The sequence below is a fragment of the Capricornis sumatraensis genome, chromosome 14 (genome assembly GCF_032405125.1).
Source record: "Capricornis sumatraensis isolate serow.1 chromosome 14, serow.2, whole genome shotgun sequence".
NCBI classification, from domain to species: Eukaryota; Metazoa; Chordata; class Mammalia; order Artiodactyla; family Bovidae; genus Capricornis; species Capricornis sumatraensis.
In genome coordinates this window covers 78,630,001-79,055,000 of record NC_091082.1, presented here as the reverse complement: position 1 = coordinate 79,055,000, position 425,000 = coordinate 78,630,001, and the positions used below count along the sequence as shown (strand labels likewise).

The 425,000-nt window shown below is 42.1% G+C and overlaps 4 protein-coding genes and 1 non-coding gene across 13 annotated transcripts; 2 read left to right on the top strand and 3 right to left on the bottom strand.

Moving 5' to 3' along the window:
- Window positions 1-21,165: 21,165 nt before the first annotated feature.
- On the bottom strand, window positions 21,166-33,235 carry NEK2 (NIMA related kinase 2). Of its 2 annotated transcripts, none has more exons than XM_068986253.1 (8): window positions 33,140-33,235; window positions 31,721-31,938; window positions 31,199-31,439; window positions 28,431-28,513; window positions 27,572-27,698; window positions 26,345-26,564; window positions 24,782-24,907; window positions 21,166-21,749 (listed from the first exon to the last, which is right to left on the bottom strand). In XM_068986253.1, the coding sequence occupies exons 1-8, from the start codon at window positions 33,233-33,235 to the stop codon at window positions 21,523-21,525; spliced, it is 1,338 nt and encodes a 445-aa protein (XP_068842354.1). In that variant the 3' UTR covers window positions 21,166-21,522. The 2 variants fall into 2 exon arrangements, with proteins under 2 accessions (XP_068842354.1, XP_068842355.1); XM_068986254.1 differs by lacking the exon at window positions 21,166-21,749 and adding an exon at window positions 24,425-24,465.
- A 22,952-nt stretch (window positions 33,236-56,187) lies between these two features.
- TRNAW-CCA (transfer RNA tryptophan (anticodon CCA)) lies at window positions 56,188-56,259 on the top strand. The gene has a single exon. It is a non-coding gene; the product is annotated as a tRNA-Trp (tRNA).
- Window positions 56,260-85,010: 28,751 nt separating this feature from the next.
- LPGAT1 (lysophosphatidylglycerol acyltransferase 1) lies at window positions 85,011-236,748 on the bottom strand. Of its 4 annotated transcripts, XM_068985914.1 has the most exons (9): window positions 168,976-169,007; window positions 168,895-168,931; window positions 167,724-167,988; window positions 131,117-131,235; window positions 125,620-125,715; window positions 122,619-122,892; window positions 119,189-119,315; window positions 94,569-94,675; window positions 85,011-91,439 (listed from the first exon to the last, which is right to left on the bottom strand). In XM_068985914.1, exons 1-9 carry the CDS (start codon window positions 169,005-169,007, stop codon window positions 91,288-91,290), a joined length of 1,209 nt encoding a protein of 402 aa, XP_068842015.1. In that variant the 3' UTR covers window positions 85,011-91,287. The 4 variants fall into 4 exon arrangements, with proteins under 4 accessions (XP_068842015.1, XP_068842017.1, XP_068842016.1 ...); XM_068985916.1 differs by lacking the exons at window positions 168,895-168,931; window positions 168,976-169,007 and adding an exon at window positions 236,659-236,748; XM_068985915.1 differs by lacking the exons at window positions 168,895-168,931; window positions 168,976-169,007 and adding an exon at window positions 224,706-224,754.
- A 16,033-nt stretch (window positions 236,749-252,781) lies between these two features.
- Window positions 252,782-332,090, bottom strand: INTS7 (integrator complex subunit 7). Of its 4 annotated transcripts, none has more exons than XM_068985693.1 (20): window positions 331,938-332,090; window positions 323,056-323,185; window positions 321,743-321,889; window positions 320,278-320,415; window positions 312,776-312,822; window positions 308,197-308,396; window positions 307,503-307,625; window positions 291,827-291,944; window positions 285,291-285,425; window positions 283,877-283,974; window positions 282,573-282,812; window positions 280,850-280,987; window positions 279,791-279,997; window positions 268,639-268,833; window positions 267,933-268,036; window positions 266,636-266,704; window positions 262,478-262,610; window positions 259,091-259,189; window positions 257,543-257,728; window positions 252,782-254,272 (listed from the first exon to the last, which is right to left on the bottom strand). In XM_068985693.1, the coding sequence occupies exons 1-20, from the start codon at window positions 332,029-332,031 to the stop codon at window positions 253,985-253,987; spliced, it is 2,889 nt and encodes a 962-aa protein (XP_068841794.1). In that variant the 5' UTR covers window positions 332,032-332,090; the 3' UTR covers window positions 252,782-253,984. The 4 variants fall into 4 exon arrangements, with proteins under 4 accessions (XP_068841794.1, XP_068841796.1, XP_068841795.1 ...); XM_068985695.1 differs by having other exon boundaries at window positions 259,091-259,129; XM_068985694.1 differs by having other exon boundaries at window positions 262,520-262,610.
- Window positions 332,091-332,486: 396 nt separating this feature from the next.
- On the top strand, window positions 332,487-382,262 carry DTL (denticleless E3 ubiquitin protein ligase homolog). 2 transcript variants are annotated; one of them, XM_068986411.1, is made up of 15 exons: window positions 332,487-332,538; window positions 338,643-338,768; window positions 339,553-339,651; window positions 343,851-343,912; window positions 343,998-344,118; window positions 352,363-352,428; window positions 353,775-353,887; window positions 355,677-355,750; window positions 357,420-357,523; window positions 357,825-357,929; window positions 362,229-362,341; window positions 368,080-368,169; window positions 370,761-370,896; window positions 379,540-380,372; window positions 382,164-382,262. In XM_068986411.1, exons 1-15 carry the CDS (start codon window positions 332,487-332,489, stop codon window positions 382,260-382,262), a joined length of 2,193 nt encoding a protein of 730 aa, XP_068842512.1. The 2 variants fall into 2 exon arrangements, with proteins under 2 accessions (XP_068842512.1, XP_068842513.1); XM_068986412.1 differs by lacking the exon at window positions 338,643-338,768.
- The last annotated feature ends 42,738 nt before the right edge of the window (window positions 382,263-425,000 follow it).

The window sequence follows — 425,000 nt, the reverse complement described above, 5'->3', positions numbered from 1 at the left end:
GCTCCTCCACCTCCTCCTCCTCCACCTCCTCCTCCACCACCTCCTCCTCCTCCACCTCCTCTTCCTCTCCCTCCTCCTCATCCTCCACCTCCTCCTCCTCCTCCACCTTCTCCTCCTCCACCTCCTCTTCCTGCATCACCTCCTCCTCCACCTCCTCCACCACCACCACTACTACCGTCGTCTGCGCCATCTCCTCTTCCTCCTCCACCTCCACCTCTTCCTCCTCCACCTCCACCTTCTCCACCAGCACCACCACCACCAGCCTCTGTATTACCTCCACCACCTCCTTCTCCTCCACCACCTCCTCTTCCTCCTCCTTCTCCACCTCCCCCACCTCTTCCTCCTCCACCACCTCCTCTTCCTGCTCAACCTGTACCACCTCCTCCTCAAGCACAAGCAAACTTTGAAGGAGAAAGCAAGAAGATGGCGACAGTAAACGGGAGGCTGGCTGGGTGTGGCCGAGACTGCTGGCCGTCCTCCAGACCTCCAACGTCTGCCTTTTTCCTTGGCACAGAACCAGACTACATTTCCCAGCCTCCCTTGCTGTTGTGTATGGGTGGGCACACTGTGGACTACTACCAATTTTGATAAATAAAGTTTTATTGGAACACATCCTTACTCATTCATTTATTTATTGTCCGATGGCTATTTTCATGCTACAGTGGCAGATTTGAGTAGCTGCAACAGAGTCTGTATGACTTTAAAATATTTACTCCCTGGCCCTTTAGAGAAAAAGTTTGCTGATCCAGGATCACTATCTATGTCTTTATGGGGTGTCTTTGTTACAGTCATCTAACCTGCCCTTTGCTAGTGCAGTACAACCACCACTGCTCAGTATAGGAAATACATTAACATGCGTTACATTCTGAAGATAAATAGCTAACTCTCAGCGAATAACACCTGTCCCTGCCCTATGGTACTAGTCATTTCAGGTGACTGTCAACCTTAGGGTACTGACCCAGCAACACTGCACAGGACAGCCTGTGGGAAGCATTTAATAGAGGGAAATACAGATTTTATTCCTACTTTGCGGCTTATTACTTTGGCCACCTGACGTGAAGGACTGACCCAATGGAACATACTCTGATGCTGGGAAAGACTGAAGGCGGGAGGAGAAGGGGACGACAGAGGATGAGATGGTTGGTTGGCATCGCCGGCTCAATGGACATGAGTTTGAGTAAACTCCAGGAGTTGGTGATGGATGGGGAGGCCTGGTGTGCTGCAGTCTATGGGGTCACAAAGAGTCAGACACGACTGAGCAACTGAACTGAACTGAACTGAACTGAGTGGCTTGTTTTCTTTGGCAAGCTGAATCATCTTTCATGTCACAGCTCTGAGCAGAGACAGAAACCAGTCCCACACTTATTTCAGTGACACTCAGCACCCCAGGAAGCTGCCCATCCGACCCACCCCTTAATATGCCCATGGACACTGGTTTGGGTGCTTTTCTCAGGGTAGTTTCTGCTTGCCCCCCGCCAGCAATCACTGACTAGGGCCCTGGAGCTGGAGCAGACACTCCTGCTGGCCCTGGCTGTTCTCACAAGACAAGTTCCTGTACATTTTCCTTTAGGGACCATTCTGACCCATCAGGAGGTGTGAGACTGTGAGTCCTGAAGACATCTCTGGAGGGACATGTCCTGGTAGTGCTGAAGATCTGGAGGGTCTAGCTGATTTAGGCTCAGACGTGAGGAAGGCAAATTCCTTAGGCTAACTTTAGCCGACAGGTCAAGAATGGAGCCGAATCCCTGGGGAGTCTGACTTGTGGATTTGAATCTCAGCCTGGCTACTGGCTAATGAAGTGATCTTAGACGAGTTACTTAACAGTTGTGTGCTTCCAACCAGGCTGGTAACTGTAGCACCTCTTTCACTGAGCCGTTCAGAACATGACAGGAGATTTTGCTCAGTGAATTGGCTCAGCGCTTGGCTCCAGACTTTTAAACTCCTGATCACCATGGGCTTTAAAGACTAGATGAAGTAGTTTGGATGTGCAAGTGCCAGAAAGGAGGTCTTTGTGAGAAGCAAGGCTGCCAGGAGATAATGCCTGAGGTTTCCGACTGTATGAGAGTTCTCGATTGTTCCCCAGTATGCAGGGCAGCACGGGGCCAAGGGCAGAGCGGGAAGAGAGGGAGAGGACTGTCCAGCGGCCTCCTTCCTCTAAAAGTGACTGGGCAGAGAATGGACGTTCACCAGGCTTGAAAAAGTCACCTCTGGGCCTGCTCTGACCTCAAACCTTGGACTCTTGAAAGGGTTTACCCTTCTAACCAAGAATGACGCTCCAGCCCACCTAAGCTCTTGGAAAATGCCCATGTAAGGCTGCTGAGAAGAACCAGGCCAAACCTTCCTTATCCTTGACACTTGGCTTCAGCATCACCTCCCCAGGGAGGTCTGGGCAGGGGGGGCCCTGCACCTGCCCACATGGCACCTTGCATGCTCCCATCATAAATTCGTTGCCTTTTGCAATTTGTTCAACAAATATTTGCTGAGTGCCTGCCACACACACAGTTCTTTGTCTATTGTCTCTCTTCCCACTGGACTCCCTGAGTGAGGTCTCTCCACCAGCCCCTGGTCCTCAGATCTTCTGAACAATAGCTATGAATATTCATGTCTATTGTTCAGTGAATGACTGCGGCTCTCAGCGCTTTGTGACTCTAAAGTATAATCACATCTAACATAAATTCAGTGCGGTTGGTGTTCCAGGAGTGATGGAAGTGCTATCTGTTTATCCAGAGACTCTGCGAAATAGAGGCTCCCACCCCGCTTGGACAGACCAGGAAGTGGAAGCTCTAGCTCTGGCCCCGCTTGACTCACAGCTGGCGGTGAGGTCTGTGGGGCTCAGTGTCCCTTCACCTACAGTTTGCACTCGGCTAACCAGCCTTGTGCTACCCATGCTGGCTGGAGACACAGCTATTATTTCAGATCCTTGGTTAGGCTTAGGAAATGAACCCAGCAAACTCTGAGGTTCTGTGTTTTCAAGGTAAGGTTGTGCAGGTGGATCCTGAGTCAGGCCCGACCTCTCAGGTCAAGGAGGGTCAGAGGTTGTTTACACTAACATTTGTTGTTGTTTAGTCAGCTAAGTCATATCTGACTCTTTGCAACCCCATGAACTGCAGCACAACAGGCTTCCTGTCCTTCACTATCTCCCTGAGTTTGCTCAGATTCCTGTCCATTGAGTTGGTGACCCTGTCTAACCATCTTATCCTCTGCTGCCCTCTTCTCCTCTTGCCTTCAATCTCTCCAGAGTCTTTTCCAGTGAGGCACCCTTTCGCATCAGGTGGTCAAAGTGAAGAAGCTTCAGCTTCAGCTTCAGCATTAGTCTTTCCCATGAATATTCAGGGTTGATTTTCTTTAGGATGGAATGGTTTGGTTTCCATGGTGTCCAAGGAACTCTCAAGAGTCTTATCTAACACCACAGTTTGAAAGTATCAGTTCTTCAAGGCGCTCAGCCTTCTTTATGGTCCAACTCTCACATCCATGTATGACTACTGGAAAAACCACAGCTTTGACTATATGGACCTTTGTTGACAAAGTGATGCCTCTGCTTTGTAATACGTTGACTAGGTTTGTCATAGCTTTCCTTCCAAGGAGCAAGCGTTTTTTTAATTTCATGACTGTGGTCACCATCTGCAGTGATTTTGGAGCCCAAGAAAATAAAATCTTTGTCCCCTTCTATTTGCCATGAAGTGATGGGACCAGATGTCATGATCTTAGTTTTTGAATGCTGAGTTTTAAGCCAGTTTTTTCACTCTCCTCTTTCTCCTTCATCAAGAGGCTCCTTTATTTCCTCTTTGCTTTCTCCACATTAGAGTGGTATCATTACACTGACTTAACAGACTGTGAAGCAGGAAAGCCCAGGTGTCAGCCCTGCTTTCGGAAGACCAGGTACAAGAAGTCAATCACCATGGGGAGGCCGTGTGCCTAGATGATGGGGACCCCAAGACGGCTCTTTCAGATAACAGCCTGCTGCTTTGCGGTGCTACAATTGTGTCTGTGGGTCTTCACTCCCCTCCCTTCTGATGAGACAGAGGTGAGCTTAGGTCTCCAAACATTCACAACATTTGCCGGCCCCCTGCCTGAGTGCCAGCCCCTCCCAGAAGCCCAGGGCCTTTGAATCAGTCCCTGGTAAGGCATCCTGCTGTGACCTAAACTGACCTGCATTTTCTGCAAGTCACAAGTTAGCCTTGGCCCCCGAGTAGGGGTGGGGGAGACAGACTAAAAAGTCACAAAGAAGCAAACAGTCCACCCTCCTGCCCTCATCACCTCCGGTGACAGAGGAGACGAGGGGAAGGACGGGGAAAGCACAGATGCAGGCTGGGGCCAGGGCCCTAATAAAGTCAACTCTACCTGAGTTTTCAGCTACCTTCTCAGGGGAAGTCAGGGACCACCAACCAGGGTGGGAGTGGGGCAAGGGGTATGAGAGCTCCGTTCGGTGCTCGCCCGTTTGTAACTGCGTGCTCTGCTCGCTATTTTGATGATGGCTTACCCGATTTCCCAGAGGAAAACCAGCCCAGGGAAAGAGGTAGAAAGAAGAGAAGTCAGCTTTCCACTCCCAGCTCTGTCTTCCTCCAGACAGGGGGGTGGAACTGCCTGGACCAACTTCCTGGGGAGATAGGGGTCCCGGGGACTTGATCACGAGGTGGGGGGGGCTGTGGGCCTCAGAAGGGGGCTGGAGCGGTGCAGTGGCGGGTCCATGGCCGGGGCTGGGGCCTAGAGAGCGGGTTCCGTGACGACGCAGAGTCGAGGGCAGTGGGAACAGCCTGACTCAGACATCTGGACCTGCAGGTGAATCCTTCCCCAGCTGTGTGCCCTTCCCCCATGGGCACCCCCTCCACCACCCATCATGTCTAAGCCTCAGTTTCCCCAGCAGTAAAATGGACATAATCTCGGAGTCGTGCTGAGAAATGTGAAATGCTACATGCTGTAGCCAATAGAGTCTGACGGAGAGTAAAAGCTCAGTAAATGCTAGTTGTCCTGTGCCCCCCACCCCCAAGCCTCACCTTCCAAGTTCTGCGGCCCACAGTGAGAGCGGAGTTAGCTTTGTGGGACGCTCACCACCCCACATGCCGTTGACTCGCTCTCCTTGGCGTGGGCTGATGCTTGGTGGCCCAGAAAGCATGGGCGACGCTGAGAGTTGGCATTGTCTGTTGCCTGGCACCTCGAGCAGCCCTGAGCCACCCCTCCCCACCACCGTCATTGCCCTGGGCCTTGGCGCCGGGCAAGCAGACGACACAAGGCCAAGCTTCCCTCCTGCCCCGAATGTGCCAGCCTCACAGCGCTCCTGCCAGCCTGCCCTGCCCTGGGTCCCAGGCGGGTTTCACCCAGGCAGGCTGGGTTCCCACTCCTGCATCTCATCCTGCCCAGAGGTGACGGCCGCTGAGGGAGGGGGAGATGCTCAGCCCGGAGCTGCCCCGATGAGCGGGTGTGGGGGAAGCCCTCGGTCTTTTCTGGGCCCTCGCCACTCCAAGCTTGGCACCCAGTCTCACGCTGGCTACTAGCCAGCTTCCTACATCTCATTTGCTTATCACTGTTTGTTTTGGAGGCTTCTGGGAAGCCAGTCCCCACCTGAGGGGGATCTTTGACCTGGGGACTTGTGAGGGCTGAGACTTTGAATTCTCAAGAAAGTCCAGCTCACAATCGGCCACCTCAGGCCCAGGGAGTGTGGACTCACTTGACCTCAGGGCCATGGCCTGGCATTAGGCTCCTGGTACACGTCTCCAGGGCAGATCATGGGTAGAGGATGCTGGGCCCTCCCAACACAGAGCTCATCAACGGGACCTACCTGAGGCAGCTTCATCTGGGGTCCAGGGCGGCATGGGTCTCTTTCTGAAAAGAGAAATGATAAGCATTTTGTATTCTTCCCATTGTTCATTTGGATTTATTTCGTTATAAAAGGAACATCTAGGGGAAAATTATTTGCATAAATTATGGACATGTTCCTGTGATGAGCGATTAGCAGAAACCCCAAACTTACCCCAGTTTGAGATGCAAGGGTGAGGAAGTAATTTTTATAAAATCTCTACTTGATAAATAACTTTTAAAAGCACAAATTTCGTGGCAATGTCCATTAAAAAAAAAAACTTGTAAAATTGATCTTAACACCCCCTATTAAATGTGGTAGAATCACATACCATCCTGCAATTCCACTCCTGGGCGTGTATGTGGAGAAACACATGGCCCAAAGGATGCCTGTGCCCCAGCGTTCATCACAGTGCTCCTTACAGTAGCCGAGACATGAAAGAAACCGAACTGTCCATTGACAGAGGAATGGGTAAAGAAGACGCGGTGCATAGACAATGGAATTTTACTCAGCATTTACAAAGAGGGAAATACCGCCATTTGCAGCAACATGGATGGACCTGGAGATTGTCACACTGAGTGAAGCAGGTCAGACAGAGAAAGACAAATATGGTACCATGTCACTTATATGGGGAATCTAAAAATAACAAATGATACCCCAGAACTTATTTACAAAATAGAAACAGAGTCACAAACTCGAAGAAGGAACTTATGGTTACAAGGAAGGAAGGGTTGGGGAGAGAGAGAGTTAGGGAGCTTGGGATCACATGTACACAGTGTTGTGTTTCAAGTGAATAATCAACAAGGACCTTCTGTACAACACAGAGAACTCTGCTTGGTACTATGTAACAACCTAAATGGGAAAAGAATTAGAAAAAGAATATGGATATACGAATAGGTAAAATTGAATCACTGTACACCTGAAACTAGCCCAACACTGTTAATCAGCTGTTCAGTTCAGTTCAGTCCAGTTCAGTCCAGTCCAGTTCAGTTCAGTTCAGTCGCTCAGTCATGTCCGACTCTGCAACCCCATGAATCGCAGCACGCCAGGCCTCCTTGTCCATCACCATCTCCCGGAGTTCACTCAGACTCACGTCCATCGAGTCCGTGATGCCATCCAGCCATCTCATCCTCTGTCGTCCCCTTCTCCTCCTGCCCCCAATCCCTCCCAGCATCAGAGTCTTTTCCAATGAGTCAACTCTTCACAAGAGGTGGCCAAAGTACTGGAGTTTCAGCTTCAGCATCATTCCTTCCAAAGAACACCGAGGGTTCCTCTCCTTCAGAATGGACTGGTTGGATCTCCTTGCAGTCCAAGGGACTCTCAAGAGTCTTCTCCAACACCACAGTTCAAAAGCATCAATTCTTCGGCGCTCAGCCTTCTTCACAGTTCAACTCTCACATCCATACATGACCACTGGAAAAACCATAGCCTTGACTAGACGGATCACTCCAATATAAAACAATATTACAAAAAAATGTGGTAGAATCATAAAAGAAACAGGTTTAACATAGTAAATTTGCAAAGACTAAAGAAAAAAACTCAAGTTATTCCCTTAACAGAGATAGCTGTTTCAGTGTCTCATTCAATCTATCATGCTATATATACCACTTTGGGTCATGGTTAGCATTGTAACCTAAACATTTCCCCAAATCAATCTTTTAATGTTCACTGGAGTAATTTTTAAAATTTTAATGGTTGCATAGTAATCCAGCATGTGGTTGAATTTTTTTTTTTAACCATTCCCTTTTGGATATTAGGTTGTAGATATCTACATTTTGCTCTTAGTTTTGTTGTTGTTCAGTCGCTTAGTCATGTCTGATTGTTTTCAACCCCCTGGACTGCAGCATGCCAGGTTTCCCTGTCCTCAACCATCTTCTGAAATTTGCTCAGACTCATGTCCACTGAGTCGGTGATGCCATCCAACCATCTCATCCTCTGTCGTCCCCTTCTCCTCCTGCCTTCAGTCTTTCCCAGCATCAGGGTCTTTTCCTGTGAGTCAGCTCTTTGCATCAGATGGCCAAAGGATTAGAGCTTCAGCATCAGTCCTTCCAATGAATATTCAATTTCTTTTAGGATTGACTGGTTTGATCTTCTTGCTGTCCAAGGAAGTCTCAAGCGTCTTCTCCAAGAGCCTTGCTCTTAGTTAGAAAAGATGTTTATTAGCCATCTTTGATGTTGATTTGAGAACATACTTAGGATTAACATCCTAGCAGTGGAATTGTTGAATCACAGGGTAAGAACTTTCTAAGACTCCATGCACATCCTGCCTTTGCTGGTTTCTTCTTTTGCGTCTCTGAAAACCACTCCCACCTTGAGATCAGGGAAGTTTTGCCTGAACTCTCAGTAATGTGATGGCGAATTTGTCATTATATGTTTGGATTATAATCCGTCTGGACTAATAACACTCATAATAATAGGTAATGCTTATCAGGTATGTTTTAAACTAAGAACTTTACATGCATCAGCTCACATCCCTCTATGACTATGGTACAAGGGAGGAACTATATCCCTTCCTATTATAAAGATGTTAACAGATCTTGATTTTAACTGGATACAAGGGATGAGGTAGAAATCTAGCTTTATTTCCCCACGTTATTTGAACATAGTTTGCTAAAAAACTGATCTTTTCCCCACAGACCTGAACATCACACTCATCATAAACTACTAATTTTCTCTAATTCACAGGGTCTGATCCTGGACTTTCTCTTCTTTTCCATTGAGCTGTCTGCCCATCTTCCATTCTTCCCTGTATTCATCTCTGAGGCTTTCTCATGTGTTTAATAGCTGGGAATGTAGACCCACATTGTTCCTTTCTTCCCCCAAATTTCATGACTCCGTTTACATGTTTATTTTTCCAGGTGAGTTGTTCCACGTAAGTTCATTATGTCAGATTTAAAAAACAAAAACAACAACAAAAAAAAACCTGAGATGCTTTATTAGAATTACTTAAAACATAAATTTGAGCAAATGGTATTTTACAGTATTAGGAGTTCTCAACATGGCATATTTTACCACTTATTTAATGTCCCTCTGTGTAGTTCAGCAGGTTTTTTGCGATGAATATTATGCGTTTCCTGAGAGCTTTACTCCCTGGCATTGCTGCTATACATGGGACCTGTTGCATTTCAAGTCTGCTGGCCTGGTGTTTGCTGCCCAGACAGTCCTGATTCAAGGGCAGCTCAGTCCCTGGGAACAACCACGGCACTGGCCTGGCCCTGCTCCTGCCCACGACTGTGCCCAGCAAACCCCAGAACCCAGCAAGAGGGGGCTTCATCCAGTGGGCACCGCTGCAGGCAGGGGCAGAGGGGTTTTAGCTGCTCATTTTTAAAGCAGTGGTGCTCACTGTTGGGGGTCAGAGAGTGTCCTGAGAAGACTGTGGACTTCATCTCAGAAAGATGATCAAATGCTGCCCAGGCTTTCTGAAGATTCATGGACATCCAACCTCGGATACATCCAAGGACCATAATTAACATCTTGCACTAAAAGGCTGGTCCAGTTGTTAGAGGAAGCGCACTGACTGAAGCTGCCCACCCCGGCCAGGCACCGTAGTAACCATTTTCATGAGCTATTTTATGACAGAAGGTCCCAGTCAGGAACATGGAACTAATAAGCCACCACTGACTGCATGAGGTCGGGAAAGGGCAAAAGGAGACACCACGTAACCTTCCACCTCCCAGAGTCCTCCTCGCTGGCATGCATCTTGGCTAAGCAATGCATGCGCCACCAGGAAGGACCCTGAGTCAGAAGGATTGGCCAGAGATAACCCAGAAACTAATCCCATCACCATAAAACCCGAGACTGCGAGCCACATGGCAGAGCACTTCTCCTGGGCTCCCTTACCCTCCTGCTCTCCACCTGGGGGGCCCCTTCCCAATAAAGGCTCTTGCTTTGTCAGCACATGTGTCTCCTCAAACAATTCATTTCTGAGTGTTAGACAAGAGCCCCATCTCGGGCCCTGGAAGGACTCCCCCTTCTTGCAACACAGCTATGAATTCCTCCAGGTAGGTGATGCTGAGGACAGAGTGCTCGATTGAGCCTGGGTGACCTTGGAGAGTCACTTCCCTCTCTGAATCTTAATTTTCTGCCAGAGAACAATTAGCTGCCCATCCAGTAGCAGCAATGTTTGGGGCTCACCTGAGCCTGGGTTTGTAAAAGTGCTGAGAATATTGCAGCTAAATTAGAGGAAGGTCGAAGACAATAAGTGCCAGGAAAGGGAGCAGGATGAGGCCCAGCTCTGCTGTGCGGTGAAGGCATCTGGGTTTCTTAGCGTTATCAGCTCCCGTGCCACGGCCGGCCCCTGTGAACTTGGCCTTTGCCCCCAGGAATGGCTGATGAAGGCCTTCACGGCTCCCTGCTTCTGAGGTTATGAGACTGTTACGCTGACCCAGCTAAAAACCGTGATGGAGTAGCTGGACGTTGGAGGAGAAGTGTCGGGACTTGCGGTTCACAGATATCAGTTCCTGGGTTGTTATAAAAATTAATAATTAATCCTTTCCTGTGTGCTGGAGGTGAGCACCCAGGAGACTTCAAGGGCCCTTGCACAGGGTCACTGGGGAGCAGGACCAGATGCCAGGTGCCTGGCAAGCCCTTGGCCTGCCTGGCCACAGGCCAGCCCTCCTCTCTGGCCCCCTAAGGGGCCCCTCTGTGAAATAAGGGGCTGTACTGCATGAAAGTGAATTTGCAGCTGGAAACGTGTGCAAAATGTATTAACACATTTATGATTGTGCCTTGCGAGGGACTTGAAAAGCCTTCCAAGTTGCTTTCCTGCTCCCAGCAGCTGATACCACCTGACTGCATGGCCCAGCTTGACCTTTGGGCTCCAGACACATCAACCTATGTGTGCATGTTGTGTGTGTGTGTGTGTGTATGTGTGCACGGTGTGTGTGTATGTGTGCCTGGTGGGAGTGGGGTGGGCACGGGTTAAGGGAGGATGGCAAAAAGCAGGTCACTAGGAACTTCTCTCTAAATACAAATGGCTGCTGCCTCCTTCCCAGGATAAATCTCAAGGGGGAAAGGGATATGCCAAGTGGGTCTTCCATCCACCCACCTCTGCAGCCCCAGCCTCTCCAGGGCAGAAGTCAGAGAGCAGGACATCAAGGGGATTTGCAGGAGTATTTTGAACACCCCACTCTCAAACGTGCCACCTGCAAAGGCTCCCATCTGGGGGGCAGCAGGGAAGCGCTGTCCATTTTCCAGCCTCTCCTTGGTGAGTGAGCCCCACATGGCATGGGATGGCACTCTGAACTTTAAGTTCCTGGCTCAGTGACTGGCATACAACAGGAGCTTAATAAAGGACTTGGAGACAAATGACGGAAGCCTCTCCCATGCTTTCCTGAAATCTCCTATCCTTCCTCTGCTCCCTCTATGCCAATCCGAGTGCCTCTCCTCCTGATCTCTGCTGGAAGTGAACATCCCTGAGCTATCACCCCTCCCCAGGCAGGTGGCCCAGTCCTGTGTCCCTGTCCCTGCTGATCCCACAGAGGAGCTGCTTGTGTGTGTGCTCTCTTACACAGCGAAAGGACTCTGTCCATCAGCATTATGGATTATCTTTGTTATGTCGGCTTAAAAAAACAAAAAATGCCTACACTTGGCCCAGATGAGCAAAGTCGTGGCTTCTGTTTTCTGTAATGAATCTAATAACTGTTGTCACAGTCTCCACCTGGTAGGGTAATGAGAGAAACATTCGGTAGGCTGTTTAATTGACTTCAATGGACTGGCTTGGGGTTTGGGGGGTAAATACACAGGAGTTCAAAATTCGACTCTAACGAGCCACTTGGTGACAAGGACCAGGGTTCTCGTGCTGCTCAGGGTGCTGGTGACTGGCCCCCTCGTGGCTCTCTGCTCTGGGTGGCCGTCTGGACTCGTGCATGAGCGGGGAGGGCCAGTCTGTCCCTGCAGCCCCTGCATCTGCTGCTGGCATCCATGGCAGGTGTGACCCTTGGCCTGGCCACCCTCACCCATGTCCCAAAAGTTCTGCTGACCCTAGAAGCATGGTTGTAATTCCCAATCAGCCCAAGACCCTTGTGCAGCCCTGTGGCCCCAGACAGACTCACACGAGCTCTGGGGCAGCCAGCTGGGCCCTCCCCCCTCCCAGTCCCTTCTCCATCACGCGGTGCCCAGGGCTTTAGGAAGGCCAGACCGGGCACCCTCTCACTCCCGTGTTGCCAGAGTCCCCGGCACAGGGCTTGCTCTACCTCCCAAACCCTCCCACTACCGGAGCTCGAGATGAGGATCCAGGCCCAAAGACTCTTTGCTTTTGCCTTTCCCCGCAGTCTGCTCAGCTTCCGTCCTTACTCTGGGACCTCTGCCTGGAGGAGGCAGAACAGCACATCCCTGACCTTGGTCCATCTTCTTCCCACAATTCTCTGGGCCGGGAAGAGAGGGCTCTTCTTGCTTCACTTTTCGCCTCACTCTCCCTCACATCCTTGCCGCCAGCGCGGTCCATGGACGAGCAGCATCGGCATCACCTGGGACCCCGGAAGAAATGCAGATTCTCGGACCCCGCCCCAGACCTTCTGAACTGAGTCTGCATTTTAACAAGGCTAGGTGATTTGTGTGCATGTGACGGTTTGAGGGGCAGAGCTGCTCACATCACAGCCTGGCTGCTTTCTGTCTTGTCTGATGTCAGATTCCGTCACGTCACCTGGCCCTCCTGGCCTGGTACTTGATGATATTCATGGGAGTTCAGCAAGTTTGGGAAATCCTTATCCTTCTTGCCAAAACCCAACTTCTGGATGGTGCAGACTCAAAAGTCTTGCCTTGGTGTCTTGGAAGTCACAAGCTGAACAGACACTTTCTTTCCTTCTCTCGACAGCCTCACTATTAGTCTTGATCCTCCCCAAGGCATGTTTCTTGAAAATAGGGGAGGAAAGAGGAGAAGCTAGGACTGTGAGAGAGAAAAACACATTGTTTCAAAAACTGCTCTCTCAGTTACCACAGCTTTTCACTCAAGCGTGGATGATGCCAGCATCCCACTTACGGGGTGAAGGGTCCTCTTTTCACAAGAATGCAAAGCGGGGACGTGCTCACCTTAGCACCCAGATGGCTCCACGTTTCTTGAGCAAGCAGACTGCCTTTATTTTGTAGGCCAATAGGGGAAAACCAAGCATTTTCCCCTTTCGCTTTGACTGCCAAGCTGTTTAGAGTCAACTTCGTGTCTCAGCAATGGTAAACGTATAATTATGTACAGTCCTTACATTGGACTCATTCTCTGTACCACTCTTCCTCCATAATTGTAATGTATGTGTTTTATTGTCTTATGAGCCACTTTAAAATCCTTCCTGAAGTCGGGAGGATAAATTCATGAATACATTTGTCCTATTTAATCCTTCTTCCAGATTAAGAAACAGAAGCTCAGAGAGATTAAACAAACAAGCCAAAGACAGGGCCCTTGCTGAGTGTCTAAGTGAGGCTCTCAGCTCTCTGCATGCAGAGCTGGCCACCAGTCGGAAGCACCTGGGGGCTTCCCCAATGGCTCAGCAGGCAAAGAATCTGTCTGTAAAGCAGAAGACACAGGGTCAATACCTGGGTCAGGAAGATCCCATGGAAGAGGGCGTGGCTACCCACTCCAGTATTCTTGCCTGAGGAATCCCATGGACAGAGGAGCCTGGAGGGCTACAGTCCATAGGGTTGCAAAGAGTCAGACACGACTGAAGTGACTGAGCTTGCACACACGCACCGGAAGCACTTGGGCGTGGTTCTCTTGGCAGGTGGGCGGACGTGCTGAGAAGGAGCAGAAGGGAGATTTGCATCAGATTTGCTCTGAGCCTTGGGACTCTCCATCAAGCATCATGGGGAAACTTTGCTCAGCATACTTTGGGGCCGCTAGGCCTGCTCAAGAGACTCCCTTATGCGATGTCCACCATTTGCGCAATTAACTGATGGTAAAGGTTCTCAAGGGCCAAGCTGGGGCCACCGTTTCACCTGTGACTGGAACAGGTGAATTGCTCTGTGGGAGTATTTCAAAGGTGTGTGCCCACCTCGCCCACAGGGTATTCCAGGCAAGCTGTTTTCCTCAAAGATAAGGTCATCTTCCTAGACATTTGAGATCAATGCAAAAGATGACACAAAGGAGCTATTTAGCAAAGAAGGAAGAGAATTTATATGCACCAAAAGGGAAGGATTATTGTTCATTGAAAAAAGCAAATGAAAGAGCAGTACATGTATTAAAATCCTTTATGCAAGTGTGCTGCAAGTACACATACTCAGATACATCTATGTAGACACACACACCGCAGATCAGAGATCACACAGGAGGTTTAGAAGAAACACCTAACATCAAACCGTTTACAGCTACTTCTGGAAAGAGAGACAGAAGGTGACATCATGGATGAGGAAACGTTGCTTTTTAATTTTTACTGTATGTATTTCCATATTGTTAGAATCTTTTTATTATTATTATTACTGTTTAAGTCTCCACTTTAAAGAAACACAAGTTAACAGTATGCTTTCAAAAAATTTGTTGGAAACCAATGATATAATTAAACTAGGAACTACTCATATAATTAAGAACTGCTTATATGCTCCAAAAACTCTAAGTCTTAAATGCAGTTTATCAAAGGGCTGAAAAGAGGAATAACCAACCAAACAAACAAACAAACAAAACACTTTTTAAAGGATTAGGATACCATGAAAGAACAAAGACCAAATTCACAATTTACAAAAAGAAACCTAAATTAGATGAATTCCTCCATTAAAGGACAGACTTTTAAATGCAATTCCTTGGTTAAAGGACAAAAACTTTTAAACTGAGTTAAGGGAGGAAAAAAAAAAACACCTAATATATGCTGTTTATAAGATACTTATTTAAAGCAAAACTGCAATAAAATCTATAAGCAAATATAACAAAAGTATTTTATGCCAGTGCAACTAACAGGAAACAATATTGAAATCAATTGTTGACAGTATGTTGATTGTGGACAATATCAACATCAGACAAAGCTTATTTTTTACACAAACAGAACCTTTCTATTAACGAAGATATAATTCACAAAGCTGAAATTCTCATAAAACCCTAAGCGACAAATTACTATGTCAATGTAATTGAGGGGCTTCCCTGATGGCACAGTGCCTGCAATGCAGGAGACACCAGAGACCCGGGTTGGATCCCTGGGTCAGAAAGATCCCCTGAAGGAAGAAATGGCAGCCCACTTCAGGATTCTTGCCTGGAGAATCCCATAGACAGAGGAGCCTGGCAGGCCACAGTCCACAGGGTCTCAAAGAGTCGGACATGACTAAGTAACTAAGCCCAGCACAAGCACAGAGTATTGAAGGGAAAGGTGTTGGAAATGGAAGAAACAGAAAGGCAATCAGTAGCAAAAGATTTTGACACATTTTGAGCTTTTAACAAATTAACAGGTAAGTAATAAGCAAGCACACAGTAAATACGTACCTCAAAATATATACATTATGTATCAAGCAGGGTTCTCCAGAAAAACTAATCATCATGCCTTGCAAAAGAACATAGAGTTATTTTCTTCTGTAATTCACGGAACATTTCATGGGTCACAAATAAAGATGTAAAGAAAAACCACGTTCTAAAATCTGGTCCCAATCGCTGAACAAAATGCAATTTTGTTCGGAGTTTTTACATTGATGCTATCACTTCGTAATTTAAGGACTTAAAAAAAAATGTATTGAATAAAATCAGCTGCTGTGAACACTTCTTGTGAACGTGGGCCTAAGATTACAGGGCATCCAGTTGCATCCAGAGGGTCAGTGTGTTGTCTCCAGAGAAAGTCAGGGCAGGCGAGGAGAAAGGTTTGCTTCCTGGCTGGGTGGCCGCAGGCAGGCAGGCAGTGACGGGCACCCTGAGACATCTAGACTCAGAAGCTCCAGCGGAGCCCCGGAACCCGCGCCGTCGCTGTGGTGTCAGAAACGTTAGGAGAGAAGCCTTGGTTGAGTAAGCTAGAGTGCCCCTACCGGCCCTTCGCAATATCGTGTTGAACCCAGCATTGCAGACGTGGGAGCTTCCCAGGCTACTGACCTCTGCCCTTCCCAGGTGGAGTGAGCTGAGGTTACGGGAAGGCAGGCCCTCACACGCCCATGGATTCCATCAGCTTTCATCACCCTCCTCACTGTGAAATCTGTCCACCCACTACGGATCCCTATTTTCCCAGCCACCAAGTCCAGGGAACGATAATCCTTCTGGTTGGAATAAAGACGTTCTCTCTATTCTTTCCTCATCAGCTGCCTTGTACTATCTTTGGCTTTCATCCTCAGTTCATTCTGGGAGGGCAGCCCCCCTGGGGTCTTTGAGGAAAATGGGCTTTATTTTGCAAGGAAGGTCGATTGGAAACAAAATATCTCCAAGGATATCTCCAAGACCTGAATAGGGTGGCCCTGGAGAAGATGCTGAGGAAAGAGCAGAGAGGCGTGGGGTCCTCCTGGGCTCACTTGAAAACCCCTCGTGGATCCTCCCCACCCCCACCGCATCAGTAACTGGTCTTTCTCAGCCCACAGTTCCGGAAGGCCCCTGGGCCAGAACCATGCTGGCTCTGGGTCCACCCTTCCTTAATCATTCAAATATCTTGAGTAAGGTTATGGATTATCACCCTTACCTCATCATTAGGGGAAACTAGATGGTCTGGGAGCAAAGCTAACCTCTTGTGGAGGCAAGCAGTAGAGGGTTGTAGTCAAGAGAACCACTTCGGAGTTAAAAACATCATTTCAGAAAGCAGCTGTGCTTCTTCCCAGCTGTGATCTCTGCGCTTCAGTTCCTCCGTGTAACATGTGACACTAATGATGTGAACTCCTCACGGGGCGTTGCGAGGACTGAATGAAATAATGAGAAGGCATTTAACCAAGGCCCACGAGTGATTTCTCTGTAACAAACCAGTTGCAGGGGGCCGTATAGCAAGGGTGCGCTGCTGGTATAACAGCTCCATGGCGCCACCTTGTGGTAGGTGTCTCTCAGAGCAGTAGGTTGCCGCTGCTGCTGCTGCTAAGTCACTTCAGCCGTGTCCCCATAGACGGCAGCTACCAGGCTCCCCCGTCCCTGGGATTCTCCAGGCAAGAACACTGGAGTGGGTTGCCATTTCCTTCTCCAATGCATGAAAGTGAAAAGTGAAAGTGAAGTCGCTCAGTCGTGTCCGATTCTTAGCGACCCCATGGACTGCAGCCTACCAGGCTCCTCCATCCATGGAATTTTCCAGGCAAAGTACCGGAGTGGGGTGCCATTGCCTTCTCCGGAGCAGTAGGTTGGTCTTTCTCAAAACCAGAGCCTCTTTTTCAAATGACGAGAAGCAGGTTGTGCTTGGTGAAACTCATCATTGTTTAAACATTCAAAGTCTGTAATGCTGTATTGATGTCACCTTAGAAAGATTTTAGAAAGCGATGCTGGAGAAGCACCATTTGGGAGGACTCTGCCCTCTCCGTTATCAAACAAGAAAGTGACAAGTGTTAGTCGCTCAGTTAGTCGCTCAGTTGCATCTGACTCTTTGCCACCCCATGGACTGTAGTCCGCCAGGCTCCTCTGTCCATGGGATTTTCCAGGCAAGAATAATGGAGTGGGTTGCCATGCCCTCCTCTAGGGGATCTTCCCGACCCAGGGGTTGAAGCTGGGTCTCTTACATTGCGGACAGATTCTTTACCGTCTGAGCCGTCAGAGAAGCCCCTACATGCTGGAGAAACATCATTGGGGAGGACGTGCCCTCTCCACCACCAAAGAGATCCTCTTCTTAGATTAATACATCATCATTGCCCAAATACCCTAGATGTCCCCAGCTTTAGGGGTGGAGATGCATAAGCAAATAAAGACATCTCAGTTCCCAAGCCTCTGTCTGCTTTCAAGTCCTGCCCGATCTCATCTCCCAGCCACATTCAACTTCCCCCTCCTCTATGGCATCTCTTCCCCGACCCCACACCCCACTCAAACCTTTCTGATCCCCCCCTCCACCCCACTTCAACCCTAACTTCTGCAGCACTAATTAGCACCTCTTCTGTGATTGCACCCCCATTTCCTCTGCCCCTTTCCTGCCTCAGTTCCTCTCCATAGCACTCAGCACTAACTCCCCGACGTGTTTCTTGTCTGTTTACTCTCTTGCCCCATTTGAATGGCACCTCCCTGAGAGCAGGGATTTCAGTCTTCCATGCTGTACCTTCAGCACCTTCTGGGACTTCCCTGGTGGCTCCGATGGTAAAGCGACTGCCTGTAATGCGGGAGACCCAGGTTCGATCCCTGGGTCGGGAAGATCCCCTGGAGAAGGAAATGCAACCCACTCCAGTACTCTTACCTGGAAAATTCCATGGATGGAGGAGGAGCCTGGTAGGTGACAGTCCATAGGGTCACAAAGAATCGGACACGACTGAGCGACTTCACCTTCAGCACCTTCAGCAGTGCCTGGCTGTAGGAGGTGCTCAATAACTTGCTGATTGACTAAAGGAAAGAATGAAAACAAAGATGGACTCTAAGATGGGAGAAACTAGAGAAGCTCTCAGCATGCCACAGGATTAAAAATAGGAAAGGAAACTCCTTTCCTAAGGTAGGAAAGGAGTTTCCTAAAGAAAGGGTAGGTAGGGTAGTATGGGGCCAGTGCGGTCACACAGGCTCTGCACTGTGGAAGGGCCTGGCATTTAAAAAGGGCTTCCCTGGTGGCTCAGAGGGCAAAGGATCTGCCTGCAATGTGGGAGACCCAGGTTTGATCCCTGGAGGAGGAAATGGCAGCCCACTCCAGTATTCTTGCCTGGAGAATTCCGTGGACAGAGGAGCCTGGCAGGCTATGTATGGTCCATGGGGTCGCAGATTCGAACACAACTGAGCGACCTACACTGTGACTACTACCTGGAGTCTAATGCTCCGTGTTTGTAATCTTGAAAGTCGTAGTGCTGTGGAATTTGTGTTTCGTAAGTCCAGTCCAGTAGGACCATGGTGCAGATTGGCTTAGCGCCTCGGCTCAGGCATGGGTCTGCCACCAAGTCCCCCACCCCTGGTGCACCGGGCCCCATCCGGCATCCCACTCTCTGCTCCCAGAGGGGTCTTGGGCACGGGCAGGAGAGGATGCCCAGAAGCCTTTCAGGACAGAGGATGCCCATCTCCCTCCCGGGCTGGCAGCCCCATCGCATGGTGGGTGGGCAGCCAGCTAGACGCCTTCTCTTGGCAGGGGTGATCCAAACACCTCACTCGAGGTACACAGAAAGTCCTGGCTTGGGGGTGACCCACCTGTTGCAGCTGGGGCTGTGGGCTCGACTCCTCCAACCTGACAGCGTGTCATGCTTGTTCAGAGTCACGGGACCCCGAACGCCTATCACAGGCATGCGTGTCTCTTCCGGCCAGCCTGAGGCATCCTCCCAGATGAGTCACTGAATGTGAGTTATATAATTTCAGTGATTCCGCCAATGAGCTAAATGTGCTGCTATCTGCATTTACAACTGGCATCACACAATATAAAAGATGAATAGCAATTTCATGCTAATAATTTAAAACTTCAATTTTTCTTAAGGAATTAAAGAGCAAATAACACCACAATAAGCAGAGAGATTTGGGAAGAAAGGACGAGGCTTTCTATGTACCTTTAATGGTACTTACTTCGTGCTTTTTGAAGAAGGAGCCCCACATTTTTATTTTGCTCTGGGCCCTGCAAATTATAACACTGACATCGAAGTGGCCTTGTTAGGATTAATCTGTGGGTATACCATGAAGGCACTGTAATCAGTTTGATTGTATTGCAATATTATAAATCTTTGCTGGAACTACACTATCAACTGTGTAATAAACCTGTAATAAAATAGCTAACAGCAAAGAGATCAAACCAGTCAACCCTAAAAGGAAATTAACCCTGAATATTCTTTGGAAGGACTGATGCTGATGCTGAAGCTCCAATACTTTGGCCACCTGCTGTGGAGTCCACCCCTTAGAAAAGACCCTGATGCTGGGGAAGATTGAAGGCAGGAGGAGAAGGGGATGACAGAGGATGAGATGGCTGGATGGCATCACTGACTCAATGAACATGAATTTGAGCAAACTCTGGGAGACAGTGAAGGACAGGGAAGCCTGGCATGCTGCAGTCCATGGGGTCGCAAAGAGCCGGACATGACTAAGCAACAGAACAATGAAATAGCTAATAAAGGAGTTGTTTTTCCTATTTATTATAACTCTTCATAACTTGGTCTTAGTTCATTAAGCTAAAAGGATTAGCGTTGCCAGCAAAACATCACATGAAAAATGCAATGGGCACAGCAAGGACTGCTAATTCATCTTACAAGTCAGAGCTTTAAAAGTAACAAAAAACCCATCAAGACCAAAATGAGTTTTGGCGGGGGATATGACCAACCCAGATAGCATGTTGAAAAGCAGAGACATTACTTTGCCAACAAAGGTCCATCTAGTCAAGGCTATGGTTTTTCCAGTGGTCATATATGGATGTAAGAGTTGGACTGTGAAGAAGGTTGAGTGCCAAAGAATTGATGCTTTTGAACTGTGGTGTCGGAGAAGACTCTCGAGAGTCCCTTGGACTGCAAGGAGATCCAACCAGTCCATTCTGAAGGAGGTCAGCCCTGGAATTTCTTTGGAAGGAATGATGCTAAAGCTGAAACTCCAATACTTTGGCCACCTCATGCAAAGAGTTGACTCATTGGAAAAGACTTTGATGCTGGGAGGGATTGGGGGCAGGAGAAGGGGACGACCGAGGATGAGATGGCTGGATGGCATCACTGACTCGATGGATGTGAGTCTGAGTGAACTCCGGGAGTTGGTGATGGACAGGGAGGCCTGGCGTGCTGCGATTCATGGGGTCGCAGAGTCGAACACAACTGAGCGACTGAACCGAAATGATTCCAAGTGTTCGCTGAGGTCAGGTATCTCAGGAGTGGCGCTCTGACATTCAGCTGTGGGGACCATCCCGTGGGGACGCAGGGTGTTTAGCAACAGCCTCCCTCCAACCACGACACTGCAAACACCTCCAGGCCTCGCACTGCCCTGGTGAGGACCACCCACTTGCATGGACAACCAGTCGCCAAGTGACCACACAGCCCTCGGAACCATATTCCCTGCCCTTGCTTCCCGTGCCTGCAAGCCATATTAGATTCTCTGCAACTACGATCAACCTATACAAGAGACACTGGATATAGGAAAACTAACGAATTCTTTTATTTAGTGAGAAAGAGGTGGACAAATGAAAGCTCACATACTGCTAAAAAGAAGGAAAAAAAAAAGACACCACTGTACGGCTCTTGGGAACATCACATTCTCTTCCCTAGCCTCCCACAGAGTAGTGGGTATTTATAAGCGAGATGTCAAGGTTTTAGTGACCTATCTATAACCCAGTTAGGTTTTCTCTAAGCTAAGAACATTTAAAACCTCAGACTTTTATTAAAACATTTAAAACTTCTAGACATGACAGCTGTAAGCACACCATTCAGTCCCTTAAAATGTCTCAGTACGCACTGCTCCTGAGTCAGTATCTTTTCCTAATAGTATTCCCCATCCCCCTACATTTAGAGTATAACATTTCATGTTCCAGTAGTAATCACACACAGGATTAAAAGCCCAACCAGCCAAGAAAGTGTTATTCTTTCTATGAAGTGTCCATTACAAAAGGAAGAAAAATGAACGGTGTGGACTTTGGTCCAACTGGCGCTGGAGGACTGCAGGATTAATACCCAAATATCCTGCCAGCTCTACAAGAAGTGCGGCTCTCAGAACCACAGAAACGGGTTACAGCAGTCAATTTTTCATCTACAAAGCGCCAGCGACGTGAAGTACTCTGCACAGGTCTGTGTCTCTGGCCCGGCTAGCGCATGCCCAGGATCTGCCTGCTTTTCAGCTGGTAAGTCTTCTCAACGTCCGACAGGGCTTGAGCGCGAAGCTGAGCAGCGTGAAGCCTTTTTTTCAGGTCCTTGCACTTGGACTTGGAGGTGAGCTGACTCTCAGAATTCTCACCCCGCATGACGTTCTCTTTACTCTCCCCACTGAAGTGAACCTTCTTCTTCACAATCGACGATGGGAGATCAAACAGTTCTTCAGAAAGAAAAAAGAAAAAGCGGTTTGAGTTACGTGAACAGGCATTCGGCTCCTCCACACTTGACCAAACTTATTGAACATATTGACTCTCTCAGTTCCCATGTGAAACCTGGGTACCTATCATTCTCTCTGGGACAGGAATGCTAAGCAGCATCCAACTGAGTGTTAAAGACCTTACTGGCTTTATTTAACGACTCATGACTGGGGTGGCATTGCATCCAGCACATAGAAAGGCTCCAAGGACCTGTACAAAATGAAAGCCTTTTATAGGCAAGAGGGGGCAGGATGATGAAGTAATACCAGTGGAGAGGGGCCTGCCTGTGGCAAGATCACTTTCCTTTAGGGGACAGCAGGGATCTATTAGGCAGATGACCTCACTCGTGCTGACCAGGTAATTCCAGGTTGACTAGTTTAAGATTCCATTTCTGGGAGAGGCTGAAACTGTGATGAAATTAAGCACTGAGTCTTGATTTGATGATGGTTGGTAACAAGTGACTCCACTTTACAGTGCAGGGGAGACAGGAGATGTGGGTTCGATCCCTGGGTCAGAGGAGGAAACAGTAACTCCTCCAGTATTCTTGCCTAGAAAAAAGTTTCATGGACAGAGGAGCCTGGTGGGCTACAGGCCATGGGTTTGCAGAGTTGGACACAAATGAGCAGGTGGCTCTGTTTTGGACCTGTTGTTTCTTGTTTAATAGGTCAGGGGCTGTGGTTGGCAAAAGTCAACTGGCCTTCTAATCTGTAGTCAAAAATCAAGGAACGTATGCTTCACTCTCTTATCAACCTTCCTCTTAAGGTTAAATGCACTGAAGATTGTGGGCCACAATATAAAACTTCTGAAATCAATGTTATTTATCTCTGTTCTTCAAAACAAGTGCCATTCTACCTGGAACACATTACTTCCAGGTAAGTATGGAAGCAGAAGATCTTTTCTATAGCAAGCACCTACAGCTTTGGCTAAATACTTAAGAATACATTTTAAAATGTTTAACTCACCAGAAACTTGTTTCAAAAAGAACCTAAGCAAATTCAGCACAATAAAAGTAAATCAAGTGAACAGAAAGTGAAAAATGTGTACTTTTAATGGGAAGAAAAATAATTTACTTAAAGTGGCTACACTATTAGGAACTGGCAGGATTATTTGGGGGTTGGGAACTGGCAGGTTTGAATTCCAGAAACTTTTGTTTCTCCTTTGTATTCATTTAAAGGAAATACGTTCAAATATTTACTGAGCTTACCCTATGGGCCATTGTGGACCAAACAAAGGCCCTACTGTGGCAGCAGGAGATAGCATCTACAGATAAACAAGTCCATACGAGTATTTGAGGGTGGTACGTGTGCTGTGGCGGGGGGGAGGGAGGCAGAGGGTCTGGGGGTGTTTGCAGCGAGGAAGCCTCATAATAAGGTGACTTCTGAGCAGGGACACGAGGACAGAGAGGAGGGAAAAAGCCACGTGACTATCTGGAGAACATTCCAGACCACAGGCATGGAGAGGTCCCAAGAGAGGAACAGGCTACAGAGAGAAATGCCGCGCTTTGACTGTCCCGACTTCCTATTTCACACACTCTTTCTCCGCAAAGCATTAGGAGATTGTTTTTAGGCCTCAACTCCATGGTTTCAAATAGACCCACCTTTATCAACACAAATAGCTACCCATTTGAGAGCAACAGTGTAAACTGTAAATCCTAATGAAATAGTTTCAGAAGAAAGAAAAGTGTTTGGAAAATGAATTAGTATTTCCTTAAATAAAAGAAGAAAGAGAATTAGCATTCACTAAATAGACTAAGGAGCACTTTCGAAAGATGCTGTTGCTAACTGTGATGACCTCAACTTAGTTTTCTCACAGCTGAATTCCAGAGCCTAAGGATGAGGAGGGGGCACTGCCACTGTCCTGGGCTCACCAGGGCGCCCTCTCCCCACTGCTTTGCTGCTTTTCTTGTTGGTGTTCAGCCGCTCAGTCATGTCCACCTCTTTGTGACCCCAAGGACTGCAGCCCGCCAGGATTCCCTGTCCTTCACCATCTCCTAGAGCTTGCTCAAACTCATGTCCACTAAGTCAATGCTTTTCTTAGGTTCTGCACAAGTTCAGTTCTTCAAAATATCTCCGACCCACACTGGAAACTGCATCCTCACAGCTCACTTTAAGTCTTTGCCATGACTTGCACACAGGTGAATTCTTCTACCTACATACCCTACAAAGTGAAACACAGCGTTCCTCTCCAGGACTTCTCACCCTCCGCTCAAAGACTCTCAGGGAAAGACGGAAATAAACTCTTTAACTGGAAGAGCCGTCCCCAACAGGGCCTTCAATAATTCTCAGCAATGGACCTGATGCATGAAACTCACCCAGATAAAAATTATTCCTCATTCTATCATGACTTATGTCTAGTTTGTCTTTATGGATGGCAGTGCAGAATCTAAGAAAAGTTGAAATAAATATTACAAAAATACTGAAATGGTAGGTAGTCATATTGAGAAAAAAGATACTTCCATCACTAGTTTCATTTATTTCCCTTGCTTATTACAGAGCATATATAGATATTAAACAATCACATTTTGACATATACATGTAACTGGAACGGGTCTTAGCAAAGAGCCAAAAGTGATGGCCTGTTCTACAGTTGGTTTGTCACACCTTTTAAGCCACGGTTTCTGTGAAGGATCTGGCAAGTGTTAGTTGGTCATGCGGCAATAGTAAAATGCTGGGATTTTCACTTGAAAAGGGAGAGAAATGTAGAATTCTGATAATATACCTGGAGAAAAACCTGAAAGGCACAGCAACTTTTTATGACCTAATTTTTAATAATAAATATCAAATACTGCACATGTAGTTTGACAAAGTGAACAAAACTGAAGACGAACTCATCCCCACGCACAGCCTCACGTCTCTGATCCCAGAGAGTCCACGACGGCTAGAGCAGAGTCCTTACCTCCACTGAGCCACATCCACCCAACCGAGTCCATCTCACAGCTCAGGACTCTGGAAAGCTAACGCGGGCAGCAGCTCCTGCTCAGAGCTGGCTCTCATACCTGAGCCGCCCGCCAGAGACAGGAACTTCTGCTCCTTCAGCAGGCTGTAATTCTTCAGCAGACCTTCCGCTCTGGCCAGCTTGTTCTCCGCCAGCCTCTCACGGACACAAAGCTCGCGCTCTTTCTCTTTAAAAAGGGAATAGAACAAAACAGACAGAAATGAACAAGCGGCTCTGGATGCAAACGATTCACGTCTGGTTACCTTACTGGCTCGTCCTTATCGGGAGGCTGGCACCTGGCCGCCGATGAGACACGCCAGTCAACTGGACGGTCCCCGCGTCACAACCCAGGGTGTCAGTGTGTTGTCTCAGGTTCCCTCCTACGGACCAGCTAAAGCACAAGTACAAAGTCAGCTTCAACTTTCGGTCGTGATGTGTGGGAATAACTCACAGGGGGAGCAAAGAGCTCCCGCCATCCTGCTCGCCCCTGGGAAGGGCCGACAGCTCACTCTCCGGGCGTTACTCAGCCCCAACCCCCTCCCTCGGAGTGAACAACAGCACCCAAAGAGAACGGAAAAAACCACAGCACAGTGAGGTGCGACTTCTTTAGATCAGTAACGAAGGCTATTATTTTTTCATGGCCCAGCATTTAGAGTGCAGATTTCAGCTGCTACATGAAATTAGAGAACACTGAGGCAAGGTAAAAAAAAAGTTTTTGCTTGTTTTTTGTGGGTTCTTTTAAAAGAATGCCTTTAACAGAAGAGACTAAGATTTTCAGGCAAGCACAAGTTGTTCCTCCTACAGAGCTTGTATCTCACAGTCCCCGATGATTATCATTAGGAAGTAAAACATTAACTAATGTATTTGCATCTTTTATAAGTATATTTAAATAGAGTACTTTAGAAATACATTTAAAATTAAATATAAGTACATTCATAAGTGAATGTGCATTGGCGTAAAGCTGCAGAAGTGAGAGCAGGTGGGGCACCAGGGTGGAGGAGACTCATGGTCTCTCTCCCCTCTGTGTCAAAAGGCAGAGCCCCACCGTTGACGCCGCCCTGTGGAACCCCCACACCTGGCTAGCAGCTCTCACTTCAGAGGCGTCAACAGACTCAACATCAAAAACTCCTGTGTCCATCAATACCCATCACAGGATTTAAACATCTTGTATCCGCAGCCTCTACGAAACGATCTGAACACGTATGTCTTACACACTGTGCAATTTTAGAGCTGGGCTGCGCTGCAGCGTCATGTCAGAAGGGAGAAGCGATGGCTTTGATTCTGGAAGGTGGTGAATTCTAAGAGATTCTTTACGATGGGAAACCTTAGGGCCCGTATGTTAAGGAATGAAAGAAAACAGTGACTCTAGAGTACGGGGTGATGACCCCTGTGCTGGGCTGTCATGGTTAGGGCGCAACAGCATGGTGACAGCGGCTGATCTCGGAGAAAGAGGCTCAGCATGGAGGAGCCACAAGCCTGATATAGGCATTTTGGCTGTGCGAGTATTTATAAAAATGCCCTGCAAGGACAGACGTGAGACCCTCCGTTCAGGCAGACGCTCACACACTAGGATCAGCCTCCAAGAGCACTGGGCTTCGCCCCTCACCTTACCCCCCAGACTTACGCTCCAGGCTTTCTTCCCTGGCCTTGAGGGCTGCCTCCCGCTCCTGCAACTGTATTTCCTTCAGTTTCAGCTCACTCAGCACAGGGCTGGAGTCCTGCAGCTTTTCTGGTTCTCCTAATCGCCGCCCTCTCCTCTCAGGATTTCTCCTTTGCTCTTCGGCAACCAAGTCTGCTATCAAAGGATTCTCAAGAATTTCTTCAACAGAAGGTCGATGGTAATCCTAGGGGAAAAATACTCGGTGTTGCAAGCAGGCTTCATAATGGACGGACTACTTATCCTGAAAGAGCAGTGACATTTAAAACAGCATATATGCCAAAGCAAAAGAAAAGGCTCCTTTACAGGTGGCTCTTTTTTTTTTTAATCAGGTGTGCAGTGTCACAGTTCAATATCTATGAACACCACAGAGAGATCCCTGACACAATTCCAGCTACCATCCATCACCATGCAACTGACCCCCTTCACCCATTTTGCCCGCTGCCCCCTCCCCACATAGATGGGGTCTTAAACACCTGAAAAGTAAATTCACTGGTGGCTTTAACTCAGGAGGCTCTGGGTCCACAAATCGATGCAGATTTTAACTTACCTTTGCTCCCCTTTAGGCTCAGCCCCTGTGCTGGGCTGGGTAGCATTGCCAGGGTCCGTTTGGGGGCACCCTCTGCCCTTGTGTCTCTGAACCATATTAAGCAGGACACTCTCTCCCTGACCTCCAATCCTGTTACTTCACTTGTATCCTTCAGTTTGAACTCCCACAGCATGTACCTCTGTTCTTACACCAGCCTGATCCCCCCAACCCCACCGCCAGGTTTGTCCTACATAGTCTCTTCGAGTCATTTCCCCTCTGCTCTTTTGCCCCCCACCCCCCCACCCCCACCCCACTATTCCCATCTCTCATGGTCTCTAATCTCTCCGAGTGAGAGCAGAGTAATAAGATCTTATTATTTCTGGCCCCTTCCTGCACCATCTGCTGCGCTGAGGTAGGCAAGGACAAGGTGACTGATGCTCTCAATCCTTACTGCTCCAAGCAGGGCAGAGCGTGGGAGGAGACATAAAGAGAGCAGAGACGGGCAGCCAGCAATGTGCCAAGGATATATGTTTTCACTTGTGTTAACGGAGCAGATTTATCAGCTAAGGAAATCTATTTAATGTTTCTTCAGTCTCACTGCTCCACAACAGCACATGCTGCAAAATTTAACTGAGGATGAAAACATGTCATCTTATAAACTTTACCTTTAAATTTAACATCCTCGTAATAATGTCATTTAATTCATCAGAGTAACGATATGGAATTCGCCTGAATTTGCCCTCTCTGATCTTCCCAGCTAGTTCCTTCTGGTTGAAAGCTGTAAATGGAGGCCTGAAGAGAAAAAAATGAATTTTTAATGTAAAAATGAAAATATATAAGAAGCAGCAAATCAAAAGCAGAGTTTAAGGTCCAGTTTGTATTTATGCTTCTGCCTCTGGGGCCTTCTTCTGTAGCTGAGTTTCCCACCCTTGGCACTTCTGACACTTGGAGCTGAACAGCTCTGTTATGGGCGCTTGTCCTGTTCATCCTTACTATGCTTGCAGCACGGCTGATCCCTGTCCCTTAGATATCAGTAGCTATCCATAGCCATGACAACTAAAATGTCTCCAGACATTGTCAAGTATCCCATGGGAAGCAAAACTGAGGGGGTAAAATTTCCCTTCCCTGCTTGAGAACCCCTGCTCTACAGAAGAGTTTAGAATGGAAAAAAAAGGGACAGAAAAAAGGGAAAGAAGCAGGGTTCCGTCCTGTCAGACCGCTCCTCTAGATCCTCATTTCCTTTCTTCCACGGGCCCGACCTACGTGCTCGCCCTGTGAGCTACACTCAATCTGACAGGGAGGCACCTAACCAGGTTACAAGCTTGAGAAGTCTAGATTCAGCCTCAGGGGTTATGCTATTAACTTGCAACTCATTTTTTAACCTGCCCATCTACCTTAATTTTAATCCAAGGTATGACTCTTTCAGACTTGAAAGTGCATGGATGCTCCAAAAGCTGAACCCAGTGACAGGTGACAGACCTAAGCCTATACTTCAGACTAGAATCCCGTCTTCACCATACTTACATTAACGCACATAATTCATACAGCAAACAACCCAGTGACCAGATATCCGACTTCTCGTTGTAGGACATGCGATTCATTTGTTCCTTTAGTAAGGAAAGAAAAGCGGAGATTAAAGTTTACTTTGTTTTAAAACAGACTCACAGACACAGAGAACATACTTGTAATTGCCAGAAGGGAAGCAGGGGAAGGGAAGGATTGGGAGTTTGGGATCGGCAGATGCAAACTATTATATACAGGATGGATAAAAAAACAAGGTCCTACTCCATAGCACAGGGATCTACAGTCAAGAACCTGTAACAAACCATAATGGAAAAGAACATAAAGAAGAATGTGTGTGTCTGTGAATATGTATAAAACTGAATCATCTTGTTGCATAGCAGAAATTAACACATCAACTATACTTCAATAAAATAATTTTTTTTAAGTTTGCTTTAAAACTTATAAAATTACTCCTGGGACAAAGATGAAACCTTAAAGTTTAATAATAGTCACTCAAAAAAAAAGAAAAATTTTTCTATTATAAATATATCATATCTATAACAAAAGTTTCAAATACAAAAGGCTGATTTCTCTTACATTAGGTCTTACATAATAAGATGGTACTCTATCTTTAAATTGATAATGAAAAAAAGGCAATGATCTTATCCTAATACACTTTGTCATATATAATCCTTTCACCTATTTTTCATTCACAAACATTTATTGTGTTACTACAGGCAAGGCACTGGAAACTCAAAGGTGAACATGAGACCTCTCTACCTCAAGGAATTCATAATCTAGAAACTCTATTTCAAAGAACCAGAGAAAAGTCTAAGATAACATCTAGCTCACATTTAAATGGATATAGACATTAAAGGTTAATTGACTCACCCATTTATGTATTTTTCCCTTAGTCCACTGTATATACCACAGTACTAACTAATAATCTCATTGCCTATTTAACTACCTGCCTTTCTTAACAACAGTCCACCATGGCTCTTATTTTCAGCTGAGGACACGGAGGCAAGCACTGTATTGAAACCTTCAGGAGGCTTCTGAGTATTCTAAAGTCCAACAGGTGAGTCTGGCACCACCTCCTGGCAATCAATCCCATAGGGAAGGCTCAACTGACCTAATTACAGGGACAGGAGGGAGCAGGAAGAAAAGAATTGCACAGGTTTCAAATTTTCCAACCACCACCCCTGGATAATTTTCCTTGGCTTCTATTTGGAATCTGATCCAGTGAGAAAATGACACTGTTCTGGCCTTATCAGATCTTGGTCAAAAACAAAGTCATTAATTTATAAAATTGTATACTGTAGTCAGATTGCTTAACAAAAAGATTTACAAAATCTGGAAGCATTTGTGAACTGCTAAAAAAATGAATCTCTCTCCATTTTATTCTGTTCATCTTTTGTATTTAACACATTGATTGGTGCTATCACTTATTGATTCAAGTTTTTTAAAAGTTACCGTGCTATGCTTAGTCACTTAGTTGTGTCCATCTCTTTGTGATCCAATGGACTGTAGCCCACCAGGCTCCTCTGTCCATGGAGATTCTCCAGGCAAGAATACTGGAGTGGGTTGCCATGCCCTCCTCCAGCAGGATCTTCCCAAACCAGGGATCAAACCCATGTCTCCTGCATTGGAGGCAGATTCTTTATTGTCTGAGTCACCAGGGAAGCCCAAGAATACTGGAGTGGGTAACCTATCCCTTCTCCATGGGAACTTCCCAACCCAGGAATTCAACCAGGGTCTCCTGCATTGCAGGTGGATTCTTTACCAACTGAGCTACCAGCGAAGTCCCAAAAGTCACTAAAGAGCCACACATAATTCATACCCTTTGACCCAGCAATTTCATTTTGAGAGCTATACACCAAGGAAATAATCAAAGAGGAAGAAAGAATAATTCCTACAAAGATATACACAGCAGTCCTCCTTAGAATGGTGAGACATTTTGGAAACAAAACATCCAGCAATAGAGGAAACCGGTAAGTGGGTGGAAACAGTACCTCCGCAGTAGGAAAAGGCAACAACAAAGAACAAATACTAAAGGTTAACACTGCAAAAATATGCCTCCAGGAGTGAGTCTCCTGGGCCCTGAATCTCCACACACAAGAATCATCTAGGGAGTCTGCTAAAATACAGAGTCCAAAATAAAAAGGTGGGGGACAAAAAGACAAAAAGTTGAGTGCAAAGACCAGTTCCAGAGGTCCTAAGTCCCTGGACTGGAGCCCAGGACTCTGCATTTTAAACTATCACTCCAGCTGAGAACAAGCTGGTGTCCAGGACCTATGGCACTTTGGAAGTACTGTACTTAAGGGCAGAGACAAAACCTATTTCATCTCTATGATCCCCAAGCTTAGCACGTGGCAGCCATTCAGTGAGTCTGACTTGCATTGCTGATATAGGAGTTTAGCGGTCTGGTGGTGGGACTTCCCTGGGGGTCCAGTGGTTAAGACTTCGCCTTCCAATGCAGGGAGTGCAGGTTTGCTCCCTGGTTGGGGAGCTAAGATCCCACATGCCTTGTGGCCAAAAAAACAAAGCATAAACAACAGAAGCAATACTGTAACACATTCAATAAAGACTTTAAAAATGGTCCACATCAAAACAAAAAATAATAATAATCTTTTAATGGTCTGACGGTCCATTTGAAAATTATCAATTCAAAATAAAACAGTATTATTAATTCTTGGCTATTAGATATTACTAAACAAAGAAATAAATTTCCTTGCTTGAATGCTTAGCATTAAGATGTTTTAAAAGTATATACATTTTGAAATACTTACAGGAGACATGTAATAAGGTGTGCCAACAAATGTTTTCGCAAAACTTGTATCGTGGTTTAATATTCTAGCTAGCCCAAAGTCTCCAAGCTTAACGTTCTGCTTGCCATCCAGAAAGACATTGGCTGGTTTCAGATCCCGATGCAGCACAGTGTGGCCGCCATCACTTCGTCTGTGACATTCCTTTAGGGCCAGAGTCAACTGAGCCATCACACGAAGAACAAACTCTTCATCCAAGTATTGTCTGAAATCAAAGCAGTTATGTAGCATGTATCTGCTGAATGAAACCATTACAAAGATGACAGGATGTGAATTATCTAGTTTTCTAAGTATACACATAGGGAAATAAATTATTTGGATATGAAATTCAAGTGTTGACTTACCAGGGATTTTCTAAAGTACTGTGGACCCACTGAACAAACACAAGAAGACTCTTCCCCATTACTAAGTACTTTGTCCCTGATCCTAATATAGGATGTTTCCAGAAACAAAACTAGGCCCATTTAAGAGATGAATTTATCTTACCTTTCCTTGGTTCCCTTTGAAATCACACCAGCCAGGTCTCCTCCTTCGCAGCATTCCATGACAATATACAGGGTTGTGTTGGTCCGGTCAATAATTCTATCATAGTAGCGGACAATGTTTGGATGTTTCAGCTCCCGAAGCAAATTCACTTCAGAAACAAGCATTTGTTTCTCAGTTTCTGTCATGGAGCCATAGTCAAGTTCTTTCCAAACTAATATCTGAAATAAAAATTTCCAAGGTATAAATGAACTCACTATAATCTCAAATTTTTCAAATTAAAAAAAAAAGTTACTTATTTAGTAAACAGATCATACAGTCACTATTTATCTAATTTAGTTTAATGAACTGAGGACCCCTGAGTTTATTTCCATAACCTTCCCCTAATTTTTAAGCAGTGAATGATGCAACAGAGGGTGATGAGGGAGGTTAGGCCGCCCCCAACCCCCCGCCCTCAATGCCTAGTGGGAGGTTGGCAGAAGGTACTCTAGTCAAAGCTGGAGCAGAGGCGATTGAAGTCCCCGACCATTCCAACTAGTCAAGATTTCTAGGGTAAGAGAACTTAGTAAAGACCCTTCCATCTGAGCTAACTTCCTTTCCATTATTTTTTTTTCTGTGTGGGTCTACCCACACACCTTGGGAGATATTAATCTAACAATCGGAATAATGAGTTGGTGATGGACAGGGAGGCCTGGCTAGCTGCGATTCATGGGGTTGCAAACAGTCGGACACGACTGAGCGACTGAACTGAACTGAACTAAAAGAATTCTGACTACAAGACATAAAAGTTCTAGGTTCTGATGGTTATGACAGAGAATTACATTTCTCTAAAAACAGCTCAGGAGTCAGCTACCAGTCACCAACAGAAGGCCCATGGCAGGTCAAAGCAGAAAAAAGGAAGAAAATGGAAGAGAATGGAAAAAAGACAGGAGAAGAAAAAATATACATATATATATATACATACATTCTATTTGGCACATTTTATTAGTTTTACTTTGGCCACGTGATAAGAGCTGACACTGGAAAAGACTCTGATGCTGGGAAAGACTGAGGGCAGGAGGAGAAGAGGACGACAGAGGACGAGATGGTTGGAAGGCATCACCGACTCAATGGACATGAACTTGGGCAAACTCCGGGAGCTGGTGAAAGACAGGGAAGCCTGGCGTGCTGCAGTCCACAAGGTTGTAGAGTTGGACACGACTGAGCGACAGAACAACAACAACAAAGAATTAAGGCACAGATTCACAAATTAAAAAAAAAAAAGGATGCGGCTTCCCATCCCTCGAGAGACCCAGGACAGACACAGATCTGGGGGAGAAGGCTGGCTCTTCTGAGCACCCTGCTTTTCAGATGCACACCGCCAGGCTCCCTGCTTCCTCTGGGCGGCCTGGGGGCGGAGGCAGGGACCAGGCCCGCGCTCACCTTGCCGTCGCTCTTCCTGCGGATCTTCTGGCAGCGGCCGTAGGAGCCGGTGCCAATGGTGTACAGCACCTCGTAGTCCTCCACCCGAGTCGGCATGGCGGGGCCCGCGCAGGACGCCTGCGGGCCGTATAGTCTCCTCAGAGCTCCAGCCCCGACGCTCAGCAGCCCTGATCTGCAGCCCCGGTTTAACCGTCGCGGGCCCCGACCTCGCAGCCTATTGGCTCGCGGTAAGGCCGCTTCGCCTCTCTAATTGGTTAAGAAGAACACAACACGCTGGGCATCTTGGGAAAAAGGTATCGCTAGGCAACCGCGTCGGCGTCTGTGTCGACTTCCGCTGCCAACCTCCAGGGAGAAAGGGGCGGAGCTAAAGCCCAAGGTGGGCTGGGGACCGAAAGCTGCAGCGAGTGGGCGGTCCCCGCCACCTAGTGCCTCCTCCGGCTGAGGTTGCCGAGGCAACCTAAGTCCAGAGATCTTTCTTCAGTTATTAGCGCACAGCCTCAACCGACTGCCTTCTGACCTTTGCACTGTGACCTCTCACTCTCCGGCACGCGCCCTCCGCTCTCAGGTTCCCGCCCCCTGAACCCGGGCGGGGTCATATACTAAATCCTGGGCAAAAGCTGAGTGCAGAGGTGAAAAGTACTGGCCCTCTGTAAAGGGTGCGCGAGTGAGGCCGACAGTGCTGAGGGATTGTGCCAAGCACTTTACATGTATTGTCTGGTTTGTAATACAGGAATTAGTGTTATTTCCCATGAAGAAACGGAAGGGTAGAAAGGTCACAGTATTTGCTTTAGGTCCAAAAGCGAGGACTCAATGCAAAAACAGTGGATATTTATAGTAATGATTTAAAGTTTTCACATGACTTTAGGGTGCAGCCATCCTAGAGAGAGTATATTTTTGAACACCAAACGTGTACAAAATCTCTAGGTGGAAAATGGAATATGGAAGTCCTTGATGTTTTGAAATACCCAGAAGAATATGGTGGTTCTATAAGATAGAGATGGGCTTACCTGGTAGCTCGGTGGTAAAACAATGTGCCTGCCAATGCAGGAGATGCGGGTTTGATCCCTGGGTGGGGAAGATCCCCTGGAGAAGGAACTGGCAGCCCACAATATTCTTGCCTGGGAAATCTCATGGACAGAGGGGCCTGGTGGGCTACAGTCCATGGGGTCACAAAGGAGTTGGACACAACTTAGTTACTAAACAACAATGTAAGGCAGAGACAGTCAGGTTTACCTTTAAGACTGTTAAAATTTGTTGTTGTTGTTAGAAAAGACTACCTTTGCACTCTGAATAGATTATCTGAGGTGCCAGGCACATAATTAATTGAAACACTTTATTGAATGCAGCCTCTTCGGAGTGCGCACAAAAACCAACATTTTCAACTCACCCTGCCAGCTGGAATTGTCCCACTTTTACCTGGGATACTGCACCTGGAGCCCTCTATCTAAGGGGTGGATGGAGGAATTTATACACTACAAGAAGGCTAATACTTTGGCAATGCACATATAGGTCAATTTTCTTTAAATATCTGTTCAGCATGGGATTAAAAGGAAACTGATTTTCTATTAATAAGAATTACAATCCTCTTTATGTTAAAAATGAGGAATTCATTGCATGTACTGAATATTACATAATCGGAATTGCCAGCCAGATTTTTTTAAAGTAATATTCAAGAGCGTTGTATTACTTCAAGGGAATGGAACCATTCCATTACAAAAATTATGTAAGGCGCCACACGTGGCTGAGTTAATTGGCTTTATATTTTTTAATTTTAGTACCTTTTAAAGGTTTGGTGGGCTTCCTCGGTGGCTCAGCCGTAAAGAATCTGCCTGCAATACAGGAGACACAGGTTTGATCCCTGGGTTGGGTCGGTCACCTGGAGGAGGGCACAGCAACCCCCTTCAGCATTCTTGCCAGGAAAATCCCATGGACAGAGGAGCCCGGCAGGCTTCAGTCCATAGGGTTGCAAAGAGTTGGACATGGCTGAAGTGACTGAGCGTGAGCACTAGCAAAGACTGACATCCACGAATTCTTTTGCTGGCCTGCCTCGCATTCACTCCTGTACCTTCTCTCTGGCCGTTGTTATGCTCTCCTGCTTTGCCCCAGTTCCCCAAACCCAGCGCACTTTCTCAGTTCCCTCCTACCACCTCCTTTTCACCTGTTTCTCCATTTGTCTGGAATACTGTCCATCCCATTCCCTTAGCAACTTGCCTACCCTGATGATGTCTATCTAGGGGCACAAGTTGTCTTTCAAGACTCAGTGCCAGTTTTCTCTCCTTTCTCTCCTGAACCCTTTACTCTTTTCCTCGCAGCCTGAAACAAGCAATTCCTCCATTTACAGTGTTCTTAGACCACTTTGTACATGAATTCGCTTTAACTTGTTTATCATCATTTGTTTACATGGATCACACAGTAGCTCAACTCCAAGCTCCTTGTAGATAGCATAAGTCCTGTAATAAAAGAAGCATGCAATAAATCTTTATTAAATGAAAATATAAGAAAGCAGTTTATTAATAATCATGTAAGAATTTGTTTCAATAGCCTCCAACCCTGTGGCAGAAACTAAATACTGGGGGAAAAGCTATCCCAAGAATATGGAGAGTGGTTCTGAAGCACTTATGTTCATTCAACAAATGTTTATTGAGTATTTTCTATGTGCCAGATATAATGATAGGCATTTCTATGCTGGGTGTTCATTAAAAAAGAGACAAAAATGATAAAGAGTGATATAGGTATGGCATGACAAACCCTAATAACTGGCTAGGGTTAACCCATACCATTGGGTGGGAGTAAGGGCAGAACATTTGGTCAGAGACCACTAGATACTGAGTAGAAAGAGACATTGGTGGCTGAAGAGCATGTGAAGGGCGATCAGGAAGACTTTAGAGGAAATGCCTCTTCTTCCATCACTTCCTCCCTCCTTCTTCATATCCTATCCATTCTTTCAGACTCAGCTCAAGCCCAGTTTCTTCCCTTAAAACTTCCCTGGCTGCCTTCAACCCACAGAGATCTCCTAAAAGAACAACTAACTGTGTTCTTTACTCATTTAGAATGTGTCATATAATAGTCTGAATTACAGGCTTCTCATGTACATCTGTCTTCCCTAATCTGATGATTATCAGACCTAATTATCCTTCAACAAATATAAATCAAGGCCCCACCAGGTGCTGAAGGTGCCACGGCTGTGGGACTGACATGCAGTCCTAGATATACCAAAGTAGGCAGAGAAATTCAATCATTCCAAATTCTGCTAAGAATTAAGAAAACAGGGGCTTTCCTGGCAGTCCAGTAGTTAAGATTCCAGGCTCCCAATGCAGGGCGCACAAGTTTGATCCCTGGTTGGGGAACTAATCCCACATTCTACACAACTTGGCCTAAAATAAATAAAACCAAAAAAAAAAAAAAAACTAACATAGAAACAGAGAAAAAAAAAAAAAAAGAAACAGAGAAAATCATGTTGAAAGAACTAAGAGATGACCAGCTCCATGAGAGTGCGGTCAAGGCTTGAACTTGTCTATAACCAGACTGCTATGCCCAGGGTCTGTCTGATTCACTGTCTTCATTTTTTTTTTTTTTTTTGCTAAATATGCTCATGGTTGTTAGTTTTCATTTAAATTTGGTGAATCTCAAATAAAAATTATTAACACCATGTGTGTTCTGCTCACAAATATCCTACAGCTATTTCCAGAGACACCAACTAATTTTTAAAAGAAGCTACTGGGAAGACTAATGTGTCCAGAATCAAACTCTTGAACTTTGCCTCAAATATGTTCTACTTACTGTCTTCTTCGTCTTAAGTAACTAATGTATATGATTGTGTTGTTGTTTGTTTTGTTCACTGCAGTATTTCCAGCACCCGAAATATACCTGGGCAGTAGTAAGCACTGAATTGGCATCTTACATTGAAAGAAAATACTAGCGAAAGGACGAACAAATGAACCATCATACTCCACTGCTCTCGGCATCCCTTTGTAAGTTGCATAAGGACCCACTGCTGCTGCTGCTGCTGCTAAGTCGCTTCAGTCGCTGCTGCTACTGCTGCTGCTGCTGCTAAGTCACTTCAGTTGTGCCCGACTCTATGCGACCCCATAGACAGCAGCCCACCAGCCTCCTCTGTCCCTGGGATTCTCCAGGCAAGAACACTGGAGTGGGTTGCCATTTCCTTCTCCAATGCGTGGAAGTGAAGTTGCTCGGTCGTGTCTGACTCTTAGCGACCCCATGGACTGCAGCCCACCAGGCTCCTCCATCCATGGGATCTTCCAGTTAAGAGTCCTGGAGTGGGGTGCCACTGCCTTCTCAGGCTTCAGTCGCTAGAGGGCTGTAAATCACCGCATGACAAACGAGGCATCAGCGCCTCTGGACCAGCCCACCCCCAGGCCTGTCCTGAGGGGACTTTCTGAGATTTGCATATAGAGACTTCCGATCTCAGATAAGATGTTCTGTACGCCGTGTCTCCACAGTTACTTGGAGCCATTTGAAGTCAGGAATTATGGAAATTCTTTAAAGTGCTTAATAAAGATTTCTAGAAATCAAAAAAAGAGAGAGGGAGGTTCTTTGTTTGGGAAGAGCAGAAACTAAAAGATGTTAAAGAAAGGTGCGTGGGATAGTATGTGACCAATAAATAACCAGCTGAGCACCGAAGAATTGATGTTTTTGAACTGTGGTGTTGCAGAAGACTCTTGAGAGTCCTTTGGACAGTAAGGAAATCCAACCAGTCCATTCTAAAGGAAATCAGTCCTGAATATTCATTGGAAGGACTGATATTGAAGCTGAAACTCTAATATTTTGGCCACCTGATGCAAAGAACTGACTCATTGGAAAAGACCCTGATGCTGAGAAAGATTGAAGGCAGGAGGAGAAGGGGACAACAGAGGATGAGATGGTTGGATGGCATCACTGACTCAATGGACACGAGTTTGAGTAAGCTCTGGAAGTTGGTGATGGACAGGGAAGCCTGGCGTGCTGCAGTCCAGGGGGTCGCAAAGAGTCGAACATGACTGAGTGACTGAATTGAACTGAATAAATAACCATGTTCTAGAAGAAAGAATGAGTGTTATGGAGATTGACCCTGATAGTGACTCGCTTCTTGATATAAACGAAGAACAAATGAACAGAAGAGACAGCTTTGAATTTAATGACAGGCAGCTGATGGAAGAGCGTGATGAGAAGAAATTTATCTCTGAAACCACACTGTGGTCTGTTCTGTGCTCTATCACATTTTAAAGAGGGATATTGTCGGGCTTACACCCAAAGAGGCAAGTTAGGGGAAGGCTAACGTCTGTTCAATACAAGGATAAACTTTCAGATACAGATATTCACAAATTTTACGTGCTTAGTGACATTTGTATATTCACAATATGTATTATCAAATCTCTAAGAATATTGATAATATAAACTGGTTAAGAAGAATGTTAAAATGAATCACAGACAGGAAGCCATAATGTATATTTAAGAGACTTCAGGACCTTTTAGAAAACACTCCTAATTTTCCCTTCAGGTGTCAGCACGGTGAAATTACAGGAGCGGTGGGCTTGAAGTCTGGGAACCCAGGTTCCTCTAGTTCTGTTTTGATGAACTGCGTGACCAAGGGAGGGCTTCCCTGGTGGCTGAGTGGTAAAGAACCCGCCAGCCAATGCAGGAGACACGGGTTCAATCCCTGGATCGGGAGGGTCCCCTGGAGAAGGAAATGTCAACCCACTCCAGTATTCTTGCCTGGAAAAATCCTGCGGACAGAGGAGCCTGGTGGGTTACAGTCCATGGAGCCACAGAAGAGTTAAACATGACTTAGTGGCTAAACAACAACAGGACCTCGGGATTGCTCTTCACCTCTCTGTGAAGTATTACACTAGAGGACCTTTAATGACCCTTCCAGTTTCAGAAGCTATGATTCGTTCTCCTCCTCCTAATAGTTCACCAGAACTTCCGTCAGAGCCAGAACACTGCTTGGTTCTTGGTTTGACCCCAGGTGACAGTTCTTATTAAGTAGCTATGTCTGCATTAGCTTTCTCAACATCCTCTCTTCATTCTTGATTTTTATTAGCAACACAGTGAGAAGTGCTGGACATAGATAGAAGATCAGCCCTGGAGCTCAGGAGACAGGTGTAAATCAGTTATCCCTATTTGGTGTGGTAATCTCTCTGAAAGAACTTTGCCTAAGAGGAGACAGGCTCTTATAAGAACGGCAAGAAGTACAGGTCAGGGCAAATGTTCCTAACGGAGGTGACCCCTGAATTACATCGAAAGGATGGGTTAGAATTAGGACAGAGGGAACTGTGGGTAAAAACCTGGAGGCAGGCAGGGGCCTGCAGGTTGGTCAGTCCAAGGGTGCTGGTGATTACTTTGTGAGACGGCCAGTTAGACCACTGAACAGGATGACCCAGGAGTTGAAGCGATCTTCTGAAGGTGATGGAGTCCCAGCGGAAGCTTCGAGCAGTTGAGCGTCACCAGCTCATGGTCTAGAAAGGTCACCTCAATAATGAGATAGAGGATGAACCTGGGAGGGAAGGAACATGGTGTGGGAGGGTGTGGTCGCAGCCCAGGAGGAAATGATACCAGCTGAACTAAGGCAGTGGAGAAGGAGGAGGGAGTCTAGAACCACTGGAGAGGTCGAGGAGATGAGGTGTGGTGAGCAACCACAGGTAGGGGAAGTCCGGCGGACAGCTCCTGGCTTGAGTGATCAGAAGCATGCTGGTGTCGTCCGCTGCGGAATGCAGTGCTAGAGGAGGAGCCGGCTGGGGTGGGCACTGAGGGCGTGTTGAGCCCACAGGCCTGGGGGCCACTGACCAGTGGGCAATTGGGTATAGAGTCTCAACAGGGAGGTTTAGGCGGGAGCCAGAGAGCAGGAGTAGTTGGGGAGAGAGCCCAGCTGTGGGTCTGAATGTGCCCCAAGAGTGGCAGAGTGAGAGAGCAATGGAAGGGCAGCCTGGAGGCTACACTGGGCTGAAAAGAAAGAAGGGCTTCTCAGGTGGCGCGAGTGGTAAAGAATCCACCTGCCAATGCAGGAGACACAGGAGACAAGGGTTCGATCCCTGAGTCGGGCAGATCTGCTGGAGAAGAACATGGCAACCCATTCCAGTATTCTTTCCCGGAGAATCCCATGGACAGAGGAGCCTGGTGGGCTACAGTCCTTAGGGTTGCAAAGAGTCAGACATGACTAAAGTGACAGCACAACACAGCACCGCACGGCACAAAAACAAAGAAAAATCAGCAAAGGAGAGCAAGAAACAAGCGCAAAGAGTAGGAGGCCACATAGAGACAGTATCTAACCCCGGTTCCAATAGAAGAGATGGTTTTAAGAATGTGAGAGTGCAGATGTTGCAGAAAGAGCGTGTAAGGGAAGGGCAGAAATGTAAACACTGGATTTGGTCATTTGGAGAGTACAGTGCGTGCGTGCATGCTCAGTCACTTCAGTCACATCCAACTCTTTGCCACCCCATGGACTGTAGCCCACCAGACTCCTCTGTCCATGGGATTCTCCAGGCAAGAAAGGGTTGCCATTCCTTCCTCTTGGAGAGTAAGGTGACCTCCCTAAGAGACTGGCAAGTTAGGTGGGGCAGAGACCAGTCTGCAGGGTTTGCAGCTGGACCAGATGGGGAGGGAGGGTACATGAAGCATGTGTGTGGCCAGCCCTGGGTGGCCTTTCAGAGTAGCTGTGGGCCCAGCCATTCTGCCCCTTCTGCACCTTGGTCCTGTGCCCTGGGAGGATGACCCATCCCAGAGGCGTCTCCACCCTCCTTATCACTGCTCCCGTGACACCAGCTGTCCAGCCATCTGGTCACTCAAACCAAGAGTTGTCCGCCTGACTTCCCCTGATATCACAGAGCACACTCACGACATGTCACCCAGAGAGGCATGTTGTTCTTCACAACAAACACCTGCCCCAGGTTCCCAGCTGGTGCCAGCCACTGCCAAGGTTGGCGTCCACCAAGACCTGAATGCCAACCCACGGAGACCCTGGGAGAGGTTGCATTTGCTTAGTGAGGAGGGTCTGGAAAGAGATCAGGGGAGGATCTTCTATTTCGACTTATTGGAGGCAGAACTCAAAGGCACCAGCTGGGGCCCGTTCCACCACCAGGACACACGCTGAGCTTCGAGGTACCTCGGATCAGCAGCACACTTGAGTCTGGATTCAGTCCGGAAAAGCCCTGGGCTATTTGGGTTGCTCCTCTGCGTTAATCCTTGACCAAAGCCCAGCTGGAGAGTCACCTCTGTGCCGCTGCCTTTCCTCAGTGAGGATGCCCGGGGCAGAGGCAGAAAGCAGAGCCTGCAGCCACAGCCGTGGAGACAAGTGACGTCACAGAGCCCAGGCCTGGCATTGGTGAACTGGTCTCGCTCCATCTCCCAAGTGCCCTCGGGGGATTTACAAATGAGGAGCTGGAGGCACCAAAATGTTAAGTAACTGACTCGGGGTGCTGAGTGGCAGCTACAGACTGAAGGCCGGGTAGGCTCCAGCACAGGACTCAGGATCTTGACGGCTCGTTTGTGAGGCTTGCCTGGTCTCGTCTAAGAGGGAGAGGGTTTCAAACAGCAACCACTCAACATCTGCTTCAGGTTGTGTTTTAACAGCCCTGCCTCAAGGCCCAGCCTCTCCCTGCTGATCAGACTTTCCCACCCTCACTGGACCCAGGGAGCTCACCTACTGCAACCGTGGGAGACAGAGGTGAGCATCCATGTGGGGCTCTGAGCGCCTGCTCCTGAATCACACGGACCCGAGGCAGACCCCCGGCGGGGCACGCAAGCTGGGTGAGACCCCAGCAGTGACCCTGTGGAATCGGGGAGACGCTGCTGACCTCCCGGGGCTTCACTGAGTGGGGGATGAAATAACGTAGGAAGTGTCTCTCCTGCGGCAGATGGCCAGGCCATCCCTGATGGCTCTCAGGGTCTTTCGTGCAATCCTCTTGCTGGGTGGGGCCCTGGAGCACTGCATAATACCTAGACTTTCTGCTCACCGCCAAGGCTCCCTGAGCGGCACTTTACACTCCCTCCACCCCGCCCGCCTGGCTGGCCCGGCTGGCCCGGCCCACTCCCTGGCTTCTGTTCTGCCTGCTCACAGATGGCATCCCGCCTTGGGCCGGTTCTCAAGCCTGCATTCAAGGGCATTCGAGTTCATAGCTCTCAAGACAAGGCCAGGGCAGCAAGGCCGAAACACGGCTGTTTTCTGGGTGGTTTTACATCCACTTCCCCATGGATAAGCAGGTGCCAACGGCCCCCAGGTGCCTGCCAGCCTCCTCTGGCTGCTCTTACCTCGTCTCTCTCTCCTGTTCCCTTCTTTTCCTGTCCTCGGCTGCCCTCACATCGCAGAGAGGAGGGGATCCGAGGAGAGGAGAGGCCTCGGCCCTTCAGACTTTATTCCCTCCCCCACAAGCCTCCAGTTCCAGAACTAGCCTCACTCAGGTCTGAGACACGACGTGAGACCTCACTCTTCCTCTCTTCATGTAAAGGAAACATCTGGAAGCTCCCCTGGGGAGATCTGTCACATGGCCTCTGGTGACCTTCAGACTCCTGCATACTCTCAGAATTGTTCTTCTGTTGGATTTTATGAGAAATTATATGTATGTGTGTATGTACGTATACTTATGTATACATATATATAGACATGTACCTATGTATGTATGTGTGTATATATATGTATACATATGTATGTATGTATATATATTTATGGGCTTCCCAGCGTGGTGCTGGTGGTAAAGTACCCACCTGCCAATGCAGGAAGTGTTAAGAGATGCAGGTTCGACCTCTGGGTCAGGAAGATCTCCTGGAGAAGGCAATGGCAACCCACTCCAGTATTCTTGCCTGGAGAATTTTATGGACAGAGGAGCCTGGCGGGCTACAGTCTAAGGAGTCGCAGAGTCAGACACGACTGAGCGACTAACACTTACTTACTTAATGTCTCAGGCACTATACCGGTTCTCATCTGAAAAAGAGAAAGTAGAAATGTGCCCACCCTAGAGATGCTTTGCGGTCTGGCTCATGAATCTCTGAGGAAGCTCCCCCATCCCAACCCCTCCACCCTGGACCACCTAAGAAACAGAAGGCTCCTGCAAGGACTCTGCTTGGAACTAGCGCCTGCAGGGGAACAAGTCGGGTCGGCACGAGCCTGGCACGGCAGGCGGACTCGTCACCCTGGGTGGCTATATGCCATGAGTAGGCATTTCCCCACACAGAGGCAAGGATGCAGGTGGGGATGAGGATTGTTTCTATAAATGAAAAGGCTGCAGTCTCCTCACAGTCTCACCACAGGGAAAGGGAAGACAGACGAAAACTGAACAGCTGGGCCCCAGCAAGCCCTGCCCAGCAGGGAGGCGGTGCGGGGCTCCCTGGGAGACAAAGAGGGCCCCAGGGGTGCAGGTCGAGGCTGGTCAGCACCGCCTGTTTGCCCAGGGACCTAGCCTGACGGTAGGTTCCTCTCTCCTCCCCACGCCCCCGTGATGTGAGAGGCCTGGCACCCGCCTGGAGGGGCCCCAGGCTGGGCTGGGGGCAGACAGGAACAGCAGCCAGGCAGGGAAGGGCGTGGGGACCCAGGAGTCCTGAGGAGTCAAGGGCATCCAGCAAGACCCACTGACTCGCCGGGGTGGCACGTTAATACAGAGCCTGGGCTGTCCCAGTGCCCAGCAGAAACTGACCTCCGTGCTCGCGGTGATGGAAGGGTTTGCTGCGCACCTCACCCGGACAAGAAGACCATGGAGAAGAGAGTTCTATATATAGTCCCTTAAGCAGCTCTGCCGTCTCCTGGGCCCATGCTTCCTCCTTTGTAAAAGGCAGCTCCTCAGTATGCAGATCTGTCAGGGCGTCAAAACCAAGGCGAGCCTAAGAAACCGCCAGCGGAGAACCTCAAGGGGCCATGACCAGGACAGTTCAGTGTCCCGTGGCAGCCTAGCTGCCGTCTTGGAACAGAAAAGGGACATTAGGTTAAAAAAAAAAACAAAAAAACACAGAAATCAGAATCCAGAGTGGGCTTCGGTCTGTGATGGCACAGTGCTGCTGCGTTCTTTCTGTGTGTCAGCCATGGCACGCCATGATGTTAGCAGCGGGGACACGGGGGTGGGGTGTGTGCAAAGTCTCTGTAGCAGCTTTACAACTTTTCTACAAGTTGAGGACTCTTCAGAAACAAACCATTTATTTGAAAAAATATGTCCGCCTGATCTCTAAGCTCTGTGAACTGAGATTTTGGATCTCCTTGAGCAGACATGGATTTCTAACACATCTTTTCAAGCCACTTGGCAGCATCTTGGAGCTTTCAGTTACTATGTGCCAATGACGAGTGGCTCCTTAAAGGAGGCCCAGCTGGGGTCCTGCTCGGCTCCTTCTCCAAGGCTCTGTGAAACTGGGACAATATCAGCGACCACAACATAGCTTCTCTTCTGGGGCACTGACTGCGTGCCAGCCGAGGCACCAGGCACCACAACCCGAAGACCAGATACTCAAATACTCTGTTTACAGATGAAGAAACCAGGGGTCTGGGGGTTAAGTAATTTGCCAAGGTCAGGCTGCTAGAAAACTCCAGAACTGACCTTGCCCTTATTCCTGCCCAACTCCAAAGCTCATATCCTAACCACTGCTGAAGAAATAAAGCTGCATTTATTTTAATATATCTTGTAAGAAGCTTTTCTGTGCCCCAGCCCAGAGTACAGTGTCTTCCAAACCCACACACTCTGAATTCTAAGAATCAGAACCCAGAGGCCAGAGTATGGCTGCGTTGCTGAAAGCACTGTGTGTAGTCTTGGTGTGAGAGCCTTCCCAGAGCAGCCTCCCGACTTTCCCAGGTCTGTTCAAGTTTTGGTGAGGCCCCATGTCTCCAGGAGACCCTCAGGGCCCTCATGCCCGGGCTACAGCCCTCAGACCTCTGCACTGTGTGACATTCTCTGGAAGCCATCTGGGTGGGGAGGCCAGGGCAATTTCTGTGCAAGCCGCCTGCTGTGGGCATGCGAGGAAGACAGTGGCTATTAAGAATTAGATGGAGGCTTTCAATACAAATACACCGGAGCGTGCTTGGACATGATTTTTAATGGCCTTGTAGCTCCTGACAAACGAGACAGAATGGCATCAGGCAAAATCAACACCCACCAAAGCTGACTCATGTAGGAGTGAAAAGCCTTCCCCTCACCCGGGCTGCGGGTCACTCTCCAACGTCTTCATGTCCCATCACAACTCAGAGCTCAGCCCTCCCTGACCAACCCCCATTTCTCAGGGACCATGAGTTTAATCCACTCCCCCCAACCAAGTGCTTTCCTGTAGAGTTGTCATGTCTTGGGTTTAACTAGGAAACATATTTAAAAAAATTTTAAATTGATTTAACAGCATTTATGGATTTCAGATTTAGACCCATATAAAACAATGTTTTATTCTCTGACTCAGCACATTCTTTTATAAACAAAATTTTCAGAGAATAAAAATTGGGGTTAACATGATACAAAAAAGAAGTCCCTTTTCTACAGGGAAACAATTTATAATATCTTGTTTGTTACTTCATAAGTGTTCTTGACCACCACCCCTCCATGTCTATTTCAGGTCTTCACCTAAACTAACTGTCCGGGGAACATGGGCTTATAGGCGGGTGACCGAGCATCCTGGCTTCCCTGGACAGTGTCAGATTTTAGCGCTGAGAGTCTCACTTCCTGGGGATTCCCTCAGTCCCAGGCAAACCAAGATGGTTATTTGCCGTGGCCATGGTGTGTCCTCTTTGCAAGCACCCAGACCCATTCATAGCGAGAGCCGTGTTGTTTGTAAGTGGTGTAGAACCGAGTGTGGTCCTTGGACAACAGCAATGGCCTCCCTGGGAGCTCACTAGAAATGCAGACTCTCAGGCCGCACCCCAGACCCTCAGAACAAGAGCCTGCTCTGGAACACGGTCCCTAGGGGATCCCCGGGCAGGTTAAAAGCCAAGAGCGGCCGCTTGGGATTGCTGACTTCCAGCCTTTCTCTGCTGAGAAAGTGAAGACGATGTCTGCGTTCAAAACACATTTTCTTTGGTGTCTCAGATTGGCGGTGAGCCCGAGGTTTGGGGAGGCAATAAAGTGCAAGATCGAGTGCAGCGCATCCTGGCTGTGAGTGGGTATAAGGGCCAGGCTGTCAGGGAAGGCTCAGGGTGTGGGCAGAGCTGCCCCACCAGCCTTTTCTCCTTGAGAGTGTGAGCCAGGGGAGACTTAGAGGACCAACCTCAAACCTGCTCTAACTCACAAATTTCAAAACATCGAATGTTGGCACCTTAATGCTGGTTGGCATATCTGATCTCCACACCCTGCAGCTCTCAACTTGGGTACAGGTCAGAAGCCCTGTGTGGCTTGTTCTTTATTTTTTCTTTTTAAAGTAAAAAGTTCCAGGGAGTAAAAGTTAAAAATCCCTGGGGAGTCCAAGTGGTTGGGACTCTGTGCTCTCATTGCCTAGGGCTTGGGTTTGATTCCTGGTCAGGGAACTAAGGACTGATGCTGAAGCTGAAGCTCCAATACTTTGGCCACCTGATGTGAAGAGCCAGCTTACTGGAAAAGATGAGTTTCCTGATCCTGGGAAAGGTTGAAGGCGGGAGGAGAAGAGGAAGACAGGATGAGATGATTGGATGGCATCACCGAGTCAATGGACATGAGTTTGAGCAAACTCCAGGAGATAGTGAAGGACGGGGGAGCCTGGCATGCTGCAATCCACTGGGTTGCAAAGAATTGGACATGACTTAGTGACTGAATGAAATAATGGGGAACTAAGATCCTACAAGCTGTAGCATGGCTAAAATAAAAGATAACTTGAATTGTGATTGATTGGATTATTAAAAAAGGAAAAAGAAAGTGTCAGGGCCACAATTCAGCCATCCTGCATCCAGGTCTCTGGTGAGGACCAGGCTTCGGTGACTTGGAAAAGTCCCCCAGGTAGTTCTGAGGGGAATCCAGGAACCAGGACCTCTAGCAGAGCCTGCGGCCCTCAGAGTGGCCTTCTGTCCACCACCTGCCTGTCACCAGAGGAGGGTGCCCTTCCCTCCAGGCTCTGAAGTGGGAGGAGCCTCAGCCCTCACATGGCTGGGCTGGCACAGGCTTCTGGCGGGAGGGATGGGGAGTGGGTCATGAGAGAAGGGACTCCAGGGAACTCAAAACCCTTGGGAGGCTTAGAGATGGCACAGCATCCAAATATAGAAACATCAAGTCCATTCCAGAAACAAGAGCAGCAAACAGCCACCTCTGAGGGGCAGATGTGTTCCAGAAGGTGCTTGACCAGGTCTGGGGGTGGTTTGCTCTGACCTGTCCCATCCCTTCACTTCCAGTTTTCCTCCCACACATTCAGGTTTGACTTGGAGAAGAACCTGTCCCTAGCTGTCAGGCATTTTCCTCCTGTGCCATGAATGTTCCTCAGGAAGCCTTTGCGGACACAGCCTCCCTGTTTGGAGGTGAACTTCACAGGGCTGGGCCTTTAGGCCAGATGCCAAAGCAGGGGGCTGCTTCTGAAGAGCCATTCTCCAGGCATAGGGAGGGGATGCAGACACAGGAGCTGGGGGAGGATGAGAAGGGCCAGGGGCGGGCAGTCGGGGAGCCTGCCTCCCGGTCCTGACTTGCCCAGCTGGTTGCGAGTTGCATGGCCTTGGCCATCTCTTCTCCTCTCTGGGCCTCAGTCCTCTACACATGATGTTAGAGGCTCCATGACGTGGGTCTCTGAGTTCTGCTCCAGCTTCATGAAGCCATGATTCCACGGCTCTGTATGATTCCATGATTTTCCCATGATTCCATGATTCTCCCATGATTCCATGATTTTCCCATGATTCCATGATTTTCCCATGATTCCATGGCACTTTTATGGACTTGGGTCCCTGTCCACCAGACAGGCCAGAGAGTACATGTGCAGGACACATTCCTGCAGACAGACTCTCATGATGTAAGTTCTGAGGAGTACGTTCGGGAGAGCTGGAGATACAGGCCACATCCTGACCCACCAACATCCTCACCAGTGTCCTTTATGTCCCTGCTTTGCACATTGATCTCTTTCAACCCTCTCCACAGCTCAATGAGGGAGTATTATTATCCTCATTTTGTATTATCTTAGTTTTATAGAAGGCAATTTTTGTGTGAGTTTAAACTGCATCACATGTACCAGGTCCACTGAACTGTGCAATGTTTGGTTATTTCCCTGTTTAACTTGTCATCCTTTGGCTCTTAAAGCACCAAGCATTTGTCCATTGAGAAGCAACAGATCTCACTGGGGGACAAAACTCAGACAGGTTCTTAAATCATCACGAAGTATTTATCCCCTCTTTAGTATGTAACCGATTACCCTGAGAGTGAGTTGAACTCTTCTCGAACCCTGAGCACAGGTGTGATTTAGTTTGATTCAGTGCATCCCAAAACAATAAAGTCTTAGGGAATTTTGTTGTTGTTATTCTGTGGGTTTTTTTGTTTTGTCAAAAATTCTGAAGTATAATCAGCACAGGGTTTTAATTAAAAACACTGGAGCACCATTAACATATATTCTAAACCCCACACCCCCTACCCAGCCCTCTCATTTATTCTCATTTTACACGTTAGGCAACTGAAGCTCTGGGCCACAGAATTGTGAAGCCGAGATCTGGACCCGAGCCTGGCTGATCCGAAGCCCATGCTAGCGCCACCACATGAGGCCACCTTAGTGAAGAGTGAGTGTGACCGCCGCTCTTCCCTGTGGATTGAGTGCTGGTTCTCTACCATATAGTCTGGGTAACTGACACCAAAGCCATCTCTCTTGGATGTGCCAGGCCGTGTTCTAGGTGCTGGGGATCCCGTGATGGCTAAGACACAGTTTTGTTCTCTAAGCCTCAGAGCCTGGTTGGATTGAGAAAAGAAAAGAAAATAATTGATCATGGCCATATAGTGTTTTAAGTGCTTTGATAGAGATAAGTCCATATGCTCAGGGTCTGTGTTAGAGCATCACCTACCTCACCTTGGGGATTACCAAAGGTTCCCCAGGAGGTGACCCTTGAGCTGGGTTTTAAAGGTCAAGTAGAGGTTGGCCAGAGAGATAAGAGCTGGGATGGGGGACAGTGTCAGACATGGAGAACAAGGGATAGTCCTGGATGTGTATCAAGATGCTACTGGGAAGCAAGAGGCTGAATCAAGTGTTAAAAGTTCTTAAATCTTTGCTAAGGCAGTTGTGCTTTAGCCTGACAGTGACAGAGAGCCACTGATAGGCCCTCGGCAGGGGATGGTAGGAGCATAACCATGTGCATTTACAAAAATCACATCAGAGTCAAGAAGAAAGGTAGGTGTTATGCTTGGAGACAGGGCACAGACAAGAGGGTCTTGTGGGGTTCTGGGCACCTGAAGGTGCCTTAGCCAAGGCACCGGGGCGAAGACGACACCATCTAGTTCCAGTTAGAAAGTAGAATGACTGGGATGTGGTTGGTGACTCAAGGTGGGTGAGACACAGGCGGGAGGAGCTGAGGTGGACACACAGGCTCCTGGGTGTGCAGCCCGGGACTGATGTTCCTGGGATAAAGAGGAGGAGCTCCGGGAGGTGTGCAGGTTGGCCCAGACCTGGAGATCTGAAGTGTCTGTGTTCCTCCCAGTGGAGACTCCGAAACAAGACAGAAGGCAATCTGGGAAGGAGATACATAGAGATACGGGGGTCATCCAAGGCAAACGGTAATGGAAGGCACAGATGTGGGTGTGGATGAGGAGGCCCGGAGGGTCGAGTGGAGGGAAGCATGCAGGGCGGACTGAGGTTAGCCGAGGGTCACAGGCAGGTAGACACACGTGGCGTGTGTGGTTTTGCCAAACTCCTGTTCTGACGAATCCAAAACCAGCTAAATTCTACCTGTATGTGTGTGCGTGTGTGCGTCTGTGCTCAGCCTGTCAGTTATGTCTAACTCTTTGCGACCCCATGGACTGTAGCCCACTAGACTTCTCTGTCCCTGGAATTTTCCAGGCAAGAATACTGGAGCGGGTTGCCATTTCCTCCTCCAGGGGATATTCCCGACCCAGGGATCGAACCCACGTCTCTTGTGTCTCCTGTAATGGCTGGCAGTTTCTTTATCACTACCTACAGTCACTAAATGAGGCATGATACCTCAGATTGAAAGTTGTTTTCCAATAAATTGTTTTATGTAGTTATTGGCTGCTGCCTTAATTAGGAGCTATGGGTCAAAGCCTGAAAACCTAGTTTATTGAAATAGATACTAGAGAGGGTGTGGAGAAAACGGAACTCTCCTACACTACTGGTGGGAATATAAGCTGGTGCAGCCACTCTGGAAAACAGTACGGAAGTTCTTCAGAAAACTAAAAATCAAACTACCATATGATCCAGCAATCCCACTCCTGGACAGATACTTGGACAAAACTATAATTCAAAAGGATACATGCATCCTGATGTTCATAGCAGCACGATTCACAACAGCAAAAACATGGAAACAGCCTAAATGTCCATGAAAAGAGGAATGGATAAAGACAATGTGGTCCATACGTACAACGGAATATTACTCAGCCATACAAAAGGACGAAACAATGCCATTTGCAACTATACAGAGGCAACTAGAGATTGTCATACTAAGTGAAGTAAGTTAGAAAGAGAAAGACAGATATATAATATCCCTTATATGTGAAATCTAGAATGCAAGGCTGGAGGAAAGGCCCTGAAACAGTGGCATGGGGTGGCACTGCAGTAGCTCAGCCTGCCTCAGGTGGGTTCAGCCCCGAAAGCGACCTTCCTTCCTTCCTTCCTTCCTGTGCCACACAAAAGAGGTGGCAGAGAGGGGGCAGTGTTGAAATTTGCATCTGGGACCGGAAGCACCAGAAAGGGACGTCTGCAAGGGGACCATGAGCCTTTTTGTTCCCCTGGTCATTTTGCTCTTGCCGGGAGATAGTGGGCTGGGTTCAGCAAGGCCGCCTTCTGGAGGAGAGCTGAGTCCAGTCCCAGCAGCACCTGGGGGATGGGGCTTGCACTCTGGTCCACCCTCAGCCCTTCAGTCTATCTGCCAGCTCCAGGAAGCAGGTGCAGCTGCTCTGCTGGTATGGTCTGAAGTCCACTGTCCTGGGGACAAGCACCTCAGCCCACCTCCTCAGTGGGTCTTCTCATGGTCTTACTTTCTTCTTTTTCTTTTAAAAAAATTTTTGGCCACACTGATGGGCATCTTGGACCCTAGTTCCCCGACCAGGGATCAAACCCATGCCCCTGTATGGAAGCAAGGAGTTTTAACCATTGGACCACCAGGGAAGCCCCACCTGGTCTTACTTTCACACTGCCTCTAGCGTATTTTCCTCACAGGCTTAAGAGCTGTGTTAATAGATAACCGCTAGCAACTAAAGAAAAGGTCCTACTTTTGGAAATTGTACCTGAAAGCACAACTGCTACATAGACCTCTATATGGGGTTGAAATACGTCCCCCCAGAAAAGTTATGCTGGAGTCCTAACCACCAGTATGGCAGAATGTGACCTTACTTGGAAATAGAGTCATTGCAGATATAATTAAAGACAAGGTCATTCAGGGATTTCCCTGGTGGTCCAGTGGCTAAGAATACACCTTGCAATGCAGAGGACATGGGTTTGATCCCTGGTCAAGGAATTAAGACCTCACACACTGCAGAACAATCAAGCTGTGCGCCACAACTAGAGAGTCCACGCACCACAGTGGTAGATCCTGAATGCTGCAACTAAGACCTGAAACAGACAAATAAATGTTTGTAAGAGAGAGATAGCTAAAAGGCAACCCATAGGATGGGAGAACATTTGAAAAAAAAAAGAGACAAGGTCATTTCAGTGGGTCCTCATCTAATATGACTGGTGTTCTTATTAAACAGGGAAATTTGGAGACAGGTACACAGAGAGAATGCCCATGTGATGCTTTAAGCAGAGAAAGGTCGTGCTTCTACAAGCCAAGTCATATCAGAGACGTCTGCAAACCACCAGAAGCCAGGAGAGAGGATGGAACGGGTACTTCTCACAGCCTGTAGAAGGAATTGGCCCCGCCCACACCTGGATCTCAGACTTCCGGCCTCCAGACCTGTGGGGTGTCAATTTCTGTTGCTTCCTCCATCCGGTGTGTGACATTTGTAAGGGCAGCCCTAGCAGACGAATACACCTCTGTTCATATGACTGCATGGGCAGGACACCAGAGCCCACCTCTCACACCTGTTGAAAATATTTCTAGAAAGAAGGTTCAGGGAGCTGAGTGTCTCAGAACAGAGTCTTTCTTCTGGTTTCTCCTCTCAAGTTCCTATTCCAGCTTCTCACCAAGTCACGCTTGGCACTCTCCAGGGCCTGCCTGTGGTCCTCTGCATTTGGTCTTCCGTGTCTTCATCTGTTTGTCCACTGCCCACCTGTCTCTTCTTTCAAGACATCTTTCTTGCCACATCCTGTGTGCAGCTGCTGTTCTAGCTGTTTGGCAACGGTGGGAACGAGGCCGACAGGAGTCTGCCCTCACAGTGCTTTCACACAGTCAGAGGACGGGGTGCTAGTGAAGCAGTGCTGGTCAGGGTCAGTTTAGACAGTGGCCAGAGCTGCAATGACAGAAGCGGCAATTAGCTGAGAAGCCTTGAAGTCCCATCACCGTGACCCTGACCCCCACCTGCTTCCACCAACTGAGGACAAAGACAACTCAGTTATAGGTAAGTAGCCTCGTAGACCTCTGAAGTGTCTCGCCGACTTTGAAAAGTTCTGCATCTTGGGTACAGACAGGGCCGTGAGTTTGTGTCTGTCCCACCCTTGCACCTTGTGTTTTGGGGAGACATGCTGTCTAGCCAAGATGGCAGCGATGCCTTGCTCATGCAGTGGCTGGGTTTCCTAGGTGAAGACCATGAGCTGACAACACCGGGGGTTGGGAGAGACTCAGGTGGTCTCTGCGGGAGGCCAGGCGTCCTAAGTGTGGTGCGGGGCAGTGCCACTTAAAGGGTTCCTCCTGGGACCACAAGTGCCACCCGCTTGTGCGCCTTCGAGAAGTGAAAGTCCAGGCTCCCCGCCAGACTCACTGAATCAGGACCTGCGGGGTGGGAGCCTCAGGAGCTGCTGCTGCTGCTGGAAGGCGAGAAACACTGGTTACGGTACAGTTGTGGTTGTTGGACAAATGGAGTCCATTTTGAGAACCGGCTCTCTGGTTCCTGAGGTCTGGTCTTCCTATCTTATAAGGACATAAAGTGCAAGTGTTATTTGCTCAGTTGTGTCCAATACACGGACTGTCGCCCACCAGGCTCCTCTGTCCATGGAATTCTTCAGGCAAGAATATTGGAGTGGGTTGCCATTCTCTTATCCAGGGAATCTTCCCAACCCAGGGATTAAACTTATGTCTCCCTCATTGCTGGTAGATTCTTTACCATCTGAGCCGCCAAGGAAGCCCATACTACCACAAGGTAGTACCTAACTCCAGTACTGACTTCTAAAGTTATGCAGAGGACTTTAAACAACGCATGTGAATGCCCGGGCCTTGCACACGTACAGTAAACACCAGCTAGCTCTTCTCTTATTATGATGCTTTTCTCCTGTCTGCTTACGGACAGCAGGGCTACCTACCCAAAGCTTTGGAGGTTGTTGAACACAGCAGCATGAGCCGAGGCCTCCTCTCTTGATTGGGCTCCCTGGCTTGCTCTAGTGCTCTTTGCAGCCCAGCAGAACTGGTGAGGCTGGTCAGCTCACTGCCTTGCGGCCCCAAGGGTTTATAAGCCAAGAGTTGTCAGAAATCTGGCCTCAACTTGCTCTAGGAAATATGGCCTCAGATAAGGTTACACGTGCACACCATCCTCACAAGACTGGATGGTACAAAACCCGTGCCTTGTGCAGGGTCTAAAGAGAGAAGGCTGTGGGCACTGGGGCAGACACAGGAGGCGGGGGTGACGTCTAGCTGTGGTACCTAGGTGTGTGTGAGGGTGGTGACGTCTAGGTGTGTGTGAGAGGGAGGGCGCCCCAGGGACCCGGGAGGGTGGGAGCACAGTCTTGGTGTTTGTGTCGCCTCTTTGACTTCTTGATCAGGTCTCTTTAAGCACCTCTGTTCATGTCCCCAGGGAGTAGGAGGTTGGTTAAAGCTGCAATAAAGCTCAGTGCTTGAACCAGCTCTGCTACTGCTGGGGGCACCCACCCAGAGCAGTTAGGAAAGGCAAGGTAGATGTATGCACACACGGAGCTAATTCCCAGGGTGTGTGTTTCCTGAGTCCTGCCCCCAGCCCTCTGCCGGGAAATCTTAACTGGGTGACACTGGACATGCGCCTTCACGGCCTGAAGACTCCCAGGGTTGGCCACAGGGTGCAACGGGGCAGAGACTGGCCAGCCTCCTCTGGCAAGGGACAGATGCAGGACTCACTCACCTCATCAGAGGATGTCCTCAGCTCCAAGAATTCCCTGGGAGGTGATCCTGTCTCCAGACCAATATGTCAAGGTCACCCGGCCCCAGAGGAGCACCCACAGCCCAGTTTGGAGTCCTTGCCTGTTAGGATGAGGCCCCAGAGAAGCCAGGGTGTGGTAGCCTCACCTGCACGCACAGATAGCACCTTCCTGCTCTGTTCCTGGGTTCCCTCTGCAGGGGGCTCGCCACCGTAATCCCATCCCAACCCTTGCCCAGACAACCAGCAAGCCTCCGTCCAGCCCGCTCCTTGGAGTGCTCTCCTGGCCTTCCCCCTGGGGCTCAGGAAATGGGGAGAGAGGGCTAGCATCCCAGCAAAACACGCGCCAGGTCAGGGACAAATCAGAGAGAAAAAAGGTCATCTCTTCCTGTTGCCCTCACGTCCAAGTATGTATTTTCTCCAGTGATCTTTGTCACATTATTTATGTGTCTTTTTGTTATCTGAATTCTTGAAAACCACCTAAAACTGTTGATGAAAAGGAAATTTTCTTAGTGGTCGTCCACTCCTTCTCTTGTGGCTTCCCTCGCAGTAAAGAGTCTGCCCTGCTGTGTGGGACACTGGGTCGGGAAGATCCCCTGGAGAAGGCAATGGCAACCCACCCCAGTACTCTTGCCTGGAAAACCCCATGGACAGAGGAGCCTGGTAGGTTACGGTCCATGGGGTCGCAGAGTTAGACACGACTGAGCGACTTCACTTTCTTCCTTTCACTCCTTCTCTTAAAGGGGGTGAGATGTGATTACGGGAAAAAAATGCTCCCCAGGGCAGGGCACGGTCCTGTCTACGACACGTGGAGGGGGCTGGGGTCTGGAGGACCCGGTGAGCTGGCCACTGTGCCCATTTGACCTCTGCCCCTCTCTCCTGCTGCCCTCTTCCCCTAGTCCCTGCCCACAAAAGAGGGTCTGGTGGCCCTCTGTTCCTCCAGGAGCCCCCACAGAGGTAAGGGAAGCAGGTCAGCGCCCCCCCGCCCCTCTTTCACCTCGGCTCCTTGGCACAGCCACCCTCACATCACCTCCCGCCCAGCTCCGCCATCTGGAGGCTCCCAGACCTTAGGTTGTCGCCCCTCCCCGCACACTGGTGCTTTTCTCTGTCTTCCTAAAGCCAGATCATCCTGTTGGATCGGAAAGCCCCGCGCAGACCACTCTCTCCTGCTGAGAGTAAGCCCCAGGTCTGAATCTGCAGCCGCGCACATCTGCGTGATGACCTGGAAGGCCTGGGGGCTTCAGGCTTTCTGTGCGGCGCTTCTGTTCCTGGCGGCGGTTAGGCACAGTGCTGGACCCTGAGCCCGCCATGGGTATGGGTCTGCTCTGACTGTGTGTCCTTGAGCACAGCTCCTCATCTATCGGCGGTTTTTTTTTTTTTTTTTTTATTTACTTGGCTCCACTGGGTCTTCGTTGTGGCATGTGAACTCTTAGTCGAGGCATGTAGGGTCTAGTTCCCTGACCAGGGAATCAAACTGGGTCCCCGTTTACTGGGAGCTCTGAGTCTCTTAGTCCCTGAAGCACCAGGGAAGTCCCTCCTCATCTGTTTTGTTGTTGTTATTTTAACTGTAGTAAAATACAAATAACTTAAAATTGACCATTTTCACGTGGCATTAAGTTCATTTGCATGTTGTACGAATCACCACCTCGCATCTCCAGAATTCTTTTCATCTTGCAAAACTGACCCTCTGTGAAATTCTGCCACAGGCTACAAAACGGATGAGCCTTGAAGACATTATGCTAGGTGAAGTAAGCCAGTCTCAAAAAGACATATACTGTATGATTCCATCCTTATGGGGCTTCCCTGGTGGCTCAGAGGTTAAAGTGTCTGCCTCCAATGCGGGAGACCCAGGTTCGATCCCTGGGTTGGGAAGATCCCCTGGAGAAGGAAATGGCAATCCACTCCAGTATTCTTGCCTGGAGAATCCCATGGACGGGTATGGGGGCACCTTAGAGTCAGAAAGTGGAATGGTGGGTACCAGGGGCTGGGTGGAGGCGGAGCTGGTGCTTAATGGGTACAGAGCTTCAGTTTTGCAAAAGGCAAAGAGTTTTGCAGATGGATGAACAGCAATGTGAATATATTTAACACTACTGAACTGTACATTTTTTTAAATGGCTAAGATGATAAATTTTATGTTGTGTGTAATTTACGACAAAGAAAAAAATTTAAACTAAAACAACAACAACAAAAACTCCCAAAACAAAGCTGGAAACTCTGTACCCTCTTCTCATCTCTTTTTGGCTCGATTTCCTCATTTGTAAGCTGGGAATAATCATGCTACCCCTCTGATAGCATTGTCATGAGGATTTGCTGGGTAATATATATAATGGGTTCAGGGGCTTTCCGGGTTGCTCAGTGGTAAAGAATCCACCTGCCAATGCAGGAGATGAGGGTTTGATCCCTGGGTTGGGAGGATCCCCTGGAGAAGGAAATGACAACCCACTCCAGCATTCTTGCCTGAAGAATCCTGTAGACAGAGGAGCCTGGCAGGCTACTGTCCATGGGGTCGCAAAGACGTGACTGAGAGACTGAGCAAGCCAGCATATGTAAAGGGTTCACACTGTGCCTGGCCATCTGAGTGCTCTGGTGTCAGTTATTATCATTATTAGTGTTTCCAGTTGAGAAGGGCAGGAAGGGGGCAGATTAGATCTACTTTTCAGACAAAGGGGACGGGGATGACAGGATGCCATAGTGGAGGTGTGGGGGTCAGGAAGACGAGTCTATTCTGGCACTTTGGGAATCTACCCCACAAGATGGACCGAGTCCTCAAGTCTTGTTGTCCTGAACATCTGGGTCCCAGTAGAACTACTGAGGCCTCCTGATTATGTAGACTCTAAACATGGGCTCCGGGAGTTGGTGATGGACAGGGAGGCCTGGAGTGCTGCAGTCCATGGGGTCGAAAATTGTCAGACACGACTGAGCGGCTGAACTGACCTGAATCATTTTAAACTTAAGTACTGCAGGCTGAAATTTCTGGGTCTTCTTCTGCCTAGCAAAAGGGTGAGCTGAATCTGCTTTGGCACAAACCAGATAGATCGAGTGCAAGAGAATTTCTGAATTGAGGAACAGAATAAACGACCCCCAAGTCCTTCCGCAGGGCTTTCTGGGAATAGGGTGGCAAACTGTCTCAACTTCTAGTGGAGTAGGTAGATCCTCATAGCAATTTAAAAAAATGTATTCACTTTAAAAGCCTTATGAAAACATAAAATGTAATTACATGTAATAAACAAGTGTATTAAAAGGAAAGAAATCAAATCCTTGGGGACTTGGTCCAGTGGTTCAGAATCTGCCTTGTGATGCAGGAGACACCAGTTTGATCCCTGGTCGGAGAACTAAGATCCCACATACCTCAGGACAACTAAGCCTTCAAGCCACAACTAGAGAGCCTGTAGCCGCAACAAAGGATACTGCATGATGCAAGAAAGATCTGATGCAGCCAACTAAATGAATAATTTTTTTTTTAATTTTTTAAGAGAAAAAGCTTTAAAAAATAATTTTAAAAAAAATCATACCCTTGTGAATCCGAGAAGTAGAAACCCCAATTATATTGAGATCCTATCACAGTGAATCCTCGGTCCTGAGCTCCTGAACTGTCCCCCTCACCGTCCCCGCTCCATGACCCTGACTGCAGGACAGCAACTGGGCAGAGTCCCCCCATTACCCAAAAGACACAGTTGCAGACAGGCGGCAAAGACTAATGAAGCAAAGGAAGGAGATTACTCCAAGGGGTTTTCCAGCATCTGTCGGACCAAATGTTTTCTGACATTTGTATCAACTCTCAGGGGCTCGGGCTCCAAGTCTTGTAGTGAGCTTATTTCCCCTAACATTCCCCCCGTGGCCAGCCCCAGCCCACAGGCAAGCACGGGCGTCTCCTAGGGAGGGGCTAGCAGTGGGGACTTCGGCCTGCTGCCTTTGCATCCAGTGTCCAAGGTGAGAGTGTGGATGGGGTGGGCTTCATGGCTGCCTAGGAGTGAGGGCTGTGGGACCCCTCAGCGCCTCGGCCCTTCCGGCCCACTGTCCTTAGGCAAGGGACTGCAGCAGCGGTGCTGGGAGCACTGGAGACATCGGTTTTTCTTCTTTCTCATTTAACAGCTTTTTGAGGCTTACCTGACACACAACAGTGAAGTGAAAAAGTGAAGTTGCTCAGTCGTGTCCGACTCTCTGCGACCCCATGGACAGTAGCCTGCACCAGGCTCCTCCGTCTGCGGGATTTTCTAGGCAAGGCACACAATGAAGTGCACCTATATCAAGTGTGCGTTTTGGCAAGTGTGACACACGTTCCCCATGAAACCGTCACCACGAGCTAATGAATATATCCACCTTCCCCTCCAGTTTCTCCCCTCTCCTCCACACCTCCCTAAGCCCCTGCTTTAGGCAGCCACTGATCTGCTTTTTCTCACTATAGATTCGGTTCATCTTATAAAATTTTACATGAATGGGATGGTGCATTATGTACTTTTTTTGGTCCAGATTCTTTTCACTCGGCTTAACTATTTTGTGATTCGTCCATTGTTGCACGCATCACTGGTTCATTCCTTTCTATAGCTGTGTAGAAGTCCACTGTATAAATACCACAGTTTATCTGTCCACCTAACTGCTGATGGGTATTTGTGTACAGGTCTTTGTGTGAACGTGTGCTTTCATTACTTTTGGGTAAATACCTGGGAGTGGAATAGCTGGATCACGTCTAGGTACATGTTTGCTTAAGAACCATCTCACTATCTTCTGAAGTGGTTGTACCATTTTTACGTTCCTGCTGGCAGTAGCTGAGAATTCCAGTTGCTCTGCATTCTTGCCAGCTTTTGGCGCTGAAGGTCTTTAATCACAGACATTCTAATAAGTGTGCAGTAGTAGTACCTTGCGGTTTTGATTTCCATCTCCCTAACTAATGATTTTGAGCATCTTTTTTTGTATGCTTATTTGCCATCTGGGTATTTTCTGTGGTGAAGCATCTATTTGAATTTTTGTCTACTTTTAACACTGGGTTGTTTGTGTTTTTATTACTGAGCTCTGAGAGTTTAAAAAAAATCTAAAATTTAAACCTGAGTCTCTCATCCAATATATGCATGGCAATCTGTGACTCATCTTTTCATTCTCTTGATGGTATCATATGACGAGTACAAGACTTTGATTTTAAGAAGTCCAGTTTATCAGTTTTTAATGGATCATGCTTTGGTGCCATGTCTAAAAATAATCTTGCTTAACAGAAGGTCACAAATGCTTTTTCTTAAGAGTTTTTCCAGATATTTCATAGACTTGGTTTTCCATGTATGTACCATTTTGAGTTAATTTTTATATATGCTAAAAGGTATAAATCCAAGTTTACATATTTGCATATTCATATCCAACAGTCCCAGCACCGTTTGTGGAAAAGACTGTTTTTGCTCCGCTGACTTGCCTTTGCACTTTTGCAGAATATTAGTTATATATGGCATTCTTTGGAATCTAGGATTGCCTAACAAAATACCACAAACTTGATGGCTGAAAACAACAGAAATAGACTCTCTCCCAATTCTAGAAAAGTCAGAAGTCTGAGACCAAGGTGTTGACAGGCAGTACTGTCTCTGGAGGCTCTCGGCCTCTTCCAGCTCCTGACCGCTCCAGACATTCCTTGGTCTGTGGCAACATAACTCCAACCTATCTTTACCTGGCCCTCTTCCCAGGTATCTCTGTCTTCCCCTCTTCTTATAAGGATGCCTGTTATTGGACTTAGGGCCTCTCCTTAATCTGGGATGATCTCATTTTAAGATCCTTAACTTAATTACATCTGCACAGACCCTTTTTCCCAATGAGGTCACAATCACAAGTCCCAGGTGGACATGGGTCTATTTGGCTACTCTATCTTTAAGATACGTTTTGAAATCAAGTAGTTTTGGCCTCCAACTTTGTTCTTTTTCAAAGACATTTTGGCTATTCTAGGTTCTTTGCATTTTTCACGTGAATTTTAAAGTCAGCCTGTCAATTTCTATTAAAAACAAAAAAAGACTAGTGGGATTTGGGGGAGATTGTGTTGAATCTGTTTGGGGAGACTTGACAGCTTAACAACCTTGAGTCTTCCAAACTATAACCAAAGTATATACACTTCTTCTTTAATTTCTCTAAGCAATGCTTTGTAGTTTTCAACATACAGGTCTTTCTCATCTATTGTCATCCTTATTTCATATTTTTTGATGCTATTGAAAAGGGTATTGCTATTTTATTTCAATTCTAGTTGGTCATTGCCAGTGAGTAGAAATCCACTTTGTGAATATTCACTTGGATCTGATATCTTACTAGACTCACTTACTAGTTCGAGTCACTGTTTCATAGAGTCAGTAAGATTTTCTTCATAGATGATATTATCTGAGCATGAGAACAGTTTTATTTCTTCCTTTCCAATATGGATTTCTTTTCCTTGCCTTATTAATTGGCTGGAATCTCAAATACATTGTTGGCAAAAGTAGTGAGTGAGTGTGGACATTCTGCTGTGCACTTGATCTTAGAGAGAAGGTATTCAGTCTTTCACTAAGTACTGATGTTAGTTGTAGTAAGGGTGACCAATTGTCCCAGATTTCGCTGAACTGAGGGATTTGCCGGGATGTACCACTTCTAGTGCTAAAACTGGTATGTGCGTGTGTGTGTGAATGCTAAGTCGCTTCAGTCGTGTCTGACTCTGCAACTCTATGGACTGTAGCCCTCTAGGCTCCTCTGTGCATGGGATTCTTAAGGCAAGAACACGGGAGTGGGTTGCCACACCCTCCTTCAGGGGATCTTCCCAACCTGGGAAGCAAATCTACATCTCCTGCATTGCAGGCGTATTCTTTATGGCTGAGCCACCAGGGAAGCCCCAAACTGGGATATCCCCAGATAAACCGGGACAGTTGTTCACCTAGTTGTAGGGCCAGTTTCAACGATTTTTTTTCTTCTTATCATGGGTTGTATTTTCTTGTTTTCTTTGCATGCCTGGTATTTTTTTTTATTGGATGCCAGACAGAGGGAATTTTACTTTATTGGGTGCTAGATATTTTTGTATCCCTATAAATGTCCTTGAACTTCTTCCAGGTTGTGGCAGTTTTATCCTTTCAGATCTTTTAAGATTTATTAGGTGAGATGAAAGCAGTATTTAGACCAAGGCTACTTTCTACTACTGAAGCAAGATCCTTCTGAGTAATCTCCCTATAAATTATGTTTTTTTTCCAACCTGACTGGTGGGAGTAGGAAGTATTCTCAGCCCTGTGTGAGCTCTGGGCACTCTTCATCTTTTGGGGTGGTTCTTTCCCCAGCTGTGGGTAGTTGCCTCATACATGTATGCTAATCAGTGCTTTGCTGAAAACTTGGAGTTTTCCAGGGTTCTCTCTGGGCAGCTCTCTCCTCTTGGGTACTCTTTTGTATGTACTGTGTAGAAACTGAGGGCTTGAGTCTGCCCAGACTACCAGCTCCTTCGGCTTAGACATTCTCTCAAGGCTGTACATTGGGGCATCTTTCAGGCATCGCTGACCTTTGTTGCCTGATGTCCAGTGTTTTGGAAGCCATCATTTCCTATGTCCCGCCATCAAGCTAGGAGCTCCCAGTAGGTTCTGTGCTTTCTCTTATCAGGTTGGGGCTGCTTGAGCACGGAGACCTGGGCCCCCTCCTTCCTGGCTACCCTTTCTTCAAAGCATCTTCCAACAGATATTAAGTCCATCCCGTTAACTGCGTGGTTATTCTCCCCCAAGTACATAGCTGCTTTCATGTGACACAGATTAGCTTCCGTCCCTCAGATTGCCCTTTCTTCCCTCAATTGTTCCCAAGGCCACACCTCCTCCAGGAAGCCTTCCTAGGTGGAGTAAGATAGACGATACAGCCCCTTGCCACACCATCTGCCCGTGAGTTCACAGTGACTTCTCAGAACTTCCGCCCCCAATCTTGCACAACTTCAGGGGGTGCCCTACACTTGCACCCAGTAGTTGCAAACTGAGGATGGGTTTGCAAGTAAACACTCTATGGGCTTCCTCATTTCTCACCTCCAATCACACCATTGTTCTGCTTGGAATGCTCTTGGAATGTACATTGTCTTGTTGAAATTCCACTTAAGTCATAACTAAATGCAGCCTCAATGAAACTATTCCGGTTTCCTCAAAGGGTGGTAGCAACTTCCTTTTTTTGTAGAGTTAATTTTTTTTTTTAATTGGAGTATAATTGCTTTACAATATTCTGCTAGTTTCTGTTGTACACAACATGAACCCCCTGTATGTAAACATACATCCCCTCCCTCCGTTTTTCATTTGGTTGGTCTATTTTAAATTGGAGAATAATTGCTTTACATTGTTTTCTTAGTTTCTGCTATACAATGATGTGAATCAGCTGTAAGTATACATATATCCCCTCGCCTTTGAGCCTCCCTCCCTCCCCCATCCCAGCCCTCTGGGTCATCGCGGAGAACTGGGCTGGGCTCCTGGTGCTGCTCGGCAGCTCCCCACTGGCTGGCTATTTCACGCATGGCAGTGTATATACGTCAGTGCTACTCTCTCAGTTCAGGCCCCACTCTCCTGCCCTCTGTGTCCACAGGTCCTTTCTCTCGTCTGCATCTCTAGTCCTACCCTGCAAATATGTTCACCAGGAGCATTCTTCTAGATTCCACATATATGAGTGGTAGTGACTTCTCGGCTATGTCTCACCAGAGTCTGCCCTTGAACACGGCTGGTTGTGTCCAGGGCTTTCTCCCTGATTGGAGTGTGCCTTCCATGAAGACAGGGGCCATGAAATACTCATTTCAGTATTTCTGGCTTTTAACACAGGGCCTGGCCCGGCAGAAGCTCAGTGATTGTTTGAGGAGTAAATGACCAGATGAACCGAGGTCCAGTGGAAGCTGCAAAGAGCAGACATCCTCAGCTCCTCTGGGGAAGCCTCGGGTGTAGCAAACCAGAGTCCATCAGGGACTCAAGGCAGACTGAGCAGAGAGGTGGTTGCGGATATTAGGACGCATGTGTCAGCTCTGGGCAAAGCCAGGGGAGTGGCAAGACTCAGTTCAACGTACAACCCACTGTTTTAACGTCGTCACATTGCTGGATTGCTGGACACTAAAACCTGGCAGAGGAACACTCAGTGTGTTTGAGAAAGAGGATGCCCACCAAGCACACCTGCACACACTGGGGTGTGCACAGGGACCACTTCGGCAAGCAGGAGTTACCACGTGCGGTCACACCCACGTGGAGATGTGTGGATGTACACTTGGATAGCCAGGCATGTGGAGATGCACACGAGACTTCCATGAAGATGCACACACACACAAGCTTGGCAGTTTTTGAGAGTCCACAAAACACAGTAAGTGTGATCACAGTGGTTAAACAGCAGAGAAGTGAGAGTCTGAGGCAGACGCTTGGGCTATCTCCTGATAACCAAAGCCGAAGGATGCTCAGAGGTGTTGAATTCCTCCCCACCTTCCTGTCCTCTTATCCAGAGAGGAGGCTGGGACTTTAGCAAGACCTTTTCAGCTTTGCCCTGGGAACCACAGGGTCTGATGCTCAACAGCTAGAAACAGCAAGTGTGTGTGTGTGTGTGTGTGTGTGTGTGTTCTCCATCTGTCCAGGAGCTCCCAAGGGCAGGCAGCGTGCCCTCCATGGTGAGGCTGAGCCTTTCTTGAGGGAAGACCCTCCCTCACCTGGGCCCCTCCTGAGGGAGCAGACATTGCCTCCTTCTCCTCACCTTCCCAGGTGCCCAGGGCCCCGAGGGAGTGCTTCTAAGCTGGGCTTCTCAGTGACCTGCTGCACGCTCTCCCCTACAGATCTTGGGAAATTCTGGCTGCTGAGGCCCCAGGGAGCCACCAGGCTTCGGGGCTCAATCACCGCAGGTTCAGAGCTCAGAGGCCTGGGCAGTGCTGCTATCCAATCCCGGCTGCTGGGTGCCCAGGGCCAGTCCGCTCAGGTTTCCAGGCAGATCGGGACGGCTAGGGAGTTGTTGAGAACCTGAGGTTTCCTCAATAATTTACATCTCTGCTTCTCCCTGGATGGGATTGCATGGCCCCGGACAAAATCGGTGAACACTTAGCTGGGGGAACTTGATCGCCTAGGTCGGGTGGCAACAAGGGGAACAATGTGAGGGCTGCCTTGAACGCTGGCCAGCGCTCCGGGAGATCTGGGCCCAGTGGGAAGGGGGTGACCCGATAGGGCTGCTTCGGCTCAGCGCTGCCCCGTCTCTCGTGGGGGATGGAGGGTGACTGGGGAAGAGAAAGCTGAACTCTCCGTGGCCTTAGCAACAAGATGGAGGCTCTATTTTGCCCAGCCTCACTGGCCTGTGGGCTGCTGAATGAGGTCACTCTGGCATGGATGCCCCATTTCCACTGCCTCTGCTGCTGAGCTGACTAAACTGGAGTGATCACACCAGTTCTCTGTTCTCCAGCTGGGCTCGGGGCTCACACCCTCTCCGTGTGGCACGTCTTGGTTGTTCTGAATCTTCACCACTCTCACCACTGGCTCCTTTCCCTCAATATATAAACACATTTGGGACTTTGATTTTTTTTTTAATGTTTGTTTATTTTTTTTTTTGGCTGCACCAGGTATTAGTTGCCACACATGGGATCTTCAATTTTCACTGTGGCATGTGGGACCTAGTTCCCTGACCAGGGATCAAACCCGGGCCCCCTGCATTGGGAGTGCAGAGTCCCAGCTACAGGACCACCAGGGAAGGACTTTGGAATCTTAAAATAAGTCCCCCTTGATCCCTCCAGTCACCAGCCCACTTCTCTCCTTCCCTTCTTGGAGAGACTGAGGGCACCCCACCCTCTTCACTGCCCACTGCCTGCAGTCCACCGGTCTCCACCTGCTACACTGACACAGAGACCCCCTTCTATGATTTGTAGACCCACAACTCTCCTGGGCACCTGAATCCTCCACAGATGGACTTTGAGCTTGTTATTCATTCATCAGAGGTTTATAAAACATTCTTTTTGCCAGACATTGAGCTGTAAGTTGAATACAATGAGGATCAAGGAGCTTATGATTTGACGGTAAACAGAGATTGTAACCCGACCCTTATGGATTTGATTAGGAAGGGATGCAGTTGAAATCTGCCCAGAATGGTATTCACGAGAACCCAGGGAAGTGCACCAAACAGGGAAGGGAGGAGCAACTGGTCACAGTGGGCTTTCTGGAAGAACTGGGTTGGAACTGAGTTTTAAAGGATATGTAGGAAGTGGGTAGAAGAAACTGGAATTTTGGTTGCAGGACTCTTTCAATTTTAAGTGACAGGATTAACTTAAGCACACCAGAACTTAAGCTACATAACCGGGAAGACTGACTGGGGGAAAAGCCTTCATATCTGCTGCTCTCACACTCACCTCTGTTGTCTCTCCCGCTGTATTAGACCCATTCTCTCCTAACCAGTGAGCTTCCTCTGTGTCTCAGTGGGCAAAAGGAGCATGGCCACATGAAGTTCCAGGCTTATGTCACTTCAGTGTGTTGGCTCTTTAAGAAAGAGAAAACTATCCCAGCACCATATATAAAATCCCAGAGAAGGGCTCACATTGGTCCAGATTGGGTCACGTGCCAATCCTGGACCAATCACTGAGGGTTGGGATACTATGCTTAAGGAGGCTTGGACCTCCTGCCCATCCCAGGGGTTGGAGAGAGCAGGATACTGATATTCCATCAGGATCGCATGGAATGAAACAGAGAAAAGCCAAAGGAGAGGATACTGAAAACACAAAAACAACAGATACCCCAATAGAGAACTTTCTAAACAGAGAGAATCACATGTTCAAAACTATACAACAACCATGGAATGTGTCTGGGGAATTACTAGTAGTTTCAAATAGCTGGATCTGTGGATGAACTTGGTTGAGTGGCAAGAAATAAACCTGGAGAAGAAGAAAAAAAAATGGAGAGCCACATGTGCTGAACAAGAGTTTAAATATTTTCTTAAAAGCTATGGCAAATTTTTAGAAAATACTCTATCAGATATTTATATGGTCAAATTCTTATATTTGGGGGAAAAAATCCTTTTGACCATAAACCTGTTCTTTTCTTCCCAGTTTAAGTTAGTGGCATTCTTATCTTGCCAGTTCCATGAGCTGAAATCGGTGGCAGGGGTGAAAGGGACAGGGTTACCACCCTCAGCCAAGTCCTCCTTGGACCCCCTCCCCATTGGCCATTCCTTTCCATTCTATGGCACTGTCTTAGTTCAGGCTTCAGGTCCAGGTCTGTTCTTGCAAGGACACCTATGATGGACCCTGCAAACTTAGACCGAGGCATCCATTCTTCCTGGGAGGTTTCTGCGCTGCAGCCCAGGCTGGCTTAGACTGGGTTCTCCCTGCTTCCACCCATAGTAACACACTCTCCTCACAGCAGCCATCTCTGCATTGTTAACTGTACCATCTGGCTCTAACCATATGCTCTGTGTACACAGGCTCTGTGGATGCCTCGGGTGTATGACCTGGTTTTTCACTTCTCCTCTCAGCTGCACTGATGCTGTCCAATACTCTATAGACACTGGGTAAATATTTGTTGATTAATGAAAAGACAAATGAATAAATGAACCTCACCTCCTGACCCTAAGGCAAATTTAAATGAACCCATAACTGAAAAAAAAAATTATAAAGCCTTAGTGAGGCTTTGAAACAAAGGTGTTTTCCTCATCAGCTTCCAAAGCTCATGTTCTTTTTCTCTATCCTTCCAGGTCCTCTTTTCAATTTCCCTCTGTCTAAGGAAGTGTGGACAGGGAATGTTACCTGCCATTTCAGTAAACAAAGAATGTTGCCTGCCATCTCAATTCTACAAAATCAAGGCATTAGCCACTGCAAACATTCACCCAAGATGCACCCTGAGGGGAATTCAGGATGAAGAGAAACAGGACAGTTCTGTGCTTTGGATGCTGACCCTGGATAGTTAAGATACATATCTAAGGAATAATTTCAAGTGATCCCAGTTTCTTGCATCTTCCATACATAGAAAAAGCACTAAGATCACTACCTTGATGTGTCTGTTCTTTGTCATTAGCAATAATCTTTAGATCTAAATATAGATTATTCTATTTTGTTCAACTATATGTCCAGCAAAAAACACCTTCAATATATGCTGGTGCCTCCCTTACCATTTCAGAGCAGTTCCTCAGAGCTATCTGAGAGACTAGTTTTCCAGGCTATAGTCCTTAGTGGGTCCCCAAATAAAACTTAACTCACAACTTCTAGGCTGTGCATTTTTATTCAGCTGACAGAATTTTCTATCTTGTCTAGCCATGCAAACTGAAATCTGTAATGTGTGTGCATGTGTGTGTGTGTGTGTGTGTGTGTGTGTGTGTAGAGGAAATGCTTTGTAACAAATTCCCCCAACATTAGTGGCTTAAAATATTACACACGCCTTATTCTCAGAGTGTCTGTGTATCAGGAGGCTGGGCTCAGCGGATCTGAGCCCTCTGTTTTGGGAAATCTCACCCAGCTGTAACCAGGTTTCTACTGGGACCTGATCTACTTCCAAGCTCCTTGACATAGTAGGGGCAGGGTTCAGTCCCTTGCTGGCTGTTGGCTGGAGGCCACCCTGGATTCCTTGCCATGTGGGCTTATCCACAATGCCAGCTTCTTTCATCAAAGTCAGCAAAAGACAGACTCAGCAAGATTATCTTTTGTAACCTAATTGCAGAAGTGGCACTCCACAACTTTCGCTGTGTTCTATTTGTCAGAAGCAAGTTACTAGGCTTGTCTCCTAGTCAAGTGACAGTTGTGAGCACCAGGGGATGCAGTCACTGGGGACCATCTTAGACGTCTGCCTATCACAGAGTGTAGCTGTTAAAATCATGAAGCTATTTGAATATCACTTTTGCTCTTTCCTACTGAATTTAAAAAGAGCTCTGTCAACACTTCTGTGCTAACCCACTGATTAAATAAATTTATTTATTTAAATATGAAATACTTTGCCATCTAACATTAAATTGAAAACCAAATGTGATTTCTAACTTTTTTTACTGACCTCCTTATTGTCAACTGAGTTTGTTTACATGTTTACATTGCTATACAAAGCCCTGAGGTATACATTCCTAAGAAGAGGCTCTGCTTTCCTTTGAATCACGTGTCCATCTCTGGACCATCGAGCGCAGTCAGCAGTGATGCCCTGGCACTCATTCTGGGGCAGGTGCTGGGCCCCAGGTGAACTCCTGTGCTGGGTGGGCGGGGAGGTCCTGTCAGAGTGTCTTTGTCTCCACGGCACCACATGACTGAAAAGGCTGAGCCAACTTGAAAGAAGAGGGGGGAGAGCTGGACAGTCAAGATGCAGCTCCTTCTTGCCCTCCCTGTCTCTCTCACACGCACACAGCGCTTCTCTAAAGGGAATAACACTTGGGTGTTAGGGCAGGAATGGAAATCTGAGGCTCTGTGCCCACCTACTAATTAGATGACCATGGAGTGGGTCACGTCTCTCTAGACCCTGGCTTCTCAATGCCTAAAAAGGGAATCAGAGTACCTGTATCTAGAGGGAGGCTGTGGGGGGAAGGTGCAGAGGACTGAATAGCGTCTACCCAAAATTCATGTTTACGTAGATCTCAAAATACAACTTTATTTCAAGAGTATTTGCAGATATAATTAATTAAGCATCCTGAGATGAAATGATACTGGGGTTGGGATCATTGCCTAAATCTAGTGACAGGTGTCCCTGTCAGGAGAGAGGAGGACACAAAGAGACACAGAGAAAAAGGTCAGGAGAAGTGGGAGGCAGAGATTGGAGAGGTGTGTCTATAAACCAAAGGGTGCTGAACATCGAGGAAAGCCGCCAGAAGCCAGGAGAGCAGCCCTTCACAGCCCTCAGAAGGAACCAACCTGGACAGTACCTTGACTTCAGGTTTCTGGACTCCTGAAGTGTGAACGAATAAGCATCTGTTGTTTTAAGCCGTTCAGCTGGTGGGTAATTTGTTATGGCAGCCAGAGGAGGCAATATTGTTGTTTGGTTGCTAAGTCATATCTGACTTTTTGTGACCCCATGGACTGCAGCACGCCAGGCTTCTCTGTCCTTCACTGTCTCCGGAGTTTGCTCAAATTCATGTCCATTGAGTTGGGAATGCTATCTAACATCTCATCTTCACCTCCTTCTCCTTTTGTCTTCAGTCTTTCCCAGCATCAAGGTCTTTTCCAGTGAGTTGGCTCTTCTCATCAGGTGGCCAAAGTACTGGAGCTTCCACCTCACTATTCCACCACCTTCCAATGAATATTCAGGGTTGATTTCCTTTAAGATCGACTGGTTTGATCTCCTTCCAGTCCAAGGGACTCTCAAGAGACTTCCTTAGCACTACAGTTTGAAAGCATCATTTCTTTGGTGCTCAGCCTTCTTTGTGGTTCAGTTCTCACATTCATACACAACTCCTGGGGAAAACCATAGCTTTGACTACATAGGCTTGGTCAGCAAAGTGATGTTTCTCTGCATTTTTATACATTGTCTAGGTTTGTCATAACTTTCCTTCACAGGAGTAAGTGTCTTTTAATTACATGGCTGCAGATTTTGGAGCCCAAGAAACTAAAATTTGTTCACTGCTTCCACTTTGTCCCCTTCTATTTGCCATGAAGTGACGGGACTGGACGCCATGATCTTAGTTTTTTAATGCTGAGTTTCGAGCCAGCTTTTTCACTCTCCTCTTTCATCCTCAAGAGGCTCTTTAATTCCTCTTCACTTTCTGTCATTAGAATAGTATCTGCATATCTGAAGTTGTTGATATTTTTCCTGCCAATCTTGGTTCCAGCTTGTGATTCATCCTGCCCAGCATTTCACATGATGTACTCTGCATGCATAAAAGTTAAATAAGCAGGATGACAATATTCAGCCTTGTCGTACTCCTCTCCCAATTTTGAACCAGTCAGTTGTTCCATGTCTGGTTCTAACTGTTGCTTCTTGACCCACATACAGGTTTCTTAGGAGACAGTTAAAGTGGTCTGGTACTCCCATCTCTTTGAAAATTTTCCAGTTTGTTGTGATCCACACAGTCAAAGGCTTTAGTGGCCAATGAAGAAGACATAGATTTTTTTTTTTAATTCGCTTGCTTTCTCCATGATCCAATGGATGTTGGCAATTGGATCTCTGGCTCCTCTTCATGGATCACAGCCCCGTTGTCGTGAAGGGACTTGTATAACTCAGTGAAGCTATGAACCATGCTGTGCAGGGCCACCCAAGACAGATGAGTCATAGTGAAGAGTTCTGACAAAACATGATTCACTGGAGGAGGGAATGAAAACCCACTTCCGTATTCTTCCTGCAAGAACCCCATAAACAGTATGAAAAGGCTAAAGAAACATAACATTGGAAGATAAACCCCCATGTCAGAAGGTGTCCAATATGCTACTGGAGAATGGCAGAGGGCAATTACTAATAGCTCCAGAAAGAATGAAGTGACTGGGCCAAAGCAGAAATGACGCTCAGTTATGGATGGGTCTGGTGGTGAACGTAAAGTCCAATGCTGTAAAGAACAATATTGATTAGGTAAATTGGATGTGGTCAAGCAGAAGATAGCAAGAGTGAACATTGACATCTTAGGAATCAGTGAACTAAATTACCTGGAAATGGGCAAATTTAATTCAGATGACCATTATATCTACTACTGTGGGCAAGAATCCCTTGGAAGAAATAGAGTAGCCCTCATAGTCAACAAAAGAGTCCAAAATGCAGTATTTGGGTGCAATCTCAAAAAAGACAGAATGATCTTGGTTTGTTTCCAAGGCAAACCATTCAACATCACAGTAAGACAAGTCTATGCCTGAACCACTGATGCTGAAGAAGCTGAAGTCGACAAGGTCTATGAAGACCTACAAGACCTTCTAGAACTAACACCAAAAAAAAAAAAGAAAAAAAGAAGAGGTATCCAAAGGTACCCAGAATAGTAGGCAAGTTTGGTCTTGGAGTACAAAATGAAGCAGGGCAAAGGCTAACAGAGTTTTGCCAAGAGATGGTCATAGCAAACACCCTTTTCCAACAACACAAAAGACATCTATACACATGGACATCATCAGATGGTCAATACTGAAATCAGATTGATTATGTTTTTTGCAGCCAAAGATGAATAAGCTCTATAAAATCAGCAAAAATAAGACCAGGAGCTGACTGTGGCCTAGATCATGAGCTCCTTATTGCAAAATTCAGGCTTAAACTGAAGAAAATAGAGAAAACTACTAAGCCATTCAGGTATGACCTAAATCAAATCCCTTATGATTATTCAGTGGAGGTGATGAATAGATTCAAGGGATTAGATCTGATAGACAGTATGCCTGAAGAACTATGGATGGAGGTTCATAACATTGTATAGGAGACAGTGACCAAAACCATCCCAGAGAAAAAGAAATGCAAGAAGACAGAATGGTGGTCTGAGGAGGCTTTACAAATAGCTGAGAAAAGAAGATAAACAAAAGGCAAGGGGAAAAGGAAAGATATGCCCATCTGAATGCAGAGTTCCAGGGAAGAGCAAGGAGAGATAAGAAAGCCTTCCTAAATGAACAATGTGAAGAAATAGAGGAAAGCAGCAGAATGGGAAAGACTAGAGATCTCTATGAAAAATGGAGAAGTAAAGGAAATATTTCATGCAAGGATGGGCACAATAAAGAATAGAAACGGTAAGGGCCTAACAGAAGAAGACATTAAGAAGAGGTAGCAAGAATACATAGAGGAACCATGCAAAAAAAGATCATAATGACCCGGATAACCACGATGGTGTAGTCACTCACCTAGAGCCAGAAATTCTGGAGTGTGACATCAAGTGGGCCTTAGGAAGCATTACTATGAACAAAGCTAACGAAGGTGACAGAATTCCAGCTGAGCTATTTTGAGTCCTAATAGATGACGCCGTTAAAGAGCCACACTCATTATGTCAGCAAATTTGGAAAATACGGCAGTGGCCACAGGACTGGGAAAAGTCAGTTTTCATTCCAATCCCAAAGAAGGGCAATCCCAAGAATGTTCAAAACTACCATACAGTTGCACCCATTTCACGAGCTAGCAAGGTAATGCAAAAGGTCCTTCAAATTAGGCTTCAACAGTACATGAACTGAGAACTTGCAGATGTACATGGTGGGTTTAGAAAAAGCAGAGCAACCAGAGAGGAGACAATACATAAGCTTAATATGAAAAGTGGGAGAAACACACAGCATTATGGGACCGGGAATGCTAAAACAATAGGCATTGCCATTGCACAGAAACCTACTGAACTCGGGGTTCTTTTGCCTGGTTCTGAGTGCTGTCCAGATCTGTTCATTATGCTCTTGCCTCATCTGCAGCCTTGATCTAGCCACAGTCACCTCTCTGTCATCTGTGCAGGCGTGACCTGCAACTCTGAAATCATGCCTGAGCTCAGAGGAGGGAGTTAAATGGACAGCTGTGGACACTGACCTCTGAGTGCTGGCCCGAGTGCCCTGATCTGAGCACTCCACGAGGGCACCGTGCGCTCAGCGCTTTTATGCAGATGCAAAGACCGGGCAAGTGGCAGCAGTAAGATCAGAATCCAAGGGTCAGGCCTCAGAGCGTGTGTGGGAAGTGCCTCCCTGCGCTGCCTTGGACAACCAGGATGACCCCTTCCTGATTGATTGGGGAGAACACAGCTACTCAGAGCCTTGGCTGCCAGCCTGCCCTCCTCCTCCTCCTATCTCTGCCCTCTCATCCAAGGCGATGACAGGCTCGGAAAATCCCCGCGTTCTCTCATCTCACTCCACCTCAGGCCAGTCCTGCCTTTGGTCTCCTCAGTGAATGCCCAGCCCCCAGCAGCAAGGGAAATTAGCTGGTTAGAAATGTGAACCAGCTATTACCCTGCTCAGGTGCTTCCTGGCAGGTGGCCCAGGACAAGGAACTGGATGACTCACGGGCACCAGGCTGGCCTTAGGTCCTGCCACTCACCAGGAAGCGTGGTCCTGCCTGCTTTGGCAGAGCGGGGCTGCCCAGGGTGCCTCCCACTGACCCTCCACCCCGAGCCTCAGAATTTTTCAGATCCCCTTTCTATCACTCCCACAACCACGAACCCTCAGCAACCTCAGCTGTATCCTCACTTCCACAGGCCCTGGCCTCCGGCCAGCCTTTCCCTGCTACCACCTACTTCTGTCAGAATGAGGCTGGGGTCCCCTACACCCACCAGCTGGGGGTGAGCTCATCCAGTCCTTCCATGTCCAAACTGACCTCTCCAACTCCAGCACCCCCAGAGCTTCAGATCCGTGTTTTCAGTCACTTATGTGACATGTCCTGGTTCATAGCCAGGTAATGCTCAAAATCCTTCAAACCAGGCTTCTGAAAGTCAACCTGAATGTCTGAAAATGTAAATACCTGAAACTTCACATACTGTTATTTTCCGCGGCCCCAGTCATCTCCATTTGAGCAGATGGCACCCCAGTTCATGCGGTCGCTTCAGCTCCCAAACCTAGGTGTCATCTTAATTCCTCTCTCTCTTTCACTTTCTGTCACTGATCCATCAGCCAGTCAGGTTTTACTCTTCCTCCAAAATATACCTGCAATCTGTCTCCAATGCCACAACCCACGAGGCCACGCCTGTCTCAGCCTGGACCCAGCAGCCACCGCCCAGCTGGCCCCCGCTTCCACCATGGTCTCTGAGCCGTTCTCCTCAACAGCAGCTGGGCATCTTTGAAAACCCAGAAATCAGTTTCATTGCTCTGCTGAAAACCCTTTAATGGCTTCCACAGGACTTGGAGTAAAAGCATAAGTCCTTCTGTGTCCTCAGGGGCGCCCGCTCCCAGGCCCTCCAGCTGCATGGGATCTGTGTACCTGGTCCTACCCCCCACCAGGATCTGAGCACCCAGCTTCCGCCCTCAGACCGCTCTGCTTGGCTCTCCCAACTGGCTGCCCGCTTCTCTGCAGATCTCAGCTCCAGTGTCACCTCCTGAAGAAACTGCCTTGATCCACACTGCCTTCCAATCACATAAATCACGCTGATCATCGCCCCGTTTGATCTTCCTCAAGCTACGCATCACAAATGAAACGCCAGTCTTTCTCATTACTGGAGGCAGTTATGTTCTGTAAGGGCCTCCCAGGCAGCGCTGGTGGTAAAGAACCTGCCGGCCAGTGCAGGAGACGTAAGAGACATAGGTTTGATTCCTGGGTTGGGAAGATCCCCTGGAGAAGGGAATGGCAACCTGCTCCAGTATTCTTGCCTGGACAATCCCATGGACAGAGGAGCCTGGCGGGCTACAGTCCATAGGGTCGAAAAGCATTGGATACAACTGAAGTGACTTAGCACACAGAACACATATTCTCTAAATTCATCCTGAACAATGGATGAGCAAATATTGAGCCACTGGGGAAACATAGGCTTAGGCATCTATGAGCCTCTGGCCACAAAATTTTCATCAAGTTCTTAACCATGTTCTTTGCTTGTTTCTGCTTAAAGACAGCTCGCTTAAAATATTCTGTTGATTCATTAACACTGAATTCCCAGCCAACAGCATGCATGCCTGAGGGAAGCTTATGTAACTTTCAATTTCTCCTTCATGGGGGCGCTTCCCAGCCTTGTTGCACTTACAAGTCCTAGACAGACAACTTCAGTGCTGAACTTGGGGCCATTTTAAAACAGGGAAACCACCAATACAAATGACAAAAAAAAAAAAACAAACAGTGGCATTAAATAGTCCCCAGAAGGTCACTTGTTCAGCATATGCGAGCTGAAGCAAGAAGAGTCCACCTCTCCTGGGAATATGCCCATCTTACTCAGAATTCTCACTGCTCAGTTCTTGTCCCTGGATGACTCTGAAAGTACTAGATGCATTGATCTTGGGACTGCAAATAGGTTCTGTCAAATAGGTGAGCTTGCAAATAAAGCAATCTGAGGAGGAGGAGGGTCAGCCGCACTTGGCTTAGCTGTGCTGTATTCCTCCTGACCAGAAGATAAGCTCCAGGAGGACTCGTCTGCTTTGTTCACTGCAGCTCTAGGCAGACAGAGTGCTTAGCGGGTGGGAAGCACTCAGTACCTATTTGTTGAATGAAAGAAAATTTAGAAGGCAGGCAGGCTTGCGGGGAGGGAGGGGCTCCCCTGGGGGTGGTGGAGGAACTTGCCACCTTCTTCATCTGTCCACCTCCCCACCCCACACTGTCAGGAGACACCCAGGTCTCAGCTCCTCCACCCAATATCTCACCCAGAGTTGATGGTCAGATTCTCTTTTACTCTCCTCTGGACTCTTCTTGGAGGTGAGAGTAAGGAGCTGTCTGTCTGTTTTAGTGTCTGGAGGCATTTGTGTCTCCTGTTTAGTTCTGATAGACTTGGAGTGGAAAGCCTATGGGACCAAGAGGAAAGGTAGGTCTATATCAGACCTACCACCAATTAGCTGTGTGATTTGGGGGTTCACTTCCCTTCCCTGATCTCAGGTTCCTTGTGTGTTTTTTAAAAAGGATAAGGTCACTTGTCCTCTTGTCTTTTGTGACAATCAAATAGCATAAGTGTATATAAAAATGCAATGGAAAACTAGAATGTTCCCTCCAATGACACATACTATCAGCGTTATTTTATCCCTGGTCCTCTTGTCAATGGAATATTAGATTACAAGTGCCTTAAAACCAATCCTTGGCTCACACATTGAGCACTCCAAGGTGCAGTGGCTTGACACTGTCCAGGACAGAAAAGCCTCCGTCGTCTCTTTTATTTAAATGTAGGAAGAAAAATATCTTTCCCCAAAGTTCCCAGTCGATTCTCTCTCCCAGATACTATGGCAGGACTGGGTCACACTAATAAGCTGATTACTGGTGCAGAACGAGATTCTAAACCAATCATGGTCCATCCATGGTGGGTCGGGGGAGGGCCCTTGCAGGCGGAGGAGCCGAGACCACCTGCATTTACTGCCTCCTCTTCTCCTGGCCCTAAGCACCCCCTCCTGAACCCCTCCTGCACCCCACACCCTCTCCTGCTCCCCCTCCTTCCTGTACTCCCACCCTCTCCTGCTCCCCCTCCTGCCCCTCCTCTCACAGCCCCCTGCCTGTCTCTCGCCTCCTTCCAGGCTCTGCACTGAGGGCCCTGCCTTGCTCCTTCTTTCTGGCTCCTGTCACCCCTCCCAAGACTTCTTACCATTTTCTTCTTCCTTTTCTGGGACTCCAAGTCTACCCCTTTCCTTTTCTTTGCTCTGACCCACAATATCTTCATATGACATCCATCGCTGTAGAGGTGATGGCTACCAGTGCCCCTGGCTGGTGAGAGGGGTGGCCTTTCTCTTGTGCACCGAGTTTCCCAGGAGATCCGGGAAGCCTTTCAGGATCTCATCCTGCCTCTGAGTCCACCCCAGGCTTGGTGGGTGGTTGTGTGCTACGGAATGAAGTCAGAAAGCTTTTCCTCAGGGGCAACCCCCAATATTTACAGAGCACCTGAACATCCGGTGGGCCCTTTTAATCTAGCTTGACCCTCAGGAGAACCCAGGAGGCAGCCTGGGCAGGCACAATAAGCCCTTTTGTCAGATGCCTCACAAAGGCCCTAGGAAATCAGGGAGGTTGCCCAAGGCCGCAGGGCTCCTGGATCTGGAGAGAGAATTCTTGGCTCTGGCCCTGGACTGTGTGCCCCTTCCATTGCCCCACGACCCCAGACAACTCGCAACCAGCCTGTGTGAGCATCCAGTTTAGATTCCAGACAAACAGGAGTTGGCCAAGAGAACAAGTTCCAAACAACAAAGTCCACTGCGTGTGCCAGGAAGGTCTAAAGCGACGCCAGGCGCGAGGGCAGAAACAATGGTCATCGTGTTCCACTCACAGAAAACGCCAGGGGTTCAGAAATTCCGCTGCCAGACGCCGCTCCCTTTGGTCTCACAGCAACCCTGGGCAGTGGACACGGCAGGGCAGGCTGCCGTTGCCCCTGTGGAGACGGAGGCCCCGTGACCTCACCGGCCAGGGGGAAGCTGAGCTGGAAGCCCAGCCCTGAGGGGCCCGGGTGTTTCCGCTCACAGAGGAGTAACGGTCATGCACTTGCCCTCTGCTCCCGGGCTCAGGGCTTTGGGCCGGTCAGCTTGTCAACCCGCTAATCAGAACAGTGTGGGAGGCAACCAGAGCCTAGAAAGTGGCTTCGAGGAAATGGGGCCAAGGGAAGACAGGACTTGGCAAGAGGCTCGGAGCAGGCCTGACTCAGCCACCCTGACTCAGCCCGGACGGCCCCCGGCCGGCAGCCCAGGAGACCCCAGGGGGCAGGAGGGGGCTGTGGGGGCGTGGGGAGGGGGCGTGAGTCCTTGCCTGGCCTCCGGGGCTCCTCCAGGAATCCCCTGGGGATTAACCCCTCCCCACGCCCTTCAGCAGGGCCTCCGCTAATCTCCGCGATGCCATCTGGGGTGTGTCAGCTGCTGGAGGGGTGACGGAGCTGGGTCCTCTCGCCCCCGTTGACCCCTCCGCTGGTCCACCCAGAAACACACCCACCCAGGAGACAACAGCTGACCGACCCCGCCCCACGGTTCTGCTCTCCGGTTCCGGGTTCCGGTTCTGTGGTGCGACGGGGCTGGCGGGGGTGGGGTGGGGGGCCTAAGGCAGTCGGTGAGGGAGGGGGAGGAAACAGGGGGATGCCCAGGAGAACGAGGCCAAACGGCGCTCTGTCCACAGGGCGTCTCGCCACCCTCTGCCCCTACAGGGAGCCTGTTCCTGGGGAAATCTGGTGGCCCTTATTCAGATGGGTTCCCTGAGGACTCACACACCTCTAGCACATGCCATGAGTCTTTTGGCTTTGGGCCTTGGGACTTGGGGGCAGCCCCCCAAATAGCGGATGACTGCCCACCTCCTGCAGAGCTGCACTCCCACTGCCTACGGTGGGGGCCTCAGTGACACCCCCAATATTGACTTTTCCTCATCCCTTTTCCTTTCCATCCCTTCTGCTTCCTGACTCATTCCAGGAACCATCTCCCAAATAACTACATTTGCTTTAGAGGGAACCCATGCTAAGACACCCCCTGGATGCACGGTTATCTCTGCCTGTGTGTCCCCACGGCTTTGTGCTCCTCCTCGGTGGATCTGGTGTGGTTTTATTAAGGACGATAAAGGAGAAGAGGCCACAGCCCGGTGATCCATTTCTGTAGCGGTTTCCCCTACCACTGTTCCCATCTCTGAGTCACTGCACAGAACCCCCCGGAAAAAGGGTAAATTCTAGTGGCTGCAAGGCCAGACTGCCTGCATCTGAATCCTGGCTCTGCTGCCACTGGTTGGGTGGTCTTGGGCAAGTCAGGCAAGTTCTGTGTCATTTCATACATCTGTGAAACAGTGACAGTAATAGTAGCTACCCACGGGGTTGTTGTGAAGGTTAGAGGAGTGGGCGTGGGACATGCTTAGAACACTGCCTTCCTGTTTGAGATTTGTCTTCAAGAGCACCTTGTGCGGTGCCCTGGAGGACGGCACAGAGCGGGGACCCCAATGACCAAGCGCTGGCTGCTTCCCATTCCTTGTATCCTTCCTGGTGGTCCTGGTGGCAAGGCTGACTTCACAAGCCTGTGACCTACCTGTACTTGGTTAAATGGTCTGTTGTTGCAGTTTTTAAAATCTTTACATTTTTGAACCGGGCACTCCATATTTTGCACTAAGTCTCACAAACTGTGGAGCTGGCCTTGCCTGGCGGCTTGAGTCTGGGGAAGAGGGTCTCCAAACGATGAGGACGCGATGAACCCTGTCCTCTGGCCAAGCTGGGCTCATCGATTCTCCCTTCCCTGAGCAGAGCAGAAAATGCAGACACAGCGGCAGCTTTTATCACGGCTGGTGCGGTGTGACGACAATGACTCCTGGGGGTGGGGGTGTAGTGGGGTCAGGCCTTAGGGGCCAGCTGGTCCAGTCCCACCCGGAGTTGTGATCTCTTGCCCAGCACCCCTGGCACAGGCTCATCCAAGCCTCTTTGTGAATTCTTCTAGTGGCAAGAAAGGACTCGTTTCATTATTGATTCTAAGTGTAGAATCACTCCTGTGGGTCTTTTAAGGTTCTCCAAACCTTTTCATAAGGACTTGGGCCTCTGGCGGGGTACCAGCTCCTTTGACCCAGGTAAACTGAAATGCAATCAGCATAGCCACTGGATTCTCTCCAACCATTTTAGGTGGTAGTCATTTCCTTAGGGGTAGAGATTGAGGAAATTGTAACTTTCAGATTAACAGGCTTTGCTGCTTCATTCAGCCTTCCCTTCCTTCTATCAGCAATTGGAATCTCACTTCACCTATCTGGAGAGAAGAAAAACTCCTTCATTCTTTTTTCCCTTAAGTCTTTATATGGTAGTAAGTTATTTTTCTCCCTGGGCTATAGGAAATAAAATTTCTTTTTTTTTTTTTTTCCCAGATGTGCTTTACTTTGAATAACAGCCCTGAAAATGGCATGAGCTAAGCAGACGTTCAACGAACTGAACCTTAAGAAGCTGAGCTGAGCAGTTAGACGTCTGTTTAAAGATGATAGGGGACTCCCCTGCTGCTCCAGAGGTTAAGAATCTGCCTTCCAATCCAGGGGATGTGGGTTCCATCCCTGGTATGGGAACTAAGATCCCACATTCCCCAGGGCAACTAAACCCAATGCCACAACTCGAGAAGCCCATGGACTGCCATGAAGACCCAGTGCAGGCAAAAAAAAAAAAAAAGATGAATAAAACAGGATCACAGAAACTCCTTCTGCTATTTCCCAAAGAAATACCATAGAAATATTAAAACAAACAAAAAAACACAACAATCCCAAACAGCCGAATAGTCCATCATACAAGGAAAGCGGGTAGAACACATGCGTCAACAACAGCCAGTCAAAGGAAGAAACTTCTAGAACCAAGTGACGTTTGTCCAGGGGACTTTGTCCCCCACCCCAGACTAGGGGAATAGATCCACGGAGAAAATCCTGAACCTTCACCAGTGTCCTTGGATTCAAAGGGCAGCCGCCTGAGGGAGGGAAGGGCAAGGAACTTTGTGAGAGTGGGCAGGAAGGGCCGTCCTGGGCCTGCTGTCTGCGCAGTGGGTACAGGGTCGACAGGAAGAGTGGGAACCACACAGGCGGAAGCAGCCTCACATGCCACCCTGCCGGTGAGAACACGCTGCCCGCCCAGCTGAACATGAGGCGGGAGCTCCCTGGAGGCCGTGCTTGTGGTTTCTCCCCTGTCCTGTACACTTTCCTGCTCTCCTGCTCCCTCACCTTATAGTCAAGCAAAGGCCTTTTCTTTCATTTGCTTCTTGTCTGTGATTTTCAGGTTCTTTGTAGCTGTCCTGTGCCCACAAACAGCATTCCTCGCCACCCCCACCTGAACCATAAATACCTTTCAAATGAAAAACCCGCGGGCTGGCACTTGAGCTGTCTCTCTGTGCTAGAATCCCTGCCTGAGGTGACACGGCAGTGGGGCTGGGGAGGGAGCCTGCCTGTCACTCCTCTCCCTCCTCTTTCAGTAAAGGGTAAGTCAGTCTGAGTCAACACTGCATCTGACACACCACCTTTCCTCACTATTCGGGTAGGACTCCTATTCATTCCAGTCGCTACTCCTGATCTAAAATGGAATGGATTCTGCAGGTTGAGTCGTCAACTAGACCACATCTTTGCCTCCAGAGAGAAACTGCTTTATAAATTCCACATTCGTGAACTTGCTCAGTCCCTTGCTTTTTTCAGTAGTTCTTTAGGGAAACAAAGCCAGGTTCTCATCATTAGAAGGCAGATCAGGACTTCTCTGAATAGTGCTGTGCCAGGGCAGACACTGTGGTGTTGGAGAAGACTCTTGAGAGTCCCTTGGCTTGCAAGGAGATCGAACCAGTCCATCCTAAAGGAAGTCACTCCTGAATATTCATTGGAAAGACTGATGCTGAAGCTGAAACTCCAATATTTTGGCCACCTGATGCAAAGAGCTGACTCATTGGAAAAGACTCTGATGCTGGGAAAGATTGAAGGTGGGAGGAGAAGGGGACAACCGAGGATGAGATGGTTGGATGGCATCACTGACTCAATGGATGTGAGTTTGAGCAAGCTCCAGGAGATAGTGAAGGACAGGGAAGCCTGGTGTGCTGCAGTCCATGGGGTCGCAAAGAGTTGGACTTGACTGAGCGGCTGAACTGAACTGAGAGCAGGCACAGGTGTATCTCCGTGACTCATCACTGGATGGTGGCTTCTAAGTATTTCCAAATCTCCTCTCAGAGACCTGTTCCATCCTCTTATCAGAGCCTTTGTCCTCTTTCTCAGGGAGTTCTACCTTCAGGTGTTGATGCTCTGAAGAAGTTCTGTGAATGGTAGATGGAACAGCCTGGGGGCTATCTGGCTGGGAACTCAAAGGCCCTTAGGGCCAGATTGGGCTTTGAAACATCACCTTTCTATCATTTCTCCCCTCCAACCTTCAGCAGAGCCAGGCCTCAAACCCATGCCTGCTGTCTCAGCTCTGCTGAAAGTCCCTCTGTACATCACCATGACACCTCCATAACCACAAGCAACATTTGATTCTAATCTCCCCACTTCCTTCTGGTACCCAGATTTCCAAGAATTGAGGATACCATACTTAAACCTGGAAGATGAAATGTCAGTTCTCAAGATACAAACCTCAGAATCTACTGTAACTAGAAAGGAAAAGGTTTTCAGAATTAGTGCAGCTTCCTAAATCTTTAGGATTCTGTCAAAGCACGCTTTTATATTTAGGATCACATGAATTATACATAGAGAACCGTGAGCTGGTGGGTAGCTTCCAACTACTAGAAGTTTTATTTCCCTCACTTTTGATAATGAGTTCAAGGTCTTCACCACAAGTGACATCATGTCTCAGAAGCAAAAATAGGTCCTTATTAGGACTATGTAATGTCTTCTGTCTAGCAGGTCCTATTTCCTCTTTATGCCCTAGCCTCCTCACCTTTCTAATTGGCTCTCTGCCTACAAAGCCTTTTCTTGCTGCTGTCTGGAGCCGTAGATAAATAGAGTCTGACTAGGTGAGGTTAGGAGCTTGGCTATGCTAACTGCATTTCAGTTTCCCTGGGAGTCTGGAACATGAGATACTGGGCACTATAGCCTATGCCATAGTGATAAAATTCCTATGCACCAAACCAGCTATTTGGACCTTAGGCACAGCCAGCTGTAAGAATAATTTACGTCATCTGCTAAACCTACTTGGAGTGGGATAAAACAGCCTCCCCACATTGCATTCATACAATGTGCTTCACATAGAGGATCTCACTTAACACTGAAGAGACCTCTTTGAAACTTTCCCATTTAAAACTTGAGCATGAGGTTGAGTGAAAAAGAACCTTGTCAAAGGGGGTGCCATTCAAACTCATTTGATGAGTTCTTGGTTCCACCGCTTGTCTGGGACTCTTACTTGAACAAGCCCTGGAACTCAGAGGCCACCACGATGAAGGGACATTTAGGTACTAGAGCTAGTAAAGAATTATCACCTGCTTCTAGTTTCATACCTGGAATTCAGAAATGAAAGGAACCATCATGAGACTGAAATCTCTATCCCCTTTAGTTGGAAACAAATGTCTCTTTATGTTGCAGTCTCTGTGGCAAAAGTAAAAACAAAATACATTTCATATCCATATCCAAAAAGATAAAAAATATGGGTTTCCAACTTTTTAGTGGTTAATTGTATTTCTGTAACAGCTGAGGGGACCATATCTTATCTTAAAAAGTAATCTTCTAGGGTTTGGGAGCTCTTATGGTTAGTTTAAAATTGGGGAAAATGAAATTATAGAAGGCTTTCGGTCCATCACCCTCTTTAACAAGCATACCTAATCATTTAGATTTAACTCTCATTTACTAAAAACAGAAATCCAACAGAGGCCAATCTGCCGTTTTGAGGAAAATATTTGAACGGAAATCAAAAGGCCTGGTTCTAGTCCCCACAATTCGATTAAGCAGTCACTTAATGCAACCAGCAATGGACCAAAATTGTCCCAGAATGAAACGCGCCATCTCTAAACAAGGTGATTTCTAAAGTTCCAGGCGCTCTGAAATTGTAAGGGCCAATGAGTTATGCATCAATCAGTGCCAAAGGTAATACGAAGATTACTCCCAAACAAAACCTCCATTGTTTTAGATTGGTGTCCCTTTGATTAATGTGATTTGTATGAATGAGTGATGGATCAACAGATCTAATCTTCTTAAAGTATTCAGACTCAAAAAATTTCCAATTATTGAAATTATGGGCAAACTTTTAGAAGGGAGAGAGTTCTGCTAGACCCATGTAGCATTCTTTAATTATTCAAATAGCTAAGGAATTGTTTCACTGTGATAGCTGGCCTTCAAAGATGGCTCCCAAATGAGCCATGCCTTCCGGTATCCATACCTTTTAGTAGGCCCTCCCATACTGCCCTGTGAGTCACTGTGGCCAAAGTGACATTGTGCCAGTCCTGGGTCTAAGCCAAAAGAAGTCTTGGTTGCCGCTTTTTGGGGTGCTCCAAGTTGCCATTGCTCTCCCTGCTCCACACCAGACCTATCAGAGTTCAACAGATCCAATGCAGGCCCAGATGTCTCATTTCCAATGCTATTCTTTGTCCTTATTAAGATGTGTACATATCAGGGAAAGAGGGAAACAGAAAAAGCCCTATTGTGGGCCCTAGATGCCTTGATTAAAAGAGGCTCCTTGTCACCAATATTTTGAATTGTCCCTTTGTTTTGGTATCCTGGAGATGCCTAATGGCTGAGAGGCATATCTTACTTCTGCCAAGAGGGCAGAGTATCTAAAATGGCAGCTGGGCTCCTCTAAACTACTCTGGTGGCTCAGACGGTAAAGAATCTACCTACAGTGCAGGATACCTGGGTTTGATCCCTGGACTGGGAAGATCCCCTGGAGAAGGAAATGGCAACCCACTCCAGTATTCTTGCCTTTAGAATTCCACGGACAGAGCAGCCTGGTGGGGCACAGAGTGACTAACACTGCATACTGTGATCCTTTAGACATGAGCCCGCAGAAACGGCAGACTGAGGACAGTTCACACGGAAGCTGATTCCTTAAGACTGTGTCTGAATACTCTTTGGGGTCCTCATTGATCAGAGGTGTGTGTACCTGTTTGTAGACAGCAGACTTTGGCACTTTCTTTGTCTTTTAACACTCCTGGGTTCCTCTTCCTAGTATTTCAACCTCTTCTAATCCCCTCCCAACTCCCCCAACTTATAGGTATCTATTTTCTTTTCCTTTAACTATCCATCAGCTGACTCTGATAGTGTTTGGTGTTAACTGGTAAGAACTGAAGATAAAGACCTTTTCAGGCAGTTTGGTGTCAAAAATGAAACAAAGGAATGAAGATGCGGAATTGATAATTTTAGGGGAGGTGTCCTAGCCGTGTGATTTCTCAGTGACATCGCTGAGACAGCTGCTGTCATCAAAAGGATGGCCCAGAGCTCCCTCTTCAACAATGAGAAATTTACCATCACCTCTAGAATGAATCGCACACCTAAAAAGCAGAAAGTTTTCCAAGAAGAGGCAACAGAAATTTTCTGGGGGAAAATTCAGGAGGGAGCTTTGTAATATGCTCATGCTTTCCAGCAAAAAAAACAAAAACAAAAACAAACCCAAACAGTTCCAGTTTCTTTCTTTGTAAAATGGGTTTACTCAGCTAATAAGGAGCATTTTGCTGACTAGGAAAGGAGCCTGTTTTATTTCCAGTGGTTAGGCAGCCCTCCTCCCACAGTCCATTCATGTATGTTTTAATATGATCTGGGTAATTGATACTCAGTTTGTTTCTCAAGCCTCTAAGAGTGAAGAACAAGGTTATCCAAGTCCTGAGAGGTAAAAATTTATTGACATATCATATCAGCATGTTATGATATGGTCACACATGCTCATACAGCTGACTTTTTCTTATAGCCAAAAGAGGAAATTTTTTCCTTTTAAAAATACATTTTCTTTTTCATCAGGAAGAAACGTTTTCTAAAAACAAACATTTTCATATTAAGTGGAAATTAAAAACAATGGCTTTTCTTTTGTTCCCAGCTCATGAAGAATAGGGCTGGTCCGCAACAGATCTCAGAGTTCTTCACACTTGCTTTCAGGGCTCTGTCCTCAGCCTGTCCTTCATCTTCCACAGAAACCACACTGGGGGAAACAGTAACAGCCTCACCAGAAACAGCATCCTACGTCCAGAGAAAGAGGAGGTAGACTGAACTTGAACTGTTTAACTTGTTTGGCAGACTGTGTGAGACATTTAAATACATTAAAGTTTTCAGTGGGATCAAACATATTCTCCAAATATCTAAACAATGAGTGTTTTCAGTGCTCAGAACAGAATCTTAGAGATGCCTATTATCAATTTACCTAGTTTTGAGAAATGAAAGCAAAGGACCAACTTCAGAAAAATCCAAGCTTCCCATGCACTTGAGGAAAGATTTGCTGTTGTCAAATCCTCCAAATCAAAAGCCCACTCCCCTGGCTGTCCAGTGGTTAAAACTTCACCTTCCAAAGTAGGGTGTGAGGGTTCAATCCCTGGTCAGGGAGCTAGGAGACCCCCCATGGCTCATAGCCGAAAAATATATAAGAGAACAGTATTGCGACAAATTTGACAAAGATTTTTTAAATGATCCACATTAAAAGAAAAAACTTAGAAAAAATAAACAAAAGCATGCTCTGTAGGACTTAATGCTTTCCACCCATTAAGCCCCTGCAGGGGTCAATGATAGGACCTTTAGTGTTGAGCAGTGAGTTTACTCAACACTAACAGTTAAATTTAAAAAAGATCACAGGACAGTAGTGTACTGGAGACAGCTCCTACTGGCTCACTACAGCTGATTGTTAAATTTTAAAATTTTGCCAGTAGTTGCTAAACAGTTGTTATTGAAATTAAGTTACATAAGCTTAACAAAGAGTAATGAAGCCAAATGTGGTTCACTTTAGTGAGAATAATTTGCACAAGGGTAAGAAACAATTTTTTCTGCATGGGGTCGCAGAGTCAGACATGACTGAGCAACTGAACTGAACTGAAGAAACACTTTATCAGATCACATATCAGATTGAATGACAATAAATTTAAGAATGTAATAAGTAATTATGATGTAATTCCATTTTTCAAATCATGGCCAAATTGCAATCATAGATTGGCTACAAGAGTTCAGCAAAAATCAATTAAAGCATCCTGGGAGAATGAACTGGCTATATGGACTTGACAATAAAGTATATTTTATTATTATTTGTTAGCTGTGTTATATGTCTTTGCTATCAGCAAAATTTTAACAAACATGTACACTTGTATACAGAACTTTTTTTCTAGGAGGGCAGACTATTCAACATTTACCAGTACACAGCTAGATGGGGAAAGTGGGGAAGGAGTTGGGGGAATAGTTTAAAACCAAAGAAGGAAGCACAATGTTTTTTTTCTTTTGGTTTTTCAGTTTGCCCTCAGCATCCAACTGCCATAATACATGTCCACAGATGTTAATGCCTAAATCTCTCCAGTAAAATACAAACACCCCACCCCCACTACTAAGAATTAAAAGCACTTTACTTGAAAAAAATCAACTTTATTTTTTCTAGATTAAAAAAAATAGAACCAGCTATTAAATTTTTGTTGGGAAAAATGTTTCTTTTGGTGTTCACATCTAAATTTCTGAAAAGGTGATTCTGGTTACTAAAATAATTGCAAATGCATTCATAAACCAGATAGATCCACGAGTGACCAGCCCTTTACAAAATTTAATGACAGGTGCCACAGCCTTTACATTCATTCTTATCATATATTACAACATGCAGATAGACAAAGAAAGACAGGTCAACAAGCTGAAGTAAACATTATGACATCAGGAAAATGAAAATCCACCTGTATAAAATAAATACAACTCTGTAATAACTGTAAAGAAAAGGAAAGCATGTAACACAACAATGGCAATTCAATGTATAACTGTTTCATTATCCAATCATGAAATGAGTTACTGTAAAATGCACAGACCCCCTACACATAAAGAATTTGTGCATTACAGTCATGTGTTCAACAGTTTTACACAACAAAAATAAAGCCATTCAACATATGTGTGCATATATTGCAACTAGATTACACATATATTTTTTGCTCTTTTAACTGTTTTAAAAAAATATTAAATGTAAAAATCCTCAAATGGAAATTTTGCAGAAAAACCCTTATTTTATCTTCTGTATGGCTACAGTCACCCTCCCTCAACAGTACAGCACCCTCAGCTTATTCCCAGGGTCCAGTTCCTAACTGTTGGGTATCAGTGCAAAATGATTGCAATAAAGCACCAACCAGTGACTGCTCCAGAGAACACCTGGCCCCTTTGTGACCCCAAAATGTTCAATTTAGGTGGCTTTGGTCCCAAACTTATTAGTCTCTACTGTCTCATAAAATAAACCAGTATACTTGTTGCCCAGGGTGGCTCTGACTTCGCCTTTCATGTTAACAGATGTAAAATTCACAGCACTACATTGCAAGAAAATAAGGCTAACCATTTTTATCCATCCTTTGTAGACTAGAGCTGACGTACTCATAATGGTAACTCTGGAGCGAAGTCCTATAGTGTAATGAAGAAAATAACTTCCTATTTAGCAATGTAAATAAAATTTCCTTAAATATAAAAAGAATCCAATAAGAATATCCACGATTAACTTTCTACAATTATAACCAGGTCACAGTAGTTTAGAACAGTCTATAGGGAAATGATTGTCAGAAACATTACCGAGACAAACCCACAAGACATGAGTGGCGAGAACAAAGAATGAAGAGGCATTGCAACACCGATCCAAGTGCTATTAATACCACAGTGATGTTCTGAGGTTTACATTCGGTGATTTAGCATTTCATTTTCACAAAAAGTCTTGGAAAAAAATGACAATACCACCAGCTCTTGATTATTCACGGATTCTTTTCTAGCCCATAGATTATTCAGGCTTTTGTGTTTCCTCTTCCTGAAGCTGTCTTTCCAAATCTTTTCACTACTCATGAACAGTCATAAATAGATAGGCAACAGAAATCTTTTCTTTAAAAAAATTAATACGCATCCCTAGAAGAAGAACAGTTTGATGAGAATAAGGACTCAAACTCCTAAATACAATTAGATTTTTGGTTTACTATGACTTATTACTGGATTAACTCTGGTAATCTCTAGGTCTTTCCCCGTGGAAAAATTAAGGGTTGGTTGTAATATGAAGGACTACTTAATGACAGATTTGAACTCATAGCTAGCTTAAAAAAAAAAATCTACTATTTAGATTCTCAACTCATTTGCTCACCCAAAACATCATTTTCCGTTCTGTAATTTTTCTTTACCTTCCACTGGCATATAGGTTTCTCCATGCTATTTGTATCTTTTAACACCAATGACAGTTTCTGAAGTTAAGTGTGAACTGCTGGGGTGGTCATCTCTGGAGTCACTGCACCTGCCCATGGCCAAGCAATGCTCCATCACTGTGACTCATGGAGACCAAAATCCAGCAGGGAGATCTCAGCCCTCTCTGCTGTGTGAATCCAGGCAGATCAGCTGAGACCAGGAAGTGCTGAGATTCTACCAGCTGCTAGCATAGAAACGGGCACAGTTTTATTTTCTTTTCCCTTGACAAAGATGTATACTCTCTAAACAACCTTTGATCTCACTTTGCAAAGAAAATACAGATTAGGACTTTTGATTTGGTTCTGTACAGTGGCATATTGCTGCTTCCCTGGTTGCCATACGAAATCACAGATTCCCTCTTTACCTTCCCTAGTGCAAGCAGGAGAACTCCAGTTACTGATAAGGAAAGCACAATCAATGCTCTCAGACAAACATGTTTTGCCAACAGAAGAGAAAGAACATGTTGATAAGGAATCAAAGAGGGATAGGGCAGACCAAATACACATCTATTTACAACTCACAGATCTATTTTCAAAAATTAACTCACACATCTGTTGGTATTTTTCACTCTAGAGCTGCTGAAATGACTGCACTTGAAAACAAAAGCATCTTACAGAACAGTCTGCTTGACATGTACATTACACAATATTATGTTCCTTTGGAGAACAGTGATAGCAAAAGTGGCCCTAAATCACACTGACGTATGCATTTCTTTTTTTTTTTGGATGGGTGAACTGGCCACTCTATCTGCGGTTTACTTAGCAATGACAAAAAAGTTCTATTGGCTAGGACTATGCATGCCAGACTCCACAGTGAGCTACTTATCCCCCAGCTGGCTGACTCTCTCAAGGGAACAATTTCGATTCATCTTGTCTAGTAGTGTTTGCTGGGCCTCAAACAGAAGCATCTTTAAGTTTCTATCCAGCTTCCTATCATCCTTTATACCTTTAATTGAGACTGGCTTTACCTAATTACTGTCACTGTAAAACACATATAACAAAATGCTCAGATTTCAAAAAAAACTGCATAATACCCACTACCAAACCAAACATATTAACACTGTCTTCTGCATTTCACCAATAGTTGTCTACTATTCAATGAGGTATTTTAGGTAATGAATCATTCTTTCACCTCTGTACTGAATTAACCCTAAAGATGGAGCTGCTGGGGGCTTTTATTTGGTTGCTTTGCCTTTCCCACATAACTGGGAGAAAATTCACATCTTTTCAGTTTTTGGTTTTTTTGGTTTATTTAAAAATAGAAAACAATAGCCTTTACTTTTAGGTTCTTGCCTACTTCTCAAAACTGTCATTTGTACAATTAGTGACAACAGGGGAATCAACAATGCTCATCACCAATAAGTACACTGACTCACTAGGGTCTAAATAGTCTTATAGTCCCAAACCAAAACACAACCTCTCTCTCAACACTGGGAGTGCAGGTGACCAGTTGACACCGTGCCAGCACTTTCTGAGGAGTGTTTGGTTCTCCTATGAGGAGAACCAAATCACATGAATATAGTGACACATCGTTTTAAAAAAAAGTTTTCTAGAAATATGAACTTGACTCTATCCTCTCCAAGATCAATTGGAAGAAACTGGGAAGCCTCTTTGCTGGTCTCTCCTGGTTATGCCACTCTGGCACGGGTAGCTCCTTGACGTGCTAAGGGAACAAATGCAGGTTCTGGGGGTGTTATGTGAGAATGTGTCACCATTGGAAGCCAGTGCCTAGCTCTAGCTCTTATAGTCCTTATATTAAATGAGTCTATTTCACCTTAACTTGATCAGTTAAATGCCTTAATTTATTTCAACCATCCCCATATGCATTTGATGCTAAAATGCAAAATGCAAAGAAAAGAGAACAAAACTAAATGAAGGCTCTGAGCGGGACAGAAGCCGTGGTGTGGTGCCCGGTGCAGATGGCGCTGGGGAGCGTCAGCGCACAGATCAACATGCAGACAGACAGGCAGCCTCTCAAGCATTTCACTCGCTGATCACGTTCACGTCTGTTTCCAACCTATAGTGCTAATCCTCTGCTGTAGATGCATCTGATAAAAGTGCATTTTGTAAAAGACAATTATCAATCTATGATATGCCTTCTATACAAAAAGATAAATCAAGTGAACCCCTCTCCCCATAAAGGGGCAGCATGAATGCATGTAAACACGGCATTGGACTGAGCTGGTCTTTTGGAAGAACACCTTCTAGTACCGGAATGTGTCACTGGACACTGCTTTGGCCCCAGGGGCATGCTTGACACCGACCCTCATGGAGCTGTTGAGGACCGGGTGTCTCTGCAAACAACAGGGAAGCAGCTCTTCAAAGGCGCCCACCAGCTCGCCTCGAGGCTACTGGGAATGCAGCCAGAGCTGACGGAGGTGAGGGCACGCCCCAGTGCTGCCCAGCAGAGATGACTAGCTAAGAGGAATGGACGCGCACAGTTTTCTGAGCCTGGGCAAGATTATCACGTACATCTGGTGGCAACAGAATTTCTCTCAGATAGTCTTCTAGGATGATTTGATGATTTCTTTTTCTCCAAATGTGATGTTTGCATAAATGGGTGGTAGAGTGTATTGTTTTAAAACATGAAAAATCCTTAAAACATATTAGCAGGTCATTATATTATTGATCCTCATTTTAGTAGAGTTTAAAAATATCCCAAAGGGGGATAAATATTAATCCATCCATTGAATCTCCTTTGCTTGTTTTTTATATTCTGATTTGCACGTGTAAAATAATGCACGCTTAGCAAAGTCCAAACTCCTATGGTGACCATGACAAGTCCAAGTCCATTCCTAAAACAGGCAATGGTAAAAGTACTGGAAGATGCTGTACCACATGTAGCCTGACAAAAACGCAAAAGACTGTATGAGAAGTATCCACATATTGCTGAGGGTCATCTCCCTGGAAACAGCTTCCTTATGGCCCTTGGGAGGTGGAAAAGCCCCTAAAAGACAAAATAGAAATATTAATTTGTTTTCTTGTGGTGGGAGGTGTCCTAGAGGAAAAGTTGAACATCAGCTAGAGTTTCTTTTGCTGTTGTTGTTGTTTGTTTCTGCTTTTGTGTGTTGTGTGCTGGGTCTTCATCGCTGCTTGCGGGCTTTCTCTAGCTGCAGTCAGCCAAGACCACTCTTCACTGCCGCGTGTGGGCTACTCACTGCGGAGGCGTCTCCTGCTGCAGAGCGCAGGCTCTAGGCCTAAAGGGCTCAGTAGTTGCGGCTCTCAGGCTCTAGAGTGCTGGCTCAGTGGTCGCAGCACTCGGGTTTAGCTGCTCTGCTGCATGTGGGATCTTCCTGGACCAGGGATCAGACCCACGTTCCCTGCACTTACAGGCGGATTTTTAACCACTAGACCACCAGGGAAGCCCTGCATTCTTTTTTTTTTTTTTTAAAGCATCTCTGATTTCATCTTGCTCTTAAAGAGAGATATCATTTGAGATACAGTTTTCAAACCACTGAGCCCTTTCCTACCTCTGAGCCTTTGCTTTTTTCTCTGCCTAGAATGCTTCTCCCTCCACCTCTGTGAAAGGCAGGCTCAGGGCATTTTACCAACATCAGAAAAACACCACTGTCTTGTCTCCCCTTCCCCACCAGTCACTGGCATCTTCATGTTTATTTCCTTCTTGGCACTTTCCACAGTCTGTATTGATTCCAAACTACCTTTCTCTTCTACAGACTGGTTTACTTTCTGTCTCCTGCAGGAACATAAACTGCAGGAGAGCAGGCACTATGGCTGCCTCGTTTTCCACTGTATCCCTACAGATTTCTGCAATGGCCAGGACACAGGATTAAATCAATTAAATAATTTCCAGAGAATTTCCTGATGGACAAGTGGTTAGGACTCTGCGCCCACTGCCAAAGGCACGGGTTCAACTCCTGGTCAGGGAACTAAGATCCTACAAGCCAAATTTTGTGGCCAAAAAATATTTTCTTTTTCAAAATAACGTAATTTATACTAATTCTTCTATTTACAAATTAAATGTTTTTGCCACAAAAGGGGTTGTAAATTACCAATGTTGTTGTTTAGTCCCTAAGTCATACCCAACTTTTTTGCGACTCCAAGGACTGTAGCCTACCAGGCTCCTCTGTCCATTGGATTTCCCAAGGAAGAATACTGGAGTGGTTGTCATTTCCTTCTCCAGGGTATCTGCCTGACCCAGGGATGAACCTGTGTCTTCTGTCTTGGCAGGTGGGTTCATTACCACTGAACCAGCATGGAAGCCCGTAAATTGCTGATACTATTTTCAAAAGGCAACATGGTTTATTTCTTTTTTCAAAAGGAATATGTCGATAATAAAAAATAAAAATAAAAAGGAGAAACAAAGTAAACTGATGTCTTTACATTCTTTTCCGGAAAGGAAAGCTACACCACTTTGGAACAATATTTCCTAAGGTCATCTTGAAAACACTCTTCAGCATTTCAAATAGTCTTTGTTCTTGAGCATAATCCCCTAGGGTAAGCTGATTCAAGAGAGGATTTGCTTCTCACAATTTACAGAGAACACTTTAAAGTTTCAAGGTCTGTTATGCAAATAGCTTTCTTAAAAAGAGTTTCTACTATTGTCTCTACTATTTAGGCCAAATATTATAAAGAGATTGAGATGAATAAGCAGAGGGATCTTGCTGGCCTTTTAATCACCTGATGCCTTATGTTGGGTTTGTCAAAAATGTTTGTTTGGGTTTACATTACATCTTATAGAAAAACCTGAACAAGCTTTTTGGCTTCCCCAATATATCCATTCTCTCTTATCCTGAAAGAAAATCCTGGAGAGCAAGGAATGCAAAACAGCAGAGAGGGATATCTTGTTCAGCTAGCCTTACTAGATATTTTAATGGCACAGACAGCGTCCTGCTCCTGTCATATTAATATGCATGACTCCAAAGTCCCCGGGTGGGAAAGTTAAGATGAGGAAGGAGTCTTATTGAGGATAAAGTGAAACAATCCTAAATACAAACACAAAAGCCTTAAAGATAATTAACAGTATCAGCTTTTGCTTATGACTATCAGGGGGCTTCCCTGGTAGCTCAGATGGTAAAGAATCTGCCTGCAATGCAGGAGACCCTGGTTTGATCCCTGGGTCAGGAAGATCCTCTGGAGGAGGAAATGGCAACCCATTCCAGTATTTTTGCCTGGAGACTCCCATGGACAGAAGAGCTCAGGGGCTATAGTCCACGGGGTTGCAAAGAGTTGGACATGACTGGCGATTAATATTATGAATTTTAGACCTTTGATAGACTGATTTAATATCTACTTTAATTCTGTCCCCAAAAAGTCTAGATGGGAAGAAAACTGGGCCTCTATTCATCTAAAACCCCACGGCTATCCTCAGACCCAGGACATGTTTCTCTTCATCTTACTCCTGTTGCTCTGGAAACAGGTGTGCAGTGCGGCTGTCTGTGAAAACCTGGGGTCTGTCTGGGGCTCCAGGCAGGTTAGTTCTTGCTTCCCCAACTTCCTGGTTTCCTCTCTCTCTTCTCCTTCCCTTCTCTGTGTTTTTCATCACACTGTAGTTGTCATAGAAAGTACAGAATATTGAGTACAGAAAAGGGATCTTAGAGTAAAATAGACCTTTTTCTCCCTAGGAGGAAAATGTAATAAGGTTATATCTATGAAGACTTAAAATGTAAATGCTATCCCTCCACGTAAAGAAAAGAATAAGCACATGAAAATGCAGTTAAAAATAATCTAAAATGACTGTATGGTGATGGCTATCAGTCCAACAATCAAGTGCAGGATCAAAACATGAATGATATTTGCTATTTCATAAAAGAGACCATATAATCACAGAGGTAGGTCTACAGTCTTCCATAGACGTGTATTCTCTTGAACTTGATCTGTTTGTACGATGTTTTACTCATCATTTGATTGTTCCACACTGGCTGATGAAGTAAGGGCCTGGATAAATTTCACATGCATTTATTTGTCTTTATAAAAGTTCTAAGCTGAAATTCTAAAATATGGAAATACTTTCATTCCTTTAGGGTGCCTGAAGAATTGAAAAATGGTTATCTCCCCTAAAATATATCTTTGAAACCATCAGTAACCTCAGGAATACATGTAATAGGATTCTGTGTACCTGTTTCATAAAAATGCGATAAGAGGTCCTCTTTTTCAATAAAACGCTGATAGAGCCAGTCAGAAAGGTCATCAGTCTCCAGGGGTACATCTTTAACTGGAAAGATTCTATCAAGAGTCAGAAAAAAAGCAAAAACTACTTTAATTCAGAAGTCAAAATCATTCAGAACCACAACTTAGCTTTAAAGTATTCTATTATCTACAAACAATTATTGAGAAATACCTGTCTTTCCATGTTTGTAGGTTTAAGTAGGAATGTTTTTTGGAACAAGTGAAGTTTTAGAATTGCAGCTTTCTTAGAACATATTTAGAATACTCAAATGTTAGGTCAAATAATGTATCTTAGCAATGTTCCTTTGTTGGGAATATCTATGAACCAGACAGAATCTGTATTAATTGGTGCCCTTTTGCTAATTATATCAGAGATACTGGTTTCATGAGCAGGGCCAGCTCATGACTGAATGTAGTTGTTGGAACATGATTCTGAAGGATTCTGTGACTGTCCTTACTCAACAGGAACTGGACTGGGATGATGAGCGACATATATCTACTGCAAGTGAGAACAGAACAGGGGCCTTGAACAAGTGTTTCTTTTCTTTTTTGTTTTCCAATTTTCAGAAGAAGGTGTTCTTGATTATATTTCTTCATGGAAAGTAAAAAGGTGCAGTGTTTAAAGTCTGCAAAATGTTTGTTTGTATGAAAAACGCAGCCCCTCCCCTTCCTCTGCCTTTTGTTTCTCCTTCCCCAGAGGAATGGATTTTTCCCTCTTAGTATTTAGCAATGCTGCTTCTTTAGTTTTAGGGCTTATCTACTGACAATCAGAAATGAGGGTTAAGCTCCTTTCTCTTCCTATCCCACCACACAGGCACATCCTTTCCATCTTCCCATGCACTCATATGATCATTTTAATTACCACAATATTTGATATTTACATTATTATAATCATGTTCAGTTCAGTTCAGTCACACAGTCGTGTCCGACTCTTTGAGACCCCATGAATCGCAGCACGCCAGGCCCCCCTGTCCGTCACCAACTCCTGGAGTTCACTCAGACTTGCGTCAATCGAGTCAGTGATGCCATCCAGCCATCTCATCCTCGGTCGTCCCCTTCTCCTACCCCCAATCCCTCCCAGCATCAAAGTCTTTTCCAATGAGTCAACTCTTTGCATGAAGTGGCCAAAGTACTGGAATTTCAGCTTTAGCATCATTCCTTCCAAAGAAATCCCCGGGTTGATCTCCTTTACTGGTTGGATCTCCTTGCAGTCCAAGGGACTCTCAAGAGTCTTCTCCAACACCACAGTTCAAAAGCATCAATTCTTCGGTGCTCAGCTTTCTTCACAGTCCAACTCTCACATCCATACATGACTACTGGAAAAACCATAGCCTTGACTATACGGACCTTAGTCAGCAAAGTAATGTCTCTGCTTTTCAATATGCTATCTAGATTGGTCATAACTTTTCTTCCAAGGAGTAAGCATCTTTTAAATTCATGGCTGCAATCACCATCTGCAGTGATTTCGAAGCCCCCCAAAATAAAGTCTGACACTGTTTCCACTGTTTCCCCATCTATTTCCCATGGAGTGATGGGACCGGAGGCCATGATCTTCGTTTTCTGAATGTTGAGCTTTAAGACAACTTTTTCACTCTCCTCTTTACTTTCATCAAGAGGCTTTTTAGCTCCTCTTCACTTTCTGCCATAAGGGTGGTGTCACCTGCATATCTGAGGTTATTGATATTTCTCCCGGCAATCTTGATTCCAGCTTGTGTTTCTTCCAGTCCAGCGTTTCTCATGATGTACTCTGCATAGAAGTTAAATAAGCAGGGTGACAATATACAGCCTTGACGCACTCCTTTTCCTATTTGGAACCAGTCTGTTGTTCCATGTCCACTTCTAACTGTTGCTTCCTGGCCTGCATACAGATTTCTCAAGAGGCAGGTTAGGTGGTCTGGTATTCCCATCTCTTTCAGAATTTTCCACAGTTTCTTGTGATCCACACAGTCAAAGGCTTTGGCATAGTCAATAAAGCAGAAATAGATGTTTTTCCTGGAACTCTCTTGATTTTTCCATGATCCAGCAGATGTTGGCAATTTGATCTCTGGTTCCTCTGCCTTTTCTAAAACCAGCTTGAACATCAGGAATGAGGTTTGTGACATTGTACAGGAGACAGGGATCAAGACCATCCCCATGGAAAAGAAATGCAAAAAAGCAAAATGGCTGTCTGGGGAGGCCTTACAAATAGCTGTGAAAAGAAGAGAGGTGAAAAGCAAAGGAGAAAAGGAAAGATATAAGCATCTGAATGCAGAGTTTCAAAGAATAGCAAGAAGAGATAAGAAAGCCTTCTTCAGCGATCAATGCAAAGAAATAGAGGAAAACAACAGAACGGGAAAGACTAGAGATCTCTTCAAGAAAATTAGAGATACCAAGGGAACATTTCACGCAAAGATGGGCTCGATAAAGGACGGAAATGGTATGGACCTAACAGAAGCAGAAGATATTAAGAAAGAGATGGCAAGAATACACAGAAGAACTGTACAAAAAGGATCTTCATGACCCGGATAATCACAATGGTGTGATCACTCATCTAGAGACAGACATCCTGGAATGTGAAGTCAAGTGGGCCTTAGAAAGCATCACTATGAACAAAGCTAGTGGAGGTGATCCAATTCCAGTAGAGCTATTTCAAATCCTGAGAGATGATGCTGTCTGTGAAAGTGCTGCACTCAATATGCCAGCAAATTTGGAAAACTCAGCAGTGGCCACAGGACTGGAAAAGGTCAGTTTTCATTCCAATCCCAAAGAAAGGCAACGCCAAAGAATGCTCAAACTACTGCATGATTGCACTCATCTCACACACTAGTAAAGTAATGCTCAAAATTATAATCATGTAAGTATATTCAAAGGTAAGTGAAAGTGAAGTTGCTCAGTCGTGTCCGACTCTGCTCCTCCATCCATGGGATTCTCCAGGCAAGAATACTGGAGTGGGTTGCCATTTCCTTCTCTAGGAGTTCTTCCCGACCCAGGGATCAAACCCAGGTCTCCTGCATTGCAGGCAGACGCTTTAACCTCTGAGCCACCAGGGAAGCCCATTCAAAGGTAAACCAGGCAGTAAATCAAGGCTATATTTCCTTTCCTCTCCAATTTCTGTTCTCCCTAGATTGAGCAATTTACATTGTTTCCTAGGTAGACATTGGAGAAGGAAATGGCAACCCACTCCAGTATTCTTGCCTGGAGAATCCCATGGACAGAGGAGCCTGGTGGGCTACAGTCCACGGGGTCACAAAGAGTCGGACAGGACTGAGCGACTTCACTTCACTTCACTTCTAGGTAGACATAACTAATTCAACCATAAACTATGGACCAATCAAATCTAAAATCAAATCTCTAGATCAGGTCGACAAACTTTTCCTTAAAAGGCCAAAGTAAAAATACTGAGACTTTGCAGGCTATTTAGATCTTTGTCACAACTATTCTACTCTGCTTTGTGTAATGTGCAGGCAGTCACAAATAAGGTTTAAATAAATTAGTGCAGTTGTGTTCAAATGCAACTTTATTTAAAAACCAGGCAGTGGGCCACATGGACTTGGGCCTGGATCTCCTCCCAAGGGATTCATGTGCGTTAGACATTCACCTTCTAATTTCTAATTTCACTTTCGTGAGGAAATTTCAGCAAGGTTCTGGATGTGTTGCCTGTAGTTTTCATCCTGCAAAGGCCCTTCACTGTCATCCTGGTGAGGCTTCATATTCCTAAAGTGAATTTAGTGCTTTCTGTATCTCACATCTTACTTTTTCTCTGTTTACTCCACATTTTGATGGGGTACACCCCTCCAGTAGTTTCCTGAGAAAAGGCACTTGAAACCTTGCGTTTCTGCCAATGTCTTTTTTTCTGTCCTCATACCTGGTTGATAATTTAACTAGATATAGGATTCAGAGTTGAAATTCATTTTTTTCCATCTGTCTTTTTGTCCTCCTTTTTGAGAGATTTCTTATTTAAATTTCAAACTTTTACTGAGTTTTACTTTTTTTTTTATCATACTTTTAGTTTCTAAGAGATCTGAGTGTTCCTTTTTTTTTTTTTACCGAATGCTATTATTGTTACAATATATCATCTCTATGAGAATCTCATTTCTATGACAATTATCATGGAAATTTAAAAACATTCACAGAAGTAGAGAAAAGGGTTAATGAACCCTCATGTACCATGAGGATTTCGGAAGCCGTACAGTCTGTTTCTCACATGACCCTCCTATGTTCGTTTTCATCTCCATCTTTAACAGTGGAGGCTGATCAGATTCCCAGTTATCTGGGGATTCTCTGTTGCTCATGCACGTTTACAGATGTGGGACTACACAGCTGATTCAAAGTTCTCTGCCTTTGAGTGGGGCTTGTTGACTATAAGTAACCCTGAAGATTATCTGACTGGGCCATTTAAATTGGTCCTTCCTCTTGAATTCGCCCTTTACTCACAGAAAGATCCTTGAATTTCCTGCTAAGAGAGAGGAAAGGCCTTGTTGCTAGTTTTCTGGCAGCAGAGCAAGGTGAGGGCTGGAAGTCTCAACACTCAGCACACAGATGTCACCTAACCATGCTATTCTCATCTCATTAGAGGACCTCTGCCTCAACTGCACCTGGGGTTCCAGAGCAGGCTTCCGGTATTTGCCAGGGCAGGGAAAGAACAAGAGCCCAGGAACAGAATGCAGGATGGGGGTTCTGGGGTTCTCAGTTCTCCTTAAACAGATTTCAACCAGTCTTCCCAAGTTTAGCAACTTTCCACCTTATTTCCACAGGTGCTGATGCAGCCAGCCTTTTGGCTTTTCAAAAGAGGGAGTGCACTCAACTCAAGTCCACTTTCATGCCCTTCCAAAACCCCAGTAAAATACTAGAGAGGTTTTCCAAAGGTGAACTCACAAGGATGGGGTGAACACTAGGAATGACAATAGCAACAAAACCTGGGATGTTGGAAAAAAGAGCAGTAAATAAAGCAACAGGTCCTAAGCCAGCTTTACACATATTAAGGTGTGTGTGTGTATCTTTCATACCATGGAGGCAATAAAAAAGCCAGCTTCAAGCCAGCCATATAAATGTAAAAGGACAGCTGTTACGAGTGTTATAAAAAGGAATTCTTGACAGAGTTCTTTTAATATCAAAATTTATATAATCAGAGGAGTAGAGACAGAGAGAGAAAATTTCAAAAGAGTAAGAGTCCGTGGGATATTTAAACAAGTTTGTTTTCCCTTCTCTTCAAAGGATAATTTCTATCTTTGAATTATAAGAAACCCTCAAATTGGAAATAATAGTCCAAGAATTCCACTGTCTCTTTCTTCTTTCCCCATTTAAAATAAGAAAGTAGATTCCTATGCGGGAAGTTACTGAAGATACACAAGGTCCTAAGAGTGCTTGCAGACTACTTCCCCTACACTGTACATGAAATCCGGCAGAAAGAACCATTAGACAAACACATTTCTGTGGAAAAATGTTCTCAGTGTTCACCAGATAATACCAACTTCACATTTTCTCACCCTGCTGTATATTTGCTTGTCAGTTACAAAAGGCCTAGCACCCTATCTCAAGCCTGTATCTCCACTTAAAGTGAGTTTTTAAGAGGGTAATAATTAAAAACAAAAGTCAGTTTTGTGAAGCAGTTTTTCCTAACTCCTTTCCTCCCCTAAGAAGTCCTTTAGGTACTTGGTTGCATGAAACAGTCATTTATATGTAAGGACTGAATGTCTGTATCAAACTATTTTATAATCTTAATTTGCAGGTAGGAAGATGAATTAATACAAATGATGACAATTTTGTTTTTACCTTCTCTATATTTACACTTCCGATTTTTATTATCACATTGCTAAGACATCTAGTACAATGTTGAATAGAAGTGGTGATAATGAGCACCGTGCCTTTCATTTTTTATTTTTCAGGGGGAAATATTCAGTAGTTTACCATTTAATATGCTTGCTGTAGATTTCTTTGGTAGATAACATTAATCAGATTCAAGAAATCCCCTTCTATTCACAATTTGCTAAAAGTTTTCTTTTTTATCATGAATAAGAGTTGCACTTTTATCAGTTTTTTCCATCTGTTGAAGTGCTTATATAATTTCCTACTTCTGTTAATGTGATTAATTAAAGGGATTGCTTTTAGATATTTTTTCATTTGTAGATTTTATTTCTATATTATAGACACATGCCCTTTATCAGATAAATGTACTGTTAATATCTTCTATTCAGTGGGTTCATTACTGCAATATTATAGGGCCTCTTATACAATATTGTAAAAGTGGTGATAAAAAGCATCATTCTTAGTTAGAGTTTGGGAGCGACACATACACATTGCTATACTTGAAGTGGATAATCAACAAGGTCCTACTGTATAGCACAGGGAACTCTGCTCAATGTTACATGGCAGCCTGGATGAGAGGGGAGTTTAGGGGAGAATGGATACATATATAAGTACAGCTGAGTCCCTTTGCTGTCCACCTAAAACTATCACAATATTGTTCACTGGTTATAGCCCAATACAAAATAAAAAGTTTCTTTTTTATTCTTAAAAAGCATCATTCTCTTATTTTTGATCTTGTAAAGAAATATTTCAGTATATCATCCTTTAATATGGTGTTTTCTGAAGAATTTTGTAGATATCCTTTATCAGAATGAGGAAAGTCCTTTCTATTCTAAAAATCTACAGAGTTTCTATCATGAATAGGTATTTGTATTTAGTAAGTGATTTTATTTAAAAATCCAAGCTTATTTTGAATGTTGAGCCAAACTTTCATTCCTGAAATATATGCTCTCAGTACATAATATGATGAATTTAAAATATCTTGCTGGGTTACTCTTACATCCATAATCATGCAAGAGATTTGCCTTTAAATACTCCTTTCTTCTAATATCTTCAGTTCAGGTTTTGGTATCCAAGCTATGCTGGCCTCATAAAAGAAGCTAGGAAGTATTTCCTCTTTTGGATGCTCTGGAATAACTACACTTAATATTCTTTAATTTTCCTTTTTAATGACTACAGAATCTGAGGTAATGTTCCCCTTTTCATTCCTGCTATTGACAACACTGACCTTTTTTTCTTGATCAGTCTTGCCAGGAGCTGATCACGTTAATGTTTTCAAAAAATAAAAATTTTTATGTCATTTTTCTTTCTATTGTATGTTTTCTATTTCAGTAAGTTCTCCCTTATTATTCCCTGTCTTCTACTATCTTAGGATTACATTTGCTTCTTTTTCTCTAACTTCTTAAAATAGACATTTAGATCACTGATTTTTAACTGTCTTCTTTTTTAATAGAAGTGATCTTTTTGCTTTTCTTTATATTATTATTTTTGGCTGTGCTGAGCCTTCAATGTTTTGCTCCGGCTTTCTCTAGCTGTGGAGAGCAGCGTGCAGGCTTCTCAGGCGGCTTTTCTTGTTGCAGAGTGCATTCTCTAGGTGCCTAGCCTTCAGCAGTTAAAGCACGCGGGCTCTGTAGTTGGGGCTCAAGGGCTCTAAAGTGCAGCCTCAGTAGTCGTGGTGGACAGGACTAGCTGCTCCATGGCACCTGGAACCCTCTCAGACCAGGGATTGAACCTGTGTCCCCTGCACTGGCAGGCAGATTCCCATCCACTGTGCCACCAGGGAAGTCTCTAACAGAAGTTTTTAAGGCTGTAAATTTTCCTGTAAAATATAGATTAATACAGATTAAGTTGTACCACATAAATTTTTATAGATCATATTTTCACAATCATTCTGCTAAAAATATTTTCTACTTTCATTGTAATCTCTTCATACAAAGTAAGCCGTAAATTCCTTATTCTCTACCACTTGATGTGAAGATCCAACTCATTAGAAAAGACCCTGATGCTGGGAAAGATCGAAAGCAAAAGGGGAAGAAGGTGGCAGAGGATGAGATGGTTAGTTTCACCAACTCAATGGACATGAATTTGAGCAAACTCCAGGACATAGTGAAGGACAGCGAAGCCTGGCATGATGCAGTCTATTGGGCTGCAAAGAGTCTGACACAATTAGTGACTGAACAGTAACAACCACCCTACTGATGAACAGTTCATTTTTTTGTTACAGCATTCTGTAAATGTCCATTCATATGTTTACATCTGTACGATAAAATTACAGAAGTGAAACTGCTAAGTCAAAGGTTAATTTTGAAAGATTTTGCTACATTATCTTCATAAAGATTATACCGATTTATATTTCTACTAGCAATTTATGAGAATGCTTCTCAGAGAAAGATTTTTAAACTGGAGAAGAACAAAATCCGAAGGCTCTGATTTAGGTGTAGAAGATGATGAGCAGTGTTTCACAACTCAATTCAGTTCAGTCACTCAGGCGTATCCAACTCTTTGTGACCCCATGGACCACAGCACACCATGCTTCCCTGTCCATCACCAACTCTCGGAGTTTGCTCAAACTCATGTCCATCGAGTTGGTGACACCATCCAACCATCTCATCCTCTGTCGTCCCCCTCTCCTCCTGCCTTCAATCTTTCCCAGCATCAGGGTCTTTTCCGATGAGTCAGCTCTTCGCATCAGGTGGCCAAAGTATTGGAGTTTCAGCTTCAACATCAGTCCTTCCGATGAACATCCAGGACTGATCTCCTTTAGGATGGACTGGTTGGATCTCCTTGCTTTCCAGGGGACTCCCAAAAGTCTTCTCCAACACCAGAGTTCAAAAGCATCAATTCTTTGGCACTCAGTTTTATTTATAGTTCAACTCTCACATCCATACATGACTACTGGAAAAACTATAGCTTTGACTAGACGGACCTTTGTTGACAAACTAATGTCTCTGCTTTTTAACATGCTGTCTAGGTTGGTCATAGCTTTTCTTCCAAGGAGCAAGTGTCTTTTAATTTCATGGCTGCAGGCATCATCTGCAGTGATTCTGTCTGTCACTGTTTCCATTATTTCCCCATCTATTTGCCATGACATGATGGGACAAGATGCCATGGTCTTTGTTTTTTGAATGCTGAGTTTTAAGCCAGCTTTTTCACTCTCCTCTTTTACTTTCATCAAGAAGCTCTTTAGATCTTCTTCACTTTCTACCATAAGGGTGGTGTCATCTGTGTATCTAAGGTTATTGATATTTCTCCTGGCAATCCTGATTCCAGTTTGTGTTTCATCTAGCCCAGCATTTCACATGATGCACTCTGCATATAAGTTAAATAAGCAGGGTGACCATATACAGTCTCAACATACTTCTTTCCCAATTTGGAAGCAGTCCGTTGTTCCATGTCGGGTTCTAACTGTTGCTTCTTGACCTGCATACAAATTCTCAGGAGGCAGGTAAGGTGGTCTGGTATTCCCATCTCTTTGAAAATTTTCCACAGTGTGTTGTGATCCACACAGTCAAAGGTTTTGGCTTAGTCAATAAAGCTGATGCTTTTCTAGAACTCTCTTGCTTCTTCTATGATCCAACAGATGTTGGCAATTTGATCTCTGGTTCCTCTGCCTTTCACAACTGGGATATGACAATTTGGGGACACATTCTTAGGAATCCACCTATGAGCTCTCTTTAAGAATACAGATACCTTATGTCTTCATTTCAATATTAACCTTAATACAAATATTCTGAATCTTACTTACAGAAAAACACATTAGCACTGCCATCTGACTTCAGAGCCTATATTTATAGTCACTTTAGGGGTACCCTGGTGGCTCAGAAGGTAGATAATCCACCTTCAATGTAGAAGACCCCGGTTTGATTTCTGAGTTGGGAAGATCCCCTGGAGAAGGGAACAGCTACCCATTCCAGTATTCTGGCCTGGAGAATTCAGTCCATGGGGTCGCAAAGAGTTGGACACGACTGAGCAACTTTCACTTACTGAATTTGTTAGATGAATTTGTTGAGCGCTGACATCTTTTGGAGAGGGGCATGGCGACCCACTCCAGTATTCTTGCTTGGAGACTCCCATGGACAGAGGAGACTGGCGGGCTGCAGTCCATGGGGCCACAAAGAGTCAGACACAACTGAGCGACTGACTCTATACCACACTGGCGCAACGCAGTACTGCTTTAAATGCATAAGGGCCAGAGGAGTTCAACAAGGGCGCCCTCAGGAGCAAAACCTATTCTTTCACCTCTGAAAGGTCACCTCCCCCTGTGACTTCTTAGTATCCATTAAAATAAATGTTTTAAATAAAATAAAACAAGAGGAGTTCTGTTTCTTGAAATGGTAGAGTAGTTCACAGGTAATGGTTATAAATTCTGGACAAAATGCAAAAAGTAATTAGTGGAAGGCACTGGAGAGTAACTAAAAGCAGTCAGATATTGGAGGAGAGTCAGGAAAGACAGGAGAGTAGGAGAGACAGGAACATAGGTGTGTTTTCCATTTTTTACAGCTCTTTACCTCAGAATAGTTCCCAGTTAGTGCCACAAAGAGAATCAAGACTTATATAAGAACATGTCGTCTCACTCCTTGAAGAATCAGAGGACAGATATTCGGGTGACCGTAACATTTGAAAAGTGAGGAATCTCAGACAGAAGTAAGCACTGAGTGGGAGCCATGCCATCTGAGTCTGCTCCCCACTCGAATTTCTGGGTGACTCCTGAACTATGTACATATGGGGCAGAAACCAGCAAAATAAAGCCAGCACAGTGCCAGACACAAGAGAGATGCCCAGGGCTATGCAGGGAATTCAACTACTCAGGAAATTTAATCATTTGTTTCTTTTTTTTTTTTTTTTCAAATTAAATGTCCTCAATATTTGGATTTTTAGGAAAGTCAGTTAGTCATCCTGATACTAGAGGGATGTTTTGTTTGTTTCTTTGATGGAAGTGCTTGTTTTTTTTTTTTTTTTTAATTGAAATACAGTTGATTCATGGAATGTTTTAAAATTTAAATTTAAAAATCAAAGTTTGTTTTTTTAAATGAATGGTATTACAAATTACTGACTTCTTACTTTTAGAAGTTTAATACTGTCTTAATACAGTTTTGTAATATAAGTGGTGCTCTTTAAATGCTTTATCCACCTCTACCACACTGAGTACAGTCAAATGGTTTGGGGAATTATCTAGATTACTTTTTAGCCCCTAAAAATACACTATTTCTGTAAATAAAAAAGCAAGTCTAATCAATCTGAGGATAACTTAGCAACAGCTATCTTGGAAATAGTTTTTAAAACATCTTTATAAGGAGGAAAGTGACATTAAAAATAAGGCTGAAAGAGGAAGTTTGGGTTTACCAACTTAACTCATGAAAGACTCTGGTGAGGTTGGTGAAGTATCTATTGCTTTAAATGGGGCGAGTGTCAGGGAGTGGGGCCATGTTTTAACAGAAAATCTACCCTACCATCTGCCTAGAATAGCTTGGACTTTCTCTTGCTTTAAGAGGCAGCCTGGAGGGAAGACCAAATGCTCATTCAAGGGCAGTCTACCCCTATTAGTCTGATTGTTTGGTCACCATGGGATTAAAATATTAAAACGACTAATCTCCTAATAAGGCAGAGTGTCAAATGCACTGAATACCAGTCCTCTTGGAATCAAATAAAAGGAGTTCTTGTGGGATATAAAGAAATAAATCTTTGCAATAGCAATAGTTATCCAATTGAGAAACCAGCTCCTAGTGTTCTAGAAACAAAAATTCTTATTAATAGTAATCTAGAATGTGCTCCTAAATACAGAGTATTCCACCAAAAAGCACAGGGTCAGATTCAGGATCACCAGATAAACTATATTTTAAAAAAAAGACATAAAATAATGCTTAGCAGCTGACACCTCTATACCTTCTCATTAGAATGTTTGAATTTTCATGCCGCAAAGACTCTAAAATGTGAGCTAACAAACAACATGGCTAAACCCTCAATTCAATTATGTCAATAGTATGTTAGGAGCCAATAAGCACTGAAGAAGATAAACTGCTGATGCTTTCTGAAACCAAATAATCTAGCAGAGGGACAAGGAAAGTAAATAATCTAAAATCAGAAATATGGTAAACGTTATATAAGGATTTTTGGAGAAGGAAATGGCAACTCACTCCAGTATTCTTGCCTGGAGAATGCCATGGACAGAGGAGCCTGGCGGGTTACAGTCCATGGGGTTGCAAAGAGTTGGACCTGACTGAGCAACTTTCACTATATAAGGACTTTAAAGGATTTCTGCATAAGTTTAAATGAAGGGGTGTGCATGTCTACTTATGACACAGGATACATGGAAAAGGCATCACTTGAGTTGGCTTAAAAGAGTCAGTAAGTTTAAAAAACTTAAATTTTCAACAGAGTAATGACAGGCATGTAGTTTTCACGAGTCAGAGTACTATTAGGTTCGCGGTAAAAAATAATAGACCTATTTTTTCCCTCCTCAGATACCTATTTCCCAGATACAACCTCTTTCAACTTTATTTTGCTGTTCACTTCCACATTGGTTATATAACATGCTAGACTGTCCAATTTAAAATGTATTCATTAACTTCCTAACAGGGAAGACAAGGACTTGGCTCTCTTCTACCTTTGTTCTGTTTTTGACTTCCTCCTCCTCTCCTGCAGTTAGTAATTCCTCCTTGGTGCCAACTCTGCCCTTTGTAACTATGCTTATTAGTTTATGTTCTATTTATTTTCTTACGTGTCTGTTTACTCTATCAGACTGTGCTATACTCATCTTTGCATATCCAGTATATAAATCAGTGCCTGCTCCTCTGTGAAAACTCAAATTTGCTGAACTGAATTAAATTCAAAGTAATCTGCCAGGGTAAAACTTGATGAGGTGCCATCTGTAGACAGCCATCAACAACACAACCATGGTTAACCGACACCACAAGGGCTAGTATGACAAGAATAGCTCAGAAATACGGAAACTACTTGTCACCAAAAATAGATTTATGGACAAGAACAGATCCTGTCAAACTTAACACATCAGAATATGTCTGAGTACTCAGTTCCCAGAAATTTTGCTTTGAGTCTCTGTCCTTAGGTAAGCTGCTCAGGCCTCATCCTCAGCATACTAAGGAATAATATTTAGAGCGTCCTCCTGGATCCACTAGAAAAGTTGTTTTTTTTTAAAGCCACTCAGCTATCTGAAAAGGACATAAACAATGAGATGGCATTGTTTATACCTCAAATTTACTCATTATATCTTTTTTGTGTTGCATTCTTTGAGACACAAATAGCTTGCTGAATGAACTGAACTATCCAGTAAGCAAAATATAACACTGGGATATATGCTTATGAGAATCATTTTTATGTTTTCCATGAGTCTAATGACTTCTTAATATTTTTGTTAAGACTTTCTTTTTTAAAGAGTAGTTTAAGGTTCACAGCAAAACTGAGGAGAAGGTACAGAGATCTCTGTATCTCTCTAAAGACTTAAAATTTTTTTTTATTTTGAAATAATTTCAGACTCAAAGCAAAGTTACAAAAATACTGCAAAGAATTCATATATATGCTTCAATCAGATTCCCAAAATATCACTATTTCTCATATTTACTTTATCATCTTTCCATATATATTTTTTCCTGATCTATCTATCTACATAGTTTTTCCTTAGCTTTTGAGAGTAAGTTATAGATGGTGTGTCCCCTAAAATACTTCCATGAATGTTTTTTAAAATACAAGAACAGTCCTTTATATAACTATGCTTCAATGATAAAAATCAGGAAATGAACACTGCTACTATTATCTAATTTACAATCTACAGATTTCATTCATATTGTGCCGTGTTCCACTAATGTCTATAACAAAAAAAGGAAAGAAAAAAGACAGAAACAAAGGAATAAAGAAACAAGAAAAGAAACAAAGGGGGGAAAAAAGGCACCATGCTTTAGGAAAAGGAGAATAGCAGTGAAATAAAAAAGATAGGGTAAAGTATCAGTATCAATAAAGGGAATATTTAATAAGCAGACATATTCTAGGTAAAAAGTATTGAAATCTGGGCTAGGTTATGGCATTTAGATAAAAAGAGAGAACAGAAACAAACATTGCAGAGGTAGCTTTCATAGGAACTGGCAGCTGAATTTGAGAGAGAGGATAAAATTTTAAAGTGGAAGAGTCAAAAAATTCCAAAATTTTCATTCTGGGTGAGGGTAGAATTAGGTTAACATAAACCCCAAATGGAAAGAAACAAGTTTGTGTGAAGGAAAATGAGTTCAGTTCTAGACATATTAGGTTCGAAGAAGACAGGGTATCCAGGTGGAGGAAAGAAAGCTAAGTGAGGATTTGGAACTTGGGAGAAAGACTGAGAGCTGGAGGAACATCTACACGGGATCCATTTCTACATACTCTCCTATTATGAACCTCTTTCACAGGAGAAAAAAGAGAAGACTAAAAACAGGATTCTAGAGAAGGTCTATATTTAAGTAATCTGTGCGTGTGCATATGTGTGTGTGTGTCTGTGTGTGTATTCCTGTATTAAATGGAAGGTTAGACAAAAAAACCTAGTTAGCCTTTCCACTTTGCAGATCTAATTCAATGACCTTAAGTAACTATAAAATATAAAATATAAATAATGATCAGTGAGAGTTATGCTTAACCATTATTCAATTAAAATTTAAACTCTAAGAATTTTTTTTTTAATTTGGAAGCTGTAATATTTCCAACAAAACTTCCTTAGAAAACAAAAAGCATTTTTTGAATACCAATGGCAGTAACTATGCTTGACTAGAGAAATCTGAAAAAGAAAAGATAAACCCCCTGAGGGCCAAGGAAGGGAGGATAGAGCTTCATTTCCAAAGCTTACTCTCTCCAGATTCATACAATGAAAATAACTTAGCAAATTAGATTTTAGGTTATTAGATTCTTGGTTCTGTGTTAACAGTAAATTTTTTTTTTCATGTATAACTTCTTATAAAAACTTGAGAAGAAATTAAGCATATCTTCTAAGTAGAGGATGGAGATTTTATCTTATTTGAAATGATGATTCACTTCTTTCAAATCATCAACTTCATTATAGAAACACAGAATTCAATCCATAATACAGTCAAACCTAAATTAAGACCACTTATTTAATGTCGTCAGCATCCTGAATTGTATCAAACTAAAATGTTTTGTTTTCTTAAAGAAGAAAGAAAAAACTGCTGGGGCAGAAAAGAAAAAATAACTTGGGGGTGGTGAACATCAATAAAAACAGCCAAGCAGAACTAAAAACCTGAAAATTAAATTTAATGGGTAACTTTCCATTTTCCAACTGGAAGCTTTGAAAAAATCCAGACTTTTCCAGGGTAAAGCTAGGGCACAGAGGCAAAGCAGTAAAAAACAAGAGATGACAAGAAAAGTAGATAGGAAGAAGAGAATCATTAGATAGTGAAAACAGAGGTGAAATGAGTGATAACTATGGTGATAAAGAAAAGTTCTGTAAGAAAAACTAAAGACAGGACAATGTTTCCTTTTGCTATTAAAAAAAAAGGGGCAATTTAATGACCTTACTTTCAGATGAGTAATTTGGGGGCTGAGGGTGGTAAACCTCTAAACCTGCATCATTAGTACCTGGTGTGTACCACTTAGGTGTGTATTACCTTAGAGTTACAGTTACTGAGAAAAGTGAAACCTCAATATGTCGAATAACTTATTTTTAATACATTAACTATCTTCTACTTTATTCTAGATTTTATACTAAAAAAATTATTACAGAAATTTAAGCTGCTTAAACTCACTTTAAAATTATGGATAGGGGACTTTCCTGGTGGCCCAGTGGTTAAGAATCCGCCTTACAATGCAAGGGATCTGGGTGTTCATTGGTAGGACTGATGTTGAAGCTGAAACTCCAATACTTTGGCCACCTGATGTGAGAAGCTGATTCATTGGAAGAGACCCTGATGCTGGGAAAGATTGAGGGAAGGGGGAGAAGGGGATGACAGAGGATGAGATGGCTGCATGGCATCACCAACTTGATGGACATGGGTTTGGGTGGACTCAGGGAGTTGGTGACGGACAGGGAGGCCCAGCGTGCTGCGGTTCATGGGGTCGCAAAGAGTCGGACACAACTGAGAGACTGAACTGAACTGAACTCTGGATCTTCTTTGCTGTGCATGGGCTTTCTCTAGTTGTAGCAAGTGGGGGTTACTCTCCAGTCCTGTTGCACAGGCTTCTCACTGAGGTGGCATCTCCTGTTTCAGAGCAGGGCTCTCGGGCATGCAGGCTTCAGGAGTTGCAGCTTGCAGGCTTTAGCGTGATGGGTCAGAGGTTGTAGTGTACAAGCTTAGTTGCCCTGTGGCATGCAGATTCCCAACCACTGAACCACCAGGGAGTTCCTCAAATAATTTTTTAAATTGAAAAATTAATACATTCACATTGTAAAAAACAAACAAAAGGCCTAAAATAGTACAAAGATTCACTCCCCAGGGGCAGAGGGGGAGAGGAGAGAGGCAGCAACTTCTGTGGCAGCATGCCAAATACCTAATTAAATAACGTGAAGAGACATGAACTGAAAGTCACTCAGTCGTGTCTAACTCTTTGCGACCCCATGGACGTCCATGGAATTCTCTAGGCCAGAATACTGGAGAGGGAAGTCTTTCCCTTCTCCAGGGGATCTTCCCAACCCAGGGATCGAACCCAGGTCTCCCAATTGCAGGTGGATTCTTTACCAGCTGAGCCATAAGGGAAGCCCAATTAAATAATAACTAAGGCTTTATTTTACTGGGTTTTAAGATGACTCTCAGTTTCAGAGATGTTAATATGTGAAAAAATACGTATCTTAATGGATGAAATAGGATATATGATGTCTTACTTGTTGTGTTTTCCAGAACTTACTTGTAGTTTCTAAGAAGTAACACTACTTTATCGACAGGCTTCAAGTATCCCCTTTAAAACTACCAAATATAGAAAATATAGTTAGAAAATCATCAACCATACACAAGTTCCCAAGTAAATCCGGATTCTCTAATCTTTCCATTGATCGAGGATGAGATGGCTGGATGGCATTACTGACTCGATGGACACGAGTCTGAGTGAACTCCGGGAGTTGGTGATGGACCGGGAGGCCTGGCATGCTGCGATTCATGGGGTCGCAAAGAGTCGGACACGACTGAGCGACTAAACTGAACTGAACCCTGCCCTTAAAGTACACTGCTTTAATTACACTAAGCCTTGACATCTGGTAGGAAGAATTCCTCTGTCCTGTTTATCTTCAAAACTATCTTAGCTATTCATTTGTCTTTACTCTCTCAAGTGAATTTTAGAACCATCTGTCAGGTTTCCAGAAAAAAACCATCCTGAATTCTGATCCTAATACTCCTGGATAATGTAACTTCAATTATATTAAATTTATAGATTAAATTTGATTAAATTTATAGATTGGGAGAATTACATCTTTATACTTTTCAGCCTTCCCCCTATGAACACAGTATCTCTTTCCACTTTTTCAGTTTTTTTATGTTCTTCAATGCAGTTTTATATTTTCCTTCATAGAAGCCTTCTACATTTTTTTCTTAAGTTTTATTGGTAAATACTTAATAGTCTTCTTGTTTCTCAGATAAGCATCTTTTTTAAAATATCACATTTTCTATGTATTGTCAGAATAAAGGGATAATATTGATTTTTCTGTAATAATTTTATATCAAGATTGCTGAACTCTATAAATAGATGGTAAACTCAGTTTCTTTGGTTTTCTACATAGACCACTGCAATGGGTCAACTTGACTGGGCTAAAGGATGTCCAAATAATGTTTTACATTATTTGTAAATAAATAAATAATAATTTTTACATTACCTGAAATAATGTTTGGTGTGCTATAAGGGTGTGCTCTAAGGATGTCACTGGAAGCGATTAGTATTCAAATCAGAAGACTAAGTTAAGAAGATCCACTTCACCAATGCTGGAGGGCAGCATCTAATCCACTGAGGTCCTAACTAGAACAGAATAGTGGAAGAAGGGGGAGTCCACTGTCTTTGCTAAGACCTCCTTCTGCTGCTCTAGAACATCAGCGCTCCTAGTTCTTAGGCTTTCAGACTTCCCCATCTTTTTCAGAACTTGGGACTCAGACTGAATTATACCACTGGCTTTCCTGGTTCTCCAGCTTGCAGATACTAGATCATGGGACTTCCTGGCTTCCATAACCAGGAGAGCCAACTCCTGTAATAAATCTATTCTTGATCTCTCTCTATATTCTATTGGTTCTATTTCTCCGAAGAACCCTAACTAATACAAATATCCATCATACCAATGGATGATTTATATCTCATTTGCCAATTAAGTTTAGAACAATTTCAATAGCTTTATAGTTAGGGACATAGTAGGGAAAAATCCTTTTTAATGACTCATCAAACAATAAAAGACTATGGACTTCAATCCATCACTATCAGGATATCTTAAGCAAATTGATTCTCTTTATATGTTACATGCCAGAAGAGGTTTCGACTCTAAATTGAAATTTCTGACATTATTGTTTGGGGTTAAAGGGATGGTATGAGGAGGTATCATTTTATTTCTCAAAGCACTGGATATATTTGAAAAATTTAAACTAATAACAGCATTCAAAAACTATTTCTGACAATCAGACATTATTTACCTTTTGATAGAAGTAAGCATCATCACTTAAAAGGTATTTCTTGTGAAACAAATTTAACCCTTAATCTGATGAAGTTGTAGTACCTACCCACCAATTTATAGGAAATATAGGGAACAGAGAAATACATAGGATACAAATCAGCAAAACAAAAACTGTATAAACTCTACAGGGCAAATGATACGGTATCTCAAAAAATAAGCCACAAGGAAAATAAAAGAGGGAGGAATCTGGACACAAAAGAAACTTGAGATATGTCAACCAATTGCAAGTTAACTGAATTCAAAGTGTCAAAAAAATAATTTATGAGACAATCCAGGAAAATGGATGACTGATTGGATATTTGATAACATTAATAAACTATTAATATTTTAGGTATGATAATGTGTACTGTTTTTTATAAAAAGAATTATCACATTTTAGAGAATATACAATAAAACATTTACAAATGAAATGATATAATGTCTGAGCCTTCCTTCAAAATAATCCACTGGAACCTGGGAAATAACACAGAGGAAACAACATTCACCGTAAGTGTAAAACAGGTATATGGGGTTTCATTTCCAGGTTTGAAATTTTCCATAACAAAAAGTTTTGGAGAAAAACACTATTTCTGAAATTATAGCCCCCAAAACTGATAAAAACTTGTAATTTGTTTTAAGAAGTAAAGGGAAAAAACAGAAAGAAAAATCAAAGTGATATAATATTAATCACAAATATTATAGGTTTATGCATAAAATTAACAAAATATTATACTATTTTAAAATGTTGGTAATTTTTCTAATAAATAAGTTTTTCTGTAATTTTAATAACACTCTCCAATCTAACATCAGAACTAACAGGCTAAATATATCTATTATAAAAAATCTAAAATATGGGGTAGGATAAACTCAATGTATGTACTGACATTCAGCATAGTATTATTAAAATCAAGAATGAAACCTGAGAAGTCTATGATCAATAGGAAAATAATTAAATGTATTTAGTAACCAGGATTTTGGAAAGCCACTAAAAATTAAAAACGTCATAAGGGTACTTAAAAATATTTATAAAACTTGTAATCTTAACATCTAGAACATGTGTAGTACAGGTTTAACGTTCATTAAAATGCAATGTGGAATAAAGTAGAATAAAAATAACTTTTATGCATATTACAACTGTAGCTATACTATAAACATACATAAAACAATATTGAAATATGAAAAAAATATTTTATGTGAGCATGCTGGGAGAGATTTTTTTCCCTCTATGATGTATTTTCATAGTTACATGTTTTTATTTTTAAAAATAAATTTAATGTTTTAAAAGTATGTAAAGAGCATCTAATAACATTAAAGAAATTTAATTCTTTAATCTCCTAAAGCTAATCATTTAGTATATCATCAATAAAAATTATTAGTGAGATATTTTATATTCCTTTTTCCTACTAGTCTTTAAAATTCACTGTATATTTTACACATACAGAACGTTTCAAATCAGACTAGTTACATTTTAAGTGCTTAATAGCATATGTGGCTACTGGCTGCTGTAACTGGACAGTCCATGTCTAAATAGCACAAACTTCAGCATTCATACATTCAACAAGTACTGCATTCTAGAAATGCTTTATTTTCTTTACGGATAAAACTATCCTGAGGCAAATATGTCAGAATGTTAACACTTGTCCATCCTTGCTAATGAATATATTTTCTTTAAAAATCTTCATTAAATAGTACTTTTCTGAATTAATTCCCACCCTCCTACAAACAGAAAATAATTTACTACCCAAAGTCTCTAACTGAACACCTTCGCAGTTACCAACGTTCCAATCAATTTAGACATGAAAGTAACACCTCTGCTTTTAGCAATTTATCTATCCCATTACACTTATGGTTTGGAGAAGGAAATGGCAACCCACTCCAGTACTCTTGCCTGGAGAATCCCATGGATGGAGGAGCCCAGTAGGCTATAGTCCATGGGGTCGCTAAGAGTTGGATACAACTGAGCAACTTCACTTTCACTTTTCCCTTTCATGTATTGGAGAAGGAAATGGCAACCCACTCCAGTGTTCTTGCCTGGAGAATCCCAGGGACAGAGGAGCCTGGTGGGCTGCCGTCTATGGGGTTGCACAGAGTCAGACACGACTGAAGCGACTTAGCAGCAGCAGCAAACTCATGGTTATAACTTAAGATTTTTAAAAATATAAGCCATTTCTGCACGACAGAATCATCTTCTCCAACTCACTTTTTCTAATTTGGAGTGAAGGAGACATTTGTATTAAGGATGGGTTACTTTTGCTTTTATCCCTGTAACATTCTATCCCTGTAATTAAAATCTAATTCATGTTTAATTTTGCTACTAATTCCTCAACAGCAGCACACTGTGCCCATTTCTGCTTTAATTGGAATAAGCTGTCTTCTGATGTGACTGTAATATGAAGGGGAGGAAAAAGTTGTTCCCCTCAAATGGTTCTCATATTTAAGACTTAGCTCCTCTTTTAAAGGGGCTTCATCTAGTGAGTCAGATGGTAAAGAGTCTGCCTGCAGTGTGAGGGGACCTAGGTTCAATCCGTGGGTTGGGAAGATTCCCCGGAGAAGGAAATGGGAACTCACTCCAGTATTCTTGCCTGCAAAATCCCATGGACAGAGGAGCCTGGCAAGCTACAGTCCGTGGGGTTGCAAAGAGTCAGAGATGACTGAGCGACTTCACTCTCTTCTTTCACTTTCCTCTTTTAAAACAACCTTCACTTCTGAAAGAGATCCATAATGCAGTTGTATCCACAGTAACGAAAAATATTTCCCTAGTTAAATAATATATAGCATTGCGAAGTAAAGAATAAGACACCTTTTAAAGTAACTTGTGCTTAGTCGCTCAGTCGTGTCCAACTCTTTGTGACCCCATGGACTATAGCCTGCCAGACTTCTCTGTCCATGGAATTTTCCAGGCAAGAATACTGGAGTGAGTTGCCATTTCCTTCTCCATTAAAGTAGTTTAGATCCAATCTATGCAGAATGCTAATTTATTAGTACTGGATTTATCAATAACCCATACAAACCTTATATATCTTAGTAAATGTACTTTGTGTAGTTTTTTAAACACTTTAAAAATCAGTGTATCATTTGGTGCTCAAACAATGCATTTACGGCACTGTTATTTACCACCTGTTCATAGGATAGGATCTAATAAATAGCCATGTCAAAAATTTTAACTTTCTCATTTACGTGGTATTTTAGGAAAGTATTCTATAGTATATAATAATATGTATATAGACTTCATCTCTTCCAGAAATCCTAAAAATCAACATAAGCCTAAGAAGTAACAATTGAACTGACAATGTAGAAAACTGCTTTTGGAAGAAAAAATAGTTTATATCAGAACAGTTAAAATTAGCTATTGCATTCTTCTAATTTTTTCCCGTAAACATCAGTATAGAAATATAAAATCTAAAAGAACGTTCAGCTGCACATTCTGGTAACTGGATATTCTTTTCCTATTTAAATAAAGACCAAATGTTTTCTAAGCACTTGAGTGTACTAACACATTATGGCTGAAGTCACTTGGTAGGGGAAATGTCTTTCTTGCTCAGAGATCTCCATACACCTGTCACAGTACGTTGCAAAGAGATACAGAACAGGTAGTGGAATCCACTTAGTAGCCTTGACAATAATTTCCAAGAAGGAAAACAAATGTAGTAAAGAAATTTAAAATGGCCTAACCATTGATTAATGGTAAATAAATGACGGCAATTTTATTATTTCCCAAGTGAACTCTGATGGCCAGCAATGTTGCAGTATAATAATAGAGCGCTCCAGCCATCCAGGGGCACACTGTGCCACTCTTAGCAGGCTCCAAGATGATCGCACAGGAAAGAACAGTTACTACCTTCTATTCAGTTCAGTTGCTTAGTCGTGTCCAGCTCTTTGTGACCCCATGGACTGCACCACGCCGGGCTTCCCTGTCCATCAGCCCTCTGTCATCCCCTTCTCCTCCCGCCTTCAATCTTTCCTAGCATCAGGGTCTTTTCAAATGAGTCAGTTCTTAGCATCAAACTACCTTCCATGAAATCTACTTAAAATACAATAAAAATACTTCGTTTACACAGAAACCTATTACAAATTTAATATTTATGAATTGTTAAACTTCTCTTTAACCTGTTTGTACTTTCAACTTGGAGTTTCACTCCCCTGGTGGTTTAGTGGTTAGGATTTGGTGCTTTCAACTTGGAGTTTCTCCTGGCATTGTTTCATTTAGTCACTGCTGCTGCTGCTGCTGCTGCTGCTGCTAAGTCGCTTCAGTCGTGTTCAACTCTGTGCGACCCCATAGACTGCAGCCCACCAGGATCTGCCTGCCGCCCCTGGGATTCTCCAGGCAAGAACACTGGAGTGGGTTGCCATTGCCTTCTCCAATGCATGAAAGTGAAAAGTGAAAGTGAAGTCGCTCAGTTGTGTCCGACTTTTCGTGACCCCATGGAGTGCAGCCTACCAGGCTTCTCCGTTCATGGGATTTTCCAGGCAAGAGTACTGGAGTGGGTTGCCATTGCCTTCTCCACATTTAGTCACTACTATCTCCAAATTTGATTTGCTCTAAAACAACTGCATTTTAAGTGGTAGCAGTGATCTATTATATTGGCTCTTTGCAAACTTTTCTACTAATTGCATTATTTCTTTTGAAGTAGAGAAATTGACATACATGCAATACTCTAAGTGGGATCTGATAAATACTGGGCGAAATAGAATAATTCCTTTCTAACTCTCACATGTTGTTCTTGTTGCTGTTGTTTAGTTGCTGAGATATGTTGGGCACACTAAATCATGCCCAACACTTTGTGACGCTATGGATTGTAGCCCCCCAGGCTCCTCTGTCCAGGGGATTTCCCAGGCAGGATACTGGAGTGGGTTGCCATTTCCTCTTCCTGACCCAAGGGTCAAACCCTCATCTCCTGCACTGGCAGGCACATTCTTTACCACTGGGTCACCAGGGAAGCCCAACTATCACATGTATTGCTGTTGTTGTTTTAGTTGCTCAGTCATGTCTGACTCTTTACGACCCTGTGGACTATATAGCTCACCAGGCTCCTCTGTCCATGGGATTCTCCAGGCAAGAATACTAGAGTGGGTTGCCATTTCCTTCTCCAATCACATGTATAGTCTTCTAAATTATACTGGGAGGAAAAACTAGCAAAAGTACTAACTTGTCTGCTACTGCTGCTGCTGCTGCTGCTGCGTCACTTCCGTCGTGTCCGACTCTGTGCGACCCCATAGACGGCAGTCCATGAGGCTCCCCCGTCCCTGGGATTCTCCAGGCAAGAACATTGGAGTGGGTTGCCATTTCCTTCTCCACTAACTTGTCTAGCTACACCAAATTACCAAAGTGATCGTTTCGATTAAATTCTCTAAGAATGGGTGTTGCGTTATCTTTAAAGTCAGTTGAGATGAAGAAGAAAAACATTTTCTATGTCATGTGAAGCAAAACTGGCTTGTACTAATTTTGGGCTAATAGTAATGTTCTGGATAAGATATGCTTAACTGCAGAAAAAGAATACATTCATGAATAGACTTTAAAATCCACCTATAAGTAAACCAACATTAAGCTAAATTATCATTTTTCAGTGAACTTCATAGTTTCCAAACTACCTTCTATCTGTGTGCACCTATTCCCCAGTTTAAGCAGTCGATGCTACTTAGTTTTTCTTGCCAATCTACCCACATTAAAAGAGAAAGAGATCTAACCTCATTATTTGTATTATTCACATCTGTATATATATGGTTTCTAATGCTGCATTTTAAATCTCTTATTCTAATTGGAAACATTTCATTCTTATTTAAAAAATTTTAAATATAACCAAACAACTGGAGAGTCTGAACAGAAACCAATTCTTCTGAGAACAATAAACAAACAAACAAAACAGAAAACCAAGAATGTTTGGTTTTACAAGTACTGTGTATGTTTCCATTTACTTTAATTTCAATGGTGTTATTCCTGACAGGACAAATCTAGAATATGCAATAAACAGACTGTTTTGGAATTAAGAAAGCTAAGGGTTAAAATAAAGCCAAAATCCCCCCAACAGCCAAATAAAACACCAATCTTTCTTTTCCTATCCCCCAGGGTGTCCTGGTGGACTAGAATAATACATGAGGTGACCTAGTCAACCTACGGCTGATAGAGACAGTACTTTATGTTGGATTTATGCTGAGTACTAATATGGGATTCTTACCTGTAATGTACATGTGTGACTGCTGGTTTCCTGTATCCAAGGATCCAGGTTTGAATATCTATGGGTTCAGCTTTGGGATAAGCTATGGTTGTATCTATTATCCACTGGAGGCCTTTTGATTTGTTGTCTGAGAACAATATAAAATTGGATCAATTTTTATGTTATTTGCATCAAATAACACTAAAAAAAACTAACCCGAAACAAGCATAGAAAGTATAAAGCATCTTGAAAATGTCAAAAGCTAAAGTATCACATCAGGAAAGTGAAAAGCAGATCTCGAAACAAACAAAAAAATCCATTCACTAAATATAACACAAGATTATATACAAACACTATATTATAATACAAACACTAAGATTTGTGATACTTGGAAGACATTAATAAATATTGGAATAAGGCAGTAAAATTAAGCATTTTATTGACACACATGATCTTCAGTTGCTGCTTTTGTTCAAAACCAACAACAAAACACCCCTCCCATATGTCAAGAGTTATAGAAAAAATAAAGCAATAAACTGTCTACCCTTTGGCAGGAACAACAACAGGTGGTAACCACTGTTGTGGGAGGGGCTGGGGAAGTTCTGCTTGCTGCAGTCCTCTGCACTCCGTTTCTGTTCCCAGCTCAGGGTACAAAGTTGAGCAAGAATTGAGAGGGGAATCCTCCCAGAGAATGCTAATAGGTAGACTTTAAAGTGTAAAGGTCCTTTGTTTGAAGTAATTAAAGGATCTTTAAAACAATAAAACTTACTTTTAAACATAAGGCCAAATGTACAGAAGGAATCAACAATATTTTACTTAAAATTTCAAATAATTAAAAACTGGCCTAAAATTCTTTTAAAATTTTAGACAACATTCTAAAGGGGAAAAAATACTCATATAGAAATAAGTGTAAAAAATTTAATTTTTAAATAATACATTGCTGAAGGAATAGTGTAGGTAAAGAGAGACATTTTAACAAGCTACCCATGGCATACAGGCTGAAATGTTTGGGGCTAAAGTGATGACTGCAACTTACCTTGAGCTGCATTTAAAAAAAAAAAAAAAACAACCAAAATGGACTAATAGACAGATAGAAGGATAGAGAGACGTGATAAAACAGTAAAGTGTTAACTGTAAAATCTAGTTGGTCTGCTCATTAACTGCAAAATTGCAAAGTTCTTTTAATTTTTATGGATGTTTAAACATTTTTATAATAAAATGGTTGGGAAAAATCACCAGAGTTCAGTTTAATATTGATTAAATCATACAAAAATGAAAATACTAATAATTTTAAAGTTAATTAGATACAACTTTATTTTTACATGTTTATGTTTACATGTTTAAAACCAACATGAAGGCATGGTTTTTGTTTATATAGAATAAAATACTAAATAGTGAATATGAACACTAAAAAAATAAAATACAAATACCAAAACATAGAGAAGAAAAGGTAAAATATAAGTAAAACTAATTTTGGGGTATACAGTTTATTATAGAATTTCTTATGGGATTTTTCCTAATCTGCTAGAAGAAAAAAAAATTTTTTTCTTGACAGGTAAGAAGTGGATTTATTTAGAGAGATACACATCCCACAGACAGAATGTGATCTGTCTCAGAAAGAGAGGGCAGCCCTGGGAGAAACACACTCCACAGAGTGTGGGCCATCTCAGAAGGTGAGAGGCCTAAAAATTTCAACTAAGGTAAGATAAGTAATAAACAATTTCACAGAGACTGTTTCTCTCCAAAAGGAAAACAAAACAAAACAAAACATTTTTCTTCCCTTGTGTGTAATCAATATGATAAGTACCCATTCCTTTGGGATCTAGACCACTACAGAATATTGACTGGGTAAAACTATTTAAAAACAGCAGCCTTTATTAGTGCAATTAATCCTGTTTGTAAGACCTTTGCCTTCAAGCTTTGGCTTGGCTGACATTGCCACAGTGTCTCTGCAACCGTGAAGCTATTCCGAACCTTCCTTTTCTATTAAAAGACTCTTTCAATTTGTCTTTTTAATAGATGCTGAAAGATCAAGAGAGCTGACTGCCAGGCAGCTGTTTGCAAAAAACAAAAGAACTTAGCACAATCTCATGGCATTATTTTTATATCTGTCATCTAAAATAACACATATTTCTGAGGGTCCATCATTTCCATTTTTATTTTATCTAAAGACTATTAAAAGAAATAGCAAAATGCTACTAAGGAAACAGGCCTAGTCAGTTTCTTTCAGCTTTCTGACTTATAATTTATCAGCAAACTTTCATAGTGTCTTAGAGAAAATTGTTCAAAAGAGCCTTCACATTGTTGGCACAAATAGATGCTGCAGATATGCATACCTCATCAGACTATCTGCAAGAGAGCTGCATCTTTGAGGATGGTTTACTTTTCCTGGCCATAAAAGTAATATGTACTTTTTTTTTTTTAATTCAGGAAAGTATTAAGAAATGGGGAAAAATTATCCATAATGTTACAACACAGAGAAGCAATCACTAATATTCTGGAATCTTTCACAAATTTTCTACTGCCTTATTATTTACATATTTAAGCTCATATTATTTACACAAGAGTTGTTATGTTCCTCCGACTCCATTAATATTATAGAGCAGAAGCATTTTCTAAGCCCATAGACATCATTCATAATGGCTGTGTTGTATTCTGTTAGATGGATATTTAATAATTCTTATCTATTCTCTCTTTTGGCTATTTCCAATTTCCTGCCATTCGACATAATGCTGTGATAAACTACTGTGCCGGTATTTCAGATCATTCTGTTTTGATAAGTATTATATGCAGTGGAGGAACTAATCAACATTTTAAGACTTTCAATAAATATTGTCCAATTGTATTAAACTCATTCTCTGTATTAAAAACAAAAAAAACTTTCTAAATTTGATACATGCAAAATATATATATCATTATAATTTCATTTGCATACAGTTTTTCAAATTAGTCATTTCTATTCCTATATCTTTTAATATAGTAATTCCACTTATAGGAATTTACACTACTTACATGCTTCACAAATCTGAAAAGATATTTACAGGGATGGCAACTGAAGCAGTGTGAATGGCCAGGAGAAAGGTATACAGGAAGGGAAAGACACCTTTGACCTTATACATTCCTATATTATTTGAATAAATTACTGTAAGCATGGACTACTTTGTAAATAGAAACATTAAAAAGTTATATTTTCAGGACTTCCCTGGCAGTCCAGTGGTTTAGGCTGCACCTTCCAATGCAGGGGATGTGGGTTCAATTCCAGGTTGGGGAACTAAGATCCCACATGTGAGCCATGAGCTACAACTAAAACCCAACATAGCCAAACAAATAAATATTTTAAGTTATATTTTCATCTTCTTCCTCAGTATTATTTCTATTCAACAAAAATAAAAAGAACTCCAGAAAAGCCTCTAATTCCAAGAAAAGAAAAAAATGCTAAAACCCATCCTACCTAATTCCTTAGCGTCTCCTCCTGCTGGACTTCCATTTTCCTGTCGTGCTACAAGCGCACGCAAAATAATTTTTGTTGCCCCAACTCTTGGCAAAGTGACATGTGTAAGAAATGGCAAGTTATTTTTCTTGGCAAATGACTGACTGATTTCTCGCCTCTTCCTGAGGAAGCCCCCTTCTGGAAACAGAACAATCCATTTTCGATCTCTGCTCCTGTAATTATTTTCTAGGTGCTTCTTAAGAAGAAGAAGCTGTTGGTCACGATGAGATTTTCCCTAGAGGGTAAACACATGTATAATAAGCATAGGTATGAAATTTAAAGACCATAAAGGCTAGAAATTACTGCTTCCAGAGTAAATCCCAAACACAGGCTACAATAGTGACTTCCCCCTGCACCCTACTGCTTACTTCCCCTTTTGACCACAGTGGCAAAAGGAAGTTATTAGCACTTAACATAAATAAACCCTTCTCTCTGAAGAAACAAATTGCTCTAATTGCCCCTGAAAGTTTATTCACTCTTCATTAGTGAGTATTTACTGAGTACCTACTACTTACTTGCCAGGCACGTCTTAGAGATAGAGAAGTAAGACACCCTTGTGGAGGATGCATGCAACTGGTGATAAGCGTTAGGAAGAAGAGCAAGAGGCTAGAGAAATGCAACAGGGCCAGGGGAAGCAACTCCAGGGAGATGAAATTTAAGCAAAGAGCTGATAATGTGAGGGAATAAGCCATGTGAACATGAGTGGCAGAGAACAGGTGATGAGGACAAAAGAGACAAAGGGCCCTGAGGTGGGAGTAACCTCGGCATTTCCGAGAGCATGACAAGGTCAGTTATGGCTGAGAATTGTAGAGAGTTGGAGATCATATGAGGAAGGCCTTGAGTTTGGTGAGTAGTAATTTGGGACGGGATGTCATTAAACAGTTTTCAAAAAGGGAGAGTCATGATCTTATTTACATTAAATATCTTCTGGCTCCAGTGACAAAAAGACTGCAGGAAATGAGTTAGGAGACTGCTGTAGAGTCTGGACAGGGGAGTTTGATGAGATTCAACTACAGGATATAGATGAGAGGTGCATACATTCAGGAAAAAAGTCTGAATGCTAACAGGATGTTCTGATGGACTGGGTTTCAGTTGTGAGGGAAAGTAAGGAAAGAGGATAACTTGGATACTGAAAAAAAGAATTCAGAAGCATTTTCAGGAAAGCCCCAAACTCATGACTAAATATTAGAAAGGTTCTTCCTTTCAGTATGATCAATTTGCTAGTAATTTTCCAGCCAACAAAATTACAGAAGCTCCCCCAAATAATTCGTATGCTTTCAGTCTTTAAATTATTCCAAATGCAAAACAAATAACAATTTTCTTAGCTGATATATGGAACTGATTGTGATTAAACTTTATTAAGTTCCCAAGACTACACGTAAAATATTTTTAATATCCTTGGAAATATTTTCTTAAAAATGTCTAGTAGCAGAGCCCCAAGAGATTTTCTTTAATATTAATATTTTTTTCTCTCTCTCTCTTACCCTCAAGTTATAGATTTTAATTACTATCTAACAGGAAAAATATTTTTGTTCTTTATAAGTGAATTTGTAAGTTTCTCCAATAATCTGAAATATAGTCTTAAGTATGTAAAACAACACTGTAATAAAAAAGGAAATGTTTTGGAGTACATTATTTTCTACTTTCAACTCCTCAAAGTTCACTGATAATTTAGTCTAATTTAGCCTCTTCTTGAGGCCTAAGGATCATCATGATAACAAGGTCAACTGTTTCAACACTGTATAAATTCAATAATTTCCTCAGACTCCTAAGCAGTTCATCCAGCTTCTCCTCTGGACTCCACCCCAGACTGCTTCAATTGTCAGTTCTGCTGTCTTTCCCTCCAGTGATACTAAGATTAGTTTCTTCATTAAGTTGTTCTGATCACTTATAAGTTGATCTGCTTATTTTGTTTCAGTCTTATTGTGGCCAATCCCCATTCCCCGTTCTTCCTGAGGTACCAAGCCTGCTTTTTTCCCACCTCTCTGCTCAGAAAAACCAAGGGCCTTCCCAGAAGGAACGAAGCAATTATACAGAATTGGAAAAAAAAATGTTTTGTACATAAAACTGTCTGGAGCAAAGTTTATGTGTTTTGGGATATGTATTTTCATAGAGCTCAGAAGTTTTTCTACATTATTTCAGCTTATTTCTGAATTTGCAGTTCTCAGAAGAGGTTTAATTAGATTCACCAGCAATTCATTAAATAAATTAATATGTACAAGGTACTGCACCATCCAAGGTGAAGTTGCTAAATATATAAACAGTAGATTAGTGTGGCATTACCATACATAAATACTCTTGATATCATATTTTAATTATCCATTTTTGAGAAAATAAAGCATGTGACTCTAAGTAGCATATCAGGGAAACACTATTTTGATAAGTGAGTATTCTTTTTTTCCTACTAAACTATTCCTAATGCTTGGGATCCATTCTCAATCCATCTTCTTCCATCAAACTCATACTCATTCTTTAAATTTATGCCATGTATTATCTTCTCCTCTAAGGTTTCTCTGGATTTACAGAAATCTGATGTACTCAGTTTTCATATTATGAATTCACAAAATATTTATTTATTTAATTACTTAATATTCTCCCTACTGGTAATCTTATTTAACAATCTCACAATTGTTAATTTAGGTATCTTCTGTATCATTTAACAGTGACTTGTAAATAAAATTAACAGTGATCTCAGAAGAGCTGAGAATGTGATAGGTGCTTGAAAACTGTTTAGAAAGGGAGGAGGAGGGTAGAGATGAAAATATTTGCATGTTTAATACTTATGCATACTCAAATTCAGACTTCAATCATTCAAACTCTGTTTTAGGGAACCAATTCCCAGCTCCCTGAGATAACTAGAAGAGGCTCTATCTATTACAATTAGTTTTGTGATGTCTCTTTTTACACTAAAGATTCAGACTGATCAAGACTCTCACTATGGAAAAAAATGCTCATTAGTTACCTGTCTTATAAAGAAGTCTCCATGAATTAGAGAAACAATTCCAAAGTTTGTGTATTTAAAAATATGATCCATCAACCACATCATCTGAGCAACAACCTAAAATATTTAAAAGCAAAAAATAATTAAATATTGGATAGAAAAAATACTGAGTATAGCTAGCCAGTATCTAAATTTTAAGCATAATCATCCAACCATACTTTTCATTAACCTAAATATTTAAAATCTAATGCTATTTCTACAAGTAAAGTGCTACATGAAAAATTACAGGTCTTGATTCCAAGTCTTGGATTCTTAAATCACAGGTATATACATCATTGGGTAACAGATAAAACTGAATTAACTTAAATTTGAACTTAATGATTTCTAATTTGTTCTATATAAACAACATGACTGGTAATTCTTACATAACTTGTAAAGTTATTCTGAAATAATACAATATGCCTAAATTATCAAATGAGGGCTATGAGTTTAATTAATAAGCACTAAGGCTTTGTAAGGGCTTCCCTAATAGCGCAGACAGTAAAGAATCTGCCTGCAATGCAGGAGACCCTGGTTTGATCCCTGGGTCAGGAAGATCCCCTGGAGGAGGAAATGGCAACCCACTCCAGTATTCTTGCCTGGAGAATCCCACGGACAGAGGAGCCCGGTGGACTAGTCCATGGGGTTGCAAAGTCAGATATGACTGAGCAATTAAACAGTTTTATTAAGGCTTTATAAAAGCCTTAATATCTTTGTTAACATCTTCTTTAAAGCTTTATAAAATGTGACTTTACCTTAATGGTTAAAACATTAAAAGTCAAAAAACATTAAGATATAAATACAAAAATATAAAAATGTTCAACAAAAGAACACTAAACAATTCATTTACTCAAAAAATACACTGTAAATTTTTAAAAATTAATTCAGTAGAGTGATTTATACATTCTACTATGAAGTGTATTTGTTAGTTTATATAAAGCCATACTCTTTACCAGCATAAAAATACTGTTTCTTAAACACAAAAATATTATCCATTGCTGATAATAGTATCCATTGCTGATAAAAGTTAATACTCTATCAGGAGCAGAAGACTTTATTCCAAGCAAAATTTTAAAATTAAAAGTAAGTGTAAACAGGATCTAGCTAATGAATTGCTTAATTGTTCTCCCCTGCTGAGATAATAGCATCCCTTGTTATAAGCCTTAAATAAAGTGAAATCTACAGCCTCAATCAAGAATGCAACAGAGCGCTACTTCGGTTCCTACGGGAATAACAAACATAAATTCTATCTCTAAGCACAAAATTGTATGCACATATAAGGAAAACATGAAGCATTGACACCCATGTGCTGCTTTTACAAAAACATTATAAAACCCCACAAATAATATAATACTCGAGCTTCTGCCTTAATTTTTCAGCATTACTAAATAATTCAGTTGCATGATTCCTATTCCACCAGTTTTACTGTATAAAACAACTTAAAAAAATAGATACATGCCCAGTGAAAGACTGATTTTCAAATCAATTAATATAGAATAAAATAATTTGTTTTGCTTTATAATGATAACTACTTTGTGTAAATAAATTGAGATCTGAACTAAATGGAATTTGCTGAAAAGTTTTCCAAGAAACAAAACAAAAAGCAAGTGGATTCAACCTGTAAAATCTTTGAGCTTTACACACAGTATGAAGTGTGGCTGCAAATTATTGATCTCTGGGTTTAATATACCAACACTAAAGTAACTAGCTTTTATGTTTAATCTTACATTTATAGTGGATTTACCTCCTCAGTTAGAAAGTAACCTAAAACAAATTCAGTAAGACAGTCAAGCTATCTTTTAAGATTTGTATGGATAATTCTGTCCTAACTTATTTTAGCAGAAATATTACAAGTCAATAAATATACATTACATGTCCAGTAGAGTTCTATTAGTAGAAATGAAAATTCTTAATCATCAACTGCCTTGAAAGGGCAAGACCCCTCACTTAAGAGACATTTCTTAAAAAGGTACTAGAATGTTTAGAAAATATAACTAATCCTTTGACTCATATTCCTGAAAAAAAGGAAGTCAGTAAACACAAGCTGCCTGAGTCAACTCAGTCGATATTTTAAAGGTTGTCTGTCAGAACACTGCTAGGTATTTCCAAAGGACAAAATTCAGTTCAGTCACTCAGTCGTGCCCAACTCTTTGCGACCCCATGGACTGCAGCACGCCAGGCCTCCCTGTCCACCAACTCCCAGAGTTTGCTCAAATTCATGTCCATTGAGTCGGTGATGCCATCCAACCATCTCATCCTCTGTTGTCCCCTTCTCCTCCTGCCCTCAATCTTTCCCGGCATCGGGGTCTTTACAAATGAGTCAGCTCTTTGTATCAGGTGGCCAAAGTATTGGAGTTTCAGCTTCAACATCAGTCCTTCCAATGGACACCCAGGACTGATTTCCTTTAGGATGGACTAGTTGGATCTCCTTGCAGTCCAAGGGACTCTCAAGAGTCTTCTCCAACACCACAGTTCAAAAGCATCAATTCTTCGGCACTCAGCTTTCTTTATAGTCCAACTCTCACACCCATACATGACCACTGGAAAAACCATAGCCTTGACTAGATTGACCTTTGTTGGCAAAGTAATGTCTCTGCTTTTTAATATGCTGTCTAGGTTGGTCATAACTTTTCTCCCAAGGAGTAAGCGTCTTTTTATTTCATGCCTGGAGTTACCATCTGCAGGGATTTTGGAGCCCCCTAAAATAAAGTCTGCCACTGTTGCCGCTGTTTCCCCATCTATTTGTCATGAAGTGATGGGACCAGATGCCATGATCTTAGTTTTCTGAATGTTGAGTGAAAAGCCAACTTTTTCACTCTCCACTTTCACTTTTATCAAGAGGCTCTTTAGTTCTTCTTTACTTTCTGCCGTAAGTGTCGTGTTATCTGCATATCTGAGGTTATTGATATTTCTCCCAGCAATCTTGATTCCAGCTTGTGCTTTATCCTTTATATTAATTATCCTTTACCCATAAGCATGGATTTTCTACATATTCAAACATCTGGAGAGGCTTACATAAAGGGCTCCATTCTTTATATCATTCTGAAATGTTAGTAAAGTCAATGGTTTTCCAGTTTAGAAATCTACAAGGACAATTTTGGCTGTCACAATAGCTAGGGAGTTCTACTAGCATGCAGTAGGCTGCAGCCAGGTAAGGGAAACAATTCCAGCAGGACAACTGAGAACAACAGTGCTGTCCTACCAAAATGCAAGCAGTGCCCTTGCTCCACAAAGGAATAATGACGAGCACCACAGGAATTCCTGAATTCAAAAAGCTATGTTACACTTATATCACCATTAAACTAATATTTTTAAGTGTTACTTGCTCAGTCATGTCTGACTCTTTGCAACCCAATGGGTTCCTCTGTCCATGGGATTTTCCAGGCAAGAATACTGGAGTGAGTTGCCATTCCCTTCTCCAGAAGATCTTCCCGACACAGGGATCGAACCCAGGCCTCCTGCATTGCAGGCAGATTCTTTACCATCTGAGCCACCAGGGAAGCCCTAGTGGGCCAGTTTTAAACTGACATTAGCTTTCTTTCTTTGAAAGTGCCCATGGAGTATGCAATTAATCAAGTAAACATTTCTACTTTTGAGTATAAATTAATATTGCCCCACACATACTAGGCAGGAGTAGAGATCATAATGTTCTACCTTTTATTTCTCAACTACTCCTTTATGAAACAAGATAAAAATTCTTTGAAATTTCACATTATTTAGTAATATCAGATGGTAAAAAATATTTAGTATAACTAATCTGAAAATGGGAATAACTCTGGACAGAAAAATGAGCAGAAGACCAACTAACTGAAATCTTTTTACAAAAGCAAACAAATAAATCAAAATCTCTTTTGTCCACAATATTGGTGAATCTCAGATTACCTATATTCTGACTAATACAGTCATCATTTCTGCCAAACTGAAGTTAAGAGTAACAAAGTTAGGATATTTATACTTATCAGTTCGAGCACTTTTTGAGACTCAAAAACCAATGGAAGACATCATAGGGCCTCAGAAAAATCACTATAAATGTAAGTATCTTATCAGTAAGAATAAAAATGTTCTCCTTAATATAAAGCCAAATAGGGTTTTTTTTTGGGGGGTGGCACACCTCACGGCATGTGGGATCTTAGTTCCTCAACCAGGGATCGAACCTATGACCCTTGCAGTGGAAGCAGAGTCTTAACCACTGGACCACCAGAGAAGTCCAAAAATAAACTAGTTTTTACAAAATTTTAACATCAATAATTTAGAGGACAGGTGACATATTATTATAAAGGCAAATATATCTATACAGTGATATTATTTTAACAATTCTGAACATAAGAAATTATTGAATTTATTCTACATTCTAGCAAAATAATGCCTTTGCTTCTCAGATAAATAACAAAAACAGATTTCATATAAGCAAACCTTTTCCATTTACTCTCACCTCATTTTCTGACCCTTAACCTGCTGAATCAAACTCTGAGGACCTAAACACACCAGATGTATTCTTGCCTTGGGTTTTGGCCACAATTATTTCACTACAGAAGAGGCCCTTGCTTCACTACTCTGCTTAAGTTCTACTCAACCCTTTCAGGTCAAGTTTATGTCTTCTCCTCTCCACAAAGTTTTCTATATCCACCAAGTAAATGGTGAGCTCACCTTCCACCAAATACTTCTCACTTTGTAATTAAGTACTGTTTGCTATTCCCTCTCTTCACCTATCACTAGCTTATCAGTTCCTTTAAGAGGACATCTTACAGGATGACGTTCTTCTATATTTATAGTTAGTGACCATGAACATGAAACACTGATAAAATACCTATTGGTTCCTTCATTATTAGGCCAAAGATTAACTCCATCAATTCTATATACTTTCTATTTATTTACTTTTCTATGAACATAACCTCTTTACCTTCTCCTAAGGTGTTAATTCTTTTAATGTTAAGGATTGACTTTAACATCTTCCCATTTTATAGATATATTTTAGTTATCAATATAAGCAATGTGAAATCAACAGTTCAAACGCAGTCCTAGAACACTGAATAAAATGGACGTAGTATCTTTCCTTTCAATTTGCTTTCTAAGTGAAATTCAAAACAATATCTACCTTACTTTCTTCTTGCTAAAAATCCCCAAGATCACCTAATTCCCCATCCAATTTTATTCTTCTGTCTTAAGCAAACTGTTTTTTGTGCTTGTATTTCTCAAACTGGCAATCCACCACTCACCTCAAGACAGCCCCAAGTTGAACCATATTAACTTTGCTTTCATTTCAGTTCTTTTTTAAAAAAAAAAGCTTCATGGAGGTATAATCCACATTATCCCAGTTGGTTTTCTTTAAGTCTATGAATTCCTCTTAGAGTGATTAGAATTATATACACAGTATTTTTTTTCTTCAAGATTTTACATTCCCAGCTGTAGTAAGATATTCAGCTGACCCTTCGTCAACCCCCCTTCCCCACAGTCTGTCTCTGCCTTCGGGATGGCTTACCAGTCCTTTGTCCTGGAGGCACATCATCAGAGTGCACACATCTCCTGTTGCCTGATGGTTCACCAACATGACTGCTTCATCTTCTGAAATTGCTTTAACATCTTCCCCCCACTCCATCACTGTAAAGACAAAAAGTTTCAAAGCTGTCATTTTAAAGATTTATCTATTTCCAGAAATCTTATGTGAGAAACACTGGTGCACATTAAAACTTCTGAAAGTTTATTTCCTAAGTATACTTCCTATAAAAATCAGGGTATTCATATTTTAGAGAGACCCAAAATATCCATGAAAATGTAAAACAGCCATACCTTTGATTTAGAAATTCTATTTAAGAGTTTATCCTACAGAAACATTTGTCCAAATGGGCAAAAATATGCATAAAGGATAGTTAATTCACCAACAGGGGAATGGATAATTTTCATACAATGAAACAGTATAAATCCATTAAAAGAATGGAAGATATCTCTATACACTAACCTGAAAGGACTTCTTATCCAGTAAACAAAACAAATCACCAAACAGTATATATAATATGATTCCATTTTTTCAAAGAAGGAATAAAATTTACATGTAATTTAACACATTGAAAAAAGTCTGGGGAAATGAATTCAAAACTGATCTCCAAAACTGATCTTCACTGGGAGGCAGTTCCCAAACATCCTTAAATTCTACTTTAGAATAAAATATGCTAATATTATAAAATGTGTAAGCATTTTAGTTTTATAAGAAAACCAATTAAAGATGTTACATTTATTAAAAATCTCCAGATGAAAAATCATTGCACCAAAACCTATATGTATACTCTAAGGAAAACAGTGATATCTCCAAATAGGTGTGCCTCATTTTATAGTACACTTACTACACACACAAAAGATAAAATTAAACATCAGTTTCAAACATCAGGATTCTATGGAGAAGCTTCTACGTTCTTCAAATGTCTGACATAAATTACCAGAGGCTGAATACACACTAGTATTCACTCATCTCCATCACTGCTATAAGGAAAGAGGCTGGGCTCCCTGTGTGTAATAGTTCTGGAGGAAACAGGGATGGGGGACCTGGAGCTCACTTGCTTTACCTCTGCCAGACCCCCTCCTCCACAGCCCCACTTCACTGTCACCCCAGTATAGTGGAGCTCCTCTTAAGACATCATTTGAAAAAAGAGTTCTGCTAATTTTTTCTATTAAAATCTAAGCAAAGCATCTATGCCTTCATTTTAAAAGTCTGTATTAAGGGAATTTCAGCTAGGCTGAACATATCTTCAGTTGTGGTTGTTATTGCTGCTAGTTGTTAAGTCTTGACCAACTCTTAGCGCCCTCATGAACTCCAGCACACCAGGCTCTCCTGTCCTTCACTATGTCCTAGAGTTGCTCAGATTCGTGTCCACTGAGTCAGTGATGCTATCTAACCACCTCACCCTCTGCCACCCTCTTCTTCTTTTGCCTTCAATCAGCTGTGGTATCTACTTCCATAATCATTCTCTCAGAAATATTACTAAAACACAAGTAGCTTACACTGGGTGCTGAAACCTTTTACTTAAAGCTTTTTAAATGAATGCAGAATGGAAACTACATTACAGATGTCCAGTAATCCTTAAGGAATAGAGGTAGAACACTGGGGACAGTCCAGTGGCAACAACTTTCCTTCAGAGTGGCCTTTGCTTTCCCAAGTTGCCAGTGAAGTTTAGCTGACAAGCTAACCTTACTTAAACTTATCTGAACAGCTGATATATCATACATTGTATGGGGGGGGGGGAGGCGGGAGTATAAATCGGTACAAGAGTTTTGGAAGTCAATCCGGCAATCTATACAAGAACTAAGAAATGTAAAAATCTTTTTAGCCAGGCATTCCACTTCTAGGAATTCATCTTACAAACATACTCATGTGTAAAGTGACACAGATGTAAAGCTCTTCACCTCACAAACATACTCATATGTAAAGTGACACAGATGCAAAGCTCTTCACTGCAGCGTCATTTAGAAGAGCAAAGATGAAAGCAACTGAAAAGACAGAGTAGCTCAAATTCATAGAAGTTTCTAAAATGGTGGTTGATAGGGAAAATTGGGGAGCTGGCTAGTTAAATAAATTATAATATTTTAATTTATAAAATTACAATAATATTATTGTAATAATCCATGCAATAGAATATTATGCAATCATCATCTATACACTAATATGAAATGATACTGGCTGAAGGTCCAATACTTTGGGCACCTGATGCAAAGACCTGACTCATTAGGAAAGACCCTGATGATGGAAAGATTGAAGGCAGGAGGAGACGGGGACGACAGAGGATGAGATGTTTGGATGGCATCACCAACTTGATGGATATGAGTGTGAGTAAGCTCCAGGAGTTGGCGATCGACAGGGAGGCCTGGCGTGCTGCAGTCCACGGGGTTGCAAAGAGTCAGACATGACTGAACAACGGGACTGAACTGATGAAATGACTGTAAGCAATAAAGGCCAAGTGCAGAACACTGTGAAGGATGTCACCAGCTGGGTTTTCAGAAAAGACAGAGAGTATATTTACTAAGTGAGAACTTCCATATTACGCCTCTGTCAACAACCCTTCAATGGACACACACATGCACACCCTACCCTTTCATTAACTCATTCTTCACTCAATAAAGCAGTATCAGGCACTGTGGATATAAAATGAATAAGAGCAAAAGTATTATTCTAATAGCAGTTAAAACACAAGAAAAGTCTGACTCGATTCTATAAATATTGGGCTATTAAGAGGTAATGTGGAAAGCCTTCTGGCTCCACATTGATGTTTTATAACCAAATATTCCTTTTAAGCAATTTCTGCTACATGAATGGAAAATACTAGATACTTAGGCCTGTGACGCAGGAAGGCCTACATGTAAATATAACTGCAAATAAGCTTTCTATATAACATGCATCTTACCGTTTGTTAGATATAAAGTAGATAAATCCAGTGTGTTGGGTTTCAAATCTCAAAATATAAATTGAATTTCAAACTCTTTGTTCTGGCTTAAATAGTGTCCCTTCAAATTTACATCAATCCAAAATCTATGAATGTGACCTTATTTGGAAACAGGTGCTTTGTAGATGTAATCAAGTTAAGCTGAGGTCAGAGTGGATTAGGGTGGGCTCTAAACCTATATCCAATATGACTGGTGTCCTTATAAAATGAGGGAAATTTGCACAGAGATACACAAGGAGAATGTCATGTGACGACGGAGACAGATCCTGGAGTGACGCGTCCACAAGCCAAGGACTGCAGACAACCATCGAAAGTGAGCAAGAGGCAAGGAAGGGTCCCTCCCACTGGAGCTGTCAGACAGAACATCCCTGCCAACACTTCAGCTTCAGACTTCTAACCCCGAACTGTGACATAAATTCCTGTTGTTTTAAGTCCCTCAGTTGGTGGCACTTTGTTATGGAAGTCCTCTAAAACTAATATATCCCACCCTCCTCAACTTTCCTCATTTCACTTTTCCATTCTGCTACTGCTGCTAAGTCGCTTCAGTCGTGTCCGACTCTGTGTGACCCCACAGACGGCAGCCCACCAGGCTCCCCCGTCCCTGGGGTTCTCCAGGCAAGAACACTGGAGTGGGTTGCCATTTCCTTCTCCAATTTCCATTCTATTCCCTTCAAATAATAGTTTTTTTCTAACCAACTATAAGAAAAAAACAACAACACTATACTTTAAACACCCAGAAGATTATATAGAAACCTAATATTATATATTATAAATGGTTCTCAATGTTCATTCCTACAAATAGTTTAAGGGTATAATCATTAAGAGTTAACCCAATACATATTTTATCTCTCTGCCACAACTTAACTAAAATTACTTTTCAAACTAAATGTCAATTTATTATACTAAGACTTACATGAATACTAAATCAAACAAGGGAAGGTAGCTGGATCAATTTTTAAAAACTTATCCTGATGTAGCAATAAAGTCATGCTATATTTTATAATTAGCTGAATTTTATTCAACAATAAATTTCACTTCTAGTATCTATAGGATTCTTCTTTTACCAATACTTTTACCGTATCATTATGTACTTCAAAGATCACTGTTAGACAAAATCAAGGTTAAAAAAATGCTTGCAGAGAAAAAACATTTATTTTATGTATGAAATAGCTGTGTTCCTCAAATCATAGCCTGCTATCCAAACCAGTAAGTATAATAATGGAGCCAGTATCTTAACCAAGGAATAGAATTATTCTCATGTTAAAGAACAGAAACTATGGATGACAGCCAGTTCTTACATTATACTTGATTAGAAGAACAAAAATATTTTAACATACTGTTCTGTGAAATGAATTCGCAAAAAAGAACTGGGTCAGGTCCACTATTTCCAAAGGGAATGAAAGACAACTGGGTAAAAATTGGAAGAAAAGTTCCCTAGTTATAACTGAATTTTTAAAAATTCTTATTAAAAACCAAAGCCAAAGATTATCACCTACTACACACACACACATACACATATATTAATAAATCTCCCCAAAAGTCATAGACTAGAATTGATCAGGATAGTTCACATCTCAAAAAGAAAATAAAAACAACAATTAAACCATCACAAATTCCTTAAAAACACTGCTGCTAAAGCTGTTAATGGCTTCCCTGGTGGCTCAGAGGTTAAAGCATCTCCCTCCAATGAGGGAGACCTGGGTTTGATCCCTGGGTCGGGAAGATCCCCTGGAGAAGGAAATGGCAACCCACTCCAGTATTCTTGCCTGGAGAATCCCATGGACTGAGGAGCCTGGTGGGCTGCAGTCCACGGGGTCACAAAGAGTCGGACACGACTGAGTGACTTTACTTACTTACTTAAAGCTGTTATACTGATCCACAAAACAGAATTAATGTGGAGAAGAAAGGTTGCTTTTTACATACCATCATAATAACACAATCATAATCATAGCTTGCTTTTCAAAAAAAAAATATCGGCAAGCTGATGGCACAAACTAGTTTACGATTGTGTGCCTCAGTATTTTCACTTAAGAAACATAATGATATCATTATGCTATTCAAACTTATTGTGAAATGAATGAGATATAATTGATAGAATCACAGACATCCTGGGTAGTTAGATTACACGACAGTTGAAGTTCCCTTTGAAATCACTATTAATTGAGTCATACACTGTGTCACTCACATAAGGTCAGGTATTCTAATATGAACAGTAAAGATTAGAGAGAGAAAAGAAACAACAACACATGGAAGAATCTCGTGAAACTCCCAACTGTGGCTTTCAGTAGCCCAGACTGCAGGCAGACTGGACTGGACTCATCCAAAGTCAGGGGTTAGCAGAGGAAGATGAAAAAGGAGAGAGGACACTACAGGCGGCTGTGAGAAAGCAGCTCATGGTACTGAGTAACAGAGAGGAGACAGGAGGGGAGGGAGCACGCAAGGGAGTGATTCATTAGAAGAAAACAGAGGGAGGGCTATTATTCTAGAGATACTTGGTGCCTCCCGCGATGTCCGCCTTTACCCATCCTATTCAAACCTCCACAAGTAGGGTCCAGACATTTTGAGAAAGCCCCCAGGAGAATTGAATGTATGCCTATAAATAAGGATCACTGGAATTTATGCACCAATGTTTTTAAGAATACTGACCATACTGGGAAGCTGTAGTCAGCACCACTTTTGGGCACTTTAAGAGGTTAAACTTGAGGTGGCAAGGCTCAAGGTATAGCTTTTAGAAGGGTTGCTTAACTAAAAGAATAATAGTAGCATATATTATTAAATAGATATACAATTAAATACTAATAATATTAATAGCTATCATTTATAGAATGTTTACTATGTGTCAGGCATTAATAATTAGTAATAGAAAATAATTCACATTATTTTCTTATGTAACCTTCACAAAAATCCCAAAGGTATAGACACTTATCCACAATTTACAGTTGAAGAAAATGAAATACAAAAGGTTAAGCAATATCTTCAAAGTTACACACTTAGGAAGTAGAGGAACTGGGATTCAAAACCACTGTATCATGCTGTCACTGTGGGTGTCTTACGGCATCGAGGAACCTTGAGGAGAGGAATAAACGGGTACGCTGCCCACACAGCCCCTGACGTTGCCCATGATCATACCAGGAAATGGGGTAGACGTGCCAAGTTAGTGGTTAGGTCCACTAACTTTATTTATCCTCAACAACAAATAAGGGTGGTGGACAACAACAGTAAGGAGTGGAACAGAAGCCAAGAATCAAGTGTTTTGTGCATGACAATTGAACAATAACCCAGACTAAAGAGGGTGTCCTTTGGAAGGACTGATGCTAAAGCTGAAACTCTAGTACTTTGGCCCCCTCATGCGAAGAGTTGACTCATTGGAAAAGGCTGATGCTGGGAGGGATTGGGGGCAGGAGGAGAAGGGGACGACAGAGGATGAGATGGCTGCATGGCATCACTGACTCGATGGACGTGAGTCTGAGTGAACTCTAGGAGTTGGTGATGGACAGGGAGGCCTGGCGTGCTGCGATTCATGGGGTCGCAAAGAGTCAGGCACGACTGAGCGACTGAACTGAACTGAACTGACTGAAAGAGGCAAAGGATACCTAAGAAAAGAGAATCAACATTGCTTTTGGGCCCAGATGCTGTCATCTTAAATTTAATATGCTCAATACAGAACCAGTTCTTCACCCTAGTCTTCTCCATCTCAACAAAGGACATCATCATTCACCCAACCAACTCAAGACAAAACCTAAGGCCACCTTTGATTCCTTCCTTTCCTCAAATCTCCACATTTAATCTAAGTCCTTTGAGCTCTACCTCCAAGACACATCCTGCAGCCTCTATGTTGCTCCTTCTTTACCACCTCTACTCTAGGCCGAGCCATCGACACCTCTTTCGTGGACTTCTAAAGTGACCTCCTAACTTGACCTCTCATTTCTACTTTAGCCACCTGCTCAAAACAAAATTTTAAAATAGTTTATAATTTCAAATACCAATATAATCTGAATCACCACTGGCAAGACTGGAAAGAGAAAGAGCAGGGAAGTCAAAGATAACTGATAATTAACTCTAACTGGTTTACCTCAAATCTAGACAGGTTTGTTTTACCTCAAACCTAGACAGTTCCCCAAAGGAAAGATATGTATCTCGGAAGAAGCAATTCTACCTGCGGTCACCAGCACCCCAAAACTTTCAGCACAGCTGGTCAACATCCTCCGTTACCACCCCGAAGACCCTACACATGTCCAAACATCCTACTCCCACCTCTATCCCCTTTAAAACCACTAAGAGAGTTCAAAGTGACTGAGGTCAATATGACCCTGTAATAAAATCAGAGTGAGTTAAATAACAAATGAGAATAGTGCCGACAACATGAGGACTAAGTGAACACGTGCTTATTACAAACAAAGATCAAGCCCTGTGACACCAGCTTTTACCCACTCACCCCCCAGGATATGGCAGCGAGGAGACTGCTAGAGTCTTCTCTGGGAAATCTGATCAGCTCATGAGAAAAGATAGAAAAATACTGACATTTAGGATTCTCCAGTGAAGTAGTCCAATCATTATCTTACAATGAGGCTTAGTGTAGACAAGCCTCAACCACTAGTAGGGCTGCCAATCAACTTTATAGTCCCCTACTTTTAAATAAGAACACACTGTCATTATTACCAGATAACCAGAAAAAGCCCTTAATGTGAAAGAAAATAAAGCAAATAGTCTACTAAAGAAATTGATTTTATGGTCAAAAACCTTCCAATAAATAATTCTTCTGGCCCAAATGATATCGCTAGCAAATTCCACTATTCTTTTTAAAAAGAAACAACACCAATTCTATACCGTCTCTTCCAGAAAATAGAAAAGAAGGGAAAGATTACCCTTATACCAAAACCAGGAAAAGACAACAACAACAACAAAAAAAACCACTACAGACTCACGTCCATTAAAATCCTCAAAAAATATCAGGAAATGTACTCCAATAATATACACTGCAATCAAGTAAGGTTTTATCATCACAAGAACTGAAGGTAATAATCCAACATATTAACAGTCTAAGGAAGAAAAACCTCACAATTATATTGCAACAGTCTGAAAGTCTGTATCCCTCTAAATTCATATCTTAATGTCCCAACCCTCCAAGGTGATGGTATTAGTAGACAAGGACTTGGGAAAGTGATTAGGTCTATGGGTTGAGGTCTCATGAATGGAATTAGTGGGCTTGTAAGAGACCCCACAGAGCTATGCAGCTCATTCTACCAAGTGAGGGCACAGTGAAAAGGCTATGAACCATGAGGAGAGCCTTTACCAGATGGTGACTGTGCTGGCACCTTGATTTTGGACTTCTAAGCCTCCTGGATTATAAGCAATAAATTTCTGTTGTTCATAAGCCACCCAGCCTGTGACACTTTGTTACAGCAGTCCAAAAGACCAAGACACATATGAATTAATACACAAAAAGTGCTTAAATTTCAATATCCATTCATGATAAAAACTCTCAGTAAACTAAACACAGAAAGGAATTTCCTCAGTGTGATAAAGTGTTTCTACACAAAATCAATAGTTAACATATTATTTGGTATTAATTATACATGAGTGTTTTCTCCCTGAGATTGAGAACAAGGCAAGGATGCTCAATCTCACCTGTCTTATTTAACATTATTCCAGAAGTCTTAGAGAGTTTAGTAACAGGAGAAAAAAGAAAGAAAAGGGGGGAAAATGAAGAAGAAATGAAAGCCATGCAGATTGAAAAGGAAGAGATAATTCTGCCCATATTCACAAAAGGCAGGACTATCTCTGTAGAATGTCCTAATCCCAATCTACAAAAAGCTCCTATTATTAATAAATGTGGAGAAGGAAATGGCCACCCACTCCAGTATTCTTGTCTGGAGAATCCCATGGACAGAGGAACCTGGCAGTCTACAGTCCATGGGATCACACAGAGTCAGACATGACTGAAGCAACTTAGCACATTAATAAATGAGTTTAGAAAAGTTGAAAAATACAAACTCAACAATAAGTATATTTTTATATTAGTAATGAATGATAGGAAGTTTTAAAAATTAAATTCCACTTACAACAGATCAAAAAATGTTCTTAGGTATAAATCTAAAATGCATGGACAGGATCTGTATGCTTCCAACTACAAAGTGTTGATGAAAGAACTCAAAGAAGGCTAAAATGAAATGAATACCATGTTAATGGGTTGAAAGATTCAACACAGTAAAGATATCAATTCTCCCACAAGTTGGTCTACAAATAAAACACAATTCTTATAAAAATCCCCAAAAGAATTTTTACATATACAGACAACTGGATTCTAAAATGTATAAAGACCAACAAACTAGAATAACCAAAATAACTTTAAAAAGGAAAAATAAAGTAAAAGTAAATTTTACTTACTAACTATAAAGCTAATCAAATGGCATGGCACTGGTGAAGGATCAGACACACAGACCAACAGATCAGAAAAAAGACTTCAGAAACAGATCACACAAATATGGCTAAATGATTTTTGACAAAGGTGCAAAGTCAATCCAATGGAGAAAGAAGAGTCTTTTCAACAAACCATGTTAGAAAAATATAAAACCTAAACCCATACCTTACTACAATTAATTCAAAATGGATCACAGAGTTAAATGTGAAACTGAGAACTACAAAACTTCCAGAAGAAAATTTAGGGGAAAATCTCCATGACCTGGAGTTAGGCAAAGTGTTCTTAGACTTGATAAGAGAAGCATAATTCATAAAAGAAAAAATCAGTAAACTGGACTTATCGAAATTTAAACCTTTTGCTCAGGAAAAGACACTGTTAAGAGAATGACAAGACTGGATGAAAATGGAAGCAATCACAACAAAGTATTTGTGTCTTTGTATCCAGAATGTTTATAGAACTTCTAAAACTCAAGAGTAAGATAACAAATCACTCAATTAAAAACTAGGCAAAAAATTTGGACACCTCACCAAAGATAAAAGGATGACAAACAACCTTATGAAAAGATGTTCAACATCATTAGCCATTAGGGAAATACAAATTAAAACCATGAAGAGCTGAGAACTTCAGATTCTTTACCGTCTGAGCCACAAGGAAAGCCCATACACTTACTAGAATTATTAAAATTAAACATACTGATAATACCAAATTTTGATAAGGATGCAGAAAAACAAACTTGCAGACACTGCTGATGGGAATGAAAAATATATAGCCACTCTGGAAACAGTTTGGCAGTTTCTTCTAAAGTTAAAAATACACTTACCATCTAACCTAAGAAACCCACTCCTAGGTATTTACCCTAAAGCAAGGGTTAGCAAACTTTCTGTAAAGAGTCAGCCATTACATATTCTAAGCTTTGAGGGCCACATATGGTCTCTGTTGCATATTCTCTCTTTTTTTTTTTTAAACAAAACTTTACAAATGTAAAAGACTAAGAATTCTTAGCTCATAGTGCCATACAAAAACAGGCAACAGGAAAATTTGAGCATAGTTTGTTAACTCTTACCCTAGAGAAATGAAAACTTATGTCAATACAGAAAACTCTACATGAATGTTTCCACCAGCTATATTCATAATTGCTAAATACTAGAAACAACCCAAATATCCTTCAGTAGCTGAATGGATATCAACTGTGATACATCCATAAAATGGAATATGACTTAGCAGCAAAAAAGGGCATTCTAATGATACATACCACAACTTGGACAACTTTAAAAGGCATGCTGAGTCAAAGAAGTCAGTCTCAAAAAAGTTACGTAACACATGATTCTATTTTATGAGTCTCAAAAAGACAAAATTATGGTGACGGAAAACAGACCAGGAATTGCCTCTCAAAAGGTTACATAATGCATGATTCTATTTTATGACATTTTCAAAAAGACAAAATTATAGTGAAAGAGGACACACCAGGGATTACAGGGGTTACAGGTAGGGGGAGGATGTGATTACCAAGGATAGAGATCACTGCAGCATGGCAGAACTACAGATGATTTTTTACTCTGTTGTTTCTCTTCCTTTTAAAAATATTTCTACTTTCTCCAAGTTTTTAGCATTTGACTTCTTACTTTAGTAATTCAAAGGATTCCCTGGTGGCTCAGACGGTAAAGCATCTGCCTGCAATGCGAGAGACCCAGGTTTGGGAAGATACCCTGGGGAAGGAAATGGCAACCCACTCCAGTACTCTTGCCTAAAAAATTCCATGGATGGAGGAGTCTAGCGGGCTACAGTCCATGGGGTCACAAAGAGTCGCACACGACTGAGCGACTTCATTTCTTTTCTTTTTCTTTAGTAATTCAGGGAGGTTTTTTGCCCCAGATCTAAGTATTAGAAGATGTTAACTAATGGATTGCACTCTTTTTGTTTCTTAATTTAATTTTCTTTCATTTTCTCACATTCTAAAAACCTCTCCCCTTGAGTACTGCTGCTGCTGCTGCTAAGTCACTTCAGTCATGTCCGACCCTGTGCCACCCCATAGATGGCAGCCCACCAGGCTCCCCCGTCCCTGGGATTCTCCAGGCAAGAACACTTGAGTGGGTTGCCATTTCCTTCTCCAATGTATAAAAGTGAAAAGTGAAAGTGAAGTCGCTCAGTCAGTCTGCTTCAAATCTATTTTGTTAAATCACTGAGAACTGAAGTAGCTAAGACTTTATATTGTTTCATTTTACAGAATGTTCCAGTAAAAGTACTTCACACTACACAAAATCCTCAACTTGTTCAAAGTTTTCTCAACCTTTTAAATAGCTTCTTTCATTTACTTGTAAGATGACAAACAGAACAAGCACACTAAATTCAAAGATTCGGATTTAAATCAAAGGTACTTTAATTTGATTCCCTTGGGAAAGTGTAAGCAATGGGATTAAGTAGTGTCTGCCTTAGGTTACTAAAATGAGTAATTAGAAGAAGGGAAATTTTAACTTCTCCTAAAGGTAGAGGATTACACCAAACTGCTAGGAAATAAGTAGGCAATGTAGATGCTTCTCTGCTTTGCTAGCAGAGTTCTAAATAGCTTTAGAATCAGACCATTACATATGGAAGACGGTTTGATTTTAATGAAGTTTACAGCTTGAAAGGAACATAGAGGTATTTGAATTAAGTTCCTTACTTCACAGATACTTTTTCAAATACAAGAAGCAGAACTCTATGGCTACCCCTTGACTGACTGAATTAGTTGAAAGAAAAAACATGCAAATGATAAAGATAATTAATTTACAACCACTCTCGCTTACTATCCCCTAAAGCACTTACTGATGTATTCATTCATTCAATTAGTTTTATTTTCTTCATAGATAAGCAGGATTCTGCCACTTTGAGGGACGTAGACATATACAGTTCAGTTCAGTCGCTTAGTTGTATCCGACTCTGTGACCCCATGGACTGTAGCACACCAGGCCTCCCTGTCCATCATCAAATCCCAGAGTTTACTCAAACTCATGTCCACTGAGTCAGTGATGCCATCCAACCATTTCATCCTCTGTTGTCCCCTTCTCCAGCATCAGGGTTTTTTTCCAATGAGTCAGTTCTTCACATCAGGTGGCCAAAGTATTGGAATTTCAGCTTCAGCATCAGTCCTTCCAATGAATACTCAGGACTGATTTCCTTTAGGATGGACTGGTTGGACCTCCTTGCAGTCCAAGGGACTCTCAAGAGTCTTCTCCAACACCACAGTTCAAAAGCATCAATTCTTCGGCACTCAGCTTTCTTTATAGTCCAACTCTCACATCCATATATGACTACTGGAAAAACCATAGCTTTGACTAGACGGACCTTTGTTGGCAAAGTAATGTCTCTGCTTTTTGATAGGCTGTCTAGGTTGGTCATAATTTTCCCTCCAAGGAGCAAGCATGTTTTAATCTCATGGCTGCAGTTACCATCTGCAGTGATTTTGGAGCCCCTCAAAATAAAGTCTGTCACTGTTTCCATTGTTTCTCCATCTATTTGTCATGAAGTGATGGGACCAGATGCTATGATCTTAGTTTTCTGAATGTTGAGTTTTAAGCCACCTTTTTCACTCTCCTCTTTCACTTTCATCAAGAGGCTTTTTAGTTCTTCTTCACTTTCTGCCATAAGGGTGGTGTTATCTGCATATCTGAGGTTATTGATATTTCTCCCGGCAATCTTGATTCCAGCTTGTGCTTCATCCAGCCCAGCATTTCTTTGCAATACAGGGATTGTATCAAAAAGTGATTCAATCATTAAATTCAACTACATGAGCTTAGGACGAAAACTAAGAGAGAAAAAAAGGTAATGGTTGAGAGAAGATAGAGTAAGGAAGGGAAGAAGTAAAAGACTGAGACAGAGAACATTTCAAATAGTACAAGCAATTCTGCCTGCCTTTCCACTCCTCAGGTGTATGCCCTGGGGGAAGCCTGAGACTGAAATTGTGAATCCGCTGCTGCTGCTGCTGCTAAGTCGCTTCAGTCATGTCCAACTCTGTGTGACCCCATAGATGGCAGCCCATCAGGCTCCCCCGTCCCTGGGATTCTCTAGGCAAGAACACTGGAGTGGGTTGCCATTTCCTTCTCCAGTGCATGAAAGTGAAAAGTGAAAGTGAAGTCGCTCAGTCATGTCCGACTCTTAGAGACCCCATGGACTGTAGCCCTCCAGGCTCCTCCATCCATGGGATTTTCCAGGCAAAGCACTGGAGTGGCTGCCACTGCCTTCTCCGTGTGAATCCGCTCCGCCTCCTCAATTCACCTCTCATGTGCCGGTCATCATGATAGCAGCCCACTGAGCAGGATGATTTCGGTTTTTTAAAAAATTCATTTTCTTCCATAAAAAACATAAGCAAACTTTTTAATTGATGTAACATGATCCCTGCCCTCAAGAAGTTTGCTCACTTATTAGGAATAAAAAATAAACTAGGGAATAATGCACGACACATGAAAATATGTACTACAGGAGACATGGAGAGAAGAAATCATTGGGAGATAAAACATGAATGGAAGAGACACCAAAGACATGGGGGAAATGGCCTTGAACAGACAGTTGCTATTGGGAAGACTGGAAAATGAGGTTACAACTGTAAATAAAAGGTCAGATTACAAAGGTACTTTTAGATATCAGGTACAAGAATTGAGACCAGGAAATATAAAATTCCTTTTTCTGTCACCAGGAAGGTGACAAAATTGAGAGCAGTGGGCTCCTATATGACAGAAGGGAGCAGTGGTATTGTGTTCAAAACAGTTTGCATGCCTCACCTCCTCCAAGAGTTCCAGTTCCAAGCTGTTTCTGATATCTGGAAATGTGGACCCAGGTTACCAGACCCTCCAATTCAACAGTAATTGGACACTGGAGAGTTTTTTATGAAATTTAAATAGAAGATCAACAATGTTGGAAGACTCCTGGGTTAGCAGGAATAGAATGTAAGCAAAGAGACAACTGGCTTTTGGTAGAAAGGACATTCTGCAATGTAACGGGAGGAATAAAAGAAAGGCACACCAAAAGATGTGGCTAAAGAGGCAGGTTTGGGCCAGGCTAGCCGAGCACCAGAGCTCTGCACGTTGTCTCACAAACCACGGAAAGCCTGTAGGAAAGGAACTGACAAAATGTGGGATGGAGGGAAGAGATGCAGGACTGCAGGGATGAGGGAGAGTAGCTATTTGTTAAGTGGAGGATTTTTTTAAGATGAGAATGTCTTTAGTATTTTTATATCCTGGAAGACTAAAACACAAATAGAGGGAGATAGTAATCAATAAGGTGAAACAAAAGAGATAGGGAAATTGCCTTGGGTAAGGGATGATCTATTGATGAACGAGGGTGCAAAGAAGTTGGGGAGTAGGACAGAGAAAGGGGGACAGTCTCCAGAGCACAATTCCAGGGCACCAACCAAACCCATGGCAAAAGGCTATGAGTGGAATTCAAAACTGACTTGGGAAAGAGAATTGCTAACAAAAGCATCATCAACGTAGACATTCTAAGTGGAACTGAACTAGACAAAACTGGGGATGCCTCTCAAAACAGAGGAGCAGACAGCAGATACAAGCATGCACACCAGCTAACTGCCCAAGAGGCCTGAAGCAAAGTTCATAGTTGGAGCTATTAATAATATAGCCCCTGGTTTGAGGTTTGGCCATATTCCTAAGTGTTGAAATCCAGGATACTAAAATAAGAAAGTACTAAGACTATATTTAAATGAGAAACTACACATTAGTAAAAATTTCCTATTTTAAAGGGCTTTCATTCCTATTCTCTCAATTGCCACAGCAGCACTAAACACATACAAGCCGTGTATCAGTCTTACTTAAAGCTAAGACTCAGAGAAGATATTGTAAAAGGTAATACTGTAAGTAAGCACTATAAATCTGACTGAAATCTGTCTCTCTGTCCCTAAAACCACAGCAAAGATAGCCCCTGTTTAACAAAATTATTAACCATTCAACTAAAAGGGAAGTATGCTGTTTTCAACGTATAATGAAAATAGAATGGACTTTAAAGTAGACTTTCATTCAAAGACCAGCTCTATCCCTTGCTAGCTCTATCACCCACATTAAGCAAGTTACTTCCTTTTCTCATTTATGTAATGGGGTTGATACTACTTCCCTCTCAGGACTCTTTTCAGTATTTAATAAGAAGTCATATGTAAGCACTTGGTAAATAGCCTGGAACATCAGGTACTCAGCTAAGGTAAGTTTGTCTCCTCACTGGAAGCATTACTGACAGAATTAAGTAAAAAGGATTGTGAAAGGTTTGTATTTTAACAATAAATCTTACTAGAGGATAAATAGTTTCTAAAGGAATCAGAGAAACTAACTCAAAGCTTACTATAAATTGAAGAAATTAAGTCACAAGAAGAAAACATCATCATTTCGAGATTCATATTAACATGAGATGAATGTAACTTGACATAAAGGAGAGAGTAAATAGACCAGAATACACTAAAGGTGTAAAGTTCTTCTCACTGAGCATGAAGTTCAAATCTGGATTCTGCGGGTCAATCAATCAATGGACTTAAAAGAGTTGTGAACCCCTTGAAACTGTCTGTAAAACTGTGAGTATGTGCAAAGGTGCTGTGGTAAGCCAAAAAATGTTCCCCTACACCCACTCCGCAAGATAACCATGTCAAGTTTCTGGAACCTGTGAATGTTATCTTATACGGTAAAAGATGTGATTCAGTTAAGGCTCTTGAGAAGAGGAGCTAATTCCGGATTACCCAGGTAGGCCCTCAGCCAATGATAAACATCCTTACAAGAGACACAGAGAAGAGGGGGTGGCCACATGACCCTGGAGGTGGAGCTCGAAGTGATACAGCCAAAAGCCCAGGAATGCTGACAGCTACCAGAAGAGGCAGACGATCTGCCCCTGGAGCCTCTGTGGGGAGCTGAACTTCAGGCCTCCAGAAATGTGGCAAGAATTTATTTCTGTTGTTTTAAACGCTTCTGTGCTCATTTGTTATGCAACCCCATGAAATTAATACAGGAACAGTTTTCTGAGAGGAGAGCCCAGAGCTTTCATCAGACTCTAAAAGAGGTTCTTATGAACCCCAGAAGGTAAAAGAACCACTATTTTAGAGGATTAAGCAAAATTCTCTATAAACAAAGGAACTAGAAATTTTTTTAAAACCTGCAGAACAAGTAGTTACTTAGATAGGGTCCCATAGTTAGTAAATATTGAGGTAAGAAAATAACAAGCTGTCCTATGATATCTAATCCAATATTCATTCCACTATCTCTTGGGGTTCAACCCTATGAATGCATTAACAGCAGTCCCCAACATTTTTAGCACCAGGAACTGGTTTCATGAAAGACAATTTTCACCACAGAGAGAGAGGAGGGGTGGTATGGTTTGGGGATGATTCAAATGCATTATTTTTATTGTATACTTTATTTCTATAATCATTACATCAGCTCCACCTCAGATCATCAGGCATTAGATCCCAGAGGTTAACGGCCTGTTAAAAATATAGGCTCTCAGGCTCCATCTTAATATGTTGATCAGACTCTCCAGGGTAGAGAAATTCATATACATACAAAGTTTCTCTGATAATACAGATGTGCAGACTAATTTGGGAATTATCACTATAAAGCAGGGATCAATAAACTTTTTCTCTAAAAGGTCAGATAGTAAAACTATTAGGCTATGCGGGTCAAGAGTCAGAACTGAGTAAATTATATAGGCATTTATGTAACAAATTTGTTTTACAACAAAATTCTACAAATCTTTATTGACAAAATTGAAAATGTAAAAATAATACAACTTTTTGTGATTTTTGGTCTACTAAAGAGAAGAACAAAATTCTTTCTTGCGAGGGGTAAGATTTCAGTGAACTGGGGTTCAAAGTTCGAGTTTCCTATCATCAGATCAACTGCAAACCTTCATCTGTAAAAAACCTCTTGAGCTAGAGAGGACTTACGAAACAAGCAGCTGGATCTGGCTTCAGGGCGGGAGCTTGCCAATCTCTGTAGAAAGGTATAAGGAATCTCTGTGGTTCTCAGTCCCTGCCCTGAACTAGCTGACAAGCTAGTTAAAGAGATGGGAACAGCAAAGGTGAAAAACAACAGTGAAAAAATATGAACCAGAATTCTGGTTGTGGAGCAGTGAGTCTTAACTGTTTCAAGTGTGAACGGTCTATTTTAACATCACAAAACATGACAAGACCTGGGCCTGGCAATATAGACACTCTGAGCACAGAGAAATGAGACATGAAATCTGTGTAGGACTTCCCTGGCGGTCCAGTGGGTACGACTCAGTGCTTCCAGTGCTGGAGGCGTGGGTTCGACCCCTGGTCAGGGAACTTTTAAGACCCGACATGCTGCAGTGTGCAGTGCGTGACCAAGGAAATCTGAGCATTTTGCCAACACTTGTGTTACTGCCCTACTTTAGTAACCTAATAAAATTTTTGACTTTATATCTTATAATATTTACCCCCTGACATTAATAGATTGTTTCTCAAAGTGAGTGGTATAGCATTCTAAAATTAAGTGAAAAAAGTGTGGCAGACATCTATGCTAGTAGTTCTAGCACTGAATGAAAAGACTGGTAACAAAAAGCAACTGTAAAGACTATAATGCTTTTAAGGGATTTCTTATTAAAAAAAAAAACAGCAGCTACATATATTTGAAAAATATTAAAATGTACTTATAAGACCCATTATTTATTCAACAATAGATGGCATTCAATATATTTTGGGATTCTTAAACCCCTGAGAGAACTCTGAAGCACTGCAGGAACTCTCAGTCCAAAGGTTTGTAACCACAGTTGCAGAGTAGATGTCAAAGAGGTTCAGAAAGAAGGAAACAGCAGAAACTAGAGCAGTAGGAAAGGATGTCATGGGCTTAGATAAGGAGATACACTTTCAGAGAAACTGAAGAACAGGTCTCAGGGACAGGAAAAACATCAATGGGAAAATGCAGAGGGGCCAAGGGAGAGAAGCCTTACTGAATAAGAGCTTGCAACAGGATCAAACCATGACAGCTCTGCATTGCTTACCTGCCTGTGTCACCAGAGGCAGCATTTAAAGTGCTTTCCACATTTTATTGTACCACGGAGCTCTGATAAGCCTTGTCTCATTCAATCTTAGAATAGTTTCCTAAGTACTTGAGCGGTGGTGTAAGTAAATGACTCTGGTTTCATCAGGTACAACTCTAAGTGGATCAAAAGCTAGAGTCTTAAATCTTAAAATAAATAAATAAATAAAAGCCTTCCCTTGACCCAATTTCTCTCCTGCAACTATCTTCCTCTACTCCTTCAGAGCCACATTTCTGCAAAATCATACATACATGTTTCCATTTTATTTCCTCCATTCACCATTCATCTCCAACTCACTCCAAGCTAGGTCCACTCCTACCTCAATGAAGGTGCTCTTGCCGAATAACTGAAAGGATGAATCAGCTCTTACCTTACAAAACACTCTCAGCAGCTCTCCTGGAGAACCCCTGCCCTGGAACACTGCCGACTCTGACACACACTCAGAGCCCAGACATGCCTTCTACTGCTCTCGCTGCTCCTTCACAGGCTCTACTACCCTCTTCTCCCCAGCCTCCAAGTGTCAGCATTCCTCAGAGTCTGGCCCTGGTCCACCATTACTCAGTACTTACAATCTCCCTAGGTGAACCCATTCCTCTCCATGGCTTTAAGTACCATTGTTAATTTCCCAATTGATCTTTCCAGTTCATGTTTCTCTTCTGAGTTCTAAACTGCACATCCATGTACCTACTCCAGAGCTTTTCTTAGATGCTTCTCACTCAGCCTGTGCTCAATTTTTCCTCTTTCTTCTCAACACTGCTCCTTTGTTGGGCTTCCTTATGAACGTAGCATCTCACACCAGAAACCTCATAGTCAACCCCATCACCTGTCCATGAATTCCATCCTCTATGTCCAAGCTCTCAGCAAGTCTTAATAATTTCCTCCCATGAAATCCCCAAATTAGTTCACTTCTTTCCATCTTCAATACCATCACCCCTGGACCAACCAACTATCACCTGAAGCTGAGAATCTTCCAGAGGATACTACCTGTGTACTCTCACCTCTCTCTAATCCATTTTCACAAAACAGGCAGAGTTTTGTGGAAATAGATTAGAGAGTCTGACTTCCATCATTCCCTTGCTTAAAATCCTTGCATTATTTCCTCATGATAACTTTCAAAATTCTCAGTAAGTACCACAAGCCCTCAGTGGACTTGGCCTCATCCTCACCCTCACCCCCGCTGCTCCCCTCCTCATCCACTCCCTGCTGTATCCCACCTGCTCTTCCCTACATTCCTAAAACACAACAAACTCTGAGTCCTCTGTATATGCAGCCCTCCCCCAGCACCACCTGGTCCACTCACACTTGAAGTCTCAGTCTCAATGTCACTTTCTCAAGGAGGCCATTTCTCCCTGACACCATCATCTCCAGAACAAGCCCTCTATTACCTACTCTCACAGCCCCTATACTTGTTCTTTGCAGCCCTTTTCACACTTGGGGTTTCATGGTTATCATGCAACTTCTTCTGTCTCCCATGTGAAAAAGTCAACTGTAGAAGAACAGGAGCTGTTCTGTTTTGTCACTGTTTTATTTCCACCAGCAGCACAATGTCTGACAGAAAAGACACTCAAATATTTGGTATTAGAATAGGTGACGGAATGAATCAGAAAAGTTAAACATAAATTGCTTTGAAACATTTCATAATTTACAAATGTGAAATTTAGTTAATATTTTAGCTAGACTATGGCTTAAACTACTAACAATACAGTATTTTTATTTATTGCTTAAAGCATAAGTGGATCACAATAAACTGTGGAAAATTCTGAATGAGATGGGAATACCAGACCACCTGACCTGCCTCTTGAGAAACCTGTATGCAGGTCAGGAAGCAGCAGTTAGAACTGGACATGGAACAACAGACTGGTTCCAAATAGGAAAAGGAGTGTCAAGGCTGTATGTTGCCACCCTGCTAATTTAACTCCTATGCAGAGTACATCATGAGAAATGCTGGGCTGGAAGAAGCACAAGCTGCAATCAAGATTGCCGGGAGAAATATCAATAAGCTCAGATATGCAGATGACACCACCCTTATGGCAGAAAGTGAAGAGGGACTAAAAAGCCATTTGATGAAAGTGAGAGTGAAAAAGTTGGCTTAAAGCTCAACATTCAGAAAATTAAGATCATGGCATCTGGTCCTATCACTTCATGGGAAACAGATGGGGAAACAGTGGAAACAGTGTCAGACTTTATTTTGGGGGGCTCCAAAATCCCTGCAGATAGTGATTGCAGCCATGAAATTAAAAGACGCTTACTCCTTGGAAGAAAAGTTATGACCAACCTAGATTGCATTTTAAAAAGCAGAGACATTACTTTGCCAACAAAGGTCTGTCTAGTCAAGGTTATGGTTTTTCCAGTGGTCATGTATGGATGTGAGAGCTGGACTGTGAAGAAAGCTGAGTGTCAAAGAATTGATGCTTTTGAACTGTGGTGTTGGAGAAGACTCTTGAGAGTCCCTTGGACTGCAAGGAGATCCAACCAGTCCATCCTAAAGGAGATCAGTCCTGGGTGTTCACTGGAAGGACTGATGCTGAAGCTGAAACTCCAATACTTTGGCCACCTCAGGTGAGAGTTGACTCATTGGAAAAGACTCTGATGCTGGGAGGGATTGGGGGCAGGAGGAGAAGGGGATGACAGAGGATGAGATGGCTGGATGGCATCACCAACTCGATGGACCTAAGTTTGGGTAAACTCCGAGAGTTGGTGATGGACAGGGAGGCCTGGCATGCTGCGATTCATGGGATCGCAAAGAGTTGGACACAACTGAGCGACTGAACTGAACTGAACTGAACTGAATTGAAAGCATAAGAACTATATTGAGCCAAGTCTGAGTATCCTCAAATGTGTTTCTAAAATTATTCCATAAGTCAGCTTTTATTGATTTATTCACACCTTTCCCCCAAAGGTAAACATAATTTTTTTCCTAGGCATTAATGTAATAATAATGATAATGATATTATTATTTATAGAGTACCAAATGTCAAGCTATTCACTTTACATTTAAACTTCACAAGAGATAAATATTATCAATACTACCTCCATTAATAAAGATGGTGAAAATGAAGCTCAGAGAAGTTAAGTTCAAGGTTATACAGCTAGTAATGAGTCGTGGCAGAACTCAAACTCATACTAACTCAAAAGTCAATGTTTTTCCCTAATATCTCATGGTATCTCCAATAACATACATATTTAGAAATCATTATTAACTGTAATAGAATACTACAACTGTATACAAGGATCTGAGTTTTAAAACAGCTTTAAAAGTTTATTTCAGCTTTAAAATGATTGCCTAACTCAGGCTCTCATTCACAATAACTCAGATCATCAGCTCCTTATTGCAAAATTCAGGCTTAAATTGATGAATGTAGAGAAAAACCACAAATCCATTTAAGTATGACCTAAATCAAATCCTTTATGATTATACAGTGGAAGTGATAAGTAGATTCAAGGGATGAGATCTTGTAGACAGAATACCTGAAGAACTATGGACAGAGGTCTGTAACATTGTATAGGAGGCAGTGATCAAAACCATTCCAAAGGCGGGAGCGGGCGGGGGGGGTGCGGAAAATGCAAGAAGGCAAAGTGGTTGTCTGAGGAGGCCTTACAAATAGCTGAGGAAAGAAGAGATGCAAAAGGCAAAGGAGAAAGGGAAAGATATACCCAACTGAATGTAGAATTCCAGAGAATAGCAAGGAGAGACAAGAAGGCCTTCTTCAGTGAACAGTGCAAAGAAACAGAGGAAAACAACAGAATGGAAAAGACTAGAGATCTCTTCAAGAAAATTAGAGCTATCAAGGGAGTTTGGGAGCATTTCATGCAAGGATGGGGCACAATAAATGACAGAAACGGTAAGGACCCAACAGAAGCAGAAGAGATTTAAAAGAGGTGGCAAGAATACACAGGAGAACTATACAAAAAAGAAGTCTTAATGTCCTGGATAACCAGGATGGTGTGGTCACTTACCTAGACCCAGACATCCTAGAGTATAAAGTCAAGTGGGCCTTAGGAGCATTAATATGAACAAAGCTAGTGGAGGTGATGCAATTCCAGCTGAGCTATTTCAAGTTCTAAAAGATGATGCTGTGAAAGTCCTGCACTCAATATGCCAGCAAATTTGGAAAACTCAGCAGTGGCCACAGGACTGTAAAAGGTCAGTTTTCACTTTGATCCCAAAGAAGTGAAGTGAAGTGAAAGTCGCTCAGTCGTGTCCAACTCTTTGCAATCCCATGGCCTATAGTCCATGGAATTTTCCAGGCCAGAATACTGGATGGAGTAGCTTTTCCCTTTTCCAGGGGATCTTCCCAACCCAGGGATCAAACCCAGGTCTCCTGCATTGCAGGTGGATTCTTTACCAGCTGAGCCACAAGGGAAGCCCAAGAATAGTGGAGCAGGTAGGCTTTCCCTTCTCTAGTGGATCTTCCCAACCCAGGAATCAAACCGGGGTCTCCTGCATTGCAGGTGGATTCTTCATCAACTGAGCTATGAGGGAAGATCCCAAAGAAAGCCAAAGCCCAAAAATGTTCAAATTACTGTACAATTGCACTCATTTCACATGCTAGCAAGGAAGAGCTCAAAATCCTACAAACTAGACTTCAGCAGTACATGAACTGAGAACTTCTGGATGTATGAGCTGTGTTTCAAAAAGGCAGAAGAACCAGAGATCAAATTGCCAACATCCACTGGATCACAGAGAAAGCAAGAGAATTCCAGAAAAACATCTACTTCTATTTCATTGACTACACTAATGCCTTTGACCGTGTGGATCACGACAAACTATGGAAAATTCTGAAAGAGACAAGAATACCTGACTGCCTTACTTGTCTCCCAAGAAATCTGTAGGCAGGTCAAGAAGCAACAGTTAAAACCAAACATGGAACAATGGACTGGTTCAAAATTGGGAAAGGAGTACATCAAGGCTATATGTTTTCACCCTGCTTATTTAACTTACACGCAGAGTACCTCATGCAAAATGCCAAGTTGGATGAATCACAAGATGGAATCAAGATTGGTGGGAGAAATATGAATAACCTTAGAAATACAGATGACACCACACTAATGGCGGAAAGTGAAGAGGAACTAAAGAGACTCTTCATTAGGGTGAAAAGAGGAGAGTGAAAAACTGGCTTAAAACTTAACATCCAGAAAACTAAGATCATGGCATCTGGTCCCATCACTTCATGGCAAATAGAAGGGGACAAAGTGGAAGCAGTGACAGATTTTATTCCTCTGAATTCCAAAATCACTGTGGATGGTGACTGCAGCCGTGAAATTAAAAGATGCTTGCTCCTTGAAAGGAAAGTTATGACAAATCTAGACAGTGTATTAAAAAGCAGAGATATTATTTTGCCCACAAAGGTCTGTATAGTCAAAGCTATGGTTTTTCCAGTTGTGATGTATGGATGTCCAAGACGGACCATAAAGAAGGCTGAGTGTCAAAGAATTGATGCTTTTGAAGGGTGGTGTTGGAGAATACTCTCGAGTGTCCCTTGGCCAGCAAGGAGATCAAACTAGTCAATCCTAAAGGAATTCAATCCTGAATATTCACTGGAAGGGCTGACGCTTAGGCTGAAGCGCTAATACTCTGGCCACCTGCTGTGAAGAGCCAACTCACTGGAAAAGACTCTGATGCTGGGCAACATTGAGGGCAGGGAGAAGGAGGTGACAGAGGACGAGATGGCTGGGTGACATCACTTTCTCAATGGACGAGTTGGAACAAACTCCGGGAGACAGTGAAGGACAGGGAAGCCTGGTGTGCTGCAGTCCATGGGGTCACAAAGAGTCAGACATGACTAGTGACTGAACAATAATAACAATCCCACCCATAAAAAAACAGCCTACAACTCATTCCAAATGATACCCTTTCTCCTGATCCATATAATCCATTTTATACATCCATTTTTAACATCAATTTAGCTTCTAGTTAATTTCCTTCTCTGCAATGGCTTTAATTAACTTTAAAAAGTAGAGCCATCACATTGGGGAAAATGTGCATACTGAACACTGTTTTTCAGAAAATTTTTTGCAAAAGCATTTTGGACCCATAGTCCATAGCAAACTCAAAACCATCCATCAAACTAGAAACTATGCCAAAAATCCTTTGGGGAGAAATTAATCTAAATCATACTTTTCAGCACAGTATTATATAAATCAATAACTTTGCTAACTGGCAGTAGACAATAAGCATTTGATTGATCAATTACACAAGATATTTCTACAATGAAGGCTCTGCTTTCTTGACAGAGCAAACAGGAAAGAAATATTGTTAATTCTAATCACATTATTTCTAAGACAACTCCTAGTGAAATACGTAACTCATAAGTGTTTCCTCAACACAGAGCTAAAAATGGTTAATTTAACCCAATTATAAATATTAATTCTTGAAAAACACAGTATTCAGTAAACACTTTTAAATCCAAAACAACTTTAGGATTTCTGATTAGTGAACTAGCATGATTATTGAAGTCACTATATGTAACAAAATGGATCATGAATTTTTAAAGTATTGAAATACAGCAAAATATACTTAAAACATAAAACTTAGTACAAAACTACAGTAATAAAGAAAAATGTGGTACTGGCACAAGGACAGAACTGAGAGCCCAGAAATAAACCCATATGGCCAATTGGATACTCAACAATGGTGCCAAGATCATTCAATATGGAAAGAACAGTCTTTCCAACAAATAATGCTAGAACAACTAGCTATCCTCCATGTGCAAAAGAGTGAAGTATGAACCCCTACCTTATACTACCTAGAAAAACTAACTCAAAATGGATCAAAAACTTAAGTATAAAATCTAAACTCTTAAAACATAGGACTTCCCTGGCAGTCCAGAGGTTAAGACTCTATGCTTCCAATGAAGAGGGCACGGGTTTGATCCCTGGTTAGGGAACTAAGATCCTGCATGCCACACAGAGGGACAAAAAAAAAAAAAAAAAACAAAGGGGGTGGGGGGGAACAACCATAGGTGTAAACCTTCATGACCTTGGATTAGGCACTGGTTCCTTAGCACCAAAAACACAAGTAACCAATGAAAAAACAGATAGAGTATAGTATATAAAACACAGAAAAACCTTATAACTCGACTGAGCAACTGAACTGAACTGAACAATAGTTGTAGGTTTAGAAAATATCTTATGTTGGAATTTAGTAAAGTCTGCTTTAGATAAGGAAAAAAAAAAAAAACTCAATAATAAGAAGACAAATAATTCAATTCAAAAATGGGCAAAGCATTTGAACAGACATTTCTCCAAAGATATATAACTGGCTAATAAGCATATGAAAAGATGCTCAACACCATTAGTCATTAGGAACATGCAAATCTAAACCACAATGAGCTATTACTTCACATCCACTAGGATGGCCAAACTAAAACAACAAAAACAAAAACCCAGACAATAGAAAGTATTAGTGAGGATATGGAGAAACTGGAACTCTTTTACCCTGCTGGTAAGAATGCACAACATGACAGCTGCTATGGAAAATAGTTTGGCAGCTCCTCAAAAAGTTAAACACAGAATTATCATATGAGCCAGCAACTGGACTCCTAGGTCCAACAGAACTGAAAACACATATTTACCCCAAAACTCATATATGTATGTTTCTGGAAGCATTATTTACAGTAGCCAACATGTGGAAACAATCCAAATGTTCATCAACTGACGAATATACAAATGAAATGTGATCTGTCTACACAATGGAGTATTATTCAGACATACAAAGGAATAAATTCCTAACACATTATAATATGGATGAACCTAGAAAACACTATGCTGTGTGAAAGAAGTCAGACACATAGGGTACATACTGTATAATTCCATTTGTATGAAAGTCCAGAATCGGCAAATCCATACAGACAGAATAGAGATTAGTGGTTGCCAGGACTTGAAGGGAGGAGGAAATGGAGAGTAAGGACTAAACAGTTTGGGGTTTCTTTTAGGGATGATGAAATGTCTTAGGATTAGTCAGTGCTCATGGCTGTACAATCTTGTGACTTTAGTAAAACTCATTAAATTGTACATTCAAATAAAGCAAAATTTATGGTATGTGAGTTCTATCTCAATTTTTATATATTTATATACACATACATATTCTTATCATATATTGACTGAACAACAACAACAAAAGCTATATTGATCATAGTTTAGTCTTTTGATGATTCAGAAATATCCTGATGTGTTTAAATTTACAGATGTTTTATCCCTTAAAAGTGTCAAACAATGCATATTCCTAATAGCATATGTAAAACATGTTTATATACTTAACTCATAATGCTTTCTTAAAGCTTAATGAGTAATAAAAAATTGGGGGGAAAGGGTGTCAGTAGCAAAACTTGATCAGATCTACCAAACTTAAGAAAAAGTATAATCTTATAACTAAAATTTATGCATGCTTTTTATGACACTATTTTAAAATTATCTACACTACAATTTGAAGAAACAAATCAACTAGACTTGCTGTTTGTCATATTCAAATATGAAAAGCAAAAAGAAATTACCAATTTTTAATCATCTAGGTTTTCCATGACTATATTCAAAAGAAGAAATGAGACATTCTACCAATTACTGAATGCACCAGTAACAGGAAACGTTTCCTTAGACGAGTAATACGGCACATGAAACATGAAACACCTGTGACCACAGCTCTTACTAATGGCACTTCATTTTGCAGTTTTCATCACATGCCTCTGCTGCATGAAATCGGAGCCTGAGGTCACTAACCAACTCTCAGTTTTAATGGTACAACTCATTAGGATACAGGCATTGTTAAAGGCCATAAGTGCAAAACTATCATATTCCCAGCAGAAATAGACTAGTAATTGCTGCTTGAGTATTTTTAAATGAATTATCATTTAAGCCTCTGGGGTCCAGACAGTACTGTAAGTGAGCAAAGCAGGTCCAGAGGAGGACAGGGAAGAGGTGGGGTCTTGGGTAAACAGGAGAGCACAGGACCATCTAAGGAGACAGCCATCACTCAACCAGCAAGCTGCTGCCAGACGTGAGGCCCCAACAGAGTCACATTTCTCATTTCTCAAGAGCTGGAAACTTTGGTTTCATCTTTCATGTTTTGGGAAAACCCCCTAATTTTGAAATGTTGCCAACTAATTTAAAAAATTGAAAAACTGCAAAGATCAAATAAAGTCCCACTGGCTGCTGAATATGGTCACTAGTTTGCAAACTCCAAAAAGAAACTCTTGAAACTAGTTTATAACAGATAAACTGTAAATACGGGCTTCCCAGGGTTCAGATTGTAAAAAAATCTGCCTGCAATGCAGGAGACCTAGGTTTGATCCCTGGGTTGGGAAGATCCCCTGGAGAAGGGAATGGCTACCCACTCCAGTATTCCTGCCTGGAGAATTCCATGGACAGAAGAGCTTCAATTCAGTTCAGTTCAGTAGCTCAGTAGTGTCCACCTCCTTGCGACCTCATGAACTGCAGCATGCCAGGCCTCCCTGTCCATCACCAACTCCCAGAGTTTACCCAAACTCATGTCCATCAAGTTGGTGATGCTATTCAGCCATTTCATCCTCTGTCGTCCCCTTCTCCTCCTGCCCCCAATCCCTCCCTCCCAGCATCGGGGTCTTTTCCAATGATTCAACTCTTCACATGAGGTGGCCAAAGTACTGGAGTTTCAGCTTCAGCATCAGTCCTTCCAACCAACACCCAGGACTGATCTCCTTTAGGATGGACTGGTTGCATCTCCTTGCAGTCCAAGGGACTCTCAAGAGTATTCTCCAACACCACAGTTCAAAAGCATCAATTCTTCAGCACTCAGCTTCTTTATAGTTCAACTCTCACATCCATACATGCACTGGAGAGCTTGGCAGGCTACAATCCATGGGGTTGCAAAGAGTCGGACAATGACTGAGTGACTAACATTTTCAAACTATAAATATACCTATTTAATACAGATAATATACTTTTTATGTAACTAATATATATTATATATACTTAATATATTTAATATTATAATATACTATAAATATGTTTATCAAAGTTTGGTAGCACTAGTCACCTTTAAAGTTTTCAAAGTGGTCAATAGACTGGATCCTAGAGTACAGTATTAATGTTACATTTCATTCATATTCCTTACTCAAGTATCAAAGATAAGTTACTTCTTATATTCATTTTAGTGACATTTTCTTTCAAGTGGAAACAGAGTATTTATCTTCTATGTACTCCAGTGATAAGTATTTCAAGAAACAAAACAGTTTGAGAACCAAAATCCAAAACAATTTGGGAGGGGAAAAAAAAATGGGGAGGCTATGTCTTGCTTTTAGACAGAAAGAACTTAAATATGTAGCAAAACTAGTCTCCACTTTATAATAATCAACTAGTAGTACATTTAAATGGACATAGAGTTGCCTGCAGTATAATTACATAGTTGAATAAAAATCTTACATTGGCATGAACACTGTAGAGTTATAGGTGTGAATCTTCCTAGCAAATATACATAGCAACACGGAGAAAGAGAAAAAGAAAACCTCACAAAACTCTTTTCCTGGAAGTATAGGAGAAAAACAAAAATATAAAAATTCCACAATACATGAGATCTGGCTGAGATCAAACCAAGCTGACATAAGACAGAATCTATAGTGGAAGTGGAGAGCAGAGACAGACAGAACGTGTGGCATGTGATGAAGAGGGCTCCAAAATGGCAGATCTCAGAAAGCAACGTGAAAATGTATATCCTTAAGAGGGATTTACACTGGCATGCTGCGGTGGCAAAAAGCCTCCTGGACTTAGTCTGGTTTGGAGAGACAGAGGATTTGTGGCACCACAGAGAACACAATCAGGCTTCATATGTTTAAAAAAAAAAAAAACTACGTCTGAAATCTACTTTGGTTCCACCCATACCTCCTACAAATAACTGAATAGGGAAAATCCAATTCACTAAATCACAGGAAACCAAAGGGAAACTGGCACAGCAATGACTTGGAGATACTGTAAGAAAAACAGCAGAAAGGAGCAGCATAACATACCAACTGTCAAAGAATACTGCTAGAAAAACATTACAATGGAGAAAATAAAAACTGTAACTACATACTCTTGCACGAAATTAAGAAATTAACAAAGTCACTCCAATATGAAGAAGATCACAAAGCATAAATATAATAAGAACTCAAGGAAGAAGTGACTAGACAACAGGAACAAAAGAAGCATGAACTAGCAGAACTCAAGGAAGAAGCAGAAGAATAAACAAAAGCATCGCAGACATGAAGAAACTGAAAGGAGAACACAGAAAAGGGACTGCAGAAGACACAGCAAGAGACATTAAAGACAGAAACGAATGCAAAAGCGTTTAAAGGGATTAGAGCAAAATAATAAACAGAAAAGGTATAAAAAGGGAGATCCAACAGACATATAATTAGGGTCACCAAGAACAAAAACAAAAATAATCAAACAAAACAAACATTTAAAGATGTAATTGAAGAAAACGTTCCTGATATAAAAATGGATCTGAATCTACATATGAAAAAAGCACACATGTGCCAACATATCCTACACCAGCATATCCTAGCAAAACTACTAAATATTAGAGACAGAATTCATTGGGCCAATAGGCAAAAAGATCAAATCATTAACAATGGGAAAAATGTTCAAGCTGGCTTCACACATCTACAAAGCAACATTTAATGCCAGAAGACATTGAACAAACCTGTAAGATTCTCAAGGAAATAAAGAGTGAGGCAAGGACTTTACTATAAGTGTAAAGCAACAAAAAGAAGTTCTGAAAATGTTGTTAGAATAATATTCCCTTTTGTTTTCATGACTTGTTACTGAGAAACTACCAGATGACAAACTTTAACCAACTAGGAAAAACTTCTGCTAAAGTGTCTGGGTGAGCATTACACATATTTAACTGAAAAATTAAGACTAAAAGAAGAAAAGATAAAGGTGATAAAACAGAACACAAACATTATTGCCTATAATAATGTATAAATTCAAATAAAAAAATTAGGTGATGGGAGAAAGTGAGCAGGAGGTATAATAAGCTAACTCATTATCTTGATGTAACAGGTGGGAGTCAACAGAGAGCCTTAAAGCTTACAAATCAAGTAGCAGAAGTAAAAGCATACATAGTGCAAATGTAAACTGGGTGATAGAGAAGAGAAAGGGGAAGAGAAAAGAGAATATTTTAAAAGACTTTTACCTTTGTTCTTAGAAGAAAACTAACAGTTACTGTGAACTGTAATATAAAAATATCATATAAAGCAACTAATAAGACAAAAACACAAACCTTCCTAAATATCAAAAGAACAAGAAAGCAAGGGAAGACTACACAGTGAAAGACTTAACATTTATATATTTTACAACAGAAAATATAAAATACAATGACAGACTCCAGAAAAAAGTCTGACATATCAATAAATGTAAATGGATTCAACTCATGTTGAAAGAGATTTTCAAACTGACTCATAGAACAAAACCTATCTTCATGCTGATTGAAAGATACATGTAAATCAAAGTAATTTAAATGGTTAGAAAACAAAAGGATGGGCAAAGATATACAAGGCAAATGTAAACAAAAAGAAAGTAGAAATATTTTGATTCCAGCTCTTTTTGATTCCAGAACTGCAAATAATGTTTCATGTGCTTCTGTAACAACGTATGTATAGGGTATGTGTACATGATTAAATATACCATATATATGTCTTAAAACTATATAATTACTCAATTATATACAAATATACAATCTTTGAAGTAAGACTAGATATCAAATTGCTGAGTTCATGGTATATAAAAATTTTTCCACATAAAAATCAAAATACTTTACTGAGCACTCCTCACCTATATTTACATCAAGATCAGCTGTTGAGCTAACATCATTGCAATACCTCCTCATCCTGATGACAATCTACTGTCAAGCACTCAAAAACTAAAATTTCAGTTGTTTTCTGAATCTTAAGGAAGTGGGATTTTATGCAATTTATTTATTAAAAATAATTCTGTTGAAGCAAAAATTTTTTTAACCACTTGCAGAAATCCACAGCCATGAGATTGCTTTCAGGAGTTAAAAATCTGTAGTTTCAGAAAGAGATTTCAGGCCTCAGAAACAAAAGTATGGGAAGTAAAAACATTTTTAAATATTCTAAAAATATAAAAGTCAATAATGGTTCTATAAATACAAAAATACACTTGTGGCAGTATCAACTCAGTTAATGCATAAGAGGAAGTAACTGTGAAATCTCTGTGTTTCAATTTCAACATCAATAACAAAAGGAGAAGATAATAATAGTACCAACTTGATAAGACTGCTGTGAGCATCAAATGACTGAAACTCATCAAACACTGCTTGGCTTACATTGCAATAAATGTTAGCTAATATTATTATACAGATGCAAATTTCAAACTGATGCATTATTCAAATCTTTTAAATCTATGTAATTACTGATGACAGAATTAGCCCCACAGACAAATATTTCCCTATGAAAAAAAAAAAAATGTAAAGTTGCTCCTATCCTAAATTCCCTACTTCCTCTCGGCTACCACCTACCTCCGGGGCAAGATCATCAGCCCTTCCTCATTAAGCCTTATACCAGGATGTGTTCATTGTTAGTGGCACTGTCTTTCCGACCAAAGCTGCTGTGAACGACTTAAAGTCATGTCTTATGCACCTGTTCCCACACAAACTAGAAACTCAATTAAGGTGTGTTAAATTAACGAATGTGATATTGTAGTCGGTGTGTGTATGTGTGTGCATGTGTATGAAAAACATGATCCAGTTCAGGGTTCATATTCTGTGGATTGCAATGATCTTGATAACAGACAGCTGCCTTAGATGCCTACCTTCCTGAAAGTTCTGACATCAAAATTAGGAAGGTAGGCAGTGGACTTCCCTGGGGGTCCAGTGATTAAGATGCCACGCTTCCAAGGGCGGGGGTTGGGGGGGAATGGAAGGTCAGCTGGGACTAAGAATGAAAGAAGGGATTCATTGGGAAAAAAAAAACAAGAACTTAGAACACTTATAGAGCACCCTGTGAGTATCAGGCAATGAACTGGGTTCTAGGAGTATAAAGAACACTACATCTCTGTCTATAGGGAGCTCACAGCCACCGGGCACAGAGCAGGTAAGGCTCTCCCTCCTACTAACTAGTAGGTAGAGATGTTAAAGTTAAAGCTAGACCAAGACAAGCTGACTCCCAAAATTCTAAATTTCAGTTCTCTTTCCACCAGAAGAATGTCTTTCAAATGCTAACAGGGCTCACAGCAAAAAAAAAAAAAAAGAAATCTGTAGCACTGCGACTCACTCTAGTATTCTTGAAGTGGAGAATCCCATGGATAGAGGAGCCTGGCGGGCTACAATCTATGCAGTTACAAAGAGTCAGACATGACTGAGAGACTAACAACCACCCACCTAGTACAAATACATATACTTCTGATCTTTTCTATTTCACTTTTTTTTATGTTCGTCCTGACACATTAAATAGGTTTATGGCTCAAAAGTGGAAAAATACTATGCTAGATTAAAACTCTTAAATGTCAGGCAGACAAAATTCCTAATAATTAATTTTCCTCACACAATGAATATCCCAGCAAAAAAAAAACATAAAACACTATCAAATAATCAAATAGCACCCCCAAAGACTAACATGGAGCCATGACAGCTGTCCCCTGGGGAGTGGGAGGAAGCTAAACCTAATCCCCATCAGCCATCCAAGTAAATTCCCGATCCAAGGGAAACAAGGATTGCGAAGCAAAGATAGCTTGGTGCTAAGTCCCCGGCACCTCGCTTTCTTCCAGCCAGACTATGGCCCAAAAGACTCCCCTCATCCTGCATAAGCAATTCTGGAGCTTCTACTTGCAGTGAATATTTTTAAAGGATTTTGTGTAAGAAGCTTTAATTAGATGTGTTTGGATGGGGAACAATGTATTTATTAAAAGAAATGAATGAAAATCATAATAATCTATTTTAAATAAACATATTATTTCAAAGAAATAGCTCATTGAGATTTGCCAATCTTTACTTAAACTGAAGACGAAGGAGTATGCTGATTTATCCTGGCTCTGAATAAAGCAGGTAGATGTGAATCATTAAGGAGTAGGTCTTTTAGTTTGCTCTTGAAATAAGAGACCAAGGCAGTATACAACTTTCCCTCAACATGAGAGGCTTGGCACTTGCCAACCACTTGCCATTGAAGGAAATGTGGTCACAACAATCATCACTACCTAGTAGCGAACTAGAGATGAGAAACCCCAGCGTCCTCAGAGTTCTTTCAAGAAATGTGTTCCCCTGGACAGAAAATGTAAAATCAGAAATGGGCAGAGAGACCAGAAAATCCTTTCCCTCTTCTGGGTCCACAGATAGCACTCCAGGTCTGAGAACACAAATCAAGTACAAGAACATCTAGTTAAGTTCTTAGACTTAACTAGCCTCACCACTCTCTATCCAAGAAGTGTGTTTGAGTTTAAAGGACTCATTTTTTTGTGTGATATTTCCCTCAAATTAAAGGACAATATTATAAAACTAATAAATCTTCCTGTCTTCCCCCAAAGAAATCTGTTTAGAATTTTGTTGAGAAAAACATTCTTTTATAAAGATAAAATGCACTTTTTCTAAGAAATAGGAAAAAGTCACACCTACTATTTATCAGCTCTATTCAATAGAACTTCCTGTGATGATGGAAAGTTCTGTTATCTCTACTGTCTACTACAGAAGCCACTAGACACCTAGTACTGAGCACTTGGAATGTGGTTGGTGTGAATGAGGAACTGAGTTTTAAATTTATTTCAATTAATTTAAATAGTCAAATATGGCTGCAGCTACTATATGGGGCAGTGTAGATTATATAATCAACATAAGTCTTCCGCAGCAAAGCTGAGTAATTCACTTACCTTAGACTGAATGTCACAACTTGAAAATTTGATATTCTATACCAATATTCAATTTTCAGTTTCCTAGTTAACAGTTAGCTAATTAACATTTAAGGTTTCCTTAGAAGTGGTTTTTCAACAAAGTCTGGCAATTTTTATTCTAAAACATAAACACACTAGATACGCTGAGCAGCATTGCATTGGCAATGCTCAATTTTCCATGTGTGAAACTTAAAAACAGGGAAAGGGGAAGGTGAAAAAAATACTCAGGCCCACCCTCTCCTTGATATAAAGGTAAGAAATGAAACATATAATCCAAACAAAGCCCAACACAACCCCCTTGTGTGTGTATCTGCTCATCAACCCCTGCTTATGTTTGCTTCTTTAGACCCAGTTGTGGCTTTAAACAAAAGTCATTCCTATATTTGTTTGACCTTGTCCGTGTTCTATTATGACCAGACCTTTGAGAAGTAGTCTACCTATTAGGAAGACTATTTAAAATGCACATACCAAGATATTCTATATTTAAATGAGACAAACCAATCAAATGGTCAAAAAGCAGTACCTTGAAGGAGAGCAGATGCTTCAGAGAGACTAAAATACGCAGAGCATGCCAAGACCACCTTCCAAGCAGGTGGCCAAAGAAACTGCGTGGTTTTATAGGCAGCAAGGAAGAAACATTCCCAGAAAATATGCTTAAAAATTATGCTGCAGCCTTGTTGTAGCCATACATAATTAACTTTAACTTCAGTCAGCACCACTGAACGCCTTACAATCTCAAGGTCAATGCCAAGTTATTTTTTTCCAGCTTCTCATCATGCTAATACTTATACACAAATATTCCACAAACACACACACAGGCACAAATGTTTCAGTAATTTCATTATTTTTAAGTAGAATGAACTTCTAGAACTTATATCTAGAAATACTATGAGCTCATTTAAAACAAGCAAACTTAAGTATATTGTGCAAAGAACAAACCACTAGTACCGCATAGCATATTGGGGGAAGCTCAGACTCTACAGAGCAAAGCGATTCTATGACAGCAGTGCAGCACAGGTAAAAATTCAGCACCACAGACAAAAACTTCATTTTTACTTTGTTTTCTTCTCTCCTGCTACTGCTGCTACCACCAGGTCCCCTCAAAGAGGACCAGAAGTTCACCTACCATATCTAAAGACCACTGGAATCTCAACAAGATACATAACAAAGAAGCAATGCGTATACTATCCCTGGGGGTTTGGGTCTTACAGAATAATAAATGGCATTGCCAGAAGGAGAAAAGGCTTCATCTGGGGCAACTAAGAGCACTCTAACCTAGCAAGAGACTTTCAGACTCCATAAAAGCTGTGTGTTGTCAGTGCCCTTGTGTGTGTACATAAAATCTGCGGATGTCGCCTGGGCAGGAAAGAGGGAGACAGAAAATTTTAAGTGGGGATCTGCGGTGCTGTTCAACCCTAAAAGTACCCTGCTCACTCTTCCAAGATATGAGCGGCAGACTCCACTGACCGCAGCATCTGTGGCACTATCTCTAAGGAGCTCATCGGTTATAAAATTCTATGATAAAGCCTCAATGTCCAAGACAAGGGCCAGAAACCTGAATGCTTTTTTTGTTATCCTCCTTTTTAGAGGGAAATGTCAAATAAATATAATAGTACACAATTTTCACAACCAGGGCACAAGTTCTCAAAGCCTGTAAGGCTTATAAGCAGAAAGTAAACACTGCTTCTCATTCAGTTCTTTAAAATTCACTTTAGAATAGTATTACGCTTGCAGAAATAAAAATCTATTAAAAGACACTCTGAAGATATATTAGCTTAACAGGGATAAAACTTAATTTCTTACATTTAATATTCTAATATAAAATTATCAGATAAGATAGATTCTAGTAAACAAAGGAAACATACATAACAGAAAAAAGCCACCCTTTGCTTGGCTTCAAATGTGAACACAAGTACAATACACCATTAAATGAAAAAACTTTTATTAAACTATCTTAGCACAAATAGGGCTCAGTACTTTTTTTTAATGCCCAATGATTATGAGCTAAACATCTTACCTTTTCATTTTATAACCCCTGAAGTCCTATAAAACTCACTCTTACTCCTCTAGGACGGCTTACACTGATGGGTTTTAGTACATGTCAATCATTAAAAGCCATTATTTGAGGCATTTATCAATATATAATTATGAAATTATACTTTTGAAAATATCATCCTTTCTAAATTAGGATTCTTAAAAAAAGAAAAAAAAACCTCAATAGAATTGGTCTCTGTGTTTACAATAGTCAAAGCATCTTCCACTTGAAGTGTAATACGCATTTTTTTAAAAAAACATGGCTCCTGATTCAAGGCGAACATTACACATTTTTAAATATGCATTTTAAAAACTGTTCATGCTCTTACCTGTATATCCAGCATACCATCCCCAAGAAGCCACCATTCCTAAAAGCCATTTGTACATCATTCCTTCAAGGTACCAGTACCGCTTGCTGTCCAGCAGTCGAAGGGGCAGAAGCAGGATTATATAGCAGAGGTAGGATGGAATCGCAACCAGGTTGTTGGCGACCATGAAGGCAAACCTCACCAGGGCTTTCACCAAGATCCAGCCCAGCCACGGAGCTTCTTCCAGAGTCACAGCCATTCTCACTTCGAAGTCTGTCCTGTCTTGCTGAGGTGAAAAGAAAATCCATTTAAAAAGGTAAACGGAGTGAACACATCTAGACAGTCACTAATAGAGAAATCACCTCCAGCACAAAAACAAATGAAAAAAAAAAAAAAGAAAAGAAAAGAAAAATCGAGGATCTAAGCTTTTCCCCCCGCTGTAGTACCTCAGCGATCCGTCCGGGAAATTCCAGAGGGGGACGGACAGCCAGCGGAGGAGGAGCCCCACAAGGTCAAGGGAGCTGTTCACGGAGGCACAGGCTATGTCATAATATATTTAGCAAATGATAACACTATCCCCACCAACTCCTCAGCGGCCGGCCCGCAACCGCGTCTCACTGCAGTCTTCGGTTGGACTTTGAGGAAGAAACAACACAGCGACCTGCCTCACACGCCTTCGGCAGCTCCCTAACTGACAGGGGTGAAGAGAAGCCTGGAGCGGGCACCTCTCGATCCAGACCGGGACCCTCACCACCACCCTTCTGCACCGATTCATCCTTTATAACGGTCTCTCGCATTAGCAAAAAAAAAAAAAAAAGAGTTACGCTAACACGGTTCACTTGCGGCAAATCGGGGCTGGCGTTCCTTTTTCCTTAGGTGTATGGAGGAGGGTGGGGGAAAGGTGGGGGACCAGAAAAGCGGGCAAAAGCGTGAGCGGGTGAGAGGAAGAAAGTGGGCGATAATAAGGCGAAAAGGAGGAAGAACGCGAGTAGGGGGAGGGGCGCGGCGGCGGCGGCGGCGGCAGGAGGCGCAGAGCCGGGGATGACGAGCCCCGTCCGCGGCCGGAGCGCAGGGGAGCCGGGGGTGATGAAAGGAGCGGGGAAGAGGCGACCGCGGCGCTTCAGTCAGGGGGGCGGCGGGGGCGGCCGCGGGTCCGAGGTGTGCGAGGGGTCGGGCCGCGCGCCGGGCTCACCTCAGCTGGCGCGGGCGGCGGGCGGCAGAGCGCGGGGACCGGCGGGGCCGGGGGTGGGCGGCCCGGGGCGCGGCGGCGGCGGCGGGTGTCCTCGGCCGGGGGGTCGCGGTCATGGACGCGGCGGCGGCGGCCGAGGTGCGGCGCGAGCGGGCGCGAGGGCGCCCTACTCCCCTCGCGGCTGCCTGCGGACAGAGGGGACGGCGGGGACTCTGAGGCCGGACCTGTCACCGGGGCGGGTCCCAGGGAGGCGGGCGGATGCCCCGCGCCCCCGCCTCCTCCTTGGGGCCTACCGCGCCCTCGTCCCTCATGCCGCCGCCGCCGCCTCCTCCCCGGGCCACGCGACGACGACACCCGTTCCCCGCCTCCCCCCCACCCCCAGCCCACCCCACAGCGCCTCCCGGGGCCCAGCCTGCGGCAGCCGCGGGGCCTGCACCCGCCGAGCCCGGACTCACCTCGGGCCGGCCCGGCCCCGGCCCGGGCTGCGGGAGCCAGAGGAGCCGGAAGACTGCATGGCCGGCGGAAGGAGGAGCGGCGCGGCCCGCACCCGGCCCCCGGCGGCGCCGAGACTCGGTCCCCGGGGCCTGGCCGCGTTTCGCCGGGGCTGGCGGGGAGGGGCAGCGGGGAGGAAGCGGCGGGAGTCTGCACTGCTGCAGAGCCGCCCCCAGAGCGCCCTCTAATGAAGGCGCGGCGGCCGTCGTCCGCCCTCCCGCTCGCGCCACCGCCGCCGGCGCCGGGTCCCCGCTGTCCGTGGGTCGAAGCCCTTGGGGCCCGCCCGGTCCCTAGGCCGGGACCTGGCGTAGCCCGGGACCGAGGAAGAGAGCCGTTCGGAAAGATCTAGCAACGAGCTCCAACCCTTCCACCACACGAGAGTGATTTGGTCCAGATTTAGAGCCGCTTTTTTGCCGAAACAGCGGTTTTTCATTGTGAGGGCTCTCTCTCTCTTCTTGACAAACCCGATCACTGCCCGGACTGGGAAACTGTCCTCCTCGAAGACTGAATGCCCTCTTTTCTTTCCTAATGAAACCCAGCTGCTCTCACGGCTTTTCTTCTGACTCTCTCCAGAGGATTAAGGTTTAGAGTTTAAAATCAATTCCTGTTAAGTGCCAGAACTCTCGTTCCTGGAAAGCACATGGAACATTAATGATAGTTCCAGTGTCCCATCCATCCTCCTGCCCCCTACAACACCCCCAAAGAATCCAGTGGGAATGAGTGGTCTACACAGAGACACTAAAATTTGGTTAGTCAAAGAGGGAAAAGCAGGTAAGCAGTAACTGTCATTGAGCGAGTGCTCAAAAATTGGTGTCCATAGGTACCCCTGGACAGGGCTGGGTCATTCCCAAGATACTGTAGCTGCATTCTGTTTCAAAGGCTGGACCACCAGAAGAAAAATAGAGACAGAGCCCAACGACCTCCCCACCTACACATTCTCATACGGTCTGCTGCTGCTGCTGCTGCTAAGTCTCTTTAGTCGTGTCCTCTGTGCGACGCCATAGACGGCAGCCCACCAGGCTCCTCTGTCCCTGGGATTCTCCAGGCAAGAATACTGGAGTGGGTTGCCATTTCCCTCTCCAATGCATCCATGCATGCTAAGTCGCTTCAGTCGTGTCCGACTCTGTGTGACCCTATGAACAGGAGCCCACCCAGGCTCCTGTGTCCACAGGAGTCTCTAGGCAAGAATACAGGAGTGGGTTGCCATTTCCTTCTCCACATAAGGCCTACTAATTTTCAGTATTTAAAAAAAAGTATAAAATCTTGTTATATCCCTTAATCACATTTGTAAATTGAGGAGGGGCACTTTTTTTTTTTTTTGGTGCCCTGCCATGGTGAACTGCCATATTTAAATCAGAATGCCACTTACTCTTCCTACAAAATGTTTATCACTGTGTTTGCTTCGGTCTCTCAATGGCCTCTCTCTTTCTCTCAGTCCTTCAGCTCCTCTTTGGCTCACAGGTGAAAGAAAGAAAACTCACCTTAGGGACATGTGAAAGAGTATTTCCTATTCCCTTGGGTGATGAGAAAATATGAAAGCACAGAGCCTGGGAGCCTGGCTGGAATAGTTGATTAGATTTCTTTCCATTTAGTATTAATTTGTTTTTATTTATAGATGTTGTTTATTTCACCAATATTATATTCTAACTGTACAGAACATAAAAAGGCACAGGCCATGTCAGATATCTTTCTGTATAAGTTCAAGTGATGAATAGCAATAGACAAGTTAAATATGACCTTTCTATTCTTCGTATCAATGTTTCCTTTGAGAATTTAGGTGCCAAGTTAATAGCATCTTAAAATAAATCTCATGATAAAAATAATATATATACTGTTTATTGATTGTTTAAAATATGTCATAGTATTATTAAGTGGATAAGATAGGTAAGACACATATTTCTTCTGAGAATCAAGAGTAAACTCCCCTAAGATTCCATTAGGTCCATCCCATTCAACATTCTCCACATGCTGGCAAATGCTGGCTGACACCTGGGGAGACATAACCTACAATGTGATCTGTACCTGGTTCCTGGATTACAGAGCATCTGCCAGAGCTCCAGATACACCAGCACTTGCTGAGATGTAATTAGTATCAATCAGTCATGCCCAGAAAAGGGCCAGAGGTTGGGGAGGACCTTTCACAGCAGGTGTCAAACTTTAGCGTGCAGAAACATCACTTATCAGTTCAGTTCAGTTCAGTCGCTCAGTCGTGTCCGACTATTTGCGACCCCATGAATCGCAGCACACCAGGCCTCCCTGTCCGTCACCATCTCCCGGAGTTCACTCAGACTCACGTCCATCGAGTCCGTGATGCCATTCAGCCATCTCATCCTCAGTTGTCCCCTTCTCCTCCTGCCCCCAATCCCTCCCAGTATCAGAGTCTTTTCCAATGAGTCAACTCTTCGCATGAGGTGGCCAAAGTACTGGAGCTTCAGCTTTAGCATCATTCCTTCCAAAGCTCAACATCACTTATGGTGCCTACCAAAAAGAGAGATTCTTGAACCTCATATCAGAAAAATTTTCATACTCTAGGTTCAGAGGAGCTGGAGAACCTGCTTCTTTAAAAAAACAAAAAAACAAAAAACCATAGGTGGTTCTAATGCAGGCAGAGTAGGCAGATCTTGCTTTAAGAAACTCTGACCGAGAAGTATCCTGACATAATCACCTTTTCTTGACCTTTCATGATTTTAAATAATTCAATCATATCTGTTCTCATCTGTACTAGTTTGCTAGGGCTGCGATACAGAATATCACAGACTGGGGAGCTTAAACAACAGAAATTTATTTCTAGCACTTGCAAAGGCTGGAAATCACACATCAAGGTGTTGGCAGGGTTTGTTTCTTCTGAAGCCTCTCACCTTGTCTTGTGGATGACCATAGTCATCTGTCTATGCATGCAGGCGTCTGGTGTCATTCTTGTGTCCCAGTCTCTTCTTTCAAGGACCACAGTCCTTATACTAGTCATGTTGGATTAGAACCCACCTTAATGACCCCATTTAATTTAATTACCTCTTTAAAGGCCCTGTCTCCAAATACAGCCAGGTTCAGAAGTACCGAAGGTTATGACTTCAATATATGAATTTTAGGGGGACAAGAGTCACCCATAATATCCTCCTTCTACTCTTTGGTGGTGGTGGTTTAGTCACTAGGTCATGTCTGACTCTTGTGACCCCATGGAATATAGCCCACCAGGCTCCTCTGTCCATGGGATTCTCCAGGCAAGAATACTGGAGTGGGTTGCCATTTCCTTCTCAAGGGGATCTCCCTGACATAGGAATCGAACTTAGGTCTCCTGCATTGCAGACAGATTCTTTACAGTAGCTTTATGGGAGGGATGTAGAAACCCTAACCAGTCAGCTGGTCCCCTCTTGACTGATTCCAACTTCATTAGACTTATCTTGAAGCTAAGTATATAGAACAAGACATGGTATTCCAGGTGTAGATATGCCCTGTTTTATTGCCCAGGGTGGTTGAGAGGGCTTATCTTTTTAACATTTTTTATCACAGTAGTATGTTTAGCTTCCAGACAATTCAGTACCTACAATGGATAATTTGGGCTGGCTTCTTCAGGGAACAATTTCAGATGATGCTTATATTTATTTCTTGTATTTCATATTTCATTTTCTTTTGAAAAGTGAAAGTGTTAGTCACTCAGTCGTGTCTGACTCTTTGCAACCCCATGGACTGTAGCCTACCAGGCTCCTCTGTCCATGGGATTCTCCAGGCAAGAATACTGGAGTGGATTGCCATTTCCTCCTCCAGGGGATCTTCCCAAACCAGGAATCAAGCCCAGGTCTGTATTCTCTTACCCTACATATGATACTTCCCTCTGGCCTACATTTTTTTCTCCACCATATTTCAACTTACTGATGCAGCCTCCTGAGATGTTTCTATAGGTTATTTCCACAATACCATAGGCAGACAGATGTGTAAAAGCTTTGAACAACTGTAACAAGATTGGGATGACCAGTTCTTCAGGACAGAAGATCTGTAGAAAGCAGGGACTTTCTTCAAAGATTAACTAGCCTCCAGTCCCCTCTCCAACTACCTTAGAGCTGGCTTTATCAAAACACAAACATAAATTGAGAATTTTACAATCTTTCTATTTAGTACAGCCCAATAAGGGAAGAAGGAAAACATAGAGACCCCACCCTATAGCCACAGGAGTTATCGTTTCAGTTTCAAAGCTCACAATTGAACCATAAGAGGATGATCCTTTGAAAGAGAAATATGACTTCTTACATTCCCAGGAGTCTCCAGACATTTTAAAACGATTTAACCATGACACCCAAGAAGGTTTAATTCCATCCATCTGGTCACATGCACACAGCAAATTAGGTTATAACCAAGAAGGGGCTCCCTTGGGCTGAAGAATCCTTCTGGGCCCTCTCTTTTTCCTGGTGGCAATTAAAAAAACATTTCAGCTACCTGTGCCAGTTTCTGCACTAAATCTCCACTGAACTATTTCTCTCTAGGGTAAACCCAACCAGCAGTTTCATAAAACATTCAATGACATGACAAAGGCCCCCACATCACTAGACACAGTTGCAACCTAGAAATTAGCCCCTAAGACAGTCATGCATTCTGAGTGTTGTCATATTTAACTTCAGACAAAAAGGGAAATACATACGTATCGTGAAAAGGAAAGTGAAGCTTGAAAGGGTTAGTCACTCAGTGGTGTCTGACTCTTTGTGACCCCATGAACATAGCCTGACAGGCCGCTCTGTCCATGGGATTTCCCAGACAAGAACAGGAGTGGGTTGCCATGCCCTTTTCCAGAGGATCTTCTGAACCCAGGGATCGAAGCTGGGTCTTCTGCATTGCAGGCAGATTCTTTACCATCTGAGCTACCAGGGAAGCCTGGCACATATATATCTAAATATATATACCATATATAATTTATCTTCTATATTAGTATCCATAATCATTTTCCATGAAGTATGTTAGGGCTTGTAACCTTAACATATTTTAGTTAAGACTTGACAGCAGTCTTATTTAAGCCATTTCAGCAACTCTTTTTATTAACAAGATTGACTTTAAACAATACTGTGAAGTAAACAATTCTCTTTTCCTTCCTATGTCCTTCTCCTCTTCGACTAATTTCCTTTTCCCCTCTTGATACTGAAATGGTCCCTAGTTTCCAAGAGGCACTGAAGACCCCATCTAAGACCCCCACCCCACCAGACAACATTCTAAGCTAGAACCTATTTTCTCACCTATCCAACATTGCATTTCAGCATTGTCTTTCTTGCCTAGTGGGGTAAACTAATCCCTGCTGAGTTGTGAATGGCTGAAACGCACATTCCCTCTTCCTAAAGTATTAACATTTTATAAAGGACTTCCTTAAAAAAAAAAAAAAAAAAAGCATTTCTATTGGTAGATTCCCAGGTACTATTGTGGAGAAGTATTCCTGTAAGATATTTTGGAGAGTCTATTTCAGCAAGTTCCTAACTGACAGAAGCTATAAAACTATGTAGTACCTGTAAGAATAAGACAAATCCAAATTTAAAATTGACTTTTCCTAACATAAGAACTGAAATAACTTGATATTCATGATTATGTTACAGTAGTAATAATCATTGACACTTTCAACACTGCCGGCCCTGTTCTCAGTGCTTGCTTTCCAGGCATCAGCTCATTCATTCTTCACAAAGACCTTATAAGGACCATACTGTCACCCACATTTTCAGTTCAGTTCAGTTGCTCAGTCGTGTCCGACTCTTTGCGACTCCATGGACTGCAGCAGTCCAGGCCTCCCTGTCCATCACCAACTCTCGGAGTTCATTCAAACTCATGTCCATTGAATTGGTGATGCCATTCAACCATCTCATTCTCTATCATACCCTTCTCCTCCTGCCTTCAATCTTTCCTAACATCAGGGTCTTTTCAAATGAGTCAGCTCTTCACATCAGGTGGCCAAATATTGAAGTTTCAGCTTCAACATCAGTCCTTCCACTGAGTATTCAGGACTGATTTCCTTTAGGATGGATTGGCTGGATCTCCTTGCTATCCAAGGGTGAGTCTCCTCTAATACCACAGTTCAAAAGCATCAACTCTTTGGCACTCAGCTTTCTTTATAGTCCAACTCTCACATCCATACATGACTATTGGAAAAACCGTAGCTTTGACGAGATGGATCGTTGTTGGCAAAGTAATGTCTCTGCTTTTTAATATGCTGTCTAGGTTAGTTACAGCTTTTTTTCCAAGGAGCAAGCGTCTTTTAATTTCATGGTTGCAGTCACCATCTGCAGGGATTTTGGAGCCAAAAAAAAATAAAGTCTGACACTGTTTCCACTGTTTCTCCATCTATTTGCCATGAAGTGATAGGACCAGATGCCATGATCTTAGTTTTCTGAATGTTGAGCTTTAAGCCAACTGTTTCACTCTCCTCTTTCACTTTCATCAAGAGGCTCTTTAGTTCTTCTTTACTTTCTGCCATAAGGGTGGTGTCTTCTGTGTATCTAAGTTTATTAATATTTCTCCCGGCAATCTTGATTTCAGCTTGTGCTTCTTCCAGCCCAGCATTTCTCATGATGTACTCTGCATAGAAGTTAAATAAGCAGGGGGACAATATACAGCCTTGACGTACTCCTTTTCCTATTTGGAACCAGTCTGTTGTTCCATGTCCAGTTCTAACTGTTGCTTCTTGACCTGCATACAGATTTCTCAGGAGTCAGGTCAGGTGTTCTGGTATGCCCATCCCTTTCAGAATTTTCCATAGTTTGTTGTGATCCACATAGTCAAAGGCTTTGGCATAGTCAATAAAGCAGAAGTAGATGTTTTTCTGGAACTCTCTTGCTTTTTCAATGATCCAGCAGATGTTGGCAATTTGATCTCTGGTTCCTCTGCCTTTTCTAAATCCAGCTTGAACATCTGGAAGTTCATGGTTCAAGTACTGTTGAAGCCTGGTTTGGAGAATTTTCAGCATTACTTTGCCAGCATGTGAGATGAGATCAATTGTGCAGTAGTTTGAGCATTCTTTGGCATTTCCTTTCATTAGGATTGGAATGAAAACTGACCTTTTCCAGTCCTGTGGCCACTGCTGAGTTTTCCAAATTTGCATATTGGAAATTGTGGCATATTGAGTTCAGGACTTTCACAGAATCATCTTTTAGGATTTCAAATAGCTCAACTAGAATTTCGTTACCTCCACACTTTGTTTGTAACGATGCTTCCTAAGGCCCGCTTGGCTTCACATTCCAGGATGTCTGGCTCTAGGGGAGTGATCACACCATCGTGATTATCTGGGTCATGAAGATCTTTTTTGTATAGTTCTTCTGTGTATTCTTGCCACCTCTTCTTAATATCTTCTGCTTCTGTTAGGTCCATACCATTTTTGTCCTTTATTGTGCCCATCTTTGCATGAAATGTTCCCTTGGTATCTCCAATTTTCTTGAAGAGATTTCTAGTCTTTCCTATTCTATTGTTTTCCTCTATTGCTTTGCATTGATCACCGAGGAAGGCTTTCTTATCTCTCCTTGCTAGTCTTTGGAAATTTGCATTCAAATGCGTATATCTTTCCTTTTCTCCTTTGCCTTTTGCTTCTCTTCTTTTCATAGCTATATGTAAGGCCTCCTCAGATAACCATTTTGCCTTTTTGCATTTCTTTTTCTTGGTGTTGGTTTTGACCATTGCCTCCTGTACAATGTCACGCTGGAGCAAATATAAGGAGATACCCCACGGCCAAGGGCAGAGAAGCGAAGCCCCAGCAAGATGGTAGGTGCTGGAGCGGTGGCTGTGTGGCACTGAAGTGACTTTAAGGAGATACCCCGCGTCCAAGGGCAAAGGAGAAGCCCCAGCAAGATGGGAGGAGGGGTGAAATTGCATTTAGAATCAAACCCCATACCCGCCAAAGATGCTCAGAGGGCTCAAAAATACCTTGTGCACACCACGACACAGAGATCCCACAGAGACTGAGACAGAACTGTGTTTAAGTGTCTCCTGAGGAGGTACGGGTCAGCAGTGGCCTGCCGCAGGGGCAGGTGCTCTGGGTGCAGCAGACATGGGTATGGCATAAGCCCTCTTGGAGGAGGTCACCATTAACCCCACAATAGAGCAGAGAGTGAAGAAGTTGGCTTAAAGCTCAACATTCAGAAAACGAAGATCATGGCATCCGGGCCCATCACTTCGTGGGAAATAGATGGGGAAACAGTGGAAACAGTGTCAGACTTTATTTTGGGGGGCTCCAAAATCACTGCAGATGGTGACTGCAGCCATGAAATTAAAAGATGCTTACTCCTTGGAAGAAAAGTTATGACCAACCTAGATAGTATATTCAAAAGCAGAGACATTACTTTGCCAACTAAGGTCCGTATAGTCAAGGCTATGGTTTTTCCAGTGGTCATGTATGGATGTGAGAGTTGGACTGTGAAGAAGGCATAGCACCAAAGAATTGATGCTTTTGAACTGTGGTGTTGGAGAAGACTCTTGAGAGTCCCTTGGACTGCCAGGAGATCCAATCAGTCCATTCTAAAGGAGATCAGCCCTGGGATTTCTTTAGAAGGAATGATGCTAAAGCTGAAACTCCAGCGCTTTGGCCACCTCATGCGAAGAGCTGACTCATTGGAAAAGACTTTGATGCTGGGAGGGATTGGGGGCAGGAGGAGAAGGGGACGACAGAGGATGAGATGGCTGGATGGCATCACTGACTCGATGGACGCGAGTCTGAGTGAACTCTGGCTGTTGGTGATGGACAGGGAGGCCTGGCATGCTGCGATTCATGGGGTTACAAAGAGTCGGACACGACTGAGTGACTGAGCTGAATTAACAGAGCTGCCAGAACTTACACAGGACTGGGAAACAGACTCTTGGAGGGCACAAACAGAATCTTGTGCACATCAGGACCCAGGAGAAAGGAGCAGCGACCCCACGAGAGAGTGCCCCAGACTTGCCCGTGAGTGTCCAGGAGTCTCTGGGGAGGCGTGGGTCAGCAGTGTCCTGCTGCAGGGTTGGGGGCACTGAGTACAGCAGTGCATCATGGGACCTTTTGAAGGAGGTCGCCATTATCCTCTTACCTCCACCATAGTTTGGCCTCAGTTCAAACAACAGGGAGGGAACACAACCCCACCCATCAACAGAAAATTGGATGAAAGATTTACTGAGCATGGCCCCGCCCATCAGAACAAGACCCAGTTTCCCCCTCAGTCAGTCTCTCCCAGCAGGAAACTTCCATAAGCCTCTCATCCTTTTCCATCAGAGGGCAGACAGACTGAAAACCACAATCAGAGAAAACTAACCAATCTGATCACATGGACCACAGCCTCGTCTATCTCAGTGAAACTATGAGCCACGCAGTGTGGGGCCACCCAAGACGGACGGGTCATGGTGGAGAGTTCTGACAAAGCATGGTCCACTGGAGAAGGAAATGGCAAGCCACTTCAGTATTCTTGCTTGAGAACCCCATGAACACTCACATTTTACAGGTGGGGAAATTAAGCATTCAGTCCCAGGTCACTTAGGCAGCAAGTGGCGGGGCTGCAACTCAATTCCTAGTTCTCAGACTCCATTGCCTAGACCACACACTACAGTGCCTCTCTAGGAGAGGCTGGTAGAAAAGTTGTTTTCCACTGAGAGTGTGAGAGAAAGAGAGAGAGCGACAGGAAGTTTCAGAAGATGCTACTCTTCTCCAGCCTCATCTCTTATCATTCTCTTCTCACACCTTCCCCTCCCTCACAGTGCGGCCACACCAAAGTGCTCACCACCTTGAAAGAATGCACTGTGCAACTTCACACATACAAACTCATGCATTTTTTTTTTGTTAGTTTGCTTGTTTGTTTATGCTTTTCCCTTCTCGGTGTCTTTCTGATCCTATTCACCCCTTGTGGTCCAACTAAAATATCAAAGGATCCAAGACCCCATCCCCACCCCCAGAATTCATTCTCCCTCTGTGTCCACTCATAGCCCAGGGCCTATCATACTGTAACAGGCTAGGATATTTGATATTTTAGGTTGTCTGTTGAGAGTAGAGTTTCCATATCACCTGTCTCATTATTTTTTTTCCAATGTCTAGCTTAGTGTCTTATATTTGGCAGGAAAAATTTTTTGAATTCAATGTTTATTTAATCTATTCAGACTGAATCATTTCTTTTTTTCAGGTTAACTGGATATCTTGAATGGTGAATCATCATCATCCTCACACAAACCATAGCCAGAAGAAATAAATGTTGCTAATACTTCATCTTAAGATGTGTTTCAACTTTTAAAAATGATTGTTTCAGTGACTAGAAGCACCTCAGGTGAATCACTAATTGTACAAAACAATATTGCCCCTTTTAAGATTAATATCTTCCTCCATTCTCAAGCTGTCCCCTACTCCCAATCAATCCTGGATGATGTGGTTATAGTATTTTTCTTAGAGTGAAAGTCACTCAGCCATGTCTGACTCTATGGAACCCTGTGGACTATACAGTCCATGGGATTCTCCAGGCCAGAATACTGGAGTGGGTAGCCTTTCTCTTTTCCAGGGGATCTTCCCAACCCAGGGGTCGAACCCAGGTCTCCCGCATTGCAGGTGGATTCTTTACCAGCTGAGCCACAAGGGAAGTCCATTTTTCTTAAAGTTCCATTTTTAACATTTTATTTTCCTGCTCAAGTTTTGCCATTGTTTTTCCATGTCCTAGCAAATCAAGGTTGAGTGTCTCTGTCTGGTTTACTTCAGGACCTTAGCATCCAATTTCTCACTTGTTGTCCTGGAACCTATCAACAAATGGCCATGCATGCTGCTGTGTCCCCATGGGGTTTCTGCAGCAGAACCTAGCACTCTAGGGTAGCAGACTGATGACCTCCATTTTCAATGAGGGCCATGAAATTAAAGACTGGCACACACTGTCAAGTTCTACTTCAGTTCTCATTTACTTCCCAAACAGCCTCCTCTCCCTTTAAGCAAACACATTTCATACCTTGGCTTTGGCTGTTCCCCTACCTGGAACATCATCCTTCTTTCTCTCTAACCATCTTTCTACAACCACTGGAAGCCCATCTTCTCGTCCAGAGTACCTTGGCCCTCCAGAGTCCCTCCTCTGGATACCTACTGCACTGATAGAGAGCGAACACAGTTTTGATTTCCTGATTTGCTCTCACACATCCCATCTGCATGCTTGTTGAGGTGAATAGCCATAACTAACTGCCTGGTTCTGAGCCTACAGTACAAAGTGATCTTGACATATAAACTGAACACATTGAGAAATTCCCGTCCACAGTTTCATGGTACCCCACTCAAACTGCAGAAGTCCCATCTCCTCCTTCTCGCTTCTTTATCTGCTGGTCCTTCAGCAACTGATCCTTTCAGTCACCCCGTCCTTCCAAGCTCTATCCCCCAGTTTAAAGCTAAATCTTACTTCACTGTCTAGCGCCTCAGAAAAGTTAGGTCTTTTCAGGGCTGTGGATTCCCCTTTGTTTCCAAACAAAACTGCTGTCTATAAATTCCAGCTTGGCAGTTTCCCTAGACTGTGTCCACAACATTTCCCAGCACTGACTTCTTTCTGGAAAGAGTACCTGGACTAACTGCTTTGAACTCATTTCTTCTCTCTTTCCTCTGCTCCCGTTTTTATCCTCAGGAGACCTTATGGAATCTCATATCTCAAGCTTTCTTTCACAATTCCCTGTCCTACCACTGTCAACAGACTCTTAACTTGGCTGGAAGCTTTTAATTCACAAGTATCCTGTGTTTCTAGGTTTCCCCACAAATATAAAAAGAAAACCAAACAACAAACCAGTGCAGCATCTTTGTTCTGGTATTGGGATGGTGAAAGTCAGTGATGTTTGATAAGGAAGAGAAATTCCCCCTTTACAGGAAAAACGACACAGGATAATTCCACTTATGAACAGAGGAAAGAAGGTGTGAAGAAGTTACATGGCTTGTTCATTCTAGAGTGTATCACAAACAGAACTGCTGTGGTCTTAAGGTGACCAGTACCTCCCAGTTTACCTAGGACTTTCATCATTTTAGCACTCAAAGCCCCACGGCCCAGGAAACTACTCAGTCTTGGCAAAGAGTTGGTGATCCTCTATGGCATCTGGGTCCCCATGCAGCCCCTAAGCCAGGTTGCAGAGGTCCAGCTTCCCCATGCAACCCACCTTTCCTCTGCCACTGCTGCTCCTGGGCAACTTGATACGTTAAAAGTCAACAAGCTGTTCAGGGTTGATAGCGTGTTTAGTGTTTCCTCTAATGTGTATCATCTGTCCTTTACCTAGGTTAAATTTCCCCTCTTATCCAAGCCTCCAGCAGTGCAGCTTGGCTCTTTCCACAGTTTTCAACAGTTTAAATCATAGAAAGTTGGAGCAGAAATCTCCACCTTGTTCCTTTTCAAACTGTGTGTTTAAGGTTGATTTGTCATCTTGGGATCTGAGCCTGTTGCCTGAGACTCTCTTGTAATGAAAATCATGCCGTTTTGCATTTCCCCAGTGCCATATGATCAACAGGGAGCTCTCTCTGTCTCTGTCTCTCTCACACACACAGACACACACACCTTGCTGGGTATTACCGATAACCCCCTGAGGTACTTACTGGTTGAAAGAGGTAAGAAGGGTAAGGAAAGAATTTCTTTACAAGTGGCTTTCTTTTGAAATGTCTTCAGGAAACAGTTTATAAAACATGCTTTCAAAGCCTTTGTTTCTTTTAATTTCTGTCTTCAAAGCATAAACTGGAGATCTAAATTATTAGGAATCAGCCGCTGGTAACCACACAGCCTGGAGAAACTCCAGAGTGGGGCTGGGGGGATCCCAGCTCCTCCCTCCCAGCCAGCACAGGTCCTGGAGGAAGACAGGGTCCCACTTAGGAAGGGCCCACCCTCCATCACCCCACATTCTGGCAGGCCCTGCCTCCCTACATCCTCTCACCCAGAATATTATTTCTATGGGGAAATGCTCAGGTACATTCTCTTGAAATAGAACCTGATTGTAAATTGGGAACCATCAACAGAGTCCCTCATCCCTTGGTTTACTATTGTAAGGTCTTCTAGGCACAAACTCCTGTTTCAAGTACTGTGAATTAAACAAGGCTTCGGATGAGACCTCCCTGCTGATCCAGAAGTTGAGAATCTGCCTTCCAATACAGGGGACTCAGGTTCCCTGGTTAGGGATCTAAGACCCCACATGCTGCCGGGCACCTAAACTGGGGTTCCTGCAGCTACTGGGCTCACACACTCTGGAGCCAGTGCTCCATAGCTAGGGAAATGTCTCGCAATGGGGTGAAGACCCGGCAGAGCCAAAGAAAAACAGAAACAAAGGAAACCACAACAAGGCTACGGGCAAAGGGTGAGGCTAGAAATGCTGCCTCTCAAAGTGTGGGACTTTGAAAGTTTGCAGCCTTTCAAGGTGTTGTAGTTCTATAGTTTAAGTTCTTACATGAGGTTTTGGTAATGTTTCAGCACTCCACGTCATGTTGAATTGAATGACTGTTTTTCAAAAATGTACCTGCTCTATTTCAGTGTTTTTAAATGTGCCTAATCATCAGAGTCATCTGCAGGTCTTTTTAATTTAAGACTTTAGCTGTGAAAGTGCTGCACTCAATATGCCAGCAAATTTGGAAAACTCAGCAGTGGCCACAGGACTGGAAAAGGTCAGTTTTCATTCCAATTCCGAAGAAAGGCAATGCCAAAGAATGCTCAAACTACCGCACAATTGCACTCATCTCACATGCTAGTAAAGTAATGCTCAAAATTCTCCAAGCCAGGCTTCACAAATACGTGAACCGTGAACTTCCTGATGTTCAAGCTGGTTTTAGAAAAGGCAGAGGAACCAGAGATCAAATTGCCAACATCTTCTGGATCATGGAAAAAGCAAAAGAGTTCCAGAAAAACATCTATTTCTGCTTTATTGACTATGCCAAAGGCTTTGACTGTGTGGATCACAACAAACTGTGGAAAATTCTGAAAGAGATGGGAATACCAGACCACCTGACCTGCCTCCTGAGAAATCTGTATGCAGGTCAGGAAGCAACAGTTAGAACTGGACATGGAACAACAGACTGGTTCCAAATAGGAAAAGGAGTACGTCAAGGCTATATATTGTCCCCCTGCTTATTTAACTTCTATGCAGAGTACATCATGAGAAACGCTGGACTGGAAGAAACACAAGCTGGAATCAAGATTGACGGGAGAAATATCTATAACCTCAGATATGTAGATGACACCACTCTTATGGCAGAAAGTGAAGAGGAACTACAAAGCCTCTTGATGAAAGTGAAAGAGGAGAGTGAAAAAGTTGGCTTAAAGCTCAACATTCAGAAAACTAAGATCATGGCATCTGGTCCCATCACTCCATGGGAAATAGATGGAGAAACAGTATAAACAGTGTCAGACTTTATTTTGGGGGGCTTCGAAATCACTGCAGATGGTGATTGCAGCCATGAAATTAAAAGACGCTTACTCCTTGGAAGAAAAGTTAAGACCAACCTAGATAGCATATTCAAAAGCAGAGACATTACTTTGCAGACTAAGGTCCATCTAGTCAAGGCTATGGTTTTTCCAGTAGTCATGTATGGATGTGAGAGTTGGACTGTGAAGAAGGCTGAGCACCGAAGAATTGATGCTTTTGAACTGTGGTGTTGGAGAAGACTCTTGAGAGTCCCTGGGACTGCGAGGAAGTCCAACCAGTCCATTCTGAAGGAGATCAGCCCTGGGATTTCTTTGGAAGGAATGATGCTAAAGCTGAAACTCCAGTACTTTGGCCACCTCATGCGAAGAGTTGACTCATTGGAAAAGACTTTGATGCTGGGAGGGATTGGGGGCAGGAGGAGAAGGGGACGACGGAGGATGAGATGGCTGGATGGCATCACTGACTCGATGGACGCGAGTCTGAGTGAACTCCGGGAGTTGGTGATGGACAGGGAGGCCTGGCATGCTGCGATTCATGGGGTTACAAAGAGTCAGACACGACTGAGAGACTAAAGTGAACTGAACTGAACTGAACTGAGTGTATATAATCATCTCCTGGCGAGTCTGTTAAAAAGCAGATTCCCAGGCCTCCTCCCTGAGATTCAGATTCAGGGGTTCTAGGGCAGGGCCTTGGGGTCTTCAGAGTTAAATAGCTCCTTCAGGTGATCTGAGGCAGGTGCTCTGAAGAGCGCTATAGCCTTACTATTTCCTGTGTGGGCTGCCAACATCAGTGTCACCTGGGATGGTGCAAACTCTCAGGCAGAAGCCTGGTCTTCTGAAGCAGGATCTGCATTTTAATAAGATCCCCAGGTGGCTTCTGTGTACATAAGGTCTGATAAGCAGTGCCCTACAATACAACTAACAGCATCGCATCAACCCAAAATCTGAAAGCAAGTGAGAGCTATCAATGAACAACCTGGAACAAGCTTTCTTTTCCATGGGGCAGTTGGTGGCTCAGACGGTAAAGTGTCTTCCCGCAATGCGAGAGACCCGGGTTTGATTCTTGGGTCGGGATCTTTTCCATGAGAGCCTTTAAAGTGTACTCAACAAATAATCATTGGACGGATATGTTTTCATGGAAGAGAGACCATGGAAATCTCATTGTGCAAACTACCTTGCATTGACACAATCCTGAATAAGCCAGAAGTCTACATAAGGGTTAAGAGTATACAAATGTGATCATTTTATATATTTTGGGAAGCCCCCATTAACCAATGGGTATTTACTTATGGGGTGTTTTCCACTGCTCAAAATTTTGCTTCTCCCATTCCATTTGGGAGAAAGAAAGATAATACAGGCAAGACTTATAGAAGAGAATGAAATGCCTCGATGCTGTGTATGTGGGCATTCGATGTTGGCAACTGGAGGTCTAAGAAAGGGGAAGCATACTGACTGGAGGCATCAGTAGAGCCTCCATGGAGGAGGAGTGAGCAGGTTGGTAAAGTGTGGTGGGTGCTATGCAAGCTGACAGGAGGCCTTCCCAAGAAGGAGAGAGAGCAAAGAGAGTCAAATTAAAATGAGCTTGACCTGTCTGGGAGACAGAGAAATAAACAGTCTTATTGTGGCAAAAGTTTAAGGGAAATGAAGAACAGGAAACAAAAAGATTATGTAGGATGAAACTAAAGGCTTCCCAGGTGGCACCAGTGGTAAAGAATCCAGCTGCCAGTGCAGGAGACACAAGAGACACAGGTTCAATCCCTGGGTCGAGAAGATCCCCTGGAGGAGGGCGTGGCAACCTACTCCAGTATTCTTGCCTGGAGAATCCCATAGACAGAGGAGCCTGGTGAGCTACAGTCCACAGGGTCACAGAGTCAGACACGACTGAAGTGACAGTATATTGTATTATTAGGATGAAACTAAATTGTAGATGTATGATGGTCAGAAGTAGAATTGGTACAGCATGTGTTTGGACAATGCTTATTTTTCCCAGTTCATTCTCTCTTTCTTCTTGATAAGATTTTAAAAAAATTATAGTAAGGCTGACTAAGGGCTTTCCTGGTGGCTCAGAGGTAAAGAACCCACCTGCCAACGCAGGAGATGTGGGTTCAACCCCTGGGTCAAAGATCCCTTGAAGAAAGACATAGCAACTCACTCCAGTTTTCTTGCCTGGGAAATCCCATGGACAAAGGAGCTTTGTGGGCTACAGTCCATGGGGTTGCAAAAGAGTAGGAAACAACTGAGCAACTAAACAATAACAATAGGTGACTAAGGGGACTTTTTAAAGTTGGTTACATAGCCAACCAAGACACTACACATCCCAGCCTCCTTTACAGAGCAGTGTGATCAGATGACTTTTTGTCCAATGAGATATAAACAAAAGAGTATGTGTCAGCTGTGACCTCTCTAAGTATTTTTAAAGGATGGGGGCACACCCTTTTTGACATCTTCCACTTTCTTGGTAACTAAAGAGGGATGAGGATAAAACTGGAGCTCAAGTAACCATTTTGGACCGGAAGGTGAAATTCACAAGCTAACGTGAACAAACAGGGACACAGGAGGAGTCTGGGTCCCTAAAGAACAGGCCATGCTAACCCCAGGCTGCTTTCCTCTGGTCTCTTTAATATGAGAAAGATGTAATTTTATATCTTCCTTAAGTCACTAACATTATATTTTGGCTTTTCTGTCTTGCACAGACAAACCTAATTCAAATTCCTAAAACATGTAATCGAAAGCCAAAAATGCAAGCACTTATGCATCAGGCACCATCGTCGTTCCAGGTCACCAAACCTCTGACCCTAATAGATTATTACCTAATCTCCCTAAGCCCTTGTCTTCTCACACGTAAAATGGGGAAAACCTTCCTCAAGGGTGGTTGTGAGGAGCAAATTAGATTAACTATATAAAGTATCTAGTGCAGAGCTGGTGTATAGCACACTCTTAATAACTGTACTCCTTCTAATTATATACAGGAGCATAGCAACAGATCACTGTGGGACGCAGTGGCTGTGGAAATTCAGAGGATGTCTGTATCTAGAAGATTCGCATGGCTGTAGTGGACTTCATGTTTGAAAGGTGGATAGACTAAAAGCAGGAAAATGCTTCAGAAGTCTCAAGTCTACCCTATGGCATTAGCAGTGGAAAAGAAGCAGATATTTAATGAGCCGTTTTTCTGTCCCAGGCACATTCTAGGAGTTAAAATTACAATAAAAAATAGAAACACACATCTTCTTAACACTCACAGAGTTTACAGCCTGGGAGTCAGACATTAAGCTGTAATGATTAATCGTATGACCATGTTAGTACTATGGAGGAAAGAAGGAGAATGTTCTGAGAGCTTGTGTTAGAGGCGCTTAGAGTGACGTAGGATTCCACTGAGATATGAACATGAACCTGAGTTAACTAAGTGAAAGGAACAGAAGGTACAGCCCCTGCAGGGAATTGAAAGGCAAAGGCCCTGAGATGGAAAGGAGCAGGATAAGTTCTCGTAAATAAGATAAAACCAGTGTACCTGAAGTGGAGAGCCCACAGGGGAGCCCAGTATGAGATGAGCTGGAGAGGAAGGCAAGAGACAGGTCCTGCAGGGCCTTGGAGACCATCATAAAGGGTTCTGTGCTAAAGAAGATCGGCTGCTGGCCATCCTAGGATGACGAAGCATGCCAATCTGTCTGGGACTGAGGGATATGAGACTTTCAGTGCTAAAACTAGCACATTTCTGGGCAAACCAAGGGGTTGGTCATCTTAGTGATCTAATTTTTTTTAAAGACCACAGTCTGGCTGCCATGTGGAAAACCAAGTGTAGGAGCTCAGGAATGGAATTAGGATAATTGTCAGGACATGGTGAGAGGTTGGAAATGCTATTTCCAAGACCACATGAATTAACTCAAATATAACAATGGTATCTGGACTCCCAATCCCACATAGGAACTACTTTGATTGTATTCATCTAAGCACTGAAATACTAGAGTAGACCCAAGAGGACATCACCTTAGCCAAACTACAAACTGTCTGGTCTAATTCTTGGTTTCAAGAATTATGGCTAATTAGCCTGCTACCTTTAGGCAAAGATCATTTAAATCACATTAGACCAAAGTGTTCCCCAAGGAAAACAATCTTGTGTTTTTGTTTTTTTTTTACAATAGCTCAACAATTACACCTAACTGCAAAAGAAACCAGGAATTCTTTCACCTCCTCTGAAATACTTTTCCTCTTGCTAGAAAGTGGTACAGTAGTTACCAGGAGCTACTGATCTAGGTTTTATTGGTATGAAAACTGTGTTTTTGATAATATTTCCAAAGAATCATTTGCTTCTGTCTTGTTTCTAAACCCATGTTTCTAAACTGTGGTAGAAATTTTTAAAAAATTTGATTGGAACACAGCTCCTCCCACCCTATCTGATTATATTTCACCTGTAGTTTCTTTCATGCTACAATTGCAGAGTTAAGTGGTTGGTTTTTATTATTTATTTACTTTTGACCACTCCATGTGGCTTTCAGGATCTTAGTTCCCTGACTGGGATTAAACCCCAGCTCCTGGCATTGGAAGCTAAGTACTAAAAACTAGACCACCAGGGAATTATTATTATCATTAATTATTATTATATAATTCCCAGACAATTATTATAATTGTCATTGTAGTTTAATGATAATTTTAACATTCTTTGCAAAATGTTCTTTTTAGTAGCAATAGCAAACAGTATGTATAACTTAATTACTGCTTCTTTTTTGCACCATAAAACTAATCAGTAGCTTAGGAAATGAAAGATTAGGATTCTGAGCCAAGCAAACAATGATGCAAAAAGCTTGATGTTGTAGAATCAAAATTTGTGCTTAAACATAGATATGTTTTTTCCATTTATATTTAATGTGAAGTTTCTAAAAACCTACAAGAACTCAAAAGTCCGTCTAGTCAAGGCTATGGTTTTTCCAGTGGTCATGTATGGATGTGAGAGTTGGACTGTGAAGAAAGCTGAGTGTCAAAGAATTGAGGCTTTTGAACTGTGGTGTTGGAGAAGACTCTTGAGAGGCCCTTGGACTGCAAGGAGATCCAACCAGTCCATCCTAAAGGAGATCAGTCCTGGGTGTTCACTGGAAGGACTGATGTTGAAGCTGAAACTCCAATACTTTGGCCATCTTATGTGAAGAGTTGGCTCATTGGAAAAGACCCTGATGCTGGGAGGGATTGGGGGCAGGAGGAGAAGGGGACAACAGAGGATGAGATGGCTGGATGGCATCACTGACTCGAAGGACATGAGTTTGAGTAAACTCTGGGAGTTAGTGATGGACAGGGAGGCATGCTGCTGCTGCCGCTGCTGCTGCTAAGTCACTTCAGTCGTGTCCGACTCTGTGCAACCCCATAGATGGCAGCCCACCAGGCTCTACCATCCCTGGGATTCTCCAGGCAAGAACACTGGAGTGGGTTGCCATTTCCTTCTCCAATGCATGAAAGGGAAAAGTGAAAAAGAAGTTGCTCAGTCATGTCCAACTCTTTGCGACCCCATGGACTGCAGTCCACCAGGCTCTTCCATCCATGGGACTTTCCAGGCAAGAGTACTGGAGTGGGTTGCCATTGCCTTCTCCACAGGGAGGCTGGCGTGTTGCAATTCATGGGGTCACAAAGAGTTGGACACGACTGAGCGACTGAACTGGAACTGGAACTGGACACCTATGCTGCTGCTGCTGCTATTAAGTCGCTTCAGTCGTGTCCAACTCTGTGCGACCCCATAGACGGCAGCCCACCAGGCTCCCCCATCCCTGGGATTCTCCAGGCAAGAACACTGGAGTGGGTTTTATACCTATAACGTATATAAATATTTTCTTTGCAAGGTAACAATTAGCATATCTTAATATTATTAAATTATACTCTATGGGGCTTCCCAGGTGGTCCAGTGGTAAAGAATCTGCCTGCCAATGCAGGATACTCAAGAGACAAGGATTCAGTTCTCAGGTCAGGAAGATCCGCTAGAGGAGGAAATGGCAACCCATTCCTGTATTCTTGCCTGGAGAATTCCATGGACAGAAGAGCCTGGCAGGCTACAGTCATTATTAAATTATACTCTGCAATATTTAGCACTGTTAAATCAATTTAATTGTAAAAACATTGAAAATAATGTTAATAAAATAATTCTTAAAATCTTATCGTGGTGACCAGGATGAGTTTGGATGATCTGGGGTTCAAATGCATGTGTAGCAATCTCTTTACCTATGACTATATATCTGTAAAGCTGCTTTACAAATACATGTGCATATATATATATATATGTATATTATTGCCATCCTAATGGGTGTGAAGTGGTACCTCATTGTAGTTTTGATTTGCATTTTTCTGGCAGTTAATGATGTTGGATATCTTTTCATGTGCTTATTGGCCATTTGTAAATTTTCTTTAGAGAAATAACTATTCAGATGCTTTGTCCTTTTTTAATTGTGTTATTTACCTTTTCACTTTTAAGTTGTGAAAGTAATTTATATATTCTAAATACAAGTCCTATATTTAGATATGTGAGTTACAAGTATTTTATTTCGTTTTATGGGTTTCCTTTTTCCTTTTATTTTTTTTCAGGATCTTAGTTCCCAAACTAAGGATTGAACCTGTGCCTTGACAGTGAAAGTGCCAAGTCCTAGTCTCTGGACCACCAGGGAATCCCCTCTTTTTACTTTCTTCATGATGGAGCACAAACATTTTTTATTTTGATGATATCTAATTTTTCTTTCATATGTTGTGCTTTTGGTGTCATATCTAAGAAACCATCGTTTACTCCAAGACCGCAAAGACTTATACCTTTGTTTTGTTCTAAGAGTTTAAGTTTTAGGTGATAAATTTTTACTTAATTTTTGTATGGGGTAGAGGTCCAACTTAATTCTTTTACATGCAGCTACTCAGCTGTCCCAGGCTATTCTTTCTCCATTGGATGGTCATGCACCCCTGTCAAATCAATTGACCTGAAATGTGAGTGTGTACTCCCGGATTCTCAGTTCTGTCCATTGGTCCATATGTCTCTACTTATGCCACTACTATGCTGTATTATTTACTGTAGTTTCCTAGTAAATTTTGAAATTGGGAATTGTGAATACATATCTTTGCTCTTTTTTTTTTTCAAGATTGTTTTGGCTACTCTGGGTCCTATGAATTTTCAAATCAGCATGTTGATTTCTGCCAAGAACCCAGCTAAGGTTTTGATAAGGATTGTGCTGCATCTGTAGAGCCCTGGGAAGTATTGCCACCTAAACTATATTGTCTGTTTATTTGTTTAGGTCTGTTTTCATTTCTTGAACAATATTTTATAGTTTTCAGAGAATAGATTTTGCATTTCTCATATTAAATTTATTCCTAATTATTTTATTCCTCTTGATAATGTTGTAAATAGAATTGATTTCCTGATTTCATTTTCAGATTTTTCATTGCAATTATATAGAAAATTATTTTTGTATTTAATTGTAGGTTAATTAACTAAGGTTGTATCCTGCTGCTGCTGCTGCTAAGTCGCCTCAGTCATGTCCGACTCTGTGCGACCCCACAGACTCCGCCGTCCCTGGGATTCTCCAGGCAAAAACACTGGAGTGGGTTACCATTTCCTTCTCCAATGCATGAAAGTGAAAAGTTAAAGTGAAGTCGCTCAGTCGTGTCCGATTCTTAGCAACCCCACCAGGCTCTTCCGTCCATGGGATTTTCCAGGCAAGAGTACTGGAGTGGGGTGCCTTCTCTGAAGGTTGTATCCTACAACCTTAGTTATTAATTGGTCATAATAGTTTTTTAAAGTGGATTCCTTAGGATTTTCTATACATTAAGTCATGTCATCTACCAACTGAAGGTTCTTAAAGACTGCAACAATTGCACTGTGGTGGGGCTGAGCTGGGGGTCGTTATTCAATCCCTCCAAAATAGTGATGCTTTTGCTGAGAGTTTCTCCTTTTTCTAGCTAGAAAGGATGAGTTTCTTAATAACAAAATGAAAGTCACTCAGTAGTGTCCGACTCTTTGCAACCCCATTGACCATACAGTCCATGGAATTCTCCAGGCCAGAATACTGGAGAGGGTAGCCTTTCCCTTCTCCAGGGGATCTTCCCAACCTAGGGATCGAACCCAGGTATCCTGCATTACAGGCAAATTTTTTAGCAGCTGAGCCACAAGGGAAGGAACAAAATGCACTACTAATTCTTTACACAATACATCTCAACTAGATGCAGGTGAAAAATTGCAGTTTTGCTTTGTACCGCAAGGGTTGCACTTATCAACCTACAAAAATATATGAGCTCATGATTCCAAAATAGTGTCAGCAATGGTCTCTTTCATTCAGAAGTCAGTATGGCTTAATGGAAAGAACTCAGCCTCTGGAACTGGAAGACTGGTTTCCAGTCCAGCTCTGTCCTTATTAGAAGTGAGACTAATGTCTGCCTACCTCACTTCACATGGTTATTATGAAGAGTCCAGTGAGCTACTTCATCAGGCTTCCTTCTGCAAGCTGGCTGCTTCCTCTGCAGAGGACTGAGCCTCAGAGGGGTGGCAGTGCCTGAGACCAGGGGAGGCAGAACCAACTGAGCTGTACCTTGGGGAAATGCTGACTTCTTTTTAGTCCTTTTTTTTTTCCCCAACATTAATTTTATATCAGTCTCTTTATTTTTCAGTCTCCAGACACAAGTGTGCATGTATATGTACAACCACAAATTGGTTAAGCATTATACACAAATTTGTATAGCTTGCTTTTCACATGAACTATTTTATGACTATTAAGCATTCTTCTTTATAAAAAATTTTTATTGGGGTATAATTGATTTACAAAATGTTGTTTTAGTTTCAGGTGTACAAAAAGAACACATATGTCTACTCTTTTTTAGATTCTTCTTCCAGCTAGGCCATTACAGAATTGGGCAGATGTCCCTGTGCTATACATAGTTCCTTATTAGCTATCTATTTTATATATAGTAGTTTGTATGTTGGAGAAGGCAATGGCACCCCACTCCAGTACTCTTGCCTGGAAAATCCCATGGATGGAGGAGCCTGGTAGGCTGCAGTCCATCGCTTCAGTAGCAGCAGTTTGTATGTATCAATCCCAATCTTCCAATTTATCTCTCCCCCTATCTACCCATCCCCCCACCCCACCTCCTCCACCCCCGCCGCATCAAGTCATATCTTTGGTTTCATCAGGGATAATTCATTTCCTGGTTTAACACTATGATGACATTTCATCTCAATGAGAAACCCTCTCACTCTAAGGGTGAATCTATCTTTGCTGAAGGTATATCCAGACCTCACCCAGCCTGGTACCTGTAGGCTAAAGAGGATCTGCAAGATAAGTGGGAAAATCACAGAAGTGATCAGGAAGAACAAACAGGCTGTGGCTTTACCTTAGCCACAAAGTGGCAGTTTTGTCACCAGGAGCGGGGGATTGGCAGGGGGCATTTCACTCCTTATCATAATTCACTGCTTTAGCTGTATCACTGAAATGGCTTTATGAGACAGTATGTCAGTTGATAGGGCTCAGTAACACAGAAGCAAGAGTGTAACCTTAGAATCAGTTTGCTTTTGGATTCAAATCCTGTTTCCATCCCTTAATAGCATGTGACTTTGGCAATCTACTTAACCAGTCTATGTCCCCATTGCCTCATCTGTACAAAGAGTATATAGTAGTTCATAGAATTGAACAAATATGTACAGCCCTTACTATATGATATGTACAATATACATTTTAGCTATTAAAAGTATTAGTGGTCGTATTCTTCTTCAAAGTATTTAGTTGATTAAACTAAGAAAAGTATTTTAAGCCCACCCCAGTGGTTTTCAAACTTTAGTATGCATAGTAATCACCATGAATGATTAATGAGAGGCTTCCCTGGTGGCCCACTGGTAAAGAATCCACCTGCCAATGCAGGAGACAGGAGTTCAATTCCTGATCTGGGAAGACTCCCACGTGCCGTGGAGCAACTAAGCCTGTGTGACTATAACTACACAGCTAAGCCTCTACAGCTATAGAGCCTGTTCTCCAGAGCCCAGGAGCCACAGCTACTGATGCCAGCATGCCCTAGCGCCCATGCTCAGCAACAAGGGAAGAAACCGCCACAGAAGCCGCCCACCGCACACAGGGAGTAGCCCTCAGTCACCACAGCTAGAGAACCCCACGCCCCAGGGAAACCCAGCACAACCAAAAACATAAAAAAGGAAGAATGATTAATGAACACTCCCAGGCTCTGCCCAGAGTTTCTGGTTCAGTGGCAGGGCTCATGAACCTGCATCAAGAGCAATAGTGTCCTCCAGTGTACTGAGTACACCACCGAGTACATTTCTGATGCAAGTGATCCATGGGTGCTTTTTAAAATGAAGTTTCATTTTGATATAATTTCAAATTTATAGAGAAATTGTAAAAAAAGCACCAAGATTCACCAGTTTTTGATAGTTTGTTCTGTTTGTTTTCCCAATCTCTCTTTTTATCTATTTGCCCCTCTCTATAAAATTTTTTTCTAAATCCTTTGAGTAGGTTGTGCTAAGTGTCTATCAACAGATGAATAGATAAAGGTGAGGTGTACATACACAAAGAATGTTACTCAGTCATAAACAAGAATGAAATAATGCCATTTGCAGCAACGTGGATAGACTTAGAGATTACCGTACTAAGTGAAGTGAGAGAAAGAGAAATATCATATGATATCAGTGATATGTGGAATCTAAAAAATGATACAATTGAACTGATTTACAAAACAGAAATAGACTCGTGGACATAGAAAACAAACTTATGGTTACCATAAGGGGAGAGGCTGGGAAGGGATAATTTATGAATTTGGGATTAAAATATGCACATCACTGTGTATAAAGTATATAACCAAGAAGGATATGCTGTAAAGCATTGAAAACTGTACTTAGTATCTTGTAACAACCTATAATGGAAGAGAATATAACTGAAACATTTTGCTGTACACCTGAAAGTAACATAGCATTGTAAGTCAACTATATTCCAATAAAAAATTTTAAAAAGAGTAGGTTGCATATTATGCCCCTTTACTCCTTAAAATTTTAGTCTGTATTTTTAAGAATAAAGATATTTACCGTACATGAACACTGTTCCGTTATCAAATTTGGAAAGTTTAACCTTGATGAACTATTTTTACCTAATATATAACCCATATTCCAGTTTTATCAATTGCCTCAATGGTGGCTCAGAGGGTAAAGTGTCTGTCTGCAATGCAGGAGACACAGGTTCGATCCCTGGGTTGGGAAGATCCCCTGGAGAAGAAAATGGCAGCCCACTCCAGTATTCTTGCCTGGAAAATCCCATGGACGGCGGAGCCTGGTAGGCTATACTGTCCATGGGGTCTCAAAGAGTCGGACACAACTAAGCAACTTCACTTCACTTCTTCACTCAATGCCTTTTATAACAACTTGTTTTCATCTAAAGAGGACCCAATTCAAGGATCACACATTGCATTTAGTGTAACATCTCTTTGCCTCCAATCTGGAGCAGTGCCCCAGCCTATCTTTGTTTTAGTCACATTGACATTTTTTTGTAGAATACAAACCAATTATTTTATACAACATTCCTTATTATGGGTTTGGCTGATGTTTTCTAATGATTAGATTTGAGTTATGCATTTCTGGTGAGAATCTTCCATAATTGATATGTCCTTTTCAGAATATTCCCTCTGGAGACACATGATATCCATTTGCTGCTAATTGATGACATGGTACACACAATGAAAATACTTGATCACTTTGAGAAATATTTGTCTAGCCACTTTCTGTTCTAAAAGACCTTAGGACCTAGAGTGGACAAAAAAAGAAACAAGACCTTTACTTTTCTGATTTGTCCGATTGTTAGTTAAGAGCCTTATCTATCTATTACCTTGGTACTTCAGAAGAAGATCATATATTAACCACAGCTGCTCTTACATTCAAACCTACAAGACATCTTCATGCTTCACTTCTACAACTCCCCACCTCCAACCCATTTCATTCTTGGTAACTCTGGACCATGACTTTTATTTTGTTGTTAATACAGGTAACTATGTGATTCATCATATGACATAACTAGACCCATGCATGCTACTGATGGTAGTTTGAGACTAGTAAAGACAACTTAATTAATTTCCTGTGTCACACATTTTACAATGAAACATCAACCTCATTTTCAATGGCATGCTTGAAAGTACTAGCTTACTCATCCTTTATCTTTAAAACACCTATCAATGAACTACGAACAATGAAAGATGAACTTCCCAGGTCAGTAGGTGCCCAGTATGCTACTGGAGATCAGTAGAGAAATAACTCCAGAAAGAATGAAGGGATGGCGCCAAAGCAAAAACAACATCCAGTTGTGGACGTGACTGGTGATAGAAGCAAGGTCCGATGCTGTAAAGAGCAATATTGCATAGGAACCTGGAAAGTTAAGTCCATGAATCAAGGCAAATTGGAAGTGGTCAAACAGGAGATGGCAAGAATGAACATTGACGTTCTAGGCATCAGCAAACTAAAATCGACTGGAATGGGTGAATTTACTCAGATGACCATTATATCTACTACTGTGGGCAGGAATCCCTTAGAAGAAATGGAGTAGCCATCATGGTCAACAAAAGAGTCCGAAATGCAGTACTTGGATATGATCTCAAAAACGTCAAAATTATCTCTGTTTGCTTCCAAGACAAGGCATTTAATATCACAGTAATCCAAGTCTATGCCCCGACCAGTAATGCTAAAGAAGCTGAAGTTGAACGGCTCTATGAAAACTTACAAGACCTTTTAGAACTAACGCCCAAAAAAGATGTCCTTTTCATTATAGGGAACTGGAATGCAAAAGTAGGAAGTCAAGAAACACCTGGAGTAACAGGCAAATTTGGTCTTGGGAGTACAGAATGAAGCAGGGCAAAGGCTAATAGAGTTTTGCCAAGAGAATGCACTGGTCATAGCAAACACCCTCTTCCAACAACACAAGAGAAGATATCCATCTACGCGTGGATATCACCAGATGGCCAACACCGAAATCAGATTGATTATATTCTTTGCAGCCAAAGATGGAGAAGCTCTATACAGTCAACAAAAACAAGACCTAGAGCTGACTGCGGCTCAGATCATGAACTCCTTATTGCCAAATTCAGACTTAAATTGAAGAAAGTAGGGAAAACCACTAGACTATTCAGGTATGACCTAAATCAAATCCCTTATGATTATGCAGTGGAAGTGAGAAATAGATTTAAGGGACTAGATCTGATAGATAGAGTGCCTGATGAACTATGGACGGAGGTTTGTGATGTTATACAGGAGACAGGGATCAAGACCATCCCCAAGAAAAAGAAATGCAAAAAGACAAAATGGCTGTCTGAGGAGGCCTTACAAATAGCTGTGAAAAGAAGAGAAGCAAAAAGCAAAGGAGAAAAGGAAAGATAAAACATCTGACTGCAGCCTTCCAGGTTCCTCCATCCATGGGATTTCCAGGCAAGAGTACTGGAGTGGGGTGCCATTGTGTTCTGCCTACTTAAACTCAAAAGCTTTTACACAGCAAAGGAAACAATAAATAAAATGAAAAGACAACACACAGATTAGGAGAAGATATTTCCAAATGATGTGACCAATAAGGGATTAGTCTCCAAAGTTTACAAGCAGCTTATGACAGTTAACAACATCAGAACAAACAGCCCACTCAAAAACAATAGGCAGAAGATCTGAACAGACATTTCTCCAAAAAAGACATGCAGATGGCCAATAAGCACATGAAAAGATGTTCAACATCACTAGTCATTAGAGCAATGAAAACCAAAACTACAATAAGATGTCACCTCATACTGGTCAGAATGACTATTGTCCAAAAATCTGCAAACAACAGATGCTGAAGAGGATGGAAGACAAGGGAATGCTCTTACACTTTTGGAGGGAATGTAAATTGGTATAGCCACTATGGAGAACAGTATGGAGTTTTCTTTAAAAAACGAAAACTAGAACTACCATAGGACTCTGCAATCCCACTCCTGCACACATACCTGGAGAAAACCATGATCTGAAAGGGTACATGCATCCCAGTATTCACTGCAGCACTGTTTACAACAGTCAAGACACGGAAGCAACCTAAATGTCCATTACCAGAATGTCAAGTTGCTCAGTTGTGTCTGACTCTTTGTGACCCAATGGACTATAGCCTGCCACGGTCCTCTGTCCTTGGGATTTTCCAGGCAAGGATACTGAAGAGGGTTGCCATGCCGTCCTCCAGGGGATCTTCCTAACTCAGGGATCAAACTTGTGTCTCTTACGTTGCCTGCATTAGCAGGTGAGTTCTTTACCATTAGCACCACCAGACCCCATGGACTGTAACTCACCGTGTTCCTATGTCCATGAAATTCTTTCCAGGCAAGAATAGTGGAGTGGGAAGATCCTTCTCCAGGAAATATTCCCGACCCAGGGATCGAACCTGGGTCTCCCTGATTGTAGGCAGATTCTTTACCATCTGAGCGACCAGGGAAGCCCTAATCAGCTATGTGTTCTTGCTTAGTTGCTCAGTCATGTCCAGCTCTTTGAGACCTCCATGGAACATAGCCTGCCAGGCTCTTCTGTCCGTGGGATTCTCCAGGCAAGAATACTAGAGTTGGTTGCTGTTCCCTCCTCCAGGGGATTTTCCTGAGCCAGGGATTGAACACATGTTTCCTGCATTGCAAGTGGATTTTTTACCCTCCAAGCTACAAAGGAAGCCCTACCTCAATACAAAATAAAAAGTTTAAAGTTTGGGAGAAAAATTAAGAATGCCTTTAACTTTTGAGATTAGCGTTATGAATAAAGTCCTCAAGTCAGAAGACAAAGGATGCCTGGAGTTGGCATTGGTGTTAGGAAGAACCTTTGGCTTGAGTCTTAAGATCTTAAAGGTGTTTCAAATTAGACACTATTTCAAAAATAACTATGTATTAAGAAAAAGAGACAAATGTTGAAGTGAATGGTATGTTAAAGACTAGTATTATATGTCTTCTTATGTGTACATACTATCTTTTTTGTTTATTTAATTATTAACAAACTTAATTTTTTTAGAGCAAGTTTCAATTTCCAGCAAAATTGAGCAGAAAGTAAAGAGAGTTCCCACATAACCTTTATCCTACACATGCCCAGTCTTTCACACTGAATTTTTAATCATGAATTGGTGTTGAATTTTGTGAAATATTTTTTCTGCATCTATTCACATGTTCATATGATTTTTCTTTTTTGAACGGCTGATGTGATATATTAATTGATTTTCAAATGTTGATTCGTCCTTGCCTACCAAGGATGAATCTGACTCAGTCATGATATATAAGTCTTTTTGTACACTGTTGGATTCAATTTGCTGATGAGTTTTGCATCTATGTTCATGGCAGATATTGGTCTATGGTTTTCTTGTACTATCTTTGACTTGTTTTTATATTAAAGTAATGCTGGCCTCATAGAATGAGTTTAGAAGTATTTCATTGACTTCTATCTGTTGGAATAAATTACAAAGAATTGGTATAATTTCTTCTTTAAATGTTGGATAAAATTCCCCATCTGGGCCTGGTGCTTTCTTGTTTTAGAAAGTTGTTAATGATTGATTCAATTTCTTTAATTGCTGTAGGCCTATTCACATGGTCCATTTCTTTCTGTGTGAGTTTTGGCAGATGGTCTTTAAAGGAATTGGTTCATTTCATCCAGGATGAGATGGTTGGATGGCATAGACTCAATGGATGTGAGTTTGAGCAAACTCTGAGAGGTAGTCAAGGACAGGGAAGGCTGGCGTGCTGCAGTCCATGGGGTTACAAAGAGTTAGACATGACTGAGCGACTGAAGAACAACAAGCCACTAGCACTTAGCCTAAACCAGCCATTCCCAGACTTTTTTGGCCCAAGGGACCAGTTTCATGGAAGAAGACCATTTTTCCACGGAGTGAGGGAAGGGGGGTGGTTTCGGGATGATTCAAGCACATTATGTTCACAGTACATTTTATTTCTATTCTTACATCAGTTCCACCTCAGATCAACAGGCATTAGGTCCCAGAGGTTGGGCATCCCTGATCTAGACATTAGAGAGCTCTGTGCTCTCTTTGGACATCTGAAGAACATCATCTGGTGATTGGAACTGAACACTGAAGGCAAATCGGAGAACTATTGATCAGCGACAGGCCCAGCTCCCTGTGTTTCCGCTGGATCCAGGCCTAGCTGTTTGGCCCCAGAGAACATATAGTCATTAAAGGTGACTCTAGAGCCCCAACCCAGAAGGACTTCAAGAAACTGTTCTTTGTCTGCTGTCCACTCTGGGATGGGAGGTAGTTCAGTTTAATTGATGAAACATGGGAGAGAGGAACAAGGGAGCTCTGGGCACAGAAGCATGCCCTCTCAGTAAGGACTTGAAGCATCTCTCTTGGGTTTGTGATCCTAATGCAGGATCAGAAGCAGAGGCTGGTAAGGACTCCCATGGAGGGCGCTACCACCAGACCTGGGGCTTATTCTACCTCAGAGGTCAGAAGGGAACAGAGCAGGCTTGGGGGAATGTAGCATGTTGGACATTTATTCTTGATTCTTTGCGGCATATGAGCTCTCTGGAAGAGACCTGATATTTGTGAGTACATCAGGCAGTTACCTCACAAGTTCCTCTAGGCACCTGCCTCTAAATTCATTCTTTCTCCAAGAGGATAGCTTTTACTTTCTCAGCAGAGGCAGGTTCCTCTAAGGAAATGTTGGCAATACCTGGGGGGTTGAAGAGGGCTTAGTACATTAGCTTACCTGGCCATCTCCTCAGGGGCACAGCTATCCATCAGGAGAGATACAATACATGATGGTCTGAGATGGACTGATGAGTAAAAGTGAGGACACACCTGAGACTCTGAGCCAAGATGAGACTCTGATTCAGTTTTGCTCCAGGCTCACTCTGTAACCTTATGTAGCCCTGCCTCCCATTCCCTTCTCTGGTAGTTTGAATTACGTCCACTCATCCGTTGACCCTCCATCCTTCAACTGGTGATGGAAGCTCGATCCCCCTTTTCTCGATTAGGAGCCAGAGTTACTGACTCCTGCTAATAGACAGAATATGGCAGAAGGATCTGAGTTACTTCTGAGACTGAGTCATGTGACTTTCATTTGGCCACTCTGTCTTGGATCACTGACTCTGGGGGAAGACAGCTGCCATGTCACGAGGTCCATGTGGCATGGGATGGAGATCTCCTGCCAATGGTTGTGTGAGTTCAGCCATCTTAGAAGTGGGTCCTCCAACCCCAGTCAAGCCTTAAAATGGCTGCCACCTATGCCAACTTCCTAACTGCAACTTCATGGGGTCCCTTGAGCAGAACTATCAACTGTTCATCTGCTCTTGAAATCCTGACCTAAAGAAACTGAGATGATACACATTCGCTGTTTTAACCACTGTTTTGTGGTCATTCGTTATGCAGCCATAGGCAACTGTTAAACTTCCAATGGATCTCAATCAGCTGTTTCAGGCCAAGAAAATTCAATGGCTCTTAGTATGGAAGGACCCAGCAAACAAAGGTTATTAAGACTAATCTCTATTTTATGGGCTTCCTTAGTGGCTCAGATGGTAAAGAATCTGCCTGCAATGCAGGAGACCTGGGTTCGATCCCTGGGTTGGGAAGATCCCTTGAAGGAAACTGCATTTTATAGGTAGGGAAATGAGGCCAGATCTGGAATAGGACTAAAGTGCTTTGTTCTGTTTAATTTTGCCTACTTGAATAATGCTTTTAAACTTCAGCATATAAAGTCATATGTTGGGATACACAAATTCATGCAAAGCACTGGGTGGGAAATAGTACACTTTCTCCATCTACTCTGATCCCAGAAAGGTGGCTTTTAGGCTCACTGGCCTTGACATCCACACTTGAAAAAGAAGTGGACAATCTGGCTTGAACAACAACCAAATTTCGAAAACGAAAGGCACTGTCCTAGTTAAAGTGCCATTGAGACACAGAATCCTGGGGTGACTTTGGGCTGGTTTGTTTCTGGACCAAAGAAGGATTGCTCAGTCAGGGAAGTCAGCCAGTGGGGGCAGTCAGTGAACAGATCTGAAAGGCCCTGGCAGGCATTTTAGAAAGATCCGTGAGGACAAAGCATATCACCTGCCATTTTAGTAAACAAAGGATGTTGCACCCTAAAGCTGTCACCCACTGCAGGGCTCCTGACAATGTACCCATGGGGATTCAAGATGGAGAAAAACAGGATACTGACCCTAAAATAGTTTAGGTGCATATTGAAGGAACAGCTGATTTCAGTCAGCCCAAACTCTAACATCTTCCCCAACATGGAAAAGCACTAAAATCATTCATTTGAGATATGTTTTGTGATTAGCAGTAATCAACTCATATATACCCTGGCTCTTCCATTACCTCTTTGGATGAGTCCCTCAGAGCTGAAAGGCTGTCTCCCAGGCTTAAGTCCTCAGAATAAAACATTATGCTCAATTTTCACGTTGTGCTTCTTTTTTTTTTCAGTTGATATCTGCTTACCTAACCTTGTTTCAGTTCAGTTCAGTTCAGTTCAGTCGCTCAGTCGTGTCCAACTCTTTGCGCCCCCATGAATCGCAGCACGCCAGGCCTCCCTGTCCATCACCAACTCCCGGAGTTCACTTAGACTCACGTCCATTGAGTCGGTGATGCCATCCAGCCATCTCATCCTCTGTCGTCCCCTTCTCCTCCTGCCCCCAACCCCTCCCAGCATCAGAGTCTTTTCCAATGAGTCAACTCTTTGCATGAGATGGCCAAGTACTGGACTTTCAGCTTTAGCATCATTCCTTCCAAAGAACACCCAGGGCTGATCTCCTCTAGAATGGACTGGTTGGATCTCCTTGCAGTCCAAGGGACTCTCAGGAGTCTTCTCCAACACCACAGTTCAAAAGCATCAGTTCTTCGGCGCTCACCCTTCTTTAGCTCGTGATAATTTTGGCTAAGTGCTTATCAGTGGTGGTGCTGTAATTGGGGCTGTATTTCTACTATAAGGTGTCCCAGTTACCGTTCCCAGAAAGAGACTGTAAGGCTGTGGACCCAGGCCCCCAGGTGCATTGGCATTTCACTCCTCGAACGGCTCCTGCTCTGCTCGATTAGACTCGTGCTCCTCTGTGTTACAACTGCCCTTCCTAACGCCCCGGGGGACGCCAGCAGAAGCTTGTTTGAACTGGATTATAGATTACACAGATCCTGAGGTTAAGGTTCTTAGTCGGACTGGTTGTTAACATTTATTTTTGTATCTCCAGGATTTAGCACAGGGCTGTGGGGCTTCCCAGGTGGCTCAGTGGTAAAAAAAAAAAAAAAAAAAATCCATCTGCCAATACAAGTGACATGAAGGATCCCTGGGTGGGGAAGGTCACCTGGAATAGAAAACGGCAAGCTACCCCAATATTCTTGCCTAGAAAATTCCATGGACAGTGAAGCCTGGTGGGCTACAGTCTATGGGCTCACAAAGAGTTGGACACGACTGAGTGACTGAACAAACAACGAAAAACAAACTGGCTCAAAAAGACCTGAATGAATGAATGAATGGACAAAATGATGACTCCCCCTCCCTGGGATGGTGCACCCCAAAGGCAACCAGTCTGGCAAGTGTGATGCCTTTCCTGTTCTTTGCAGACTAGATGCACCAGTCCGAGAGCCTTAGTTCTTCACTCAGAGCACAAGGATCTTTACAGATTTTCTTTCCTGTGCTTTGTCCTTTTTAAATGCAAACTGCAACACTAGGTTTCACAGAGGCAAAGGATTCCTACCCTGAATCACTTTATTATAGTTGAGTACTACCTTGGTGCTGCTTCCTGGCCATACCGGACCCAGATGGGCCCCAGGGTTTAGTTCCTGTCAGAGACCTCCCAGGAAAATCTGATATCTTCATCCCCAGTGTGGGCACTCTAAGCCAGGCTCAGCTGACAAAGGCACCTCAGTCCTCCCTTTCCTAACCAATGTCTCCAGTTGACAGTCCCCACTCTTCTCCTCAGCCCCAGGAGAACTCATTCTGTGTTGGGTTATGCTAACATATTTATCAAATAAGACTCTTACTTTGTATATCCAGAAGGCTCTCCTGTTTTTTATCTTTACTGGGGCTTTCCATATCCTTGCTCTGATTTATTGATTGTAATTTTATTTCTCCTCCAGGGTTTTCTCACTGCCTATTTGATGGGGCCCCCAAAATAGCATGTGAAGTGGACTTCCCCCCCTTTTTTTTTTAAACATTTTGACTTTTCTTAAATTAATTAACTGATTAGCTAATTAGTTAATTTTGCTTCACTGGGTCTTCATCGCTTTGTACGGGATTGCGCAGGTTTCTCGTTGCAGCGGCTTCTTTGGTTGCCTAGCACAGGCTCCAGGCGCACAGCTTCTGTAGTTGCAGCCCATGGCTCAGTAGTTGTGGCTCACGGGCTCAGCTGCTCCTTGGCAAGTGCAGTCCTCCCAGACCAGGGATCAAACCCATGTCACTCTCAGTGGCAGGCAGATTCTTATCCACTGTGTCACCGGAGAAGTCCTGATCTTCCCTTTAAGTGCTCATGGGCATGGCCGAGGCTACAATGTCAACAGTGAGTCACTTCTTTTTTAAAAATTGCATTTTTCCCAGCTTTATTGAGGTGTAATTGACATATAACATTGTGTAAGTTTAAGGTATAGAGTGATGATTTAATACATGTACTTACTGCAAAATAATTGTTACAGTAAGATTAATTAGTACATCCATCAACTCACGTAGGTACCATTTTGTCCTGGTGGTGGTGGCTGTGGTAAGAACAGTTAAGATCTACTCTGTTAGGATGAGATGGTTGGATGGCATCACTGACTGGATGGACATGAATTTGAGCAAGCTCTGGGAGTTGGTGATGTACAGGGAAGCCTGGCGTGCTGCAGTCCATGGGGTCGCGAAGAGTCAGACACGACTGAGCAACTGAACTGAACTGAACTGAACTGAGTCTGTTAGTGACTTTCACATATATAAATTTACAGGGTTTTTGTTTTGTTTTGTTTTTGCTTCGAGGAGCCGGCTTTGTAGACTGGACACGTGGCGCTCTTAGGGTTTAGGTGCTGGCAGAGCTACATAAAAGAGGAGCCTGGTGGGCTACAGTCCATGGGGTAGCAAGAGAGTCTGAAGCGACATAGTGACTAAACAACAGCAAGAGCTCCATCAGAGTCCAAGATGAGGTCACAGTCACAAAGGTCCCTTGAGTCCCCACCAGCTTCATGATCCCTTGCCCTTGTTTCCAGCACTCAATCCCACCATGACTCGCACATGGAACCTCCTCCATGGTGCCACAGCATCCTAAGGCCAGGACTCCTTAACAGGATACTGGTAGACACTTTCCTGAGTTTCCTAAAGGCAACCCATTGAACATCCAGGAATATGACCATTCTTCCATCACCGTCCACCTCTTCCTAAGTCCCTACTCGTCCTCAGAGAGTCTTGTCCAGACAGAACCTAAAGTCTTTCCCAGACCAGCGTGGGATCTGGCAGGTTATTTGCCCCATAGGCATCCCTCACAGAGCTCCTTAGATCCAGGTTCATAAGACAGTGTTGTTAACTATAGTCACCAAACTGTCCATTTGATCCCCAGAAGTTATTCTAACTGGAAGTTTGTACCCTTTGACCAACATCTCTCCTTATCTTCCACCTCCAAACCTCTGGCAATTACCATTGTCTTCTGTTTCTATGAGTTCAGCTCTTTTAGATTCCACATGTAAGTAAGAACATACACCATTTATCTTTCTCTGGCTTATTTCACTAAGCGTAACGCCCTCTAGGCACATCCATCTTGTTGAGGATTTCAAAAGTTCATTCCTTTTTCATGGGTAAATTGTTTCTTAAAAAAAATTTATATTGAAGTATAGTTGATTTACAATGTTATGTTAGTTTCAGGTGTACAGTGATTCAGCTATGCATATATATATATCTATTATTTTTCAGTTTCTTTCTCCACAAGGTTATTTCAGAATATTGAGTAGAGTTCCCTGTACTATACAGAAGGCCCTTGTTGATTATCTATTTTATAGATAGTAGTGTGTGTATATTCAGAGAAGGTGATACTCTTGCCTGGAAAATCCCATGGGCGGCAGAGCCTGGTAGTCTGCAGTCCATGGGGTCACTAAAAGTAGGACACGGCTGATCAAACTTCACTTTCACTTTTCACTTTCATGCATTGGAGAAGGAAATGGCACCCCACTCCAGTACTCTTGCCTGGAGAATCCCAGGGATAGGGGAGCCTGGTGGGCTGCCATCTATGGGGTCGCACAGAGTCGGACACGACTGAAGCGACTTAGTAGCAGCAGCAGCAGTGTGTATATTGCAGAAGGCAGTGGCACCCCACTCCAGTACTCTTGCCTGGAAAATCCCATGGACAGAGGAGCCTGGTAGGCTACAGTCCATGGGATCTCGAAGAGTTGGATACAACTGAGCGACTTCACTTTTACTTTTCATTTTCATGCATTGGAGAAGGAAATGGAAACCTACTCCATTGTTCTTGCCTGGAGAATCTCAGGGATGGGGGAGCCTGGTGGGCAGCCGTCTATGGGGTCACACAGAGTTGGACACGACTGAAGCGACTTAGCAGCAGCAGCAGTGTGTGTATGTTGGGCTTCCCAGGTGGCACTAGTGGTATGGAAACTGCCTGCTAATGCAGGAGACGTAAGAGATGTGGGTTCGATCCCTGGGTTGGGAAGATGCCCTGGAGGTGAGCATGGCAATCCACTCCAGTTTTCTTGACTGGAGGATCTCATGGACAAAGGAGCCTAGCAGGTCACAGTCTATGGGGTCACAAAGAGTTAACACGACTGAAGCAACTAAGCAAGCACACACACAGTGTATATATGTTAATCCCAACCTCCTAATTTATCCCTTCGCTCTCCTTGACTTTTCTCCTTTGGTAACCATACGTTTGTTTTCCATATCTAGGAGTCTGTTTCTGTTTTACAAATAATTCTCTCTCTTTTTTTTTTTTTAGATTTCACGTATCCACCTTTCTCTGATATCATATGTTATTCATCTTTCTCTGTCTGATTTACTCCACTTAATATGATAATCTCTAGGTCTATCCATGTTGCTGCAAATGGCATTATTTCATTCTTTTTATGGCTGAGCAGTATTCCATTGTGTGTATGTGTGTGTGTGTATATATATACACCACATCTTCTTTTTCCAGTCATCTATTAGTGGGTACTTAGGCTGCTTCCATATCTTGCCTATTATAAAAATAATGCTATGAACATTGAAGTGCAAGTATATTTTTCATTAGTGTTTTCATTTTCTTCTGGAATATACCCAGGGGTAGAATTGCTAGATTATATGGTAGTTCTATTTTCAGATTTTTGAGGAATCTCCATACTGTTTTCCCAGTGGCTGCAGCAATTTACATTCTTGCCAGCTGTCTGCAAGAGTTCTCTTTTCTCCACATCTCCTCCAAAATTTGTTATTTTGGTCTTTTTGATGACAGTCATTCTGACAAGTGCAATGTATTATCTCACTGTGGCTTTGATTGGCATGTCTCTGATGATTAGTAGAGATGAGCATCTTTTCATGTGCCTGCTGGTCATCTGAATATCTTCTGCTCATTTTTTAATTGGGTTGTTTGGTTTTTTTTTTAAATATTGGGTTGTATGAGCTGTTTATATATTTTGGATGTTAACTCTTTGTTGGTCATATCATTTGCAACTATTTTCTCCTGTTCAATAGGTCATCTTTCTGTTTTGTCAATGGTTTCCTTCTTGTATAAAAGCTTTTAAGTTTAACTGGTTCCATTTGTTTATTTTTGCTTTGTTTCCTTTGCCTTAAAGTATTGATACAAAAAAATATTACTACAACTTATGTTACAGAGTATGCTACCTATATTTTCCTCTATTTATAGTATCCAGTCTTACACATAGGTCTTTAATCCATATTGAGTTTATTTTTGTATATGGTGTGAGAAAATGCTCTAATTTATTCCTTTGCATGTAGCTGTCCAGTTTCCCAGTATCACTTATTGAAGAGACTGTCTTTTCTCCATTGTACATTCTTGCTTCCTTTGTCATAGATCAATTAACCATAAGTATGTGGGTTTATTTCTTAGCTCTCTCCTCTATTCCATTTAGCTGTGTGTCTGTTTTTGTGCCGCTCCCATAAAGCTTTGATTATCACAGCTTTGTAGGATAGTCTGAGTTTAGGGAGCTTGATGCCTCCAGGTCTGTCCTTTCTCCAGATTGTTTTGGCTACTCAGGCTCTTCTGTGTTTCCACACAATTTTTTGAAATATGTGTTCTGCATCTGTGGAAAATGCCATTGGTATTTTGGTAGGGATTACACTGAATTGGTAGGCTGACTTCGGCAGTAGTAGCAGGATCATTTTCTCAATGTTCATTCTTCCAGTCCATGAACACAGTATATGTTGCCATCTGTTTACGTTGCCTTCTATTTCTTTCTTCAATGTCTTATAGTTGTCTGAGAAAAGGTCTTTTACCTCCTTAAGTTAACTTATTTAATTCCTAAAATAATTCTGTGAGGAGGTAGCAAAGTCAGTCTCCTTGGCTCTGTTGCCCCCTGTATTAACTTGCTAGGGATTCTGGAGGCTAGAAGTCCGAGACCAAAGTGTTGGCAGGGTTGTCTCCTTCTGAGGCCTCTGAAGAAAACATCTGTCCCAAGCCTCTCTCACTGGCTTGGCTTCTCCCTGTGTCTCTTCACATTTTGTCCCTCTATTTGACTCTGTCTCTGTCCAAATTTCCCATTTGAAAATGACTCCAATTTTATTGGATATGGGCCCACCCTATTGACCTCATTTTAACTTGATTGCCTAACTTTAAAGACCCTATCTTCAAATAAGGTCACATTCTGAGGTACTGGGGGTTACGGCTTCAACGCAAGTATTTGGGGGGCCACAGCTCAACCCATAGTAGTCCCCCAGTTACTGAACTGTAGGTTTCATAAGAAAGAGACACTCAAGCTGGTGCTGGCTGCCTCAGGGAGGCGCAGTCAGGGGACAGGCTATGCTATGCACGAGTCACTCACAATTCATAAACCCACTTGCTAGGATCATCGTCCAGGAGTGAAGGCTTCTACCTGACTCACTTATCAAAAACAATACAAACAAAAAAAAAAACAGGACCCAGATGGAGTCACTTGTGCTGAACGCACATCACCAAAGTAAAACTCAATACCTATCTAATTGCAGGATCAGTCCATCTGCAATTTCCTGGTCAGCAGTAGCATGGAAATCCACGCAATAGACCTTTTCCATCCCCAAAGAAAGATGCGCTAATTGTTCTTTCTTTTCCCTGCCCCCATCTACCTATAAAACCCTTCTATTTGGTATGATTCTTAGTGTTCCTTTCTAATTACCGGATGGGCTGCTGTCCAATTCATGAGTCCCTGGATAAAGCCAATAGGGTTCTTAAATTTACTCAGTGAATGTTTGCTTTTTAACACACCAAAAAGTCAAATATTTTGATTTTTAAAAGAGATACCAAAAGATCTAGATTGAATTAGACTTTGATTCCAGGATCAGCCACCTCTTTAACTCTTAGTGACCCTGGGAAGTCCTGCAGGTTCAAGAGTAAGCAAGGCCTGGGCCAGCTTCTAAAGCAACCTCTGAGAAACTGAGCAGAAAGAACAAGAAAGAAAAGCTATATTAAGAAGGATGTGAACTCAAGGAGAAGGAAGTAGAGGGTTGGAGGAAAGAGGAAGGGAAAAGGAGGTCAGAAAGCTGCAAACAGCCTCCAAACACCTGAGACTTAAATTGCACCCCTCGCTGGAGATCAAAGTAACATATGCAAATGTGTTTTCAAAGGTTAAAAGTGTTAGCAATTGTGGAGTGTTATTTTCTAAGGCACAAATACCAAAGCATTGTACCCTTTGGAAACTGGTACTCTGTGCTTTCTGGCCAACTACTACCTAGTCTTTCCTTCACTTAATTTTTTAGCCGCAAATAAATTATAACTCTTCTGTTAGTCACCAGCATCCATCTTCATTGCTTTGAGGAGGTTTGTGTTATAATCAGGAAATGTGATAAACTTCTAGGTCACACTACCCTCTGTGCTAACTGAACTGGGAGTGTCAGCTTGGAGCACTTCTGTTCCTCCTATTGTTGTTTCAGTCACTAAGTTGTGTTCAACTCTTTTGCAACTGCATGCACTACAGTCCGTGGGATTTCCCAGGCAAGAACAGTGGAGTGGGTTGCCACTTCCTTCTCCAGGCCCCTTCCTCCTGAGGTCCTGGCAAACTCTTATTATAGAAGTCAAGAGAGGTGGAATAAATGTCCCTGGCTCTCAGATCTCATATTTTGCTCCTGGTGAATAATAATTCAGCTGTAATAATAATAATTCAGAGCCTTCCAACCACTGATTCTCAAAGCTACCCAAGGCCAATCTCAAATGGACCCAAGAAAGCAAGTCTTTCCTTCAGTCCTTTCAGACGAACTATTTACAAATATGTACACTCAGGTTTTCATGTACACCTAAGACCTACTCTCTAGTAGTTTGAAAAGTGAATTATCAAAAGATAATCTAATTTGGAATTCATAAGCCAGCATCAATGAGCTATCAGTTCTTATTGAGGATTTCTAATTTCTGAGTTAGCATCTCATCATGAAGCCTGGCTTTCAAGGAAAGCTCTGATGGAGACTTGTCCATGCCTGACCATCTCTGGACCAGTGCTTTGTCATTAGCCTATTGCTTGTATTGTCACATTTGGGTCAAGGTCTTCAATTGTTGTCATTCTTGCTTTAATTATAATGTATTGTTAACTTAGCTTCATCATTATCATGTTAATTGTGATTTGTTTGCTTAGCCTTGAAGCAATGATTGTTGCATATTTGCTTCTGCTGCATTTTTTGGCCTCTAATTTTCCAATTATTACACCTGAAAACAATTATGCATTGCTATTTGAATATGAATCATGTATGCCCTGATTGCTAAAGCACATTGACACTTAATTCCCCAAAATATACTTCACAGTGGCCCCTAAATAGTATCCCTGAGTTATTTTACCATTGGTATGTGAGAAAGGATAGGGTTGACTGGCTGTGGTCTATTTTGCCCAGCCTAAAGTGGAAAGAGAAGGTTGAAAACCACTGTCTTAGCCTTGAAGAATAAACAATTGAATATACAGAACATTTTGCAAACAGCTTACAAATGGCATTTGCAAACTCATTTCCCTTGATCGATGCCTGGAAAATAAATATCCGTGCTTACTTTCTTTCACTCCCTACTCAGCTGCAGCCTCACCGTGGGTGTAGCAGAAAGTCATGGCGTCTGACCGATCAGGCGGCCGGGCATCGGTTAGGAATGGTAGTGGGGCGGGGCTGTTCCCAGCAAAGGTTTCAGGACAACTGTAAATATGAGTGGGCAGGGTCACAAACAAAACCGAGTTCTGCAAACAGTGGTTGAAGCTTGCAGCTTTAGGTTTCTGTTCAGGGCTGTGATAGCGGCGGGTTGTACCTTAGTAAATGGCAGTGACCACGAAAACCCAAATGGACTTTGGGAGACTGGGCGTTAATTCACACACTCAGGCAGCCCTCAGAGCTGGGTCTGGATTGACCTCGGGCACAACTGCGGTCTCTCCTCTCCTGTGGATCCCGCAGAATTTTATTTGTATCTCTTTTGTATCCTTGTTTTCTGTCTTTCTTTAAAGTGGTTTGTGAAGGTCTCATTTTCTTGCAGACTATTTCTTTGAGGGTAGGACCAGGTTTTACCCATCTTTAGGAGAAGGCGATGGCACCCCATTCCAAAACTCTTGCCTGGAAAATCCCATGGACCGAGGAGCCTGGTAGGCTGAAGTCCATGGGGTCACTAAGAGTCGGACATGACTGAGTGACATCACTTTCACTTTTCACTTTCATACATTGGAGAAGGAAATGGCAACCCACTCCAGTGTTCTTGCCTGGAGAATCCCAGGGATGGGGGGAGCCTGGTGGGCTGCTGTCTATGGGGTCCCACAGAGTTGGACATGACTGAAGCGACTTAGCAGCTGCAGGAGGCAATTTGGCAGAGTGCCAGGAGTGGAGTTGGGGGATCAGCCTTCTTTTAGAATTGTCTCTATTCTAGTATCCAAAATCACCGCAGATGGTGATTGCAGCAATGAAATTAAAAGATGCTTACTCCTTGGAAGAAAAGTTATGACCAACCTAGATAGTATATTCAAAAGCAGAGACAGTACTTTGCCAACAAAGGTCTGTCTATTCAAGGCTATGGTTTTTCCAGTAGTCATGTATGGATGTGAGAGTTGGACTGTGAAGAAAGCTGAGCGCCAAAGAATTGATGCTTTTGAACTGTGGTGTTGGAGAAGACTCTTGAGAGTCCCTTGGACTGCAAGGAGATCCAACCAGTCCATCCTGAAGAAGATCAGTCCTGGGTGTTCTTTGGAAGGAATGATGCTAAAGCTGAAACTCCAGTACTTTGGCCACCTCATGTGAAGAGTTGACTCATTGGAAAAGATTCTGATGCTTGGGGCAGGAGAAGGGGACGACAGAGGATGAGATGGCTGGATGGCATCACGGACTCGATGGACATGAGTCTGAGTGAACTCCAGGAGTTGGTGATTGGCAGAGAGGCCTGGCATGCTGCTATTCATGGGGTCGCAAAGAGTTGGACACGACTCAGTGACTGAACTGAACTTAACTGAAGTATTGAAAACCCAATTCAAGCTTACATCAAAAAAACAAACAAGCAAATAAAAACAAAACAAAGAACCAAAACAAAATGTTGGTACATAGTGGTATTATTAGTTTACATTATGTCTTAATCCAAAGACTATGCGACTTTCAAGTCTCTCTTTCATAAACAGAAGGATGGGTGGAGAGCTGGACATGTACAGATGGAGATACATATCAATTTCTCTCTTTATTTCATACACACACTCAATTCTGCTTCTTTCTGTAATTGTTCTCATGTTTTCCTACAAACATGCTTTCTCCCCACAAGTGGTGGTAATGCTCGTCAATAGTTTATTTCATTTCTGCTTAGCAATCCACAGTGGGAAAGGACTTCTCTTTCCCTGTTCAGCATAGACAAGTCCCAGGAAGTCTCTGATTGGCCAGATCTGAGTTGCAAGCTTACCCCAGGAAGGGGATAAGGGTTTTGTGAAGGACAGTCCCACCAGAACATTCTGGTAGAGTGGAAAGAGGAAATTCCCTTGAGCAAAGGGTATTTTGTAAATACTGAAATAACAACCCACTCCAGTACTCTTGCCTGGAAAATCCCATGGACGGAGGAGCCTGGTAGGCTGCACTCCATGGGGTCGCGAAGAGTCAGACACGACTGAGCGACTTCACTTTCTATTTTCACTTTCATGCATTGGAGAAGGAAATGGCAACCCACTCCAGCGTTCTTGCCTGGAGAATCCCAGGGACAGCGGAGCCTGGTGGGCTGCTGTATATGGGGTCACACAGAGTTGGACACAACTGAAGTGACTTAGCAGTAGCAGTCACCAAAAGTAAGGATTTGGGTGGTGGGGATGGGGATGGAGCTGAATCTGGGCAGACAAAATAGCAACTGTCCATTTCTATCAATAGGATGCTGTATATAAGGGGTGCCTTGTACTAACATTAAACTGAACCATCCACTTCTTCCTTCTTCTGGCAGCTCTCAGTCCCTCTGTTCTTGGAACCTCCTACTTCCTTCCTTAAATATCCTTGTCCCAGCCACACCCAAAGTCACTTCTGAGGCTGTGGGGGAACTGAAGCTGAAAGGGGTTGAAAGGACCCAGGAGAGAAACAGGAACAGGAGAGAAAAGATGCTTGTCATCTAAAATAGAAGGAAGGTTCACAGGGAGATCAGAAAGCTGTAGTAGAAAAGAAAGCTAGCCCCCAAGGCCATGATCAGGCCTGTTCTCTCAGCACTTAGGAGCTGGAACACAGCACGTCCCATTAGAACTGGTGGCAGGGTTCAGGGAGGTGCCATTCAACTGCCAGGTAGGGCATCTTCTCTCTTTCCTCTTCTCCCTCCCCTTCTTTTTCTCTTCTCTGCTGCTTCCACAGTTTTTAGAGAACTCCAGCAGTTCCTGTCTTTGCCAGAGGCTCAGCGGGAGGAATGCTACCATCCAGAGCTGAGGCATTATAGCAGGAAGCAGAGAGTGGTTTAAACTTGGGCCCAAGTGAGGCCTTCAGGTGGGGGTATAGCTGGTTTCCGTCCAGTAACCTGCTCGATGGGACTTTTCTTGGAGTCCGAAGCAAAAGAAGATACCCGTGGAGGAGGAGGTGGTTGACAGACCAGGCTCCTGGGCCCATAGCAAGTGTGGCCCTGGCAATGGGTTCAGTGCCTGTGGGGATCGGGACTGGGGGGAGGGGCGGGGAGGGGGGACGGCTACACCTGCACGGGTGTTTGTGCTGAGTCCTTGCTTGTTGTTGTTTTTATATAATTTTAGGCTTCCCTGGTGGCTCAGATGGTAAAGCATCTGCCTGCGATGCGGGAGACCCGGGTTCAACTCCTGGGTCGGGAGGATACCCTGGAGAAGGAAATGGCAACCCACTCCAGTACTCTTGCCTGGAAAATTCCAAGGACTGAGGAGCCTGGAAGGCTACAATCCATGGGGTCCCAAAGAGTCGGACACAACTGAGCGACTTCCCTCTCTTTATTTTCTTTCTTTATATAATTTTATTTATTTACTGTTTTTGGCCGTGCTGGGTGTCCTTGCTGTGCACGGGCTTTCTTAGCTGTGGTGAATGGGGGCTCCTTGCTAGTCATGGTGCACGGGCTTCTCGTTGCGGTGGCTCCTCTTGCTGCGGAGCATGGACTCTTGGGCGAGACCTTCCATGTGTAGTTATGGCTCGCGGGCTCAGTAGCTGTGGCTCCTGGGCCCTAGTATTATGGGAAGCACACTGACTGAAACCATCCACCCTGACCAGGCACCATAGTAACCATTTGACAGGAAGTTTTACTACAGGAAGTCCTGGTAAGGAACACCGAACTAATAAGCCACCACCCACTGGAAGAGTGGGAAAGCTCCAAAGGAGACACCACATGTCCGGCCACTTCCCAGAATCCTTCTCGCTGGCATCCATCTTGACTGAACAAGGCATGCACCACCAGGATGGACTCTGAGTCAGAATTATTGGCTAAAGACAACCTGGAAACTAATCCCAAACACCATGAAACTGTGAGCCACGTGGTGGAACTGTTCTCCTGGGTTCCCTTACCCTACTGCTCTCCGCCCGGGAGCCCTTTCCAATAAAATCTCTTGCTTTGTCAGCACATGTGTCTCCTCGGACAATTCATTTCCAAGTGTTAGACAAGAGCCCAGTTTGGGGCCCTGGAAGGGGTTCCCCTTCCTGCAACACTAGAGCACAGGCTCAGTAGTTGTGATACACGGGCTTAGTTGCTCCGAGCCATGTGGGATCTTCCTATGTCTCTTGAACTGGCGGGTGGATTCCTTACCACTGAGCCACTGAGGAAGCCCCCCTTGTCTGTCTTTTCCTTTTGCCATTGAAAGCATATTAGGAAGATTGGAGGAATGGGGACTTCCCTGGTGATCCAGTAGTTAAGACTTGGCACTTCCAATGCAACAGTGTAGCCTTTATCCCTGGTGAGGGAACTAGGATCCCATACACTATGCGGTGCTGCCAAGAAAATTAAAAAAAAAAAAAAAAAAAAAGACTGGAGGTACAGAGAGAAGGGAATAATATGTGGTTTCCGAAGTTCTTGGCCTTGGCTGGGGGCAAAGTGGCACAAGAGGTTAGGCACAGGAGAAGTTCAATGATTAAAGTTTAAAAACCATCTTGAAGGGCACTTGTGCAGGAAAGAGAATGGGATGTGGAATCAGAAAATCTGAACTTAAAGCCTGATTCAGTTCCTCATTCTCTGTGTGATCTTGGGCAGGTTATGCTGCTCCTCTGGGCCTCAGTTTCCTCATCAGAAAAAATCAAGACAAGAATACTTCACAGGGTGAAAAAGGGTATTGTCAAGATGAAAAAACCAAATACTGTCAATATGCCATTCCACTTTTCTGGGTCTACTACCTTCTCCAGAAAGCAATAGAGTGTAATTGTTAAGAGTGCAGTCTCTGAAATTTGACAGAACTGGGTTCAAACCCTCATTTTCAATTACAAATAGATATTTATGTATGAAATGATGAGATGTCTGGGATTTGCTTCAAAATAGTGCAGGAAGGGGAGAGTCAGTGAGGTATGAAGCAAGATTGGCCATGAGTTGATAGTGGCTGAAACTGGGTGATGGCTACATGGGGAGACCTGAGTATCCATGGACGCGTAAATACATCTGCCTACCTTATATAAACAGGAAGTCCTCACTTTGCATGGTTCTGATATGCATGGATTGAAGTTACCATGGTTTAGTTAAGTAACACCAATCTCCCCACAACACAACTCAACTTTCAGTTGCCACAGGATATTAAATGGAGTCGTTACACAAAGCACACACTTTGGTGCACAAATCACTGCATAAACACAGATGTGCCTGTCATCAGTGACTTACCTCATCAGTTCTTTCACATCCTGTCTCTGCTGTTGGTCACTGCCCGTCTGTTAACATTTACACACAGACAGAAAGCATGTGCTGAGCTGCCCCCGTATCTCCTAGCAATAAACCTACGTGACATTTTGCAAAGACAGATAATCGAAAGAGGGAATCAGCCAATAGAAATGAAAATGCACTAAAGAAATGAAGAGTGATAACACTGAATACAGGTGAGCTTGTAGATAAATAGCCAACCATGGGGAGGTCAGCCTTGCCACCATTCAAGACCGTGGATGCAGTCAGAGGATTCTGTGAAGGCAAAGCAGGAAAAACAGTGGTTGTGACGAAAAGATGATGATATTTCAGAGGAACTGACTCTGGGAAAAATCTTCACATTGAAGGTACTCTTGGAAGAGTTTCGCAACATGGAAAGCTCAAAGGACCAAGTACCAGAAGCTGATCTACCCTTAGAAAGAGCATGACAGTTCACCAAGGCAGAGAGAAGGCACTCAGCCGCTGTGCGATGTGAAGGCAAGCACCGTTCAAACTATTCTGCATCTGTTTCTTACAAACAAATAAGCACTTTCATTTTTGTTTTAAATTACAATGTACTAAATAAATATTAGCTTTACTCTTTTTTTCATCTCCCTGTATATTTACAACTGACAGTAAGAGAAATTTTAAAGTTTTGACAAAAATATTTAAAGGTCACCAAATAATTGCAATTTTTCATTGTTTATTAAAATTGCATTGTATGGTTTCAGCTTACTGTTTTACAGTCCTGTGCTACAGTGAAAGTTTTCCATTTTGTTATTTTCCATACTGAATAGTTTTTTCTAATCCCCCCATTCAGCCACTTTCTTATGAAAATTATTTAATCTTCCCGTGTCTCAGTTTCCTCATCTGTCACATGAGAATAACAATAGTATTCATTTTGCTAGATTGTTATGAGGATTTAACAAGTTAATGCCTGTCAAGTACTCAGCAGAGTGAATGACATAAATAAAAGATTCCGTGAAGAGTGGCTGTTATTATAGTTATAGAACTGGACCAAAGAGAGATAGAAGGCCCTGAGAGGTCACAGAGTCTCAAAGTATCGTTGCCTTCTGCTACACAGAAGGATTTCAGCACAACTTTTTCTCAAGGAGCCTCCAATTACTTTTTTAATAATTGATTTTATTTTATTATCGGAGTATAGTTGCTTTACAATGCCGTCTTAGTGTCTGCTGTACAACAAAGTGAATCAGCTGTACGCATACATATATCCCTTCCCTCTCGAGTGGAGCCTCCAGTTCTGACTAATGACACAGTGATATATCTCAGTGTCTGTCCCCTTATTTTTTCACTGTTATCACCCCACTCCCGCTCCACAGGAGCCTTTTTAGAAGTTTTCCCCCTAACCTACCCCCACTATGAAATATTAACAGCATGCGTTAGTTGCTCGGTCGTGTCCGACTCTTCACGACCCAGTGGACAGTAGCCTGACAGGCTCCTCTCTCCAAGGAATTCTCCAGGCAAGAATACTGGAGTGGGGAGCCATTTCCTTCTCCAGGGGATCTCCCAGACTCAGGGATGGAACCCAGGTCTCCTGCATTGCAGTCTGAGCCACCAGGGAAGTCCATTAATAGTGTAGATGATACACTGTATATCCATGTGTTTATGCACTATACGGATACTTGCGTCTTACACAGGAAAGGAGGAAAGTCCCACCCCAGTCAGTATTTTACTCTCTCGGGGGGATATCATTGCTATTGAGAATACATGCTGTGTTACTGATGAAGATGTAGCAGACATGCTGATTGGCTATTCAAGGTCCTTCTTGCCATCTTCGTCTTCCTACCACTAACCCCTGTCCCATCCTCCACCCTCTGCCTTCTCCTTTCTAAGGGAACCCTAATATTTTATTTATTTATGTTAATCCACTGTCACAGATGGGGTCGTGTACTTTATTCAGCCAGTTAGGTAACCCTGTTCTCTTTGCTAGTGATTTCACTAGTGATTGGTTAGGAATGGGTGTGTGAAACAGTTCTGGGCAAGACGTGAGGCCCAATCTGACAGGTGACTTTGGGGAAAGGTTTCTTCATGACTCAAAATGGACACACCAGAAGAGAGGGCCTGCCCTTTCCCCTTGGGTGTTGGCAGGTCTAGATGTATTACCACCTCTAGATCTTGAACTCTGAAAGATAGCCTTTCATCTTTCAGATGAGTTAGCTTAAGAACCCAACTGACGTGCTTTAGATACGCAATGAATGGAAATAACCGAGGTTCTTGATGAGATGGAGTTGCTGGACTAATTAATCCTGGAGCTGCCCTACCTTGAAACTTGTTGTTATATGAGATAATATTCATACTTTTTCTTATTGCTTTGGCTTGCTGAGCTGCTTGTAGTCAGAAGGTAACGTTGGGGGTGGGGTGAAAGCTATGACAACAAAATACTTTAGAAAAAATATACTACTAAAAAGTCAAGGTATCCGTATAAATTGAGGATCACTGCATCTGGAGATGAGGACTGGAAACATGTTTCTGAATAACCTCATCTCTATTCATAGCTCCAGCACCCAGACCCCTGAATTATCTGGGTTTGAATCCTATTCATCTATTGATCACATGGATGGCCTTGGTAAGTTACTCTTTTGAATGTCAATTGCCTTCTTAGTAAAACCGAGATGAGAACATCTGTACTGGAGTGTGAGAATCAAAAGAAATAATATCAACAAAGTGTTTAGAACCGGTCTGACAAATATATAATATTTAATATATAAATAATATATAATAAAATAAAACGCATATGTAATATATATGTGGGCTTCTCTGGTGGCTCAGACAGTAAAGAATCTGCCTGCAATGCAGGAGACCCGAGTTCAATCCCTGGGTTGGGAAGATCCCCTGGAGAATGGAATGGCAACCCACTCTAAGGTTCTTGCCTGGAGAATACCACAGACAGAGGAGCCTGCCAAGCTACAGTCCACGGAATCACAGAGAATTGGACATAACTGAGAGACTTACACACACACACACATATATGTAATAAAATGTACCTCTTACTATCATTTCTCTTATACTAATGGCTTCCAACACAATCTCTCCATCCCTGTCTGGTCCCAAATTTTCTCCAGATATTTTTACTTGATTGTTTCAATGTATTATGAATCTAACTAACTCCCTGCCTCCTTCCTCTAAACCACACTTGCCTTCCTACGTTCTGGATCCAACACCCTTCACCTACATGAATTTCTACTTTGGCATCCTTAGAAAATGCATCTCTGCAAAGCCAGCTCCCTGATCCCTCAGGTGTTATCAGGATAAATGGTCTCCTCTAGTCTCCTATTGCAGTTTGTGTCTCTCATATCATTTTTCATTATCAGTAGATAATACTCCTGTCTTCCCAAAATGTAAGCTCCTTGCAGACAGAGACTGTAATAGAAAGATGGCACCGCATCCTTTCTGCCATTCTCTGTGTCCTTATTTTTAATCAAGCATTTACTCTCTGGTCCATTAGCTTAGGGGAAAGATGACCCCCCAACCCTCTAGCTAAAGAGAAGGACTTTTATTGCTTATTTGTAATCCTATCCTGCTTAGGCCTGGGTTCCATATGGGGATTGGTTTTGAAAGGAGCATGTGACCTGATCTCACCAATGGAAAATAAGGTGAACTTTGCTAGGTAATTCTGGGAAAAAAGGGTCTATGCTTTTAAAAGCAAACCTTCATAAAAGCTGTCCTCTCTTTCATAAGTCCTGGTACCTAGAAGAGTCATCTGTCACAATGTGGGAAGACAATCTTGAAGAGGAGGCCCATGCATAGAGCAGAGGTGACCCGGGAGCCCCTGAATAATTAAACCCCAAAGCCTGCCCTACCTCTCAACTTCCATTTGCATAAGCCAAAAAAAAATTCTTATTAAATTGAGGTGACTTGTAACAGGAAGAGTCCTAACTGATACAGGGAGTATCTGTCACATGGCAGGCATCCGATAAATGCTTGTGTGTTGGATAAACCCATGATATGCTGGCTCTCTGGATTTTGCCCACAGAGCAATTTTCTCCACACAAGTCCCCGTCAGCTCCCCTCCTTGTCTGAACTTTTGGCAGGAGTAAGTTATTTTCTAAAACTGAAACAAAGCGTCCTGGGGTGACAGGAGTGTTCATGTCCATCCAGTCGAGTTCTCTCTTGGAGATTTCCTGAAGGAACACAGCCGAATCTGCACTCACTGACTCTCATTTCTCTAGACTTTGGACTTCTACCTTTAGATGGCAATTGTAGTTATCATTTCAACATACTTATACGAAGGTTTAAGCTTATTACTTCCTGGCCATAACCCTGCTGCTGCTGCTGCTGCTGCTGCTAAGTCGCTTCAGTCGTGTCCAACTCTGTGCAACCCCATAGACGGCAGCCCACCAGGCTCCCCCATCCCTGGGATTCTTCAGGGAAGAACACTGGAGTGGGTTGCCATTTCCTTCTCCAATGCACAAAAGTAAAAAGGGAAAGTGAAGTCACTCAGTAGTGTCTGACTCAGTGACCCCATGGACTCTGGAGTCACATAATATAATCAATAAGCTCTCTACAAACCACAGTTTTTAGGATGGATTATTATTATGTATTCAATCACCAAATAACTGAGATATAAATTTCCATAGAATGATAAAATTTCTGTTTTCTGTTGTTTATTTTCTCATTTCTAGATGTAGATTATTAAGAGTTTTATTGTCAATGAGTAGTATTTCTTGATTTGAATATTTATCCGGTGTCTAATTTCCTCCTGTCCCCATCACTTACTGTTTTAAATGGTACTCCCTATCTTAGGGACTTCAAATGGGCCAGAGATCGGCACTGATCCTCAAGCAGACATCCATGGGTTCCCAGGACCTAAGAGATGATCTTACATGAGAGGATCATCCAACCGCCCAGCTTTGTACTGTGCTTGGCCAGCTAGGTAAATCATCTCTCAGAGATCCTGCATGTGAACCATAAATAGAGAGGGATACACAATGAGGAATGGAAAAAACTTAGGCTCAACCACGTTAAAATTAAGTACCTCTGTTCACCAAAGGCCAGATAAACAGTGAAAAGATAAGCCATAAAATGAGGGAAAATATTTGCAACATTATGTAAGTGATTGTTACAAAGAAAAATTCTTAAAAATTAACATGAAAGAGATAGACAACCCTACAGCTCTATGGAAAAGTTTTGTTGCCCCTTTAATGGACACCAAAGGGAAAATCCAAATGGCTAATAAATAGTATGTCAAAATATTCAACCTCATGTGAATGAGGCTGAAGGCCCAAGTGTGACTGAAGCCCCAATAAGACACCATTGTACATCCAACAGATCAGCAAAATTAAAATATCTGAAAGTAACTGAGACTTCCCTCGCAGTCCAGTGATTAAGAATCTGCCTTGCAATGCAGGGGACATGGCTTCGATCCGTGGTGGGGAACTAAGATCCTACATATCTTGGAACAACTAAGTCCATGAGCCACACCTACTGAACCCACATGCCACAGAGAGCCCAAGGGCCGCAGGGCAGGTCCCACCTGCATGAAGCAAGAGAGACTCTGCTTGCTGCAACTAAGACCCAACACACTCAAATAAATAAATAAGTGAAATTTTAAAAATATCTTCAAATAACAAATATAGACAAGCGTATGAAACAAAGGGAACACAAATACAGTGCAGGAGGGAGTATAATTGTACAACTACTTTGAGAGAGTTTGGCGCTATTGAGTACTTTATGACTCATCAATTGCACGCCTAAGAATGTACCCCAGAGAAATCTGTCCACATGTGCACCAACAAACATGTAAAAGAATGTTCCGAACATAATAGCAGAAAACGAGAGACAATCTAAATAGCTACCAATGATAGAACGGATAAATAAATTATGGCATATTCTTACAACGAAACACTACTGGGCAATGAAAATGGATGAGCAGTGGCCAAGCTGGCAGGAAGTGGCAAAAGAGTGTGGAAGAGTTGTGGCCAATTTCCCTCAAGGCAGATGGCCTTGTCTTCTGGGAGCTTCTTTATCTATTCTCCTCTCATAACATCTGAACTCTGGATTAAGTTTTGGGTTAAGCCCTCTTTGGAGCTAAGCAGATTTCATAGTCAGCTTCCTGCTGGTCAGACATTGGGGTCCAAGGGTTGCTTTATGCCTTCAACACTTGACACTAGGAGGCTTCTTTTTTTTTTTGACAATGCTTGTAAAACTGAGACGGTTTTCGTCAGTTCCATGAGCCAGTCACCATTCCCAAGTTCTTCTCTGAACATAGTTCTTCAAGTTGCTTTATTTCTTTGCTTCCTTGGTCAATAAGTGCTTTTCTCTCTCATTTTAATGATGGCTCTTCAAGTCCAGGGCTTCCAGGTAGCTCGGTGACAAAGAATCCGCCTGCCAATGCAGGAGACACAGGAGACTCGAGTTCAATCCTTGGATTGGGACGATCCCCTGGAGGAGAAAATGGCAACCCACTTGCCTGGAAAATCCCACAGACAGAGGAGCCTGTTGGGCTACAGCCCATGAAGTCTCAGAGTCAGACGAGAATGAGCACACACACACGCACCTTGAGTCCATCTGAAACACAGGCTGAGTTACAAACCCTTCAACCCTCAGTCTCATCTTTGGCACAGTCCTGGCGCTTGGTTTGGCTGAGTAGTTTCAATGAACCTTTGAAACATGCTTTAAACAACTACAATTTTCTCTTCTTGTTTTGAGTGAAGAAGCAACTGACTTTTCTAACTAACTCTGTAAAAATCCACAATTCTGGTCATACTCAGTAATCTGGCCACTTCTTGCCTGCACTTGTAATATCTTACAGGAAGGAGCGACTAGTACATGTTGACAATGGAATTTTACACAGTTACTTCCTCTGGAATTAGGGGCTTAGTAGGCGAGTGTTCTGTCCTTCAAAGTATCGCAGATGACAATCTTGTCAAATGTTTTTGCTTCCGCATGTGAGGACACTGGCTTTCCAGTAAAGAATGTCAGTTTTCTTATCTCTTAACCACTGAGACAATGACATATATTTTGAGTTTTTGTAATGGCAATACCATGCTTTTGGAATCGATTTCTGTATTACTTAGAGTAAGGCTATAGATGAGTCACAAAGAGACCCCCTCAATAATCCCATATGTTTCAGAAAACCGAAGCTTAGTTCTTTTTCAGGTAACAGTCCAGGTTGGTTCTGCCTCACGTGATCACTCAGGGATCCAACTTCATTCCATTTTGTTGCTCCTCCATTCCCTGGGCCTTGATATGATCTGCTTAATCAAGGTTGAGTCATTGCCTTGTCAGGGTCTTGGTGGGTGAGAAGGGGGAAGAGACTGGGGAGGAGACAGACCCAGGTCTTAAGGTGCAGGCCTGGCAAGGCACACAGCACTTCTGCTCACATTCCTTTGAGACATTTAACAGTTGGCCGTATCTAACTCCAAGGAAGGCTGGGCAATGTGACAAGGATAAAGGGAAGAACAGAGCTGGCTGGACCATTAAGGTTATTTTACCCCCAAATTTTCTGTCTCAAGCCTTCCACTTAGTTTGCAGCTCTGGAAATAGATTGAGACTCAGGATATTGGCGACAAAACCAGAGCTTCCTAGAAGTCCAAAAATACCAGAAGAACTCCTCCTTTCATGTTTAATACCCATGAAAAAGCCATGTAATTTCACAAGGAGCTGGCTAACGCAGTGGAGCACTGAAATCTTAAACAATGTTTAGCAGGCCAGATAAAGTAAAAAGAAATTAATTGTGCGGATCTCATTATTACTAGTTTCACATTATAAAATTTCATAGATATGTTCTTCAATAAAAAAAGAATATGAAGATGGTGTTGGTGAAGACAAAGAGAAAGAAAAAGGAAGGAAGGAAAAAGGAAGAAAGAAAGACTAACTCAGGGGAATGAATAAAGAAGATGTGATACGTATATGCAGTGGAATATCACTCAGCCATCAAAGGAACAAAACTGTGCCCTTTGCAGAGATGCGGATGGACCTAGAGACTCAGACAGAGTGAAGTAAGTCAGAAAGAGAAAGACACATATCATATAATATTGCTTTTATGTGGAATCTAGAAAAATGATACAGATGAACTTATTTGCAAAGCAGAAGTAGAGACAGAGACATAGGGAACAAACATATGAATATGAAGGATGGCAGGGGTGTAGGATGAACTGGGAGATTGGGACTGACATATACAAACTACTATGTATAAAACAGTTAATTAATGAGGACTTAAAAATTGAAAATTAAAAAACAAGAATGTGACTTCCATCTAAGAAAAAAAAAAAAAGAGACAAACCCAGCACCACACTTGCCATAAAGAAAGCACTTAAATCTCAGCTCTTATCTCTTGTGAGTTTCTTTTCAGAATATTCATCTCCTGGGGATGTCCTGGCTCACTTTATAAAAAGATGATGTGATCCAGGACAGTGGAGGGAGCTGATGCAGCCCGGAGACCCTAGAGCTCAGAGATCAATACCGTGAGGCCGTGGCGGCCGAGAGAACACAAGAAGGGCCCCTCACCAAGACCTCTCCTGGCTGGCAAGCCCCTTCTCACCCCTGTCCTCTCTAGCCTCATTGACTGTCTGCTCCAGTCCCATCTTGTTAGGCCACTCTCTCTGCCTTATAGTAGGAAGAAAACACAGCCTACAGTAAAGCCTACATGGGTTACAGCAGTGGGGGGCAAAGGCAGGGCGTGCATGGCCCAGGGGGAGCTCACCCACCTCGCTCTGTGCACCCACTGCCCGACTGGCGGGGACAGTCTGATCTCCTAGCGGCCACTCAGGTTTCTGTTTGCTCCGTTTAGGTGAGCTCGAAAGTGCAGGAAGGTGATGTGATAGATTTGCCCCCAAGTTTTGGTAGGATTATTAAACAGATGCCTCTATTTCTAAATATCAGAGTAAAATCCTGTCTGGGTTGCTTAAGCCAAAGTTCACTCATGTTGACTCTAAAGCCCTGTGTTGGACTATGTTCCCATGAGGAGGTAGCTGGCCACGCAGAAAGGAGGGAACAGAACTAGACGGCATCGGCATCTGAGAAATTTCTGTTAGAGAATACGCACTCAGATTATTATTTTGTGCTCTGTAAAATAGATGCAACACACACCGTGAATAGATGCAGCAAACACCGTGAATCAACTATTCAACTATTCAATCAACACACCAACAATTTGCAAACCCTTGTGATAGTTATGAGAAGGAAAGAGGGAAGAAAACCTTCGCTTTACAGTCCTTCAGGTGGACAAAGAGGAAAAAAACCAGGGAGGATAAAAATGGTCCTAAAAGAAACACCATCAGCGAAGTAAAACATAGCATTGTCGGTATGTCAGAATGGAGAAAGAGTGAAAGAAATGCCGATGATTTGATTCATTTATTCAGTCATTCACTCCACGGACATTTAGGAAATACTATCTCTGTGCCATCCACTGTGATAGGAACTAGAGACACAAAAAATCAGGTAGGACATGGACCCTGCCCACACAGGTAGAAGCGGGAGCCAAGTCACTAAGTAAATGAAAGCCCAGGTATGTCATCAGAGCTTTTGTAGACACGGGTACAAGGGTCAGGGTGATCTAATCAGGTGGGGAGTCTGTGGGCAGAGGTCAAGAGGAGGCTTCCGAGAAGGGGTGTCTGGGGTGGCCAGGGTGACAGCTGTGACGGGTGAGGGGCAGCAGCACGTGGAAGGCAGGCTCAGGGGCCGGGGAGGCAGGGCAGCCATGCCTGTGCCCATTGACACCTGGGAAGCAACAACGTTACGGGAAAGGCACACGTTCTAGGGACAACGTGATGATGGCAACTGCTGAGCCTTATGAACAAGTTGGACTGCTGCTGGGAGACCCCTGCCCTGGTTATCAGCCTGCTGACACCAAAGTGGCACCAGAGTCACCTTGACGAAGCAAAGAGCCAGCTGTCCCACTAAACCTCTTTGAGGAAATGTTACCCTAAAATTGCTACTCTGGAGCAAACAGAAAGCAGCTGGAGGACCCCAGGGATGCACTCTGGAGGTATACAAAGCTAAGTTGAAGGGCCTCCCTGGGGGTCCAGTGGCTAAGACTCTGTGCTCCCAATGCAGGGGGCCCAGATTTGATCCCTGGTCAGGGAACTAGATCTCATATGCCCCAACCAGGAGTTCTCACGCTGCAGCTGAAGACCCCACGTGGCAAACTGAGACCTGGTGCGGTCAAGTAAACCAGTGAACAAACCAGCAAACACAAAGTTAAAAGCCTGGCTCTTTTATTTTGCCACTTTCGGGATCTTAGATCCCTGACCAGGGATTGAACCCTTGCCGCTTGCAGTGGAAGTGCAGAGTCCTAAGCACTGGCCTGCGGAGTAATTCCCAGAAGCCTGGCTCCCTATTTAACAGATGGACAAAACACCTGCGTTAGTAAGAACTTAGTTGTCAGTAATAGACACTCAAGCTGCTGCTGCTGCTGCTAAGTCACTTCAGTCGTGTCCGACTCTGTGCGACCCCATAGACGGCAGCTCACCAGGCTCCCCCGTCCCTGGGATTCTCCAGGCAAGAACACTGGAGTGGGTTGCCATTTCCTTCTCCAATGCATGAAAGTGAAAAGTGCAAGTGAAGTCGCTCAGTTGTTTCCGACTCTTCGCGACCCCATGGACTGGAGCCTACCAGGCTCCTCCACCCATGGGATTTTCCAGGCAAGAGTACTGGAGTGGGGTACCATTGCCTTCTCCGAGACACTAAAGCTAGGATAAGTGGAAAAGGTCTAGTACCATAATGATATAGGGCTGTCTCTTAACACCAGAGGGCGGTAAGGCATCCAGGCCCCAGGAAGACCATACCTGGCGGGTGGCTGCCCACCAAGGACCACGCTCTCTGCTGCTCTCTGGGCAACTGCATTCTCTGTCTGTCTGTCTGCCTGTCTGTCTCTCCCCCTCTTAACACAGCAGAACATGGTCGCCCACAGTGGCCTGCATTTCATCTCACAGCTCCCACTTCATGGAAAGCCTGGACTCTCTGGACACAGTTCCAGATGCCTGGGGGAGGGTTCTGATTCAGCCAAGTCCAGGAGTGCAGTCAAGCTACACAGATGGCTGCTAGGAGCCAGCGCTGGGGCAAGGGACAAGGGTTCCTGAGAGCTGGGCAGGCTCCCCAGAGGAGGTCAGCCTTAGTTCTTCAGGGCCCCTGTACCCTGAAGATAATAGTCACGGCCTCACCTGGTCATCAGACAAGTATGATGAGTTAATACGTGTAAAGAAATGGCCATACAGTATGTCCTTAGTAAATGGAGGTGATTATAATTATCATGATTGTCAATAAAGATAGCATGTGATCTATTTTTAGGAAAATCCAATCCAGGAGGCTGGCATGCAGCTTCTTTCCTCCACCAAAGACGTTCACATTAACACAAAGATGGGGGGCAAGGGCCCTCTTCCTTGGCCTCAGCCCCCATCCCTCTCATTTCTCGTATCATAGTCACAGCCTAAAGTTCCCATCCCCACTTCCCCCGCAAGCTTTCTAGGCTGTTACAAATCAATCATTTACTCTTTGGGCCCTTGCCACTCCCACTGGTAATGGCTGTGTTTAGGAGTGTTAAGTTCATACGGTGATTATATATCTTTCTTCTTTATTAAACTTTAAAGCCTTGGGTTGAGAGACCAACGTCCTGAATACCGAGGACATTGCCATGCGTTTAGCATTCACTTGATAATATTTGTTGATTCATGATGTTTTCACGTCAAAGGCAATATCCATTTATGGACCCATAAAAGGAATCTCAAGAGCTCATTAATTTCAGGCCACTGCCTTCAGGTAGGGTAAGGCTTAAATGTCTGTGTGTTTTGTTCCCACTCTCCTGTAGGCCTATAACCACACAGCTTGGGGTTTGGGGAAGGACCTGCTGGGTCTAGTTCAGGCACCTTCGCAAAGCAGGATGTGGGCCTCTGGCCTCCACATGGAGAGCTTACCTTAGCCATCCTCGAGGCTCACTCCAGCTCTAGCTTTTATAGTCTAGGGAGTTATTCGTATGAAAAATCTCAAATCTACCTCTGTGTCAATTCCATTCAATGTTCCTAACTCTGTTTATGGGTCGCCAAAGAGTCAGACCAGACTTAGCAACTAGACAACAACAAACAAAAACAGAGCACGGATGGCTTTGTGACGGGCCTGGGACCCGGCACCCTTTACTGCAGGGCTGCAATGCTCATACCTGGACAAACGTCTCCTTGAGCAAGAACATAAAAAGAAACAATAAGGGATTAAAAATAACTGCTGTGCGTGTAGGCAGTCGGGGAAAATTCTGGACCAAAGAGAAGACTGAAAAGCCTAACAGCCACTTCTGAAGAGCCAGGAGTAACAACAGGGGGTTGGGAGCAAAAGCAGGGGACTGCACGTGCCCCCTGCACACAGCACCACAGAGGGGTGGGCAAACCACCTAAGCCACTCCTCCAGTCTGACCCCTGAGCACATCCTTACTCTCACCCCATATAAGGAACCAGTTCACCCAGCCTTGGGGAGCAAGCAAGCAAGGGGATGTGTTGTTTGTTCTTGATGGCTCCCCTGTATCAGGGACCCTGATAAAGTCTTTCCCGAATTTCTTGTTCAGCCTCTGATCAATTTCTGTTGATTAAGGAGATCAAGAACCCTGGTCAATAACACCCCTCCCCTATGGCAGCCTTCCTCGCACACAGAGTATTGGCCTGGTTTACTCTCTCGTGTCCCCTCTGAGCCTCTTTCCTTCCACCCAGTGTCCTTACATCCTTCACCAGAGAAGATTTACAGACACTTTGTCAGCCCTTTGGCATGTTGATACACTGTGTTTCTCTTTGCTTCCCTTTCTGGGAGTTCAAAACCCAGTGCATAATCCTCAGGGTGGTCTGATGGCTGGGTGATTGGGACTGGAACTTTGCTCCAGATTTAGCTGTGCTGATTTTTTTTACAGGCTGTGTAAATCTGAGTTAGGTTTTTCTTCTGGGGGTAGAATCATCACAATGTTGGCTCATATTAATATTGAAATCGTCATATTGTTTCAAAAAATGGAAACTACTTTAAAAAAAATAATATACACTCATCACGGAAAATTCAGGGAAACAAACAAGCAAAACAGGAAGGGAATAACAACAATATTGTAACCCTTCCCTTTTAAAGATAACTATTGTGTACATTTGGGGATATATTCTTCTAGATATCACTTTCTATGCATAAACACACGCACACAAAGTTTTACAAATACACACAGTTTTACAAAAGTGGGATTGAGTGTCTGATAAAGATGGTTGCTAAGTCTTTGCTATTCTTCTCATTGAAAGGTGGGGTCTATTTCCTCTCCCCTGCTTCTGGGCTGGGCCTGCAGCTGGTTCTAAAGGATAGAATATAGGGAAGTAACACAAGGTAATTTCCAAGGCTGGGCCTAGAGAGATCTCAGTTTCTGCCTTCATCTCTTGGAAGACTCTTCTTGGGGGCCAACCATTATGCCATGAAGCATGACAGCCCCTTGGGGAACTGGAACTGGTGTCTGAGAACGCACGGTTGGTTTTCAAATCTAGCTGTCATCAGAATCATATGGAGGGCTATTAGAATGGAGATTCCTGGGCCCCATTTTCAAAGACTCTATTATGCTAGCTGGTGTCAATGATCAACTATTGAAAATGAGGTCATTTTGGTCCTTCCAGTTATCCCAGAGTCCCAGTCAGTACCAAGGGATAGAAAATAATCCACAGGATCATAAAAAGTAATAAACTGTCATTTTAAATCATTAAGTTCGGGGGTAGTTTGTTACAACAGCAATAGATAGCTGAAACAATTACACATAATGACACCAAATGGTAATACAGTGTTTCCTCTGTGCTGGGGACAGTCATAAATTCTTTATACATATTAGTTCACAGATCCTTACAATAAATAATCCTATGAAGTAAATACTATGATTATGTATTATTGTCCCTGTTTTACAGATGAGGAAACGGAGACACAGGGAAATAAGACACTTGCTCAGGGCAGCACACTGAGTAATTGATGGTACTGGGGTTTGAATACATAGAGTCCATCAGGTTCCAGAGTCTGTGCTCTAAACCACCATATCCCACCGCCTCTCTGCTGCTTCCTCTCATTTAACCTACATGAACAATTTTCAGTGTCAATAAATATTAATCTACAAAGTTATACGTGAGGAGTCACATGTTGAAATCTTGAGTCAATTATCCAAAGTATTAGCAGTCTCTCCTAGTTTTGAAATTCTCTTCATTGGATATATATCCTATTAAAATTTGTCAAGTTGTTGATAGAATGTGTTGAATAGAACAAAGATTAGTGGGAGTACCCTTGAACCCACCTGAGAGCTCCATCCAGAGGGACATCATTTAGCAACAATCTTTAAGTATAAATTATTCAACAATGTGGAATCTACCCAGGGCTCTGTTATCTTAGCCACTGGTCCTCAAGCACAGGCTGGGAGATAGACTACATAGAAACTGGGTAGGCACTTGTTAAAATACAGATTCTTAGGCTTTGCCCCAGCCAATCCAGTAACTGAATCTCTGAAGATGTGGCCCAGGAATCTACATTCTATTAGCCCTCCATATGATTCTGATGACTGCTAGGTATAGGAAGCACTGATTTAATCTCCATTTCTCCTCATCTGTATCAATAGCTCTGTTAAATTCCACACCATATTTCATGTACACTAAGCCAATGGGAATTTTCCAGTTGTCCTTTGAGAGGTGTCCTGACTCTGTTCTTATCAGATACAAGACTTTCTCTCTGGACTGTTTTCATTTCTAAAATGAGGACGCTGGATTAATTTTCACAGTGGATGCTGTGGTATACCAACACATCCTTTTTCAAGACTAAGTCACTCATTCCCTCAACCGTTGGACCGACTGACAGTTCACAGGTGGCCCAGGACCACATCTCCCCCAGAAGCATAGCCTGTATCCAGCAAGTAGCTGATGACGAAGTGTGAAGACCCAGCCCCCCTGTCCTCAAGGTGAGCCAGTTCTGAAGAACCATCCCCTAGGGTTGACCTGAGACATTTATTACATCTGCATCACAGTTCAATTCATCACTCTGCCATTTCTACTCCCTCCAGTCACCCACTGGGAGAAGGAAATGGCAGCCCACTCCAGTATTCTTGTCTAGAGAATCCAGTAGACAGAGGAGCCTGGTGGGCTCCTGTCCATAGGGTCTCACAGAGTCGGACACAACTGAAGCGACTTAGCAGCAGCAGCAGCCAGTCACCCATAGGTGTGGATGCCAAGGGCACTCAGCAAACTTCCTGCCTACAACCTCCATCTTGGTCAGTTTCCTAAGGGACTGATTGCCACAATGACCTCCCGTTCCCAATTCAGAAGGAAGTGACAGTGCAGACTCTCAAGACCTTTTCAACCATCCTGGGCTCTCTGTTAAGCTCAAGAAAAGCCTTCTCCTTGTCATCCTCCTCCCTTTCCTTCTCCATTCATCTAACAAACCTTTACTGTACTCCTACGACATGCCAGGCCCTGAGTTCAGAGACTTGCCCGTGTCTCCAGCAACGGACACAGAGCAAGCACTTAGGAGCTGAATGACTCCTCTGTCTTTTTGCCATTTGTCAACACTGTGCTCTTTCCCAGGCTATAGGACTAGCCCTCTTCCTGCTCTGAACATGACCCAGTGGGCCTTTTTATTGCCCTGATTGTGGTTGGCAGGGCCCTTCTTTGTAGGGGCTTTAGGCTTTCTGAATCATTCTCATGAGTTTATGTCTGTCTTTGAATTCCCCCTCTTAGATTTTGAGTTTATTCTCCCACCTCTAGTACCCAGGCTGGGCAAAGACCAACATACGTGTTTCATTCATTCAGGACACTAATGCCTATTTCATTCATTCAGGACACTCATGCATTCTCATGAGTTTATGTCTGTCTTTGAATTCCCCCTCTTAGATTTTGAGTTTATTCTCCCACCTCTAGTACCCAGGCTGGGCAAAGACCAACATACGTGTTTCATTCATTCAGGACACTAATGCCTATTTTACGCTTACTAGGCTTGCAGTGCGGAGAAGGCAATGGCAACCCACTCCGGTACTCTTGCCTGGAAAATCCCATGGACGGAGGAGCCTGGAAGGCTGCAGTCCATCGGGTCGCTAAGAGTCAGACACGACTGAGCGACTTCACTTTCATGCATTGGAGAAGGAAATGGCAACCCTCTCCAGTGTTCTTGCCTGGAGAATCCCAGGGATGGGGGAGTCTGGTGGGCTGCTATTTATGGGGTCGCACAGAGTCGGACACAACTGAAGCGACTTAGCAGCAGCAGCAGGCTTGCAGTGGAAAATCTAGGGGAAATGAACTTAAGCCTTTCCAGAAGGGCTGAGGCAGAAGGGATTAGAGTTCAAATTTTCATCCTCAGGCAACATTGGATTGAACCAGCCACATTTGCTGTTGCCACCCCTGTCTTGTCAACTCCAGCCCCTGAGGCACTCTTCAGTGGCATCCGCACTCCCTTCATGGATTTCCAGCCTCCCACCTTCTGTTCTGCACACTTCCCACTCCCTTCACTGTCTATCATTCTCATTTTTCACTTGAGTCACAGTCACAGTTTACTTGAGTCATACGCATCTTTTCCAGGGATCACCGTATATTACGCTTTTTCTCATATTGTATTGCAACATAAAAAGTTTGCCCAGTGGACTTTAAGAAAACAAAGGGCTCTTTTCAGCTCTTTGCAATCACATCATGGCTCAAGGGCTCTTCGGATATAACAATTGAGCACAGGAGCAGAAAGGAGTCAAGCCCAACATTCTCAGTGTATAAATGAGGAAACCAAGAAACATCGAAATCAAGCAGCTTTCCAAAGGTCACATAGCAGTAACTGTCAGAACAGGAAAAATGGCACCTTCATTCAGCAAGGAAAGAATCCGTGAATATTATATTTTAGGAAGGGCTCTGCCTGTCAGACATGCTAATTTCTGTATATTACCTAAGAATACTATTGGGGTTGGCCAAAAAGCTCATTTGGGTATGGAAAAACACAAATTTGGGTATGGAAAAACCCAAATGAGCTTTTTGGCCAACCCAGTTGCTCAATTACTGACAGAAGTAGACATATCCTTATTAGTTAGGCCTCTCTCACTGCTCCTTAGGGGTCAAGACCAAGCCCTCGGTGTCCCATTTGACTAGATCAGGACCAGATGAATCCAGGTCCCAGTCCACCTGGTTCCAGAATTTACAAGTTGTCTGGCCTTAAAAACACCATTTAACAGCTGTATCCTTGGACTGCCAGCTTCCCAAGTGGCGCTCGAGGTAAAGAACACACCTCCCAATGCAGAAGACACAGGAGACGCCAGCTCAATCCCTGGGTTGGGAATGTCACGTGAGTGTATGTTCCTCGATTCTTTGTCTCGTCACAACAAAGATTTGGAGTGACGGACATTAAAGCCCCCTCGGCGAGTCACAGCTCTCAGGTCTGAGATAGATCGTGTTATAGCTCTCAGGTCTCAAATGGACCGTGTTATAGCTCTTAGACAAATCAGTGTTACAGCTCTATTTTATTTAGAAGATAGCAGGAAAATCCATCTTCGAGGCGTGAGGGCACGTCAATCTAAAGACACGGGAAGAGCGTCCCAGCGCACGAGAGAGAGAGAGAGAGAGAGAGAGAGAGCTGGCTCTGGCTCCTCTGTTTATATGTTTATCTCTCCCTGGGCCTGTCCTGTGTAAATTGGGCCAAGCAGGAGTGTTGTTTGTTTTACCTGAGGTCCTCACTCCGGCCCTCAGACCTTCTTTTGTTTCATTTTTGAGGGCTTTTCCCTTCCTTCTCTGTAGCCACCGCCATTTTGGACTCCTTTTCCCTGTTCTGCCTGCCTAACAGGAAGATCCCCCAGTGAAGTGGCAACCCACTCCAATATTCTTGTCTGGAGAACCCCATGGACAGAGGAGCCTGGTGGATGACGGTCCATGGGGTCACAAAGAGTTGGACACAACTGAAGCAACTTAGCACATACACACACATCCTAGGATGCCCACCTTGCCTGGCTCCCACAGTTGTGGGGCATCAGGCAAGATAAAGGGACAAGGAGCCCTTTGCCCCAGGAGGAGCTGTTCTCTTTCCTGCTCACTGGAATCCTCCACAGAGCTCAAAATTGAGGTGGGGGTTCTGCAAGGGGAAGAGGTAAGAGGGTGGCGGGGAGCAGGGGGGAATGGGGGTGGGACCTGGTTTCTGGAAAGCTTTTATTTTTTTAAAGCTGCTCAGGTGATTCTGATATACAGTCAAGTGGGGAAGCCACTGACAAAGTATAAAAGACAAGTAGAAGAGGGAAAATCAATTACACTGTTAGCTAATAAGATGTCTTAGATTATCCCCACATTTGAAATTCTGTTTAGAGTTGATTAGGCTTCCCTGGTGAATCAGATGGTAAAGAATCTTCCTGTAATGCAGGATACCTGGGTTTTATCTTTGGGTCAGGAAGATCCCCTGGAGAAGGGAATGGCAACCCACTCCAGTATTCTTGTCTGGGAAACCCCGTGGACAGAGGAGCCTGGTAGGCTACAGTCCCTGGGGTTGCAAAGATTCAGACACGATTTAGCCGTTAAATAACAACAACAAACATTCTTGAGGTGATTTTGTAAAGTCATTAAAAAAGGGAAGTGTTAATCATGCCTGGTAAGGAGGAGAAAAGATACAGCGAATGTGAAATGAATGGGCTTCCCAGGTGTCACAGCGGTAAAGAATCCATCTGCCAGTGAAGGAGACGCAAGAGACTTGGGTTTGATTTCTGTGTTGGGAACTTTCCCTGGAAGAGGAAATGGCAACCCAGTCCCGTATTCTTGCCTGGAAAATTCCATGGACAGAGGAGCCCATGGCTACAGTCCCTGGGTTGCAAAGACTCAGACACGACTGAGTGACTAACAGAGCTGATAGCTAAATGCCTGCCTTTTTCAGGGCATTCAAAACCCTAATCTCAGGTCCCTTTCCTCCTAGAAAAGATGTCTATTACTTCAGTGACATTCCTTTTACCTTGCAGTCTACACACACACACACACACACACACACACACACCATGACTCATCTCCTCCAGCCTCCATTCTGAAGTCAGATTCTAAGTCATGTCTTTTATCCTTTGACCTCTGAGCAATCAGTCTGGACCCAGTCTGTTCTTTCAGGTCCAGGAAAGCAATCTGATCAGGTTCTGGAAAATGGTTTCACAGTAGCCCCAATCTCCACAGCGTGCTCCATAAACCAGGCCCCTGATGTCCTGCTTGGGAGAGGATGAGAGTTCTAGTTCTTTTTAAGTAATTCTGTGCCCTTGAGCAAACTGCTCAATCTCTAGGTCTCTGAATTGATAGTTATCATCTGCTCATAACCTTTTACAAACTAATATTTCCCTCCTTGTACAAGTGGAGAGTAAGCAGAAATTTGCCGCAGTGGCCTTCACGTTAAAGGAAATGGGTCGGAATGAGAAATACAAATGTGAAGAGCATTTCATTCAATCCCTAAGACGCCAGGGTTATTCCTGTCTGCCCAGCACCTGCTTCCTCTCTCGTGGGGGCAGAGCCGCCTTCCTTGGGGGAACTGCTTCTTTCCCCCTCCATACACTGATCAGAGCGCCCTGGGCCATTCCTCCAGGGCCCCAGGGGTGGACATGCGACCCCAGCTTAACCATAACAATAGCCTACTCATCCAGCCACAGCAGTTAGTTGGTATGGGGATTCATCTAATGACCAATCTAAAACAAACCAACCAACGAACAGAAAAGCCAGGGATTTTTCCAAATAAAGCTGGTGGGGAAACCCTCTCCTTTCTTGTCGAGTTGCTGTAGAAGTGCAACACCAGAGCTACCATATGAGAAGGCTGAGAGGGTGAGGCCGCCGTGCAGAGCGGTGAGGCCGAGACAGACACGGAAACAAGAAAAGAGAGTCCTGGGGTCATGTTCCCTCTGACTGTCCTGGCTATTTTCCTTCAGATTCTTTGAGCTATCCCAAGCTTTCCACCCCTCTCCAAAGCCTCAAGATATCTTTTTTCACTTAAGACAGCTTGTTTTAGAATTTCTGTCACTTGCAACCCAGAGTCTTGATGAACAGAAGTATTCTGTCAGCTTCCTTCTCTACATTACCTTGTTTGTTTTTTTAAAGATTTGATATGGACCATTTTTAAAGTCGTTCTTTAATTTGTTACAATACCGCCTCTGTTTTACGTTCTGTTTTTTTGGCTGAGAGGCATATGGAATCTTAGTTCCCTGACCAGGGGTTGAACCCCCAACTCCCTGCATTGGAAGGCGAGGTCTTAACCACTGGACGGCCAGGCAAGTCCCAACATACACTTTTTTGAAACTTCAAAAATGTGAGGCTCTGTGTATCTGTGAGCTGAGTGTGTTCCTGTCCTTCCTAGATCAGAGTTGGAAGCTTCAGTGGTCACCTTGGATACACCAGGGACTGTATTTCCTAGCATCCCCTTGCCTGTTTGATTCTAGAGAGGGCTGGCCAAAAGTGAGGTTGTGTGAACTGCAGGAGTCAGCTGTGAAGCAGTAGCCGCCACACTCCCAAGGCCACTGGTGGCTGGAGCTCCTGAGGGGGACACACCGGTGCAGCCAGGCTCGAGTGTGTCCCTGCCCTTCCCCACTCCTCTGTGACCCCCACCACGCACCATGAGATGCTTTGTCGCCAACTCACAGAGGCAGTAACTGCAAAGCGCCAACATCCTCCCAAAGATTCCGCACCAGCCCCTTGGTGGCCCCAGGCCAGCAGCCAGACTCACCTTGTTCTTTCTTGTGAGCTCTGCTTTGCTCACATGCACCACGGCTGGTGAATGACTGTTCGGTGATTCTCCGCTCAGATCTTTCCTTATCCAATTCCTCCCACGATTGTGTCTGATCTGACTCTTGTAGTAAATTCCTTATTCCATAATACTCATAGTGGTTCTGCTTCCATAGCTTAACCCTGACTAAGACAAATGTCGCCGGGTGAACCCTAAGAAGCTTCCTGCCTCTTTTGTTTCAAACCCACACTCAGCCCTTCTATCTCCACGGTGCTGCTTCCCGCTGGCCACTCATCTTTCCCCGCCTCCATGTGTCCGTGGGAAAATCCGATCCTAGTCCTGCTCATCTTACTATTGTGTTCCCTGCTGTCTCAAGCTACTCTGGCCTCCGGCCTCCGCCTGCCTCACTGTTACATGTTTTCCTACTCTCCAGTCCAATCACAAGACTGTCTGGCAGGCAGCCTAGAGATTCGACACAGACTGGCACCCAGTGAAGGCGAATGTTGGGACATCCTGCCCAGAGACTCTCACTCCTGATTTCCATTTAGGAAATGTCACTGCTGCTGCTACTGCTACTAAGTCGCTTCAGTCGTGTCCGACTCTGTGTGACCCCATAGACGGCAGCCCACCAGGCTCCCCAGTCCCTGGGATTCTCCAGGCAAGAACACTGGAGAGGGTTGCCATTTCCTTCTCCAATGCATGAAAGTGAAAAGTGAAAGCGAAGTCGCTCAGTCGTGTCCGACTCTTAGCAACCCCATGGACTGCAGCCCACCAGGCTCCTCCACCCATGGGATTTTCCAGGCAAGAGTACTGGAGTGGGGTGCCATTGCCTTCTCCGGAAATGTCACTAGAGAAGGAAATAAATACTCTCCAAGATGACTTATTGGGCACTGTGTGTCACCTACAGTAGAGGCCAAAGAAACCTTTTAAAAATGAATTAACAGCAAAACTATATGATGCGAGAATTGTCAAGGAATATTTTAAAAATCAGCATGGTATGCTGTTGACCCATTGGGCACTCCATGTATGGGCTTGAAATTTCCACTGGGATAGGCTTAAGATCTCTGCCAGCTCATGATAATGGCTCACAAGCTAGAGCTATTCATCTCAGTCTGGCCATTGCTCAACATGTGACCTTGGCTGAGTCACCTGGTCTCTCTCTCTAGAACCAGTCTAGGCTGGTCTGTACGAATTAGTGAAGTAAACAGAGAAAGATTTAAAAATCATGGTATCTCGGGCTTGGAAGCACTCTTACTCTTTTTCATTCAGATGATTTTGAGGCTTTCTTTTCTGAGAAAATGAAACAATCATTGCTTCCTAACTTCATTCTCTTTACCTGGACAGTTTCTCTACTCATACTTTCTCTTCCCTTTTCATTTTAGAAAAATAAATACAATTTTTTTGGGGGTTAAACTTCCCACTTACAATCTTGATTCCCTCTTCTGTTGTGGGCTTAAGACTCTTGCCTCCTTAATTATCCTCTTATCTTGCATCTTCCTCATTTCTGTTCTACCCACTCAATCCACTGAGAGATCAAAGTTAAAAACACAAAAAGCAACAAAAATCCATTTCATTAGTCCTTCAAGCTCTCCTTCCATCCCTCGTCAAATGCTTGGAAACAGTAACAAACGCTGCTGCCTTCAGCCTGTGTTCAGTTGCTTCAGTCCTGACTTGACTCTGCCTTCATTACCTCATCCTTAAATTCTTACAATTCTAATTTTGCCCTGGACTGTTTGTTGTGAGTCAGGTACTTCTAGGACTCCAACCTCTCATCCAGTGTTCTAGGCAAGGCAGCTGAGCCATGCTTCCTTCCTAAACTGATATTACCAGTTTCCCAGAAGGACTAACTTGCAGTTGCCTGCCTGCTCTATGCTTTGCTATGGTGCCATATGGCAACTTGCAGCCTGTCTCTGACCTCTGTATCAGTCTATGTCTTCAGGATTTTAGGGACATGAGAATTCTTCAAGGTCCCTTTCCTTGTCCTAAGTGGTTCTTTAAATATCCCTATTTCTCCTAATACCGTTGCTTTGTAAGAACTGAAAGAGAGCCTTGGAAATTAGGCTACAGGTTTACACAGGACGCTCATCACTGCTGTACAATATTCAGTACGGTTGTTGCACATTTCATATTCTCGATGCTCTCTTTTTTGCTCATAATGATAGTATGCTTTTCAGGTTCTCCTGTTCCTCTCTAACTACTGTTTCTTTAGTCATTGTTTTTTTTTTCCTACCACCCCTTGTAGGTGTTCTTTGATGGTTCTTGGCTTTCTTTTTGGTCTCTCATATTGCACTGGCTTCCCAGGTGGCACACTGGTAAAGAATCCACCTGCCCATGCAGGAGGTGCAAGAGATGTGGGTTTGATCCCTGGGTTGGGAAGATCCCCTGGAGGAGGAAATGGCAACCACTTTCGTATTCTTGCCTGGAAAATTCCACAGAGAGTGGAGCCTGGAGGGGTATAACTCATGGAGTTGCAAAGAGTCAGACATGACTGAGTGACTGAGTGTGCATACACACACACACACACACACATATCTCAGGCTTGGAAGCAACGTGAGGAGTCAACTCTAATTCAGGCAACTGACCCTTGCTCGTCTCCATCAAATCCCACTGACTTTACTTGACCCCTCCCTCAGTTGGGGCCCTATGGCCGTGTACCACTTGTCCCATCACTGCAGCCTGAAGCTGGGAGTGGTGACTCAGGCCTCTGTTGGGACTCTGCCAAGAGCTGGGACAAGTGTCTAATAATATGATTTTTTCCAGACAGAGTTAGGCACCCTAAATTGTTTTTAATTATGATGTGTCTTTGGGTGTTTTTTTTTAAAAATGGAATTTCATTTATTTATTGTTTCATTTTTGGGTCACACCTTACAAAACAGCTTGTGAAATCTTAGTTCCCTGATCAAGGATCAAAGTTGCGCCTCCTGCATCGGATGGGCAGAGTCTAAACAACTGGACTGCCAGGGAAGTCCCAGGCACACTAAATTTTCAACAGGACACTGCTGCCCAGTTTGACAAGAGACATGGATGGTGGGGAGGATTGGGAGAACTGGGGACTTGCCAGAGGAAGGATATATTGCCAACAAGAATCCGTCAGGCCGGTACTGGGCATCTACTATGCTCCATACTTTCTCTGTGTTGACGTTTAATCCTCACAGCAACTCTGTGAGGTCGTTGTGTTTTCTCCAATTTACAAATGAAGGAATTGAGACCCAGTAATCTCCAGGAATGCACCTTGAGTTGCACAACGAGTAAGTGGCAGACTGGGGATGCAGACACTGTGGGGCATACTCTGACCTCTGTTCTTTTTCTATGTATAATCCTATACCTCTCTACCTGTCTCTCAGTCATGCTTGATTAAGAGGCTTTTCTAATTTCCTAGTCAGAAGGAACACTGGACCCGGGTGGTTCCCAGTGCAGGGGGCCCAGGTTCAACCCCTGGTCAGGGAACTAGACTCCACACGCCGCAACAAAGGTACACGTGCTGCAGTGAAGATCTGCAGGCCGCAACTAAGACCCAAGGCAGTCAAATAAAAATAAATTAATTTAAAAAATTTTTTTTAAGAATTGACAGTATTATTTTTTTAAAAAAGAAGGAAATTGGAAGCCAACACGTCATATTTTATCACCTATCATCCCATATCGTGTGTAATGTCATGTCACATCACATCAGTGTTTGGTTAGGTAAATTTGGAGAAGAAAATGGCAACCCACTGCAGTATTCTTGCCTGGAGAATCCCATGGACGGAGGAGCCTGGTGGGCTACAGTCCACGGGGTAGCAAAGAATCGGACGCAACTGAGTAACTTCTCTCACTTTCAGGTAAATTTATGATTAAACAATGCAGGTTTCTTTCAGTCACACAGATTTAGTTATTCTCACCTCTTCTTTGTTGTCCACATACGTTTCCCAGGTATACAACTCCTCTGGGTATTTGAGCTGGTTGGATTTTGCCAGGCCATTAAAATCAGGGGCAGGTGGGCCTGACCAGGTAAATCAGGTAAGCAGAGGTCTTTACTTGAAGTTGCTTTGACAAGGATTTTTTGGGTTTTCTACACATCCTGTCCTACACTGGTCTTCAGAACCTCCTGAAGCACCATGGGCTAAATTGGAAAACGACCTGCCCTGGTCAGTTAGTAGCAAAGCCGGCCCCAGAGGCTAAGTTCCCAGATGCCCACTCCCATGTTTAAATGCTTCTTTCATGTATATCCAGGATGCATCTTTATCCATGCCTAGTACTGACTTCCAGAGCAGGGTTGGGGGCTTCACCCACCCCCTCTTCACCTCCGCCAGCACCCCATGCCTGCACACATTCACCTCCTTCTTTCTCAGGAATAGCTGAGGTTTTCCCAGTTCAGTTAAAGTCTAGTGCAAACACAGCAAGCAGGTTCCCACGCCCACCCCTTTCAGCCATCAAGGACCCACTGACCTTCCTGAGCGGAAACCCTGGAGCCACCAGCCCAGGGGCCTGTCTCTTCCAGGAGCCATCGTTCTGTGTATGTGTGGTTTTTTTTTTGTTGTTGTTGTTGTTAGATTCTCCCTTCCTACTGTCAGAGCTATGTTTTAGCATAAGTTTTCCACTCCAGAATCACCAGCTTGCTAACAGAGTGTCTGGCTGTTTTGCCAAAGTTGCTGACCAGAGGCAGCAATGGCAGGTCCAAGTGTGACCCAGATGACTTTTCTGCTGTACAGACTGTAGAAGCAAAGGTGGTGATGACGTTTCCGTTGCCTGGAGGACTGTCCTCATCCTTCAGAGGATAAAAAGCGAACTGAGCTGTGCTCAGGCCAAGTCTTCACTTCTTATGCCAGGGGTGTGGAAGTTAACAGCCACTTCTCCCCGGAACCCGCAAATACGCTGGGCTCCTTCCAGCAGGGAAATTTCACCCAAGTGAGAACACCTGAGGGACACAACCGGCCTGCCAACCGTGACCAAATGAACTCTCCAGCGGTAGCTTGGCATACGCTCCCCTCCCACAGGGGTTGTTGATTGCTCAGGCATTTTACAATCCTCAAGCCGTGTTCCAAGGAGCTTTTGTGGTTTAAATCAATGTGCTTCTGGGAATAAGTGCCCTTATTATTCCTTGCCGTGCTCTTCTACCACTGTGACATAATACCCTTTGTGCTGCTAAACAGTAACAGTCCTTCCAGGAACCTCTAAAAGCTTTCTAATTAGGACCCACAACCACACAACAGAGAAGCTGAAGACCAGAGACAGTGACGAGAGAGCTTCGCCTTGGTCCCAGAGGAGCCCAGCCCAGGTCTGACTGCTCCTTGGAGGCTGCAGGGTCTAGGTGAGGCCACTAGCCTAGGAAGGGCATCCCCGTGACGGCGGCTGCAGAGTCCTTAGGCTGCCAGGGTGCCGCATCCTTTGCAGCATCGCTTAGGGTCACCTAAGCAGCTGAGTGATTCAGCTGAGGACCAGAAACGTCCAGCATTGGTTTTGCTTGAATTTATGATTAGTTCTCAGTGGCTAGGCTCCTAGGACCAGAAGCTATAGTTAGGCTACGTCATTAGAAGCTGAATTCTGCATTAAGTAATTCAGCTTGGTTGACTGCCGACTCTGCGCTGGGCACAAGCTGGACAGCAGGCATGCGAAGATAAACTCCCAGTCCTCCCGCTGGTTGTTCATAGTCTAGACAGAAGAGAGGACAGCTATGTAAGCAGGGAGGTATATATAAGCAAGCAGAGAGTAGCCCAGAAGGAGGCTAGGGTAGCACCCAGCCCTGTGGGACTTTCAGGGAGAGCTTCTTGGAAAGGAAGACTTTCGACCAGGCGAAGTCTTCAGAGGTGGACTGAGCTTGCTAAGGAGAACCATGGGGAAAACAGCATCACACACTGAATGCCAAGTGCTGACAAGGGCCCGGAGGTGTGAAATGCCTTGGGGTTCAGGGGACAATAAGAAGGTCAGCAGCAGCAGCCGTGGTTATCTCACTGTTCTTTCTCCCTTCTATTTTTATAGCCGAAATGCTATCCCTTTTTATTCTCAGTATCTCATTTTGGATGTTAAAAAACGGAACATTGGGTTGTTTTGTTTTGTCTTGGCATATTGCTTTAACCCTCCACTTCTCCTTAGGGGACTACAGATCCCTCTCAACATTCGGCAATGTCCAAAAGAAAAGCACAAAGATGAATATTTCACTGCATTATAAGAATGTAAGGGCAGCTCAGGGAACTTTGGGCAGGAACTCAGCTGGGCTGTTCTTTTTTTTTATTGTCGGTACATATAGCAAAAAAACCCCACAGTCTTGAATGACTCCCAAGGTTACTTATCACAGGTCCAGCCATCCGAAGGGAGTCTGTGGTCCAGAGCTCACAGGGTAGAATCTGTAGATGAAAGCAGATGGGGGCAGGAGACCGCAGGAAAACATAAGCTGACAGAAACCTAATAGGTGACCCGCAGAGGAGTGAAAGCACCAGTGAGGAGCTCGGCAAGACGGATCTGCCTGCTGCTGCGCTGGAGCCAGGCTGGATCGGAGCGGTGGGGACCCATGGCCGCCTCCGCTTCCTCTCCTGGCCTGTGTCTTCCGAGGCATCTTCCGTTGCCTCCTCCGCCCCCAGGGCCTTTCCTTCAGGCAGCTCTTTACGCACGAGCTCAGTCTATGAGAAGGACAATGCAGTGGACCGCTCGAGTCTCATCTTGGTGGACCCTGGCACCTCACCACCTTGACCTTGTTCACAGGCAAGGATCAAGCTGACACCACCGACCAAAGCTTCCTTAGAGCCAGGATGCTCCCTGCTGCAGTGCTTTGCACATAACAGGTACTCAATCAGACCTGCAAAGAGGAAGGCAGAGGAAGAGAAAGGGAAGGAGGGAAGAAGGCGGACAGGGAAGGAGTTGGCTGACAACGGTGAAACCCAAATCCCCCAGAGCAACAACACATTCCAAATTCTGATCAACAGAAGGCTGGTGCTGGAGGAGAGTGGAGGTGTCTAAAGACAGATGAAGTGAAGTGAAGTGAAGTCGCTCAGTCGTGTCCGACTCTTTGCGATCCCATGGACTGTAGTCTACCAGGCTCCTCCATCCATGGGATTTTCCAGGCAATAGTACTGGAGTGGATTGCCATTTCCTTCTCCAGGGGATCTTCCTGACCCAGGGATCGAACCCAGGTCTCCTGCATTGCCGGCAGACGCTTTACCCTCTGAACCACCAGGGAAGCTGAATGGTGAACGGTCATTTTTTTTTTTCTGTTTTCTTTCTAGTGAGTCTAGGCTCTGGCTCCATCAGATCAGAGCCTGAGCTGCACTCCAAGCCCCCACCAGGCCCCTGCAAGCCAGTGGGTTGTGCTCCTGCCTTGACACTTCTCTTGCCTACACGCCTTGTCTCTGGGGTGAACACTGAGTCAGCAGGCGTAGTAGTCAGGATTGCCACATGCAGGGGTGTGAACCAGGGCTGGAGGCTGGAGGGTAGTCACGAGGGGTGGGACCGTGAAGGGAGCCATTGTCCTCATCAGTAGGGCATGGTCACATTGGCCCCTATCTGTCCACCGTCATGCTGGCCCCGAGGGCCAGGCAGCCTAACTGCGCCACACAAGGCTGAACACGATACAGGACATGGGGGAGACGTGTACCTGGCTGGAGAGGCAGCACACTCAGGGACGGACAGGGGTGTCAGTGCTGCAGAAGGGTATTCAGGTGGTGGGAAAGTATGAACAGTCACGATGGTGAGAGTGTGCAAACCGAGCTCATGGGAGGCCCAGGAAGCTAATTTTATTACAGGCTGGGATATACATGTAAGTGTGGCAAGAGGTAAGGCCTGGCTGCCTGGCTGGGGTCTCACCATGGAGAGTCTTTTCAGATATATTGAGGGGTTTCCCTGGTGGCTCAGTGGTAAAAAATCTGCCTGCTAAGAAAAAGATGCGGGTTTGATCCCAGGGTGGAGAAGATCCCCTGGAGAAGGAAATGGCAACCCATTCCAGAATTCTTGCCTGGAGAATCCCATGGACAGAGGAGCCTGGTGGGCTACAGTCCATGGGTTTGCAAAGAGTTGGACACAACTTAGAGCCTGAGCACAAAGCCCGAAGAATCTGGACTATTCAGGGAAGCCAATGGGAATAAAGATTTTGGAGCAGATGGGTGAACCGGGAAGCAGTGGGAAGTAAGGATGACTCAGAGGAGGCAGACCCTAGCAGCAGGAAAAACAGGAAGTGAGAGTGATATTCCAGGAAGATTCAAGGAGGCTGTGCACTCGGACAATGGCAACAGAAACAGGAGGGAGGGAACACCGTGAAGCAGTCTCCCCTCTTCTCTTCCCTCCTGGACACACATCTCACACGAACACACACAGACACACTTAGGAGGTGAGAGAAAACAGAACCTCTCTACCATCCCTCTCCTCTGCACTGTCAAGCCCACCCCGTCCCCACCCTCTCCCCCAACTTCCTCCCACTTCTGTCCTCTTCCCTTGATCCCATTCTGGACAGTGGCCAGAGGCATTTGCTCAAAGGACAGAAAGAGTCCTGAGAGGGTTATTTATATCTGCAGCCACGCCTGAGCCCTCTGTCCGGAGGGCATGTGCTTGGTGGGGAGTTGGGCCACACCCCCAGTTCCCCCAGGCAGAACCTTCGCACCCCTCGGGAGTCTGCCACTTGCAAGAGATCCCGCTGATGGAGTGGGACCAAAAGGTCAGACAGTCCATCCCCCTGCCTCCAGTGAGGCTGTTGGCTGGACAGGATAGTCCAAACGCTTTCTTTTTTTAGTATTTAATTATTTTCACAGTTCAAGTCCTTCTTTATACCCAACCTAAACATCTTCCTGCTATTTTATCCATAAATCTCCTAGCTTCATGTTGTGTTTGTGGGTAATGATAAACTTTTGAAATCCTTATGAGTAGGGAAGTCTGGGTCGGGTGGGAGGTATCTGGTGAATTATGGGGCTTATGCACAATAGTTGGTTGGCAAGGACTAACTCTGGATATAAGCCCATTTATTTTGCAATTGCTAAATAAGTCTGAATGACAGAGAAGCCGGAAACACGTCTCCAATTTTTTCCCTCCCCCAGGGGCTCAAGGTTTGTGTTGATAGAGAAGCCCGACAGGTGTAAATGTCTTCAAGTCCTCCCACACGAAAAGCATAAATTCATCTTGAGTCTGAGAAATTTTAGTTCCTTTTTGAGTCCTCATCATCTTTAAGGCAGAGATGTTTTGAAACCTGTTTTTATAAGGCTGAGGTTTCTTTCCTTGGTATTCCCAGGGCTGCCAGGCACCACCAGCCACTCCGTCATAAATGCAGAAGCCAACCAATGTTTGGTGGGCCTTGCAGCAGCTGGTTTTATCCCTGTATTATTTATTACCATTAATCTTCATAACTCTTCAACTGTTAAGTATTAATCCCATTTCACAGATGAAGAAGCCATGGCTCAAAGAGATGTTCGGAGAGTCAAGAGACACAGGATAGCCAGGGGGGCTGACGTGGGGCATGGAACAGTGGAGAGCTGTTTGTTCCCATTAATGGGACATGGTAACTTTAGTCACCGTTTGGTCACGTTCATGCCAGCCCCCAGGGTCAGGCAGAACATCCACGAGACTGGGTTTGATTCCAGTCACAGATGGAGGCAGAGAGAGCACCAGGTCTGGCTGGAGGACCCAGGGCCGGGGTTTCTGCTGGGTCTGGAGGGGCGGATGGGTTTTTCAAAGTGGTATAGTGGTGTAGTTGAGGTCAGGGAGACTGTATTTTGATTAAAGTTATTTCCCCATGACCAAGGTTTTGGGGAGCTTTCCATCCCTTCCAACACAGAGAATTGAAGCAGGAGGTTAAGACTGCCGTGAGAGGCTTAGTTGGGATGTAAGGAAAGGCCTAGTGAACTTGGAAGATGGTTAGATGCCAACGAGAAGACACTCAGGCTGAGAGCTTTCCCAAAGTCCACACAGCAAACAGCAGCGACTCTGACCTGGATGGCCATGTCTGAACACCTTCCTCTCCCCCTGGAGAAAATGACTGACTACCGAGGAAGCACAGGCCCATCCAACAGAATCAAGGCCAGACTGGGTCTCCTGCTGCCTCCCCTCCCACGGTCTGTGCAGAAACAAGGAGTGGCATGGCCATGAACCCAGGGAGGTTGTCCATGATTGTATTCCGTTTCTGGTGCCCTGTACGTGTTCAATCAACATTTGGTGAATAAATAAAAGACCCCATTTCCCAAACTGTTTGTGTCCTTGTTGGCTGTGCCTTTTGCATAGATTGGGAAATCTGAGTTCATGAACTCCAGCTCAGACAAATGGGCAAATGATGCTGACTGAACTGCAGGCCCCTGTGATATCAGCTGAGTTACCTTGGAGCTCAGGACGAAAGAAAAAGTGCTTTCCATCAGCTAACCTGGTCGGTGCGGAGAGACGGCAGGGGGAGATGGGGCTTGGGACAGACACAGTGAGCTGTGAGCCCTCTCCTGTGCAAAGGGCCCTCAAGGAGATTCCAGATGCACTCACTCCCTGAGAGACAATTCAAGGCAGGGCTAACACGCTCGGGAGCATCCCCAGGGGACACTGTAACCACCAAGCAGGATAGAGCTGATCTTGCTTAAGTGATTCTGCAATCGCAGTCATTTCTCCCTAATGCCCTGATACCTTGAAAAATGTGCTCTTCAGGGGTTCATGTCCTCCATCCGCTTGGCCAGAAGCAGCAGCAGTTTCTGCAACAGGAGACAGTCTTTAATTCTGAGTATAAGCTCCTGTCTCCTCGAGGCTAAATAGTAACTTCACACTTTAGGGGTGTATCTTTGTTCTAAAGGTTCTTTTGTCCCTCTGGCAGAATTCCAAGTAGTAGGTACCCAATTGTCTTTGATGACATCAAAAAGAGGCTCCCTGAGGAGGAAGGGACACTGCATTCCAAGTGCTGGAAAAGGAGAAAATGCCAGATGAAGGCCAGTTTCTAATTACCTAAGTGCCTGCCCTGTTACATGTAAAGGAGGGTGCTACTAGAATTTCAGAACTGCATCTTCTGTGCTCTCTCTACCGCGTTTATAATGCCCTCTCCACATTTTCTAAAAATAGGCCTTTTCTGTCAAATGAGTCTACAAGTTGCTTGAGCGTTCTGTCAGATTTTTTGCATTTCTCACTCCAGTTCAGGGCCTGGCTTTGTCAGGATCACCCAGCAAAGTCCCCCTCTCCAACTAGCGCTTCTACGGTAGGTTTTTCATCTACTTCTCCGGTCAAGTGGGGGAGGGGGCTGGGGAGATTTCAGAACTAACCCTCCTGATCACAGGACCTGCTGCTTTTGCTGGGCGTGGGGGTGGGGAGGGGAACGCAAGGATGGGGGACACAAGTGTTAACAATTCACCGTCAGTTCGCTCATCTCAGGGTGAGGTGGCATAAACAGAAGGCCTCACTGGCCTTGCTGCTTCCAGTGGGCTGGGCCAGGGGTGAGAGTGGTGGAGACGGAGGCAGCGCAGCTGACTTTCACCTTCCGTGATCTTGGGAAACAGGAAAATTAAACAGATACCTTCTCAAAACTCCTTAGCCTAACTCAGTACTATTTTACTTGTCACAGTCTTCTAAATGTTTTTCCTTAAAATACAAATAATCTGCAAATTGTTGTTTAGTTTCTAAGTTACGTTGGACTTTCTGCAATTTAATGGACTGTAGCCTGCCAGGCCCCTCTGTCCATAGGATTCTCCAGGCAAGAATACTGGAGTGGGATGCCATGCCCTCCTCCAGGGGATCTTCCTCACCCAGGGATGGAACCCACATCTCCTGCACTGGCTGGTGACTCTACCACTGAGCCACCAGGGAAGCTGCAAACAAGCTGCACAAAAACCCACAAACGAAATCTCCAGAGAAAACCAAAAGGTAGGAGTGTTTCTTCTCTGCTTATAATCTGACTTTGAGGCACTGGGTAGATGTTCATCTTCCTGACTGTTTCATTTTATATTATCTCATCTTTATAATTTTACTAAAAAAAAACAATAAAAATATTTTTAGTCTCAGCCTGCCAGCTAAGTATCCGTAGACAAAAGCTAGACTCATAGTCACGATCTGTAAAGAAAACAATCCCCAAAATCATTTTACCAAGGCTGGACCTAAATAATAAGCAGAGAGGACAATCATTGATAACAAACATGACTGTGCAGGAGAGAACTAGGAGAGATTAGCGAGTAAACAGGATAAGGGAAAAGATAGACTGAAAAAATGTTTTGCAAATAAAGATTTGGAAAAAAGATAAATTTACATGCAGCATTCTCAATTGTAATGTGAAAATCAATAACTCCACATCTTGGTAGGTTAAGAAAAAAAAGCCATAACTTTGTTTAAATTTCAGTGACAACTAAATAGCAATTTGCTCATAGAATGAGTGGACTGGGAGAGACAGTGGATATCCACAGGACAGTGGATATTAACTAATGCTACTTAAGCCAATAAAATACACACACAGCCCAGGTCTTTGTGTTGTTGCACAAGAAATGGAAAGGAAGACCATAACCTGCTGGAGTGCTGCTGGTCGGAAATCTAAGCCAATTCACCGGACTTTTGGACTTTTCAGTACTCCCATCATGCTTTTAATGTCGGTGACCGATAAAGGCTAAATTCAAGGGCACATTTCAGAAAAGTGGACTGGGTGGTTGAGCACTAGTGTTGTGTTATCAGAAGCAAAGCAAACATACAAACCCCCATGGTCTTTTTCGGCATCCACACTCTTCCACTTTGAAAAAGCTTTGGTTCATCAAAGAATCCCAACGTAGACGCCATATCCAGAAACCTTGCTGTTTTTCAGTAGCTCAGTTGTGTCCAACTCTTTGCGACCCCAAGGCCTGAAGCACCCCAGGCTTCCCTGTCCTTCCCCATCTCCCAGAGCTTGCTCAAACTCATGTCCATTGAGTTGGTCATTTCTTCCCTTACTACTCTTGCACTGTCCAATTCTAAAGGCAGTAGCCACATGAGGCTATTTAACTGAATTAAAAGTAATAAATGATTCAGTTACTCTAGGTTTATTTTAGATACTCAACAGCTCTATGTGGCTAGTGACTATATTGGATAGGGCAGACTTGGCACACTTCCATCATCACAGAAAGTTCTGTAGGATAGCACTGCATACACTGTACACCCAGGGACAGGGCCTCCTTATTCTTATACTACTGGCATATATCAACAGAGAAAGATCAAGTAGCCTACCCAAGGGTCCATGGCAAATGAGTCTTTAGAATTTAAACTGATATCTCTGGGACTCTACACTGAGGATCTTATTTGCCTGGTTTGTTCTTCTCTGAACTATATGCTTCAGTGTGAAGAGATCGATAGCCTCCAGTTGCAAATTACCGGCTACCTTGGTTGGTGTGAGCAAGAAAGTCACATCACAAGACCTCCCAGTTCAAGCCAGACTACAACAGTACTTTAATTTCTAAATAACCTATATACTATTGCTATCAACATTAAAGACAATCAGTATTGTTGGAAAGTACTTCATAATTTTCTTTATATACTTTTAATACGTAAAATATTTCTTTTTCTGGGTTTCACTGCATGGCTTATAGGACCCTAGTTCCCCAAACAGGCCCTTGGCACTAAAAGCACAGAATCTTACCACTGGATTGCTAGAGAATTCCCTTTCTTTAAATATTTTAATAGTACTTAACAGCACTGTAGTAGACGAAGATAGCAGATTGTCCCTTGGACTGCAAGGAAATCAAACCAGTCAATCCTATAGGAAATCAACCCTAAATATTCACTGAAAGGACTGATGCTGAAGCTAAAGCTCTAGTACTTTGGCCACCAAATTTGAGGAGCCAACTCACTGGAAAAGACCCTGGTGCTGGCAAAGACTGAAGGCAAAAGGAGAAGTGGACAGGAGAGGATGAGATAGTTGAATAGCATCATCGACTCAATGAACTTGAGTTTGAGCAAACTCTGAGAGTGAAGGACAGGGAAGCCTGGCATGCTGCAGTCCATGGAGTCGCAAAGTCAGAGGCAACCCAGCGACTGAACAAGTAAACAGAAATTTCATTTTGTTTAGGCCAACATTATTTTGTTCTTAATCAATATACCCGAATTGAATATGAGGGAAGATAGCTTAAAACGTGTTTACTAGCAGAGGAAATGTAACTCTAACTTTGAATAAATAAAATACTAAACAAAAGCTATGACAAACCTAGACAGTGTAATAAAAAGCAGAAACATTACTTTGCCAACAAAGGTCTGTATAGTCAAAGCTGTGGTTTTTCCAGTAGTCATGTATGGATATGAGAACTGGACCAGAAAGGAGGCTGAGCACTGAAGAATTGATGCTTTTGAAGCGTGGTGTTGGAGAAGACTCTTGACAGTCCCTTGGACTGCAAGGAGATACAACCAGTCCATCCTAAAGGAGATCAGTCCTTGGTGTTCATTGGAAGGACTGATGCTGAAGCTGAAGCTCCAATACTTTGGCTACCTGATATGGAGAACTGACTAATTGGAAAAGACCCTGATGCTGGGAAAGACTGAAGGCAGGAGGAGAAGAGGACGACAGAGGATGAGATGGCTGGATGGCATCACTGACTCGATGGGCATGGGTTTGTGCAAGCTCTGGGAGATGGCGAAAAACAGGGAAGCCTGGCATGCTGCAGTCCACGGGGTCACAGTGTTGGACACGACTGAGTAACTGAACAATATATCTGCTTACTATGTGTGAAGCACGTATTAACGCTTTATATATGTTAATTTTGTATTAAAAAAAAATTTTTTTTGTACTTTGGCCATGTGGTGTGTGTAGTAGCATGTGGCATGGTTCCCTGACTAGGTACCGGAACCCAGATCTCCACAGTAAAAGCACTTAATCCTAACACCAGACCACCAGGGAACCCCCTAATTCTGTATTAACTAACTTACTCCTCACACCTAACCCATAAAGCATTATTATGCGTCCCAATTTGGAGAATAAGGAAACCGAGGTACAGAGAGATTGAGTAGCCTGTCTGAGGCCACCAATCTAGATAAGGGTTAGAATTGGAACTAGAATTTGGATTGGCTCTAGAGGTTGGGCTCTTAGCCACCAGGTTACATTGCAAAATCACTAAACACTGAGAAAAATCAGTCCTGCCTTCCTAGATTAGTTGGCCAGTGCCCTATGTTACTCTTATCAGGGAACATGTTCACTATTTAACCAGCATGTTTATCTTTACAGAATTTTCTGCATCTTTCCTTGAGTATTCTTTTTCATTTATTAGTGTAGTGTTGAAATTATAAACAGTTTCCTTTCACCTTAAATAACTGTTTAACAGTTGATGACAAAAATGCAGTAGATATCAAAACAAATACCAAACATAAAATTGAAGTGTCCCAAATCTGATTCTAAGAGACATAAAATAGCCTCATTTTTTTTGCTTCCCAGAGTTACTTTTTATTCCAAACTAGATTTGTTTTTATTTTAGTAATTCCTTTCCAATTGTGCCAGCAACTCTATAGTACACCAAATCAATGCATTTATAACTACAGCTATCAAAAGACTATCTTTCAAGAACATAAAATACAGGAATTACATGAATTGGTTTACAAAATTTGCTTCTTTTCTGGACAATTCTCCCTCAAAATGGTATCAGAAACCTGAAAGTTTCATTCTATAAAGTTTCATTCTAAAAATAGCCACTTAAAAAAAAAGGATTTTCCCCAATTCAAGCAACATTTTTTGGTCTTTAGTCTTTTAGATAACTGAACTCTAGACTGGAGTCAAGAGGTCCCCTCTAATCCAGTCATTTTACAGACAAGGACACTGCAGTCTAGAGAAATGACATGACTTGCGTAGCTCACTGGGCTCACTCACCAGAGCTCACACGGGGACCCAGGCTCCTCCACACCGGGCAGAGGCTGAGCGGTCCCACACCCATCCCCACTCTCTTCTGGCAAGTCTCCAGGCGTGCGTTCTGAGGCGTGGTCATACCTGTGCACTGTGGATTTACACACATTTTATGACAACGCCCAGGCCACTGGCAGAAGTGCTACGCTGGGACAACCGTTCATGAAGCCAAGAGATCTTAGAGGGACCCAAGTTACCTGCCAATCAGTTTCACCAGCTCCACGTGCCCCCCCCAACCCCCCCCCTCGCACATTACACATACACACAAATCCTGTAAATTCATTCTTTCCTTTAAACGCTACCCCTCCTTTAAGCCAACATCAACTTTAAAGAGAAAAAGGCAAAATGAGCAAAGAAATTGAGAGATTTATTTTAAAAGAAAACTTCCAGGAATGTGCCCTGCGCTTTATCTTGGGAGCAGTTTCCGGCCCAAGTGCCCATATCAGCAATGTCTGCAATCTTGTGATCCCTGATGTCTAGAAATCATGATCCCAAAGCACTGAATGATCCTAAATCAGGAAGGAACAGTTAAATGACATCTAGGACACTGTGCTCAGACAAGAAAGTCTATTATTATTACTTTTATAATGGTTTTCAACCAGTATTGAAACAGAAAAAAAAGGGGTTTTCTGGCCTAACCAGAAAACATCTACTCCCTGAGCATTCCAAGCCACTGAGGCTGTATTATAAAGAGACTGCTATTTCTAGACGATCAAGTCTAGCATTACCTAACGTGCCAAGAAGAACTTAAACCAATCAAAGGAAAGGATCTGCCCTCTTAACTTAAACTATTAAGATACTAAATGCAGGTGATTTTTTCACTCTAAGGAAACAAACAAAAAGTCTGTATTATATATAATCACACACATATTAGAAAAAACAAATTACTAATTTCCAATCTTTCTACATAATTGTTAGCTGCTGTTTGGGTCAATTAAATACTAAAACAATAAATTAATATTGCTTTAGCAGGGAAAAGATAGGTAAATAGTTGAAATAATACGGCAGGATGTTTAAATTCTGCCAGACCAGTCACGCTCAGAACCCACAAGAGCAGATGTTTCAGGGGACACTTTCAACTCCAACCAACTATGGGAGGACTCTGTGTCTATACCCTGGGTAAACCCAGCACCTACTGATCAGAACTAGGATTTCCCAAGGCCTAGCTCAGAATTAGAGGTCTATGTCAGGCAGCAAGTGATATATTTTGGTAGAAAAGCAGTCAAATTTACTAATTCAATGATCCTAATATGTGACTTTTCCTGAAAGAAAAAGAAAAGACTCAGCCACAATAAAAGCAATCATAGCAAAACAACAAAAGTGTTAAAGATGAGATGAAGGGCTTGGTGGGAGAAGCAGTCAGGAAAAAATAAAAATCTTTCTGGTTAGGACCCCAATTATTTCTCAAACTAAATTTGTAAGAAAAAAAATTTTTTTCCCCCAGAATGTTACATTACAGAAACCGATGAATAAATGGATTCTGCATTCTAACGTTTGTATCTTAATCCATAAGAAAAAGCAAACTATCTTTGCCCAGCTGATCCGTCCCTGGAGGTCTGCAGTGTGTCGGCTGTGTGGCTAAAACCGCGTGTAGGCATTTCGCTGCTGTTGCTGTTGCAGCGGCTGCTGGGCCTGCTGCTGCTGTAGGCGAATCTGCTGGGAGTAAGGGTCCTCCAGGGATTTCACAAATATGGTAGTTCGGGGACCAGTCTTCCACACGATACCGTTGGCGTCTTTCACCGAAGATTCCACCGTAATGTTGTGAGTACCAAGAATGGCGAAGTTCAACAGAAACTGAGTACTGAAGTAATCGTTATGAGGCTCAACCCTCTGCTCCATCTCATTGGTCATATTGTCAATGGGTATCTGGAATGAAAAAATTGTTAAATGACAGCAACTGCTGACATGTATAGAGGGGTATGCTATGAGCCAGCCCTGGTGATAAGAGAGCACTGTTTAACCCTTATAAACAAGCAAGAGGTAGGTATTACTATGATCCTTGCTTCATGAATGAGGAAACTGAGGCAGGGAGGTTGGGTAACTTCTCTGAGGCCACACAGCTAACAAGTGGGGCAGCAGGCATCTGAACCCAGGCAGGCTGACTCCAGGGCCTCCATGCTCCATCATCAGACGATAATGCCTCCTCACTGTCCTTGAGCAGAAGAGGCTGCCTCTACCTTCTCACGCGGGCCCGTGTGTTTTGCGACGGAGTTCAGAGCACGCCACCCCAAGTAGGCTGCTGAGGCAGCGTTAAGGGTACTTGAAAAACAACAGATACAGAAAGGGCTTTCTGATCTGCCCCACACACTCCTTTTTTTAACCTAAAACACACGTCAAATTCTCCATGAGAAAGGTAACCTCCCTGCACAAGGAACAGAAGACCAGCCTTAGCACCAGAGCCTGGGAATCACTGAGACGGAGCTGTACAGACCCACCTCTGAAGAGAACCCTCACCTTCACCGGCCTCTCCGCACTGTCCCAAGAAATCTCCTAGCCTTATGGTCTCCTTGACTTACTGTCTCTAGTCCCAAACCTCCCGTCTTGTCATTTTGTCAAAAATACATTGCTTCTGGGTCTAAAAAAAGGCATTTAAGTTTTCTGGCCTGGTCACTTCTTTGGTCTCCATCCTTCTGTGAAGACGCCCATATATGTGTGAAATGCTAATAAAACTGGCCTGCTTTTCTCCCGTTAACCTGCCTTCATGTCAATTCAATCTTAGGCCCAGCTGGAGACCCTGAGGGTAAAGAGAAAGTTCTCTTCTCCATACACTTGCTAGATTAACCCCAACCCAATTTCCATCTTTCTTGACCCTGTGAAGAGATATTCTAAAGAAAGAGGATGCAAACATCTTTTTCAGGGAGTTTAAAATCTAGACGACAGAAGAACAACATAATGCTTAGTAAATATATAGTTTCCCTCCAAATCCTAGCTAGCAGTGATTCCTCCTTTAACAAATTGACTTTTTTTTTTCAAGGTGTTTTTTTTTTGATGTGGACCATTTTTAAAGTCTTTAATTTGTTACAATATTGCTTCTGTTTTATGTTTTGGGTTTTTGGCCCTAAGATATGTGAGATCTTAGCTTCCTGACTAGGGATCGAACCTGCACCCCCTGCTTTACAAGGTGAAGTCTTAACCACTGGACTCCTAGGGAAGTCCCAACAAATCAGTGTCTTGTTCAGACTGTCAGTATATTATGAAACACATTGATTATTATATTATGAACACATTGGTTCACTTATTTAGCTAGATATTCAAACCTCTGTCCTTCACAGAACAGAATAACACCTATGGATGTACCCTTATCTGTACCCAAGACCAAGTATGTCAAGGGTGACACTAATTCTAAGAATGCATATAGAGATAATCAGAATGAATATTTGACCTGATTGCTCTATGTTTCTGTGTGTTTCTGTTGTATGATTAATTATATAAATGTGCCCTGAAGCTTTGGGTCTCTGTAGGCAGTTATCATGAGGTCAGTTTTCCAAAGACACTGATGTTACATTAATGAAATGAAGTTGCCAACCAATTCAAGATCTTAGAGTTATTTGTAAGTCCTTTTTTGTTTTTTATTTGCACATTCAAATTCTGTAGGATGTTTATTTCCCTAAAGAATATGCCCACCAAACAAGAACTTCCTTAAAAGGACCAGAAATAGGCCTAGGAGGCAACCTGATCCCTCTAAATGGATGAAGCATCTTAAGCTACAAACTCACTACAAGTAACATTACAAAGCAATCATGTATCACCTGGTTTCTTAATATCAGCTTCTTGACTTTCAGCATGTCTCTTGAGAGGAAAGTCAACAATGAAAAGTCACCTTGATTTAAATGTATGTTTTTTTAAAAACAGAAATCACCACTGTTCTTTCAAACTCAAAATGAGCAGAGAGCTGCAGACAGGGATAAGCCAACTATGTAAATTCTCGTTATGATCTTCTGTGAGTGACAACAGAGATCACTGCAACAACACAATAAATGATTTTTTCCTTATTCACCACATACCTACTGAATGGCCACATAAGGTGCTGCGCTTTATGCCATGGAAGTCAAAAGAGAGGGAGGGAATGAAGACAGAGCCTTCTCAGGGTGGGCACAGAGCCCCCGGAAAGAGAGAGTCACCAAAGTAAGGAAAGCAGTGATGGCTTACACCAGACATTCCCTTGGCTGTTATTTATATCTTTACTGATACCCCATTTTCCTTGCTCTGGACCTCAGTTCACGGATGCCGACAAATAAACCAATTTGGGCATTTAAACAACTCTGTTCATACAACTGCACACTCGTTCTCTTGTTCCACTTACGATGAATAAATCTCCAAGCAACTGGCAAGAGATGTCTATAAAGACAGAACATTTTACATTTGGAACGTTGGTGTCTCATGGGCACAGATTCAGAATCTTAGCTTTGACTAACAAAGTAAGCATGATTTTGGCTAATCTACCTCATGATTTCTCAAAGCAGCACATTCCTAGGTCTAATCCTTAACAAGAGGTTTTACTTCATCTGATCATTGCATATCAACACAGTAATTTTTTTTTTGAACATGTTAAAATTTACTTAAAGGAAAAATAAACAGATGTGTTCTTTTGGGGTCAAAGGGTTAGGGAGAAGTTATTCCCCACTCCTGATGCTTCCCTCCATGTGGAGGAACCTTTCATTAGATGAACAACACCTGTCTCTAGGCGAGAAGGTAAATGCCACTGATTGGTAGGTTGTGGGGTGGGGGCTGGACTTGGGGTGCTAAGCACCTTCTCCCTCCCTTCTGCTTTGGGCTGTGGGGTACTGCTCCTCCCAGTTTCACAGGGGCAGGCTCTTGCGTGTACTGGTGGAGGCCGGTGGGAGAACGCAATTCAGAGCTACAAGGCTAGGCAGTCCTTGCTGCCAGGAACTGAGCTAGGTTCCCCAGCTCTAACAGGGGTGACACTCCACTGCCTGGATGCTTTGTCCGTCAACCGGTTCAGGCAGGGAAAAGAGAAGTGTTGCTGATCAGCCCCCTCACACCACAATAAGCGCTTTTAGCTTATGTCCATCTGTGTCCTTTGGTAGGTGTAAGTACTGTCTGCTTAACCATGGAAAACTTCCATCAGTGAGTTGATAAAACCCGCATCACAACTCTGCCTCTTTTCTACATTACCTTGTAGTCCTGCCCGGATTTACTCTGCAGCGTGGAGGACACATTCAGACAGACGGACTGAATTCTGCGGAAGAGTCCGGGTTTAGACCCGTGCTGGACCACCCCCTCTACCTTCAGCGCCAGCTGCTGGTTATTCTGGACCGCGATGGGCTCTGCAGGGTTCCGGGGGGACGGTGACAGGGCAAGCTGGAAAGCCAAAAAGAATGCTCACAACCGAAAGCAAGCTTCCTTCCAACACACACACCTGTGCTATTCGCTGATCACAGATTAAAATGGTACTTGCACACAGAGACACACATCCCCCTTTAAAGACCTGATTGTGCTGGGACGACCAGACAGTTGTACCTTTAAAGTCTATGGTTCCTTATCCCCAGTGCCTCTTTTAAAATACCAATTTTTGTTTGTTTGTTTATTTGAATTTACCCCCTACAGAGGGGAACAGAGGCTTACAGAACAGTATGGGCCCTTCTCTCCCAATTTCTGAGGTGGGGCACTTCTCTCACAATGAACCAACTCCAGCAGGGAAATGCACTATGGAAATTTTCATGTGCAGTTGCTGTCTCTTTGGCCTTAGGTAATTTTAAATAGACTAAATTCAAATGCAAATGACTCCAAAATTCTAGGATTACATATACCACCAAGTCACCATGGTATAAAAGTCAATTTCCAAAAAAAAAAAAAAAAAGTCTAGTTCCAATGAAATTTTTTTTAAGCCAAAGACATTTTTAACCTCACTAGTTTTTCTTTCAAAAACATATTAAGAATCCTAAATACACTTTAATTACAGAAAGCTCAAATCTTACTTAAATAAAATGAGGGAAGAAATTGGGTCTTTTTGATAATGTTGAGCCACTAAACTAATCAACCCTGGAGACATGGAGCCTTTAGGACTTCTTATCTAGATAATCAATTTTCCTTATTATTCATGTCATTCTGAAATGGAATGTTCTATCATCTGCAGTCAAAAACATTCAAACGGATCCAAAAGTACACTGAAGACATTTACTGATACGGATAATCCAGGGAATCTCTTGAAAGCGACAGTTCCCCTCTTCCCCAACAATTTCATTCTTTGAATCAAAACAGCTTTTAAATTTTGAGAGGCTTAAATACTTTAAAATACTAACTCTACTCAGTGACCAGCTCCTCAAAACTTGTTATTCACAGACAAAAGTGCTCTGGAGGTAGGGCTGGTAATGTTTCACTGGACCTGATTCATTCTAAGTTGGGTCTGAACAGGCTGATTAGACATGGATTCAGCTCAAGATCCTTGTGGGCTACTATGATGACTACCACTCAAATCATTCTTGAAGACAGGTCAGAACTCCAGGTACCCAAATGTCTATCACACTGCATTGGGTGCTGTCAGGTAAGAAAGGAGAGGAGAAGGTTTAACTCTTAAATCAGTTGATAAAGGAAAGGCTTACAACGGAGGAGTGTAAGTTTTATCTAAACCAAAGGTAAGATCCTGAAACACAGCTCTGCCCCTTGTCATCTTCAGAAGAAGGTATTAAACTACATTAAACCTGAGTGTTTGTCCTATATTACCTTGATGCTGGTAGACTGAAGTTTCTGGAAAAAATATCTCTGAAATGAAAGAGGAACTTTCAGCAAAGAAATGATGGCATTGCAGAGGCATGCTGTATGCTGGGGGGGGAAAAAAAAAGAAAAATGAAGTGAAAATAAATTTCCAAATTTCATCAACGAATAGTTACTTTCAGGAAGAAGTTTAAAAACTTCAAATGTTCATGATTATTACAAAAGTACACACCAAGCAGGTTAACAGAGACGACACTTAGGAACTCATACATCTGTCAAATCACTCTTGCTGAGGTCAGAGATTTATAGCCCTTGGGCCCACCCCCACAGGTATGCTAGTTGCAGGTAACTATCAACGTGCCAGTCTGGAGATGTGAAATCACATCTCATAGCACATGGTATGATAATCACATGGCATGGTTAGTACCCTGCTAGGGGGACTAGTCCATCTCCAATACCTTCTTCATGCAAACCCAGTACTTTGCAGCCTTTGGATTTTCCTGACATTTCTGTGGCTCCTGACAATGGTCCTCTTCCATGGGATGCCCCTTCATGGCCCCTGCCCTTACTTTTTCTGCTTGTTCCCTTCTCCCATCTTCTTCCCTAAGATTCTCTTCCTTTGCTTGCTCCCTCAGTGTTGACACTTCAGCCCTTTTGTCTTCTCAGTCCACTTGTTCTTCACAGGCAATTTTCTTCACTCCCAGGACATGAAGAATCTCTACATCATGACAACTTCCATGTATCGCAATCTATCTCCTTCTGACACCAGACCTATTATCCAACTGTCCAGGTTTCACAGGTTTAAAAACAAAACCTTCACCTCTCCCACTGTCCCTCCGTATTCTGTCTCAGTAAAGTATCCACCACTTGTGCACATGGTCACCCAAGCTGGAAACCCAGAGGTCATGTCTGCATCCCTCATTTCTGATTTAAAGAAAACAAAAAACAAAACCAAGCCTTGAAAATATTACACCTAAGTAATCTTTATGTATCTGTTCTTCTCATTCTTACTCCCATTTTACCAGTGTGGCCCTTACCTTGGATTACTGCAAAAGTCTTATAACCACCCTTCTTCTAATTCCATGCCCTCCAGGCCATGACCTGTTCTGTTTCTACAGAGCCATAATGTACAGTCTTAGCTTAACCACTTCTCTCCCACCTCCATGTAAAATTCCTAAAGAGTGCCCCCACGGCCTATGGGACAAGGTCCAAACTCCTTAAGACTGTGTTCAAAGCCTTTTGTCATCGGGCCTCTGCCCACCTCTCTAGTCCCGAGCCTGGACATTGTACTGCAGCAGTAACACACTGTTCCCAGGAGACGTCATGCTATTTTCTGCCTCTGCTTTAGAACGTATTGTCTTCTGCCACGAATTCTCCACACTTCCTTACCTGCCTGGAAAACCCATGTGCAAGCACATCTCTCTGGCTCGCGCCCTCACCTGTTCTTCCCACCCTTCAACGTGAATTACTGTCTTTTTTGTGCTACAGCTCTACTTTGCAAGGAGCTCCACCACTGCACAGGACCTGTATTTGCTTACAGAATCTTTCTTTCTTATCAGGCTATGGACAACTGGAGGGAAGATCCTCTTTGTCATTTTTCTATTCCTAGGATTCAAAAAATAGTTGTTGAACTGCATTTTGGGTTCAGAAAGTACCAACTCTATAAAAGACAATTTGGAAAGGGAATCAAGAGTTAGTAACCACTCCTTTTGTGCCGGGCCAGACAATGTGCTAGGCATCAGGCATTATCTCACTTAAACTTCACAAAAACTCTGTGAGGTAGATATTTTTCCACATCACAGAAAAGGATATTAGAAATCTGCCTCAAATCATGACCTGCTGATTGGCAGCAGTAGAACTTGACCCGAGGGGTCTTCTCTTATATTGCATACCTACTGAGCAGAAAATTCCCATCTCTTCCATTATATTCAGTGGATTCAAATGTATCAAACTCAAGTTACTGTGTGGCATTTATTTAACTTCTGAGGGTGGAGCTTAGAGGAAATATGAAAATATTTTTTTAACCAATGTCTCACACAGATATGTCTATTTTCTACAAAGATTATCTTTACAACCTTCCTTAGCAACCAATTTCAGTATCAAACAGCTACCTATGTCATTTCAATTCAGCATATACGTACTGACAATCTAATGTGGAAAGCAGTGTGAAAAGCAGAGTATCTAACCTTGGTATCTAACCTGACTCTTTCATGACACATCCTGCCAGTTTCTTCTGAAACACTTGATGAATGATGAGTTCAGAACACGGGGAGCAGGAGGCGGAAGAGAGCCACAGGGAGTCAGCACCCCACGTGTGGGCAGCGCAAGGGACACCTCCAGGGTGTGAAGTTCAAAGATGGTGCTGTGGGCTGATGTGCTGCTGTGTCCAGACCCACATGCGGAAGCCCCAACTCCCAGTGTGCTGATACCTGAGGGTGGGCCTTTGGGAGGTCATTAAGTTTCAATGCGGACATGAGGGTGGGGCCCCCATTATGGGAGAAGAGAAAAAGAGATGAGAGCCTCCTCTCCCTCCAATTCCTGAGGACACAGTGAGAAAGCAGCTGGCAGGCTAGCAAGAGAGCCCGACCAGGAAACAAGCTGGCTGGCATCCTGATTATGGACTTCTCAGCCTCCAGAACTGTGAGAAATGGCCACTGCTTAAACTACTATGTCTATTTTTTTATAGGAACCTGAGTTGAATATGACACTGGAGAAATGGCCAGACAGGGAGGAGGAAATCTGGGTGAGAGTGGAAAGTCAGGGGATAAAGAGCAGGTGCTCAACAGAACCAAAGGCACCAGAGATTCAGCAGGCTAAGTGGCCAGGTATACTAAGACGGCCAGGTGTACTAAAGGACCACACTGGCATCGCCTGGCAGGAACTAATTTACTGACAGTCAGACAATAAGTCCAGTTTTTTCTGTTTTAATTGGCCAGTGGTTTTTAACCCTCGTGTCATGAAAGAATCACCTGGGAGCTTTTAAAAAAACTAATGTCTGGGCCTCACAGAGATTCAAAGACAACTGGTTTGTGGTGGGGCCTGGATATTGATGGATTTTTTAAAAAGCTTCCCAAGTGATTCTAGAATGTAGCCAAGATTGAGAACAACTGCAATCTCAGTTAAACAATTTAAAAATGGGGAAAAATAGTTTTATCTGCATTCTGGTAGAACAGATTTGACATGTTTGTGTGACTGCGTAGCCACTACAGATGTGTTCAGTAGCAGCTTTCACGGATTACCATCCTCACAACTACCAGGCTGCAAGCACCGTACTAACCCTGTCACAAAACAGGCACAGAGAGGTTGATGTGCTGAAGTCACAACACAGTAAGTGCCAGAGACACACAAAAACTCACTTCCACATAAAAAGACCTCAATGAAACAAATGCGACTTGCCATGTAAGAAACAGGGGTATATTTCCGATTGAGCGATTCCACCTCCTCCAAGACATGATTATATACAGACATCATTCTTCTCTCATATTCACTATCAGCATGGGCTGCTCCTGTAGACCCATATTCCTGGAAACTGAAGTCAAAAATTAGTATCAATGAATCAACGAAAACAGTAATTTAATGTCAAAATGTGTCAGGTACTTTCCACACACTCATTTAATCTTCAAAATAACGAAGTAGACACTGTTATTTCCATTTCACAGATGAGAAAACTGAGGCTTGGAGACGTTAAGTAATTTGCCTTCAGTCACAATAAGTGACAAGCTGGAATGCAAATCCAGACCTGATTTCAAATTATACAAGTCTTAATCACTTTGGTTGTTAGCTAGATGAAAAATGTTTAATTAAAAATTGTTCCTGCCATGAGGTGAAACAGACAAAAGATATCTGAAAGGTAACTATTAATAAAGCCAGCAGACAAGGGCCAAATAACCAATAAAGATATGCAAGTCATCAGATTATGCAAGGAGTTGAGGAATGTCATAGAAGACATCAATCTTGGACAAATCACTACACAAGTAGCAAGGATAAGATGTGAAGAGATGAAAAGTGTGGAGGGCATTCACAGCTGGGAAAATGGCATGAATCCAAAGCAAGCAGGTGAAATGCTCAAGAATGGTCAGCAGAGAGCTACCATATGGAACATGCTAGAAAAAGTTTTATCCAGATTTCTTCAGTTTTCTCTCTACTGCCTCAAACCCAGAGATATTTTTGGAAGTATTTCTAAATGAGAAGAGGTGGCAAAACTGCATTCTAACTGAACTTCAACAGGGCTATCAGAAAATGCAATACAGGTAACTATGTTGTGTTAATACTACTCTTATCACTCCCTTATTATCCTTTTAATGCCTACTATGCGCAAGGTACTTCAACTAGGTACTTTATAGAGGTTTTTCACTTAACCAACACAACCACTCTTAAGAGACAGGCATCATTACTTACCTATAGTTTACACATAAGAGGCTCAGGGAGATGAAATCACATGTCTGTATTCATACAGCTAGGAGTGAGTCTTAAGGGACTGACTCACTCCTAGCTGTAAGCGCATGAGTATCCAGCTGGCTCCTAAGCTTTGTTCCCTACTCTGTACTGCATCTTAAGTTGCATTAAGACAAGAACCAAACCTCATTTATATGACGGACTTTAAGGAAAACTACCCCACACAATTAAGCATGATGATTTTAAAGTCTTTGACAAAGTGACCTAATAAAAGGGTAAAAACCCAGAATACATTGCTCCACCTTCAATACAAAAGGAGTATTCCTTTACTTAAAAATAAATTTTACTAAGATATGTTACAAAATCACAAAAATGCACCTTTCCTAGTCAGATCCCTACCTTTGGCCCCCAGTAACCACTGCAGATGGTGACTGCAGCCATGAAATTAAAAGATGCTTACTCCTTGGAAGAAAAGCTATGACCAACCCAGACAGCATATTAAAAAGCAGAGACATTGCTTTGCTGACAAAGGTCCGTCTAGTCAAGGCTATGGTTCTTCCAGTCATGTATGGATGTGAGAGTTGGACTATAAAGAAAGCTGAGTGCTAAAGAATTGATGCATTTGAACTGTGGTGTTAAGAGAACACTCTTGAGAGTCCCTTGGACTGCAAGGAGATCCAACCAGTCCATCCTAAGGGAGATCAGTCCTGGGTGTTCACTGGAAGGACTGATGCTGAAGCTGAAACTCCAGTAACTCCAGTACTTTGGCCACCTGATGCAAAGAGCTGACTCACTGGAAAAGACCCTGATCTAGGGAGGGATTGGGGGGCAGGAGGAGAACAGGATGACAGAGGATGAGATAGCTGGATGGCATCACTGACTCGATGGACGTTAAGTTTGAGCAAGCTCTGGGAGTTGGTGATGGACAGGGAGGCCTGGCATGCTGCAGTCCATGGGGTCGCAAAGCGTTGGACATGACTAAGTGACTGAACTGACTGAATATTCCACTGTATGGAAATACTACAATTTATTTGCTCACTCGTCTTTTGACATATTTGCCTCCTTCCAGTTTTTGTTGTTATAAATAAAGCTGCTAAGAAAATCTGTGTATAGGTCTCTGTAAAAATATGTTTTTCTCTTAAGTAAGCAGGCATAGAACTGGTGGTCATATGGTAACTGCCAAACAGTTTTCAAAGTGGCTAAATCATTTTGTAGTCCCAACAATATATGAATTCAAGCTCTTCCACAACTAATTAATACTTGGCATTATAGGGCTTTTTAATTTTAGCTATTCTAGTGGGTATAAGTTTATCTCACTGTGATTTTAATTTGCATTTTCCTGATATTTAATGATACTAAGCGTCTTGTCATGTGGTTATTGGACATTAATATGTCTTCTTTTTTGAAGTGTCTCGTCAAATCTCTTGTCAAGAGCTTTTCTGGTGGCCCAGGGCTAAAGAATCCACCTGCCAATGCAGGGGACACAGCTTCGATCCCTGATCCAGGAAGATCCCACAGGTCGTGGAGCAACTAAGCCCGTGCCCCCCAGTTACTGAGCCTGTGCTCTAGAGCCCAGGAGCTGTGACTACTGAAGCCCGAGCGCCTACAGCCCGTGCTCCGCAACAAGAGAAGCCTCCTCCATGAGAAGCCCACACACCACACCTGGAGAGGACCCCCGCTCGCCCCGACTACAGACAAGCCTGAGCAGCAACGAGAACCCAGCACAGCTAAATAAACAAATAAAATCTAAAAAAAAAATCTTGTCAGTTCTCAAAAATTGGGTTATCTTGAGTTGTATGGTTTCCTTAATATTCTGAACAGAAGAACTTTGACAGAGTATGTTTGAGAATATTTTCACCCTGCAACCTATCTTTTCATTTTCTTAGTGGCATTTTTCAAAGAGCAGAAGTTTAAAATTTTAAATCCAATTAAACAAATTTTTCTTGATGGTAACTGCTATCTGTGTCCTTGCTGACCTCAAGGTCATGGAGATTTTCTCTCACACAGTATTCTAAAAAATTTGGAATGAATCAGGTAAATGGGAAAAAAATAGCCAACTGGCCTAGTCTGAGAGTAGACAGGACTTCAAAACAGAAGGCCAGGATTTTGATACTGCTTAGAAAAAAAAATGGTTAAGTCAATGCTTTAGGATAGAGAAATTTAAAATGCTTTGTTTAAATAGCCAAGACATGGAAACAATCTAAATGTCTATCGACAGAAGAATGGATACAGGTGCGGTATATATACAGTGGAATACTACTCAGCGGTTAAATAGAATGAAATAATGCCATCTGCAGCAACATGGACCTGAAGGGTGTCACACTGAGTGAAGTAAGTCAGACAGAGAAGGAGTATTATCATATGATATCCATTATATGTGGAATCTAAAAAGAAATGATACAAATGAACTTATAAAACAGAAAGAGACTCAGACTTAGAAAACAAACTTATGGTTGCTGGGGGTTGGGGGGAAGGCATAGTTAGGGAGTTTGGGAAGGTCATGTGCACACTGCTGTCTTCAAAACGGATAAGCAATAAAGACCTACTGCATAACACATGGAATTCTACTCAGTGTTATGTGCCAGCCTGGATGGAAGCAGGGCTTGGGGGACAATGGCTACATGTACATGTATAGCTGAGTCCCTTTGCTGTTCACCTGAAACTACCACAACATTGTTCATCAGCTATACCCCAATACAAAATAAAAAGTTAAAGTTCAAAAAATAAATATATATTATAATAGACATCCTTTCATAAAAAAATAATAATTAAAAAAATAGAATACTTCATTGATAATATACTGAGAAGCAGGGGACATGGGTTCGATCCCTGGTTGGGGAACTAAGATTCCACTTGCCGCAGAGCGACTCAGCCTGCACATCACGACTACTGAGCCTGCGAGCTCCAGAATCCACATGCCACAATGAGAGACGCCCAAGGCCACAACTACTGAGCCTGCGAGCTCCAGAGCCCACGTGCCACAACGAGAGACACCCAAAGGCCATGACTACTGAGCCTGCATGCTCAACCAGAGAGTCCGGACACCATAACAAAAGATCCCACAGGATGCAACAAAGATACTGCACACTACAATGAAGGCCTGAAAGCCAAATAAATCGTAAATATTTTTTTAAAAGTGAAAGCCTTAAAAAAAAATACCTTGCTGATTCTGGGTCCAAAATGAGGGCTTCAATTGCATGAGATATCAGTAAACAGCTCTGCTGCTGTCTGAATTATGTTAAGGTTATACGTTATACATGATAATAGAGAAATGTACTACAGACTTTACATTTGAATATTAAATAAGGCAAGATGAAAATCACCATATTCTTGGTGAAGGTAACTATGTTACTGATTCAAACAGTCTGTGGTGGTTTTGTTTTTTTTCCTTTTAAGGGATATATGTTGTCTGTAATAGTTCCAGGAAGGGTGCTTCAGAGGTTCATGTTGGAAAAGAGGAATCCAAGCAACAGGATCTGTGATTCACTCACAAAAGCTCTTTATCTTAGATACAGGCGTTTCACTGATAAAAGTTAAAAACCACCACCACAATAAGGGTCTGTACAGTGGTTACCCTGGAGATTCCTAGGCTGGGAGGGATCTGTTAACCCTCCTGAAATGGTATGCAAACTTTGGGAGGGTATGTGCACATATGCATTTTTCAGGGGAGAGAGTCAATAGCATTCATTAGGTTTTCTATCAGGTAAGCCAAATTGCCAGAAATTATTGATTTATAGGTCCTACAACTAAAAATCAGTGTATCTCTTTACTCTTTTCAAAAAGGATCTAAGGCTGCTAATAAAAAAATATGGAGAACTAAAGATGGCTTAAGGAACAAAAGTGATGACTGAAACAACTGAATATATCACTAATAAAGGTGATGGAATCTAGGGTTGTTAGCTGTGAAGAAAAGAAGGTGAGGCAAGAGACAAAATGGCCCTCTGGTGCAAAAATGTTCTGTAACTTAAGTGAGCACAAAGACCTCAACACTGATCAGACCTTGGTTTTGGATGCTTTTCTCAAGAGGGAGAACGACCACCCACCATTGAGTCACCACCTTTTAAAAAGCTTGGTTGAAAAAGAAAAGTATAATTATACCATTCATACTAGATTTCAAAAAAAGAAAATCATTACTTACAGTAGATTTATGAGCTTCCCTGGTGGCTCAACTAGTAAAGAATCCACCTGCAATGCGGGAGACCTGGGTTCAATCCCTGGGTTGGGAAGATGCCCAGGAGAAGGGAATGGCCACCCACTCCAGTATTCTGGCCTGGAGAATTCCATGGACTATACAGTCCATGGGGTCGCAGAGAGTCGGACGTGACTGAGCGACTTTAACATTGTAAATCTGTAGGGTTATCTAATGTATATTTTAGTTACGCATATCTGAAGTATTTATCCTACATTTAAAAGAATACTTCCGATGAACAAGAAATATCAGGCAAGTTTAGGATACAGTTCTACATTCCTCAAAGTTGCCGAATCAGCATCAAAAGATGCCTGATAAAGATCCCCATATCGGGAAGCAAGGCTTCGGAATTCTTCCATGGACAGCTTCATCTATAAAGAAGGAAAAATATAAATTATGATAAATAAACAAACATGCTATCCTTACTGTGTAAATAACACAAAAACTGAAACCTAAGGAAAAAATCCTCAAACAATTAAAAAATGCAAAAAATATTTCAACTCTTTTTCATTTTCAGTTCACTCAGTTTTATAAACTGTTGAGAATTAACAAAGGTGGCAAATGAAACCACAAATGGGCATAAGATTATAATAATTTACATACCACGTATAGAAACAAAAACCACTGCATTTTTAGCTTCTTCAAAGTTCTACTAAAATAAATAATAGCTGTGAACATCCCAAAGTTTCTTTAAAATGTATGTCCTTTCTCTTATATAAATATATAGCATGGAGTGAGGTATCATCAATCATTTTGTCATTTTAATAAGCTTTCGTAGCTTGTGTTTTGCAAGACAGATGAGTTTATAAGCATTTGCTGTTGCCTATGAGTCAAACCACTGATTTCTAAATTTCACAATGTAAAAATAAATAAATAAATAACTAAATTTCACAATGTTTTTGATCTCACAACTAACTTCAAAAATCTCTAAAGTGTACATAAAAACTGCCCTGAAAATACAGTTAAGACATGCCTGATTGGAGATGCGACCACACCGCTGAAGGTCATTCCCTAAGGTCATGGCGATAGTTGTGGCGATTGCAGGTGGGGGGCTTGTCTTGAGGCTATTACAAGTACAGATAAGTTGGGAGAAGGCTTGCAGAAGGTCGATCCTGAGCTTTACAAATTCACACTGAAAACTTAAAGGATTCAGTGGTGTACTGGCAGCCTGGGGAATAAAAAAAAAAGATATATTTAAGACAAAGTAAACATAAAAGGAAGATGGTGAAGGGCAAAGTATTTGTCGTAGTCTGTGCAAAAGACCAACAGTTCTAACAGTGATGGATAAACACTTATAACGGGAGGACGTAATACAGAAAGGAAGACACTGTTATTAGCGGCACTCTGAAAATCTGGGTTCCATCAACCCTGAGGATCCTTCCTTCCTACATTTGCCAAGATCTTACAACACATGGATCAGCTACACTGTCACCAGTAAGATTGCATATAAAGGGTGCTTCATGGACATTACCACTCTCTCCAGATTCCCTTATTACATTCCTACCCTTCTAACCTGAAATTTTCATGCTGGAATCATTAGCAGAATTGTTAAAAGGTGGGAGTGGGGAGAAAAGGAAGGTAAGGGCAGGAGAATTATACTGTTAGTCACTGCTTAAAAAGGACGTTGCTGGTAGAGCTGAGGCAAGGGACAGCCAGATTATGTGGGGCCTGCAAACAACAGGCAAAGTTCTGGATTATGTTTTAAACGTGGTAGAAAGGCAGTTTCAACAACAACAAACAAAGCATGTTGCCTCATGGCTGCTTCTTTCCATGACTAGTCCAGGTCAACTTTATTTTACTTATTTATTAATTTTAAAAAATTTGTTTATTTCTGGCTGCACTGGGTCTTTGTTGCTGCGCGTGGGCTCTCCCTGGCGAGCAGGGGCCACTCTCTAGTTGCAGTGCATGAGCTCCTCACTGTAGTGGCTTCTGTTGCAGAGCACGGGTTCTAGGGCTCATGGGCTCCAGAGCTCTGGCTCAGGAGTCCTGGCGCACAGGCTTAGCTGCCTCGTGGCATGTGGGATCTTCTCAGATCAGGGGTCAAACCTGGTCCCCTGCATTGGCAGGTAGATTTTTAACCACTGGAAGCAAAGTCTCAAGCCCAGATTAATTTTAAAGAGAATTTCTCATTAGACATTTAGAATGCACAGAGAGGCTACCAAGGAATAGGTTATAACACACAAGTTTCAATGAGAATGGAGAAAAGTCAGGGATTAGTCTTAAACAGCAAAGAGCAGCATCAGCTAGGTAAAGGAGGCCAAGAATTTAAGTCAAGTCAGTGTAGACAGAGAACTAAGACAACCTTTAGCTATTTATCAACTGCCCTAGGGGAGAAACTGGCATGGTGCTTTCAACAAAAGGCATATTAAAAATACATTAATTTAACAACAAAGAAAGTACAATGACATTAATTCTCTTCTCTGACATGACTCACTTAAAACATGTGGATGCTGTTTCTTAGTACCTCATACTATTCTTTTAGCTGGAGAGTCTGCTTAATTCTGGAGAAGGCAATGGCACCCCACTCCAGTACTCTTGCCTAGAAAATCCCATGGACGGAGGAGCCTGGTGGGGTGCCATCTAAGGGGTCACACAGAGTCGGACACAACTGAAGCGACTTAGCAGCAGCCGCAGCAGCTGCTTAATTCTGGACCTTTAAATTTTCAATTCTGGAACCTCAAGGTATGTGACTTGAGGTTCCAGAATTCAGTTACAATATTATACATCTGTCCAAGTATCACATATTGACCTCTGTGAGGTTCTCTCTGGTCTTAAGTGTCAAATGGTAAGTTTTATTACTTGGCAGCATTTGTATTTTACTCTAGGAAATAGCCACTTCCTATATCCTTTACAAGAATGTATACTGCTATAGTATCCCTCTCAGATTGCAAAGCTACCTCTATATAAAATTATATAAGCTAGAGGTAATAACTGTAATCAATGTATCGAATTCTGTGGTTTTCAAACTTTTGGGATGTTTTATTCTAACTGTGAAACAGTACAGATTAGGATGTAAAAGAGACTATTTCAATTGTTTTTAATTTCTTGGAGATCTGATTTGCTTCCCTCTGCCTCTTATGTTCCTACTTGCTATTTTTAATTTATTGCTTGTCAGTAACTTTAGAAGGGTCAGAAACACAAGTAGGTATAAGATACTGTTATATACAGTGCAGACCATCTTATCAGGCAAAAAAATTTACAACATTGTCCTAACATTCATTATAAAACTGACAGCAAAGAAAGATGTAGTTATAATGAGAAAGATTTACTGTTAGCCTGGATTTATTTCTGACTAACAAGAAATATTTGATTGATGACATAAGATGGCAAGTTTGCAAGTTACTGTGCATCTTAGACTGTGGTATACCGAAGGAAAAATACGCTAGATATAGTATGCATGTTCAAAAACAATACAGAAAGGCTAAACTTGTGCTAGAGGTCGAAGACTTTAAAAAGGTAGTATCATCCATGAAAGACAGAAAAACAGACAAAAATAAAATTTAGACTATAGCATGATGAACAATGCCAATGAGGAATAAAAGGAATATTATTTACTTTTCTTTATGCTGGGGCTAAAGTTTAAATAGAAGTGGGTTTGTAAGGTCAGCAGGTAAAGCAAAAATTGTATATAATCACAATTATTCTTGAAAATTTATCAAGAATCACCTCCAGTAAATTTAACACTGGTGAAAAAAGAGCAAACTCAGAGCTCTTCTCTACTGCTCACTCTGGGGTACAAGCTAATGGAGAAAAACTGCTCACTATTTAAACTGCTATTTTGCTTCCCTATTATTGAAATAGCTTATTTTTTTCTTCATTCTTGTTTTTTGTTTTCTTGACTTTTTTTAAAAAAGCCTAAGTGCTAGTGCTGAGTTACTTTAATCATGTCCAGCTCTGTGAGACCCCATGAACTGTAGCCCACCAGGCTCCTCCATCCATGGGATTCTGCAGGCAAGAATACTGGAGTGGGTTGGCACTTCTTTCTCAAAAAAAAAAAAAAAAAAAAGTAAAGCCTAAACATAAGAGTTAAATCTGTGTTAAACACACATATAATACTGCTTCACAGAATTTCTGACTTGTGGTTCATATCCTGATTTCTACATGGATCAGCTAAAAGAAAACTCCCAATGTGGCTGAAAGTAAAGCTACTTGATAAACTCAGTTTAAAATATTTATTATACATTGTGATAAAGAACACGGAACAACCAAGAATGAGCCACAGTGATGGACTTAAAGCCCCTAGTAACCACCATCGTACTTTTTTGGTAAACTTTTAGTATTTTTAGTATTTTATTCATTTTATTCATTTTTCATAGTTTTACAGTATTAGTAAAAATAATGGTCATTATAAATAAGTATAAAATGGAAGGTGATGACAAAATAACCCCAAGTCTTTCTTGACTCCCACCATCCCCCCAAAAAACTTGCTAGTATATGGCAAATATCCTTTTCACATGTTATCTTTAGGCATATATTCACTTTGAGGTGGTGGATGGTTTAGTTGCTAAGTCATGTCCGACTCTTGCAACCCCATGGACTATAGCCTGCCAGGTCCTCTGTCCATGGGGTTTTCTAGGCAAGAGTACTGGAGTGGGGTGCCAGTGTCTTCTCCACTTATTTTCTGTTTCTATGAATCTGACCACTTTCAGTTAAGTGGAATCATACAATATTTGTCTTCTTGTGACTATATTTTACTTAATATAAGCTCAGTTTTTGAAAGAATAAGCCAAGTTTAAGGGAATGCTAGACTAAATAGTCTTAAACCAGCCAGCCTGTTAAGAGCAAATGGAAAAATGAATAAAATGTTATAAACATCTATCTGAAAACACTAAAGAGCTATAAGCAACAAGGAACCAAAATCACAGAGAAGTGGGCAATTCAAGGAGGTAAGACTGACATTTGGTAATATCTGCTAATTTGAAATCTGCTCCCAGCAGTCAGAGAAGCTGAACAGAGCTTTCATCAGTCTCACAAAACTAAGAAGAGGGCTGTGGAAAACATTTCAGGCTTTTGTCTGTAACTTCAAAGAGCTATACTCTAGCAGTCAGGAGAACCAAAAATAGACTGATTTTTCCAAGGACTGAAGCTTAGCTTTGAATTAGCTCAATCCTTGGTTGGATTAAGTAATCTGCCCAGAGCCTAACTGCCCTCCAAAAGCAAAGATAATATAATTACTATAATTTTCACACTCACTGTCCAAAACTAAATAAAAAATAACTGAGCATACAACAAAGACGAAATTCCTCAAACCAAGAGGGGGGAAAAAGTGTCAAAGACACAAACTGTAATAGATTCAGATAATGGACATATATGAATTTCAAGATAACTATAATTAGCATATTAAAGAATTTCAATGACAAGATAGAGGATCCTAAAGAAGAACTACAAAATATAAAATAATTAAATGGAAATTTTGAAACTGGAAAAACACAATAAATGAAATTAAGAACTTAATGAATGAGTTAAAAAAAAAGAACTTAATGAATGAGTTTAATATATGAATTAGATACAATGTAAGTGAGAATTATGGGAATGGAAGACAGGCCAGAAGAAAATATTGAACTAGGTATGGAGAGATAAAAAGGCAAAACATACAGAAGAGAATGGAGAGAGAGTCGAGACTTGGTAAAAAGAATTAACAAAGGGGTACTTGGAGTCATTGGCTGAAGAGATAATGGCAAATGTTCCATAACTGACCAAAGTCAAGCCATATATTCAAGAAGTACTGTGAACCCCCAAAGGCACTTATACTGATAGGAGTATAAACTGGAAACCACCACAGGCAACTTTTTGGCAGTATTTATTAAAGCTGAACTTAAACATATAACACCATCCAGGATATATGCACACTTCTACCAAAAGATGTGCAAAGAAAGTTAATAGTGAAATTACCTTAAACAGCCCCATCCTGGAAATAACTCAAATGCTGATCAAAAATAAAAGATAAACAGACTGTTACAAGTCATCCAAAAGATATCATGATGATATGAAATGAACAAACTACTGTAATATGTAACAGATACCATTACTGTATCACATAAATATAAAGCTGAGTAAAGAAGCTATAATCAAGTCCAATACTGCATGATTTCTTAAATGATGATGAAAAACAAGGCAAGACTAATCTATAATTTTAGAAACCTAAAGTGATTTCTGTAGAGGAGGGTAAAGGTAGTGACTTGAAGGGAAAACATTTCTTAGAGTGACTGTGAATGAAAAGATATGTGCAGCTCATATTACCGACAAAAGACTGGTATTTAGAACATACAAAATGAAAAGACAACCTACTGAGTGGAAAGAAATATTTGCAAATCATATATTTAATAAGAGGTTAATATCCAAAATACGTTTAAAAACTCATACAACTCAATAGTAACAAAAAAAAAAATTCTGATTAAAAATAGGCAGAGCTCTGAATAGACATTTTTCCAAAGAAGACACATAGATGGCCTCAGCATCACTAATCATCATGGAAATGAAAATCAAAACCACAATGAGATATCACTTCACACCTGTCAGAATGGCTATCATCAAGACCAGAGGTAACAAGTGTTGGAGAGGATGTGAAGAAAGGGACCACTGTGTGCGTCTGACAGGAGTGTAAACTGGCGCAGCCACTATGGAAAAGAGTATGAAGGGGCCTCGAAAAATTAAAAATAGAGCCACAAGTTCCAGCAGTTTTGCTTTTGCGTTTTTACCCAAAGAAAACAAGAACACTAATTCAAAAAGATACATGCAACCGTCACACTGCAGTTTTACTTACAACAGGCAAGATATGGAAGGCACCTAAGCTCCCATCAATAGACAAACGGATAAAGAGATGCAGCACACATTTATACAATGGGATATTAGCCATAATAAAAGAGGGCAATCTTGTCATTTGCAATGACATTGGTGGGCCTTTAGGCTAAGCTAAAAAAGTCAGAGGAAAACAAATACTGTATGATTTAACGTATAAATGGCATCTAGAAAACAAAGCAAGTGAGTAAACAAGACTGGACAGAAAGAGAGTCGCAGAGAGAAGAGGTGGTTACCAGAGGGGAGAGGGCGGGAAGGTGAAACACACAAGGGAGGCCAAGAGGAATACACTATCAGACACAAAGTAAACGAGCCACAGATAATGTGATGTACCACATGAGAAACAGCCAATAATCATGACCATATTTTTATGGTGACAGATGCCAAGACTTATCACGGTACCATTTTAAAATAGATGCCAACATTGAATCAGTGTGTTGTGTATAAGGAACTAAGTTTTATAGGTCAATTATACTTAACAAATCAACAAAAAAAATTTCAAATCTGTGGCTACCAGAGGTGGAAGACTGGGGTGGGGGCAGGCGGAGAACTGAAAGAAGGTAGTCAAAAGGTACAAAATTCCAGTTATACATAAGTTCTAAGGATAAAATGTACGTAAGATGTATGATATATATGAAAAGCAAGAAAAAATCCTACATGTTTTTTCCACAAGAAAAAAAGCTATTTTCTCTATTTCTTTAATGTATTTATATGAGACCATGGATGGTCACTAATCCCATTATGATAATCAGTTCATGATGTATACTGATCATCATGTTGTACACTTTAAACTACACAGTGTTTTATGTCAATTATATCTCAAGAAAACTGGAAGAAAAAACAAGTTTTAAAAACACTATATTGAATATTTGAAACTTGCTAAGATAGTACATCTTAAAAGTCCTCTTCACAAGAAAAAAAAAAATTAGTAACTATATATGCTACAGATTTTAACTATCACCATACTTACTGTAGTGATTTCACAACAGATAAAATATCAAATCCTGTTGTACATCTGAAACTAATATGTTCTATAATAAGCAAAACTCAAATATGCAGATACATAAAGTTTAATTGTATTAATTACTCCAATCATAACTTCCAGAACATACCAATGGGGGAAATGTAGAGCAACAAGAACTCTTATACACTGCTGGAAATACTGTAAATTTAAAACCACTATGTAAAAACTCCTGGTATCAGCTAGTCAACTGAAGATGCACATAATTATGCAATTTTACTCCAAGGCAGTACTTTAGATCAGTATCTTTTAATAGGAGCAGGAATACCCTCAGCATTTCAGAAAATTCAGCATCTCCAGTCAATGACCATTAGGCTAGCAGTAGTCTCTCCAACCACTCTATCACTGGGAAAAACAGAAACATCTTCACATATTTCTAAATTGGAGCAGCGGGCAGATACACAGTTTTGACTGAGGTATACTGCCCTAGAGAAGGGTCTTCAACCTCAGCATACTAGTGACATTTTGGAATAACTCTCAAATTTTGAGGGGAGCTGTCTTGTGCTTTGTTGGATGTTTAGCAGTATCTTTGGCCTTTATCCACTAAATGCCAGTTAACACCTAGTTGTGATAATCATAAATGACACTCAGTTCAGTTCAGTTCAGTCGCTCAGTCATGTCCAACTCTTTGCGACCCCATGAATTGCAGCATGCCAGGCCTCTCTGTCCATCACTAACTCCCAGAGTTCACTCAAACTCACGTTCATCGAGTTGTTGATGCCATCCAGCCATCTCATCCTCTGTCATCCCCTTCTCCTCCTGCCCCCAATCCCTCCCAGCGTCAGGGTCTTTTCCAATGAGTCAACTCTTCGCATGAGGTGGCCAAAGTACTAGAGTTTCAGCTTCAACATCAGTCCTTCCAGTGAACACCCAGGACTGATCTCCTTTAGGATGGACTGGTTGGATCTCCTTGCAGTCCAAGGGACTCTCAAGAGTCACAGTTCAAAAGCATCAATTCTTCAGCACTCAGCTTTCTTTATAGTCCAACTCTCACATCCATACATGACCACTGGAAAAATGATAGCCTGACTAGTCGGACCTTTGTTGACAAAGTAACGTCTCTGCTTTTTAATATGCTGTCTAGGTGGGTCATAACTTTCCTCCAAGGAGTAAGCGTCTTTTAATTTCATGGCCGCAATCACCATCTGCAGTGATTTTGGAGCCCAAAAATATAAAGTCAGCCACTGTTTCCACGTTTCCCCATCTATTTGCCATGAGGTGATGGGACCAGATGCCATGACCTTCGTTTTCTAAATGTTGAGCTTTAAGCCAACTTTTTCACTCTCTTCTTTCACTTTCATCAAGAGGCTCTTTAGTTCTTCTTCACTTTCTGCCAGAAGGGTGGTGTCATCTGCATATCTGAGGTTATTGAGATTTCTGCCGGCAATCTTGATTCCAGTTTGTGCTTCCTCCAGCCCAGCATTTCTCATGATGTACTCTGCATATAACTTTATACTTGGATATTTGATATCTTTATACACCCTATATAATATATAGATATAATACCTATTCAATATTCAATAAGGTAAAAAATAAAGACCCACCATCTGTAGGCAGATTGCTAAAATGGTTCCTCTAATCATGCTTTCCCACTCCCATCCCAGTCTCCAAAACTTGGGTAATCTCCCTTAAAGTGTGGATAGAACCTGTAACTTGCTTCTAATTAATGGAATATAGAAAAAGTAATAGATTGTGAGGATGTAATTTAGGTCCCTAATGATCTGACTTTATACTCATCAAAAGGAAGATTATTCTGGGTAGATCACTCCTCAACAGGTGAGTCCATTAAAACAAAGTCTTGAAGGTAAGAGATGTTCCTTCTGGCCTTGAGGCTTCCACAAGTCTCACAGCTGTGAGGACATGAATCCTGCCAACAATTACATGAGTTTAGAAGGGAACCCTGCACCCAAGTCCCAGACAAGACTGGCCCTGGCTGACACCTGGACTGCAACTCTGTGACAACATGAGCAGGGAACCCAGTTAAGTCATGCCTGGACTTCTGACTCATGCAAATGGTAAAACAGTAAACAATAAATGGGTCCTGTTTTAAGCCACTAAATTTGTGGTAATTTGTTACACAGCACAGAAAGCTGATACAAACACTTTTTATGAATTTTATTCCTAAGAAGCAAGGTAACTATCATTAATCACTCTACTGGGAAATCAGACACCCAACATTGCTATAGCACCTCCAACAAGCACAGAATTCTTAACTTCTGTTTAGTTTGGTTGAAGAAGGTTTAAAAAGCATAATCGTCACAGCTGACATGTTCCTTCATGTGTCAAGGAACAAAAGGGCAACTAGGCTTTCCTGGTCGCTCAGCTGGTAAAGAATCCACCTGCAATGCAGGAGACCCCAGTTCGATTCCTGGGTCAGAAAGTTTCCCTGGAGGAGGGAACTACCCACTCCAGTATTCTTGGGATTCCCTGGTGGCTCAGATGTAAAGAATCTGCCTGCAATGTGGGAGACCTCGGTTCGATCCCTGGGTGGGGAAGATACCCTGGAGGAGGGCATGGCAACCCACTGCAGCATTCTTGTCTGGAAAATCCCATGGACAGAAGAGCCTGGTGGGCAACAGTGCATGGGGTTGCAAAGAGTTGGACACAACTGAGCAACTAAGCACACACTCAAATCATCTCTGTTAAAAAGACAGAAAGCTATCATCAAATTCACACTTGTCTAAAAATCTTTTAAAAAAAACAAACAAAAAAAAACACCCCAAACTGTGATAGTATAGTACTTATAATCAGAAATGTGAGAAGTTCCAAATGATTGTTTAGGCTTATACTTCCTTCCTCTTGAGACTACTCTCAAGTGAAGAATTATTTCCTGATTCTTTTATCCTCAAAGCAGTGTTTGGCACATAGCAAGTGCTTACAGTTTGCTGAATAAAGGAACTCCATCAAAAGATGATTTGAAGATCAATAACCTGCCTTAGGTCACAATGTGTTAATTGCAGAACAGAGGCTAAGACAAGGGTCTTTTGTCTGTCAATTGGCTGCTTTCTTCCTATATCGGAATTCACTTCTTAATTACTGCCAAACCTCATTAAACACACATACCACACAAATCATTAGGACTATTAAGTATTCAATAAGATTTTTTCATAATATTAATTCTACCTGGCTCACTATTTTGTTAGCCTATATCACAGTTCCTATCATTCACTGTACTAAATGATTAACAATTTTCTGCTCTACATCAACTAGAAAATGAAATAATTCTACTTACTAGAGACAGTAACAATACTTTTAGATTTTCTGAGGTATTTAATAGCCTGATATAGGCAACAACAATCTTTTCCCAGGATAGTCAAGGGAAGAGAACCACAGAAGTCAATGCTACCCCTTAAAATGGAGGGGAGCCACACCTATACGCCTGTTTTAAAACAGCAGTCAATCAATCCCAGCCCCCTAAAATCATTCCTCAAAAGATATGCACCCACAGTTATCTGAACAGTCTGTCTCTTGTGACATCTGTTTGTTCTCTGTTCTGTTTGCAACAGTTCTCTTTGAATGGCTCACCATTAAAAACATTTTAGATTATGTGATAAATATAAAACAGGTACCAAAAGTTTTATGGCCCCATCTATATACATATAATTTTTAAGGTCAAGTGACAATACTTTAAAGATGCTTAATGGTGATTACACAAACTTTACACTCTTCAGGGGAAAAAGTCCTTGCATTAATATATAAAATGCACATTTTAGGAAACAGGTACTTACTTAAGGAAAAGAACTGGTTTCAAGAAAATGTTAAGGATCTGCTCTCTCTGTACCCCTCTTTCTTTCTTGGCAGAAAAAAAAAATTGAAATGGTAGTAGCTGGCTGATTGTTAATTTGGAATGGGAAGACATCACAGAGGGATAAAAGGTGAGATACTGGCATCCTAGATAATTTCTTCTTTATTTACAAAATAAGAAACTCTAGTAAGTAGCTCCCAGGTATGAGATGGGGTGGAGGGTTCACATTTGACAACAGTAGTGATCCAGGTTGGGGTCTTACTAAGAGTCTGGAAAGGGGGAATCCCACCTTCAGTTATCCCTCCTGTATGGATTCAGCAATTCTCTTCACATGTGTACCTGATACTTGATAAAACAAAATGATAAATGTTCATCAATCTAGGAACAGTAAAAAGTTGGGGAGGGTTTAATGATCTACTTCCAGATCCTATTCATCATTTTAATACTGCCAAATACATGTGTATCAGCAAATTTTTCAAGGTTAAAAGAGAATAGCCCCAAAAGAAAAGAGAAATCGTTCTCACAAGTAATTGGCACCAAAGGAGAATTAAGCACACTTACTGTTAAGGAAGCAATCCCTTTGTGGTAGAATTTTAAAGACTCAGCAATGCAAGAAAGTGCTGAACTATAATTCTCTTCTTGTAACCCAGTGAGGCACTGTTCTGCATGTGAGAACTCCTTCAGACTATTCAGCCAGAAGTAGAAATGTTCTGAGGCAACCTGAGTCAGCAAACTCTGATAAAGCTCTCTGGCCATGTCATGATTACCCTAAAAAAAAAAGTTGGGGGAGGGAGAAATGGAGGGGCATGATGAGATTCTTACACTTGAATTGGTTGATGTAGCAGCTAAAAGAGAAATTCAAACCTTGGATAAAAGTTTTAGCAATCATTCCTCACATTATATAACTGTGTGAGACTCCGTCAAAGTAGTTCTTCAGAGAAAATATGCTGAGCTGCTTTTATGTAACATAATGCCTGAAGTTCTGTACCAAAACAGTTCCAAAGAAAAAATGAATGGCGTTATCTATAACCTGGGTCTAGAATTTTAGTTCAAGATTTAGAAACTATAAATTCTTATTGTATGTCATTTTCGTATGAGCTATTTAGTGGGGTGGGGGAGAAGTCCAGTTAAGTTCCATCAAGTATTACTGTGCCCTCGGGAAATGACTGACGGAGAGGGAGCGAGTTGAGGGGGAATGTGAATGCCTGTTAATGCCTGGGGGCGAGGGATGCCCACTCTCCTGCCCAGTATAAGAATGATAAGGTGGGAGAGAAAAAGGGAAGAAAGACGTGGGAAGCTGAAAGGGGAGGAGAGAAACACGAGTGGGAAGGGGCTGTGTTTCCAAGAGCACACGGTAAACTGAAAGCGCTGTTAACAACCTACAGCCGGAAAGCTTCTATTTCTGGAATTCCGGTGGAATCTCTCCCTAACAATGTATATACTGTTCTCATGTGTATATGTTAAAAATTACATCCTTTCCTTCATCATCTTTTAATCCCATGACTAAAAAGTACTTCCACCTTCATCTTTGGTTCTGACTAGGAGGAACAATCACACAGCCTAAAGGTTCGTAATCTGCCCTTTTCAACAACCCAGCTCGCACAGAAGGACAGTACGCACCATTCGGGATGCCTGTCTGGCAATCCGGTAGACAGTCCATCCATTGGAAACACTTTCAAGCTGCTGCTTTATTACCGCCTTCACTTCAGCAGACAGTGCTTTCTGACTGGCTACAAAAATCACAGTGGCCAAGCTCACCTAACATCGAGCAAGAACAAAGTCAAGAGAATCGTTGACTCTATCCAATGTTATAGATAACTTTACCCAGAAGGGTGAAACGCTAGTTAGAGCCTACTGAAAAATAACAACATCTGTCTTCCTTTGACACTTACTAAATTTCCACTTTATTCCATTACTCAGAACATTGTGTATAACAGCAAATAATTAGAAACAATGCCCAATTATATGGACAAACTATGATATTAATAAAATCACACAATGAAAAACTATAGAGCAGTGAAATGGATAAACCAGAAATACTCTTAACAATATAGAATCAATATAGACTCACATAAAACAGGAAAAATGCAAAAGATCACAAGTAGTGCGATAACATATAAAGTTAAAACATACAAAAAATCTTGCATATCACGTAGGATATATACTAAGGCAGTAAATATAGAACAATACGTATGGGAATGACAAACCCCAGTTTTGGGATAGTGGTTACCTATCCTGACAGGAAGGAAGAAGATACCATCATGGAGATACATAGGCGGGTACAAGTCAACTGTACTAGCAACACTTTTTTCTTAAACTAAGTGACGGATGCAAGACCTCTCATCATATTATTCCTGATGTGTTTTTGAATATTTCCTGTCATAATTTAAAGCTGCTTTTAAAATAGTACTAAACAAAAAAAAAAGGGATAAAGAACATTAGTTGAAAATGCTGCTTCAATGAAAAGCAGACTTGGCTACCTGCTCCTCAGTATTCCAAAGCCAACACATACAAGGATCCATACATACTGCGATAAATGCATGGTTTCCACGACCACTGCCACTTAAGACATCAGGGTAACCTTTCCTGACAGCAAATGATGAGATGGGGGCGATCTTTTACATAATGCCCCCTGCAGGATTAAACATAAAATGGGCTTGAGTAAGTAATTTCACTAGGCTTTTTCCCAAGCCATATAATCAGATGACCACAAACAATATGGAGAGGCTACTTTGAAGCTTAATTCCAATTTATGCCTATTTAGCATCCAGTCTACTCTCAGCCCTGGAGAACTTGCAAGTCAACATTATTACACAACTTCCACGCCTTCCATGCCTTACCTTTTCCAACCCCAGGACTGCATTGAAACCCAAACTGGATCCTCAACAGCTAAAGAGGTCCTGGACTGGCAAAGAGGAACTGATTTAATTCCTCTTATGGTCGCTGATATCACTAGGTCATTTTACTTATATTTTTGGAAGGACAAAACAGGGTTTGGTTCCTTATTTATTTGCTTTGTAAAAAAGAGGAAAAAAATAAAAACAAACCCTTCAGTTTCATTTTGTCCTTTGTAATAAAGCAAAAATATCAGATTGAAGGTTTTGGCTACACTAAACTGATTTGACAGAGCTTAGGAAGAAAGCAGTTTTACATGTGAACTAAACAGGGCTTTCTATACCTAAAGTGGAAACAGCAAAAAGCTCCAGCTCCCCAGCCTATTTGCACTTCAGCATGCTCCTGGTCTTAGCTAATTATTTTAACCTGCTGTCTTCCTGGATTACTGATAATCCTCCCTAGACCGGAACCCATTCATCCACAGGAGGTCTGAAAAGTAGCTCTTTACCAGAAGCTCCTGTTGCTTGTCTGTGGCTGATCGTCCGATCACCTTGTAGAGTTCCACAAGGTCACCGAGCATCCCATCGCCCAGCACGGGCAGCTGCATGGCAATGGCGGCCAGGCAGTGGCACATCAGGATGCGGGCAGTGTCCTGAGCACTGTGCAGCTGAGTCAACAAGGTCTCAACCACGGACTGGCTGAGATGGGGCCTGCCCTTGGCCAACTTCACCATACAGTTCAGAGCAATCTGCATATTGAATAGAAAGTGGACTAGTTACATTTAGAAGGTATGAAGTGAAGCTTTAAAGAAAGTTAAAGTTACTAGGAAGAATCAAGGTTGTTGGTAGGCACAAAAAAATGTCTGGCGGTCCCACAGGATTCTGGGGATTTGCCAATCACATGGGGCCTGTTTCCTTCACCACCTCTTGATTATCAGCTTCTATTTAACAGTACCAGCATTTGTATTATTCATCATTATAACCACATCATACCTTTTCTTAACATGCTAAAATAAGTCATGATTTTTCTCAAACTATACCTTAAACAAGCTATAGTTCTTACATCCTCCAATGTCTAACAGCCTTTTATTTCTATTGGTCCTACTTTTCTTAATTATTTTGTGCCATCAAATATTACATTTCATGTTTAACTCCAATAACAGTCTCATTTCACCTTAAAATGTTGAAACACCTCTAAGATGATAGCTAGGTGAGTGGATTAAAACTAGGGCTTCTATACTATATAAACTAATATACACTTACACATTTATTTCCGTAATTTCATTAGTTCTTTGTGACCTTATCAGTGTTACCTCAGATTATAAAACTTGCAAAAGTACAGGAGCTCTGTCTGTTTAACTTTGCTTTACATTATCTAGGATCATCATACATATCTATTACAACTTAATAAATACTTTCAACTGATGGCAAAATAGGCCAAAATCAAATTTTAACTTCATCTGTCTTTCGGAATAACAACAGTCAAAATACTAGCTTTGAAAGTGAAGATCAAGGGCAAATATTTGTTTAAGCCAGAGGCTGACAAACTCTTGCACTTGGACCAAATCCTGCCTGTTTATGCAAATAAAATTTTACCAGAACATAGTCATACCATTAACCCTTCTTTTAAAAAAAAAAAAAAATTGTCCATGGCTATTTTTTCCCTATAATAGCAGAACTGAGTAGTTGTGACAAAAAGTGCATTGTCTGCAAAGCTTAAAATATTTACTATCTGACCCTTTACAGAGAGACTGGCAATCTACACTTCTGGCAATGAAAACAGGCATTATATAAAAAGAGCTGATGTTTTTACCTTTAAAGTGGCTTGAGCACCTGGGCTATCATCTTGACTACAAAGCACCAGAAGGGATTCCAGGCCAAAGACAGCATCTTGTTCCAGTGCCAAAAGGTCTAGAGGAAAAATGCTGTGTTTTTAATGGTCAAGTAGAGAAGATTACATACACACACACAGATGCACACAGAAGAAAAAAACATTCAGGACAAGAAAATACAAAACAGCTTAGCTAAGAAAGATACTAAATACAGCAAACCATGTATCGACATGGTGTGTGTCAAATCTTCCAAACTAGCCTAACATTATGCAGGTCCATTTTTACCTAGGATGCAACCTTCTCATTGAAGTAGAAATGCTTTCTAGAAATAATCAAGATCCCACTTCATCTTACTAGTGTTTTAAGTCAGATCATAAAGAAATGAACCCTTTAGATGTCTTATGTAATACCAGTACTATATCATCTTTTCACTACTTTTGAGCTAAAATTTCTCTAAAGTTCTGTGTGTGTGTGTGTGTACGTATATATAAAACCACATTTAGGTTAATATTAACATATGTCAACTTTGAGAATACAGAGGAATTTTCTGTGTTACATGGTAGATGATGCTTATTACTATGCCAAAAATTGAGTTATTGAAATCAGAATGAACAAACAACTTAAATGCCTTTTGAGTCAGTGAAATAGCTTGGCAAACAATGTCTGGTGAAGATCAAGGTGCTGGGAAAACAAAGGTACTAGTCACAAGCAGTGCTGAAGCCTAGTGGGGATAAGAGGGACTGCTGATTCTTAACAAAGATCAAAATAAGCACTGAAACAGATGAAACATCCAGAATGCATTCCTGTTTCTGAACACCAGCATGCATTTGTTTAGGTCAAAAGATGTTAATAATACAATAAAATATATGCATTATTTTCTATGCACATCCTTCTTGACTATGCTAGTCATTTAATGCTATAGATACGTAGAGATAAATTCCATGACAGTTTAATTTACATTGCTCTGTTAATTCATTTTCCCCCAGGTGAAAACTATCTGTTACTTAAGCCTCTCAATAACTTTGTATGCTTTTTCTCCCCTAAATTTTCTAGTTTTTTTTAAACAAGTGAACAAACTGATAATCACTGGATAGTTATAAGCAGCCTCTATCCATAGCACCATACGAGCAAAGGTAAAGCCATAGGAGGAGATGGGCAATGCTCCGTAAAACCTTTCAGTTCTGCACTCCCAATCCCAAGGTCCTCATTTTGTTTTCCCAAAGAATTAAGTAGTTTTTAGAAAATATGCCCTAAGAACATTCAGGAGGAGGTGACTAATAGATAAAAGCACACAGCCTAAAAATAATAAGGGATTAAAACATGAAGTACAAACAGGACTCTGGTGAAACTCCAATCTGAAAGTTCATACATAGTATCAGTCTTGATCAAACTTACCTTTTTCTTGACAAGATACAGTTATATTAGTTAGGACTCTCACTCCATGAGCTGCAATGCCTCTGTTATTATGGTAACAGCACTCTTGGGCTAATTTGACTAAATCAGAGGATCTAGGGGACGAACCCACATTTCCTAAACAAGCAAAGAAAAGTAGGGCAGATTTAATTAATTTACACAGTTCAAAAGCAGTTCATTTTATAGGTTCATTTTTTATCATTTTCAAAAGAAAATCTCTAACAATGAATTTCAACAAAATTTTCTACCTCAACCCTATGCTCAATATACAAAACCATCCCTTTTTCTCCTGTTCACATACTTAGAATAAGTATACACTAAACAGTTTTCTAATGATTAAGATCTAAAATTAACATAATACTGCTGCTGCTGCTAAGTCGCTTCAGTCATGTCCAACTCTGTGGGACCCCACAGACGGCAGCCCACCAGGCTCCCCGTCCCTGGGATTCTCCAGACAAGAACACTGGAATGGGTTGCCATTTCCTTCTCCAACGCAGGAAAGTGAAAAGTGAAAGGGAAGTCGCTCAGTCGTGTCCGACCCTCAGCAACCCCATGGACTGCAGCCTTCCAGGCTCCTCTGTCCATGGGATTTTCCAGGCTCCCCCCACTCAAATATTAATAAAAATTGACTAAGAAACACACCAAAAGCCAAGATTGTATCTTGGGCATTCAAACGGATTCTCATTAAAACAGAATCATTACAAGGCTTCTTGCCAGATTAAAAACCTTCCATTCAAGAGGAGAAAAGAGAAACAAAAATTTTAAGTTTGCTCAATTGCTGGCATATAGTTATATTGCAAAAGGTTTATGTAAGAATTTATAATTTTAGAGCTACCAAGGACTTGGAGATCTTCTGATTCAATACTATTTTTACAGAAGAAATTGAAGCCTAAAGATCTTAAGCATCTTGCCACCAAGGTCATATAAACTTGTTAGTTATGCACCAGCTTTGTGCTATATACGTTAAGTTCTATCCTATAGTTAAAAATCACACTTGAAATTCTGTAACATAAGGTTTATGCTGTGAATGTTTTTATTTATAGCAGAGAAGCTCTCAGTTACAGGTGAGGTTAGCATCAAGAAGAATCTGAAGATTAAAGCTAATTCAGCTTCTCAGCAGGGTCTTTCATTCCTGTCCTTCTCTGCCCTGTTTATTTTTCCATGATTCCTATCAACTAAAACCTTGTCTTTTACACTGAGGGCAATCACCCTTTTTGAGGTTTGAAGGGGACACTATTACTAATAACAACAGGCATAAACCAAGACTACCCCAGGTAGTCTGGGACATATGGTCACTTTACTGATTTCCAGTTTAACATAAAACTACTAGCGTAGGTAAGGCCTCAGTGTTTTTTCAATAGGCAAAACATGTGAAAGGATTTTTTCTTCACAAAACAATGGAAATTGTAATTTTCTCCATTTTTTCCCTTGTACATGTAATATGGACAATGACAACTCATCTATAAATTTACAAATGTTTTGAACTTGTTTTTTCCATTTTTTTTTTTCCGCACTGAGATGTCAAAGAAAACTTGGGGGAAAAGAAACAGGAAATAAAAAAGTCTCTAAACTCACAAACCAGCATAACCTTATTATTAGCTTTCTGTAATACTTAAAAAAAATCTTTTCCCCTATGCAAACAATTATAATTTTAAATTCATAATCAGGATAAGTAGATATTGTCAATATTCTGCCTTTAAAATATAATATTTGTGAGCATTTTTCTGTGTCAATTGTTTCAGGGATAAAATTTTTATTTTTAGTTTTTTTATTTAGAAATAATATTGTAAGATAAATTTACTTGGTTCGAAAAGTTCAACCAATAGTAGGAAAAAGGTAAAAAGTTACTGAGTGAAAAGTCTTCCTCAAACACCCAAGGTTATGTCTCTTGTGTATCATTCTAAAGAGTCTACACATTTTGTAAGCACAATCCTTTCTTTTTTCCTGTTTTAAACACTGCTGCGCATCCTGCTTTATTTCCCCCAGACATTATGTCATGGAGATTATTCCATGCCATATATTCTTTTTAGTAAGCTGCACCGATTGCTACTGCAGTTTTGTATCATAATTTCTTTAATGAGTTCCCTATTGATGGACCTTCTTATACTACTCCATCTCCAATGATGGACAATTTTGCTACTACATTAATGATGCTATGAATAACCATGTACATATCATTTCTCAAATGTGAGACTAAATTAGTAGGATAAATTCCAAGAAGTGGAATTTCTCTATGTTTTTCACTTATAATTTTGATGAGTACTTCCAAATTACCTATGCTGAAGTTTAACAATTTACATTCCCACCAGCAGTGAATGAGAGTAACTTTTGATTAGCCACACCCTTGTCAACACAACATATTATCAAACTTCTGGATCTTTGCCAAACTGATGGATTAGAAAAATATTTCAGTGTTGCTTTAATTTGCATTTTTCTTAGGTATGTGTGATACTGAACATATTAGACGCTTAAGGCCCATTTGTTAGGGATAATTTAGACACACTAAATTTAAGTCTGTTTTATAAACTGTTTATCTGGTTATACTAAAACTCTAATCAATGAAAATACACTTAAATATTCACTATTAGTTATGGAAATAATCTGACTTTAGAAAATACCTGACATTTATTTCTTGTGAGCATTACCTAGTCTGGTTGTTTAAGCTGTTTGCTTAATTCCATATACAATTACAATTTAACAAAATTTAAAAAAAGGAGAAAGAAAATATCTAGCTTGTGAAGTGCTTGAATGTTATAACCTGACACACTTACAAAGGTCTTTGGAATTAGAAAATAAAGAAAAAGAAAGACATCTTGTATCTAGGTCAGTTTAGTATAGAAAAAAATCCCAAGACAGAGCCCTTGGGCTCGCGTGCTTCACAGCTGTGACTCTGGACACCACTGAAGCCCTGGGAGCCTCAGATCCAATACTTGTAGCTTCTATGCATGTGCCTCACTTAACAGGTACTCGTATAAAGGACCTCGTACGGGAGGGCTCCTATAAACTGTAAGATAAAATTAATACTTTGCCTACTGCTGCTCTTTCAGCATGTGATAGGAGTGAAGGATATTAACTGCAAGCTGGAGAAGACTCCTTAAAGTCCCTTGGACAGCAAGATCAAACCAATCAATTTTAATGGAACTTAACCCTGAATACTCGTTGGAAGGACTGATGCTGAAGGTGAGCCTCTATTATTTTGGTCATCTGATGCAAACAGCCGACTCACTGGAAAAGTCCCTGATGCTGGGAAAGATTGAGGGCAAGAGAAGGGGCAACAGAGCATGAGATGTTTGGATGGCATCACTGACTCAATGGACACAAGTTTGAGCAAACTCCGGGAGATGGAGTAGGACAGGGAAGCCTGCCATGCTGCAGTCCATGGGGCTGCCAAGAGTCAGACACAACTGGGTGACTGAACAACAATAAACTGAGATTGGCTGATTTATGTAGAAAAAAGAATTTATCGAAAACACAATGAGTATAAGTAGATCATTGATTTTTTTAAATTGTTGTTTAAAAAAAAAATACTGTGATAACTTCTCTCATCTCTTGTAGGCATGCCCCTTTGCAATGTAATTTTCCAATTCCTTGCATCAGCAGGTGTTTATTTCTCCACCTGTCTGGGCTTGGCCATGCGACTTGCTTTGACCAACGAGACATTAAAAAACATGTGCAAGCAAAAGGCTAAAAAAGTGCTCATATGTTGGTGGCTTGCCTTCTTTTGGGTGCTGCTAGAATGGCAACCTACTCCAGGACTCTTCCCTAGAGAATCCCGTGGACAGAGGAGCCTGGTGGGCTGCTGTCCATAGGATCGCAAAGAGTCAGACACGACTAAAGCGACTTAGCATGCAAGCATGCATTGGAGAAGGAAATGGCAACCCACGCCAGTGTTCTTGCCTGGAGAATCCCAGGGACAGAGGAGCCTGGTGGGCTGCCGTCTATGGGGTCACACAGTTGGACATGACTGAAGCGACTTGGCAGCAGCAGCAGAATCCTAAGAACGTGATGTCAACAGGCCCAAGCTGGACTGCCAAAGAGTCAGAAGGAGGAGAACCACAGTGCCTCAGGTGAAAGTCTTTCTGACTTGTAGCTGGTGAATGAGGCCATTTCAGACCATCCAGTCTGGTCAAGATGGCAGACAACTGTGGTTTCAAGCCACAGAGTTTTGATTTATTATGTAGCAATAGATAACAAATACAGAGGTACCTCACACAATTATTGAAAAGGCTGGAAAACTAAGTTCAAAAGATGGATAGGAATAAGCTGAGGCTAGAGACCAACCAAAGGCTATAGCCCAAACCATGCATAGAATTAGCCCAGTGAAGACATGATCATTGCTGTTACTGCTGCTTGCTGCCACAGCTTACGTTGCTGCCAAAGGACCAGATACAGCAAACATCCCTGCTACAGTGCACCCTGGAAACGGGATACTGCTGCGGTCATTGCAGTATCATCAGAATGGATTCTCAGATATCACTACTTCTTGCTGTCAATGCCTTCCAATTTATTCTCCAGTACGAAAATGATTAGTTGAGTCCAGACTGCTGTGTGCATCCTAGATAGCAGGAGCCTTGGCAATAGAGCATCAGGTCTTTACAGCTTCCTGCCAAGACTTATATGGTGGGGAATTTCCCTTACCCAGTAAGTGAGTTTATATGCTGTGAAGCCATAAAAAAGACAAGTGCATAATGCAATTCCTTAATTAATCCAATTCAGAATAACTACATGCTAGTAAAGTAATGCTCAAAATTCTCCAAGCAAGGTTTCAACAGGATGTGAACCCTGAACTTCCAGATGTTCAAACTGGATTTAGAAAAAGCAGAGGAACCAGAGATCAAACTGCCAACATTTGTTGGATCATTGAAAAAGCAAAAGAGTTCCAGAAAAACATCTACTTCTGCTTTATTGGCTATTTACAACAAACTGTGGAAAATTCTTAAAGAGACAGGAATATCAGATCACCTGACCTGCCTCTCGAGAAATATGTATGCAGGTCAGGAAGCAACAGTTAGAACTGGACATGGAACAACAGACTCGTTTCAAATCGGGAAAGGAGTACGTCAAGGCTGTACATTGTCACCCTGCTTACTTAATTTACATGCAGAGTACATCATGAGAAACGCTGGGCTGGAAGAAACAAGCTGGAATCAAGATTGCCGGGAGAAATAATCAATAACCTCAGTTACGCAGATGAAAACACCCTCATGGTAGAAAGTGAAGAAGAACTAAAGAGCCTCTTGATGAAAGTGAAAGACAAGAGTGATAGAGCTGGCTTAAAGCGCAACTTCATAAAACTAAGACTATGGCATCTGGTCCCATCACTTCATGGCAAATAGATGGGGAACCAGAGGAAACAGTGACAGACTTTTATTTTTTGGAGCTCCAAAATCACTGCAGATGGTGACTGCAGCCATGAAATAAAAAGATGCTTGCTCCTTGGAAGAAAAGTTATGACCAACCTAGACAACATATTAAAAAGCAGAGACATTATTTGGCCAACAAAGTCCATCTAGTCAAAGCAATGGTTTTTCCAGTAGTCAAGTATGGATGTGAGAGTTGGACTATAAAGAATGTTGAGTGCCAAAGACTGATGCTTTTGAACTGTGATGTTGGAGAAGACTCTTGAGAGTCCCTTGGACTGCAAGGAGATCCAACCAGTCTATCCTAAAGGAAGTCAGTCCTGAATATTCATTGGAAGGACTGATGCTGATCCAATACTTTGGCCACCTGACGTGAAGAACTGACTCATTGGAAAAGACCCTGATGTTGGGAAAGATTAAAGGCAGGAGGAGAAGGGGACAACAGAGGATGAGATGGTTGGATGGCATTACCAACTCAATGGACATGAATTTGAGTAAACTCTGGGAGTTGGTGATGGACATGGGGTTGCAAAGAGTTGGACACGACTGAGCGACTGAACTGAACTAGAAAAGGAAGCAATAGAGATCCTACAAAACTTGCATTCAAACAACAAAAACCTTTAAGCTTAAGTGTGTTATGTAAGCAAGCTCCTCAAAAGGCATTAATAAAGGCATTTTGGAGTTAAATCATCTTGAACAGGCAAGTAGGAAAGCATTATTGAACTGAGGCAAAGTTTTATTTTAATCATTTTCCAGAAGGATAACATATGCGTAAAAGGAAGCATATGACATTTGCTTTTAAAATTCACCACCACTTGGCTTTTGAAATATACTTAAATCCAAAGGGCAATTTAAGTCAGAGACATACAAAAGCAAACCAGCTATTTTAAGCACTCTCAAAAAATATTATTTCATCCACATAACAATGCAAAAAAGGGCAAATCCAGAAAAACTATAGCCTTGAGTTAATATCAAGGATGCAAGCTTTTATTATCTTAGGAATTAGTTAAGAAATCATTTTTGAAGAAATTACTAACATGTAACAGTAAGAAACTAAAACCTTTCTTGATTCTAAAGCTTTAACTTGAAATATAAACATGACATGAATAAAAGATTATTAGCATGTTATCCATATATCATCTCCTTTCTTCTCTTTACCTGAAGCTATGCTGAAGTAATGTTTGACGGCGATGGTCCCTGACAGCGTGGCAAGGACAGAGAGCATCCCGAGTTTCAAGCTGTCATAAGGAGTCTGCAGGGCACATTCACAGAGTGCCTGAAATGCAAAAGAGAAAGGAACACAGAAGTTAAAACATCGATATACCTTAAAACTGTCTACTCATTGTAAATGTTCCAGCTTTCAGAGAAACTGTCTTTCTTCCATAAGAAAATACTTCAGTCAAACTTGTCACAGTCAAGAGGAACCTAAGGAGACAATGTTGTATCCTAGATGGATCTGGAACAACAGCAACAAAAAAAGATACTGGGTAAAAGCTGAAGAAGTCAGAACAGAGTATGAGCTTTGGTTAATAATAATAATGTTTCAATACTGATTCACTGATTTTTAACAAACCTACTACAGTCATGTAAAAGATCAATAACTGGGGAAACTGGCTGTGGGTATGTGGGAGTTCTCTGTACTACCTTCTCCATTTTTCTGTACATCTATACATGTTCTAAAAAATACAGTCTGTTAAAAAAAGTCATGATGAACTTTTTATTAAGGTCATGATCAATTATGTACTGCTTACTTCTCACAAGCAGGAGTTCCAACATATTTACCTTATCTAAGAGATGAATATTAGCTGAATATAAATGAATATGTGTGTGTGTGTATATATATATATATATATATATATATATACACATATGTATATTTAAAAATAATTGAGAGTGTAGCATTCTATCTAGCTAATAAGTGAGTGGGCTGTCTCTCTGTTCTTTGCCATTTCAGGTCACTTCCTTTACTCCTTACCTAGATGCTCTGATGTATTGCTAAAATCAAGATGCTAGTTTTCCTTTCACTGCAGTTAACCCTGAATATGTCAGTGTTGGCTTAGTGACTGTTGGCTTATCCTGGATATTTACTCTTATAACTCTGTAACAATATATATATGGTCAAATAACTGTCCTGTTAAATTAAACTAATTCCCATTCTCTCACCAAATTTCAGAAGATGAACAAAACTGAAAGACTAGGGAAACAATAAAAAATTAAATTTCACAAAGAGTTAAACAATAAATTTAATATGACCCCAGTAAAAATGTCAACAAAATACTGGAGGGAGGGGAGAACTTAGATAACCTTTATCTAAAGATCATATGGAAAAATAGAAATCAGAAAATATGCAGAACATTCTGACAAAGTATAATGACAGACAAAACAAGTCCTATCAAACATTAAAATATATAATAAATTTGAAGAAATATAATAAATTTTTCCTACTTCATAGAAATCAAAAGAGAACTGGTCCCAGAAATAGACTCCATTACACAAACAATTTAATATATGATAATGGTATTTCAAATCAGAGAGACCAGGTAATAAACAATTCAAGGTCAACTGGCCAGTCACCTGGAAAAAATAAAACTTGATTCTTTTTTGTTTTTTTATGGCAAATCAAAAGAAACTATAAAAGTATGAAGAGTTAACAAGGCAAAAGAAAACGTAAAATGATAATTGACAAAACTGGAAGAAAAATTCATATCATGTAAAGTCAACAAAAGTCTAATAATCTTTATATTAAAGTTCTTACTAATAAATAGGCAAACAACCCAAAAAGAAAAATCAGTAGTTCACAGAAAAAATTTATACAAACGTTTTAAAACTTCATTCATAATTTTAAAATTTTAAATTAAAATTAGAGTTGTTTTTCACTGATCTGATTGGCCAAGATTAAAATTTAATAATACATAACACTGCAAACAGTATGGGGAAATGCACTCTACCACACTGTGGACAGAGGGTGCGTGTGTGTGTGCTCAGCTGCCAAGTCACGTCCAGCTGTGGTGACCCTATGGACTGTAGCCCACTGGGCTCCTTTGTCTATGGGATTTCCCAGGCAAGAATACTGGAGTGGGTTGCCACTTCCTACTCCAGGGGATCTTAATGACCCAGGGATCGAATCCCCATCTCCTACATTGGCAGGCAGTTTCTTTACCACTGAGCCACCTGGGAAGCCCTGATAGAAAGGAAAAGGGTGTAAATTTCCTTGACTGGTAACTGGCATTAAATAGAAAACACTGTCGAGCCCTTAAATTCCTCTTTTGGAAATCTATGTAGACAAAGGCAACTTTTCTTTTCTTTTAAACAAACTAGTCAATGTAGCAATATAAACAGCAGCAGTAAAAATACTGGAAGCAACTCCAACTTCCACTGATGGAGTACTGGGAATAAAGAGAGAGGATAAGACTGAGCGACTGAACTGAACTGAACTGAACTACATAGTTGGTAAAAGAATACAGTAGATCTGTGTGCTAATATGAGATATTCTCCCAGATATACTCTTAAGTGATAAAAAATTCTTAACATGCATAGAGTATTATTTTCATTTGTACAGAAAAAAGATGGAACATACACATGCTTGCATGTGGATGAAGAAATTCAGGTAGAATACCTAAGAAACTAGTGATCACCTCTACAGAGGACACTTGAGGGAAGAGATGGAAGACACTTATATTTTGCTCACTGTGCACCTATGAACTACTTTTTTAAAATATATATATCATGTGAATGCAATACTTTTTCAATTCAAAGAAAAACTTAGTTAATAACAAAAACACCATCAGCAGCAAACACTACTGTGGAAAGCATGGAAATGGACTTGAGACACAAAGTAGGTTTTTGGAAGGGAAGACAGTCTAGGTGATATAAACAAGAACTGGGGCAATAAGGCCAGAATATGAAGTGCTTATTTGTGGTAAGAGGAGATATATCCAAAAGGGATGAAGGCTAAGAGAGAGAAATATTTAGGCCAGATTAGAGGGCTTTGAAAGTTAGGCAGAATAATTTAAACAGGATGAGAAAGAAAAAATGAAGCCACTGGAGAGGAATAATGTCATCTAAAGTGTTGGGAAGATTATTCTGGCAATGGTAAACAGAACAAGTTAACAAAGAAAGTTGAGAGCTAAGGAGCCATCCTGTAGTTTATGGCAGCAATCAGACAACCACTGGTGATGGCCTGAGCTAGAACCCAGGGGTAGGAGCGGAGAATAGAGGATGAATAGGAGAGACACTTGGAAGGAGACTGTACTTGAGGCACGAGCAATGAACAAGAAGCATTCAATTACTATCACAACATTTCAAAACTGATGGCCAGAGAACATTGGTTCCATTTACAAAGACTAAGAAATTACGTGGATAAATGAACACGTGCGTAAGAATAGAAAATAGGAGGAGATGTGAAATCCAAAAAGCAAGATCCACCGGGCATTTGGAATCTGAGATGTAGCAGATTTTTAACTGGAAGGCTTGCATTAGAATTCTGGCTCTGCCACTTACCATCTCCATGATCTGAGCCAATTATTGAAATCTTTGAGTCTCAACTTCTTTGTCTGTAAAATGGCAGTAAAGATTTACACAGAATTTATATATCTCTGGAAAAACATATAAGAAATTAGACACTGGCTGCCACCAGGCAAAGGAGCTGAGTGGATGGCAGAAAGGTGGGAAATATTTTACTATATATGTAGCCTTTTGCTACTGCTGTGTGCTGTGCTCTGTCATGTCTGACTCTTTGCAACCCCAAGGACTGTAGCCTGCCAGGCTCCTCTGTCCATGAGATTCTCCAGGCAAAAAACTGAATGAGTTGCCATTTTTCCCCAGGGGATCTTGCAGACCCAGGGATCACATTTGCGTCTGCTGTGTCTCCTACACTGGCAGGTAAATTCTTTATCACTAGCCACCTGGGAAGTCCAGATAGCCTTTTAGAGCATCTGAATTTTGACACATGAGTGTATTGGCACTAAAAGAAAGGAAGTGAAATTTAAAATATAAGAGGAGGTGACATATAGCATCTGTAAGATCAAACAGCTACCGAGAGACAAAAAAGCACTCACAACCTCTTTAAGCTACTGTGCTGGAGAGCAACTGAGCTCAGAAGTGGACTCAGTTGTTAGAGGATGTGACGGCTGAGGTTAAGGGAAGCCCTCAGAGGGGCAGAGAATAAATGGAAGAAAGCACGTAGACGGAACTCAACTCAAAAACTTCAACTCTGAGGAAAGGGAGCAGTGAAGAATCCTGAGAAGCTGCAGTTCAGAGAGTGGGAAGAGCAAGTGAGGACAGTGAGGCCCAAAGAAGCCAGAGAAAGGAGAGGCTGACGGTGTCATACGGACCCAAAGGAAAGCCGGGAAAGGCAGAAAAAGGCTCTGGGTTTAGCATTAAGAACAATGGTGATCTTAAGTAACTAAGCAAAGGAACAGGGGACAGAATTATATCCAAGTGTGTTACAGACAGAGTAGAGGATGAAGAAATACAGCAGATAGAGACGCTTTTTTGAAATTCAAAAGAAAGCTTTTTTTAAAAATGGTGATTGTTATTAGGTAAATTACAGTTATAACTTATTTATTCAAATACTGAGACTACTTCCACTTATCCACTTTTTATTGCCTAAACTGGTTTGCTTGTACTGTTTGTATCTAGGAATAAAATTCTCAATCAAATAGCCCCAGAGGCTATGTCCTGTATTTATACAAATTCAAAATTATGTATTATGACATGCTCTATGTATAACAGAACGATTATTTTGGAATAATCAAGTAGGTAAGAGAGACATGTTATGTAAGATGATACTAAAAGTTTTAAAGAAGAAAAAATTATCATTTAAAAAACTGAACAAAACATTAGAAAATCTTAGAATTATTTCCAACGTCATCTGCTAATTAGTGTCACTTTGCACAGTACTGGATATCTAAAATGCTCTCTGTAATGACATATTGGTCTTAAAGGTCCAATTAATTCAAAGTAGTAATTAACTGAGCTCATCAAAGCTCCCCAGAGATAGCCCATCAATCACATTTCAATGATAAACTCTGGTTCAAGTCTCTCTTTCAAGGATGTTACCTATTACAAAATTGTTCTTACCAGGACTGTTTTTCATATCAACCAAAAGGAAAAATCTAATTCTTCAAATGAAGGCGCCCTTTCTCACACACCACCACTGTTATTGTCACTGCCTATCTGGTCTGGATTTCTCTCTCTCTAGGCTGGTTTAACTCACTGCTCAGCTGAGGCTCTGTCCTGATTTACTGTTTTCTGGGTCAGCTCCTAAGTGGGGGCTTCTCCTCTACTCTGGGATGGGACTGGCCACCAGGGATGTGTTCTAGAAAGGCATGGCAGTTTATAATCCTTAAAGAGAAATGCCACATGAAAAATACTCTGTGAAGGGAATTAAGAGGCACAAACTTCCAGTCATTAAAAAAAAAGTCACGGCATGTGAGGTACAGCATAAGAAATCTGGTGAATATACTACAGTAACCCTGAATGAGGACAAGTGGTTACCAGATTTATCGTGATGATCCTTTCATAAAGTATTTAAATGTTGAATCCCTGGGATACATTTGAAACTAACATAACATTGCATGTCAACTACACTTCAATTAAAAATAAAAGTACTGTGTCAAAGACACTCTTGTTGTTCAGTCGCTCAGTTGTGTCCCACTCTGCAACCCCACGGGCTGCAGCACGCCAGGCTTCCCTGTCCTCCCCTCCCTCCCCATCATATGTGCAGTCCATGGGGTTGCAAAGAGTGGGACACAGCTGAACAACTAACACTTTCACTTTTCACATGGCAGAGATTAACAATATTGTAAAGCAATTATCCTCCAATTAAAAATAAATTTTTAAAAAACCCAAAGAAAAATATAAATGTGAAAAACTTTCTTTGTTCCTATGAACTTATTTTTGACAACCTTAACAAGAATACACCATTCTTGGGCCTTGATTTTAAGCTCTTCCTTCCTTCAGGTTTTTAAAACATTCAGAATGAAGGTACTTCTTTTACAGCTGGAATATTTGATTACGGGTGGAAATTATAATATCTACCAAGACACCAGTAAAAGTAGCAATAGAACAGATTCAATTTGCATTGGAAATACCAAAACTCAAAAAACAATAACCAGAGCTAATACTGGCTAAGAGGAAGAAAAAAGGAAAGAATGAAGAAAGAAGAGGGAGACCTAGAAGAAAAATAATTATTCTTGGTGACTAAGAGCAAAATTCAAATTTGAAATCAACAAGCTATTACTCTGTAAAGATTAAATCATTAGAACACTCTCCTGCTCTATTTTAATATTTTCAAAAAATACACCACACTTTGAAAAAACAATCGTTTGATCATATCCATTTAATTAAAATCAAGTTTCAGGAAAAAATTCTTTGTGGGAGAGACAAATATTCAAAAATACATATTTTCAATTAAAAACAACTAATGAAAAGAGCCACAAGAAAGAGATAAATCAGAACAAAAAACTCCAGAGAACATGGGGTATACTGAAGAAATACTAGTAAGCTGTGAAATCAACAAAACAGTTAACACTTAAGTGACCATTCATGTGGTTGTGAAATTTAATGGAAATATTATGAAAAAAATTACTACAAAAAAGAAATTACATAGTATTAAAGAAAAAACAGTAACTGGTATTTAAATTCCAGATTATCTTAACACAAAAGGGAAGGGGAGGGAATGAAGGGGAGCAGAAAAGAGTACCTAAGTCTGCCAAAATCTGCAACATATGAACCACCATACTTTGCATTCTGAATAGAAATATACAAGTTCTAACATTAATATATTAAGTATAGAGGTAGGCAGAGTAAGAATAATGTTTAATTACCATGTCAAAGTCTCTTTAATTCACTAGAGAATAAACAAAGAAAACCTGATCAAAACAACAACGGAAAGTAATGAAACTAAAGAAACACAAAGGACATGTTATAAACAGTATAAAATAAGAGGAAGGAAGTTTAAAAAAAACTCAGTTACATCAATAACTGTAAATAAGTCATGCATGTTATACTACTAAAAAAGATTCAGATTAAGTCCAAAGAGGTAAATCTGACTATATAGATTTCATACGGTTTTATACTGAAATAAATGTTAATAATATATAATATCAATACATAATACATATATATTATATACTTATCTATATTATCTAATATATTACATTATATAGAAAACATACCTTCTTTTTAAATTCTATGAACTGTTAATAAAAAGTGACCCTACATTGGGCTGCAAAGAAACTTTAAAATCAGGAATTAATAACGGACATGAGTTCAAGTAAACTCCGGGAGTTGGTGATGGACAGGGAGGCCTGGCATGCTGCAGTCCATGGGGTCGCAGAGTCAGACACAACTGAGCGACTGAACTGAACAAGAGGTTAGCAACAACAAAAATTCCATCAACAAATATAAAAAGCTTATCACTTTAAAAACAGAAACTTCCAGTTATAAGTAAGTATTAGGGGTGTAATGCACACCATGGTGACTATAGCTAATGCTGCTGCGTGACACACAGGAACACTGTTAGAGGAAATCCTAAGAGTCACCCTCACAAGCAAAAAAAATTTATTTGTTTTTTCTTTTTATCTATATGAGACAATGGATGCAAACCAAACTAATTCCATTGCCTAAGGGGAAATCAAAACGGCTCTCAAGGAAATTAAAGCAAGGAAATGACTTAAAATACAGTCAACCTTCCATATCTGCAGGGGTTCCAAGACCCCCTGCGCTGCTGTGGATACCAAAGTCTTCAGATGCTCAAGTCCCTTCTCTAAAGTGGTGTGTTTGCATATAAGCTGCCTGTGCACATCTTCCCATATACTTTACATCATCTTTCGATTACTTACAATACCTAATACAACGTAAACGCTATGTGAATAGTTGCTGGCAAATTTGCAGGTGCACATTCAAGTTTTGCTTTGGGGGACTTTCTGGGATTTTTTTCCTTTAATATTTTTTTGAGTCTGGGGTTAGTTGAATTTGTAGACATGGAACCTGAGGATATAACCAAAAACCATGAGATACCTAGGAATATCATACAGAATATGTGCAAAATTTGTCTGCTGAAAACTAAAAACCACTGATGAGAAAGAGAGGAAGCTCTACATAAATGGAGAGATGTGCCATGTTCATAGATCAGAAAACTCAGTGCTATGAAGATGTCAACGCTCTCCAAATTGATCTGTAGATGCAAATGCCGAACAGAAAGAATCCTAGCAGACTTTTTGCAGAAATTGACAAATTGATTCAAGGCAAGGAAAGGAAAGGCAAAAGACTTACAACTTTCAAAACAAAGAAGAAATACAAAGGTTAGAGGATCCACACCACCTGATTCCAAGACTTATAGATTTCAAGCTACAGAAATCAGAATTGTGTGCTACTTGGCTTAAGAACACATACATGGACCAAAGGAACAGACTGGAATCCAGAAACAGATCTATACAGAAAAGGTCAACTGATTTTCAACAAAGATGCTGAGGTAACTCAAAGAGAAAGCACAGTCTTTTCAACAAATTGTGCTGGAACACACGGCTATCCAAACACATCTTGATTCCTACCTTGCACCATATGCGACGAAAAGTGAAAGTGTTAGTCGCTCAATCAAGTCTGACTCTCTGTGACCCCATGGACTGTAGCCTGCCAGGCTCATCTGTCCAGGAATTCTCCAGGCAAGAATGCTGGAGTGGGTACCCATTCCCTTCTCCAGGGGACCCAGGGGATATTCCTGACACAGGGAACAAACCCAGGTCTGCTACACTGCACAACAGTTAACTCTAAACGGATTACATAGAGTTAAATATTAAACTTAAAACTAAAATTTCTAGAAGAGAATATATGATAAAATCTTTGTGACTTTGGGTTAGGTAAAGACTTCCTAGATAAAACACAAAAATAAAATGATAAAAAAAGGAATAAAAAATGATAAATTAGATTTCATCAAAACAAAAATCTTCAAAAGATATTTACTATATTAGAGACGCAGTTACAAAGGTGAAAACTTTAGGAAATAGATGATTGTGATAGTTGCACAAAAGTGTGAATGTACTTAGTACCCCTGAACTGTACAGTTAAATACGGTTAAAATAGTAGGTTTTATATTACGTGACTTTTACCACAGTAAAAAAATTTTAAAGGCTCTGCATTAAAGGCGCATACTGGCAGGAAATATTTGCAAAATATACATCTGATAAAGAATCTGTATCTAGAACATAGAGAGAACTCAGTAACAAGAAGAAAACTTAAACCATAAAAGATTAGAATATGCACTTCACCAAAGAAGAGATCTGGTGATGACAAGACTAAAAGGTTGAACACCGCTTGTCACCAGGGAAATGCAAATTAAAACCACAATGGGATACCACTACACAATTATTCAAAAGGCTACAACTGCAGAACCATACAATAGAAAGTGCAAGCAAGGGTACAGAACCACAACTCAGACATTGCCGGTGACTACGTCAAATGGTACGGCTACTATAGGAAGCAATTTGGCAGGTTCTTACAAAGTTAAACATACATTTACCACACATCCCGGCAATTCTACTTCTAGGTATTTACTCAAATAATGTCCTACAAAGGTCTGTACATCAGGAATTTTAGAAAAAAAAAACACTGGAAACAATTTAAATGTCCATCAAGTTGTGAACAGATAAACTGTGGTTCATATACTGGGATACTACTTGGCAGTAAAAAGGAATGAACTAACTATTCACGTAACAATATGGATGAATGATGTTAAGCATTATGCTAGGCCAAAGAGACCATACCCCAAAGGCTACATACTATATAAATCCATTTAGATTTTGGAAAGGCAAACTCATAGGGCTAGAAATCCGTTCAGCGGTAGTCAGGAGTTAGGCGAAAAACTGACTACAGAGGGGCCTGAAGAAACCTTTTGGAGTGATCTGAAAAATGTTCTATATCACAACTGTGGTGGTGGTTACACGACTGTATAGATTTATCAAAACTCGAACTGCATATCTAGAACTGTATACCTGGAAAAGTTTCAGTGAGTAAATTATACCACAGTAAATCTGACTTAAAAAGTGTACTTCAAATTAATGGCAAAGGGAACACTAAAAGTTGCGATTTATGGAATGTGGCCAACCTGCACTAAGATGAAAATTAATAGCCTTAAGTGCTTCCATTATTAAACAGAAGAATAAAAATAAATGTACCAACCACTTGAGGCGTAAGAAAGCCATGCTGCTGACACGTTTAATAAAGAAAAGGGAAACACAAACACAACAGTAAGAATAAAATAAAGATAACATTTTAAATACAGACATACTACAAATTACAAAGGTTCTCCTTATGTTGATACGAATGCATCTGCAAAAAAAAATTAAATGAAAAAAAATTATCAAGACTGATTCAAGAAGAGCTAGAAAGCCTCAACAGGGTAACAACCATGTAAGGAATACGAAATATTCTCAAAATGCTATTCCTGGAAGAAGGTCCAGGTTCAGACCGATTTACAGCCCTTATAAAGCTATACCCTCAGAAGACAGAAAATTTTTATGTCAAAGCTCTTAACTGTTTCAGAGCATGGAAAGGGCAACTATTTACACTGCATTTAGATTGTATTTACAACTACTTACATAGTATTTACATTGTATTAGCTATTATAAGTAACCTAGAGATTAGATTTAAGGTATATAGGAGGATATACATAGGTATATGCAAAAACTGCTTCATTTTATACAAAGAACTTGAGCATCTGAGGATTTTGGTATCCAGTAGGGAGTACTAGACCCAATTCCCCAATGACATCAAGGAACATCGGAATAGCAATGAAAGGAAAAAAACATGCAGCCACATGGACGAGTCTTATCAGTACAATGCTAAGCAAAAGCAGTAAACACAAAACTAAATGGTATTTTTAGGGAGGCACAGATGGTAAAACTATGAAGAGCAAATAGTGACTATCACAAAAGTCAAGAGTGGTTTCCTTTGGGTGGTTATTAAGACTCTGATCAGGGAGAAGCATGTGAGAAGAAGAAGCAGTTCAGTTCAGTTCAGTCGCTCAGTCGTGTCTGATTCTTTGCGACCCCATGAATCACAGCACACCAGGCCTCCCTGTCCATCACCATCTCCCGGAGTTCACTCAGACTCACGTCCATCGAGTCCGTGATGCCATCCAGCCATCTCATCCTCGGTCGTCCCCTTCTTCTCCTGCCCCCAATCCCTCCCAGCATCAGAGTCTTTTCCAATGAGTCAACTCTTCGCATGAGGTGGCCAAAGTACTGGAGCTCCAGCTTTAGCATCATTCCTTCCAAAGAAATCCCAGGGCTGATCTCCTTCAGAATGGACTGGCTGGATCTCCTTGCAGTCTAAGGGACTCTCAAGAGTCTTCTCCAACACCACAGTTCAAAAGCATCAATTCTATGGCACTCAGCCTTCTTCACAGTCCAACTCTCACATCCATACATGACCACTGGAAAAACCATAGCCTTGACTAGACGGACCTTAGTCGGCAAAGTAATGTCTCTGCTTTTGAATATAGTATCTAGGTTGGTCATAACTTTTCTTCCAAAGAGTAAGCGTCTTTCAATTTCATGGCTGCAGTCACCATCTGCAGTGATTTTGGAGCCCCCCAAAATAAAGTCTGACACTGTTTCCACTGTTTCCCCATCTATTTCCCATGGAGTGATGGGACCGGATGCCACGATCTTCGTTTTCTGAATGTTGAGCTTTAAGCCAACTTTTTCACTCTCCTCTTTCACTTTCATCAAGAGGCTTTTTAGCTCTTCTTCACTTTCTGCCATAAGGGTGGTGTCATCTGCATATCTGAGGTTATTGATATTTCTCCCGGCAATCTTGATTCCAGCTTGTGTTTCTTCCAGTCCAGCGTTTCTCATGATGTACTCTGCATAGAAGTTAAATAAACAGGGTGACAATATACAGCCTTGACGCACTCCTTTTCCTATTTGGAACCAGTCTGTTGTTCCATGTCCACTTCTAACTGTTGCTTCCTGACCTGCATACAGATTTCTCAAGAGGCAGGTTAGGTAGTCTGGTATTCCCATCTCTTTCAGAATTTTCCACAGTTTATTGTGATCCACACAGTCAAAGCCTTTGGCATAGTCAAGAAAGCAGAAAGAGATGTTTTTCTGGAACTCTCTTGCTTTTTCCACGATCCAGCGGATGTTGGCAATTTGATCTCTGGTTCCTCTGCCTTTTCTAAAACCAGCTTGAACATCAGGGAGTTCACCAGTTCACGTATTGCTGAAGCCTGGCTTGGAGAATTTTGAGCATTACTTTACTAGCATGTGAGATGAATGCAATTGTGTGATAGCTTGAGCATGCTTTGGCATTGCCTTTCTTTGGAATTGGAATGAAAACTGACCTTTTCCAGTCCTGTGGGCACTGCTGAGTTTTCCAAACTTGCTGGCCTATTGAGTGCAGCACTTTCACAGCATCATCTTTCAGGATTTGAAACAGCTCAACTGGAATTCCATCACCTCCACTGGCTTTGTTCGTAGTGATGCTTTCTAAGGCCCACTTGACTTCACATTCTAAGATGTCTGGCTCTAGATTAGTGATCACATCATCATGATTATCTGGGTCGTGAAGATCTTTTTTGTACAGTTCTTCCATGTATTCTTGCCACCTCTTCTTAATATCTTCTGCTTCTGTTAGGTCCATACCATTTCTGTCCTTTATCAAGCCCATCTTTGCATGAAATGTTCCCTTGGTATCTCTAATTTTCTTAAAGAGATCTCTAGTCTTTCCCATTCTGTTGTTTTCCTCTATTTCTTTGCATTGATCACTGAAGAAGGCTTTCTTATCTCTTCTTGCTATTCTTTGGAACTCTGCATTCAGATGCTTTTATCTTTCCTTTTCTCCTTTGCTTTTGGCCTCTCTTCTTTTCACAGCCATTTGTAAGGCCTCCCCAGACAGCCATTTTGCTTTTTTGCATTTCTTTTCCATGGGGATGGTCTTGATCCCTGTCTCCTGTACAATGTCACGAACCTCATTCCATAGTTCATCAGGCAGTCTATCTATCAGATCTAGGCCCTTAAATCTATTTCTCACTTCCACTGTATAATCATAAGGGATTTGATTTAGGTCATACCTAAATGGTCTAGTGGTTTTCTCTATTTTCTTCAATTTGAGCCTGAATTTGGCAATAAGGAGCTCATGATCTGAGCCACAGTCAGCTCCTGGTCCTGTTTTTGTTGACTGTATAGAGCTTCTCCATCTTTGGCTGCAAAGAATATAATCAATCTGATTTCTGTGTTGACCATCTGGTGATGTCCATGTGTAGAGTCTTCTCTTGTGTTGTTGGAAGAGGGTGTTTGCTATGACCATTGCATTTTCTTGGCAAAACTCTATTAGTCTTTGCCCTGCTTCATTCCGCATTCCAAGGCCAAATTTGTCTGTTACCTCAGGTGTTTCTTGACTTCCTACTTTTGCATTCCAGTCCCTTATAATGAAAAAGACATCTTTTGGGTGTTAGTTCTAAAAGGTCTTGTAGGTCTTCATAAAACAGTTCAACTTCAGTTTCTTCAGCATTACTGGCTGGGGCAGAGATTTGGATAACTGTGATATTGAATGGTTTGCCTTGGAGATGAACAGAGATCATTCTGTTGTTTTTGAGATTGCATCCAAGTACTGCATTTCGGACTCTTTTGTTGACCATGATGGCTACTCCATTTCTTCTGGGGGATTTCTGCCCGCAGTAGTAGATATAATGGTCATCTGAGTTAAATTCACCCATTCCAGTCCATTTTAGTTCACTGATTCCTAGAATGTCGACGTTCACCCTTGCCATCTCTTGTTTGACCACTTCCAATTCGCCTTGATTCATGGACCTGACATTCAGGGAAGTAGGGTCCTGTGATTTTTGCAGTGTTCTATTTCTAGCTGATGGAGACTACATGGGCTTTGACTTACAATTATTATTTAAACTATTAAATATACATTCTTCAAGTGTGTGTGCGATTTATTCACAATAAGGAAAGAAATGAGATGGACTAATACAGTGCTTTCACTGGGTCTGGTTCCTTAAAGCGGCCAAGCACATTCTCTTCCTGTTTAGTAGGAAAAAAGTACCAGAGGACAGAGCTCTCTTAATTAAATTCTTAATTAAGCCCTCTTAAGAAGCTCTCTTAAGCATATTAAATCTCTCTGAATCCTAATTTGCTCATCTATTAAGTGCAAATACTAATAACTGTCCTCATCTCTTGGGATATTTGCCAACTATCAATCATAATATATTAAAACATGTTTGGCTTAGATGCTCAGTCGTGTCTGACTTTTTGTGGCCTCGTGGACTGTAGCCCGCCAGGCATTTCTGTCCGTGGGATTTTCCAGGCAAAAATACTGGAGTGGGTTGCCATTTCCTCCTTCGGGGGATCTTTCCAACCCAGGGATCGAACCCAGGTCTCCTGCAGTGCAGGTGGATTCTTTACCAGCTGAGCCACCAGGGACGCCCAAGAATACTGAAGTGGGTAGCAATCCCTTCTCCAAGGGGCTCTTCCTGACCCAGGGATTGAACCATCATCTCTTATGTCTCCTGCACTGGCAGGCAGGCTCTGTACCACAAGCCCCACCTGGGAAGCCCGCTGAGACATGTTTAGAAAATTGCAAAACAAAACAAACAAAAAAAAAAGAGCAGCTCAGTTTTCATAATCTGAAATTCAGCAGTTTTTGTTACACTGTAGCTATGATGATACCAAGAAATAATAAAATCCATGAAAACAAAGATTGAATTTAAGAATCTTCCATTTCACTTTAAGCAGCATTTAAAAACAGGGTTGTACCTTGAGAAAAATATTAAACATCAATGTAACCTAAGAAATGCTATAAAAGATGTCACATTAAAAGTCTAAAGATTGAGATCTTCTCTTGTATTTACAAAAGAAAACTTAAGACTGTCTTTTCCTCTGTGTGTAAAGGAGAAATAAGCTTTACCTCTTCTCTAATAAATCATAGCCAGCACCAAAACCATTCTCCCTAAATTGAGTAAAGGAGACAGGAATAAAATGAACAACTTAACAGGGCTTCTCAACTAGCCATGGTGCTGCTATGGGATAATTAAAAAAGAAACTAAGAGATAAGTCTAATGAACGACAACAAATCTAAACATTAAAGGATATAAGCTTTCCAGTAACTAGGTAATATCTTTGTATGGTGACATATCATAACTAGACTTATCATGGTGATCATTTTGAAATGAATAGAAAAAAATGACTACATTGCACAATAGGAACTAACAGCGTTCTAGCTCAATTATACATCGAAAGCAAGAAAAGAAACACACACGCAGACTCAGTCAGAAAAAGATGAGATGTGTCGTTACCAGAGGCAGAAGGTAGCTGGATGAAGGCAGTCAAAGGCACAAACTTCCATTTATAAGATAGGTAAGTACTAGGGATGTGATGTACAACATGGTTAATATAATTAACACTGCTGTAAGTTATACACGAAATTAGTTAAGAAAGCAAATCTAAAAATTTTTTTCTTTAATTTTGTGTCTATATGAGATAGACACAAATGGATGTGCACTAAACTTACTGAGATAATCACTTTATGATGTTCTAAGTTAAATCGTTATGTTGTATACCTTAAACTTACACAGTGCTGCATGTCAATTATACTTCAATAAAACTGGGAAAAAAGTAAAGGGAAAATAATAAAGAATTTTTATATATTTACTTGGCCAGTTCTAACTTTTGCCATAAATATCAACAATACTCTTAGCAATTTTCCATATTCAAACATTTAAGAAGACAAAAATAACATAAAAATGTAAAGTGAAACAATCTGATCTATGACAACATCATATTATTTTTCTATATAAAATAATGATGCTTGAAGTTCTACATACCTGAATGTTTTCTCTACTCCAAGTATGTGGTGTTTTATTGGCAAGTAATTTCAGATCTTGAATAGCAAGTCTCTTTACTGCTTTCCTAGGGTCATTCTTCAAATACTGCAATAAAAGCTGAATCTATAAAGGAAATAAGTCATTCCATGAGTGACATCATCACTGAAATTATCATTAGGGATGCACTGTAGTTTCGTGAAACTTTCAGATTTGAGATACGGCTCATTTCAAATTGGGCCTTTCTCCTCTTGTATAAAAATATACCTTCACTTAACTTTCAAGGTTCTAGTGCAAGACCTGGCCTTAAACCCTCAACTCTTCCTTTTTCCACCCACCAACTCCCTGCTCTGCTATGTACTTACTCTCACCTCCACCTCATTTAATTTTTATAAGACTTCCAAGAATCAGCCCTGAGAATAGAACTCAAATCTTCCTCCCCACTGCACCAACTCCATGCTCTGCTCTGTACCCTCACTACCACCTCTTTTTTCACAAGACTCCCAAGAATTAATACTGTGAATACAAAGAGGGAAAAGAACAAGCAAAAGGAAATCAAACTTTCTGTGATCTTTATCAGAGAAAGGGATCTCAATACTATCAAAACTTATGGGTTACTTACTTATTTTTTAGCATATTAATACTTAAAAGGCAAGTTTACTGAAGAAAAAGGAAGTTTAAAGGAAACTGAAACTACCTGCTTAGGCGTATCAACCAGAGATGAAGCTGCAAGCAGAGTGAAAGTGTGCAGAGAGACTATCACCATTCTGGTGGAAGGATAGGCGGTGACCAGCTGCTGCAGGAGCTGACGGGCGCTGGACGCCAAGATGGCGTCATGGTGCATGTGCTGCAGGATGGGGATCAACTTCAGCTTCAAGTCTACTGGCGTGGCTAGACCTGGACATGGAAAGAACGCTTAGAGATTTCTGACCCTCATCCTGGATAATACCTCAGATTCAGAAGGTCTGATTCCATTAGCAAAATGACTATTTAAAAGCAAATAGCACACTCAATGGTTAGTTGCTCAGTCATGTCTGATTCTTTGCAATCCCAAGGACTGTAGCCCACGAGACTCCTCTGTCTATAGGATCTCTCCTGGCAAGAATACTGGAGTGGGTTGCCATTCCCTTTTCCAGGGGATCTTCCAGACCCAGGGATCGAACCCACTGGAGTGGGCCCTCCAGTATTGCCATGCCCTCTGCCAGGGGATCTTCCCAACCTAGCGGCTGAACTCAGGTCTCCTGCACTGCAGGCGGATTCTCTACTGCCTGAGGCATCAGGGAAGCCCACACCCATTCCCACCCTGTGCTCTTCTCCCTTTCTCTCTGTACCTCCTGAGTGTGAAAGTAGCTCAGTGGTGTCCCAACTCTTTGTGACACTATTGAATTCTCCAGGCCAGAATACTGGAGTGGGTAGCCTTTTGCTTCTCCAGGGGAACTTCCCAACCCAGGGATCCAACCCAGGTCTCCAACATTGCAGGTGGATTCTTTACCAGCTGAGCCATAAGGGAAGCCCAAGAATACTGGAGTCGGTAGCCTATCCCTTCTCCAGGAGATATTCCCACCCCAGAAACTGAACTGGGGTCTCTTGCATTGCAGGCGGATTATTTACCAACTAAGCTATCAGGGAAGTCCTATATCTCCTAATTCCGTTAATTTACTTTAATTTTGTGTAGATAGAACTAAAGAAACAAAAACACATTGCAGGTGAATTCTTTACCACCTGAGCCACCAGGAAGCCCAAATAGTACACTAGTATTATGTTTAAATTTATATTATGCTTATATATATTATGTTTATGTAATACTATATTAGAGGTAATCAAGTTCAATAGTTTTTTCTGAAAGTATTTATCTTGATTTGGGGGTGATTATTAAATTACAGGCTGATAGTAGAAAATATCCTTAAAAGGCACAGTAGAAAGCAGTCATATTTGCTGCCTCTTTCTTCCCATAGCATACCAAAACATATACATATTCATGAACATATATACACAAACTATTTCCTTCAACACTAAGATCAGAATGTGAACAGACTATGTATGGAGCAGTTGCAAAGTTCTCTGAACTTTGTGCAGCATTGCCTTTCTTTACAGCATCCACAGCTGGAATTTCATTGAGAACTGATTCCAAAGCATCTTTTCTTGTCAACACTGGAGCTAAATAAACAGAAAGTCTTTGCTTCTACATCATGGCTTAATGGTGATAGTAAACAAAAAACTGTCAATCATAATGTCCTACTTATATGCCAAAAGCTAATTTATCTCTGCTGATGAGTGCTTTTTGCCACAGTGAATAACTCTTAGTGTGAATACATGACATTTCAACATCCAACAGTAGCTTACATCAACCGACTCCCTTACTGTTTGGCCACTCTTCAAATTTAGCCAAAGCAAAGCACCCCCAAGAGATGGGAGAGAGAAGAATGCCAGAGTATTTACTCCCTGGTTTTCTCTGTGCAGGGTCAGATCAGGCCTGTGTTATGGCTGCTTTGATCCTTAAGTTACTGAATGCATTTGCAAGACCATTCTATCTTTGAACTCTTTCTCAATGGCTTTTGCTTTTTCACTCTTCCTGGATTTTGTCCTTCCTCTGGCTGTTCTTTCTCAATCTCTTTGTATTCTTCTATCCACACTTTAATTTCTGATATTCCTTGGGGTTGCTAATAAATTATCTTCTTCTCCTGTGTACTTTCCCTGAGTGAGCTGATATAATCCCATGGGTTCTGCAATCAGCTATTTGCTTTTAAAGACTGCCTCCCCTCTCACTCCCACTCCCTGAATTTCAGATGCATATGTCCCATCACCTTCTGGTTATTACCTTCTGTCCCATTACCTTCTGGTCATCACCAATGGGCTATCTCAGAAGTACTTTATGCTTAACAGGGACAAAGAGAACTTCTGATCTTTACTATGAAACTGCCCATGCAAAACTTTCCCCATTTCAAAACATGACAGCTCCTCAGACCCTGGAGTCTTTCCTGATTCTCTTCTTTCTCTCACATTCACATCCAAATTTATTAACAAATCTTGTTGGTTTCTATCTTCAAAATATAAACCAAATCTGACAGTCTTTCCACCTTTACTGCTGTCACACTGGTTCATTTCTACCACTACCTCCTGACTGGATCATTGCAAAGTTTCCTAAGTATTGTTCCTACTTAAGAGCTTCCCCACGGCAGACTTCCGTCTCATATCCCTCCCTTCTCCTCTGCAAGCCTATTCTCAGGCCAGCAGTCAGAGGATTCTTTGTGTTTGCAGACATCTTTACTGAAGGTTTTGTTGTTGTTTAGCTGCTAAGTCATGTTTAGGGAGACTCAAAATTCTACTTCGTAGAAACACAAGCAGCTGAAAATTTAAGGATATTTATTCCTCAGACTCACCTGCCACTTCTGTATGTTGGGCTTCAATCTTCCTCTACCTTGCCCCCACTTCTGTGCTGTGCTTAGTTGCTCAGTTATGTCTAACTCTTTGTGACTCCATAGAATTTAGCCCGCTAGGCTCCTCTGTCCAAGGAGATTCTCCAGGCAAGAATACTGGAATGGGCCCTCCACCATTGCCATGCCCTCCGCCAAGGGATCTTCCCAACCTAGGGACTGAACCCAGGTCTCCCATACTGCAGGTGGATTCTCTACCATCTGAGCCACCAGGGAAGCCCACCCCCATTTCTACCCCATTGCTTTTTTCCTTTTCTCTCTGTACTTCCTAATTCCTGTTTAATTTTTTTTAATGAATCAACTTATTTTTATTCATTTGGCAGTGCAGGCTCTTTAGTTGAAGCATGTGGGATCTAGTTCCCTGACCAGGGATTGAACCCAGGCCCCTGCACGGGGAGCATAGAGTCTTAGCCACTGGACCATCAGGTTAAGTCCCTTTACTTTAATTTTGTATAGATAAAACTAAAGGAACAAAAATGAATCTTAAATATATACATTAATGGATTCTACATATGCCTGTATCTATATTCATATATACACACCACTCAAGTTACACAGAATCCTTCAGCATCCTAGGAGGCTTACCTGTATAGCTTTCATCAACTCCCTTGCTATCTACCCTGTCTGTGTGGAGAGCCCCAGCAGATGGGAAGTTCAGGTCAGGTCAGTGTATTTATTCCTTGGCTCCTCTGCAGGGTCACATCAAGTCGCATCACCCTGAAGGTCAGTATTCCAAAGTGGCCTTCTGGATGTGACTCCAGGTTCTGATAAGCACTTCCTCCCCTGCAGCTCAGACAGTGCAGGACAACGTCATTCCCTCTAGTTTACTCTGCCCACATCTTTGTAAATGGCTCCTTCATTAAACCCTACTTGAATTACAGTAGTTCAAGTGTGACCTGTTTCCTGCTGAGATGCTGTCTGATACAGCAGGTGTTCAGCAAAAACCTGCTCAATAAATGAGTGATGCTGCTTCTAATGAAAGCTTTCTGCAAGGCAGCCTTTTTCTAGAGGTAGTGGGGAAAGACAAAGGAATAAAGGGAAACCGGAGAAAGCTCAATCACTGTATCTTGGTCTTCAACTAAGTGATCTTACTATGACTCCATTTCCTTTTCCATAAAAGAGTATTACCTATTCAAGTCTGCCAAATTACACAATACAAAGACACACCATTTAGAAAAATACAAAGGAAGTCGTGTTCTCTAGAGTTGTGCAATGCTGTAACCCCAGAGCTTTCTTTTATGACTATTATGAGAGTAAATGGGGTAATACATGGGAAGCACAGTACGGAAGATGAGATTAGAATACGGCTTTGTAGGCTACAGTAAGCAATTTGGATTTGGGTTTAGTAGAAATTGGAAGATACTGGAGGCATATTAGCAGAGTGAAGAGAGTCTCTGAGTTTTCCCCCTGGTCAGAATATTTTCCCCCTAAAAATACGCATTTCTTACTCAAGTATCACCTGATCAGAAGTCTTCCTTGATCAAGAGATATAAAACAGAAACATCACCCCTTCCATCCTGCCATGGACTCTAGGGACTATCCTTCTTACCTCACCTTTCTTCCATAGCACCTGGTGTGTCATAAATTGACTCATCTGTTGCTGGCACTCCTTCCACCACTAGAATGCAGGTTACACGAGAGCAAGGACTCTACTTTGTGCAGTATTGCATCCTAAGCTCCTAGAATAGTTCTGGCATTTAGAAGACACTTAATAAGCATTATTTGGATGAATAAATGAATGAATAGTGACTAGCAAATAGTAAGTATTTAATGAATGTTAGTAGCTATTATTAGTATGAGTACCATTAAGTCACTTCATAACACCAAATGAAGAATACATACCTTGAATCATTTCACTGATTTTGTTACAGATTCCTACAGCAAAATCCCTTGGGAAAGAGAAAACAGTATAATCTTTAAAACCAAAAAAAAAATTAAATTTGCTTCAGTTTTCTAAGGACTTATATAGAACACAGTAAGCACAGGAGAAAGGCAATATTCCAAATCATAACTAATATTCCTAAGGTCAGGTGCTGGGGATGGGGAAAGAAATGCAACCAAAACCAAAACTCCACAAAGCAAGTGGGCTTCTGCCAACACTGTTCCCACATGATCTTCAAGGAAAGATGCTCTGATTTATGAGCACTGTTGCCATTTCATTACTGAACGACACTGTCTGAAATACTTAAGGTCACTATCTCAGTCTACAGTGTTTTAGGACACACTTTCAGTTAAGAAAAGCTTTTGGCACACAAGCTAATCATTAAACAATAAAATATACAACAAATAGTCTGAATTTTAGAAAAACAGAGTAAGTATGAAGCAGTAGAAATGCAGTGGGAAATATGGGTAGAGCCAAATTATTTAAAAGTGGCCATTTTTAGATTAAAGACCTAAATGTAAGACCAGATACCATAAAACTCCTAGAGGAAAACAGGCAGAATGCTCTTTGACATAAACTGCAGTAATATCTTTTTGGAGCTGTCTGCCAGCAAGATGGAAGTAAAAACAAAAATAAACAATAAGACCTATTAAACATAAAAGCTTTTACACAGCAGAGGAGACCATAAGAAACAAAAACAAAAACAACCTACAGAACGGGAGAAAATATACACAATGCAATTGACAACAGATAAACCTTCAAAATACACAAGCAGCTCATACAGATCAATATCGAAAAACAAAAAACTCAATCAAAAAAAAATGGGCAGAACATCTAAATAGACATTTCTCCAAAGAAGAAAGAAGACATACAGATGGCCAAAAGGCACATGAAAAGATGCCCCTCATCACTAATTATTAGAAGTGCAAAGCAAAACTATAATACAATGAGGTATCACCCCACACCAGTCATAACGGCCATTTATCAAAAAATTCTACAAATAATAAATGCTGGAGAGGGTGTGGAGGAGGTTAGTGGGAAGGTAAATTGGTGCAGCTACTCTGGAAACCAGTATGAGGTTCCCTAAAAAACTAAAACCAGAGCTACCATCACTCAGTTCAGTTCAGTCGCTCAGTCGTGTCCCACTCTTTGCAACCCCATGAATTGACCATGTCAGGCCTCCCTGTCCATCACCAACTCCCGGAGTTCACTCAGACTGACGTCCATTGAGTCAGTGATGCCATCCAGCAATCTCATCCTCTGTCGTCTCCTTCTCCTCCTGCCTCCAATCCCTCCCAGTATCAGAGTCTTTTCCAATGAATCAACTCTTCGCATGAGGTGGCCAAAGTACTGGAGTTTCAGCTTCAGCAACATTCCCTCCAAAGAAATCCCAGGGCTGATCTCCTTCAGAATGGACTGGTTGGATCTCCTTGCCATCCAAGGGACTCTCAAGAGTCTTTTCCAACACCACAGTTCAAAAGCACGAATTCTTCAGGGCTCAGCTTTCTTCACAGTCCAACGCTCACATCCATACATGACCACTGGAAAAACCATAGCCCTGACTAGACGGACCTTTGTTGGCAAAGTAATGTCTCTGCTTTTCAATATGCTATCTAGGTTGGTCATCACTTTTCTTCCAAGGAGTAAGCGTCTTTTAATTTCATGGCTGCAGTCACCATCTGCAGTGATTTTGGAGCCCCCCAAAATAAAGTCTGACACTGTTTCCACTGTTTCCCCATCTATTTCCCATGAAGTGATGGGACCAGATGCCATGATCTTTGTTTTCTGAATGTTGAGCTTTAAGCCAACTTTTTTACTCTCTTCTTGCACTTTCATCAAATGGCTTTTTAGTTCCTCTTCACTTTCTGCCATAACGGTGGTGTCATTTGCATATCTGAGGTTATTGATATTTCTCCCGGCAATCTTGATTCCAGCTTGCGCTTCTTCCAGCCCAGCGTTTCTCATGATGTGGTGTCGCAGAGTCAGACACAACTAAAGTGACTGAAGTGAAGTGACTCTGCATATAAGTTAAATAAGTAGGGTGACAATATACTGCCTTGATGTAGTCCTTTTCCTATTTGGAACCAGTTTGTTGTTCCATGTCCAGTTCTAACTGTTGCTTCCTGACCTGCATACAGATTTCTCAAGAGGCAGGTCAGGTGGTCTGGTATTCCCATCTCTTTCAGAATTTTCCACAGTTTATTGTGATCCACACAGTCAAAGGCTTTGGCATAGTCAAGAAAGCAGAAAGAGATGTTTTTCTGGAACTCTCTTGCTTTTTCCATGATTCAGCGGATGTTGGCAATTTGACCTCTGGTTCCTCTGCCTTTTCTAAGATCCTGCAATCCCACCACTGGGCATACACTCGGAGAAAAACATAACTCGAATAGATACATGCACCTCAATGCTGACTGCGGCACTATTTACATGGAAGTAAACTAAATGTCCATCAACAGATGAACGGATGAAGAAGACGTGGTATATATCACAATGGAACATAACTCAGCCACAAAAAGAAGAAATAATGCATTTGCAGCAACATGGATGAATCCAGAGATTATCATACCAAATGAAATAAGCCAGATTAAGAAACACAAATATCTTATGATATCACTAATACATGGAATAAAAAAAAATGATAGAAATGAACTTATTTATAAAACAGAGATAAACCCACAGATATAGAAAACAGATGTGTAGTCACCAAGGGGAAGGGGGGAGGAGGGATAAATTAGAAGTTAGGGATTAACATACGTACACCACGAAATAAATATAAACTAGACAACCAACAGGACCTACTATATAGCACAGGGAACTATATTCAATATTTTATAATAACCTATATGAGAAAAGAATATAAAAAAGATATATATATGTATAATTGAATACTCTGCTGTATACCTAAAAATAACATTGTTAAGTATACTTCAATTAAATAAATAAATAAATAAAATTTTAAAGTAGCCATTTTCAAAATATTGTATATCTGAAAAGTATTTTCTAAGGCGTCGCTTTTGAGTGTGTTGCAACTGAAATAACACTGAATGTTGCAAAAGTTATCAGTAACATGAATGTTTGGGAGAAAACTATATAATATGTAAGGAAAGATGATACAGGTAACATGATCAAACTTTGTTCTTTCAGTCACGATTCATGACACATAGGGCATGAAATACTTTCGCTCTGCAGTTCAATGGATGTCTGTATAAAATATTTTCTGCCATTAAGATATTATTTTAACATTCTCTGACAAAATGAAAAGTACACGTAAATTACACAGCGGCTGTCTGCAGGGTAAGCGCCATGCAATCCTTAGAGTTATGAGATGAACTAGCCATTTTTTCTTGAAACTCCATAACTATTCAGAAATGGCTATTTGCAGGTATCTTCTAAAGAGATAAACAAAATAAGCATGTAACTTTAAGAAAAATAACTGGGTAAACTTTTTGCCAATCCTAGCTTCTAAACAAAAACTAGCACTTCAGAAAACTTCTATCTGTCACCATGAGCTTGACAGCTTAATACTTAAAGCCTTTCCTGATGAGATCAGTCGTGATAACAACAAATATGATCCTTTGATATTTAACAACAAATTTGATATTTTACAAAGGAAAGGGCCAACATTTGGTAGACCTGCATTAACAGAGTGAACCAGTATTTCCCAAAAGACCAATGTCTAAGTTATAAAACCACACATAGGTAAGGGATGCCAACGGATTTCAATGTAATAGTACATGTTCACTGACACGGTTTTACAGTTCACATTGCAACTAACTTTTATGAACCAACAATTTTCTAGTTCCGTTAAGAGACCAAGGAAAAATAAGCATAATTACCTACAAAACCTTTAAAAATACTCCTCTCTTTTTCAACTTCGTATCTGTGTGAGGCTGGCATTTTTTCATATACTTTAACCAAAACATCACATTGTAAAAGAAATGGTGAATACAAAACCAGATGTGACAATCCAGCCTGACATTAAAGAGATTTGTCAAAACGTAAAAAACAATGTCCCTCTTCCCACAAAATTGATTTTTGTTTTGGAAAAATATTTTCATAAAGATATTTTTGTGTCAACACATTAGGAATTTGTTATTCTTTAAATGAATTAATAATGTATTTTAAGTTTAGGCATTTTCATCTCTAATACAGTAAATACCAATCGATGTAATCTATATAAACATAAAAAGCTCTTTGAGGACGTTAATAATGCTGAAGAGTGTAAAGAGATTCTGATACCAAATAGTTTGAAAATTACTGCTCTGATATCAGCCTTATATTCAATAAGAAAAAGTAAGCTGTAAATGTCTTTTGGGTACAAGGCAAGAGGTATATTAGGTATCTACAGATGACCTGTTCACCTTTCAGAGCGCTCTTATATTTGTTATTCCTTCTGCTTGGAATATCCTTCCTCCAGATGGCTGCCTCTTCTTCAGGACCGTTTCAGCTCAAATGCCACCTCTTCGGGGAGGCTATCCCCAATCAGTCTACCTAAGGAGCTTGCTTAGGTCATCATCATAATGATAAAACTACTTTATTTTTCTGTAACATTAGTGAGCAGCTGAAACTACTGTGGGTTTACATAGCAACAGAGCATTCATCTTTTCCACTCCTGTATTCTTGCTGCTTGGAATAGAGTCTGGACATGATGGATATTCACTAAGTATTTCTTAACTAACTAAATAACTTTTTTAACAAATGCAAAATTTAAAAATCTGTTATGGGCCTCTAGGGTCAATAAACTGCAAGTTTGAAGCCTGGAGTTTTCTCTTCTTTTTGGTCTAATAATATTTTTAAAAACTCTTAATGGCAGCATTAAAAATACGTTAAGAATACATAGTCTCAAAAAAAAAAAAGAATACATAGTCTCATTCACTGAGACTACAGAATAATCTGATTCTCCAGCTTCTTCCCACCCCAAATTCAGATCTGACAACACTGGTCATATTTCCTACACCATCACTGTCAGCTGGTACCCAGGAGCAGTTACCCTTTCAGATGGTGTGCACATTCCAGTCCACCAGTGACCACTAGAGGTCACCACTCTGCTTGACAATGCCTCCCAGGTTCCTGAAGTCATTTGGGTTTGCAATTCATCCTCTGGGACTAGCTCTTAACAATTAAAACCTTTTTGGGGGCACAGCGGTCAAGAATCCGCCTGCCAATACAGGAGATTCAAAAGAAACAGGTTCAATTCCTGGGTCAGGAAAATCCCCTGGAGAAGGAATTGGCAACCTGCTCCAGTATTCTTGCCTGCAAAATTTCACGGACATAGGAGCCTGGCAGGCTATAGTCCATGGGGTCACAAAGAGCTGGCCACAACTGAGCACGCACACCCTTAGAACAAGTTACCTGTGGTTATGGTAGCAGACAGGTAGAAATAGGATTAAACCAATTTTAAAAGCCTTTGTTTGGTCAACTACGCTAAGATCCAAAACTAATAAAGATACTAAGATAAAAATCCATCTGTACTGGTTGAGATATCTGATCTCAAACCAGGTCATCATTTCTGAGGGAAGTGCACGCACTGTTCAGTTGTGTCTGACTCTTTGTGACCCCATGGATTGCAGCCCACCAGGCTCCTCTGTCCATGGAACTTCCCATGGTAAATGCTAATCTGGAAAAGGTGTATTTTCTTGATTTTCACACTCTAATACTTCAGACTTAACTATTGCACTAATTTGGTATGTTTAAACATCACAAATCACAAGTATACCATATTGAAGCCTGGTATGTTAAAAACTGCTTCTATGTTTAAACTGTTAAATGTTTACTGGTCATCAATTCTATAAATGAAGAATCATGTTGTTCCTATGTTACTTAGTCTTTATCTTTTCCAAGATAGATCAGGAATTCCACAGCTGATAAAATAAGCTTCTGATAATAAGACATGAGAAAAACTGAGCCAAAAATGATTTTCATAAGCAAATTCTAATACTGAATCACAAATTTATCATCTACATTTAGAAAACTATTTTTAGAGCTACTCCAAGTACACACTTAATTGGACAGATTTAAAGTACTCACACCTTGACAGTGGTGATCAGATGATAAATATTCACCAGCTATAAATCTTAACCAATAAAAGTAATTTTTAAAAAGTTCTTGCAATACCCATGACTCTCAATAAGAAAAAAATGCCAATTTTCAAAAGCACAAATAGGGATCGTCTTTACTTAGATATTTCTCTTCCTCATTTACTGTCTCACCTACTACTTTCAATCAGTAAATAAAAGAACACACAGTTTATGTTCTCTAATCTCCTTTTCCAATGAATAATCCTGGAATACTGAAGGTTTGATAGGAGCAGCTGAAGAGATGAATAAGCATATAATTAAACTATAAAGAAAGATCATTGGTGATTAACTATTTCAAGTCTTATCCAAATTTAGCAGAGGCTCTTAATATAAATGCTATTTTTACATTAAAAAATTCATTAGTCACCTGATTATAAATCAAAACTTGCTCCTAGCAGGATATACAGAAATTTGTGAAAAAGAAAATAAAAATAAGATAATATCTTCACTTAGAGACAATATTTTGATACATATCCTAGTCTCTTTTCTATTCCATAAATACTTGCTTTTCAAATAAACCGTAATATCACATAACCTATTATGTAACCTGTTTTCAAATATATTTCTAAAATACATTAGTTATAAAAGCTGATATAGTATTTCAATGTATGATCCTATTTATCTTATTGGCACACTGGTTGGAATTGGTTACTAATTTTTTTTGTTATTATAATCTTATAACTAGCATCCTTGCAAGTAAGTATCAGTACACACTGCTGATTCCTTAGGATAAATTCTTATAAGTGGATTTTCTAGGTCCAAGGGATGTACAAAATACATATTACCAAAATGCCCTCCAGAAAGCAGTGTTACTTTCACATCATCAGTCAGTAAAAGAAATAGTATTAATTTTTAGAGAGGATAATCAGTAAGTCAAACACATTAATAAAACTATGGCCAATATTTCATCAAAAAATAATAAATATATGTAGAGAAAAATACTATTTTATAAGATAATAGAGTATGATACCCCAAAGAAGTTAAAATTGGTTTCAATTCCAGTTATTATCTCTGTCAAACTGTCCAGAGTTGAGAAGATAGCAAGAAAAGAATAATTTAGTATTAGGACAGTACAGGTTTGGGGAAGACACCTCAGTGGACAAAGCTTCTGCTTCCCCAATGAAGCTTTCCCCAACTATTCTAATCCCAGGCTGATCCTGTCCTTCTGGGAGCTTTAATTTCATTTACAGTTAATGCCAATATCTGTACTTAACTCTTCTGTTTTATGGATTTAAGTCCTGTTTTCCCAACATGATAGACACACCCTTGGAAAATATATCTTGAAGTTTACATTTTTCTATATCCCTTAGTGTTTACATATATCAATGAGCTATTCTTTCAAAACCTCTTCTTAGGAAGCCAAACTATAAAAGGCCTAGGCTTACTTTGACTGTGCAGAGAAGTTAGCAGCAGCAAAAACAGCAGCTTCAACTTCTACATTATCATGTGAATCCAGACTCTGACGAATACTATGATGAGCATTCTTCCTCTCGGGAATTATTGATGCCAGACTTCCCAACATCCTACACAAACAGAGAAACCCCAAAAGAATGGAAATACAGTAAGTTCAAGGTCAGAAAAGGAAGAAACAGGCAAAGCTTACCAAAAATAAAGTTTGTAGGTCACTCTATAAATCTCAGGTTAATGACATATCAATTTTAAAAATCAGCGACTCAAGTTTTGTAAACATTTTTCCATACTTCAACATGTAAGAAAAATTAACATGGTTAATTTAACACAGCAAAAATTTTTTTTTAAAAAATCACCTTGAAGTACATGCCAAGTACCAAAGAGAGCCCAGGAAAACAAACTTTTGAATTACTAAAGCATCAAAATGCCAATTTTCCAATGTTGTATAAAGAAGTCCATGTTAGCAAAGCATTAAGAATCCAATATTTTTGCTATTAAGCAGACCCACAAAGTAAAAATGTAAGACTTCCCAGTCTTTTTTCCACATCAGTAATTACTTGTATCATGATTTTCAAATCTCTCAACATCAAGAGAAGTAGAGGATGTCCCCTGGAGCTCATATCAGAATAGAGGCAGGTATAGTTTAGGAAAGTGATCAAAAATCCAAAGTTTACACATACTAATTTCATAGATGACAGACCTAAAAAGAGGATATGGTTCAAGCTGGTTTTAAGGCTTACAAAATGAAATTCTACCAAAATTTTTTTAATGCCAAGAAAGAAAAGGAAATGTTGAAGAAACTAAGGTGGTTGTACCTGGCATTCTCCAAGGAGTCAAGATATAAATTATCATATATAAAAATGAGCACATAATCTAGGATGAATATAGAAAATGGACACGAAACAGGAAGAACAAGGTCAGAAAGGTAAAAGTTCAAAATAAGCATGAGGCTTCCCTGGTGGCTCAGAGGTTAAAGCATCTGCCTGCAATGCGGAAGACCCAGGTTTGATCCCTGGGTCAGGAAGAGCCCCTGGAAAAGGAAATGGCAACCCACTCCAGTATTCTTGCCTGGGAAATCCTCATGGATGGAGAAGCTTGGTAGGCTACAATTCACGGGGTCACAAAGAGTTGGACTTGACTGAGCAACTTCATTTTCTTTCTTTCTTTCAAACCATACTTACATTTGAGTTAACAGATCAGAACATCTACCTACAAAACGAGTGTCTCAAACATAAGTTACCAAAACTGTATCACAGATGGTTAGCTCTAAAGCATTTACAGATTGGGATGGTTACCATATTTTCTCATTGACTCTTACTAGGAAAAACAAAAATGAATTCCTAATATTCAGAGTAACAGAAGTAAATGTACGGCCTTTTGGGAGTATAGAAATACAGCTCAAACAATCTTGTGGTGACTCAGCGGCGTAACAGAACATACCGGAGTGTGATGGCTCTTGCAACAGGGTCATTACTATGAATCACAGAGAAAATTCTCTTTACAAACTCATCCACATTTAGGATCTTCTCCAAATGCTTCTCACTTTGTTGGGTAACTTTAAGAACACACAGCCTCAGGAAATTGTTTCTAGGAAGAACCACAGATAAAATGAATTAGACCACTTTAGGAAAGTAATATTTAATTAGGAATCAAAGCAACACAAATGATACTAATAAATTTTAGCAACAGGCCAATGTTTTTCAATCTTAACATTCTGTTTTACCACAGAAACAGTCAAAAGTCTGTACAGTCATCCTATGATACCCACAGTGTGGAGGGGAACTAATTCCAGGACTAGCCCCGCACCAAACCCAAATCCTTGGAGACTGAACTCGCTTCTGCAAAATGGCACAGTGCCTGTGCATCCTCTCACATAGTTTAAATCATCTCTAGATTACTTATAATACCTAACACAATGTAAATGCTATGTAAACTAGTATAAGTACAATGTAACTAGTGGCCAGTGGGTGGCAAGTTCAAGTTTTGCTTTTTGGAACTTTCTGGAATTATCTTCCCAAATATTTTTGACCTGTGGTTGGTAGAACCCATGGATGTAGAACCCTGAGATGAGTACTAAGCATGAGCAGCTAGCAGAGCCTGCAGTCCTGCAGGAAGGCACCCAAACAGCTGTAACGTAGAGAGAAGCCTGGGAGCCAAACTCAACATCCTCAATCCAACTAGAACCAAGAAGATGGTCTTCCTCCTCTCAAGCTAATTCTACAGCTTCTTTTCTGCAAGTCTGATTAGGTTTGTGTGTAAGCACACAAGTATATGGAGAATGGTGGAAAGAAGTGGGAGAGGGAATGGCGTAGAGACAGAACAGGTATATATTCAGGCTCTGCTTACATGTTTCAGGCACTTCACAGTGGCCCATAATCTCATGTAACATGTAATCTCATGTTATAAAAATAAATTGTTAAATCAGAAACTTCTCAAAATGAACTACACAAAGCCACAGATATTTCCAAAGTACACAATTATATATCAAGGTTGTCTTTAATTTTGAATTATCCTGTCCCCCAAAGAAATAAGTACTCTCTGCCTTATACCCTTTACTTTGGCTTAAAATACCATTAAATTTCACACCAAAATTTGTTGTGAATTTCCACGTGCATCCACTAAAACGGTAAAAAAACAAAAACAAAAAAGCATCATGTCGAAGTCCGAAAAGGCAAAAAGAATACAGACTACAATATAAAACAAAGAAATATGAACAAAGTGCTTTAGGACACCAAGGGCTTAAAAAGACTTACCCAACTCTGAAAACATCAGCTAACTTTAGGAATGCAGAATTGATGAGAATAGGGAATGGATACTTCTGAAAGAGCCTGGGAAATCGGACAACTGCTTCACACTGTTCACCAAGTTTGCCAGATCTTAGACCTATGGGAACCATTAAAAGGGAAGAACAGATTAGAAATTTTTGACTATAGTAAGGCAAAAACAGCAAATACCAACACAGTATTACAGACTAAAATTATTTACACTGTAAAATTACAATCATTCTTAACAATTAGATAAAGTACAACAGTAACTCGTTATGTTTTCAAAAATAAAAATGACACATGAAATAGTAATTTTGGAAAGCGCCACCTTAAGATATAATGAAAGAGAAACTTTCTTTTAAGGTTGAATTGATAGAATATTTGGGGCCACAAGTAAATCTCAACAAATATGAAAGCACTGAAATCATATTATATATGTTCTCCATTACAACATAATGGAATTAAATTAAAAATCAGTAAGAGAAAAATATTAAAAATTTTTCAAATATACTGGAAATTAAGCAACATAGTTATTTAAAAAACCCAATAAAATGAACCACTGAAAGAATTAAAAGTGTAAAAGAAGAAATCAGAAGAGAAATTTAAAAGAGGAAAAAAAGAAACTCAATCCTTAATTTGCACCATATACAAAAATTAATTCAAAATGAACCACAGACCTAAGAGTAAAAGCTAAAATTATGAAGCATATAGAAAAAAGGAAGAAATCTTTGTATGCTTGTATTATGCAAATAATTCTTAGATAAAACACAAAAAGTGGGCTTTTTAAAGATTAAAGAATAAGTTTAAACTGCATAAAAATGTAAAACTTACGCTCTTCAAAATATACTTTTCTGAATAAAAAAACAAGCCACATATTAGAAGAGATATTTATGGAACACATATCTGATAAAGGACTTCATTCATAGCTCTTATATCTCTAGAAAACTCAGTTTTTTAAATGGGCAAGATGTGAAGAGAAATTTCACCACAAAGGAAATATGGATGGCAAATATAAGCACATGAACAGATGCTCATCATTATTAGTCATCCAGGAACTATAAATTAAAAACAACAGTAAGATACCACTACACATCCACTAGAATGGCAAAAAATTCCCATTCCATCAACTGGTCAATGAATAAACAAACTGTGATATCTCCATACAATAGTCTCCTACTCAGCGTTCAAGAAACTAAGATCATGGCATTTGGTCCCATAACTTCATGGCAAATAGATGGGGACAAAAATGGAAACAGTAACAGACTTTGTTTTCTTGGGCTCCAAAATCTCTGCGGACAGTGACTGCAGCCATGAAATTAAAAGATGTTTACTCCTTGGAAGAAAAGCTATGACAAACCTAGACAGCATATTAAAAAGCAGAGACATCACTTTGCTAACAAAGGTCCATCTAGTCAAAGCTATGGTTTTTCTAGCAGTCGTGTATAGATGTGAGAGTTGGAGCATAAAGAAGGCTGATTACCGAAGAAATGACGATTTCGAATTATGGTGCTAGAGAGGACTCTTGAGAGTTCCTTGGATAGCAAGATCAAACCAGTCCATCCTAAAGGAAATCAACCCTGAATATTCACTGGAAGGACTGATGCTGAAGCTGAAGCTCTAATACTTTGGTCACCTGATGCGAAGAGCTGACTCACTGGAAAAGACCCTGATGCTGGGAAAGATTGAGGGCAGGAGGAGAAGGAGGCAACAGAGGATGAAAAGGTTGGATGGCATCACTGACTCAACGGACATAAGTCTGAGAAAGCTCCAGGAGACAGTGAAGCTCAGGGAAGCCTGGGGTGCTACAGTCCACGGGGTCAGGAAGAGTCAGACACAACTTAGTGACAGAACAGCAGCAGCAAAAAAAAAAAAGGAACCCATTACTGATGCACAACATGGGTGGATCTCAAAATCATCATGCTAAATCAAAGAAGTCAGACCCAAAAGACTACTCTATGACTATATATTACATGACATTCTGGAAAAGGCAAAGCTATGAAGACAGAAAGTGGAAAGTGGTTGCCAAAAGCTAAAGAAAGACTGACCACAAAGGGGCACGAGGAAGTTCTAGGGGTGAAATATTCCAGCCAGTGGTTTCATGACTATATACATTTGGTGAACTTTATTACACACAAATTATGCCTCAATGAATGATTTCTTTTTTTTTTTTTTTGGCTGCGCTGCTTATGGGATCTTAATTCCCAGATCAGAGATTGAGCCCAGGCCCTCAACAGTGAAACCATGGAGCCCTAAATGCTAGACCACCAGGGAATTCCCTCAATGAATTTGATTTTTCAAAAATCCAACAAACAGTTCATGTTCAATCCTTTAAAAAATCCATTAAGAATGAATATCTTGATATGAAATTAATAGTATCACCTTCAAATAATTTTTATTATTTTGCCACTTATAAAATGCTGATTATATCTGCACAAGAATAAGTGCCCATGAATAGTTCTGTTCAGTAAAGTTTGTTCATTGTTTAAAAATGACAAAGGAAATATCTGGGGTTGAAACAAGGAATGTCGCTCGCCATTCAGTCCTACGAGGAATGAGTCACTGACCTACAGTACACCCTGAAAGGAATTCAGCTTAAAAAACTAAATGAGGCACTCTGTGTTTTAAGGAAAACAGGCCAAACATGCACTTAGGCAGTTATATTTCAGAGGAAAAAAGTTTATGAACCCGGAGTCCTGCATTTTCCCACACTTAGAAAAGCACTGAAGTCATTAACTGAGATGTGTGTTCCTTGAAACTGTCAGTAACCTACCGAGATGTCCGCCGGCTTGCATATACTCTTTAGTCAAAATTGCATGATATACTGACCTCTCCCCCTATGTCTTCAGAGTGATTTCTCAGAGCTTTCTGGAAAGCTGTCTCCAGGGCCATAGTCCTCAGTGAGACACTGACTGAAACTGAACTCACCGCTCGTACGCTATGCGGTTGATTCCCAGTGGACTGAGGGCTCTTTCCTGGGTGCCTCTTTGTCTCAATGTGGAAGACTTACAAAGTAAATGTGCACATGCAATTTCTACAACTTACTAATGAATTCAGTTCTGTAGGCACACTCAGGTTAGTTATCTGGTACTGGGAACATATTTCCTCATAGGAAAAAAAACAGCACCATCAGTACTTAACAGTACTCTGTAATCTAATGGCTGCTTATAACAAAAGTTCTTAAGGGAAAATTAATCCAAATTTCTAACTGAGATATTCAGAACATATCCCTTCTTTGTCTGCTCCCCTCTCCCTATACACCTCACTCACCAACTTCCATACAAACAAGAACTGCCACGAGGAGCTCTTGGAGTCTTCTTCCCATTAAATACACTAAGCGCCAATAGAGACCTTCTAGGTGACTAGCAATGGCTCCTGAAGCCTTGAAAAGGTGGTCAAGGGACACAAAGCCAGAGCAGTGAAGGGAAAGAAAGGCTTCAAGACAGAGGTGAAGGCAGAGAAAGGAGAGATGTGTGCTTGTGTACATGTGGCGGGGGAACGGACTGCTGGGGGAACCCAGGGCCACTGGGTTTGCTTCCTTCTCTCTCTCTCCCTGGTTGAGTGATGCACATGACAGCAAAGTTCTGTTTGTAATAAATTAACCTTGGTTGGGATGAAAATGGGAAAGAAGGAAGTAGCCTAGGCACAAGGAGTCTCTTCAACAGAAGACAATCCACTTTACCTTCCCTTTAAAACAGAATCTCAGACCAATTTATTTAAACTGATTCAAAATGTGCCAAAGATAATTTTGCATCTGCCAGAGAAATATTCTTATTTCTCTAGTGTGGTCAATTTTTATTTAAGATAGACATTTATTCCTGTAACAGAGCCTTGGGTACATGAGCTAAAGAACAGTAAATGTCTTGCTTATTTTCTGATATGAGAGTCTTATTATGAGAGAGGAAATGAGAAGGTAGGGTGCAAAAGAGAGAAATGCATTCAGTTCAGTTCAGTTCAGTTCAGTTGCTCAGTCGTGTCCAACTCTTTGCTTAGCCACACAAAAAAATGAATCTGTGGATTTCAATAAGAACCAAAGAAGGGTCTTGAATTTTTGGATCAGTTCTCACAGCTGGCCAAGGGATCACTGGCTTTAAGAAATAGTTCATTATAATGCTTGTTTTTAATGTGACTTTGAGTTAACAGTCTGACCTTCACCTCAATTCTATTATACATGATCTTAGAGGTCCACGGGCTTCCCAGATGGCTCAGTGGGAAAGAATTCACCTGTAATGCAGGAGATGGGTTCGATCCCTTGGTCGAGAAGATCTCCTGAAGTAGGAAATGGTAACCCACTCCACTATTCTTGCTTGGAAAATTCCATGGACAGAGGAGGGTCACCAAAAGTCAGACACGACTGAGCGCACACGTGCCAATGCCAAGAGGTCCACCTCTCAACACTAAGTTTGGTCTGGTAGTACAGATTCTTAAAGAGAAAGAATTTGACTCAGTGTGGATCACATGTCCATTTCTGAATCACTTATGGCACGGAATTAAGTCACTTGGTACAATATTGGCTGCAGCGATCTCCCTCTTTGGAAGGGGATATGAGGATACTTGCAAGGCCTCACATTTATTTATCGTGCCAACTACATCTGTGCCAATACGGACAGTGTAAAAGGAACCTGTGCTCTTCTTCAGTCTGAGAATTCAGATGTTTGCCAACATAGGTGACATGATAGCATCTAAGGGAAAAATAAGGGAGACAAGATAATTGTCCTGATTGACGGCATCCTTCTATTTCATTATCAATTTCTTCATCGAACATACCGTCAGGTTTTCCATGCAGCATTAAGCTCACCAGTACCTTGGCCAGCAACTCCAACCCCTGCATGTCCTCCTTTCTCATCGCCCAGGCACAGGAGAGGCAAACTGCTCTCTTCTCCATTGCTCTTTGATCTCATCCCTCCCAAGACCAACCTCACAGAAAGCAGGCAGGCTGAGTGGTGTCTTCTACAGTAGCTTCTCCTTTCCACCCAGGGTGGAGATCTTGCGTACCTTTTCCTAAATCATCGGGACACTTCCCATCAGCTGACTTAAAAATCTTTAGACTGACAGTGTTTAGTGAAAAAGTTACACTAACTGAATAAATTATGTGAAGTATGTCCTTTGTAATGCCTGTACTATAGAAATGATGTGCTGTATTACTAAATGTCCAATATACGTAAGTTGTACTTGATTTAACACTTAACTCTGTTTGCTTTGTCTTCATAGCTCAGGCAGTATGGTTATCAGCTTAAAACTTTAAAAAGGGGAAGGCAAAAAGACCTCTACATAGGAGCGAAAGTCATCCTCAAAAATGTAAACCAATCCATGTCAGTCCTCTACTTAAAAACTTCTCAATGTCTTCTCATAAAATCCAAACTTCTTGTCCTAACAAGGCCATATTTAATCTAGCCCTGTCTGATTCCTTAGGTGAGCTTTTTTTTTCATAAGTAAGAAGTAGATTTATTCAAAGAGAAACACACTCCATAGATACAGTGTGGGCCACGACAGAGGGCCAGTGCTGTGGTCTTGAAATGTGGCCATGGTTAGTTTTTCTGGGCCGGATAATTTCATAGGCTAATGAGTGGGAGGATTAGTCCAACTATTGGAGGGGAGGGGAGATTTCCAGGAATTAGGCCACTGCCCACTTTTTGGTCTTTTTTTAAAAAAACTTATTTATTTTTAATTGAAAGATAATTGCTTTACAATACTGGTTTGATTTCTGCCATACATTAACATGAATTAGCCATAGTCTATGTCCCCTCCTTGAACCTCCCTCCCTCAGGTGAGGTTCTTAAAGCTGTTTTGTTCACTAATACAGCTCCAAGTTTAAGTGCCTAACACAATGCAGGTGATTAGTAAATATTTATTAAATGAATTAATGACTATTATATGAATGATTATTTTCCTGTGTTACTAACTACATCCTAAACAGACATTCAATCAGCTTTAAAAGAACATCCATTTATTCCTAGAGAGATCAGAAATAAATACCTTACTTCCATGCTTGCTCAAAATGCTCAGAACAAAGTACAACAGTCATAACCATATAACAGGTTATAAAATGGCAATATTTCCCAAGTGGGTTTCTTGACACTCGTGCTACAGATACTTTTTTATTATGAACTTCAACTATCACATCTGTATATCTAACTGCCTACCCAACATCTCCATTTGAATGTCTAAGCAATAGCTCAAATTCAATAGTCCCACAGTGATCTGATTTTCATCCACTCGGTAAATGACCATATATACTTCCAATAGCTCTGACCAAAAAAAACCCAAGAAACCTCTGAGTTTCTCCTGACCTCTTATTCTCACATCCTCAACTAATTCATTAGCCAATCTTGTTGGCCCTACCTTCAAAATATATACATAATCTCAGCACTTCACACAGCTTCACTGTAACCTGGCCCAAGCCACTCTTCTCTTCTCCCTGGATTATTACAATCACCTCCTCTCTACAGCAGTAGCCCCACTGCTATCTGTGTGGCACCATGTATTCAAGCAACCCCAGACCAACTTCCACCTGTAAAATAACTGGGTTGGTCAAAAAGTTACTTTGCGTTCTTCTGTAAGATGTTATGGAATAGAATAATATCTTACATCACCCAAGGTGCTGCTGGGAGGATTAAACATGATCTAGGACTGACACCTGGTTTATAGGTAAACACTCAATAACCATCTATACACTTCTTACAGGTCTAAAATATTCCTATATCAACTTTTGGGAAGGAAAAATTGTGTTACATTTTTTTCTTACTACAACTGCAAGTTTTTAGGAATCAAATAATTCTAGAGCTCTCATTTCTTCAGAGTCCCATCTCAATTCTGTTCTACAGTACTGCTCTACTGTCATTATGGGCTGAGTCCACCCAGACCACAGTGGTAGAAAATCTCTTTAGAGATTTAGTAGAAATATTAGACATGTAGACCTGCAACTCTTACTGGGGAATAAGGAAGGAATTAACAGAATGGGGAGGAAAAGGTTATGCAGTGTTTAAAAAACACATCTGATATTATGATTTAAAAAGCCCTACAGTTTTTCTTAAGAGAAAGCAAAGCTCAACATCGTTTTCTTGGATGATGGACTTGCACTACTATGACTCAACCAAAGGAATATCTCATTGGAGTGTTATGAAATTTTCATGTTGATCAAAAGAAGTTAAAAGTTTGCTTGTTTGTTTTTAAGTCTGAGAAACTCTTATCTGGACCAACTGCACTTTAAATGTCTACAAGGTAAAAAAAAATTGAAGTCCCAGAAAAGTTAACATAGTGTCCAAGTCAGAGGGCTGGGAAGTGGCTCCGAGTGGACTTAAAAATCCTTCTAACTGCTAGTCCAGTTCTTAACATATTACCCACTGGCTACAGTTAATTAACTGTATACCAAGGGATGTTTCCCCCATTCAACAAAAATAACAAGTACACTGAAACAATAGAGTCACTGTAATACTTTGAGTTCTCTACTAGGAAATACCTGCCCTTGCCTTCCAAATCCCTCTCTAAAAGATAAGGCAAATCTCTTCTGCATTTAATAAGGACTTTTTTGCATACTATTACATCACTTAATATTTACAACCATTTTGCCAGCTCAATGGTATTTTACTCATTTTGCAGAGAAAAAAAACAAGACTAGGTTTGGTTAAATGACATGTCCATGATCATAAAACTAGCGAAACTAGAATTCAACTCAAGTCTATCCAAAGCTTCTACTACTACACCAAGCCTGTCCCGTCCCTTCACTGCCATAAGGAAATTGAACTCATTTGCAGAGAATGTGTGTGAAAGTCGCTCAGTCGTATCCGACTCTTTGCAACCCCAAGGACTATACACACTCCAGGGTATTCTTCAGGCCAGAATAGTGGAACGGGTAGCTTCCCAACCCAGGGATCCAACCCAAGTCCCCCGCATTGCAGGCAGATTCTTTATCAGCTGAGCCACAAAGGAAGCCCACTTAAATAATAACTAAGACTTTATTTTACCGGTTTTTAAGATGACTCTCAGTTTCAGAGATGTTAATATGTGAAAAAATATGTATCTTAATGGATGAAATAGGATATATGATGTCTCACTTATTATATTTTTAGGACTTAATTGTAGTTTCTAAGAAGTAACACTACTTTATTGATAGGCTTCAAATACCCCCTTTAAAACTACCAAATATAGGAAATATAATTAGAAAATCATCAATCATACACAAGTTCCCAAGTAAGTCCGGATTCTCTAATCTTCCTATTGATCTGAACCTGCCCTTAAAGTACATTGCTTTAATTACACTAAGCTTGCGCCACAAGCGAAGCCCAAGAATACTAGCGTGGGTAGCCTATCCCTTCTCCAGCGGATGTTCCGGACCCAGGAATCGAACCTTGCATTGCAGGCGGATTCTATACCAGCTGAGCTATCAGGGAAGCAGAGAATGAATAGGGGCTATGCTTTTCGGATGTCTTGGCCCTATTTTTGACCTGCCTAGTAACCGGCAGGTAAGAATTACAGAAATTAAATGAATCGCTGTAAAGTCGGTGCAAGAAGCAGCAGTCTTGGTGAAGACCTGGTCTCAACTGCACATACTGAAAAATAATTTCATAATTTCAATACAGCACTTTTAGAAACTGCGTGGAAAATCGCGGGGCTGTGCCCTCAAGTGGTCCAAGCGAGCCTTTCGCGGGAGCTCTCTACTTTTTCAGCTGTACAAGGCCAATCAAGCAACGCTGCCCTTTTCGGCCAACCTCCCAAAGCCGCGAAATGCCCTGGGCTCACCAAAGGCAAAGGCGCCCGACCCCGCCCCGCCCAGGAAGCACCGCGCATGCGCCTCCCCAGCTTCTCGCGCGGCTACCACCGCCTGGTGGCGCCACTTTCCCCCCACACACGCGCAGCCCGCTCTTTCGAAATACCTTTGTCTAACTCCATAAGGGCAGAGTTAGCATCCAGCTCCTGTTCGCCATAGCCGGCATCTGCCAGAAAAGACTTAGTTGAGTTTGACGCCATGACCCATACAGTTACTCGATTAGCCTATTCATAGAGATTGCAAACTCGGCCCCACCACCGCCATCTTCTTCCACCACCTTCTCGCGGATTTTTCCTCCGCGCGCTGTCAAGCCGTGTTACGCATGCGCCCTGGGCTCCCTGCCGTTCGCCAGCGCCCCTGCGGCCCCCCGCGCAGGCGCTCAGGGAGCTCTGGAACGCTAGGTTCCCGCGGCTGGGCGAGAAGGAGGCGGGGCTTCGAAGGGGGAAGTGACTCGTACGCGCCCGGACGCCGCTCCGAGAGCCAATCAGAGGGCGTGACGTCAGTTTGGCGGGGAGTTTGGTGACCGGGGCTTACAGTGGCGGGAGTTGGAGGCAATAACTTAGTCGTGGTCTAAGGGGCGCAGGATACAGTTTCTGCTGAATCTGGAGGCATTTCCACGGCTTTTTCCTCAGTTGAGCGTTTTCCTCCGTCCCAGATGCTCTTCAATTCGGTGCTCCGCCAGCCCCAGTTTGGCGTCCCGAGAAATGGTGAGTAACGGCCCTAACCGCTGTTTCTTGCCGGCGGGATTCACCTCCCCCAGAACAACTCCTCGGACCAATGCCGATTTCAGTTCAGTTTCCCAGCCGCCGAGTTCTCCCCCAGCCAGAATGAGTTCATACTAGCTAGGAATACTGAAAAAAGCCGCACTTTAGTGCCCTCGAGATACTTTTCGTCGTAATCGAGGCTTTTTTTAGTCGTGTAGGCTGAGGGAGGGAGGGACGTTGAGTTAACTGACCTCCATTACGGTTTATGTCTGTTTTGCACGTTAACTGGAAGACGCGTGCATTTGAGAGTGTGTGGCTTTCTGAACGAACAGCTGTGTGAGATCGTCAAGGATCGTACTCATTGATTAATTCATTCATTTGTAGTGGAAACTTAGTGAGCCCTACCGTTTGCTATATACACCAGAGAATAGGATCGGCTCTTAAAAAGAACTCAGTCAGGCAGGGAGAACAGAACATCTGCTTCTAGCATGGTCAGAATTTTTTCTTCCTGATTAATTCAAGGGTATAAAAATTCGTAGTAATACAGTGAAAAATGCCCGTAAGCACATTTCCCACAAATGACCACTATTAATAGATTGAAGTATTTTATTCCAAAATGTTTTTCAATGCCAGAAGTAGGAAGTATTGTTATTTATGGAAATGGGATTAAAATGTTTTATCTCTTTACTTTTACGATAGAACTTGGAAATACTTCCATGTTAGTATATAGGCTTCCAATTTATTCTTTCCAGTTCTTGAAGTTCCTTAGGTTAAAAACATTGGCAATAAGAATTTTGAGCTTTAGGTTTGAGTGTCATCAACCTGAAACTTTCTGGTAAGTTTTTGATAAGGGAGTTACCACCCAGACTAAGGTTGGCTGCAAATGAAATCTCATTCATTTAAAGATGAACAAGGTCTTCTTTCCCCTTGAAACCCGTGTGGAAAACAGAAAATGTGAGAAGTGAGCTTTTTATATTTAAGGCATAGGTCTTGAAAAAAGATATTGAGACGACTGGTGAGTAGCTCATCAACTTCCTTCCTCCAATCTAAAACTCTGCCATCCTTATCTCTTAGACAGTCTTTTAAATTATACTCTAAAAGCCTCTCCTTTCTGTCTCTGCTGCGACCTTGCTTTACTTATATATCCTTTGTGTCATGAATGTCAGTATAGCATGGTAGTTAAGAGCTCTGTCTTCCTGATTTCACCTCCACTCCTTGCTTGTCTGTGTGACCTGGAGCAAGCTATGTAGTCTTTCTTTTGAAACAGATTCTTCTCTTAACTCTACATTCTGTCTGTCAACTTTATCTCTGATTCGTAAATATTTTTCCGGAAAGGGTAAATTTCCCCCTCTATGCTGATTGAGTATATATGGCTGGACTAATAACAAAATAGACACAAGAGATTAGCAGGAGAAAAACAAATTTTAATTCATGTGCATGGAGATCTCATAGAAATGGTACCTAAGAACTGGCCAAAGCAGGCAGCTTTTATACTTTTTAGACCCCAGAAAAGGCAATAAATTTGTGAGGAATTGACAGGACAAAGAACTTAAGTTTGGGATACGTAATTAGTAAGGAATCTAAACAGAGTTTGGGCTTGAGGTAGTAAATTAAAAGAAGTTACAAGGTTTGTTTACACAGGCTTCTTGGCTCTGAATTTCCTCTCTGTCGGATAAGGGTGACCTTATACCTCCAGTTGCAAGGAGTGCACCTTTCATAGGAGAGATTTATTTCCTGCCTTTCAGGGAGACAGGAAGGTTAGGGTTTCCTTCTTGCATCAGCTGCTTCTCAAGCAACTTCAGTTCAAAATAATCAATATGCTGTTATGGTATGTTTCGAGACAGCCCACACCAAGCCCCCAAATACTCATTCATTGTTTTGTGTTTAGGCACTGAAATTCATTCATTGTTATATATCATGCACCAAACTTTGTAGGACCATCTTTCTCCTTCCACGATCTATCCTAGGCCCCTTTTCTGTTTCTACCAACTCCCATGGGTGATCATAGCTGTAACCAGGATTTCTTCCACTATTACCTGCAACCTTCTATTCGCTTTACATCTGTTTCTATGAGAGGTGTATAAGCATCTTCATCCAGGTGGTCAGTCTCAGAAACATCTCAAACTCATGTACCAAAACCAAACACTTTTTTCTCTAACCTGCTATATTACCTAGTTTAGGAAATGGTCTTATTGTTTTAAACTGGTCTTCACAGTCAGAAACCTGAAAGTCAATCAGAATTCCTCCATTTTCCTCAAGATACCCTTTCGAGAAGTTCCCTTAAAATCTCCTGAATCCTTCCTTCTCTGTGTCTTCTTCGCTGATTTTGCCTCTTCACATATTTTGGATCTATATTATGCTTACCATTCTGTTTCCCTCAGTTGGGCCTTTATACCTTCTTGTAATGGTCTCTTAGTTTCCCTCTTTCCAGTTTATTTCCCATATTGCTGCCAGTGATCTTTCTAAAATGAAAGCTGATTACTCTTCTGTGTATTTTTAAATTGATCTTGAAGTTTTCTTTAAAAGTTTAAACAGATGCAAAGGGTATGTAATTTCTGACCATATTGTGTTTACCTTCTTAAATGAAAATGCTGTGTCTTTAAACTGTGTCTAATAGACTGTAAATACTATAGTAATGATTTAATAATCACATCAACCATTTTTTAAAGTATGAACTGCTAGATATTCTACATAGTTGTTTTTTTCCCTGGAATATGTTTCCACTTTATTTTTCCCACAGATTTATCCTAATGTAATTTGACTTTAAGCTTGAAAAGTCATTTTTTTGATCACCCTATCTTACTCTGTGTAAAAAACTGTTTTATACATTTAAATCGTTTTAGAATCGTTTCTAAATCGTTTTAGAACAGAGGCTTTTAAGGACTGCCTTTCTGTCTGTAGATGCAGATTTGTGAACTCTACAACATAACTAATTTTTGTATTCATATTATTCTTTTAGTGGTCTTTAAAGGCAATGGCACCCCACTCCAGTACTCTTGCCTGGAAAATCCCATGGGCAGAGGAGCCTGGTAGGCTGCAGTCCATGGGGTCGCTAAGAGTTGGACACGACTGAGCGACTTCCCTTTCACTTTTCACTTTCATGCACTGGAGAAGGAAATGGCAACCCACTCCAGTGTTCTTGCCTGGAGAATCCCGGGGACAGGGGAGCCTGGTGGGCTGCCATCTATAGGGTCGCACAGAGTTGGACACGACTGAAGTGACTTAGCAGTAGCAGTAGCAGTTACAGTGATATCTGGCCTTAAGGTAATGCCCCCAAGAGTAATGACTAAATCTGAGTTGAATTTCTTTGCCTCCTTTGTATTCCTTTAGGTTATTTCTGTGAACCTGCAGAACTAGATTTGTGTGAGATTATATAGGCTAAGATGTCTTCTCCAAATGACATTTTTTATATCACCAAAAGTAAGAATTGAGAGTACTGTAAAATATGAGTGAGTTTCTTAATTATTTAGACAATTCTCTAGATTGTAACTTCAGTGTTTCCTCCAATGCTTACTATATTTGGTTCTCAATAACTGTATATTAAATGAATGTTTTATATATTTAAAATATGTTAACCTATATGGCAAAATGGTAAAACAAAACCTTGTAGATGGTTTACTATTTTAGGACCATAGTACACATCAGGTCTCTGACCCAAGCAGAGTAAGCTTTTCCTCCACTCTGAATTTCTTCCTCCTTCATATATTCAATGAGCACTTACTCTCCTTTCAAAACTTGTGTTTGATTTCACCTTCTTTAAAGACTTCCAGATCCTACCTACTACTGCTATTCAGGGCTTAAAATTGCTGTGATAAATTTTAAGATACTATGACTTGTTCCCGTTAACGTTTTAGAGTCCTAGAATTTCAGTGCTGGAAAGGAAAGAGAGAGTATAAGAACTAATATTTACTTGTGAATATGTTAGTGGCATGAACTTAACAGAAGCAGAAGATATTAAGAAGAGGTGGCAAGAATACACAGAACTATACAAAAAAGATCTTCATGACCCAGATAATCACAAAGGTGTGATCACTCACCTAGAGCCAGACATCCTGGAATGCGAAGTCAAGTGGGCCTTAGGAAGCATCGCTATGAACAAAGCTAGTGGAGGTGATGGAATTCCAGTTGAGCTATATCAAATCCTAAAAGATGATGCTGTGAAAGTGCTGCACTCAATAGGCCAGCAAATTTGGAAAACTCTGCAGTGGCCACAGGACTGGAAAAGGTCAGTTTTCATTTCAATCCCAAAGAAAGGCAATGCCAAAGGATGCTCAAACTATCACACAATTACACTTATCTCACACGCTAGCAAAGTAATGCTCAAAATTCTCCAAGCCAGGCTTCAACAGTACGTGAACCTTCCAGATGCCCAAGCTAGATTTTGAAAAGGCAGAGGAACCAGAGATCAAATTGCCAACATCCATTGGATCATCGAAAAAATGAAACAGTTTCAGAAAAACATCTATTTCTGCTTTATTGACTATGCCAAAGCCTTTGACTATGTGGATCACAACAGACTGGAAAGTTCTTAAAGAGATGGGAATGCCAGACCACCTGACCTGCCTCCTGAGAAATCTGTACAGGTCAAGAAGCAACAGTTAGAACTGGACATGGAACAACAGGCTGGTTCCACATTGGGAAAGGAGTACGTCAAGGCTGTATATTGTCACCCTGCTTATTTAACTTATATGCAGAGTATATCATGAGAAATGCTGAACTGGATGAAGCACAAGCTGGAATCAAGATTGCTGAGAGCAGTATCAATAAGCTCAGATATGCAGGTGACACAGCACCCTTATGACAGAAAGCAAAGAAGAACTACAGAGCCTCTTGGTAAAAGTGAAAAGAGAGTGAAACACCTGGCTTAAAACTCAACATTTAGAAAACTAAGATCATGGCATCTGGTCCCATCACTTCATGGCAAATAGATGGGGAAACGGTGACAGACTATTTTGGGGGGCTCCAAAATCACTGCAGGTGGTGACTGCAGCCATGAAATTAAATACGCTTACTCCTTGGAAGAAAAATTATGACCAACCTAGACAACATATTAGAAAGCAGAGACATTACATTGCCAACAAAGGTCCGTCTAGTCAAGGCTATGGTTTTTCCAGTGGTCATGTTTGGATGTGAGAGTTGGACTATAAAGAAAGCTGAGCACTGAAGAATTGATGGTTTTGAACTGTGATGTTGGAGAAGATTCTTAAGAGTCCCTTAGACTACAAGGAGATCCAACCAGTCAATCCTAAAGGAAATCAGTCCTGAATATTCATTGGAAGGCCTGATGCTGAAGCTGAAACTCCATTACTTTGGCCACATGATGCAAAAAGGTGACTCATTGGAAAAGACCTTGGTGCTGGGAAAGATTGAAAGCAGGAAGAGAAGAGGACGACAGAGGGTGAGATGGTTGGACGGCATCACTGACTCAATGGACATGAGTTTGAGTAAACTCCAGGAGATGGTGATGGCAGGGAGGCTTGGCATGCTGCAGTCCATGGGGTTGCAGAGTCAGACACAACTGAGCGACTGAACTGAACTGATGTTAGTGGCTACAGTAGGTGCATTGACCTTGTGGGTTGACCAAAAAGTTCATTCTGACTTTTCCACACCACCTTACCAGAAACCTGAACAAACTTTTTGGACAACCTTACATTATTTCCTTTGACTCCGACCATCGGATTATGTGTGATGTTGCTAGTAACTTAAGTTTGCAGTAATGATTTAGAACTCTAGAAACTTAGAATTTTACTTGATAAGAATGGCTGTGGTAATCTCTGTGGTTATTTTTCGTGATTGTCACCAAAGGATGGGGGAAGGAGTAACATACAAAGGCCACTAGTGTCTTTCTGTACTAAATACGTTTAGCAAGAGTCTTCATTTAAGATGGTAAGCCCAAAGCTGTATCTCACCAAAAGTTGAGAAGTGCTCTTTCATTTTTTCCTTAAGACCACTTAGGAAAATATCTGAAACTGTATTCCAGAGGGCCATGGATAGTGAATAGATCTATAGTAAAATATATGAAACTTTTAAAAGTGGATTTTTGCCTCTGCATTTGTTAGAAGTGTGATGATATATTGGAATCTATAAGGAATTTTGTCTTTCTTTAGGATGGTCTTCACAGTACCCGCTACAGTCCCTGCTCACTGGCTATCAGTGCAGCTATAATGATGAGCATACTTCTTATGGAGAAACAGGAACCCCAGTTCCTCCTTTTGGATGCACCTTCTCTTCTGGTAAGAGAATTACTGAATAAGCAAGGCTTGATCAGAAATGATCTGGTTCACTCTTTAGAGGGAAATTATCCTAAGCTGTCTCTTTTAACAAAAAGTAAATTAGATGGTAGAGTTTTTCTAATATCTCCTCTCTTCTCATTTATAAAATCTACTTTAATCTCTGTGCATAATTATATATTTCTGCTAAACCATACAATTCTTATAGCATCGTTTTTAGTTTGTTTTTATCTGATATCGAGAAAGGGTTACAAAGGTTCAACCATCATGTTGCTCTCATTGAATCTGTCTTTTCTGCAGTGCGTTGGGGAACATATCACAGAAGTAGAAGTGCTTGTCCCTGCTGTTAAAAGTTTAAGAGAGGAAAAGTAAAAAGTTGAGGAAAAGGGATATTAATTTAATAGGGCTAGCCTGCTGGAGGCCTATGTCATATGCTCCCCCTCTTTTTTTTTTTTTTTGCCATTGGCCAGTACCACTCTTGTTTCATTCAGGTATCACTCTTGATTCAGCTCCCCTTTAAATAAGAGATTATCTGAAGATTGGTGTTTTTTAGTCACTTACTAAATTAGATATTATGGCAAATTTTAAGCCATCTTTAACTCAGAAAAACCTCTACTGTACCAGATGTTATACGGGCAGAATTGTCTTGCCTCTTTCCAAACGGGTTCTTTGTGTTTACCTTGTAGTTTTCAATTAATCAGTATTATGTTGTTTATACATATATAGCTTTAAACTCAGCTTTAATATTTGTTCTTACTCTTTATTTTATTCTTTATTTCTTACGTAGCTCCCAATATGGAGCATATACTAGCAGTTGCCAATGAAGAAGGCTTTGTTAGGTTGTATAACACAGAATCACAAAGCAGTAGAAAGAAGTGCATCAAAGGTAAGTCAAGATCTAAAATATCTGTTTTAATATTTCTAATTCATAAAGCCTCAAGGAAATTAGGCTTCCCGCATAGCTCAGTGGGTAAAGAATTTGCCTGAAATGCAGGAGACCTGAGTTTGATTCCTGGTTGGAAGGATCCCCTGAAGAAGGAAATGGCAGCCCACACCAGTGTTGCCTAGAGAATCATGGACAAAGGAGCCTGGCAGCCTACAGTCCAAGGGATCTCAAGAGTCAGACACGACTTAGAGACTAAATCACCACCACAAGGAAATTACTATTTGAATAAATTCTCAGTGATACTCACTTTTGATTAAGTTTGTTTAGGGACCAGACTGAAAGTAAATGGTGAGCTGCCTTTCTGTCAATAACTGTTAACTGCAGCAAAATCTTTACTGAGAGTTAAGAACATTTTAGGATTAATGGCAATTTTTCTTTCAAAAAGTTAAATTTTTTATACTTAATGTAGGAAAACATTGCTTTAAAATATTTATATTGAACAAATACCTTTTATGCATAAGGCAAAGTTCTGCTGACCTTAAAGAGATGACACTACCCTTACGGCAGAAAGTGAAGAGGAACTAAAAAGCCTCTTGATGAAAGTGAAAGAGGAGAGTGGAAAAGTTGGCTTAAAGCTCAACATTTAGAAAACTAAGATCATGGCATCTGGTCCCATCACTTTATGGCAAATGGATGGGGAAACAGTGTCAGACTTTATTTTTTGGGGCTCCAAAATCACTGCAGATGATGACTGCAGCCATGAAATTAAAAGAGGCTTACTCCTTGGAAAGAAAGTTATGACCAACCTAGATAGCATATTCAAAAGCAGAGACGTTACTTTGCCAACAGAGGTCTGTCTAGTCAAGGCTATGGTTTATCTGGTGGTCATGTATGGATGTGAGCATTGGACTATGAAGAAAGCTGAGCACTGAAGAATTGATGCTTTTGAACTGTGGTGTTGGAGAAGACTCTGGAGAGTTCCTTGGACTGCAAGGAGATCCAACCAGTCCTTTCTAAAGGAGATCAGTCCTGGGATTTCTTTGGAAGGAATGATGCTAAAGCTGAAACTCCAGTACTTTGGCTACCTCATGCGAAGAGCTGACTCATTGGAAAAGATTCTGATGCTGGGAGAGATTGGGGGCAGGAGGAGAAGGGGACAGACAACAGGCTGAGATGGCTGATGGGATCACCGACTTGATGGACGTGAGTTTGAGTGAACTCCAGGAGTTGGTGATGGACAGGGAGGCCTGGCATGCTGCAGTTCATGGGGTCGCAAAGAGTCGGACATGACTGAGTGACTGAACTGAACTGAACTGAACTTGGAAAAGACTAGAGATCGCTTCAAGAAAATTGGAGATATCAAGAGAACATCCCATGCCCTAAAGATGGACATGATAAAGGACAGACATGGTGAGGACCTAACGGAAGCAGAAGAAATTAAGAGGTGGCAAGAATGCACAGAACTGTACAAAATCACTGCAGATGGTGATTGCAGCCATGAAATTAAAAGACTACTCCTTGGAAGGAAAGTTATGACCAACCTAGACAGCATATTAAAAGGCAGAGACATTACTTTGCCAACAAAGGTCCGTCTAGTCAAGGCTATGGTTTTCCCATTGGTCATGTATGGATGTGAGAGTTGGACTATAAAGAAAGCTGAATGGCGAAGAATTGATACTTTTGAACTGTGGTGTTGGAGAAGACTCTTGAGAGTCCCTTGGACTGCAGAGGAGATCCAACCAGTCCATCCTAAAGGAAATCAGTCCTGAATATTCATTGGAAGGACTGATGTTGAAGCTGAAACTCCAATACTTTGGCCACCTGATGCGAAGAGCTGACTCATTGGAAAAGACCCTGATGCTGGAAAAGATTGAGGGCAGGAGGAGAAGGGGACGGCGGGATGATATGGTTGGATGGCATCCCTGACTCGATGGTCATGGGTTTGGGTCAGCTCTGGGAGTTGGTGATGGGCGGGGAGGCCTGGCATGCTGTGGTTCATGGGGTCACAAAGGGTCGGACATGACTGAGCGACTGAACTGAACTGAATAGAAAAAAGTCTTAATAACCCAGATAATCACAGTGGTATGGTCATCACCTGGAGCTGGACTTCCTGGAGTGTGAAGTCAAGTGGACCTTAGGAAGCATCACTGTAAGTAAAGCTAGTGGAGGTGACAGGATTCCAGCTGAGCTATTTCAAATCCTAAAAGATGATGCTATTAAAGTGCTACACTCAGTGTGTCAGCAAATTTGGAAAACTTAGCCATGGCCACAGGACTAGAAAAGGTCATTTTCCATTTCAGTCGCTAAGAAGGTCAGTTCTAAAGAATGTTCAAATTACCATACAACTGTGCTCATTTTACATGTTAGCAAGGTTATGCTCAAAATCCTTCCAGGTAGGCTTCAGCAGTATATGAACTGAAAACTTCCAGAGGTACTAGCTGTGTTCAGAAAAGTCAGAGGAACCAGAGATCAAATTGCCAACATTGGTTGGATTATGGAAAAAGCAAGGAAGTTCCAGTGAAACATCTACTTCTGCTTCATTGACTATATTAAAGCTTTTGACTTGTGGATCACAACAAACTGGAAAATTCTAAGAGATACGAATACTAGATCAGTACAAACCAGGAGGTAAGACCTGACTGATTCAAAATTGGGGCAGGAGGTAGACAAGGCTATATATTGTTACCCTGCTTATTTTACTTATATATGGAGTGCATCATGTGAAATGCCATGCTAGATAAATCACAAGCTGCAATCAAGATTGCCAGGAGAATAGCAGCAACCTCAGAGATGTAGATGATACCACTCTGATGGCAGAAAGTGAAGAGCAACTAAAGAGCCTCTTGATAAGGGTGAAAGAGGAGAGTGACAAAGCTGGCTTAAAACTCAACATTCTAAAAACTCAGATCATGGCATCCAGTCCTACCGCTTCATGGCAAATGAAGGAGAAAAAGTGGAAGGAGTGATAGATTTTCTTTCCTTGGATTCTAGAATCACTGTGGACAGTGATTGCAGCCATGAAATTAAAAGATACTTGTTCCTTGGAAGGAAAGCTGTGACCAACGTAGACAGCATATTAAAAAGCATAGACGTCACTTTGCTGACAAAGGTCCATATAATCAAAACTATGGTTTTATCAGTAATCATGTATGGATGTGAGAGTTGGACCATAAAGAAAGCTGAGCCAAAGAACTGATGCTTTCAGATTGTGGTGCTGAAGAAGACTCTCGAGAGTCCCTTGGACTGCAGGGAGATGAAACCAGTCAATCCTAAAGAAAATTAACCCTCAATATTCATTGGAAGGATTGTTGCTGAAACTGAAACTTCAATCCTTTGGCCTCCTGATGCAAAAAGCCAACTCGTTGGAAAAGACCCTGATGCTAGGAAAGAATGAGAGCAAGAGAAGAGGGTGTCAGAGGATGAAATGGTTAGATAGCATCAGTGACTGAATGGACATGAATTTGAGCATGGGAACTCCGGGAAATAGTGGAAAACAGAGGAGCCTGGTGTGCTATAGTCCGTGGGGTTGCAGGGTTAGAAATGCCTTAGTAACTGAACAGCAACAACAACAAATTCAGGTGTTTGAAAAAAAACTCAAAGAAAAAAGGCTTTAGATGTAGATGAAATACAAAGAAAACACCACACGGGTTACAGAAAGCTCTCATCTAGTAAAGAAGGTGAGGGAAATTTTTCATAAAAGATGGGACATTTAAGGTGGACTGTGGTATTTTAGACGAGTGCAGGTGGAATTGGACACTCCAAATAGAGGGAAAAGCATTTGCAAAGGCCTCAAGATAGGAAAGCGTCAGAAGTAATGTGGGTAGAGGGAGTGATGCAGTTTGATTGGAATAAGGTACATAGAGCACAGTGAGAGAGAGGCCAACATGAGCAGAACTTTGAATGTCAAAGTACTTTAGACTCCTTTCAGAGAGCATGATGAAGAGTTTTTAGAATGTTTCACAAATACTGTTTTAGAGAATATATCCCCTCATGGAAAGCAACTTGATATCAGATGGTAGTTTCATGAGGTAGTGAAGGGAATGCATAATGTGTGTGAATCCACAAATTCTCTTTGGCCCATGGACATTACTGTACTGACCACTGATGTTTTTACTACAATTTTCAAGCCATTTAAATTGTTGGTATGGCTACCACAGAACATAGTTAGACATGTCATATTCACCATTTTCTTCGTTTAGAGTGGATGGCTCACTGGAATGCTGTCTTTGACTTGGCCTGGGTCCCTGGTGAATTTAAGCTTGTAAGTAACTTTCATTTTGGGGGGAATCTGGGTAAATACTGGTAAAGGGTTGTTTTATTAAACCATGATACCTTATTTTTGAAAGGTTACAGCAGCAGGTGATCAGACAGCCAAATTTTGGGATGTAAATGCTGGTGAGCTGATTGGAACTTGCAAAGGTCATCAGTGTAGCCTCAAGTCAGTTGCCTTTTCTAAGTTTGAGAAAGGTAAGTATGTGCTTATCCTCTTTCATGTCCTTAACCTCTTTCATGGTGAAGTAATAAGCTACAGTTGTTTGTACCTATCAGATTTGCACCTTTCCCTACATAGATGATGGAGATTCTTAAGATGACCTGGAAACCTCGATCAAATCAAGTTGGATTTTAGTCCTGTTCTAATGGATATTGCCTCTAACTTGTCCCTAGAAGTCAAGCATCTTCAGATAATTTTTTTCTATGATCTTACAGATAAGATAAAAATTCACAAATAGCCACGATAACCTCTGTTTCCAGCTATTACTCAAAATTAATCTTTCTACATTTATTTAACTATTATAATGAGGAAAGAAGGTTTAAGGAGGGCTGTAACACAGAATAGTACTATAGTAGCTAGGGAAAAACTTAGCAGGGGTGTCTGAATTAGCTCTTAATTTCTGGTTTTTTTGTTTGTTTGTTTTTCCTCCTTCCATTTGTTTCTCACTAAATGAGAGTGAGACAACAAACTTTAACCTCAAAGAAGTGGCTGGTCCATCTGACTTCAGTCTCATAATAATAGAAATAAACATTATAGTCTCCTTTACATTAAAAAATATTCTGTTTTTCAAAGGAATATTTTCCTTTATTCACCTGAGCACTCAGTAATACTAAACCGAGTTGTGGAACTGGTTTGAACTTTTAAAAAAATCAGTTGCTATTGAGACTAGAACCATGAAGAGAAAATACATGACGTAGTTTTTATATCTGTATACCTTTTCCCTAGCACATCTATTTTGTAAAGTTAGATATGTTTATGTTCTAGTTTACTACACTTGTGTCAGAGTTCATTCTGAGTTTATGAAAATAAGGTCATGGAAATGTATTAATTCTTAAGGTAAATTTGTTTCAATTCAGTTCGGTCTCTCAGTCATGTCCAACTCGTTGCAACCCCATGAACCGCAGCATGCCAGGCCTCCCTGTCCATCACCAACTCCCGGAGTTCACCCAAACCCATGTCCATTGAGTCAGTGATGCCATCCAACCATCTCATCCCCTGTGGCCCCCTTCTCTTGCCCTCAATCTTTCCCAACATCAGGGTCTTTTCCAGTGAGTCCGCTCTTTGCATCAGGTGGCCAGAGTAATGGAGTTTCAGCTTAAACATCAGTCCTTCTAATGAACACCCAAGACTGATCTCCTTGCAGTCTAAGGGACTCTCAAGAGTCTTCTCCAACACCACAGTTCAAAAGCATCAATTCTGCGCTCAGCTTTCTTTATAGTCCAACTCTCACATCCATACATGACCACTGGAGAAACCATAGCCTTGACTAGACAGACCTTTGTTGACAAACTTATGTCTCTGCTTTTTAATATGCTGTCTAGGTTGGTCATAACTTTCCTTCCAAGGAGTAATCGTCTTTTAATTTCATGGCTGCAGTCACCATCTGTAGTGATTTTTGGAGCCCCCAAAAATAAAGTCTTCCACTGTTTCCCCATCTATTTGCCATGAAGTGATGGAACCAGATGCCATAATCTTACTTACAAACAAACAGAGAAGGAAAACACCATTATCATTCAGTCCCTTTGCTTAATTTTGAAAACTCTGTGCACTGAATCTATGCTAGTGAGGTCTAGTAGAAAAAGCACAAACCTTATCTTGGATCCCAGTAGTCCACAATTGCCCCATTATGAATTAGTCTGGTGGGACACTGCCCCCAGGGCCATCTAGTTTGATTGCTAAAACACAGATTTTAACCCCTTCTCCTTCAGCCAAGTGTTCTTGTGCAGGGCATATTTTTACCACCATACATAGAAGACCCCATGTTTTATTCTGATTTCTGCCTCTAAATCCTTAGGCAAAGTCATTTTTATCTCCCTGAATGTTCATTTAGTGAGATAAATATCCTGTTTAACCACAAAACCATTTTTGTTGTTGTTGTTCAGTCACTCAGTCATGTCTGACTCTTTGTGACCCCATGGACCCCAGCATGCCAAGCTTCCTTGTCCTTCACTGTCTTCCAGAGTTTCCTCAAACTCCAGTGCATTGAGTCAGTGATGCCATCCAACCATCTCATCCCCTGTCGCCCCTTTCTCTTGCCCTCAGTCTTTCCCAGTATCAGGGTTTTTTCCAATGAGTTGGCTCTTCACATCGGATGGCCAAAATATTACTTTCATTATTGGTCCTTCTGCTGAATATTCATGGTTGATTTCCTTTAGGATTGAATAGTTTGATCTCCTCATGAGCATAAAAATGAGATGTGATGTGCATGCACAAAATAACAGCAGCAGATGCAAAAAGCAAAACTGAGGAGCATATAAATGCTTGGTGGGGGTTCTTGGTTTTTGAGGGGTTGTAGTCAACATGGTAGAAAAGATCATGATCAAGTTCTTTCAGCCCTGCATGAGCAGGATACAAATAACCCTGTTAGGACATAGTTATATTAATAATAGTGTAATTTACCTCCCCTAAATATCTACCACCTTAAAACCCAGAAAATGTTTTCATTTTTCATTGTCAGTTACTCCCAGATGTGTTTTTGTGTGGTCCAAGGGGTGCTAGAACTACTAGTGGATAATTAAAAGTAATTACAAGTATATTTCTGTTACCCCTCCTACATTATCTTTGAATTTGTACCTTCTTTCTCATTCTTCATTATCCAATTTAAGACCAGTCTTTCTTCCTAGGGTACTGGGTCTCAACCCTGACTCATTAGTCACCTGGAAAGGTTTTTGGTTTGTTTTTTTATTGAAGTTTACAATGTGTTAATTTCTGCTGTATAGCAATGTGACTCAGTTGCACACATTAGGGAGCTTTTTTAAAATACCAATTAAGTGTGAATCTCTTGGAGGTGGGCCAGGCATCTATTTTGTTAAAATTCCTCAAGGGATTCCAGTGTGCTGCTAATGTTGAGAAGCATTCTTGATCCTCCCCCAAGACCTTATGCCATCACTTATGTCTCCACAGTTTTCCTTTTCTTGGCTCTTCCTAGGAAAAATGCAAGCATATCTGTGGCCTGTCCCTAAAAGAGCATCTTATCACCCTATCTTATCACCCTTTCTTATTTCCTTGTCTCTTCTAAGTTTCTTATGCTAAGCTAAGTCACTTCAGTCGTGTCCGACTCTGTGCAGCCACATAGACTGCAGCCTTCCAGGCTCCCCCATCCCTGGGATTCTCCAGGCAAGAACACTGGAGTGGGTTGCCGTTTCCTTCTCCAATGCATGAAAGTGAAAAGTGAAAGGGAAGTCTCTCAGTCGTGTCCAACCCTCAGCGACCCCATGGACTGCAGCCCTCCAGGCTCCTCTGTCCATGGGATTTTCCAGGCAAGAGTACTGGAATGGGGTGCCATTGCCTTCTTAAAGTGAAAGTGAAGTCGCTCAGTCGTGTCCGACTCTTTGTGACCCCGTGGACTGTAGCCCACCAGGCTCCTCCGTCCATGGGATTCTCCAGGCAAGAATACTGTGAGTGGGTTGCCATTTCCTTCTCCAGGGAAAGCTTCCCGACCCAGGGATCGAACCAAGGTCTCCTGCATTGCAGGCAGACGCTTTAACCTCTGAGCCCTTAAGAGTAATCAAAATCGGGTTAAATGTCCTCATCTTAATTTAGTTCAGTTTGGTTCTGTTTTCCATTCCCAGCTCTCTTCCTGAAATCAGCCTGCTTTCTACTTGGTCAACATTTGGTACATTTGGCCTTTTATTTTAAACCTCATGAAAATTTTTTCTTCCTTGGAACCTGTGATATCACTGCCTCTGTTTCTCAGTATTTCTGTGTATCCCATCGTAAGTACTTTTGTGAACTCTTGCTTCTCTACCTAACTTGAAGTGCTGCTGCTGCTGCTAAGTCGCTTCAGTCGTGTCCGACTCTGTGTGACCCCAGAGACGGCAGCCCACCAAACTCCCCCATCCCTGGGATTCTCCAGGCAAGAACACTGGAGTGGGTTGCCATTTCCTTCTCCAATGCATGAAAGTGAAAAGTGAAAGGGAAGTCGCTCAGTCGTGTCTGACCCTCAGCGACCCCATGGACTGCAGCCCTCCAGGCTCCTCCCATCCATGGGATTTTCCAGGCAAGAGTACTGGAGTGGGGTGCCATTGCCTTCTCCAGCTGGCATGGCCCAGAATTTGGTATTTGCCCATGTTTTCCTTTCAGTCTGTACCTTCTCCCTGGGCAGTCTCATTTATTCCAGTGTTGTTTTTTGCTCTACTTATATTGAACCAGATTATATTTCCAACTTTCACTTTTCTGGTAGGACTTCAAATTGAGCATATCTGAAACTGAACTCATGATTTAACCCAATCTGGGAAGTTTTCTGCTATTTTTTGAAATATTTGCCCTGTTTTCTCTCCTGCTGCTGCTGCTGCTGCTGCTAAGTCACTTCAGTCGTATGCAACTCTGTGCGACCCCATAGACAGCAGCCCACCATGCTCCTCTGTCCATGGGATTCTCCAGGCAAGAACACTGGAGTGGGTTGCCATTTCCTTTTCCAATGCATGAAAGTGAAAAGTGAAAGTGAAGTCACTCCGTCGTGTCCGACTCTTAGTGACGCCATGGACTACAGCCTACCAGGCTCCTCCATCCGTGGGATTTGCCAGGCAAGAGTACTGGAGTGGGGTGTCATTGCCTTCTCCATCATACTTACTAGTTTATTTTATTTTTTAGATTCCACACATGAGTGATATTATTTGTCTTTCTTTGTCTGGCTTACTTCACTTAGCATAATACCTTCCAGGTCTATCCATGTTGATGCAAATGGTAAAGTTCATCCTTTTTTCTGGCTGGGTAGCATGCTATTGTGTGTGCATGTGTGTATACACAGCACATCTTCATAGTCCTCATCTGTTGATGGACAGTTAGGTTGTTTCCATATCTTGGCAATTATAAATAATGCTGCCATGAACCCTGGGATACATGTTTCTTTTTGAATTAGTGTTTTTGTTTTTATATAACCCAGGATTGGAATTGCTGGGTCATATGGCAGTTCCAGTTTTCTCTCCTAGAACTCCACAATTACTCATGTACTAGACTTTCCGAAATTGTCCCATGAATCCTTGAAGCTTTATTCATCTTTTTCAGTTTTCTTAAATGAGATATAATTAACACACCATAAAATTCACCCATTTACTATGTATGTTTCAGTGATTTTTAATTTTTTTATAAAGTTCAGTCATCACCACAGTCCAAGTTTAGAACAGTTTCATCAGCCCAAAAAGAAAACAGAGCCATTAACAGTACTTTCCATCTTCCACAGCCTTATACAGCCTACTTTCTTTCTGTCTCTATAGATTTGCCTATTATGCCTTCATGTAAATGGAACCATACAATACGTTGTTGGCTTCTTTTACTTAGCGTAATGTTCAGTCTTAGTTTTCTCTCTTCCTCAGATGGAATGATTTCTGTTGATTTGTCTTCAAGTTCATAGACTTTTTCCTCTGTTCCCTCCATTCTGCTCTTAGGCCCATCCAGTGAATTTTATCATTTCAGAAGTTGTGGGTGGTGGTTCTAAAATCTCCATTTGTTTTTGGTAAGTTCTATTTGTTTCTCTGCTGAGATTTCTTATCTTTTTCATTGATCGTCTCTTTATCTCACTTGACATAGTTATATCTATTTTACAACTGGACCTGATAAATCAGTATCTGGGTCGTTTTGAGGTTGACCTCTGTTGACTTTTCTCTTGAGAATGACTCATTTTCCTGGCTCTTTATAAGGCAGATAATTTAAGATTGTACCCTGTGCGTTGGGAATGGTATGTTGGACTCTGAATTCTGTTATGTTGCTCAGAAAAGAGTTGGTGCACAATTGCACTCATCTCACACGCTAATAAAGTGATGCTTAAAATTCTACAAGCCAGGCTTCAGCAGTACGTGAACCATGAACTTCCAAATGTGCAAGCTGGTTTTAGAAAAGGCAGAGGAACCAGAGATCAAATTGCCAACATCCGCTGGATCATGGAAAAAGCAAGAGAGTTCCAGAAAAACATCTATTTCTCCTTTATTGACTATGCCAAAGCCTTTGACTGTGTGGATCACAATAAACTGTGGAAAATTCTGAAAGAGATGGGAATACCAGACCACCTGACCTGCCTCTTGAGAAACCTATATGCAGGTCAGGAAGCAACAGTTAGAACTGGACATGGAACAACAGACTGGTTCCAAATAGGAAAAGGAGTTCGTCAAGGCTGTATATTGTCACCCTACTTATTTAACTTATATGCAGAGTACATCTTGAGAAATTCTGGGCTGGAAGAAGCATAAGCTGGGATCAAGATTGCTGGGAGAAATACCAATAACCTCAGATATGCAGATGACTCCACCCTTATGGGAGAAAGTGAAGAGGAACTAAAGAGCCTCTTGAAAGTGAAAGAGGAATACAATATTGTAAAGTAATTAACCTCCAATTAAATAAATTTATATATTAAAAAAACAAAAGTGAAAGAGGAGAGTGAAAAAGTTGGCTTAAAACTCAACATTCAGAAAACGGAGATCATGGGATCCGGTCTCATCACTTCATGGCAAATAGATGGGGAAACAGTGGCTGACTTTATTTTTTGGGGCTCCAAAATCACTACAGATGGTGATTGTAGCCACAAAATTAAGACTCTTACTCCTTGGAAGAAAAGTTACGACCAACCTAGGCAGCATATTAAAAAGCAGAGACATTACTTTGTCAACAAAGGTCCATCTAGTCAAGGCTATGGTTTTTCCAGTGGTCATGTACGGTTATGAGAGTTGGACTATAAAGAAAGCTGAGTGCAGAAGAATTGATGCTTTTGAAGTATGGTGTTGGAGAAGATTCTTGAGAGTCCTTGGACTGCAAGGAGATCCAACCAGTCCATCCTAAAGGAGATCAGTCCTGGGTGTTCGTTGGAAGGACTCATGTTGAAGCTGAAACTCCAATACTTCGGCCACCTGTTGCAAAGAGCTGACTCACTGAAAAAGACCCTGATGCTGGGAAAGATTAAGGGCAGGAGAAGGGGACGACAGAGGATGAGATGGTTGGATGGCATCATCGACCCAATGGACATGGGTTTGGGTGGACTCCAGGAGTTGATGATGGACAGGGAGGCCTGGCGTGCTGTGGTTCATGGGGTCGCAAAGAGTTGAGGACGACTGAACGACTGGATTGATTGATTGATTTCAAACTGCATGGTCAAACCTGTAGGAAAGCAGTTAGTTCAGAAGATCAGATCTCAGTTCAGTTCTTACAGCTCATACATACACGGTTCAGGAGTCAGCCAGAGACTTGCACTAAGTATAAACACAGTATTAGGGTTTCCCATTGTCTCCCCTCTCCAGAGTTTCCTGCTGCTGCTTACAGCTCGCGTTGCCCCACTCTTTTTCCTAATTCCTCCACTTTAGCTGCTTGGTCCTTATGGTACAACTCTGGCTGCCCTCAAGGTAAAACCACAAAAAACCCGGAACTTAGCCTAGGCCAGTCAGTTGATTCAGTGGTTGACTTCCTTCCAAAAATTGCATGTTTTTGTTCAGTGTCTGTAGGGCCCTCAAATAGTTTTTGTATTTTGACCTGAGCACTTATCAAATTAATCTGTCTACATTGGCTGCAAATTAATCCAGGTGGATTAACTTGGTAAGTGGTCACTCATACAGGAAGCATACTTTTTTTGGTTTAATTTTTAAAGAGGAAAGCATGTGACAGGTAAATTGGAGTTCCTCCTGTGTTTCTTCCTCCAATGTCACTGCCCTTTTTCCATCCCCAGAGGCAACTCCTTTCACAAATTTTATATTGATCTAGTTTATAATTTTATACTGAGAATACAGCTTGGAAATTCAGAGTATGGGCTGTAGATACATAAGCCAAAAATAATCTTTGCAAGTTACTTATCCTCCCTATGCCTTAATTTGCTCATCTATAAAATGAGGGTAATAATTCTCATTGAGGTGTTCTTTTAAAAAAGTCATCTATAAAAAAGGATAGTGTGTAGAACTTAGTAAGGACTCCGTATATTTTGGTTAGTGCTTATTTATCATTATTCTTACTATAACTTTAGTATATAATATAGTATTTCATGTGGCTTTAGGAAAACTTACAGAGGTTTATTCTATCAAGTTTTTGCTCAATGTAAGCATTTTGAGTTCTAATACTTTTCCTTCACAGCTTTGTTTTCTCTTATTTGTGTTGAGCTGTATATTTTATCATTTTTAGCCTCCAGTGCCAATTACAGTACCAAGCATATAATAGATACCCTTGGAACCTTATTAATAAGTTGAAATACATGTGTCATTGACTGGTTTTGTTAACTTCTTGATAAACTATTTATATGTCTACAGCTGTCTTCTGTACAGGGGGTAGAGATGGCAACATTATGGTCTGGGATACCAGGTGCAACAAAAAAGGTAATCTAGTTCCATTTTAATTTTGACAAATGTGGTATTGCTCCATAATAATTTTGAATGAAAGAATTGGTGATTTCACCTGTTTACCACCAGGGGGCACAGGTTCATAATCCCTAGTTCTTCTGTTTGGTTCCCAGGTTCTTAGTGATTTCTTCAAGTATTACCCTCCATATTTACCTTATGAACTATAATGCCAGTTATCTAAATTATCAATGGGATTGCAATTATTAGTACATGATCTTTCATTTTAATTTTAAAAATTCGAGGACTTTAAAGAATTGGATTAAATTAAATTTAATTATACTCACATTGCCCCCTAATGCCATTAAGCAGAAAGCAGTGCTTTCAGAGAAAGAAACAGCAACCCACTCCATATTTTGTCTGGGAAAGCCCATGGGCAGAGAAGCCTGATGGGCTAGAATACATGGAGTCGCAAAAAGAGTCAGATATGACTTAGCAACTGAACAACAATAAGTGATTTTCTCCCTGCTTACATCATTATTTTTAAAAATTATTTGTAATAGACTATTTTTTAGAGCAGCTTTAGATACACAGCAAAACTGAGCAGAATGTATAGAGTTCTCTGTATGGATCTACCCCCTGTCCTCACAGTCTCTCCCACTGTCAACATCCTGCACCAGAGTTGGACATTTGTTACAGCTGGTGAACCCACACTGATACACCATTATCACCCAGTGTCCATCTGTGCTTGCTTAATGTTATGGTTCACTCTTGGTATTATACGTGCTCTTGGTTTTGACAGGTGTATAACTGGCATGGGTGTGCCATTACAGTATCATACAGAGTAGTTTCTCTGCCCTAAAAATCCTCTGTGCTCCACCTAGTCATCATACCCTTCCTCCTAAACCCTGGCTATCAGTGATCTTTTACACTCTCTCCATAGTGTTGCCTTTATCATAATGTCATATGATTGGATCCCTAGAGTATATATAGCCTTTTCAGATTGCCTTCTCTCACCTAGTAATACATCTTTAAAGGTCTGTTCATGACTTCGTAGCTCATTTTCTTTTTTTTAGTATGGAATGATGTATCATTGTCTACTTATACCACACTTTTATTCATATATTCGCCTACTGAAGGACATCTTGGTTGCTTCCAGATTTGGGCAATTAAGAATAAAGCTGCTATACATATCCATGTGCTTATTTCCTTTTTATATATTATAATCTCACACAAGAGATTATAGTACAGTGACCCTGCTGGCTTCTAGTTTTACTAATTTAAAACAATATAATTTTGAGATCTTATATATAAATGTTACATTCAGCATGGGAATAAATTTCTGAAACCTAAACCAATTATGTTCTGAAAAAAATATTTTTCAGATGGATTTTACAGGCAAGTGAACCAAATCAGTGGAGCTCATAATACCTTAGACAAGCAAACCCCTTCAAAACCTAAGAAGAAACAGAATTCCAAAGGGCTTGCTCCTTCTGTGGTAAGGTTTTATAGCTGTGTACATGTGTGCAGATCTTGACAGCATCATAGAGTCTCATTTTGGGAAGTTTGTTGGGCATTAAATGAGAGTGATTCAGTTAGTGAATGAGAGTCTTTATTTCTTCTTGATACCAGTGGTTTATTGTTTGATACTCATTCAGTACCTACAGTACTGATTCTCAAACTCTCGAGTGCAACGGAGTCACCTGGGAAATATGTTAAAAATTCAGTTTCCTGAAACTCATCCCTAGAGGTCTCCATGCATGCATATCATCTACAGTAGAATAACTCATTAGGAGAGGGAGATGTGTGGTTTAAAAAGCATATTAAGTGCCATGGTGCCATATTCTGTAGGGCAAAGGAATCCGTTGTTTTCATAATACAAACTGCTGAACAGATGTGAGTTTTTTTATGTTTTTTTAAAAAACATACTTGGCAAAAGATTTCAAAATATTTTGAGAAATATTGGGGAAAATATAAGTACCTCTTTAGCATTTTACAGTCAGAGTTCAAACAGTGCCCATAATATAGCTTTTTTCTTAAAAAAAAAAAAAGAAATTATCAGTGTTTCTTAATTTATTTTTCTAGTATTCCTGTTCTGTAGGGTCTAAGTTAATATTTTGGGGATGTGTGGTTGCTAAAACATTAGGGCTTAAACTACATTGGCATGAATGGAAACTGACAGGGCTACTATGTAGTCTTTGGAAGCCAGATGAAGTTAAAATGAGTAACTTTTCAGACATTTCATCAGATTCTGGGGCCAAGAAAACTTAACATCGATTCAGTTCAGTTCAGTTAAGTCGCTCAGTCGTGTCCGACTGTTTGCAACCCCATGAATCGCAGCACGCCAGGCCTCCCTGTCCATCACCAACTCCCGGAGTTCACTCAGACTCACATCCATCGAGTCAGTGATGCCATCCAGCCATCTCATCCTCTGTGGTCCCCTTCTCCTGCCCCCAATCCCTCCCAGCATCAGAGTTTTTTCCAGTGAGTCAACTCTTTGCATGGGGTGGCCAAAGTACTGGAGTTTCAGCTTTAGCATCATTCCTTCCAAAGAAATCCCAGGGTTGATCTCCTTCAGAATGGACTGGTTGGATCTCCTTGCAGTCCAAGGGACTCTCAAGAGTCTTCTCCGACACCACAGTTCAAAAGCATCAGTTCTTCGGCACTCAGCCTTCTTCATAGTCCAGCTCTCACATCCATACATGACCACTGGAAAAATCATAGCCTTGACTAGACGGACCTTTGTGGGCAAAGTAATGTCTCTGATTTTGAATATGCTATCCAGGTTGGTCATAACTTTTCTTCCAAGGAGTAAGCGTCTTAATTAGGAGGTAAAATTCCACTAGCTCCTTTAGATTTTTCAGAGCATGTAACCATCTTTTATCTATAATTCTTGACACTCCTATATAATAATCTGGGAAGATATCAACATTTTATAAATGAAACATGCACAAGTTAAATGAGTGTCCTAAGGATACACAGTAGGAATGACTTTACGTATAGCCAATAGACTTAGGTACTAAAATACTGTGTTAATCACCAGTTTTTTTCTTGAATGCAAGTCAGAATGTTCATAGTATGATATAAATTGATGTTTAGGTTATTTTCTTGCTAAAATTACTTCTTGGTCTACAATATATGTTTGACTGATATTGCTGGGGAAAGATTTAGCCTAGTTCAGTTTAGGGGATAAAGGTATCATTTTAGCGCCTTGGTCTCTTAATAGTGAAGATTGTTATACCCCAAATAGGATTTCCTTCTTTTTTTTTTCTTCCTTGTGCTATTAGGATTTCCAACAGAGTGTTACTGTGGTCCTCTTTCAAGATGAGAACACATTAGTCTCAGCAGGAGCCGTGGATGGGTAAGAAGAGTCTTTATTTATTGGTTCTTTTGATGAGCTGTCTTTCATGAACTGTGATGGATAAGTCACCTAATCCCATTGTAATTTAATGTGTGTGCTTTTAAATTTCAACATAGTACCCAGCTGAGAAGAACTCTAGATCACACTGGAAAATATCTAGTTATTAGGACTCTTGCTCAAATAATTAAATGAGATAATTGTCATAGTTAGCACATTGTCTGTCACGAGCAGCGTTGGCACTTGCTGCTGCTGCTGTTACAGAGAAGCTTGATGGTAACTTGCTTGTGTGCTGCATAATTTAATCAATGGTTTTCCATTATATTTAAAAGATATGTTTATATTTTACTGTAGTCTGTTGTGTGTAAGATAGCATTGTGTCTTAAAAAGTCAATGTACAGATCTTAATTTAAAAATATTTTATTGCTGGAAAATGCCAAAACAATTACAATGGTAACATCACAGATCACTATAGCAAAAATAATAATGATGAAAAATTGAAACATTAGGAGAGCTACCAAAATGTGACATAGAGACATGAAATGAGAAGATGCTGTTGGAAAAATGGTACCTATAGACTTGCCACAACCTTCAATTTGTGAAAACATGGAATATCTGCAAAGCACAGTGAAATGAGATATGCCTATATTTTGGGTTTTATCTTCTCTACTTTAGTAGTATCCTAAAAGATGGAACTCGATTCGAGGCATGTAGCTGGCATTTCAGGGAGTACTCTAACTAAATTGATGTTAAGGCCTAAGGACTTAATCATACTTTCCATCCATGATTGGTCTGAGTTTTGGGCTTCCATATAAGTTTGTGATACTTCTTGATTTTTTACTATGTTGAAATTTAAGTTCATTGAGTATAGGGGCTCGCTCTTTTTAAAATATTCTTCTTTGCCCTCTTTTTGCCCATTATATCTCCCAAGATATCCTTCCCTTCAAAAATTTTAATTTAAAAATATGGTTTAATAAACTGAGATTTCTGTTGTGTCCTCTAAACACTAAAACTCTTCTGTGGACCAAATTCTCAGGCACAAATGAAGGATTATCTAAAGGTTATTAGTTATATTTGTAAATGGCTTTCTTTGTGAAAGCTTTCTTTCCAAGGAATACTGCCCTTTTATAACCAAGCTTGTGTTTTCAAGTTGTTTACAAAGTAGATCTCGAAAATTAGGAAAATCATCCTAATAGGTGAAATGTAAAAATACTCTATTTCACAGGAAAGTTTGTTTAGACTAGATTTCTTAAAGAGTTAATGTATAGAGATCCAACCATAAGGACACAGTTTCCTACTTAATGATGTCAAAGGTTACATGCGGAATGCTAAAGGCTTAGGAAGTGTTCCTTTTTTTTTTTCTGAAAACAATGAAACAATGACTATCAGCACTCAACCTTCATCTTCCTTTTCCGCTCTCTTCAAGTAAACTCAGGGCAACCCATCTGTGGGTCAGAACACATCTGTTTCCGTTCTACTAGAATTGTTAGCCTGACATTGGAGACAAGAGTATGAGATAGTTCAATCTGTTTCCCAATGAAATATCCTCACTGTAGATGGTTTATGTGCCAGAGAAATTAGATTAAAAGTCATTTCACATTCAAACATAGTTGAAACTGATTGGTGTTGGAAAAGGACTACAAAATAACTATTTCTTCACCTTGATTTTTAGCATAATCAAAATATGGGATTTACGTAAGAATTATACTGCTTATCGACAGGAACCCATAGCATCGAAGTCTTTCCTGTACCCAGGTAGCAGCACTCGAAAACTAGGTAAGCCTTTGTATTCTGTAGGACTCTTGTAGGGCTTTTTTGGATAGATATCTAAGTTTTGTCAAAATTTTAAAATAAATATGAAGCTAGTTTTCAGCAACTGTTATTCTCAGTTGACTTGAGAAACTAGTATATGAAAGTATCTTTTTGAAGTTACAAAAACTTAGAATAATTTTGGTTTGTAGAAATTTGGGGGAATAAGAATTCTGATGATACTTCTTATGAAGTGATCTAAAAAGATAATTTTCACCTCCAATCTACTCTGTCATCAGCGCTTGCTAACTCAAATTCCTTTTTCCAGGATACTCAAGTCTGATTTTGGATTCTACTGGCTCCACTTTATTTGCTAACTGCACAGATGACAACATCTATATGTTCAATATGACTGGATTAAAGACTTCTCCAAGTAGGATCTTAGTCATTCAAATTCTTTCCTAAAAATAATATGGATTTTTTTCATTAATGATAGTTTAATGTTGTTTGTTTTCTCTGTACTGAATTTATGAAGACATATATGTGCTTTGGGGTCTTTGATTAGCTCCAGTGATGTTTTAATTCATAGATGTACTTATCTTGTGATGATTTCACAAGTGAACAGAATCCTGCTCCATGTGCTGGCTTAATTTTAATAGTAAGTCTTTCCCGAAATTATGCCCCTTTAGGTATACTTAAAATTATTTCAATATTTGTGGGATAGAGAAGGCTGTTCTGTTCAGCTTTTGTCCTCTGAGTGGGTTATTTGTTAAAGTTAGGGGGCTTAGTTTTAAGCCCTCAAAATAGTTCCTACCTACCTCAGCCTTCTCCCTAATGTTGGACAGAAGCTATTTTATCTCTGGATGTTTTCCCTAATCATTCTTTTTTCTTTAAGAAAATTATAAGTGGAATATATAATTTATAAGTGGACTATAAAAAGCTTACATATTTTATATTTATATATATTACATGTATTTATAAGTAGAATATATAAAGCTAATAAATGACATTTTTAAAAATTAGTTTCTCAAGCATATTCTCAAGAGGATTAGAGTTATATCATTTTAAGGACATTATCAGTTGTTTAAGCAAGCTACATACTTGTAACCTACCTACTTATTTCTCATATATAACTGTCAGAAAACAACTTTGAATTCTATAACCAATCCCTAGAGCTACCCAGTTCCCACTAAAATAAGATGCATTGATAAAAAAGAAATCTTGAAATAGTGCAGAATTTAGCTGGGCATTTACAGAAGTTTTCTAAGACTGACCCCAAGCCATTATTAGGACTTCAGTACCTATGACAGTATCATACGTGGCATTTTTAATGCCCTGTGTTAGGGCATTAAACTGATGTTGTCTAAACAAGAGTAAGAATGTTTAGAAAAGGAAAGAGGTTTTATAACTTTGCTTGCTGTCTCCTTGATTGAAATTAGAACTTGAACAACTCCTGGTTTATTTAGCCATATAAAACAAACTCTTCAAAAATTTTCCCTAGAAGATGAAAGCCTAATCATATTATCAGATGTCCAAGAGCTTTTTCTATATCATTTTGTTATGTGTGGACACCAAAAGGGGCCTTAAATTTGATTGTTCTGCCATCAAACAAATATGCCCAAGGCCACTTAACTAATAATTTAGTAACCTTTCCTCTGTACTCCTGAAATTGTTTTATTGGCTTTCATATATAGATAGGTAGTTAGGTAGGCAGATAGGTATGTTCATTAGAAATTGACAGATGTGTATGTGAGAGAAAGAGAGATCTAATAATTGCTTGTCTTTTTCAAAACTTAAGGTCCTGAACTCAGTACTTGATCTTCTATACCTTTAGTTCACAGCATTTTATTATACTAAGTGATGTTTATAAGGACGACTCTGAAGCATCTTCAGTTCAGTTCAGTTGCTCAGTTGTTTCCGACTCCTTGCAACCCCATGAATTGCAGCACGCCAGGCCTCCCTGTCCATCACCAACTCCTGGAGTTCACTCAAACTCATGTCCATCAACTCAGTGATGCCATCCAGCCATCTCATCCTCTTTCATCCCCTTGTCCTCCTGCCCCCAATCCCTCCGAGCATCAGGGTCTTTTCCAATGAGTCAACTTTTTGCATGAGGTGGCCAAAGTATTGGAGGTTCAGCTTTAGCATCAGTCCTTCCAATGAACACCCAGGACTGATCTCCTTTAGGATGGACTGGTTGAATCTCTCAAGAGTCTTCTCCAACACCACACTTGAGAAGCATCAATTCTTCGGTGCTCAGCTTTCTTCGTAGTCCAACTCTCACATCCATACATGACCACTGGAAAAACCATAGCCTTGACCAGACAGACCTTTGTTGGCAAAGTAACGTCTCTGCTTTTCAATATGCTGTCTAGGTTGGTCATAACTTTCCTTCCAAGGAATAAGTGTCTTTTAATTTCATGGCTGCAATCACCATCTGCAGTGATTTTAGAGCCCAAAAAAATAGTCTTGACACTGTTTCCACTGGTTCCCCATCTATTTCCCATGAAGTGATGGGATCAGATTACATGATCTTAGTTTTCTGAATGTTGAGCTTTAAGCCAACTTTTTCGCTCTCCTCTTTCATCAAGAGTCTCTTTAGTTCTTCTTCACTTTCTGCCATAAGGGTGGTGTCATCTGCATATCTGAGGTTATTGATATTTCTCCTGGCAATCTTGATTCCAGCTTGTGCTTCTTCCAGTCCAGCGTTTCTCATGATGTACTCTGCATAGAAGTTAAATAAGCAGGGTGACAATATACAGCCTTGACGTACTCCTTTTCCTATTTGGAACCAGTCTGTTGTTCCATGTCCAGTTCTAACTGTTGCTTCCTGACCTGCATACAGGTTTCTCAAGAGGCAGGTCAGGTGGTCTGGCATTCCCATGTCTTTCTGAATTTTCCACAGTTTATTGTGATCCACACAGTCAAAGGCTTTGGGATAGTCAATAAAGCAGAAATAGATGTTTTTCTGGAACTCTCTTGCTTTTTCCTTGATCCAGCGGATGTTGGCAATTAAAGCATCTTAATGAAGCATTTTAAGAGCTCAAATTGTCAACAGTTAAACTAATTAAAGCCAATATAGGTTTAGAAGGAATTTTTTTCTGTGAACTTTATGTTGGCTTTCTTAGACCAGCAGAGGGCAATAAATACTTAAGAGTTTAGTGGAAAATTTGGTCTATAGTTTTCCATTCATAGCTAAGAGCTGAGGAGGATGAACAGTTATAGTTTTGGAATTGCATTCAGAATAAAGGATCCTGTTTATTTTGTGAGGATTTATCTGTTATAGTAACTCTAATACATGTATCTGAATTGATTCATGTCTTGCTTAACTTTAGCAGTTGCAGTATGTGATGTGGCAGTGTATTTGACATGCAGGGTTTTTCTTGAAGGGCTTTAAATACAAAGTTTGTTTTTTTAATCCAATTTTTTATTCTAGCAAAAGGAAGAGATTTTTGTGAGTAGTTATGGAAAGCTGTTAGTTGAGTTCAGTTCAGTCGCTCAATCGTGTCCGGCTCTTTGCAACTCCAGGAACTGCAGCACGCTGGGCCTCCCTGTCCATCACCAACTCCAGAGTCCACCCAAACCCATGTCATTGAGTCGGTGATGCCATCCAACCATCTCATCCTCTGTCATCCCCTTCTCCTGCCCTCAATCTTTCCCAACATCAGGGTCTTTTCAGATGAGTCAGCTCTTCGCATCAGGTGGCCAAAATATTGGAATTTCAGCTTTAACATCAGTCCTTCCAATAATAATTGTTTTTCCCCCACTCCGTTAGAAGATTGCAGTGAAGTATTTTTTCCTTCCTGAATGTATCCTTAAATTCTCCAATGACCGAGATGTTTTTTTTCTTTTATTTCCTAGTAGAGTTCTGATGCCTGAGGCCTCAGGTTTTGGTCTCCTTAGGATGGAATTAACATATCAAGCACATTATGCTAGATTGGATAGTACGAAGTCTAAACCTAACCTTGTTGGAGTATTTTACATATGAATATATAGTTTACCTCATTGGCCACTTCTACTCTTCAGCCTGCTTAAAGTCAAGTTTAAAGGTTACCACATCTCAGATAAACTATCCATAAATCTTAACTCTCCTTTCACTGATTTTTACCTATTCATACAACAAATGTTTGAAGACTTCCTCTGTTCAAAGCATTATAAAGTCTGAAGTGTAGTGAGGAAAGAAAAAGATATTTGTGGAATGTATCCTTAAGAGGTTTGAAGTTTAAGAGGAAGAAAGACCAATGTTTAATGCAATGGAAAAAACCTAGCCTGGGGTGGAAAGAGAGGGTCTAACAAAGGCATTTTTACTAAAGGACTGGACACTGGCCTCTGTTCTTCCTTTAAGAATATTTTTTGTCACTTTCTTCTCAGTAGCCAACTCCATACCAAGTATTTGGGCTTAGATCATGGAGTGGGTTGCCATTTCCTTCTCCAGGGGATCTTCGTGACCCAGGGATCAAACCCAGGTCTCCTGCATTGTAGGCAGATGCTTTAACCTCTGAGCCACCAGGGAAGCCCTTAGATCATGAGATTGGATCTAATATAAAGCCTTTTCCTAGGATTTCCTTTCTTTTTCTGCCATTGTCCAGTTCTTTTTTAATTGCTGACTGACTTGACCATCTGCTTCATTAGTCAGTACATTAATAAAACTTATTAGGATATGTATACTGTCTGCATTTATTTGAAAACTGGAAATAAAAAGAAATAATTTGATTTTTTTTCCTTCTGGCAGTGGCTGTCTTCAATGGACATCAGAACTCTACCTTTTATGTTAAATCCAGTATTAGTCCAGATGACCAGTTTTTAGTCAGTGGCTCAAGTGATGAAGCTGCCTACATCTGGAAGGTAAGTTACCAAACTTTAGCCTTTCTATATCAGATGTTAAGGAAAAATTGCTTTTTGCCTCTTAATACAGTTGAAACTTCACCCTAACTGTGACAAAATATATCACAGTTTCACGGTACACTTCTCAGAATCTAAATACAAATCCTCCAGCAGATTTACAGATTATGAGGAAGTTGAGAATTCAGAAGACTGAAAAGACTCTTAAATACTTTGTCCTGCTTCCTGGAAAAACATGCTGTACTGCCTTACTGCCCTGGGTTTTCAGACTCTCATAAAACTTTGTATTAGTTTGGTACAGTAACAGAGTACAGTATTTGAATCCTACACCCCAGTCACCCGTAGAACCTTGCACAAAACACTCATTCAAAAATATTCATGTAATAATTGTATTTTTTACTCTCCTCTAAGTGGCTAGTTGTCAGGTTATTAAAACAGTTGTGGCTGCTTTGTCAGTTTTGTATTTCTTTAATAGCATTATTTATTCATTTATTTATTTTACAGATTACCTGTTCCTGTTGTACAAATTTACAATTTTTTGTTTTTACATTTTAAATAGTGGTTCTAAAGCAGCTACTATAGGCTAAGAAGTTTAAAGCTATTCATTTGAAGTCAAGCAGAGAAAATTGAAATACAAGTAGCACTTGCTAACCAATGGAAAATGGCTCTTAGGAAATAATTAATTATAGAAATGTCTGAGTTCAAAGAAAAAGAGCATTAAGGTTTTCCTAGGGCTAGAAATCATCATCTTCTGGATTGACCTATAGTTTCATAAATGTCATAGACATTGGTGAGATAAATGATCAAAGTTTATTGATTTTAGCTTTTAGAATCATAGTGACTGAAACTTCATAGACCTGTAGGTTCAATATTATTAAATCCCTTTTCAGGAGGCAATTGTGTCATCTTTAGTCCTGCCAACTTCTAGGAAGTCATATCTTTAATGCAGGACAAGGGTCGATCCTATCAGATATGAGGCATAATTCTTCAGCTTAATTTAATGTAACACTACCTTCTCAAAAGCTTTAGTTACAATAAACTTGATGATCACAGGGTGGAGATATTGTTCTATCCAAGATGCTTTTTTGTTTACCTTGCCTCTTTTTCTTCACACACACCTACTGTATTTTTAAATGAAAATTTTCTTATAAAATATATACTTAAGACTCTCATGATAAGAGTTTTACATAACTTCCTGTCTATAAAATTCTTCTTACTTGAGCCTTAAACTTTATGTGACTAGCACTAGTGTTTCTGTTTCATAATCTGGTCTTGTGCTGCATATTTATTATCTTCTGGTTTTTCCTTCCCTCACTATCTTACCTACATTCTTTTTTCTGCTTTGGTTCCCAACTTAGCTAGAGGATTTTATTCCTACCAAGGTCAGTATCTTTTAAATTTTTTTTCTTAAAAATAAAACTGCAAACATACCAAAAAGCATAATAAAGGATTATGCACAAAACAACTTAGGCACTGATCATATTTTAAAATCAGTTTTTTAGTTATATAGTTGTGTGAGTGTGTATGTATAGTTTATTGCCAATACTTTTGTTTGTTTTCTGGCTTTGTTTTCTTTTTTTTTTTTTTATTGCCAGTTTCTAAAGTTCCTCTTAGCTCTGGTACAAAAGATTGCCTTTTTTTTTTTTTTTTTTTTGGTTCCAGAAAATCTGGGTTGAGGGATGCTTCCTCTCCTTAAAGGCAAGAAGTAAAGAAAGATACTTGGCTGTTCATTAGTAACTCATTTTCAAACATCCAGTCAGTGAGTATCACACACATGGGTGACCCTTTCTGAATTCTAGGCTGGGTCACATGTTGGTGCTGAGTGATGTGGTTCAGGCATGATGTTCTCCTGCCTGTCCACACATAACTCAGTGTGCAGGTTCTGATATTTGAGATCCTGGCAAACTTACTGCTCCTAAAATTGAATTTGCCTGGTGAGGTGGCTCAATTTTCCTTTTCCATGGTAAGGGGTGGGATGTAGTGTGTAATTTAAAAACAGTTACACACAAGCTGAGTAGTCAGACAGTTAGGTCAGAAGTCTCTCAGGTATAAGGGTTTTCCTATGCCAAAAAAATCCCATGGGCGCAAGAAAATGGGGTGAAAGAATGGAGTTTTAGATCTCAGGGCAGAAGAGAATGAATGGCCCTCCAGTCCTAACTACTGCCCAGCAAAGAGGAGATGTAATTTAATTAGGCTTTCTGACACTGAGGCCCAAGAGTAAAAAGATTTAATATTATTTTTTCTTCTTATTTAATTTCCTACTCCTTGTCCTACCCTAACCCCTGCCCCCTTCCCTGGTTCATTTCTGATAGAGCCACTGAATAGTATTGAAGTGGCTATAAATAAACTGATTTGGCACCATCATCCTACCGCTGACTGGCGAAACATTGAGCCTGACACTTTAGGAAGTGTAGATGATCTCATGGCAGAAATGAAGATTAGGTTTGGGCAGAGTAAGGAGGTTTTTTGAGGAAAGGTGCTGATCTTTTTTGCCTGTTCAAGTATACAAAATGTTTTATGAGGTCTGTACATTAGGGCCAGTTGCTTCTAAAGGTACCTTCATTGTTCTGAGAGTTTTAACTTAGGAATTTCTCCTGCCTTGAGTTAAGCCTTTATTCTGTAACAACTAAAATTTGTAAAAGAAGACAATTTTTTGTGTTTTGACCTTTCCCAGAATGCATAGATGTAAATGTCTCTTGGGCTTAATTAGTCTCCTCTTCCTATTTAAAAGTAGAGGGAGGTTTTCAAAAGTGAAATCATGTCATTATGATGTTTTTATTATAATTATAATGAATATTATAGTGAAGTGACAATAAATAAAAACATATTTGAATAAGAATCAAAGATTTAAGTCACCTGATTTTCATTAGAAGAAATTAATCTTCTTTGGAGTAGTCACCAAATATACTTTACCATACTAGGATAGTCCTCAACTGTGAAAACACTTGTTACTGACTTTCATAAAAAGTTGTTGGACATAAGCTCTCATTCTAGCCTACAACATGCCCTTCCCTCCACTTTTTCTTTTAAAGTGAGGTAGAATTTGAATACTGTAAAATTCACCATTGTAGTCATTTTAAAGTGTACAGTTCAGTGATTTTTTTTTTTTTTTTTTGGTATGGTCACAGTATTGTGCAGCCATCCCATCTCATTCCCAGACATTTTTATCACTCCCAAAAGAAACCCCATAACCTTTGGAGTCACTTCATTCCTCCCTTCCCCCAACTTCTGGCAACTGCTAACCTGCATTCTGTCTCTGTAGATCTGCCTTTTCTGAACATTTCCTATAAATGGAATTATATATAGACATGATCTTTTATGTCTGGCTTTGCTTTCATAAAATCTATCCATTTGTTATATATATTAGTACTTCATTCCTCTTTATGGAGGGAATATTCCATTGGATGTTTAGACCTTATTTGTCTATTTATCAGTTGATGGACATTTAAACTTTTCCACTTTCTGGCTTTTTTTAAAAATTATTCATTTATTTATATATTTGACTGCATCCGGTCTTGGTTGCAGCATGCGGGATCGTTTGTTGCATCTCACAGATTTCTCTCCAGTGTGGTGTGTGGACTTGGTTGTCCTTCAGCATGTGGGATCTTAGTTCCCCAAGGAGGAAACCGATGTCCCCTGCAGTGGAAGGTGGATTCTTAACCACTGGGCCACCAGGGAAGTCCCCACTTTTTTGGCTTTATGAACAAAGCTACTGTGAACATGCATGTAAAAAGTTGTGTTTGAATATGTCTTCAATTCTCCTGGGAGTGTATACCCAAGAGTAGAATTGCTGGGTCGTATGGTAACTAATTCTATGTTTTTAACTTTTTAGAAATCCTCCCCTCACTTTTAATGCTATGTAAGATACCTGGTTCATGGCAATCATTCAATAAATGCTGACTTTTATTGTTACTGTTTTTATTCCTGCCTTATTATCAAATTATAAAAAATTTTTCCAACAGGTCTATCTTTTCTTCTGGGCTTTTGTTTTTTCTCTTAAATCCTATAGATAAATGCAGAAATGTACATACATTCTATTGGTGGACATTTTTTTTCTGGACATTTTTTAATCTTCGATATAGACACTCAGGTTCTCCTCGGTATATGTAATGCCTAAGAAACTGAGGAAGGGACAGTATCATGAGATGATGAGCTACAAGCAACAAGCAAGTAAATACATGGAATAAAATAATATGTTGTTACCCGGGAGGGTCAGAAGGACATAGGATTTCCTCTTTTAATTTGCTGTTACCCATCCGCCTTGGGTCGTGGGTAAAGAGAAACTTTATAGGCTGGGACCATTGAGAATTTCTGTGACTGTTGAGATCATTAGAGTCTATCTTGAAAGGCTTTTCTAAAATAGGCCACCATGTGAGAGAATGAGTTCTGTGGGATTGTAGGAGTAGGCAGCCAGAGAGATCCTTTTAGAGCTCGAAGAAAAGCCTCCTTTTCTGTTAAACTTTAATTAATCCAGCAGGGCAAATCAGATTCTGCTCTTTGTCTTCTTTGGCTCTTTGAATCATTACATATGTGCCATTTAACCCAGGAGAGGAGTAAGAATAATTGAGTTGGATACCTTATGAATCAGTATGTCGAATCTCTTAACTACAGTCTGAGGAGTCCATTAAGTTACTTAGTCATTGTTCCAAATATTCTTCCCAGAGTGCCACCTCCTTCTTCATACGAATGAGCAATGATTAAGAGTCTCAGGTAAATGAGAAGAGAATAATTTCTCTTTTTCAAACACATATGCTAATAATAGCTACGTGAGTCTGTCTCTGTGTTGTGCTGATTAATGCCCATGGCCTCTGACAGGGATTGACAGCTCTTGAATGAGTCAGCTGTCAAACGCATATCACTAATAGCATCCAGTGAGGGGGAAAATACCATTCTTAGTCACCTGTGTAGTACTGCACAATGTGACCCTTCTTTTGTACATTAAAATGTGACAATACTTAACTTGAAAATTCAATTTCTTTAAGCAAATCAACTGAAAATAAAATTTCAGAGAAATTTTTTTTCCAAAAAAATACCAAAGTGCCACGTAGAATATAGCTTTTCGCCCTTCAAAATGAAGGAGTATAACTTTGGGCTTTCTTAGAAGTCAGTTGAGTTCTTTTGGAAGAAAGACTATCCCCTTGTCCCAAGAGATCTCCTACCATTTCTCAAGTACCTTCAGGATTTAGTACGTGCAGTGTTCCTGGAAGTAGCTGACTAGAGATCTAAAATTTAGTCTAGGTTCCACTTGAAGTGTTATACCTAGCCGCTGAAACTCACCCTTTCAGTCTTGAATTTTAATCAAAATATGTATAACTAAGACAGAGGATGAGATGGCTGGATGGCATCACTGACTCAATGGACGTGAGTCTGAGTGAACTCCGGGAGTTGGTGATGGACAGGGAGGCCTGGTGTGCTGCGATTCACAGGGTCGCAAAGAGTCAGACACGACAGAGTGACTGAACTGAACTGAAGTAGTCCTGATTTGAAATAAGAGCTGTCCTGGTATCTTACCTAATACTATTTACTTATTTTGGCTGTTTTCCTTCTATTTTCTCAGATTAATGACAGAAATACTTTCATTGCCCATTGGGCCTCTCTTTCTGAGCTATAACTAGGTATGTCTAGGGATTTTTGGTAACAACTCTACAGCTGTCTAAGGTACAAGTATGGATAAATTTGAAGTTGCAGTCTGGAGACCTAACACTGCCCTGCTGACTTGTTTGTTTTTGATGGTGTGATAGGTCTCCATGCCCTGGCATCCTCCCACCGTGCTCCTGGGTCATTCTCAAGAGGTCACATCTGTGTGCTGGTGTCCATCAGACTTCACAAAGGTTTGTAAGCGAATCTGTAGCTGGTTTAAAAGATCACAGATTTGTAGATTTTCCCAACACAGACTTTTATGTTTAAATAAACACTTAAAGATCTAGAGGCCATCCAGGATCTATATCATCATTAATCACACATTCTGTTTTTTCCTGCTAAGTGTATTTCTTGGTTCTCTAGAGTCATTCCTTTCCTAAACATAGCATTTAAGTTTTTAACGTTAGTAAAATTTCATCTTAAAATTAAGGTGAAAAGAAAGTCTAAAGAGAAGAAAACTAGTGTTTCTGACTTTGTATATATTATTAATGTGTGTTAAAAGTAACATCTTGACTGTTCTTCACAGACCAGTTTGGGTTCGCACATGCCTGAAAAATGCTTACTGTGAAGTCTTAAAATGTTTGGCTATCTGTGACTAAACTATGGAAGAAGTAACTCTAAACTGTTCTAGACACTCTGAAAAGAAGAAAATATACTCACTTTAAAATAATTTTTTAATAGTGATACTTTAAACAAATTTTTAAAACCTGAAAGGCAAAAATCCCAGAAACAATAAATTCCACGTATATATAGGGGTTTCATATAATAGTGGCCCCAGTTCCACTCACTCTCCCAGCCCCCCACCTTTGGTCTCTGGGTTATTTTGGATTTACCGGAAATGTTCCTTCTGTGGAGAGCTCCATTTCGTCTATTATGTGTTAAAGGTTTGTTGCCTATTGTGCCTATCTGTTTTTCTATCTTATAGAATCTTCTCATGGTCTTATCTACTCAGGACATCCCTGCTGGCTTTCAAGTACTACTATGGATTTGCTTTTATTTCTGTATCCCTGTATAGCCATTTCTGTGATGAGCTCATGATAGACTTTTTTTTTTTAATCATTGCTTTAATCACCAATAATTACATCCCAGTGACATTTTCCCTCTAAGTTTCCATGTGATTTCCAGTGAAATATCTGCTTTTAATGCGGAATTTTATATCTTCAGAGAACTTGAAGATGAATTTTTTTCAAATTACTCAGTTAATCATGTCATTTTTCTCCATCCATTGTATATTGTCCTTATCTCTATGCACAGGAAAGACTCAAAGGAAGTAGGAGCAGGGCTGTTTTCCCATATTCATTTAACAACCACCTTTTCAAAAGGGTCTTTAAAATAATTTTGTCCCTGCCCTAGAATTAGGAATGTAAAATACCCACTTTAAAGAAAAAAGGTTTAGACTTTGAAAAAACTTGGATTTAAATTTTAGCTCTGAGCTGAGAGAATGGGATAGTTAGGCAGTTAGGGAAGGTCACGTGCAAACTGCTATATTCAAAATGGATAACCAGCAAGGACCTACTGTATAGCACATGGAACTCTGTTCATTGTTATGTGCCAGGCTGGTTGGGAAGGGAGTTTGGGGGAGAATGGATACATGTATACATATGACTGAGTCCTTTCACTGTTCACCTGAAACTGTCACAACATTGTTAATCGGTCATACCCCAATACAAGATAAAAAGTTTAAAGTTTGAAAAATAAATAAATTCTAGCTCTGCCACTGAATTGTGGTGACCTTGGGCAAATAACTCTATTCTTGTTTTGTAGATGAGGTTATTTGAGTGTCAGGCTTTTATATAATGAGAATTAAATAAGATAATGTTAATTTTAGGACACTCAGACTTAATAGTTGCTCTGTAAGTAACAACTAGATAATAGACTATAGAACAACTGGGAATCCCAGGCATCTCTTTGAGCGGTTAAATATGTGTGTCTTCTTTTGGCTTCCCAGTAAGGAAAGGAAAAAGCTGCCAGCCTCTTGGGGGCCAAGACTTAAGAGAACGTGTGTTCTTTTTTTCTTTCTCTTTAGTTACTGAAATAGAGAAATTATATAAACAAATGCTAGGGAACAGCTCTGGTACCAGTGGCCATTTGCCACAAGCTCTTCAAGCCGGACTTTCTCTGCCATAAAAGGCTTGGGACCAAGATCAGGAACGGTCAGATATTTTTAAAGGGGCAAAGGTTATTTTTAACTTCTTTCAGGCTAGTGAACTTGTTGTTTTCCCAGATTGCTCCTTTACCTATCTGAAAAAGAATCTTAGGAAATGGTTTCAATCTACCAGTCACAGCATACTAGAGTCATGGGCTAAGTCACATCTTGGGAGTGATCCCATTACTTGGAATAAGCCAGAACTTGAAGAATTCTGAAGAAAGTCATGTGAATTGAATGTCAGTGACATAACACTGATCGATCACGTAAGAGAAAAGCAATGTCTTAATTATGTGTGTTTTGTAGTTATACAGAAGGTGATAATGATTTGCCCAACTTCTTGAAAATAAGATGAAATGAACCTGGTTTTATAGTAGAGCTTTAGGTTAGCTGAGAAATCACTGGTTACAAAAGTCATAACCACAGAGTGTCTATAAAGGAGAAACTAAAGGATCCACTTCTTTGGAAATCTGGAATGATTTCTGAAAGCAATGAAAGTATCTGACCTTTTAGGTAGCATTTTCTATATCAGACAGAATAATTCTCTAGTCATGAGCCCTTAAAGACATGTCTGCTTTCCACTTTGTTGTGAATCTTTGATTGAAAGTTACTAACTCCCTTTCTGCTTCTCTGTAGATTGCTACTTGCTCTGATGACAATACACTGAAAGTCTGGCGCTTGAACAGAGATTTAGAGGAGAAATCAGGAGGAGATAAACTCTCCATAGTGGGATGGGCCTCTCAGAAGAAGAGAGAGGCGAAAGCCGACTTTGGTAAGGATCCCATGCATTTTTCTAAGGTTTTTTATGTTTTTATTGATTTAGTTCTGCACTACAGAATGATGAGCTAGATTTGATCTTATTTTATTTAGTATGATTTTGAAGGAAAGCACCATCTTACTGACATTTTTTTTAATATATATTTTCTGAACACTGTTTATTATCTACACAAGGCATTGGAATACACCGGTAGATTTATTTCTTTAAATATTTGTTGAACATCTACTGTGTGCTAAGCACTATTCTGATTTGCTGTGGATTCTGCAGTAATCAAAAGAATCAACAATCAGAAATGAAGCTTACATATTAGTTTGAGTCAGTAAACAAGTTAAAGAAATAAAATTTGCTTGTTAGGTAGTAATACGTGGATTAGGGAAAAAGGAAAGAAGGAATGGGAGAATAACAGCATGCTGTTAAAATGTTAAATTGGGTGCCTACAGAAACCTCAATGAAGAGGTGCTTGAGAACAGGAAGTGAAGTAGCAAGTCATGGGGGTGTTTTTGAGAATGTTTCTGGCAGACAAAACAGCAAATGCAAACCCCCTGAAGCAGGAGCAGACCTGGCATGTTTTGTGTTCCTCAAAGAGGCTGATGTAGCTGTAATCCCTGTGGCTAAAGCAGGCAGAAGAGAGGACAGGAAATAGTAGTGGTAAATAAGGTTCTTGCTTTTATTTTGATAGACAAAAAACTGTTGGAGGGCTTTGAATAGAGAAGTATACAATCTGACTTTTCTTGGTCATTCTAAATTCTGCGTTGAAAATAAATTGTAAGGGGATCAGGGTAAAACTGGAAGTTAATTTAAAAACTTACTGAAGTAACCTAGGAAACAATGGTGGTGACCTGGACCAAAGAGGTAGCAGACGATACAATTTTTAAAAGTCTTCAAATTCCAGATATATTGACATGATGGGGACAACAGAAGGTTCTGTGGGATCAGATGTGGGATATGAGGGAGAGTTATCAAGGATAACATCAGAGTTCTTGGTTTGAGAAGCTAGGATGGAATAACCATTAACCTCTATAGGAATCACTGCAGGAAGAGCAGTTTGAGGGAGGGAACAACTGGATATGTTGTTTGATATGATTATTAAATATCTAAATGGAGATGTCAAAGAGGCAGTTAGATATTTGATTCTGCAGTTCAGGGCTAGAGTTGTAAATTTGTGATTTATTATCATATAGGTAAAAGATAGCTATATATGGAAAAGAGAATAAGTCTGGGGTCTGAGCCTTGGAGCATCCTAACATAAGTTGGGGGAGGTGAAGCAGCAAGTACAACCAGAGAAGTAAGGGAAAAAAACAGAATATTGTATAAAGTAAGTAAAGGGAAGAGGGATGAATTTGGTTGAATGTGTTTGGCATGCCAAGTAAGATGAGGGCTAAAAACTGACCTTTGGATTTGGCAGTACAGGGGTTATTTAGCAACCTTGCTGAGGGCAGTTTTTGGTGGCGTGTCAGTGGCCTGGTTAGTGTTGTTCAGGAGGATGGGAAGAGAGGAGGCTCTTTCAAGGAATCTTGCTAGAAAGCAAAGGAGGAAAATGAAGTGGTAGTTAGAGGACGAAGCAATGTTGAAGTTTGTTTTTAGTGAGAATATAGCATTTTGTATCTGATTAGAAGGATCCTCTAGTCCAGGAGAAAACTGATGCAGGGAAATTTGCTGGAGCAGTTTCCTTGAGTGAGGGGATGATCTCGAATATACGGGGTGTGGATTGTTCATCCATAGTGATGAGAAGGCAGAAATACAGGCATGGTGAAGGTAGATGGATAAGTGGGAGGGTCAGAACTTGTGGAAGTTTTCGTTTTCTTGGTGACATTGGAATCAGGATCATCAACTGAGAATAAGGATTAGAGGAAGAGGTGATAGAGATTTGAGGAGAGAAAAGAAAGTCTGAAACAGTCACATAGAGAATAGAAGAGCAAATGGACCAGGGAAATACGATTGTTGAGTGAAGAATCTACCTGAGGCTAGCACTCCTTCGTTGAAAATGAGTAGTCGGTATGGTTGTGTTTCTGCTGCACAGGTACAGGCAGACTGTAGGTGGAAAATTTGTTTTTAATCAGGGATATGGTTTAAATCCACAAGTGTGATGAAGTGAGTGGAGGGCCAAGGGAGTTGAGGATAAATATACTATCAGAGTTCAACTGGATGAGGAAGGAAGTGTGGATATAATTGGGCTGAGGGTAGAAGTGGTAGGGTCAGTGAACTGAGGGGCCCTTGGGCATGAAGAGCTGATGGCACTGGAGTGCTGAAGAGAACTGGGAAAATAGGTGGTGGTAGAAATTGAGATAGTGGAGGATTTTAGTAATAATGGAGGCACTGATAATAAGGCCAAGGAATAAGCGAGTGAAAGGACAAGGTTATTATAGAAGAAGAAGGTCAAGAAAATGAGAAACCAGATATTGAAAAGATTATGAATGTGGGTTTTGTAATAACTGAACTGACGGGTAGAGTTAAAGAGAGTGACAGGGAATCGAGAACAAAACTCTAAGCACTGAGCCAGTCAAAGGGGATATCAGTAGATAGTCATAAGTTTGAAATTCAAGCTTCAAACTTCTGTCAGCCGTCAAGGCCTGAGGTAATGAGGATTTGAGGGTGAGAATATATGCTCATTTTTTACTGACTTACTTGTTCAGTCTCTTATAAGATACCTCAAGCGTGACTAAACTCCAGAGGAGTCTTTCACTCTAAGTCTACTTCTATAAAGTGTTTAGTTTGGGTTTCTGCTTTATTTTAAAAAAAAAATTTTTTAAGTGTTGATACTTTAACAAGTCAACTAACTCTACAGGGCTAAATAAGGTAAATAGCATTCTCTAGATACCCTACCATAGTTCCCTTTTCCCAGGGTGACAACTTCAAATCTTTTAACTAATATTTTGATACTTATTCCTGTATCTCTAAGTAATATTTGTGCATTTCTATCTCTTAGGGGATTTTTTGTTGTTGCTTTAGCATTATCTATTGACATCTTACTCTGTGAGATGAGCACTTAGTTCTTTCCTATGTCCCCATGATTACCAAACCTCTGCACACTCAACATTCCCCTAGCTTCCCAACATAGGGTCATAATTTTGGTTAGATCAAGAGTTATTATTATTACTATCATTGTATTTTCTATTCAGAATTTAGCTATGTGGTAAATAGTTGTTTCTTTTTATTTCCTATACTTTTTTTTTCCCGAGACTTAAAAAAAAAAGTCAAGATATATTCGCATACCACAAATTCACCTGTTTATACAGTCCAGTGTTCTTCAGTATATTCAGAGTTGGGCAGTCAACATAATCTAATTCTAGTCTATTTTCAAGACCCAAAATAAGGGTTCCAGTGTCTCCATTACCTTGCCAACACTTGTTATTATTTCTTTTTTTAAATTATAGCCATCTTATTGAGTGTGCAGTGGTATCCCACTGTGGTTTTGATTTGTACTGATATTTTCATGATGGTTTATGATGTTGAATATCTTTTCATGTGCCTATTGGCGATTTGTAAATTTTCTTCAGAAAAGTGCCTATGCAAATAAATCCTTTGCCCATATTTTAATTGGGTAATTTGTCTATTGTTTTTATTGTTGAGTTTTATATATTCTGGATATATCTCCCTTGTCATATAATGATTTATAAATATTTTCTATTATTCTCTAGGTTGTTTTTTCGTTTTCTTGATGATGTCCTTTGACACACAAAATGTTCTAATTTTGATGAAGACCTGTTTATCTGTTTTTTTCCTTTTGTAATTTGTGCTTTTGATGTTGTATCTAAGAAATCATTGCCTAATCCAAACTCAGAGATTTATGTCTGTATTTTCTTGTAGGAGTGTTATAGTTTTGGGGCTACTGTTGATTTTGCGTTTATTTTTGTGTATAGTATGAGGTAGGTAAGGGTCCAAATTCTTTTGCATGTGGATAGCCCACATTCTCAGTATTATTTTTCAAAGAGACTATTCTTTACCCCATTGCATTTTTTCAGCACTCTTGTCAAAAATTAATTGACAGTAAGAGTAAGGGTTCATTTCTGGAGTCTCAATTCCATTCCATTGATCTATAAGTCTGTCCTTATGCTGTTACCACATTGTCTCGATGACTGTCCCTTGCAGTAGGTTTTAAAAATCAGAAAGTCTGAGCCCTCCAATTGTCTTTTAAATTTTAAGATTGTTTGGACTATTCTGGGTCTCACATTTCTATACAAACTTTAGGACCAGCCTGTTAATTTCTGCAGAAATAATCAGCTGGAATTCTGTTAGGGATTGCATTGAATCTATAGATCAGTTTTGGGAATATTGCCATCTTAATAGTATTTTCTTCTGATTCATGAACATAGGATGTCTTTCTGCTGCCTTGTCTTTAATTTTGCTTCCTAATTTTGAGAAAAATAGAAGAATTATATAAGGAAAAAGTCATCAGCCTCCCCAACACTCATACACAATTTTAGTTAACATTTTGACTTAATTTTAGATTTTACCCCTTTATCCATAGAGATTTTTTTATTAACAGAGTCATGCTATGTAGACATTTGGATTTCTTGAAGATTTTTTCACTAAACATGATATTCTAAATACTTTCCTTGTTATCTTTTTAGCAAAACATTAAAATGTTCCATAGTTTACCTAGTTCTTCTCTTGTAGTTAAACGTTTTATTTCCAATGTTTTGTGGGGGGTGGGGGGGCATGGTTTTTTCTAAATTTAGGGTCTTCATTTCCCATTAAAATAGATTCCCAGAGGTGAAATCTCTGTGTTAATGACTATAAACATTTTTGAGGAAAAATATGTTGTCTTTTAACTAGGTATTTCTAGGTATTAATTATTCTTAGTTTTGGAAACTAAGTCACAAAAAAGTTACATATGTTGACCAAATTTATACCATATTAATAACATTTAGCCATTATTAAGAATTAGCATAGTTGGTTCTAAAGACCTATTTGTATTATCTCATTTATTAGTAATTCCCCAAACAACCAAACCTGAAGCTCAAGGAACTTAGATTTGCTTAAAGTCACACAGCTGTGAAGTTATAGTAGAACCAGTTCAGGCCCTTGCAGTCTGATTCTAAAGCTCATGCCTGGAGTACTGCCTCCTTTAGAACCCAGCACAAGAGTTTAGGTGAAGACTGGTCCAGGAATTAGACCTAGATTTCTTTTTCTGGGTAATGCTAGAGTTAACTCTGAAGAGCAAGAGAGCAGCAACTTGACACAGGGACCAAAGGCTGGTGCACTGGCCATTCAGCCCTTTAAGCCAATTCCCAGCGACAGATTGCCTGTTTCTAATCACACTGCCATTTTGAAAATTATGTTCCTCTGCTTGCCCGAGCTTCTAATTGCCACCCCAACCCTTCACTGCTGTCCTGGATTGCCTGTCTTCTCTTTTGGCCCTTTTTAACTTATTAACTGGCAAGCTTTAAATCGCAACACACAGCCCCATTCCCTTCTGTCCTACTTTTCCCAGTCAGCACCTGCTCCATTACTTACTATTCTTTCATTGTTTCAGCCAGAGATCTCAGCACTGTCAGGCCTAGGGGTTCTCTATCCTGTCTGTGCATCAGAAGCACTTGTGGAGCTTTTAAACAATTTGTATGCCTCCAGAAATTGTTAGGTAGGCCTAGAGTAGAGACCAAGTACCTGTATTATAAAGCTCCAAATGAGTCCAATATGCAGCCAGACTGAGAACCTCTGGTCTAGGTATCACTGAGTGAAAAGATGATTATCTTAAAAAGAGGGAAATGTTAGCTGTTCTATCTCAAGTGCTTGCTGTAGACTTATAAGTCAAACACAGTACTTACAGAATCTGTTCTTTGATGGTTGGAACTTGACCCTCATCCCTGTCAGTAGTAATGAAATTTAACAAGCATTGTTTAATAATTCCTTGCTAGGAACTACAGTGGCACTAGACCTAAAAATGAGTAAATCATTATCACTTGCCCTCTGGATGCTCCTAGTCTAATCCAGGAGGCAGCTACAAAAACTATAGTATATTGTAACCATTTCACCCAGCTACGTAGACAAAAGGCTTTGAGAACTTGCTTCCTGTGGGAGAGGAGGAAAGAAGTTTGTGAAATCTTCACAAAGGAGTTAATAACACTGTCATCAGAGCCTGGAAACATGAGCGTTTTTGCCTGGAAAAGAAGGGGTAGACTTGGTGAGAAAACCACGTGAGCAGCGAGATGTGACAGTGCACACAGCTTGTTCAGGAAGCTGTGCGTCATCTCCTGTAACAGGATCCTCAGCGGGCAGAGCCCGTGATCAGACTGCAAAGGTAGGCTGAGTCCAGGTGGCAAATTAAAAAAAGAAGCTCCAAATGGACTGGTGATTAGTAAACTCTGTAATTCCTCAAAGGGACCTACTTCCATGAAGCTTTTAGGGCAGTGGCCCAGTCTGTGCCACCATGTCATCAGATACCATGCAGCACTTAGGGTCCATAGGAGTTGGGGATGCACTTAGGAGATGAGGGCTTCCCTGGTGGCTCAGAGGGTAAAGCATCTGCCTGTGATGTGGAAGACCCAGGTTCGATCCCTGGGTCGGGAAGATCCCCTGGAGAAGGAAATGGCAACCCACTCCAGTATTCTCGCCCGGAGAATCCCATGGACAGAGGAGCCTGGTGGGCTACAGTCCATGGGGTCACAAAGAGTCAGACATGATTGAGCGACTACACTTACTTAGGAGATGAAGTACTAAAGGCATCTGTGTTTTAAGTCTAAAGGTCAGTGTAGTGACTCATATACAGCTGTTAAAAAGATTGTATTGCATCTAAGTGTACTTCTATGAAGAGGTGTAAAGAGAAGAAGATCGGATGTTCAGAGGAGAGAAAATTGCAGAATGTGTGTGTGTGTGTGGTCTTTTTTTAAGTGTGATATACATATACTTTTGTGAATGCTAGTAGGTACATAGAAAATAGTGGAATACACAGCAGCATGAGTGAAATGAGATGGTTGAAAAGAGGACCTTTTACTTGTTACCTTATTCCCCCCTGTAGCTGTTCAGAGGAGGAAGGAAAGAAAAAGAGAAGAAAATTGGACGATAACATCCTGAAGAGGATACAGCTTTTCACATACCAGATTTTCCATTGGCCTTTAGTAGACACTTCAGATTTCTGCCACTGAAGTGTCAGAAACATGTATTTGGTTTGTCCCTGGCCCAACTTTTCCTTCTCCCTGAATCCTGCCTTAGAATCTGCATGTTGTAAGACCCATGGTATTTTAGGACTTCTGCCCTGAACATACTCTTCAGCTCAGTTTAATGGAACTGATAACTGTAGGGGCTGTGCATTGACTATGGACCTGCAGTGAGGAGTTTTCTCCGGAAGTAGTAACAGTACTCAGGCTCTAGAACATGAGTGTGAGAGCTATCACCAAATGCTGCATGGACTGGTCCTAATCATTAACTCCCCTTCTATAGCTTGTTACAATGACATGAGGCTTTCCAGTGATGATCTTTGTTGAAGAAGCAGTATCACTTTGTCTCTAAACATACCGTTGATGAGAAAAGTTTAGACAAAAGTCAGTTTGTAGAACTTCTCTGTCTCAAGGATAGGCTGTTTGAGTAGGGAAATGCAGAAGGTAAAATGTACAGGAAACCTAACTGACCAGAGTTAGGACTTGTATTTATTTGCATATAAATACAATGAAGTAGTTAACGGAATTGAACATCAGAGTTATAGTACTGGGTAACTGAGAAATAAATGCCTTTTCCTTGTTATTTGAAGACTGGAACCCTTTTTCAGAAGTCTGGAAAGCTCAGGAGGGTGAGAAAACATCATGTCTGTCGGGTCCTCAGGAGGAAGAAACACGAGCTTTATGAGAGTTTGCCTGAAGTACTGGTCCTGGCCTAGAGACAAGGGGCAGGACAGGTGGAGCGGAGTGCTCCCCACAGTGTGATTGGTTTTGCATCACATTTTGGAAATGTTCTTTGCCATTCTTTGCTTGTGGAAAATCATACATTGTATATTAAGGAGGAAGGCACATGAGGCCTGATAACCTTAACAAGTAATTGATGGGATTACTTTTTGTGGAGATTCAAAGCTATCTCCATTTAACAGATGTGGAAACTGAGGCCGAAGAGGTGAACGGTTGTACCCAGGTGACCTAGTAAGCAATTGTGCTGGATTGGAGACCTGTGCTCTCCTGACGTGCGGTGCCTCTCTGGCCCAGCATTGCTTAGAAGCATCACAGAAATACTAAGAGCAGCACTACTTAACAACCCTGATGTCTTACTGTTACCTTAGAATACTTCGTAGCTGTTAAAAATGGTATAGATCTGTGTTACTGTGGGAAATGTTCATGATACATTAAGAAGCAGATTACTAAGTATCTTGTACATCATGGTCCCATTTTTGTATAGAAAACCTTGAGAGATATCATATGCATAAGTATAAAAAATTGTTCACCTGGATGCTTTTAAATTTTTCTTTCCCTGTATTTTCTAGACTTTCACAAGCATATGTTTTACAACAGGGTGTCTTAGGGGCTGACAGTTAGGAAATGGGAAGAAAAATGCTAAAAAGGGTCTGGGAAGAATCTAATGATTTATGTGATCCACACTGGGAAATCAGCCCCTGGATGATTAAGTTAGCTATCGGTATAATTTTCTTTGATGAGAACCCTGGGATATTCTGTAGCTTTCACCTCTGATTTTGTGACCTCTTTGGTTTCTCAGTGGCAGTGCCCAGCAGCCAGAGCACTCCGGCCAAAGCACCCAGAGCAAAGAGCAGCCCGTGCACCTCCTCCCCGTCATCGGCAGCTTGTGCTCCGAGCTGCGCCGGGGACCTGCCCCTCGCTTCAAATACGCCCACCTTCTCTCTTAAGACCCCTCCTGCCAAGGCGCGGTCTCCCATCAGCAGAAGAGGCTCTGTGTCCTCCGTTTCTCCCAAGCCACCCTCATCTTTCAAAATGTCCATTAGAAACTGGATGACCCGAACGGCTTCCTTATCACCACCCGTCACTCCACCTGCTTCTGAAACCAAGATAACGTCTCCCAGAAAAGCCCTCATACCTGTGAGCCTGAAATCATCCCAGGCAGTGGCTTGCTCTGAGTCTAGAAATAGAGTAAAGAGGAGGCTAGACTCCAGTTGTCTGGAGAATGTGAAACAAAAGTGTGTAAAGAGTTGCAGCTGTGTGACTGAACTTGATGACCCCGTTGAAAAGCTTCATTTGGATCTGTGCTGCCTTGCTGGTACCCAGGAAGACCTTGGGAAAGACTCCCTAGGTCCTACCAAACCAAGCAAGATTGAAGGAGCTAGTATGAGTGTCTCTGAGCCTCCTTCTCCTGCCAGTCCTTATGCTTCAGAAGGCTGTGGAACGCTACCTCTTCCTTTGGGATCTTGTGGAGAAGGCTCTGAAGTGGTAGGCAAAGAGAATAGCTCCCCAGAGAATAAAAACTGGTTGTTGGCCATGGCAGCCAAACGGAAGGCGGAGAATTCATCTCCACGAAGTCCATCATCCCAGACCCCTAATCCCAGGAGACAGAGTGGAAAGACCTCTCCAGGCCCGGTAAGTTGGTAGCGATAGAAAATGCATTTCCTAACCTGGCCAGGGCAGGCACAAATGCCTTCTCAGAAGTCAGAATGCTTTTCAGGTAAATCTTTTTATTCCTAGGATCACCAGGTTTAGTACATAAAAATATAGGACAAATATTGCATGGGACATATTTAAACTAAAATTTTTCATATTGCAATGTTATTTGTTTGAATTTCAAATGTAACTGCATGTGTCCTGTATTTTCTTTGGCAATCCTATTTACTCCAATTAAAATCCCTTCTGTCAAAGTCCACACCCCTCAGCCCCTTTGCCCAGTTCTTCAAAGCCTTCTTCATCCTCTAGGATATCAATTCAAAAATAACTTCCTTCTTTGTTTGACATTATTCCCTCCCACAACCCCTTGCTTTTGAAAAATTTGCCTCACCACCCCTCAGCTCCTGCAACCTCTTTTTATAGATTTCCCTCCCCTTTTTATAGAGAAAGCTATAATTCATGGACAAGTTGCCAACATCCACAAATAGATTTTCAATTTGTAATTACAGCTTATGATTATTTAAAATAAAGCAAAATTAAGATACTTACAAAGCGGTTTTAAGTGCAGAATCCTAGAGTTACATGATTTTTTCCAGTCTTTGAGGATCATCTTGCTCACACTGGTATTTTTGGCAACTCACCTGTATCTCCCTTTTTTTAAACATTCATCTTAATTTTACCCATCTTTTCATTAAATTTAGATAATTTCAAAAACAGATATTGCTGGCAGAAATAGCTTTGTGAACCTTGAAAAGCAAGTGACTCATAATGATGGAGGCAGAAGTAGCTGTGAGCATTGGGTGAGCTGCGGGCACCAGTCAAAGAGAATAGATAGCTTCTGCCACTCAGGTTGCAAGTTAAGGATGGAGGCAGTTTAAGGAAGTTTCCCCCGTAGCTCTTTCTGTGTTAGGGAGAAGGTGGAAGAATGAAACCTGATCCAGGTAAGATCTGCCCTTATAAAGGGCAGTACTTAAACCTTAGGCCAGTACTAATTTAACAAATGTTCATAACCCCTTCCTACTGTCAATAAGCCTTTCCCCTAATTTTAGGAAAGATAAACTAGAAATATTTTAAAGATTACTTCAAACACAAACTCCAAGGCCTTGCCATAGAGTAGAAAGGGGGAAAAAAGGCTGTAAGGGGTCTTCTCTCAAAATTCTTACTGTAGGTAATCTTTGCCCCTAGCCAAAATTCCTATTTTTTTCAAGGGAGCTGGTCTGAGATATGTGTTAGCAGGAAAACAGTTTGAACAAAAAATTATTTTCATGAATGTGTACATCTTAAGGGCATTTTAAAAAATAGTCTTCTTATCTAAGATATTTCTGGCTTTATAATTTCAATCTTTTGAAGCTAAAGTTTCTTTAAAACATTTTTTGTCTTTATGTACAGGTTGATAAAGACTTTAGAAAAGGGTAGTATCTGCCATTTGAAATACCTATCTCGTTTGTAAATTTGGAAGGCTTATTTACTCATTTATTTCAAAGAGATGGTAATTGTAACCTCTTTGGTTCCTATTACAAGGCTTAAGTGGTACATATTTTCCATTCACATGAAAAATCTTTTCCTTTCACGCATGCTGCCTTCAATTTTTCTGTGTTTGGTACAAATCAACCAAAAGAGACATTGCCATCAAGTAATTGAGATTGAAATCTGGCTACATAAGCAAATTTCCAGGCATCCTAACTTAAAATACCCATAATGATAACCTGCTGAGGTAATAGCTGAACTTTATCGTAGAAAATCTCTAAAATCTGAACTTTCTTCTTCTAGGTCACCATTACTCCCAGCTCCATGCGGAAAATCTGTACATATTTCCATAGAAAGTCCCAAGATGACTTCTGTAGTCCAGAACAGTCAACAGAATTATAGATTCTCATCTGAGTGAGTTAACTGAAGCTTGGCTCATTAAAACAAGATAAAAAATTCGAGAGGGACTAACTCTGGTTTTAAGAAAGCTACCATTGTTTCATTTTTAGTGAAAATCGTTTGGAAAAGTTTTACCTAGTCTGGTTCTGCTACCATAGTGTATGTGCAGCTTCCTCAGAGTGAACACTTTGTTTAAATTTCATGAAGTTTGCCACTCTGTAACATTTTGAGTGAGTAGTCTTTTAAATGACACGTCTTCTGTACAATAGTGACATCCCAGTTTGTAGAGGCGAAAAAAAAAACAAGCCTTGTCTCTTCCTGCTCTGAGACCTGTGCACAGCTGAAAGCCTCCGCAGGCCACAGCAGGAGGCCCGTCTGTGAAGGTCAACTGCCAAACGGGACCCTGGGTCTCTGCTGCCTCTAACACATTAATACAGTTTCATATAAAATATATAACCTTTTCACTACGTTTTTGTGGATTTTTTAAGTACGTGGTTAAATGTGATTTTTAGATAAGTACATTTATATTGATTCAGTGTTAAAATACAGTCTCTTAAGTTAAAATTGTCTTTATTTTAAAAACAGCGGTAAATGTCAACTTGTTGGCGAAACTAGAACACTAGCAACTTTGTCTTTTCTCCCCCCAAATATATATGCCGTATATGATCTGAGGTTTTCACATTTTTACTAAGCAATCTACTGCGTTTCCAACCCAACTTCACGTTATGATTTTTGACATTTCCTGGAGGAAGATGTTTATAAAATCAGTAGTCATACACTGAAGCTGGGGTTTGAATTTAGTCTTTGGTTTTTTTAGGGGCTGCTACTTTAAAAAAAAAAAAAGCTATCAAATTTTAAGAAAAGTATTGATTTATTATTGATATTTTTATAAAAGTGTAGGTAGTTCCTATACTGAAAATCCAGAACCTAAAAATTAAATATTCGCCTTAACTTGATCTTTTGGATTCTCTTCATGTACTAAAAAGCAGTGATTGTCTAGTAGAGCCCTGAGCCAAAAAGTTGTGGGATTTTCTCTATAGATATTTAACATAGAGAGTATATAGGCGACTCTCAGTTAATAATGTGCAAAATACCTTGACTATCTCTTATCTTAACAGTTATGTATCAATAAGTTTGAACTGAACCATTGTTTTCTATTTTAGCCCTTTGTAACCTCATAGAAACAAGCTCCATGTATTTTCTATGTACTATGTCCTTAGAAGGGAGTCCCCTTCCACTCATGAAACTTGATTCATTTTATCCATTTCCCTAAGGACTGTGTAGACTTTATTCATATATTCTGTCATTTTTAAATGTATTCTTAATTATAACTATAATTCCTTTGATTCTTATAAATTAAGCTATAACTGCAAAAACTACATAGGTCAATTAAGCATGGATTCTCCTGGTTTTATCCAAGGAGAAGGATAAATAAAAGGCCACAGAAATGCTGTTTTTGAAACAAAGTATGGCATAGCATTAACTGAATATTTAGGAACTCTAGTTATATTTGATGTTTGATTTTGGAGTGTTCGACTATGGGAAGGTGTTATTTATGACCAATACCTGCCGATAATGCTGTCTCTCTTGATTTGAAAGCCTGTGACCTGTGAAGAAGAGAACTAAAGTAGATGATTTTCTTCTTTGTGTCTCTGCTCATCTCCTGACAGCTCTACTGAGTGTAATTGGGATAAATATGGCTGTCAGAAACTGCTGAGGGTCTAGTGGGTGTAACATTCCCACTTGGAAAACTAGTACTTCAAATAGGTGCTGAAGGTCAATGAGCTAAGGTAATGAGCTAATAATTATCCCTACTTGTGTCGCTGTCAGACTTTGAGCTGCTTCTGAATAAAAAGCCTTTTACCTGATCTGATGTTCTTTCCTGAGCTTTTGCATTAACCTAGAAGCAGTCTGTCTACACAAAAGAACTATAGTAGTAATCAAGAATCCCTTCTACTTGTTCATTGAATAAAATTTGTTTATTCCCAAGGACATGATCTAGCTCAGGCTGAAAGAAGTTTTAATACCTCTTGCTTGATCAGACCTTGCGCATTTAAGATGACTTGGGATTACTTGATAAAAGAGGGTGGAGTGATGTAGTTCTTTTTCTAAACAAGTATTTCCAGCCCAGGCTTTCTATTTGAATACACTCCAAGCACTGTTGCTACAAAGCTGTGTTAGTTTCCTTTTGGCTGTTTCAACAGGGGCTCTTAATTTACTTTTGGGAGGGTTGACTAATTAGTCCTTTAAAATGCCTCTTAATCTAGGCTACACTTTTAATTGGTGATAAAACCATGTGTAGCTGCCTCCATAGGGGTTGCAGAAGGCAGATTCAGCCCACCACCCTTATCCCCAGCCTTAATGACTTAAAACTTTACCAAGACTTTTTTTGGGACACCCTGAATAGGAGGCGTTTTTTTAAAACCTCAGCTGTCCAGTATGGATGTCTAGAGATGACTCTGAGAGACAGAGAGAGAGAGAAATAGGGCTTCCCCGGTGGCTCGGGGGGTAAAGAATCTGCCTGCAGTGCAGGAGACACAGGAGATGCAGGTTCAGTCCCAGTCGGGAGATCACCTGGAGAAGGAAATGGCAATCTGCTCCAGTATTCTTTCCTGGAAAACCCCATGGACAGAGGAGCCTGGCAGGCTGCAGTCCAAAGGGTCTCAAAGAATCGGACATGACTAAGCACGCAGGCACATTGTGCTCTTGTATAGGTCACACATACCAGTTTAATGTGTTTTTTGAGAACCTGTTGTAGCAGACACACTGTGCCCTTAGGTCTGTTTTTCTGCTATTCCTAGTCCCTAGACGGAGAAGGCAGTGGCACCCCACTCCAGTACTCTTGCCTGGAAATTCCCATGGATGGAGGAGCCTGGTGGGCTGCAGTCCATGGGATCACGAAGAGTCGGACATGACTGAGCGACTTCACTTTCACTTTTCACTTTCCTGCATTGGAGAAGGAAATGGCAACCCACTCCAGTGTTCTTGCCTGGAGAATCCCAGGGATGGGGGAGCCTGGTGGGCTGCCGTCTATGGGGTCGCACAAAGTTGGACACGACTGAAGCGACTTCACAGTAGCAGTAGTCCCTAGAGGGACTGGACTTCCTCTCACACTGTTCTTAGAGCAAAGGCCCAGCAGCCTCACAAAGAGAATCGGTTCCACAAACAGATGGTGGGGGCACCATCTTACAGAGGTGCTTCGGAAGAGACCCTGGGAGAGGGTGTCGACTGAGTTGTGTTCTCCTTGGGGCCGTGCAGCAAAGCTCTGCTTCTTCATTCTATGAAGGGCCGCGTCCTGACCCAGCTGAGCATCGCACCGCTTCCCACACACGTCTTCAGAGGAGATTCTCTGACTGCCTTCGGTTTGGGTCATGCCACATCACAGGTTAACCAGTTACTCATTAAATTCTTAGGAGTTGTGGGAGAACCAGTATTATGCATGAGCTCTTCAGAGGTTGCTTGGCAGTTACAGGCAGGCCAAACACAGCGTTTTGTTGAATGTGAAATAAGTCAAATACTTCATTAGATCCAATGCCAAGAACACATGCCCAGCTTGTTATAAAGGGACCCACTTTATCCTTTAAAGTGGTAGGAAAAACCTGTTTTTATTTCTGAGCTACGTTTGAGGGCGTGCTGCAAAGTGTAAAGGTCATTAAACAATGATGTAAGGTGAAGTCAGCCTTTAAAAACATTACTGGGCAGTGTGTTGGGATCAGTACGCCTGCAGCAGATAGGTACAACACAAATGAGAGCTGTTATATTATTGAAGCTTCTTCCATCCCCAAAGCTCCTCCCTCCCACTTCCCTGCTAAGTCAGGGAAGAGGACTTCAAGGATATATAACCAGGTTCTTTATTTTGAATTTCAAAAGTTTAATACTCCATTTATACTCAATTTCTCTTTAATTTCCTTAACTTGCTACATGCCCTTTCCTGTTTTGACATTCTGAATAGTTCAAGCCAGTTTGTAGAATATGAATAGCACATTTCAAATGCCTTTAATTGGAAGGTATTCAATTCAGCCAACACTTATTTATTCATCACCTGAGTGCCAAGCCCTGTGTGAGGCACCTGGCCTGCAGAGTTCGTGCCTTTTAAGTTGTCACAGGAGTCACTTTATCTGTGGCGCTTCAATAGGCCAAAGCCAGCATTTGAGGGACACAGGCAGATATCAGATTTTCAAGTACTATGAATGAAGTTGTGAGCAGCTACAATGTAGCAAGTACTGGCTAGATGCTGACTTCAGTGGAGCAGCTTCATTCACCACCCATTAAACGGTCTTTAACTTTTCATGAGGATAGCAGCTATCCTCATTAATGTTTTTGTTTCAAGTGTTTTGTTTTTATCTGATGACATTTTTAAAATATTTATTTGGCTGCGCCAGGTCTTAGTTATAGCATGTGGGATCTAGTTCCCTGACCAGGATTGAACCCAGGCCTCCTGCACTCAGAATGTGGAATTTTAACCACTGGACTATCAGGGAAGTCCCCTCATGCGTGTTTCATATATACTTTACAACCTTGTTAAATAACAGTTAAAAACATGATCTCTAGGCTAAGCTGCCCAGCTTTGGTTTCCAACCCTAGCTGTGTGACCTTGGACAAGTTCCTTTACCTCTCTGAATCAGTTTCCATGGGCTGTGTGGTTATTACAAGCACAGTTCCTAGGACAGTGCCTAATAGCACATAATAGTTTAAATTTATTGAGTGTTTACTGTTAGCTATTCCCATAAGGTAGGGAGGGCAGGGGTTAACTATTTTTGATAAACGGACAGACAAGTTTAAGTAACTTCAGTTCTGACTCATTCCTATTCCACTACAGTTGTAAGTCTCAAAGTTACAGGAACTAAATCAGAATCGCCTGGGAAGCTTTTAAAAATGTCGCCTGTGTCTCCTAGTCTTAGCATTTTTCAAAAGGAGCAAAGAGGACTCGGGGGGAAAAATTTCCATTTCCCCACATATTTGTGATTCATGACTCTCACCAGGTATACATGAAAATTACAAGGTTATTTCCTATACTGGCTCAGCCAGTTTAAAGAGGCTATCATTTGCAGATCTATATTGTGAACTCAGCCAAAGACATTGCTCACACCAGGCCCATTCTCCCATTTCCTGAAGCCTGCCCTCATATTTGCTACGGTGTTTAAGATGTGTTCACCGTAGGGAGGAAGCTGCTGCTGGTCCACTCTTAGAGCCAAGTCTTAATTGCTTGTTGCCCTATTGTGTTCCCTGGCCAGTGAGAGAGGAGATGAAGCTCAACATAGGCCATTCTGCTCTGTCAGTGGCTCTGATTTTGTAAGAAAGGTAGTTGCTGAACATCTGGCTGAGGAGTATCCTGTAACTCTAGATTCTTTTCCCTCATTTTAATAAGTTTCTTCCCTGGGTTCTTTTTTGAGGCCAGTGGTATCACATCAGTGCCAAAGTGGCAGCCATGAAGGGTTGACCCTTTGGTGGACAAACAGCACGGGTTCAGTTGGCACCCGAGTACCAAACTGAGCTACCGCTGTTGCTGTTCAGGACCCTGGTTTCCAGTTTACGAGAACTTTCTCTTAGTAGGAGATGGCATCTCCCTCTCTGTAAACAGTCCTCCACGCCGGACCCCTTCATGGGTTTGTGCCAAAGTTAGCAATTTGGATAAAGATGTTAAGAGTTTTGAAGTCAGAGTCTAAAAGTAATTATACAAATGGACCCTTCCTTAGTATATTACTAGATAATACATGTTACTGGAACAGCAAACCATAAACCTTCTGGCCTTGCTATATTGACATGAAGTTAGCAAATATTGTCATACATCACTCGATAATCATTCAACACCAGCCTTTCTCTCTTTAATTTCTTTTCCACCTTTTTCCCCATCACCTATGGTGTACTCGAACACAACTTTCCAGGAGTTATTTGAAAAGAAGCATTATAGGATTTATTAAGTGTAACATGTAAAAAAGGTACACAAACTTAAAATCCAGTAGGCATTGTTGCCCCTTGTAATAGCTTAACATTTGGCCCAACACTTAATGTCAAGTCGGAAGTGCTACTGCCATAAAAACCTTATTGAATTTTTCTGGCTCTATGTGGAAGTTAAGATTCTGAGTCCAGAAACCAATGTCTTCACAAAGGGGTTGACTAGCAGACAAGTTGAAATGAATATTAGTAACTTTCAGTGGAGAAGAGGATGTTCATAATAAACATTTCTCAGCTCCCTAATTAGGTAATGAGGTATTGGCCTTGAAGTGTTGCAGCTATAATTATTTGGTTTTGGAAAACTACCTCCTAAAACCAAGAAATGTCAGTGACAGTGTAGAATTCTACATGGAGTGCCTGCAGGGCTAGGAGAAGTAGAATGTGGTTTTTTGATGATTAGAAATGGTTTCTCTCCCAGCCAATTCTTCTGTTCAATAAATTACACACAGGGAGGATGCTGTTCAGAGCAGCTTAACTTGAGTTACCCTGTGGTGTCCTCATGCCTTCCTATTTACTTTGACAGCATTTCACTGTTTCATGTTATTTTGGCCAGCTGAATAGTAGATGAAGCCAGGGTTGTGAGTTTGATTCCCAACTGTGCCTATTCACTTCACTCTGTTCTGTGGACACAGGCAGCGAGCATGTCACAGGCTTTCCCTAGCCAGCCACCCCACAGAGAGGGCTGGATAGTGTTGAGGCTCAGGATAAACAGACTCAGAGTCTGTATCCTCAGTGCACACATCCTGAAGGCATTCTGGATTCTGGTCTTTCCTCAGTTCTATCTGAAGAACAAGTTTATAAACCTCTTTTAATCAAACTTAGACTATTTCATGCAATACACACATAAGTGACTGTAATTGTTATCCACATTTTGACGGATCCACATTTAGGCAGAAACTAAAGCACAAAAGTTCAGTAATTTGCCCAAGGACACCACAGCCAACAAGTGGCAGCTTGTAGACTGGGCTGACTCAAATGCCCACAGTACTAATTCCTGTATTATAATGCCTCAGAAAAAAGCCTGACCCTGGCCCCTGGAATACCAGACCACCTGACCTGCCTCTTGAGAAATCTGCATGCAGGTCAGGAAGCAACAGTTAGAACTGGACATGGAATAACAGACTGGTTCCAGATAGGAAAAGGAGTACGTCAAGGCTGTATAATGTCACCCTGCTTATTTAACTTACATGCAGGGTACATGAGAAATGTTGGACTGGAAGAAACACAAGCTGGAATCAAGATTGCCGGTAGAAATATCAATAACCTCAGATATGTATATGACACCACCCTTATGGCAGAAAGTGAAGAGGAACTACAAAGCCTCTTGATGGAAGTGAAAGAGTTGGCTTAAAGCTCAAAATTCAGAAAACGAAGATCATGGCATCTGGTCCCATCACTTCTTGGCAAATAGATGGGGAAACAGTGTCAGACTTTATTTTTTGGGCTCCAAAATCACTGCAGATGGTGACTGCAGCCATGAAATTAAAAGACGCTTACTCCTTGGAAGAAAAGTTAAGACCAACCTAGATAGCATATTCAAAAGCAGAGACATTACTTTGCCTGTGGGGGGCGCTCCACAGAAAGAGGCAGGTAGTGGAACTTCCCTCAGCAAAGCCGAGGGGTCCCAAGGAGAGGTGAGCCTGCTGTCCGCCAACCCAGCCCCTGGGCGAGCGAGAGACAATCAGAGGCGGCGGGGGTTCCGTCTGAGAGTTCTGCTTTGTTGCCGCAAACTCTTGGTTTATATAGGCAAGCAAGGGGTTTTGTGAGGGTTGGACCAATCACGTTGAAGGTCAAATTGTAATATGCCATAGTTCCACCAATCACGTTAAAGGTCAAGTCATGCGCTTCATTGTAACAAGAGTCTATGGTGATCACGCGCTGTCCCGTGCACAGAAATCAAGAGCACCAATCAAAAGTTTTAACAAACAACTTAGGCCGCGCCCTCATCTCTTCCGCCAGGCGCCATCTTAGCTCTAAACCGCAAAGCTAGCCCTTCTATTTTCAAGGTTTCCCATTTAGGGCCCCACATTTGCCGACTAAGGTCCGTCTAGTCACGGCTATGGTTTTTCCCCCGGTCATGTATGGATGTAAGAGTTGGACTGTGAAGAAGGCTGAGCGCCGAAGAATTGATGCGTTTGAACTGTGGTGTTAGAGAAGACTGTTGAGAGTCCCTTGGACTGCAAGGAGATCCAACCAGTCCATTCTGAAGGAGATCAACCCTGGGATTTCTTTGGAAGGAATGATGCTAAAGCTGAAACTCCAGTACTTTGGCCACCCCATGCAAAGAGTTGACTCATTGGAAAAGACTCTGATAATGGGAGGGATTGGGGGCAGGAGGAGAAGGGGACGACAGAGGATGAGATGGCTGGATGGCATCACTGGCTCGATGGACGTGAGTCTGAGTGAACTCCAGGAGTTGGTGATGGACAGGGAGGCCTGGCGTGCTGCGATTCATGGGGTCGAGAAGAGTCGGACATGACTGAGCGACTGAACTGAACTAGGGCTGGAGCAGAGGGAATGTGTCAAGGACAGCAGGAGATGAGGCTGTGGGGGCAGGCAGGGGGCAGGTCGTGAAGGCCCCTACTGCGCCACTAGTTTGGACTCAGAGGCACAGCCCGTGAGTGACTAGGTGGGAAACAAGCACGAGTTGGTTTTTCTTTTAGAAAAATGATTCTGGTAGCAGCTGGTAAAGAATCTGCCTGCAATGCAGGAGACCTGGGTGCGATCCCTGGATTGGGAAGATTCCCTGGAAAAGGGAAAGGCTACCGACTCCAGTATTCTGGCCTGGAGAATTCCACGGACTGTATAGTCCATGGGGTGGCAAAGGGTCAGACAGGGCTGAGCGACTTTCACTTTCACTTTTCTGGTAGCAGAGTGGAAGGTAGATCGGGAAGTCGACCCCGTTAGGAGGTGTGCAGTAATCTCAGCAGTAGGAGGAACGGGCCTGAAGGAAGCAATGGCAGTGCGAGCGAGAGGAGAGTGCTGATTTGAGAGAGGCTCCCGAGACAGCAGTCTGGTGGTTTTCTAAGTGGGTAAACAAGAGAAGGAATCGAATGAATCCCAGGATCTGACACTGGCAACCAGTGGATGGTATATCATGTAGGGGGAAGGGATACAGAAGAAAGGACAGGATTACGGGAAAAGACTATTTTCCCTGTAAAGCCCTGATGAATAGTATCAAGTAGAGATGCCCTGTAGAAGTTTCAGAGAGCAGTCTGGGCTGGAAAGAATTTAAGGAGTATTAGGTGTGAAAAGAATAGTTAATGTGGAGCTTTAGAGAGGAAAGGGCTTCCCAGGTGGCACTAGTGGTAAAGAACTCTCCTGCCAATGCAGGAGACATGAGACGTGGGTTTGATCCCTGGGTCAGGAAGATTCCCTGGAGGAGGGCATGGCTACCCACTCCAGTATTCTTGCCTGGAGAGTCCCATGGACAGAGCAGCCTGGCGGGCCACAGTCCATGGGGTCGCAGAGTCAGACAGTGCTGAAGCAACTTAGCACTAGCAGCAGAGAAGATGGACAGGGAGAACGTGTCAAGCGGTAGTCCTCAAGCTTGGGTGAACACTCCACCAGCTTTTAATTCAGGAGATCTGAAGGGGGGCCTGAAAAGTTGTACCTTGAACAAGAGGCCAGGTTGATGGTACTGGTCTGAGAACCATGCTTTGAGGACCATGCTTATTTGTGTGGAGAGAAGCCCCCATTTCAGGATGAGTAGAGAAAGAAGCAAGCTTCCCTGGTGGCTCAGATGGTAAAGAATCTGCCTGCAATGTGGGAGACCCAGGTTGGATCCCTGGGTTGGGAAGATGCCCTGGAGGAGGGCATGACAACCCACTCCAGTATTCTTGCCTGGAGAATCCCAAGGACAGAGGAGCCTGGCGGGCTACAGTCCATGGGGTCACAGAGTCAGACACGACAGCAACTAACACAGGGAGAAAGAAGAGCTGACAGGAGAGACTGAGAGGGAGCCATTTTAGGAAGAGATGATTCAAGATATAGTTTCAAGGAGTAAAAACAACAATGTTGGGCAAGATGGAGAACAAATAATGCCAATTGCATTTGACAATTTAGAGGGTCATACTGGAGTCAGATTGCCGTGTCAGGGAGGAGATGGAAGGTAGCAAACACAGTTTCCTTTTCCGAGGGGTTTGGCTGAGAAGGGAAGAGAGACGGTCCGGACCCTGGGCGCAGGTGGAGGATCGTGGTCAGGACGAGACCTGCGGAACGGAAAGACAGTGCATGTGTGGGCCAGGAGAAAGGAGGCAGGAAAGAGGGAGAGTTTAAAGACGGGAGTGGGGATAACTATGATGGAGGCACGAAGGAAGAGGATCCAGAACACAGGGAGCTTAGCCTTGAGGAGGAAGAGCCCTCCCTGTGACGCCAGAGGGGCCTTCGGGATGCCAGGAAAGGCCAGAAGAATCAAGGGGGTGAGTTTTGAAGGCTAGATGTGCCTGGAGGAGGTTTGTAATGTTTGTAAGCCAACGGCAAGGGGCCTGCCCAGAGGCAAGGGGCCATGCTCTGGCTCAGGGTCCCGGAAATGGAGTCTTAGGAAGGATGGCATCAGGAACAGAGACAGACAAGGATGTCATTTAGGAAGCTCCCAGAGATGCCGCTGCAGTCACCACAATGCTATGTATAATCTTGAAAAAATAAAAATAATATGAAAATTGTGACTCACTATGTTATAAACCTGAAACTTATATAATATTGTACATCAGCTATACCTCAACCTTTTAAAAGTTTAAAAAAATAAAAATATTTTCCAGCAATCATAGGATATTGGTTTGATAAATTAAGATATGAAAAGTGAAAGTGAATTTGCTCAGTGTCTGTGACCCCATGGACTGTAGCCTTCCAGCCTCCTCCGTCCATGGATTTCCCAGGCAAAAGTACTGGAGCGGGTTGCCATTTCCTTCTTCAGGGGATCTTCCTGACCCAGGGATCAAACCTGGTTCTCCTGCATTGTAGGCAGATGCTTTACCATCTGCCACCAGGGAAGTCTCAAGATATGAAAGGAAAGATGCTATTGTAATGACAGAAAAAAGATAGGAAGTAATATAAACCAGCAAATAGTAGATGTAACATCTAATTTTGCTTTTCAGGGTGTAAGTGAATTTGAATATTTGTAAAGGTACTGTAGTAGTAGTAGTAGTCAGCACTGGAGAGTGGACTCACAAGTGATTGACTTATTTTCCAGATCTTTCTGTATACATTCAAAAAATTTTTAATCTTTTAATTTTAAAAATTATTTGATTTTAAAAAAATTTTAAGTTATTTTGCAATATACTTTTTAGTTGAATCTAGGGAGGAAGAGAGTTGCTTGTTTCTCAGAAGCAAAAGGAAAAGAAAAAATAATGGGCAGAAATACAGAGAAGATTTGTAGTTTTTTTTCTAAGATAAGTAATTATATAACAAAATCTTTGTGTGTATGCAAAAACATTTCATATAGACTCTTTTATATAGAATATTCTATAATATATCAGGACTTCCATGGCAGTCCAGTGGATAAGACTTCACTTTCTAACACAAGGGGTGAGGGTTCAGTCCCTGGCCAGGGACCTAAAACCCCCCAAGCCTCATGGCCAAAAAACCAAAACATAAAACAGAAGCAAGATTGTAACGAATTCAATAAAGACTTTAAAAATGGTCCACATCAAAAAACAGGTACATAAAACATATGTAGTATAATTATGTTATAGAATTTATATGTAGAATACATATACACATTTCCACTACTTCTTCTTTATGAAAGATTCCCAGAGATGGAATTACTGTGACGGAGGGACTGGAAAACAATAAGATCCCTGCCTAAAAAAATAAAAAATAAGATCCCTGCCTTACAAGTGCCGACTTACTTTCGAGAATGTGGTGCTGTAAAAGAGACTTTTGATAGAGATATAAGGATGTTGAAGTTCACCCAGAAGGAAGGTTTCAGAGTACGGAGAATGAAGAAACTAAGTGGGTGTGGGAAGAGAGGGAAAGGAACGAATATGTGCCTATTTGTGACCCAGTCTGTGCTAGGCTGTTTGATAAATACAACCCTACAAGGGGATTGTTGTTATTCCCATTTTACAGATATACTGAACCTCTGAGTTTAAACCATTTGCCCATGAAAGCTAGTGAGTAATGAGCAGAGTTCAAAGTGCTGACCTCCGGAAGCTCATGTGGGCACTGATTCAGTCAGACCCAGGCAGAGAATGGAAGAATACCCCAACATTCCAACCCATGCTCACCGGAACTCCCAAAGCGATGCCTTTGGTCCCTGGTTCCCCCCTGACCAAGAACGATAGCATCAGACTTGAAGTATTCATACCTCCAATTAAGAGTAAACAAGGGATGATTTATAAGACTGTTGAACTGCAGGAGGAGCTCTGATGAAAGTCGACAGACTTTTCCCAGAGTTTACAGTCATCTTATGATGAGATATAAGAATGTCTCGCCCAGATTCCCTAATCTTGACTCTACCACTTGGTAATTCTGTGACATTATGCAATTTACTTAATCCTTCTGAGCCTGTTTCTTCATCAAAAAAATTACAGAAGTATTAACAGTAATTCCCTCATTGTCATTGGAGAAGTCAATGAGTTGGATTGTGTAAAGTCCTCAAATTAAGGGCCAGGCAGGTAATAAGTTTCTGCTTCTTTTTAATTTATTTTTAATTGCTGTATAATATTGTATTGGTTTCTGCCATATAGCAACAGGATTCATGTTGATATATGGCATATATATCATACCATAGGTAGACATATGGCCCCTCCTGAACCTTCCTCCCACCTCCCACACCGTCTTTTCCAACTGCTCTGAGGGGCCAAAATTCCTACCTTGGAGAGTGAATAGTAGAGGAGAGAGTCAGACACACGTGGTCTTTTTTAAAAAGTATTTTATTGAAGTATAGTTAAAATGTTGGGTTAATTTTCTGCTGTACAGCAAAATGACTCAGATATATATAAAATTCTTTTTCATATTCTTTTCCATTATGGTTTATTCCAGGATATTGAATATGGTTCTCTGTGCTGTACAATAGGACCTTGCTGTTTATCCATTCTATATTATAATAGTTCGCATCTGCTGATCCCAAACTCCCAAACCACCCCGTCCCCCTTGACAGCCAGAAGTCTGTTCTTAATATCTGTAAGTCTGTTTCTGTTTCACAGATAAATTCATTTGAAGACACGTGGTCCTTTTGTTGCTATTGACTGCCTATTACTATTTATTAATAAGTATTCAGCATGTATTTCTTAAGAACACGAATTCCTTTACATGACCGCAGTATAATTATCATACTCAAGAAATTTGACATTGATATAGTAAATACAGACCCTTAAATGGAATGTTTTTTGAGGGCTCAGACATCACAGAAAGCTTGTAAATTTCCAGGAGAACTCAACAATATGGGAATAGAGGCAAAGACAGCTGAGTTAGGGATTACCTGAGATGGCAAGTTAGCCGAGAAGGACCCAGAGAAGAATAAACAATGCGAGATCAGTGAGCACCCTGGAGACAGCAGCCCAAGGGGTCCAGGCTGGGAATGGAGGAAACGAGTTTCCGGAAAGGGTGACCAGGTGAGGAAGGAAATACCCCCACAGGCAGAAAGCGTTTGATAGGTCGCTTGCAGAGTAGGTTGTGAGCATTTGTGATGCCATGGGCCATTCTGATGCCATGTCCAGGTTATGTTCACAGTGGGAGAGTGCTGGAGATCCATAGACAACTGAATGGGGCGGCCAGGGAGATGGGACGGTCTGCTCTGGAGAGGACCAGAGAATAGGGCTGGCCACGTTTTCACTGGGAGAAGAAGATGGAAAACGTGTATGTGGAAAAGATGATGGAAGTGAGGAAGTGTGTTCACCGGCTCACTGCAAGGAAACACCTTCCAAGGCCTAGGAACTCTGTGAAGCTCCGTCTTGTGATAGGATTGCTGCCTAACAGGAGGTGAAAGTGGGAGACCAGGACATGGCCCCGCACAGCCCGGCCTGGGCCCCCCGTGCCAGGACAGGACCTGCCAGAGGAAAAGTCCAGGGCTCCTGGGTCAGCACACTCAGCCTATTTCTGAACATTCAGGCTGCTGAGTAATGGCCCCAGAGGAAGTGCCAGCGTCTCACACGGCGCAAGGGGAAAGTGAGAACTCAGGCTTGGCACCTTATTTTGGGAGCTGTCGTCAAAAGCCCAGCCCTGCGGTTTGTGTGCCTGCCACCCCACTACAGCTCTCACAGGGAGTCTGAATGACCAGCCCTGCTCACACAGGTGCCCAGAGAGACAGGCCCTGCAAGAAAAGAAGAGCTCTGTGGTTTCCCTGAAGATAGCAAATTCTGAGTGCTTGCTTCCTCAAGGAGAATTAACAGTCAGTCCAGTTGGGCAACTAGGCAGTGAAGCCTGTTATTTCTCCCTGCACACGCGTTCTTTAAAATGACTGCAAGATGACCATGCCATGCGGGACACCTACAGACACTCTGCTCCAAACCTGAGAGGTCAAGGTGTGTAGTTTGAGTTAGAGTGAATTTGAGTTTGTTTCCAAAGATGGGAATGCCACCCTCTCTCTCCCAGCCAGTCCCCTCTGCTGGCGAGGGTTACTGCTCAGCCTAACGTGGAGACAGTAACATACAGGGTCAAATCTCTGACCCCATAGTACCCAGAGCTAACTGGCCCTGAGAGCCTCTGGGACAAGCCTTTGCATTAGCTTCTGAATGCAAAACTCCAAAGACTGCCCTGGGAACACTTGTGGCTCTGTGATAATTCAGTTCAGTTCAGTTGCTGAGTCATCTCCAACTCTATAACCCTGTGGACTGCCCCATGCCAGGCTTCCCTGTCCATTACCAACTCCCATAGCTTGCTCAATTTCATCTCCATCGAGTCAGTGATCCCATCCAACCATCTCGTCCTCTATTGTCCCCTTCTCCTAACTTCAATCTTTCCCAGCATAAGGGTCTTTTCCAGTGAGTCATCTCTTCACATCAAGTGGCCAAAATATTGGAGTTTCAGCTTCAACATCAGTCCTTCCAATGATTATTCAGGACTGATTTCCTTCAGGATGGACTGGTTTGATCTCCCTGAAGTCCAAGGGACTCTCAAGAATCTTCTCCAACACCACAGTTCAAAAGCATCAATTCTTCAGTATTCAGCTTTCTTTATGGTTCAACTCTCACATCCTTACATGACTACTCCAAAAACCATAGCTTTGACTAGACGGACCTTTGTCAGCAAAGTAATGTCTCTGCTTTTTAATATGCTGTCTAGGTTTGTCATAGCTTTTCTTCCAAGGAGCAAGCACCTTTTAATTTCATGGCTGAAGTCACCATCTGCAGTGATTTTGAAGCCTAAAAAAGTAAAGTCTGTCACTGTTTCCATTGTTTTTCCATCTACTTGCCATGAAGTGATTGGACCAGATGCCATAATCCTCATTTTTTTAATGTTCAGTTTTAAGCCAGGTTTTTCACTCCTGTTTCCCTTTCATCAAGAGGCTCTTTAGTTCTTTTCTTTCTGCCATAAGGGTGGTGTGATCTGCCTATCAGGTTATTGCTATTTCTCCCAGCAATCTTAATTCCAGCTTATGCTTCATCCAGCCTGGCATTTTGCATGATGTACTCTACATATAAGTTAAATAAGCAGGGTGACAATATACAGCCTTGACGTACTCCTTTCCCAATTTTGAACCAGTCTGTTGTTCCATGTCCAGTTCTAACTGTTGCTTCCTGACCTGCATACAGATTTCTCAGGAGGCAGGTTGGGTGGTCTGGTATTCCCATCTCTTGAAGAATTTTCCACAGTTTATTGTGATCCACACAGCCAAAGGCTTTGGCATAGACTAAAGCAGATGTCAGACATCTTGGAATGTGAAGTCAAGTGGGCCTTAGAAAGCATCACTACGAACAAAGCTAGTGGAGGTGATGGAATTCCAGTTGAGCTGTTTCAAATCCTGAAAGATGATGCTGTGAAAGTGCTGCACTCAATATGCCAGCAAGTTTGGAAAACTCAGCAGTGGCCACAGGACTGGAAAAGGTCAGTTTTCATTCCAATTCCAAAGAAAGGCAATACAAAAGCATGCTCAAACTACCGCACAGTTGCACTCATCTCACATGCTAGTAATGCTCAAAATTCTCCAAGCCAGGCTTCAGCAATATGTGAACCATGAACTCCCTGATGTTCAAGCTGGTTTTAGAAAAGGCAGAGGAACCAGAGATCAAATTGCCAACATCCACTGGATCATGAAAAAGCAAGAGAGTTCCAGAAAAACATCTCTTTCTGCTTCATTGACTATGCCAAAGCCTTTGACTGTGTGGATCACAATAAACTGTGGAAAATTCTTCAAGAGATGGGAATACCAGACCACCTGACCTGCCTCTTGAGAAATCTGTATGCAGGTCAGGAAGCAATAGTTAGAACTGGACATGGAACAACAGACTGGTTCCAAATAGGAAAAGGAGTACGTCAAGGCTGTATATTGTCACCCTGCTTATTTAACTTCTATGCAGAGTACATCATGAGAAACGCTGGACTGGAAGAAACACAAGCTGGAATCAAGATTGCCGGGAGAAATAACCTCAGATATGCAGATAACACCACCCTTATGGCAGAAAGTGAAGAGGAGCTAAAAAGCCTCTTGATGAAAGTGAAAGAGGAGAGTGAAAAAGTTGGCTTAAAGCTCAACATTCAGAAAACGAAGATCATGGCATCTGGTCCCATCACTTCATGGGAAATAGATGGGGAAACAGTAGAAACAGTGTCAGACTTTATATTTTTGGGCTCCCAAATCACTGCAGATGGTGATTGCAGCCATGAAATTAAAAGACGCTTACTCCTTGGAATGAAAGTTATGACCAACTTAGATAGTATATTCAAAAGCAGAAACATTACTTTGCCGACTATGGTCTGTCTAGTCAAGCCTATGGTTTTTCCTGTGGTCATGTATGGATGTGAGAGTTGGACTGTGAAGAGGGCTGAGTGCCGAAGAATTGATGCGTTTGAACTGTGGTGTTGGAGAAGACTCTTGAGGGTCCCTTGGACTGCAAGGAGATCCAACTAGTCCATTCTGAAGGAGATCAACCCTGGGATTTCTTTGGAAGGAATGATGCTAAAGCTGAAGCTCCAGTACTCTGGACACCTCATGCAAAGAACTGACTCATTGGAAAAGACTCTGATGCTGGGAGGGATTGGGGGCAGGAGGAGAAGGGGACGACCCAGGATGAGATGGCTGGATGGCATCACGGACTTGATGGACGTGAGTTTGAGTGAACTCCGGGAGATGGTGATGGACAGGGAGGCCTGGCATGCTGTGATTCATGGGGTCGCAAAGAGTCAGACATGACTGAGCGACTGAACTGAACTGAACTGAAAGCAGAAGTAGATGTATTTCTGGGACTCTCTTGCTTTTCAATAATCCAGTGAATGTTGGCAATTTGATATCTGGTTTCTAAATCCGGCTTGAACATCTGGAAGTTCTCTGTTCATGTATGATAATAGGTCTGGTTAATTCTCAAGGTTAATCCTTTGATAGTAGGTCTGGTTAATTCTCAAGTTCCCTTAAGTCTTTTAGGGGTTCCAAGTCTAGATCTGAGATGAATCTCCTGTCTCGACTTCCTATATGCCTCCTCCTTTTCTTAAAAAGTAAACTCTCTTAATTACTTCGGACTTCTTAGGAATTCAAGTTCTCTCTTCTTATAGCCCAATGAATAATTGGGATCCAATGGTGTTGAGTGGTTTGCGTGGAATTGTGTGAACCCTAGGGGGCCTCCCTGGTGGTCTAGTGGGTAAGACTCCACCCTCCCAACACATGGGGCCCAGGTTCAATCCCTGGACAGGGAACTAGATCCCACGTGCTGCAGCCAAGTGTTTGCTAGCGGCACCTAAAGATCTCGCCTGCTATAACAAAAAGACTGGAGATCCCAAGTGTTGCAACCAAGACCCAATGCACCCAAATACACACATAAATAATAAAGAGAAAGAACTCTGCAGCACAGCTGTGATTGAAGCTCAGTGGGGTCCCTGCCTCTTTCAGTTGGCCCACCTCCGCCTGCTTGCCTCTGGTCGGTGCCAGTCTAAAAACTAAACCATGGATGGCTACAGGCATAGGCTCCTTCTCTGCAACTGCCACCTGTCTCTCTGGGACAGTCTTGGACATCACTACATCAGGTAGCAGATTATAAATACCCTAGCAAACCTGACACGTACCTTTCGGTGATAACCCCTGCTGGGTGGAATTCTACTCAGCTCAAATATTATTGTCCTGTAGTTATGGCTTCTGATGTGTTTTTTTTTCTGTCATTGATCTGTCGATGACTCCCCTGTAGTCAGAATGACTGTCTTGTGCACAGAAGACATGACCTGTGTTCTGAATTTCATTAGTTTTCTGTGGCTACAGCCAGGACTTAATTCATTTATCAGATTAAATGGAATAGTGTTGGGAGCATAAGTTTCTACACTCATCCTCTGAAAAGTTCAAGGATTTCTTAACTGTTTGGGGATTATCCACGTTTGGAGGAATCTTTGAAATCCAGAGACACACACTACATGATACTTACATGCACATGATACTTATATACAAAATGTTGCTTGTAAGAGTATGGTTGTGGGTCTGCAGGTTCATAGACCTAGTGAAGCCCATTGATGACCCTCAGGGGCTCTGCAGGTCTGTGTTTAAGGATGCCTGGCTCAAGCTACTGCAGAGCAGTTGAGCTCCAGCCCAACAGTAGTGGAATAGGGTTCATGGATTTAGTCCCTCTGTGGGTGAGTTGACTTTGCACACAGAAGCTCTTATCTCAGAACCGCAGAATAATCTCAAAAGTTCAGACCTGGAAACAGGCTTAGTATGTGCTTAGTTCAACCTCCTCTTTTTATAGATTAAAAAGGAAAAGAAAAGCACAGAGAAAATTAGTCATTCACTTGAGGTCACATGGCAATTACAGGGCTAGAACTAGAGCCCAGGCCACACCACGTAATACCAAGTGAATGGCTTTAAATGGTGAATCAGGGATATAATTTTGCATATGATGGAAAGCACATGATTATAGTCTCCTCATTTTTAAACACACGAACTGAGATAGGCAGCCAATATTTACTTAGTGTCTATCATACAATTGTTCATTTCTTCAGTTATCAAAAAAATACGTATCTAATGTACACTAAGTGCCAGGCACTATGCAAGGTACTATTTACCATCAAGGTCAAGCTTCCCTTAACATAGTATTAACAGACACACAACACACAAAATTGGTGCCAACATCCCCTTCTTATGTTGTATTTTTTTTTCATCACACACAGATACCAATTCAGATGCAGTCTACACTCAGGGCTTCCACTGGTCATGGCTTCAAGGTCCTTTTCCTATTGTGAACTGAGTTGGAGGGAGGTGATTTTCCTGTACTAAATGTAGGCAGAACTATCTCTTTTACATGCTGAGCAAACGTTCTGATTAGCAGCTTGTTATAGATGGAGAAACAGTGGAAACAGTGTCAGACTTTATTTTTTGGGCTCCAAAATCATGGCAGATGGTGATTGCAGCCATGAAATTAAAAGACGCTTGGAAGGAAAGTTATGACCAACCTAGAGAGCATATTGAAAAGCAGAGACATTACTTTGCCAACAAAGGTCCGTCTAGTCAAGGCTATGGTTTTTCCAGTGGTCATGTATGGATGTGAGACTTGGACTGTGAAAAAAGCTGAGTGCCGAAGAATTGATGCTTTTGACCTGTGGTGTTAGAGAAGACTCCTGAGAGTCCCTTGGGCTGCAAGGAGATCCAACCAGTCCATTCTGAAGGAGATCAGCCCTGGGTGTTCTTTGGAAGGAATGATGCTAAAGCTGAAACTCCAGTACTTTGGCTACCTCATGCGAAGAGTTGACTCACTGGAAAAGACTCTGATGGTGGGAGGGATTGGGGGCAGGAGGAAAAGGGAACGACAGAGGATGAGATGGCTGGATGGCATCACTGACTCGATGGACGTGAGTTTGAGTGAACTCCGGGAGTTGGTGATGGACAGGGAGGCCTGGCGTGCTGCGATTCATGGGGTTGCAAAGAGTCAGACACGACTGAGCGACTGAACTGAACTGATAGTTTAGTTTATACTTTTTAAAATTTTAATTTTATTTAGGTATAATAGACATATAAAATGTAAGATATTTAAAATGTACTTCATGGTGATTTTTATATATATATATATTTATATATATACATACACACACACACACTGTGAAATGATTGCCCCCTCAATCTAGCTAATTAACTCATCACCTCACATATGTCACATATGTCAGTTTTTTAATGTAACATTTAAGTTATGTTCTCAGCAAATTTCAGTTTTACAATACAGTACTATCAACTACAGGGATCCTATTTTATATTAGATCCTGTGCTGTGCTTAGTCTCTCTGTCATCTCCAGCTCTTTGCAACTGCATGGTTCAGTTCAGTCCAGTCACTCATTCATGTCTGATGCTTTGCGACCCCATGAACTGCAGCACACCAGGCCTCCCTGTCCATCACCAACTCCCAGAGTCCGTCCAAACCCATGTCCATTGAGTCGGTGATGCCATCCAACCATCTCATCCTCTGTCATCCCCTTCTTCTCCTGCCAAGGGACTCTCAAGAGTCTTCTCCAACACCACAGGTCAAAAGCATCAATTCTTCGGTGCTCAGCTTTCTTTATAGTCCAAGTCTCACATCCAGACATGACCACTGGAAAAACCATAGCCTTGACTAGACAGACCTTTGTTGGCAAAGTAATATCTCTGCTTTTTAATATGCTATCTAGGTTGGTCATAACTTTCCTTCCAAGGAGTAAGCGTCTTAATTTCATGGCTGCAGTCACCATCTGCAGTGATTTTGGAGCCTAAAAAAATAAGAGTCAACCACTGTTTCCCCTGTTTCCCCATCTATTTCCCATGAAGTGATGGGACCGGATACCGTGACCTTAGTTTTCTAAATGTTTAGCTTTAAGCCAACTTTTTCATTCTCCTCTTTCACTTTAATCAAGGGGCTCTTTAGTTCTTCACTTTCTGCCATAAGGGTGGTGTTATCTGCATATCTGAGGTCATTGTGACTGCATGGACTGTAGCCCAAAAGGCTCCTCTGTCCATGGGATTCTCCAGGCAACATTACTAGAGTGGGTTGCCATGCCCTCCTAGAGGGGCTCTTTCCAATCCAGGGATCGCACTCAGGTCTACCATGTTGTGGGCAGATTCTTTACCTTCTGAGCCACCAGGGAAGCCCAAGAATACTGGAGTGGGTAGCCTATCCCTTCTCCAGGGGATCTTCCTGACCCAGCAATTGAACGAGAGATTCTTTACCAGCTGAGCTATCAGGGAAGCCCACATTAGATCCTAAGACCTTATTAATCCTATAGTTGAAACTTCATGCCCTTTTATCAATCTCTCCTTATTTTCTCACTCTTCAGACCCTGGCAACCACTTTTCTACTCAATTTCTCTACATCTTATTTTGTTTTTAAGAGTCCATATGTAAATGGTAACATAGAGTATTTGTTTTACTCTGTCTGGCTTATTTCACTTAACCTAATGCCCTCAAAGTCCATCCACATTGTTGCAAATGACAGGATTTCCTTCTTTCTCATGGCTCAATAATATTCCGTTGTTGATGTGTGTCCCCTTCTTTATCCATTCCTCTGTAGATGGACACTTAGCTTGTTTCCATATCTTAGCCATTGTGAATAATGCATGCAAATATCTCTTCAAGAACCTGTTTTCATTTCCTTTGGATATACACTCTGAAATGGGATTGCTGGATCCTGTAGCAGTTGTCTTTTAAAATTTTTGAGGAACCCCTATGTTGTTTTCCATACTGGCTGCACCAGTCTGCATTCCCACTAAGAGTGTACAGAGGTTCCCTTTTCTCCATATTCTCCCCGAAACTTGCCATCGTGTCTTTTTGATGATAGCCATTCAACAGTATTGGTATGAGGTGATATCATCTTGTGGTTTTGATTTGCATTTCCCTGATAATTAGTGATACAGAGCATGTTTTTAACAGGTCCCGGTTGGCCATCTGTATGTCTTCTTTGGAAAAATTGTCTATTCAGTTCCTCTGCCCATCTTTTGATTGGATTCTTTGGGGGTGGGTTGGCATCAGTTGAGATGGTGGTGTGTTATTAATATTGTTTTTTCACTCATTCTATTACTGTGGTGCATTGATTTTTATTTATTTATTAATTTTTTTTGCTGTGCTGGATTTTCATTGCTGTGCTTGGGTTTTCTCTAGTTGTGGCGAGTGGGGACTACTCTTCACTGAGGTGCGTGGGCTTCTCATTGTGCTGGCTTCTCTTGTTGCAGACTGTGGGCTCTAGGCGGGCGGGCTCAGTAGTTGTGGCACACGGGCTTTGTTCCCTCATGGCATGTGGGATCTTACCAGACCAGAGATTGAACCCATGTCCCCTGCATTGGCAGGTGGGTTGTCAACCACTGGACCACCAGGAGAGTCCCTGTTTGGTTTTTTGCTACTGAGTTTTGTGAGCTCTTTCTTTATTTTGGATTGTGATATCATGATGAGAAATATATATTCACTTATTCAGAAGCCCAAGATATATTTCTCATATATATTTTGTCTTCATGTACAGTTCCTGGCTCACAACTCTCAAAACCCTTGGGATTTCCTAAGTGTTGAGAGTGATAAAGGTGCTTTTTGTTATGTGAAAGAGGTAACTTTCAGAAGCACCTAAGGGTGGGAACTGGTGGCCAGGTAAACCAACCCTGTGACTACAGGACCCTTCTGCTCCACGCCCTGATTTCCAGAAAGGAGAGAGCTGTTTGAGGTTCAATCAAACACCTTTGGCCAATGATTGAGTCAATCATGTCTCTGAGGATGGCTTTTTGGTCCTTTCTGGAGAGCTTCCACGTTGGGGAACCAGAATGCTTCCATGTGCCACCATGTCAGGCGCCACATTCCGTGAGGACAGAAGCGCCTTTGTTCAGGACCTTGCCCTATGTATCTCTGTATTTGGCTATTGATTCATAATCTTTATTGTCCCTTCATAATAAATTGGTAATCTAGTGAGTAAACAGGTTTTCCTGAGTTCTGTGAGCCATCCTAGCAAATTAATCAAACCCAGGAGGCAGTAGTGGGAACTTCTTAGTTTAGCCAGTAGGTCAGAAGAACAAATGACAACTGAGGTCGAGGACGGCTCCCTTGTGGGACTGAGCTCTTTACTTGTTTCTGATTCTATCTACAGGTAGATAGTGTCAGAATTGAGTTGCATTTTTGGACACATTGCTTGTTGGTGAGGCGAAGCCTGCCACACACATTGGAACTGGGTCCAGGAGGAACTCTTTGCAGGATATTTACCCCTTAACAGACGTATGAATTGCAGATATTTCCTCCTGTCTCACAGGTTGCCTTTCATTTTGTTGATGATTTCCTTTGCTATGCAGATATTTTTTAGTTTGATATAGTCATGTAGTCCCACTGGTTTATTTTGCTTTTGTTGCCTTTGCTTTGATGTTATATCCAAAAAATAATTGCCAAGAGTGATGTCAGGGGGCTTACCCTTTATGTTTCATCTAGGAGTGTTATGGTTTCAAGTCTTACATTTAAGTGCGTAATCCATTTTGAGTCGATTTTTGTGTATGGCGTAAGATAGGAGTTTCATTCTTTTGCAAGTGGCTGCCTAGTTTTCCCAGCATCATTTATTGAGCCTATCATTTCCCCATTATATATTCTTGGTTTCTTTGTCAAAAATTAATTAGCCATATTTACATGGGTTTATTTCTGGGCTGTTCTGTCTCAGTGATCTTTGTTTCCAGTTTTATACCAATATTATACTGTTTTGATTACTATAGCATCATAATATAATTTGAAGTCAGGGTGTATGATACTTCCAGCTTTGTTCTTTCTCAAGATAGCTTTGGCTATTTGGAATTTTAGAATTCTAGAATTTTACAAACATTAGAATTGTTTGTTCTAGTCCTGTGAAAACTGCCATTGGAATTTTGATAGGGATTGCATTGAATCTGTAGTTTGCATTGGATTGTATAGATATTTTAATGATATTAATTCTTCCAGTCCATGAGCACAGAATATTTTTCCATTTATTTATGTCTCCTTTAGTTTCTTTCTTCAACGTGTTGTAATTTTCAGTGTACAGATCTTTCACCTCCTTAGTTAAATTTTTTCCTAGGTACTTTATTCTCTTGATGCAATTATACAGGAGATTGTTTCCTTAATAGCTCTTTCTGATGGTTCATATTAGTGTATAGAAAGGCAACTGACTTTTGTACCTTGATTTTGGGTCCTACAACTTTACTGAATTTGATTATTAATGTTAACAATGTTTGGTGGCATTTTTAGGGTTGTCTACACATAATAGCCTGTCATCTACATAGAGGGACAATTTTGCTTCTTCCTTTTTGATGTGGAGGTTTTTTATTTCTTTGTCTTGCCTAATTCTTCTGGCTAGGCCTTCCAGTACTATGTTAAATAAAAGTAGTGGGAATGGGCATCCATTTTGTTTCTGATCTTAAGGGGAAAGCTTGCAGCTTTTCACCATTAAGTGTAATATTAGCTGTGAGCTTGTCATATATGGCCTTTATTACGTTGAGGTAGGTTCCCCCACGCCCAGTTTGTTGAGAAGTGAAGTGGCTCAGCCGTGTGTGAGCAATCCCATGGACTGTAGCTTACCAGGCTCCTCTGTCCATGGAATTTTCCAGGCAAGAATACTGGAGTGGGTTGCCATTTCCTTCTGCAGGGGAACTTTCCACCCCGGGGATTGAACCCAGGTCTCCCACATGACTGGCAGATGCTTTACCCACTGAGCCACCAGGGAAGCCCAAGTTTGTTGAGGGCTTAGTTAATCTTTGCAATAACATGGCAAGGAGGTGCTTTTATTATCTCCATCTTAATGATCAGGAAACTGAAGGTTAGAGAGCTCGAGTAACTTCCCCAATGTTTGCAAGTGCTGAAGCCAGAACTAAACTTTTCAGTCTGGCCCCCACACAGCTCCTTCTAAGAGCTGAAGTAGCAGGACGCCAAGGGGAAGCAAGCTGTAAGTGTGACTCCTCTAGCCTCCAGCGTGCTGAGAGTCATTCTGGGACATCTCTGTTACTCATTAGACCACGATGGTACTGCATCTTATGACATATTGCCCTATGTATGTGGGTTACTGTTTTTTTATTTTTAAAGGTGTATTTATTTATATTTGTCCGTTTATTTGGCTGTGTTGCATCATGCAAGATCTTTCATTGCATTTCATGGACTCCAGTTGTGGCTCCCAGGCTCCAGAGCGTGAGGGCTGAGTAGTTATGGAGCGTGGGCTTAGCTTCTCTGAGACATGTGGGATCTTGGACCAAGACCGAGGATCGAACCCGTGTCCCCTGCACTGAAAGGTAGATTCTTAACCACTGGACCACCAGGAAAGTCCCTGGGTTATTTTTAAAAAATACATTGGAGCTCCTTGAAGATAGAGATTATGTTCCACCATAGCACTGCACACATGCCAAGCAAATAGTTTGGCAAGTCCTTATCCACTGGGCTCAAAATTCCCTGAGGGTAAACCTTAGGTATAGCAATTCAGAAAACTACATCTGAAAGACCTCCTAGGTTTCCAAGTCTCATTTAAGAGTTGAAGAAACCGAGGCCTAAAAAGTGGAATCAAAGCTAGTCTCAACCCTTTCTTCAGGGCAGGGCCATCCTAAAGTATCCTCTCCTCCTACCCCCACCAGCCTTGTGAGCAGTGCTGAAACTCTGTGTGTAATTATCCAATAGATGTTAAGACCTTGGGATCCAGTGACCATAAGACAAGAAAACTCTGATGTCATTGCTGGTCAGTCAGGTTTGTAGCTGGAACTGAAGGAACCTAGCGATCATCTTGTTTAGTTGTAAGGGAAGTAACAGGCTCAGAGATGGCAAGGGACCTAGGACACATCAGCGGGCCGAGGGTAATCAATTAAATGGCACTCCCCTGCCCAGAGGGAGCTAGGACACAGGAGACATGTGTGGCCTTTCCCTGGCTGGAGTGTGTATGTCTAGGTGGGAGTGGGGTTGCTCTCTTCCCAAGTCTGGCCAGCTTAGGGAACACTGTCCACGCTTCAGCAGGTATGTCAGTGACTCGGCCCTGTGTTCACCTGCTCTCCTCCGTACTCCAAACAGTAGACGCCACCCCTGAGGCCTGGGTGCAAGCTGCAACCTAAGTCCACCACTCTGGCCCCGTGAGCAGGTTAGGACTGTCACACATGCACAGATTATAACCTGGCTGCCCTGTGTCTCCTCCACAGGTAAAACACCCAGAGTGGAGGGACAGAAGCATCGCCACTCTGATATCACTCTCTGCAGAAGCCAAGGGCCAGAGGAAGCCGTTGCTTCCTTGAAGGCAGTGTGGGCACCAGACTGTCGAGTTAATTGAAGCATTAAAGAGAGCTGTGTAGTCCTCACTAGAATTGCACAGTAACCTTCCTCAGGGGTCAAACCCTGTCCCTCCCGTGTACTCACAAGCACAGTACGGATCAAAGAACAGCACTTTCTGAAAGCTGAAAGGGATAGTTCCCAACAAGCCTGCTGAGACAGTGCAGGGAGGCTGAGCTCCACACGGGCAATCAGTCAGGCTGTCCCAGGGGCAGGAAGTTTGGGAGGTGTACTGCAGGGAAGCTCACTCTGTGGAGACAGAGGACCCCTCCCCCGAGCTGTGCTTCCACAGAGAGCTGGGAGCTAGTTATTCCCGTCCCCCAGGCCTGCAAACGGGAGGGGAAAGATTCTCACCTCTCCTCGATGGCTAAGTCCAACCCCTGAAGAACTGATCTCTCTGCCTCCTTCTTGTCTGCACTCAAGACCCCAAACGCCACTGAGGAAAGTCTTACCATCAGGCAGATGGCTCGTGCTTGTGTCCGCCTCTGTCACCCCGTGGATGGTAGCTGGCCAGGCTCCTCTGTCCATGGGGATTCTCCAAGCAAGAATACTGGAGTCGGTTGCCATGCCCTCTTCCAGGGATCTTCCTGACCCAGAGATCAAACCCCCATCTATCTTGAGTCTCCTGCATTGACAGGCAGGTTCTTTACTACTATGCTAACTTGGAAGCCCCCAGTCAGATAGGTTCCACTGTAACTAAGGAGGATCATCAACCCTACATGCACGAAAGCATGGTTGACAATTTTACTGGATTTCTGGTACATTCTGTCAACACTGTTCCTATCAACATTCCTACAACACTGTTCCAAACCTTCTCCACTCCCCTGAGGGCCCTCACCTCCACCCTCCCTTTCCTCAGAAGTCATCATCTTCCAGTTCCTCCTCTTTTGTGTTGAAATTGTTAGTCGCTCTGGCATGTCTAACTCTACAACCCCACGGACTATAGTCCGCCAGGCTCCTCTGTCCATGGAATTCTCCAGGCAAGAATACTGGAGTGGGGAGCCATTCCCTTCTCTAGGGGATCTTCCCGACTCAGGAATCAAACTGGCATCTCCTGCATTGCAGGCGAATTCTTTACCATCTGAGCCACCAGGGAAGCCCACCAAATGTTTCAGCCTACCTAGACTTCCCTTCCTTCTTGCTCCCCATTACGCTGGAAGAGTTTTCCCGTCTACTCTCTAACCAAGAGCCATCCCACCACTTGTGTGTTATATCCCATTCTCCGCCTTCCTACAGTGAATCTTAGCTGTAATTTAGCCAATCTTTCTGTTGTATATTTAGTCTCTTCCTCTCGGTCTGTCTCATACTTATTTTTTTTTTAATGTATTTACTTAGCTCTCCCAGGTCTTACTTGCAGCATGTAGGATATTTTAGCTGAGACGTACAAACTCTTAGCTGTGGCATGTGGGGTCTGGTTCCCTGATCAGCGATTGAGCACGGGCCCCTGCACTGAGAGCGAGGAGTCTTAGCCACTGGACTACCAGGGAAGTCCGCTTCTGGTGGTTATTTAAACAAACTCACATCTCTCTCATTAAAAAAGAGATTAACATACATGCTTTTCAGTCTGCGGCCTTCTTTCTCTATTCCTATACACAATCTAATTCCTCCCTTTAACGTTCGGTGCACTCCAGTCTGACTTGCACTGTTATTACTCTCCTGAAGCAGCTTTTTCAGTGGTCATCAGGGATATTCATGATTAATACAGTGGCCATTTTTCAGTCCTCATCTTGCCTCTTCAGCATTTGACTCTGTTGAGTGGTTATACATGACCATTCTCTCTTAAAAAAAAAAAAATCTTTCCTCATCCTCCACGACACAGCAGTCTCCTTGTTTGATTTCTCTGTCTTTACCCGCCTTGCTCAGTCTCCTTTACAAACTTATCCTTCTCTACCTAGCCATTCATGGTTAGAGTTCAAGGCATAAAGTTCTCTTTAAGTCTCTTATTCTAAAAGTGCTTTTGCACACTACACTGAACTGCCTTGTGAAAATGTTAAAATCAGCTTTTATTATAAACATCTTCCCATATCTGCAAAATTATTTTAGTGGGGGCATATTATGCATGTACTCTAACTTATTTACTCAATCTCCTACTGTTAGTCATGTGTATACATGCTAAGTCGCTTCAGTCGTGTCCAACTCTTTGCGTCCCTATGGACTGTAGTCTGCCAGGCTTTTCTGTCCGTGGGAGTCTCCAGGCAAGAATACTGGAGTGGGTTGCCATTTCCTACTCCAAGGGATCTTCCTGATCCAGGGAGCGAACCCAGGGTCAATCGAACCCTGCATCTCCCATGCCTCCTGCATTGGCAGGCAGGTTCATTTCCACTAGCACCTCCTGGGAAGCCCATTGTTGGTCACGTAGGTCCTTTCTAATACTTCTGCCTTCGTAAGTACCACTATGACAGTCACCCTTATATGACTCTTCTTGCATGTGATTAGATGAGAGATGCTAATATTAATGACTACTATCCAGTCAGTAAGAAACTGCTATGTGGAAACTGGGAATTTGGGGAAAATGTACACTTCATTTTTGAGGTCAGTAACATGGAAAAAGCTATCTAGGTAGCCCACAGAGCAGTACTGGGAAGGACAGACTCTTAGGAAGGAAAAAACCCGGCCTGGTCAAGTGTGTGTGTGTGTGTGTGTGTGTATCTGGAAGTTACCCACAGAGCAGTACTGAGAAGGACAGACTCTTAGGAAGGAAAAAACCCGGCCTGGTCAAGTGTGTGTGTGTGTGTGTGTGTGTGTGTGTGTGTGTGTGTGTATCTGGAAGTTACCACCTCAGTTGAAAAGAGGTTCTGGGCAAGGCATTGCTCACACTGGGAGCCAGGGGGCATTGGCCTTATTCCCACTTTAGACTTCAGCAGGGGAGCCAGTCCTGACAGAGCTAGATGGATCTTAAATGACCTCAGAGGCCTTTGAGGACATGGATGGACTGGAGAGGTCTGCAGGGCCTGAGATGAGTCCTGGACCTGATTTGTCAGGCCCAAAGTTGGATGGCTGCAGGACAAGTAAGTCAGCAAAAGTCAGTGCCAGAAAGGCAGCAAGAGTATGCTGATAGCAGACAGGATGGGGCATGGCCTTGAGAGCGAAAGAGAATTGTGGGGAAAGGAGGAGGGTTGGCACAGACAACGTGGGCTCTTCTTCATCTCCCCAAATATTTCCTATCAGAGAGCCCCAGGGCCCAGTCCTGGACTTCCACCTGCTCTGTCCATCCTTCCTTAGTGATCTCACCCAGACCCACAGCTTTGAGTATTAACACTATCCATACAGAGACGATCCCCAACTTTACACCTCTAGCCTGACTTCCAGCCTAAACACATGACCAGTGCATCCAAGTGAAAAGTTGACATCCCCACTTGGATGTCTAACGGGCATCTCACGTTTAACACAAAGCTTAACTCCTGACTACCTCCTCGCCTCCCCGGCTAAATCTGATTTCAACTCAGGAAATGGCAATATCACTCTTCCGGTTTCAAACCAAAAGCTTCATTCATTTCTTTATTTTGTCTGTGCTGGGTCTTTGCTGGGGTCCACGGGCTTTCTTGGCTGAGGATCACAGGCGCTAGAGCACTCGGGCTCAGCAGCTGCAGCATGTGGACTCCCTAGGTGTGGTGTGTGGGCCTAGCTGTCCTGCGCCATGTGGGATCTTAGTTCCCTGACCAGGGTCAGAACCCGTGTCCATGGCATTAGAAGGCAGATTCTTAACCTCTGGACCACCAGGAAAGTCCTCAGGCCAGAAACTTGAAGTCATCCTTGACATCCTCTTTTTCTCACAACCTCCATCCAACTCATAATCAAATCCTGTTGGCCTGATCTTCAAAAACAGATTCAGGTTTGCCTTCATCCATGAAAAATGGGACTTAACTATCTCTCTATAAACAATGGAAAAACTGGATCAAAGATATGGAACAACTATTTCCAGACATTGGATCAGAGGCAAGACGGGACTGTGATCCCTCAGGAAAGGGAAGCAAATGAGGTGAGCCCTCAATCGTGGAGGCACAGGCAATTTTCAGATTGCATGGCCCCCAGTACAGAACCATTTTTCAAGGACAAGAACCAGCCACTTGTGGGAAGCTGATTATATTTGTTCTTCTTCACCATGGAAGAGATAACAGTTTATCTTGACTGGGATTAAAACATATTTCATTAACTCTGGGAAGAAGCCGTACTCCCAGAATTATAGTACCTGTGACATATAACAGGTAATTACCATTTTAACTCACTCCTTTTCACAAGTTTTCAACTATATCCATACAGAAAAATGTCTCTGTAAGTCCTCAGTTAAGTCCTAATGGAAGTCAATATTAAAATGTTATTTGCTTTCTGCCTCATTTTATAGAAAGATACTTATTCTCTGTCAAACAAGAAAACACTGTACAATGGAGGACCTCTGTATTCCCAAATGCCCTGCATTAGTTCACTCTACAAACATCTGGTGAGTGTCTGCTATGTATCAGGCAAAGAACACTAAGGACAGAGGGATCAATGGGCAAACAAGCTCCAAAGCAGGCACTAGTCTACTAGACTACCCAAAATCAAGGACCAAGTTTCATTTCAGGCACCTGATGGTAATTTTTTAGGGGTGTGCCTTCAAGCAATCAGTTTAATTTGCATATTAAAGAAGTCCAATTATAAGATCACTTATGATTTGTATTAGTTTATTATTACCAATATTTAATATTATTAGCTATTATTATTTACAGTTTCAATTCAAGAAGAATAAAAAGAAGAAAAACTAAATAGTATGTTTATTTGATATTAGAATAACAGCATATAGAAATTTTTGAAGTCTGTATCTGTATAATAAAGTATAGTTTTTAAATGTCTAACTTAACCCGGTCTCCTGCATTGCAGGCAGACTCTTTACCATCTGAGCCACCAGGGAAGCCCCAACTTAAAAAACATATTTCATTAACTCCAAGTGGATCCTGGACTTATTTATAAAATGTGAAGGTATAAAATACTTTAAGGAAAAGAAAACAGAGGAGAAAGTCTTTGAGATCTAGGGCTAGGCAATGAGTTCTAAGAATTGACCCCGAAAGCTTGATCCATACAAGGAGGAGGTGATAAATCTGACCTCACTAAAATTAAGAGCTTCTGCTCAATAAAAGACTGTGAAAAGGATGAAAGAGAAGTTATTGGGAGAAAATGTTTGCAAAGCATATACCTATCAATGGACCAGTATCCAAAATACATAAAGAACCCTTAAAACTGAATAGTAAAAAAAAAAAAATAAGTCCAGTTAGAAAATGGACAAAAGATACAGACATTTCACTGAAGATATACAGATGGAAAATAAACACATGGCCAAAAAGTTCCATAGCATTAGCCATTAAAGAAAAATAAAACCACAATGAGATGTCACTACACATTTACTAAAATAAATAATTGTGACATCAAATGCTGGTGAGAATGTAGGAAAACTGGCTCCCTCACATTGCTGGCGGGAATGTGCAGTGGTATAGTGGCACTGGAAAAGAGCTTGGCAGGCTTGTTGTTATTGTTTTTAATAAAACTGAACATAAAATTGCCTTATGACCCAGCAATTGCGCTCTTGGGCATTAATTCCAGAGAAATGAAGACTTCTGTTCACACGAAAACCTATACACAAATGTTCATAGTTGCTTTATTCATGACAGCCAAAGGAAAAAAAATGGAAACAGTCCAGCTGTCTTTCAGTGCTTGAAAAGGTAAACAAACTGTGCATTCATGCCGTAGAATACTCAGCAGTAGAAAAGAACGAACTGTTGGTGAACGCAACAACTTGGATGGCTCTTCAGGGAAGTATGCTGAGTGGGAAAAGCCAATTCTAAAAGGTTATGCTTTGAATGATTCCATTTATTAAGTCTCTTTTTTGAGGGACTTCCCTGGCAATCCAGTGGTTAAGGTTTCACCTTCCAGTGCAGGGGATGCAGGTTCACTTCTTGGTCAGGGAATTAAGATCCCTTGACAGCATGCTTGACAGCCAAAAACCAAAGCATTAAAAAAAAAAAAAAAAAAAAGAGGCCCAAAAGCAATATTGAAGCAAATTCAATAAAGACTTTAAAAACGGTCCACATCAAAAAATCTTTTTAAAAAATTTAGAGGTTTTGAAACATGGAGAACAGATGAACGGTTGTCAGAGGCGAGGGACTGGGGAGAAGAGAGGGAGAAGCAACAGTCAAGACGGAATCCTGTGGGGCTGGAACTGGTTTGTATCTTGACTGCAGAGGTGGATAAACAAACCTACACACATGATACAATTGTACAGAAAGAAGCACATACACACAGACTCACAGACACAGAAAGACGGAGAGGCAAAACTGGAGCAATCCGAATTGTAACGGGCTTCCCTAGTGGCTCAGATGGTAAAGAATCCGCCTGCCACATGGGAGACCTGGGTTTCATCCCTGGGTCGGGAAGATCCCCTGGAGAAGGGCATGCCAACCCACTCCAGTATTCTTGCCTGGAGAATTCCATGGACAGAGGAGCCTGGTGGGCTACAGCCCATGGGGTCACAAAAACTCAGACATGACTGAGTGACTAACACACTGATCTGTAATCATGTCTGTCTCCCAGCTGCAGCATTGTACTTTTGCAAGATGCTACCCTTGGGGGGACACTGGATAAAGAATACATTGGATCTCTCTGGAACTGTTTTTTACAACTGCATATGCATGTATAATTGTCAAATAAAGGTTTAATTTTAAAACGACATCTTCCTGGTTGCTATTCTAGGTTTGGATGGGCTTTTTCTGCCAGGAGAGCCTGGGCCAACACCACAATCCAAAGGCTTGTTAGAGTGTTAGGTCCAGTGACTCAGGACTGAGTGTAACCTTGCTTTGGAATCTGGGCCTCACTCTTCAGCAACGGTGGGAGTAGGTACATGCCCTGGGATCCCCTCGTCCTAGCTCACATCCAGAAGCTGATAGTGGTGAAGTGGCTGCTTAATGAGGCAGCTGAGACACCAGCTTGGAGCTGCTGTGAAGACTGATGCTGAATCTAAAACTCCAATATTTTGGCCACTTGATGGGAAGAGCTGACTCATTGGAAAAGCCTGTGATGTTGGGAAGGGTTGAGGGCAGAAGAAGGGGGCGACAGAGGATGAGATGGTTGGATGGCATCACTGACTCAATGGACGTGAATCTGAGCAAACTCCAAGGGATAGGGAAGGACAGGGAAGCTTGGTGTGCTGCAGTCCGTGGAGCAAAGAGTCGGACACGACTTAGCAACTCAACAACAACAATATATACACTACTGTGTCCCCAACAGATGGAACACATACGTCCAGGAACCATGGTAGACCTGGACATGGTAGACTCCAGTGACCTTGTGGAATTTCTACATCCAGTCCCTGCAACTTTAGGCTCTATGTATGGGTCTAGAGGCCCTGATTCTCATAGGGAGAATGCTTCTACCAGGAGGAGGCATAGCAGGCCGTTCCGGGAAGTTGTAAGCCATGGCTGCTGCCTGGTAACTGCAAGTTCCTCATGCTAAGAGACCAGCAGACAGTGAAAGCATCACCAGGCTGGCCGAGGTCATTGACTCTGATGATCAGAAGGCTGTGTTAAACTGTGGAGACAGGGAGGAATACCTCTGGCATTCCTGTAATCCATTGGAGCCTCTCCTGATAGTCCTCCTTCCGATCATAAAGGTATATGGAAAAGTGTAGCGGCCTCGATCTAAGGAGGACATGGTAACCCACTGCTCACATCCCTTGGGGATGAGGGTCTGGGTCACACCACTTGGAACAGCAGAGGTGCCAGCCAAGGGTGAGGGCCCTCTGGAATGGGCAGTACAGGAGGGAGATGCTGCGTATTCATTATGGTCTCAGGACTGCAGTACTGGGGGGAGAAGTCGGGGGTGACTCATTCATCTTGCTAAACTCCCTAAAGTGACAGACTAGCCAGAATCCCGGAGAAGCTCTTCCCCGATGGAGTGGATTTGAACGTCACAGGAGGTTGGTGTGTAACAGACAGGACGATGCTCAGTCCCGGTCCCCCCTTCAGGACTGAGACTTGCATTCCCTCAGCGTCCAGGAGTGTTGCCTATGATGGCTCACGGCTGTGTCCCTCTCTGAGCAACACTGTCAGCTGAAAGGAGCTTCCTTGGCTCATTTCTGCACACCCTCGCTGGGGGAGCCCACAACCAAAGACCTGTCAATGTGGGGCTACAAATCCTTGCTCAGTGCTTCAGTATGGGGTATCTCTATCCAAGAACCATCTCAAAATTAACTTGTTCAAAACCAAACTTTTCCAAAGAAAAAAAGAAACCAAACTTTTTTTTTTTAACATAAGAAGTGGATTTATTTAGAGAGAAACACACTCCGCAGAGTATTGGCCATTTCTGAAGGCTAGAGTGGCCAGCAACCAAACTCCTGGAGTCCTCTTGAAACATGTTCACTTCTCCATTTCAGTAAATGCCAAGCGCATGCCTCCAGTTGTCCAGTCCAAAACGTTGGAATTTTGACTTCACTCTCTCTGTTTTCCTGAACATCTAATATACCAGCAAATCTTGTTGCCCATACCTTCATGGCCACAATTTGACGGTTCTCAGCACTACCACCGCTAACCGTCTGCTCCAACTCCCTGTAATCTCTCACCGCAACACACTACAGCCTCCTAACTGGCCCCCCGCCTCCATGCCTGTCCCTTTCTTGTCTTCCATGCAAGCAGACAAAATGATCATGTCTCTAGCAAATTCTCCAAGAGGCTTATCACACTCAGACTACAAGTTAAAACCTTTATAACAGCCTGTACCACCTGTCTGACTTCCGGTCCAGCCCCTCCACCCCTCCCTCTGCCTGCTCCAGCCTCTGTTCTATGCTATTCCTCAAGCTTGCCAAGGATGTTCCTGCCACAGGGCCTTTGTACTTGCCTCTCCCCTGCCTGGAATGCTGTTCCCCGAGATAGCCACACCCCTCAGTTTCCTTGGGGCTCCACTCCGATATCACCTCATCCAGCACATGTTTCCTGTCCATCTTACACGTAACAGCAAAACACCATCCCCACCTTAACACCACCCCGCTCTCCCAGCCCTCCTTGTTTGGTCCTTACCAACTGACATCAATTTGATTGTTTATCTACGTGCCTCCAGTAGAGGGAAAGCTACATGAGAAAGGGAACTTTCTCTTTCGTTTATTTATTGCACCATCTCTCTAGTTTCTATAACGAGGCTTGGAATATAGTAGCTACTCAAAAAATATATATTTGTGGGATGAACCAATCAAGTTTCAGGGACTTTATAATTGAAGTTTTCACACTACCCACCCCCTGCACTCCCGAATAACTACATCCTGAAATGCAGACACACCAGGACCACCACAGGAGCACCAAGCATCATGTGCAACACACCCTCTCAGTGATCCAATACACACCTCAAGTGGGAGTGCCTCTCAGATGTGAATTCACTGTCCCGAACCATCTGGATCACAGTGAGACTCAAAGATTCCAGAAGAAGGAAGACACTCGAGCCTGCGAGAGTTCCCTTAGTTGATACTTAGCCACAGTGGGAGGGGGTTGTTCATGAGGCATGATACTTTTCAGTTCAGTTCAGTCGCTCAGTCGTGTCTGACTCTTTGCGACCCTATGAACTGCAGCACGCCAGGCCTCCCTGTCCATCACCAACTCCCGGAGTTCACTCACACTCACGTCCATCGAGTCAGTGGTACCATCCAGCCATCTCATCCTCTGTCGTCCCCTTCTCCTCCTGCCCCCAATCCTTCCCAGCATCAGGGTCTTTTCTAACGACTCAACTCTTCACATGAGGTGGCCAAAGTGCTGGAGTTTCAGCTTTAGCATCATTCCTTTCAAAGAATACCCAGGGCTGATCTTTAGGATGAACTGGTTGGATCTCCTTGGCAGTCCAAGGGACTCTCAAGAGTCTTCTCTAACACCACAGTTCAAAAGCATCAATTCGTCAGTGCTCAGCTTTCTTCACAGTCCAACTCACATCCATACATGACTACTGGGAAAACCATAGCCTTTTAGGGGCTCACAAAAATACTTTAGCTGTAATTCCTTTTGGAATCAGAAGAGAGGTGAGTATAATAATAATTAATATTTGCTAATAAATCCAGCTTGGATTATTATATCAATAGTCATGAGATGGAATTTTTAATATTTTCTTATGGAGGAAACAACCCAGAAAGGTGGAAGGGACCCACAAAAGCCACAGTGTGGCCCCACCTGACACAGCATGCCTTTAAAGCTCTGGCTAATGTCAAGAGCCAGACGCATCACCAACTCGATGGGCATGAGTTTGAGCAAGCTCCAGGAGTTGGTGATGGACAGGGAAGCCTGGCATGCTACAGTCCAGGGGGTCACAAAGAGTCGGACTGAGTGACTGAACTGAACTGAATGTCAAGAGCCAGCAGGACAGGGAGACAGAGGGGAACTGACATTCAGCAGGCTTTCTCATTGGGTTGTCTCCCCAATCCATCTTTTCAGCCCTATGCTATCAAAGGGGAAACTGAAGCCCTGAACAGTGAAGTGATTTCACCTGTTGCCATCAAGACAGTAAATGGCCGGGCTTCCCTCGTGGTCCACTGGTTAAGAATCTGCCTTGCAATTCAGGGAACAATTCGATCCCTGATCTGAGAAGATCCCATGTGCCATGGGGGCAACTAAGCCTGTGCACCACGACTACTAAAGCCCTGTGCTCTGCTGCAAGAGAATCCACCATAATGAGAAGCCCACGCACCACAACGTGCGTAGGCCCCCAAGGCAATGGTAGCCCACTCCAGCACTCTTGCCTGGAAAATCCCATGGACGGAGGAGCCTGGTGGGCTGCAGTCCATGGGATCACTAAGAGTCGGACACGACTGGCAACTTCACTTTCACTTTTCACTTTCATGCATTGGAGAAGGAAATGGCAACCCACTCCAGTGTTCTTGCCTGGAGAATCCCAGGGATGGTGGGCTGTCGTCTATGGGGTTGCACAGAGTCAGACACGACTGAAGCGACTTAGCAGCAGCAGCAGCCACAACTAGAGAACGCCCAGTCACAGCAGCAAAGACCCAGCACAGCCAAAGATGAAGGTAAATAAATAAAAATAAATTCTTTTAAAAAAGTGAAAAAGACAGTCAATAGCTCAGTTCTGAGCCTAGGACAGTGGAGACCCAGCCCCGGGCTCCGTAACCCCTGCAGCTTCCAGAGGGTGCCTGCACAGCTGCAGGCACCAATCATGGTTAGATGCTGTCCTCCGCTCTGCCCCTGCCAGCCGGAAGCTGCCCTGCACCCTGCCCCCTGAGTCACCCCAGCTCCACCCGGCCCTACAAGAGCCTGAATATTCCTCTTCTGCCCCAGCCCCAGTGCCACAGCCCTGCCCCACCTTTGGCTCCCAGTCTTAATCATGATGCCCCACCCTATGCCCGGGCAGGCCCGGCTGCCTTCTTGTACCTGTCAGTCCTTCCAGAGAACAATAACTTTGTCCTGAGGAGGAAAAGAGCAGCCTGGGAGGGACTTGTGCTTATGACCCCCAGTGCAGTCTGGGTGCCAAACCCTTCCTCCTGACACCCAGGAAAAGGTCTGTAAAGACGGTAAAGGCCCCTTCTGTCTGCACCTAGCCCTCCCCAGCACATGCTCAGGGGTAAGTAGGTCCTTCCCGAGCCCCAAGCAAAAATTCTCTAAAGGGAGCCACCTTAGTCTCCTCCATCTCCTGCCCCTGTTTGTGTGTGTGCACAGTCAGTCATGTCCGCCTCTTTGTGACCCCATGGACTGAAGCCTGTCGCTCCTCTCCCAGTGGAATTTTCCAGACAAGAATACTGGAGCGGGTTGCCTTTTCCTACTCCAGGGGAGCTTCCCAACTCAGGGGTTGAACCCGCATCTCTTACGTCTCCTGTATTGGCGGGTGGATTCTTTACCACTGTGCCACTCCTGTCTGGTGGCCTCCGAAAAGGAGAAAGTGGGTAGAATTCACGATCCAGAAGAAGAGCTAGAAAGAGAAGTGTGGACTTGGGAACAGAAGGGCCTAATTGAATTACAGCCTGTGGGTCGGTAATTTCACTCCTCCAAATGTAATTAAAACTTGCTAAACACAAAAAGAGAGACAGGGACTTCCTTGGTGGTCCAGTGGCTAAGACTCCAAGTTCCCAATCCCTGGGTTCAATCCCTCGTTAGGGAACTAGATCGCACATGCCGCAACTAGGAGCCAGTGCAGCCAAATAAATAAAAATTTTCTTAAAAGAGAGAGAACAAAATGTTCTTAAAGTGGCTAGCACAGAATCTGGAATCAGGTTGTGCCAATAAATGTTAGTGAAGTTTTATGCCAAGTGTGCCTTCCACCCTAATTTGCCTGGTTTTGTGGTGGTTATACTTCTGGGTTTTCTCCCTAATTCATTACACATTTACTGAATCCATCCATGTTGGCCACTATGTAAGCTTTGGAGACACAACACTGAGTCGAAGAAATCTTTGCCTCTGAAGATCTCATGCCCTAGTGGGGGCTGCAGAGAAGCAAGCCGTCAGCGACGGTACACTGTGGGAGTTGTTCAGCTCCGGATCTTAAGTCAGGGTGCTGCCTTCAGGGAACCAACAAGTCAGATGGTAGAGAAGCGCTCAGCCTTTAATTGGGCAGTGCGTAAACAAAAACAAGAAACCAAACTATGTTGTAAACAGGAAGGACCAGGATGGGTAACAGGAAAATGAGACCTGGCATTTGACCATTCTATAAAGTAGGAGGTGTAAACCTAGCTGTTCTTGGCTATTCTTCCAAGGAGAGAAGCCCCAGTAGGGTTCCTGGGGGTTTGCCTTACGATTTTTCTAAAATGGCAATAGGAATATTTGTATTGGCTTTATGAGTAGGTGGGTAGGTTGCCACCCACATGTGTGCTCCGAGAGAAACGAGGGGGTGCCTCAGGGGAATGCCAGAATACCTCCTTGTGTCACTGTTCCTGGAAGTCCAGCATCACAGGCGGTCCTCAAGGACCCTTTGAGCTTCAAAGCCTACCTGTAAAAGCATTCACTCCAGAGAGGGATTCGTCTTTGCCCTGGCTGCTCCTTTCCACACCATGCAAAGCCTGTTTGGAGTTGTCCATGTCCAGAGTGATTCCTCGGGGCTTCTCTTCCGGCCTGTCCTCCTCTTTGGGAGGACTCATACTGCTGCTGTGAGACTTTGATCTGGCAGATTTGGTCTCGTGTGGCTTCTTGATTGGATTCTGTGTGTGTGTTGTGTGTATTTGTGTGTGCGTGCTCATACACTTCCTAATCAGCGTGTCTGTCAATTATAGGTACCCCCACCTTTCAAAAGCTTTTACGAAAGGCCTGCACTAGTACCTGTTTTCATTAACCAAAAGAAATCCAAAGGGGTTTTCACTTTTATGAGAAAAGATAATTGCTTCTTCACTTTATACCATCTCCGCTTAGGAAAAGCTTTGTAGAAGCACTCTGTTTTTGGATAGTGGGGGAAACCTGTATCTATCTTGTTGCACTACAAATTACCCCAAAACTTAAAACAACTGTTTATTTACTCACAACTCTATAATACAGGCTAGAATCAGTTGGTGGATCTTCTGATGATTGGCTTGATGTCACTCACACAGCTGTCATTGTCTGGAGGATCAACTATGATGGAAAAACCCAAGAGGACTTCATTCATGTGTCTGATTCTCAGTTGAGAAATTAGAACAGCTAGGAACTGGCTGGCCCCTCTTTCCATATAGTGTGTTGTTCTCCAGGGCGTCTCTTCATAACCTCCTCTCCAGCAGGTCATCCTGGGCTTTCTAACAGTATGGCAGCTGAGTTCCAGAAGGCAGCATTTCCAGAAGTAGAGCCCTGATGTGCAAGCACTTATCTAGTTGCTTCATATTTGTTAATATCTCACAAGGAAATCACACAACCAAACCCAGAGTCAATGAGGGAGAGGACTCATGGGCAGTATGGTTTGGGGGGAAATGTGTCCACCAATATCTAACACAGTCTATAGACAGAGTAGAGACTGTATTTTTTTTTTTTAATGTTCACATTTACCAGCATAGTCTAGAGTATATTGGTAGAAGCTCCATAAATACTTGTTGACTGACAAATGAAGAATGTAGTTAACTGCAAGCAAAGAAGAGGTGCAGGAAGAGGTGAAGTTGCTCCATGAAGAAAGTAGAAGCCTGAAATTCGGAAAGGTGATTGAACACCAAACAGAAGTGAGTGGATTTTCGTGAATTTAACTATTTCCTTCCCTAGTGATTTCAAACCCAGAAAAATCGAAGCAAGAAATATCAGAAGAAACCAAAATATGCTCAGCTCAGCACTGTGTTCAGCCTCATGGAGGAGATGAAAGAAAAGAGGGCCTTTGAGGTCACTGGAGGAACAAGAAATAAATACAGGAAAACTCAAATATCACAAAGTCTAATAATGTTTGTTTATTTACTTTTGGCTGCACTGGATCTTTGCTGCTGTGCACAGGCTTTCTCTAGCTGTCACGACCGTGGGCTACTCTCTAGCTGCAGTGTGTGTGCTTCTTACCACAGTGGCTTCTCTTGTTGTGGAGCACAGGCCTTAGTAGCTGTGGCTCATGAGCCTAGTTGCCCCATGGCATGTGGAATCTTCCGTGGGCCCTGCATTGGCAAGCATATTCTTAACCACTGGACCCCCAGGAAATTCCCCTAATGTCTTTAGCATAGTTCATATCACATAATAGACACTCATGAAAAGTTGCAGGAAGAACAAGGTATGGTCAGGAAATGAAAAATAGGTTAGTCTAAGGTTCAGCAAACTACAACCCACGGGCCAAATCCTGCCCTCTGTCAGTTTTTATAAATAAAGTTTAATTTGAATAGAGCCATATCCATTGGTTATCTGTGGCCATTTTTGTTCTATGACAGCAGAATTAAATAGTTTCAAAAAGACCAAAAGACTTGCAAAGCCTAAGATAGGTACAGCCTGGGCCTTTACAGAACAAGTTTGCCAACCCCAAAACTCAATAAATGCTCCCCAGACTCTGTAAAATTGGTACAACTTCCCTTGATGGAGGAGAAGGTAGATTAGTGCTCGGTTAGGTGGAAGATGAAGTACTTTGTACTCAAAACTGTAAATAGCTAAGCCTGAGAGAAAACTGTTTGGGGGGGACCGCAGCTAGGAAGGATCTGTGTTGATTTGCAACACTGTCAGGCCCTGGGCCCCTGTTTAGACTAGTAGACCTGGCATTCTCCCCATCTCCTAACCCTGTTTGTCCATCCTCCTCCAGGCTTTTATCTTGAGGTTGGACAAGGTATCCAGATATTGAAGTTGGACATCAGATACACTTTCCATTTGGGTATATATCTGAGTCCTTAGGAGGAAGGGAGGCATCTAACTATACATAGAGAGAAAGGGCATGGTACCTTCAATCTCATTCTTTCAGCTCCATGGGTCTCAAAAGATCATTTTAGTCATTCCCTTGTGTCCAGACTGGATTAAAGTCTTCTCCTTGATCCAATAAACACACACACATGCCTCACTATACCAAACTCCCACATGCTTAAAAAAATCCCAGTCTCTCCCCAGGGCCAACTGATCCAAAGAGAGTAGGCGCAATGCTAAGGGCCTGTGATATTTTAAGGACCAACACAAATATTTTAATTTTAACTTATTTTAATACTAGAAGGAAAAAGGAATGTAATAATAGTGGATATATAGTAATGAGATATATATATATATATATATATAGATATATATATATATATATATATAGAGAGAGAGAGAGAGAGAGTAATGATATATATACAATACTTTGGCCACCTGATGCAAAGAACTGACTCATTGGAAAAGACCCTGATGGTGGGAAAGGTTGAAGGTAGGAGGAGAAGGGGGCAACAGAGAATGAGATAGTTGGATAGCATTACTGACTCGATGGACATGAGTTTGAACAAACTCTGGGAGATAGTGAAGGACAGGGAAGCCTGGCGTGCTGCAATCTATGGGGTCACAAAGAGTCAGACACAACTGAGCAACTGAACAACAGCATATTGTAATGAATCCAGCCTAGATTATATTCTTTATACAAATTATATATAAAATATAATTTAAAATATATTTTAATGGAGGAAGGGGGCCACAAAGGCAAAAGTGTCAACGGGCCAGCAAAAGCCATAATGCAGCCTTGTCTTCCTTACATAACAGCTTTTTCAAGGTCCATAAACCTGATGGAGAATGGCTTCTTCACAAGAGCTGAGCAGAATTCCTTCTGCGATCATGTTCTTCCTTGGCCCAGTCCTTTGGAGAACTAAACACAGCTGCCTTTGACCTTTGAGTCAGGATAAAAACAAAAAAAGCTCTCTGGAAGGAAGTGGAGGCTGGCAGCTAGGAAAGAAAGGTGCTGGTGTTGATTCAACTGGCCCCGGGGCCTGGCAAGGCCGGACTGCCCAGCAGTGTCCCTGCCACCAGCGTATGGGCTCTGGGCAGAGCAAAACCTAGCTCAGGCCCTTCATGAATAAACATTGCTTCAGGCCCAAGCGTGTTGACCGAAGAAGCTGTGGTTCCTTCACCTCTCCCTGGCTCAGATTGCTCTGC

What these genes read in the sequence shown, in the direction of transcription:
- NEK2 (XM_068986253.1), bottom strand. Translation starts at nt 33,235, where the DNA reads ATGCCGACTCGGGTGGAGGACTACGAGGTGCTGTACACCATTGGCACC. An exon ending in TCAAAGGGAACCAAGGAAAG is followed by an intron (nt 31,440 to 31,720) that starts GTAAGATAAATT and finishes CTTTGATTTCAG; the next exon opens with ACAATACTTGGATGAAGAGT. An exon ending in CAGGGAAGAAAGCCTGGAGC is followed by an intron (nt 24,908 to 26,344) that starts GTAAGTCTGGGG and finishes CCCTTTTTAAAG; the next exon opens with AGAAAGAGCGCGAGCTTTGT.
- LPGAT1 (XM_068985913.1), bottom strand. Translation starts at nt 169,007, where the DNA reads ATGACCGCGACCCCCCGGCCGAGGACACCCGCCGCCGCCGCCGCGCCC. An exon ending in GAGACTTCTTTATAAGACAG is followed by an intron (nt 122,893 to 125,619) that starts GTAACTAATGAG and finishes TTTACCCTCTAG; the next exon opens with GGAAAATCTCATCGTGACCA. An exon ending in GTCACACATGTACATTACAG is followed by an intron (nt 94,676 to 119,188) that starts GTAAGAATCCCA and finishes GACTCTTGATAG; the next exon opens with AATCTTTCCAGTTAAAGATG.
- INTS7 (XM_068985693.1), bottom strand. Translation starts at nt 332,031, where the DNA reads ATGGCGTCAAACTCAACTAAGTCTTTTCTGGCAGATGCCGGCTATGGC. An exon ending in ATACCCCTGTTTCTTACATG is followed by an intron (nt 259,190 to 262,477) that starts GCAAGTCGCATT and finishes TTCCCCCCCCAG; the next exon opens with CATACAGCATGCCTCTGCAA. An exon ending in TTCAGTCTACCAGCATCAAG is followed by an intron (nt 257,729 to 259,090) that starts GTAATATAGGAC and finishes TTGGCTTTCCAG; the next exon opens with CTTGCCCTGTCACCGTCCCC.
- DTL (XM_068986411.1), top strand. Translation starts at nt 332,487, where the DNA reads ATGCTCTTCAATTCGGTGCTCCGCCAGCCCCAGTTTGGCGTCCCGAGA. An exon ending in CTTTTCTAAGTTTGAGAAAG is followed by an intron (nt 344,119 to 352,362) that starts GTAAGTATGTGC and finishes ATATGTCTACAG; the next exon opens with CTGTCTTCTGTACAGGGGGT. An exon ending in GTCCATCAGACTTCACAAAG is followed by an intron (nt 368,170 to 370,760) that starts GTTTGTAAGCGA and finishes GCTTCTCTGTAG; the next exon opens with ATTGCTACTTGCTCTGATGA.